We start from the raw sequence: 576716 nt of genomic DNA on the forward strand, positions 1-576716 counted from the left end.
TTTGACCAGGTTCGAATTTGACCAGTTTCTAGTATAACCAGGTTCGAATATGAACAGGGTCGAGTTCGACCAGTTTTAAGTTTGACCAGGTTCAGATTTGGCCAGGGTCTGATTTCACCAAGTTCAATTTTGAATAGATTCGAGTTCGACCAGGTTTGAATTCGACCAGGTTCCAGTTCGCCAGGTTTGGATTTGACCAGGTTCGATTTTGACCAGGCTCTAGTGTGACAGCTTCGAGATCGACCTGGTTCCAGTCCGACCAGGTTCGAGGTGGCCAGGTTCAAGTTCGATATGGTCGAGATCAACAAGATTTGAGTTGGTCTAGCTTTGAGTTCAGCCAGGTTCGAGTCCAACCAGGTTCGAGTTTGACCAGGCTCGAGTTTTTCGGAAAAAAATGTGACTGAAGTTCAGCCCAGAGTCACCGAAGTTTCCCAGAGTAGCAAATTCCATTCAGTCCGCTTGCCGGAAGTCCGTCCTCAGAATCCATTTATAGTCGGCAGGTTTAGCCCGCGGCTGAAGCTATCAATCGAACGCCGTTTGCGCGAAACCGCCGACAACGGGGTAGAAAGATTGGCTCTTCGAAGACGACGGTATGCGGAGCGTAGTCGGCGATTGAGTTGAAGCTGTGGTGGTTGCATCTGAAACCGCTGACGCCCGGGAGAACAGACTGGTTCTCCGAAGACAGCAATATGCGGACCATCCAAGCGGAAAAAAAAAAGATGTTGCGAGGTTGGAATTGTCATCCTTCACTTAGTCGGAACCCCTGCGCTAAATGCTGGCACATTTCATAAAGAATCAACGTAGCGACAGCAGCGATTTCAACATCTTATTTTCTCTTCAAAACGCTGATATTTGTGCGTACAAGCAGATGAACACTGTTCAAAAGTCGAATTCACTTGAGATTCAACAATAGCTCGAAGATTCTTAGATGTCAAGCATCAATTTACGACGTCGTACCTCGGGTTTGCTAAAAGTTTGCGACATTCGTAGTCGTGACTGTAGCTTTGCTCTCTCGTTTTTTTTCCCTCTCTTTCCTCGGGCAGACTTTTGTTAGCTCGGCTGTTTTCCAAAATTAAGACACGAACAAAGAAACACGTTTTAGAAAAAAACAGAACAAAAAAAAAAAAAAAACCTTTCGTATTCACGCTGAACAATATGCAAACCAATCCCTGCCGTCTACATAGAAAGAGCTCGGCGAACGACGAGGCCTCGAGTCAAAGTGCGTTGAAAGATTGCATAATGTTTCAGAGATTTTCAGATGTTTGACATGTTCATGACATATGCTCAGTGTAACATGACAGGCATGTATTAGAATCATAACTTTTTTTTTCAGCCCCGTCATTTGTATACGATATCACTCAATGGCACTCTGTGGGCTCTCCGGCAACGTTGATCCACGGCTATTGGTTTAAACGCCTAGCATTTATAATACGGCCAGCTCTACACTCCGTTTCACTTCAAGTCCGACCACAGCCGACCCTACTATCCGATGGAGCCAATCAAACAGCTAGAAAAGTGCATCGTCACGGCGCGTTTGTAGGTTTCCTATCACTGACCAAACCAACCACACGCAGCAATTGCGCCGCAGTCCTGCTATTTGTTTTAATTTATATTGGAATGTTACGAGAGAACTTTTTATATGGGGTATATTCCCAGATTACATAAATTTATTTTTCGTTATATGTTTATATCTACCCTTGGCTTACGATGATTTCTGCTGCTGTATCTTGGGTAGCTTGGGACTTGTCAAGCTGTTTCTTTAAGGCCCCCCCCCCCCCCCTCCCCCTCATTTCTCCATGAACAATGTATCGTTTTCCTTGGAAAATGAAGTGTACCGTAGTTACTGGAGTATTTGCCGCACAGTTTATGAAGAAAACCAGGGGGTTGCCTCTCCGCGGAGCACGCGGCTTGCCAATCACCGCGATTTACAGCATGATTCGAGCGGTTTACAGGGCAGAGATAACGTCTTCGCGCGATCTCGCCTGTTCTCGATCTAGTTATTCGCTGTGTTATTTATGCGCAACGCAATGATTGGCTGTATATGTGTTATGTGGGAAAGTAGACGGAAGGGCCTTGTTCATAAATAGGGCGGCTATTACTCGAGTAAATAGGATATATACCATCTTCCTGAGCATGCGCTCGGCGGCAACGAAGCCGACTACATGTTCTATGAAGGCGCTGCTTTTTGTACCACCCGAACGGCGCAGAAGCGCGACAATGGCAGGTGCGGCTGGGTCGAACCGAAAAGAGAGGTTCAGGGAACGCGGCTCCGAAATGAAAGCGCCGGGGCTGGCACCGACAATAAGCTATGGGGAGCGCAAGTTCGTCTGCTTATTTTGCAGGGGTTGCGGTGACGTCACAACGCCGAGCTCTTATTGGCTCTGATTGGAGGATAGTGTGTAGATCTCAAGGCAGTTTGCTTTGAGGCCTACCCACTCCCTTTCAATCAAAGCCAATCAGAGTTCGGCATTCTGACGTCACCGCAACCCCTGCAAAAGAAGCAGACGAACTTGCACTCCGTATACTCACTCCCCATTACACAGCCGCTGACCGGCAGTTCAAGCGCCAGTCCACAGACAGTCCGTTCGTTGCGGTGAGTAATGCGTGCAACAGGCTGCGGTTTTCGGCGGTCCTAAGCGAACGGGTTCTAAATGCTGTGAATTACAGGACGACTATTTGTTTTTGAGTGCTTATTTTAGATAAAAAAATGCATATCATCATCTAGACTGTTGCACTCTTTTGTGATTTGTTTGTATGGTGTTTGAGCAGTGTGATTCCGTCGGGGTAACACTGCTCATACATCATAGAGAAGACAGTATGAAAACACGAGTCACAGAAATACCTGTGTGATTCAGATGCCGCGTGCCAAATTTCTTCTGGAACTCACTGCCGTGCGGAATTCGAATCTCGCGGTGACTCGCGTTTAAATCTGTAGGCAGAGTGTGTTTTGTAAGCAGTGTAGTACGACATGTGAGTAGCAAGGTCAGCCGACGGTTTGTTTCCGTTTGCCGTTTTATGCGTTTGCGGATAAAAAACATTTCCTTTTTTTTTTGCATATTTTTTTCTTAGAGACTTATACTTGAGTATGTATGATGAATGCCCCACATAAAATTGTTTTGTGAAAACGTTTCGGACACTTGTCCTGTTTCCCTTCTTCTGTGTCCCTGTATTTTTTCGGCGCTTTTTGCTTACTCGGTTCACCTGCTTATTTCTACGAATTTTTGTTTCGCCCCAATAGTGTTCAAATAGCGCCCTGTACAAAGGAGCTTTTCACGGGCACTTCAGCGCATATGGTGTGACCCTCACTTCGCTGGGAAGGGCGAGGCCATAAAGGCGCAATGATTCACAATCATAACTGCAAGAGAAGTACAGGCTTCCGTTGTTACATAAAACTGGCATCTCACATTGTTACGTCATATTCGAAGTAATCACTAGCGGACGTCAGTGTACAATAATGTCTTCTTTTTTTTCTTGTTCTTTTTCTTGGGAGCCTTGTAATGGCGTGAACTTTATTTGTGCACAGATCGTAGTGCTGAGCGCTGTGGGAAAGTATTGCCACGTGAGAGGTGCTTGCAAAAGGGTCTGTCTGATCGTGATAGGGATTTTTCTCTCGGGAATATTTGAGTGATTTAGTGAGTTTATTAAGAAAATAACGAAGGAAGTGGGGAAATTCGGAACGAGAGGTTCAACCTCTTTCTGTGGGGTCATATTTCTCGTTCCGCTTGGGAGAAGGGAACCAAAAGTGCTTGAGAGGAGGAGGAGAAGGGCTGGTGCCTGGCAGTCGGGTTTAAAGCCACGATGAGAGTTCCGTGCCCTCGAGGAAATAAGGGACTGCTTGGAAAACCCCCATTCCGGTTGTTCGTTGTCCTTTTGAACGCCTTATATGAAAATTCCCACAAATCACACATAATGGGAAGGTTTATTGCCCCACCCTTGAAATATGGGGCGGTTTTGATTGATTCATAGGCGTTCGCAGAACGCACACGCATACAAGAAAGACATCAATAACTAACGTAACAAACCGAAAATAAGCGATATTTCCTTCCATTCGCGTGTCGAGACCGCTACGAGTTCGCTTTAGTAAAGGGATACCACAGGAGCGATCGGAGTCATCGGAAAACACGAGGCCTCGTGCCCAGTGTTCCTAGACTTCAACGGAAATGTGCCGTTCTTAATCGACTCTTGCCATCCGGTCACGGAAGCTTCTCGGTGGGTCGTAGCGACTTCCATACACTTTTCTCCAGTTTGAAATATCTTATACGTTCCAACGGCCAGCAGAAAGGTTTCTATATAAAGTACCGGTCCCACAGCTCATATATCATTCCTGTGTTCAGGCATTCTAGCACAATGTATTAGCAATGTTACAGAATGTGTCCTGGACATATTTCAGGTTGGAATACGCTTCCAGAAAATATTGTCAATATTCAGGAATCATCGGGGTTCAGAGCTGCACTTGCCACATGTTTTAATGCTTAGCAACCTCACATCTCTGTGGTTTCCATTTCTTTAAATATTTGTTGTGCATTTTGTATGATGTTCAGGCAGCGTGACCTTGGTTTTTAAAACCAAGGTCACGCTGTTTACCCTCCAAAGGCACCAGCGTGCATTGAATTGCTCCCGACCTGAACCAGTGAGTGCGCTCGCTTGGCCGCCTTGTCATCGCGCGTTGCCTGCGCGGTCTCTATGTTGCCCTTTGGTTGGCGTGCCCTCCTCGCATTTCCGATGCGCAAGAGACCCACATTGAAACGCTTTCTCGCCATGTATTATATATGGCTGGAGAAGTTGGCGGCTGCCCGAAAAAAAACGGTGCAGTCGTTCGCTCTCCTTGTGCCGGTAGAAATATGCAACCTGCAGCGCAAAATCACGCGAGCAAGATACGTACCGACTCGATAACACGCCCACCGGCGCATTCTCCGCTTCGGTTGTTTTATTGTTTCGAGCGTATCGGCTTCCCTTCCAGATAAGCGGCCGTCGATAACGGGCAGTCTTGTGACCGCTGTGTTGGTTTTGCGCAATCGGCAGGCTTGTCCCGTGACTGACTGAACTTTGTGCAATTCGCCATTCAGCTTGCCGTCTCCGCGGGAAGTTTTTGTTGTTTGCTTGACTGCCTTCGTTTTTGGTGCGTGTGTGTATGCGTGCGTGCGTGCGTGCGTGTGTGCGTGCATGCGTGTGTGTGTATGATCACGTGCTAGCGATGTTTATGGCTCCGATAGAAGGACGGTGCCTGAGGATTGGTTCAGCCATTTGTTCATCCAGGGTTGTCACCTTAAAGGGGAGGGAAGAGGTATAAGGTCACTGACCACAGCGATGCGTCCGGATGGAGTTGTAATCGCTTATCAAGGTTTCTACAGACATAATCGTTAATCATTTACAGCTTAAAACACACGAGGCATGGTAAGTGTCGAACAGGTTGTTATCGCTCCGCAGCTACCGTAATATCCCTAGGGATGCCCCACGTCCAAAAGACAACCCACCCCTCGTTTTGGCATGATTTGCTATTTTTCAGAAACACCGAAAGATAGCCCGCTTTAAGTAAAAAAACGCGTTGCCGTTACTGATAAAAAGTAACTCACGTTACTCGCGTTACTTTTTATTGATGAATTGACGGTAAAAGCGTCTTCTTTTCTTTTATTTTTTTTTGTCTTTTTGCGACAGCGTTTTGTTTACATTGGAGCAGTGAACGTGGGTGTTTTTTTGTTTTTTTTAAGTGGAACTTCTTGCGTCGGTAAACGGCAAAACTTTAAAGATATGTGAAATGAGTGCGATCCTTAATGACTTGGCGCATAAACTTCGTTCCAGCTTAAGTCCAGACGCAGCAGACGCTACGAGCTAATGGGGCCAATCAGGCAGCGTTAAAAGAGCAAGTTGTTGGACCTTTTCAGTTTATGATTGGTTCTGCGTTGACAGAACACGTACATAAACGCGGCGAACACGGCCGTGATGGTGCGTCTGGACGTAAGGTAAACGAAATTTAGAAACACGAAACAAAAATTAAGCTTACCCTTTTTAGGTCTTGGGAAGAAAATGTAACAAGTAACGTAAATACATTATTTTTCCGCGGTTTCATATGTACGTCATGTTATTTTCTATCTACCATACCGCCTAATAGTTTACGTGTTTACGCGTTCAGTCTAACTTCGCTGCGCAGTACACCTCCAAATAGTAACTACATTGCACGTTAATTGAAATAAGTAACGTGAGTACGTTACCCCTTTCTGTTTTGAAAGAGTAGCGAGAAGGTTACTACGTTACTGAAAACTTTAACGGGTTACCGGTAACGACGTTACTATTAACACGTTAGCCGCAAACACCGGCTGTCAGGGGCTCTAAGTTCGGGACGGAGTCTTCGTCTTCCGGACCGTGGTTGACTCGAAGAAATACTCGAGAACGAGCTCAAAAGACGCGTCGTGAGGTTGCCACTCACAGTAAACAAAGAAACTTTTCTCGACGGTCTTCTTATCGCCATTGTGTGTGATCTTGCTTGCTTTAGCCTCTCGTTTACGTCATTGCTCTTATCAGTCTACTCGTCCATACTGCGCGTGTATGGAACCTTCAGTCTTGGGAGATTGGATTGATTGAATGGCAAAGACCGTAAACGTCAGAGGAGACGGTGCTTTTACAGAGAAAATGTGAGGGCATTGTCTGTTTGCCGGCTAGAAGCAGGTGTTTTTCGACGCATCGCTCCACTTTGTAGAGTTTTTTTTTTTTTTTTTTTTTTTCTCTAGCTGACACGCCAGGCCGCGCAGTTTTAGATTTCGCTCTCCGAAGCTTGCATAGAAGCGGCTGCGGCATTTTGTTTTTTATTCCTCTCTTTCCCTTTCCTCACATCCCTTCCTCTCTTTCGTATGTCCTTTGGTTTCGCTGCCGCGCTCGCTTGCTGCGTGCGGCTGTTGCGCCTGCCTGCCGGCAAACCGTACAACACAACTGGGCGCCGCCGCGCTTGATGCTTGATACACCGACCGCGGCACTCTCTCATACCGATGCGACAGCCCGTGCGCGCGCTGCCTCGCGCGAGGAGGTCCTAAAGTCTGACACCATATCGGAGGCAGCGGACGTCATCGGTCACGCAAAGGCGACGGCAGTCTACGCGAAGGGACGCACAGGCACGTGCGCCGTATCGGCGAGTCGCTCGAAGGCTCCGTGAGTCCGCTGATTTCCTGGACGCCTCGGACACAACGACGACACCGACTTCGTCTTCGTGTGAGCCGACTGATGTCCGGCTGATGCATCTTCAAACAGTGCCGTGTGCAGCCCGTGCGGACATCATTGAGCTGGTTGCTTCTGAGCTTCCGTCGTGCTGGCAATCCCTTTGTTTCATTGGCGAGTGTAGGTCACTTCGGCCATCTGCCTATCTTAACTACCAGAGTGGATAAGATTTCTCTCCGAGTGGCCGTCGCGTTCGGTGCATACAGACAATGAGTCTTTGACCAGTGCACATTCCATGTTAGCGATATACAGCTGTGACGTCGGCGGCGATAGATATCGACTGCTGCTTTGCACACAAGTGGCTCGGGGAAGTTCGACGCGTTGCACTTTTTGCGGATTGCCGGTGTCGTGAACTCCTCGGGAGAACGCTGGGTGTCTTGTGCCACGTCTGTGATCCGCCGCTCGGTGATTATAGTTCACCTGAAAAGCACGAGAAATAGGGAGCACGAACCGTGACAGAGGTGGCCGAAAACGACGGGTTGTCGGACGCGACCTGGTTGCGAGTTGTTCGGAAGGCTCGTGTGAGTCTGTTGCTGACACTAACCGTTGCACAAGTGAAGACGTCGAGCGAGACCCGTGATCGCGCGCCTGATTCATCGAGGAATCCCAGACCTGCGAGGATTACGGTGCTGGTGGTTAATCGTGCCCTCTGTGTTTCGTGGAGGGGAGGGGTGAGAACCAAGTATGGATATGCCGGAAAAGCCGCCGTCAACCTCCGAGCAAGATAACAAAGGGGCCACGGTGGTCGCCTCGCTGCAGTCTGCTTTCAAGGTCATGATGAATCGCCACATCTCCTGGCCGTGGTCTCCGAGACTAGTGTACCACGTGAATCCAAGTGTAAGTTGCCCCGTTTTGGCGCAGTCCTCGGCTGGCCATATCTCCCTCGGATCAGAGTTTTTCCCTTGATCGGTATCCATCGCTGACGTTGATCGTGCGTTGCTGGTAGTCGTCTTTACGTGTCCTTCCTGTCAGGCCAAACAGGCTGAGGCACTAAGCTGTTCACGTGTGCGCAGTGTCTCATGCTCTGCAGAAAAGAGGGACTGCGCATGCTCGGAACACGTCTCACAGTCCAGTAAACAAAGATTGCGGCGGGCATAACGCGATTATGGCGGAGTGATATCTCCGTGTTATGTGCGCAACGCATGCGCGTCTTGTGTTTATTTTTTTAGGAGATGCAAAACATTTTAGAGGAGTCAACGACCCGACGACATGCGGCCTGGGTGTGCCGACATATTGCGTCGCTGGATCTTGGACAAGTGCGGGGATATACATAAGCGTTATCTAGCTGCAGTTACGTCGCGTTTCCTGAAAGTTTTAGAGACCGCTTTCTAGTTGGCTTTGTGTTCTTGTTTGACGGGCAATACTTAATACTCTCCAGTCATTCTGCTTGACGCTGACCTTTTTCATCGGCTGTACAGTTGTTACTATGTATATGTATGGCCTCTTTTGTTGTTCTTTCTTCACGGCGGTCTAAGGAACACCAAAGGTCACATTTGATGTATCGATGTTGCGCCCGTGGGTTGTTAGTCTTTCTCAGGCGGCGTCAGATGTCTACACTGTAGATGAAAAGTGTTTTGCTAGTGTAGCGCGACCGTTGACCTGCGACCCTTAACGTGCATCACGGAGTAGTGATTGCATGAACGCGCGCCGGTACGATAGTCATCCACATTGAAAGGGCAGAGGCGAGGATGGCGCCTTCCTGGGTTCTGCAACGCAAGCATTCATTCCACGTGCTTCCGTGCGCGGTTCGCTAACAACGTCAGCCGCCAACATCCCCTCTTTTCTTTTCTTTTAATCGGACATTGATTTTTTTTATATTAATATTAGCATGGCGAAATGTAGTTTTTGCCGTTCTTGTAGAAGGAATCCCTTAATCATTATCATCATCATGAATGTGTTGTAAGAAATAAGGGGTTATGATCTATAGTTGTATAAATTTACCTTTTCCGCATAAAGAAGGCGCCAAGAGGCCCCGCGCATACGTTAACCTCAGTAGGGTCGGATGAATGCATACGGTTTAGCCTTTTCAATCGGGCGGTTGCTGGCGCCACCGCTTGGCTCTGTAAGGAAAAAGCCCAAACTATGCGTGCCGGCAGGCCGTGCTCATTTACCTCTTATTATTAATATAGAAACATGAGGGTCAAATGATTCCCCCGAATAATTTCGCACCATTTTCCGCCGTCTTTACGCTGTTCTGCAAGTAAAATAACAGTGCTTGTTTTTTATTGAATCGACGTAAGCGAGTTTGAATATAGTCTCAGCACGTTGTTTGGCAATGTCGGCCCAATAGACCCTTTCCGAAATTCAGTGCCATCTGGGGGTTCGTAAAGCAGTTTAGGTTTTGCCATATTAATGGGGGAAATGACCTTGTATCGGCACCATCACTTTTGCTAGTCAAAGGCACGCGAGGAATTGTACAGTGTGAGTTCTTTCTCGATCACTTTCAGTTCGATGGTGACCAAGAACCTGCATCTAGAACTAGGGGTGTCGCGAACTTTTGTCGAACCAGAGTTTTTGGTCGATTTTCGGGGTTCGACTGGGTCGAACCGGTTCGACGAACCTTCGTACTTTTCACCAGATTCGACCGGTTCGACTTTGTGGACAGTGTGGCCAGACTTTTATACAAGCATGTCTAGGTTTCGAAAATGTTTTTTTTTTATGCAAAGCGTTATTTTATATTGTGAACACCATGCTATTAAAAGAAACTAATTCTAATGAAGAAGTTAATCACTTTATTTTTAGTACTGTATTAACTGAAATAGCCAATCAGCGCTGCACTTAATTCATCTCTTAGCCATTATCATCCAATCCGAAGCCAACTGGTCAGCCTGTCGCGCATGCGCACACGAGTCGAACCTCAATAGAAGGTTCGTCGAACTTTGCACTAAAAGTTCGAAAAAGGCGAACCTGGTCGAACTCGAACCGCGGCCGGTTCGCGACACCCCTATCTAGAACAAAGCTCAAACCCATTCAGATGCCTCGAGAAAATTCTATACACCGAAGTGCTTTAAAGCCGATTGTGTGCCGCCCGCAGATTGACTGAAACTGAGTTAGTAGAAATAAAGGCTTACGTAGCTCTTGTGTTCCATTCCTATGTCGTGTCGAACTGACCCCTCGAACGTACAGGCCTCGCATCATCCACCTAGGAGCATCTTTAACGTCTTCCTTTATCACTCACTAGAAGGCGGCCATTGGTATGGCACAGATGCCGTTCCACAGATGATGATTGTGATCAAAGTGGCCAGACTGAATTTCGCAAAGGGTCTATTGTATCGGGGTTGCCCCCAAAATCTCTCTAGTAAGTGACACCGTAGGAAACGCATGGCGTGGCCTAATGTTTACACTGCTTGAACATAGAACATTGTTTTTATTTGTCACGCAAGTCTACAAAAGCACAGTAACGAGCCGGGTGAAGCCTCAGGTGCTTGTGTGCCTGGCTCGGCAGTTGACAAAAAGAACAACAATGAGAGAGAAAAAAAAACAAAAACAATTTGCGCTCTAACAGAACAATATAATCCTTAAAGTACCAGTATTACTGGACCATAGGTAGATTAACAATAATAACACTGAGATCTCAGTAATGCATACCATGTCGCGTAAAACAAAACAAAAAAAAAAAAAACACAAAAAACTAAAGGCGAAAAAGACAACAGGAACGTTCATTTCACTGTTCGAGGTTTCTAAGTGATTTTTTTAGCTTTTGTTTTTACGTTAAATGCATTATATTATCAGGCAGGTCGTTAAACACTTGTGGTACATAATACATCCGTGTTATTTCACCATATTTGGTCCTGATACGGGGTGTATCAAATCGTAAGTGATGGCCTCATTGGACGCTGTTGAATGTAGGGAGTTTTGAAATCAGAGGTCCAAAAATATCGGAGGACCACCGTTTCTCTAAAAAGCCCCATAAGGACGGCAAATTGATTTTATGAAACATATCGTCACTCGTGATATCTTGCCTATTGAAATAAACACTTTTCAAAACGCTTTTTAGTAAGCAATTAATTCTATTGCGCCAAGAAAGAGAGCATCCTGAAAAAAGGGTTATACCATATCGTAAATAACTATACGCGAGAGCATGCGCTAAAGTTTTACAAACGGAGAAAGGAAGAAACATTTTAATATTATAGAGAGAGCATGACACGCTTCTTAATATTTTGCATGAGTGTGCCATGTGTGCGTTCCAGGCCAAATCACTGTCAAAATATATTCGGAGATATTTGGCCGTTTGTACATATTCAAGACTTTCACAATTGCACGATCTGCATTTAAAATTGTGTAGTTCAATCGGAACTGAAAGTTCGACTTGCTTAACCGGGTTTCTACAACAGACCAGTTTGGTCTTTGCAGAATTCGCTTTTATAAGATTCGATTGAAACCAGTCCATAGTGTAAACAAGATATATTGTTTTGCGATTACTTCTTCGGCGTATTAATTGTAAACCGTTACCGTATTCCGCGTGCTGGTAGGACTTTTAGCATACCGTTACCGTGTTCCGCGTACCGCGCTACTGGAGCCTTCGAAGCCTGCTTTTAAGCGCGCGCCCCGCGGTCTCTGTGCCATTCGGGAGCGCGCTTAAAAGTATGCTTCAAAAGGAATGTAGTAGGCCGTTTCCACAGCCCGCTAAGCACCCGGATAGCGCTCCGTAATCCGCCACAAGACCTTGAACTGCAGAGAAGGCTGGCGGCGCGCATGCACAGCTGCGGCGTTTTCTTTACGGATACTGTAGAGGAGGAGAAAAACGATCTACTACAACTCCCTACAGGCTCCCATAGTGCGATACGCGGAACACGGTAACGGTTTGCTAAAAGTTGCTTTTGTTTGCGGAGCGACAATAATATGCTCGGAAATCGCCACGCCCTGTGTTCCTTAAACTGTCGGTGACATGGTATCTAGCCGGACCACAGTTTGAAAAACACACATAAACATCCGCCGGTAAAAATATTACAAAATTGGTTACAGAAAAAGAGCACCGATTTCCGGAAATATTTCCTCACAGCGAAGGCTGTTTTCTTCAAAACCCTCCTTTCTGAGACGATTGTTTGGCGCGTGCTTTTAATAATGGCCGAGTCCCACTAAAGTAACTGGATCCTATGAAGTAGCGCCAAAAAGGGGGTTATAAGGGAAAGAATGCGGCGTCCGTATTCTCCGTACGTGGAGCGAAATGTAACGGAAATAGGCGTGACCACAAAATGTTCCCTCAGTCTCTCGGCTATTGAGACGATCCATTTCCTGCGTCTTTTTTCTTCTACTAAGTTTCCCTTTTTGCCACAGTCTCGGGTAATTTTCATCATGAATAGGAAGCTCAGTTAACGAACGACGCCATAGAACTATAGAGCAAACAAGCATGTTGCCACGGCATTGCCGTAGCAACACAGCTGTTTGCCCCATATTTTACATGCCGTCGTCGATGAATCGGTCTCGAACAAGGGAGATTTGTAGCCTGAAGCTACAAATCTCACTGCTTATACCCCTGTCAGACGGGTATTTTAAAGGCCCTTAGAGCAAGCTCCTTTATAAAATCGGCGAACCAGCGCACGCAGTAGGGCACCTGCGCACCCAACATCGCGAGCTGATTGGCCGGTTTTATAAAGGAGCTTAGTGAAAAGGACCTTTAGGACGCCTTCTGACAGGGGTATTAGCAGTGAGATTAGACATCAAACAAAAGGCAGTTTGCATATGAATTTGAACGCGAGTCAGCATGAGATCCGTGCTTCAAATGCCGCATGCCAATGAGTTGAAGGAGAAAACTTTGGAACGCGGCATTCGAACCAGGGATATTGCGGTGACTCGTGTTTGCTGACTGTCTTGTGTATGTTGTATGAGCAGTGTGACCCCGGCTTAGCACTGGCCTGACCAGTAGGAACTTAGGCGTGTCCCACTAAAGCGACAGTCAGATACAACAGACACCGACAAACCTCAAGCACGTGCGGCATTAACGCAACGATGCCTTCGGCTGGCGTGCGGTCTCTTGGTGCCCCTAAAGTAAGCACGAGTGAATGCAAGCCTGCCGAAGATACCGTCGCGTGCACTCTGCACGTGCTTGAGATTTGTCTCTGTCGGTTGTTTCTGTGTGTCACACTATAGGGAGTATTCACTGGCGGCCATAGTTGTGTGCGCGACTGCTGAGCGCGTGCTGATGGCGAGCTTCCCCAGTTCTTTTGTAACGTGCATTCCGCACCCTCAAGATTGCCGGTCTTAGCAGCCTATTAATGTGGGCTCGTTCTGAGCATGCGCTCCAGACAGCACCCACAAATATGGCGCCCAGTGAAGAGGCATGTAGCCAGGATTTTCTTTCGGGGGGGGGGGGGGGGGGGGTAGTAGAGGGAGAGGGGGGTCCCAGCAAAATAGGAGATTTCGGGGGGGGGGGGGGGGGGGGCATGGGCCCCCTTGGCTACCTGCCTGACCTCGTTTCCCCTTACGTCCGGACGCAGCGGATGCTACGAGCTATCTTAGCCAATTCCGTTCTCCGGACGTGGCCCGTGATACGCTTTCCGCGCATCGCTGTGCCCCCTCTCTAAGGTCACGTGACACTCGCAAGGCATCCGATTGACTCCAATGGCTCGTAACATCCGCTGCGCTTAAACATAAGGTGAAACGATGTATAGTGGGACTCGTGCAATATAATCAAACTCCTCTCCAGTTCTTAATCGGTGGAATCATTGACCTTGGATGAAAATAGCTTGAGAGTGAGGTCAGCCTGTCACATTGTCTTTGTCACAATGACTTCGTTCTATTCAGGTCAGTGCTGCAGTGTTCAAACTGCACTGGCGGCCGTTATCTGCTGAATATATATATATTTGTCGTTACAGGGAGGAGCAGAATAGTAGAAGGACATAAATGAAGGGAAACAATTCTGGGTGATAATGCTAAGGGGTACTCAAATTTTTACCCGATATTCTTTTTTTTTGTGTGTGTATGTGTGTGTGCGTGTTTTCCGTCGTCGCAAGCTTGAGGCGTTATAAAGACGCGTACAAGGTTTTTCTTTTGTTTTTGTTTTACTGATTTTTTGCGCTTTTAGCGTTCGTACAAATCAAAATGCCGAAATACGGCGATTATTAAAAGATAAAAAGATTAAAAACATTGTCGATTTTCCTTATACATTAACTCAGGAAGATCTACCGCTTGGTAACAACGTAACAATCACTGGAAGCAAAAATGGCCACAATTCAAACAGAGAGGTGGCAGAAGAGGTGTAGTGCATATCCGCATGGAGCGTCCGCCACTTCCTCTTCCGTCCTCCAACCATGATTCGATTTTCGGCCACTATTTGACGAGGGAACGCGCTTGCGTCAAACTCCTGAAATAAGATTTTGAGTCTTAGTGCGTCTCGGTCTCCACCTTCGAAGAGCATTGCATTGAATTTACCTGGGGCTCGCAGGGGATGGAATATATATTTTTGAGGAGATCCTCGTGAAGCTGCCGAGAAAGTTACGTGTCTGATCATTGGCTCCTAAATAGGGAAGAAACCGCCGCCATCCGCGCGAGAACTGGCCGAGAAAAATGAAAGGGAACACGAGAGAAAGATGGTTTAGGTGTATAGGGCGGTGCAGCGAGAAGGTGATGTAGCGACGCCAGCGACGGTTGCTGTGGAAACTGCCGCGTAGCACCCGTTTTCATCGCTTGCGCAGATACCACTTAGAACGGATCCCTGACGTTAACGACCTATGAAACGTTCGTTTTTCACCCCACGCAATAGAAGTTCGAGAAAAAAAATTAAAGAAAAACGAGCAGCGTTCATCTCCTCAACTTGCAGCCAGAACAAGCAGCCACGTGATCTGGAGCCGATTATATGCCGCTAATGTTGATCATAGCTACGCGCTGGGGTTGGCAAAGCACAAGACACGCGCTGAGTTCCAGACTTTTTTATGACTCGGCTGTTGTCGTTATTGCAGCGATTGGACACGGGCCCCCTACCCGAATGCTTCTCGAGCTAGTAAGTATAATGAGCCCAAATCGAGTGAACACGCAATGCTCGGGTCCAATCTATGAACCGAATTTAAATATCGTCATTGGGATGTACTGCGACCCCCACGTTACGTCATCAAATTTCGCAAAGGAAAGATTGAATGAAAATGATCGCTTTTCTCCTTGAAATTACACCGCAACAAAGGAGTTTCTTGGCCAGTGGCGTTGCGTGCGAGTATCCTTGAGTCCCACTAGTGTCAGCAAGCTCGTGTAAAGTGAAAAACATTCAAATTGAATACCGTTGCACCGCTCCTTTAAGTACGCAGGCTTCCCTACCCAGAGCCGTATATCTAGAAAGTTTGGCCATTCGCTGGGAAGTGTAGGAGACAAATGAGGAGGCGCCATTGGCCAAAAGCCGGCTGGGCGTGTTCCAGGGCGTTTTCACAAATTCGAATGTGGCCAACCGGAAGCCGGGAATAACACCCTGGCGGTGGTCGCGAGAAGCAAACCTAATAAGTGCGTCGGAGTGACTCTCGGTCACTGAAAATATCTTGCACGTAATGTTTCAATCATGGTCAACCAAAATCATGATGGAAGAGTGCGACTAGCGGGACGATCGACATAGTCCGGACGCCTAGCGCTGTGTGCCGCTCAACACACAGAGTTGAGCGGCACATTCGTTTCTTACATCTTTCTGCATGATCATAGTTGAAACATAACGTGCAGCCTATATTGCAACCATAAAGGGTTACTACACTTCACTCTCACGTGCTTATTAAAACCATATACGAACATATACCTTGAATTAAAACAGTTTCTCGCTACCACCGCTAGGGTACTCTTTTAGGCTTCTGCAGTGGTTGGCCACGAAAGCATGTCAAGCCCACTTTTTGCGTTTGGTGCACGCCCTGGCTCTGCCCGCGCCTCCCATTAACCCAGGTCTTTCGATACACGGCTCTGGCCCTATATATAGGAGGAGGCTATGGTCTGAGTCGAGCTTCAAAGCACCGTAAACACCAGCTAAACCGGCGCAATAATTACAGTACCGCTGTTGATGCCTCAAGTCGCTGGATTCTGAGGAAATAGCACCATTGCCTTCCCTGCCTGCTAGTCGGACACAAACATATACAATGACATAAAGACGACAAAATCTTGCTAGTGGCCGAACGGTCCTAGTTGCTATTGCGATCGCCATTTTAGTCCATTCAAATATTTGAAACTTCGGAAGGGTCGTTTCAGAACCAGTAGCGTCAAGATTTCCACGTGGCATCATCCGGACTGGAAGCGCGCGCTCTCTTTCTCTTCTTACGGCCTTTGCAATTGGGGCAATCGCCACCTCCCGCCGCAATTCGCGGGGGGCGCTGTCACCTCACCCCTGGGCTACCCTTTGCCGTTTGCACAGAGCGCGTCTGGCAGTGTATCTCAGCGCTGTCGCAACTTGCGGCCGAGATCTTTATAGCCTTTGACACCTGATCCTTACGTTTAGACCCTCAGCCACTATCTAATGCGCTTCTGGTGAGCCCAAAACGGTGAATATTTTGAAGCACATCTCCGAGAGATTCGGGAGTGAAAAGCAGTAAGTAGAGACAGCGAATGCAATTCCGGAAAAACTATACTCGATTTTATCTCCAGGACTTCTGTTGCAACTCAAGAACAGCAGGAGACGGACCCCTTCTACGTGGAGGAACTTTAAATGATAAATAATTCGTACACTCTCGTGAAATGTAAGCAGGCCCAATCTATCTATTGCCGTGGTCTGCATCACCATTTCATAGGCCGCATATGAAGTCGGCCAGCTGCTCTAAACGAGGGTGTAGTAGTCTGTACAATTTTCGCACAGTGCATATTACAGCCTAAAGTGCTTCCTCGAGGGCTTGCGCACATATCCAGCTGATTTTTCGTTTCCGTCCGTGACCGTCTTTGCATGGTTAATCAGAAGTATTTTGAGGAGCCGTTGCCAAAACAACCTACGAAGCTCGAACACCGGCGCAAAACAGCTCGAAGGGACTCTCCGAGTGGGGTGAGGTGGTTGCGCCTCTGTCGGCAAACAAGTGAACTACACACGGAAAAAAAATGCCATTGACTCCCGGGCGATTGCAAAGGCCGTAAGAAGAGAAAGAGAGCGCGCGCTTCCAGTCCGGCCGTGCATCATCGTACTGAAAGCGGTCCTCGCCAATTTAAGCGTCTTTGGCACTGTGCTTGCAATCCACTTTTCAATCATGCTTATGTACACAGATCCCTTACAATAGTATTGATGTTCTTGCGTATTTCAAGACTAAAAAAATATTTTTCAATGCCACCAAGCGCCGAAGCCGAATGTGGTGGTGGTGCGAACATGGGCGCTTATTTTGCCGATGTGTGAATAACAAAGTCTCGGTATTCAAGAAACTCCTCTATGAAGCTGACGGCCAACACCGAATTCAAATCGGCTCCTCCAGAATTGAGAGGTCAAGGAGAAAGTGATCATACTATGAATCGAAATGGCGACCATGCGTGAAGCTTGGCCTGCTTTCCCATGATCCAGGTGGGACATTATTGATGTCCTTTAAACAATATGATCTGAATAGGCCCTTTCCGAAATTCCGCACGGCCACTTTGTTATCTATCATTAACTAAGTGTTAATCACCTTTACATGCTAATGGCGACCTTTTCATGGATGGTGAAGGAAGAATGTCAAGACCTATCCGATGGGTGAACATTCCAGATGTTAGTTCTCTGTGCTTTTGTTTGCTGTAACCGTGGCGAGATTTTTAAGATACAGCCCGCTACGTATTGGAGGATGTCATGTAAACCCTGGGAATGGTCGGCTTTGGAATGCCCCATACAGCTCATGATAATGAATTGTGATGAATGTTGTTGAGATCTAGTTTTACTAAAACTAGGCGCCTCGTACATAGACATGTTACGTAACGCGTTACTAGTAACGAATTACTTCTACCTAGTTACTTTTTCTGTAATGAGTGATGTATTTTGTTACCTTTTTAGAAAATGAACTAGTAACACACCTAGCTACTTTAAGGCCAACTAAACAGTAATGGTATCTCGTTAGTTTCGAGAAGTAACGTGTACAACTAAATTTTAACAGCCTCGTTTTAATTCTAACCTAAGCATGCGTCTATCGCAACAGAGGCAGATGTTCAACCCGAAAAAAAGCAGTATGACAATACAGCGACATTTATCGCTGAACACGTCAGTCGAACTCTACAGCTGGGAATGTCCTTCACCCAGCGAACAAAATAAGGTTCGTTGGTTGATCCTTCTAAAATAGAGTATAGACCGAGTGTAAATTCGGAGGTTGCCAACGCGAGAAGGCACGGAACCCATCGTCAGCTTCGGACTTTAGAAGCAGAAAGAACGAAAGCGAAAGGGAAATTCCAGATTTACCAGCTTTTGCTGAAGCAGAACGCTGCCGACGACTGAAGAGCCGTAGAGCGACTCTTCAGTTGTCGCCGGAGATGTATTCTCAAGGAAGCGGGGAAGCATAACTGACGAAAACTTCGAGAGAAAGCTACTGCTTAAGTGCAACGACTACTGAAAAGGAAATAAGAAACCATGAAACAAAAGCAGTTGTGCATTTGGTCGTCAAAATGGCAAGAAAAGTAACTCGCTGCTTTTGAATTAAAGTAACGCGTTTCGTTTGAAGATCGGTAACGAGTAATGTATTTAGTTACTTTTTGAGAGGGTAACGAGTAACAGTACCTAGTTACTTTTTTGGGTTAACGTGTACATGTCTGCTCGTACATAATGGTAGTTTCTTGACACCATCGAAATTGAAACAAATAGAAAAAAAAAACTGCACAGCTAAGAACCTTGTAACTTTCGTACGTCCGCCGTTGATGTATATGTATTAGACTTTAGCCGCCATTGGCATATAAAATTGTAGACTGATATTCGAGTCACTAGACAGCACTGAATTTGTGAAAGAGTCTATACACCATTCCGACATTTACAAGTCCTCAGCCCAGCGCGCACATGTTCGTCGTTTCAGAAAGCGAGTAAATCAAGTACCATAATGACCATACCAACGATCACTGAAATAGACCGATCTCACCAAGCGTTCGACGCATGCGCGAGGCAGCCATAACTTTAGTTCACAGGAGGCAATCGGCAGTGCACGAGACTGTTCGTGGCCTGCACGCGCAGAGCTCCAGCGAGGTTGTCACACGCGCAGAAAGACTAAAGTTCCCTCGATGCTTTGCGGCAGTGGTGGCGTAGTCAAACTGGCTGGTGAGATCGGTCTATTGGAACCGGCCAAGAGATCTTTTTCGGGAAGGTCTTCTTACTCTGCCCTGTCAACGCAGTTTAAGTAAAATGACAACTCCATCAAAAGCCTGATGAATGTCCAGGCCAATGAACCTGCAGCTTCGGGCGCATCTAGAGCCACTGAGTTGGCTATGCTTCAGAGTAGCGACACTTCAACCGCCATCTTGGTGATTAAACTCAATGTTGCCAGTTATCCGAAGCTTTAGGACACCGTTTTCTGACCTCCAGAAATGATTAAAAAAAAAGCCCGCTACAGAGCAATACGATATCGCCTCGGCTTCCTGTGGCGGTGCTCACAAGAAAACCGGCGAATCGAGTGCCAAAGCATTAAAGGGGTACGAAAACGAAATTTTAGCGCCGATCTTTCGGCATTAAATATGGGTTAGGGACAGGCACCACCTCGGAAATATCAATATCGCACTGTAAAACACGGGAGAACTAATTTTGAGACTAATTAAACGATTTCAAATTCATATCTGGTGGATGGTGGGAAAGTTCTCGTGACATCACTTGTGGCATGGGAGCAGCGCCGTTCTGAGGCAATACGGCGTGCCGGCAGAATTAGCCTAGGCGTGAACGCATTCGCAAAGCCTTGGCGGAGAAAGCCAAAGCGTAGTTGGCCACAGTGAGCTCGTTCTCGTTGCGGCACGACACTACCCGAGCATGCTTCTGGCACGGCTGCCGGCCGGTATTAGTTGCTGCGAGTCGCGAGCCGACGTTAAAAAAAGATATGTTTGAACTACCAGAGTGTCAGCAAGAGCCACGCAAATACCTGTTCACACTCGGAGCGGACACGCGCGTTTGATCAAAATGCTGGATTCCCTCTGTTAGACCGCGTTTCGGTACGCGTTTCTGGACCGATCTTTTACGATTGCAACTCGATACTGACATGACACTCGGCAAAGAAAGGTTGAACCGACATCACGTAGCTCCCACGAACTGCTATAGCTCGACAGTGACGTAGCGTCGTGTCAGAATAAAAATGGCATTCTAATAACAAAGTGTACATGCCGTCTTGCGAAGGTAATCCGTATGGCGTTTATTTGAGCTCTATGTCACACAAAACGAGGAGATAGAATCAATGAGAGTCCCTTTTCGACGACAGTGTTCGTCACCGCTGTCTCGGAAAACAAGGAGATCGAGATGACAAGAGGAAAAGATTGACCCCTGAAATTTAGTTCAGGGATCAAACTATTCATCCGGGAAGGGTCCACAAGGGTCGCGCGGGCATATTCCATTCAACAGGCCAGCCGGTCATGGGCAGACGGTCTTGGCCAAGGACCGCCGGAGCAACGGTGCGCCGAGTCGGTGTTGCTGCTAGGCCTACTATATTCTGCCGAGCTCGCTAAGTCGGTAGAATCGTGGCCGCTGTAGATCTTCTCGGGTGTTTGTGGATCCTGCGTTCTTGATCGTCGTGGTCTGTTTCACGTACTCCTTCCTTTTTTCTTGCTGGTTGAAGTCGGGACGCACGAGAGGAGCACGTAGAAAAATAATTGTCCGTTGGTCGTCGCTACCAAGTAACTGTGCGACGCTGTCGGCCATGTTGATTTGATCGTAAAAAGTGCGTAAGACAGCTTCGGAGCTGTCGTATGACTCTGTCGTAACCTGCGCAAAAGTTACGACAGTTTCGTTTAGAGAATACGGGTTTTCTCTCAAATTTGTGGTACGCATTTTTTTCGTCGTGAGTTCGCTTTGAGAATTCGGCCTCAGAGCTGGTTCTGTCAGTGGTGCCGTGGTTGCCGACTTGCCGTTATGCAGCGTGCGTGCAGCCCTTGCACATCTCAAACGGCCACGTTGTCACAGGTCGTTAATCGTCGACGCGCCACCAAGTGGCAACGCTCGTAACCACAACATCCACGCCGTAGCCTTTCCCGTCTGGCACAAGTGACGTCACGAATGCGCCCAATATCCCAAGACGCATCGCGCTCTCCGATGGCTGATTTTTGAGCGCGCGCCCAATCGGGCCCATCAGGGTGAAAAATATAGCCATCCGTTCAAGATACAAACGCGCGATTATGATTTACGGATATCATTGATCATATTGAACCTATTTCTGACCATAATAGGTGTATTTCAAGTTTCGCTTCAGTATCCCTTTAAGCGTAGAATATTTAGTTGCTCAAGTAGCCTGTGTACAGCCCCGATTTAGAAACGTCGTGACTCGCGCTTTCTGCTACCGGGGAACATTCTATAACAGTCTCGACTGTGTCGTCGCACTCAGGTGATAATTCTAGAATCACTCGATGAGTGATAAATAAGCAAATGTTAGGAACATTGTAGTTCCACTGGGTATTTTGGCATTCTAGGGCACATTTATGACAAAAGTCACACCTCCATAATTTTTTTTTTAAACGTATTCTAGATTTTGTAGTATCGTAAAACACGTTCATGATACAATGGTGAATTGAACCCGAAACGGACAGGAGAGAAACATTTTGGCAAGGTAGAAAATGAAACATGGACAGTCCAGTCTCGGGTTAAAATCATCATGGTAAACTTCCAGCAGTGCAACTGCACACTGACTGCATTTACATCCATAATGTTTTCGCGTGGTGTAATTTTATGATTTTGTTGATAAATCTCAGCGCGTCAACAAGCTTTAACTTATTATTTTTTTTTTTTACTACGTATTTGACGGACTTACTTAAAACGGCGATGCAGCTATCTTTGACATTTAATTAAATACGAAATGGATTTTTTCTTGATGTGTGTAACCTACGAAATACGTGTTAGCATTTTCTCTCTGCGGCATGAAACTCGCAAAAAAAAAGAAAAGGAAAAGAAATTAGGGAAAAACAGCTAGCGCTTACTTTGTGCAAGACCGGAGCGCCACTAACGGTTCACGTGCATTCTGGGAAACGACCGTCAGCGAAGAGTTTAATTGCGATTTTCTTCATCGCATAACCGCCAGCCGCCGGCGGACACCTCAATCCTGCACCTCGCACCTCACCGCAGCGTACCTTATCGAATACGAGTAGGCGGATCCACGTGTCCATGTAATGCAGTAAGCAAAGACGTGTTCACTGTTTACAAAAATCACAGTTCACACGTGCTAAATCACAGTGCTGTCAGCGCTCACTGGCGGTTGCGGCCAGCCAGAAAGTGCGCGTGCATAGCACGCAAGTACCGCAATGAACGTGCCCCAGTATAGCTTTTATGGAAAGGTGTATGCTGTGTTTCACATGCATGTTACCGCGGTGTGACAGTCACGCTCCATATAGTTCGTGGATCATACACTTTACGGTAAAGACACTTGCTTACACCTTCCTTACGTTCAAAGGTAATGTGAGGCTCCGAAATTGCTAAGATGTATTAAACTTATAATTACTTACGCTTCAGAGATCTAACCTTGTACTGTTGTTCGACGTCGATCATCCATATGACAGCCATTTTGATCGCCCTCAGCGCTCTCTGTATGGGTTGTTAAAGGTGCGAATATGGAATCCGAATCTGGTCATTAGTTCAAGCTTGTAGCAGCGTTACCGACCTACGTTACCTCAAAATAAAAGAACCCTTTACCGTTACCGATTTAAAGTGACGCAGGTTACTTGTGCGTGGCTTTTTTAAATTATTAATTAACACGTTTTACTGTTTTAACGGTACAGGTATGATAGCGCCATCTTTCAAAAAAAAAAACAATGTGCTCATGCGGAAACTGAACCTAACTACTTCATCTTTTTTACGGCTTCACCTAAATTCTTATGAGAAAAAACACAGCATTCAAATGGCTTGGCGGCTAAAAACACTAAGAAGATTTAAGTGTAATTTTTTTATGTCTTCGGAAGAAGAAGTAACGGGTAACGTAACTACGTTACCCGTTACTGCTTTCCTTTCAAAAGGTAACGAGTACTTTACTGCGTTACCGAAAAAAGTAACGTGTGAGCGGTATCGCCGTTACTTGTCGCGGTGCGGGTGGCCGCCAACACTGACTTGCAGTCAAGTTAATTTTATTGCGACTCAAGAACAACAATTTTGATCATAGAGAACTACTTTAGAGGATTCTTGTTGTCAGATGTCGCTATACACGAACTCAACTCTCTTACGTCACGGCGTGGTGGTGGCGCGTCGAGCGCACTTCCGGTTTGGGGCTGTGTGCGGAAGTCACCATGCGAGACGTGCATTCCTGTGTTGTTTTGAAAGAGATCAGACAAAAACCTGCCTTCTCGTCAAAACGCCGCGACTGAGGGTGTACCAAAAGAGTCGACAAAAATTTGAATGTCAGTTTTCATGGCTCCGTTCGTCCGAGAACGTGGATATGTGCCGTGAAAAGGGAAAATTAGGCGCCGTGGGCGGGAAGCAGTTTGAGTTGAATTCAAGAATACTTTTGGTCATCAGATTTATTTGTTTTGTTGCATTTGTTCCAACATGAACGCAGGAAAACCTTCATGTTGTACGGACCACCTGCGGACTACGTTCAGCGCGTCTTCAAGTTCAAACGGCCACCTGATCGTTCGAACTGTCGTCTGCTCTTTTAAACGTTTCTGCTTGTCGTCTGCTCTTTCAGACGACACCGGCCCTTAGACCAAACGTTGACCCGGTAATTGCGATAAGAATAAGTGCAGGCCTCAAAATACTTTTATGTTTGAAGTTTGCTTGGGGTAAGCAGGCTCGGTGTAAACAGTAGACAAAAGGAGATGTTGACCATTGTTATCAGTGGCCATCGTCGACTTGTTATTCCTGATTCACTTGGTCCTATTCTGCTTGTGATTTCCAGTATCGACGTCGACCATCTAAGGTACGGTTCACGCTTTTGCAGCCCGAGCGGCGTCGCAACTAAAAACGTCGAGCGGAATCTCGTCATGCGAATCAGGCTTGAGCGTCGTTTCTGCAGCGTCCACGCGGAATGAATCACCGCATGTCACATTATTCACGCGAAGTGTTTCGGGATAACGAGCCTGGTTAATTTTGCTGAGGCCGCTCAAGTAGTCGGACGTTTCCAGGTAGACGTAGAATCAAAAATTCCAACGCGAGAGAGAGCACGGGGACTCGTACCGACGACGACAACATTGCATTTCAATGGTTTGTTTATGGTCGACGGCGAGCTTTTTGCCCACGCTCCATCGCTCTTGCGCGGCGCCAGCGGCGTCCGCTAGGGGCGTTCCGGTTTGTTTGTAAACACGAGTTGGTCTGTACAGACTGAGCTTGGTGATATTTGATGCGTGAGAACGCGTATGGCGTGCAAAGTCAGGATGTTTGATATATTTGAAACTCAAGCGCTTGATGCGCCAGCATTCTCAAGAACCGCCATCCTTTTCCCTCTACCCTTTGAAAGTAGCGCTCGCGCTCCTATTGCCTACTTGCGAGGGGTCGTCATTTTAGGCTCATGACACATTTCAGATGCACTCTCCTGGCGTTATGACCACGATTTGACTGTGTGGAGTTTTAATCTTGCGGTTTCTCGTAAGTTACGAGCGACAAGCCCCATAACGACGGAAGGTTGGGGTGTCCCAAGCGCACCTTCCGCTATAAAACGAGTCGGAAAAATCGGCGCCTGGACACAGAAAGCTCGAACTTTTTCTGAATATGCACTGAGCAGAAAAGTGTTATTGTATAAAATATGAAGGAGTTGTCTTTAAAAAAAATGAGAAACATAACCTGACCAAAGTCAAGGTTGGACGCGTTCAGAGACCACCGCGTTAGCGACGCTATTTACTTCTTGCACCATCTCCTTCTAGGAGTATCGATCAGACAACGAAGTCCGTCGTCTGCTCGCTGCGATTATCGAGACATGCATGGCGCCAGAAGTAAACAGCGCCGCTTACTCTGTCGTCCGCGAATGCGCCCACCCTTGACCTGGGTTGTAAAAGTTACTTCAAAAATGCACCGTGACTCATACGAAAGGTTCCTAGGTACGGACCTAGGTACTCGCCTAAAAATGTACCTAGGTTCAGGTACAGTCACTTCAAAAATACTTTATTTATTTTCCACAAATTTGTAAGAATATATTGGAAGTAAACCTTTTTTATACTAAAAATACGGACACAAAACGAGTTTGATGAATGTGCTTTACTGGCATAAGTGCGATGTCCAAATCGGAGTTGAGTCCTCACGTGCTTTATACCCACGCTCCAATTGGCTCAGCGAGGTCACAACTTCCACTGTTTACCATGTCGCGCCGAACCCGCCAAAACTCGCTTGTTGACGTTCTTGCCCTCAGAGCCGGTGCTGACGTCGGCGGGCCCAGAAGACGTCGGCCGCATGAAGAAACGCGTGAATCGAGTGCATATGCACCTAACTTTTGCGACGACGAACGAAAAGCATCAAACTTTTTCGTCTTTTTTTTTTTCGTTAGTTGGAAAAAAACGAAGTCTTTTTTATTTTTATTTTTTCTCTTTTGGGACTCTTTTAGTTTTGATAACAGCAAAATTTGAGTCCGATTTAATAAGTGGAAACTGTATTACATACGCGATGTTACATTGCTTTACGGATGTAATCATAATTTATTTTCAATTCTATTTTATATCGTATTTATGGCAAAAGAGAGTCACCACCAGGACAAGATACTGGCAACAGAAACTGCGCACATCTTTGAAGTTGTCTCCTCACTTGTATAGCTCTCAGAAAAGTTTCAAACGAGCAATGAAGTCTATTTCGATTTGAGATGAATGAAGCAGGTCGCTATTTTCTCTAAACGGAGTTCCGAAGCGATTTGGTAAATTGGTGTCGCTAGAGCAGCATCTATAATCCACCGTTCGCTCAATAAATGAACACCGCCATTCGCTAAAGTGTCGTTCGATGAAACATCATGGGCGGGGCTTCGTTCGCTAAAACGTCGTTCGATCAAGTCAGTGCCTCCGAGGTCGTACACAACTCAACGTTAATCGCGGCACATGGTAGCGTGTTAATACTTCAAGATTTATTGTTTCTACCATTTTGACGAAGTGAATAGAAACGTATCTGTAAAAAGTAACTTCACTTAGTTACAAGTTACTGGAAAAGGTACCTAAGACACAGATGCAGATACCGAGAAACGAAAGTACCTAGATTTGTACCTTAGGTACGACAAAAGAACCTAGATACCGATTTCCAGTTACTTGTACCTAGGTACTTTACTACCCTGACCTTGACTATGGCATGCTTTTTGCTCTCATTGTTTACAGGACGAGAACTGAGCCTTCAAATGTCGCATGGTGAAACTGATCCGCTCAGTGCACATTCTGTAAACGTTCGAGCTTTCTATGAGCAGGTGCCAACTTTTGCAGCTGGTTTTACAGATATATATTAGGAGTATCTAATACGCGGCCCGCGGGCCGCATGCGACCCGCGACGCTATTGAAAGCGGCCCGCCCGCGGCCCGTGGCTGCGAGGCCCCGTTCCCATTCTTCGAGCGCCACATGCGACGTAAATAGTACAGTTTTATATCATCAATTTATTTCTGCTTAAAAATGAGCTCTTTTCATATAACGTGTTCACGCATTTTTCACTTTTTGGTTATCTTTGAGCGGAGTATTGCTTCGTCTAAATATTGGCCTGCCATTCTTTTCTTGTGCAAATCAACCGGAACGGCAATATCACTACTAGGGTATACAAGCGCGAGCTCTTTGCACAAGGCGGCAACCCGGTTCCACAAACTCTTGCTCAGCAAAAGACACTGCAAGACAAAAAAAAAAAAAAAAAAAAAAAACCAACAAATAATAATAGTAATAAAGTTATGAGCTTGCCCTTCTAGCTGTCAGCAGTACCTACTATACAATGAAATATTTTTCTTATATTGCTGTTATAAAAATCGTGAGGAAATCGAAAACTGTCATATGAAGAGATATTTCTATGTGCCTGGTGAGCCTAGTGAATTGTGTGACTGGGCAAGGGCGGTGTGCATGCTCTCGTTCTATTTAAACCTGACAGTAATGTGGTCTGGCAGTGCTTTACATATTCTTATAATATCAGGTGCGGGCCCAAAGTAGTCTTATATGTAAATGAAAGCTAAAGATTCACTCAACACATGGAAACAAAAGATTTAATGAACACTTTTATGCACAGTGCATTTGAACGGTACCGGCTTGCTCAAATAGGTGAGCTATTACTCTTTATCCCCACAATCAACACATGATATCACCAACAAGAATGCAGATATGTGTAAACAATCTTGGGCATGATAGTTTTGATATTTTGGATAACAACGTAAATCTTAAAAGACAATTAAGTAACACTATTTTCCGTCGTCGGCGATACACTGTGGTGGTTCGTTGCATTCTAGTTTTATTGTTATTTGCATTTCTTAAATAAGTATTGCTGAGCACGTTCTACAACTGCACAGCTGTTTCACTGTGCCACATTGCAGGCCATGATTGGTTGTTTATTGGCACAAATTAAGGCTTGATGATGATGATAAAAGAGGGCAAAACGGTGAGCTTATAAAAAGCAGACAGTACAAGGTTTCTTGTCTAGAAAATCGCTGGGGTGTCGCTGGGACAGTCAGCAGCTGCTTTGCAACATGAAACACCACTGATGTTTCCCAAAATGTTGTCCCAAAATACCAACATTTTGCGTCCCCCGGTTGTTTGAAATTCCCGAGCTAGGTCATGTGGCTGTGACGTCATGACCCTATCGACGTTTTCGTCAGCGTTTTCGCGGTACGCCACCGACGCCGACTTTTTCTCGTCCCGCCACCGAGGCCCGATTTTCTGCGACACGAGCTCCTTAACGCTATCGCGTTAAAAGAACAATGGAAGCTTGGAGTAATCGCACTCTAAAACTAACAACCAACGTCGTCACAATTGACGTTTTGACGTTGCTCTCATTTACGCTGATAAAAAAAAATCGATCAAAATAAATTCGTCGACATGAGCGTTTTGCCAATCATGAATTGGGACCGTAGTGACGCTTGTGGTCACACACGTCGCTAATGTTCGCTGTCACCTCAAGAAGGTAGTGGGTGCGAGCACCCCGCAGTGGGATCCGGCCAACTCGTCGAAAGCCAATTCGCCGACGGCCAGCTCGTCGAAAGTCTAGTCGTTGACGGCCAGCTCGTCGAATAGTACAATTCGTAATTACCGTCCCACACTGCACCGTGAGAGCGGAGAAAGAGGAAAGTTGTAATCTTTGACAAGAAAAAACACACTGGAAATCAATTATACCGTGCGTCGATTTTACGGATTACATTAGAGCAGTACTTCCTTTAAACATTTCGGTATAAAAATGATATATTTTGGCTTTAATAAAACGGCGACCAGTGCACCTCTTCCACTAGTGTTCCTTCGACTAGTTGCCCTATGACGAATTGGGCTATTCGATGAACGAGCCGCCGACGAGTTGGTCCTAGACGAGTTGGCTTTCGATGTGTTGACCTAGACCCTCCTGCTGCACGCTCCATGGTCACATGCTGCTTCACGGGTTCATGCCCTTTACAATATACTCCTTGTTAAAGTTCGCCCCGCCATGAAAGTAAGCGGTTTCGCAGCGTAGCGTGATTTATTATTTGCTTAAAGACACAATAGAAGTACTTTTATATGAACGATACTATTTCAATGTTCCGCGAGATTCAAAGACCAGCATATAGCCGCCGCCAGTTACAGAAGTCCTGCTTACCAAAATGCCATCTTCAAACTGCTCGAGCGCCGCTGTTCATTCAGTGACCCGAAGACGTTTAGCCTCGGGTCTACTTCAAGAACTATGTGAGCCTAACTGGCCTGTCGAGCCAGACCCTGTGACCATACGTAATGAAGTACTTTAAAGGGATACTTCAACGAAATTTGAAATATACCGGTCGTGTTAACAATAGGCTGAATATGATCCACACTATCCGTAAATGACAATCGCACGTTTTATTTTAAGCCTGGTGGCTGTATTTTCCGCTATAAAAGGCCCACTCTGCAAACGCTCGGAGTGCAGCCAGTGGAGAGCACATCACATTCTCCGCAATCGTGACGTAGTTTGTCTCGGGACCTTACGTCCGGATGTAGCGGACGTTGCGAGCTACCCCAGCCAATCCCGCTCTGTGGAGGTAGCCCGTGATACGCTCTCCGCGCGTCCCTCTCCAACGTCACGGGACATTCACAAGGCCTTGGATAGGCCCCGATGGCTCGTAGCATCCGCTGAAAGCAGCCGAAGCACACCAGCGATCGGGCCACCGCAAGTAACCCCAAAGTTGTCCTTGTACGAACTTTGAGTGACGGGTTAATCTTCTGTATTCTTGTAGAGGGACAATAGCGACTTCTGGGGCACACAGAAGTATCTCGGGGAGAGGGGAGTTCCCGCTTCAGCTCTTCTCTCGAGGGGACCACAGGCGAGACAGTTACCGTCACCACCTGTCAAGTTTCTTCGACGGACATTGCAAACGAGGCGTTAGCGACGTCCACGAGGTGCTCTTTGCTAATCGTCTAATTCGTTTTAAAATTCCTTTTCGTGTCTTTTTCAACAAGAGATTGGTGTGTCTGATGCATACCTCGGCAAACCTCACTCATGAGGGCCCTCACCCACCCTCACTCACCGTCATCTTCACAGGAGAGATGAGAGTGAGTGAGTTTCTGAACCAGGAAAATTCATAAGTCCGAGGGTGAGTGAGGGCCGTGAGGGCTGTGAAGCCCGTGAGTGCGTGAGGGCGGTGAGTGCGAGAGGGGCGTGAGGGCCATGAGTGCTTGAGGGCGGTGAGTGGCGTGAGGGCTATATGAGTGCGTGAGGGGCGCAAGGGGTATGAGGGTGGTGAGTGCGTGAGGGGTGTAAGGGCCGTGAGGGGCGTGAGTGTGTGAGTGGCATGAGGGCCATGAGTGCGTGAGGGGTACGAGCGCGTGAGGGGGGTGAGGGCCATGAGTGCGTGAGGGGCATGAGGGCGGTGAGTGCGTGAGGCCCGCTTCAGACCGAGCAACTTTCTCAACAATTTTGGTGTTGCTGGCGGGTTGTTTCCTAACTTTCCCTAGATCGACATAAATTGCTGAGATCGGGTCCGGCTCGAAATAAGCGAGCAACTCGGAACAATTCGAAGACGTTTGAAGCGGCTACAGGCCAATCAGGGACGCGATATTTTCACGTGATACCTCGTGCCGGTGGTGATGACAAGAGACTTGGTTCTGTTTTGAAAGTGATCGTTTTTAGAAATAAACTGTTTCAGAAAGATGCATTAGTATTCTCAACGAGAGTTAAATGCATGAAAACATGTTGATAGCGCGTAACTGTGTATCTAAATAGTGCAAGAAAAATAAAATTTTATGATGATAATGGCATATTTCAGCGGGAGGCCCGTGTTGCTGGTGTTGCGACGTCAAATTGCTTGGCGAAAAATCCCCGTCTGAAGCGGGCCTGAGTGGCATGAGGGCCATGAGTGAGTGAGGGGCGTGAGGGCCGTGAGTGCGTGAGGGGTATAATTGCGTGAGGGGTGTGAGGACCATGAGTGCCCGAGGGCGGTGAGTTCGTGAGGGGCGTGAGGGCCATCAACGTGTGAGGGGTATGAGTGCGTGAGGGGCGTGAGAGCCATGAGTGCGTGAGGGGAACGATGGCCGTGAGGCTCAGTGAGTGTGATTGAAGGGCTGAAGGTGAGTGTGACTGCGAGGGTGAGTGAGGGGCTGAAAGTGAGTGTAGGTGTGAGGGTGAGGGCGAGTGTGGCTGTGAAGGTGATGGTGAGTCAGGGCGACCTGAAATGCGACCTCTGGTCTGATGAGATAATGCTCCGCTGAACACGAATATACCAAGAAATAAGCGCCGACATTTCCGTTGTAGTATCCCTTTAAATAATTCTTCTTAAACGCACAGGACACTTTAAAAAAAACGCATCTAAAAAAATAAAACCTTTCCGCGATTCAAAAGCGGGAAAAAACTCTATAACATTTAATTCATGAGACTCATTTCTAGTGAGGTATTCGCGGATCTCAAAATGAGTAAATAATATTTGGGGTTGTGTGGATATTTATACAGCGTGTAGTCAGCCAGCCATTTCAAAGTTGCGGCGAGTCACTTGCTGTAGATGAGCAACTTAGCCAGTGCAGTACAACCCCAAAACTCAAAATGAGTACCGCGAGTACGTGTCCTATCTAAACAGGCTAAAAAAGGAAGAAAAAAAGTTTTGTTCTTAGTTAAGTGCTTCTTACGAGAACAAAAGGAAATACTTGAGATAGCTTATTCGCACTACTAGTGTCGTGCTGTGTACGTGGAGTGTCCATGTCACGCTGCGATTAACCCCCTCCCCCTTTCCCTTTCTTTCCAAACGTATCATCCACGCAGGTCTTTTCCGTAGAGAACGGTAGAGTGAACTGCCGAGTTCCTTGAACGGCTGAAACCGGAGACGGCCGGACTCGCCGTAGACAAACACACGCTCCGGTGCCACCGCGTCATTCCGACGTCTGCGCTGACGTCACTGTGGGGTGACTAGTCAGCTGGTGTGTCGCAGAGACAAACGTCGTTGACGCGCCAACGAGAGTCTGGCGTGGCACGTGTGGGCAGTTAGCGTGTGCGGGAGACAGCTGGTAGATGTTTCCGTAAGCGCGTGTGGGGCGAGTACGCTCTTTGACGCGCGTGTACTCCCCTGGGCATTACCACGACGCCACCATGTCTAACAACCTTGCGTCACGGGGCGTCTGAAATGCTTTTGAAATCGGATTTCCTATCCGGTCGTCTGGGATTGCTACAGGGCGATTTTAATATTATTAAAGTCAATATGAAAAAACGATACATACTCATAAGTAGCTTTACTAACTTATTCTCGGTGTGACTGGGGTTCCTAAGACAAGCTATTAAAGTCGTAAGTTAATTCGTGAATTTGAAAATGAACGAATAACTATTTCCACGTGTTATATTCCTAACGAGCGTGTTGGTACGATGTACTAGATAACAGAAAGTATAAAACAGAGAGAGGACGAAACACAGACGAGTACATTCTTTCGTCCTCTCTCTGTTTTATACTTTCTGTTATCTAGTATTTCCACGTGCTTCTCATTTTTCTCCTCCAATATCTCTGTTGAAAGGGTCATAATTTTACATATGCTATTCAGTATTAAAGTGTAGGTATGGGCTACAGCTTTCTCTAAATATAAATTTTAAAGTGTATAAAATTAATATAATATATTGTGGTGCAAATTACTTTTTTAAATACAATTTCAAGCAAACTTTTCTAAAAAGCTGTCGTTCACTTCCTGTCTTCTATAAAATTGTCAGTCTCTTAGCACATTATTGGAGGAGACAAACGGAGCATGTGGCAATATTTCCTCGTTGGCTATCTAATTAAATAATCCACCTATGACTATAATCACTTGCCATACAATCCAGAGTAACACAGGCAATACGTGGGCAAAGTTACTTTTAAGTATGAATATAGTTCACGATTTCTTTTTTTAGATTAAAAGCCGTTTTGTACGCGTGCAAGATGGCTCCCAGTGGACCGGAGCCCTAAAGCCTGGATCACACTGCTCATACATCAGACAAAAGAAAGTCTGCAAACACGAGTCGACGCAATGTCCGTGGTTCGAATGATGCGTGCCAACTTTTCTCCTCGAACTCATTGTCGTGCGGCATTCTAAGCACGGATCTCGCGATGAATTGCATCGAAACCGAAACACAGACGTCAAGGGTATCTTTAGGTACGTGGACGATTGCTTGGTACTCCGTGCCGCAGAGATAGGTGACCAGAAAGAAGGCAACAGGGAAAATACTATAATATGTTTTCAAAACAGTTGCCCGGATCTGGTATTTACACGTGAATCACCCGTAAACAGTTCCATAAAGTTCCTAGATCTAGTGATGGAATCTAAACAAGGACACGTTTGCTGGAAATGCGAACCCCGGTCAACAGAGGGGTTTCTTCCATTTACGTCCGGACACTGGAGAACAATCAAGAGGAGTGCTGCCAGCACAGCGCTTGTCTCTTCTCTCAACAAATCTTGTAAACACAAACGTGGTCCAAGCTTTATAAACCAGATTTCCAGACTACGCGATGCAGAATACCCGACACCTCTTCTAGGCCGCCCCGTCTGTGAGAGCATATGCAAGAAATTGAAACGCACAACTGCAGACTTCAAAGAAAAATAAAATTCCCATAGAAAAAGACCATCGTTATACCATACATTCAGGGGATTACCCGCAAGATAAAATAGATTGCAGGAAGACTAAACATTCAAGCGCTTTACTCAGCACTAAACAAAGCACTCTCTATGCGTAAAAGAGTTAACCAACCAACAAACCAAGAGAAAACGCGACATTTCCCACAGAACAAAATAATATGCCGAAGAGGCACGTAGCCAAGGGGATGGGGGCCCATGGGACCCGCCCCCCCCCCCCCCCTCCCCCCCGAAATCTTCAATTTTGCTGGGACCCTCCTCTCCCCCCTTTCTCTCATACAGCATTTTGTCATGGGCGGGCCCCCCGAAGCAATATCCTAGCTACGTGCCTGACGTCGAGTGCCAAACAGGAGTGGTCTACCACATTCCCCTTTCGTGCGGTAAATGTTACATTGAACAAACAGGCCGCTGCATAAACGAATGAATTGGAGGAACATCCAGCTGCATATGTGAAGGGCACAGCATCAGGTCATTTACCAGCTCATTGTTATACCCCTGTCAAACGGGCGAGTTCAGTGCACTTCAAACGAGTGCACTTCACCCGTCGAAACACACTCCAGGTGTGTTAGGAAAACTTAGTGTCACTCCAAAAGGATGGCAATGACGATGGGTAAAGTAATGGGCCTGCAAAATATTAAAGTACATAGGCATATTTTCATGAATAACTTCGTTATGTTATTAAGAACATGTTACCACACACTGTTGCGCCAGGTCATGAGCTTTAATCCAAATTTAAATCCAATTTAATGACTATAATCAGCCATTACAAGCAGGAAAATAAATCCAAGACCTAGACTTTCATTCGCCACAACAAAAGAATTGGGGTGCGTGTGTGTTTATACAGCCTAGAACTTAGTCTGCCTCAACGAGCGACTTGTCTCCCAGCTATAGATACGAAATTTAGCCAGTGCAGTACATCCGCTAGCCTGGGGTCTTTAACGTGCACCGCGCACTAGTGATACACAACCGCACGCCGGCACGATGCCCATCCACATAAAAACGGGCAGGGGTGGGGATGGAATCTAGAATCCCTGGGAACAGTGTATCCTGGGTTCTGCAGCGCGAGCTTTGGCTCCGCGTGCTCCGAGCTGGTGTGCGCGAGCCCACTCGGCCACTCGACACTCGCTACTCGGCAGCAACGGCCAAAAAACGTGGCCGTCGCTGGCCGTCGCAAAGGGCGCAAGGCTAGAAACTAGATTAGCCGCTTGTTTTTCTACAATGCACTACTTTTTTGCCAACAAAAAACAAGTGTGCATCTAATATATTGCTCCTATAGAAGTAGTAGTAATTTTACGTAGCGTTAGTTTCTTCTGTTATTTTTACTCCTTGAAAACTGCTATCGAGATTACACACTCTGTCTACCGTAGCGAGCGTAGTGTGCTCCCCGATCTCACTTCATTGGAAGTGTGTTCTTCGGGCAAGGCTTGGGATTGAGCCCAGGGTCCCTAGGTCCTGTTGTGCGAGCTTTCTCTCCACGTGCTCCGAGCTCGTGTGCGCTAGCCCACTCGACCACCGACACCCCCTGATAAAGGCACGTTAAAAAAAAAAGATTAAAGACGTTTTCAATTCTCTGTAATGCCGAATTAGGGCGCAGCTCTTGAGGAGGAGGAGGGGAGGGTACGGAAGGGAGGTTATGCCCCTACTCCCCCTCCGTACCATCCCATCCTCCTCGCCTGGTTACCTGCCATTTAGCAGAAATTTTTCGCTAAATTTTCCGCTAGATTTATCGGGGATTATTGACATGTGACGTCATGTGACACGTGACGTGAAATTTCACTTGTGACGTCAGGAGGGTAAAAATTTCCCTCTAAATTTAGCGGGAAAATTTTACCCTTGCTACATCACACGTGACGTCATGTGTGACGTCATTATGGGAAACGTCCCATAATGCAACGCGCAGTTACGCCGACGCCGACGCCGCGCCGCTCAACCCGGAAACGGGCGTATAAGAGCTGCGCTATAAAACAACGTTACATCAATGTACGATTTTTACACCAATTGGATTAATCTAATTGATCATCGCCAGCCAAGATAAAAAAAGAAGCATATCCAACTTTAGCGTTCCGCTTTATCCCACGGAAGTCTGCGAAAAGGCCCTGGCACTGTCTAATTTGATCATAATTATCGTGTTGTCTCGAAGAGCTACATGCTGAAACAAAATTAGGCTCTATATATCCTTCTCTGCTAACCAAGATATCCTTAGAATGACTGACGTTGTCGTCGTGTTTTATCCATTCACCGTGGCGCCAGTCTCTCTACAGACCAGCCTAAACTCCAAGTCCACCCCACCATTTTTTTGCAATGCCACTCTTCTTTGTCCTCTCACGATTTTTTTTTTAATTCTTTATAGAATGAAATTTACGCCACGTTTTTCGTTTCTGTGTTGTTATGTTTTACTGTTGAAACACTACTATCAACGCCGCGCACTCAATATCCAGTGAAGTGAGTTCTTCAAACTCACTTGAAGCCAAGTGTGTTCTTAAGGAAGGAGCCGTGTGGCACACTACAGATATGACACTAAAGGCGAAGTACACTTGTTTGAAGTGCACTAAATTAGCCCGTCTGACAGGGGTATAAGACTTGCAAATGCAGTGCAGCATTCAGCAACATCACAATTCTGGCAACAAACAAGAATCCGTTTGCACGTGAGATGCTCGAGGCACTGGCCATCGAGGAACACGGGAAAGAATGTGTTAGCACCTCGTCCATACCTATCCACACACGCACACACACACAAAAAGTATTTGCGGTGTGCAACGCTTAAACGTGTTTCACACGCAGCGGTTTTGGCCCTAGAGCGGCGCGATTTCTGCCGTCCCGGCGCTCTGGCCAGCACCAGCGGTTGAGAGGCACGAGCGCCGCGACGGCAGAAATCGCGCCGCTCTACAAAATCGCTGCATGTGAAACACGCTTCAGGTGACTGTCCATCACAATCCACTGCAAAGAGAAACAATATTTGCGGTGTGCCACGCCCAGATAACTCGTTGGAATAGTGGGTAACGGTAAATGTAATATTTTTTCTGTAAATATTGTTTAAAACTACTAGTTACATTATGCATGTATATGAACAGCTTGTAAAAAAAGACGATTGCACGCGCGGAGAAGAAGAGTACTAAAGCAAAGTTGTTAGTCAGCTGTTATGTATTGTCCTGTCCACTCTACGTATATTTCTGTAAGTCCAAGGTGACGCACCACTAATATCTACCAACTAGCTCAACGTAAGCCTGCAACCACGATTGTAACTTCGACAGATGAAGCCTTCATATGTGACAGTATAGTAGGGCGAGGCAATCCACGCTTACTTTAATTACCCTGTTTTATTTAACTGACCCGTTAGCCGGGCGTGGATTTCTTTTAATGTGTTTTATACCCTTAAGACAGGTTAAGTAATTGTTGTGTGCTGAAATACTTTAAAATGCCAGGTGTTAACTTGCCTAAAAAAACAATGACAGAAGAATTTTATTCGGAAGAGTCAGGTAACTCGTTGCCTAGACTAGCGTACATGCAAATTAGCACGATGATGCCCTAATCAGCGCATGCTCTTGGAACCCTTGGTTAGCGGGAGGCTTATTGTGGAGAAGGCGCCACATAACCGAGATGTCGATTGCACGTCAAAAGGTGCAGAATGGTCGACATTAGTCGCCAGCCCTCTGCTGGGCCGTGCCAGTTGCCCTTTGTTGGTTTAGCGTGTAATACCCTGACTTTGGGTATGATGAATATGAGTTTTGCCGATTTTATTGCTAAACCTGCTCTGATATTCTCATTGGGGATTTATTTTGTCCAGCAACAATAATGTCATCATCTCTCCAGCTGACTGCTATTTGCCTCGTGGGCGTGTTTATAACACTGAAATAAGCGACGTGTACCCATATCTTCTAATTATGCTAGGACCAAGGAAGACACCCAAAGATGTCAGAAAAGATCAAGTTTTGAGCGTACTCTCGAAACAAGAATGAAGTTAGTGACCAAAGCCGGGTTCACACTGCTTATGCATCATACAAAATACGGTGTGCACACACATTCAACCGCGAGTCACCGCGAGATTCGTGCTTCGAATGTCGCATGGCAATGAGTTCAAGTGGAAAACTTGGCACGCGGCATTCGAGCCACGGATATTGCGGTTACACATATTTGCTGAAGACTGTCTTTTGTAGGATGTATAAGCATTGTTACCCCGGCTTGAGGGCAAAAGGCCTTTAAAGGGGCCATGCCGCGATATTCGACTGGATTGTTTTTCACTTAGCACGAGCTTAGGGGCACTAGAGGGACTTAAGAATATCGCACGCAACGCCACTGACCAAAAAAAACTCCTTTGTTGCCGCGTAATTTCGAAGACAAACGCGAGCATTTTTTTTTTATTTCCCCTCCGCAAAACTCGATGACGTAACTGGCAGAGCCGTATATTGGGAGAGTTTGGCCAATGGGCGGAGCAAAAGCCGCCACCAGCGCCGAATATTCCCTCCGCGGTTAGAGCGTAAATTAAAAGTGCGACAAAGCGTCTACCAATAAGCAGACTGCGGCATCACAATATTGGAAACGACATTGAAAGCGTGAAATGGAAGCCTTGAGTCTCGGCATCTCGGTCACAACGGCGTCAACAGCAAATCAGCAGCAATGATCGCAACTATACGCAGTTTGCTCTGGTTTGCAGCGCACGTTCGTTTATTCTACCGTCGAATATGGACGTGACGAAAACATCGCATGCTCCAAATGTTCAGTCACTAAGAGCTATGCCTTCTTACTCTAGCGACGCTAAAATGGCTTAAATTATAGAAATAAATGCTAGGGCGCAAACGAGCTGGTGTGCGTTAAACATTATTCAAAAACCCCGAGACTGCAGGTAACGACACACATACTTTTGAGTGTGTGTGTCGTTGCCTGCAGTCTGTTTTTTTTTTGTTTTTTTTAATTAGGCTTAAATTAGTCGAGTCGCATTTTTAGAGCTCGCGACCGCTGTTATACGCTGTTTCGCTGCCTGTGATAGGCCACGAGATACTCGCCTAGGCAAACCAGTGAATGGCCCAACTGTCACAATACACGGCTCTGCATGGTAACTGGGGGATCGCAGTGCCCCCCAGTAACGATATTTGAATGCCGCTCATAGATTGGACCCGAGAATTGCGTGAGCACTATATTTTGACTGGCGATAATCAATAGCTCGACAAGTTGCAATGGCGACAATAGTCGAACCCATAACAAGGTCTGGAACTAAGTGCGTGTCCTGTGTTTTGCCAACCGCAGCGCGTGGCTATGATGAACATTGGCGGCATGTAATTGTCTCCGGATCACGTGGCCGCTTGTTCTGGCTACGAGTCGGGAGAGTGAACGCTCCCTGTTTCTTTTTAATTATTTTTTTACACTTCTATCGCATCTGGTAAAAAGCGAACGCGTGTTTTATAGATCATTAAGCACAGGGATTCGTTTTAGGCGGTATTCGCACAAAGTACAAAAATCGTTGCATCGCCCCTTTGATCTCGTATTTTGGATCCCCACGTCATTGGCAGTGTTAAGTTTCGGTGGAAAATTCTTAGGGACGTTTCAAAGCACTAGATTGCGAAACGACTTAATGCGCTTCTTACGATTTGAGCAGTGCCGGGGATGCGTCATTTGTCTGTATAGGCGACTTTCGAAGGAACGTATCTTCGCACTCTATGCCAGACATCTCTTGCAACTCCCAACAATCATTGTTGCGGAACCAAACCAAACAAATGAGTGGAACAGTTTCGAGAAATAGAAAAACAACAACGGGGGGTTTTGATGGTACGTATCATTCTTCCGCTGCCATTCTCCTTCTGGGTATCACACTGTCCTCACTTCTCGTACATCGATAGAAGCGTCGTTGTTACTCGAAAAATTTAGTATATCAAGGCGCTTAAAGGGCTCATTAAACGTTCCTCTTACTTCGCTATATACTCCTCCGAGTGAATCCTTGACGTTCATCATCTACGAAACGTGAAATAGCTTTGTTTTCTGCACGCGCTCGCAGTTGACGAAAGAAATTGAAGGAAAGCGAGCAGCATTTACCCCCTACACCTTGCCGGTAGAACAAGTATCCACGTGATCTAGCTCCCATTATATTGCGTAACTCTTTACTTGTAACTCGTAATGTACAAATCTAGTTTCATATTTTACGTTATCTTCCGTGTCTACTACTGCGTACACTTTTTAGGGCTTGTATAGCAGAAGGCATACTTCCTAAAGTGGTCTCGAGAACTGAATTAAGCGGCGTCTTGCCTCAGTTAGCAGTTAAGAGCTTGTTACAAAACAGCTGAAGCAGAAATTAGCAGTTACTACCGCCTCATCGTGTTTTAAAACTTGGAGAATCCCCGCGTACCCTCGACATACTCCACGCAGGTTCTTCGAGTTTCTCCCATCCCCACCAGATGGGGACAGAGGCTTCGATCGGAACGATGCCTCCCAGCATCCCACGTGGTTTCCCCGTTCGCGTTTGTTACTCTCATATATGCGTGCTCCCTCTCTCCGCCCAAGATAGTGCGAGCTGTTCCTGTGCTCTCCTTCGCCTTTCCGATACCTCCCTTCCCTATTTTGGGAAAAGCGCGCAGTCTTGCTCTCTAAAGCAAGCCCCACCCACTTCCAATCCTCAATCAAGTGCCCATTGCTTGTTCTCTCTACTACCCCGAGACGCCACAGTGGCGTCAGTTCCAACCCATTCTCATACGCAAATACGCATCTTCCCTAAAAATTACGTTCCTGCCATCCCCAGAATTTCTAGATGAGAGAAGGGGAGAGGGTCAACTCCCTTTGTTTCGCTCCTCTCCCGAGATCTCCTCGCTCCCCATCCAAACTTTAGCTACCTTTTTTTTTCCCTCAAGCGTTCCCCGGAGGAATCTTCTTCCCTATAGTTATTTGAAATCGTGTTTCTCGCTTCTGCCGCTAAACGCTATCAGGGCGCTGGTGTCACCCACGGATGGAAAGAAAGGATATTGAGGAAAGGGGGACACCTCTCCCCACTCCTCCATCCGTTCGTTGGTGTCGGTTCATTCGATTCATCTCGGTAGAGGGAGAGAGCGCGCGCGCCCACGCAATTTCGCACCGAGGGTCGTAACTGGGCGCCCCTTTCTGGTTTTCTGCTGCTTTCAACTTGTTTGGGACTGACTGACCTGTGCTGCTCCCGTGGCACCTTGTGGTGCTCTAGTGTCTCGTCGGCGGCGCTGAAACAAGAGCGTCGTGTTCCTTCTTCTCTCCCTCTCTCCCACCCGGGCCGTCCGCAGGATTCCGTGACGCTGTGCACGTTGGGCATCGGCACCGCTTTCGGGGAATCCGTTCTGGACAACAGCCCTCACAGTGCAACTGTGGTGACCAACGAGTGCTGCGAGTTGCTGAGGATCGAGCAGAGAGACTTCCGATCCATCTGGGAGGTGAGTGAGGCTTGCCTCTCGCATTTCTCGCCTCTTTCGCGATCGCTGTACTTTTGGAAGGGAGCAACCTTTCGTCTCCGCTCCTTCTCCCCGACTGACCGTGACCTTGATAGGAGATCGCGCGGCTGCGTCTTTGGTCTGGCCGTCTTAAGGGAGGCGTGGTTTTTGAAGAAAAAGAAACTGCAGACACCGAGGGGTCACTCTTACATTGCGTCGTTACGACGTCGTTGGTGAAGCGTCTGGTAGACGTTTCTCCGTTTTCATGGCACCTTTGTAGCGTGTTTTGTTTTCCACGTCCAGCGAAGACGACTAAAAGAATTATTTGCATTCTAGAGAGCATCTTGCCTTTGTTTTATTTTTTTCGGAAAACCATTAAAACAATTGAAAACAAGAACGTTCCCCACATGCAAGACAGACCGCATGCAACTACATGCCTTCTCAACCCCAGACTTAGTTTATGACACACCTATCCAACCGCTTTACTATAGATAAGTGAATTAGGAGTATTACGTATTAAAACTATTCCTTAAATTGATGATTTATATTGGTCACCCGGCTTCTAAAGTGCAGGCGAGCGGTATGTGGTGATACTTTGAAAATGGGTGAGCATTTTTAGCGTAGAAGTTCATCGCTCAAAGTATACTTGCTTTGTCGGCGAAAATACCTTTCATCCTGCAGAAAACGATAGTGTGTCAGGAATCGCAATCGTTTTGAGCAACCTCATAATAATACCTTGTAATATTGTTAAAACAAAACAAACAAAAAAAAGATTGCAGGCATAGATATTGAAAAATGCTTCACATTTTCCCCTCTTGTGTAGAATGCTCGGCTTCGTTCAACATTGACTCCGACATGGCGTCGACAAAGCTCTTTACTATAGGCTCTTTTTTCAGCGCTTGCCCCCAGGTAGTGCTTATGTAAACGAACACAGCGGAGTGTCTCAAAAGTGTGACCTCAAAGATGACTTTGGAATGGGGACTTGCGTTTCGGTGTAACGTTTGTCTATAGACCTTTGCGTCGCTTTTCACCCGGGCGAAAAATTGCTGACTCACTGAGCTGTAGACGCATGCGCAGTGTCCGATATACCTCTCAGCGGATCAACAGCGCATGTTCAGAAGGCGTTCCACAGCCCAGGAGCAGACAAAGATGGCAGGGCGCAGAAGGCGATTCTTACAAATGGCTGTATTCACGGGCAGCTTAATTTAAGGAAATAGGAGGTGGCGAGTCGTGAGTGAATATCTCATTATTGCTCCGCAGTCAATGAGAGTGAGTCATCAGCGAAAAGTAAATCCGAAAAAAGAAAACGAATCTCAAATCAAGAAGTGCGATCCATGATAGGCAACACCCTACGTTCCTTAGGTTCTCAGGTTTTTTTGTTCTGGAAACGTCGACCAGTTCCCAGAAAGCCCCTCCAATACTCATTTTTGAGTACCATATGCCATATTCTGCAGTTAGTATAATTAGTAGTTTCTTCTTTTGTTCAAGAGATTGCTGGCTCTTAATGTAGGGCTTTCGTGTGCTTTTCCGAATTTAATACCTCGTTCAGCAAATTATGCCGTTCACAGGGCTGTTCAAGTCTCCCAGTCTTTATATGATAATTCTGCCTCTATTTCAACTAAGTGCGTTTGACAAAGTGAAGCTTTAAAAGGCACTCTAGCAGATATATGTACTTAGTGTAATGTTTTCGCGTCATAATACCTATAAGATGGAGTAAAATGAAACATCGTCAAACACTGTGGTCATCTCTTCCTTGCCCCTTCCAGTTCGCTGTTTTTTTTTTTTTTTTTTTTTTTTTTCTTAATTTCTGTGACTATTCCTTGCGTACTTAATTGATAATTCGGCAGGGTTATGGACTGTCATGCAGAAGGAAGAACCTAAAACTAAAAATGTTTAGTTTTTTTTTTAATGATAACATTTGTATCATTTGAGAGAGAATTACGTTTGATGTTCATTACACGTGTCAGAAAGATCAGACTATTAATTCACAGCCACAAATGTTATCTCTTGTCTTGAATTCTTTTACCATTACCATAATGGTGTATGCTTGATAAAAATGTGCTTCCAACTATGTTTTCACCTGACAAGTTTCTTGAGATCCTTCCCATGGGCGCTTCCCCCTACAATATTGCCTTAAAGAAGATGCACGTAATCACCGGTAAATAAATTCGTAAATACTCAAGTTGAAAATGGTAGAATCTTTACTTCCCCACTTCGGTTGGATTTCCAAGAACGCGGTCGTGACGCATCGAATCGAGCAGGGACCAATCACTCACTCTTCCTACTTTCCTCCTCTACCCACCTGCTACGAATCAAAGTAGTCAAATCTCGATTCGACGCGCTGCGGTCGCATCCATGTAAACGCAGACTTAAGTTATCTGCAGCGGCTTGAGTATATACTGTCCCTGTGTGATCCCAGTTTATTGGCGAGACGTGTCAAACAATGTGTCAAATGCATAAAAATATCGTCAAAAATTAAAGTATAACAATAATCATCAACTTACAAAAATAATTCAACTGCGGAGAAAATGAGTTTTGATTTTAACAGTAAAAACGCGTTTAGAATAAAATTATATATCATTTTATGCGTAGTGAAAGTCGCCCTACAGGGGCAATGCAACGATTTTTGTGCTTTGCGCAAATATCGCTTAGAACGAATCCCTGACGGTACTGAACCATGAAACACGCGTTCGCTTTTCACCCCACCCTATAGATGTCGCAGAAAAAAAAAAAAAAAACTAAAGAAAAACAAGCAGCGTTTCCCCCCCCCCCCCCCCCCCCCCCCCCTCAACTCGCTGCCAGAGCAAGCGGCCATGTGATCTGGAGCCGAGGATATCCCGCCGCCATTGTTGATCATAGCCACGCGTTGGGGTTGGCAAAGCACAGGACACGCGCTGAGTTCCAGTCATTTTTATGCCTCGGTTATTGTCGTCATTGCGGCGATTGAACACGGGCCACTACCCGAATGATTCTCGAGCTATGGATTATCACAAACCCAAATCGAGTGCGCACGTTAATGCTCGGGTCTAATACATGAGCCGCATTAAAATATCGTCACTGGGGGTCTGCGATCCCCCAGTTACGTCATCAACTTTTGCGAAGGAGAGATTGAATGAAGACACTTGCTTTTGTCCTTGAAATTACACCGCAACAAATGAGTTTCTTGTCCAGTGGCGTGGCGTGCGAGTATCGTAGAGTCCCACTAGTGCCAGTAAGGTCGAGTGGAGTGGAATATTGGTGGCCGAGTTGGGCTAGCGCACACCAGCTCGGAGCACGTGGAGCGAAAGCTCGCGCTACAGAACCCAGGGATCCTGGGTCGAATCCCCTTCTCTGTCCGTTTCGATCTGGATGAGCATCGTACCGGCATGCGGCCGTGTATCACTACTGCGTGGTGCACGCTAAAGACCTCAGGCTAGCGGTTGTACTGCACTGGCTAAATTCCTCATCTACAGCGAGGGACTCGTCGCAACTTTGACATGGCTGACCAGCTACACGCTGTCTAAATATCTACACAACCTCAATGAATATCATTATTATTACTCGAGTAGAGTGATAAAAAAACACTTTCCAATTGAATATCGTTGCACCGCCCCTTTAAGCGCGACTATATTATTATATGGAACGGTCGATTTCACAAAACGCTCGCAGCGTAGCACAATAAAAACAGAACTGAGTAGAGCTTGCTCGTTGGAGGCGGTCGGTCATTCACCTATCAAATAACAAACGCGGTCATTAATAAATAAAATCCACATTACTGCTGCATTGTTAAACACTTTCTGCTATAAACTTTACCCAGAGAACGGCGGAAACAGACGTAAATTCATTTTCGGAAGACGAAATGTTCATTAATGAAAATTTAAAAAATTAATACTGTAAGACGTGCCTTGGGTGTGGGCGGAAGACGTGAAAAATGACTCAGTCTGAATTCCGGTGCTGGACTGAATGAAAACAGTCTCGCCATGTCCACGAGGGAAAAAATAATAACGAAAAAAACCGCTTTAAGGAACGGTAAGCGTCTATCCACAGTTTAATTCCAGTAAGAATACTGAGCGTACGAATGTAAGCTGCTATTTTACTAGACGCCTATTAGAATATTTTAATGGGGTTCTGCGTTATATTTTGTTTACGAAAAGTAAACGCTCCAAACATCTTAAAATGTAAAACCCTAAAAAATCTTAATTTTGGTTGAAATTGTAACGTTGTCTGTGGTTGACTGTTTTTTTTTTTCACGGAAAATAAAATAAAAAAGGGCGGGAGGGAAACGTCAAAATCTGGCAGTTTTTTTTATATTTTTTTTATTATTTTTATTTTACGTTTAAAATTCAGGCGGCGGCAGGTTTGCCACGCGAAAGAGCCTGTTCGCATTTTCTGCGGAAAGACGTACACTTGTGAAGTGAGCATAGTTAACAAATTCTAACATCCGGGCGAATACTAGGTCCCTGGAACGCCTCTCCGATTAGTGTGTATAATGAATAAATAAAAAAAGGAAAAACATCATTGTCTCCTTGATTTTCGTTCGTTGACGTCATAAAGGTGTCGTTCTGTCGTCGGCCGCGGTCCTGGCGGTGTAACAGCCGCGGTGGTGGATGTGTGCACACGCCTCTTCTGTTGCGGGTCGCTCCCCAGCAGTTGCAGGCCACGGTAGCTTCGCCAGCCAGGAGTTGGGACGCCGCGACGACAGCGACACTCGCGTTCGCTCCTCCTTTCCCCCGCATTTCGACGAGCAACCGCCAGGATCGCGACATCCGACTGCACGCCACCCCGGCTTTTGTGACGCCATTTGTTGCAGCTTCGGGACCCCCTTCGATGCGCTGGGCGGAATATAGGACGCAAAACACTTCAGTCGGAGCCGCCTTCCAGGCAAGGTACCAATACTGCCAGTATCATTCACGTGCGTATTGAAAATAAAGGGACCTAATGTTCTACCCTGTGGCGTGGCTAAGACAATTCAAAGAGTAATTTAAATTAATTGGTTTGACGTGGCCTAGATATGAGACAACAACTAATATTTGAGCCTAAATAAAAAAATAAAACGACGTTTACAAATTTACTGTAATGCGAAATTAGAGCGCAGCTCTCGAAGTGCTTTGATTCTGCGATACACCGTGACGGGAGGGTACGCAGGAGAAAGTGGGGAGGGTACAGAGGAGGATTAGGGGAGGGTACGGAGGTCTCTTCCCTCGTTCAGTATCTCTTTGTCCCCTCCTCCCAGTTTCCTCCGCTAAATTTAACGGGGAAAATGATGTCACATGACTTCATGTCACTTATGAGCAACTTCGATTTCCCCGCTAAATTTAGCTGGAAAATTGACATCACGTGACCTCATCACCAATTCAGTTCCCCGCGAAATTTAGCGGGGAAACTGAATTGCTGTTGAGGCCATGTGGCGTCAGTTTTACCGCTAAATTTAGCGGGGAGGCTGAATGGTCAGTGTTGCAATATGGGACGTCCCAGACCTACACACCAGTTCAGTTTCTTCGCTATATTTAGCGGGGAATTGAATTTGTGTATGGGTGTGTGACGTCCCATAATGCAACGCGCGCGGTTACGCCGACGGCGACGGCGACGCCGCGAAACACGGGACCGAGCGCCTAACAGCTGCGCTCTAAAAAAGAAACAGGTTTCGGTAATGTTGGCCCCGCTTTTAAAACCCAACAGAGGCGGGCTTTCAATGGGTGCCTGTAGTTCGCGATTTGACAGAAAATGCAGCACGCCATCTCCTTGTATACACAAAACAGCTCAATTTCGCCTCCGCAAATCTCCAGCTCGCCAAAATCAAAACTTTCCGAAACTTTTTTTTTTTTTTTCCGCTGGTACATTAGAATTATTTCTCTTAAAATATAATTTTTGTTTCTATTTTTTTTTCCTTCTTCTTCCGCACCCTCTTTCCATCTCTGCCAGTGTTTTCTTTTCTGAATCTCCAGAGCGTGGGCAGCTACACACCGGTTTCACCTTAGAATAGACCGCAGTGGACACACGAGCCATTCCAGCCAACCCCAACTCTGTTGACTTTAATCACGTGACATCGCCCCCCCCCCCCCCCCGCGCCTCACTGTACACCTCCCGAATGTCACGTGACACTCACACGGCATTCTATTGGCTTCGATGTCTTCTAGCGTCCCCTGCGGTCCACTGCAAAGCGAAACGGAGTACAGCGGCACTTTGGGCGGCCACTTTAGACCCGGATTGCGTTCCTGCGTCGATCGAACGTCGTACGGCACACAAGCTTAATTTGTCTCGTTGCTTTCGTTCTTTCTTTTTTTTTTTTTTTTTTTGTTTTCGTTTATTGCGTTTCGTTATATCGACCTTCACCGTTTTTCTTCTTTATTTTTTCTTCTTCTAATGCATGTTCCTGCTTGCTGAACGATCGTTTGCTCGCTTTATCGCGATCGGGCAAGCGCGCGCTTGGGGCTGCGGAAGATTTACGGTTGCGCGCCGGACAGGTGCCATTGGCGCACGGAGATGGTTGAACAGTATGAGCGACACCTCGGAGTTGCATAGCGAAGGGCCGATTGGGCTGAATTTGGCGCGTCACTCCAGTGGCGAACGCGGTGCACAGATTGGGTCCGAGCATTGCGGCGTCTGCGATTGGCTGAGGCTCGTTTGCTCAAGCCCCGTGTTTGCCTCTTCAGGTGACGTAGACGATTTAGCCCCACGGCCTTCCTATGCACGAGGGGTTGGCACAACGCGTTTGAGCGTTTTCGACCTATACTAGGCTTCTTTTGTTCTTTCTTTATGAGCGAGCATTCAAAACAGCCAGTTCGTCGTCGTCTCGGTCGATTTTTTTTATTTTTTTATTTTTCAAGTGGGTGAGAAAGTGCGAAAATTGACGATTTGTCGCGACGACGAATTGATCGGATAGAAAGATCGGATTTCATTCGCCGGGGCTCAAGTCGTGAAGTCGTCGCCTCCAGGCATCAACGAATTGATCTGCTCTCAGTAAGAGGTGGGGTGAATTTAAGTTCCATACGTTTCTTTTCCTTTTTTTTTTTTGTGTGCATGTGCGTGCGTGTGCAAAGCTTGTGCTATTCTGGGGACGAACGGTGGGGGTAGGATTTCCTATTCGTCCCCGATAACGGCGTACGTGTTCGGATGAAAGGACTCCGAGTCTTGGGAGCTTGGGCGAAGGAGGGTCTGCCGGATCGAGATTGGGGACTCCGACATCACGTCGTCTTCTTGTTTTTTGGCGGGTGCTATGATTTTTATCGTAACCTTTGTTTTCTCTTTCACGTTTACTCTCTATGCGATCGACTCCGCGCTTATGGGTTGTTTTCTTATATTTCGTGCGCATACATTCCAGACTATAGTATTTTTGTTGTTTAAGTAAATGGAAAATAGCGAGAAAAAGAAACAAGGGCAAGGCTTTCGGTGCCCTACTTTGGGTGTTTTTGTGAAGCTAGCTGTGAGCGAAAAGATGGAACATACTATGGCCACGCCCTGCGTTTGTTAAGTTTTGAATAACTACAGAGGTGTCCGCAGATGTTATGGGCGATTCCGGGAGAGTGTTTGCGAGATTCGTATCCGTAGCGCTGTCCTCCTGTCGTGCATTAATTGTTGATGCCGGGTCCGCAGATACGCGCAAACGGTTTGTGTGCTGAGAAAGCTTGCCCCCTTCAACTAAACTCATTTATTAAAAAAAAAAAACTCAAGTTTGATTGTTTGGGAGAATAATGAGAGTATTCTACAAGAAAATAGAGTTGTTCGGCTAGCTGGTGCCTTTTGTGGTATCTTCTCCTTTTTTGTGTTCCCTTTGCAGTGTGCAGTCTGTGTCAGTGGTCTCATAAGTGCCTTACATCTGCACTCTTCTTGAGCGGCTAAAAGGCGTCAACAAACACGGCCTGTTCTCTCCGCACTAAAAAAAAATGCCGCCTTATTGTTTTTTTTCAATTTACATGATTGGTTGCAAATGTACGAGGATCTTTGTTTCCGTATCAGTTCATCATTGAGCAAGTTCTGCCCTGATTGTAGTCTAAACCAAAAATAACTTCATGACGAAAAAAAAAAAAACAACGCGTTTTAAGTCTTGAACTTCAAATTCGAGATTTAAAACAATTTTAGCTCCAGCTATAGAGTGTACGTATATTTGCGACTGGTGGAGCTGTTCCTCTATATTCTTTGTCACTTTTCCCTGTACAACGTCGTGACCTTTTTTGTTATGGCAAGAACCCCAACCATTGTTTAGCCTCAAACCGTACACTCATAGTTGATATTTGTTTCAGGAATAAAAACTATGGTTTAGAGACTGCACTGAGGTCTTTCGTAACACTTCACGTATAGTTGACTATTGCTTATCAAATAAACGTGTTTTTTTTCTTTTGCATCTTCAAAAAGCCCATTAAGTGAAATAACAGTTAACTACGAAGATTTTCACATACTTTTCCTACCCTCATCTTCCCGTGGAATCGAAGCAAGCTGTAGGAGAGGGGAGCGAGGGTTCCTCCGTGTTGCACCTGGGTGATCCCCCTTGTCCTAGGAGCGAAAAGGCGTATACCAACGCCGATCAAAGAAGTAATATAATATTCCTCGGTGGCGCTTAATCGCATTCGAAGTAAAGAGATTCCTTTTTGCGCCGACTACTTTTCTCCAGGAGAGACATGTAAATGACTTTCTGTGATATCACTTACCCTGAACACTCCTTCTATCCTCTGCGTACATTTCGTTTTCCTCTTTTCTTTTAACTGCGCCTTACAACCTTGCCTACTCTATTATATGCAAATTCTTTTTCTTCGTGCCTTGCGTGACGAGACAATTTCCAACGAGCTGAATTCCTTTTCCTGTTTACGTGACGAAACACTCTCCCCACCAGCGTAGCTGTTTTGGATCAAAGAACACCTCCCGCGACCGTGAAACCGCGGTTTTCAATTTAGACATTCCTGACATTGATCTGTTACGTAATTATTTAGCGAACACTTTCTTTGCATTTTAAATAAAATATCTGTTGGAAACATTCGATGAAAACTGTTTAAACTATCGCAATTCAAAATCAAAGCATGCTTCTTTTTTTTTGACGGTCATGTATTTTAAAGTGTGAGGCTCCACGGCGGCTTTCTAGGGTAAATCTGTATCTAAAGACTGTTTTTTGTGTTTTTTTTATATACACGTCAGATTACTTACGAATGTGTTGCTTGGTCACTCAAATAACTCGCTTTGTGGACATCTTGGGACAGAGAATTTCAGTCATAGATATTGGACAAAACGACATCATGAGGAAATGAAGTATTCAAATTTTCTGCTGGCATACTTATTTATTGAATAAGTATTTACGAGTTTAATATTTTCGACATCTAACGGCGCAGCGTATTGTTTTATATGGTGTCGCTTTATGCATTTCTCTAAAGACGTAAGTTACAAAAGAAACCCAAAACGAGTCAGTATACGCGAATCGGAGTGCCTGTATTGGCGCCTTCTGAAAGGCAGTGAGTTGATAACTCATCCCGGTGCTTCTCCGCCAACGCCTTCCAGGATAATAAGGACGTATTGAACACGAGCCTCTGCCGAACAACGCCACAGATCTCGTGCACCATCTCCGCCCTGCGTTGGCTTTCGTTGGGCGTTTCCTAAAATTCAGCGCTATCTAGTCTGGCTGACATACCAGTCCATGAACGGTTCAGGCGAAGTCCAAGTGAACAGAATATAAGCTATAACGCTTAAAAAAAAGTGGGCAATAACCTACAAACTGCGTTGCGAGACGTTTAGCAAACCAGCGACACATGTATTCAGGAGTAGTCTTTGGGCATGAGAGCCAGAACGACAGCGCGCAGTGTTTTGTATTTTAAGACAAATGAAACCGCCTTCAATTACTACCGCGCTCACCTAGAGCCGACTCGCTCGACGCAAAATGAGCGCGTTTCTTGTTTCACACAGTGCTATCGAAAGCGATCTGTAGCCTGCCGTCTTCCCGCGTTTAAGCTTCCAGTCTTATCAAGCTGAAGACCTCATCTCGATTCTTTTTTAGCATACCAGACGATTCCGACTCAGAATGACCTTACTTGAACAGAGGCCAAAGTTAAGACTTAACAACGAGACGATATTGGGCTCTACGTTTACTAACGGTGTGGGATACAAGAGGCCTGTTCGCGGTGAGAAGCTCCCTAGGGGCGCTTCTGTGCTACCCAGGCGGTTATGTTTTCACTTTCATAGTGCACAAAAACTCGGCATTGTGCGTGCTTGTACCAGCAGAGGAATGTAAGTATCCTTAGTCTGGGTTGTGAAAAAATTACACCAGGCGGGGTTAAGAACCCAGAAACGTGATCTCTGCTATTCACTCCGTGCGAAGCGACCGACGCGCCGCCGCGCGTCCGTTACTTAAGGTGAGCAGTGAAAACCCCAGCGAAACGAAACCACGCCGCGTACGCTATTACGCATTGAAGTCGCAGCGGTGCGGCTGCGCTGGTTTGACAGCATTAACTGCTGCGTCGTTAAGTGTTCCAATAGTTATGCGTCGTGTTTCGTGGGGACAAACTTCCATAGTTTTTAAACTCGCCGATGTCTTGTGGGACAGCGACAACGATAACTCCGTACCCTACGACACGAGAAATTTGGTCTCCCAATCATGTCTGCTCCTGCGTCGGCACGGCTGACATATTCTACACGGCCGCTTTGCGCTCTGCGTTTGCTTTTGTACCAGTAACGCCTACCTATGTTAACACCGATGGGGCGAACTGAAACACCATCCCACACTCGCGGGTATGCAGTGCCAATTTCGTTTGATTAATGCCCTCCAAAGACGTTTCGCCCACACCGTACGGGTCGACCATATTTCCGGACCAGTATGGCATGGGTCTGCAGTTAATGAAGAAAGATTTCAGCGGTACAAAAACTGACAATAGGCCCTTTCCAAAATTCAGTGTCATCTGGTGATTTGTATAGCAGTTTATGTTTTGCCATACCAATGGCGGAAATGAACTTGTATTTTATCGGGCACCGTCACTTTCGCAAGTCAACGGCCGGAGAGGAATTGTTCAATGTGAGCTCTTTCTTGATCTTTTTCAGTTCGAAGCTCCAACCCACACAGACGCCTCGATAAAAATGTGTACACCAAAAGGCTTTAATGTCGACTGTGTGCCGCCCACATATGGACTGAATCTGAGTTAGAAATGAAAGCTTACGTAGCTCTTGTGTTCCATCGCTACGTCGCCGTCGTACTCACCCCCCGAACGTACATGACTCGCATCATCCGCTTAGGAGCATCATCAACGTCTTCCTTTATCAGTCACTAGAAGCCGCCCGCCATTGGTACGGCACAGATTCCGTTCCACAGATGACGATAGTGATCAAAGTGGCCAGACTGAGTTTTCGAACCGCCATTAAGGCTACGAGCAACACCTGCTAAAAGAATCGATGCTCGTGCACTTATTTTCGACGTCCTCACAATCACAGATTGGGCACGAAAGCTGCCTCAGCGTCTTCGGTGACCTTGTATCCATTCAGTGTTTCAAAGGGGGCTCGGCGTAGAGCTCGGGCCCGGTTGCTGAGTTGGCGCCATACGAGTGCGATGACGTTGCACGGAGGCAGAGGAAGTTGGCTGTTCACTGGCTTTTGATTGTCCTAGGTGGTGACGACACACGCTTCGACAAAAATAACGCCCACTCCTTTCCGTTTTACGCCTCCTCTCTCGTGAATGGTATATGTCACTTGACGTCTACACTTGGACAACGAGCCTACGTTGGAGAATACCCTTTTTGTTTTCGTTTTACTCCCTTTGGTTTGTTTCCAATGTCCGCGTAAACTTGTGGCAATGAATGGGTTGCTGTCCAGTCGTATCCCTAACCGCTGTAAAGAGACGTGGGTAGCCAGACGTATATACCGACTCGAAAAGGTTTCACATCGGACGAGGAGGCGATACAAGATGCCGTTGTCAACCGAAAGGAAACCGTTACGCGATACTCCTATTTTCTTCCCACTCGCCTCCTATAGGCTTCAATTTCGCGCGCCCGCGTCTCTGAAGTCCTTTAAAAGAAACACAAAAAAACCACGTATAGCGAACAGTTCCTCCGCTCTTTGTGAGTCCGAGTGGCACAGTCGGCAGCGTTCTGCGAACTTCAAAGTGGCATCTCCTCTTCCCTGATCGTCGAATCCCGTTAGTCTGTTTCCTACTTCTTCTTCCTCTAACTCTTTGCACTTTAAAACTAGAATCTTTGAAAGCGATGGATCCTTTTTTTACGTTTTTTTGTGTTTTATATTGGGGGGGCGGCGGTTTCGTGCTGGCGTCGGCGGGAATTGTGAGCAGTATGCAGTGAGCGTAAAGAAGATTGAAGTCCTTGGACTCCTTACCCTTTTTTTTTTCTTTGCTTTGTCCGGATTTTCTTTTGTTCGCGCATTTGTGTTTGTAGTGCCGTGACATTCAGGAGTTCTTCTGTGTGCTCGCGTGGGTAGCTCAGATCTGTGGGATGAATGGAGTTTGGTTTTTCTAGATTTTCACTGTGCCCGGAAGGTCACCCGTTCACAGCTTTGTGTCCTTAAAAATCGGAGCTGTGCCCTTTTATACGATATTAGCATTATGCCGCAGTGTTTTGTTTTAAGCTCTGTTTGAACAAGGGAGACTCCTAAGGGTCAGTGTTGGTTTGTTGCTTAGTTTGCATTATAATCTGCTTTGCACCTCTGCGCATTTTTAAGCGTAAGCGGCGATAAAAGCGCGCCCTTTGCTCTACTTTTCTCTCGTGATTCGCTACTAAAATTAAAATTTGCTGCGTATCTGAATGGTGTTAACCATTTTTCGAAATGGACCTTCTCCGGGATATAATTCGGGAAATTTGGGGTTTGCTAACGTTCAACTGGAGCTCCCCCATCAAGGAATCAAATTTGGCGTTCGAGTTTAGAGAGCGTAAGGTCGGTCTGCCTTTGACGTGTGGCGGCAATGGTCTACGCTGCAGATGAGGAACGTAGCCAGTGCACTGCCTTTGCTAGCCTGGGTTTTTTGAACGCGCATATAGTCCCCCGAAACCCGTAGTTCGTGGTATTTGTGGCACTCTAAGACTTCGACAAATTGCGTGCGTACTGGCAAGGCTTCAAACCCGCTCTCCGAAAAATCGCGTATAGTTCTCAATCTTAACTTAAGATATGTTTGTGGCGAGGGCAACTTGGTCAAAAAACGTCAGACGCAAGAGCGAGGCGGAAAACCTTTGCGACCAAGAGAACAGCAGTCTACATGCATTGTCACCGCCATACAGCAATCAAACTCGTGATTCGCGCCAAACAATAAAAATACATTTTATTTTTAACTTAGAAACGACGAAGGGCAGACAAAAATCGGATGCCAGTAATAAAACTCTTTACCTACACGGGCAGTAAGCTTACTTTGACTCGCAAATATATGCTATCTGAACCATAGTCACCGTCATCTGATGAAGTGCAGGGTGTGGCCTATCGTGTTCACGCTCCTCGGTCCGGGATTGGTTCTTCGGCATTGTTAGCGGCTCATACCGCAATCTGATTGGCTGCAAGCGATAACGGAGAGCGCGCGCATGCGCTGACCCCGTTTCTGAAATCCCATCGTGCAGCGCTCTCAGATATCGAGAACAATCCTTCTTATTTTTAGCTTTGTGACGCCAACGCGAACAACCGCGGCCTTTTGGAGCTCGTGGCAGTGATTGTTCCCGTGACCTCGCTTTCTGCGGCATCGCGTCACCGTTGGACGAGCGACCTGATTGAATGCACGCGGTCGTCCCTGCTGGAGATGCGCTAGTCCCCGCGGGCAGACAAACGAGTCGTCGCCTTTGTCCGACGCGCGCTATCTCGTCGCAGATAGATGCATATTGTGCCCCCGAGACGTTTGCTCATACATACCCCCCCTCCACACACACACATAAAAAAAAAGGATGCGACATGGGCGATCCTATATTGGAGTTGTCGTATTGTTGCGCAGAAGAGCGTATTAAGCGCGACCAAAATTAGACTATGAGCTTTTTGTTGTTCTTTGAACTGCTTCTGTGGCTTCTCGTTTCTTCCTATATTGTCCCTTTCAAATTGTCGTCATCTCTGCGTGCTCCCGCGAACTTTCTCTAATTGCTTCGGTGCGCGCAGTGTAAATGGCTGACCGCTTATGTATTCCCAATGAACTGTTGTCAGGGGTGGTCCAGTTGCGCGATTAGCGCCATTTTGATAAATTCCCGCTTGCCTGCGCCTTGCAACGCCCAAAGGGAATACATGCGCCAAACTGCGCCAAGGTGAACAAATCTGCGAACGAATTGGTTTTTGGAAGAGTTTTCGTGCTCGTCTGGCAACTGTAGGAATCCAGTAGGGTTTAACCATCTCAATCCAATCCAAGTTTCCGGCTCCGCGGCATTGTTTCACAGGTTTCGCACCGATTTTGCCGATGTTCCTATAACGCACCACAGTTTTCACAGTTTCAGTTGCATCTCGAAGCGCACCACTGAAGATAAGCATGCACAAGTTATTTTTTTTTTTATTTTTTCTACGTGCTCATGTCCATAAGCGTGACACTGTTTTATACGAATGTGCTCGCACACTGTTCCCATTTCGTTAGCGTGCTCGGTCGGGACTGCTGGGTTACGAATCGTTGTCTTTTTTTCACGTCCAACGATCTGAATCCTTGATCGTACAACTCGTTAAAATGTCTATACACTAGGGAAAGCCCAGACTACGTTTATTGGTTATTTGCTCGTTTCACGTGATAAGACTTTGTATAGCGCAAATTTACGTCTCTATCTAGAGCAAGGATTTCGAAACCCCAGCCCGCGGACACGCTCCGTCCGGCCCGCAGATGGCCGCGGCCCTTCCAGGGATGCCCGGCCCGCGACCGGGCATCACTGGAAAGACCGCGAGAGAGGTGCCCTCTCCAACGTTCGCTCTGCAAGCGCTGGAGAGCTTCCACTTTACACTTAACCTGTCACCAACTCTAGTACAGCACAAGTGCTAAATTTGGGTTTTTAATGGGCATCAAGTGACTCATCGGATGAATTCATGCCGGTAACACTAACAGGGAACTGCACCGAATTGCTCCAAACTTACATGTGTGCTGCTCCGAAGCTGCTCCAAAAAGCGACTTTTTTCTGATACAAATGTGCTCCGTAACGAGGTTGTTTCTTCTTCGAAAATTGCTTCAAACTCGAAGCTGGCTGAACCACCACTGTACAGTTGTTTAACGATCAGCTGCACTTCACACTAACAGAATCTGACGCGCATCTACCTTCCGGCAAAGCACCGGCGAGATCCAGACGCTGCAACCTATACGCAAGGAACTTGGTGAATGGACTTTTTTTTTTTGCAAAAACTCCGCGTCAACGCCCGTCCGCCATTGCTCGATCGCGTTCTCTGAACACGTATTGGACACGAGGGCTGCGTCAGTGTTCGGCGAGGAGTCGGGTCGAATCACGCGCTATTGTGTCCAAGCACTGGAGAACGCCGATTTTGCTAGGTGGACTTTTGAAAAGGGTCTAAATTACGAGGCTGAAAATACGTTTAGGCGTAAGAAAATGGTCTGGGCGCTGCGACACTGAGCAGGACGTTTTGCTTGGTGTCACGACACAGACTGTTTTTGTGGGTTTAGCCATATTTTGAACTTTAAAATTTGCCACGTTTTTTTTTTTTTTTTTTTTTTTTTTTTTCTAGATTGCAAGGGGTGGTGTTTTCAGGCGCTCTGCCGGGAAAGAAGTAAACTAAATACCTTAGCGTTTCTTTTTTTTTTTTTTGGCCGGGGGGGGGGGGGGGGGGGTGCGATGGCGCTTGTACATTAGCCGCCCAATCGAGGGTGAGTGCTCTATTTGTATTTTAATCCGCGCTTGGTGTTTCCGAAAGAGCTGATTCCCAAGTATTCAAAACAAGGGGCTTAAGTACAGTTTAATTTAGGCAGATGAAAAAGTGCTTGTATCTAGTTATCTAAAGATCAGATTGTATTTATTCAATCTAAATGAGACCCATTTTTACCTCAGCAATATATTCACTTTTGCCACTAATATTTGCGAATTTGGCTAGGAGCAAACACTGTAAAACTCAAATATATATATATATATATATATATATATATATATATATATATATATATGGGCGATTTCAGATAAGATCGACCAAAGGGTGGCTGGTCGACATTTTTAAATCAACTGATGTTTTTATATGACATTGTCTAGTGTCTGGTATAAACGAATCCACACTTAGTTTTGACCAGAAAAAAAATTTGGAGACAAGAAAAATCGTAAGGCAGGGAGAGGTGGACAGTTGCAATAACGCGCACTGATGGAGGGGGCAAGTTTGAAAGTGAATAATTAAAACAATAAAATTAGGAGAATATGAAAACTTTTTACAAGCAAACTATGGGTACAACGTGCTTGTAATATAAAGTAATAATATTTATTAAAAAATTATTTAGTTTTCTAAAAATTGCCAAACATGCCTGCTCGAACGACAAACGGCAAACTTTGGAAATCTGTATCTCATGAAATAATTTAATCATTATTACATAACTTGCAGACATTATTTTACTAATATATGGCTATTATTGAAAAAATAAATAAGGTATCTGAGTGACACAGTAGTTACAATATATTTAGGCAAACATTGGAAAAAAATCAAAGAAAAATTCCAATGCGAATAAAAAAAAAACACCACCTTCGATTTTTTTTAAATTTGGGTACCCTGTTATACTCTATTTCGGCATTCATTTCTATTAAAAATATGTTGCATCATTGCACTGTGAAAGAAGAAACAACTCCCCAAAGTAGGGTCCTTTTTCAAAGCCTACACTTAGCAGTGTCCTATACAAGAAGTGACTCTGAGTTCCAGTTTCATGAAACTTGCACAAATCTTTTATATACATTTATTCAGATGAGGTCATTGATAAAAAGAGCGATCGGTCACACAGTAAAAGGGAGGAGAAACTATATACAGCATTTTGCATAAGCGTACAAAGTGGTATCATATTAGAGACTAATGATTTGAGAAAAGATGATGCAGTGTGAAGTTGTACCTTCCGGTATATTTTACATCTAGAGTAAAATAAATAACTTTACTTCCACACATAAAAACAAAGATATAATAGTAAGATATTTAGGTTGGCTGTGTATTTACGATTACAAACAATTTCAGGTGACGGATGCCATAGTGCCTAACTGGAGCAGCTTCGATGCTCTCGGTGTATGAATGAATCGTGGCAAGCCGATATATTTTATCCTGCTCGAGGATAACATTTTGGGATTTTTTTTATAGTGATCAGATAAAAATTATTAGTAACTACCAACAAAAACAGTAGGTTGAATACCCCGTGAAGAAAAATGTGATAAATAAGATGTCCCTGCATTCAAAATGAGCAGTCCTTGGGAAATCAAATTCGGCACTTTACGCTAAGGTTTTCCTCGCTGTACCCATTTAATAAAGTTGCTTCCAAGCAGATCCGACTGTCCGTGCTACATATACGTCACAGGTCCCTTCTGTTGATGACTTGCTGAGCCGCCACGCGTGCCAAGACTCAATGCCAGGGAAGGCGCGCACCGTCAGCCACTCTTCTTTTTTTTGTTCACGATACCGAACAACCTCATTTTCGTCCAGATATACAAGATGCACGCCTTTCAGTTTCTTTGATAGAACGCTCACCATTGTCCTGGCCGTCTGAATTGCGCTTACTGAACGTTCTCTCAGGTTGTTCAGCGTGGCCTGGTGCTTCACGAGTCCGCCAACTCCGTCACATGCATTTTTCCCATGTCCAGATGCAGAAAATAACCACTGGGCTTGTGGGCAATCGTCCTTTGCAAATTGGTGAAGCTGGTAGCGATTCTTGAAATGACTGGCGGCGCCGTCACTTACGTACGTCACGTACGAGTATACCGCAACGTTGTCTTCAACCCACTCCTTCACTTTTTCTAGAGCCAAGCAAGCGTGAGCGGCGTCGTGACACAGGTCCTCACTGATGATGGCAAAGCTGTTTGTAGATTTTCTTGTCGTCACTACACATGTAAATATCGAAACTTGTTTTTTTTTCCAGTGATATGCTTGCACTTCGTCAGGAAGCACGATGGTCCAGTTTTCAGCAAAGTCAAAATGAAAGACAACGCGTTGCATGCACTGTTTTTCATCGTAGATCGCTTTACCTTGCGTTTGCCGGATATGGTTGTGAAGTAACCAACTTCCAACCGTCACTTGGATGACTTTTAGGAAAGTCTCAGGTTCCAAAGTTTTTTTTCACAAGGTCGCCGGACTCCCATGTTGCAAGCACAATCTCTTCATCCTCCGGGATATCAAGTTCCTGGAGTGTAAGAAACTAACCTTTTGGGCAGTGATCACAGTCTCCTTGAAGGCACAGTTCTGTTGCTGGGTCGCAAAGAAATGCCAAGTTCATTTCACCAGTGTTGAATGTTGAGCCTGTAACGTTCTTTAGAGCGGCAATACAAAGATAATAATTGGCGCAGCGCACACAAACGCACACTTCCTGGTGTGGAATACATTGGACCCATCTAGGGCGCAACGAATAAAATTTCGTTAGCCCAACGCCGGAATCGGGATGCTTGTCTTTGTATATACGAAAGGCCTCTCGTATTGAGCGTGTCATGAAGCGCTTTGGCACGAACGTTTTCTCTCCGTTGAGCATGACAGAGATGACGTCCTTCTGGTTGGGACTTTGGCGCGAACATTGTAGCTCGTCTTTCGTGAAGTACTCTAGGGCAGCAGACAGGTTCTCAGGGCTCACCTTGCACCTCGTGTAAGGATCCGGCTCATACCACACGCCATGCTTTTCCTTGAGTTTTCGGGATTTACTGATGAGGTACATTGAGGCCTGTGGAATCATCTTTTGAACCTCATTCTTCGTCAGTGTTGACGGCAGGAGTGTAAGCAGTTGACAACGTTCCCGGAGAGAGGTGGCGGTTTCAAAGGCCTGCCGAAAGTTGTCCACCCACTCAGTGCATGTGGAGAATGTTGGTTCGGACGACCCCGATGGTGCGTCTTTGTCGTACGCAATACGTAGCCTTGAGCGTATATTCTTGACAGCAACCTGCTCCAGTTCTGTCTGCTTTCTCTTGACATAGGCAGGCCTGTCCCGACTTCTTACGACGCTTGGTTGTCTCAGCGGCGACACATCTGTAGGTAGTATGCTGCGATTTAGATCTTTAATTGCTTCTTCAGCTGGCACAAATATGTCAGGGCACTGCTCTGAGCTTCGCATCGAGATCTCCTTAGTGATGTGCATGAAGCAATGGTAGCACAGGTAGTCCGTCGCACTCACTTTGGTGGAACAGTCAGGCGGAAGAATTTGCTTCAACGAGTTTAGGTCCAACTCGCCAACACTTCGAAAATTCCGCTGCTTTGGTATAGTCTTTTTGTGTTTGCAAAAGTAATCTGCACAAAACACTCGTTCGGAGCTCCAGGACGTCTTCATAATGTATACATAAATAATAGAAATTAAACCCCAACTGATGGCATATAATTGCCAAGTGAAAGAACTACTGGGTGCACAAGTGACAAGTCCGAGGCTGAGGAGCTCACTCACTGCAAACGTACATTTGAAAAGAGAGGTCACAACTGAGGCTGTCGGCAAAGCTTGATCCACGTCAAAGGAAGAAAGAGGGAAAGTCTCCAGACAAAAAATTGTGGTCAGCGGCCTTCGAAAAAGACTTTCCGGAATCGCACTGTCGTCCCTCCACGCGCTGATATGAAAGCACCCGAGCTTCTACCACGTGGTTCATGACACAGCCTGAGCCATGTCGGCGACCGGTTCGCGAGGGGTTGGCGGTGGGGTTACGTTGATGGTCACTCGGATTAGCCCTTGCTGTAGTGAGCTACCGCCTGCAGTGCCTTATCGCCGGCTGGTGTCAACAACGAGAACACACACACCCTGTCTACACCAAAACTACAAGCGTTCACCGCACACGCGTCGCCGCCGCTTTTAAGCTTTTGTGAAATTACTTTCTTTTGCCGCGGAGAACCGCCTTATCTTAACTACGCGCCTGAAATCCTTCCAGGCGGGCGTACACAATATCAAGCGTTTCGAGAAATGCCCGTGGAGTAGAACTATGGGAAAATTCGGAGCCCGCGATGTCGATATCGTCGCCGTTGTGTTAGTACGCCGTCGCGTACTGCAGTCCCCCGTTGGGGGAGGGGGGGGGGCGGTCTTACTACGATAACATGGCGACAGCGTTTACACTCTATGTATTTACGCGAGGCTCGAGTATTTGGGGATAATGGTGCCGGTTGGTGTGCCCCTTTGTGCCTGATATTATCGCCCGTGACGCCAGCGAGTGAGATGGCGACAGGCATGACTGCTCAGTAAACAGGCGTCGGCGGCCATGTTTTGCTGGTTGAAGCGAACCCCCTTGTCCTTGAAAGCAAGCGGGGAAATGCAAAAAAAAAGATTGTATCGGCCGTTTTGCCAGAACTAGCGACGAGTGTCGTCTGCGGTTTCCGGCAACTATTTTGCCATAATCGTGAGCTTAGCGAGGAAATGATTTTTGCTAGCCACAGAACACTACCACGCAGAAAGGGAATGCTTGAACATGTTTTTGTTCTGGATATATATCAGGGATATATATGAGAGAGAGAGAGATGAAGGTAGAGCGGAAGAGGGAATAGCATATAGTGTCGCAGGAGAATAAAGTAAACAAAGTTCCTAGTGGCCGATGGCTGTATGATCTTTTCTCGGATCACTAGTCCGTAATATGATACCTCTTTGTACACAGTAGTTTCTCCTTAATTTAAGTGTGTGAACGATTTCTTTAGTTATCATTGGCCTCATCTGAATAAAAATATATAAAAGATGTGTGTTGGTTTCATGAAACTGGAACTCAGAGTCAGTTCTTCTATAAAACACTGCTAAGTGTAGGCTTTGAAAAAGAACCCTACTTTGGGGAGTTGTATCTTCTTTCTCAATAAAATGATGCAACATGTTTTTAATGGAAATGAATGCCGAAATAGAGTATAACAGGTTACCTAAATTTTAAAAAAATCGAGGGTGGTGTTTTTTTTTTATTCGCATCGGAATTTTTCTTTGTTTGATTTTTTTTCCATGTTTGACTAAATATATCCTAACTATTGTATCACACAGATACCTTAGTTATTTTTTAAATATTAGCTATATATCAGTAGAATAATATCTGCAAATTATATCATAATGATTAAATTATTTCATGAGATACAGACCTCCAAAGTTTGCCGTTTGGCGTTCGAGCAGGCATGTTTGTCAATTTTTAGAAAATAAATAAATTTTAAATAAATATGATTACTTTATATTACAAGCAAGCTATACCCATAGTTTGCGCCTAAAACGTATTAGAGTTCTCCTAATGTTATCGCTTTAGTTATTCACTCTCAAACGGGCCCCCTCCATCATTGCGCGTTAATGCAACGGTCCACCACCTCATGCATTACGATTTTTCCTGTCCCCAAGTATTTTTTCTAGTCAAAACTAAGTTTGGATTCGTTCATACCAGACACTAGACAATAACATATAAAAACATCAGTTGATTTGAAAATGTCGACTAGCCATCCTTTGGTTGATCTTATCTGAAATCACCCTTCAATGATATCCACAATTCATCGTTAACCGTGCAATCTTTGTGGCGACTATCATCTTGTTAATTTTATTTTTTTAGGAATTTATATTTATATATTTCTTTTTTGTTTTTCGACCAGAAAACAGTCTTCACTAAATTAAAAAAAAAAGAAGAAACAATTGTGCATGCGATAGCAGGTGTATACCCAAAATAAACTATGGAGCATTTCTTGCGTAAAATTGACGGAAATGTCAGGCGCGACGCCGCGCGGCCGAAACTCCTAACGCAAACTGACTGCAGCATTGAGGCAGAATAAACCATCTTTCTGTCTCTCTCACTGTCTTTATATAAATATATATATATATGCGCGTGCGTGCGTGCGTGCGTGCGTGCGTGCGTGCGCACATATATTTCCAATAAAAATATATGAAAGCGAAACGTTCAAACCCAAACCGTCCGGTAAAAAAAAAATAAGTTTCCTTTCACGCCACGTTGAAAACTGGAAATTGCGAAAGCCTTACGTCATAATAGTTCTAATGCGTCATTTTAACAAGTTTTCGTTTTGTTTTTGATTTCGTATTTTAGGAATTGCGTTAGTGATTTTACTTCTGACATTTCGCCTTAAAGAATAAATAAAGAAACACTTCGTACGTCATCGTTAATGATCTTTTTTTTCCGGATGTAGCTAGAGAAATGCGTTCGCCACGAAGGCGGATACCCACCAAGAGCCTGTTTAATCTATTTGTGCGGTTAAAAACAAAAGCAAATACAAGAGCAGCATGAGACAAGCAGAATAATACTGACTCGGCATCAGCTCACACGCTTCGCCGTTTTTGTTTTTTGGAGGCAGTTTATCCCTCACGCAGTCCCTGAGAGCTTGGGGAACGCAGGGTGTGGCTTATTATGTTTATGTTTCTTGGTTCCTGATTGGTTAAAACGAAATACAAGTCAAACCATAAAAGAAAACGTTCAAATATGTTCTTTTCTTGTCCTTCTTTTTAGGCGCGAATGATCTTAATCGAATAATAATGCGGTGACGCTAAGCACTAGGCACATTCGACTGTACAAATCAGGTATAATATCTTTCGAATGGATCTATACCCGTTTTCACCTGAGGAAAAAAAGCAATTTTTGCGCATTGTTCATACGCGGCGCAAAGTAGTTCTTACAAGATTAAGTTGTCGGAGGAAAAAAGCGACGCTTTTGGCGTTTGGAACGCGTACGTCTTGATATGATAAATCATATCTAATCTCAAATTCACCTATCTATATCTTAGTTATCGACTTGAAGGAGGAAATTCGTAAAACACCGCAAGGAACCGGACTTTTTTTGTTTTTTTTTGTTTTACGGTTCTTGAGGTGAAAACGGGTATAGTTGTTTTCTGGCCGAACCGCTAAGAAAATTGCCACCCGTTTTCTTGCGTAATTTGATCGGTTTTAAGCTGTGTTGAGATTGCTATTACTAAAATGTAGAGCAGAGTACAAGCAGCGTTACCTCGGCTATAATAAGTTAATTGAATGATCAGGTAGAAGTATTGAATGTTTGCGATAAAACAGGACACTCTTTCTTTTTTCTTTTTTTCACCGCGAAATTAAACTACGCATCGCCGAACTCTCAGTCTTCATCCAAAATGTAGCGCTGGTGGTCGGAACCGGCTTGCAGAGTTACTGCAGAGGTTACCGTTATTTAATTCAAAAATTTATAAGCCATTTTCGGTACCTTTAAATGAAAAAAAGAAATGGCAGCCGACGACGCCTTCGAATACATGAATATGAAAGCCGTCGGGCTACCGGGAATGGGTCTCCATTTTCTCATTAAATATTTTTTTTTTAAATCGCGTATAACTTTTGAGTTGAGATAGCGCTCAGCTCTAAAACTCCCCTCTGCTAGTGCTACATTTGGGCGGGGACTTGGCTTTTCGACGAAACACCCTGTATAGCAGATCTGAAAGACAAATAAGAGAAAGGTGCACTAAAGCCCGCAAGCTTGCTCCGGACACTGAGCAGCAGAACGGAAAAATCCGCCCTCCCCCCCCCCTTTTTTTTTTTTTAACACGTAGCTGTCTCTGTTCCAGTGACAGCTACGTGCTATCAAGTGCTTCGCCGTTAACCCGCGTTGTTTCGCCATAGTTCCAGGAAGAACGTCACACCCTATTCGGCGAACGTCACGGTACAAAAGAAAGGCTGTTAGGTTAGAATACAAAAATCCGCTCCTCCCCAAAGTAAAAAGAAAGAGAAAACTATTGAAGCTTTAAAGGAGCAATATTAAAGCGGTGAAGCCCAAAACTAAAGCTTCGATTACTTTGCAGAATAGCGCGGAACGCTTAGAAAGGAAAACAAAAATGAAAAAAAGACAAAATGTTTCTTTTCTTTTTTTTTTCGGTGTTGCCTCATTCTTTGGAACCATGTGCTGCTGCGGCATCCGCCCCCGCTCTTTCGGGATGGAAGAACCAACCTTTGGGTCGATACGCGAAGACCTTTTGCGCAGATCTGTGTCCTCGTCTCTTCTCCCCCCCTCCCCCTATACACCCCCTCCCTCTTTCTCTCCTCGAGCTCCGCCACAAAGCCAGCTAAACCTGCTCCCCCATTCATCCTTCTCATCTTCACTGCTGGGACTTTCGCGGCCGCTCGCCCTCCGAACGGCACACGCTCGCAGAGGAGGCAGAGAGATCTCATGTTCAACTCGGGATACTCGCGGAGAATGCCGCCGTGGCGGCTGCATCCTCCTTTTCTAAGGAACCGGAGCAGCCATAAGAACAGACACCGACAACAATCGCGGCAAGGAGAAAGACGACGGGAATGGGTGCCGCGGGAAATTGGCGAACGTCGCCAGTGGGTGCGCCTTACGATACTGTTTTCTGCGCTAACCTGACAGTGCGGTGGAACCTATGCGCCCGTTGGTCCCGTTATGTGTCCCTGTTTCACCACGTGATATACGCTCTCCCAGCCATACGCAGGCGTAGGGAGCGGGGTCAGGTGATAAAAGAGAGGCGGTTGATTGGACCGGCGAGCTCGTAGCTTCCGTAGCACTGTTTGCTTAGAGGTGTACGTAGTATGGCTGCAATTCGCTCTTAGCAGCGGCGGGGTTCGCTTGTGCTCTCGTTGCGGGATCTCGGAGAAAAGGCCCGACTCTACTCGAGTGAATGAGCGGGCAAATGCACGAGAGCACGGAACGACAAGGAGACCTAGCGAGATGCATGCGCGTTGTTTGGAACTGCGGCCGGGCAGCTACGCGAGATGCCCGGCAAATGAGTAGACATCGGCTTACATTAGCGCTGTCGGGATTGTGGTGGGCTGCGTTTTATAAAGAGAAGGAAAAGCTTTGTCGTGGATCTTATGGGCGTTCTATGAGCACTGGAGGTCGACAGAGGCTGGTCATCTGTCGTTATTTGTCGGTGGTCGTACAACTGCAGGCTTCGGATGTGGCTTGGCGAGTGAAGAAGTGATCTATTGTTTGTTTATAACTGCGTTGCAAACGTGTTCTGCGTAGTTACCACTGCGCGATGCACGTCAAAATACCTGATTGAGCTGTATGCTGTTATGCTTAAGCAATGGCATCTGTATATCGACGATGAAAAGCATCCTATTTCAAGACAGACTTACCCAGAATCACTGACAACTTAAGAAACCTAGGGCGTGACCTATATAATTTTTTCACGCTTCTCGCCTACATTCCGCGCAGAACTCCTATTCTACGCAGAAGAAAAAGTTGTTCTAATATAATTTCATTGCATATTCAGTTATAGGACAGATTTTATAAAACGAAAAGGTCCTTTTCTAGAGAATTGCGCTAAATTGTGCCTGAAGTAGTTGAAATTATGTAAATAACGCGTTTTTTTAGATATTTCGATGACATTTCCTTAATAATTTTGTTTGAAACCTTTTTCTCGGTTCGTTAATCGATAGCCTTTCTGTAGTTTTTCTAGACCCAGGGTTTATGTCACAAGGATTAAATTTGACCAGTATCGGCTCTAAAATAGGACTCCCTTCGCTCGTCTTATACTAGCTCCAAAATTTCGGGGCCGGTCGACTTTAACCAGGACCTGAATAGATCAGCAGCCCGCGCTGCTGTTGATTGCCTCGGTATAGCGTCATGGTCGTAGAATCTCAACGTGGCGCCGTCCAAAAGGCCGATTGTAGCTTGGAAAATTTAGCTGTGCCGGGCCAAAAGACCTCCAAAGTAACCAGCTTTATGATGAGCGGCAGCTTGTACCGTCGAGATCCCGGTCGGGAAATTGTCGAACAACTTCCTCCTCGACAGAATCCTGGTGTGGTGATGGACAGGTGGTGTTCGCGATGTGAACCGAACCCGAATTAGGGCTACACGTAGAGTGCTTCGTTTAGCTGCCGCAATAACACAATAACCTAACGGATGACGCATTCTGTTAGCGCACCTGGGACTGTCAGCGAGATTTTGCGAGTGTTGCTTCTGAAGCTCTGTTTTGTATTTTATTTAATGACGAATATTTCTCATCTAATTAAGCTATTTTTCCGAGGTGGGTATGTCTACGTCAGCACACTCATTGTGTGCTGTAATATAAAAACTGTAACTCTGGCCACAAAAAGGGGAAAAAAAGAAAGATTTTCACTAAATACCCGATGCACCAAGGCACATTGAACATTAGGCAGGTCTTTGTTTCTATCGAAGATAATCTTGGTAAACAGGGCCCCGACGGATGCCCCTGCCTTTTTGTTACGTATAGAAAACTGGCGTGATTGTGTTGAGTAGCGTGGTTGGGAGTCTGTCTCACAGCTCTTGTGCTGCAAGAGACTATGGCGGCTTTAATATCGTATTTGCCTAGAACTGTTGATTACAAATCCCCCCTTTTCTTGTGTGTGTGAACTAGCGTTTTGAAGCGTTTTGGGTCCGACACCCTGCGACGGATAAAGGGAATATGATGAATGCGCCGTTTGCGCCAGATTGCATGAAAGTACGTACCCTGCTACATGCTACTACATTTGACCAACCTTTTGAGAAATATATGCAACATCCATCCTCGCTTCACTGTCTCGTCCGCACGGTGAGCCAATGCGAATATTCGTAATTTTTATTTATTGATCTCAACACTGTATTTTACATTTCAGTCTTTGCATCGATCACTCTCGGTTTTCAGAAGTTCCGTGATAATTCTGAGTGTTCGCTTTCTGTTCAGGCCGGTTAGTTAATTCCGTTGAGTGCGCTTCTTGCTGCACATCGGTGCGCTGTGAAAAAATAGCACTCACCTGCCGAAGGGACTTTCCAATTTTGGAGAGTATCGCTTCGCTGCAGTGCATCTGCGTGCTAAGAAAAAAGTGCTCCTCCAAAGAAGTATGATGCACGGGTATGTGTCACATGTGTAAAAAAAAAAAAAAGAAAAAAAAAAAAGTAGGAGAGTTGGTGAACGCTTACTTGACAAGTTTACTTCACAAGAAAATTTTCGCAATAACATCAGAACTGTGAGAAAGAAAAAGATAGTTTGACCTTTGTCTGTGTACAGGGTGTCACGAAAGAAAATTTACACGGTCTTTTTTACCGCAAAAATATACTAGGCATCGCAGAACGCTCATTCTCCGCTCAAAGGTAGAACTAGGGTTCACAACCAGATGCCAAAGTTTCAGCCCGATCCGATAACTTAATCAAAAGTTATAAGTGATTTTCTGAAAATTTCAACGGGAAAATGGCGGCCGACGGAGTTTTTAAACACATGGGGCTCTATGGCACCAGAAACCGAAAACGGGCAAAAATGGGCTCCATTTCCCATTGAAATTTTCAGAAAATCACTTATAACTTTTGATTAAGTTATCGGATCGGGCTGAAACTTTGGCATCTGGTTGTGACCTCTAGCTCTACCTTTGGGCGGAGAATGAGCGTTCGGCGATGCCTAGTTTCTTTTTGCGGTAAAAAAGACCGTGTAAATTTTCTTTTGTGACACCCTGTACATCGTAAGGTCGGTCTTCCTTTGAAGTGCGGTGGCACTGGGTCACAGTGTAAATGAGAAATTTAGCCAATGCAGTACAACCGCTAGCCTGGGGTCTTTAACGTACGTCACACAGTAGTAATAAGCGACCGCACGCCGGTACGATGCTCATCCAGATCGAAACGGGCAGAGGTGGGGATTGAACCCAGGATACTGGGTTCTCCTGCCAGAGACCCTGAGTTCAATCCCCACCCCTGCCCGTTTCGAACTGGATGAGCATCGTACAGGCGTGCGGTCGCTTATTACTACTGTGTGACGTACGTTAAAAACCTCGGGCTATAGCAAGGGGTATTGCGCTGGCTACATTACTCATCTACAGCAGAGACACTAGACGTTTACTGGCGCTGCCTAACTTCCCGCTGAAAGAAAAACGAATTAGAATACCATCACGACGAATGACGCAAGCAAATCGTGAGAACGTTGTAGTCTAACATTTACACTTGCACACTAGCACTTATTGAACCCTGAAGCAACTCGTTATAACGTCGCTGTCGACCACTTGCATACTAGCCCTCATTTAACTCAAAATCCAGGGCTTCTGGGTTCAATTAAGGCGAGTATGCAAGTGTATATGATAGACTATATCCTGCTCACGAGTTGCATGACTCATTGATGGGGATGTTGTTCGAATTCGAGATTTAAAGGGACCCTGAGAGGGTATTTATGCTCGCCAAGGTTTTTATTTGTACATGTCATATGAGTGCCGAACTACTCAGAACACCACTCGAGGCTTGAAATTTGTTTTCTTTCCGCCCGAAAACCGCCAATCGAGAACTGACCGGTTTCGGTCGCGCTCACTCTCTTCTCCGTGGTCACGTGCCGTTTTCTATGGTTTCGACGCAACCACCAAAGCAAATAAAAGTCGTGGGTCATCAAAGGCGCACACTGAATGCTAAGAATAGACAACAAATATGATACCCCTTTTTGTGGCATGTAAAAACCTGCAAATACGTTAATTAAAAAAAAATAATTTGCACAGTTACGCGAGGTTTGGTAACTTTCTCCTCCTCTATATTTCTTATTCGTCCCTAGTCCAGTATCGGTTTCAAGCCGTCGCGTTTTTTTTTTTTTTTACGGTGTTAAGAATATACATGACGATGTAGCGAAATATTGATTGGGTAGTCTTTTGACAACCAAAATGAATCGTCTGGCAAATAATTTTTTTTTTTAGCGTCAGTGTTTTTTTTAGTAGAGTAAACTGATTTCTAAATACCTATATAGAGGCATAGCGGTGTTCGACTACACGCTGAAAGTTTATGGAAAATGTATTCTTTAGGTACAATTTTTATATATAACCACCAGCTGTTCAAGGACGTAGCCACTATATGTTTCAATTAAAACAATGCAAGATTTTCCAGCAGTGGGCGAATGGAAGCCTGGGAATAACCTTAATGAGTTCTACTAAATCTTTCAGAGATTGGGCATCATCATAAAACATTTGATGTAAATTGCCATTGCCGTTCCTAGGAAAATAACAAAACGTTGTTTTTTTCTTAATATTTATTAAATGAAGAATAGCACTTTTATTTCAATTTTCTGAGCTTGAACGAAATATTAAAAATTGAATGTCAAACGGGATTTTTTTATAACACTATTTATGCGAAATTCTAGGGTTTACGTTTTACTTTATGCTTCGGATGACCATTTGTTGGCATTCGTTCTTTGCAAATTTTGACCAGCTCGTGTTTGAAAATTGACTTCTGCAATTAAAAACGCAGTTTTTGTCACAACATAAATTTCTGCTTTGTCCAACGGTTTTAGGCGGTCCTAAACAGCTAGTTCAGTGTCCTGGGGAAATCAAACCGTCTGCTTTACTACAATAAATCTTAGTGAGTGGCTGCATAAAAGTGCGAAAGTATACAAAAAATATCTTTTAGTTTGAAAGTTAAACAGACGATTCCTAACATAACATTCGTAGCGATATGAATGTCAATAGACTATCTAGGTGAGCTAGAGAAGTACTTTTTACTGCTCTGAAGTGGATTTTTGGCTGCTCCAAAAGGTTCTCCAAGTTTCAAAAATTATTTTGACGAATCACATTGCCGATGTGAAAAATTAAACGAGGGCTTCAGACACCCTACTTCTTGGAAACTTCTCTATTGGAAAATGATGCTTTGCAGAACCCGCGCATTCATTCAAACGTATACCGCCTTCTACTAAAAAACGGAGGTAATTTTTTATTTAAAAATTTACCAAACGTTTTTTTTTTGCACTTTTAAGCGGGATAGCAAACGCACCAGGCAGTCCATTTTTGGACAGTGAAATAGCGGGTGCTGTCCTCTCAGCCAACACTCGGTACATTTTTACTCATGCCCGGCCGAAAGATTAAAAAGTGTACTTTGTCCGTAATATTTTTTGCTGAGAGTGACAATACGTCAAAACATCCATCATACTCTCTTGTTTTTCAGATCTTATAGCAAGTGTTCGCGATAACTTAATTAAGAAATGCACTTGGTATTTCTATATTCTTCACACCTACCTCGCTTCTCCCGTATGAATTGAGTAAAAAAGTAAGACCTCCTATGCGCTGCGTCAACGTCTTCAGAGGACAGCTCATTTCTCATACTTTATCGAGCTATATGCGCATCCGTTAAGCCAAGTTTTAATTTATTTTTACTTTTTTTAATGTAACTGACGTCGTTTGTTTTTTAACGTATCTTCAATCGTGGCTTTGATCCGCTCGAGCTATCCACATATCCATTTTTCTCAAAGAAGAACGAAAAAAAGAAGAAAACAAAAAGGGGGGGGGGGGGGGGGAATGTTGTCTTACTGGGAAAGCCGTCAAGGGGGGGGGGGGGGGGGGCGAAAAAGTAGATGGATAAATATTTGTTCGGCGAAAGATAAATATTGGCGTTTGTTGTAACGGCACACCGGGAAAAGGAAGCGGCGAGAAAATGATGGATGATGGTTTGCCACTGGGGTGCTTAATTCAGCGCTGTTATTGTTTTTGCTACTATCCCCCCCCGCCCCTCCCTCCGCTCCCGGCCTTGAGTATACGCTCCCTCAATGTTTCTCTTGGGTGACGGAGACCGGTATAGCCGTTGCGGATGAACGCGGCACTTGCGCGGAGTTATTTCTGTGCTGCATCGAATAGCCTCGCTTTTGTAATCTCGGTTTTTTGGGGTTTCCGAGTCGCCTTATCGTCATTGTTTACGCTTGGTCACCGTGACTTCTGGCACGAACATTGTAACGACGGCTGCCCATCGATACGCGAAACTAGCAGCGAATGCTCCGTCGGTCCGTGGGAAAAGCGCTTTTCTTTATAGACCATTCGAATAACGAACCTTTTTCGAGTGACGGGTGCCGTCTAGGGAACGGGGGTTATCATCTTCGAAGTACAAATGAAGAACAGCGAGCATTCCTCCGACTTTCAGGACACAGTGACATCGTTCCGTTGTATCGCTTTGCATTGCTTTTATTGTCTCATATTACCAATACAAAAAAAAAAAAAAATCTTAAAAAAAGAGACTTACGTGATGCGCGCAATGATAGGTGCTGACCACGTTGGTAGTGCGGGACGATGCCTTCTGAAAACGGCAACAGCGCGAAGCAAGGCCAAGGAAGCTGAAGGGCTGCTCGGATTGCCGAAAACCTCAAATTGTTTTTATTTTTCTAGGCATTCGAATTTTCGTGCTCGTCACGCTCACAGAGGATGACCTTAATTATTTCTTCAGAAAAACACGGGCTGTGGCAGGAGTTCTTTAGGATATCCATTCATACCCTCAGTTCTCGCCCCTCTTTTAGAACGTCGCAATTCTTTAGATTTATCGTGAGCGTTTGCACACTGCCTGATTATACTGGGTGTTTTTTTTTTTTTTTTTTTTTGTTTTTTAAGCTTAACAGATGCTTTTTTTTTTTTTTTTAAAGCGCCGTGAAAGCTACACTTACGCAGTTTGCGCAGGTGAGTTGTACGGTCAAGGGGACAAAGTATAGGGGGCTAATCGTAACTGTCATTCGACTCATTAAGTAAATTTGGTTCATGAACTTTTTAATTAGTGAAAAGAGACTTATGGTTCCGATTCGAATCTTGCTGAACGCCATCGAAGACCTCGAAATCGGTCATTTTTAGAAATACTTTAAGCGCCCGGGAAGCGTGGTAGTGGGCCAAAAAAGGTACCGTATACCAGGCACAAGTCTGCGGGGCTATGACAAAAGACAGAAAAATTGCCCGGGCTCGTTTTCGCACCTTGCTTCTGCTGCAAGAGTGGTCGCTTTAGCGCACTAAACTGCTCTAGTCAGGCGCTCAGTCTTTTTAAAAATCACCGATTTAGTGGTCTTCGATGACGCTCAGCGAGTTTCTAATTGGAACCATATGTCTATTTTCACTAATTGGAAAAAAAAAATTAACGCATTTTACTTAATCATTTTACTTAATTAGCCGACTGGTTGTTTTGATCACCCCCCCCCCCCCCCCCCCCCCCCAATACTCTGTCTTCCTGTCCGGATAACTCACCTGCACAAACCGCATAAGTGTAGTTTTCACGGTTTCTTTTTTTTTTTTTTTAACAAATTTGTTGAGTTTAAAAGAGAACAACCCGTAATTTGAAGCGACGGCTATGATCTCTGGGACAGCTTAAGAACCGCAGAGCGTGGCCTATTATGATCATCACCGTTCTTGCTTCGCGATTGGTTCTTTGGCGTTCTTATCGACTAATGCCGCAATCTAATTGGCTGCGCGGCAATACTTAGATTCACGGGACTCGCCACGCCCCGCGTTTCTTAAGTTGTCGGCGACTACATATCGCTATTCGGAGCTTCGACGTAGTCGTTCATCGGAGGGAGTCCCTCACACATAAAGGCATCCAAGTCGAGAATAACGCAGCCTTCCCTCACCACAAAACGTTTCGTTCCCTATTTTTTTCTTTCTTTCTTTGCTATTTTTTCTTCTATTTCTTTTTTTAGTTACATGACAGCGCGTGTGAGTAACGAACGGCAGCGGTGTCAGACTGTCTCCTCGAGGAGCTCAAACGCGCAGCAAAAAAAACCTTTCACGCTCGGCGGCGTCCCTTCTCGAAGCCTCAAAAACTCTCGACAAAACGCAGTCTGACTTCTCTCTGCGAAGGAATAACGTATATGAATGCTTTATTGATCTATCTCTCTTACTTCGCGGTTACCTCGGAATAGAGATATAACCGATCCAGAGATGGAGTGAGCGAGAGAGAGAGAGAAAGAAAGAGAAAGCGAGCGAGTGAGCGAGTAATGCACGGGGACGTTCCTAACGTTTCTGGTCATGGAGAGTCGACCAAATGGAACGTGACAGTGGCACTTCTGGATCTAGGATTCGCAACATGCCACGTCAGGTCTCGGATCCGTTGCAATCACTCATACTGCCCGGACTTTTTTCTTTTCTTTTTTTTTTTAGTTTGTCGTTTTTGTTGCAATTGTAATAGATGCATTTTTGTTCTTCGATCTTCAGGAGGTGGGTGTTCGTAAATGTTAGATTTACTGGCTCCCATAACCCTCTTCGCTTGCGGCCGACTCTGGGACAGTCACTCGGCCAGGTCTGGTGGTGATTACGATAACCATTTCTGACGTCCAGCTGAATCTAAAGAGCATGCAGTAGTACTCGGTCGATTTATTTCGGGACGGCTGCCCGATCCTGTGGGCTGTATTACGCTCATTACGATTTCAGCGCAGGAACTGTTTTTGGGCTGAAGGAATATCACGAGGAAAGACGCGCGTTACGCTCGAACGACACCCAGGTCAGTGTCATATAAAAAGTATCTCCCCAAAGCGGCATCGTTTACATCCCTCGCTAAATTTAGCGAAAGGATCATGGCGTCCCGTGATAACCTGGGGTCGCGTAACACCCTGTCATTACGCCGCCGCGTGACGTCATGGTCACGTGACGACACGCATACAGGCAGCATGTTCTAGTTCATTCGGAAATGATTTTGTGCGTCTCCGAGTGTATCAGATGTGATCTAGACATGCGTCATTTTTCAAAAGCGGCTGGAGTGTTTTTTTTTTTTTTTTGTATGGTTGTAAGCAAAAACAGATGATGTGATAATAACCCGGGAGCATTTGTTTCGACTATTGGAGGTCTTTCTAAGCACAAAAAATAAATTGGTATATATAATTTTAAAGATATTTCTTCATCGCTGGTGCTCATCCTTGATGTTCGGATGCCATGGACTTCCCATGGCATTATTGGTTAGTGTCGTTTTTTTCTCTGCCGTCCTTGTCACCCGTGACAGTAATTTTTTTTTTATGTTTATTTATTTTAGAGGCAATTTTTGTTTAGTCGCGATTTTAAGTTGTTTCGTCCCGAGCGTGTAATATTGTATCATATCACCTTTTGCAACAATCCTAAAAGAATCGCAGTTTTTGTTAGATAAATAGGTAGTAATTAAGTAATGGATTAATTTCTCCGTATGTAGAAATGTGCAATTATTTTTTTTCGTGTATTATCGACGGATTACTGTCATGATCATTTATCCCGAAAGTTCTTAAACAAAATATCTCGAGTGATTGCTTCTTGATGTCATCGCGCAAAAGAAATGTTTCCTTCTGTCCTCACGTTCTGTGTTGACTTCTAGAAGGTTCACATTCAAAGGGCCCTTAGTATTAGTAAGCTTCGCGCTATTTATATTTTGCTTTAGAAGGCTAAAGTGCTGCGTGCCGGTTTGAACGCCGTTGGCGCCGTTTTGAGCAATCGAATTGTTGCATCGTTCGTTGAAGCTGGCGGACTTCTCCACAGATGGCGACACCTCCCGTTTCGACTCGTCCCCAACGCGTTGGCACAGACTTGCCTACTGTTGCGAAACATTTTTGTTTTGATTTACTGGCTGGCGCACTAGCTGACATCCTAAACTTCGAATTAAACGCTTCGCTTATGGTTCTGATTGAAGCTTCTTTGTGTGTGTGTTTTGGGTATTTTCGGATTATTATTGCAGTTTTCATTGAACTCTTCTGGTAAAACAGGCAACACGTATGGCCCCCTCTGCAAACTATTCCAGCTGTGTCATCCGAAAAGTCTAGCCTTTTTCGCGCTGGCATATATCGGCGATTGCGCAGAACTTACAGAATCAACGTAATGTCGCTCACTCCATTTCCCTTTTTTTTTTCGTCTATTATTTGTCCGCTTATTTTTCCCATTGTATAAATGCCTTAAATAGTACTTAAAATACTTAAAGATTTGTCCACGAAATGAGACACTTCAGACTGTAAGCTGGCGATTTGGCAAGTTATCTACTGCACTGTTCTTGCGCCCGTTTCTTCATCAGCACTGCCTCGCCCCCCCCCCCCCCCCTTTCCTCCTCCCCCATTCGCGCATGGCAGGGTATAAAAATAATACGAGGCAAAGTCAAAAAGTGACCGGAATTTATTTTTTTATTTGCGTGGTAGATAGATATTATCAAAAGCCCTTTATTACTTTTCAACATAGTCACCTCCTCGCTGGACACATGTGCGCCAAAGCTTCACCAAGGCGTAGATGCCGCGTAAAAAAATAATAGTGTGACCGACTCCGGAGCCGGGAATGCACCGCCGCTCTCAGGTCATCATGTGTATCAAACTTCTTTCTCCCGAGAGCCCTTTTGAGGGGTCCGAAAAGGTAATAATCACTCGGTGCGAGGTTTGGCGAGTATGGTGGGCGCGGAATGCACTCGAACCGCAGTCCTTTGAGTTTTTGCTCTGTCGTACGTGCCGTGTGAGGGCGCGCATTGTCATGCTGCAGCAACACCCCTGAGCTCAGCAATCCGCGACGCATTGACTTGATTGCAGGCTTCAAGTGGTTCTCGAGCAGGTTGCCATATGATGCACTGTTCACAATGAGTCCCTTTGGCATGTAATTTTCAACTATTGGGCCTTTATGGTCCCAAAAGACCGTGAGCATTAGCTTGCCCACCGTTAGCGCTGTCTTGAACTTCTTCGGCCTTGGTAACGTTGTGTGTCACCACTTCTTGCTTGCTGACTTTGTTTCTGGCTAGGCGTAGTGTAACCAGCATTCATCACCGGTGACAATGCGTCGAAGAAAATCATCTCCCTCGGCTTTGTAGCGTTACAGTAGCGTCTCACAAGCATTCACACGCCGCTCCTTAAAGTCCGGCGTAAGCTGTTTTGGTACCCACCTGGAGGATACTTTGTGGTACTGCAGAATGTCATGAATGATATGGTGCGTCGAGCCGTGACTAATATTCAATTCTTCAGTCACCTCATCGATGGCGACACGCTGGTTCCCGCGTAGGAGCTGTTTCACAGCAGATATTTCGTCCGGCGTCGTCGAAGCGTGAGCCAGGCAGGAGCGAGATGCCTCCGTCAAACTGGACGCCCCACTCCGAAACTTATTCTGTCACTCGTACACGTGCCACAATCATCTCCGTACTGTTTCAGCATTCTGCGATGAATATCCGCAAGCTTTTCGCCCTCTGCGCCCAAAAATCGGATAACCGAACGCTGCTCCTCCCTGGTGCATGCTAAAAAGGGGTCGGTCATTTTGGAAAAAAAACTCTTGCCATGGTCCCACTCATGGTTTACAAAAAGCACGAACAGAAGTGCATGAAACTACAAATCCAAACATAGCAGAAAAATAGCGGTGAAAAACCAACAAACGGGTATCAAGTAATTGAAATTAATTTTCAGCGCTACCAATGTAAGAAAAAGAGATTGAGAGAAAACTTATAGGAACTAGTTAAATAAATCATTGTTGGGTACATATATGCTCTAGCATATCGTTCGTGATACTTTTTTTTAACTGACGCTTGGAATTGATTTCAAGAAAAGTATCACACCTATTGCTAAAGAGCTCAGGGACCTTGAAGGGAACACAGACTTTCTTCATACCTTGTATATACACGCGGAATGACGAAAGGTTCGCTTTCTCCAAGAACGCGCTTTAAAACATGAGGCGTCTTGAAGGTACTCGTCCAATATTGCTTGCTAATTACACACCTCTTCAAAAGGTCTGAAAGGCGCGAGAGGCCCAGGAAAACAAACAAATCATCACGAGACATAGGCAGCGAAGTGTACGCCACTCCCTTTAGAATACTTTTTTTTTTTTTAAATGGCATCAATTTTGGCATGCCAGAGCATAGAGCAGTTAGCATATACAGTACTGCCACAACGCAACAACCCGTAGGCTGAATCATTTACTATAAGATTTCTTACCGAAAATGGGGAAAAAGTCTTTGTACGAAGACGTTTTAATAATAAATACTAATTTAAAATAATGATAATGATAATAATAATATCAATTTATATTACACTAAACATGCCTTGTGATGACAGAAATCAGTGGCTGTTGTGATGGCCTTGCCACTGAACTTGTACCCTCCTGAGCTGACATTTTGAACTATGGAATTTATTTTCCTCCGCAAGGCCAAGTACGAATTACCCCCAGCATCGTATGAAGTTGTCACGTGCAAGCCATGTATCGTTTGGGGATGAAGCCGCAATCAAACTGCTCGCACATTATGCAGAAGACACGCTCCGCTCTGCAGAACACGAGGACAGAATCATCTGCGGTTACGCCTCATGCATGTTTTCGAAGAACACGTTTGCTTTGTACGAATGTTTCCAACTTGTCCGCAGACAGTTCGTTTGTATGCCCAACGTGATAGAACCGCCGTACAAGGAAGAAACCGGACACGTACATGTTACCCCCAAAGAAAGTAACCAAAAATACCCTTACACGTTACTCGCTCAAAAAGTTCCTGAATACGTCAATCGTTACCGATTCTTCAAAAGAACGCGTCGCTTTGCCTCGAATGGAGCGTCTTTTTTAACTCGACGTTACTTTGACGACCAAATACTGCTGTTGTTTCATGGTTTACCATTTCCTTTTTAGTAGTCGTTGCACTTAAGCAGTAGCTGCGTCTCCAAGTTTTTATCAGTTATGTTTCCTCGCTTCATTGAGGGGATATATATGGCGACACGATTCAAATGTTCCAAGTTCCACAATGGGTTCTCTGCTTTTTCGCGTTGGTAACCTCCGAGTTTACATTCGGTTGGTATACACGATTCTAGAAAGGTTCTACCAACGAACCTTGTTTGCGTTCTGTGGGTGAAGGACATTCCCAGCTGTAGAGTTCGACTGACGTATTCGGCGATAAACGTTTCTATGCTCTCATACTGTTTTGTTGTCTTTCGGGTTACCCATCCGCCTTTGTCGCGATAGACGCCAACACAGTTTAGAATTAAAACGAGGCTGTGTAAAGGGTGCTGTACTCGTTACTTCTCGAAAGTAATGAAATACTGTTACTCGTTATACTCATTAAAAGTAACAAATTACGTTGCCCGTTAATTTTCTAAAAAAAAAAAATAAATACATGCTTTACTCGTTACCGAAAAAAGTAACTAGGGTATAGTAACTCGTTGCTAGTAGCGTGTTACCTACATGTCGGGAAGAGGCAGGCATCAGGCTGTGTTTGCAGACTGCCCTTTGAATGATGTGCAAGTGGAGTGAGCGTGGGCTTAGAATGGGTCGGAAGAAGAGCGCAAAATGAATACCCTGACGGCCTATAACAACTGGGGATGTTGCGAACCTGCCCAGGTTTGGGTTCGACTAAATTCGACTTCTTCGAACTTTCAGCGCGATGCTTGACAAAGGTTCCACTGAAGTTCGATCTTTGTACGCATGTAAAAAAACACTCACAAAAAAAAAAAAAACAGTTGATTCTATTTGGCATGGGAAAAGTGCAATATTTGTTGCGTGTATTGGCATCACTGGTTTGCCTTACTAACTAAGGAAAGCTTTAAAGCGCATATTTTCACTTCTATATGATGTAAACAATGGTAGCCATTTTATAAGATATAAAATAAGCTATTTTCTAAATTATTTGTGTTCCAAAATTCGAAATATTTGTGTAGAAGCCGTGCAACACTGTCCATGAGTCGAACTTCTTCGAACTTTAGCGAAAGGTCGAAAGCTCGGCGAACCAGTCGAACCTAGAGGTTCGATGTAAAAATCGAGGTTTCGACAAAAGTTCGCGACATCCCCAATAACTAAAGTCCCTTGATACCTCTCTTTACAAGTAACGACAACCAATATAGATGACAAAGCACCGCTGGAACAAAATGGCGTCATTCAGTTCAGTTTTCTGCTGTGCGCCGCCATTCGCTTCCTAAGACCTGCACCGTCACGCAGTCGGCGCTTCAAGGAATGTCGCCACTTATACGAAGCTCTTATCTAGGAACTTTACTAACAAAATTTGAGAGCTTCAAAAACACGGGGCTTCACGAGACCCTGAGAATCTATCTCATTATCGCTTTGCAACTCATCAGATTGCGGCGTGAGCCAGTAAGAATGTCGAAGAAGAGATCACGAAGCAAGAAAGCATAAAGATAACAACCGATGTCCTGCGTTTGTTAAGCTGTCAATGAATATGAGTAACGTTTTTGTTTTATTTTCTCTGCGCATGCGCGCCCATGTTCTCCTGCACGGAATCGCGCACCTGTTCGTCTACCCGGGCGTGCTTATGTTTGTTTTCGCTTCATTTTGCATCCGCATGTTCGATCGTGCGTGCTTCTGCGGCCGTCCTGTCTGTTATCAAAGAGCGTGCGTGTGTATACTCTAATGGAAACGTGTACGAGAGCGGGAAGAGTGGTACACGATATCAACAACTGTTCCGCGGCGTACCGTATTCGAGACGCCGATGTTCGAGGGCACGTAATTGCGGCCAAAATCGTGCGAGGGCGATCGATGAAAGAAGAAGAAAAAAAAAGAAAAATAAACGTTGTTTTTGCCGCGAGAGCAATTAATTATTCTTTCGCTAACTTACCTTCGAGAAAACGTCCTGGGGAGAGTGCGCGCTTCTGCGCCGACGAAAAAGAAACAAACGGGAAAATTAAACAGGTAAAAAAAAAAAACTGGACGCAGAAGTGGAAGTTTCTCGATGGCGCACGAACACATGAACGAACGCTCCGAGCAGGCAGCACCGTTGCGGCGGTCTATAATGTAACGGGAACGCTTCTGGAAATTGGGTTTGCAAGTGGTTGCCCCTGAATGTAGGGGAAAATTGGTTTACGGACTCCCGAGGTTCTTCCGTTCTTGTTTGCTTAGCTTTTCGTCGCTGTTTTTTATATTTATTCTCGTCCAGCTTTTGTTTCTTTCCCTTCGTTCATTCGCTTTTGTTCTTGGATGTCGTCGTGCTCCTCTATAGCCTTCTTTCTGAAGTTGTCCTCTGTCTCTGTCTGTTTCACTTCCTCACTTTCTGTGTGTGTGTGTGTGTGCGTCTATGCATATGCGTGTCAGTTCGTGTTTTTGTGGATGCGCGGGCACTCGCGCTTGTGCGTATGTCTCTATGTATTTTTGCTCGTTGTTTCCGCTTTTTTTTCTCATTCTCTTCTACTTTTTTTTAGCTATCTTCTATATTTTATATTGTATCAGGATTTGAGGGTTTACGTTTATTTGTGCGTTTGAACCTCGTCATTTGACAGTATTTGGGAAGACGATAACGTGCGTGGGCATAATTTAAGCGAAAGTAGAAATTGGGGCTAATATAGGGATTTAAATTGTTTGGTAAACATTCCTATTATACGCAAACATTGAACGGAAGATATGTGCACACCAGATATTAACAGTGGAAAACGGTTTAACGGTTCCGTCTTGACCATGTCTTTTTTCTTTTTCTTTCTTTTGTTTCCTATTTAAAAGTCGTATTTCCCAGTGCACGCGGGACTCTTCGCCGCTTTTGATAGCGCTCTATACATGTTAGTTATTAATAGACGCGCGTCAATCTAGACCCGATGCAATACAGTTTTAAATTTTTATTTATAAGCGTTATCATATAATGCAATAAAAGTCGCACATAAGCCAATAAAGTTTTAGCGACACCTTTTTTGACTAATCTGAAAAGCATCTACTTGAATACAGATCTCAACCCCGTGAGAAAATGAAAGATATTTTTACGTCTCTTAAATTAGAATGTTCGCTTTGTTTTTACTTAAAAACGATCTTTCTTGTGAATAAAACTTTATTTTCTACTTTTTAGGCTACCCGTGAGACAAACTTTCGTGTCTTTCGGCACCCGCAACTGTTTTAATGAGGAAGCATTAACTGGGGGAGTCTCATGGAGCGAGCTGACGTCATAGTATGAAGCGCGAAAACGGCAGATAGGTTCCTTCGGTTCCATTGGCTGGGGCGCGTCGACGGGCCTTCCATTGGCCGCTGCGCTCGTCAGTTTCCACGACCGCTCACCCCATATGGCGCTGCGTGTCCATCAGCGCGGAGCGTCCAAGGTCACCAGGGGAGCACACGCGCCGACCGGCGACGAAAAATGCGCAGCAGACAAAAAAGGGAGCGGACGAGCGGCTTGCATGCTTTCGCATTCACAACGCATAAGGAATGCTTAGGTGTACGTCGATCTTTGTTGTCTTTCAGTAAGTGTTTCAATCTTCTTGGGAGAAAAGTGTTACTCGAAGTGAGATTGAAGATAGATATGGCATCGGGAACATGGAAGATCAACTAAGAACAAAATGTACCCATAATAGAATTTCTTTTTTTGTTTACGACCCTACCGAAAAATCCGGTATAAGTTTTCGCTATCCGGGTTATGGAACCGGATATCTATCTGCATTCTATCTGGACTCTTATCTGGAATTTAGGTTTTCAGAAATTGTTCTTTTGTCTGTAACCTGGATTTCGGGATTCCAGTAACAAATTTCCGGTTTCATAAGCCGAATAGTGAAAAGTTATACCGGATTTTTCGGTAGGGGATACGTTTGAAAACTAACATTCCTGATTTTAATGGGGTATCGCACTCAATAATGCTCTGATAAGCATTATGGGAGGCACAGAACAGCGTTGATTAATACTTTTACTTTATTTAAGCTACCTGGCGTGCAAGCGTGCAGAGGAACGTTTTTAACGCCAGCAAAACCCAAAAGGTGGCGTTCTAAGCCGCAGCTCTGAAACACATCCTTTTGCTCTTCACTCTTTTTATAATGCTCCCATCATCGGATGAGCATCTCAGGTGCATATACACTGTAAAAAATGCCTGCGCGTCTCCTTATCCGCAAAACACCCCAAAAGCTAATCTCTGTGATCTGCAAAATCGCTTCAGCGAATGATGATGCGGAACATCTGCTTAGACCTCGAAATTAAGTCTTCGCTGTAACATTACGCAATGCAAGCATGACGCTGTGGCATTGCGTAATGCAACAGCGCAGACTTCATTTTTTGGTCTAAATGGATACCTGATTTGTTTGACCGCAGAGATTGGCTTTTCGAGTGTTTTGTGGGTAAGTGTACGGGCAGGCATTTTTAACGAGAGAAGTTCATTACTGCAGCGTTCAAACCATACACCATGATGATCATTGCACTACCGCTTATTCAGAGGCACTGATCGTATAACAACGTCCGCTTGAATTACAAAACAGCTTTCGTGACCAATTGGAAGGTAGCATTGCTGCCATGCATCTAACATCCTAGTTGAGAGCACCGACTTTGCATTAACTACGCAAGGTGCTCTCGCACGCGTGGCTTGTATCGCTGCATGTGTCTGTGTCCGTTAATATGAGTCTGGCCACATGCCGGCGTGTGTTTTCACGTATGTTCGTCTGTTTGCTGTTGCCTGAACTGCTAACAGATCAGTTTGTCATAGCGTGGAACTTTGGTACGGACGAGTATGGGGCTCCGCACTGGCCGTCGTCTTCTCGAATGCTGACATTAGGTGGCTGTTAGTTTGTGGAAACTCGAAGTGGCAGTACCTCATTTCAGAATGATGTTGACCTGCTTTCGAAACATTTCATTCCAGCTCGAACTTAGGGCGGGCGGCCCGTGGTGTCACAATATTCAGACTGAACGAGAGCCAGCAAGTATGGATACGTTGAGGGCTTGCAGTCATTTGGCTCACTAAAGGCTGGACTCCGTGGAGCTAAAAAACAACAAAAAAACGACGAATTTTGCCCGGTGGCGTTCGCTCTCCTTGTGGCCTCAGGATAGTGGCTGCTGCGCCGCACGCAAACGTGCTGCCGGGCGAAGCTCGTTGGTTCTTCGCCGCATATTCGATTCATGGAGTTCAGCATTTAGCTTGAAATGCCTCGCGGTAATTACGTTCGAGACACTCGAACATTTAATGGTTTTACGAGCAATAGGTACAAGTTCTCTTTCTAATCAAACATTGCCCTCTTGTCGTAGATCTTTGACAGGTATAGAAGCACATTAGTTTCTATACTAATTGTGTTGCCTAATGATGCTGCGACGAAACGTGAGCGCGTTGGCCGGTTGCTAACTTTTAGTTGTAACGAATATATATATATACAATCTAAAAATTCCTGCGCGTCTACTTGCCCGGAAAACACTCGAAGAGGCAATCTCTGCGATCTGCGAAATCGGCTCAGCGAATTATGAGGCGGAACATCTGTTTAGACCTAAAAATGAAGTCTGCGTTGCGGCATTACGCAATGCAAGCATGACGCTTTGCATTGCGTAATACCACAGCGGAGACTTCATTTTTAGGTTTAAACAAATGTTCCGCCTCATCAGTCGCTGAGCTGATTTCGTAGATCGCATAGGCTGGCTCTTTGAGGGTTTTGTGGGTAAGTATACGGCATATTTAAGAGAGTATATGAATGACATCGGATGGGCTGATTTGTATAGATTAATCTGTTTATCAGTATATAAAGATTAGTTTCACTCTTCAATGGGGTTGGGCTGCACGGATCATACGAAGCAGCGCAAAAATCCGGAGGGACAAAGCGAGGAAGCTCTCTACGGTCTTTCCTTTTGCCCTCGTTTTTTTCTTTTTTTGTATTTTTTTTCCGTTGCTTACAAACGTTATAGCACGTATGTGTATCCCGTGTATATTACTTCATATTTATATGTATTATCGCACATTCCAGAATTGATATACAAAGACAAAAAGTTCGTGCAATTTATTGCCTCGCCAATGCCTATACTTCGTTTCATCTTGCGTCCGGATGGAGCTGACGATATACGAGCTATCTAGCCAGTCCCGTTTTGCGAACGTAGCACGTGATACGCTTCCCGCGCGTCGCTGTGCTCGCTCTCCAAGATCACGTGGCACTCACACAACCTTTGATTGGCTCCAATGGCTTGTAGCATCCGCTGCGCTCGGACGATAGCTGAAACGGAGCATAGGGGCAGTGTTGTAGGCGTTACCGAAAAAAAAGTAACAAAATTCGTCACTCGTTACTTGCAAAGAAAAGGAACGCATTAGCGTTACCAATAAAAGCTAACGCGCGTTACTTTTGCATTACTTTTTCTAATTAGGATTGAATACTTTTTACTGTTTTGACGTTACAGGTATCCATAAGCGTCATAATTCAAGAAACATTGTGTCCATGCAGAAACTGAACATAATTGATTTACCTTTTTTTTCGGTTTTACGTAAATACACGCAAGAAAAAGCGAGAAAAACCCGCAAAAACTCAAGAATGCACATAGCTTTTCGTCTAGAAGCACGACAAAAAAAAATTACTGTAACCTTTTTTAAGTTTTGGAAAAAAAAAAGCTAACGAGTAACGTAAATTCGCTACCCGTTACTCGAAATGAGTAACGCAAGTACGTTACCCGTTACTGTTTTGAAAAAGTAACGAGTACGTTATACGTTACCGAAAAGAAAGTATAATGCGTTACCGCTAGCGCTGTTACTTGTTACGCGTTACCGCCAAGACTGCAGGCTAGGTGTCGAATGGAAAAACCGTCACGTTGACATTCTTGATGTTCAAATTAATTTCAGGGGAACCTTTTTTTTAATGACGAGCAAAGGAATAATTTAAATGTTTTGTCTTCGTATACTTGGTAGCGAAGGTTTGCTGAAGACTTGTTTTGCCCTAAACCGCCTTGGTTACTGAATTCACAATGATTTGGTACAGATAGACTCTACTCCTTTGAACCTTTGTTCTACTCGACCGGAGCTTGTACGCTTAAATTTGGTTTCGTGCAGTTGCTTCGGGAACAAACATAATGCTCGACGCGCGTGGAGCGAAAGCGCGCGCTGCAGAACCCAGGGATCCTGGGTTCGAGCCCCACCCCTGCCCGTTTCGATCTGGATGAGCATCGTACCGGCGTGCGGTAGTGTATCACTACTGCGTGGTGCACGTTAAAGACCTCAGGCTAGCGGTTGTACTCCACTGGCTAAATTCTCATCTACAGCGTGTGACTCGTCGCAACTTTAATGGCAGACCAACTACACGCTGTATAAATATCCCCCCCCCCCTATCTTACATGGAGCAGTTCAAAACGCTTAAACATTTTATGTTAAACAAAAATTGCAGTTTTATTTTTTAGTGAGCAAGACCTTTATATTACCCTTGGTGATGTCATTTCTTTTGATTCATTCATTCTAAGAAAGCTGGAGCGTTTACTTTCCTGGAAAGCACTTGAGGGAGCCGATCTTTGCTCTCTCAACTTCTTTGCAGGAAAATATGTTTAGACCTGAGAATAATACAGTCTGGTCGGTGGCACTGACCGTGGTGAAACATCCACGCTGAGTGCCACCGACCAGAGTGTATATTCTCAGGTCTAAACATATTTTCAGCCTCCTCACTAGACGAGCTCCTTCGCAAGATGGCAGAGATTAGTTGACCCAAGTGCTCTGCGGGAAGGCGGGCTCTTTAAAATTTTTCAAAGGTACACTTAGAGGGTGTTTATGCTCGCCAAGGTTTTTATTTGTACGGGACTTATGAGAGCCAGAATATAATTTGCGGTTTGAGTCGCACTCAATCTCTTCGCCGTGGTCGCGTGCCATTTTCCATGGTTTAGACACAACCACCAAATATAATTAAAGTTGTGGATCATCGAAAGTATACTCTCAATATTAAAAATATAAAAAAAAATATGATGTCCATTTTGTGTGGCTTCTAAAAAGCCGCAAATATGATGATTGAAGAAAAATAAGTTGCATACCGACGTGAGTTCCGCCAACTCTCTCCTCCTCTATATTTCTTCTTCCTCCTCACTCCAGTTTTGGTTTTTGGCTCCGAGGAGTTGCGTTTATTTTTTTTATTTTTTACTAAAGATATGCGAGGCTTTAGTAGAATATTGATTGGGTAGCCTTCTGACACCATAATGAATCGCCTTGCAAAAAATAAAACAAAACTTTGAAAGTTGTCAGTGTCCCTTTAAACAAATTGTCCGGTGAAAACCGGAAGTTATTAACATCTTGTGATGATTAACTGGCGGGAGCCTAATGTTTCACATAGGCCATTTTTAGTCTATCAAACGACACCCCACTTTAGTGTAATCAATGACTGAGAATTATATGAAACTCCGTGCAAAATGTCGGAAGTGTCAATGGCTGCACCACGACGCCTGATGGGACGTCACACAAGGCTTGCAATCGTCAGATCCTTTGCCTAATTCCTACGTGGGAACACAGCGCTCCCAAAGCCCAACGCAGCGTTCCGTTTTACTAGCCACCGTAAGCCTCGTGGAGAAGTGTGGAGCGTGACCACCGCGCAACCAAAAATCCCCTTTCATTTGCCAAAAAAAAAAATATATATTTGATACCGCATTAATTAGAGTGGATTACGTCGTAGTGCTCACGCGGAGGGCGCAATTTGAAGGGCGCTTCAGTTCGACGTGTTCTTTGCGTTATGTTACGGCAGAGCCTCTGCTGCTCTGGAGGTGGAAGAGGAAAACGCCATTTATGCACGCTTGGTCTGAAATACGATTACTCGTTCAGGGAAGCACACTAAATTCTGATTTGTCATGGAAGATGCTCCTATAGCCATTGAAAATGAGGTCTAAATGTTTTCTTGAAAACGAGATTTGACCGGAGAGTCCCTTTAGCCGGGGTCACACTGCTCATGCATCATACAAACTAGTTCCACTAAATAAGCAACGCTTCAGAGTAACGACAGCTGGCCATATTGTGTCTTAAAATCATGGTGGCCAGTTATCTGAAGCTTTATCTGAAATGACAGGAAACGCTTTTCCGCCCTCCACAAACATTTAAACAGTTCGCGACAGTGTAAAACAATATTACATGAGCTTCCTAACACTGAATCTAATGCTGAGGAAGTCGCACTTTTGAATCAAGACGATCGGCAGTTGCATCTGCTCTGCACAAGCACCTAAATGGCGGCGCCCACGACAATGTCGAAGAACAGAGTGCAGATACTCTAAGCGCAGCTCCTTTAGTGGCTCTAGTACAGACAACAGTCATAAAAACACGAGTCACTGCAACATCCGTTGTTTGAATGCCGCGTGCCAACTTTTTCTTGAACTGGTTGCCATGTGGCATTCGAACCCCGGATCTCGCGCGGTGACTCGCATTCGAACCTGTATGCAGACTGTCTATTTTTTATGACGTAAAAGCAGTGTGACCCCGGCTTTAGAGTGCACGGACATTGTCTTTCTATCCCGCGCCATGCTTCAGAAAAAAGGTCTGTCAGTTCGCTTTCCCCGCAGAACGCGGAGAATGCCAGTCACGGCGAACAATACAAGGATCCCAGCCAATGACTATGCTCACAATACGATTAGATCTGAGAGATGCAATGTGTGTAGAGACGATAAGCAAAAATTGTACCTGCGCCCATCACACTTTTTTTTTTATTCGTATTTTGAGTTTGATTATTTGCTGAGACAATTAGCTATTGTTCGCCGCGATCGGCTGTCTTCGTGTTCTGCGGGAAACGGAACTCACAAACTTTTTTTCTTGTTTCAAGTGCAGGCGCTAAGAATTAGCTTCCTGAGTTCCCTGCCTACATGCATTTTTTATGCATCTTATACGCTAGCAAGAAGCTCTGACGGTATCCTTTAACATAAAAAAATAACTCAGTGTAGGCACAGATCCAACATGAAAAATAGAGCGCTTCCCACTACGCATTCAAAGACCTAAATGCCGATAATGCTTCATCCACGCGCTTTTATCTTGCCATTTTCTCTTTCGTTCTTCGGAAGGTTTTCGATTTCCGCGGAAATAAAACGGCGATCGTCCGCGAAAACGTGTTCGAAGTGGCGCAGCAAGAGCTAAAGCGCCATTATCTTGGAATTTCCCCGGAAACTGCATGGGGACCCGCGCCTGAGCAAAGCCCGCGAAAGAATGCATCGGCACGAACGGAATTGTCCTAGCGACATCTTCAAAGAAAATGCGGGCAACACGCGCCGTTGCTTCCCTTTTCATTCCTCTGTGGGTGCTTACCTCTATTGTGTTGTTGTTGTGGTTGTTGTTATTGGTACCTGCCATCAAAATTTGCTCCCCGTCTTCCTTTTCAAAATGTTTACTCGCGTTTTTCTCCGAAAGTCAGTTGTTCCTGCGTGCACACCGGTGCCATCCGAGCGAACATTCAGTCACGATTTCACGCACCCGCGCACTGCTGAGCCGCATTTCCTTAAACAGAAAGGGAATAATTGTGTTCCGTGTTTGTTTAGACAGCGCCAAGTTAGCCTCTATGTGCGTCCGGTGTAGCCGCTCCATAGACGAGAAAGTTTGCCAGTGCAGTATACCACCGCTAAGGTGGAGTCTAGCGTGCATCACGCAGTACTTGTACGCAACCGCACGCTGGTACGATGTTCATCCAGGTCTACACGCTCAGGCAGAAGTTGTGATTGAACCTATAAAATCCCTAAGTTCAGCAGCGCGAGCTTTCGCTCCACGAGTTTCAAGCTGCTGATCTCCCACGTGGCTTTGCCTCGAGCTTCAGGAACTCTGTAGATGTCGTATATGGGATGCACCTGGCGTTCGAGGTTAATTAACCTTTTTTTCACATAAAGACGACTCCAAGCGGCAAAAGCTGGAACTACGATCGGCGTCTGGGAGAGGGGATTGCGCCACCCCTCCTGCCTCCTCCACGGCTCAGCTGAGTCGCAAAGGAGCGAGGTATCGCAACTCCCCTATCCGGACTCCAATCGTAGTTCGAGCTTTCGCCGCTGCGTGAGGAAGGGAGGCGCACACGCGAAATTCGCCTTAAAAAGGGTCTATTGACTCGTCTCGTGACTGAACTTCCACACTTTGTTTCGAGGAGAGACTGTATATGGAACCTCATGGCTATTTGTTAACTGTCGTCCGTTCAGTTGCCAGGAGCATTAAAAACCCGGATAAGTTGACAAAATTATTTTAGCATCATCGGTGAGCAGCTGTTCGTGAAAATAAATCGAGCAACAACTGAAAATTGACTTGTTTTTTTACTTTTAATATTAACCACACAAGAAGGGGTGGAGGGAGAATTGTTTTCCCGTCTTTACAAACAAATCAAAAATAACTTGCCAAAAAAAAAAGACGGCTTGTGCATTAAACAGTTTAGAAAGTCAGTACGTTGGCGGAATTATACGTTACTAAAAGAATGAACACATTATTATTTTTATGTACGGCGTTCTGTGCAATGCGTGACGCTTGAAATAAAAATAAATACGGATACTGTGCATGCCGGGAGAGCTTGATAATTTTGTGATTTCGAGTTGTGCATTGCAATTCCAGTGTTGTTTTGTTCTACACTTCATGAGACCACCGAAAAAGAATGTTGCATCGGTGACTGTTACTTTGACACTAAAGGCCCGTTCACACTCTTGCGACCTCTTAAAACTGGGTTCCTTAAAACTTCTTAAACCAGAGAACACACTGGCGCCATCTATTGGGAAGCAGTGTAAACTCGGCGGTCCGGCATATTTCTTTTTTTATTTCTCGCGCATTATCCTTTCTTTCTTGGCTCGAAAATTTTTTGTCAACGTTATAAACGAGCCTTTCTATGGGTATTGCGCACATTTGACTTCGGAAATCCCGCAAAACCTTCGCTCTTGTGAAATGCAGTTCCAGGGTAACCGCATAGATGACGCCACAATGCCAGTGTGTTCCCTCATTCTAAAAACATTTAAGAAGTTTTAAGAGATCTCGTCTCTCTCAGTCGTACTCGGTCACAAGAGTGTGAACGGGCCTTTACGCGTGCTGCTCCGTGCCTTTAGGTCTGCAACCCTCAAGTTTAATGTCTTTCCACTTGATTTAGAATGGTTGGGACATAAGAGGAGTTTGCCCTTCGCTACAATTTCTTCAAGCGGAGGCTCCCAAATTTCTTCGCCGATATGGCCATAGCCTTATTTTGTTAGGTACACACGTGAAGCTAAGAGTTATATAGGAATGCAAAACAAAAAAAATATAAACTCACAAAGGATGAAATTAGAAAGGCCAGCTACTCTGGCAGACAATGGTGAGAAAAACATGATGTGTTTAAAACAAAGTTGACGAAAGCAGAGGCCCAAGCCAAGAGATTTTTGTGAAACTGGGTTTCACAAAAAAAGCAGCCCAAAAAACTTCAAACGTGCCCACGTCTCGCTGCCTGCCACCGTCCTCTAAAAAAAAAAAAATAATAACACAACCTTTTGCGCATCTTCCTGAAGGAAAAATCCATCAATGTAACCCTGTTTGGCAGTCAATGTTTTCTAGTGGACCGCTGACTGTGCCGGACTGTACGTCAAGCATGTCTGATTGGCCAACAAGTTACTCTGACCGACATCCAAACTCCAGTCAGACTCCACTTGTCGGCTTTCTGATGGTTTCCTGGTGGCAGTCGGCCGCCGCGAAATGCCATCAGGATGTCTTGGTGGCGATTCTGACTGTACATCGATTGTCTCTGACTGTACGTAAAAAAGCTTTGACGTCCAGACAGACGTACGGTCAAAGGACGTAAAGTTCGTTCGGATACCCCTATTTCGTCAAATCTATGAATACGAAAAGTAATCTATGCACGAGAAAACGATTTCGGGACGTGAGCCCATAAAACCGCTGACGTTAGAGATATGACACGCAACCGACCGACAACCTTGATCAGAAGCCCGCTGAAGCGCCGAACACGACACTTCGCTTCGCCCATAGAGGCTTCGCCGAGCTTTAATGAACGATCGCTCTCGACTCGTTTTGTTTGCCCGCTTGCTCCAACCTGTTGATCCTGCCCGGGCTCTACAGTGTCTTATGTTTTAGTAGAATTTCTACTCGACAAAACCCAGCCTGTTGTGGGTTCCGACGATGTAAGGGACTTTAGCGGTGTAAATGAAGACGACAAGGTGTACCAGGTCTACTGGGCCGGAGACGCGCGAACAAAAGGATCGTTCTACGACGCGAAAGTACTCTACATGGCAGGTGAGTAGAACTGAAGTACGGCGAGTGATGTACGAGTGCTTTGCATAACATGCTGACGACTTAACTGCATTTGCAGCCGAAGCATCTCGTATAAAACAAATAGTCAAATCGAGTTTCCAAAGCGGTGGCATAGCATAGGGGTTAAGGTGTCCGTTTTGTATGCAAGTGGTCGCGGGTTCAATGTGCGGTGGTCCTTATTTTTTTTTTCTCGAACATTTTGTTTTATCGAGGCATTTGGCGATATTTATGAGTGCGTATAGCTTTACTCTTATATAAATGCTCCCCTTGTTGATGAAATTCCCTTGGCAGTGGCAGTCAGACGTCATCTGATGGACCATCAGATGACGTCAGATGGTCCATCACGTTCCACCAAGGCTGCTGACTGGCAGTCAGTGTCCCAAATTACGTATCTTGATGGAATTTTCAATACGGTTTTATATTCATATTAGAAAGTTTATGAAGCTGATCGGTTGTTGTCATTAACTTCTAAAAATTTTGCAATAAAATGTGCATTAAACTACATACAAAAGGTAATAAAAAATAAGAAATTCCTTGGGTAATATTAGTCGCAGATCCGTGACCTTAGATGAGCCGGCAGGCCAACTCTGTGTTCACAGTCTCCACAATGTTCGCCTAGTATGTCTGTTGCTCCAAAGAACATAGTGTGCTTTCTCGCGTATATCTGCAGCTTTAGAAGTGCAATCGTAATAATTGCTTCTTTATTTAAATTCCAACAAAAAGTATGAGAAAATACAGCGAGAATTCCCCCGTGCTCAAATTGCGAGAAGAGCGCACCCGGAGGTCACTACCCCGGACCTGACGTCTCGAGAACGGTTTACTTTAAACAACGCTGTTTTTATTTTGCCCGCTGTTGCTGTTTGATGAAAGCAAGACGGCTTTTCTCTCTTCCACTTTTTTTCCTCTACTCTTGCACGTCTGAGTCTCGGTGTTCCGCTTTCCCGGGTGGGCACGACGTCAGGTTCTTCCTGAGGCCTGGCCTCTTCCTGATGTCTGACGCCGTCAGTAAGACTCGCATGGGCCACGAGGCAGCCGTCTCTTTGCTGTATAGCTTTGCCCGTGCTTCCCCGTGGTTTACCTGCGTCTGCGCGGCCGAAACGAAGACACAGTTTGCTCTTGGGTGTGCCAGAGAAGCGACGTCGCTATGAAGTGCCACGGGTAAATACGTACTCGCTTTGTCACGCTACTTTTTATAACTTTTTTTTAAAATTACCTGTGAGCGTTAATGTCATTGGAGCTTGGGAAGGTAGCGCTAAGCTACCCACACGGTCGCCATTTTGGTTCATGGAATGAGCAGTTTCTCTTTCACCTTTTCATTCTTGGTGAGATTATCTAAATTCGCTTGTGACAAGTAGCTTTATGTAGAGGTTTCTTTTATAACGAGAGTTCGCTATTCACACACCGGCGAAACAAGCATACATCTTCGTGCCGCCACGCCATTACATGCGTCGTCGGTGTTTGGAGGCATTGAAAAACAGTTTTTCTCTCTTTAAATATGCAAGAACAACAGTCAAATCGTGAGAGATGTGCGGAAATAAGCACGATGGAAAAGTGGATTACATGATTGGTGCCAAAGACACGCTTATATGGGCAAGGAACGCTTTCAGTATACGATGATGCTCCGTAGCAATCTTGGCTTGACTGGTTCAGACCGACCCTTCGAAGCTGGGAAGGTTTGAATGAACCGAAATGACGATTGCCGTGGCTGCTCAGACTGATCATCCAATCCCCTTGCGAGGTTTGGATGCCTGTGTGTTAGTATTTGTTTGTGTCCGACTATTAGTTAGGGAAGGCAGTGTCGCTATTTTAGGCACCGGATCTCAGAGCACGTGAAGTGAGAGCACGTGCTGCAGAACCCAGAGATCCGGAGCTGAATGCCCACCCCTGCCCGTTTCGATCTGGATGAGCATCGTACCGGCGTGCGGTCATGTATCTCCACTACGGGACGCACGTTAAAGGTCTCGGGCCAGCAGTCGTATTGCACTGGAAGTATTTCTCATCTACAGTTAAGATACCAGATGCTCATTGGGGCTGACCAACTTCCCGCTGTCTTAAAGGGAAGCTGAAGCAGTTTTGAACTTGATTAAAAACACTCGATGTTTTTAATCAAGTTAAATTTATTCACACCCTGAAATAACCTTATTTTAGGAAATAAGGTTATTTCATGCCCTTATTTCCTAAAAAGACGCCTTTGAAGTTGCGTTGAAACCACGCCTCTCCGCGGCAGCGGTAGGGAGGAGTGAAAGGAGAAGGGAAAACATGGAGTCGCGAAAGGTTCCTCGCGCCTGCTCCTCGGTTAGCAGAACCAGCTTGGTGCGTCTTCGATACTGAGCTAGTTGGTGATTCATGCTTCTGAAAGATGGCGGCTGAATGTAGCAAGATACATCAAGAAAGAAAGTGAGAAAAGAGGAGCAACACACTGCTGGACTGGCAACCGCTTACTGAAGATCTTCCACACCCATCAGTTTCACATCTCGGAACTAATGGGTGTGGGAGAAGAAAAGGTTTACCTTAAAGGGCAACCCCAATCCATTTTTACGATTTTTGGGTTATGATCTGTTTAGCCGAAATAGGCGACCTTGAATCACAAAATTTAATTTGTTTTTCGCTAGTGTGAATAGTTTTGGTAGATATCGCGTATCCAAGTTTCGTTCCGGCGGCACGGCGAAACCGAAACTACCGGTCCGAGCAGTTTGGAAACACTGGTATTCAGCTACGCGTCGACGGCATGACGTAGATCTCGTTCCGCTTTGTCGCGTTGCTCCTGAACCGACGCACCGGCCCGGCCGGCTCAGTCGCACGTGGAGTTTCAAAGCAGAAGGCAAAATGCAAATTTTATTTTTTACAACTGCTCTGCACCAAATGTAGTAAGTGTTTGTGCATATTTATAACTTTTCCGGGCGAAAACCGAATCCGACGGCTATAAATAATATGACGCGGTCAGTGCCGGCGCAACGTGACTGTATTTGTTTCTTTCTCGCGGACTAATAGAAAAATAAGTAATGGGAGACAGATGGACATGTGGTATCCACAAGCGGTCTAAGTTGTTAAAGCTAAGGTCCCTTTATGTGTACGGTAGTTAGAGCTACTGCGACCTGCTGCGGCTGGCCGCTCGTGCTGGAGCAGCCGGCGGACGGTACGCGAACAGCGACGACACCGCATCGTTCTTCGAAGACGCGTGTTTCGGGGGGAAACCCGCAGCAGCCGCAGATCCCATGTGTAGCTGTCTGGCGTAAAGTACTGGGAGCAGAGCTTCGCGTTGGAGTTCAAAGTCGACGGTCTTCCGAAGTTTAGCCGGCGAACGGCACCGACCCACACCTTGTGTCTCTTCCGGTCTCTTGGGAACTGGTGGGACCCCAGCTTCGGGTTGTGCACCAGGATTGTTGGTGCAACCCACAGCACTACAAGTCGTGCTCGGCATTGCCAAACGCGAGTCCGGCGGCGAGTCTTTCCGGCTTCATGACACGCGCGTGAGCGAGCAGCACCGCTTCGCTCTCTTCGGCGCGGTCACGGAAGTAGTGCTGGAGTTAAATGAACTGCCTCTACGCTAATAAAAATAGGAGAACACAAGATGACGCGGTAAGCACCTCTTGCCGTCAGCAGAATCGCAGAATGCCACGAGAAACGAAGCGTCCGTACGACAGCATAGGACGAAACCTACGTCATTGCCCAGTGTTGCTTCACTAACTCTCCCGGTGCCAGCTTTGCTCACCCGCTGTCGGGCCGCTGACCCAGCTGGTAGCACATTTCTAATATTGGTTTTAATCGGGAATGTGACGTCCGTTTGACGTGATATTTTGGGTATGACCATATTTTGACCTTCTACAGCGATATCAACCATTCCTATAGGGTCGCCTTTTTGAGTGGAGTTGCCCTTTAAGTAAATGTCTGCTGCTTCATCAGCTCCGAGAATCTTTCCACAGAAGAGGCAGGCACCTCAGCGGATCGGAGGAGCTTATGCGAAGCGGAGACTGACTACACCATAAAAAAGCCAGTGCATCAACTTTCCCGCACAACACTGGGAAAGCTAATCGCCGCAACTTACGAAGGCAGCACAGCGAATGACGACGTCGAAACATATGTTTGGACCAAAAAAACGCAGTCTGAGTTGTGACATTAAGCAATGCAAAACATCACGCTTGCTTTGCTTAATGCCACAACTACTCATATTGCGTTTTTTGGTCTAAACATATGTTTTGGCAACGTCATTCGCTGCCTCCGTAAGTTGCGGTGATTGGATCTCCCAGGTGTTGTGCGGGAGAGCAGACGCATGGGCTTCTTTTACAGTGAAGGTAACGACAACCCGTTGATCGTTGTGCGAATGGTTCTATTAGAATCGCGCCTGGTCATTTTATGACGCCTAGACTCGACCGACCAATGATGTTCGGCGGTGGCAGACGGCTGATATTTTTTGTTTCTTTTTTTCACGTTTAGTGTCGTTTTGAGGACAAATCATGGTCATATTTAAATTCTCCAGTAAAGAAGACGGCCCCCCCCCCCAAAAAAAAAACAAAAAAAAAAAACCTTAACTAATCTAAATTTTTTTTTTCGATTATACACAAAACACGATTGATTTCCGATTCTGCTTGTTTAGGCACGTTGTTTAGAGATATTACGGATAGTGGCAGCGTAATCAGTGGGGCGTTTTTTATGATGACATATTTTTATCACTGCTTCTTGAATCGTGACCCCTACATTGTTTCCTTTGTTTCATAATTACGTTACTAGAGAAGTTTATATTTACCCTTCGTTTATTCTCATGCTTTATTAGGGGAAGAAAAATCCGTTAGGGTATTTCGTCATCGGGGTTGCTCCCAAGGTATACAGTGTGCTAATAATTAGCTTATGATGGGGATGGTTGTTTCCTCCACTTATTGCCTTCTTCTATTTTGCAGAGCCAGCAAATATATTTGATTCAACGTGCGTTTATTCTATTTTTAGAGTATCACAACATTGCAACAGGCTGTCGATTAGAAATTCAGCCATTACAGCACGCCTGCTAGTCTGGGGTCTTTAACATACATCGTGGAGTAGTGATGCATGACCACGTCTGCACGAGGCCGATCCAAATTGTATATAGCTGGGGGTTGGACCAACTTTGTTCTAGGTAGGCCTTTTGATGCTACACTTTACAAGGAAGTAAACAAAATGAGAAGCAACTAGCTTCTGCGTAACACTTGCAATACATTTTAACAAGTTTTCCACAGCATCTCAACTAACCCTATTAGGGCACTTTAGATGGCCCTAAAAAAATCTTTTTCTCAACGTATCGCGCTACGAGTTTTCACAGAGGTACTAGCAGGTGGTATATGTCTACAGAAACGAAAAATGAAGAAATGAGCTTACCTCGTTTAAAGGGGGAGAAAAATCAAAAACGTGTTCTTTGCTATCTACGTCGCCACTCGCAGTCGGTGCATGATTAGTGAGAAGTGCTGCCAACAGATGGCGTACGCCGCGCCAAGAAAGCGCAAGGGAGCGCCGGCCGATTCGGGTTATGATATCAGACGATCCCGCAAAAGGTTTTTACTATTCTCCCTTGAGCGCGGCGCGGTTTTTTTAAAGTGCATGATTTTTAAAGCGTGACATTTTATTTGTTTTGATTTGATTATAAAATAAAAATAAACGAGAACACGTATTGTTTGCCTTATTCCAAATCGGATTCATCGCTGTCAATTTGTCGTCTGCTTACGTAATGCTGTGTAAACTGCAGTTTGCATTTCTTTTCATCGCCATCTGGTTTGGTTAGCGCAATCGTACGTTCAAAAAGTTTTGCCCTAAGTGCCGTGTCAGCGATCATAACGCACCGTAATAGCCCGGTTAAGACCTACCGAAAAAGCTAAAAGGTCCTTATCTGGAACACTAAGTACCAGAGTACGAAAGCTAAGCGACTTCCTAGATCACCTACCATACAAAAATGGGCACAGCGCTTCGGGAATAAAGAAAGCGTCGAGGACCGAGCATTGAGCTCGTCCGTGTCGTCGCGAGGCCTCTTCTTGAAGATTGCGAACATCGGCGCCTTTTCAGCCGATCCGCATAACCCGAAGAACAGCCATGCTGTTTAACGTCAGTGCAACCTACGTTCACCGCATCCTACGGAGGCAGGGGATGCATGCATACAGACTGAAGATTCTGCATGAACTGACTGCAGAAGATAAGGCAAGGCGCCTATAACTTTTTGTCAGGCGGAGCAGCACCGCATTGCAGCCGGCGCATGCCACCTGCAGTTTCTCCTTCTAACCGAAAAGGCCGTCTTCTACCTCGAAGGCCAGGTGACCAAGCAAAGCTTCAGGTTTTGGCCTAACTCCAGTTCGCATTGGAAAGAGGAGACTGCGCCTCACACCCCAGCGGAAAGAATGCTATGAAACCGTCCCTCCCCCCTTTTTTTTTTTTAAGGTGTTACCACCAGGGAACTTTTATCTTTTTTTCTGCAGAACGAGTATGTGCCCTGTGTCTATCCCAGGAAGATGAGGTGGCCCCTGCGTATATTCCAGCAAGATTAGGCGCCTACGCTCTAAGCGTCGCCTATAAGGGCATAGTTAGACCAGTCATTTCCCGGGAAGTGGATGGGCAGAGCCTCCTCGACGATGCCGTGGCCCCCCACATTCGCCTGACTTAACTGTGGGCTACTTCTTCGTATGGGGGCTCATCAAAAGTAGCGTCTTTTTCGGTCGCGTGCGAACGATGAACGACCTCGAGTGACGCATTGAGGCATCCTTCAAGATGTTTTCCGACAGCGTGCGTCAAGCCGTCTTCCAAGAGTATGAGCAAATGCTTCAGAAGTGCATCGACTTGTAAGGAGGACATTTCAAGCTGCGATGAACGTTCTTCGTGGTGTCCTTTATTGGCGTTTGTTTTCTACTTCCCATTCTGACAAGAGACCTAAAGCCTAAGTGCCTGCGAATAAACGGCTGATTTCTTTGCTCACCCATTTTTTGTGCCGAGAGGATTTTTCCAAGAACAGCGGCGCAGCCTCTCGTCAGCGTCTCGTGTATTGGTAGCGCCATCTGTTGGTAGCACTTCTCACTACACGCTGTCTGCGAAGTGGAGGCGTAGATTGCCCAAAACAAGTTTCTGTTTTTTTTGTTTATTTCTTAAACGGGTTAACTATTTTTTTTTCACCCCAAACCTCCACCACCAGCTTGCACCTCTGAAGTAAATTACTGCGTGATACTTTATGAAACCGATTTCTGCTGACCGTATCAGGTGCCTTAGAAGCGTTAGTTGACATGCTGTATGAAGCGAGTGCTCTCAAGTGAAATCCACGAGCCGGAACCTTTTTCGGTCTTCAGGTGTTCATTCCTGTAACCTAAAATAACTGGACCCTGGCAAAGTAGCGCCAAGCTCCCGTTGTCGCCATTTTGGTTTATGAAATGAGCAGTTTTTTTCTCCTTGACCTCTCCATTCGTGGTGAGCCGATTCAATTTCCCCGTGACAGGTTGCTTTAAAAAGATATTTCTTGAATACCGAGACTTTGCTGTCCACCCACCGGCGAACCAAGCGCACATCCTTGTGCCGCCAGCACATGTGGCGTCAGTGTTTGGCGGCATTGAAAAATCATTTTCCTTTCTCAAAACATTCAAGAACTACTGTATAATTTTAATAGAGCTGTGGAGATAAGCAGGACTGGTAAGTCGGTAACATACACAGTTCGAAATACCCTTATTTTGGCGAGGAACTCCTTCAGTACGACGATGGTCCACTGTGATCTTGGCGCTACTGGTTTTGACGACCCTTTCGAAGCTTTGAAGATGTGAATGAACCGAAATGGTGATTGGCCATGGCAACTCAGACCAATCAGCCAATCACCTTGCGAAGTTTGGTCATCTGTATATTAGTAGCTGTTTGTGTCCTCCTAGCAGGCAGGGAAGGCAACAGCGGTATTTTCCTGGGATTCGGTGGCTTTCATTGGACGTAATCAATAGCTATGTTATTCCAAAGTATCTATATTTTTATCTTAATCAGTTGCCGACGCTAGTTGTCTTCCATTAACCATTCATCTTCTCTTTTGTGCAAAAAAGCCACAGGACGTGTGCGCATGTCCACACTTGGAACATTGCCGCATTATTATGGCGACATTACGTTCAGTCTGTCCCCAGAATAAACTACATTCTGTTAATTGGCGAGATCGTTCTGAACAAGTGACGACATAGCTGTCGTCAGCTGTTCAGCAGTTACATTCAGGTCACGTTAGTTTTTTAGTGTACCATTTAAGCTCTCCCTTTAACGAGCTTTTTCTTTTTTTTTTTCCATGAACGCCTTTATATATTTTCCTATGTAGCTTTGTTTGACTTTCTTTGATGATACTGTTCTAAAAAAAAGAAACAGCTATAGCAAACGCGCGCTATGAATATATCACCTAATTATACTCACCGTTAGCGCTCGTTCGCTGCTCGCCTTCTTTTTTTTTTTTTCTCACGTTATTAGATACGCTGTGAGGAAAGAAAAAATAGCGTAAAAAAAGCGAGAAAGTCAACGTATAAGGAAAAAAAGAACAACTACAAATATCACCGGATATAAAATGTTTAGCATCTAATGACAACCGTGCCCGACCACCCACCCACCCGGTCATAGCCTTCTATATACGCTCTTCCACGCACACGCACAAACTGGATCCGCTGGAATTGCAAGCGCGGCGACCGGCGGGGGCGGCTCGTTTGGCCGCGTGGATCTAAATATATACGGCACCAAAGACCGGGCACGCACGAGCGTATGTATATTCGTGCTTTGGCTTGTCGAATTCTGTCACGTCAGCAGGACGGAGAGTTAAACCGTCCGGAACGGCACGCTTGCGACTGTCGTCCCCCGATGCGTTTGGACGGTGGCATCGCTTTTAACTCTAAACGAGAGATGCGCGTGGCTCGGATTGCTAGCCCCTAATGTCAGTCGGTGAGATAAAAGTCAAGCCGCGCTTTTTGGCGTGTTCGATTTTACTATGGTGCCCACAGCGCGTTTCTAAATGGTGCGGTTCACCTTGTCCTCAAAATCTGAACCTTCGATTTTCTCCCGATGACGTCATTTAAGGGTCACTCTGTTGTTGCCTGCGGCGATCCTGGCGGAGGCTGAGGTGAATGCGCCGCAGACGAGCCTGTTCCGGTCTATGTCGCTCGCGTATATAGCTGGGCGATTCGTGGAAGATTCAGCAGCCAAGAGTTGTGACGCCGCGACGACGGCGACACTCGCGTTCGCTCGTGCATTTTTGCCGTAACTTCTGCGAACAACCGCCAGAATCGCGACATTCGATGGCATACGACTAAACGTTCCTTTGACGTCATTTGTTGCCACTTGGGGAGCGCGTTCGATCCGTGCACCGGATAAGACGCCAAGCACTCTGGTCGAACACGCGTTCCCGACGCCGTATAAAGCCGCGGTCAGTAGGGAGTTTTAGGGGACTGTGTTTGCACATCCGATACGCTATACGGTGGGCCCTCCGGTACGAACTGCGCATGGGAGCCCGCAGAACACTCGCACTTGGCCAGTTCGTACCGGAGGGCCTATGGGTACGATGGGCCCTCCGGTATTTTCCGTCGCTAAAAATGTGCGGTCGTGTTTTGTCACATGCTAGTTTTATCAGTTGAGCATGTTTTACAGCTGTGCAATTTTTTCACTGTGTCACATTGTAGACCTTTGTTGGTTGTTGATTGGCACAAATAAAGGCATTATGATGATGATGGAATGAGCAGAAACGGTACGGCTAACACTCTCTAGTTCTGTCATGATGTCCGCAGCGTATATCGTTGAATTTTGTATTGTCCGGGCAGGCTGACACCGGCTTAGTAATGCGCTGGTGCGTGCAGGCGTGGCAGTTCTGTTGCACAGCAATGTCCACAACTCCGTGCAAAGAGAATTGCCGATCTTTGTAAACATGCTAAACAAAAAAACAAATCGAGACAAGGGATAAAGAGGGACGACACGACATTTTTCTGTCGTGTCGTGTCGTGGCCTGGTCTCGAGTTGCTTAGTTTGTCGAGTTTAACTATCACCAGGTCGCTTGCCCCCTGACATTCTGTTCACGAGGAACTTCGTGAGTTCCATTCGCACTGCGCCCAGTTTGGATATACGAAAGCGGTGTTGCGTATAATCACTGCTTCGCGAGGTGCCTTTTTAGAAAAAAAAGGCCGCAATTACTTTCTACGGCGTTGCGAACCGCTTCCCTGTACAGTGAGACGGGATATTTTCAAACGAAGCAAGTATGGTGCTGTAAGCTCGCCGACAGCTTAAGAAACACAGGATGTGGCGGGTCCCTAGCGTCTCATTATGTTTTTCGTTTTTTTTTAAGTTGTCCGTGATTTGTCGTTTACAATTGTTGCGAGGCGTGGCCACCGGTTTCGTACTTACTGGGGTTGTTGCATTGGTTAGTGCCGCTGCGAGTCAAATTAAAGTCTCAGACGCATAACTGCGCACGCAACAGCAGCTCGGAGAGGATACCAACAGTAAGAATCTATTGCCAACCGTGAACTCGAGCGTCATTTGAGCGTCCCTTTCAAGCTCGATGCCTATCTCATGCCCGGTTTATGCGTTGATATATTATAGAGTCGCCGACACCAATTGTGGAATGCACTTCGCGGCGAATCTCGACTCTCGAGCATGTTGTTATCGTCCCCGTGGCCTACGGGATTGTGGTACTTGCTTATAAGAAATCCGAAGAAGGAATCGCGAAGGAATAAGAAGCGTGGACATAGCCGTTTTTACCGGTCGGAAACCACACTCTAAAAAAAGTCTGTGCGTCTACTTTCACGCACAACACTCGGAGAGCCAATCAGCGCAACTTACGGAGGCAGCTCAGCGAATGACGATGCAGAAACATATGTTTAGGCCAAAACACGCAGTCTGAGTTGTGACATTAAGCAATGCAAAACGTCACGGCTTGCATTGCTTAATGCCACAACTCAGTCTGCGTTCTTTGGTCTAAACATATGTTTCTGCATCGACATTCGCTGAGCTGCCTCTGTAAGTTGAGCTGATTGGTTCTCCGAGTGTCGTGCGTGAAAGTCGACGCAGAGACGTTTTTTAGAGTGTATGCGGAACGCAAGTTAGTCTGCTTCTAGGGCTGTGCGGCTGAAGTTTCGCCGCGCATACGCAGCGCCACTCCTCCCCCTGGCGAGGCGCGCCGATACTTGTTAGAAGTACGAGGAGCAGACGACGCGGGCGGCTGGTGCGCTTGTTGTGCTGGCCTCGCGCTTTGTAAAGTAACGTACCGAATGCAAAAGTTACCCAAATGTCACAGCATCGTAGCATCGTCACAGAAAGATATTTGCCTCCTGAGAAGTTTTGTTTGGTTCCTGGGAGGTGATCCAAGAAAGATCGCCAGAAGCATGAATCGCCAGCTGTGAGGAGGACAGGTTTAATTATTGTTTCTCTATCTTGTTGCGTGATCCAGTAATGCAGCTACGCTTGCTTGTCACATTAAAGGCCGGTTCTCACATGCAGCGAAGCGCTGATGTAGCGCTGCTCACGTGCCGTCAGCTACTTATCGTCTGCCATGAGCAACAGTTTTGACGGTGCGATACATAGCTGGTGAACGCTCCCTTCGGCACGTGCTTAGCGCGAGGTTAGCGCAATGCTTGTAGCGCTCCGCTGCATGTGTGAACAGGCCTTTATAAGGACTTTTCGTAGGTCACACGCGAGAGCATGCAGGGGTTTTGCGTTGCTTGGGGCGGTATGAGCTGGCGCCCGTGATGCCCGCAATTTGACTCTGACGTTCTGCGATAAGTCCCTAATATAATAGCTACGATGGTTCCCCATGGCTGCCTACAAACTAAACCCGAATATGCAGCTACCATTTTTTTATAAAAGACTTTAAATTTGAGAACCATGCTCACTTTGCTTACCCGCCCATTTTGTTCCCCGATGTTAACAAGAGAAAGCGGGTTAGTGGCAACAGACTTGGGGAAAAATTAGGCAGATAATCGTAGCCCCTATTGCGTACTGACTTTAACGCATAATTGAAAAGAAATTGACGGTTGTATTCTAGTTTTTCTATATAATATTAAAATGATGTAGTTAGCCCACAACAGGCATCATTACTTCCTAAGGGCGTCGTAAAATTAGACACTAGAACATACTTGGGTTGACCAATTTGAGCGTGTTGGCGTTGTTAGATGTTCCTAATATAATAGCTAGGATGGTTCTCCGTGGGTGTCGACAAAATAAACCCGATTATGCAGTTAATATTTTTTAAACAAGTTTAAATTTGAGAACCCAGCTCACCTTGCTTACTAGCCAATCTTTCATTTCGATAAATTAGTGGAGACTGGGTCGAGAAAACTAGAAACATCAACCGTGGACAGAAAGAGGTATCTCTCATACACTGTTGATATTTTTAGTTTTTTCGCCCCAGTATCGGGCAATTCATCCAAATTGTTAATATACACACGGGCTCGCCTACGCTCTCACAGTAATTTCTATCAAATTTGTTCCCTGATGCTTACAAGAGAAGGCGAGTAAGCAGCGAAAGACATGAGGGCCAATGAGGCAGATAATCATAGCCCGTATTGAGCACTGAGTGACTTGAGCGCATAGTTGAAAAGAGATTTACACTGACGGCCGTACTCTTATATTATTTTTATACTTTTATATTCGTAAAATGATGTGGTTAACCTACAACAGGCATAATTACTTTCCAAGTAACCCGAAAACATCAAACCCGGACATTCCTCGGTCAATCAATCAGAGTGTGTTGGTAATGTTAGATGTATGAATTGAAAGCAAAATAAAAAGGACGAGGACAGGGCACGTCACAAAGGCCAGTAACTAAGCATTCATGACTGAAGTTTAAAATTAAGTAATCTTTTCTTGCGGAGAGAGAGAGAGTGAAGGAATATTGACGATCCTCTCCTGGCACACAGGCTTAATATATATCAAGTTTAATTGTACCTAAACAGAAACAAAACAAATAGTGACGCGAATTTTTTTATTTTTGCGAACCGGAGCAGTGTTCAAAATTATCATTCTGCGGTCACATAAAAATAAGTTTAAAAAAAGGGGGACGCTTTACAACGCAAATGCAAGTCGATTGGAGATCCCTCTCTTCACTAATAAAATTAAAAGTGGGTTACTGACGCACGTACATTAATTGCGATTTTACCGCTTTGACGGCAGCGACAGATGCGGTAACTCCGAGAACTGACCCTAGTTTAAGGTGTATATGCGACAGCGCAGCTGTGCGCTTAAAGACAATTTAAACAATATTTCATCCTCATCTTTGTCCGAATAGCCCTGGCTTTGAAGAGCTAGCGAAACCATAAAGAAAAAGAGCATTTATCTCGAGGCGGATGTTGCAGTCGACCCTGTCTTGCACTTGCGAGAGACACTTCGCAAACGACAAACATTCCTATGCCTGGATTATTTACTCCACCCTGGAGACCTGACACACAGGCAACCTTTCTTTGCGGAGGTTCGCCTCCCTAAAAAATTATCACAGTTTTTTAACGGACAGAAAGCCTCAACGCGGTGCCCGCCATTGCAACTGGCAGCGCGATGGGACGAGCGAACGGCTAAGATAGGGCGAATTTGGGCCACGGCGCGGCGCCACTGGTATCGCTCCAGCGCGCCCCCTGGCCCAGCCGAACGGTCCCCTTGCGCGAGGGTTGCTGTGACGTCAGAGATACGTCCAGCTCTGATTGGCTTCGTACAAAAGTAGGAGTTACTGGCGCTCCGCGTAATCTAAGGAAGTCCTTTTTTGTACCGTGATGTAGGTTTGTAACACATGATGCCAAATCCTATGATCCACCGCCTTCTTTGAAACAGGCATCTTCTATTCCGTCGTCTGTCTTAAAGAATATCAGTTTATCCGTTTCAATAAAAAGCAGAGATGTCCGCACAGCTCAGAACCCCACGATTGTTTTCTGCGTCCTATATGCAAGTTTTTGCTGTGCGCGACTGTATCTTGTTAAATAACTGCACATGTCATACCAGGGTTCAAGTAATTCCGTAAATGCATGCGATCTTGTTGGCAGTAAATATCTTATAGAAAGGGAAAGTCCTTTTTCTGTGGGATTACATTTTTACTGTGAGACGAACGTTTGGTTAGATTGAATAATAATACAAACTCCATTTAGACAATCCGATCTTACGAACTGAAATCGAATATCGATCGCGATGTAATACTAGAAAAGAAATAGAACGAGCGGATAGCGTATGTGCTTTTTCGGGACTCTTGTACACAAGAAACGACCTTCTTGTTGCTTCAAAACCTTAACCGATGTCGTTTTTCTTTTCTTTTTTTTTTTTCAGTTTAAAGTTGTATTTACGTTTCGAGATTGCTTCTTGTGCGTTTCTGAAACATAGATTTCGAGTTGGAAATACCAGAGAATAAAAAAAAAAAAAACGAGAAAAAATCGAACGGCGGCAAAGCACGCCGACGTGAGGGAGTGGAGCCGCGCCGAGAGCCGCGAATGTTGTGGCGCCATCTATCCGTTACTCGGGAAACTGCTGCGTCTGGATTCTGGGGGCGTGGAATTTGGGATGTCATGTTCGGTGTGTGCATTCTCCGCGGCCATTCACGTCGTACTTGTGTCTCTGCACAATATTTATTTTTGATGTCGCTGTTTATTGCTGCGACGGTGGCAAATATTGAACAGTCGGGAATGCGTGCGTAAAGGCCGCAATGGTATAACGAGCCAGCGCGTTTGTGATTATGGTCGTTAGGAGGCCATTTGTGGCTCGTTAACAGCGCATCAAAAGCGCGCGCGCAAAAAAAAAAAAAAAAAAAATAAAGGAGTTTGGTATTTTTCAAATAAAAAAAAAACAATAAAAGGGTTAGAAATGAGTATAGGTTAAGCAACCATGGTGCCCATTAGTACATACAAATCTATGAAAAAAAATGGAACGAAGTCGATTTCAATGTTACGACGGGAGAGGTTGCAAAATGACGCCGAAATAACGTTAATGGGCGCCGAAATAGAATAATACAGGACGTAGGCCAGGGAAAATTCTTATTCCGGCGTAATTCTGAAGAAAACAAACAAGCAAACGAAAGAACGTAAAACACATAAACGACGCTGTCTACGCGAGCTAAAAGACGAAAATTGCTGTTAACGAGTAGTAATTGCAATCCTACACTGACTTGCACTTCATTCAAAATACTAAAAAGGTACAGCCGCTTCCTTCACTTTGTTTTTCGCTACCTACATCTTATTTCTTTTTTTTTTTGGGGGGGGGGGGGGGTGGCTGATGACGGAAAAAGCGCATCACCAGTAAGTGTAAATAACTTACGTCGCTAAAAATCTTAACGTCACTCACGATTTACCCGAATGGTTCTTGAACGAATAGGTAAGTTGGTTTTTGAGGCATCTCAAATGTCATACTCACGCGAGCACATTTACTGTTGCATTGATAGACGTCAGAGCAGATAATGTTTTTTTTGTTGTTGTTTTTTATCACTGTTAGGCATTAATTCTAAAGAGCGCTTAGCGTCAGGTGCGTTGGACGCGCGACCTGCTGCACGAGCATAAAGTGACGACTGACAAGAATGATTGCTTTCTAGCGCCTATTGCGCGTAAAGAGGCCTTCAGTGCCTTCATGCCTCTTAGCACTCTAAACAGTCGGTCGAAGACATCCTGCAGGAGTCTACAGCGAACGGGCAGACGACGATTTTTTTTAATTGTGTGCACATTTGCTAAATATTATAGCTAATTAGATTTTTATTTCCAGGTAACGTATTGGACTTTTTTATTTAGAGTATTTGCAAAAGTTTCACAGACATTTACTTACAAATGGAGGTGCGTAAACAGATATAGTCTAAACGTCAAATTAGACCTTGGACTTGAAAGAAATGAAAACCGTGTTTTTCTTTGAGCAGAAAGGAACTACGCTTCATCGAACGCCGAGTCTTCCGCCCAGATATAGGGAAAGTCATCCGCACCAGATTTCAAAGTTTAAGTAGCTATGAAATTAAAAAAAACTATCATCAGTTCTTTTTAATTTTTTTTCTTCAATTCTTTAGTTTGAAACCGCGATTGTAGGAAGCGGTATGCCGTTCGGCCATTCATTTCCATGTACTCGCGGGCTTTGCTGACCGCCACTTTCCTCATTAGAGAGTTTTAGTAGATCCTTCCGATGACTCCGATACTGATACCCGATGCTCTGCCGCTGCTTTTGCGCATGCATTTAATAGTTATCTGCTATCGGTATCGGCGGAATCGGAGGTATCGGAATGATCTACTAAAACGCTCTATTGATTGCACGATAGAATATACCGTTTTTTGCTACCAGAGTATACCGGGTGATATTTTTTATTCGAAACAGACCTTTCTTTAAAAAAAGCGTCTGTACCGCTACGTGAATGCCGTTTTCGCTATATGTTTCTTTATCTCGGCGGATACTCGAGGGGCGAACAACCGTCACAGTTTGGTGAGTAATTAACTAAGCTCGTTAATGAACTCCAATTAGTGAAAATAAACGTATAGTTCCTAGTAGAAACTTACTGAGCGTCATCGAAAACCACTGAATCAGCTCTTTTTAGAACGACTTCAAGCTCGTGGGAAACTCGGGGGCGCGCCAAAGTTACCACTTGTGAAGCAGGCGCAAATCTAGCAGGAGGAACGCGATGATAATCTAATCATTCGCGTTTCGCCACTGCTAGCTTTGCGCCTGCTTCACAAGTGGTAACTTTGGTGCGCACCTGAGTTTCCCACGAGCTTCAAGTTGTTCTAAAAAGAATTGATTAAGTGGTTTTCGATGACGCTCAGTAAGTTTCTAATTGGAGCCGTGTGTCTATTTTCACTAATTCAAAAGTAAATTAACGAATTTTAGTTTATTACCCACCAGACAGTTACGGTTGTTTGCCCCTCCAATGTCCGCCGAGCTCGAAAGACATATAGTGGAGATGGCATTAAGGTAGCACTAAATGCGCCTTTTTTTTAAAGGCGCATTTTTAAAGGCGCAATCTGTTTCGAATAAAAAATATTTTCCGGTATATCCGCACTCTGCTTTGCTGTCATCTTCTGCGGCTGAGCTGTAGGACGTAGTCTGAGCATTCGTAGCGGCTGTCTTTTTCTACACAATATCGGTCGCCTCGACTGTGTCCGCAGTCATGACTCGGCTATTTTTCGCCCGGGTATTAGGCACTGCAAGATTGCATGGAGCGAATTTATTTAGTCGACACCTTTTTTAGAACGAGGCAGTAGTGGTAAATTTTCTACGCCATCCAGCGAAGTTCAGCGAGGGGGAAGCGATTGGCAACAAGAGGCTACACGTTTGCATTCTGCTGGTACTCGTGTTTGATCATTGAGAACACGACTTCCAGCTGAATGTTGCCACAGCACTCGTGTTCAATCTATGCAGCGCGGCGGCCTCCCTAAGATTGCGCCACAGCATCCATCAGTATACGGCCATGTTATCTGTGAAGTGTTAAAGAGTGAAGAAACAAAACTGTTGCTGTTGTCGTTGTTGTAGTTGTTGTTGTTGATATTAGAAATAACAGAGAACGCGCAGACGAGTTGATTAACATTTCAATATCTTATGAACGCGAGACTTGGCAACTAAAAGTTGGCAACGCACACAGTTTTTGTTTCTCAAGTTACGGGATTTTTTAGATGTCCGTTGTATATTCGTTATTCTCTAAATTCCCCAACGTCCTTTTTTACTTTCTTTTTTTTTATTTTTTTATTGATCGTGTTATAATTAACGTACCTCGCGGAATGCGATGTGCATTTTCGCTTTCGCCACTCAAAACAGGCGATGCTCATTTTCGATTAACTCGAGGTTGTTTGTGCAAACGTGTCTCTTCTTTTGCTTTCTTTTTTTGCGCGAATGCGTTGGGGGGCGCAACCGATTGACGTTAATCTAAGGTGTTTTTCCGTCAGTTACATTAAACTCTCATGTTTTTTTTTTCTTTATTATTTTTGAGATTTGTCTGCTCTTTCGAGGTTTGAGTCACGATCGGTTGAACACAAAACGCCCCTGTGAGACGACCCTTGCTTTATTGTGCGTGCACGTGTATCTCTGTAAGCGTGTTTGTCTGCCCATCCACGCTTACGTTTCCCTGTTGTTTCGTGATTTTTGGTGTGCGTGTGTAGTTAGTTCAAGAAGCATGCGCCTTTCGTTGCATGAAATGGAAATGGGGCTGGCTAATTCGCTACTCGCTACACGAAAAACCGCTTTCTTAAGTAAGAGCGTATAAAAGTAGAGATACATATTTGTTATCCTGACTAATGTTACATTCTTGACCAATAAGTTGGATTTATATTTCTTCTGCGAATATCTGGGTTCTGTAGACTCGCGTATCCCCCCCCCCCCCCCCCTCCCCCCGCCAGCAAAAAAAGAAAAGAAATTAAATTAAAGAGTACATTTGACTTGTTTCTCAATTTTTGATCAGCGGGTCATGTTTTCCATGCTTCCACGGTACGATATCGCAACCTTAGTCTTTTTACAAATAGGAAACCAGCGAACGAATTTACCGTTTTTATATACGCTGTAAATAACGTTTTTGGTAACACTACTCGCGAGGATATAGACAAATCTAGATTCAATTTGCCGTCTTGAGGCCAGTGTGTGCTTGTGTAATTAACTTGGGCTGGTTAGTAATAACTTTCCGTCCTTGCAGTATTTGTTAAAATATTTCTTACTTTGAATTCGCCTGCTTTATTCCTTATGTGTAACCTGCAACTTCGAACTCCTCTTTGGGCCGCGATTTCAAGAAATGTTTACTGAGATTGGTTTCTAAGGGTTGGTAATTTTAATTAGTAAACCATACAAGCAGACAACATATATATAGCTTGCAGGCTTTGTAACCTTAGATATTTAGGGTTTGCGTAATATATGCTCACAACAGCCAAACTTCCGTGTGACGTTTTCATAAATTTACCTTTGGACTTGAAATCCTAGACTTTTGCGAGTGCAAGCTAGGTTGTCACACACTTTAAAAAAAAGCCCGTAAGTCTACTTTCCCGCACAAAACTCGGAGAGCTAATCACCGCAGCTTACAGAGACAACTCAGCTATTGACGATGCCAAAACATATGTATAGACCGAAAAACGCAGTGTGAGTTGACATTAAGCCATGCAAGCGTGACGTTTTGCATTGCTTAATATCACAACTCAGGCTGCGTTTTTTTTTTTCTTTTTTTTTTCTTTTTTTTTTTTTTGTCTAAACATATGTTTTGGAATCGTCATTCGCTGAGCTGTCTCCGTAAGTTGCGGTGATTGGCTCTCCGAGTGTTGTGCGGGAAATAGACGCACGGGCCTTTTTTAGAGTGTAGGTCTTGGCTTTTGAAATAACGTCAGTTTCTTCGAGTGTCTCTACCACCCTTATATGTCTTTACCTTGTTCATACTCTCATCCTTCGCCTTGCGTCCTGCAAAGTCATGTTGAGTTGGTTCCGTATCGCAATTAATTCATTTAAGAAAACAAGCTATTATCTTTTATATTTTTTTTTCTCACGAGCAAGAACTTTTCCCAACGCGTCATTATTTCCCCTTTTCCCTTCAACGAACGTACCAACAGTTACTACAGCTACTGTACTCCTGTTTGCGATTACCAGTGCCGTCAAACAAAGCGAAAATGGCCGCCGCTGTTTATGTATGAGTGCTAATGGGTTCTTGATGTACTCTTAATCTCATCAAATGGCTTCGTCGTGCAACACATGCGAGGGGCAGTGGATGCAATTACCCAACTCCGGTTTCTTTGTTTTATTTATTTATTTTCGTTGTTTTATTTTGCGGGCGATAGCGCGAGCGATAACTGTTGTACTTTTGCTCCTCAATTCTCGACACTTTTTTTTTCTTTTTTTCACGCTCAGATGATATACAATCAAGCGAGATCGTATTGTTTTTCGTACCGAAACGAAGAAAACGGAAGTGAGGTGGTAAAGGAGAAAAGAAGAGCAGTAGACGTAATCGACTTTCTGCGTGTTGAAGAGAGTTTTCCACATCGGGGGGCAAGCTCTCGCCTACTTTTTACACGAGGGGAAAAAAAGTGTGCGGTCTACAGCCGATTATAAGGCTTGACGCGTTGACATAATTAACTGGACTGGGGAATGCTACAACTATAAGTATGAACTTCCGTGCTAAGAAAAACTTTTGTTTTTATTCTTAAATGATCGAAACGAAGAGTGACATAATAAACATTGGCAATCTTCGTATGTACCGGACAGATCTCGTATCAAATTAGCCCTTCGGATGGACCGCATAAATCGGTTTATTAACGCATCGCGCTGGCGGTTTACTACGCAGGTGCCCGTACGGGGTAATATTTGTGTATCAAATTCCCAAAGAATAAACTAACCTAAGTAAAAAAAAAATAAAAGTATTTTTTATTGGGAACCTACCTTCAAGCGACAGATGTCTTATTAACGTAAGAGCCGACACAAGCCGGCCGCGGTCCCCTCGCCTAAACAGATGATATTTTGGAATCCCCAAAACGGCACGCGCTCTCTTTTGGTGCTGGTGGTCGGTGAATAATTTGGTCACTCTTTCTAATAACGCTAATTGAGGGGATACAAAAATAAGTGAAACGATGGTCTGTTTTTGGTGAGGGAATCGTTCCCACCCGATAGCCGTCGGTTTTGCTAAACAGACATACTATATGGGCAACAATATGAAAGGGAAAACGTCCGTCTTTCTTCTTTCCTGTTTCACGGCTTCCACAACTTCGTTATACCTCACCCTGCCAAACAGTATTCACTTTAGAATATAAACTTTTCCGTTCTAGCCCTCGTTGGGACCATAACATGTCCCGAAATTGGGTACTTCGAAAACGCGACGTACCTAGACGGACGCCGTACGTAAGAAAACAATCCGTTCTTATTAAAATGTTTTTGCTGAAGCGCGTTTTTTTTCCGACACTTTGGTGACGAAATGTACCACCTATGGCCACCTCGACGGTAAATCACAGCGATACTTTGAAAAGCCGATTTATAGGGTCCCGTCAAAGTGCCAATGGGCCCTCCACCCGGTAGAACATGCAATGGGCGCATGTCTTTATAATATGCATGTGCACACGCGCGTATTTGTTCCTCCGTGCGCGTGTCTGCGGATTGGTGTGTGCGTATGTTTAAAAGTAGTACATGTGTAGAGCATGTACTACGCGCGTACGTTTACAGTGTGTTTCACGTGAAAGGACAAAGATTCAAAAAAAAAAAAAAGTGTATTTGAGGTAAAAGAATTTTTTTCTCGGGACCGCATCACTCGTGGTGGCGGACGTGAGAAAATGCGCGATAATTACTAATGTGTTCGCTAATTGACTAGATACGATTCATTAACTTCTTAATTAGTGAAAATATACATATTGTTTCAATTATAAACTTGCTGAGCGTCATCGGAAACCATTAAATCAGTAATTTTCAGAGAGCCTGAGCGTGAGGGAAGCCTTGTAGCAGACTAAAGCTCCCACTTGTGGAGTAGGTACAAGGCTAGCGGTTGCGGTAAGGCGCCCGCGCGATTTTTCCGTCTCTTCTAAGAGCCCCAGTCCTGTATACTGTACCATGAGTGCATGGTAACTTTAGCGCGCTACTACGCTTCTCGCGCGCTCAAGGTCTTTCTGAAAATTACTGAATCGGTGCTTTTCGATGAGGCTCAGAAAGATTCCAACTAGAATCATATGTCTATTTTCACTAATTAAAAGTTAATTAGTCACTTTTAGTAAATTAGCGGACGACTTAGCAAGTATCGCGCATTTTCTGACGTCTAACACCGCGAGCAATCTTGTCCCTAGAAAATTAATTATCATTTTACTTCGAAAACACTAATTTTAGGAATAATTGTCACTCTTAAGTGAAACACCCTGTATATGTTTGCGTGTGCCTGTGCGCTGCGTTCGCACTCACGCGGGTCTGGGAATGTTTCACTGCCCGGTGCACTTGTACCTATACACTTGTGCACGCATTTTTTCGAAACACGCAACCTTTATTTCCGTTTATATTTTTCGGGGTACGGTTCTTATTTTTCATTTTTCAAACGCATAGACACCCGGCTTCCTCGTAATTTGAAGCTATGCCAATCAGTATACCGAAGGCGTCAACTTCCCACTTTGGCGGAGCTTCGGCGTGCTGTGACAAAACGCTGAAGGCGCTCCCTCTGTCTCTCTTCTGTCATGTTGCTACTATAGCCAATGAAAAAAGAAAAATTTACGCTTAAAGTATCGGCTCTTTATTCCCCGATCATCTTGTGGGCGCCGCAATTTTGATGCTTACTACAGCGCGGAAGCAATATTTGGCGATGGTATACGATTAAAAAAAGCGAGTTGGCTGGGCTTTTTAGGTATACGATGTCAGGCAACAGAAGAGATATCGTTTCGCTCCATCGCTGTAGTCTGTCTTAACGTTCCCGAAGTACGGACTTTGAAGTTCCATATAGACCGTCCGCTGCGCGCGCTGAGAAGAGATGCCGCAGTGTGTCGGCGGTCCGCCGCTCGGCGTCCCAGTGGGCCGTTCCCGATTAAAAACGAGTTTTCCGAGTCTAACAAAAAGAACGGGCGACAGCTAGCCGTCCTAGTTTTCCGTACGGGAGGCACTCGCACGGGGACACGCATAAAACAACGTCGTCGCTGGAACTTCCGACAGGACGGAAGTGAGTTTGTCATGGTCGGTTTCACTTATGTAAGACATAGCGCCGCCTTTCTTCCTGTTCCGCGACGTCGTGACGAGTCTATAAATAACTTTTCTTTTCTTTTTAAATAAAGCGAAGGGCATACTCTTTTATGTGTTGTCTTCATGTGGCGTTGTAAATTTACTGCAGTGGGTCGCCAGTAGCAATTCTAAAAGGTTGGGAAACGTATTTTTGCGGTGCTCGTGTTACTGTGCATGTTTGTAAACAAGCTCGCTACCGCTCACTATTGGTGGACTCCTGCGTCCTTTCAGTTTTCCTCGCTTTTGTTTTTGTTTCGCTTTCTTTTTTCTCTCTTAGATTCATGCTTAATTAATACAATTAAAATGTTTCCGAAGGAAAACATCTTTTACGATGCAAGACCAAATACTTCAGGCCGGGGCAGCCACCCCGAGAGAAATTTCCCAGATTGAGGTAGTTAGTATTCAGGTCTTTGTGGGAATAAGGGAAATATCTAGTTTGAGGGAAATTTCGGGCGCCGTTTATGTCTGTAAATTAATAGGCCCATTATGATTGTTGTTTTCGAGATAACATTGAATTCTTGTGGCTTTGGCTACATTTGGGTTATTGAATAACCGAAATGTAGCCAAAGCCACAAGAATTCAACGTTAACTCGAAAACAGCAATCATAATTGTCGCACAGCAAACCGCCAAACGGATGGAGGGAATAACCGTTATTCCCTCCATCCGTTTGGCGGTTTGCTGTGCGACCTAGTGCCACTAAATAACTTATGCTTCAGAGTAACGACACTTACCCATCTTGCGTTTTAAAATCATGGTTGCCAGTTATCTCAAGCTTTATGTGAAATCACAGACAACGCTTTTTCGCTTTCCACAAATGTTTAAACAGTTCGCGACAGAGGAAATAAATATTGCGTGGTCTTCCTAACACCGAATTATAATGCTCAGGAAGTCGCACTTCTGAAATATGAAGATCGGCAGTTGCGTCTGCTCTGCACAAACACCAAGATGGTGGCGCCCGCAGCAGTATCAGGGAACAGAGTGCCGATACTCTAAGCGTAGCTTATTTAGTGGCTCTAGCGCGACCATCGGCAACACTGAGGAGAACTCGATCACCTTTTTTTTTGGCAAAATCAGTGTTCATCGCCGCCGTGAAAACTTTGAAGGAAGGGACCAGTCAACTCGAAGCTACTAAGGGTGCCCCTGTGCCTACATAAAAAAAAAGAAAAAAAAAACATGCTTAAATACAAAAAAAAAAAAAATACTGCGATGTCTGGAGATTCAGTCTGCATGTTCAAGATACAGACTTGCCATGACTAATCATATTTCGTGAAGTACCGTGCACGAAATGGTGTCCACTATGTGTCGTGTTCCATGTGTTCGAGAACTCTAGCTTGTGTTACGGCTTTTGTTTTGGATTGACTATTATAGAAAGCGCCAAAGGAGTTATTAAAGCCGTACCATGTTCTCATAACGTCCATAACATCTAAGACGAAGATAGGGTTTCATTCGTCAGTTTGGCTTGCCCGGTAACACTTCCCCTCACCAAATTTGCTTTGACCACTCTTTTGGCCCAATAAACTCATTTTTGGAAAACGCACGCGAGGCGTAAAGGCTAGATAATATATCTCTCATTGTAAAAATGAGGGTGATATGATATTTAGTATCATATAAATATTTGGGCAAGGGAGGTAAATTACGGCAGAAATAGGGAAACTTCAGGTGTCCGCAAGGGAAATTCTATCTCTATCTCTCCGTGTTGGCAGCCCTACTTCGGGCCTTGCGGTAGTAGTAGAGCGTAGAATAATAATAGTAATAATAGTAGTAGTAGTAGTAGTAGTACTAGTAGCAGTACAGTGTAGAAGGATATAACAAAGAATGCTACTACTAGAACTAAATAAATGTACTACTTGAAGTTGTGAATTTATTTCATTCATCAGTATATTGTGACACGGACCGCTCTGCTATAAACTACAAAGCCCTTTGTTCTGCTTGAATCGGCTCCCACCGAAAGCGGCAAATGCTGTCACGTTGGATATCAGCATTTGCTCGCTTGTCAAAGTTTTCTCGTAATCTCGCTTTTTTTTTTCTTTTTTACTTTATATAATGCGCGCCTATGTGAATTCCCTTTTTTTTTTTTTTCTTTTAGTTTGACCGTTTTGGTTTCAAAACAATGGAAGAAGAGTTCGAGGTACGCGCGGCGCTCTTGGGTTGAAACGTGGGGTTGGGCGCGCACGTGCCCTTTGAAACTACGTTCCTTGAATGGGTATTTCGTGCACACGAAGCATATATCTGAGAGCTAGGTCTTCGTGACCGTGCCTCTGACGGCACGGAGCGCGACGTCTAATGTATGCTATACGTTGTACAGATAAATCGGCATATTTGTCAAAAAAAGAAAGAAAGAGCTAGCGCTCAATAAAAAACACCCAGCAAGCGCCCGTGAGTTCACGAACCGACAACTCTTTGTCGTCCTGAAGCCGTATACGGTACGGGCGCCATTCCGTTCACCGCTCGCGTGTGTTTGCGCGCTCCAAAAGCGAGGTGCGACGAGCTCGTGTTCGTGTACGCACGTCATCCTCGCTATACTGAGAGCAGTCTTCCGGCACGCGGCGCTTGCCGCCACCTGTTACGCACCGGTAGACTCAACCTTGCGATGGACCACAGCGGATGCTACAAGCCATTTCACCCAATCCGGTGCCGTGGGAGTCTCACGTGACCTTCGGTAGACATACAGCGGCGCGCGGAGCGCGCATGGGAGGGGGGTGGTCGTATCATCCGCCGTGATCCATCTCACGGTGAAGCAGAGTGTTGCCTCCCAGCTGATCGACGCTGTTGGGCGAGGAGAACGGAATATAAAGTGATTTTTTCTCCCCCCATTCTCTCCGATCTAATAGGCTTTCGCCGCCCTTTCCCTCTCCGAGTTCGTGTTTGTACACACCGCCCCACCGGTTTCTTACGTTGTCGGCTTCTCCGCTCGACGTTGCAGGAGAAAGAAACCGGTCAGTTGTGTCTTGGGCGACCGGTCGCGGTGGTGCAGCATTGGCTTTCCCTAGTAGTAGATCCGTATGGTTCTCCGTGTGGCTTTCAGCGCCGCGCGTCCGTGATCGCCTGGTGTGGGTGCTGTAGATGCGCGTTTTTTTTTTTTTTCTTCTTTTTGTTATTGTTTTTGTGTCGCTCGAGTGCGCCTGCTGTGTCGTTCGAGGGGTGTCTCCCCGCTGGTGATTGTGGTACACGAAGATAAGAGCGGCGACCATGCTGTGGCGTAGCAACAAGGGATTTTACGTCGTGAACCGACAGGTGAGGTATACGCCGCTGATGGCTTACACTTTGTTGGTCAAACTATGTGTCATCGCCAGAGGTCCGGGAAAGTATATTTTTTCCCCCCTTAAGTTTTCATACGCAGTCATCAGTACGAGCTGCGAGTATAGCAACTTATCGTCAAGAACAGCAGTCTTCTAGATGGCAAATGGTGCGATAATTAAGATTTAGAAGACAGTTTTTGAAGGCTTGATATCTCATCCGGGAAGCGCGTTTCAAGGCATCGTTCGAAGTGGTCCGAGAGAGATGTCCCGACTCCGATATATCTCTACGGAAACGCAATCTGTTAAAAACCCTCGCCTTCCCCACCCCTCCCTCGCCCTCCTCACCATCCCCCTCCCCTCTTCCGCAACCTCAAGCTGCTTGGTATGAAATAAACATGTCGATTTGCGCGAGGAAACGATCCGTGATGCCTCGAAGAAAACTCTAGTTTGTCTGAAAGTTTTAAACGCTCGGGAAATCGAACGCCTTAACATTGTGATTTTCCGTTTCGTTTCTTCCATCTGTATCTACAATAGTTTACACCGTAATTTAAGATTATTACGAACGTTACATAGTATAATTAGAGTAGTCTCTCTATGATGTTACCTTCGCGTAATACCATATATATTTTGATGAACTGTAGTTTCTGGACCATGCACATGCTTAAAGAGTTCGAACTTGATGCGGCGAGGATTATCTGTACAAGTGGGACTATGCGAGGTTGTTTTTTTCTTTTTTTCCAGGATTGTTTATTGGGACGAGGCGTCATTGATTTGTGAATGGGTGGATGGATAGATGGATATTAATGGCTATACCTTTTCTAACGGGCGATAGCTTGCGCCACCTAGCCTAAGTCTGACAGGTTATTTTAATGATGCTTTTGATACGGCTACCTACTTCCAAGTGCTTAAAACTGCGCCCTGGCCGCATCTGAACGCAAGGAGGGGCGCGCTGATCGGATGGCAACATAGAGAACGCCCAGGTAACTCGCGATGATGAGGCAGCCAAGCGGGCACCGCCATCAGTAGAAATAGAGGGCAAACGAAAGCACGCGGATGCATTTTGGGTGGGTAATCAATCGCACGAGGGGCGCAAAGGGCAGACGCAGCTCGCATGCCGTATTGACGATTTTCGTAACGTGTTTTTAAAGCTCTTTTCGCGGCTTAGTGTTTTGACTGCTAGGCGCTGCTATATATCTGATTCGGCTGAGAAGGCTGGAGAGCGATTATGTCATTACAGCTTTCTGTTCTAGCCGCTAAGTGCCGTCCATTTTGCTGGAGTCGCCAATGCAGAGAGCAAATCGTCTGCTGCATGCACAAGAGTTGCGCTGACGTCAAAAAGAAGCCGAGCTGTTATTGGTTCTGGTTGAAAGGATAGTGCGAAGACCACAATGCTAGATGCCTTAAGGTCTATTCACTATTACAATCTTTTTTTTTTTTTTTTTCAAGCAGCCATTTAGAATTTGTCGTTTTGACATCATGGCAACCGATGTGCAAGAAGCAGACGGACTTGCACTAATGATTCAAAGTGTGCTGCGCATGATAATATTTTGCTTTTGAACTACGCACCAGATGCGCAATATTCACCGTTTGCGGACTATCTAAAAACAAAAAAAAAATCATGAAAAAGAAAAAAACGTTTTTTTGTATGCACGTGGGGCTAATTTTAGTCCGAAAAATTTGATAAAATATAATTCCAAAGCACTGTTGCGTATTATACGGCGGATTATATGGTTTCCGGGAAACTTGGAAAAAAGTCGCCGTGAAAACCTTATGTCGTCCTTAAAAATTATAAATTTGGAATATGCCCTGTCGAAATCAATTGTCAAGAAAGGTTGAGGCGCGTGGGCGATTATACTTGATACCATTTATCTCAAGTGTGTAACATTTTGACGTTTTATTTATGCTAATGCTTCTTGGCCTGGAATCTAGGACAGTGTAGTGTGGGGGTGAGTGGGAGCCGGTAGGCTGTTTGGCACAGCAGTCCTTGTTTTCTTCGTACCTCCGAGCCTTGTAGCCAATTAATTCTTATTTCTTTTTTTTTTTTTTCGCGCTTATGACCTTGGTGCCTACTGCTCTTGCGTCGAACGAATCGCACATCTGACTAATGCTCGCGCGTGGCTAGGCGTAATGGGGAGTTTGAGGCGTCTGTTTACGCGTGACAGAGGAAAACAAAGCAAGGAACTAATGTTTGATTGATCGTACTGCAGTGTCTGCGGTATGCGTTAATAAACTTCCTGGGCGAGGCCTTTCGAAATGTTGTTAGCGATCCGTCTTACCCAGGTATACCTGTAAGGTTGGCAACAAATTTCGGCTGTAGCTGAACAACCCGCAGCGTAAATTAGTACGGTGAACCACCCATGAAACGTTAAGCTTTTGGAGGGCGCCTTTGAAGCGGAACAAATAACTATAGTAATACCGGGAAGGCGTTCGCATGTAGGGCGTTTCAGTTTACTTCTACCAAGACGTATAAAAAGTCGCATGTCCTAGTAAACAAGTCAAGTCATTTTTAGCGATGTATCAAACTGGGTAATTAACACACATCAATTTGATAACGTTTTAAATACAAATTTGTTCGCAAAAACTTCAGTACACAAGTTGAAGACCATGTTGAGGAACACATCCATTTGTGAAGTTTCTGTCAAGGTAGCCTTAGTGTGTCTGATTTTTTGGAGCTTTCAATGAAGCTTAAAAATCTCGCGAGGTGTGTGTATATTTATATATATCTATCTTTACGTGTATACCCTTTAGCAGACTGCTGTTTTAACCACCTTATTTACGTGGGATCTTTTTAAATGTCGCGTGATTTTCTTAAAGCTTGGAAGTATTTAACACACGAACACTACCTTGATGACGGCCCACGATGGGATGTTTGGCAACATGCTCTACAACTTTAATAGTGGAGGTTATGCGCACAAGTAAGTATTTCAAAACTCAGCCAATTATTTTTGGGTTAATTAGTCAGATTGGCACACTGCAACAAATGTCTTAACTTGCTCAACATGACTGTGAAAAATACTGCAGTTGTTCAACGCGCGTGACGGGCACCATATGTTTTTTTTTATGTCTTGGCACAAGTTAGTTGAAACACCCTGTATACCTACTGTTTTTGTAAAAGTATTATTCAGTAATTTCTAGGAGTACTTTCAAATTTGGATTATGGTCTTGAAATTTCCTCCCTGAGAATGCATATCCTGAGATGTTGAGATCAGATTAGTCGATGACGGGCTTTTCATCCGTGGGGTCGCAGGGATGAATGTTTGGGACGCATTGTCCTTTAGGAGAGACAGACATGTGGACATAAAACACAATCTTGTATCCTGCAAAAAAATTTTAAAAAATCAGTTTTTGAAGGGTGTTTTGACGCTCCAAGAGCTCTTTCGTGAAGGACGGTTTTGCTTAAGCATGAATTACCGCCCCCTGGCGCACTAGAAAGACAACTGGGCGATGAAGAGCCCTTTCGCATAAAAAAAGGGATTCAAGAGAACCCCTTATGGGTTTTTTCCCAAAAAAAGAATTTTTAGAAGCCCCTAATATTTCATGTACGACCAATTTTTTTTTCGGAGTGTGGTTTTAATGATTACACACGATGTTGACAAGCTTCAAGACTAAACCAGTTTTTATAAAGCAATAACGTAAAGGAAAAATTTACGAAACACCAGACGGTTTCGTATTTTGACACAATTTATATTATATTACAGTATTTTACATACGGAAAAAGAAACAGTCCATAGTTACGGATGTTTAGTACAAAACAAATTCGAATGATGATCTCTGCAACAACCCGATGCCAACAACCGTGAAGCCCACTTCAGAAAACACAGAAAAAATATTACACTGCTCTGAGCGTAAAGAGCGCGACACTGTGAGCGCGAACATGTGATCGCCAGTTTTCTGTATTTTTCTCTTAGAACCGAAAGGTTGTCATCAAAGAAATTATTGTTATAGAAAGAGCTCATTTAGGGCTCTAATATAAGGGGTAAAATTGTGTGCCCACTCATACTCTTTCCCAATAAAATGTGAAAAGGCGCCTATGTCCTGTTCGCGCAAAGAGTGTCGCGCTGCGTACATATGTGCGTGCTGCGAGCGTTGCGTTCCAGATTACCTTAGCGTGATTACCGAAAGCAACTATATTTGTTACCTCTGTCTCCGTGTTTCGACGGATGTCGCTAGCGATCATCAGCGTCCTTTACTCTGAAAGGTCCTCTGCGTCTACTTTTAGTAAAGCACCGAAGAGAGCCAAGCACTACAATCTACGCAGGTAATTTTGTTAACGAAGGGGCTGAACATATATTTAGACCTAAAAAAAAAAGCCCTCTGCGCCTTACCACTGAGCATCATGTTATCACGTAAGATGTCCCGTTGCGTCACAGTGCTGACTGTGTCGTAAGGTCTAAGCATATTTTCAGCCTAGCCATTCAGTGAGCTCTCCTCGTAAAGTGCAACGATTCGCTTTCGTAATTGCTTTGCAGTGCAATAAACGCACTAGCTTTTTTTCTTTCCTTTTATAATAGCGACTTTTTACCGTTTATAAAAGCTGGAATTTAGACGGTACCGGTCGCAAATGGCGATCCTTCATTCGGCAGGCTACTTGCCCGAAAGCAAGGCTAACCATTGAACCCTCCGCTCAAAAAAAAAAAGAAAAAAAAAGAAGTAAAAAAAAAAAGAGACATTTTTAACACGTGTTGACGTCCTCTCAGTATTGGCCAAACGTTTATTTTTCCTGAGGGCCGCATTTCCTAAACAACGCGGCGCCGGACGTGCCTGAGGCCCACCTCGTTTGATCTCAAGATGGACCGCGGCGTATGCAACGAGCCATCGGAGTCTATTCAACAGTAGTGACTCGTGACCTTCGGGAAGGACGCAGTTAGCTACGCGTTGGATGAGTATTGTCACGTGATGCGATCGCAGCGCTGGATTGGCCGAGTTGCACCCGTAACGTCCGCGGCGGTCCATGGTAAGAGAACACAGAGTGTTGAGGAATACCCCGAGAGTTTGCGCCCCAGAGCAACTCAGCGAGCCAAGTCAAATAACCCGCGTGTGTGTGTGTTTTCACAAGCCTCGTGTTTTGATCCGCGGCTCGCTTTCGACCGCGCGGTCTCCTTGAACTCGCGTGAGAATCGGTTGTTTTAGCCGATGCGTCGTTTCGGATTTGGCATTCAGTATGTGTGCTTTTCTATTGGATTTGGATTTAATTTGAAATAGTGTAACGGATTTGAATTCACTTTGGATTTCGTACTAAATTTGGATTTAAATTTGATGCTATATTAAATTCAGATTCACTTTAGGCGTTGTATTAGATTCCTATTAAATTTAAATTGAGTTCAGATGTGTTGGATGTTGATTTCGATTCGGATTCGTTTTGCACTTGTCTGTTGTACTGGATTTGAATTCTGCTCGGACTTTGTATCGAATTTCGATTTGTCTGAATTCGGTATGGTGATTAGCTAGTAAATTCATTCCAACGTTGTCCAGCGCGCGAATGCCGTAGCTGCCTATGCTCTCGGGCTCGCAATCTTGTGGAGGCACTCGGGAGAGTTCTCCTATGAACCGCTTTTCCCCCTCCGCTAAGCCCTCCGGAACGAAGAAGCCGCTACTGCGCCCGCACGCCGATGGCCTTGACTGTAGAGTTCCGGCTATCGTAGCGGTTTGCAGAGAACGTTGCGGGACGGCGAAAACCATCTCCGAAAAAATCCCTACTGACCATGCTCGAAACCGAACAGGTACAACGCGGAAGGCATCTGCAACTAGGGCCGATATTCAAACCTTCGAGCCGTTGTCACAATGCGAATACGTCGTACGAAAGACAGTCTTACAGTCTAGGACGTGTTTTTTCCACGTACGACGGCCCTCCCAGACTAATCTTACACAAACTGTCTGCCGACTTGTTTAAAACATGAAGCAAACATGCTCCGCACATGGTTGAAGCGTGCCTGCAGCTAGTTATGCCGTCGTGTCCGCGCACAACACCGTGTCTCTTGTATGATGTACGCGTACGACGAGCGGTGTGATGGCAACTTTATACACTGTTTTCTTGCTTATGAATGCACAGATCAGCGCTCCACTGATATGTGCGACCGCTCAGATCGCTTGCATTCGTCATTGTTTTTTTTTTTTTTTTTTTTTTTGTAGAAAAACAGAAAAAAAAAAAACAACCACGAGGATCTTTTTTTTTTTCGGTGTTCTATGTTCCGCGTAAACTTGGACATTCAGCAGCAGGACATTCAGCAGGGGGTGTAGTCGCCTGCGCCTAGTATGGTTACGCCTGACGAAACGTAAAAATGTCTATCGTTGGAACTCACCCCTCGTTTACTCTTTAATACTTTTCCGATATTTTTTTTTTTTTTTTTTTTGAGAAAGGTTTTGTGCGGTGATTTAGGCAGCTTTTTAGGTGGCGTCCTGTGGCCTCCGCTGTACTTGGGAAATTAAATCGGTGCAGAGCAATTCGAAAAAGAAACAAGAAACAGACTATCGCGACAACGTTTTTCGTTTTTCGGTCCAGCTGATTTGCAAAGTTGGAAAGCATTTTGTGTGGGTGTTGTGTCGAGTTCAGAAGCGAAATGAAAGAAGCCTGTTAGAGACGGCAAATATTGGCAAGTTTATGAACGTTAGACGCGTCATCTCGAATAAAAACACTGAGTTCCTTCAAACGGAGCGTGGAGAACGGTGTTCTTCTTGTTTCCCTGACGCAGGAGTTGGAAAAAAATTGAGAATCCCGGTGGTAGCGGTTCTATCACCCGTCAGCGGTCGCAGCATTAAGAACAACGACAGCAATATAATGTGTGGGGATCACACGACCTCGAAGGGCCAGGACATGGGCTTGCGGGGGCCAAAGGGAGAAACAGACGAGGATGGCAAGTGGTAGGTATCGGGCGACGGGCTCGAGAATGGTCTTCTACGGAACGGCAAAAGGTCAAGGCGCTTCCTCCAGATTCTCAGACTGTGAGATGGTAAAGCCCTTCGTACCTATAGCTTTGTGTGATCTCCTACCAAACGATCGAAGCGGACCCTGGTCGGGTGTTGGTGAAAGTGGGCACCCAGAAATATATCGAAGACGTCGACACTTTGCTCTTTTCTATCACGCAAAGTGTCTCCGGTGAGAAGGAGTCTACCGATAAAAGAAAAAAACGAGTTCACGGAGCTCGTTTATTTCTTACGGGTTAAGCCTCGCGTGATACGGGTTGGCAGGTGTCAGAACTGCTTGCATTTAACCAGCGCCCCACATTTTCTATCGATCGTGGGATTGCGTTATACCTCATATTTTTAGCTTTCTCTGGAAGTTCCTCGTATTTTCTTACGAACTTCTCAGGTGTCGTGGCAACAAAGTAGAAGAAAGAGAAAAAGAAAAGACGGAGCTTGGGAGACCCCGCCTCTTCTGTGCAGCGCTATGAAAGGCACAGGCATTTGAGCTTAAAGGCCTGTTCACACATGCAGCGGAGCGCTTCAAGCATAGCGCTAACCTCGCGCTAAGCGCGTGCTGACGGCAGCGTTCACCAGCTTTGTATCGCACCGTCAAAACTGTTGCTCATGGCAGACGATAAGTAGCTGACGGCACGTGAGGAGCGCTACATCAGCGCTTCGCTGCATGTAAGAACCGGCCTTTACTTTGCCAAACGTTTAGTAGTTTGCTCAAGAACTCCCTAAAGGGGAGCCCCCGCGAGAGCCTCGCGCTCCCAATTGCTTCTTATGCCCATCGTTGGTAAATGTTATGCCTCCATAATATTTTTATGTTGTTTTTATTAATAAAAAGTTAATAAATACAAAAATAGAAGAAAAAACATTAATTCTCGGAACTGTCGTAGTGTTTTATCGCATCGGGCGAGTCGATGTACCGCCCGAATTCAACGCAAACCTCCAGCGTACGTATTTTTCCCTCATTATTTATAAAATTACTTTTCGTTATCATACGAAGCAGTTTATGTTCATGCATATATATCGACAAAAAAAAGGTCATAGCAGGTTCTAGACTTTAGAAGTAAGCTCTTCTCCGCATTGTTTTGCCGTTACTTCAGATTCTCTGCAGTTTTCTTTTTTTTTTTTTTTTGTATTTCATTTTTAAGGTTTCTTTTTTTTTTTTTTGCATAAGTCGGGGGGGCGGGGAGGGGGGGGGGGTCGCCGCAACGTACGATGCATGAGACGGAGTGCTCATAAAGTAAAAATTTAAAATATCACGCACGAAAAATGGAAAACAGGCAGCTGGTTTATTAAATAGGCACGGTCGGGACAGCGTGGTATACGTGAAGATAAACCTCCTCCTGAGGCACGAACGGGTCAATGATTTTCAATTTTTGTTGTTTGTATTTTTGCGTGGATTTTGTTTACTTTTTACCTATCCCATTTTATATTTGAGCGACTGGCTGGCGTGCGGGGTTTTCGATGGACTACGCCAACGGGCGCGTGGGGAATACTGTCCTTTCTGGGTCAACGGAAGCGTGACCTGATCGTCTTCGGCTAGCCCGGTCGGTTCGTGGTCGTGCTCAGCATGCAGCAATCCTTGCCTGATGAGTCTAATTACGCCTGTGTTTGTCGATGCGGGATTTAAGAAGGTATATACGTGTATATTGCACGAGTGTCGGACTCACACGCAGCCCAGAACTACCGGGTCTGTGAGAGAAAATGGAACCCGGTTTTTTATGTCTGCATAGATAAACCAGACGCGTAAGCTGAAAGCTGAAACTCCGTGAGAATACGATGCTGTAGTGGTGGTGATACAATGCCAATGTATGGAAACTTGACCTTACCGGGATCGAACAAAACAACAACAGGAAGGCGGAATGTCTCTATGAGCCGACGCCCACCCAATCGAATAATTTGTCGAACCAAAAAAATGACATTGTGAGCGCCTGAGTCACTTAATTTCGTCAAAAGCTTCTCGGTAACGAAGAGAGAACACTAGTGTCTTTCTGGCAGGCGCTCACAACGCCATTTCTTGTTTTGACGGCTTAGGTGGACGTCTCCAGTAACAAATATGTAGAAAACGTATTATTACGGTAGGCAAACATATTTACATTTATTTATCTATTTATACCACATCCCCGATTCGAAATATTGTAGGAATGACGAAGGTGGTACAGACGTACAAACGAATAACGCGGACCTAAATAATAAATAACAATGCCCTTTGTAAGTACAGGGTAGTGCCGTGTTCTACGCTTATGGTCAAGAGGTCCAACGAGTCAGAAGGTCCAACGAGTCAAGAGGTCCAATAGGCACGTGACAGGCGAGTCAAGAGGTCCAACGAGTCAAAAGGTCCAATTCGAGTCAAGAGGTCCAACGCGTCAAGAGGCCCAACGAGTCAAAAGGTCCAATTTGTGTCAAGAGGTCCAACGCGTCAAGAGGTCCATCGCGAACTTCATATCTGTGTTCCAGTCTCTCTGTTCTAGGACTTATTCATACCATTTCTGCGGAAGTGTCTCTCATATTCCCGAGATATAAAATACAAATGTACCTCAGCATCTCGCATTTAGCCTTTCCTTTCATGTACCTCAGTATATGTAAACGCAAATACTTCCTTGGGTAACTTTGTCCAGTACCGGGTTTTATATGTTTTATTAAAAATATGATGCACTACTATTTTATGCTTTAGTTTTTATTCACTGAGTTCGCCGATTCACTAAAGAGGTAAATAACACAACATGGGAAGAAGCTCAAATATCACTGAAGGGCGTCTTTAAACGAGCCCAAATTATGCCATTTGGCGTCCAATAGAGTGTTGCTAATGAATGTGAGCATTGTCTCCTTGAAACATTATGACCGGTGCAAGCTATAGCGGGTTAATTTGGGCCGTTGGCTCACTTAAAGGCAGGGAGCAGCCACAAATACTTATGCTAGCGATTTTTAACTCCTTTACTGCTTTATTTTTGAGAATGCTGTGAAATAAACCATGAAACTGAACGTTTCATGATTAAGCATTCTTGACACGAATTACCTAACACTTGTTTGTCGATATCATTTACTTTTAGTTGAAATTACGCGATGTGTTAGTCGGTTGGAATTGTAAGATGGTGGGTTACTTGCTCAACCATTTTTAGAAAATTGGGTCATAGAGATTGAAGTCGATTGAAGAACAGTTCGTGTCGGAAAGCAGGTCGATCTCTGAAGCCGATAAATCTCTACTGTGCCCGGTGCTAGGCCATGGAGAATGGAAAAATGACTAACTTTACATGCCATGCTGCGCCAGGGCAAACTGTCTCTTCGAGCTCTTTGAAGACCAAGCACTTCAAAATATCAAGGAAGCTATTTTGACAAAACGTGAACAAATTTAAACAATTATCACAACTTTTGAAAATGATGTCACAGAAATAAAAAAAAAAAAAAAAGAACTACGTTCAGTTATCCTGACGTTAAACGCCGTAGTAGTGCTTTAGTGTGATGGTAGACGTGGAAATAGCAAATAACTATGGACATATCCTTTGTATGTGACGAAAGATGTGTTCAAAATAGTTTTACGATTATTTCGAACCCGGATGTCGAAGTAGTCACTTCCTAAAAAAAATGCATCTCAAATCTCGATATTCGCGGGGGAGAGCAACACGGGAGATGCAGATTTACGACTTTGTGGTCAGGGGTAGAAGAGAGAAGGCACACAGGTCCCCAACAAACGAATGTTGCTATAAGCTTGACAGTTTATAACTGTCAAGAGATCCAACGAGTCAAAAGATCCAACGAGTCAAAAGGTCCAATAATGGATCTTTTCACTCGTTGGATCTTTTGACTCGCCAGACACGAGTCAAAAGATCCAATGTGGGTCAAGAGGTCCAACGAGCCAAGAGATCCAACGAGTCAAAAGATCCACGGCGAGTCAAGAGGTCCAACGAGTCAAAAGGTCCAGCGAGTCAGAAGGTCCAATAATGGATCTTTTGACGCGTTGGATCTCTTGACTCGGCAGACACGAGTCAAGAGATCAATTGTGAGTCAATAGCCCCAATTACTCGAGAACTGCCGCTTCATATTGAAAAGGGGGCACGGAAAGCCCCTCACCACTCCTCCCCTCGTCGCGGGGAGGCGTTGTACAATAAAAATCAGTAAACGATTTTTGACAAAGTGCATTAGTTTTTGTTAAAAAAAAAAGAAATGTTCAACAGATTTAAGTTTGACGCACCACTCAACTACGCACCGTTTTCCGGTTTGCGGCCGGAGAACCGACTCGAGGGGGACACCCGGAGACATTCAGTTTCGTGTAGCTGGCTATGGGAAGTGGGGAGGGAGCGCTTTTCTTCAACTCGGGCAGATGGCGCCACTAAAACTTTGCGTAATAAAATTCAAGAATATCGGGTTTTTGATGCGTGTGTTCACGTTTTCACGACAACATAAAAAAGAAAAAAATTAGCCTCAAATCGAGTAGATAGTTACTGAGCTTGCTAACTCAGTACACTTTGAACTAGTTCACGTCCCGCCCGTACTTGGCCGGCACAAGTGGCTGCAGGACGGAAAATAGTCCCCTTTCCTCTTCGCAATTTCTCCGGACACTCGCAACATTTTAAGAGCTCCGGGCATGTTTTTTATTTTTTTTTCTTTTGCTAAGGTAAGCCAAACGAAAGTGGCACGCACCAGATTCTTTGACCATTAAAATCATTTCATCATGAAACGTTATCGGGTTGGAACGTTCATGACCTTGCCGGTTCGTACTGGTCCCAGCCTGGCTCAAGTATACTCGCACAGACCGCCACTGATACAGAAACTTCTTTGTCGTGGTGAAATTGCGAAGATCAAAGGGGACTATTTCTTTCAGACTTGCCTTTGCAAAGCTGGATGACGTGATTGTGGGGTCGAAATAACCAGGCTGATGACAGTTGAGCGCGGCTAATGCATGGATTGGACACGAGAACTACGTGTGAGCTCGTAACAATCTATGCCTCGGCGGACACTCGGGTAGTGGCTCGTGTCCAACCACTGCAGTGATGAAAATAGCCCAACTCTAACAAAGCCTGGAGCTCAGCACGAGTTCTCTACTTTGTCCAGCCCAGCACGTGGGTATGATTAACGTTGAAGGTATAGGATACGCACCAGGCCACGTGGCCACTTGTTCTAGCTCCGAATTGAGGGGGTGAACAATGTTCATATTACTCGAATTTCATTGGCGACTGTCATTGCCTAGAAAGAACAACTAAGGCAAGTTTATTTAGTTATTAATGTTAGGCAGTGATTCTAAGTAGTATTTAGCAAAAGTAGAAAAATCGCTTCAAGGCTTTAGGATGCGCCATAGGTGGCCACTTCGAAGAAAGGAACTCCCGATAATTCACAGGCTCTTTTCGTGCAGGTAAGATATCGAACTTGGCCATTGGGAAGGCAATATGACAAAAAATAATTTAAAATTATGATTCAAAATATATATTTTTTTAAAGGCGGGTCGAAATTATGGTAAACTTTTCCTTTCTAATAAACTTTCAGGTTCGATATAAGATAAATCGAAATTTAAATTAGCATTTGATAAACGGTTGCTGTAATGGATCATGGAATGCAAGGTTCCAAATATGTCGCGAAAATCTGGAAGGTATAGTGTTGCTTTTTTTTTCCTCGGCTTTATCACGTGCGAATAAAATAATTCAGTTTGCATGCACGGACAGAATGGACTAGGTGCCGTTCATTAAAAAAAGAAGTAATATATGATTTCCGTGTTTATGCAAACCAATATATATATATTGGTTATATATATATATATATATATATATATATATATATATATATATATATATATATATATATATATATATATATATATATATATATATATATATATACGTGCAATTGCGATACATCGAAAGACGAATAAAAGTGTGCATGGTTTTTCATCAATGCTACTCAACCTGGACACGAGCCAGTGAAGCGTGTTCATGCACTGCATGACAAGAGCTACCAGGGTCTTTCTCCAACTCTAAAATGCCTCGAAACAAAGATCTTCAAGGCGTCGCGCGGAGCAAGATGGCCCTTGACGCTCTCGGCTTCTAGCATAGGCTTCGGTCCATCCTTAGGTGAAACGGAGTATAGCCTGGGGTCTTTAGGTGCACCACGCAGTAGTGGTTACACAAACGCACTCCCTGCTGATTCTCCGTACAGCGTGGTGCCAGCCATCAGTCATGCTGCACCGGCCGGCAATATACTGTGACATGTTGACCCTTTGGATGACTGCCAAACATTACGCTGATAAAATGATCCACACAACCCTTCCTCCCAGTTGAGCTCATGCTGCGTATAGACCAATGTGCTGTTTTCATACAAGCCCTCACGATGCGTGGGAAAAGGCGCAAATTCCGCACGAGGCGTGGGCACTGCACGTGTGCAGGGAGCGCGTTAAGTAGACCGCCTGCGCGTGCGCAATGTCGATAGCAGCACCACCGCAGGGGCGGGACGTCAGCACCGCGTGTTGGTCTATACGTGCCTCGTCATTCAGTCACCGATTCACTATTCGTTGATTTCTAAATTCGAGAAACAACCTGCGTCTCCCGCGACCATGCAGCTTGCACAACTCTCCGGAAATCCCTGCGGTAGTTAAGCATACCGCACGAGGAGATGGCGTTGGTCACCAGCCGATTGAAATGGAAAACGTACAACGCCGTGACACAGCCAGCCATTCAAGATCCCAAAACCTCTCGTCCACAAGGCCACTGTATCCTCTTCTCTCATCTCGCTCTTTCTTGTTGCTTTGTTATGAGTAGCGGGATCCCATCCCGCTGCAGTGCAGTGACCATCACGCCCCTCGTTGTTACCCGAAAGCCGTCTTTCATCGTAGTTTTGCTTTTCTTTCTTTTCTTGCAAATCTTCTAAGTCGTCCCCCCCCCCTTTCTCGGTGATCGGGCATGGAGTCAAGAGGTCCAACGAGTCAAAAGGTCCAATAATGAATCTTCCGACTCGTTGGATCTTTTGACTCGCCAAACACGAGTCAAGAGATCCAATGTGCGTCAAAAGGTCCAACGAGTCAAGAGATCCAACGAGTCAAAAGATCCACGACGAGTCAAGAGGTCCAACGAGTCAGAAGGTCCAACGAGCCAGAAGGTCCAATAATGGATCTTTTGACGCGTTGGATCTTTTGACTCGTTGGACCTCTTGACTCGAAATCCCCCATTAATAGCAATATCATTATAAACAGAGAAGATAAAATTAAGACTCGATGGACCTCTTGACGCGCTGGACCTTTTGACGCGTTGGACCTCTTGACTCGATGGACCTCTTGACGCGTTGGACCTCTTGACACAAATTGGACCTTTTGACTCGTTGGACCTCTTGACGCGTTGGACCTCTTGACTAGAATTGGACCTTTTGACTCGTTGGACCTCTTGACTCGGCTGTCACGTGGCTATTGGACCTCTTGACTCGTTGGACCTTTTGACTCGTTGGACCTCTTGACCATAAGCGACCGCCAAGGGGCCTGCCTATCTATCAGAAAGATAGTGCTTCGATTATTTATTTATCTAATTAGTCTTGAGAAAAAAACGCTCGGAAAAGTAAAAATAAATTAATGGTTCTGATTAAGAATATGTTGGACGTCATCCAAAATAACGGCTGACGCCGTCCCCTGCACCGCTAAATCAATTAATTTTAAACGAAATGCCCCCCCCCCCCCCCCCCCCCCCCCCGAATGTTCTTTCTTTTTTTTGGATAAAATTAACTACGCATTTCCGAATGCTTATTTTCCCTTTAAAGGTAGCGCCGGAGATCCGAGCCACTTTACAATATTTCAGCACCCACCATTATCTTTTTCTAAAGTTATAAGTGACTTCCTGAAAATTTTAATTAGAAATTTGCGGCCGACGAAGCTCTGGAATACAACATGAAGCTTTAAAACCGAAAACAGGCAAAAATTGGCCTCATTTTCTCATTGAAATATTCAGAAAACCTCTTATAACTTTTGAATAAGATATCGGTTAGTGCCGCAACTTCGGCATCTTGTTCGGACCTGTAGCGCTATGCATTTGGGCGGAAAATGAGCGTTCGGCGATGCGTAGTTTCTTTTAACAACTAAAAAAAAAAAAAAGAAAACCTCTAAATTTTGTATTTTTTTAGACGTTTTGTGTTTGGATCAAGCGGAAAGCCGCCTAATGGTGAGCAAAAACTCTCGCTTGGGCTGGTGGGCGGAAGGCTGGCGGAGCGAAAATGCGAATGACGAGGGACGGAAAGGCCTCGCGAGCTCATCGAAGTCAGAAACGTCAAAGACCCGGAAAAAACTAATCACGGGCTCCAACTGTTTTCAAAAATGGCCTGATTTAGGGGTTTCTGACGATACCCAGTAAGGTTCTAATCGAAATTGTGTTTACTTTTATTACTAAAATGGTTATTTACCAGACTAGTGTAAGACTCAATTATTTTAAACGCTGAATTAATAGTTTCCTTCACAGTGACGAATCTGGTACTACTATTATTTCTGTGCGATCTTCAAGCACCCGGATTAAGCATTTTGTTGAAACCATATAGAGGGAAAGAGGGGGAAGGACTTACGTGGGATTTTAGTGTAACCAATATTATTTGTTTCACTTATGCAAAATTTTTGATTTGATATGTAAGTTTATTTTTAAAGTCATGTAAATCTGACGAAGAATAAAAAATAAATACTGTCTGGGTATAGTTTTCGTGTAAAGAGCACTTAATTTTGACTTGTGGGAAGTTGGTTACGCTCCATATATGTATAAATCAAACTATACACCGACACGCGGGCTTGACGTCACGGAGCTGCGGCGGCGCTGCGATCGCGCCGGAGCCGGGGGGTGTGGGCAAAAGCGCGCACGTTTCGCATGGGCGTCATAGCATTTCAGCATGCCGCGAAGCTGTGTTAGCGTTAATTGCACCGAAATGTACAAGAAAAGCAGCGGAGTGAGTTTCCACAAGTTCCCGGCAGACTCTGAAACGCATAGAAGGTGGATAATATCCGTGGATCGAAAAGAATGGTCGCCTCGCGCGAACGACCGTTTGTGCGGCAAACACTTTCTTGGAGGCAAGTGCGGCTTCCATTTCAATCTCCGTCCCGAGGCTTGCATATGTGCAGGGAAACCGTTGTCTGATCGAGACCACCCGGATTTTGTTCCCACGGTGTTCGCGCACAACGCACCCGGGCACCCCCCAAGCGCTCGTCGGAGGCTCGCTACGCCCGTGCTACCGAGCAGAAGGGGATCGACGACAGAACGGCAGTGTTGTAGGCGTTACCAAAAAAAAAGTAACGAAATACGTTACTCGCTACTTGCAAATAAAAGGTACGCGTTACTGAGCCACGTTATCTAAAAATAAAAGGACGCGTTGCCGCTACCGATAAAAAGTAAGGCACGTTACTTCTGCGTTACTTTTTTAAAATTATGATTTAACACATTTTACGGTTTTGACGATACAGGTCATATATCAAGAAACATTAGGTTCATGCAGAAACTGAACATAATTACTTTAGCTCTTTTCACGGTTTCACGTAAATACTTACGAGAAAAAACGCAAAGAAAAACATGGCTTGACGCCTAAAACACGGAAACAATTGAAGTGTAATTTCATTAAGACTTGGGAAGTACTAACGACTAACGTAACTACGTTACTTGAAATAGTAACATAAGTACGTTACCCGTTACTGTGCCGAAAACGTAACGGATAGGTTACTACGTTACTGAAAAAAGTAACGCGTTCCTAGTAACGCCGTTACTTGTAACCTGTTACCGTCAAGACTGCAGAACGGACAAACCTTTATTGGTTGTAATGCCTTGTGGTCAAGAGGGTATGAAAAATATCATGCCTTGACTTGAAGACGCTCTGTGTATTTAATCAATTAATGAATACACACACTTCCGCAGACCCACAGTCTGCTGATCCCACCGGCAGTGCGGAAACCGACTCGATGTAATCGTAGACCTCGGGAGACTTGTACGCCTGCACCGTGTCGGCCGTGAACTGGCTTGGCGAAAAAAACTGAATAAACGACGACCTGAGCCGTTGACTTCCGTGGCAGCAACTTTACGTCGGAAGTCCAGCAGGCCTTGTTTACGGCGTACGAATCCTCGTAGGCAACGCCGTCCACGCACAGTTTGTTTCGATACCGCTACCGTTCAGGCTCGGGCAACGAGCTCAAATAGTCGGGCATAGCATACGACTTACGTTATGAGGAAATACGACGCACAAATAAAGATACAAGCGTCCCTACAACGTCAACAACGAGCGCACGCCATAGAGCGCAATGGCGAAAACACGGACAGCCGGGCTGCTTTTGCCCACATAGCTACCGCGCATGCGCGGCCTTCCGGCCGTGTTGGTAAACAGAGCCGCTCCGCGTGTCGGTCTATAAAAATTTGTCAAAGCTCTAGAGCAGCCCCACGCACTAGCTGCTAAGTTTGTATGTAAAGGATTGCGTGTGTATGTAAGAGAGCTGTGGCCAAATAAAAATCAATCAAATAAAGAAGCAGAAGAAAAAAGAGCCGGTGTGCGCAAAGGTATTTACCGCGACGGCATGAGGACGTAGTTATCAAAAATGCTGTCTTTACTTCGCGCCTGCACCAGGAAAACACTTTCTTAAAAAGCCACGCGTTTGAGAAAAAGAACAAGGAGTTTAGTGTGAAATCCTGCCTTCCGTAGACGCATCCCGAAACTCTTTCAAGAGGGAGCGCGTGTGTGACCGAATATTCCTCGTTCACATGTCGTGTCTGCGCAAGGTTTCTGTGCGTATTTCGTGCATGTCAAAGTTTTAACAAAAAGAACCTCGCAGAATTTCTTTTTTTTTTTTAATTCCCTTATTATTTTTCTTATTTTTATTATTATTTGTTAATTTCCGCAGTATAGGACTTTTTGTGCCAAGTTCACCTTTTTTCGAAACTCGTTCAAAGTGTATGTTTGTATAGAACGAGCACCCGGTCCACGCTGCTAATGGCACAGCTAGCACCCAGAACTTTAAATTTAGCCACTTGGCCACGGTTAAGGGGGCAGGTTGAAAGGGGGGTCGTCCTGCATCGCGGCGACCTCGTACTATGATTTATTTCAGTCAGTGCCCGCTTGGCTTGCTGCCGTCGCGCAGCCGCGAGGACGGCCGGTCTACAATATCCGAATGCGGGTTATTGCGTAAATCACAGTTTCGTCCGTTTCCAATCCGCTTTGAGTCACAACTTGCTGTTTGAACTCGCATGTGCGCGTTGGACGGCTTGCGTTCTGTTTTCTGACGTGCGTGTGTTCGTGTGTGCGTGCGTGTGTACGTTTCATCCTGTATCAGTGAAGGCTCTGGGCGACTCGAAATAAACCAGCTGTCGAATGGGTTCCCGGTCGTGCGCTCACGTGACTGCCTTTATTTGTGGCTGTCAAGGCGCCGGTGATAAGTTTTTTGTTTTGTTTTATGGATCTTGCTCTCAAGGTTATTTAATGACAGTGTTGCCCAAGACCATAGCTCGCGGTTTGACGTAGGTAAAAAATAAAAACCAAAATATATGCGTCCAGTTTCCCCGGGGCTAATTAGATGAGCATTTCGTTAAACGCTCGTAGGACGCGACCTTGGCTATGATGATAATAGTCGCCTGTCAATATCGGGATGTAGCAACTGGCCGCTGTTTTGTGCCCTGGCGAATATATATTACCAGCAAGGATTTTTTGTTGCTTAAGAGGATGATACTTAAATCTTACTGCTCTCATATTGACTACATTGCCACCAAGACAGATGTTTAGATTGCTGTGAATTTCGGAGCAGTTCATTATTCTAAGGCCGCCCGTGGTGTCTCAGCAGTATAATTGGCGCAATGTAGCCTTCGTGTCAATTGTGACATTAAACCTTAAGCATCTTCATCATCAGTATAATAAGGCCCGTGAGCATCTTGATGCAGTTATCCAAACCATTTAATTGAATATTGATATTTACCATATTTTAACAATATGCTCCGCCACACTTTGCTCGATCACTCTCAGTGAATTTAAATGGATCCTGAACTAGCGGTTTGGAACCGTAGAATTTATAATTGAACGTAGTAAAACAGTCAAGACAAAACTCTTTGTTAAGAGGACAATCATCCTAGCGAGAATACGTGTCATAACAGTTGAAATCAGTTTATTTCTTGAAGTTGTGAAAGGAAACGTAAAAAGAGAGCGAGTGCATCTCTGTAGTACGAGTTCTTTGCTGGTGGTCGAGTGTCAATCACGAGTCAACTGGAGTTTTTTTTTTTAAGTCTTTGTCAGGCCGACTTGCGTTCAGTTATGTTCGGTCTTAGGATCACCTAGATGACGCACATTGTTGTATCTCACCTGATATTTCTAACAAAAACACACACACACATAATTAGCACATTTTGGGCAGGGATTCAAAGCAAAGACAACGTCAATATAATAAAGCTATGTCCCTTACTCAAACAACCTTTCAAGCAATCAAATAGTCGGTGTGTATTCCATGAAAAAACATAAGAAAAACGCACACACACAGACAGGCCTGCCAAAGCCAAATTGGTATTGAGTGACAGCGCCTGGCAGTAAGCGAAATTAACGCAGAGAAAGGCACTTGATATAAAAATGTATAAAAGGAAGAAAAGAAACATAAGAAATAACCAGAATATAGTCATATTTCTAACCTTTTTTTATTAGGGCATTATCGAGCCTGCATATATGTGCTTCGTACTTAATTATGTACACAGGAAGGTAGTTTGTTCAAGAACGCGGAAACATTGCAATTTCAAAGTGTTTTACCAAATCTTGACGAATATAAAGGTGTTTGATAGCGCAGTTTTGGTAGAAGACAACAGGAAGAAATGTGTGAAAACTTAAAACCGTTAGCCCGAAAATGCCTAATAACAAAAGTGCCCTTCTATTGTGATTTAAAACGAGATAAATGCAATGTTTTAAACACGTCAGTAATCCTTCGCTGGGTGTAAATTATAAGGAATATTACATAAAAAAAAATCTCAAAATTGAATTAACTGTAATCTGCCAGCGGACAGCACAGTGACCTCACACGGTAAAACCGTCCCGCAGTATACTACTTCTATTTTCCTTTTCGTATGAGCGATATTTTTCTAAATATTTACTATATAATAACTTTGTTAAACGTCCATAATATCTTTGTATAAACGCCATACCAGTCTTTCTCGAATTTTTTTTCCAGTTTGTTAAATTTTCGTGCCCAGTGAGTGCCCTTTGATTAGCAGTCACTTTGGTCTGCAAACACATAAAGAGCCACGTGAACGAATAGCACGCGAGCACAGAATCGCGGGGGCGCTAGTACATGAGAGTGCCATCGGTACTTGGAAACCTTTCATCGCTCTATGGTGCGTCTATGACCGCCGCTTTGTAGTGATTTTATTTGACGTAGGTTGGTTGCGTGCGTCATAGAAACGCCGTTGATTCGAGGTGTAAGTGCCGGTTGGAGCAAGAATAAACCAAGGCGCCAACCACAAGAAGAATAAAAAAAAAAAAAAGGAAGACGCAGAGAGGTCCTTGAAGATCGTGGATGAAAGGCGCCGGTAGCGAGCGGAACGACCGTGCTATTATGCTACCAACGTCCTCCAGAATCGCGGTTGCGTTGAGACCGTTGCTGAGAACGCGAAGCTGTAATGACCGTATGGAGATTTCCTATCTTTGGCACACATATAATACATCAAGGTCCCCCATCAATGTGTCCCACCGTGGTTTGGCCACGGCGTAGCCGGAAGAGCTAGAGGGCAGCTTGGAGCACGCTGAGCGAAATTTCGCGCCGCAGAACTTAGGGACCCCCTTCCCGTATCGATCTGAACGAGCATTGTATTGCGGCGACGGCGTGCGGTCCTGTATCACCACTGCGGTTTGCGCGTTGAAGACTCCAGGCTAGCAGTGGTAGTGAACTGGTTATAGTTTTCATCCACTGTAGAGATATCAGACGCCCACCAGGCCCCTCTAAACGCACGCACGCACGGACGCACGCACGTACGGACGCACGCACGCACGCACGCACGCACGCACGCACGCACGCACGCACGCACGCACGCACGCACGCACGCACGCACGCACGCAACAGAACTGTTTTACTGCCTGAAGGGAGCGGTTACGGCAGCATTGGGAGGCGCAGCGTCACTCCTTTCTTTCGTGGTTTTGCACCCCGAGATATTAGAGAGTTTTAGTAGATCGTGTTTTCAGGCCACGCTATTTGTAGCGGGAGCTCGCGCTGCCACTTCGATGTATGCTTTGTAGCGCGCGCCCGTACCGGTAGCGGGCCTTTGAATACGATCTACTAAAACTCCCTATTTACGTGGTTTCGAGGAACATTGGAAAGGCGCGGACAGGGTACTGCGCGCATCTGCAGGTAGTTGCATAACTCACCCACCTGACCCTTGATAACCTTTTTGGATCAGTTAAATCACCATGCTTTTTTTTTTCTTCCACGGCTGTCGGAGATTGTAGGAAAGGCTGTTTTCCCTTCGTATTTTGTAATTGTCGTAGAGCTCGTCGTTTTATCATCATGACCTTGGATCAACACGACTAAATTTGTACATTTTCGTGGGCGACAACCAACGAAGCAAGCGTGTCCTCGTACTTCGTTTCAGCTTCAGTCCAGGCGCTGCCGACGCTACAAGCGCGAGCATGTGTCCCTGAACGGTGCTTGAAGCCTTGCACTGCACAAACGCCCGTGCTTGGCAAGGACGGTGAAAGCCCGGAGCTCGCTTTTGTAGCTTCTGTTACGCTCACGCTTAAAGTGAAATGGAGTGTTGCTCCGTATATAAAACATAAAAAAATCGCGTACTCTTGACAAAAAAAAAAATTTTAGCCACTGCTTTTTCTCCACTTCTTTTTTTTTTTTGGCCGTTAGACGTCAAATTGCCTTCCGCGTCTTGTGGTAGTGCTGTGTCCTCTTCCTTCGTGAACTTATCGTTGCCTTAGATGCATTGCGTCGGGAACATCTACGGACAGTTTTATTTTTTGTTTTGTTTGAGTGGTGTTGTCTTAGGGCAGGGATTCCTTTTGTTTATTTTACCATGACTACCAGTGCGGTAGAAGGCGTGAACGGTGAAAGTCTGTGTTGAAGCACAGGGCACGCGTATGATGACCCATAGCGCAGCCATATTGGGCCACGGGCGGACTGGAAGCGCGCGCTCTCTTTCTCTTCTTACGGCCTTTGCAATCGCCCGGGAGTCCATGGCATTTTTTCTCCGTATGTAGTTCACTTGCTTGCCGCCAGGGGCGCAACCACCTCACCCAACTTCACCCCAGTCGGAGAGTCCCTTCGAGCTGCTTTGCACTGGTGTTCGAGCTTCGTAGGTTGTTGTTTTGGCAACGGTTTATTGAACTTCGCTTCGATTTAGGTCACTCAATTAACAGGCATTGTCGTCAGCAAACTGCGTTTCCCTGTGACTAAAAATCAGCTAGATATCTACACAAGCCCTCGAGGAAGCATTTTATGCCGTAATATGCACTGTACGAAAATTGTATTGACTACTACACCCTCGTCTAGAGCAGCTGACCGACTTCATGCGCGGTCTATGAAACGATGATGCAGACCACGGCAATAGATAGATTGGGCCTGATTACATTTCATGAAAGTGTACGAATTATTTATCATTTAAAGTTCCTCCACGTGGAAGGGTCCGTCTCCTCCTGTTCTTGAGTTGCAATGGAAGTCCTGGAGGTAAAGACGAGTATAGTTTTTCCGCAATATCATTCGTTGACTTAATACTTTTTACTCCCGAATCTCTCGGAGATGTGCGTCAAATATTCACCGTTTTGGGCTCATCAGACTCGCATTAGATAGTGGCTGAGAATCTGAAAGTAAAGATCAGGTGTGAAAGGCTATAAAAATCTCGGCCGCAAGTTGCGACAGCGCTGGGATACACTGTCAGACACGCTCTGTGCAAACGGCAAAGGGTAGCCCAGGGGTGAGGTAGCAGCGGCCCCCGCGAATTGCGGCGGGAGGTGGCGATTGCCACAATTGCAAAGGCCGTAAGAAGAGAAAGAGCGCGCGCTTCCAGTCCGGCCGTGTATTCGGCGTCCTTCGTGCTCACCTCTGTGCACTTGATTCAAGTGACATATCATTCCTTCCTTGTCTAGGGCGCTTTTACGTGCCGTTACATGTTGTCTGCCGAGAGCGACAAAGTTGACGGTGTCAACTTGCGTACACGTGTGACATTTTTTTTTTCGTAATGTGGTATGCCCCTGTAACAATACAGGGTTCGCGCGAAGGCGCTAAAGAAGTATTATATAGAAATGACCGGGAACGATCTACCAAAACTGCCTAGTGTTGCCCACCATACCAAGATGAGAGAACGGTTTGCTAGTAATGGACAGTTTTACATTAGCGTACGCAAATGCTTTGCGTGCGCAAAAAAATATCGTCGCCACTGCCCGCGCGTCGATCACAAAGCACGTTTTGAATTGGCGAATGGTGACGATGCTATTGTTTTGATATACGGAAAGCTTTTCGGGTACGCTATCCTAGAACTCGGTATTCTGTGTGCATAACCTTCAAGCGTCACCATTACGGGGTACAGACGGTTATTTCTACTAACCGGTTTCTTCGAATTGCAACTTCTGTGGTGTGAACCTAACATGGCGAACCAAACGCTCGCAGCGCATAAAATAGTGGCATGGCCGCGAATGACGTAACATGCAAGCTATCTATTGCTCAGTTCTTGGAGTGAATCGACTCACTGCTGCAATACAAAGTTACTGAAACAAAGACGCCACCTAGTACTGTAACCAGTTCCCGTTAACCTTCAGAGTCGACCTTGCCTACTTGTTCTTTACTGTCTCCAGCACGTTGTCTAACTACCGATCATTGCTGCCGTGTCTAACCGCGAACTGCGCCTGGAACTAAAGGAAGCAGCAAGAGCGAGGGCAGCCGAGTGTGATAACTGAAACGTATAATATGGAAACCCGAGGCAGCGCGCCGTCTGCGACACAATAGAAAACTGCCTTTCAAGGCCGCGCAAGATTAAACGCAACACTGAATCCTTCCTTGGCCTTGAAGCGGTGTCGCGATTGCATACGCGAGCTTGCGCGGAAGCACCCCGCAACATGTCAGCGTCAAACATGTATATACTCCCGCGTCTTTTGTAGTTCGTTATCGTACCATGACACAAAGCGGGACCTTGTGGCCCACGTCGCAATGTCACCCCCACGCTGTGGGATCTCGCGGGCAGTTTTTGAATGGAGAGCAGCTTACTAGCGAATGATAAAGCTTGGCTGCTTTCTCGACCGGTGCGTTGCGCTTTGGTCTTTATGTGATGACGTCAAGCCGCCGTACGCAGGCTTTGTATTATGCGGACTTAGCAATTCCTTTAAAACTTGGCAAGGCGCCCATTGGTTGGGGACACTCACGGGCACTCACCGCGAGTTATAAACGAACCTCATCATTGCGATTTACGCGCAGTAAGAATGCAACAAAAGGTCACAATCTTCGGGTATTCCTACTTCCGTGAAAATTTCGGCTGATTTCTCGCACATGTGTTCTAGCTCCTAGGGCCACAGAGGAACAACACTCGCCATGCAACCACTTCCGTTTCTTTTTTTTTTTATTTCTTTTTTTTGTTTACATTGGTATTATTTTTTGTTTCCACTTAAGTCCAGACGCAGAGGACGCTTGGAACTGATTGGACCAATCAGACAGCTTGAAAAGAACACTATCATGGTCTTCATCATGTTTTTGAACGTGTTTTGTCATCGCAGAACTAATCATAAACAGTAAAGCCCTAGGATTAGCGCTTTTCACGCGGCTTGATTGGTCCATCACCTGTAGTGTCGGCTGCGTCTGGACGTAAACTGAACCGAAGTATAGCACTACTGCACGTCGTGCAAAGTTCCACTCATCTTGCCATTTTGTTATCACTGTGTTGTCTACGACTTTGAAGTGTCATTGCTTGACTCGGACAAGATTGATAGATCGTAGGCCATTATTTCCCACGGACGATCGTGACGGCCTTTTGGTAGGCTCTGACGATGGGTGAAACAGGCTCAAACTGCCCTTGTACTGATGTTTATACTACATCTGACGTCACAACAAGATGGCGGATCACTAAAGTTGCAGGTTTGTTTAGGTTCCGGATTTATCGTATTTCTACGATTAAAAATTACCTATAAGATTTAGGGAAATTTACTTGCGGCTCTAGGCTCAGTTTCTTGCGCTATATCACAAAAATATATTTAGTTGAAAACGTTCAAAATGACGTCTGTATTTAAGCCACCAACTTTTTTTATTTAAACAGCTAGAATTTAAGATACAAGACATTAAGATTAATAAGCATTTCAAAATTATATTAAAAGTTATAATCCGAGTGACGTGAGCGCCTCTTCGCACAAGTTGCGAGCGCCATTCCGATCATCAGGAAAAGAACACGAGAGCAATCAGCATTTTCTCAATTAATTCCACCAGTGATCTAGCCGCTTTCGCTAGGTTATTTCCACGTTCCAAACAACGTCTATTTTTTTCTTTCGCTGCCCCGAAACACCAATGTCTTTATAAAACCAGCCGCACTTTTGTCATCTGCAGTGTGTACTTCTCGGACGTTTCTTCTTCCTTTCTACGCACCCTGGCTCCTTCCTGATGTTTAGGCCTCTGGCATTCTGCCTGTCTTACTCCACGATACTCCAGTTCCCGCCTCGGTTTCCCGTAGAAAGACCCCACCTAGCGGCCGGAGTACGAACTTAGGTTAGAGGGACGTGCTTGAGCCGACTTAGAGAGCAGTCGACGAAAGTGGTGCCTGGTAATTCGCCTGTCAGCGTTTTCTCTCAGGCGGACGCGAGCTTCCACAGATAGCTGGGAGCTCGCGCATGGCCACAACTCTACTCGGGAAACGCTCACTCCACCTTAGCGTAGACCACTGCATTCGCTGCAATCCGGATGAATCAGCCGCCAATGGGGAAGGCGCACAGCGTTCGTAGACTGCGGGAAAACAATCAACTGATGCTCATTTCATCACCATCGCAAACTTCTGGCCTCAGGCTCTCAATCAGGCCGCGTTGCCAGTGAGTGGGCCATGCTACTGCATTGTTCAAGCGTGTGTGTGTGTGTTCTAGTCTTCGGTCCGAGTCAGCGCTAAGCGGAGCGATGTGTAGAGCGGAGGTTGTGTTCGCGACGGTTTGTCAATCCCACTAATTGCTGCGCTGGGATGTGTTTATTGACTCTGGCCTGCCTTCTTTGACAACCGAGTCCCCGGGAAAGCTCCGAGAAGGAGCAGAGACTCCTGCGAGTCGGTCTACGTTATTTTGGACAATGCACTACGTATCTGTTGAATTTGTTTGCACAGACATTATCTTATATTTATTGAACTTGAAACAATCCTGGTCGCCCTGCACTGACCAGTTGTTTGCAACTTTGAAAAATGCGGTTCTGCAATCCTCTCTCTCTCTCTCTCTCTCTCTATATATATATATATATATATATATATATATATATATTGTTCTTGAAGTGCGCGGATGAAGCACCGTTGGAGTTGAGAAAATGGTTTGCGTAGACTTTTTTTTTAAAGTTTACTGCACGATGACCCGAAGAATGAAGAAAGATATTGATCTAATATATATATATATATATATATATATATATATATATATATATATATATATATATATATATATATATATGTCTTCCCACATCGGTCGTATTTGATTTCTTCCCTGAAAGCAATCTCTGTAAACATAATTTCCTCAGGACTACACCAATCATGTGTTACCTCCAACAGAAATAGCAAACAAATACACTAGTTCGGTCCAAAACTTTCCAGCGTATACGACAACTAGGACGACACTCTCCTGAAGCAAAATATATGGGCTCAGATTGCATTTTTGTGTTCGAGAAATTATATCCGGGCTTTCGACTAAGCGTCTTTTTGCTGGATAAAATTGTTTACCGTCCGGAAAGCTTGATAGAAAAGCTTCTCATTAAATATAGCAAACAGGTACGATAGACTTTCTCCTGCAACGTCTACAAAAAATATAAGCTATATATATATATATATATATACACACACACTTTTTTTAAGGAACTACGCGGAGATGTGGAGCATATAAAAAATGTATGATTGGTTTTCGCCATTCGAGCTGTGGAATTACTCCCGAACCGAGATGAAAGCAGAAAGCCACTCACTTTGCCAAAAAGAAAAATGTTGCGTTTCTTTTTTTTTTTTTAGCAGTGTGAATTGAGAGCGCGTTGGCGAGCGTTTGCTTAAACTTGGAAACTTCATTTATACGCTGGAATTAACATATGAACGAGAGCATGGGTTTTCGATTATGCAAATGACTATATCTATACACCTCTTTCCAATAATCGCCTTCTGGGCGCCATCATCTTTGTCTCCTAGACTGCGGAAAGCGTTCTGAGCGTGCGCAGTAGCTCTCTTCCATGAAATACGACACGCCGCGCACGCGCCCACGGCCCGTTGACTCGACATTTGATAAGCGCTGGAAAGGTCTATAGACTAACACAGCATTTACAACCAAGCCCGCTTTTCCCATACCAAATGTGGGCACTGCGAATGCGGAGAAGCCAAATTGAGAGGAGTGAAGCGTGCCGTGACGTCAGTGGCGTGATGTCAGTGAGTTGAGTTTGTCTATATTACGTTTCACGTGAAGTCCGACCGCAAACCAACGCTACCATCGCAGAAGACAAATCAGGCAGCCTTAAAAGTGCTTCGTCACGGCGCTAGTCGTCTTTGTGTGTTGAGAAAAGATCAGGATCCCACTACGCATTCACCGTGCTTGAACCTTTTAGCCGGTCATTTCAAACGGACAAAGACAACGAGCGCCATGACGATGCACTTGGCGTAACGTTGTCTGCGGTCAGACTTCATGGGGACTTTTAGGAAACCGTTACCGTGTGCCGTGTGGCCGCACCTACCGGAGCATTTGAAGCATGCTTTTAAGCGCGCGCACCCCGGTCACGACATCACCCGGGCGCACGCGCTTACAAAGCATGCTTCAAAGGCTCCGGTATGTAGTGCCGGACGCGGAACACGGTAACGGTTTCCTAAAATTCTCTAATATTAAAGTCTATAGAGAATATATGAATAACGTGTAGTCTTTGGAAATGGGTAAACTATTTTGATGTTTCCCGCTCCCTGTCGAATCTTCTAAATTGAGTAGCGATTTTGTTTTTTTGTTTTTTGTGCGTCTTCCTATTTTGCAATACGATTTGTGTGTAAATATGCTTAAACATCACACGAAGGCCCCGTGGAGAGTGCAGAACCTAAATCAAAAAGATGAAAGTACAAAAAGAATTGGTGTGTGTTTATGCAGCCTAGAACTTAGTCTGCCTCAACGGGCGACTTGTCTCCCAGCTGTAGATGGGCAATTTTGCCAGTGCAGTACAACTGCCAGCCTGGGGTCTTTAACGCGCATCACGCAGTAGTGATACACGACCGCACGCCGGTGTGATGCTCATCCAGATCGAAACGGGCAGGGATGGGAATTGAACCCAGGATCCTGGGTTCTGCAGTGCAAGCATTCGCTCCACGTGCTACGAGCTGGTGTTCGCTAGCCCACTCGGCCATCGATCTTCTCTAAGATGAAAGTATAAATAGATGTATGTGTGTTTTAGCGATGTAGAAAAATGAAGTATAGGCAATCGTGGTTGTGGGCTCATAGGTTCGTCTGTCACAATTCAATGTATAACTTATTGTGCTATGAATTGTTTCAACTCGTCAATCTGCCCTGCAACTGCCGAACTGGAGTGTAGCTTATTCAAACTTTTTTTTTTATTATCTTTATTTTTGCTTCGATTAGACTTTCTTTGTCGTTTGAAAAGTGATGTGGTGCTTTCGTCTAATCACTGCTGGACAATGTGTACGTAAAAAAAAAAAAAATCAAAAGTAGTGTTACTGCGCATCCAAGACACGAGAAGAATCAGTTCAAGGCAGAATAGGCCTTGAATTGATTCTTCTCGTGTTTTTTTGCTGCCTGCTTCTTATAGCAATCGAGTTCAGCTCAATACAAACTACTCGAACAACTACACCCTTTCATAAAAGTACCGATGGCCGTGTTTGCTTTCATTGATCCTGCACTTGAGCGCGCTTTGGTCGCTTTGCCAAAGCGGGGATGTCAGACTGACTGGGCTTACGTGTTCCGCAGTCCTAGCCATGTCTTTGTAAACCTTGAGGTTGCCTCTATGCAGCGTTTCACCTTAAGTGGATGCTAGGAGCCACTCAAGCCAATCCGATGCTAAATCCGTATCACGTGACCTTTCGAAGGGGGCACAGCGGTGCACCTGTTGAGAAGTGACGTGATGAAGGTCCATAGCGCCCGTAGGATTGACTGCAGGTGGCTCGTAGCATTTGTTACGGTTCGTCGTACGGCGGCGGAATTAGAGTACAAACGTAACTGGATACGTATTTTAATTAAATTCGTTTCGACCAATAAATAGATTGCAGACACGAAGTTCAAACCTTGCTATGGGTCAACTCTTCGAAATGCGTCCACGGGAAGAACATAATAACCCCTCCCTGAAAAATCTGCTTGATGGCAAAAAGAAGTTGCCAGCTTGAGTTCCGCGCTGTCGGCGTTCCATTCCTGTATCAACCAAGCTCCCTCTTAAAAATAAAAATAAGAATAAAATCCTTACTTGTTAGTAAATAAAATCTCTATGTGACATAAATATATAGATACTTTTTTTTTTTTTTTGTACACTCTTCAACTGCGACTGATGATTGCCCGAGCCATCTTCTTCCCTCGTCGCGCTTGATCGCGGCTGTCTTTTCGCTTCGTTTTTTTTTTTTTTTTTAGGTTAAAGTTTTTAGTGGAAAAAGCCGACGACTTGAAGATGACGTTTTGATGACATTTCGCTCCTTTTTGTCTTCCCCCGGTTTGTTTGTAGAGATTTTGGCGTCATGATGACAGACGTCGTGTAGGGTACTTCGCCAAGGTCTTTAAACCTTGAACGAATTGTTTGCAGCACCATGGGGTGTACTAGCTGAGATTTTGCTGTGCTGTGGGAAAACCTTGTGCGGCCTTTACGACGTGCTTCATTTTGGCCGGAATCCATCCCTTCGAATTAAATTACCAAAATCATTCTCGACTGGTCCGACGCTTTAATGCGGCACGGAATGACACATGTGTGTCGCCTTGTCTTTTTTCAAATACAGTCATATCCTCAGGAATCCATTTTAAGAAAGGAATATTTTGCTCCGAGCATAACCGTGGCGGAGTGTTGCTTTTTTTTTTTTTTTTTTAATAATTGCCTTCTGAGAAGTGAAACTGATGATATGGCATATTTCGCCACAAGCACATGCATTTGCTACTACGTGCTGCATTTGTTTTTAGCCATACTGTATTTATAGCAATAAAACTACTAGCAATAAATATTTTTTCCTAAACGAAACGCACACCCATGGGGAAAGCGAAAAAAAAATGTTTTGCCGATCAGTTTAGTCTGTTCCGCGTGAAAAAAGCTCGCTTTGATCGAACGTGGTTTATTCAACAAAATAAAGAACGAGAGCAAAATCCGGAAGCCATTATTCTTCCGATCTTTGCTCGTCTGTCCAAATCTCCCATTGTTTTACTGAAACAGCTTCACTCCTTGTAGGATATACTGTGCATCTACCGTTATTGCTGCGCGCTCTAGTAAATACTGGCAGCGAAATTCAATTACAATCTTTTTCCATACCCGCAGTTGTATCTGAAATATCGTATAGGTCACTTTAGACACACGTTCAAATCGCGCGACGAAACATGAAAGAAATTCGGTAGATTTATTAGAAAAAAAGTGATATAATTGTACTTTAGGTAAACGTAAAGAAAAAAAATTGACAAAAAAAAAACACACACAAAAAAAACAAAAACTTGCCGTGACCAGGATTCGAACCTGGGTTATTGCGGCCACAACGCAAGGTACTAACCCCTATACGATCACGGCTGCCCACTGGACGGGAGCGAGTCGAACCGGACTTCTAGAAGGGGCGCAGCAAGTGGGTCATTAACTGGAGCAGGGAGTCTTGCGGCATCGCCTCTGCCTGTGACTTTCATTTATCTCGTACTGCGGTAGTACGTTTGTCATAGAGTTGTTTCTTGAATAACAACTCTTCAGAAATTAGCGAGTTTTAGTCAACAATAGGAAGCACAAGCGAAAGGAACTCCACCGCAACGGATTCGTAGTATAAATGCGGCGTTCCGTAACCGTCCACCAAACTAAAAAGAGAAAAAAAAAAACACTCCAACGCATCTGAAAAAAGCATCAGATGTTTTTTTTTTCTTTTCTTTTTACAATTGGTGTACGTCTAATGTAAGAGGCAGATGTTACTTGCAGCTTTATGACGTCCAATTATTATTTTTGAATAACCGTGTTCTAATAATTTGTGCCACATTTTATTCTTATGCATAAGGTTTAAAAGCGCAAGCAGACAGGGACAATAGAAAATAACACAAACGAAAGAGACAAGGCGCTACTCTCAACTGATTTATTGCAAGACCGTTCAACGCTTATATGGACAACTCATCTACCGTTTACATTTCAAACAACGCCAACAGCCGATAAAACACGCTACAGACACCCATTTAGATAAGTCACTTCTTTATCTAGTAGGCTAACAGATGGCGCGCTGATGCACTTGTCATTCTTCTTTTTAATAAAGAAAGCCTCTATAATCTCCCGCTCTGTTTTTTCTTTGGGTTTTTTTCTGTCCCTGTCGTTTGTGTTATTTTCTATTGTCCCTGTCGGTTTGCGCGTTTAAACCTTATACCTACCATGGACCAACTAGCCCAAACCAAGGTTTTAATGTATTCTTAGGCGACTGCTGATTTCGTTTTTATAAGGCAGATATATCTGCATTTGCAGATTTTTGACAGATGTGTGCGTCACTAGATATTCGGAAGTGTGCGCTTATTTCCCGTGTACGTTTCAGCCACAAAATTCCTGTTTTTTCTTTTTTCGTTTTTTTAGTGACGTATCGGTTTTGCTTCTGGCCTATTTCGGCCTTCGCGTCTTTGACCAGGTTCGAATATCGGTTGCTCTCTCGAAGATAACGAACTCAGGCGTCCTATCCTGGGAAATGTGCAAATTAGAAGGGACCATCGTCAGTCTGCGAAGCTTTATTCACATTGTATGACCATTGTCTTCATGGTATTTATTGTCCCCGTGCGCGCACTGACGACGTCAAGTGAGCTTTCAGTTATGTGACTCCTAAGGGAAGAGGTACACGCACTGAGTGTTATGCATCGCCATGTCCTGTAGTTATCTCGTGTCTTATGATTACGCTGATGATGCTTGGTGCCAAGACGCATGTCATCAGAACATCTCCGTTTCTCTGTTGAACACTCTCCTCTTGCCCTTTTTGCCGGAAATATAAAACGTGATTGCAACTATTTTGTCTCACTAGCGGCGTTAATCGGTGTGTATCCTTCACGTGCATAGCCCGAGCGCGTATAGCACTGCACATATAACCGAGCAATTGTGCAGCAAAAAAAAAAGTATACTTTGCTATTTGGCCAGAGATCTTTCAATGCGATTTGTTTGTAAAAGCTGTTCTTTTATTGATCAGTGTCTCTGTTAATACTAGCTATGTAGTTATACTTTCCAAAGTACTAGCCGCTGAAATAGGAATGTGCGCCGAAAAATTTATGGGCTTCTAGTTCCTGTCTTTTCCGCCGACTCGTCAAGATTAGATCCTTCCGTAACTCCGACTCGTGAAGTTGCGGTGTAACGATAAAATCAAACACCGAACAGCCGATTTAGAACCCCTTTTGCCGGGTTCGTTCAGTACTCGGCGTTTTCTACAGTGTACTAAAATATTTCAGTGCACCGCGGTTTTTTACTCGGAATGCCGCCAAACCGGAAAACCGCGTAGTAACTGCAGGCGCCAGCACGGTTTGAACAAAACCCTAAAACCGCTTCGTTTTGTCGCGCTGGTGGGGGGAGCGGGTTGTTATTAGAGCTGCAGGCTTTTGTGGCTGGCGCAAGGCCAGCCTCGCCGTGCCGCCGGTCCTTCCGAGCTGTCGACGGGAACGGACCGCGCTCTAGCCCTCCGTCGTTCAACCTCGCTCCGCACGAGCTACGCCTCAGCCCCCATCCAGTCATCCGGCCGGGCGGTCCGGCCTTCGACGGGGCTTTTTGTAGACACCGCCGCCGCACACTTTACACGCTTCCAACCATAAAACGCTGGTCATTATAGCGCGACGCCGCAAGAGCACCGGTCTGGCTTCGTTTTTATTTCGAGTTTTGGGCCCGTACTACGTTCACCTCTAAGCTGGCAATGCGGTGAGAGCTACGTGTTCGGCGGACCAATCAGCCGCCTCCCTTTCATCACCTGACCGCGCTTTCTGCTCGCGCGCTGGGGCGGGAGCGTGATCACGTGGCAAAATAAAGGCATATGATTGGTTAAGCAAGCGCGTAGCTTCCATCGCACCGTCAGTTTAGGGGCGACCGGGGTGTATAAAGGGCTGTAATATACTGGGTGGGCGAGGCTATCACCGTTGAATCGAAATTTTCTTCGCGTCGTGTTCCTTGGTTTCGCGTGAACCGAACCCCGTTTTCCGTTTGAGATTTGTTTTTATATAAATCGTGCGAGCCAATTTTTTTTTTTTTTTTTTTTTTTTTTAAGGTGCGTTGTTATTTTTGCACGATTGTGGTGGCCCGGTTATTCTTATAGAGTTTCGCTTCAACGGTTGGTAAATTGGTAAAATGTTTCATCGCCGATTCTGGAATAGATTGAGATTTTACGACTCTCTGATGTAACGGTGGGGTCAGGTTAGAAGTTTACCGGCAGGGCGTTCCGAAAACAGAAGTATCATTACTGGTCCGCTTTCTATTATGCTATTAGACTATATAAGAAACGACCCGATATATTTCTCCCATGTTGAATGGCCGGTCGAAAAGAGCGGGGCGGTCTTAATGTCGTCTGGCCTCTAGCGCTAGCTTCGTACCTTCGATTATGCTTCGGCGTCTCGCGAGCTTCGAGCGTGCACGGCGCAGCAAAAGCACGGCGGAAGGCATCGAGCACGTGCCGGATGTCGGGCATCTAAAAGAAACACCCTGCCGTTCCCACCCATTTAGTGATTATACACGCTGTACATTACGTGCATATGTAGTTGTGTATATTGACGCAATTTTGTGCGTGCCATACTGTTGCTCAAACTCCACCCCATACAGTCTATCTACATATACGCAGCGCTGACGCGAGGGTTAAGCGCTGCCACAACACCGTCTAAGTAACGAGGTCGAAATGCAATCCACTTATAACCAAATGTACCGCAATCCAAATATATATACGATATCACATATAACGACGTAATCCTTATAACCATCAGTTTCCAGAGTTTATAGGCTAGAAACGGTTAGTTTCTAGGCCAGATACAACGATAATCCTTTATAACGATTGAACTTCCGGATTTTCTCATTATCGTGATAAGTGGATTGCACTCTATAATTTGTTTCGCCTTAAGGTCAGACGTAGCCGACGCTAACGCTGATGGGACCAATCAAAAGACGGCAAAAGGGCACCATCGTGGTGTTCGTCGTGTTTCTGTAAACGTGTACCATCATCGCCGAACCAATCATAAACGGGAAAAAAAAGGCCTCATGACTCGAGCTTTCGACGTCACTCGTAGCGTCGGCTGCTCTGGATTTACGCAGAAGCGAAGTATGTAGATATTTTGTGTCATATATACGACAGGTGTTAGCTGTCTGTGACATACTTCGATTGAACACGGCACGAAACTCTTAATATGGAGGATATACGTGCTGTTGTTGGGGTTCGTGCAATGGAGCGAGCTATAAACGGCGCGGTCACACTGCTAATAATATATCACGCAAAACAGTCTGCAGAAGGTGTCCGAGGTGTCTCCCTAGATCATTTTGTCCTCTTGTCTGCCGCAAACACTGTGTGTCTTGTGTGACGTGTGAATAGTGTATGACTCCGGCCGGGAATTAATGAAAGTCGCATTCCAATGTCAACCAAGAATGAAAAGGCATTCCGATGTCGCGGGAAAAAAAAGGCTACGACTATTGAGAAAAAGTCGTCTGGTCCACGCGTCGCGCACTTTGTATTTCAGGGCAAAGAAACACGTACGTTTCAGAACTTGTTTTGCCGTGTAGCATATATATTTATATATCTTCCCCCTCCCTTCTTTTTGTTTTCATTGCACGCGCCCCCGAAAGGCCGCAGATATGACTTGAGAAAATGTTCCCTCGGAAAGTTTACATTTCCGAGTTTCCATAGACGTGTCGGGACTTCGCTAGGGCCGTTGACGAATATGCACGGTGCTACGTGCGAACACAATTTCTTTTCTTTCCAGAGTGGAGCTTGAGGCAGCAAACATGCTTTGTTCAAAAGGGGAAAAAAAAATAGAAGTCGCCCGGGAATACCATTTGATATGTCGACTTTCTGGCCAGATAAACGAGATCTAGCACGCAGTCTGCATCGCAATTTAAATGTCTTCTTAGCGGTCTGAGACTGCACGGTCTCGCCTGGCTGGAATACTGATGATCGTAACGGTAGCCATATCCGGATACGAGATGTTTTCGAAGCGTATATGCACGGGGCGATACTGGGTATGGGCAACATTTATAAGATTAAAACTGTATTATCCCTGCATTCTTGGATGCAGACCGAGATTTGTGCCGCTTATACGTCGCTTTCCCGAGCCTTTTCTTCACCGCAAAGTCGGCAAGAAGAGTGCGTAGTTGGATTGGAACTCCACTCGGCTGCTTGCTGGTTTGTAGGCAGGTTATGAAAGACAGGGCGGGGCTTGTGGTACTCGGGGGATCCTGCTTCGCGATTGGCTCTTCGGCGTTCTTATCTGCTAATGTCACATTCTGATTGGCTGCAAAGCGATAAGGAGATGCTCCGTATCCTGTGTTCCTCGAGCTACCAGCGACCGTAGCGGGCCACGACAAAACTGTTACACGACGGTGGGGAGGCAGGAACGTGATTCTCCACGCGTAATTTCCAAAACGATCGTGAGACTTTGTTTTTCTTTGGAACTTTTTTGTGGCGGTTGCAAACGGTTCTGGGCGTGTCAGGGCCGATTGCGGACCGAGCAATGCGTCACCAGTTGGCTCGCACTCGTTAACAATTTATCTGATGGCGAACGTTTGCGTTCGTGGTCAATACACCTGTTGCTAAATTACCCGAGTATCATATAGAACGCGTGCTGGCGTCTGCATAGCAGCAACATTTCTAGAGCAAGAGTCTAAAACACACAGCCTCTTACGCGCGTGCTTGTCTACTCCTTAATTTGGTTATTTATTTCGAATTATTTTATACGGAGAAGGCGATCGCGTGCCGGGCGTAGACCTATACACGATTGCAAGCTGGGCGACTGGCCGCCGCCATGTCTCTGCTCGAGAAGGCACGCCCGTGCGATTACGAGCTTGCCAAAGCTACGTTCACCCGCGCGTTGCACGCGCTTGCACGAATGGGGCACCACTTGTGGCGCCATGCTTGCAATTGTCTATACATTCCCACCATTATCCTTGATGCTCGGGTAATTTAGCGATAGGAAATATTCACTGGCGCCCATAGCTGTGTACGCGACTGCTGAGCGCATGCTGACGGCGAGCTTCCACAGTTCTTTTGCAACGGTACCTCCACACCATCAATATTGCGCATCTTGCAGCCTATAAATGTGAGCTCGTTCTGAGCACGCGCTCTGAACAACGCCCTCAAATATGGCGTCCAGTGAATACCTCCCATAGGTCTATGAGTGTGGTGTCAGAAACGACTGAACTCTGTTAACGTCCGGTCTGCGGCACATGCTATAACAGGCAGTGCCAACCCAGGTGCGCGACGGTGTGTGGAGGCCAGCGCCTGCGTGCTGCCGAGTCGAGCACTATAGGGGCTCGTGCCACACAAAGCCATCAACAATATACGAGCCGGACAAAGTTGGAACCGGCCAGGATCCAGTGATTTTAGGCTAAAGAACACCTGACAGCGTGATCTGATATTACCACCTAGAAGAGTAGGCCTAAGCATGATGTCATCGCTAGTGCATCCCCGACCCACCTCAAGCGGCAAACGCGCTGAAGCTCGGTGAGAGACGCTGCAAAGCGGTGTACCCTTCCGTCCTGGCGTCGCCGCAGCATCGCGCGCGTCGTGAGACGCTGCTAGGACGCTTCATGACGTACTTGCCTCGCTATACTGACGCATGGCTAGGCAGCACCGAGTGGATCTACTGGTGATTACATTTTCGGGGGGGGGGGGGGGGGGGGGGTCGCAGGTTTTGTATTCTAGGCTGTATTGACTCTGGTCGCTAACCAGGAGAGCGGGCACCGTATAGACTTCTTCCGGGATTAAATTTGTCACGATACGAGTAACTGGGCGTTTCACTATACTTCGTTTCACCTTATATAATGGTGCTGCAGTGGACGCTACGAGTTGTAGATGCCAATCCAATGTGTGTGTGAGTGCGTCACGTGACCCTCGGGAGAGATACAGCGACGAGCCGTGTTCGTAGTCGCGTGATATATGTTCGCAGCCAGGCACGTTGCCAGCCAGATATATGAATAGATTTTATAATCCGTGTTTTACATTTTTGTTACAGAGGAATCGCCATCTCATGGAGGACATCGTATCTCCGTTGAGCACCTTGCGAAACATTTCCGGTGAGTCGACAATTTCACCGTCTTCCTGCTTTCTATTCGGGACTACCGCAGGCACTGTCGACAAGAACACAAGATTTTTTTTTTCTCCATGATCCAGACATCAAGGAGGAGAACTGACTTTAACGTCACTGACTGCTAAGCAAACGCAAAGCGTGGCTCGGTACCCTCACACTACTGGCTTCGGAGATTCGTCTATCGCCATTGTGATTGGCTGACGCCCAAATCTCATTGGCCGCGGAGCGGCGATTCGATCCTCAGGACTGACCATGCCTTGCCTTTCTGAGGACATGTCAGTGACTATAAATAGACCAACTCAACCCTCTAACGCCATACCACTGCGGAGGCGCTGCTGTCGGCACTGCGCATGCGCCAACGCTTTCCCTTTTCCCGGATTTGATCTTTCCGCTCGCGCAGTGCCCACATCTGGTGTGGGCAAACCTGGGTTCGTTTGTAAATAGTGTGTTGGCGTATAGATTTTAGTAAATAGAAAGTCTCCAAATTCCTATAGGCAATCACGACGAACTATAGAGGGACCTCCTCAGCGAATGGCAACGCTCTTGTTACGATCTGAAAAAAAGAAAAAAAAGCGACGTGGGCAGGGACAACGGGCGCATGTGAAACTTCATGTCCATGGTCCCTGCTCGTGATCGGATTCTGAGCTTCGTCATTCGCTGGCACTGTTCCACGGTTTGCCGTGATTTTTCATCTACATTTCTGCTGGACCGCAAACTCGCAGATCTTCTCAGAGCGTAGGAGGATGAGCGGAGACCCCATTTCTCGTGGCAACCAGTCAAAGCTTTGTTGCGTGTCGCCCATCACGTCTTACGTAACGACGCCTAGCGCCCGGAGGCTTCGGGTATACCACGAGCGGTTACGTCAACGTCTATGCGAATCTGTACAACGCGGTCGTATTAACACAAATAAATGACAACCAAAAAGAAAGAAGAAGGGCTGGGTGATATCCAACACGTGCAGTTTGCGTTTCTGAAACTCGGGAGAGATTTGAAGCGAGCGATTCTCTCGCGGAGGGACATAAAGGGGTATCCACACGAAGGAGAACTCCGCGGACGGATGCCGTGACGTCAACAACCCGGGAAACTCCGTCCCCGGCTTTGCCGCGTGCACTTGCGGAGCTTCCGTGCTGTCAGCACAAAGCCTCCGCGCCTCCGCCACGGAGGAGAACGCGCCGCGAGGCGTCAAAAAGGGATGACGTATGTCTCACGTGATGCGCGATCCGCGGAGGGAAGTGGCGGATTTCTCCTTCGTGTGGATACCCCTTAAGATGGATGTAGCTGCGCCTTCTCTTTATTTGTGGGACCTTACCTCCGGGTTGTAAAACACCGAGCCCGTTTGTATTTATAGCTCGGGCTTCGTGACCACTTGGCGGGGACCCTTCGGGCGTCCTCTTTCTTTTGCTCCTTCAGTCCCGACAACATTATTATTTCTTATATTCTTCGATGATCAAGTGGCTCTTGGGTCTGGCGACGGCGCGGAGAAAGCTATCAATGCTATAGGTTTCGCTCCGTTGCGAAGGGGCCCCTCCGCTTTCGCGAAAGTATTACGGCGTCTTTGCTCTCCGTTGGTGGCGCTGCATCGTTGACGTAACTCGGAAGCAGTATGCTAGAATATTCCGATAATTCTGAATGTTGATAAGGAGGATAATGATATGAAACATTCTTTACGTGTCTGAAGGATGCAGCTCTTTTCTTATGGCCTCGGCATCGGCCCCTTTAATGTTTATGGTGGGTGCATGTTGCGTTGTAAATGCGTGGCTCCAATTTGCCCCTTATGACATGTTAGTAATGCAGCGAGTTCCCAATGTCGGCCATCGCACTGAGACTGAGCAATTTGATGTCACTAAACCATAACGTTTAATTTCAATGAAGTTCATAATATGAGGACACGTCATATTTTGATTAGTCATGAGAATTCCCTGTTTCATGAGGCGATAGACGAACATTGTGATGTTAATCATATTTTTTAATATCTTACGATTCCCTTATAGCGTCAGCGGCAATCTTTGAAATGTTTATGGGAATGAAGGCTACGTTGGAAAGGCGTGTCCCTGATGTGTAGATTATGACGTGTCAGTCATGCAGCGAGTGGTTAACGTCGGCAGCCGCACTGCATCCGAGGCAGTAATGATTTTACTACACCTTTATACTATTTAATTTCAATTAAGTTTATAATATGAGGTCACGTCATGATATGATTAGTCCCAGGAATCCCCGTTTTATAAGGCGATAGACGAACATAGTAGAGATAGCAGGTTGCGTTCATATTCCTTCTGTGTGCGATTCTATGCGAAACACGTTCATCATTTTCGTTGTTCTGCTATACAAAGACAAGCCTCAAAAACTTATTTTGGCAGTAAGGAAACCAAGTAGATTACAGTTCTATCGTTTTGATGTCTGTTATAGTTTTACCTTTCTGAGATTGGTCAAGCCTATTTATTTAACGGCCAGAGTAAAATACTTCAAATGGTTAACACAAATTCTACTAAGAAAAAAAAAACAAAGCAAAACAGCTTTCGTGGACAGATGTAATGTGAGTTGTAGCAGCCTACCCACAGAACAAATGTAAGTAGGCTGGTACAAAATATATGGATTTTGAAACTTTTCGATTGTGTCCACCAGAAAACTAAATATACTAATTGTGCAGTGCATCCCACACGACAAATACCACAAGTTATCAATGGCAATTAGTAACGCCCATGACAGTACCATGAAAAAAAGGCAAAAACGCTCGCAAGAATGGTTATTATTTGCCCGAAATTTAATATTTCGTGACGCGAAGAGCACCGTGTCTTAAAGGATAGAGAAGCACGATGGTCTCGCGGATGATCATTCATGGCCAAAGGGTCAAGGCCATCGGGAAGGTTTACAAAGTAATATGTTTTCCATAAGACGGTAGCTTTCGACGCGATGATGAAATTATTCAACCTATTCCTTTCTTCGGTGACCCCAAAATAGCAGCTTGGATGAAAGGACGGGACCCCTCCGATCTAGTCGGGTGCAGCCTGAAATGGCGAATTTAATTAGTTCGCTGAAGGCGCTTCTGTGTGTCAATGAGGAAAACTTATGCATCAGATACTACAGTTTCCCCCACGTCGCTATTCAAAGCGGCGGTGAGCGCGAGAGAAAAGCGCCGGTGGGTGGGTATGTACTACGCTCACCCCTACACTAATAGTGTTGCGGAAGCTGCGTGCTCGAGGGACCAGTGGCGCGTCTACTTTTCGGCACGTGATCACGCCCTTTGCCATACACACGAGCAAGGGCGGGGTCAAGCGATGAAAAAGAGGCAGTCTATTGGTTCGATGAACGCGTAGCTTCCACGGCACATTCAGCTTGGACGGAGTATATAGTAGAGCGCCGTGGGCTTAAAAGGTCGGACCTGCATTATCAAAAGGAGACGCACTCGGGGAAATTACGTGTCGCGCGCATGAACGGCTAAACCTTCGGCACGTGGAAGTGAGGCAATGAGGATTACGGGCTTCTTATCTCTAGGACTCTTAGCGTATTCGTGCGGTCGTAGTCCTTCGAGGCCGGTGCGAACGGGAGCGTCGTTCGAGGAGACGCTGGAAGGTGCCGGATCGTAGGAGTGGATTAAGGCGGCACGGTTTAGGGGCCGGATTATGGGATTAAGGCCGACCGAACTTGCTAGGATCGAATGTGCGTGGGTTTTATTTATCTGTGGGGGGACTCGGAGACAAACGCGGTCTGTTCGGAGAAGAACGTGGTCTCGGGCGACGCAGGTTTTCGCTCCGTTACTCGGACCGTGACGTCGTGACCCGTAGATTAACTATTGATGAATCTACTATATACAATTTCCATTGCGCGTTTTTGAACCTACTTTCACGGTTTTGTATTAGAACGCCAGGCGTTGTGAGTATATGATTCGCTCGAGAAAGGTAGCGAGTGAACCTGCTGCCACAGCTTTCTGATCTAGCCGGTGTCCTCGATTTCGCTGGAGTCGCCAATAAGCTGTTCACTGTTTTCATTGGCGTAATTATGTTCACCATTTAGTTATTATGAGCTGTCTGGTACGTGCCGAAGGCGAGAATTTGAGCTCCAATGATTTTCTTGACACAGTCACATACATTGGGGACAGAAGCTTGTACAGAGAGACACTGAAGAAGATATGATAGTGTGTGGTAACGTCAGAAGGCGGCGAGCTCTGGTTGGAAGGATCACTAATCCTTCTAATCGGAACTCAGCACTTTGACGTGACCGAACGCTTTCAAGATAGAGTAATACAGTAAACGTAAATGGTGCACACTCCCATAGGACCCAGCGGCTCAGAAAGTAGAAGGACATGTAGGACACCTAGCAATCGGCATACGCCCTAAATAAGTTTCGGTTTTGATTAAGGTTAATTTCAGTTCCGTATTTTTCAGCCTTAGCTTAGCATCGCTTCGGAGCTTTTCTTTTTTAATTTCTTTTAGATACTTACTTGTTTACTTCTTTTGTTATTTTGAGTCACCCTTTAAGGCTAATGACGGCCTTTTAGCGCATTTACGTTTATTGTTAGAACTTTGTTTTTCTACGAACTCAATCTATATACCAAAAATGAGTGCAGGGGCCGTGTTTTCCAACCATCGTTTTCGTTTTCCAATAGAAAGCGCAGCCCCAGTTCTAAACAAAAATCTATACAACTTTTACAACAAAAACTACATGAGTCCCCATGTGTCTGTTCGAAGGAGCTGTGTACCCGAACCCAGGAAACAAAGGCCACAACAAGAAGTGATAGGAAAAATTTTTTATTCTAGGCAAAATTATGTACAAGCAGCCAAGTAGCGTGTTGTGTAGCTACTATAATCCTTGGATGAAGAAGCAGGAGAAAGCTTGCGCATTCTTACGTGATAATGTAAGACTGTGTGCGTGGTAGGCAAAATAATTTTTTTATGAAGACACATAAGAACTTTGAAAGAAAATTGACTCCTAACACTATTTTTTTTTAAATATTATAAAAGGTGAAAGCAATAGTAATTGGGTTTTGTGTTTGCTTAGCCAGATCGATGTTGGCCAGCCCTCAGATGCGGCCGCCCGTCTCTCGCTGTAGATGAACACTTGTGAAGAAACCGCGTACTCTGGTCGCAATACCACCAACACATCTTAAGTACATGACGTCTACGGTTGGTGTCATCAATGAAGCAATAAGAAGCCATGGAAGTTATTTCTGTCGGGTACCTTGAGTCACGTGGAAAGCGAAAAAAATTCGTGCCTCGCTTCCGGCCCGTTTCGCCGTTCTTGGGGCACCAAGCCAGGCAGCAATAGTTGCCGTAGGACAACCTGCAGTCACCTGAAAGCGCACTACAATGATTATCATATTTCTCGAGCCAGTTAATAACTAAAAAAAAAAACACGTAATAACAGATCTGCATATTCTATGTTTTGGAAGGAAAGGCAACGGCAAAAGGTCCCCTTTGCGTTGCCCTTTAGCACGCAATTCTTCGAGTACAGCACAAACTACGGGAGCACCAGATGAGCTTCAGAGCAGGTGCTGCATTTTGTTGCCTCCTTTGAGTGAGGATGCAGTGTGTGCACCTCCTTTGTGGGCGAGAGTTTCTACGTTGGGGAGAAGCGGGAACCAGCCCTTTTTTCGAATGGGTCAAGTCTCCTTGAGCTACGGAACACAAAGGAGCGCCAGTCTTCGGCGCTAATCCCGCAGTTACTTGGTTTCTCTCTCGTCGTGCCTTCCCCGCGCTTTGTTGCAGTACTGTTGCAGAGGGGGGATCGGGAAAAGTTTGGGGGGTTTCGGACTCTCCGACCCATTTTCTCGCCCCCCCCCCCCCCCCTTCCTACGCCACATGCTTCCTCCTCTTTGCAAATATCAGGAGATCTTCGAACATCTAAACCCTTTTTGCGCAGGAATGTTTGTTGATAGGCAAAACAACCACTATAATTCGGAAGTAATTTGTATTTTGAGTAGAAGTTACTCAAAAAAATTAATTAAACTACTAAATACCGAAATAAAAATGTAATTAAAAGTTACTAAACTACTCGGAAAAGTAGTTAAACTACAGTAACTTGAGCAGAGTAATTGAACTATGCACAAGTCTGGAAAACACCATATACTCCTTTTACTCCTAAGGTGAGAGCGAAGTACAAGCTTGGTGCTCGTTGGGCCTGCCGTCCGTCTATCCTCCGCCACGTGATCAGACGCTCCTGGCCATGCCCACGCAAAGATAGCGGGTTCAGGTCATGAAAGGGAGGCGGTCGATTGGTCCAACGAGTGCAAAGCTCCCAAGGCACTGTCAGCTGTTTAATGGAGCATACACTGGCACGCCTCTGTTTCGAAGACCAAGGGGGGGATCGGTAGCCGAGTGGGCTAGCGGCGCGCACACCAGCTCGGAGCATATGGAGCGAAATCTCGCGCTTGAGAACCCAGAAATCTTGGGTTCAATCCCCACCCCTGCCCGTTTCGATCTGGATGAGCGTCGTACCGGCGTGCGTTCGTGTATTATTACTGCGTGGTGCACGTTATAAAGACCCCAGGCTATCGATTGTACTGCACTGGCTCAATTTCTCATCTACAATTGGGAGACAAGTCGCCCGTTGAGGCAGACCGAGTTCTGCTGTATAAAACATACCCACACACGAATTATTTTTTTTTTTCAAAGACCAAAGATTTAGAATTTTGCTTATAATAATGGTTTATTTTCCAGTGCTCACAAGCAACCTAGCGGTCTACTGTCTGGTGCACAAACATGGGTGCCAACTTTCACTCGTTTTTCGGCAGGCTGGACGGCTCTCGAGTCTTTGTGGATGAGCCTTTAGCAGCTGAAAATGTTTAAAACGCTCGAAGTGTACTACCAGAATACGCGTGGTTTGCGTTCTAAGTTTTCCGAGTTTATTTCGAATATTCTGTCCTGCTGCTTTGATCTAGTTCGTTTAACGGAGACATGGCTCTGCGCCGGCATTTCTGATAATAGTTACTTTCCCTCAGGTTATTCTGTGTATCGTCAGGATAGAGACTATGATAAATTGGGCATGAAATTCCCGGGTGGTGTGCTTATCGCAGTGAAGTGTGTAGTTCAATCCCACCGGAGGGTGGATTAGGAATCTTATGCGGATTGTGTCTGGATTGAGATTCCAGCGAGTGATGGTTACAACTGTTCAGCTGGTAATTACCATTTCCCTCCTTTGTATCATGACGCAGCGTTCATTGAACACTTCGAATCACTTCAGAAAGCCGTAGATTTTACTAAGTATCGCGTCCAGATATATGGCCGCTTTAATTTGCCAGGGATTGACTGGGCAGCGGGTACCGTTTCTTTTACAACAAGCGTGACTTCTAAAAAGGCTAACGGGTTGCTTTCATTTTTAAGCTTTCTAGATTTTTGTCAGTATAACACACTTTTGAATTCTTGCAGAAATCTACTTGACATGTGTTTATCGAACGCCCCGCTTGAGATTGCGACTCCTGCTTTGAACCCTTTAGTGCCTGTTGATACTTATCACCCTCCTTTTATTACGAAATTCCGCATATCGTGCAGGCAAAGAGTAAACAATAATTCGGTTGAATGCTCGTATTCCCGTGGCAATTATCTTTTACTGTGCTAATATCTGGAGGAATATGACTGGCCAGATGTCTTTAAAGATAGTGAAGTTGACTCGGCTACCATCAAAATGACCGCTCCTCTCATTATCTGAGTTGGTTTTCAAAAGATTTAAAAACTGCGTCCCGAGAGAAACTACACTATCCTCGCATGTTTAAGAAATCCGGATTGCAGATATGGTATCAGAAGTTCAGTATATATCATAGTCTGGTCAAAACACTTTACGAACAAGATAACCGGTTGCACTTAAATGGCATTGAACATAGTCTGACTAAAAATCCGAAGGAGTTCTGGAGCTTCACCAGACAACACTTGCGGGAAAATCGACCAAATATCTGTCTTCGCGATGATGTTGGTTATCATTGTGGGTCAGGGGAAATTGCGAATCGTTTTGCTGACTTTTTAGTTCTTGCTATTCACCGGCACAAGAAGGTGGCGCTTTTAGGGGCGTTGGTATCCAGTGTGGGTAACTTCTGCCTACTTGTAAGGTTGACGATGACGACATTTTGGAAGCCATAAGTAAACTTAAACCTGAAGTATCCACCGGTATTGATAGCATACCTAGTTTTATTATTAAAGGTTTCTCCTCTCTTTTTGTAGCTGTGTTGAAGCATATTTTTAACTTGCCCCTAACTCAGGCTAAGTTTCCTGAGCTATGGAAATACTCGGTAGTAGTACCTGTCTTTAAAGCCGGTGATTCTACTTTAGTTAAGAATTACCGTCCTGTTTCGTTTTTATGCGGGTTCGCGAAGGTTTTTGTGATGTCTATTTGTGATTCGCGATAGGTAGCACGTAAAGTTAAGGGTATATTTTGCTCGGGGCAGTGTACTCCGAAGGGGCCTCCGATAGATATGTCATCTATATGTACATCTTTTTGTCGCCGTCATAAATATTTAGAGAAAGAAGCGCGCATTCAAATCCAACGTTTTTGTCTCTCCCCGATGAACTCGCCGACTGATAAGCCGCCCCCACACACAGCCTCACAGAACAAAGAACGCTTCTGAATTTCACGAGACTGAAATCGCGCGTTGACACAAGCGAGCGACTGCTAACATCCAAAACCGAAGCTGTCGGTGTCCGATGAGATTTTGACGCTATATTGCTCTTTCGCCTCAAAACTTTCGGTCGCGCGACGCTTAAAGCATGAAGCCTGTCGGCGAGGGCCGCTCAGTAGCGAAATACCGCCGCCAAGTTTTTTTTATGTTTTGTTTTTTCCAACACAATATTTGAAAGAGCGAGATGTATGATGTATCCGCCGTAGCGCGTTTCTGCATAAGTCATCGCCCGTTCCTTTGATACTCGCGTTTTGGGGAGCATTAATCTTAATAATGCACAGTGGGACGCCCGCGCATCGATGGCTTCGTAATTACACGCAGTCCCCTAGGCGACTACATTCCGTTTCATTTTACGATGGACCTCGATGGACGCTACGATCTATTCAAGCCAACCTAATGCCACGCGAGTGTCGTGCGTCTTTCGGGAGAGGCGCGGCGACGCTCGGACGCGTAATCACGTGATAAAGGTTCGCAGCGCTGCATTGGCTGGGATGGCTCGTAACATCCGCTGCGGTCCATCACGAGGTGAAGCGCAGCATAGTCCGAGCGCCTCGGGCATAAATAAGCCGTAAAACGAAGAGCTGCTTTTTCCCCGTACGCATAACAATCGATATGGTCGCGTGGTTTTTCCTGGGCAGTGTCAATTATCGTGCGTGTTTACGAATAACCAGGTATCAGAGTCGCTGAACTAAAGTTCATTACACTCACCAGTGCGCGACTAATGGGTACAATAAGTAGTATCGGTGCTCAAGAATGACGGGATATTTTGTGTGACGTAATTCGTTGCCTTTTGGGGGACGCGCCCTCGCGTTGAAACGCTCTAAACAGACCAGTAAAATATGCATATTGTAGGCACGATACACGTATAACAAGTTGAGAGATGTAGAGGAGGACAGTGGGGAGAAATGGGAAAATTTCCCAGTATAATCCTCCGTGTAGTTTAATGAGCACATAGAAACAAGCTTAATGCTTATAATTTTAGCGTGAAATACCATTCACGTTAACTGAACAGCACTTTGTCCTAACTCTTCTAGAAATGTAACAAAAAAATTGAAAAAAACAAATATATGTGTTTCATTCCAGCATCTTCCCTGGGAGGAAAGAGAGAGGTGCGGGATTGCGCTAAAAATTGTACTACATTACTTAATATTATAGACAGACCGGTCTTCATCAGACATGAAGCCCGATCGCAGTCGTCTTTTATCCATCGATTGTTTGTGATTTCGGTACGAAGGATTAGGAGTGCGGCAACATTTTACACAAAACCAATAATTGTTGGCCTGAATGCAAAGTGAACAAAAATTTGATGATTCACCCTCCAATCTCACTGTCCCATTCCTCCCAAACTGCTTTGCGCACGGTAAGTTGCCAATTATGGCAACAGGTTAGATGTTAAGCTTAAAATAGCGGCTGTTCAAAGCATTTTATTAACACACATCTTCATTGTTAGTTGGTAAGAGCTGTTGGCCAGACCGTTTTGGTTCAAGAATAAAGTCAAAACGAATGTGTGCTACTTTTAAGTGTCCAAGTGGCAACCTCTGACTCAAATCGTGGGCACCACGCCAAGCAGGTACGCAATTTCAGTTAAAAGTACCGCTTCCACGCCCTTATGAATCTACCAGTTCATCGACATTTTGGAGCTATTCACTGAAGAAATGGGTTAACTGTCCCACTCCTCCCACCGTCCCATTCTTCTCCACCCTCCCCTACTTAGATTCATCGTGACAGTTTAAGTTACATAAAATTATCAGGACAGAGAGGAACAGTCATGTAATGTTAATAAAGACACCTCCACCTCCCCCCCCCCCCCCCCCACACACACACATACACACGCAAAATCGTAAAAAAAATGTGTGTTGTTCATAATGACGAGGCAGAATGTACGTATTGACCCAGTTCCTTCCTGACAATTTTATCTACGTAGCAGGGTATTCGTATTATCGGTGTCGCTAATAACCGTGCACTGTAGTTGAATGTGGAATGCCTCGTTGTTAAGCAATCGATAGTGAATTAATTTCCATACTGTTCTCCTGCCTATAAACTGAGCATATTATCCAATATGTCAGTGCCTCTACTATCGTCAGCGGCCGCTTAAGGAACCCTGGGCATGTACAGCATTGTGCATTTATTATTGTTCCGCAGCCATTGAGACCGTGGCATTAACCGGTGAGAGCGCCGAAGGACCATTCACGGAGAGGGAACGTCATAAGTCGGGTTCGGAGTTTTCGGTTTAAACTGATAAAAACCGATAAAAGTACGCCGAATCCATTTTCGGAAAATCGGTTTTAACCGAAAAAGGTCAGTTTTTAGGTGCGGCATCTTTTATTTCAACCGACAAAAAGCGATAAAAGTACGTCGAATCCATTTTCTAAAATTCAGTTTTATTTGGAAAAGGTCACTTTGACCTTCCAATCGTACCGCAGAGCCGTGGCGAAAAAAGTGGAACGACAGTATCTATCGAAACGTGTCCGAATGTATGGGATACAGGGGTGCCATCGCGACGTTCTGGTTTAATGTGTGCATCATCGATCGGAACGTGAAGTCCGAAATGCCCCATAACTTCGTCATGTACGAGCGTGTTTTCAAACTCGTTGTAAGGAACACTGACTTGATGCAAGCTTTGCGTGTTGTGTTGAGCTTCAAAAAGTCGCACCGTCTCCCTTTGGGCGGTCACAATTGGTTGATTGGCCGATTTTGGCTCAGGCAGCGCTTCATATCCTCAGCCTGCCAGTGTCCAGTATTAGTGTTGAGAGGGCATTCTCAAAGCTCAGGTCCATAGCAACAGGAAAGAAAGAGTGCGGATCAACGAGGAGAACCTGGGAACGTACATGTGTGTGCAAATATAATAAGATAACGTAAATCTGATCTACAGAAAGTGAAGTTTCATGTTATTTGCGCATAGGCTTCATATCTGACTTGTTTGTGCTTCTCAAGTTTTTCTTGTTTCTTTTACAGTTGCACACATTTTCCAAATAAAGTGTCCATTTCTTTTTCAATGTATCTGTGCCGCTATACTTTCAGTAATCACAAATATCAGAGCAACAGGGATCATCTGATCCGGTGTCCGTTGGTGTTTCTTTGATATCCACCGAAAATAGCCGATAAACTTTTGTGGGCATAAATATACGCCGAAAGAAACCGAAAATTTAATTTTAAAATAAACACCGAAAAAAGTACGCCGAATTTCGAAAAAATAGAAACCGAAAACGCAGAACCCTAGTCATAAGCCACACCTTTCGCTTTTTTTTTGTGGAAAAGCCGACGTGCACTTCGCGCTTTCCACTTTTGCCTTCCCTCCTCCTTTCCTATATCCTCTCAACGTTTTTAGCTTGCTCCAACTTGGCTCCCCTCGCAGCTTAGGCGTCCGCTAAAAGGATTATCATCCCTGCAGAAAACCCGGGTTGACAGATGAAGAACAATTGCGCTTAATCCGTTCTAATCATTGTACATCGCGTTCGCAGTGACTCGCGGACGTGTGATGATGGTGCCAATTGAAATGCTGTTGAATATCAATGCTTCCGTCATAATATCCATTTTTTTTTCTTACGAATGTAATAATTCAGTAGCAATGAATGACCACATGTACCTTTTATGAGGCCTGGAATTCTTATGGACTATTAGGGTAACTTTAATATTCGCTAGAAAACTAAACCAAGGCTGACTTCCCCAACATTCGCCACCATTTGGATGGACACTGCCAGGGAAGGGGGGGGGGGGGAGAGAATATTTAGATTATACCGTCGTATTATTATAGACCATTCCATTTAGCGCTCTCCGGGCGGCACCATTTTGCTCGACCGCAGCGCCCTCTCCACACATCCGGGAAGTTCAGCGGGTTCGGCGGGGTAAAACGAGGGAGAGGGCACGCGGCCGACTCCGCTAGCAGACGACAAACCGGGAGGTTGCCGTTCTCCATCTTTGGGCTGTATCGGCCGGCTTTACCGAACATCGAACTCTCGCTCGTAGCTGCCGTTGTGAAGTGGTTCGCGTTCTTAGAATAGTTGTGGATACTCCAAAATCAGCCTATAGCTCTCTGTTGTTCTATTTCGCTAAATAATCAACTAGCATATCTTTTTTCCGCTACTTAAATTGCAGTTGAGTCAGCCGGCAGTACTACCCTCAACTGCTGCGTGTATTATGGCAGGAGAGCACGTTTTATTTATTATTTCAGACTTCCACTCATGGTCGCTAAAGGCCTTCACCAGTACGAACGTTGTATAGTAAAAAAGATACAGCAACCGGATTTACTCTTCGCCAAAGAGACCGGCCAATCTGACACAAATTTCCCTGTTTTTTTTTTTTTTTTATTTGCACGCAGGTAACAGCGCAGTTGGACCCTGTGGTTTTTTTTATCTAGCATAATATTACACGACAACTGGCATACCAAAATCTGCGGATCTGCGCTTGAAAGTTCCAAAATGACGCGATTTTGAACAGAGTTCGCATGCCATTCGGACGCTAGCTACAGCCCACTCGGCGGAGCGGGCGAGATGAGGGGTGAGAGGGGGAGTGCATTTTTTTCTCTTTTACCCTCTCTGCTATGACCCTAATGGAACGGTCTATAGATTGCTCCTGTTAGCCAGCGCGTCAGCCTTCAAAGCAAAATATTGCGAGAACAAAAGTGGTCCAAAAGTCGAATTGAACCGGAGGGCGGTTAATGAGGTACTTACGACGTCCAAATGTACAATTACCTTACTAACGTGCAATATATGCACTTTAATCGATCAAATAGGGTCTTATAAACGTAATTATAAAACGGGGGAAGCGCGTAATGAGTCGGGCACGTGTCTATATTCATTTGGTCCTTTGCCGTACACGGTATTCTAGGCACACACCCAATCACCAAGCCGCGGGCCCAGAATATATAACATTGCGTCTTCGGAAAACCGGCAACGGTTTTTGTCTTAGCAAAGGGGATGAAATGAGTGCCCTAATTTGAATTGCCTTTCAATCCTAGAAGTCGTTATTGATCCAGCGCTCCGCATGCTTCGGATGAAAGCGCGAATGTGTCTTATTCGCACTAATTGCGTCCGCCGCTTTGAAGATCCACCCCAGGCGGGATAGGCGTTTGAGGTGACAGTGATGTCAATTTCGAGCTGGAATTTGATAACGGATGCTAACTTTCTGGCAGGATGATATTGTTACACGTCCGAGTGAAACTTCACGGCTACGGGCCTGACATATAGACACCGAAACCTTTCGCACCCTGAAGGGCGTGATATAGCTTGTTCTATAGGGTTAACAAAACAACACTCGAAGTTGGTGAGTAGGCGATAAATAAGGGCCTGCCAAAGCCATAGCTGCATCCCAACGATTTTCGCTTTCCGAGCAGCACGTGTGTCAGAAACACGCACCACATACAACAGTCGCATTCACAGAAACAGGAAATACAGACGCAGTGAAGGACAGACTTCACTGTAACCATAACGTCGTTGACTTTTCTACCGCCTTATATATATATATACCCGACCACTGAGAGCTACCTGTTCGCAGGCGATCGTTTCCGCCATTACGAGGGCTACAAGCACTCTTGTACACGGCAGTGAAAAAATTAGAATCGATTATAATTACTATTACTACCCTTGGTTAAAAAAAGTATTCGATTAGATTACTTAAAAAGAAAAGTATAATGGGCCTTTTATTTGTAAAAGTGACTGGCATACTTTTCGGATTACGTCAGATTTTTGAAAAGACAAATTTCTCCGTTCATTTGGAAACGGGTATTTCGTGCTGTTCATTAGGGAGTTTTAGGGAACCGTTTTTGCACATGCGCGGTTCGTACCGGAGGGCCCATCGCGTACCCTATCGGATGTGCAAACACGGTTCCCTAAAGCTCCCTATTATTGGATTAGAATCACCGAATTATAAACTACCTAACTTCTTAATTCACCAACTCCGGTAAGCCATCCTTCTGTCGGGGGCTGTTCGAGTATTCCTTGGTAGGAAACTTCTACAAATCAAGGTCGCCATTAATAAGGAAAGAGAAAATAGTAACGGTTATAAATAGTTTTTTAGTACTTTCGAAGGTAATTCGACTACTTTTGTGATTACGTCGTCATAAATCTAGTCAAACTAATTACGAAATTACCTTAAAAAGTAATTGATTACAAGTAATTTGATTAGCTTCTATGAATACCGTAGGAGTCCTGCTTACAAGCAGAACTCGAAACTCTTCATCTTTGAAAAAACCTCGGAGACTGATAAAAACGGAAAAAGGGGACACCACTCACCGAGCCTCAAACACAGTTCCAATAATTTTAGCATCCCTTCCAATCGTACGTTTGTTTGAGACTTTGTGTGTAGTGTATACCCTTTATTTCTGTTTTCCTCCGTCTAGAATTTATTTTTCGTAGAGGAATTGGTACCAGCTGGCTGTTGTTTAAGTATACGTTTATCGGTTACAAACATGTCGCTTTTTTTGTCTATATTTCATAGAAAGAATCCAATTTCGCAGTTCAAGGAATGCATCTTCGAGTAAAAAAAAACAACAAATTGGCATAGTCAATAAGTAGTCGATGTTTTCGCTAGAACGACCTCCACTAAAGCTATTCGAAACGGGTACGTTGTCGCCTCCCCACACAGCACCGTCGCATTCTTTGCCACACCCTTTTTAATCCCTTCAGGCAAGGATGGGTGTTCTACGCAAGGGCACCCTACTCTGTGATTTGTGAAGGTTGAATCGCTCGAAATATGTGTAATGAAAAGGTGCTTTAGCCATGGGTATAAGAAGTGGTTTACACACTTGAGACTGCTTACGACAGTGCGCATTAAAACTTGCGATCTCGTACGAAGTAACGCACTGGCGCCATCTATTGTGTAGCCGTGGAACATTCGCCATTTGCCTATATTTTCTACTTTTTACGCGTGTCATTCTTTTTCTATTGGCTCGCGAAACTTTTGACAATGGTATAAACGGCTGTTTATCGGGGATTGTGCGTATACATTTACTCTGGTTAATACTGCAATGCCTTCGCTCGAGTGAAATTCGGTGGTATAGGGTCACAGCTAATAGAAGGCACCAGCTTGCCTATACGTTTTTCTCGTCATAAGAGGTCACAAGAGCTTTGTCGTTAGCAAACTCGAATATGTGTGTCAGATTTAAGTCTGGAACTCCCAGACACCCTTAGGGTTATAAAATCATGACAATTTTTATTGCAAGCGCCCGCACAATGTAACGGTATTCTGAGAACAAAAATAAAAGGATAAAAAAGAAAAGAAAAGAGAAGGCTTGGGTAAACTTCGGACGAGTGCACAAGCACGATTCTGCAGATTCAAAAAAGAGATTTGTCCCTTAGAATCACTGATACCGATAAACTTTTCACGGAAATCACATGGCGGGCCCGATTTAAGGCGTGTATTCGACAGAAACATTAGGAATTTCAAATAAAACTATTTTAGCTCACTGGGACATCTCGAAGTCGGAAACGAAAATAGGCTAATTACGAAGAGCTTCAAGTTGTTCTCAATCTTGAACTGTGAGGAACCTATGCCGAACGGGATAACCGAATATTTGTGTTTTGTTTTCCAACGTTATTGAATGCTGAAAAAAAAATGCCGGTTAAGATTCTGCAAGTCTACGCTCAACTGCCGCCTAACGCGTATGCAAACAAGAAGGTAGTGTGTTCGTCATTCAAGTTGACCGCCTCGTGCACGAGGAGGAGATGATCTAAGGACGCGTGTGAGCCAGAGCACCGAGCTCTGATTGGACGGATAATTGTGTAGACTTAAGGCTAGCGGCCTTATCTCTATCCACTGTTTCCCTGCAGCCCGGGCGAACATGAGCTTCGTCTGCTCCTAGCGTATTGTCTCGCATTCGAACGCTCTCGAACAATGGGTAGAGACGAAGACAGCTGTCCTTCACGTCTCCCCACTAATCCTTCTAATCAGAGCTCTGCGCTGTTACGTCTCAGCGCCATCGTCTCTTCTCCTCTCCCTCAGCCTTCCTCCGAATAACATGCTCCAGGGAACGAAATGATGAGGTTAAGACATGGCGGGAAGACAGTTTAGCTCCGTGGCCCAATTAGCCTATAGCAGGCTCATGAGAACTAATTAAGACCGGTTTCGTGGACGGCCAAACCTTTTTTTCTTTTTCTCCACCCGTCCCCAGGGCTTATTGCATGCTTGTTAGTTAGCGGGAACACTCCATCATCTGACATACTATCACTATCCTTCCTCCACTGCTAAAGGGAGAGGGCGGACGGAGAGAAAAAGGTGGGAGAGGGTACGGGGGGGGGGGGGGGGGAGGAAGTTGCGCGTGTTTATTCCCGGTGTTCTGCTCGAACTAATTCTAGGTTGACTACTCTAGTTTTCCGTACGCGAAGGCAGTGCATAAGTGAGGAGTTGAGTCCTCGTTGTGTGTGTGTGTGTGTGGGGGGGGGGGGGGGGGGGGTTCTAAGTGAGCTGTGCTCGCGCTACCATTGGATCTCGAGATACCGTCTATAGGCCCCAATATACGTGTGTAGGCGCAGTCAATGTGGCCCCTCGACACGAGTTAGACGACGCGAATGCGCTCCGTCTGAATACTCTATAGGGCATCGCAGCTGCGCATTTATAGGGTGAATGGACCCATGTGGTTTATATATAACCGCATTACTATTGATATATTCAGCCTGTTTCACGATAGAGCCGAATGTAGAGGGAGCGAGAGAGCTCTCGAACTTCCCATCCTCAGACGAGGGTGCGGGCGTCTTCGCACGAGGATGAATTCAGTGGCCAATATGATCTACACTAAAAGGCCAAGAGTTTACCCGGAAACACAAGTTCGATATCACGGACACTGGGAGAAAGTCCGATGTGAAAATACTCGGGGAAAACGCGCAGGTGTATCGTAAGTGATTTCTTGACCGCATCGCTCCCTGAAACTTTTGCCGAGGGACAAAACGTGTCTAAACTATTGTCACTGACAGCTAAAGAACTCAGTGTTCTTATCGGCTCTTGCCGCAAAACTCCATGAATGCTTGGCGATATTGAGATACTAAAAACTTTACATACACCCTGCGTTTTTTTCTTTCTTTTTTTAAAAGCTATTGGTGATTTTAGCGGCGTGCGGATATCGCTCAGAATCGAATAGCGGAGCGTCATTCCCAGCTTCAACGGGGTGTATTTCAAAACGTCCCATTCGCATTTGAACCTTGCACATTTCGTCCCATTCTCATTTGGTACTTCTCGTTTGAACCTTCTCATAAGATCCCAATCGTGTTTTTCGCAACTGGGCCCATTCTCATTTTGCCCGATATCTGAAAAAGTCCCATTCGCATTTTAACCGTGCGCATTTCGTCCCATTCTCATTTCGCCCGTTCGTGCTACGACCGAATGGCACTAGTTCGGCATGCTTCCAACGTCGTTAAACGCATGCCGAACTAATGCCATTCGGTCATATGAGGCTTACCTTGCTTGAACCCCCAACATACCATCGGATATACGTCATGTGTAGATGTACGCACTGAGAATCGTACAACGACGCCTGCTTCCCTTCCTCTTTGCAAACAAGAGAAAAAAAGCGATGAACGTTTAATTTGGAAACATTTTCTGAACAGAAATAGCATATATATTAGCAGTTGTTGTCAACCATTGATGTTTCGCGGACTCATCGTAGAGAGGCGGAGATGATGGAGGACCCCGTTCGGGGTGCGGGGAATAGAAAGGTATAGGTTATCATGATAATGATTTATTAAATGAATATAACTAATTACTAGTGTGAAGTAGACGTATCTCATTGACATACACACGAGAGTACTCACCCGAATATTGGAGCGTTTCTTCTCAACGTGAAGAAAGACAACTAATATTGCCGTGCTTGACTGATGAGACAGGGCTTCGCGGACCCCTAGGATGCCTTCGCAGACCCCCACTTGAGAACCACTATATTATAGAAGTGGTGGCATTGTTCCCAGTCGAGAGACCTCAAAGAACGTGACATTTCGGAATATGATCTGGCTTCGATAAATAGTTGGTCTGTTTTATTGTCAGCTATTAGCTTTTCACGACGACCTCGACGCACTGCTAAAATCCTTAGCAGAGAAAATATGCCTGTAGAGTGACACGCACACACACACAGGCACACAAAATATATCAATGTATTTATTAATATTACCCTAAAAACGATTTTGGTATGAAAAGGGTCAAGTGCGACGGGTCAAAGCGAGATATTTTTGAGAATGGCTGTTTTGAAAAGGGCCAGGGGAGAAGGGTGAAGCGAGAACGGGCCCAAATGAGGAGAGTTCGAATGCGAAAGACGAAATGGGAAAGGGCCAAATGGCGACGGGCCGAAACGAGAAGATCTTTTTGAGAATGGTTGTTTTGCGAAGCGCCAAGTAAGAAGGGCGAAACGAGAACGGGCTCGAACGAGGAGGATTGAAATGCGAAGGACGAAACGGGAAAGGGCCAAATGCGACAGGTTCAAGAGAGAAGATCTTATTGAGAATGGTTGTTTTGAGAAGGGCCAAGTTGGAAGGAAGAAACAAGGACGGGCTCGAATGATAACCACCCGCTTCAACGCTGCAAAGAACCTGTATACGCCTGTAGCTCTCACGTTTGGACAGCGCCTCTGGCGAGCGAAATCGAATATTTTGGTGAGGTGGGCGCGTTTAACACCTCCTATACCCGTTCTCACCTCAAGAACCGTAGTAAAATAAGTCCAGCTCCTCGCGTACCATTTCTAATTTCCCCGTTTATGTGGATAATTAAGATATATGCGGGTGAATTTTAGATTACATATATGTCATCTTATGAAGACATATCAGTTCCAAACGGCGAAAGCATCACTTTTTCCTTCGACAACCAACTCTCCTAAGAGCGACTTCGCGCCGCGTAAGAACAATGAGCAAAAATTGCTTTTTCTTTTCCTTGGGGTGAAAACGGGTATTGATAGGAAAGCCAGGAGTGCCATATTTTCCCGCGTCACTAAAGAAGGCCACCGTATAAGCCAAAGATTGGACGCAACTTCGGCCTCAGCATTCGGCTAAGAGTCGTGCTTTCATTGATTGGACACAAGCTAAACCCGAACGCTGAGGCATCGCTCGGATCCAATCTCTGAACTACAGTGGGCCTCTTTAGTGTCGCGAGAGAATGCAGCACCTTAGGCTTTTGTTGTCTAGGAGGTGCTGGCGCGTCTCGGATGTGCGTCATTGCGGTTTTTCACATTGCTCACGGGCGCCGAGCTGACAGAATTTCATTAATGAGTATAAATTTCCGAGAAAAAAAAAAAGAAGAGCGAAACAAGCACAAAAAACAACAATGACAAGAAAATCATTCCTATAGTTTTGATAAGGCACTGAAAGCGTGCGCACCTTTCATCTGAACCCCTCTTTCATCCCCCCCCCCCCCCCCCCCCCCCCCCAACCCCTACCCCGTCCCTTATGATCATCCCCACAATCTCAGGTTATGATATCAATCAAGCATTTTACCTTTTTCTTTTTCGAGAGAAACGTTTTCTGACTGACTGAGGCGAGGAGCATTTTTCTTTTGTTTATTTAAACTTTTTTTTTTAGTTCTTTCCTACGTTCTGACATTCTGACACACGCTTGTAGACGACCATGGCTCGTACATGATCCGGAACTTCAGCGCGGCTGTACGCTCAATGCAAGCATTACATGGTCGCGTCTTACGGACGCGCTCGCGGCCTTCTGGACGAGAGCAACAAGCCGATACCATCCTTTTGGAATGTGATGTCCATAAGTGTGTGTGTGTGTGGGGGGGGGGGGGGGGGGGGGGGATGCTGCGCAGTTCTGCTTGAACCACTATTGGCACACCGATCTAAACAATAGTAAAGGGTCTATCTCTAGGCACTCTGGAACCAAGGTTTTGTATCAGATGCGTGTCATTGTTTCTCCCGTAACGCAATAACATCTATTTAGAAAGATCTCGTGAGCAACATTGAGCACTCCGTTAGAAAACAGCAATTGTTTCACGTTTAAATACGTACTCCTGCGATTTCTTGAGCTATCCCAACTAACTGTATTCTCGGATTCCCCGGCTTTTACTCTTTCCGGTATGCTATTTAGTATCGCAAAATTCAGAATAGATTTTTTTTTTTTTTTTTGAGATCGACAAGTGAAATTGATGCCAAAACCAACATTCACATATATCCGCGCTTTTCAGTTCCGTCACGTCAGGGGAAGGCTGCAGTGGTTTGGAGGTCGAGAGGCCAGTCTGGGAATCGACTATGCCAAGCATTTGTTCCATTCTGCTTCACAGGTGCTGGAGCGAGCTTACAAACCATTCATTTAACGCCATGAAACTGGTAGTAATCAGTGGGAACAAAGTTTAAGTCCAAAGGTTGGACACCTGCCTTCCCCTGACGTTTCTCTTTTATTGCTACCAGGAGAGACTTTCACTTTAGGAGAACAGGGTGAGGACCAAAATTGTAAATTCACTGGCTTCGCAAAACAACTTTTATTTTGACCTAATATTTCGGTTATTATTTCAGCGGTGTTTGTTGACCCCTTTAAGGCGTTAGCAGAAGACTAGCTAATCATCTGCACAAATAACCACTCGGTTCTTCTACCTGTCAAAGAAAGATGTTTGGTTTTTACTTGGCTATCCAAAATTCAAGGAATCCTGTCCCTTTTGCCGGTGTTCTCCGTTTCTTTCTGTCCTCTTCATGGTACAGCACCTTTAGAGCCGACCACTTCGATGGACGTGCTGCGTCGCGTTCTTGGGTCCACATAAGGGTTTGGCCCGGGAACCCGATGTGGACAGGGAGAACGAATATCGTGTTCGTGCAGTTGATCAAAGAGCCCCTCCGGGTACTGTGCTTTCAAGTGAACGCCCTTTTCGGGTTCGTGACTGACTGGAATGCTCCGTAACATATGATTGTTATTCTGTGCCTTGTGCAAGGGAGTACCTTTAGATATGAACCTCAAAATACAACTGCGAAAAGTAAGTCTCCACCGCCTCGCTTAATCATTATTGTTCTCTTTTGTGGTTGTTGTGATTTGAGTGTTTTTATTTATTTTTATTTTTTTTTATTTGGAAAGCAGACACAGAAGAAACGAATTCGTATAGTACGAGTCGAGATATTTACGCTCTGTTAATCCGTCTATCCGCGATGACAGATTTAAATGACTAGCGTGAAGGAAGCAGCAGGAATGCATCATTGTAAACATCCCTTGCGTTTGGCTTTCTACAAATGTGTACTTCTTTTTTTTTTTTCTTACTTGGGTGTTTAAGCGGACGTTTACCACGTCTTTCCTCGGTTACACCCGATTTTATAAGTTGTGGTTTTCCCATAATAAAGATGACGATATTTATACTTTAAATATTTCTTTGTATCAGATATATTTTTTTTTAACTCTTGGTTTATTAGGGGCGAAGCTCCTTAGGGTCTAGCCTTGTCCGGCATCCGTGCTCGCATCGATTGCCTTCCCATCTGTCTTCTCAAAAAAATAAAAAAATGTTTGCGCAGTCGACAGGATTCGAACCTGTGCGGGGAGACCCCAATGGATTTCTAGTCCATCGCCTTAACCACTCGGCCACGACTGCGGGACGAGTAGGGGGCTCCGAGATGTGGTAGTAACTCAAGAGCTGGGGATGTCATGGATGAAACGTTGCATGTAGCCGCTCAACGTCTATACGGGAGAGGGCGCTGCGGTCAACTGCGTATATCATCGCGCTAAACTTTGCATGCATTGGCTCAACGTTTATAGACGAGAGGGCGCTGCGGTCAAATGCTCAAATGCGTATATAACCACGTCCCATACCACACATTCTCTTTCTGACATGGATGAAACCGAACCAAAAGTTCGGCATGCTGCGGCTCAGCGTATCAGCACCACCAGAGCTTCGCCCCAATCAACATCATTCACCAGGTGGAGATGCGGTCATTTTTTTTTTGTTACTGGCGAGAGGCAGTCCGTTTGTATCACGTGCAGAGGGATAAATTTAGGTCCATAGCCCAGCGAATAGACGTCATCTCTTCCTAGATTTATTTATTTTGAATTGTCTTTTTCTTCTATCTGTTCTCTTTCTTTCTCCCTCTCTTTCTCTTTTTGTCCCAAGTTGTATTTGAGTCAAGTCGGCTCAACGTCGGCGTCGTCGTTCGCCACGTACGGACCAGCATTTCGCTCTTTCGTCGTCTTTTCGGGTTCGCACGAGTCTCCTGGTCACGTTATTTGCAAACCTGTCGAAGGAATTTTTGTTTTTTCACGGCTTTAAGATACGCGTCGCGTATCTGCGCATCTCGTCGTCTGTTCCTATTTGTATAGATTTTTTTAAGAAATAACTTTTAGGAAGCTTTTTTAGTCGAGTACCTGCCTGTGACAGCCCGTTTTCTGTTTGCGAATGCGTCTGTGGTATATTTATATGTCAACAAATACCTGTCCATGACTACGTGTGGGCTTGATAGGAGGAGCCAGCGAACCGGCCAAATTCGATCAAACATTCGCGTTTCCAAAAAAAAATAAAAAAAAAATCAAAATTTGCTTTGCTTGTGCGTCAGTCGGGTTCCAAATATTTGAAGACATATAGACCATTTTTATAGGAATAACGTTGTTATATTTCTTTTTCCTGTAACGAAAAATAAGAAAAATTCGGGCTTTTATTCAGAACGTATGATGGTTTCATCGCTCGATACGCCTATCTCGAATTCCACTGGAGTCTAATTTTCAGCGGAGTTCCCGCATGACCGAGCAACGCGATCTACGAAAAATAACGGCGCTTCACGCGCTTCTCAGTCTATAGGATAAAGGGATGAAGGACGTGACCCTCTCACATCGCAGACTTCGATGTCTCGGTGAGAACGTACACGTTGTTTCTGGCCGCGTGATCTGTCGACATCAAGCCTGATTCACACGGTGCGAATTCGCTCGCGATTTCGCACCGTGTGAAATACTTCCCTATATCGCTCCCCTACTTGATGAAAGTTTAAGAAAAGCAAGGCGGGGCTTAATATGTGTTGGCGATTCTCGGATCGTGATGTGTTCTTCAGCGTTTTATTTATCGGTTTTTTATGCCCGAGCGTTAAAGTTAAGAAACGCCCCACCTTTCTTAAGTAGTAGGTGACTCAAATCAGCTGTCTGTGGGCTCCATACTGTGGAAATGAAAGTCTGGCAAGAACTCGCAGGCTACTTCGTCGACGACAGGCACCGAAATCGCTCAGAAATCGCGGCCGAATTTCACAGAGGGGTTTTCTCTTGAAAAGTTTGAATTCAGCCACTTGGACACGAGAGTTCAAAAGGTCCATAAAAAAAGATGAGTGTTACGTAAAACTGCAGGGCGACGCGAGCTTTTAAGATGGCTATAACCGGAAACCGCGTCTGTTCGAGGCATGTTTATTTTGGAAGCGTCTGGTGCGATGTAGGCAGGTGCAAGCGGCCCACGTGCCTGTCGTTCCACGCGCGAAACCGTCCGTGATGTCAAAGCGGTGGGACACTTGTTCAATGCCAACGGTGGAAGCTGACAGCTCAGGAAGGCGGGGCGCATCCTTTAGCGCTACGCTCTCTATAGACCCTTTCTTCAAGGGCGCCGCAATCTTGAATTGTCGTCACTTCCAGTATGGGCGAAAACATTGTTTTGCCGTCGCCACGCCAGTAGAAGATACTCAGGATATTAAGAGTAACCGTCACACAGTCTCGTTTTGCCTCTCCCTTATTGTTTTACTAGTTGGAGGGTGAACCGTTTTAGTATTTTTTTATTTTTTTGTCGCCCATACCGTATACGCCTCTTAGGTGGCTGGGGACGAGAGTACACAGAAAAGGTCTATAGTGTAGAAAAGCGCTTTGACGTTTTTGTCTTCATGAGCGGGTGTTCACGCGTCTTTTTGTTTTTGTTGATACATCACGTGACCGAATTTCTTGGTTCATGAAATTAGAGCCAGATTATAAATTACGCTTCAGCGTAACAGTATTCCTGTCATCTTAGTCCTTAAAGTTACTGCTGTCAGAGACCTGATGGCTTAGCTGAAATCGCAGACAACACTTTTTCGTCCTTCCGAAATGTTAGGGAGTCTGCGCTCGAGGAAAGCAACATCTCGTGGACTTTCTGACACCCTATATAAAGCTGAGGAAGACGGACTTTCTAAACGCACCTGTCGCGAATTGCACCTCCTTTTGCGGGAAGCAATTTTTGTGCCGCCATTTTGGTGCACTAAGCACCAAAACGGCGGTGCTCAAAAGATGATCGATGAATAATGTTGCTTTACTCTCAGCGTGGTGGCTCTATACATAAAACGTATCACTCTCGGCGGACAAGGGCTGACTCTGCTAAAAGAATGACTGGTGGAAGTAGCGGGAAAGTCGCCTCACCTAAAAAACATGCGGTGTGCTCGGTTTCCGGAAGTGTTTCTTGCTGTTCATTGCAGCTTGAGTCATTCTTTGAGTGTTTCCGATGTATATATATATATATATATATATATTTATGGTGGGCGTGTAAACACGGTGTCACTTTCTTCACTTCCTCTTTTCTTTACGCTGCAGCGGATATGTTTACAACGACCGGAAGTGGTGAGCAGTCGAAGCGGAAGGCCGTAAGTGCGACTAATAGGAGGACCCGGGCTCGGGCAGGAAACATCGCGTATCTCGTCGCCAGACGTCGCGCTCCTTCTCCACCGCGGCGTCTGTTGATTCAGCTACCGCCGTTTTACATGCTGCGATTCTGCTTCGCGGTTTTCGGTGTCGTGCGGCAAAAAGCCCGTGGACACAGAACACACACTTCAGCTGCCGTTCACGAGATATTGTTTTTTTTTTTTTATTTGTTTTGTTCTTAATGTGTTAGCACTTCTTTGAGAAATCTCCCCCCTTCCCCCTCAAAAAGAAAAAAAAAATACTTTAGGGATCGCGAAACGCATACGGAAGCGCGGGATAGTAGGGAACCTTAGAATAGCGCACGCAAAGGGATTTACGTACACAAATCAATAGCGTCGTCACCACTACCCATGAGCCAGATTCCAACCATGTGGACGACGCTATTACTTTACGTGCGCTAAGCTTTTGGGTACCCTGTCCTTAAAGTCACTAGTGATTAGTAGATAAATTGACAAGGAAGACCGAAATTCCGACGTTTCCCGAAGAAGAATGGAACCCAGGACCCCAATAGTTGAACACGAAGCTTAACCAGCGTGTCAAGAAAATTTGTGACGGAACTTCTATTGTGTGTACCGTTCTCCTCTATATTTTATGCGCCCACGCGAGGGTCGTGGGACGAGGTGCTGATGTGCCGCAGTCTTTATGATAACTCTCAAGAAAAAAGGGCGGACTGAACAGAGGGTACCTGGATAAAAGCAGCGACGTGCTGACTACGAACATTTTTTATTAAATAAAAATGTACGGATGTTTAAGGCTTGGTGTTCATCACGATCTAATCAGCGATGTACATAGATACATATATATTGTGAACGAAGGGGGGAGGAAGTGATTATTGAATTTATTGCATTAAAGTTAGGGAAAGCGCAAAGGAAAGAGAGCTGGCGACACATTGGGCCAGAAGAGCCTGGCCCGATTTTTGCCAGCTCTCTTTCCCTTTCCCTAAGTTTAATTCAATAAATTCAATAATCACTTTCTCCCCTCTTCGTTCATAGTATTACTACGGCCTGCACTTGTGAGTCTTCACTCACTCCCATAATATATATATATATATATATATATATATATATATATATATAGAGAGAGAGAGAGAGAGAGAGAGAGAGAGAGATAGATATACTGGGCGTTCCATTGTATTTCGAATAGATTTATTACAAAAGATCTGTAAAAGATGCACCATTACAGTAAGTGCAGGTGAGTTATACGGCCCTGGGGACATCATATAGCTGGCTAATCTTTGTGATAAGTAAGATAATTAACTAAACTTCCTAAATAAGCTTTTTAATTAGTAAAAATAATCATATGGTTTCAATTCGGAACATACTCGAAAACCACTATATCAGTCAATTTTAGAATGACTTGAAGCACGTGGGAAACTCAGGGGCGCACCAAAGTTACCACTCGAGCAGCAGCCGCAAAGCCAATAGTGGCGGAAAGCGATGATAATTTAACCATCCGCGTTTTGCCATTGCCGGTACTTATCGCAAATATTAGCGACCTATATGATGTTCCCCTGGCCGTCTAACTCACCTGCCCAAACTCTATTATTGCGTGTTTTACGTTTTCTTTTTGTTTTTTTTTTTGTAATAAATCTGTTCGACACAAAGTGGGACATTCGGTGCATATATTTGCAACTTTCAGAGATGGTGTTACCGCGGTGTAAGAATCGCGCTTCCTACTCCTGAGTGATCGGCTTCCGAAGGAAGGTGTTCGCTTACCCTTGCCTGACGTAGAAGAATCAGGCTCGGCTCTTATATTGTTCGTAATTTACAAAATGAGAATTGCTTACTCGTCGCAGACCCAACTTCGCACTGCTGTTCTTCGACGATCATCCAGATGACACCCATTTTGATAGGAAGTAGCACTACTGTGAACGTTGCGAATATCCTCCATAGAAGACCAGCAGTGTTATTGCATTTCAACGTAGTGTGCAGCGAAGCACCGTAAAAACACAAGCCCGCTCTTTTTTTTCTTTTTTGCCACGTGAAAACCGAAATCAGGAAAATCACGAGCGTAATGGCGCCGTGTATGCGAACCGGATTTCACGCGGGGCGAGTCACTCAAAAGACGGCAGGCAGCCCGATCCTCGAGTCACGCCGTAGCCATCAACTTGACCCGCTTTTCCCTGCATGCTGGTTTCCGGGGACGGGTATTGCTTCTTTCGATTGACTGCCAAGATGATCGAGGGGTGGCGGGCCGATGCTGAATACTTAATTTGGCGGAGGGTCTGCCGGCTCGGATCCCGCTTGATCAACAATTCATTCCGGAACACACAAGGTCGCCATTGGCGCTAGGGCTCTGGTACTCTCACTCTGACCTCGATTAGACGCTTACTCCAATCGGAATACGAAACGAATTGGTTTAGCATCGAGAAGCGACTGCTCTTGTTTTGGAGGTTTTATGCTTATATATACGGGCCTTTTTCTATTAGGTAAACAAACCAACAATTAACGCAGTTTCAAAACGACATGAAAAAAAAAAAAAAAAAAAAAACTCTCTTAGCGATTGTTTTTACGTCACTAACTCGTTGCAAAACAAAATATTTGGGGACTATACTTTCGTTAAGAATACCGGGGCAAGGCCTCCCCACAAATTCCTGCACTCTTTCCGCAGGCTCTTTGGCAGAGCGAGCGCTGGAGAGGAGGTTAGTGGAGAGGAAAAAACTATTTTTCACGGCGAGCAGATAACTTTGTGGTAGGAGCCTGTACTGCTATTCTAAACTTGCAAGAGGCTGTATACCGCGTTGTGCGCTATTTTACCAGGACTGTGCCTAACTTTAATTTCTTCCTCCCGAGGCAAACTGACTTCTCGAGCGTAACGCTTCTTTGACAAAAGGTATACTTGTTGCAAGCTGCGACCAGCTCTGCGCTTCGCCGACTGGCGTTGACCGGGCAGGTTTCCTAACTAAGCATGGCGGCGTAGCAGCAAAATGTGCCACGCGTGTCGGTAATCGAGGCATTTCAAGAGAGGGTACAAATAAGTGCATGGAATCAGTTGACTCAACTTCTGCATTCGAACAACAAATGTGGCATGATGTTGCTCGTCATGACATGCTCACATTACTTACCGTCTGCAATAAACAATTCGATGGAAAAGATAACACACTGCTCTAATGTGTGTTCTTCTTGGTTAGCTTAGTGACATCGGGTGAGTTTGGAGCACGATGCTCTTTTCTATTCGCTACACGGAGACGAATAGACCCTTTTCAGAAGTTCATCGAGCAACATTGGCGGTCGCCATTGCTGGGACACGAATAACATGATTGGATTCGGGCTGACTGCATAGGATGGTAGAGAGAGCCCCAGCAGGCCACAGAGAACATCGAGGCACTCTTCAGCAAAAACGTCCGGTTTTGAAGAATCGTGCTGAGTTGTACGTCCTCGTCGAAACGGAATCGATCCCCTCCGCACCCTATACCTTGGCGTCGCCGAGTCGACGTCGTCGAGTCGATGACACTGCGGAAGACCGTTTATACTGAAAAAGGCGACAGCGAAGCTTTTCTATTTTATATATATATTTTTTTCTTTAACTTTGCGGTTTCCTGTATTTTGGCGTACATCCGTGCGCTGGCTCTGAGCGACTATATTTGGATTCGCAGAATAAACGCGTTCGTCACGGACGTGTGCTTGCGTTTCCCTTGGACGCTTGAAATAAACTCCCGCCTTTTTATGACGTTTCCCGCGTTATTGTTGGTCTTCTTTTCCCGCTCGGTTCCATTTCGCGCGGCAAATTTGAGCGGGCGAGAGAGAAACGGAGAGAGAGAGATCGAGAGAGAAAGAGTGAGTAATTGTACACTTCGCTGAGCGTGGGCTTACTGTGAGCGACCCATTAACTGTCCTTTTGGGAATGTCTCTCCTGCGGAGTCTCCGGACCAGATCTGAATTTTATGTATGTGTATATTGTTTTCCTTTCTATGACGACAGATCGTGACTCCCTAGCTTCTTTTTGTGGTTATGGTGGCCGTGGCACGAAGCGCTGCTTGGAGACGGGAACGCAATAACAATTGTAGGTTAACCTAAATATCTGTCTGGTGACAAAAAAAAAAAAAAAGCAGTTTACTGAAAATAGTTTAGTGCTTGTAACCTCACTAAACACTTCGAAAAGCAATGAAATTGGTATATTTCTTTATGAATAGTATATTAAAAATATATTTTCAGTGTACGTACCGTGGTACAAACGCACACACAGACACACAAAACCAGAGTTTACCCTGAACATATATTAAAAATATACTTGAGATGAAGCAGGGCAAAACGTGCTTCATGCGACTTCGTTGTTTTATAAAAAAAAAAATAAAAAAAAAAACTTAGAATGAGTATTGTTGACGACATTGAAATATATGGGCCGCTGTGTCCAGCTTGTGTTCCTCAGAGCTCGGCGTTTGCCCATCACAAAGCCCGTGAATTGGATTCGTTACGTCATACTCCTCGATCAAGCGCTTGGAACGGATTGGTAATGGTGCTGCGTCGACGTTTGACTAAGATATTCGCATTGAATAGGTTTATTTTTACTTATTGTAAGCAGCATAGTGATAAGCGTGCTGCATCAAATGAAAATGATAATCTTGTCACACCCTTGTTAGATTGAAATAAAATTCAAGTAATTGAAAATATTTATTTGGGTGGACATTTTAAGCTGAGGTTATACGTTAATACATACGAGTAATATAAGGGTGCGTATATTTAGGTTTTTTTTTCAGGTAAAGCCCGATATTAACCGATTTTTGCACCCCGAACAGTTTCTCTGAAAATCTGGTTAAACCTGATTTCTCCGCGAATACCGGCTTGAAAATCAGCCTAATTTATGGAAGATAAGAACAATTCTGTATCTGTTTCAGAACTGCTTGCTCGGTCGCTTGTTCGACGACAACAAACTTCTTCGATTTGCGTTACCTTTGCATATATTCACTTCTGAATGAGTCAGAAGGCGGAGATATACTGTAAGATCGAGCTCCATTGCTTCATTATATACTTTATTGACTTTTGTTCGTGTAAGTAACACATTTAATATACTTGCCCTTCATAAATAAGACCGGAGAAAATCCCGATTTCCTAATGGCTTCGGAAAGATCTGATTTCTTCCCGATTATCAGCCTGAAAAATGGCGCCCGATTTTTAGCTCCCGATTTTCCAAAAATATAAAACCCGAAAACGGAGAACCCTATACGTATATTCCAACATTGTTGGTCGGGCGCTTTCGTAAAATGCCGATGCTCTCTTCACCGCTACACCGTTAGATATACATGGCTCTATTTTATTGAGCCTCCGATTTTGCAACGTTCTTAGGCCCCAGGAACAGCTCTGGTGTAAACATAAATGTCATGTTTTCGATCTCCGCTTTCGATTTAGATCGGCATTTGTCCTGCCAAGAGCGTCGTGCTGGCTGTCTTACTGCGTCGACTCAACTGACCTTCTACAAACAATTGCGCACATTCTACTGGAACGCATCTGTACAAAATGAATGCCAAACATTTCAGGACAATCCGCAACATGTAAACAGAAATGGTGCCGGGCTACTTTTTAGAGAGCGTGTGCACTTACTGCGAGTAATGAGAAATTTTGTTTTTGTGAATAATATTTTTGCAATTTATTTAGGAGAAATTGTCATGGAAATCATTTATTGGTAACGACAAGGTCAACCAGCGTCTTCTGCCGGCGTGCTATACTGTGAAAGAAACAGGAGAGAGACCAAATATTGTACATATACACAAGGAGCTAATAAATAGCGAAATTGGGAGAATGTCGCGTCTTAAAAAATAAATAAATAAACCCACAGAAAAAAGGTACGGGGAAAGGGGGGGGGGGGGCGCACACGCAAACACACATAAAAGAGTGTGACTGGCGATTATCACCTCACTTTGCAGCGCACCGCAATGTACCCACGCCTAGACGATCTTGCATAACACTGTCTGGAAATATTTACTTCTGTGTCCGCAGGTCCGCCGATGTTCGGTTGAGGTTTGCGCACGCATGTTTAGTATAAGTGCTCCCATTTTCAAAACAGACGCACTAGTTAAAAATGGACGAACGAGAAATAAAAGCAATATGTTCACTTCAGATATACAGACCACGCCGATGGCCGTGCTCCCGAGATTATTTTTTGTTTTAATTTTGTCTTTAATCTCCTCAATACGCCTGTGTAAAAAAAAAAAAAAAAAAAAAAAAAAAAAAAAAAAACAATATACAGATATTATTGTTTTGACTGATGGAGGCAAATTTAATTTCGATGGGAATGCGATAAAAATAGCAAAGCATTTTTAACTTTGATAAAATATTAAAAACGTTATTTGCGATTATTCCACCATAATTATCCTTCAGAAACATTAGGTCCCGGTTCAGAAGAAGCGGGACCTTCAAATGTTTACTAGAGAGTGCTTGCCCGTTCTAACCAACTTTGAGCAGGTTTTTCTTTGGGTACTCAGGCGGAAACATTCCATAAACGTAGAACGTCAAGTTTATAGGCTGAACTTCATGGGACGGATATGCTGCGAAAAATGGACGAATTTTGCCCGCGGCTTTTTCTCTGCGCGTAGAATCAGCACTGTGGATTCTACGTCCCGTCCAAAGTGAGCGTGCCGTCGTGCGAAGTTCGTCAGTTATTCGTCGCATAATTCGCTCCATAAAGTTTCGCCTTAAATTTCAACGTTCTCAACCTTTCTTACATTGTTTTGTTGGCGCCGTCTTGTGTTCTCAAAAATATTATATATATATAAAAACAACAATATACGTGTTGCATACCGTTTATTGTGCAATGCGTCTGCCCGCGTGTTTTGTTGCGCCGAATCGACGACGACCAAGACAGCTGCGTTCCGCCATTTGCGCGAGGCAGCGTCTGTCCCACAGCTATACGGCCGCACAAGCTGTGGTCAGAGAATCACCAGACAACATTGCACAATATCTGGGGTTTTTCCTCTGATCGAAATGATTCTTTGACCGTTTTTTATCTCCCAATTCGACAGCGTACTGGATCGCACCTCGTATCGCAGAAAAACGCCTCCCGAAACCACATGGCCCCGGTCCAGCAGTTGGAAGCACTCTCAAATCTGGGCACAATGAGACCGATCCGTTTCAAGCTCAGCGGAACGGGCAGTAAAGAAACTTGGTTCAGATCCGCTTGACACTTCGCCGGGTATACAACTCGTGAAGACGCTGCCGTCCGCCACTTTAGCTAAACAAAATACCTCTTGCTCCTCCTACCTTTCTTGCATATCTATCTCAGCTAAGCATACTGGAGTACTGATAAGTTATAAGCTGGAATTTTTTACGGAGAAGCTTGTCTATGCTGGACACAGATCGCGTCGCTTTCAGGGCGAGCAAGCAATCAGTAACATTTCACGATTAAAAAAAAATTATATAGCTGCTATAAGAGTTACAAGTTAGGCACAGGTATATACTAATTCATGCTAACAGCATAAGCGGTAAAGTTGAGTTACTCTGTCCGAGTAAAATTCATCGAAGTGCCCATGTCATGTTCGGGTTAACTAACAGTGCCGCCCAGCGCACACTCGTCCTGCGAAAATGTTCGAAGTGCAAGTGACTCTACCGACATTGCTTTTTCCACAACACTGTCTTGTTGTGCTATGCTTACGGCAGATCTAGTTATCTAACTTTTTTTTTTTTAGAGTCTTTGGTGTTTGGGTGCTTTGCTCATTCATGCTTCTCGGCATGAGATCGTGGTGCATAGTCAACTTCGAATGCCAGGCTACTGCGTTATTTTAAATACCCGAATAATCAACTGGAAATCAACGAGCCCCAATACGAGATCACGAGCACGAAAACGAACCTTCGATTAGCGATTCTCTCGGATCCTTATTTAGCCGTATTTACTTTCTGTAGTGGAGGGTTAGCCGTATTATTTTCTGTAGTGGGTGGTATCCCACCCAGAAGAAAAGCGGTCCCCGCTTGAAACGTTGGTGAAGTAAAGGCCTTTCCTGGAACTCCTCAACTTTCGTTATATATATATATACCATAGTTCGCGGCAGTCTCTGAACTTTGCCTCGTCGCAGCTCGTGAGAGCGGTTTGCACGACAAGTCCGTCGTGCGGGAGTCATAACGTGAGGTCTATTAACGCCGCGCAAACGCCACATGCGAACATATATGTACAGTAGAGATATAGCACGTATCTACATTTCCTTTTTTTTCTTTCTTCTTTTTGTGCGGAAATCTGCGACGCGTTGTTCAGCACTCTCTCTCCGCTCAACCACTTCTACTCGCTGCCGCCATCGCTGCAGCTGCATGCCGGGCGGCTGCGCGAAATTCCCACATCCTTGCCGCTCCCGCAGCTCTTCGAACGCCGGAAAGAGAGCTGCTAAAAAGAGGAAAACATGGTCAAACGTTGATTGCATTCCGAAGAAAAAAGAAATGGTAATAAAGCACAAACAAAAAACAAACAGAACGAGAAAATTAAAAGCATTCGTTGTTCGCACCGGCTGTGGCTGCCTTCTTCCTGACGCTATACTGACTGACGCTGAAAATCTGGATGGTGGAACACCCTACGGACGGTTATTCTACACTCCGCTTCACCTTGCAACAGATCGCTGCGGATGCTATACGAGCCACATTTGCCGACTCAGAACTGTGAACGAAAGACAGGTAACACTCACGCGTCACTGGATTGACTACGATGGCCTTTAGCGTCCGCCGCTAATATCGTAAATTGAAAAAAAATAGAGAAAAGAAACGGAGCATGTGTCTGTTTCCAGAGCCACTACACAAGCTACGCTTCGGAGTAACGACGCTTTGACCATCTTGGGGGTTAAAATCATTGTTGCCAGTTGTCCGAAGCTTTACGTTTTATATTGCAGGAAACGCTTTTCGGTCCCCGAGAGATGCTAACAGTGTCCGCGGCAGGCAAGGCGGTATCGACTGAGCTCATCAGTTCTCGCTCGCTCTGCACTCAGCACCAAAATGGCGGCGACCCCAAGAAATATCGAGGAACTGAGAGCCAGTACTTCTAGCCTGGATCTAGTTGTTTCCAAACAGCTCGGCGCTCAAGCTCCCCTTTCCTCCTCCCTCGACTCCACCTCCTCGCTCTCAACTCTGTGACGTCACGTTTTGTCACGCATCTTCTCATCCTCTTTCCGCCCTTCCCCGAAAGTAGCGACTTTCCCTTCTTCAGCGCGCGCGGGTCTTCCCTTTCCCCTCTTTCCGCCCTCCCTTTCCGTCACCTCTCCTCGCCCCCTCGTCCTCCTCCTCCCGCCGCCTGCATCGCTTTCGATTTCATTCCGGGCCCGTTTGTGGTCGCTGGCGGCAGCGACGGCGGCGGCGGCGGCACCTTGCCCGGTGCGGCGCGTTCCTCCTACGATCCAGTCGGCCAGTCTGACCCGGTTCGTCGAGCACGCCTCTCTTGGACCGGTCGTCGTCATGGCGGCCTGTTTGAAAGGCTGCCTGGAACACTGCAGCGGCTGCATGTATGGATACCTGAGCCAGCTGTACGCGCCGCGTAAGGTGAACGCGCCACTGGCCACGTCGGAGACCAGGAAATCGGGGCCTTCGGACTTTTTCGACTGGGGTAAGAGTCGTCGTCTCGTCGAACGTGCCTCGTTGGCTTCGCTGGAAACAAAGAGCTCGCGCTCTTTTAATGTGCGGCGGAGAGAGCGCGTATGATTCCATTCCGGCGGTCTGATGAATGACGGGGTCGGTACCCACTGACAGAACGAGAGCGACAAGGCGTCTCTTTCAGGTGCCCGGCCTCCAGCACGCTCTGATTACATTCCGTCGCGCTTTTGCTGCGCGTGCACGTTCGAAGCTAACGAGGCGCCAAAGTGTTATCGAAGGTACGTACGAAGCTTGCACTGGAGGCCTTACCTGCCGTGTTGAAAAGACCTCCCTGCCGTCCCGATCTTTGCCGTTCGGGTGTGCGAGCTGTGTCGGGATGATCAACCGTGTAAAACGCTATGGGTCATGTTCCAGCGCCGATTATGTTTTCGAGTGAAAGCATCGCTTTTATGCTCTATGAGGTATAATAGCACGCTTCGCGGGCAAGGAAGGAGCGAATTAAGTCGAATGATCTTTCAGGCCGGTGTTTCGGTTTGGCAAGAGCTTCGTCGTTTCTTCGTTTCTTAAAACTTAGGTGTATAATTCAATTGTTTACAACTGCGAACGCTATTTGCTGATAATTGCAAAATGTTATGCTATTATCGACATTTGAAAACATATCACCTGGAAACTGAAGTAATTCTTTCCTGGTCTTTCTCTTCTGGCATTTCTTGTTAAACCCGAACGGTTTAAAGAATTCTCTTCGGCTTTGACCCCAGACCAACACAGGCTCGTTTACGTGGATTGAGATATATTCGAGTTGTGAAGTTGTAGTCGGATACAACCCAGGAAAGGCAGCGCGAGAGGGGAAAAGCGCGCACGAGCAAAGCCGTGGTCAAAAAGAAGGTCGCTCCTCTCCCCTTCAGCTTTCCTATTTTCGCGCTGTCTTTCTTAGGTTGTATATGACTATAGACAGAACACTAAGAATGCATGCATGTAATAGTCAATTCATGTCACGTTGTATATCCGTGCTCCCAAGCTCATGTCTTCCGCGATCATCGCACGTTGGAATGCATAATGCCGTTTGGTGTTTACACATAAACAAATCCACGAAGGAAGTTCCAAGGAAAAGATCCATAGGAACGGGCAAGTTGATGTAGCTGGCAGTTTGTTATATTATACCCCCTTTGACGGGTTTTGGGACGATGCGTAATTTATTTTATCTATTTCACTCTGCATACCAATCGTTGCTTCAGTCATAAAGACCGAAAAGAAGCGGAAACAAATAGAATTTGAATTTACAGGCTTCTATGCTACGAAATCGCACTAAATGTCTCTACAAATGCAGCAGTATTATTTGTAAATGTCGCGTCGTTTTATTAAGTTTTGCGCTTTTTTTATCGTTAGATAGACCGGAATGTGGCTATGTTGTTGTAGCGACAGTTGCTTCACATATTTATAAAGTCGCAGTTGCATTGCAGGTGCATCATATATCTCGACTCATTTTGTAGCGCAATAGGTAGAGAGAGGAATGGTGGCCAAATGTTTAGCAGGAAAAATGCCAGTTCTAGGGCTTGAAACCTACACGCCAGATACTGAGTTGAACTGTCTAAACAGCAACCATTCGTGTGTTTCTTTTTTAAATTTTATTTTGGCATGTTGGGACCATTTTTATGCGCTTTATACAGTAATTATAAATGATACATCCTGGTATGTTATGGAGTTTGTATGTGCACGTTTTTAAAAAGTTGGTTGGCATGTGTGGTTTCGAATGGAATACCACTGCGTTATTCATAACCTTCACAGTGGAAGGGAAAGCCACGGCAACCGGTTTTCTTAAAAGTATTAAAGCTATGGGATGTTGCTGCCCGATTCAATTTGGACTGCTTTTCGCACATCTGGTCTTGCACCCCCTTCTAAACCGTTATAGATTGCGCATTAAATATTTTATGAAACCTTTCTATATAATTTATTAAAATTTGTGTTAAGAAATAAGCAAAACGATTGGAAATTTTGAAGTTCAGTAGATTAATCTAGGTCTAATTATTATAAAAAAAAAACGAAAAAAAAAAAAAAGAGTCGCAGGAATCACGAGGGGTAATCATTATTCGTATGGGAACCCGGAATCAATTTGTCTAGTTTTTAACGATTGTAGCCGGCCGTTTCGGGCTTGTTTCCTGCGAATGTGCGCGAGGGATTGAGAGCCACACAGTCCTATCTGTCTCTTTTGTTTTGCACCGCTTACAAACAACCTCTCCCAGCGCGGTCAGTCCAGTCCCGCAACTTTCAGGCCTGCAACTTTCAGAGTAACTCCGCCAGAGAACTCTAATATTTATATCTATATATATGTATACTGCATTTACTCGAGTTAATAGCCACACTGTTTGTGAAGAAAACCCGGGTGTTCGTTTTTCCGCGGAGCACGAAGATTGCCAATCGCGGCGATCGACCAGCAAGATTCCAGATGTTTACAGGACAGAGATAGCGTCTTCGTGCGAGACTGCCATCTGTGAAGATTGAATTTGTATGGAGAGTCGTGTTCTCGACCTGGTTATTCGCTTTCTTATTTATGCTCAACGCGATGATTGGCTGTATATGTATTCAGTGGGAAAGTAGACGCAAGGACCTTGTTCATAAATGGTGCGGCTATTACTCGAGTAAATGTGGTATATATCGTTAGCTCAGTCACGTGCCTATCGGAGGTTAGCAATAACGCTGTAGCCACGGACACGCGGGACGTGGTTGACTTTGTTCGCGGTTCTCGCTTCGTAATTCGTTCTCTTGCGTTTTTGTCGGATATTGCCAGAATCTGATTGGGCTCTGGAGCGCAGTAATTGTGTGCTCGGGATTTGCCACCCACGCCTTGTGCTTCTTAAGGTGTCAGTCGTTATCGGCAAAAATAGAACTTCAACAGACCGGACCGCAAGGCCGACCTGGTACGTATTAGGCAAGAATAGCCTAAATGGTAAACTCATCTAAGATTTATTGCGCTTAAATTTCTTGATGTGAGGTGGCAAGGAGGTGAAATTGTTCTGCACTGGGTCTCAGGCCACGGCGGTGGCATACTCGGCATCGTCTGTGCACACAAAACGGTTATAAGGACGCTCCCGAAAAATGATTATAAACGTGCAATTCATCTACGAAGGAATTCGGTAAATTGTGTGATTGAAAACAAAACTAAGCATCTGATAAAGTCTAGGAGAGGTGCCGTCTCACGTAGTACCCGTAAAAAACTAATTCGAAATCGAAGTTTGAAATGGCCGAGTGGCTTGAAACAGCGAATAGAAACTGCAGCGCGCCTATTACGCTTCGGAATGTTCCATACCAGAAAGTAGGTTCGTATCATCGGTCGAGTTTGCAAAACCGACACGTGGAAGAGGCTCAACACTACCTTGAATTCACATATTTTCTGCCACCGCGCATTATATATATATTCTTCCGAAAAAAAAAAAAATCACGAGTTGCGCATGATTAGGACATCAAACCCCACAGAAAAAGCCAACGCGCTGTTTACAAACGAGTCCACGTTTGCCCGTACCAGGTGTATGACACTTCGCACGCGCCGAAAAGCAGACTTGCGTTTTGCGAGGCGTCCGAGCATGCGCAAGGCAGCTAGGGCTCTTCTTTGTTTAAAGTGTGCTTGAGTTTGTGTTTTGTGTGCTTCGGTTAGTGTGTATCTTCTTTGTCACTTCTTTTCATTCCGACTCCGTCCGCTCTCTTCCTTCCCCGTCCTTCGGATTTCTCATGAAGTAGAATACTATATACCTTGTGCATCGTACGCTAATTGACGGATTCTCGCAACACTGTAGCCCCGTGCGTCCTTCTTCTTCACTGGGAACGGTCAATAAAGAAAGAATACAATTTCGTATATTTTATTACGAATTTCGAAAAGGAACTCGGTAGGGCAGAAATAGGACGGGTCGCAGCAGCGCTCTGCACGTATTGAAGCCGCTTTCGAGGAGGAAGATAAATCAACTGCAGCTTTCAGTCGGCAACGGGCACGTCAAAATAAAACCAAAGTCCTACAAAATGCGGCGTTCGTATATGGAGCACATACATACATGGCGAGGTTGTAGAGGTTTCAAAGGGAGAAAAACAACAACAAAAACAACGTTGCTGCAATTTTTTTGTGTTTTTTTTTTTTTTTTCTGACGAGTCAGCGAATATATTCAGTTCCTCCTAAAAACGAAGACCTGCACAATCCGCGCAGTCGCTCAGTCATCATAACTGACCCCTGAACTTCCACGACAAAAAGTCGGACGCTGCGTTATTTCGGCCAGCTTGTTTGCGTTACATTATTTTTCCAGTTAATCTTCAGTTGTACCTTCGGGTTTCTGCAGGAAAACATTGAAAGAAAAAAAAAAAAAAAATCTGGTCGTTGACCTTAAGAGTCTCCAAACTGTCGATAAATATAGTTTTGGTCAAACAATGTTTAATTTGTTCTTTGTCCCCCCCCCCCCCCCCCCCCCCAACACACACAGACATGTTTGCAGAAAAATAACCGGACTGACTGACAGGCACGCACTACGGCGCTCTGATAGTTTGACCTTTTCTAACGAATGATATTCGTGCTTATTTTAGAGCACCACACGTCCTGTCCTGGAAAGGGAAAACTACGCTTCTTCATGATGCTTTTACATTGCGCTAAAATGGACCGTAGCATGTATAGCTTCCAGTTTTGAACAGACAATGAAATAGGGACGTTTTATCAATCGCACTTCTGTGACCGGTGACCACACCCGCTGAAGGAACGCAGAACGTGTCAAGTTCTGAGCGTCTCATTGATCGCTTCGCAGTCAATGACATTGCGACAATAGCCGATATGCGCGTCAAAGAAGAAATAACGAATCCAAAACCGCCAAAGTAATAAGCCGCCCTGGGCGTTTTCTTCATCTGTCCGTGGCTATGTCAATCACACTACCGATATTAACCACAAACGAGGCTACGGACCAGAACTATCAACTTTAGAAGCTGATTCCAGCGCACGAGCTAGTTAGTGCGCTGAACCAGCCCCTCCCATGCACCCGACATCGAGTCCGTATACACCATTTGGTACGTGTCCCAGTAAGCGTAAAAACAAAAAGAACAACTCCAGTTTTTTTTTTTCTTTTTTTGTAATAGCACACGTAGCGGTTGTACACCTTCTAACCAATCGCTTGTCTTGAAACTTTATATCGACCTGCGTTTCAGAAAGGATTACACCACTAAAAAGTTTATATTAATTCAAATAGAAAAATATATCTCTATATATATATAGCAGAAGCTCGGAAAGAAACATCTTCTGGGATAAACAAGAGTTATCTTCTAAATATTCAGGCACGATTTGAAAAGGAAAAATTCTCCGCTAACCGAATTTCCTCGACTTGGACAAGGTTTCGCGTTGAAGTTTCTTTTGAATTTGGAAGCGTAAGTCTTCAAGCACGCTTCAACATCATTACGGATTCCGCCGTATTTTTAAAAACGCATCGTCCTTGTTTCAGGCTGCGCTTTTTTCCTCCTTTTTTGTTTTCTGAAACCTTTTTCAAAAGCGTGATAAATGATCGACAGATGTTTAAGGCAATTCGGCCGGGCGCGCTTGCCGAACACGGCAGCTCAACGGCACCCCGTATGCTTCGGACATTAAGAAAGCCCTACCGGAATATGCTGGCTATATAGTATACACATACGCCTGGCGTCCCGCAGGGTTTTATCCTAGCGCGTTTGCTATTCAACATATTCGTGAATGACATTAGTGCACGCGTTGATCACTAGGAGATTTTACAATTCGTAGATGATTTTAAGCGCTTTCCAGCTATTGTTGATTTTGTCGGCTTGTGACCAGCTGCAGCAAGATACGACAGCCCTGACAGACATGTTGCAAAAACAAATTGTTTCTGAACCCGACTAAAACAAAGCAAACATCTTTAAGAAAACAAATCCTCTATAACCTTTGGATACACTCTAGATAACTACGTAACCTTGAACAGTATGAGACCTGGGTGTCTTTTTTTGTTTTTTTTTTATATTGAATTGAATTTTTCTGGAGATGTTGCATACTTAAAGTGACACTGCAATTCTAAAATATTTTTTTCTAGAGGGACACGTATATATAAAAAAAAATATTGTATTACAAAAATATTTTTTTTTGTAATATTTACACTGCTCGATGCAATTTAGGTGCAGAATGTGGAAGTTGCAGCCCGCTAAGCCCCACCCCACGCTTACAAGGTGCTTACATCTCTCATTGGCTGGAGATATGGTATAAGCGTGAAAAGTTGTTTGTAAATTTGTATCTCCGTTTCGCAATAATATTTTTGTCGGACCTTTTTTACGCTTGAGCAGCAACTAATCAAGATAGAGTCATTGTTGTATTTAAATGTATTCTGTGATTGCTTCTCCCGTTATGGTATGAAACGTTACAACCATGGCTGCCGCTGTCTGCAGAGTACTAAACGAGCCTGGCTGGTTAAACTCGTTAATTTTTATGAGTGCGGGTCGTTTTGAGTTTAGAGACGCGTTTAGAGGAAGATCTCATCTACAGACATAATATTCAGCGAACAACTGTCGCAAGTACGCGCCTTCGTAAGCGCTGCGCGGATGCTTGTTTCGTAGCCCGTCTGGCCGAAGCCTAGCGTCACACATCAACTATTTTGCTCTATCTGGCTTGATTTTTTTCTTTGCGCGTGTTGATGCTGAATAACGAAGTTAGTAGCATACCCACCTGTAACTCTAGCCAACAATAAAGGTATTCCAATTCCAAATCCCGTAAATCCGGCCCCGCTGCTCCGTGAATCGTGCAACCTTCGTGATTGCGACCACGGTTTCAATACCCGAGAAAGATACCTACACAGGTAAGAATTTGCGAGCCATTTGGCTGGAGGCAGTCGGGCGTTCGGCTCGCATCAAGTTAGTCCAGTTCTGTTCCCGTCAATTCGCGTCGAAAGCCAAGATGCTTTTGGAGTTCGGCATTGCACCTGGCTCGCCAAGGCGAATAATTTTAGGTCACCTTTTAATTGTGCGTCATGGCGCTCTCTCATCTTGCTCCCGGATGCCATGGGATACGAATAACTAGATCGTAAAAGCTGAAATTACTGCTTATTTATTTTGTTGCTTTTCTTATAGTCCTCTCGGTCGCTTTTTACCACACATCGACATACGCTTGTGTTGAACAGTCGCTCGTGTATGATGGGACGCAGAAGGCCGCTTTTAGGGTCGAGTCTTGCGAGCGTTGTAAAAGTTTTTAGACGGGGACGGAATAGTAGACGGTCGAAGGTGAAAACGGATGCCGACGGGCATCGTTCATGTCCGCGGCCTGCGGGCATGGCAGACGACCGTAGGCGGTGGTGAAATAGCGGACGATGCCGGTGGCTACCGCTCGTCTGCTCGCACAACTAGCAGGCGTTGTCATACGCCAGACTACACGTGCCGCAGATCGGGAAGTGGAGACGCCAGGCTTGTAAGCGTGTTCAATCGAGCAGCCAAGCCAATCCAGTAGTAATGGGTGGGGCCACTGATTTGTGGGCGGGGCTTAGAGCCGACCGTGACTTCCGCCTAAATTTCGTCTAACGGCGTAAGAATTCGGGAAAATGTTTCTTTTTGTTGTTCTCGTAAAAAATTACAAAAAAAGTGTCGTATCTATGCTCCTTAAAAAAAAAAAAAAAAAAAAAAAAAAAAAAAAAACAATCGCAGTGCTTTTTTAAGCAGTGCGTGTCACCGCACTTTGAGCGCGATCACCCGAATGACTTGCCCTTTTAAGAGCCTTTTTTCTTGCTGTTTATGTTTGTATATATGGCTATACTTCGTTTCAACTTAGATTCGAGCGCGACCGATATTAAGAGCCGAAAGACGGCCAATCAAACATCGAAAAAGGTACAACTTCATGGCGTGCTCTCTGCAGTTGGTGGGACCAGCCGGTAATTGCCGTCGATCTGTGCAGTCTCCTCTGCTTGTTAGTCCTATCCAGTGCAGAAAGCACGCCATGCCGTTGTGCCTCTTTGGCTGTTTGATGGGCCCTTTTTCGGCTCATAACATCGGACGCGCTCGGACCTAAGCTGAAACGAAGTTCAATATTGTCGTGCTTGGATTTATCCCGCACTCTATGGAACTGTTTACACAAACCACACACGTGAGCTTGAAAAGACAGGGATTAAATTTTTGCGCGCGCGTTATGATCGATATTTTCATATGCGAATTTGTTTAAATGTGACCGGCTGCTAGGCACTTTAGACGTTCACTGCCGCTCTAAAAAGAGAATAACACAATTTTTTTTTATTTTTTTTTATTTTTACATTAATGTTTTTACGGTTGCCCCAAGGTCTGCTGACTGCCCTAAACAACTTCGTTTCTCTTTATCGCCGTACCAAAATGTCTCCTCGCTCTCATCGTGCATTCGATTCTCCGAGCCAAAAAGCATGCGACTTTTGAACGCATTAATTTGATTGAAAGTTGTAAATTCGTGGAAGGTGGATATGTTGACGCGAGAAATTTTAGTATGCGATTACTGGTCCAAATTCTGTGAATGAATTACTCTTGTTATGCATTTGAACACTTTATGTCAGTATTACTGTTTAAATTATGTTATGGTGCCTTTCTTTAATTTTTTTTATTTCCTTATAATCTCGCAAATTTTATTTTTATTATGTTTCGTATTCACACCCGAGAAAGATTTTTTTTTCGCGCACCACTTTGTTTTTTTATAGCACATTTTTTTTAACACTAACTGTACATGCTTTCACGTGTTCTTATATTTACGTTAGCTTGCATGTATCTGGCAATTCCCTGTCGTAGAACAACGAGCTGCTTCATGGCAACCCGGAGATTAAATGAATAATAAAGGTAATTCTGAGACTGTTCACTTTTATCCTTGAAGAGACTGATTTGATGAAACTTTTTAAGACAACAGGAGTTCTCATTAATCATACGACAAATGAAGTTCGTAAGTTTTTTGTTCTATGTAATGCGTGACGTTGTTTTATGGCAAGGTATTTATTTGAAGACGCACAAAAGCCTGTTTGGGCCAGAAAATTTTAACAAGCGGTCGCAGTTGGCCGCATCACGTCCAATCCGTCGTGCTCTATTCAGACGCGAGTTAAGGCGATTATAAATCTGCCTATTAAACGTGTTTTTCATGTGGTACAAACAGTTTTAGACTTCCCTTTATTTTAAAGACATACTTTTTCGCTTTATTTTATTTTTTTTTTGTGGAAAAAAGGGGTGGGGGTGGGAGGAAGGTGCAGAAGGCCTCTTCGTCCCGATTTCACTCCCCCCCCCCCCCCCCCCCTCCTTGATCTAGTTAGTTGTTTGGTGTATGGAGAAGTGGTTTTTTCTGCGTGTTACATTTTTTTTACACTTTATAATTATTTGTTTTTACTCAAATGCATTATTACTTCCCACCAGGAACTTTCTAATGTTTTGATTTTTAAGCTGTAAAAAAAAAAATCACCGGAAATGTACTCGTATTCAATTTTATCTAACGAGTGACGTTGATTTTCGTTATGAAACAATTCTGCTAGAGACACGCTAATAATCCCCGTCATTCTTATCATCGTATCCACAACCAGAAAACTACGGCACCGACCTTATAGTGCTAAAACAATTCCGACTTCGGATGTTGTTCCTTTGTGTGTTAGCGTAATAGCTAAGCTGACCTCACCCCAACAATAAAGTCACACGTTGTCGAATTTCAAAGCAGTCTATCTTGTTGCAGCACTTGCGGCGAGAAGCTCGCGAGGGGGCGCTTCTGTTTTCCTCACTATATGGGCGGTGCACGTGCTACCGACACGGTTTTGTCTTAATTTTAATAGCGCATAGAGCCTTGGCATTGCACGTGCTCAGGCCGCCAGGCGAAGTTGAAGTATCCTCACTCTGGATTTTGATCAAGTTCCACCAGGTGTGCGACACCCAAACTTCTCGCCGCGAATAAAGGTCGCACGAAGGACTTTACTGCGCTGTTCGTTGGAAGAGATTTCGGGCCGTGGGTTACCCGGACCGGTTGAGTTATACAGTGCTATAGTCACTCACAGAATGAGTACGGCAGACCGCGTGTCTTTCGAACGCCCAGCTGCTCTAGCACACGCTCCGTGCCTTCCGTCATGCTTTGGCTGCGTTCGCGCGCGCGCTCGATGTGCACGAGCATGCCCTCCTCTACACTCACAAAGCCTGGCAGTTCGACGACGGAGCCATGTAGCGCTCGGTCGCAGAGTGGAGCGCGACGATCTGCTAGCACAGAGCATCAAAGAGCCAATTCTCGGGGAACCTGTACGTCAGCGAAAAGCTTTTGCAAAGGCGAGGACTCCTAACACAATGTTTCGCTCGGGAGGAGTGTGTTTCGGGGACTCGCCGCAGCGGGGCGCTAGTCACGTGGCTCTCCCTTCATCCGTTGTCTGCCGCTCCACCTTTTCCATTTCGGCGGCCGCTTCTCGTGGCGATCTTGCCTGGCCTTGTAAGTATAAAGGAGGCTACAGCGCGAGACACCGAAGCGCGTTGGCGAAGGTAATAAGGTCGCGCTGGTGGAGGGGCAATCGAAGTTCCTCACCGCAGTTTTCAACTCTCGTCGGCCATAAAAGTGGCTTCGCAACCAAATTGCACATTGAAGCCCTATGCGCAACTTCGGACGCTTGACTGCTCTCCCAACGTTTCCACCAAATAAAAAAAATAAAAAAAAAGAAGTGCCGAAAACTTTGATTACACTGTGTTCATACATCATACAAAAAGGGCAGTCTTCAGAAACGGTCTGAGGCATCTGTCGTCCTCGTATACGACTGTCCCGTAACACTGGTCATAAAAAAAATAAAGAATTGTCGGCAGACTTGTTCCAACTTCCAAGCATGCGTATGCAATATATAAAGCAAACCGGCTTCGAACGAGCTCGTGGCTGATCCGCAGATAATTCGTGCCTGCGGCGAACGCTGCGTTTTTCTGCACGATGGTTCAGCGTGACAGTGGCGTGGGTTTTTTCATTTACTCGCGCGCCGTTTGACCGCTTGCCTTTTTTTACGGCGCAGGTTTCGTTCCGATTGTTGTTTTTTTTGGTTTTTTTTTTCTAGGCGAAAACAAGTAGAAATGGTACCAGCGTGAGGCGGTACGCATCAGTTTTTCAAGCCATGCGGACATGTTTTTGGTAATTCCAATGTTGCTGACGTGGCCGTCAATAGTAGAAACACTCGTTGCTGTTTTGAGGCCTGGTGACGCCTCTAGCTGGGTAGGCTTCCCGCACAACAAATGCGACGTTTGACATATCCGAATCCCCATTGTCCGTGGTCCGAAGTCCGCGCTTCTTTCGTCGCCTCGGAAAGTGAGCCAAGCGTGCGTTATCTCCCGCGTATACGAACTCCGGAAAGGTCACCGAACAGATGCGGGGCCCTAGACTAGGGGACCCAACCACGAGGCTCAACGACACACACCCCATCTAAATAAAGTTTGTACATCCATCACCGAATAGAGACCCTTCCTTGGTGCCATTTATACTCGCAGAGCTTACTGCGAAATAATTTACGCGGTGACCCCCCCTTTCCCCTTTCCCCAAAAAATTAAAAAAGAACAAATATTTGGGGAAACGCTGGAGTTCTTGAAGCAGATTTGGAAAGCCCGCGCGAAATTTTTAATGGGGGAACTAAAAGCGGTTTATAAAGCGCTTTTTTTTTTTTGTTTTTTCGTTGGTATCATTTCAGACATTCACCGCACTAAAGGCGCGAGCATGGAACGTTTTTGGGTCGCTTCGAATCCACTAAAGGATTTCCACTACAATCATTGTTAAGCACCCCGTGTTTTCCTCGTCAGACTTGCATTTCAAAGAGCTTCAGACCGAATGCGCACTCTCAGAAAGCTTCCGAAGGATCCGAGCGAATAACAATGCCGCAAATATTAGACAAAAAAACAAAAAACAAAGCGTTCGCCGGGACAGTGCGCATGACCACTTCCTCGCTGCCCCTGCGCACATCGTATTTTTTTAAAGGTGTTAATCGTATTCTGAGCTTCGTCATTTATTGATGTTCTGCTAATCTTCGTCACGATTGGATTTCCCCGTGTTCTGCGGGAAATTGAATGAGCAGGCTCTTTTTTTAGATTGCAGGACGTCACGTTGCTTCGGTGGCGTTTCTGCCGCTGCGGAAAATGCACAGACGTGTCATCCGATGCCAACCTGGTTTCTGCGCGCGCGGACTTGCTTGCAAACAAATTGACGGTGGATATAAATATAATATGCGCGTAACTCTCGCCTTTGTACAAGAATACACCGACGGAAGATATAGAGAACAGACCACGGCTTACACACCGAAGAATACGCTATCCTTAAACATTCGACGTTTGGCTGCTCTTACGAAGCTTTCCGATATTATTTTGTAAAAAAAAGTACCATCGCCTCATCGTTTTTTTTTTTCTTTCATAACGGTCAAGGTAAGGGGGAAAAAAAGAATGAAAGAAAAGAATGGCATTAAACTAACATATAAAATAGAAGTTGAATGTTTTTTTTTTTTTTTAGTCAGGCTGTCGCGGCAGGTGGTTTTCTATAGAGCTTTTTTTTTTATTGTCACCATTTTAGTTTAGATAAGAGAAAGAGGGCATCTAAGTGTCAAATGCCGCCTGTCAGCTGGGCTTCTCTAACGTGTCCTCGTCTCTTCTGTTAGCCTTGTTGCGGCGGTATTCACTTATTACTCCCTTTCCATGCACGAGTGTGCGGCTCGGCTTTTGAGCCCGCGTCTGCGTATACTCTCGTTGATTTTTCGAGCGCTTCTTTAATTACCGTCTCGTGCGTCGAATCGCAGGTGTCACTTGATGGATGTGTCTTGCCGCTTCTCAACGAAGGGTGGGTGGCTGTTGTGCCGGTGGCGTACGAACCTCTTAGAAGTTTAATCGGTCCGACGACTGTAGACGTTAGCAAGCAGCCCCCTTTCAAAGACTAATCTTGCCACTTTGTATGTCAAACGCTTCGTTTGATTCACCAGTGTGGCAACCTTGGACAAGCCTTAGCAAACTTGGCTTGGCTATTATACACGACCCACACGGGCCAGCAGAAAGATGGCAGCGTCCAGGGGCCGTACTTGCATACGCCAATGCACGTCACCGACAGCTTGGGAAGCGCGAGTCCTACGCATACTATTATCGCTCCTCGGCCAATAAGAGTGCATCATATAAAAACGCCGAAGGACCAATCATGGTGCGAAGACGCGTTAACGTAGTTGTTCGTGCCCTGCGCTTTCCTGAGCTTTCTTCGACTATACGGAGCGCAAGTTCGTCTGCTTCTTGCACAGGGGTTGCGAACTTGCGATGATATCAGAATGCCAAACTCTTATTGGCTGATTGAAAAAAAAGAAAGAAACAATAGTGGGTAGACCTCGAGCCACCACCCATTGAGGTTACCGCCTATCTTTTTAATCATAACCAATCGGAGCTCGGCGTCATCATGACGTCACCGCAACTCTTGCGCAGGAAGCAGACAACTTGCTCTCCGCATAGAAGCAGACTTGAGCTGGGACGTATACGGGGTCTTTCGTTTTAAGATTAACGTTTGGTTAAAAAAACAAAAAAAACGCGAAAGATACTTTAGTGAGGTTTGTGCGCGTGAGTTATACGGCCAGTGAGGACATAGTATAGGGGCAAGGGGGGGGGGGGGGGGCTTTGTCGAAAATCACTTAATCGGTCGTTAGAATGAAGTCACCACTCGGCTAGGCTACTGTTGGGATGACATGCCCGCGCGATTTTTCATTCTCGTATATCATTCGCGTTTTCTCAACCCATCCTTGTGCCTGTTGCCCGAGTGGTGACTTTAATTCACTAATGCGCTTCTCACGCACTCAGTCTTTAAAAAAAAATACGAATTTAGTTGTTTTCGATGACGCGCAGCTAGTTTCTAATTGAAGTCATATGACTATTTTCGCTCATGAAAAAGGTAATTAACAATTCTTGGTTAAATATTAGACTTTTCATGACCGATCAGTCCCCCACGTTCTGTCCCCCTTGGCCGTATAACTCACCTGCACATACGGCATTAGTGTCGCTTTCACCGCTTTTTTAGTAACGAATCTGCACTTGTCATCATCGCACACTGTCTCAAAAAAAAAAAATTTTTTTTGAAAATATGCGGATGAATGAACCGTACTGGATCCAATGAACGAAGATTTTGTCTTTCCGCGGCTTCATAGACTTTGATTCGTTCGTTCAAGTACCGTTCATTCATCTCAAAACATCGGTTGAAAGAACTTCGCGCGCACAATCCCGGCTGTCTTGTTTGTTTGTTTTTTGTTTTTTTGTTTTTTCCCATTGACAGACTTTTTTTTGCGTTTGAATTTCTTGTAGCGTTTTTAATGTGGGTGCCTTTTTGTACCTCCGGATCCCCGAGGCCACAGCTTTTAATTAAATTCATAAACGGGAGGTGAGGGGTTTCTATTTCAATATTAAAATGTGTGGCCGCTCTCGACACCCTTGATATTTTGTTTGACCTTTTCTTTTTTTGCGAAAGAAGAGCTATACACGCGTGTGGCGTGAAGATTATGGTTACGGGCGGTATGCCTCGCCTGTGAAACGTCTTTGAGCGCGTTCGGGGAGTGGGCTTTAAAAGCAGGATTAAAAACCAAGAAATCATGCAATGAAAAAATAAAACAAAAAGGTAATGGCCGTGTGGCGGCCCTGTCGCAGGTGGTCGTCTCGTGGCGGCCATCTTAAATGCGCGGAGCTGTCTTTTTTGTATGTAGATACCAAAGTTATCCATCGATATTAAAGTAAATTTTGGGGCCTTCTTTGAACGGAACGCTCTTACCGCCGTTTGTCGGTTTCTCCTTTTTAATTTTTTTTTCTTTTCTTTTCGGATATGGCTGACGCGTGATATTTCAATACCGCTCTTTGGCTAAAATCTCAGGTAGAAGTCTGGGGAGGAGGTTATGTTAGCTAAGTAGAAACATTATCTGACGCATATGAAAACAATTGCACAAAATTCAGTTTTATCCCGAAAGCACTACTAAGCATAACTTAGATTATTAAGACCGAACAGTGCACGAGACACAGAAAAATATGAGGAGCAGAGCAGAGTGCTGGCTTACAGATATAAGCCATATTTGAGGAAGTAACAAATTATATATCTATCTATCTATCTATCTATCTATATATATATATATATATATATATATATATATATATATATATATTTATTCCAAAGACGCCAAACCGAAACGGCATGAGCGAAGCACATTTATTTGTCTATACCTTATTGGACGATTGGTTTTGTTGGTCTGCCAACTAATTCAGATTGTCAACACTAGATGTGATAAATATCGGTGCTTGTTGGCAGATCTGTTGTGTTGTCGGAAAACAAGACCGTCTGACCATAGAAACACCTATATTCGATTTTCTTCTCTCGATTCGTGTATTCGGGAAATAAGACCAATGTTTTGAGATTAAATGTTGGTCGATGTCAGCAAAGAACCGCCTTTAAGATTAACCATGGGTTGATAAAAAAAAAGTTTATATTTAAAGCTTTAATTTTCTTATGAAAGATAATATAAAAATCTCTTTCAGATTTTTTTTTCGAGAAAAGGGCTTTGGACAAGAGTTTGATGATCAGGTCAGGCATATTCATATATGTGTTATATGTATAACATATTCACATATGTTTTGTATTTAGCTCGTTTTAGTACATCTTTATAATAATAAGTCGCTATTCACACACAACCACAAATGTTATTATATGGTAGAGAGAAAGAAACCTCCCTTGATTACGTTTTTAATTTTTTTTTTATTTTGAGGCTGAAAATGAAACCCGTCTATTTGAGATTCCCCCTGGAGACCTGAAATCACTAAAATGCTGCACGACCTTTCACGCAAGGAGCGCGCTGTCGCAGCTCTTGCTTGCGTTTTGCGAGGGCAATATGTCAATGATTTGTTTAAAATAAATTGTATTTCTTGCAAAACTGCGTTAAAAAAATTCATTGTGTTATAATCACATTCCAAACTTTTGTAAACACGTTCGCAGTATAGGACAATGCTTCGAAACCCCTATGTATTACTTCAGTCGTCCACTGGGAGATTTACACTTTCAGTAACAGCAGCGAGTCCACTTTCCTGTAGAACGTCGAGATAGCCAGTCACGGCGATCATTATAGGGATTTAGCAAAAAACGAAGCTTACATTAGGATTAGATTTGATTAAACCATGCAAAATGTCCCTGCGTACGTCGCATTTTGTTGTTTAATTGTTTGGCTATTCAATATTGAAACTCATATGTAAAAAAAAAATACATTAAAAAACTACGCAATTGTAATGTTGTCTACTTGTATGTACTCCACCACCTCTGTCCCTGCACCGCTCCATGCGAATCTTGCATTGCTAAAAGCAGTGCTGTACGGCCATCGACAGATGAGCCCTTTATGAGCTCCGCCGCTCCTGTGCCTTTGCAGTATCAACAGCCAAACCTCGTTCCTTTCAACCCAGACTTTATCTTGGCAAATAGGAAAAAGCCAGATGAGGCCAGTTCAGGTGAGTACGGCGGTTGTTGCAACACGGCGATGCTATGCTCAGCCAGGAACGAATAGGCCTGAATTGTGCAGGAACAATTCATAGATCCTTCATCGAGACAACGAGCCAGCACAGAAAGCCTCGTTAGTCATGTCGTTCCTGGCTCAGCATGAAGCATCAGCGCGTTGGCCTGACCTGGCCCTATATAACTTTTTCGTATTCCCCGATATCAGCTCTGGTTTGAAATGAACGAGGTTTGACTCTGTTGATGTTAGGCAAAGACGACGGAGCTCATCAAGAGCTTATCGCACTACTGTGAGCAAGGGATGGTTCGCATAGAGATGTGCGGGGATCCTGTAATAATTTTGTCATATTAGGCTTATTTTTTTTTACCACGAGTCTTGTTATTTCCTGCTTCACCTCGCATTCTGAGGATTTTCATTCGCTTCTTCAATGACTGCTCACCATGATTGGCTGTCATCGTGTTCTTCAGGGAAGTGAAGTCACACACTTTATTTTATAGCCTGCTTCCCGGATTGGTGTATTGCTTAAACGTGAGCAGTCTAGTTTCACGCGATGATAAATTAGGATCAAAATCACCGAACTGGTGACGAAGCCTGTAGCACGGCCCCAGGGTATTCCTGCCGGAAGAGCTACAACGGGACTTCTTGCGATGTCCTCTCCGGAGCCAAAAAGACTCCGAAAAGGACGAAGCTGGCAGTCTTTGTTTTTGTCATTGTTCCCAACTTTCCCAGGGATTTCTTCTTTTCGTTGTTGTTGTTGTTGCTCAGTTTTTTGGTGTTTGGGTCTTCCCCCAGCTGACGAATTGATTGTCGAGGCATTCGGACTCTCAAAATCGACTTCCTTAGTGACCCTGAATTTGGATTCAATCGCGCTCTAATATATCTGCACATAGTCTCAGCGTACGCGTCCTTTGGTGAACTTTTTTTCGCCCCATATGGTCCTATTATATCATTCGCGACGTCGCTGCGCCGCGTTCTCCGATTAAGCCGCCCTCTGACGTTTTTTGTTTTACCATTCCTTGGACGTCCTTTGTTCATCTGTCACTTACTTTTTTTTTTCACTATCACTCAATCATGTTGGCCATATGTGCTCGATGCTTTATTTCATTGTTTTTTCTCTCTTATTCTAGTAAGTTTTCGTATGCTCATTTTCGTTTGACGTTCTCCGAGTTTTGACCGTTGCTTTTAATTTTCCCCTAGCAAAATTGAGCTCCTCGACTAAGGTCCGCATTAAGGCGGCCTATTTTTGGTCGTATTGCATTGATTGACATATATATATATATATATATATATATAGAGAGAGAGAGAGAGAGAAAAAAACGAAGCGCAGGATGACGAAAAGTATATACGGAAGAAAACGCACCCGAGACGGTTGTTGGAGTTCTTAAAACATATTATTGGTAAAGTTGGTCGACGTTTCGGCCTGAGACAGACCTTTTTCAAGACTGGCACGATGTGCCAGTCTTGAAAAAGGTCTGTCTCAGGCCGAAACGTCGACCAACTGGCACGATGTGCCAGTCTTGAAAAAGGTCTGTCTCAGGCCGAAACGTCGACCAACTTTACCAATAATATGTTTTAAGAACTCCAACAACCGTCTCAGGTGCGTTTTCTTCCGTATATATATATATATATATATATATATATATATTATAAACGAATTTGTGCAGATGAATGAACCGTACTTAATCCAATGAATTAAAGAATCCAAGTTTTCACGAACCCGCCGAAAGCCAAAAAACGGCGGAGCCAGGATCCTGGCTCCGCCGTTTTTTGGCTTTCGGCGGGTTCCTGAAAACTTGGATTCTTTAATTCATTGGATTAAGTACGGTTCATTCATCTGCACAATTTCGTTTATATTCTCCTCGGAGACCACGTACGATGGTGTGAAGTGCCCGTGTTGTATGTATATATATATATATATATATATATATACGTCACGAGGAGAGTTTTATGGCGCCTGACAACTTATGAAACTATGTGCTCGGGAGTCACCGTGTCCCACGGTTTCCACGCAATCAGGGCCCATATACGGCCATAGGCGATTCTCCACCTTCCACCGGACGTGCATGCGGCTCTTGTTTCTGTGCAAGACATTCCTTTGTGGAGTCCTGAGTACATGCCGAGTTGGTTATATGTGTACGGTATGCTGAGATGTATTCTATTACGTCACCCTGTTTGTGGTTCTACCAGCTCTTTTCCGAAATTTGTTGTCTCACTTTACTGCTAAAAAAAGAAAGAGTAAATTATCTTATTTGTTCGAGTACCAGCTGTTCGATAGGCTGCGTGGGAGTGTAGCGGCCGCTGCGGTCGGACGTAAAGTGAATGCGCCTTTGGTATCGGAATGCAAGGGGGAGCATTACAAACAGAGGACAACGTAGAAAACACGTAGAGGAACCGCGATGACGAGGCATATCCAAGTACGCACCGCCATTAGTTCGGGGGGGTACAAAAGCACACGGCCCATTTGGAGGGTAAGCAACACACGAGGTCCTCAAAGAGAAGACCAACTTGCAAGCCGTATGATAGACCTTTCCAAAAAAATTAGCTCCTGTGCGCTGCCATGTTTTTCTGCTGGGCTGTGAAATGCCTTCTGAGCATGCGCTGTAGCTCTGTTGTGCGCATATCAGATGCTGCGCATACGTCCACAGTTCAGTCACTCAGCATTTTTAGCTCGGAAGATAAGCCCTGGAATGGTGTATACCTGTATATAATTTCTTCTTGGTCCGTGTGGTGGGATGAGACTCTGGCCGTTTGGGTGGCCAGGTCGCAGACTTATAAATAATTGTTTAAGATTACCTTCCTGAGAGGAAAGCGGGGAGGGGGGGGGGGGGGGGGGGGCGGAGGCAAACATCAAAGGTCCCTGTTACTTGCTTTCAAAAGATGAATGTATGTTTCGTGGCTAAGGTTTCGCGTGTCGCTGGAAATACATAGCACGAGCCCAAGAGGGCGCTGCACTTAAGAACATTGCCATATGGATTGCCGTCGTTCGAAGCGAGAGCAATGTAATTTATTAACGTCAGGGCGGTTTACCTCGTTTGATGCTATATACGTTGAATGCGAGCACTCTAGCTCCGTGCGTCAGATGTTACCTCTGGCATTAGGACGCTAACGTGATATCGAGGAACGCATTTAAGGTATCTTTCTTCGTTAAAATTACGCATCTATATGTTTCCGTTTGCTCAGTAAACACGGCGAAAACGTTGTGAGTGCTTCCCGCATTGGGGCTGGAACGCTCCAATAGATACAACAGACAAAGCCGGGATGCTACATTTTCGGCGTCCACAAAAAGGGGGTCAAAGCGGGGCAGAGATTGGTCCCTAGTGCTGCGTGAGCCGAACGATGACGCAGCACTTCTATGCAATTTGCGACCCGCGTTGACCTTGTTTAGGGGACGCGGAAGATTCAACACTACAGCCTTGCTATGCAGAAGATTTTGATTGGAACCATCACAGTGTAAACCCTAAAACTAATGCCTAAAAAGGTACAGTATTAAAACAATTTGTTTTTGCGGTATTAATATAACGCATTGCTCAATGTTCATTCTCTATCGAAATTTAGGGCTAGCGATCCGATCCAGATGACGAAGCTTCAGAACCTGTTATTTTATTTAAAAACAAAACAAACAAAACGAACATGTTCACAAGCTTGTTTCATTTCTTAAAACTATCATCGCACTGCCAGCATCACCTCTATGGAAGCATCTCTATCCTTATCTAACGTCCCTTTTCGTAGAAAGTGATCTCGTGTATGTCTTTTTCGCATGATTTATCACTCTAATCTCACACTTCGTGAAACATTATTTATAGAACCACCTTACCTATCATCACGAACAAATTACCATTTAAAGGTAGGCATCCCCACTGTAACACCTCCTAATTTAATTCCTCTCTATTCTCTCCCAAACCTTAATACATTGGGATCGCCTTCTCATACCCTTAGTCTCAAAACTGAGGATGCTAATTTTAAAATTCCGATTACTATTTTTTTTTCTTCTGCCATTGATTTTTACTTCTGCCTAGTTCGTTTTTACTCGTAAATTTTTGTGTTAAAGCTCACTCCTCTTTCTCTCTGTAATTCCTTCGGGACCTGAGAAAATAAACAAATAAAATGAAATGAAGTAATTTTCTGAAATTTTAAATGCAAAAATGGGGACTGTTTTTGCCCATTTTCGGTTAACTGCCGCGATTCAACTCCATGTATTCGGAAGCTGGGTCGACCGCCCTTTTAGGATTCGGAGCCGCATGGCGCAAAATACCGAGAACGTTCCCCACCTTCCCATCGAAATTTCTGGAAAACCACTTTGAGCTTCTTGACGAGATAACGGCCCGTTCTGAAATTTTGGCGTCTGGTTCGAACCTCTAGCGCTACATTTAAGCCGAAGATGGGCGTTCAACGATGCGCATAGTACATTCAAAAACATTAAAAAAAAATAATTTTTTTTTCGCGTTTTAGGTGTGGCTGTGTATTGGGTACCTTCGGTCATGATACCATCAAAGCATTCTTAATTTTTTTTTATTATGTATTTGAAAGACGTCAAGTATTTTTTATAACGTATTTTGTTGTCTTCGCATGAGCGAGCCTTCAATAGTAATCCTTTATCGCCGTCTCCGCTCGTACGCACTTAAAGCCCAGTTATTTCATATTGCCAAGGAATTACCAAAAGTATTAACTTAGGGACTGATTCTTTATTAGAATGACTTAAAAACAGATAGTACGATAATGATTGATGAAGCGAAACACACGCTTTGAAGTGACAGTGTTTACCCTTTGCATTATCGAGTATCTTTATTTGCCCGAATCTCAGCCTAATATCCGGCACAAATATTCCCGTTGAGTGTGATAATTATTTATATACAATATCTAGCACGCGTGGTGCTTATCTCAAATAAAATTGTCTGACTGCCCTTCCAGGGCGGCTCAAGAGTAACAATGGGGCAGAACTTTTTTTTTTTCTTTTAGTTTTTGTGTAGACATAGTTTGAGCGTTCTACGTAATTGTTCCTAAACACACTCTGGACAGAATAATCTCTGGTCGGAAGCGGAGTACTTCCGAGTAATTTATTTTTCTCTACGTGTATGGTAATCTTTTTCTTATGTAGTTCGAGCTTTCTTTCGCCGAGAGTTCTTTGACACGAAAATTCAATTACTCCAAAAAGATAACCAAATGAAGCGAAATGTCTCGGGGCGTTTTTGCATGTAAATCAATTAAAAACAAATTTAAAGAGCTAAAAAGCTGCGCAATGAGCAAAACAATATATCATGTTCTCTCCTCTTTTTTTTTCCCCTTTTTCTTTTTTCTTCCTTCTTTATTTGCAGTATTGATCAAGAAGAAACGTCCGGATAGTCTCGCGTTTCCTTCAATGGAATATTGCAGTGTTTATTTTTTGCTCCCTCTTTCTGATCCACTAGTTAAGTGTTGTGAGACGAACTCGGGTATTACTTCTTGAGTACCGAAAGTAAAGAGACCTGGTCTGTTTGCTATATATATATATAAGTTTAATTATTAAAATACATTAGAAGGAAATTACAACAGAAATAGAATCGTATTTTAAACGAGCAAAAAGAACTACAAAATCGACAGTTTTCCTTTCCTTTTGTTTTCGGTTGCGCTCGTTGCAGTTTTTTTGTTTGAATAGCAATATTCCAAGAAACTTGCCTGTATAGTTCTTTGAAATCGGACCTGACGACAGCGCAATCAATGCAAACTGGATCTTTTCTAAAAAGTAGCTAGCTTCGAGGATCTTCGTGAAATGGCTATTGCATACACTCAGACATGCACGAAACGCGTTACCATAAAACGAGTTACTCTTACCTAATTAATTTTTTTCGTTAACGAGTAACGTTCTTAGCTTAGCTACTTTTGAGGTCAAGTAACGAGTAACGGAATTTCACATTAGGGGGGGGGGGGGGGGGGGGTGACGTGTACAACAACGTTTAAAGAGCCTCGTTTTAATTCTAGGCTGAGCGTGCGTCTATTCCGACAAAAACGGATAAGCAGCCCCCCCCCCCCCCCTTCTCCAAAACAAAAACAGTACAACAGTAAAGGAACGTTTATCACTGAACACGTCAGTCGAACTGTAAAGCTGAGATTGTCCTTCACCCAGAGAGCACAAGAAGGCTCGTTTTGTTGAACCTTCTAGAATGGTGTACAGACCGAATGTAAACCAAGAGGTTGCTAACGAGGGAAGGCACAGAACCCATTGCAAAGTTAGAGCTTTAAACGCGGAGAGAACGAAAGAGAGAGAGGGAAATCCCAGATTTACCGGATGTTCCTGAAGCACAACACTGCCGTTCATTCCAGCGCGTCAGCAGAACGACTCTTCAGCCTCGCCGAAGATATATTCTCAATAAAGTGGGGAAACTTAACTGATCAAATGATCGAGAGAAAGCTACTGAAAAGAAAAGAGTAAACCAAGAAACAAAAGCAGCATTTGACCGTCAAAGTAACGAGAAAAGTAACACTCTACATTGTAGGTAAAGCAAGGCGTTCCTTTTGAGAGTTTGTAACGAGTAACGTATTTCGTTACTTTTTGAGCGAGTAACGAGTAACGATATTTAGTTACTTTTTTTTTGTAACTTGTACATGTTCGCATATACTCTTCCTCCTTTTTATGTGGATTTGTTTTCTTCCTTTTTTACAGCGGAGCTATTAAGGGCTAGGTTCCTTAAGATCGTGTCCGGTACCAAAGAAATGTCGACGCAACACTCTGGTTGCCGCCTTCGCTCATAGATGGCGGTGACTGTCCAGAGTGTTGTGTGTGCTGGTTGTCTGCTTGCCTTCGTCGCTCATAAATGGCGGCAACCTTTCCAGCCTTTCCACTCTGGCTTGCCGACTTGCAGACGGCCATTACTTCATTCCCGCCACAGTACAGCTTCGCTGATCTTCCTTCTTCACCAGACTGGAAAGACTGGAAGTTTTTTTCTTAATTTGTTACTTATGTACCCGTTTTAAGCGTTTTTTTTCTTTTCTTTTTTCTGTTGTTCAGAGTCCTTTGGGGGTTTCTCTTCTTTGTCAAAGAAGATAAAACGAAATGAATATAAAATTTATAATACAGTTTGACTTCGTATTTCTGGGAAAGGTTTTTGGAATATATTTGTGGATTTGGTGCCGAATACTTTTATTGTGTAAAAAAAAAAAAAGACAAACCAAGTAAGTTTAACGTAGGAGAGCTTCGCGAAATATGATCATGGCCATATCGTGTACCCCTCATTTCCTTTTGTTCTTTCAAAATTCGCTCGAGTTTCAGAAGAAGAAACAAACCGCAAGAAGAGCCTTGTTGATGATTTCAGGGGAATTATAGTCAAATTCTGGTGACTTAGTTGGAGGAGGCAGATGCTTGACAATGAAACAGCTGCATTTCAGAGTCGAGTGCTTGGAACGAGGTTGATAATTAATGAGCCCTCATCGATTAAAGCTTACTTCGAGAACGGCGGAGAAATCTTTATTTTTTTTAAATCTTTATTTTTTTTTATTAGCTTGACGATTTTTTTTTCTAACTTTATCAAAACTGGAGGGTACTTGATCCAGAAGACGTAGTTTAGGTTGTTCGTTTACTTTTTTTGGGTGGGGAACTCTGCGCGCTTACTCAGCCTTCTGTCGCGATTTGTACGCCAAACTTGACTATCATTTGTTTATTTTAATTGTTTTAATGGCGTAAAATATCGTTTCGTCTTTTCCTGTGGACCGTCGAACCACTCTCTGGTCCTTGGGCATACGTGCGACTCATTGAATTTGAAATCGTGTTAAATTTTAGTAGTTACCGATGACCGTGTTTGAGATATAATTCAAGGTGTCGGTCCGAGGCAGTGATAAATAAGATAGATTCTTGAAGACACCCTGCAGTGTATAACAGTAAAAAAAAGAAAAAAAAAAGAGTAACCATTTTTATATTTTCTTTTTCTGAGGTACAATAAGCCGTACCGTTATTCAGAACACACCTAAGGTCACCGACAACTTAATAAACTCGGGGATTCGCTTATTATGGTTGCGCTTCGCGATTTGATCTCCGGGAGTCTTAGCGGTAAATGCCGAATCCCTGACAAAAGCTCACCGGACAAAAGCTCACTGGACAGAAGCTCACCGGACAAAAGCTCACCCATTTTTTAACAGACCCGGACAAAAGCTCACCAAGAGAAAATTTCATATTGGTCTTACAGAGGAACCAAGTTTAGAAAAAAAGGCGATGAGTCTCCTTTTAGCGAATTCGGCCACCGCGAAGCGGCGTGTACGGATAAGTCAGGTGAGTGAACATTTTTGTAATGAGCCGCCGCAGACTGCCGCCGCGAAGCGGCGGGAGCGCAGCAGGGGATTGGGTTAACACACGCACCAGTGATACACGCGTGAAGTAGAAAAGCCTTTTTTAAATAGCGTCCCCTTTTCGATAAACGGCATATCTCTAAACTGAGGCTCTGCTTTCTCTAAACCGGGCTTCAATAAAACGTGCCCATTTTCTAAAAAAATGTTTCGACGAAATGGCATTCGATCAACCGTAGTAAACCCTTGCGTGGGATGAGGCACAAGTTCACTTAAAAATGGTGCAATGTCCATCGCGTCCGCATTTTAGTTCAGCCCGTGTTTCGAACGGGTAGCGAAAAAAAATCAGGTGAGCTTTTGTCCGGGTTTGTGAAAAAACGGGTGAGCTTTTGTCCGGTGAGCTTTTGTCCGGTAAGCTTCTGTCCGGTGAGCTTTTGTCCGGTGAGCTTTTGTCCGGTTACCGTAAATGCCACGGCTTCATTGGACGAGGAGCGATAATGAGATGCACGGGATGCTGATAAGAAGAACGACGCAACCCTTCGCAGGACGCGTACAGGCATAACTATCTCTCAGAATTTGAATACATTTATTCATTCTCAATCACAGTACAAAAATTAAATAAAACATAATACAACTGGGACTAGAAGTCAGCAGACTATAAAACTAAATAGATGCGTCCAGTAATGCTCTGGAACGGCAATATTATGTATGACATCAAATCGAATACTGTAAAACCCTTAATGCTCGCGAGCCCTTTATTTTCGCGCGAAGTGAAAAATTTGCGAAATTTAAGGGCACGCGAAAATTTTGTTCGTTAAGAGTTTCAATGCAGGCGTTTGGAATCCTCGAAATTTTGTGGCCGCGATTATGTGCTTTTTGACGGATTCGCGAAAAATAGGGGCCGCCAAAAAAAAAGGTTTTTACAGTATATAGCTTCATATGTTCACCGTCAGAATATTGGCTTGGGGAATCTTTGGAATATTTTGCTTGAATTCGAGCGTAGTGCAACTGTTTAAGCATAGGTTACACAGCAACGTCTAGCGTAGCTGGCAGCATTGAGCGCAGTCCGACTGCCGTTGCATCTTTTTTTTTTTTTGCGATTTTTTTTTTTTAGCATTTAGGGGCAAAAAAAGGCAGCAAAGACGGTGACTTAGAGACGCAAGAATTATTCTGGAGAAGCATTATTCGCTTTTACCCTGTACGTAACTGTTCCTACAATAAAAAAAAGCAAAGCAAAAAAAAACCAATTGATTTTATGTGTTTTTTTTATATTGTTTGTCGGAAAGTGTTCCGTGCGTGCTCGTTTCGATGAATTTAATTGAACGTGAAGGCGTTCGCTAGGAAATTACTCGAATTGCGTCGTTCTTGGTCTCTATTATTTATCGCAATTGCCCTCCGGTGCACCTGAATTACCGTCTCCAGCTAAACAATTACAGTTGTTCCTATCCGTTAGTGACGTCACAAAATAAATAAAAGCTATAGTCTTTGACAGTCTCAAATTGTACACCGCATAGTCGTCCTAGCGCACTAAAATTTAGGAAGACGCGTGCTTCGATACTAGAAGCTTGTACCAGACAATTTTATCTCTAATTACTTACTTCTCGCTGCCTAAATATAGACACAACAGATAAAAAAAAAAGAGAACAAAAACATCGTTTGTACGTATTGGTATGACGATACCGAGTCGGCATTTCGTTTTTTTATTTCGCCACTAGCCCGCGATCGTGTCTACGCAGTCGTGCCAGTCTCCAGCGCCTGTTCCGATGCACGCTGGCGCTCGCGATCTAAAACGCGCGGCTTCACCGCATAACTCACCTGTTCTCCCGCTATTTTCCTGAAACTCGTGGGCGGCTGACTGCCCACCACCGACTTTAAGAGCGCGGTATCACTATCGGAGGCAGGCTTACTTCTTCTTTTTTTTTTACTTTTTTTTTTGTTTACGTGTGGCTTGCGTTCGGGAGCCAGCCAGTTCACGGCGCACGCGTCGTGGCCGTCTTTCTTGTCGATACAAACGGCGTTCGACGACCTCTCCCAACAAGAGTCGACCGCCATGGAGACGGAAGGTCTGCTGTGGGCGGGGCATGCATAACTGCTGGAGAAAAAGAAAAAAAGAAACCGTGCATTGTTTTTTTTTTTTTTTTTTTTTTTGTGGGCTCATTTCTTTTTACTGTTCATATTTGTGATAATGTTCCTTTTTTTTTTCTCCCTTGTTTTGTTTTTATTTGAGAGATATTGGTTGCTACACAATGACGTTCCGGGAAATACGGGTCGTGGTCATCTTTTGCGTTAATGAGCTTTAGAGTTTCTGGTGGTTTCGCCCGTCATATATGTGATTAGTGGGATCTTCAAACGCGCCAGATTAAAATTTTATGTCGACAGTAGCTCAGTCAGGTAGGAAGCCAATTACAGTAATTGAAGGGAGGATAGCCTGCGATCTGCATGAAGAAAAAAAGAAACCTCGCAAGTTTGCTTTTCTGCAGAACACGGAGACAACGAATTATGGTGAACAATTTAAGGACTCCAGACATTAACGAAAATCAACATACGGTTAAACTTAAAGAAAGAAGAATGAAACGACAGTGACCAGGTCGTACTCAATGCGCGATGTGCTCATTGCACGACATCTCGCTCGTTCATTATTCCTGTGCACGTCGCGTGTTTTTAGATCTAATCGTATACTCTGAGCTCGGTGTATTCTCGGGGATTCGTCTGCTGTGAGGCACGATCCGTATTGAGCCCAAAACGGAACTCACACTTAGCTTTTATACTGCAATGAAGGGCAAGTCACGCCGGATGTTTTTGTTTGTTCAGAAACTGTTATTACCTACGCTGGGCGGACTGTAGAAAGTGAATGGTCAAACTCAGTCTCCCGTCCGCAAGTAATTTTTTTTTAATAATTTCGTAACGCTATTTGTTGTTCAACACTCTAGTAAATAAGGCAAAACATTACACACAGAAACAAAAATATTCACTGCTTCTATTTTCCCGGAAAGCACTTGGGAGAACAGATCGCTGCAATCTACGGACAAAACTAAAAGTATATATGCTGCCTGTTTTCGCGTTAGGTCTAAACATATTTTTGTACTTGTCAATCACCGAGCGTCCTCCGCGAATCGTAGTGATTGGCTCTTCGAGGGCTCTTCGAGTGCTCTTGGAAGTAGACACACGAGCGTTATTCTTTTTTTTCTTTTCTTTCTACAACCCGAAAATTATAAGCAGACCGGAAAGAGTCGATTGAAGCCCCCTTAAGCTTGCCTCTGTTTCCTATCGATAGGTGTAGATGCTTGCTTATTACCAGTATACCTGTTGCGTGTGAAGGAGATGAAATGGACGTGAATCACTGAGAGCCTCATGTAAACAAAATCATGGACGTCTAAGTTGCGTTTTGGTGGCAACTTTGATGTAATAATTGCCCGAGTGGGAGTCCGAAACATTGCGTGCCCCAGAGTGTTCCGAAGATTTGGAAACCGCGCGCTTGCGCTCAGTTGCGTCAAGCCATGACCCCAGCAGGAGAGGATGGATAGATAGGTGGATGGGAGCGAACACTTGAATTGTGCGGCGACTTGCGCCACCTAGCCGGTGTTTTTTTTCTTTTTTCTTTTTGCTTAATATTTACAGAGGTGATCCAACCCTCACGCTCCTTGCGCGTACGTTGAGAACTAAACCTTTGGATACAACGACAACATGAAGTATTTGTTAGTGTTTTGGACGTGGCTGAAGCTTGTCTTCGATCAGTGAAGCACCAGTTGTACACGATGCAAAGCCGAATGCTGACGCAGCACGTGTGTCTAAACTGTGACCCGCGTTCGATCGAGAAAGATGGCGTGAAAAGTCCAGGCCACAGGCCTTGCGTTGGATAAATACCGAGCTTCATGGGAAAACAAGCTGGGCGAGGCGCACTCCCCTTATAGTTCGACCTCCTCTCCAATACCCTCGATCCACGAGTGTATTGCCGAGGAGACTTCTTACCAATTACAGACGTTTCCTGTGCTCACCGACATTGCCCGTAGCATTCATTTCTTTTTAAAATTTAAAAGTGCGAACTCTTCTTTGCTTACGCATGTACTCGTTTGTTCAGTATCGACCAGTTCCCTATAGAACAAGCACAGAACCGCGTACCCACAGTAAACGCAGCTCTAAACATAACTCATCGATTCGTGTTTCCTCGTCTGTGCTGCCATCTTTCGTAGCTTGCTACACCGTCCCGGACAAAACGATCGCCGGCTTCCGTCCGTCGTCTCGTCCCATTCTGTTGACGGGAACGAAATAAGGAAGGCAAAAATAGGCCGACGACGGGCTCACTATAGTCTTTGGCGTCATTATCGAGCGACTGACCCCGATTGCGTTACAAGTTTAATGGCAGTCCAGTTTTATGTCACTTCATGTTTCCCCTCTTGCCCTCGAGCCCAGGAAACTCAATAGACTGATCTATAAATAGCGGCGACGGCGGTGCGACGGCTATTTGCAATGTTTGATCAATGAACGCACGAGCGGTGTATGTGTTCGCTGACGACGTTATAGTGGCGGCCAGAGTGGTCAATGGGCCGGGCGGGGCATGAGGGTCCGCCGCCCCCGGCCCAGGTTGTTTGTTCGATTTAGCGGTTATTGAATGCACTTGAGGGGCCTCCTTTTATCAGCCTAAGGTAGCGGCGTTCAGGTTGCTATAGATAACCGGGTAAAACATGACCCAAGAACATTAGCCCTTCTCCTCTCCTCTTCAACCTACAGTGCTACCGTTCTACGCCGTGGCAGGCTGGAGCATTGCGAGAACGTCGACCAGTAAAGCCCTTGTCGAAACGGAATACTCTAGTGCCCTTCTTTCACGGGCACATTAAGGGTCTTCAGAACGAAATCCTCCGAAGTATCGGCGAATCAAGTCGCCGTCTCGGCAGATCTTTCCGACTCTTTACTCGAGTTCTTTCTGAAGGCCTCTAACATCTCCTTCCAATCGGGGATGCCATACACCTCGGTTTCACTTAGAAGACGTTCTGAACAAACGTTTAGATGCATCGTAATACCTCCGCCGATACTTTGTGGTGGCTGGCCAAACGCCGGTGCACCGCTTTGAACGACGCGAGCATGGCTTAGGCAGCATGCCGTCAGACGTATTTAGCATGGCACAGCCTGTCGTTTGTGCTCGCTGCATCTCAGGCGCATTTGCGGGGCGCCCGCAGGGAGACGTATAGTGTCCTCCTCCGAGGAACCACTCCACTCCAACGGATCGTACCATTCTCTGCGGTCGGACTAATGTCAAAAGTCAGTCCGTGCGCCGAAAGGGCGGCAGTGAAGCAAAGCGCCTGTTAGCGCATGCGCGGGACGTCTCAATCTGAACAGGCGCCGACGCGCCTCGAGAATGATACACGCACCCCCCCCCCCCCCCCCCCCCCCCCCAAGTGCGTCGGGGCGTCACGTTTGTAGGCCGAGAGACATCGTTACGTTCGAGCTGCATCCCCGTCGTCGGCGGCCACCGTGCATTTTCAAGTGTACGCTCAATCGGTCAGCCTTGTAGGGAACAGCGCACGTAAAGCCGAAGGCTGTTTTTTTGTTTTTCTACTGGCGAACATTGGAGACTTCCGAGGATAGAGATGACGTGACGTTACTGCTCTATTCGTCGGCGAATATCTCGTTTATGGGTTGGTACGTTATAACTGGGTAAACTTTTTTTTTTCAGTAGTAGTAATGACAGTGGCCTTTTTCTGTTTTCTATGTCGTTTCGCGGAACCTGTAACACACTCTAACGTGTGGTTTCACCGATTGAATGACCTTAGCAGATGAAGTGGTGAACTTCGTTCATTTCTGTTTTTAGCGTTAAAACGTTAAAGGGGGTTTCAAGAGAGGCAGACTTGTTGACTACCGTAATTTTCGTTTTCTTCTTGTATCCGCACCGCATGGGGCTATTGGGAAGGAGATCGAACAGTCACGCCTCTAGCGGCACGCTTCAGCCATGGGGACAAAAAAAAGAAACGTATTTTCTTGTCTGTTTTTGATCAAAGATATTGAAAATGACGATTTGAAGGCCACTCCTCGTGTGACGAGCACTGGTTAGAGCGAAGGGCTCGTGCGCAGAACGTGCTGGCGAGGTTCCATTTCTTTGTTATGCTGTGTTAGTAAGCACCGGGCTGCGTGGACAACGATAAAGCGTCCCTTATTTTTCGATCTCCTGCTTAACAGACCTATTGCTATATTACTTAAGCATCCAGGAGAATACAGGAATTGGTGTTCCACGCGCCGCAAGCACACGTCTTTCCCGTAAAAAAGATTCAAAGTAAATAACCAAAATAAAGCGCGAACGAACGCGCGTGGAAGATGGCATTTATTTTCGGTATTTGCTTTAAAAAATTTACTATTGCTGCCGCCAGCACGTGCGGCGTGTGGAACACCAGTCCCTGCATTCTCCTTGGTGCTTGGGTAATATAGCAATAGGTCTATACTATTTTCTCGACGAAAGTCGGGCCTGTATCGCATTGCCCGCACGCTGTGGGTGACCTGTCGACTGTCCCGCCCACCACCCGATTCCATCTCCAGAGCGAAAAGGCTCGAGACACAAAGAGTGTGCAAGCGTCGCTCGCGTGCCTGATGCAAGTCGTTTACGTAATGAGTCATTCCGAGTTCGCTCGTGCAGTTCCTTCTCCGAGCGATGCTCTCTCTCTTACGCGCCCGTGGGCGCGACGATGCCTTGCAGTCATGGATGCCCTCATTTCGGCTTCTTTCTTTTTCTTGTTTTCTTTTTCTTTGTAAAGCGACCTCCCGCGGTTACGCAGTTCAAGTGATACAACTCTTAACGTGTATACTAGACGACAGTGGCTTGTGCCATTCATGTTTCTCTTTGTGGCTTTTGTTCTGGCGGCCGTTTGTGTGTGCAGAGGTGTTGTCTCCTTTGTCGTCGTTCCTGGAGCCCATAACGATATCTGTACCCCCCTCGCGAAAGACATTTTGGAATGCGGGTTTTGGTGTCGGCGAGGCGAACGCTGCGAACGCGCGTTTCTTTTCAAGACGGCATACCTGAGTCAAAGGGCCCTTTTTTTTTCTTTTAAATTATTTTCTGGTAGGTACTTCAACCCAGGGATTCTTATTACCGACTGCACGCAATCGTGCGTTTAATAATGTCTGATTCGGCGGCAGTTGCGTAGAACTGTAAGGCGGTTGCGTCAGCGCTTTGACTAGCGCGACATAATGCCATGTTCCGCCGCTTGATCTTTTCTGCTGAGGCATGAGTTTGCATAACTCAGTCGGATAGCCCGCATAGCAATTCTCTTTGTTTGTCGACTGGGTTCGTCGTGAACCTAGCTAAAGTATACTATCTATGGCTTCTGTTTCTGGGCGTGTACCTGAGCAACTTCGCAAGTCAGCCAAGCAGTCTCCCTTCTGGTGATTACGTAAGACGATTGCTACATAGTGAATTGCATAGGCAACGACGAGTCTTGCATTAATTAACTCTCTGAGACTGTCAATTGTCATTAAACATTCCTTGTTAGCAGCTTAAATCCACCATATCCATTATGTCCATTATACATCCACATTGTTTCGTCCAGTTTCTTTTTCTCTACATCCGGCCCTCTTCCAGCATTTTACCACCTCCGTTTCGTTTCTCTTACTGATGCAGGAACCGAAGTTTTTACTATTGCAACCTAGCATTGGCGTGAATCCTCTGCCAATGCGCCCTGCCATTGTGGAGCGCAAATTCGTCTGCTTCGTTTGCGGCGGTTGTGGTGACGCCAAAAAGACGCCGAGTTCTGATTGGTTTTGATTGAAGGATAGTGGGTGGACCCAAAGGCGGCCTGCTTTGAGATCTACCCACTATCCTTCAATCAGATCCCATCTGAGCTTGGCCTCTTTCTGAAGTCACCACAACTCCTGCAAACGAAGCAGACGGACTTGCATTCCGCAGAGCAGCGCTGCCCGTAGCGGCGTCGCGTCAGGGCCGCGGGTTGGTCTGTAGACCTTCTTGGCATCATCTCATACCATCGCGCAACTGACGCACCCTCGACCGGGTGCATTTTTGATTGCCCGCTGACAAAGGGTATAAGCAACCGCCAAAGGTATGGGCAAAAACCACTTTCCAAAGACGGACGTCGTGCGCGAGTTAGTTTCGAGTGCCTGTTGTTACCGTGTTACAATCTCCGAACATCCGCGTTGGTGTCTCTATGCACTGCGTCATCGTCGGGTACACAAATAACCTTAATAAGCATAAGAACGATTGCGAAAAGTGTGCGATCAGCTCAAGAAGCTGCAGCGCGAGTGTGGCTGCAAGGTTATTGAGCTTCACGTGTTCCCCAAGGATCCGTATTTACGCAGTCAGTTTATGCTTACGTCACATTTATGCTTACTCCTTCTACGGCCAATGGACCGATTCCAGCCCGGTACCGGTGCTCCGATTAGATTATCACTTCAAGTGTGTTATTACTCCTTGACAAGTGAAGCGTATGAGAACGTCTACGCGCCACGGCTCAAGATGCAGCTATCAAATCCCCAGACCTGCATAGACTACGTCAAACTGCTCATAGATTCTTTCGTTGTGGAAACTCGTTCAAAACATTCCACCGTCTTCGTCCTCGTACTTCTCGTACTTTCGAGGAAGCAAGGTGATGGCCTGTCACTAGCCAACTCGATTCAACCGGCCAAGGTCCAACCAAGTTATTGTATCCCACCATAGCCAAGTTTCCCGCACATACACACCGTTGCCTACACAGACAGCTGTGCTGTCACAACCAGCCGGTATTTCCAGTTTTAAACCGCCAGACGGCGTCGTCGGTGCCGCAATTCTTAAGATGGCGGCACCGTTATGAAACACAATGACACACTCAGAAAAACGTCTATAGGGGGAATACACTCCACTCCGATCGTTTTCGTTATTAAACTTAAAAAAGCCTGTACTACAGAAAGTTTCCCATTGCTCGATCGAGGTCACGTGGTTTACGTGCTGCGTTTGCAATACGAGTTGCGAGGAGGTGCCGAAGGCATTGATCGTCTGCAAGCGCCGCTGCCTTTCCACCTGCTTTTCTTCCTCGCCACTCGACAACGCAGTGCATGCGCATTTGCCACCAATTGGCGTGGGGAGCGCTCGCCAATAAATTGCAAACGCTCCCCACGGTTTCCCACGGTTTGAGATGAACCCTCTCTTCGATCTAGTCTCTCTAACTAAACTCCGCATTTACAGCACCATATTTCCCCTAGCGGTGTGGACCCTTCGTGTCTAAGAGAAAGCATGCGCAGCTGCGCATGCGTTTCACGCTGTAACGCAGTCGCGCAGTACCGAGGCAGAGGACTGCCGCCGGCGCACCGAGATACCCGGTTTTCCAAGGCAGAAGAGACGGCTGTCTTGACTGGCGCTCAAGGTGTCTAGGACGACAGATGGCGGTAGCCACTTCTCCAAATTCAGAAAGAAAAAAAGCTTCGAGGCTGCGGCGCATCCAGCCGTTCCAACTGTACGGTCATCAGGCGCGCTTGGCATTGTTCTGAAATGAGATGACTTACGTAACATAATACATAGCCTCATATCCTTTTTCGTTTTCAACTTCTGTTATGCAGTATTTAATTTTTAATTACAGTTCTTTACCACCCGTGACACACTATACCACATGTTTTGCTACGAAATTAACTCACAAGATAGGGTCAGCACTCACAGTTTGTAAGCGCCAGTGGTGACACTAGATGCCCGCTTGGTTTTGAGGGGCGGATTTATGGGAGGAGCAGTAGGCATTCGGCTGGCGCGGGGGGGAGCTGCTGGGATTTGATGTTACAGCCGAAACGCTGCCCCGATCTATTTTTTTGACCCGATATTTGCTATGTCACCGAAAACTAACCTTTTGGCTAATGTATATCAATGATTTTATTTTAAGAAAGTTGACCTTAGGAAACTCAGCAATTGAGGGGGGCGGGGTGCAAGAGCTCTCCCCCCCCCCCCCCCCCCCCCCTTTTTGCCCGTGATTGTTTTTGACGCTGCAGCGCTTTTAGTTGAGTTGCAACGGATTCGAGAAGCCTCTGAGTGCCATAATCCGCAGTCTAGATGTCGCCCACGTCAGTAAAGACGGTGAAAATAGAACTGCCTTCTGCCACCTCCATCCGTCTGGCTTAGAACCTGGCCTGGTCGGATCAACAAACGTCGTTTGCTGTTTGCTGGCGTGGCCATATAGTTTACCACGAAAGTAACAGACGTGGATTACGCCGCCAACAACGGCCACATTAAGGCCGGGCAACGATAATCCCATGAGTAATTCGCCATTTCGTAATGCTAATTTTGTATGCTCTCGTGTAAACGCGCTTTTGTGTCGCAAATGGGCAACCGAGACAATTTCTTTGCGGTGAAAAAATAGCATCGCATCCGAGAGAAAAGTTACAATACAAACAGCTGTTGTATTTGTCTAAAGTGGCAGCCTGGATTTAAGATATTGTGTTTTCGAGATTTATAATCCTTCGAAATCGAAGTGTTCTTTTTTTCTTAACTTGTTTGTTAAGTTGGCTGGGGGGTGTCTTTCCCAGATATTTGGTGTTTTTCGGTGTCGGACAAACAATACGTTCCAGTACCAATAAAAGAAGGGGACGATATGAGGGGGGGGGGGGGGCAGGTTTGAAGAAACAAGCAGCCGCGTTCACAGCTGGGGCCATTCTCCGGGTCAGCATTAAAATAAATTTTCAGAAAAAGATTTTTGCCCACATAGCTTGTATCTTTCTAGTTTAAGGGCAGGGTCCCATTCTGTCGGTTTCAGGTTTCTTCGATTTGTATAAAACCCGCTGGGTGTTATTTTTCGTGTTCATCTATAGATGCAGAAAACACAGAATCTTACATACAAGTACATACAAGCATGCACTCATATCCGTACAGCAAATGTCTTTGGCAAGGTACGTTTTGTCTACTGGCAGTTTTTTGACTGAGTGGTCGAGTTGTGGTGGAAAGCTCGCACATAGCTTTTAAACATGAAACATCACCCTAAATAGCGGATACAATAAAAATGTCTGCTGCGAGGGAAGGAGCTTTAATGATCTACAACCTAATATCAGGTCAGCATTCTCACGCATTATCTTGCCGCGCGCATACCGCTCTGAACTCCATTATGTGGGCATTGCAAATTGGTGACATAGCGAACGTACGTATGCGGGCCAACAAAAAGGCTTTATGTCAGAAGATATTCAGTGTGTTCGTGTGTGGGAAGGGTTGATGAATGGCTGGTTTAGCGACACCGCTATGGCTATGCTGCTCTACGCAAGATAACTAATGCTGCGATATTGACCAGAATAAATGTAAAATGAAGAACGAGCACTCAACAAGAGAATAACAATATTAGAAAAAAAAAAAAAAAAACACGAGGAGGGGCAGCGCTGAAAATAAAGGAAAAATTCACAGCAGTGACAGCGTTAACACTTCTTTCTAAGTGCCCCGAAAAAATTCCGCCTGTTTCTTTTTTTTTTATTGGTTTATGGGAAGTGCCTGTGTTCTACCAGATGTAGTAAACAAAAAAAAAAAAAGTAATGCGCCACTCTTGGGAAGAAAACGTTTGCGGTCCTCATAGTCTGCTATTTTTATTAATTTTTCTATCTTTTTATTTGGCAGCGTTTCAAAGGCACTCCGCCCTCGACGTTAATGGCTGTGGGAAGTCGACGTACTCTGGGACCGGCGGGGGGCCGTGCCCGGACTCAGTGCGATTGGCTCGGATTGACTCCTAATGGGCTTTTGTCGTTTCCTTTGCCGACACACAATGGCCGCGCGCAAACACGCGATGTAGGCGCGTACCAGCTACTGTGAGTTTCAGGACGATATATGCGCGTGTAAACGTGGCACCCAGTGAACAAAAATAAAATAATAATATAATACGATTTTCGCGTCGCGGAAACTTCGTACGCGTTTTCTGTCCTATCGATTGACGCGTGCTTACACACAAACTGGCAGTGATTTCGTTAAGTTTTTTTGTTTTTTTTGCCACGATCCAAAATGGAGAAATACAACCATCTCGGGGTGAACAGTCTTGTTCTAACGGCAGCGGATAATAGGATGCGATGAACCCGAATCTTTTGGAATACATTCCTGGCACTCGCGCGAATCGTCGCGTAACGCGAACGCTAGAAAAGTGTTACCTTATTTTTTTTTTTCTCCTTCGTTTCTTTATAATGTTTCTCTCGAAACGAGCGGTGTCATTTTGTTTCACATACGCGCCGCCGATTTCAATCTGGAATGGCCACTGTATATGTTAAATAGATGAGAATGTCCGATCCGTCCGTGACAAGCGGGTGCGCGGAACGCCGATCTCTGACGCCCTGGCATGTCGTGTCTGTGTCCACGTTAGCGCCTGCGGCGTATCCCCTTTCCTTTCTCGCATATCCCCGACTCGTCGGTGACGAAAAAAGGGCAATGCACGCCGGACCTTTCCGCCCCTCAGATCGTTTCGGCATGTGCCCCCGGGAATGGGTCGTCTGTGACTGCGCGAATCGGAGGGCCAATGTTTTGTGATTGAAAACACGTGCCTCAAAACTGCGAGACAATGGTGCACCGCGATGTTATCCTTTTTTTTTTTTTTTAGGATTTGTATAGCCAATCTTTGTAGTACCAACCCGATGCCGACAGCACGTGCTCACGATGAAATATACAGGGTGTCTCTGAGAAGAGAGAACCGTGTTTTTCGGCCCGGATAAATAAACAGTACGCATCGCAGAAAGCTGAAACTCCGTGAAAATCGGGCTCTAGCGGTTGGGATAGAACGTGAATGTATGACAGTACACTATTTAGTTCAAAATATGATTGATAAAAACAAAAACGAAAATGCTCTTAGATCCGACGTCTCAAACGAGAAATGACATTCTGAACGCCTGTGGCATTTTTTTTTCGGTTGAAATAACTTGTTACTTCAGTGGAAAAAAGTCTTGCAAGCAAGATAGAAAACAATATCGTCTTTTTCGCTAACAAGTGTTTTCCACTGATACAAATTTCGCAACCGTCCACAATGTCAGTTTTTGTTTTGACGATATTATGCTTAGATTGACGTCAGGTCGTAAAGAAATTTCATTTTCTCGATGATTTCTTTTTATCCAGGTATTGTCGTATTCCCAAACTTTCGCGTTCTATCCAAACCACTAGCATCACATTCTTACGGAGTTTGAACTTTCTGCGATGCACAGTTCAGTTATCTGTGTCGAACAACACGGTTCTCGTTTCTGGGGAACTCCCTATACAATGGAATAGCGTCAAAGAATGTCGTGAGTGCATGCGGGCTGAGAGACGATTTTTCGCCTGCCAAGAAGAAAGGGAGAGTAGCACTGTCCATCAAAATGAATTGATTTTGTTTCCGTCAGATAGATGCGTGTAGATTAAGCGCACTTTAGCAAGGACCTAACCCACCTTGACGATAGAATCGGATGTGATATACGTATTGGCGGTGCATCGCACGTCGCAATCAAAGTCATTTTGTGGTGAATCGGTGTGTATACTTTCACTCTCATAATCCCTGAATGTATAAACTCCAACAATATGAAAGCACATGCGCCCAGGCAGTTTATGCGGCGGTGCTAAGCACTGTAAGGCCAGCTGCGTTCTGTGTTTAGAAATAAGGAATGTAACAAAGATTACTCTATTGCCTCACCCTCAATCAACGCGGGTATGACTAGAACAAATCCAGCAGAGGCGCCTAAAACTGCCTCGTTGAATTGGTCGGTCATATTGTTGAGTACTGTACCGCACACTAACCCGTAATGCCATCACGGCTTCATTCAATGTCTTCAGGGCTGCTGTAGACAACATACGCATGTCTGAAATGTCAATATAGGCTGTGTAAGCATAAGGGCTGCAGTATAGAACTGCACCTCTAGCAGGAGCATTCTAACTTCGACGATACTCTGAAGTCTAGTGAACACACGCAGCCTTAAGGCACGACGAAAGTAAACTAGCGGGTGCTGGAGTCTGAGCTTATCCTGGAGATCTTATGTTTCAGCAGACTATATGGTTGTATTTTGGATATTCGTTCTTTCCTATGGGCTTTGATGACGCCATTGTTCTTCGGTGTGAGCTGTTTGAGCAACCCGAAAGAGGGGGAGGGGGAGAAGGAGGGGGGGGGGGGCTAATGAATTCGCTTTTTTAAGCATTAGGTGCGTGCCTGCGAAAGCTGGGGAATACCAAAGGATGAAATCCCTATAGCGTGTATTCGGCGAGCAAACGATTCGAACTTCGCGCGGAGTTACATTCGCTTTACACACGGCGCGCAACAGCCACTGTTCTGTTGCTACGCGCAGAGCACTCGTTCCATGGAGTCCAGCCTTTCCAACACTCATCGTGCCCATATCAGTAGCTTCTCTTAAACGATACCCCTGCGGAGAATAAAAGCTAAAACAACCAATTCGGCTTTTTTTTTTCTCCGTCCGAGATTTTCACAGACGCTCTATTATCTCTCAATTTGGCAAATAGCTCCATGTATGGGACCTCAATTTCTTATATTCCACTCCTGCTTCGGTCCACAGCTTTCTGAAATCCTGACAAGTACAAAGAAGCACGGTGGTCTGCTTCAACTACACGATAGTGTCTGATTAAGTGACCTTTTGTTGCTCTCTCTGGTCGCTTTGAAGTTTTTATACGCGCTAATAACCATTTAACCACCGAATTTCTGCCGGTTGATTGCAGCTCAAGGTATCGACCTCGGACAACACTTGAAGTCCAGTGAGATATCGCAAGTTCTAAATATACCCGACTGACGCTGAACAGTCAAGGTGTTAGTGCCCGGGATCGTTTCCATATCATTATCCACATAACTATAATGAGAAGCATTCCTGAAACGTGCCTCTTATTTATGCATCAAGTGGGCTGCGCAGATTGGTCTATTCAACCGATGGTACGGACTCCAGAAAAACAGAAGTCGTGTCGTGTACATAAATTAATTATGCGCGATTGTAATAAGCCACTCCCTGTATTTTTACGCCTTCAGTGACATGGACGTTGCGACACAAACTTACAGGCCGTGGAGCGTTCAGCTATATGGCTACATTAGAGAAAGATGACCGGGATTTAGGACGTTCTTTTGTTTCTTCCTGCGTTGTCTCGCTATATTTTCAATCTCTGCATTCTAATTTTTACCCCCGCGCTGGATAACATAATTAGTTTCCTTATTTGAAAGGACTGGTCGTCGAGGGAAAGAAGGAAAAAAAGCCTCTTTTTAATTACTTTTCGAGTGGCGCAATGTGCTCCAAGTGGTCCGAGCCCCCGAGGCGGAGACTGTCAGCAACGTCTGCGCGGGACAGTACCTTCGCGCGCATTTGTCGGATTGTTCTCCGAAATAGCATCAGCTCAGACGGATTGCGGTCGTCCCCTGGACAATTGTGCGCGCTTTCACAATGGGCTGGAAAAGCGCGTGCGGTTTCCGTCTCGTCTCGTCGCTGCGGCTGCTGTGCGCAACCGGTGCAGGTGCCATATGAACACAAAGAAAACTACAAACTGACAAAACCAAAACAGCACCCCCCACCCCCCCCCCAAAAAAAAAAAAAAAAAAAAAAAACGAAAGAAAAGAACAAACACAAACAAGCAGTAGCAACAACAACAAAACAACAGCAACAACGAAGACAGGATTCAGGAGTAGTAGTCCTCAAGATCATCGCTGGTCCGACTACATGCTTGTATCGAGACAGCTCTGCAAACATATACCATATCTCTTCGAAGTTGTCATTCATAAGGCATGAACCGCCGCTATGCTGTATATCGAATGCCCAATTTCGGTATTTGAGTAAATAGCATCATCTATACTCATGGACAGTTTTAAGAAGCACAAGACGTGGTACAAGTTCATGCTCCTTGTGATTAATACCCCCACGTTGTATATCGTCCAATACAGGAAGGAATTTCATCGACCGTGGGGCGGTAATAATATGTTCGCGACGACACACGTTTCTTAGTCTATTAATCACCGTAAAAGGTCGCAGTCTATAGAGTTCAGATGTTACGCTCGTTACTTTAGCAGGCGGAAAATATGGGTGACGATATGAAGAAAAACAACAACCACAATATGTTTAGACCTAAGAGAGAACAAGCACCGCTGTGACACTGAGCAGGGTGAAACAGATTATGCTCACCATTTTAGCGCCGACTGTTTGTTTTGGTTGAAGCATATTACCAGGCTTGCCATTCGTTGATATACCACCGCGTAGATAGGATGGATTAACTGAGCTTCCAAGTGCTACACGAAAAAGTAGGCGCTTCAGGTTTGTTAGAGCTATATACGTGATATGAACCACGTCATAAATGATCACTCGCGATGAGGTCTCGAATTAACGGGCGAAGGTTCAGTTAAGAGGCTTAGCTTTGTTTACGTTGCCTTAATAGGCCTCTGGGGTGTACCTTGTCTCGCTACGCTTCGTGAAACTACCACCGAGAGAGGTTCGTTTGTAGCCTCGCCGTCCTTGAGGGCGCTGTGGGCTTTTAGAGTAATGCCGCTAATTGGACGATAAACGACGGGCTCACGCACACTCACACACACGGAAGACGCGGTTCCAAATAGTTCAGGGACGACTTATTGATCAGTTGTCGCGCGCTGCGATGGCCTCGGCACGTCCGCAAGATTTGTCGAGTCGTGCTCAGGTCAACCGCTCACCGCGGCTGACCGTATAAATAGCTCAGGCGCGACGCGCTACACTGACCATGCGTTTATTGTTGTGTGTAGCCGTTTCACCGCTGAAACCGGACTGACGCTCACGAAACGGATCAATCAGCCGTCGGTCTCCGGACGCCCGACCGCACTGGTCTCCGTGCGCGGCTGGAGAACGGGATCACGTGCTGCGCTCCGCCAGTGCATACTTCACGCACGCACGCCGCCGAAATCTAAAACGCGGACTGCTCGGGGGGGACTGCGGGGCGTGTCTGTATACGAGGGCTCTTTTTGTTGTAAAGCACGAAGTCCTTTCTGACGGAACTCCCCCAATTCCAAAAATGTTTGTCCATACGTCCGTACGTCTGTGCGTGCATTTCCCGCCATTTTTTGCGGGAAAATTGACGTCACGTGACCTATTCAGCAATTCAGTTTTCCGATAAATTTAGCGAGAAAATTTACGTGACCTGACCCATGTACCAAGTGAGCTTCCCCGTTAACTTTGTTCGGTGAAATGAATAAAAATATAGGTTCTTCACTCCCCGAAACGACTTTTTAATGTCTTCTAAACAAATTTAAATGATTGCTACTCAAGTACTGCCTTTCATGCTTTAGAGGACTACGGAGATAAAGGTCACTGTAAACGTTTTTCAACCTCCAAGAAACTGAATAAAAAAAAAAAAAAGGAAAGACGAAGAGCTTTCTAATTTACACAAAATTGAGATACGTAAGGTAGCTATACTTCTTCACACAGCTACCTCGCAGATTTAGGTAATGACGCATGACGCGGAACAATCTTAAGGATGCCCTCAATGATGGTTGCCGCCCGGGATCTGAGTCATTTCATCACGCGTCAAACATGACCGTCAGCCTCCACAACGCGTGATGTGTGCGTATGAGCCCGTTTCGTTTCGTGGTAGGACGAACAGACACCCACGATCATCGGGGTCAGAAAATATATGACGACCGACGCTCTTGTTCAACTCGTGATGGAATAACTGAGAACCCGTGCAGTATCGGTCTATCAGGAAGGCATCCGAAAGCTTGCGGCACCGCCATGATGATAGACTAACTCCCTGCGGTAATGATGTCAACAAGTAGCTATGGTACTTATCTACATTCTGTATACAGCATGTCCCCCCCCCCCCCCCCCCCCCCCCCATTTTTTTCCCCCTTTTTGCTGTTAAAATAAATTACGCATCGTTCAACGCTCTTTTTCCGCCCAAATGTAGCGATAGCGTTCAAAACCAGATGCCGAAGTTTCAGCACTAACTGTTGTCTTATGCGAAAGTTATAAATAATTTCTGAAAATTTCAACTGGGAGGTGGGGCTCATTTTCGCCCATTAAAATATAAGAAAATCACTAATAACTTTTGAATAAAATAACGGTTAGTCCTGACACCTTGGCGTCTGGTTCGTACCGCGAGCGTTACGGTTGGTTGGAGAATGAGTGTTCGGCGATGCGTAATGTCTTTTGGCACTTAAAACAAAACACACAAAAAAACTATTTTTTAATGTTTTGTATAATAAAGCATTTCTAACTAGTTCATCGAAGGTTGAAAAACAACAACAAAAAGACGTGCCTCTTGGTATATGCGGAGCAGTGTTAGCTCGATGTGCTTCGATGCTTGGCGTGGCGAGTCCACCGAAAGGCGCACTCAATAAAGTCTGCGGCAGCGCTCTCCGACTCGCACACCAGAGGGCGGCGGGGTCCCAAAAAAAGCAGACCGACTTCCGACTCCGGCCTTTTGTGATTCGGACGCTCGCTGCTTTTATCTGCGAATAAATCAGAAAAAGGGTATCGTTTTTTTTTTGTTTTGGTTTGCGTTGTTTTTTTATTGTTTTGCTGTTCTTTTGTTTTGGTCTCCTTTTGTCTTGGGACTGCCTCCTCATTGGCGTGGCCTGGCGGTTCACCGGCCCTCAAACCGAAACCACAGAGGCGCGGTAGTCTCGAAACGATTGGAGTGGATATTTTGTTTTGAGTTTTATCTTGAAGTTTCCGACTACCCGCTTCTGGGGATCTCGAGTTTTTCTTCCTTAACTTCCTTGGTGTTGGATCTTCTGTGCGCGCGGGACGTTTTCTTTAAATTTTGCTTACTTTTGTTTAAACGAGAGGTCATAACTGGAAAACACTTCGCGCCTTTTGGGCAATATCGTTTTAAACATAAATAATAATAATAATAATAAAAACTAAACATATGATGCCACGCTCTTTGCACAGATATTTCGCATCCTATAGACCGTTCCAGTAGGAAGAGCGAAGAGAGAAAAAATGCCCTCCCCTTCTCACCCCGATTGTCGTCTGCTCCGCCGAGTAGGCTGTACCTACCATCCGGCTGGCGTGCAAACTCGGTTTAAAATCGCGTCATATTGGAAATTTCAAGCGCAGGTGCGCGGATTTTGTTATGTAAGTTATTGTGCAATGCTATACTTGATAAAAAAAAAAAAGAACGTACCGAGTTTAATTGCAATGTTACCTGCGTGCGAAAAAAAAAAAAAAGAATGAAAAGTTGTGTCAGAGTGACCTGTCGCTCCGGCGAAAAGTAACTCTGGTGCCCTAAACTCGTGAAACACAAAGTTGGAACCGAAAGTTCGCGGAGCACGCCGATTGGACGCTGGCGACAAAAGCGCTAAGTCATCGTCGTAATCGTCCAATCGGTGCGCTTCGTGAACTTAGGCCCCAACTTTGTGTCTGACGAGTTTAGAGCCCCTGGTTGCTGTAGCGGTTTTACTATACGAAGTTTGTATACTGGTGTAGGCCTTTAGCGACAATGAGTGAAAGTCTGAAATAATAAATATAAACGTGCTCTCATGGCGCAATAGACGCAGTGGTTCAGCTGCCGGCTGACTCCACTGCTATTGAAGTAACAGTACAAAGATACGCTAGTTGATCATTTTCTGAAATAAAACAACATAGCGCCAAAGGCTGATTTTGTAGTAGCCATAAATATTCTAACAACGCGAACCACTTCATAACGGCAGCCACGAGCGAGATTTCGATGTTCGGTACTGCCCGCCGGTAAGCTTGCAAAAAGGGAGAACGGCAGCCTCCCGGTTCGTCGTCTGCTAGCAGAGTCCGGGCGCGTGCCCTCTCTCTCGTTTTGCCCTGCCGAACCTGCTGTACTTCCCGGATGTGTGAAGAGGGCGCTGCAGTCTAACAAAATGGCGCCGCCCTGAGAGCGCTAAATGGAATGGTCTGTAAAGTCGACATTTCTTTTTTGAAAGAAAAAAAAAAAATATCACTACTGGAGTTTGTCTATTTTCTTTCTAACCTTTAAAGGTATCGATAAAAAAGAAACAGCCACTTGGCTTTTTTTTTTTTTTTTGGCCTAGAGGTAAACTATAGTTTCGTTTTCTCTTTTTGTTCTCCATAACTCTAACCTTATCGCTGGTTGGGGCAATCGGTAGTGTCCCAAAAGACAGGCCCTGACGAGAATTTTATTTCCTTTTAGTTTTTACGCTTGTTGAGTACCAGTGTTTAGGAACAAGTAGAAGGGAGCGGAGAACTTCGAGGTTGTTTTCGAGAAAGAAAAAAAAAAAATCCTCGAATAGATATACATTTCAAAAATATTTTCCTCTTAGAGCGCCGGACGCGGAGGAACACAGATGAGTTCTCTCACATCATAGGTCTTTTGGACCTTTCGAACGATGTGAACTTTATGTGTACTTGATGTGAGTGCGAGATGAGCTCGGTGGACGCGTCTGTCAACACACCTAAGCCCCGAGCATGTGGAGCAAAAACCTCGCTCTGCAAAACGCGGGGATCCCACGGGTTCAATTCAGACCCCTGCCCGCTTCGATCTGGGTATTAGCGGCGAGATGTTTTGGTGGCGCCCTCCTATGGTTCCCCCTTGTGACGTCATTACCTTGCGAACAACAAGTTCGATGGTGTTTGTAAATAGCATGGTGGAAGCCTGAAATCATTGCGCTCTCAAAGCAACACTGCCAACACCGTCGAAATTAAAGTTCTTTCATTCCTCTTATTTCCGTCGATGGTATACCCTTTCCGACGTCATAGTCAGCTTTTGGGCCCATCGTGGAAGGCCGACCACAGCGACGCTTTTGGTCGCGCACGTCGCCAATGAGCATCGTACCGGCGTGTGCTCGTGTAATCACAACTGCGCGATGCACGTTAAATATTGCAGGCTAGTGGTGGCGCTGTTTGTGCTGAATCTCTCATCTACAACAGCGACACCAGACGCGCATCGCGCCTGGATGATTTTCCGGTATCTAACCATGCGGAGGGCAGGTCACCTGCTTCTTGCGCACGATCTGCCGTAACGTCAGAACGACGCCGAGCTCAGATTGGCGTTGACTGAAAGGATAGTAGGTCGACCTGAATGCTAGATGCCTTGAGATCTACCCACTATTTTATTTAAATCAGCCAATAGGAGCTCGGTGTTCTGACATCATCGTAACATGCAAGAAGCAAACAAACTTGCGCCCCCCCCCCTCCCCCCCCCTTCCCCCCCCTCCCCCCCCGTACACACTACAGAGCTTTAGATTGCAACTTGAAGCTTCGCACAGAGCATGCGCAGAACATCTGCGCGTGAGCAGTTTGACACGCCGAGTAGCTTGGGACAACTTTATTAGATTAGCTCAGCTACGGAACTGCTCATAGACGCTGCACGCACCAAGATGTACCCCCTCCCCCCCCCTCACTTACCACGACTTGCCACGACTTTTGTCGTTTTCCCCGTCGTTCGACGCGCCGGATGGCTGCTGTGGTAACTGCTGTGTATTGTAGCGAATACGTACGTTTCGAAGTGCAGCGTCTAGTTGGCGTTCCACTGTACTCTAAGGAAAACACAGTTCGTAAACAAAAATCTAGACGGCACTTCGAACGACGGGAGGCGGACTGAAGTGAGGGAGGGCGGGTATTCCCTTCCGCGGGAGTTCCACAACTGAGGTAATCTTGTAACGTTGGCTTGGGGGGCATCCAAGGCGTTGGGGTTCCCATCCTAAAGCTCTTTGCTTGCATTTGTGAGTGCGGGAAATTCTAAGGTGTTGAGAAACTGACTTTGCGCGTCTCTTTATTTGTTTTGTTTCTTGCGTAGGTTCGACTCGAAGACGCGAGAGCCGCGCCCAGGCGAACGGCACTCTGCGGACGATCCCGCCTCCGGCGACCGGCAAACCCGCGTCGGAACCGGGTCCCCCGCCGTCCAGGCTCCCTCCGTCGCCCACCGAGGGCTTCCACAGCAACAGGCTACTCCTAGCCCAGGTGAGTGATTCCGTCGTCTCACTTCGCCACTGCGGCGGCTATCTGGGCACTCCCGGGATGGCGCGATCACGACGGTTTTCAAATGGTGTCCTCTTGGGAGTATAGCGCCGTTGGTGCGAATGAAGTGCAAGCGACGCCCACAATTTTGAGCCTTTGAAGAGCGCTTCCTTTGCACACACCCCTTTTTAGGTGTCCTACGCCTGAAGCCAGATGTTTTCGATTATGGTATATGACAAGTTGAGACACATCGGGCGTGGCGAATCTTCAGCACCTTATTCAGCAGTCGGAGAGATTACTTCTTTATTATGGAGATGTTTGTGTTCTTGAAATGACACCGGCTACTCCATAACGAGAAAGATAGAGAAAATATATATGAATGAAAGGTCGATAAGGCACATTATTATACGATAAAAACAGTGAAGAACACTCATGAAGATGTGAGATAGTAAAGGCCACGCTCGGTCTTCTTCAGCTGTGGGTGGCTTGCGCCATCTTTTCCTCGAACAATGTAGCTACGGACGCTACTATCTCTGCCGAGATGTTCGGCTTTGCTTTGTTCAGTTACTGGTACTTATGCTCACACAAATCTGCTGGTATGTGCTATACGCTTCTTTTTTTTTCTCTCTCTCTCTCTTTTTACGCCCGAGCTTAGCCGGCGTTACGAACGGATGGGATAAATGAAGCAACCTCCAAAAGTGCAACCTTAAGGCGCCCTTCACTTTTCTCCGCGTGTTCTTTTATCTAATGCAATGAATGCCCGGTGACTTGCGCTTTTCGCATGGGTGTTGGCGTTCGTATTAAAACCTTCCACTGCGCTGTGATATATTCGAAGAGTTTTATAGTTACATTTTCTTTATGAGACTGTATTACTTCATAACTGAGTTTGTTTTTTGTTTTGTTTTCATTGGGGATACGACGTCAGAGAGTTTGATCTTTGCAAATCATAGTTTCGAACGCGACACTCAGCATTGCAGTTGGCACCCCTCTGCCGTGAACATTTCGAGACGAATTTATATAAATGCCTTTGGATGAGCTGAGAATCACCAACTCACGATCCCAGCTCTGCGCGTGCCACTCGAGAGCCTCTGGTTGACCAATAACCTTCAAAGGCCTTCATAAAGGCTCTTGGAACTCTCTTTGAAAGAGGGACATAACTGCGATTGGCCTAAAGATCTTGAACTGCCCCGTGGCAGCGACGTGATGCACCTGTCACGGACGCGCACCTGAAGATCACTTGAGATCGACGATTTAATGCAGTCAGCAAACTAGAGCATTTTGAGTATTGTCGAGAGCGGTTATAACGAAGTCAACGGGAATCGAAAATCACTTCACTATATCCGCTATTTCATTATAGCCGACTTCTGTTAACGAAAAAGGAATAGGAAATTGTGATCGCTTGGCTGTAACTGCTATTTCGTTATAACCGACTTCGTTATAACCGGTCTCGACTAGAAGGAGCACGTTCGGACAACGCCACATAGAATATTCAAATCCTTTGCAATAAAATTTTAGTGTCATCACATTTAGACCGCTAGCCAAGACACAAATTGGATACGAGTGCTTCGTCAGTGCCCGGCTGGGACTCGTGTCCAGTCAACGTGTAGGACGACGCTCGGCATCGGGCTCGGGTGTACTAGCCAAGTTGGGCTTCATCCGACAGTAATGACATGGCACGGAGTCAGAGTGGGGTGTTCGTAGGCCTTCATTATTCTAGATGGTGATAGTTCGCTTCGCGAGCTGACTCACCCCTCGTCGGATTGGCATTGGGCTAAATTTCATTTGAAATGCTGACAGGAGCGTTATAAATTCACAATGACTTTCTTTGATCGGTACATCGGTCAGACGCTATACTCGACATGCTATCTTGTCTAACCTTAAGAAGTCGGCGCTAATGCGACGGTCTGAGCAATCTCGAAGCAACTTAAAAAGAAGCTAAAAAAAAAAGAGTTAGAGAGGAGTTCTAGCGTATTTTTATTACGTGAATATGAATATCACGTTCGTTTTTTTTCGCAAATGTAACTAAACGCGAGAAACCGCAAAAAAACCTCCCACCAGTCGTGGCGTCACACTAGGATCTTTGGGCCGCCAAGCGCGTGTCGCTCGTGTGGGCTGCGCGTGCAGTTACAAGCTCGCCACATATAGAGCTTTCCAAAAAGAAGCGTGTGGCCGGTGCCACTTTGAGTGTTCGTGCGTATGGCGCGTGCTTTGCTCGCGTCCCGAAGCGGCAAACACGCACTTGCTGGGCTGTGAAGATCGCACGCTGGACTGTGATTTTGTAAACATTGGAAAGGTCTATAGGGTGTCCCAAGTCACCAGGCCCGATCAAAAATGGACAGTAAAATTCGACGCCTGCACGTAGAAATCTTACCTTTTCGTCAAAGGTGCATGTACTTCACAGGTCGGTTTTTTTTTTCTTGTAAAATTACGAAGCGGAGCCCCCTTTTCGTAAAAATTAGGGCCGAAACACTTGCCAGGGTCAACGGCGGGCGGCGACGCAGACGACCAACTCGAGTTGCGGGACGCGTTTGGCACGCGTATTTGTAGATGGCGTCAGAAGCAGCGTCGAAAGGTGTAGCCGACCAGCGAATGAAAGCAGACGATACACAGACGAAATCCGTTGGCAGAAAAAGCGCCGTCTTTATGCAAACACGTTTTCTTAAGCTGTAAGTATTGCTTTTATTGTCCGCATTTATTTCTTAACCGAAGGTACGTTACAAAAAGATTATGTCCATTTTAATTAACCTCGGTGGTCGCGTGCAGTCTCGATAAGAAGGTAGCGCCATCTATCAATTCGAGCGCCAAACGCGCCCCGCAACTCGACTTGGTCGTCTGCTTCGCCACCCGCCGTTGACCCAGTCAAGCTTCTTGGCCCTATTAAGGAGCAACGCTTTCTAATTCTACGAGAAAAAAACCGACCTGTGAAATGCACCTTTGACGAAAAGTTTAGAACGCTACGTGTAGGCGTCATTTTTTACGGTTAACTTTAGATCGAGCCTGGTGACGTGGAACAAATGTTTCCGCACTGACGTACACCAGTCATGACATCTCTTTCTGGCCTTTTAGAAAATAGCAAGAGTGCGCGTGCATAGTTTTGACAGGCGCTGAAGATGCGCGAGAGAAAATATTCCGAAAACTCCTGGTATGATGTCACGCCCCGTTAAAGATGGGCTTCGGCGGTACTTTCAAAATTAATTTCTGCAGCCTCCGTCCACCCAACAGAAATCGAATCTCGATATTCGTGATCCTGGAGACCGAATGAAGGCCATTGATGTGTCTCAAATACAGAACCGCTGGAGTTTCCCCTTTAACGACGTTTGGGATCTTATACTGGCCGCCGTCGCTTTTACGATGTTTTCTAAAAAAAAATATCCCTTTTGCTCTTAGTTTTTTTGTTTTATTCTTGCTCTATTTTTTATTTTTGTTGCTACACAGACGATCAGGCGCGCGTCTTATTTTCAGCTATTCGCCTCATTTCTCGTTCTTGTTTTCGTTTTCTACCAAATTCAAACATTTTGTGGAGGTTCGAGCAGTTTTGCTTCTTATTATATATTCCCCCGTGTTTTCCGCCCCACCGATTTATCAACGCCAAGCCAACGTACCGAGAGAAGTATAAACGATGTAGGCTGTCGAGTCCATTTGCGTTTCCTGCTCGTGTTTCCAGCTTTTTTGCTTTTACTTTTTGAATCATGAAGCCGATTAGAGAGGTTCGCCTTAGTTTTTATTTTATTTGGGCGTCATATGTTTTTTTTAATTTGTTTTATTACATTTTTTAGTGCGTCCGCAGAAAACAGCTACCGGTGAGTCGATGACCTCCTGCGCTTAAAGATGCGCGGCGTGTCCGAATGAACATTCGGGTATTTCTCGTCCTTTCGATCTTTGCAACGAATCATTAGGAGAACGACGTCTGGTGGGAGATCCGCGAACGAATCGATATATCCGAAAAGAAATAAGTGGGGAAAAACTCGATACGTCCAACTTTGTTACCCCCTTTTTCTCCTTCTCTCCCTCACTCCCTTTCTTCCTCCCTCCCTCCTCCTCCTTTCCCATCTTAATGCCTCCTTTCTCTCCGGAGGCCGCGCTCTCTCGCCCTTTTTGAGTTCGGGATATCCGATTCTTAGTTAAAAGTCACGCTTGAGATTGAGAGGGGAAAAAAAAGTGGTAATAGTACTACTACGACAGTGAGGTATATAGTGTTGGCGCTCTTATGGTGTGTGTAATGCCAAAATTTCATAGGCTCTGAAGCGATAATAAGATGCTCGGCAATCGTTACGCCCCGCGTTTCTAAAGTTGGCGGTAACTCTATAGTCAGTAACAACTTAAGAAAGGAAGGACACGGTGAGTTGCGAGAGTCTATACTGTCGTGCCGCAGCCAATCACACTGTGGCATTAGCTCAAGAGAGCGCGGAAGAACGAATCACAAATCGTGAAGAATTATCATAATAAGCCTCATCTTGCGTTTTTCAAGCTACCGTATTTACTCGTGTAATGAGCGCACTATTTATGAACAAGGCCCTTGCGTCTACTTTTCCGTGAAGCACATATGCAGCCAATCATCGCGTTGAGCATATATGATATAGCGAATAATTAGTTCGAGAACACAATTCTTCATACAAATGCAATCTCCACAGATGCTATAGCTTCGCGCGAAGACGTTATCTCTGTCCTGTAGGCCGCTGGAACCATGCTGTCGATCGCGGTGATTGGCAAGCCGCGTGCTCTGCGGAAAAGCGAACCCTCAGGTTTTCTTTATAAACAGTGCGGCTATTACTCGAGTAAATAGGGTATCTGCCACTGTAGTTTATAAACTGAGAACCTGCAAAGCTTTGCAGATATGCTTTCTAAACAGTCTACAAGTATAGTTTCTTGAGCAAACCTGAAGCATTGCTTGTCACGTATATACTAGGGTGCCTTCATGTGCGCTTTGCTTAGGGTGGTGGCATCTCGCCATTTTGTCACACACGTTTATTTTTATTTTTGGTTCAGAAGCGCGTGAAAGAGCGTGTCCCTGCACGCGCTTGTGGCGCTGTCTGTGCTATGGCGACATTTTGTTTTCAACGATTTCTTTATATTTTCCCCGTGAGCGCGTGCTGTCGGCATGTGGTACTACAAAGGGTGGCATCACCCTAAACAGAAGGACATTGAGGCACCCTAGTATATACAAAACAAAATGCGTGTGTGCTGCTGTGCGTTCAGTCCTGCCCCGTCGGGCACGCGAATGAACGAGCAGAGATTCAGTGTCGTGCTCTGCGCAGACGTCCAACCACCAATCTCGCTCAAAGGAACTCATTTAATCTTGGTGCAACGAACCCTGCCTCGTTCGGCGGCGCTTAATTGGTCCGGGTTACGACGACTACCTCGGCTCGCCCCTTTTAGTCCGTGCTTGTTTTATTTCTCTCTTTTTCGTCGGATCCCAAGAAGCCCGGAACAAGAACAGAAACGGACGGCAATTTTCGTCCTGGCTGCGGTAAAAATATTAATAAAAACTTTATTTTTGTTTTCTACCTCGGATATGTGCTTCATTTTTCGTTCTTGATCGTGACGACAGCGCCTCAATAGAGCATTCTACTTTCGGTACTTCGGGCGAGAACTACGGGCTCGCCGGACCAATCGACCGCCTCCCATGTCATAACCTGGCGGCGCGCGTGGGCATAGGTTGGGGTATAACTGACGATGCCTAAGACATCGCCACGAGAAGCGGCCGCCGAAATGAAAAAAAGGTGAGCGGCAGACGACGGATGAGAGCAGAGCTACGTGACTGGCGCCCCGCTGCGGCGACACGCCGAAACTCACTTTTCCCGAGCAAAACAAGTGTGTTTCGGGTCCTCGCCGCTGCAAAAGCTGTGCGCTCACGTGCAGGTTCCCCGAGGAATGGCTCTTTGATGCTCTGTGCTACCAGGTCCGCGCGCTCCAAATCTGCGACCGTGCACTCTATGGCTCCGTCGTCGAACTGCCAGGCTTTGTGAGTATAGAGGAGGCTATGGTTGAGGATCGAGTGACAAGGTGGCAAAAGACAGACGTACGACTGGTCCAACGGGCATGTAGCTTCCACCGCACTACTAGTAATCGGCTTGCAGTTGCTCACCGGCGATATCGAATCGAGGCCGACTGTTTTGCGCTCGACTCCGGAAAAGGAGTTTCTCTAGCGGAAATGGGGTTCCTTTCCGCCACAGAAGTGAGTGCTGAATCGCAATCTGCACACTACTGATTGCAAACGTGTCATATATTTTATTGTTCCCCCTCTTTTTTTTTTTTTCTTCTCGGCATCGCTCTGATGAGAGATACTCAAAGGGATGCGTGGCGTTGTTTAAAACGTTGTGCCGTTGCACTTACAATTGAGCTGTTCGTAAACTAGCTTTGTGTATAGTTAAGCGTCTACGTAATCTGGCTTTGGTGTTACACCTTCATACAGGCAAAAAGGAAGAATAAGTGTTCAGAGCAAGAAGCTCGATTTTACGCTCCTTCTAGAACCAAACACTTTAGGCCAGTTAATTCTATTTTGATCTCCACCCTCCTCACTTGGTTCTTCAAAAAATAAGTGGAACGGTATCGGACGGGAACATCCCATTGAAGCGAATTCGCACCGCCGTTGCCGAGAGGGTCCAAGTCGAGGATAACACCTCATTATATTCATTGAGGGGCATAACCGATGCGACCGACGATGACGTACCGTACACTGTCGTGACATACCGAAAAAAAACGGGCAACAGGAATTTCTGTAGTCCACAACAACAAACACGTCCTTCCGTCGTGTAAACCCAAATGTTCTTGCAAGTGAAATCATAGCGGCCACACAAGAAAAGATTGCTTCGCACAAGATAAAAAAAGAATACAATCTCTCCGTAAATGTTGCATCCGTGGACTCAGCAAACAGGCTTCTCGCAATCCCGTCTCTCGGAAAGATCCAGGTGACTGCTCATATTGCGGAGGCATATTCCAGGTAAGTAAAACATGTACCACTTGAATAGAGCTACGACGTGCTCTTGAAGTATTTAAGAAAATTTGGGGTCGTGTCCGCTCAACCTCAAGTGGCCTACCGACGCCAGGACGACGGAATTCTTGAACAACACCCTTCAAGGACAGTCGTCCTCACTTTCCGGCCGGACCGAGCCATGTCTCAGCGCATCTACCTCGGATTCACAAGCCATCCCGTTGAAAAATACTTTCGACAGGCAGTTCAGTGCTTCAACTGCCAAAGGTACGGACATCTCGCCAGGAACTGCAGAGCAGAGCGTCGTTGCAAGGTGTGTGCAGGACCGCACAGCCACAAGAGGTGTAGCTCCAAAAAAGAACCGAATTGCGCCAACTGCAGCGCCAACCATTCGTTCACATATTCACATAAAAGGCCGCCACTGCTGCAAAACAACTTTCTATCCTCAAGGGAACGCAAACAGGCGCCGAGCTCCGTCACCAAATCCAAAAGTTGTTCGCCGTCAACCACGACCACAGCATCCCAGCGGAGCACCTACAAAGAAAACTTACAGTGAGATCCTGAAACGTTCTTGCAAGGTTCAGAAAGATCAAAGAAATACACAAGAGAAGGACTTTCCTCCTTCGGAGGATCGTCCAGGGCGGTCGACCATGCCAACACCCATACCAGCACCTCGTAGATCTCGGAATACTCAAGCGCATCCCGCCGGTACACCGGCGACATACCCAATGTCAGGCCAGTCACAGCATCCACGAAAACAAAACTATCTTGCACAGGTATTCCTACCTATGTTATTTGTGGCGTTAAAGGCTATCATACAGGAATACCTTGGGGCAAACAACTTTCCAGAAGTAGAGGCTCTGCTTACTATGGAGCGATCGATAATTCCCATTAGTGATCGCTGCTATCACAGATAGCGTACGTCAGCGCAGTGGATGAACATTACAAGAAAGCTTATATCATACAATGGAACGCAAGAGGTTTGCGATCCAGACTTTCTGATTTCAGACAGCTCGTTTTTAGATATAGCTTCCCCATTATTGTAATCTGTGAATCAAACTTACCTAACGATCAACCATGTTGAATTAACCTTAAACTGGGGTAGAGAAGAAAAATCAAAACGTAGAAGGGACAGAAAAAAGACAGGACGACGTCTGAATGGAGACGTCGTCCCGTCTTTTTTCTGCCCTTTCTACATTTTAATTGTTCTTCTCTTATCCAGTCTCAGGTTAATTCAACATGGTTAATATTCACCAGCTCGCCTGCAGCCCTACGATTTTTTCTTACCTAAAGATATCTAACTGTCGCGGTATGAAAAATCTGATTCAGCATGCACTAATAGTGCAGGTCGTGTGACAATGTTAATTCGAAAAAATTTTGCACTCTGCACAATTGGCGGGGATCTTGCAGAGTGCAAAATAAAATTTATCGTCATTTTAAGAAGCTCGCTCGACAGTGCTGGAAGACGCTGTGCAAAAATATATATCCCAGAAATCCATTATGTAAAATGTGGAAGATCTCACGAGGTCGTAAATCTTCTCCTACGGAACACCATCCATTTCGCTCGCTGGCGTTTTTAAGAAATTGTTCAGAGAAAGAGGTGGCAAACAAGTATTGCATTTTGTTAACAACATGCACAACCCTTATAAGCCAATCTTCATCTCGCACCTCAGTCGAGCCAGTACTTCGTGAGCAAGCTATGCACGACATTTTCACAATAAGCGAACTGGATGCTGCACTGTGTTCAGTAAAACCCCACACCTCACCGGGACCTGACGGCACACAGTACGGTTTTTTTTATACATATGGGGAAGGACGCGCGAAAGCTTCTTTTGAATATACAACTCTTCATGGAACAATGAAAATGTTCTTGAATTGTGGAAAGAGGCAAGGATTTTATCACTTCTCAAACCGGGCAAATCGCCACTTCAATTAAATTCGTACCGTCCTGTCGCGCTCTCGAGTTGCGTTGGAAAAATCATAGAAAAAATTATTCACCGCCGTCTAGATTGGTATCTTCAACAGCCATGAATATACCAAGAAATCATGGAAAGGTTCCATCGAGGAAGGAGCTCCATTGATAGAGTCATTGACCTCGCAACTTACATACAACACGAGCGAGCACATCGTAAATCATAATAGCGGCTTGCTTAGATATCAAAGGAGCTTTTGATAATGCCACTCACGAAGCGATATTTTGAGCTCTCAGCGAAATCGGGATTGGGAGACACTTATACAGGTGGACAAGAAGCTACCTCACAGGAAGGTTAATTTTTTTATCTAGAAAAGAAGGGAACCCGCTTTTTTACCCGGTGACCCGTGGTGGGTCCCTCAAGGGAGCGTTCTCAGTCCTATAATATTTAATATCGCTCCCTTCCGTCTCGCCAAAATACTGCCCCCTACCATCCAGGCATCTTTCTACGCCGATGATATCTGTATATGAGCCTCTGGATCTACACGAGTTCAAGCAAAAACAAGGGTTCAGTATGCTTTAAATAAAATGACAAATTATCTTCATGCCCGTGGACTTGAAATTTCCATTGACAAATCAGCAGCTATTGCGTTCACCCTCCAAAGAATGAACAAATGCCCACTTAAGATAGGCAAACGAACAATACCATACGTTAAATGGCACACATTTATTAAAGTCACCATCCACAGGGGTCTGACCTGGTCACCTCATATTTCGTACTTGCGCAAAAAGCTCGCCAGTTTTAGTGTTCTTGCTCGCTTCATCGGTGGAACCATGTGGGGCACGACAGTAAGATCCCTATTACAGAAATGTGTGGCTTTATTTGCCGGCTTACTTTGATATAGCGTTCCCATTCTACATGGCACGTGTCAAACCAACATCAGACTCTGGGCACAGTTGCCGAGGCACGCGTCACACCTGTAGAGGCACTAATGATGCAGGAAACATTGAGAGTTCATCTAAGACATATTACTAATCACAGTCATCACTTACTTGCTAATCTTACTTTTAAACGACCTTACTCAGAGTATTCAAGGGCACTGTCAAAAATGGAACAATACATCCCTGATGATATAGGCTCGTTTTATCTTCCAACGATACCTCCATGGAGACTCCCTCTCCCTGTTGTGGAACTTGACATTTAAGGAATCAACAAGAAAGCGAATGCGCCATTGCTAGTGCTTAAGCAACTCACTTTATCCACCATTGACTGTATACACTAGTTGAAAACTCACATATTGCCGCGCGCCAAGTAGGCAGCGCGGCCGTAGCCTAACGGTTATCGCGCTTGCCTCCCACGCGAATGGCCAGGGTTCGATTCCTGGCCGTGGCTACGCCTTTTTGTTTACACTGTAATGTGATGTTCTAGTGAATTCGAGAACCGTCTAGCTGATTCGAGGTTGGAATGTTCTACGCGTCGAACCTTCTACATCGAATGCTCCAGAAGCCAACGCGTGTACAAAAGCGGCTCCGCCTGGCAAGCAGGAGTCAGTTTCGCCCCAGCGCTCGACTCTGCTGTCTCGCCGACTTCGGCGCCCGCGACGCTCTGTTATTTTCTTTTGTACCCTTTTATTTTTGGCACAAGTTCGCCGCATTAAACGTTTATTTCTTCCTTTTTTGTTTCCTGTTTTTTTGGTCACCACCCGTGACAATATATACGGACGGATCACGTCTTAAAAATAGTTCTACCGCAAGCATTGTGATTCCATCGTATGTCACAACGAGAAACTTCAAGCTATGTCACAAGACATCTTCAACCGCGGCTGAACTTCTAGGACTTCATCAAGCCCTTCAATTTATATTCACAAAGCCACCTCAGGCATAGACGGTGTTTACAGATTCTAAACAGGCACTTCAAAGCATCTGCACATACCTACGACGAAGTGAAAGTGAACAAATTATTTTCAAACTTTTATGCTACCTTCAGAAATGTATTGATAAGAGACACTCTGTTGAGTTCCAGTCGATTCCTGGACACTGCAAGAGACCTGGGAATGAAGCGGCAAGTGGTGCTGCAACTTCCTCCCATACGTTATTCCCCAACGTCGAAATATCCTACTCCTGAAGCGGCGTCACTTCGTCGATAAAACTCCACGCCCGAAATGCAACTCAGTCTTTAGAAGAGCTCTGCACACCATTACCTTCCTCTATATCTACTGGATCCTGACCTAACATACCGTGTGTCACGTAACCTACCCAAGCGAACTGAAGCTATTATACACCAATTCCGTCTGGACGTTTCCTACACACAGGAATTTCTGCACCGAATCGAAAAAAAAACACACAATCCGAACTGTCCGGGATTTGATTATGTGGAAACTATATCTCATTTATTATGTGATTGTACACTTTACGATGCAGAAAGGGAACTCCTGACGAACATTTTTTCACATCTAGACGACCGGCCATTTACTACGTTCAAAATACTAGGGTCCTGGAACTCTCCTCTTGAAGAAAAGAAGGCCGCAAACGCCCATCTGCGATTCTTATAAAAAACTTGCCTCGAGCTCTGTTTGTAAAAAAAAATATCTACTGTTCATTATTTGTTTTCGTATACAGGACTATTCGTTTTATAATTCATATTAGTGTACATGCACGCAACTGAACTTCGCGCTGGCGCGTACAAAAACTCCAGTGTTTTGGGTGAACATTGGTGACAATCCAGCACGCACTTTCAGTATCTCAGTTTTAGTTCCATATTTAATACTGCGGCATTCTATTGATTATTGATTCTGCTTTCACAGTGTTAACGCGAGCGCCTTGTATGTTACCCTTAACTCCTTTATTTTTTTCTTTCCTCCTTATTTTATCTCCTCATCCCCTTCCCCAACTCAGAGTAGCCAGCCGAGGCAGGCCGCCTCGGTTAACCTCTCTGTTTTCTCCTCCTGCCCTCATCTTCTACTTCATACAGGCAACCGACAGCTTAAAGAAGCGCAAGGCGCGTCTGCCGTCTAGAGCATCTTATCATCGCTATTCAGCCAACGAGATTACGACAGTCGTCGATAGCTCTTATCGACGACTGTCGATAAGAGCTATCGACGACTGTCTTCTTAAATTCTCGGTGACAACAGTCACTTCTTGTTAGTGACGAAAGCTATTCGGAGCTTGTCAAACCCTGGGAGTGGCATATATCATCGGGCATCTTCCTTCGTAATTCATTCTCGGACATTCTTATGGGATACTATCCCCATCTCATTGGCTAAACGGAACAGTGATAAGACGCACGAAGCTCGCTGTGCGCCGCCTTTCTTAGGTTCTCTTTCAATATGCAATGTTCAGATTTTTTTGTTGTAACACCATCGAACTTTTATCAGACGTATCCACAATTTCTTCTGAAGTTATTGAAAAATTAAACAAATTGTGCGAAACGTGTGAATAATCGGGTTTATTCCGTACACCGAAGATAATAGTGATCAGGTTTCAGTGTGATGGGCATAGCGTTTGTCAACAGAAGTAGGAAGAGAGAGAGGGAGAGGAAAAAAAAAGAGGAAGCGATAGAGGGGGACATAAAATTAACCTTGAAAATTTTGCCCGGTGGGCCGCTTTGTGCTAAAGTCACTGGATTTATTTTGTGCACGGGGAGGAGGTGGTTGAAAGAACGAGAAGAAAAATAGTAGGGGAAAAACACACACACACACAGCCGAAAACCTGAGTTTGCAATGTGAAGAGAGCACACACACTCAACTAGTCATAGGAAGGAAGTAATCATTTTGTAGAGCCATAAAGAAAGGTCCAGGCGTGTTCCCGAACTAAAAGTCGAAAGCTGCTTCGTGGCTTTGGACTTTTTAGGGCATGTCCCAAGCGCCAAGTACCTTCACATTGGAAAAGTCGTAACAGAATTTCGTATATACTTTGCGGGCGTTGGTCCAGAAAGCCTCTCCAGGCACTTGTGTCCACGCGCCTACATTATTTAGACTAAAAGAAAGTTGAAGGGAGAGAAAGAGGAAGAGAGAGAGGTTATGCTTTATCATGCTTTGTATCAGCTCTCAAAGCTGGTTTGTACATAAACATTTTCTGCGCCTGCGTTAAATCTTTTAAATATGGACTGGTTTGCTTATTTGCTCGCTATACATCTGATGCCTTCTCCAAATCCCCTCATACAAGTTTTCCTCGTCTTTTGGCGCTGATGAGAGACAGAGAAAGCCTTAGGAGAAAATATAATTAAACTCAACTGGCGAACTAGTTGGTTTACACCACAAAGTAAATGCAGCGCAAAATACAGGGGCTTGTAGTTCTGTCGTCTGCTCAAACTAGTCCTTGTCTTTCGTGCTGCGTATTTTTTCCTCTAAGGGCTAAGATTCTTATTACGCCGCAGTGCAAACCTTTAGTCAAGAAGGCATCTGCCGCTCGATTGAAAGCATGATTACTAGATTGTCGACTGGATGTATGTGAACTAATATTTTTGTATTTTTATTTTACCTATTTAATGTTTTAAAAACGCATATTGCTTGGTCGAGATGCCATGTTAACAGCATCATCAAGTTGTCTGTGTACGTTTTGTCCTGTGAGAGAATTGTTTTCCCGGAGACTGTACTCATTTATGAGACATACGGCCTCACTTTAATTATACAGGGAGTTTCCTAAAAACTAAAACCGTGTGTCTCGGCCCGGGGGAATAAACTCGTAGAAAGCTCACACTTCGTGAGAACGTGACGTCGTGGTTGGGTAGAATGCGAATATTTGACACCATGACTTGGGTCGAAAGATAATTGAGAAAAACGAAATTTCTCTATGAGTGACGTCCACCTAAGCCCAGTATCGTCAAAACAAGACATGAAAATCTGGGCGCCTGTAGTACCTATTGTCAGCAACAAAGCTGATATTATTTTCTAATTTGCTGAGAAGTTCTTTTCACTGAAATATAGGCTACAGGGTCCCAGCGTCATTTCTTGTTTTCACAATTTTAGACTTAGGTGGACGCTTGTTCATAGAGAAATTTTTATTTTTTTTTTCAATTATCTTATGATTTATCCAGCGTCATGTTCTCAAACTTACGCTTTATATCTCAATCGCTAGCTTCATATTCTCACGGTGTTTGAGCTTTCTGCGATGCACAGTTGATTAGCCCGGACCGGAAAACACGGCTTTCTTTGCTCGCGACCTCCCTGTACTTCACTTTAACAGTAACAATTCTGCTGCATGTAAAAATAAACAGCGGGATCTTAGTCTGCCTCAAGGGGCATTTCATGTCTTTGCTGTAGATGAGAACTTTAAGGCCCTTTCATACGCTGCCGACTTCTAAGGGCCGTGTGCCTTAAAACCACTTAAAATATCTTTGTCGAGATTTGAGTTCCTGTATAGGCTCCCTACGAGAGCCAGAGTTGCGCGTCTGTTTTCCACGTGCCGCCGCGCCGCTATCCGCCGAGATCCGATCACGCGAGGAGCCGGATCAAGTGCCGTGCAGGAAAGTAGACATTGCACGCGCCCCGGCGTACGTTCCTCTGCTTTTGAGTGCGGCGCGCGCCTCGAACGCGCGGCGCCGCTATTCGCCGAATTCAGTCACGTGACGAGCGGGATCAACATGCCGTGCAGGAAAGACGGCGCTACGGGGATGAACGCGTAAGTCTGGCTTCTGTAGGGAGCCTATACAGGAACTCTAGTCGAGATAACAGATAGGCGCCATCCATTGGGTAGCGGTGGAACTCTTTCAGTGTATCCATATTTCCAACTTTTTTCGCACATCAGGTTTTTTTTCTTTTCGGCTTAAAAAAAGCAACAAAAACAAAAACCCTTTTACAATGTCATAAGCGACCATTTCTCATCGATAGTACGTACATCTGATCTCGCTAACACCGCAGAAACCTTCGTTCTAGCGAAATGAAGTTCCAGGGTCACCTCGCAGGTGGCGCCAGCGTGCCAATGTGCCCTCTCGTCTCAAACTCTTGTAAGAAGTTTTTAAGGCGCAAGGTCCTAATAAAACGTAAGAGTTTGAACGGGCTTTTAGCCAGCACAGTTATTGGTCACTCACAGCCTAAGAAACGCAGGCCGTGGCGAGTCCCGGACGCCGCAGCCAATGAGACTGCTGCATTAACCGATGAGAACGCCATAGAACCAATCCCACGAAACAGAATGCGGGAACATAGTATGCCACACCCTGCAGTTCCTAAACTGGCAGTGACCATATGCGAGTTGTGCAAGCTGTTCTGCTTCTTGCACAGGGGTTGAGGTGTGGCATCAAAACTCCGAGCTCTGATTGGCTCTGTTTGGGAGGAAAGTGAGGAGACCTCAATGCTGGCTGCCTCGAGGTCTGCCCACTATCCTGCCAATCGAAGCAAGTGAGAGCTCGGCGTTCTGACGTCGCACCGCAACCCCTGCGCAAGAAGCAGAAGAGCTTTCACTCCGCATAGCTTCAGGTCTTTAACGTGCAGCACACTGTAGCATTTGAACGAGGTTGACGAAGCGTTGTTTGTGTCGCTGGTCCAGCAAATCCTTATCGAGTGCTTGCTCTGAGCGCGAAGAACCGGAGGGTTCGTTCGCGCTCATACTTAACTGGAACGCTAGCGCGGAAATGAACTTTTAATGCAGAAATGAACCGCGGCATAATAGCTTTCCGGCATTGTTAAGCCAACCGAAGAGATAGCATAGATGTATAGTAGGACGCGCCAAAGACAAAGAAGTCGTGCCGAGCACGAAAGCGTGTAAGAGCGCATTGAAAAAGACGAAGATGCGCCATTAGTAGGCTTAGTAGTGCCTCCATTTAAGTATGATCGTTACTATACGTTCCCTACCTCACTGCAGGGAGGGACATTTTCGCCGACTAATCGCAACTTTGTGGCTTCGTCCGGGGCAAAAAATACATTTTAACGAAAGAGATTGAGCTAAAAAAAAAAAAAAGAAAATTAATAATGAGATTAATTTGCATACCGCGCCGTTCCCAACGCGTGTCATCTTTTTTAATGTAATAGTTCCGCCGACGGGGTCTCGATATTGAACTGAAAGGAAACAATTTCGTTGTGAAAGACTATTATGCCTCCTTTGTTTGCATGATTTGGAGAAAAGGAGAAGCAAAAAATTAACGCGAATGCCATTTCTTTCTGGGCACTTGCGCGTTTTATGGAACATAGCTGAATATTCATTAATGGCCGCTTAGAGCTCCCCTCATTCCTCCCTGGAATAAATGAACTTATGCTTAAACAAAGGCCGTGTGCCAGGCACATCGCTCCTCTCCTTTCTCCTTCGCATTAATGAAATGTGCGCAATTGTCACTGGTCGCTTGGGAGCAGTGGCGTACCAACTTGTTTTTGAGTGGGGGGGCAAACCAGACCCTCTCCCCCCCCCCCCCCCAAATCGAAAATTCGGCGCAACTTTTGTCCAACTTTTCTAAAGATTTGGCAATGATTCGGAAAAATTACAACGTTACCAGACTTAACATTGATATTTTGTTTTTTCTCACGAAAAAAATTTTGCTTCTTCTTCTTAAAATAAATACAACTTGTAGTGCCTATTGAAAGAGTTATGACTAAATAAGGTGATATTCTAGAAGATAATTGTATCGATGTCGCTTTTGTGTGTTTACTTGTAATTTTGGTGTATGCTTCCAGAAAGTGGCGTGACAACGAGGTTGGGTAGTAGCCGGCACAGTCACGAATCACACTACGAGAGCTTTGATTTTGAGGCTTCATCAGCGCACGCCTGCAAGTGTGTTTACATTGTTAATATAAAGGCAATCACTGCGTTCTTACTTTCTCTGGTAGTCGCCGTTTCGTGCGCGAAAACGGATGCAACGGTTGCTGAGCATTCACCAGAAGAAATAACAATATTGTAAATATGCATGTTTTTCGATTTGAGTCACTTGACGTCAGCTTTGCATGAAAGTGCGCGTTCCATATTCGCAACGTGCCGTTTTTAACCTTTAAAATTCCGGTTTCTGGTGTTCGGACACACACGGATGTTTAGGAAGATGGGGAGAGTTAGGAATGGTCGGATGTGCAACGTCGACCATGATAGTTCTGTGTTTAACAAATATTTTTCATCAGTGTTTACTAACCAGTGCTTACCCTCCGTCCCCACTCTCCCTGAAGAGCTTTACGAGCGCATGCATCCTATTAACGTTAACTCCGCCGGTATTATAACATTGATTGACAAACTAAAACTTACTTCGTCCGCTGGAACCGATAACATCAACTCTAAAATTTAAAAGAAACACCAGTGTTATTTCGAGTGAGTATTTAAAACTTATCTTTATTCAGTCCTTATCTCAAAGGTGCCTTCCATCTGACCAAAAGGTGGGAAGGGTAATTCCCAGTCTTTAAACAGGGCAGCCGCTCTTCCGCATCTAATTATCGCCCTAATTCATTGACTTCAATTTCTTGCAAACTACTTGAGCATATCCTCTACTCCAATATCATGAGGCACCTATCATCCCATTTCTTTTCTTTAAACAGCAGCACGGTTTTCAAAAAGGTACACTCTCCGGCAATATGAAAGACCCACTGGGAGCGCGTGGCCGAGGCGGTGGCTGGCGGGGGCGCTGCGAGCCCTCCGGGCAATTCCATTCTGCTTCGAGGGGAGGACGCTCACTCGGGCTCAGATAAAGCGAAACGCGCTTATCAGTTTGTGCCGAGTGCCGAATGAGCGTCCTCCCCTCGAAGCAGAATGGAACTGCCCGGAGCGCTCGCAGCGCCCCCACCAGCCACCGCCTCGGCCACGCGCTCCCAGTGGGCCTTTCATATCGCCGGAGACTGTACTTTCCTGCGAAACACAACTCTGCGACTTCATCCATGACTTGCACACTAACCTTGAACCTTGAACCTTGAAATGAAAAAAACTGACGCAGTTTTTTTGTTTTTTTTCCAAAGCGTTCGGCCGTGTTTTTTATCAACGCCTTCTTTCTAAGCTATCATCTTTTTGCCTCGACCAAATAACCGTTTGCATCGATTCGTGACTTTCTTTTTTCCCGTGTACAGGTCACGTCCATAATGATCATGAATCTTCCTTAATAAATGTATCTCCTGGTGTTCCCCTGGGGTTCGTACTTGGGCCCTTACTCTTTTTAATATTTATTAATGACATCCCCATTGGGATTTCTTCAAAAAACCGCTTTTTCGCCGACGACTGCGTCATCCATAACAAAGTAACTTGTGTGCAAAATAATAACCAGCTTCAGGAAGATCTAGAGAAAATTAACAATTGGTGCAAAGAGTGGAATATGTCATTAAACAAGTATAAACGCAAACTAATCCGCTTCACCAAGAAAAAAAACAAACACTGTCATTTAATTACTTCTTGTACTCCGATCTGATTGAGACCGCTACTGTGTATAAATACCTTGGTGTAAGGCTAACATCTGACCTTCCCTAAAATAACCACATTGAAGTCATTACTGCCGATTCATCTGGAACTCTTGGACTAAGCAGACGTAACTTAAAAATGGCTCCACCCTTTGTTCGTAAGCTAACCTTGGACACGTACGTCAGACCAAAAATAGAATATGCTTCAACCATCTGGAATACCCATCGACTGTACCTCATCAATACCCTGTAGAGGCAGTTCAGAACAGAGCTGCTCGCTTCATTTCATCCACTTATGACTTTTTTTTTCAGTGTCTCAGCGCTAAAAACTGAACTAACCATGTCCTCTTTGCAGCTTCGCAGAAAAGTCTCTCAGCTGTGCTTTATTCACAAAATCTACTACCACATTCCCGACCTCAAAACCACTTTGTTATTACCCCCCGACCGAACATCTTCTCGCCTCAACAACGTCTGCACCATCAAGAACATTTCTGACTCTACTAACGCTTTCAATTGGTCATTCCTTTCTCAAGCCATCAGCCACTGGAACAGTCCCCCATCCTCCATTGTCACCATCTTGGACCCTGCTGATTTCTCCTCTGCAGTAAAACTACACCTTTCTTGGGCCATGTGATGGTGTGCGGGGCTAGGCAGATAGGTGAAAGCCCTTACGCAGAGCGCCTGCCGGGCCAGACTTGTACGTAGTTCAACTACTTTACTCAAGTTACTGTAGTTTACCTACTTTTCTGGGTAGTTTAGTAACTTTTAATTACATTTATATTCTAGTAATTCGTAGTTTACTTAAACTACTTTTCCGAGTGACTTCCACTCAAATTACAAATTACTTTCTAATTTTAGTGGTTGTTTTGCCTATCAACACAGAAAAGATGTCGGAAGGTCAGCTGATATTTGCAGAGGGGGAAGCATGCGGAGTAGAAAAGGGGGGGATGGGAAGGAAGAAAGTGATTTAGATAGTCCAAAAAACCCCAAAATTTTAACGAGCCCCCCCACTGCAACAACACTGCTACGGGGCGCGGGGAGCGAACAGACACGACGCAAGAGAGGTCGAGTAACTGTGGGATTAGCTCCGAATAGTGGCGTTTCTTTGTATTCCGAAGCTCAAGGAGACTTGACGCATTTGAAGAAAGGGCTTGTCCCCGCTTTTCTCCAATGTAGGAATTCTTGCCTACTACAGGAGGTGCACACACTGCTCCTTTTACGGTGCAGGCGATAGAACCCCTAACAACGACGCTCACGCCGGATGGGCTGCTCGTGTATCACTCGAAGCGCGTTAACCCACCCCCGCGCCTGCGTTCACGCCGCTTCGCGGTGACGGTGTGCGGCTGTTAATTACAAATCTATTAACCCACCTAGCCCCCCCACCCCCCATACACGCCGCTTTGCGGCGTCCGGTCGGCAACCCAAGCCCCGCTGCCCCCCATGCACTTCCGTAAATAGAGTCGATACGATTTAGTTTAGCGATGTTTCGTCAACAACATTCGTTTTTTTAGTGTTAATGGTAAAAAAGAAATGTAAATATCGCCAAATGCCTCGACAAAACAAAATATTCAAGAAAAAAAATAAAAAGAAGTAAGCCGGCCCACACCATAAATAGAACATGGGTCTGACACGTATGAGGCAGACATCTCACCACTAAGTTACGCTACCTCTTCGGAAACTCGCATTGCATCCGCTGCCTATGTTGACGGCGGCAGCGCCTATCTCCAAGCAAGCAAGCAAAACTTTATTTTGTGTAAGGGCCTACGTCCTGGTCTGGACGGCCCGTCCGGCCCATGTCTCGCGGATGGATTCCGTTAGGTTACCGTGTAGCCTTGTTCGTGGGGCAAGGCTCCACAAACCAGCCAATCCGGCGTGCGTGAGCACCGTTGCTAGGGTTTGTATTGCCTGCGCGTTAAAAATATGCCCGCGCGGGTCGGGGGGCAGTGCCCTTGGTATTCCTTGGGCGCCGCCGGCCTGTGTCTGCTCTGCCCAGTGGCGGCCGTTTCAGGGGGGCAAAACGCATGCCTTGCCCCCCCCCCACTCTGAGAACTGGGGGGGCAAGTGCCCCCCTTGCCCCCCCGGTTGGTACGCCCATGCTTGGGAGGGAGATTGGCGGAAAGACTCACTTTCAGTTCACAGCGGAGCATGTTTAAGGAACACGTTCCCTCACGGTGTAGTGTACAGTACATGATATAAAATATGCGGATGAATGAATCGCACCTCATCTAATGAATCGAAGTCTATGAAGCCACCAAAGCCAAAATCTTTGGCGGAATCGGGATTTCAACACTGGTTTTCCGCTGCTCTGTCATCTCTGCTCCTTCGTCATCACTTTCCCTGAAATTGTAGCGATGCTTGTTTTTGCTTTCCTTTTTTCTTTCTTTTGCCTTGTTTTTTTTTTCTTTTTTAAGCCGGAAGCTTCTGTCGATTGCATTCCTTCCTTTCGGCAACAACGCTTCTTCTTTTAAAAGCGATATTTTATATTTTATATTTTCAATGGTTTGTTTCGGTGCTCGCATTTCGGCGGAGCCATAGACCGTATTCGAGGCTCTAGAGTAGCCCTTTGTTTGCTCGGATATTTTTTTTTTAATTATTATTATTTTTTTTTTTTTACGTGTTTCGCAATTTCTGATTGTGTGTGGGTGGGTGGCGTGGGTCGGATTTGCAGCGCGCGAGCGTTCGAGAAAACTATTGTGGGGTGATGCCGAAGATGAGATTCCAATCTGAGACCTGTATGAGATGATACTTGTATTTCGTATGCCGTAGGCTTTTGGCGTATTTTTTGTGTTGTATTTAATCGACGAAGGTTTCGTTTGATCCGCCGCATATTTTCTGGTGACGAATTTTCTTACGCCAAGATTTTCGCTCGATTGGAATGCTCTCAAATTCTTCTGCTGCTGCCGCGCCGCCGATCTGGAGCGCGAAGAATTGCTTGGCTCTCATTCGCAGAGGCGCGCACTTTATACGTAGCCTTCATGTGACGTCGTTCGCGGCCATGCCAGTTTTTATGCGCCGCGAGCGTTTGGTTTGCCATGTTAGTTTCACATATCAGATGTTTAGTTCGAAGAGACCAGTAAGCAGAAATAACGCTCGGTACCCAGGAATGGCGACACTTGCAGGCTATTAATAGGTGTATTTATACCCATACTTGTACAATTATGGGCTTTCTTTTGCTGTGACCGAGGTGTTTACCAATAATCCATGTCGTCAAGACATAGGGTCAGGTTACATTATGCAATTTCGCACCTATATTCGTACTGAGAGCATCTATACTTTTCAGAAATTTAAACCTTAAAGGTGCCCCGAGGATTTTTCTGGGGTCGCCTAGATATGGCGATAACTCACTCTGTTGGCTCTAAGGATCCTAGAAATCCTAAGGATCCTAGAAATTAAAAAAAAAACAATAAAAGATCGCAAGCTACGGAGGTCATATCCGGCGATAAGAGGAGCATGTTCCGAAAGCAGGACCACTGTTCAGCATTCGAATCCTCGCGCCTTTGACCGATGGAGCCTCAGAGTGATATCTCGAATGCGCGAGGCTTGCTGTCCAATGCCCACACAGCCGGACTACAATTTAACCCAGTGAGCGCGCGCTCGAGAGCTGTCGACCGGATACATCACTCGTAGATACGAAAAAACAAACAAACAGACGTGGTGCGCTGTTTTTGAGACGATTATTGCACTATTACTTTCCTTCCCCGCGAAAAATTAATATTTTTCGACTACCTGTATTTGCTTTTATCATCTACAAAAATATACATATTTTGTAATAACAGCACTTGCAATCTGAACGAAATGTCGCCTGTTCATTGGTCTCATGTCCTGACTTCCGAAACAGTGCCGCTGCCATCGCCGGACAAGAATCACCTCGGTGTGCTCGAGCTTTGATTGCTTTTTTAATAGGGAAATTGGCCGCGCATCGTTATGATTTATAGATTTCTAGGATGCTTAGAGTCAAAAGAGTGAGGTATCGCCATATTTAGGCGATCTCAGAAACCTCCTCGGGGCATCTTTAGCGTGAAAATTGTTCTCCATGCATCAGATATTAGAAGCTCGCGTGAACGGCTAATAGCCCTAGTTAGGAATAACTTCTATAAAAATTAACGCTTTCTTGATTTTGGCGAAAGTTTAGGTGAGAGTTTATCAAAGCACTATGACACTCAAGAGAGCATTAAATTACGCTTGCTGTTAACGCCAAGGGCGCCTGATGGCTTGAAGAGCGCATTGGATGCGATAAATGGCATGTCCTGGCTAGCACCAATAATTTAGGTGGACCTAATGTAGGTGGAACTACTTAATGATCTTTTTGAATATAGAAAAAAAAAATTAGGTTTGCTTTTAACGCTTTTTTTTTTTCAACTGCATGCGCTTGGACAACTTGAATTCTCAAAAACGAATTACTTTGAAACAAAGCGGAGTCTTTTTTGCATTGAAATAAAAATTAACCCATTGTTTTACTTTTTCCGAAATTTTCCACAAAGTTGTTTTCCCGGCGGAGGAGTACCTTCCATTTTCTGGGGAAAAAAAATAGCCTCTAGAATCAGACCAAGATTCAGGGAAGGATGGTAAAACTCACTGAAGCCACACCATCGCAGGGCTACGAGTGCCTTAAACAGCTTGCGGTACCCTGGCAAAGGGGAACCTCTCCGCCTTTTCAGCTTCTCTTCTTCACTCACCCACTGCCTCCCGAAGGAGCACCCTTGTTGACAGTTTTCTGCGCCACTTCTCCCGATGACTTTGTCTATTGCTCTCATAATTGAACTTTAGGATTTAACATTGGCAGTTTGTAACAGAAGATAGCAACTAGTGCAAAAGTAAACCCTTCATTATTAAAAAAGAAAAAAAAAAAAAACCCAGAAAATTGCGTGTTGGTCTAACCCTCTGTTACTACCGCGGTAAAAAAAAATTCGATGATAATAAATATTTGTTGAATAGCTCTGGACGGTCCACCACCTGAACTGCAGTCAGCATTCTTAACGTCATTTGGGAGAAGTCGAGGAGCAATTTACTTTCGTTTTCAAGAACTGGAATTAATTTTGACCACATCCCGTAGGGATATAATTGGCTGAAGAGTTATAAGGATGCACAGCTATTATCTAGACGACCGCACATAAACCATTATCTTGGATGTCTTTCGCTTTACGAAATATGTCGGCTCTGAAAGGGGGCTGCTTTCCTACGCCTCATCGGCCTCGGATGAGAACGGAACTTTGAACATAATGAGGGACGAGTCAGTATTCAATAGTCAACACTCCATCATGCGCACACGTTGGCGAATTTGAAAGAGCAAATTTAAAGGGGCAGTGCAACGATTTTCAGACTTTGGCCAATTAACTGCAGAAATTAATCTGTGTCACCCATGCAACGAAAAACAGAAAACCGCATTTTCTTGCGAGCGCTAGTTTTTATGAAAAAAAAAAAAATGAAACAAATCGAAGGTCAAAATGACCCTCAATTCTCCACGTCGCCTTTCGAGTGACGTACTCTGGGGGATCACGTGGTTTCCCTTTGGGATCTCTCTTTAGAGACTCCAGCCGCTTCCTCTACGATTATCGACCTTTGAATTATTAGCGTCGTCGAAGGTCGCGGCGAGTGATCGACACAAAAGACGGTTCGCCACGGGGGTGACGGCAAGTGTAGCAGCGGAGGGGGACAGTTTTTTCTTTCGCTTCCGCGTATCCCCCAAGGTACGTCACACATCAGTTTCGTCAAAGAAGTAGTGCATCGATTTGGCAGTTTGTATTTTTTATATTGTTTATCCAGGCACAAGTGACCAAAAGCGCGTCACATTGCCTTCATAAACTGCTATTCCACTGCGTAATCGCAAAGAAGAAAAAGAAATATTTTCCGATCTGCAGCCGCTTGTGGTGGTTAACGGAACTGATCTGTGGCGTACCCTGGGGGATATGCGGACGTGAACAAAACCTGTTCCCCTCCGCTGCTACACTCGCCGTCACCCCCGTGGCGAACCGTCTTTTTTGTTGATCGCTCGCCGCAGCCTTCGACGATGCTACTAATCCTTTGAAAGTCGAAAATCGCAGAGGAAGCGGCTGGGGTCCCTAAAGAGAGAATTCAAGGGGAGACGACGTGATCTCCCGGAGTACGTCACTCGAAAGGCGACGTGGAGAGCTGAGAGGAACTTTGACGGTCAATTTAATTAATTTTTTTTAAATAAATAAAAATAAAATAAAATAAGACTAGCGCCCGCAAGAAAATACGGTTTTCTGTTCTTTGTTCCATGGGTGACACAGATTAATTTCCCCAGTTTATTGGCCAAAGTCTGAAAATCGTTGCACCGCCCCTTTAACCACCGCATGCGGCTGCAGATCGGCAAATATTTCGTTTCCTTTTTTGCGATTACGCACCACGGCATAGCAGTTTTTCGGGGCAAGGTGACGCGTTTTTGGTCACTTGTGCTTGGATAAACAATATAAACAATACAAACTGCCAATTTTTTCAACACTAAAACCGTTGCAGTACCCTTTTAAGATGGATCCACATCTAGACTCCTGTGGCGAAATTTAAACAAGTACGAACTTTTGCCAGACTCGCTGCTCGAGGTTTATAAAAATACAGCTGCTGAAATAGGGACATAGACGATTCCTCGAAAGCCCCCAAGCGGATGCCATCTCGGTCCTGGTGCGTTCGGTAACGATCTGGTGCTGCCGTGGCACAAATGTTTGCACGCTGTATCGCTCGTAAACATCCAAATATCTTAACTCATCATAGGTTTGGATCACCGGGGACGCCATTGTTGCAGTCGCTGACAACTCAAGAAACGCAAGGCGTTGCTTGTTATCCTCGTTCTTGCGCCTTGATTCTTTCTTCGGTGCTCTTATGGTCAAGCGCCGCAATCTCGTGGACACCGAAGGGATAATGAGGTTGCTCGGGACTCGTTACGCCCTGCGTTTTTTTAAAGTTGTCCGTGTGCATGGAGATGAACGAGTGGAGCGTCAGCTTCTGGTCTTCCCCATTTGAGGATTAACCAGAACCGTTCTCCCTTCACAGCCGACGGCTCAAGTGTACCGGGCGGGATGGGTCCTCCGCACGCTCCTGCTGTACCAGGCGCCGCAGCTGGTGCGGGACCGAAAGTACCACACGCGCCACTTCCGGCGCTGCATGGTGGGCACCGAGATGGTGGACTGGCTGCTCCAGGTGCCGCCCACCCACATGCGGCTTAACTCGCGCGCCCAGGCCGCTGGCATGTGGCAGGTGCTGCTCGAAGAAGGAGTCATCAAGCACGGTATACACTTCCTCCCTCACACTTGCTTCGAGAGCCACCGAATAGGCTACGTTTAGTCCGCGGTAACGCTGCAGAAGACAGTGTGCAGACGCTGTCTGACCTCGTGTTTCTTCCTTGTACGATGGTCAGGTTGGGCATACATAAACCGTCTGCAGACACGTTCGAACGTGCTGGAGGTGTGTCGGTAGATGATGTCCTCATAACGTCCGTAGAGAGAACCGTGTCTTTTTTGTATTATGTATATAAGGAGTGGGGCTGCGGCTTTAGAGTACCAGCACACCATTCCATTTTTTTTTCTGCTGTTGTGGGCGCCGCCATTTTGGTGCTGCTTAATGTAGAGCGGGTGCGATAGACCCTTTTCAAAAGTCCATCAAGCAACATTGGCGGTCGCCATTGCTTGGCTACGAAGCGCGTGATTGGATTCGAGCCCTCGCCGAACGCAGGCGATCAGAGTATGTGATCAGATGATTAAATGATCAGAGTATGTGATCAGATGATTAAATGATCAGAGTATGTGATAAGATAATCAGAGTATGTGATCAAGCAATGGTGGGTAGGTGATGGCGCGCGAAATTTTAAACGTGTCTATTGGCAATCGTTGCACTTCGAAAATTTATTTCTCCCCGCAGCGCGCGCTACATGAGCGACGAAAATGTCAGACTTTTTTTTGCGATGCGGCGTTTTGACGTCGGCTCCGCCGCGGAGGGAATCAGGGATTGTCGGGCGGGAGGATCTCGGTTTACCAAAAAATCAGTTCGTTTTTTTTTTTTTTTTTTTTTTTTTTTAAAGACAGTTTTGTGTTTAAACGCTTTACTGTCAAGTGCAGCGTGACCGCTGAATTCGTCCGTGGTGGCGTGAAGAGTGGAAACAGGTAACCCGAACTGCAAGCGCGCACATCCCTCTCCCCCGCGACAACTGGTCGGCGTGAACGACGAGTTGCCTAGTGTGAATACCGCTTAGACACGGTGAGCGAAAGCTCAGGCGATGTCGTCTCGCTCTCACACGGACTGTTTTAGCATTTCTAGAGGACGGAAAATCGGTTACTGCGATTTCAGATATGGTTTCACATAATTGGCGGCAATGATTCTGAGCACCAAGATGACTGCAGTATCGTTACTCGGAAGAGTAGTGTAGCTTAGTGACTCGCTTCTGCTCACATGACATGAGTCTATAGACCGGGTGTCTCAAACTCATTTGAGGGGGGGGGGGGGGGGGGGGGGGCAAGGTAACCCACCCCTCAAATTTGGAGGGTCAACATAGGGCGGTGGAGCAATAAATATATATTAAGAAAAGGAAGAAAAAAATCTGCTATGGTGTTTCACCTTGCAAATTAAGCAGCCGAGTCTTTCAACAAAACGGGGAAATTTACTAAAGAAGGAAAATCGTGCCAATTGCTTTTTGTAAACTAGCCATTTTGCCAGTCCCGTCTTTAGCTTTGATTTATTCGTACGACTGTTTCGTGTTTGTGTCTACACGCGTTTTCACCCCAAGGAAAAAATAAATGTTGCGCATTGTTCATACGCCGTGCGAAGTAGTTCTTACAGGATTTGGTTGTCGGTTAAAGAAGCGATGCACTTCGTGTTTGAAGCGTGTACGTCTTGATAATGTATCATATATCTAATCTAAAATGCACCTACATATATCTTAATTACCTACACAAAAGGGGAAGTTAGTAATGCTACGCAAGGAACCGGACTTCTTTTACTATGGTTGTTGAGGTGGAAGCAAGTATAGTGTGATTCCGAAATTTAAAATACCGCTATCTAGCCAACGCTCTGAGATTTTTGAAAAAAAAAAATTATAAACCTGAATCGTTACTATGTCGCTACATTCACTCAGATTTGAATTTCGATTTCAATATGTATCGAACGCAGTTATTTTCGTACGGTAGCTTTTGTTTTCCTGACGATATTTATAGCAGTGTTAAATATGTTAAAATGTCATAAGAGAAGAGCTGTACCTTTGAAGTGGAAATTAATGGCCGACAAGAGGTCATTACTAACGGCGCATGCAGCGCTCGATGCATAAGAACGGGAGCTCGCCGGCACGGGACACGTGCGGGCCGCGTCCCTGAGAGTCGCGGGCTACGTGTTTGAGACCCCTGCTATACACCATACCAGGCACGTAGGCAGGATTTTGTTTCGGGGGTGCGGGGCGCTTATAACAAAATGCTGTATTAGGGGGAGGGGGGAGAGGAGGTCCCAGCAAAATGGAAGATTTCGGGGGGCCGGGCCCCATAGCCCCACCCCCCACTTGGCTACGTGCCTGGACCATACTGCACGACTTGGGCTATGCTTCGTTACATGAGTTGTATATTACGTTGTAAAATGTATGACGAACTCACCGTTCAGTAACAAGCGGCACGAGTGGTACAACTGCGCACGCTCACTGCCCAACAGCCTTGCTTTTTTTATTTTTTGGTATACAGTTCCTTTGTACACAACACTTTGTAGCATAGAACGCGTACAGGATTAGCAACAAATGAAAAGGAACAACAACAACATTTGTTATAGAATGCACGCCAAAACCTCGGTAATTTGTGCAGTATGCTCGTTAATGTTGGCTCGCTTCAGCTGGCGAATTCATTTGCGTCGTCTCGCTGTTTTTGAGCCTCACGTATTCGAACGAAACTTTTTTTGACGATGCGGTCTAGACAAAGATACCCTAGAATTACTCGAAGCGCTGGTTTTTTTTCCAATGAACCCTTAGTGAACTCGACAGCAGAGCAGCTCGCCATGGTCACAGCGTAGGCAAGCTGCTGTCACGAAATAATCATTATTGTGGCCGCCGCGGACGGCGCTTACGTCAGTGACGTGACATATGTGTTATTCGTGTGACTTACTCCTGTGTCGACTATCTATCCGCTTCGTGGCACATTTAGCAGTCGGGTTATATGAGTTTCCCTGTCATACCCAATTCGCGTAACTGAGCAGAGCAGCCTTCGTATACCACGGAGCTCAAAATAATATAATCTCTTACCTGTTTCTTTTTTCTTTTTTTTTTTACTTTTCGGGGCTTTACTTTTTCGCAGTGACGCACGAGCACCAGTTCAAAGACAAGTACCTATTCTACCGTTTCCGGGAGGACGAAGAGGAACCGACCAAACTGCCCACATCCGACGACAGACTCCACGCCGAGGAAGAGCTCCAAGACGTGCTGCTCCTGCTCATGCAGCTCACACCAGACGCTGTGCTGCGCATGATCTTGAGGAAACCGTGAGTGCCCCCGGCATTTACGTAGATCCGCTTCATTTCTTAAAGGCTTTTTAACGAAACCACTTAATCCTGGAAATTGGTGTGTCCGTCCGTCTGTCAACCAGTGCATCTGTACGCCGGATTTTGCTGGGAAATTGACGCCACGTGACCCCATTTTATCGTTTGACACAAAGATCTTACTCCGTGACGTCACGGTTTTGCGTGATGCAATGAAGTCACTTGACGTCAGGTCACATGACGACAGTTATTTCTGCTGCTGGGGAAGTTATTAAACGAGGTGTTCTTTTTCGCTCCTCGACAAGACAGTTTAGTGTCTTCTAAAAAATTAACCTATACGATCGCTTTTTAATTTCTACATTGCATGCCTTACAGGACTTCTAAGATAAAAAGTCGCTAGAAATGTTTTCATGGTTCTGTTTAAAAAAGAACAAGTGTATTGGCTCGTATCAGATTCTAGTGTGCGTTGAAGATGTGTCAGTGTCAACTGCGTGGCGAGAATCCATAGTTTAATTTTAAGTTAGGTTTAAGACGATGGCAGCAAATTATGATGTTTTTCAGCCAACACCGTTTCGATATACGTTCAATGAATAATTAACCCTTCGTTCTATTATAAAGCTTCTCCTCAGTGTCATCTTCGACATTCGTCCGTTCACTAAGTGCTTTACTTGCTTTCAAGTGTCACCCTGGCTGAGCTACGGGTTGCAATATATTTCATAGAATTATCCATACATATGTAGGCAATCCAAAAGGTCAGCGAAGGTACATAAAGAGGTAGGTTAAACGCTGATTTAGGAATCTGCGGTTGAGTACGACCAGTTGTGATAAATATTTTTTACGCTCCCCTAAGATGCACCGCGCGGACCTCAATTACCATAGCAACTCGTAGTAGCATATTATTGGAAGTTGTAATTTGCGATCACAATGAAAATCGGTCACACTTAAAAACACATGTGTGGACCTCCCTCTCGACGACCGCCAAATTTGAGCACGTATTGCTAGTCACTTTTCCTGCATTTCTTCCATGTGTTACAAATGCTTCGGAAGGATAGCGTCTGATTAACAAAGCACAATGGAGAGCAAAATATGCCTTATAAATGTTAGTATAGGTCATTATGTTCTGTAATATGTTTTGTCTAACACATGTAGATATAGGCTCTGTCTGATCATACAAAGAACGGAATCATTTCCACGGCGTTCTGTGCATTATATGATTTTTTTTTTAATATTTATCAAGCACACGTCAGTATTTGAGTTTTTTCTTTTTTTGTGTCCCCATGAAATGGTATTTTGCGTGGCACTACCTCAGATTTCGGTTAATATACTCTTTATAAACACCCCGTCAGTCACCTTGCCCGGAGGAAAACGCAGTCAAAACCCCAATATATTTCAGCTTTCTCGATCACTCGGGAACTGTATTTGCCCACGAATCTTAGAGTGAAACTTATGTTTACATAGCAAAGCTTACGAAGGTCGAGCAGCCAGTGGAGGCCGGAAGACCCGTTGGCCCAGCGCTAGATTTGAAAGCGCTACGGCAGCCTTACCTTCGCTCTCCATGGCGGTCTTCCCCCGGTTATTGAATCTGTTTTACGAACAGCATGTTTTCCTTCCGCGGTCGGCCCGTAGCAATATTTTGGTTCTGCATCGAGTCAACTTGACGGGACGAGTGCCGGAAAAGATAGCCTTATTGTGAGTCGGTCGGAAAGTCGGTCAGCCGTTCTAACACTGGATGACTCATATAAGGCCGCGCTCACGTCGTCATTATCGGACGCCTGCCAACAAGTGGTTGCCCTAGAAAAAGAAATTTGTCATCGGTTTTTGGAGCGTGCGACTTGTCACGCGAGCAAAAAAGAAAAAAAAAAGTCTACACGCCGATAGGGTTGTCAGAGGCTATGCTCGAAAACTGGGTATGACCCAAGATAGCTTAGTGACACTCGGGGACCAAGAAAAGACACACAGTTCGTTGTACAAAGCAAGAAACTGTCGGCCATGCCGGGTTTGACACGAAACGGGCCAGGGAACCTCTCGTTCAGAGGAATGAGTTTTTCTTCCAAGGTCAGTTAATTCATTCTACTGGCAGCTTCCTTATGGTGCACAAAGCTTGGTCTGATGCACCTCTCCACGGCCGCTTATGAAGCAGTTCACATAGACACTCGTTGAGGGGGCTAATGTTCTCATCGGATGTTAGTTTATTCTTTTGTTAGCCCCGGTATAACTAAAGCTCCGTCTGGCATGCAGGCCTCACCTTGCCGCGCGCAATATTCGCGATCACGGCACAGTGCTCGATGCGTGTTCTGTTGCGCGAGGTGTCGATGGGAACGATGGCGATCGCCCATGTTACGTGTCCATTTTTTTGCCACTGCAGGCCCCTGGAGAGAACGTTGGATGACTTGGACCTGATTTACGAAGAGCTGCTGCACATCAAGGCGCTGTCGCACCTGTCTAACAGCATCAAGCGGGAGCTGTATGGTGTGATGATCTTCGAATCGCACGCTACCAGTGGCACCATCCGTAAGTTTTTGCTTGCTTTTGAAACTTTAAATGGAGGGAAAAGATTTAGAATCATGTGGCTCTTCCGACTGGGTCGTTCGTGGTGGGATTCACTCATTGTTTCCTACTGGAAAAATATACTGGAAAAAGGGGGCATTTTCCGTGAATATATATCTTGGCCTCGCGAATCAATGTTCCCATTTGGAGGCTCCCAAAGTTTTAGATCCGCGCTTACCATGTCCCCCACCCTCCGCCCAGGTTTTTACTTAAAAAACAACAGAGATATGTTCAGTATGTGCTTGACTTGACAAATATGCCCTTAACGGAACAGCTCACACTAGGTGACCTTGCGATGCAAACGCGGCTAATCTCTCGGACGTTCAAAAACGCATTCGTGTTTGTACGCCTGCTGAATATCCAGAGGGTGAATTACGGCAATCGATAGAAGAAGCTAAGCCAATGGCGGTTTCTCCCCGACAATTGTTGATCGAACATTGCGAGCTCTTGTTCAAATTTGAATGAGTCAGTTTTTGTATGAATCATTCCTTATGACTTTGCGGAACCACAGTCTATGAACGACCGATGTTTCAGATTAAAATAATCTGATACGACTTTACCACTGAACCCACTAGGGTTTGCCGGAAGCTATCGTGGCGTCCGTTCTGCTCAGGTAAGCTAGCTTCGTGATCGTAGGCCCATCCCACAAGCCGGTATCGTTGCGCTGCCGCTGCCGTCATGCATCTTGGGAACTGCAGTCCTTCTGCACGCGCAACAACCCCGCTGGAGGTTGGCGCGTCCCGCACGTGTGCAACGCTTAGTGAGATTGTTCTATTGAGCAAGCTCAGCATACTAGCTTTGTGTATTTGTGTGAAAGAGTTAAATAGACTCCACTTTCCCCGCGTTACACCACTCGGGGTCTATTCACATTCGGGAGCCGTCTACTTTACGTGGAGAATATTTGTACGTACTCTGCTACAAAGTGGACCAATGTGGATAAAAGGTTACAAGAGACAAAACGATTTATAGCCGAGACCGTCGCTAAGTGCCACAACACAGAGAAGTCTACGCGGTGCTACTTACATCCCGCATAGTATATCTTGCCATGATTCTCAAGTGGCTGTAAAGAAAAATTTAGTATGTCAGAATATACTCACGGAGGTTTGGCCTGGCTAGTGAAGATTTCTATAATTATTCCTGATATTAACTGGAAACAAGCAAATAACACAATGGACGCCACGAAGACTGATGCCGGTTGTAATGCCAAAATCGTTCTGTTTTGACAGTTCTTTCAGTTACCAATCTGTTGCTATAGACCCTTTCTTCATGGGCGCCGCCATCTTGGATTGTCGTCACTTCCAGTATGGGCGAAAACATTGTTTTGCCATCGCCACGCCAATAGAAGGCATTAAGGACAAAAACGTAACCGTCACCCCATTCTCGTTTTGCCTACCCTCTATTTTTTTACTATTTGCAGGTTGAAACGCTCTGATATTTTTTCGTCGCCAATACCGGATATTCCTACTTGGCGGTTGGGGGCGAGAGTAAGCGGAAAAGGTCTATATGTTCCAATAAAAGTGGGCTTCGCCTAGAGTAACGAATGCTTCCCGCGTAATCAAATTTTAGTGTATCTCATGCCTACAGAGGTAAGCGTTGGGAGTGTTCTGCAAGCGATGGTTGCGTGAACCATCGTGAATCTTGTAACAAGGCTTTGTGCTTCCTGACTGACTTGAACACCCCTTCCTCGTTTGTCCTGATAACGCAAGGTCGTACCCGTATGCGTGCGTACATTTTTGTTTGGCGAGGTAATAAAATACGCTCCTCATTTTTGGTGGTCCTTCATTTGCAAGGAGACTTGGGTTTGTTGTTATATTTTGTTTTTTGTTCTGAAAGGGACATGGTGACTCTAACCGAATTTTATTATAGCGGAAAATGCGCTGCTCCGCCCAGCAGTATAGCCCACATAACAACGGTTTTAGAAGTCTTAGAATAAGCAGTGGAGGGTCATTTTGACAAATGAGCACAAGGGAGTACCCTAAAGTTTGTTTGAAACATTCATTCAGGGGACTGTTACGTCGCTGTGCCAACATCATTGCTTCAGTTATTATTCTTCCTAAAATTTCAACACCAACTCGGGGAAACAGGCAAAAAAAGAAAGAAAAGATCCTTTCTCTATCTTCAGCGATGTAATGTTAAAAGGGTTATTTGCAGAATGAAAGTTTTCTCAAGAAATAAGAAAAACAAAGAGAGGGAAAGAAGGAAAAAAAAAAAGAAAGGGCAAGGTGGTGCCATCGTTGCGTGTCGTCGCCATATTTTAACCACGGGCTTGTATCGCTTCGTGGACGGGCCGGGCGTTATACAGCGCGTGCACGCGTGCGACGAGTAGCTCGTTCTAAAAGTCTGATCGTCCCCCGAGGATTATCGGAGTTCCAGCGGCGCACCTTCGGGCTTAGAGCGCTACCGAACGTACGCCGACGCTGCTTGAAAAGAGCTCCCCTGGGATTGCATTTTCCCGCTATGCGCGTAATTTATTGCGCACTTCAAAGAAATCCTGGGTTGTCTCCGGAAAGAAAAAGCGCGCTCGAAGGCCACCATCGCGATTTATTAAAGCAGTTCAGCCAAACGAGTTTTTGTAGGGTTTTGCTCGAAGAACAAACTACATACATTGAATAATGAGGAAAGTGATGATTTTTCTCTCGTGTTTAGTGTTCTTCATAAAAATACACATACATATATTGTATAACCGCGGGCTTCCCGCATAGTTGTTCTACGTACGCACTGTATCTGTTAATGTACGCTTATGTTTTTATTCTTAGTCGTACCTAAATGTTTATGCAACAAACACTTCCTGGCGTCGCGCGCCCTCTCACTTCTGCGAACTATGCTGCGACGGAGGACGGCACTTATGAAAGGTGCCGAAAGTAAATTCTAAAACGTTTTCTTAACGTTTTTTTTTTTTTGCTTTTTTTTTTTTTTTTTTTAGTAGGACGACATTGATTCGCACGCCTTAGATTTCCCCTCAAAAGATGCCCGGAACATCTTCGTTCAGATCTCCATAAGGCTTGTGTATGGTGGTCGTCTCCTCTGGACAATCTACGCAAGGAATTACGCCTCGCTGTTGAGTTGAAGACAAACCAATTGCAAAACAGGAGGAATATACGAACGTATCTTAGACAAAATCTCTCGTCATAAATATTTTTTGGGTATCTATTCTTCCTAGTTTAACCCTTTTTTCGAGAAGGTTTCCTGGGTATGAAAGCAAATCATCAACTAAAAAGAAAAGAAAACTTTTTAGATATTAAAACATATAAGTATCGAAAACTGACTATAAAACTAATTCTTCGACCACAGCCGTTTCCTGTATTTTTATTGATTTTTTTATTTTTTTTATTTCGCTAATGAACTACGTTACTGCTTCGGGTTCCCGGCTCCTTCTTTCCTAGCCGCTATCTCAGATTAGCGATTCGGGGTCAAAACAATTATAGTTGTAGCCTTGTTACCATCGTGAGGAAGTAAAAATACAGTAAAAGACCACGCCTTCGTGCCCCGACAGTGGCCACGAGATAATGTTCCGTGTAGAAGCAATTGTCTTGTCTGGACGTTTAGACAGCGGGAAGTGAATCGTTCTTAGTGAACGTCTGGTGTATCTGCTTTAAATGAAACATTTAGCCAGTGCAGTACGACTGCTAGCCACGTGCCCTTTAGCGTGCATCACCACGCAGCAGCGATACACGACCAGGCGTCAGTACGACGCTCATCGCGATCTAAACGAACAGGGGTGGGAACTGAACCCTGGGTTCTGCAGCGCGGGCATTTGCCCCATGTGCTTCGAGTTGTGGTGAGCGATCACGCTCGTCCAAGGTTCCCCTGTCACAGGTTCGAGAGAATTAAAAGCAAACGACCCAATTCTATTAAAAAAAATAGCATTTTGATACGACCGGTGGCCGCGCGATAGATCTACGCTTTGGTGTACGGACTCACTGAGGGGAAAGGAATGAGTCAGAGACATTGTTAGGGAAATACACGTTCTTTACTAACATAACAAATATAAACGCGACACTCGAATTCCTAAACACACAGCACACGGAGGAAGAAAAAAATAAGTTGTTCGAAATAACGCGTAGATGCTGATCCAAAAGAAATAAAAATATAGCCAAAATTATCGATGCACGCACAAGTGCTTGCAGCGTTGAAAACACAGAAGTTCGAACAAAATACATATAACGATGAAACTAATGTCTACTCGCCAATTGACACTAAATAGAACTGGAAGAATAAGTAAAAAACATATACTGGTGAGAGGCGCGAACCTGGCTCCAGGGAGGTTGTTCGGGGTCACGTTGCCTTTTGCGTCGCCGGTTGGAGCCGGAAAGTTCGAGCGTGCTCGGGGCCCTGTGCAGGTGCCTCACGGCGTAACACTCCCCCACGAGCGCACACCTTCGGAGGCCTGAGACGTCACCGCGATGCCCCAGTTGCGGCCTTCCGAGTTCTTTCCGCGCGCGGCGGGAACCGACGATCGCTACCGCAGTGAACCCCAACACCACCACCACCAAAGAGGTGCCCGTAACATGCCCACCTTTGGCCGAGTCTACCGCCAGCAACAGCGCACTATATCTTGCACGGGGAGGCCATCACGTGACTTTTTGATCCCCAGCCATGGAAAGTTTACGCTAGGGACGGGCCAAACTTTTACCCAAGCGAAAATTCGGCGCCGAATCTTGGAATCTTCGGATGCGGCAAAGGCGAACTTTTGCCGAACTTTTTTAAGGTTCGGCAAAGATTCGGCAGAAACACATTGTTACCAGACTTAACACTGATATTTAGTTTTTTTTCTGGCGAAAAAAGGTTCATGTTTTTTTTCCTAACTTAAATGCAACTTGAAAAGGCATATTGAGATTGACACTGTTATTACTAGAGAAGGTGATATTCTACAAGATAATTGTATCGGTGACGTTTGTGTGTGTTTGCTGGCAATTGTAGTGACTCCTTGCAGAAGTGCTGTGACCCGAGCTTGGGTAGTAGCGGACGCAGTCACAAAACACGCTACGAGAGAACCTGCAAAAGTGTGTACATTTTTAAGGCAAAAACACTGCGTTCTTAGTTATTCTGGGAGTCACCGTTTCGTGCGCGAAAACGAATTCAACGGTGCTGAGCCTTCGCCAAAAGAGATAAAAATATAATGTAAATATGCATGTTTTTCGATTTGAGTCACCAGCTTTACATAGAAGTGTGCGTTCCACATTCGGAACGTCTCGTTTTTAGCCTTTAAAATGCCGGTTTTTGGTGTTAGGACACACACGGACGTTTAGAAAGACGGAAAAAGTGAGGAATGTTGGATGTGCAACGAGTTGAGCATGATATTTCTGTGTTTAGTTTTATGCAGACTCGTGAAAACTGCAAAATAACGGTAGTTAAAAAGTAAAAAAAATTTGTTTTGGCACAAACTACTTTTGAGCCGAAAACAGGATTGTTTTAATTGCGAGGAGCGCTTTAAAATAATTGTCAGTCAATGTATCACATCATTCGTCACTTGCGAAGTGGACTGCGTCAATTACTGGTCGATCTGTTGTTGAGGCAGAAAATATTGAAGAAAACCACGCTCGCAAAGGCTTACCAGACGCAGTTACCGTGTTAACTACTCCACACCTCGCCGTAACCGCTGGTTTTACTACACTGTACTCCCTTAAGAATGCCTGCACGTCTACTTACCCGGAAAAAGCTCAAAGAGCCAATCTCTGCAATCTACGAAATCCCTCAGCGAAGGATGAGGCGGAACATCTGCTTAAACCTCAAAATTAAATTTGCGCGGTGGCATTACGCAATGCAAGCATGACACTTTGCATTGTGTAATATCACAGTGCAGACTTCGTTTTTAGGTCTAAACGGATGTACCCAGGGGCGAATTTAGAGGGGGGTCCGGATGTCCTGACCCCCCTCTTGAATTCTGCGTGTGTAAAATTTAGGGCGTCAAACGAGGGAGGGGGGGAGTGGGTTCCTAAACATATGACACGCTGACCAACACCTGACCCCCCCTCGGGAAATTCTTGCATCCGCCCCTGGATGTACCGCCTCCTCATTCGCTGAGCAGATTTCGTTAATTTCAGAGATTGGCTCTTTGAGTGTTGTGCGGTTAAGTAGGCGCGCAGGCATTCTTTAGACTGTAGTTTAAACTAGTGATGGGGGCGAATCACCGGAGATTCGGGTTCCGGCTGACTCAGAAGTTCCCAAACCTTTTGAGACGAATATTCGGAAGATTCGAAGGTTCTGTCGTTGCTCGGCGTCGGTCTCGCATCGTAGCATTGCACTCCCTTCTGTCCGATATAGGTTTACGTGAGCGGAGAGTAGGCGAGATTGGCTAGGTCGTGGCGGGGAAGCCTCGACCGCCCCGAGGAGCGGACGACGGACCGCGCGATCGACTCGTCGTGCTCCGTAGTGCGTCCGGAAGATTTGACCAAACAAAACTCGAGGAGCGGACGCGGTGCGCGATGTGTCAGCTCTGCGCGCCGGAGTACTGCGCTCGCTCCGTCTGGTAGGTTTACGTGAAAGGCAAGACCGGCGAGATGTGCGATACTCTGTTGGGCGGCGGACGATGGACCACGGCGAGAGGAGGAGCCGAACCGCTGAGCAATTTGAGTAAACGAAAGTGCGCGGCGTTGACGAGACCAAGATAAGACTTTGGAGTGTGAACGACTGCAGGAACCTTCCACGGCGAGTTTCGGTCGCCGGCACGACCCTGTCAGATTACGTCATGAACTTCGCAATAACGCAGACTGCGGCTTTTTTTTTAGATTTCCGAGAGCCACCGAGCTGCTCAAACGATAGATTGTGGCCCTTTATTGCAACAGTGAGTGGACTTCGTCGAAGTGGAGTCTCGTTCGCTTCAAATCTGATGACTCGGACAGTCGTGGCAGGTGTGCCCCTGGATCGCGCTCTCGGCGCTGCTTCGGTGGCTTCATCAGCCCGTAGCGTTGGCTGCACCCTGAACTAAGGTAAAGCGAGGCAAATATTGTATTCAGAACTTAGGGTTTTATGAGCCAAAACTACGAAGGTCATTCGGCACACCCCACCGAAAAATCCGCCGGTTCGTTTCAAATTGAGTTGATACAACGTCGGTCCCGAAACCTATTAATGAAACACCCTAGTCAAACTTAAATGCATGGTTCAATCTTGGCTGCGATGCATACCAAGAACACCCCCAGTAGTATTGTGAACTGAATTGTGTGAACGCTCCAGAGATTATTTCACACGGGCGTGCGCAAAATAATGGGTGTCAAAATTCGCACGTAATTTATATTTATTTCGATGCAGGTAACATTTATCAAGCCGAACGAAGATACCCACGCCGTTATAACGCTTATATCCACTTGCGCGATGGTAACGGTGTGTAAAAAAAAAAAAGAGTCTTGAATTTATTGTTACTCGATCTAATAAAAGGCCGCAGGCGCAGACAACCACGGTGGAACCTAGTGGCACTCAGTTCGCACACGCCACGATGTACCATTCCGTGGTCACGTGGGGTTCATGTTTGAAAGGGAATCGGCGAGGAAAAAGAAAAAGGGCGAGCGACACGGGAGGCTGACTTGGCAAATTGCTACGAGGCTGACGTGCCCTCCCCGTGAGATCTCGGCTGCCTCGCCGACGCGAGCGCCGGTACGAGGTGCAGCGATTGTAATACGATATTCCAAAAGTCCGAGTCGGCCCACTCTGCGAGCGTGAGAAGAGGCCGCGAGACTACCGGATGCTTCTACACCACATAGAAAGATGAACACGTACAAAGAAAGTAAGTCGAATTCTGTGACATCCCCCAACGTTACGTCTTTTATTCAGTTCTTAGTTAATGAAATGAAGGACTATTTTATATATTCCGGGACCGGAAACTCTTATATCTTCTTTTTTGGGTGCTCATCCTGAGCTTAGTTATTAAATCGTCCAAGATGCGTTATTTTATTTGTTTTCCACCGCTAGTTTAATTTCCGTTAAAGCCTTTTTTTAGAGCGCAGCTCTTAGGCGCCCGTTTCCAGCTTGAGCGGCGTCGGCGTCGCCGTTGGCGTAAATGGCGTTGCATAATTTATGGGACGTTTCCCATAATGACGTCCCACGTGACGTCACGTGTGGCGTCACGAGGGTTACGAGTGACGTCACCGCGCGTTGCATTATGGGTAAATTTCCCCGCTAAATTTAGCGGAAACGTTTGCCCGCCAAGTTTGCCGAGAAAAATTCTCCGCTAAATTCAGCGGGAAAATTAGGGAGTTTTCGTAGACCGCGCTGCCCACTCCGCTAAGCGTTCCGCAACGAAGAAGTTGCTACTGCGCCTGCGCGCCGATAGCCTTGACTGTGAAGTTCCCGCTATCGTAGCGGGTTGCGGAGGGCCTTACGGGACAGCGGAAACGATCTACGAAAACTCCCTATTAACAAAAATTTTCCGCTAAATGGGATGGGAACAGGAAGAGGAGGAGGGGATGGTATGGATGAGGAGGCGGGCATAGCCTCGTCTCCGTACCTTCCCCTCCTCCTCCTCCTCAAGAGCTGCGCTCTAATTCGGCGTTACAGGGGATTGTAAACGTCTCATATTTTTACGATGTCTATTTTTCAGATATTTTTGTGGCGGCTCGCGGGCTCTCGAGCATCGCAGTATACGCATTTTTATTCCGTTATCATTTCTGTTCTTAATGATTTTCCAACTGATGAAGACAAGAAAAACAAAATGGCTCGTTCGAAAATGTGTGGGCGACTTCGAGGAAAAAGAAAAGCAAATGTTTCTAAGCAGACCGTTTCTACGAGTGCGCGTTGTTATAATATTTATTTTCTAGAAAGTGTTTCGGCCGTATAACTTTAGAGTCGCTCTTTGAACGAGCTCGGTTCGTCGGAAGATGTTGCGGTTTGTTTTGTAGTGAAGAAAATAAAATAAGTTCAGCAGAGACCAACATGCCTGCACTACGGGTAACGTCGCCACCCGGCTTGGGGATCGCAAAATAAACGACATTGAGCATTTTGGTTTTATAAGCGCAGGAGATGTCCACATTTAGTGTTCGCCAACGCTGACACCTTCATGCGGTATTCACACAACGGAGATAGCTCGGGAATTTTTCTCCGGCGCGCGCATCACGCAAAGAAAACGTCAGGTTTTTGCGATGTGGTGCTATGACGTCAGCTATGCACTGGAGGGAGGGCGGGACGCTTGGGCGGCACGAAGAATCCTGGTTTGGCGGCGGATCGTTTCGTTTTCAATGTTATTTTGTCACTAAAACCATTTGGTGTCAAATTTGAAACTCGCTAATTCGTCAACATGCCTCCCCCTGCGCATCTCGTCGAAGCGAATGACGAAGCTCAGGGGAAACGGCGCCCGCTGTCGACGTTTGCACACCCCTCCGCGGATTTCTCCCCCGTGTGAATCACGGGGCAGAAACGCCGAGCATGGATCATTATTCTCACGCTTCTTGCTTTGTTGTTCGTTCTTATTGCCTACTACCGCACTCTGATTAACTGCGGAGCTAGTGTAAGATGCTCGGCCATCGCCACGCCCCGCATTTCTTAAACTGGTGGCGACTGTAGAAGGCATAAAGGGTCGTGGATTGCAGCGATCGAGCATTTGTTGAACCGTCGACGCCTGTGTACGTCGACCGATTCGACTTTTTGCCCCGTCCTTTTTGAACAATTTTTCGATGAAAAGACTTAGCGGACTCGCGCCCAGCCTTCAAGACGAATAGAAAAGAAAAGGGAGTAGCCGGAGCAGTTAATAAAAAGCAAACTTGATTAGATACAATGACGTGCCGCTGGCGACAGCCAATTTTTACTTAATCAAGTAAAATATTTCTGAACACTTTTCATGCCGTCGCACCGGTATTGCCTTGCCCAGGGATTGAGGCCTCTTTGTTGCGACGAATCGATGAGTCGTGTTGTAATAGGCGCCATGCCTGTAACCATATGTACTCATCACTGTGCTATCAAAAAGAATAGTATTAAAGAAGGCCCGTTACCGGTGTCGACATCGCAGTTGCGTCAGTAGTAACTCAGACTTGAGTAAGACGAGGTATTATGAAGAACCATACCTGAGAAGATGAACCACCGCTATTAATATCAATGCGCTTTTGACTGGGTCGTCACTCGAATGAGGGGACCTTTCTTCGAAGCCTGTTTCGTCAAAATATTGAGTCACTTTAATGCGTGCTTTGGGGAAAATACAAAAGCCCCCCGCTGGTGTATAAAAAAGTTACCTGAACTCCTATACGGGCGACGGCTGTAAGTGCGAGTCAATTGCATTTGCATGAGGCCTTGCTGTATGTGCGTTTGCAGGGAGCCGAACGACCTGCAAAAATTATGAGCGGGCGCTCGGAGTCTGCGAGGATGCGCTCGGTACTTTGATCACATTTTATACCCTCAAACTCTTCATCCATGCGTACGGGCCAAATTCGCGTACTTAGAACGGTATGCGACAGTCCATCATCACAACACTTTTGTGCAAAAGTTTATGTGAGGGAGGCACTACACGTGAGCGTGGCGAATCTGCATCTTTACAAGCTATCCACTTTCCGTGCGGCATATAGCGGAAGTACGCTTTTATGCCCGCATAGAGTCTTTCTAGAATTCAACTGAAACTGCGCGCGTGTGTACGTGCTTGTGCGTGTGTGTGTGTATAGGTGCGTGCGGTGGCACGTTTGTGTGTGCGTGCGTGAGTCTTTATTTGTTTTCTTACCAGCGCATGTGGAAAGTCTACTAAGATAGGCGTTCGGTACCAATGTTAGGTTCTCAGTAATTCTACGTGTTTCTCACGGCGTTAACAATTAATCTGTAAAGGACATGATTTTGTCGAGATCGGTCGCTCCGCTGTCGCAGCACACGAGCGCAGAGGATGCCGGCGAAGCGGTCTCGTTGATCCCTCGGCCCGACGTCGGTCGGAGTAGCTTGTCCGGTGGGCCAAGGCCCTTTCGACACGCGCCGCGTGTCGACATCTCTGGTGGGCGGCTAGCCCCCATTCACAGCCGTGTGCAAGCGGCGGCAGTTGACTCCGAAGGACGCCGCATTGCCGCCGCTCTCGTTCGTGCATCTGGCTCTGCCCCGGGCCACGTGACAACACCTCCGTTGCCTCCGCCCTGTATGGCTTCTTCTTTCTTCCGTCGGCGTACCGCACACATCTACTAAGCCTGCTCTTGTGTTTGAGGAACGCGTGGACGGTGCGAAGAGGGGGTGCCCGAGGACAACAACGATGGTCGGAAATGTGTGGTGATTCGGTGGAGTTCGTTGTTTGCGCGGGCGTGCTCTTCTTCGATGGCGGAGGATTCAACTTGCGGAGTTTGCGGGCCTACCGTCGGTGTGATTGCGGTGGCTTCGTCGACTGCGTTGTGGTGAGGCGTGATCGAGGCCGTCGGGCGTCGGCAAACGTTTTATTCCGCGCCCGTTCATGACCCGTTCGCGACATTCCCTGAGAGCGGTTCTCTTCTGGGGAACGTAGAATCGCCTAGCTTTTGTGCTCTGTGGGATCAGCTGTAATTGGAATTTGGAGGCCGGATTGCAGGCTAGAGAAATCGTACAATAGAAAAGTTCTTCCCAGCGTTCTTTTTCGTGTCTTTCTTTTTTTTTTCTTTTTTGTCGACGAGTGCCGTATTTACTCGAGTAGTAGCCGCACTGTATATAAAGAAAGCCTGAGGGTTCTCTTTTCCGCGAAGCACGCGGATTGCCATTCACCGCGATCGACAGCATGATTCCAGCGGTTTACAAGACAGAGATAACGTCTTGTCGCGAAGATACCATCTCCGAAGATTGCATTTGTATGGAGAATCGTGTTCTCGATCTATTTATTCGCTACGTTATTTATGTGCAACAATGATTAGGTGTATATGTGTTCTACGGGAAAGTAGACGCAAGGGCCTTGTTCATAAATAGTGCGGCTATTACTCGAGTAAATACGGTACTCCAAATTTCCTGTCTTTTTTTTGTCGACGATTTTTTTGCAACACATCTGATTATGATGTCCTATAAACTGTTTTGTAGATGGCATAAGGTGATTGATTGTGACTTTTTATGATTTCAGTGTTCCTCTGAGTGTTTTAGTCATTCAGCTGATTTCGTTTTTGTATTGTCCTTTCTTCCTCGAGATTCTGAACGACCGAACGGATAACTTGATACAGAGAGAAATCGAATGATGTATTCGAGATATCTGACAAAACATACGAAATAGGAGAAGCGCCATTTTTAGCTTGGGCTGCCAAGTGGTCAAGTTCCATCAGCGTCTGCCATGGCAACTCTCTTGTTATGCAACGGTCTTTTCAGATCTCTCAATAGGATGACCCCCGCCCCACGGTGCATTTTAGAAGCGAGTGATCACTGGTTGCGCGTTTAGCAATCTCCGTCCAGTTGATACGCTGCAATGGTGGGATGGGGCTGTAGCTGACTGAACTGCCGTTGACGCTCCCCAAATGGTGTAAAGTGCGATTTCCTTTGTTTGACAAGCGTTTCGAATGAACATCGATCGCTCTTTCGCAAGCAAATGAGCGACGTACACTAAGGATGTCCTATCGTATGGATAGCTCTACTAGCTTTAACAGGCGGACTTTTCGGTGTTGCGTAAGCTAAGGGCATATATTGTTCAGCTTGCTGGTTTCCGTATTCGCGGACTAGTGTTTTTGACGTCAGCTTGCGGCTGTGCACTTTTATGGCGTCTCAAACGCTGATTCTGGGCGTTTTCTGTGGTTTTTGTTCTTATCGGTGAAGCATTCTTCGTAACTCCTGCGAACGGGCCGGTATCGTCGCGCCGAGACACATTTATTCCGCATATGCGTTCCGACACGGAACGTATATGCGGAATAAATTTATCGACCCACGCTTTGTTGACGACCTTTCACCGACCCACGTTTTGTCGACGCTGTGGCGTTTCTTCAGAAAGGACGTCGTGAACCCCACGCTCGTTCGACGTTGCTTTGACAAGATTTTTTTTTTATTTCTTGTTTTGCTAGGTTGATCGAATTTGATTACTGGCTTTATTTAGCTGACTGCCTTATTCTTGAAGTGTATAGGAGTGCAGACGGCTCGATGAATTACGCCGATAGGGCAGTCATAAATCCGCGAGATTTAAAGGAAGCGGGCATAATGTAACAGACGCCCGAAACTGTGGGTTTACCCTGAGCCCAGGAAGTAGGGGTAAAAAAGACCAAACTGCTTTTGAATATTTCTTTATTTGCATAACAGGCGTTGGCGCACAGGCTCAAAAATGCCGTTGTCGTTGTGGAGGCTGTTCAGGGCATGGGCAGTCCGTCTTACTGTGCTGGCTGGCAGGTGTCTCCTCTTCTCGTCACATTGACCCTTGGTCCTCGCCTTCGATAAACTGTCCCTTTCCAGTTCTTTTGCTTCTCCACCTTCCCTGTGTTCTCCGTTGGATTCCCGATGCGCCGATCTACTTCCGACTCTCAGAAGCTCTTTGGCGCCGTACTGTCGATCCGTGCCCGACTGTAGAGATCTTGTTTGGTAGGGCCTTCTTTGCACGGCTGAATCATCACGCTCGCTCCCTCTCACAATGAAACGTTCCCTGAACATTTTGTTTCACCGCATCCGGTATTTAGCACAGTTTGCTGCGCATCACTATAGTTGTTCACGCAAGTCTAAAGTACTGCACGCACCAGTTATCACGTCTATATAAGCAACATCACATTACAAGCAATTAAGACTCACCAAGACGTTTCACATTCTAGTACCTGCGCACCGAGGTCCTAGAGGGACTCTAGCGAAAGCTCGCTATAAAAGATAGAAATGAATGAGTCCTTGAACAAAAATTAAGTCCTTCTGTTTACCATCCTCTCCCGTACCGATCCAACGTCGGCTCCTGGTGGTGTATCGGCATTGCGGTATAAGGGGGACTGACGGACGTACCGCGTTAGAATCTGGGGTTGAGTCACGACCTATAGACCGACGCGCTGTTTACAAACAGCCCACATTTGCCCGCACCAAGTGTGGGCACTGCGCCAGTGCAGAAACCAGATTCGCGTGAGTTGAAGCTTCTGCGCATGCGCCGTGGCGACAACAGCGCCACCGCAGAGGTGTGACGTCAGAGCCGCGTGTTGGTCTATAGACCGTTTTACTGAAAGAGGGCGAGAGAGAAAAGGGGAAAGGGCTACCGGCGCTTTCCCCCTCTCTGATTGTGTAGAAAGAGTGAAAGTCCCGGATGAGGAGGCTTGGCCGGTGTTGGGTGTCTGCCGTTCCCTAACTTCGTTCGCGTTTCTTTTTTGTTTTGAACTCGCAAACTTAATTAGAGTAACGGGCTTCGATGGCAACAGTTCCCCGGCCATCGGGACACCATTGCTCGGTCATAGGGTGCACGAATAACGATAGAAAGCGTCGAATACTGTCCGAGGACCTATGTAGCTTGCAATGAATCCGGCAAGGCGAGAGCGGCTGCAATGTCTTTAAGCTCTATCGCTTTCCACATGACCCCGGTCTTGGCGGCAGTGGGTTGCGTTCGTAAACCGAAAAGACATTTCCTCAACACCATCTTCTCGACTGTGCTCGGAACAGCTTGTGAATGGAGCGCGCACCGAACGCTGTACCGCCGATGAACATGGGGTACGCTCGCAAGGTGCGTGCCAGTTTTCTCATGATAATTGCTGTTTCAGCTTGTAAAATTTTGTAACTGAATTTATCTTAATATTGATAATTTGCAGTGGTGACTGACTCGATTTCCTCATTTACAACACTTAGTTGAAGGCTTATTTCCGCCGCCGGGTGAGGCTAGAAATTGTTGAAAAGGTAGTTCTATCGGTTTTCCTGAATAGCAATCCCCTGTGCGATAGAGCCGGCAAAAGCGCTCCTTGGAGTGCCGCTGGTGTGTTTTTTGGGTTGTTTCCGCTGATTGTGCGCTTTGAAGCGCTGGAGAGTCGCTCCAGGGTACGACTCGTGTGTTGCGATCTGCGTCTTCGAGCCCAGTGTGTACGTTTCTTTGTCCGAGTCATGGCATCCGCCAGTGCGGCAACGGGGGGAACAGCGGCAGCGAATGTGTCAGTGATAGAAATTGGAGGTTAGTACTCAAAATGTTGCATCAAATAGTAAAATAATTCGTGGCTGCTTTGTCGCTTTCTGCGGTTCGATATAAGCACATCTAGAACGTCTTCGTCGTTCAACCACAATGAAATATGAGAACACGGACACGCAAGATAAAAGCAGCGCAGCAAAACGATATGTAGCAGCTCCGGGTGTTTACAAAAGTTAATTGAGGTTCCCGTTTCGTGTATCGCTTGTTCATTACTAAAAACGGCTGCGTTGAAGTGAGCCTATTGCAAGCAAAACTTCATGAATGGTTCGTCATTTCCAGTCACGCGGAAAGCGGTGGAGCTTCAAAACATTGCAGCCGCACGTGCCTTGCCGAATTCCATGCAAGCTACGAGGTCCTTGGGCGGTATTCGACGCTTTCTGTCGTTATTCGTGCACCCTATGACCGAGCAATGGTGTCCCGATGACCGGGGGACTGTTGCCATCGAAGCCCATGGCTCTAATTAAGTTTGCGAGTCTAAAACAGAAAAGAAAGCGCGAAAGAAGTTGGGGCACAGCAGACACCCAGCACCGGCCAAGCCTCTCATCCGGGACTTTTACACTTTTTACACAATCAGAAAGGGGGAAAGCGCCGGTAGCCCTTTCCCCTTTTCTCTCTCGCTCTCAAAATGGCGCTACCCACGATAAAACGGTCTATATACAGCCGTCGCCTAATCCATGACGGGCCCAGCGTTTACCACCAAGAGAGGCATCCACCTGCGTGGATGCCATCTCGACTTCTGTGGATCCGGCCCCTCGTCATTTCAGCGCATCGCGAGTGGCATTGATCCTCATTACGTAATGCGAAAAAAAGGAAAAAGAAACTGCCGGACCGAAGTTTGGATAACTCGGTTTGTCGTTCCGGCCCGCAGTTCCGGCCCTCTATGAATCTGTTCTGTCCCAGTGTGCTTTCCTCTCCGCTCAACTTCCGCAGCCGTTGCCCCAGACTTAATGACCCCACATGAAGGCTCGACCTCGTGCTCTACGCGCGTTAGGTGGTTCGTGTGGACAATTGTGGTGGATTCCCCCCCCCCCCCCCCCCCTCCCTGCCCATCCCATCCCCCCCGCCCCACAATGATTGGTTTGATTCTGAATGTAACTGGAGAAAGACACCCTAACACCAGGTAGATTGCCTTCCACTTATAGGACTGAGCTTCTTCGCCAACCCCGTCCCCACTCGCACGTTTTGAACGCACTGCAAAGCGTTGTGCTTTACCAACAGCGCAGACTAAACTTTGAGGCCTAAACAGATGTTACGCCTCATCATTCCCTGAGCTGATTTCGTAGATTGCAGAGATTGGCTCTTCGAGTGTTTTGTGGGTAAGTAGACGCGCAGGCATTTTTTTAGAGTGTACTGCCGAGACCGGTTATAGCAAAGTTGGTTATAACGAAAAAGCGGCTACAGCGAAGCGATCACGATTTCCCTTCCCTTTTGCACTTCGTTAACCGAAGTCGGTTATAACGAAATAGCCGATACACCGAAGTGATTTCCGATTCTTATTGACTTCGTTATGATCGGTCTCCACAGTAGCACAAAATGCACGTTGTTTTCCGCAGGCACGATGATAGACTTACCTGCGGACGCGCCTGAAGTATGCTCGAAGAATATCTTTACCTCATTCATATCTGTGCTTCGAACATGTCTGTATTCCGTTTTTATGACCAATATGAGAGAACCACTCTACAAGAAAATAATTAATGCCTCAGTATGTTTCTGAAAACCATCTTTTGTATGGTGTATTAGCAGTATGACCGCTGCCAGAGGAGACGATGTGCATCGAACGACGGTGCCAACGCAACGCCGCATGATGGTCTGATGTAATCTTTCCACAAACTGTAACGTCGATGAAACAGCACCGTTTCGACGAAACGATCTGTCGAGGAAACTTCATTCGACGGACCGATCACCACCGCTTCCGGGGCCCCAATTTTCATCTTCGAACTGGGTTAACCCGTTTGCCCGTATGTCGGGCCTCGCTATCGGGTCTTGAACAGCACGCGCAGACCGTTAGGGGAAAGCAACGAAACGGGACTCCCGAAAGCCGGTCACGTGATCTCGTGTTGGCCGTCTTTTGGGGCCGGCTGGTGACGCCGCCGTATTATCAAATTCAGTTCCTCTTGACGGCCTGTGTCGTCCATGTAATGTGTATCACATATCGCAGCGATGGAATACTTTATCGCCTCATAATTTATCACAAAATGTCATTTTGTTGTCTTATGTATGCACACCTTGCTCCGTTTACTTTTGCCGTAACTATACATGGGTTGCATTGACGTCACATCGCATACTTTTGACCACCATGTAAGAGGAGGAGAGGGAAGCTGCTTTTGCAAGACTTTTAAGTGACTGACGGGTTAATCTTCTATAATCTTCTGGGAGAAGAATAGCGACGCCTGTGCAAATCCGGGAGGCGCAAAAAAAGGTCCTGATAAGAGGGCAGCTCCTTCTTGCTTTCTTCTCTGGTGGTCATCGGAGCGCTCTTTGAATGAAGTCACGTTCAACCCATGCATAGATACAAATATTATCACTGCATCCGCGAAACAAATAGTAACAAATATACATACCTAAGCGAGTGTCTTTTGCTCTTGCAGTGTTCAACCAGGGTGACGAAGGGAAGTCGTGGTACATCATCCTGAGAGGATCGGTCAACGTAGTGATCTACGGCAAGGTGAGCCTGACAAACGCGGGGAGTGGTGACCGAGTATCTTATTGGCAGTCCGCAGCCAATGAGATTGGGGCATTAACCGACGAAAACTCCCAAGAACAAATCACAAAGCGGTAATATAATAAGAAATTCATTTCTCATGCCATCAGTGAATACACCATCGCGTGTCCTGTAGGTCTTCGGGGGCTGTTTCGGCAACACGACGTGATGTTTTCCGCGCATCGATTTCCCTGCACAGGCTTCCGGCCGCAAGTCTACCCGACCTACGATATGGTGAAGATGTTCATTATTCTGCCCTGATTAACCTCAGATAAGAAGGCGTTGGTTATTGAGGAGGGATTGATACCGGGTGGTTGGGCGGGCTCCGTGGGTTGAATATTCGGCTCTACACATATTCTGCAAACAAGCACAAGAGTGGGCTTTTTTTTTTTTTTTAGGTCTTTTTTAGGGTGTATGCTTACCAACTGACGCGTCAATACCTTACGCATAAATGTAACTTATTGGCGTCTGATGACGCTTAGAAAGTGTATAGGTGGAAATATGCCTTTATCTTTACTGAATACAAAGACGTTTTTTACTAAGAATTACTTATTCAGAACGGCTACATGCACATCTCGAAACATGCACATCTCGAATAAACCTCTTGGAAGGGGCCAATTGATGACATCAACTTTTTTTCTTTTCTTTTTTTTTGTGCAAAACGAAATTGTTTTTGATTTTTTTTTTTTAACGGGCATTTCCGTGAAACGCTTGGTATACGCTCTTCGTGACATCCAAATTGACACTAGAGTTGGAACGATAAAAGGAAGGGAGTCCAACTGCAAAGTCACGTTTTCCTTATAAATCCCCCTTTGTCGTTGCATGCGGGCTAAGCTTTCCTTAAGCCTAATCCCCTTAGCGACAGAGACCTCCAATCGTGCGTTAATCCGTTCGCGGGAATTCTGCAGCGGAGCTATGCTGCCCGCGCGTCCTTTCCTCACGAGAATACGAAGTAAACAACGGAATCCAACTTTAAATTCCGTGAATGCGCGGTTTATACTGGGGGCTGCCGTTACGCTCCATGTAGTTAGAAATTAATTGTAGTTGTGTCGTGTGTATGTTTATACAGCAGGAATTTTGTCAGACCCCAATGGGTGCGCGAGAAATTATATACTGAGGTAAGCCCTAGCTCGCGTTTACCGTTTCATTGAATTCTTTCATTTTATGTGTTCAACTTCCTGGTCTGACATTTGGGTTAAACAACCAGTTCCACAAAACAGGAAGCAGTGGCAGAGTTTCCATTCTCGTTATTCCGTCGTTCGCTGTGAGCCTCGCACAAAAGCGGAAGCTTTAAATTGTGAGTTGCCTCCATGTGTACAAACCTCGAAACCTCCGTACCTTATTTACTTTAAACGCACTGGTGGGGGATCGTACACATCGAGAATTCAGGTGAGAAGAGTAATTGTGTTGAAACGCTTGTTTAGGCAGCGAGAATTTAGTCAGCACCAATGGGCGCACTGATTTCTGAACTTACAATTTGAATGGTTTCGCGTGTGTCTTTGCCCGAACCTTTGGGAATCGTTGTCAATGCCGGGAAGTTTTGTTATCGACCAGTGTCCTGGGCGTATGGGCATGAACATTTTGATAGTTATTGAGAGCTATGTAAATTACAAAAAAAAAATGGGACGATTTTATTTTCCGTCGTTAGCTGTGCACTGTCATGTTTTGTCGCATGCTAGATTTTTTTTTTTCGTTTTCCATTTTTAATTATGTAGAAGTGAGCACGTTTTCTAGATTTATAAATGTTTTGCACTGCGCCGCATTGCAGACCGTGGGTTGCTTAAAGGCCCAAATAAAGGCACGATGATGATGACGACCGCACGCCGGTATAATGCTCATTCAATTCGAAACGGGCAGCGGGGAGGATGGAAGAAAGTGAGCAAAGTGTTTGAAGTAGGTTTACAAGCATACGAAAAGAGCCAAATCCCTGCCGTACATCATATCATAAACATCCGCAATGCTGGCAAAAAAAAAAAGAAAGAAACAGGCGCGAGCGCATGATTTTGACAAAGGGTCGTTTATGCTCAAATTTTCTCACAAACAAAGCATTATACTGGACTAGGCTTACGTTCCTGTAGGCATTTGTGAGATGGCGTATAGGGCGTCTGGTTTCATAACGTCAATTAGTGGTGACACGGCGAGCTATCTGTATACGTGTATAAATGTGTGCGGCTTGTCTTATGGGGTTTCTGAAAACACGGGCACGCACGCCGACACAAAATCGCACTCACACGAGCGCGCTCTCGGCACTTATTGGAGTCAGGTGTCGCGAAGCGTACGAAACGCACGATACTTTTATATTCTTTTCTTTTGTCGACGACTCTACGCTCGCTCGGTGTGCATCATCAGAGCGAAAAACAACGGCGCAACAGCAGATCTGTGTCGTTGCGCAGGGAACTAGCTGCACACTGTAGTACATTTCTTTCTTGCTTAGGAACGGCCAGCCACAGCGGAGATAGGAAGAACGACAGTCGGAACGCACACTCCTTTTGCGCTCAGATTCGCGTTACAATGAACGCGAGTGAAAAACGACTTGTCGGGACACAAAGGAAGTCCATAGAGGAGTACGTTCCTGCGTCTCCGGAGAGCTTCTGTTGATGACAGCCGGGCATTTTAAATCTGTCTCGCGGCGTTCGCTCCATTAGAACCCGCACCAAAATCCGGAAGTGTACAGTAGCGCAATAGGGTTTGCTTCTTCGCAACGCCGATAAAACGTATTCTAAAAAAAAAGAAAAAAAAAAGAAGAAAAACGTGTTTTTTGTAACAAGAAAATTGCGATTTAAGAATCATTCTAAAGAAACGGCTGTGTACCTCAGTTCGGCTAGCTTTCCGATCCGGATATAGCCGAACACCAATTCTGTTTTTCTTCAATTTTGTTAGCTCGTCATCGAAGCGGTCTTTCTGCAATCCGTGTGCAGCTGTCACATCGTCCGATGTCGTGCTTTGATAAATAATTTGTTTTTGGTTCGGCGAGAATTTGTTCGAGCTGATGTTTGCGTCGCTGTACTGCCTGTTTGGAAATGACCCTGCGATGGAAAATTGATAAGATCTGCAGTGGCCACTCGAATTGTAGCAGGCAAGCACACGCTGTGGCACATTCAAATTTGACTTTCTATAATGTTGGCTACGATGGCAATGTCTTTAGTATTGTACCCTACACTTATGTGTGTCTCTAAGACTGAAACGGCAGTTGCACCTTACTCAGTTACCAGTCCAACAGTTTCACCAAAAGACTTGAAATGTCCGAATGCTTCTGAAATAGAAAATGATATAACCGAGATTGTTTTAAAAGCTCTGGGCTTCTTTTTACTAAATGACGAAACGTGTAGCTATGTTGAGAGTGACTCTAAACGATGTCTAGGAAAGTTTGATTTAGTCAAAGTGGCGCCGGCTACTCTCTAACTTTAAAGATATAATGTATAAGATTTTAGAGTTATGATTTTAAAGGTATGGAAACGCTTTCGCTCACTTTAAACCGCTTCGGGGTGTTCACAAGGTCCTAATATTGGAGGGCAGTCATGTTGACCGCGCACCCTGCTTTGTTTAGCCTGGAGTAGACAATAGCGTATTGTTCTTCACCACGAAAATATATATACAAAAAAAAAAAAGACCCTACGTAACGATTAGTGCATCAATGTTAGGCCTGCGCCTCATTACCTGTCACTGAGAGCGTTTACCCAAGGCACCGCGAATCACGTTGCGCCCTTAAACTAAACAATCAAAAACGATTTTTTTTTTTGGTGGGGAGGGGGGGGGGGGGGAAGGGATGGAAGGAAGGGAGGGTTTTGCGGAGCCAGACTTTCGAGCACTTAAATCAAGTCCAGGCTCGTGGTCTTGAGACTGTTTCTTCCGTCCTCTATGAGTCCAGAGTCTTAGGTAAACCCGTCCACGTTTCGCGTGGAGTATAGACACCGATGCCACGGCTGTAAGTGTGCATTAAAACCGATCCGTGCTTTTTTTTTTTCGTGACGTGGTGAAGTGACGGCGATGTTAGTGTGAACCCGAAGGTGATCTAGAAGCTGTTTATTCTTGCCTTTTTATGGTGCTGACGATCGTTTACTCCGCGGTTTTTTCACATAGCATACCATACTATGGCCATCGAATGCCTACCGACAACGATGCTTGCCGTGTCGCAAATAATTCTACTATCTCTGTACGTCCCCATGGGGTCGCACATTTTTTCCAAAGAAGTACAACCAGGAGCCAAACACGACATGAAAGCCGTTGTCGTGATTTCACGCGTAATGTTGTTTTACGGAGCTAATAATAAAGCATTTCTCAGTGGTCAGTTCCTATGCGGAGCACAAGTTCGTCTGCTTCTTTTGCAGGGGTTGTGGTGACGTCAGAACGCCGGGCTCTGATTGGCCCTGATTGAAAGATAGTGGGTAGACCTCAAGGCATGCTTGCTTTGAGGTCTACCCACTATCCTTCAATCAAAGCCAATCAGAGCTCTGCGTTCTGACATCACCACAACCCCTGCAAAAGAAGCAGACGAATTTGCGCTCCGCGTGGCCATCGACAGCTTAAGAAACGGAGGGCGGTTCCCGCGCATTTCATTATTGCTGCACAGCTAACATTATTGCGGTGCTAGTCGATAAGAACTCCGAAGGGCGAATCACAAAGCGAGGAGCCTGAACATAATGAACCACGGCTTGCGTTTCTGAAGCTGTCGATGACCATATAGACCAACTCGACTCTCTGACGTCACGCCACAGTGGTGGCACTGTTGTCGGCACTGCGCATGCGCACATGCCTCGGGCGAACCTGGTTTCTGCGGTCGCTCAGCGCCCACTCCAGGTGCGGGCAAACGCTGGTTTCTTTATAAGCAGTGTGTTGCTCGATAGGTGCGAATCTCTCTTCGTAATTGATGAGTCAGGTGGGGTCGTTCGCTCGGCTTTCTCTCATATGATGATCATTGACCCTGTTCAGGTCTTGTCGACAAGCGTATCCGGAAAAAAAAAAGAAAAAAAAAACTTGTATAGTAAGTCAATGAACCGATTTCGGCACTCTGTTTGCCGAGCTTTCCTGGACGTCACGTCGCCTGGCTTACGGCAGGAGAGGGGGGTGCAAAAAAGGGGGGGGGGGGGTGTCGAGGTTTAGGTAAACTCGGCTCAGTGATTAAGCGCTAGCCTTTATTCCGGCTCCCAGAATTTCTTATAGCTATCGGGTAAGCAAATTTGGCAGCCGGCGGAAGGCTAACCCGTGAATCACTGAGGCGTATTTACCTCAGCCTCGGGGTTCCTCCTCATGTCTCTAACTCTCTCTCCCAACCCCCCCCCCCCCCCCATAAAAAAAAAAAAAACAAAGTAAGGTAGTGTTACGTTTATGAAAACGCGCCGACCAGAGTGGCTAAATTGGCCTGTTGGCTTCACAAGCTTACCATATACGCAGCCGGGAAGTGCGTCCACGGGCGCGTGAGCAGTCTCAACCGCTATGAGTAATACGTCTCGCGCGGTCTTGTTGTGTCTTCGAGTGTCCCGTCCTGTCGCACCTTCCCTTGTTCTAGTGCGTCACGCCCTGTCGTGTTCGCTTGACAATTGTCTCGAGGGCCATCACGTGACGTCCCTCCGCTCGGGGTGACCCAATTACTACCGGAGGTGCTGCTCAACCGTCGCGTTTGTACGGTCATCGGAGCACTCAACGTCGCTCTTTTTATTTTTTGGCCTCCAGGGGATTGTGTGCTCGCTACACGAAGGCGACGACTTCGGCAAGCTGGCGCTCGTCAACGACGCTCCACGGTAAGAGACATCTCCTTCTATGTAAATAGGCCCTGTAGTTCCGAGTAAAGAGTGCCGAACTACAGGTCTCCACCTGAAAACCGTATATTGCACCGCTGCAGATATGGTGGCAGAATCATCTTCGGACATCATGTGTATGATTTGAACATGTCTGCAGACGGGTTTTGTGTGACCAATGAGAGGAGGCAGTCGTATAAGGAAGAAACAAGTGTCGGTATACTGTCTTTTGTTTGATGTGCAAGCAGTGCGACCTCGGCTTAAAAAAATGGTCTACGAGTTCGCTTTCTAGCAGAATTCGAGACAACAAACTCAAAATATCACTACTAAAGCAAAAAAAAAAAAAGAAAAACATGATTTGCGGAGGGACAGGTAGCAAGATGTTTCACTTGCTCATTCGCGCTGTGCACGTCGCATTTTTTGTTTTTGTTTTTCAGATCTGATTGTAAATAAGTTTCCTTCATTCGAGTGGACCTTTCTCGTCTACAGCATTATTCGTTGTCTCAAGTTCTGAAAAAAAAAAAAAAAAATTCGCGTATTTTTTTTTTTAGAGTGCAGTTGGCGGTTATGAATCCCGGTCGTGATGCCCGTAATTTGACTGAGGCTTAGTGCCAAGAACCTTCGTGTCTCTAGGATTTTGGCTGGACGCTAAAGTATCCATCCTGTAGTTGTGTGCACATGGCGCCGATTCGGAGACCTCTTCTACTTGGCTCTGTGGTACATTGAGTGGGAAGAGTGGAAAAAAAAAAAAAGGTCATTAGAAGGATGAAGGGAAAAAAATGACCGACGCGCTTCGTTGAAGTACCCTCAACGGATTTAAAGTGCGTGCATCTTGCATTTCTCCGCGTAGCATACGAAGTAGCGACTGACACAATCTGTCGGAGCAACTCCGCCGATGAAAGTTGCTGCGAGCGATGAATCACTGTACACACAAAATGTCGGTCGTGTTGCCCGGAGCTATTTCGTGCAATTTTTTCATAGGAACCCAATCTGGCCGCACCACCTTCTTTTCAAAAACGAACGCGACCGCTAATGAATAAGGACGGGTGCCTGTTTCTCAATTTTTTTTCAAGCCTCGAAATATATAGAATTGCGCGCTACTATTATTTTATGTAGCGGAATACCTTGCGATTTTTTTTGCCATTCATTTCACCTCCTGTAATCTGGGAACGAAAAAGAGGACGTTAGCAGGCAGGGAACGGTTCTGGCACACGTCAGAAGCCTTCCTCATCCTGACCCCTCATCCTTTGGAGTTTTAGCTGGGGACAATTCTCTCCATCCTTCCGCCAAATAACACGCACACATCCTACACCCGACTCGAGATGCGTGTCACCGCTCTTGCTCGCGCCTCGGGCAACGTGCTTATCCCCCTCCCTCGTTTTCTTGTCAACAGATCGGCGACGATTGTGACCCGCGAAGACAACTGCCACTTTCTGCGCGTGGACAAGGAAGACTTTAACCGCATCCTTCGGGTAAGCCCACCGTCCCGCTTCGCCTGTCATCTGGGCCGCTCCGCGGGGCGCCCATGCAGTCGTGTGCCTACTCGGCTTGGCTCTGCCGCGCTCTGGAGCACTGCGCGCCGCGCTGCTCCGTCGCTCGGGGACAGGCACCTCCTTGCCCGCCGCGTGCCTGCCTTGTGTACCGCACACAGCCGGACTCAGAGCCGCATGCACCGGTAGTCGCGGTTCCTCGTTTCCGCGCTGTGGCGGCTTCCTCTTTCGCGATGGTGGTGGTGCCCTTGGACGCGGAGCTATGACGCCCATGGTGGGGCTACGGGTGACGGCTGCAGTGCTCGCTAGGCTCCCTTGCTGCGGCAGCTGGACTCTGAAGGTGCTGACCGTTGCGGTTCGTCTTTTTTTTTTTTTATTTTGTTTTTCACTCGAAGTTTTGGTGGATTTGGTGCTTTCCGGTCATGGTAACGACGATTCGAATAACCGCCTTCTGCGTTCTGCCATCTTTGTGCACGGGGTTGGGGCACACGGTTCTTCGCATGCACAAAACGTGTTCGACTGAAGATATGACGCGCTGCGCATGCGACCCTAGCCCGTTGATTCAGTTTCTTTTTTTTCCTGGGTTATGCGGGCTGCGAAGCTGTATTTGCCGCCCACATCATCAATGCTTCTGAGTTTTCTTTCACACGTTGTTTGTTTTGCAGCCATTTCGTATGTCTTACCATGGCGCCCCATCTACGCTCCATCTGAGGTGTTCAATATGAGTATAGTGTTGCGGTAATCACGGGCGCGTGCGCCAAGATAGAACGTCGTTAATTTCCGGGGGTATTTGAGCGACCAAAGCCCTTGCAGTGCCCGTGCTGTCAAGCCTGAACCTTTAGTGGAGGTTATACAACTTATGAAATGAAGTAGGGTATTTCTTACTATTTTTGTGAGATAGCGAATTAACGTTATTTTCTCAAAAGCACGATCGATTTTTTTCTTTCTGATTAGTATGCAATGGCTTATCGATAGATAGTCACCGTATATGTTTAGTCACGCGGAAAATTGTATTGCTTCTATCGTGATGTAACCGTACTTTGTCAAAAGTGGTGTGTTGGAGTGGATAGAAACGTAGCCCATAGAAATTTTGTGCTTGTTCTTATATTTCTGCGTTGTTGTTTTGTGGAGAGTATCGTACGTGTGTGCAGATTACACGGTGCACACGTCGGCACATGATTGTAGGTGGATGTGCATTCGTATAACCGTCCCCCGACTCTCCACCGACTCTCCGGGTGAAAGGAGCTCATGGTTGTTTTGAGTTCCAACAAACCAAAACATAAGAACCTATTTTTATGAAGATTTGGATGTTCCACCTTGTCAGTTTCATTATCATTCGATACAATTAGGATAAATTAAACCCATGGTTTACGCTCCTATTTCGCGGTTCCTCGTTTCGCGATGGCGGTGGTGTCCTTGAACGCGGAGCGGTAAATTTCAGGAAACAGACACATTATGTGTTGCCTACCATATTGATATTGAGACACTAGAGCACTTGGTTTTAAAGTACACGGGGCTTCGCCCTGCCCTCCCTGAAAGGGTAACTGATTTTGCCGGAGCCCTGGGTTTTGCCGGCGACGATGGAAAGACGGAAGAGAAAATAATTACAGTCGCAAAGAGCCGATTAGAAGATGGTGGAAATTACCTAGGGAAAATGGAGTGATGCAACTACAACTAGCGCAGCTGGGGACAGGCGGGGCAGATGAAGACTTAGACTCCCTCCCGTGCGACTTCGGCCCAAAGTCTCAACCTTGTCCCCCAGTGGGCCCGGTGCAGGGGTAACGCCGACAAGGTTTGACTAAAGGAAAATTCGCGACTCCCTCGCCGGAGGGAAGAGGCGGGGGTGATGTTTTTTTAGCTTTTTGCCCGACCCCCCAAGGGTCATCCTGTTGTATTCCACACTGCCTGGTTATAGTTAGGGAGAGAAAATTGGGTTAGAAGGGCGGGAGGAATTATATCTTTGTCTTTTATGACTTAGGCCAGGTGGAGCGAGCTACGGCCCGTTACAAAGGCTATAACCATTAACATCCATCCATTCATCCATGAATATTGGGCGTACCGAGGACGTCCTTAGGAAGACGTACTCTGTTCTGATCTCAATAACGCCCAGAATAAGGTTATTCCTAAACTTTGGTTTTCGTTTTGGCCGCGCTCCAGATCGCCACCTCACCTACCATTGACTACGGGCTTCTTGTCTTATCGTGGAAGTTTGTTATGTCACACGTACTAGAGAAAGACAGTTATTCTGTTTTGTTTCGACGCCATGCCAGGAGCTTTATTGTAGAGGCACCTTTCATAATATTTTGTTATCTGTCACACTCTGTTGGTTTTCCTGCACGCCCTTGTGTCTATGCACGCTTCATTGGAGGCTGAGGCTCGCGGACTTCTTACTTCCTGTGCAGATGCGTATTGTGTTTTTGCACGTTTGAGCTCAACTTGTACGTTGTCGCGGTTTGACGTTGCTATCGTAACTGACTGCCAGAAGTCAGCGTTTTATGTGCGGTTCAGAGAACAGCCTTTGGCTGTAGTGCAGCTTGGATAACACATTTTGAAGTTGTGTGCTAGCATTGGGACCGTCGCCGCGAATTAGCGGCAAACTTGCATATGGGATAGGAGCCGTGTACGTGGTGATGTATTACTGAAATAGTAACCCGCTTCGTCATCAAAATGACTCTGATCGCTAAACTATTTCGATGGCTATCCAGAAGCGAGGATTTATTGCCAACTCTTGCGGTCATTTTTAGTTTTATGAATCATATGTTTCGCACTAGTTTAGTGTTTAATAGGTTTTCAGTTAATGTTAAGCAAAAGTACCTGTTTCGTTTCCCCCCTTTTTTGCCGTCTTTGGAAGTGTAGTATATAAGCGCTTTGATATAGTCGATCGCAATGTCAAGATTAGCCTCGCGGCTCGGTTTCATTGCAGTTTAGAAATGGTCGAAAGGTAATGTGATTTGATTTCTTTTCAGGATGTCGAAGCGAATACGGTGAGATTAAAAGAACACGGTCAAGATGTCCTGCTCCTTCAAAAGATTCCAGCCGATGCGCGGAACAGCAATGGTGCCCACTCTCACTACAAGTGAGTTTTTTCGTGACTCTTGAATTTGAATTCGGGGGTACTTTTTAAATTTCTGTTTCGATGTGTCATCGGTACCCAGAATGGACGCGAGTGCTGCTCAAGCGTTCGGCTGGGACTCGTGTTCGATCGGGGAGAACACGAGTTTTAACCGAACGCTGGCACATACAGTAATTAGTATGGAACAGTCGCGGTCCTTGCGAAGGCAAACACGCCGTCATTGTCGACCGCTGCGTACTGGTAGCGTCATGAAACGGCAACCGTGATTGAAGATTGTCACGCGACGTTGCCTTTTTACGTAGAATAGCTCACGGAGCAGTCACTCAACACTTTTATGCACAGTGAATTTGAACGTACCGGTTTGCTCAAATAGGAGAGCTCTCACTTTTTATCACCACGATCAACACATGACATCACCAACATCTGGAATGCAAAGATGTCAAACAATCTTGGGCATGAAAAGTTTGACATTTTTGGGAGCTCGGTAAATCTCATTGACAATTATATCACCTTGTTTCCTATCATTAGAAATTCACGGTGGTGTTTTGTTGCATAGTATCCCACCGAAAAATCAGTATAACGTTTTCCTATCTGGATTATGGAACTGGAAATCTCATTCTAGAAACCGAAATTCAAATTGCAGACAAAGGAACATTTTCTAAAAACCGGAAATCTAGATAGATTCCATATAGATTTCGAGTTCCACCATCCAGATAACGAAAAATAATACTGGCTTTTTCTGTAGGGAGTTTCATCGTTATTTGCATTTTTAAATAGGTATAAATGAGCACGTTTTACGGCTGTACAACATTTTCACTGTGCTACATTGCAGACCATGATTGGTTGTTTATTGGCACCAATAAAGGCTTTATGATGATGATGATGGTTTGACGGCGTGCGGGCTTTGCGAACCAAGCGTTGCAAGGCGCATAATTATGCCCTGTTTGATTCCCAATTTGACAGTAGGGTGGACGCTACGTGTTAGTTGGAGCAGTCACATGTCGATCTTTCGTCATGTGGCCACGCCCCCTCCCACAGCTACCTGCAGAGAGCGGGCTTAGATGATGAATGATTGGTTCGGCGAGCGCGTAGCTTCTATTGTACTATTAGCTTATGGGTGAACGGGTAAAGGAGCACAACCCGCCACGGCCGCCTCTTTATCATGCTGCAGGTATACGTAGCGGTCAACAATCGCGTATTCACCTTTGTACCAATCGCGAGCATACACTTAAGAAGGTAATGTAAAGTTATATCACTGTGCATATGTATGTCATACATGCGTGCAAACGTTTTATGACTTCTAACTTCTTTGTTATTGCTGTGTCATGGAGTTTATTTATGTTTGAGAAATATTTAGCATGTAATTAAGTAGCCACATTAAATAAACGTACATAAGTATTTTATTCAACCTCGAAATTAATCAGATTTAGTATTTCACTGATGCTTGCCTTCATGTCTTATTTTCTTAATGATTTTGCTTTCACGTTATTAAAGTGGAGATACACTTTACTTACAGTAATAAGTTTGTGAGATAAAACGTGTTTAGACAGCAGCAATTTCTAAATGGGAGTTTTTTACATTTCAAGAATTATTCTACATCTGCTAAAACGTTTATGTGGAAGAAACTGAATATGAACATTTTTTATTATTTCTTTAGCAAGACTTACCTAAAAATCTAACTGTCATAACATTAGAGATTGATACATTCAAAAAATTAAGTTATGTACTTTATTATATGTTTTAGAATTACTAAAGCCTCACCCAACTGGACATAAAAAGACTATTTTGTGTTGGTCTCCCTTTTCGGTACAAGGGTGTCGATCCAAGTTGTTCGATCTCCATTGAATTGCACACACACTCACCATTTAGTTACCTATTCTAACCCTTGTCCCCTGAATCCAACTTACAGGTACATGGTGATGGCAGGAACACCACAGAAGATGCTGGAGCACCTACTTGAGACAAGAATAGACAGTAGGACGGAAGAAGCCGCAGGTATTGGTCAGCTTCTTTACTCCATTTTGAAAAAGTAAATTCTTAAATCAAGTAAGCACAGGTCAACTTACCTTGCACCTTAACACATATATGCTTTTTCTACAGATACTTTCCTGGAGGATTTCCTTCTAACTCATGTAATATTTATGCCAAGTCACCAACTCTGTCCAGAACTCATGAAGCAATATCCTTTTTACATTGAATGACTTAGAATTTCATGCTTACTATGTGTCAATTAGTGTCAATGGCATATCTGCTACCACCCTCTAAGTGCCACTGAGCAAACATGCTTTCCTATTACTTGCGCTATGTATCCTTAACTTAATATTTCACCTATCGCATTGACATGGCCAACTCTAGGCAAGAGAAGGAGTTTATCCTTGCAAATAAGAGGAGAGTGATACAGTTTGCAAACAGCTGGGCCCTCACTGTTCGAGAAGCCTTTTTTGAGGACCCAACCATCCAGGCATTTGTCGAGGTAAAACTGCCTTGCCTTTTGTTTGACCGCTTCAGCTCCACATGACTTTGGTCAACAGCTTGCATGAACTGGTGTAGTCACATTCTAATGCGAAAGCAAACCTCAGCGCTTTGCATAATATTAAACACCGTTCACTTCTGCGACTTCATTTCCTTCACTGTTTTTCCTCTTTCGTTTTCCTACTAAACATGCTTCCGAATATTTTTTTTTTCAGACTCCCTTATGTGTCAACCATTTCGTCGTTTACCCTGAGACTGGGGTTTTTTTTGAAGAGCAGAAGAAACAGAAAAAACAGACAGGACGAACTATATAAGAGGAAGTTTTTGAAATAAACGTATGGCTGAGTTTGAGACCTGTCTGTTTTTTCTGTTTCTTCTGCTCTTCAAAAAACCCCCCCAGTCTCAGGGTAAACGACGAAATGGTTGACTTCCACCAGCTAGCCTGTACTTTGACTCTTTTCCCTTATGTGTCTTTTTATTTTTCTGTCGTTTTCTCTGCATCGCTCTTGTGCTCCACTTTTTGTACTTTTTATTTTTTTATGCTTATAGACGATTGTAAGCATGGCACCTTGATTGGTTCCCCGTGCGGGCAAGAATATGCAGCGTGCCCGTGAACGTAGCTTTGACAAGCTTGTAATTGCACAGGATTTCCTGCACGAGAGGAGACATGGTGGAGGCCAGTAACCCTGTTTACAATTGTCTATGTTGTTTCGCGCATGTTGCTTCACCTGGCGTACTTTTCTCCCTTTACCACTCTCATATTTTCTTTTCTTTCTATGGCATAATATCACTTTTCACCGGTTGCATGATTTTAAGATAATCATGACCAGTTTTGTTAACTTCTGTAGTTGTTGCAAATGTTTGACTGGGGAAGCTAACATTTGGTTTTACTCGCAGGAACTGTGCAAAGCTGTAAAAGACGACAGCACACGATACACAGGCTGTCTACAGGAGGAAATCAAGACAATGTCCAGGATAATGGACCTCCAAGAAAAGTAACCCAACTTACCAATCAGTGCATTCTAGCCATTTGTTTTGTAAATGTGGTATCACACTTCTTGTTGCCTTGCTGAGCATCTTGACTTAAAATTATAAACACTAATTAGTTTTGTATCGTTTTAACGCGTTATGTGACACCATCATTAAAAATGTTAGATATAACAAAAATAAAATAAAGATAAACAATCTAAAATTGAGTTTGAACACACGAAGCATCCTCAGCTCTTCGCACATTGCAACGTCTGTCCTCGATTTTTGTCAACTGGAAGATATAAAAGAAAGGAAGCTTGATACAGAAACATTTGACCATGCATGTTTTTACTTTTGACCACGCGCAGCAACTCCTACCAAACTGTCTAAAATTTATCAAATGCAGAGTGTATGAAGAGAACGTACGTTCTTGAATGAATTGCCCAATGCAGTTGATTTTGCTGGTTTCTGAGATCAGGTCATCTATGAGAACCAAAATGTTTCCTTTTTAACATAGGTTTATTCAGGAGTTCATAAACTAAGAATGTAGGAATGTTAGAAGCAAAGAGTTTGATGATTTCGATTTTCATCAACTGTCTAATATGTGAAAGCTTTGAACCTATATCTGACTGATGCCTGTAATATTGAGTGCTCATTATCTTATAAGCACTTAAGATATGATATTCCCACTATGCTGAACCATCATCATTTTATGAAAGGAAAAAGTTAACAAGAAAAACTCCATATTTATGCAGTTAAACATAGGTCTGCCAGGGTTTATGTAATTTTTCCTTTTCGTTAGCCCTATGCCAGAGTAGGCATGAGTCAGGAATGATCAAATTGTACCTTTATTTCATTAATTCATCAATGATTTAGGACAAATAAATGTTTCTAATCTGTGTAGATATTACAATGTTTTTTATATTCTATTACTTTGGAGCTCAGTTTTAATGTGCTTTTACCTGAGACTTAAGAGAGTATAAATTTCAGGTATATCAAAGAGCATGAAGCTGCAGCTCCCCAGCGGTGGAAAGTTAGCCCCTTCGGTCAAATTCGCCACCTGTCATCTGGAAGCACTACCTCAGAGGAAACAGTGGATCACCACAGACCCATCAAGCCAAATGACGAGAGTGAGTCGCTCATTCTGTCTTGTGGAATGTTACTCTTACGGAACAAAAATTATTTCTAAGAGTTTTCAGGTATGCCAGTGAAGTGTATTTCGCTCTTTCTCCAATTAAATAAATATGAAAATACTATGTGGCCAACATGGGCCATTTAACGTGTGATTTAAAGGTAAATTTAGGTGGTTTACATGTCAAACCAGCGAGGGACATCTGGAACGCCACACTGGAGGACTGATCATTAATTTAGACAGCCTGGGGATCTTTAGGCATGCTACACAGCGCTTTGTCCTTGCACTCCTTTCACTTGTCCTTTGTTCAATTTTTTGCGTTGTTTTCACGTTTGACTCCGCTACCATAGCGCCTTTTATACAATATGCCTCCATGAGATTGCGGGCACCTCGGCTGGGATTTTATCCCACCAACTGGGGATCTGTATACCGGCGCTTTGCCTCAAAGCCGCCGAGGCAGCTTAACATGTAATCTGATTCAGCATGAACATTACCTAAAGTGGCAGGTAATTCACCAAGCTCTTGGCCTTCCTACATTGTTGTGTTGCATTTTCTTCTTTTTAGTAATCTTCAGGGTGTACTGTGCTGACCATACATATACAACCCTGAAGACGGCAGTAAGCGCAACTGCTGAATGTATCAAAAGGAATGCAGCTGAAAAGCTCAGCCTCAAGGATGACCTGGTGCTCGTGGAGGTGAAATCCTCAGGAGGTGAGCTAATTTAATTTAGCAATCAGGTCAGCATAGAACTTTGCCTTCCTGACCGACACCACTCCGGATTGCCGGACGATTCACAACACTCTGCTTTGCTTCTTCGAGTTGCTTGGCCCCACTGACAGATTGCTGCTGCTGTATTTCTTTAATCAGCTTTCTTTTTCATGTCAGGATTTCCCCCAGCCCTAGTGCGTAAAGAAGTCAAACGTTGCCACTTCAACAATTAGAACTCGGGTTTGAAAATTAGCTTTAGAGCTCCACATGCAGATTTTTTACTCTACCATTTGAAAATCTGTAATTTATTCAGTAATAGTGAAGAAACTCGGTTTCTAAATGATGTTCGTGCCATTTTGAAGTTGTCTGCAAAAATAAAAATGTTTTGTAAACATTTCCCAACATCTAAATGTTATGTTCAACCTGTGGAATAGAACATCTCTGCTGACGGCTAGAGTCATCTGCGATTTTTTTTTGTATGCTTGGACCTTTAAACCTTTATGGTCTCTTGTGCGAAAACCCCTCTGGCCTTGTAACCCTCTACAGCATGCACTCTGTAGTGGATTGTGTTCAGACAAAAATTTCTTAACAAATTGAAAAGTGAGAATCTTGAACCAGAACAGGTGCTTTCTGCTGCATCGATACTTTATTTTTGACACGAATATGTTTTATTGTTGCTTGTACTGTTGATGTACAGCAGAGACATGTTATGGACAGTTTAAGCTACACTTAACCCAGCTGCAGAAGGTCTTTGGTTGACAAAATCTAACCCAAGGAGTTTATGTTAACCAGGCCTCCAAGAAAATATTTGTCCGCAGAGAATTATAATTCTGGTGGAATACGCTAATACTCTTTTACTTGACATTACAGAGCGGATATCTTTCAAGGACTCGGAGGTGAGCGTGCCTACCGGACTCAGCATCAATGGCAGAATCTTCATTTCACCGGTGGACCATTTAGACGCACTGGTAAGAACCATTTGAGCAAGTGCTTGAACTTCTTTGCTTTTGTACTAGTTTTCATGCCTCAAGCTGCTCTTTTGTAACTTCAGGAAACTTAACGTTTACTCAACTAGCGGTCCAGTGGAATACATCCCGGATAACATGCTCACTTGGCACGCCAATATGTGAACATTTTTCTGCTTCTTTGTTTCTCTGCTCTTAAAGGGAATAGGACACCCCAAAAATAAAATATGAGATAACTCTACTGCTAGGCCCCATTGTATGTTCCTATAATCCTGCTGAGTTTGGTTTGAAAATGGTGCGATAATTTCGTGGTTAAATCGATTTATATGCGGGCCTTTTAGATCCACTCCATTCGAAAACGCTACTGCATTTGTTCGGTCGGCGCTGTCATCTGTCCAAGGGGCGACGTCTCCTTGCACGCACTCGCAGACTTGGCTTTCTCGGCGACTAGCGCTTCAGCTTCCACGTTTACCTTCCGCGTTTCAAGAACGGGGTTTTGAGACGGTGACGTCTATGGCATCACGTGCTTCGTCGAATGTCCTCGACACTGATCGCAGCAGTGATGAGAGTGGTGTTATCAAAATATGTTGGAAGCTGGTCATTTTGACTTCGACCGGCACACAACCAGCTTCAGCGACGACGACGAGATTGTCACGGACGAGCTCGCCGTCTCCCGCGACGACCGCGCACGTGCATACAGGGCGGAAGATAGAAAGGCAAGGGGGCAAGTGTAAGAGTATACGTTGTAGTAGCCGTGTAGCGTAAGAGTGTGTGATCGTACCGTGGCAAGGCGAGCTTGGGGGCATCTAGAATGAGAGAGCGTTCAACTAAATATGCTGATCACGTAGCCATTTATGGGCACCATGGTGTGACTAACTTGAGCAGTCTTGCCTAGTCGCCAGACAAAAATGATCAACATTCATAAATTTATCATTGCAATTACTGGAGCTCGCAAAATCGCCAAACCTTGTGGATATACTAAGTAACACATGAGCATTCCTAGTCTAGCTGTTTAATTCGCATGTCCTAGCTCCTTTATGAAGTAAGGAATGTGCTGTCGAAATTGCAAAACTTAAAGAGCATAAACGTGCAATGATGCACTGCAGACACAGTGCATTTTCAATTTTTTTCGAGGCTGGAAGATTTTATGCATTCTCATGCCAGCTTCATGTTGATACACTATTTACTATGCTAAATAATTGCAACAATTGTAAGTTTGTCTACGAGCTAATATTTTTCAGGTGGCTTCATCTTATTAACCAACAGGACAAATTACGACAGCGCTGAAATTTTAAAGCAAAAACAGTAGTGTGGCTGGCTCTCTGTGACGATTTTGCATCGGTTAACAATGGTTTCGGTTATGTTTGCGGCTTGGAAAAGTTAAAAATTTCACAATTTTCTTTTAGTTCGCTCGTGCATTAATGATTTCTTCTTGGTGATCATACTGCACACTAAGGAGAAAACACTATTTTGCACAAGGAACTTTTATATAGTGAATTTACCATAAACTGCATATGAAGACTACTAGTAGACCAAATCACTTTTTCGTTCATACTTTACTCAGGTCGCGTAGACTCGCAGCTCATTTAGGCAAATTTCTGAATGTGTTATTGTCTGTATTGTTTGTGTGCTCCGTTTGTCTCAAGACTCCAATCCGGAAAATGACTAATTTTCGAAAGTGGCCAGTAACGTGCAAATATTGATTTTCGTTCCAATAATGCTCAGCCCATTGACTGCATTTCTAGGATTTGTTCAATTGCAGTGCACTATACTAGCTGTGTGGTAAAACCTTTTTTGTCTCACACTAGTTCATTCCTTTTCCATGCAGTAGTGAACTGAGATGAATGAGTGTGCAAAGACTACTTCCAGGATCTGACCTACCTAGTTTTCAAAAGGTGTTTGATTGATGAGAAGTTTTCAAAGGGCTGATAGGAGTTGTGTTTTAGAAGGAACCAAATAAATTAACAAATCCACCTTTCTTTAAATAAGCAGAGAAAGTTCCCTAGTATTGTGCAAATAATGGATTTTGAGTTCGAAGCGAATTCGAAGCGAATACTGGTTTTGGCCAAATATTTTCGATGCGAATATCGAATACTTCTTCCATGCTTTTCACAACCATTGCGTAATGCTTAGACGAAAACCCAGCTAACTTGTGAAGGTTGTTCCACTTGTTCATTTATAAGCTAAGTTTATCTACATTTTTTAACTTTGTCTTCATAAGGTCTGATATTTTGGGATGGCAAGTAAACAACCAATTTGACATAAAATGAATCCTATAGAGACGGCCAACTATACTCAATTGAGGGAATTTACAAAGTTTGCTATATAAAATATGCCTTCTTTAATCTCGAGTTAAAAAAATAAATAATTGCGCATGTTGAACGCAGGTTGTAAGGGTATCTCTGCCTAATATAGTATACCCTTGCATACCAGTCAGTTTAATTTTGTAACTTTTACTATATTGTAGATATACACATTCACAAAGTTCCCATTTATTCCCAAATAGATCCGGCATGCGTGCACCATCCCTCTTTGAATGTATGATTTTCCAAGCGTTTATCGCGGTCGGTTATTCCGTTAAGTGCGCTTCTTACCGAGCTCCGTGGAATGCGGAGAAGCAACACCCGCGGAGCTCGCTTCCGTGGTTATTGCTTCTCCGCTGTGCAATGGTGCTCAGAAAGAAGCGCACTCAACGGGGCTAACCCACCGCAATCAACACTTTGAAAAACGCGAATAGTGCAGTTCTTCTCGAAGCGAATATCGAATAGTCTATTATTCGAAACTACTATTGAAAATTTCGAATATTCGCACAACCCTAAAGTTCCCTAAATAATACTTCTATTTTTTTTCTCCCAATTCTAGACTCCTCTTAGCGAACAAGAGGGTCCACTGGAAGGAACGGGGGCTCTTCTGGAGACGCTCAGCTCGCATGACATTGCCTACCACATGTCTCTTTATGACTGGTACCTCTTTTCCTGCATACATGAGGTAAGCGCCACATTGGCCAGCTTAGGGCACATGGCCCACTTTCATTTGCTTTCCCAAAATAACTTTGGTTTTAAACGGGAAAAATTAATTTTCCTCTTTCTTCAGCTAGGTATATAAGGAAAACAAATGTAAGCAACAAAATGGTGCTGTGGCGGCGTTTTGTGGCTTTTGCGACGCTTCATTTAAAATATACAACCAAAAACTATCTTCTTGAGATGTGGGTAATTGTCTAGCATAAAAGTTTCTTTTCTATGCTCTTTCAAGAATGTATAAATTAAACTTACCAGCAGAGGGGGCTACCAAACCCAGGTCGCGACCGGGTGAGCTTGGTCGTGGCCTAAAGATGTGCGAGTATTTTGTATATTGTTTACGTTTACGCTATTTCTGAATTCTCTATGCTCAGAGTTTTATTGAATTTTAAAGGGCAGCCCTCATCAGTCTGAAATGTGTGGGATAATGGGGGATTTTACAGGAAAAAGGACCAATGAACGGCCTCGCCTCAATTGTTGAACAATATAGAGAATTGTTTCTCTAATACAGTGTTAGACATGACCACTGACAGTTATGAAAACTGCTGTTGCAGGCTACACTGAGCTCACATTTTCTATGACATGGCCCACCTACGTGGTAAAAACACTCACATAATTTACCATGCAAGATGGTCCATAGTCTGTCAGAATTTGAAGAAAAAGGAAGAGCAACATTGGCTGCGCCATTGAAGCCCACTACATTAGAAGGTTTTATGATTTGGTGCATGTCAAACATTGTTGGCCAGTTTGACAAATATTTAGTCCAAGTTGTGTCGTAATAATAGACTTGTAGTTTCCATAGATGATATTGATGAGAACTTTATAGTTTGCTCAATTACAAACACTCAGTAGAGTTTTGAAGCTCTGAACCATGATTTCAGGTACTTCCATTACTTTTGTTATTAACACTAAATGAAATGTTTTGTTCCTTGTTTCAGTATGAACTGATCTACCAGGTGTTTGGACGGCATCAGTTCCGGAAGATTATGTCCAACCTGGATGTGTTCCAGCGGAGGTTCAATGAGGTGCAGTTTTGGGTTGTGACCGAAATGTGCCTCGCCACATCGCTCAGCAGGAGAGTGCAACTTCTACGCAAGTTCATCAAGATTGCTGCCCAGTAAGTTTTGTTTTATTTTTTAAAGATTAAAACATTATCAGCACACTGAGAAAGGCAAAACTTACTCATAATCTCCTATGTATAAAACGCCTTGAAGTGCTTCTAATGCACTTTTATAATTTCCACAAACAAGTGCAGTGTTTAGCCCACTGTTTCATGAAATAGCAGAACATCACTGGAGGACGAAGAGAGACAGGGCAACCTTTCCCCACCTCTTCGTCTTCCTGTGATACTCTGCCATTCTTGAAATGCGAGTGCCTCTGAAAACAAGTCGCACGACCCACTGCACTTTTGTCATAAGTCAGCTGAGCCATTTTTTGAGTTTGATGCAGAATTGGTATTTGCTCTCGCTTTTGCTCTCAGTGCATGCCGAAATCGACATTTTACTCATGCACACGGTCACAAGAAATCGTGTAGCCCAGCTAAAATGTTCGCAGAAAGACGCCTGAGGCATCTATTTTTGTTTATTATATTTAATGTATTTGTTTTAATGATATAAACCTCCTACAAGAATGCATTGAAGAGGCACTGTAGGTATTGGATAGATAAAATAAATAAATAAAGGATTCCTGAAGGTGTTTGCTTTCAATGCTGTACGTGCATGACCGTGAAGACTTCTCTTCTTACGCTACAAAATTAGCCTCTAAACTTTTTGATTGCGCCTCGTTTAAATTAGCTTTCATTCTATCATTGAAGATCTGAGACCTTAACATGTGTGTTTATGTTCTCATGTCTGTTCTCAATCTTGCACATGCTTGTGTTCAATGCGACAGAACTGTTATAAAAATAACTATAATCACATTCTTTTAGTTAGAGCATTTAAAATTGATGTTATGGCAATGTCCATTTGCATAAAACAATAATTAGCATTGTTTTGTCAGATATTACATGACAGCAAAAACAAAGAGGATGCTTCATTCCCGCATACCTTTTTAGCATTCATACAATGATATATGAATACCATGACCTGTGTTAGTGATTAATATATTAGTGTTTAAAGAAGAATATGTAAGGACAGTAAAGTTTGCCTATTTTTCAGTGAAGGATGGAATTTGTTCAGGTACCCTCGTAAAAAAAATATTACATGTATAAGAAATGTTTTCTCCCAATAAATGCATGGGATCAAATAAGATAATATGCAGTCATATAAGAACCGTATGAGAACATATAAAAACAATGCAATATTTTATAAGAAGTTATATGAAACATATCAGTTTCTTATAACTTCCTACATACTCTTGTATGATTCTTATACATTCTTATATGATCTTGTTTTATCATATCTGTTTATTGCGCCAAGAAATTGCTTCTACATATCAGATTCTTATATATAAGTCTCCGACAATAATGTCCTTATATCTTATACAATAAAATTAATCAGTTATTACACATCTAGTCTAAGTGTGGAAGCGTCTGTTGGTCGAACAACTACCTCCTTTCATTCAGGACTACATCCTTTTCGGCGCAAACAGCATAATACAACTTAAACTGGAACATATAAAAAAAAACTTTACAAAGATTTTTTAGATTCATTCAGACCATAATCTAAGAGAGAGAGAGAGCTTAAGCTAGCCAGTTGGAATCGACATTTCATTTACATTTAGGATGTTTGTAATAATGTGGGTAGTTTTGAGAAAGATGTCATCTGTCATTGAAAAGCTGAGTAGTAGGTCACCAGATTTCAGTCCTATATAAGTTGTCAGTTGGTTGACCTGTGTTGTAGAAGATCTATGCAAAGGAATAGATGGTACAACACTGCAGGGAAGTAAAATTTGTGCCATGTTTACTTATTTTAGCACAACCACGTTTGTAGCGCAAACAACAATCTTAAATATTGCCATGCAAAAAAAAAATTATCAGAACTGTAACGCGAGGCTAAGAATCAATAATGCACCTTCACGGTACTTTTTTGGCTTGGTAGAATGCCCGACAGGAGAAAGCCGTCAAAGTTGCAAAATAAAACCACACTAGAAGCCAGAGCGTTAAAATTTAGAAACCGTTCAACCATTTGATTTACCCTCAGTGCAACTACAGAAGTTAACACCGAGTGAGTTGCAGAAACACCTCGCTTTGATAAATGTGCACTTAAATTCAATGGCTCTTATTTCAAGTATCAAAAATATACGTGTGTTTAAAGAAAAAAAGATGTTACCGATTTTCAGCATGCACAATGCTAGGGATCCGGAAACGCGGATGCAATTATTATCATTCGCGTTTTCACATCGCCAGGTGGTGCCTGCAGTTGCACAAGTGGTAACTATAACGGACACCCGCGGTTGGTTTATGAGTGCTTTAAGTCTTCAAATTATTGACTGATTTAGGGATTTTCGATGACGCTCAGAAAATTCTTATGTGAAGCTATCTGGTCGTTTTCGCGAATTAAAAAAAGAATTAGTAAATTTTAGTTAATAATTTTGATAATAAGTATGTTTTTCTCACATTCCTGACATCCGTCGTAACTGGCAGTTCGTTCCCGAAAAGCTTCTTTTCTCAACTATATTATTGGTCGACATTTTTGCAAATTTTCGCTGAAACACTTGGTTTGTAATCGATATAAGAATTAAGAAAAAAAAAACAACAACATGGGAACCCAAGTACTATTTTAAAATGGCGGCACCGATTAAGTTAATTCCGTGGCCGTTCAATCACACCGCGGGTGTGAAGCTAGAGCACGATATTTACATTTGAGTAAATACGATAGATGTCTATTGTGGCATCTGGTTTCAGCTCACACGAGCTTTGAGGGGTTATTACTTCTTGCCCTGTCGAACATCTTAGGTTCCCCGTTTTAGACCGCCTTCCTGAAACGGCAGCCACTAATTCTCTTTTCTCTTTTCAGCTGCCGCGAGTACCAAAACCTCAACGCCTTCTTCGCCATTGTTATGGGGCTGAGCAACGTTGCTGTGAGCCGGCTCAGCCAGACGTGGGAGCGACTGCCGGGGAAGCTGAAGCGCACCTTTGCCGAGTTCGAGACCCTGATTGACCCGTCTCGAAACCACCGACGCTACCGAGTGGCCGTGTCCAAGATCAGCCCCCCGCTGGTGCCCTTCATGCCCCTCCTGCTGAAGGACATGACGTTCTGCCACGAGGGAAACAAGACGTACATTGACGGCCTGGTCAACTTCGAGAAGATGGTGAGCCCACTTGTTTTTTTCTCGGGGACGCGGGGACAAAGCTCGCATTAAAAATGTCTATATATAAGTGTCTTTACGGTGTCTTAACTGACAACTTGAAAAACGCAAGGCATAGCTCATTCTTAGGCTCTAAATTTACTGGTGTTCATGTATATCGAACACCAGTATCGAACGTGTTTTTTTTTGTCTTTATTCTAAGATATTGGTGTATTTAGGTCATCGGCTTCGGACCGATGCTGAAAAAAACGCTGGTTATTGGTTAATCATTCTCATTAAAAAAACGAAAAATTTTAGTGTCAGAGGGGAGGGTTTTGACGAAAAACAGGCATTAACTGGAGAAAAAGTTTAAGAAAACGGTGCGTATCGGTTTAAACCAATTTTGTTTATTTTTGATACCGGCAGATGTCTATTCGTTTTTTTTTGTTATAAGTTATAACCAATTTGTAATTTTCGACACCGCCGACGGATATTTATTGGTGTTTCTCGGGTGAAACTGGAAAGTCTAAGGCCAGCTTGGTACGTTCACGCATCTTTTGTCTATATTAGTTTTTGAACCTTATCATCCAATACCACGTTTTTGTTGACTGGGAGGCACTGATATGTTCGTAACTTGCCACACACACCGCTTTTTTACGCTATGAGTTATCGTAGCTCCTCTGTTCTTTGATTCCCCCCCCCCCCCCCCCCCCCCCTTATATTGTCACGAATTAAGGCGACGAAAAGGGAAAGAGTAAACTGAAAATAAAGGTTTAATAGGCGAACTTGTGCCAACCAAAAATAAGTTACGAAAGAGCGTCGAGGCAGCAGAAAAGCAGGCGGTGATTCGGCGGTTAAACAGGGCGCGAGCGAAACTGAGACTGACTCGACAAGGTCGCGGGTAGCGTGCGTCATTATCTCGAAAGTTCGGCAAAGAAAGTTCGAGCGTCGCGCGCTCGGGGCGAGGATGAACTGGCACTTTCGAGAACGACAAAGCAGAAAGAAAGTTACGTCTGGTGCGAGAAGGAACGGGAATCTTCTAGAGTACCGTGACCAAGCGTTGCTTTCTCGGCTCTGCGGGCGGCAATATAATGGTTTACTTGATTGCGCTTCTTAAAGAAACGAATGATTCAAGTTTAAAAATCTTTAATTCCATTTTCAGGAGATTGACTTACTGAAATAATTAAGGTTGGTAGAGTTATTCTCAATTTAGCTTGCATTGAGGGCTTGGGAAACATTTATTGAGGTACCATGCATTTCAAGCTTTCTGTTGCCTGCATGATTTCTTTGATCTAGAACATGACACCTGCTTCTCTTTTTATTATTGTTTCATGCTAAGACATTGGACGTTTATAGTATGGATCTCCTTCTCAGCAATATGTTAACCAAAGTCGTAAACAGTAGACAGAAAACATACAAATAAACTGATGTCTATGTTGCTGTGGCAAAAAGTTTCCCTTGGCCCTGCCTAAAGATGAAATGACACTTCATACTTTTGACTTTTGCTTACCCTTTCTTCTGTCATATTCTCTCTCTTCCAGTCTTCCCTCTGAGTGTTGAGGGCACGGAGGTACTTAATTAACTGCCATTTAACATAATCTAGCATTTACATATTTGAAGGCATTATTTAAGTAAGCCTTGAAAAACCTCTAGAGGCAGCGACGGAATAAAAAAAAGCTGAAAACGTTTGATACCAGTGATTTCTTTGTAGCTTAGGATGTAAACCGTAGATTAGCTTCGCCTGGTGGTGTGGAATGTACTAATTTGGTGTCGTGGCCTAGCGTTTTCTGCATTTTCTTAGGCGTAAAGCAATTTGCAAGCTTGTGTTTTCATTTTTTAAAGAGCAACTCTGGTGAATGTTGCTCGAATTTGTGATTACGATTGTTTTCAGCTAATGATAAGGTATAATTCTTCTCTCGCTACTATGTGTAGTTTCAAAAACATCACGGCTCAAAGTTTGGTTTCCGGCGTCTACGGCAAAACAGAAAAAATCTGCTATAGGGATGGCAACACTAGCTTCGTTCGATTTGCCTGCACCTTTTGCACCGGCGCAGAAAAATGTAGGGAGGAGTACTTCCGGTCGCATCTCAATAGACATTCCGGAAGTACACTGCCCTGCACTCTACTGCACAGGTGCAGGAACTGCAGGTGAATCGAACACAGCTACTGATCATCAGCCGTATGGCCGCGACGTGACGTCACAAGGGTGCTGCGGTACGCAGTACATTCAATCAATCACTGCTCCACCGCGAAGTGACGTCATAAGGGTGCTGCGCTAGTGTTCCTCGACTAAAAGCTAACCAGCTTGCCGCCCGCTAAAGAGCAGCTGGTCGCAACTTTAAAATCGGGCTTAATGAAGTGCGCGGATTTACTTTGACGTAATACTTCGGTTGTGATCATATTTCGCACCAGTAAAGCGATACCAGTCCTTTATTCTAATTTTGTTTTTGACCGGAGTTTCCCTTTAAAAGGAGGGGTTAACGAAATTTGAAATATACCCGTCGTGTTCACAAATAGGATGTATATGATCCACAATATCCGTCAATGACAATCGCAATGTTTGTATTTTGAGCCTGGATGGCTGTATTTTTCGTTATAAACGGCCTGCCCTGGTAAGCGCTCAGAGAGCAGCCCGCGGAGAGCAAGTGACGTCCGCCGCAATCGTGATATAGATTGTTTCGGGACGAGCAAAGCTGCGGCGAGGCTGACGTTGGGAGGGTGTCCTAGCCGTTCTAGCCACCGAGGCGGCCGAAGCACGCCAACGATCGGGCAACTGCGACTAACCCCAAAGCTGCATCTGTACAAATTTTGATGACGGGTTAATCTTCTATAATCTTGTAGAGGTACAATAGCGACATCTGGGGCACACGAAAGGGAGTTTTGGGAGAAGGGAGTTCCTCCTTCCCCTCTTCTCTCGTGATGGCCGCAGGCGAGACAGTTATCCTCACTACCTGTCAAAGTTCCTAGACGGGCATTACAACCGAGGCGTTAGCGACACTCATGAGGTGCACTTTGCTAATCATTTAGTTTGTTTCGAAATACATTTTGGTGTCTTTTTCAACAAGAGACAAGTGTGTCTGATGTGATACTGCTTCCTTGAACACAAATAGAACACGGAATAAGTGCCGAAATTTTGTTGTAATATCCCTTTAAGGTAAAGTGCATTGATTGCCTCCTCTAAATCAGGCACTCCGTTTATCAGGGTGGATCGTGATGCCAGAGTTTATTGACTTTCTTTTTATTGACCATAAGGGTATCTCTTTGATGCATTACACAACGGGGGGGGGGGGGGGGGGGGGTGATCAAAAAACACATAATACACCTCTTCATTCAACAGCAAAGATGAGGTTTTGATGAGGTTTCGCTAACTAAGAACACGCACGTTAAGGAATTGCTGCAACGTGGTACGTTTTCTCAGACCGAATGAGCCTGCAATATAAGAGCCAATTAACCTCAGTTAGTGATCGAAATATGTTTCCTATTTTGTGCTTTCTTTTTGCTTAGAACACAGCGACAATCTAATTATACTGTCTTTTATAACACAATAACAATTCCAATTAAAGTGTACAGTTGCATTATATACTCAGAAATATGCTTCCTACAAGTAAATATAATTTATGAATGCTGATTACTAATATTAGATTATAATTACTCCGACACTTGTACAACTTGAATTTGATTTCCTGGTATTGTTTTAATTTCAGCACATGATTGGGCAAACACTTCGTTCACTCAGGCATTCGCGGAGCCAAAGAATAAGTAAGTAGATCCTTATGCTGAATTTGAATTGTTCGACTTCATTCTGCATGCATATTGTTTTTTAATAAGCCACATTTATGTCGGTGTGGCATCATCTGTCACAATTGGGTTAAACGGAGATACTCTTCATAAAAAATCCCAGCGCCAAAAGTATGTGATATTTTAATGGAAGTGGAATATGGGCTGGTAGAACAATTCAGAAATGAGCTTTGGAAGGATTCTTAAATTCAGGATACTAACTCAATCTTGTGTTGAATTTGCCGCTTTTTTATTTTTCTTAATTTATTTAGGTTACTCTATCACATGTTCATTATTGGAGCTTTGCTTGTTATAGAAGTTGCAGTCATTTTGTATTCTTTGATTTTTATTTGATGCAAAAGTGCAAATTCAGAAAATACTTTCTTACATGCAAAACATAAGCCACTCTTGTAAAATGGCTGGTTCCTTTCATAAAAACACGAAGCATGATTGTTCTAAGTGCTCAATCACTCCAACCCCACCATAGGTGCAATGGTGCAAGTTATTTTCTATTTTGGTGAAAATGTAAAAAAATCTTTATAAGTTCCACTGTTAGGGCATATCTAAGAGACTACATTACAATTGTCTATTTTGAGTGTTCACTACAGGCTTGGTTAGTATTTCACGAAAGATGAGTGTTAATCCTGCATGTTGTAATGCCAATTTATGTTTTCGTTCTTTTTAAAGATCTGGAGCCACCCCCTCAGGGAAAAGTTCAGCAAGACGTCCGGGAGTACATTAGGTATATTGAATATTTTGCATTTTTCAAAGCAGAAATAGTTTAAGAGCATGCAGCATTGAATGCACATATAATTAAGTATCTTACATTTGAAAATGGGTTCTACCTTTTTGTTTCTCATAACTAATGAATGCAGAATAAATATTAACATAAAATAATTTTCTACAATCCATCCTTCAGAATGATTAAGGAAGATCTCCTAGATCCGCAGTAAAATACCGCGGAAGCGCACGCTTCGTTCAAGTGCCGACTATTAACATGTTCTAAACATGGGAATTCTGCAAAATATACTGTACGCGACAAATTATACGTTAAGGACCCATGTCAAGATTACTACAGTTTTCAGTGAAAGTGGAGCGGGCGCTCCCTCGGTATTTTACGTTAATTTCGTAGATGAAGGCCAATGTATTCAATATGTTTTAAGAAAATGTTTAAGCTCAGCTCCTGGACACCTTTAATTATATCTTTAAAATAGAAGAAACAGTGCCATTTTAACCTTCTTTGGTATAATTGCAAAGAGTAAGAATGACATAATTTATAATAATTCGTCATTATTTTAGAAGAAAAAAAATAGTTCAAAAAATCTAGTACAGCGGTTTTCAATGTGCTCCATGCTGAGTTTACAACTACCCCCCGACGAAGCTGCTAAAAAATGTTTGCACCTTAATGGAGTGTTCCGTAGCTTGAAGAAATGTTGACACTAGCACTGAAAGAACATCTTATGTTAACTAAATATTTCGTGTCAGATTTTAATACTATTGAGATGTGTATCGCTTTTCTGCAAAGGTGTGATCTGGGAATTTACTCTCTTATGTGACTGATTGTCTTGCTTTCTCAGGACTTTGAAAGTGATCGACAATCAAAGGAGGCTCACGCAACTGTCACATGCCTTGGAACCGCGACGACCATAACCTCCTGCCAGGCAAACGTTCCTTCGAACGAAGCATGAAGCTCACGAAGCTATGCGAGCTGCACACTGCTCTTCATGGGTTTCACATTGAAATCATATTGTTTATTGCCATAAGCAGACAACTTTTACCAAGCCTTCGTGGACTAGCTTCATAACTTCAAAACTTGTACTAGTCCGTTTGCGACACGGGGGACTATTTGGAGGATAATCTTTAAAAAAAAAGAATGACTAAACTACTGCTACAACTGTTGCATGCACATTCAAAATAAATGGCTGATGTTATACATTGTTACACACACCACATTATCTGAACGGTCCCTCAATTGCTTGTGATTTATTCTCAAAAATGTGTGCACTGTTTTTCTGTTTGACTACCTTGTGAGAGCTGAATGAACTTTTCCAATCAGATATACTGTAGTGTGAGTAGCTGACCAGATGTTTTTTGGTGTAGCGAATGTGTTTGTGTGAACAAAGCTTCTTGGAAGAAGTTCTTGTACCTGAACCATTTTCAATGCTTCTCCTTTCCCTGGACGAGTTTGTTGATAGCATCATCCAAATTCCAAGGAAATTGTACATTTGTACATAGTCGTAGTGCTAGGTATGAACTCTGTTTCCCAGGTTTAATTCATACCACTATTTATTCATAATTCTATTGAAAATATTCATGCAACCAATGTCAAACTCATTGCAGCTCGTTGTTTCTAGCGAGCAGACATGATCAGTGCAAACCTTGCCATGAACTTAGTTTTATGTGTGATTTATTTAGGAGGTAATTTCAGAAAAAGCTGAATCCTTAATGTTGGTTACATGTAATATTATTATGGCATCCTTTTTCCTTCAGAAGTTACTGTAAAGTCCTATGTCTACCGTTAATTCTTCTACACATGGCATGCTGTAATTTCGACCAGAGTCTGATGTTCTTTTCACTGTGCTGTGACATATGCTTTGTTCATTCTGAAGTCTACACCTTTACACATATTTATACATACATGTCAACTGTATCCGTATCAACTGCATTGCAACAACCATGTTGCATACAGAGCACGGCAGTGCAAATGAGTGTATCTTGTGCACCCATTATAATGTTTCTTTGTCATGTCATGCACACAAGCCCCCATTCTTCTCATCCCATATGCAGTAGTTGACCGTGTGTTTCAGGGCACTTGACAGCAATATAGGTAGATAATACTTAAATTAAAAAATAATGCACCACCTTTATCTGGAGAAGAAAACTATGCAACGCTCTAGGCACAGCCAGTACTTCTGCGAAACGGGGTGCTAATTTATTTTCAATTGACATGAATATCTAATCTTGAGACAAAGGAACTGATGTGTATTCAGAATGTAAATGTACTTTTTTTTTGCTACTACAATGCCACATTTTAAAAGAGTAATATTACAATTTATGGAGGAATGGCTTCACATTTAGATGTTGCAGGTTACCAGAATGAAAAGGAACTTAATTTGTTTGCTGCATCTACTTGGGAGCAATTTATTTAAATCCATGTTGTCAGCTTTAAAAAAATATTGAATGTCTGAATTGTATGCCTTTCTTTCGGAGCATAAAGCTGATAGCGATGTTTTCCTTTTTGTCTATTACTTTATGTGATGTTGCCTTCCATCTTATGCCACTTTCCTGCATATTATGCTTCCATTTGTTGTTCCAGCATTCATTGTTGAAGGTGTTGCACATATTTTAGACTATAATATATTATAACATTTTCAATAGCCAGTTTTGAAAAAGCAGTATTGTTACATGCTGTACTATAAATGAAAAGTGATGAATATTGCTTTGTGAAACATGTAATATATTTATGCAGATATATTTAAAACTGTCACTCCCCTATACATATGTATATTCCTCTTGTAAAATATGTTTTGATATTTGTATGAATATACAGTGAATGCATAAAGTGACTAGGAAAATTACTCTACGTTTTCATCACTTTATTGTTCCTTTACCTGAATCGATGTCAAGTGCATTTAGCGTTTCCCAAATTTGTTTGCTTCATCCTCTACAACATCATCTTTCCTCTGTCTTTCTGAATTTTTTGATTCATTCTCCCTTTAGCGGAAAGTGACGCCAAATGAACACAGGTGTTCCCGTGGAGAATTTGAGCTGCAACAGTCCTTCGTGCTTCTTTGACACTCCTGCCGGTTTTTATAAATGCTTTGGTCCAAACTTTTAATGGAATGCGATGTTAAGGGCCCGTTATCTTAACTTCTTGACATATCGGAAGACGATCTTACTTGTGGGAACCCCAAAAACAGAAAACGGCCAAATCGGGTGTTGCAGCTTATATCGTCCGCAGGGGTACAAGTAGGGTGAAGAGGGGTGAATTGGTTAGTTTCTTCTATTACTTTGCATGCTACTTCCTACTGCAGAACACACATAAAATAAAAAAAAGTAATTAGAGATCAGAGTTGCCGCTAAAACGACATCAACAGGTCGCTGGATGAAGAGCTCACATGTACAAGCGCTTCCATATTTATTTGTCTCTGGCAATGCGGGCTCTGCGAAGTCTCCCTTACGCTTTGTTAAGTTATTTGTAAAACGCCGTCCTCTACAATTAGGATCTTACTATAACTTTTTTTTGTTGTAATAGATGTTGAAATACAATATTTTACATTATATGCTTTCATTCACATTGTGGCGTCTGCGCACGCGCATGAGTGACTTCTATTTTAACGTCACTTCCGCTTACTACACCCGACTAGATAATCACCCGCTTGCTCCGCGCCTCGTGAACACCTCCGGGCCGAGTGTTCTTTAAAGCTGGCTCACGCGTACACTTGTGACTCCTTGAAGGCGGAGGCGCTTAAAAATCTGTTTTAAGGTTCTTGTGACTGCTTACGACCGGAGGCGTTGCTGCGCAGCCGCTCTTAAGCAGTCGCAAGCGACTGTCACAATCTAGGTACAAGCGGCAGTCCTAAGCATCCACACGCGGCATTCACAAGCCAGTTGTAGCGCAGTCGGTCCTAGTCAAACAAGTGTGTGAACCAGCTAGAGCTCAAGCTGTTTTTCGAGTTATCCAAACTCAGCCCAACTTCAGAATACTCAGGGTTTATTATTTCCGTAATTGTTTTATTTCGAAATAAAAAAGAAAAAGCTTTTGAGCAAACGGCAAATGAAGGTTATGCCCAAACCAACATCAAAATGTTCTACCTCTCTCAAGTGGGGGGACGTCACGTGTTGTAGAGCTCGCAAATCGGGGAAGCAGTCCAAATATAGATATATATATATATATATATGGCGCGTTTTGTTTGTTGGCTTGTTTCATTTCTTCCTAGAGCTTCCCTAGATTTAATTTCACATGATAAATCTTTTTGTAACCCGCCGAGTATAAGCCGTACTGCTCTTATATTACAACATTTGTCGTCAAGTTTTTGGTTTTGCCAGTAGAGCCTCTCATACCCTCGTTTCACGGGTACCCTTAACCTCAGTTAAGTTGCCTTTAACTGCAGTTACGCTAAACCGCAGCTAGCACTCTATAGTCTCGGACAGCATTCTTAGAAGTGGTGAGAAGTGTGCGTGCACAACTTTGATCGGCGCTCAAGGTGCGCAAGCGCACGTGCGCCCATAGCTTTGACTGCACATAGCCACAGGACGTTGTCCGCAAGTATATGTATACATATAGACGCTTTGGAGCAGCTGCGGATGGGCGCCGCCATAACCGACCTTCAATTTTGTTTCCTCTTATTACGTTCACTTGTCCATGACCACAACATGGTAGGTCATTGACATTTTACATTATACGGTGTCCTCTCCACTATTGGCATTCGTGAAGGCTCGTCAACGCCCGCTTCACTGACTTGGCATCTGGGCAAGCCAAGAGAAGGTCAGCAATGGCCGCTGTAACCTGTCGCGGGTGCAAAGCATCTATATATACAGGGAGATTCAAGGAAACGCCAGGCTCCTTAAATCGACCGCAAAATTGAGTTTCTTAACCTATCGCGCTACGACTTTGTGCAGCGTTGCCCACAGATGGTGCCTTTTTTTTTGTTTATGAAATTCGCAAAGAGCGAACTTACCTGAGGAAAAAGTAAAGAAAGAAAAATGCTTACCTCCTATGGAAACGCAGCGAAACCACCGGTCTTCAAACCACACGGCGCCGTTTCGCACGGGATACAAGAGATGGCGTAAGCGGTCGCGGCTCCAGCTGCCACCAACGAACGAGCATACTACGCCGAGACCCGGCGTCTTTAGCAGACAAGGAACTGCAGTTCCTTGTTGTTACCGCACCTGCTTTTGTTTCTGCGACTGTCGCCGCCTGCGGAACGCGCGCCGCTTTTGAGTAGAAAGGTTGTCTGCTAAGGACGCCGGCTCTCGGCGCCGTATGCTCGTTCGTTGGCGGCTTTCGTTGCGCCATCTCTTGTCTCCCGTGCCAAACGGCGCCGTGTGGTTTGAAGACCGGTGACGTCGCTGCGTTTCCATAAGAGCCAAGCCTTTTTTTTCTTTACTTTTTCCTCAGGTAAGTTTGCTCTTTGCAAACTTCACAAAAAAAAAAAAGAATGCACCATGTGTGGGCAACGCTGCACAAAGTTCGAGCGCGATAGGTTAAGAAATCGAATTTTGCGGTTGATTTAAAGAGCCTGGCGTCTCCTTGAATCACCCTGTACTATATATGGTGTGGCAACCGTGGCACAGAACGCTGTCCTTAAATATAGTCTGGTAACTGTGGCATAGCGTGACTGCAGTTAAGTGTGCCCATGCAATACCGTTTTTACACGGGAACGCTTAACTGCAGTTGCGCTAACCCGCAGTTACCACACACTACGTTTGGACAACTTTCTGGGGCTATGCAGTAAAAGCTATGGGCGCACGCACGTACTATCGGAAACAATATGAGCGTGAACGCGCCTCCGCGTGTCGCCGCTACCTGAGGCGCCGCCCTGCGGTGCCGTTGTGAAGTTTTGCGCATGCGTGTAGAAATCCTGTCGCTCTTCTCGCTTTGACTGTCAACCCCGTCTGTCGTCTGCTATGCGAGTCCTGTGCGCGCTGGCGGCCGCTCACGCTGTCGTCTCCTATGCGACTCGTGTTTGCGCTGGCGTCCGCTCGTGCTGTCGTCTGCCGCACAACATTGCGTGCTCCGGCGGACACACGCGCTTTCTACGCGAGTTGTGTTTGCCCTGGACAGCTCGTCCCTATATGCTTGTATTATCCGGTTCACCGTTTTTAACGGTCTTCCAGCCATGCTGGATATAGCCCTCTGAAAGTAGCCTCGGAGGGACAGCTCAACTATGTTGATCTGTTCGTCGTCAGTAACTCTGGCCACTTTTGACTCAACTGAATGTTTTCCGGGCTCACCGTAAATGGGGGGGGGGGGGGGGGGGGGGGGGGTTGTGGGGATCTCACCGTCGTTGAACGCTAAGCTTTGCAGACATTTTGTCTTTATTCCATTTGTTTGTTGTCGCTGTATCTCGATCCAATGAAAGAAGCCAGCTACTTATCACGTATCAAATGTGGGCATTGCGTTATCGCACAGCAAACTAGTGAATCCTGTCAAGTGGTTTGTCTGAGTTGTGACGGAAATACACGAGTCGCATAGCAGGCGACAGCGCGAACGGCCGCCGGCGCGCGCATAGCAGACGACAGACGGGGGTTAACAGTCAAAGCGAAAACAGCGACAGGATTTCTACACGCATGCGCAAAACTTCACAACGGCGCCGCAGGGCGGCGCCTCAGGTAGCGGCGACACGCGGAGGCAGGTTCACGCTCATATTGTTTCCGATAGTACGCTTGTGCACCTTGAGCGACCGTCAAAGCCATGAACGCGCATTCTTCGCTTCTGGAATCGCCGTCAGGGCGTATAGTGTGGTAACTGTGGAGGAGCGTTTCTGCAGTTGAGGGTGACTTAACTGGGGGTCACGGGTGCCCGCGTAACAAGGAATTAAGAAATGTATCAATCTTTCAGACCTTACCAAAAAATTCAATAGCCCTGCAAAAAAAAAAAAAAAATATCTGGTTTATATTTTGGGCTAGTAGTTCAAATGTGCCCATTAATCTGTTGAACCAATTTTGAGGCTTATCGGTGACTATCTAAATTTCATAGTAGTTTGAGCGTGTACTCGAAGACAAAAAGCACGACTCATGGCAACGAGCACGTGCTGGAGAAGAAGTAACGAAAAGAGACGGCCTTCGCTTTTTGTCCTTTCGATTACTATGGTGGACAGCCATACATCCCACTTTGACGTGCTCAAGAGACTGCGGAACAACGTGAAATGTGTGTGGGTTATGCTGTAAGGCGAGAGGCAGCAAGAAGGCAAGTAAAACAACAAAAATCACCGCGTTCATCGTTTGCTACACCGATCAAGCAGCGCAAGAAGCGCAACAGACTTGCCCTCTGTCCTCGATAGGACGATCCGGAGGAGGATCACGCACAGAAAGACAGCGAACACCGGCTGGGCCTATCAACTGCAGAGGACACACCATGAACTTGCGCTTTTTGCGCTTTTTTTGATTGGCCCTTCGGCTTATAACACCGGCCGCACTCGGAACTAAAAACGAAGCATAGGCCTTTCCCTCAAATAAATACCAAGCATGACGCAGGCGACGCTCGTACTGCCCACGCGCATATCCTCGTTAATTTCGCCGCTTCATACTGCTATAAGGTACTGACCTAGCGGTTGATCGGCGCTCACACGGTATTAATAAAAACAAAATGTATGGCAATTTTTTTTTTTTTTCTAAATCGCTGCATGCAACATTGGCAACACCGCGCGAGCGTTGCATGTTGGAAACTAGTTGGCCAGGAACGGGGAAAGTGGCGGGCCGTATGGTTTTGGTTTGGGTAAACGCATCGACGTGTGCGGCGCTGACGGCGAACCGTGCACAACCTGCCAATTATATCGCCTCCTCATGCAGTAAGTACCCCTTTAAGTACTCAATACCAAGCTGTGCTGTGAAAATGATTTGACTACCGGGGTTACGGCGTTTCAGTGTTTTCAATACTAAATTCAAAGAACAAAGTCTGTTTCGGTAGCGATCGAAGTCTTCTAAATTAAAAAAAAAGAGCTGAGGACACTCTTGGTGGGCAGTGACACTGTTTCATAGCCATTTTTATACATGTACAAATTGATGGTTTTTGTCTCTGAACTTGTGAAAAAGTTTCTTTCATAATCTATATTGCTAGTTGCGATCCCCTCTTGATGATATATTATAAAGCCATGATATTATTTGAATCGCTGATGTTTTACAGCTGCACGAGTGTATAGTATACTCTGTACCGTATGTACGAACTACAAAGGCGACAGAGACCTTCGTGAGGCGTTTTCTGCCTTTACGCTCTGTTCGCCTTTCGGTTGATCGAAAAGAAATAAATACTTCAATTCAATTTCACGGGGGGGGGGGGGGGCAGAATTTTTAGCGTTTGCACGCGTTCATGGCAACAACGTACACTTGTGCCAAAATATTTCCCTCTGAAGAAATTATCTTGCAAGCTGCAGCGGAGATTTTCTGTAAAACTTATGTTGACACACTAGCGGCCGCGTTTTGATCTTCCAAGCAGTGTGCAAACAGCCGTGATTGATAAGATGATGCGCACACAATCGCGTTCCATGTTGCATGGCAAACTTCTATTTGAACCTCGTTGTGCAAGCACTTAATAGTGAGTTTTAGTAGATAATTTTCAGAGCCCCGCTATCACTCCGGTCGCGCGTTTCAGTGCATCCTTCGAAGTGGCAGCGCGAGCTCTCGCGACAGCGCAAGCTTTTACACATAGTGGTGCCTGAAAACGGGAGCTTCGTTGGATTTATTTGCACCTCCTACACCGGTGCAGGAAAATGTAGGGCGGCGTACTTCCAAACGTATCTCAATGCACACACCGAAAGTACTCTGCCTTCCATTTTGCTGCAACGGTGCAGGAGGTGCAGTAAATCGAACGAAGCTACAATGCACTAAAACTCTCTATGACACTAAGTACAAACCCCATCGGCAAGTAATAAAAATTAAAAAAAAGAACACCACTCCACGTGTTCAACAATCGAAACCCTAAACTCCATGGTCAACTAGTTCCCTACGTGCATTGCGTGGACTTCAGACTAGTGAGGCGCTACGTGTTTGGGGAGAAGTGTAGTGCTAGGCAATTGTGCTGGATGCGTGAGGCGTTCTTGCATCACACAAGTTTAGTCATACTCTTGGTGTTTCCAAACGCCAGACGCGTGCGTTGACGGCGGTCTTCATCAGATAACTTAATGCGTGGCATATGCGCACACTTGATAGTGTGAGGTTTCCCCTCTGGAGGGTACCACAGAGAAACACAGGATGTCTGTGGGTCCGTCAAGTGACGTGTTTATTGACAAATACGTCAGCACGCGCTTTACGCGTCGGCTAACAGAAAAAAGAAACAAAAGGTGAAAAATCCGGAGTCACTGGGATGTGGGTGCAAGTGCGGCGTCTCATAATTCGTGGAAGAAAGCCCTTGCGCACGCTCAGAACGCCTTCGATAACCCAGTATACAAAGATGGCAGTGCCCAGAAGGCGATTATTGGAAAAGTCTACAGACGGTGACAGGTTAAGAGTCCGGGGAAGCTCCTCCCGCCTATTTCCACTTTAGCAAGCGAACGCTGGCGACAGCACCTGGATGAACTCAAAGCCTCAGTACTCCGAGCGGTGGCGGTGATTACGTCACGACGACAGGGAGCTCTTCCGCCACACTGTCGCCGAGACCCGTCTCGCAATCTCAAGTCCATCGCCGCTGCGTCGACGAAATGCAGTCTAGTTTGCGAAATGCAGTCTAGTCATTCTCCGTCCCGCTGGCTGTGGTAACGCGAAAACGGGAAGTCTTTTCGTTTCAGGCGTTCGTTGAGGCTGCATGAACATTTCTAGTGTTCTCGCAGAGCAGGGGAATTCACGTCAATACGTTTTCTCTGTGCCTTTCATGCCACAACTCCCGCCTGTAGATTATGCGGACACGTGCACTGTTTCTGGATCATGTCCTTGTGTGTGTTACTGGTGCAGTCCACGGCCTATCTGCGTTTGCAATGTCTGTTCGTGTCGTCCAGTGTTATTTTGATGTGGCCATAGTAATACCAAGGTAGTGCCTCTTCTACCGAGAGCCGGCACAATATTTCCCCGAAATTCTATCGGTGCTCGGATTAGCTTTTTTCTCTAATAAGCCGCCCAGACTGTCGCCTCGAAGCGGCGTGTACGGGTGGGCCCAGGTGGGATAACAGTTTTGTGATGATCCGCAAAGACTGCCGCCGCCAAGCGGCATAAGCTCAGCGCGAAGGGGGAGGGGGGAGGGAGGGGGGGAGAAGGGATTAACACGTCTTTCCGTTGCGCGTCTCCCTTAAAAGTTAAAACGTAGCTGATCGCTAACACTCCATTCGCCGCCAAGCTGCGAATGACATTTTAGCGAACGCGCACATGAAACGTCCATGAAACGTTTTATGCGTCCATGCAACGTGTTTCCACGAAATACCGGGAGAATAAGAAAGTCAGTATCCTACCGGCAGTTGTCACATGATTTCAGGCAGACAATGAGAGGGCACTGCCGGTAGAATTTCGGAAAAATTATTCTGCCGGCTGGCGGTAGAATTGAAACTGCCTAATATCCACATGGCGCAAACGTGTAGTGTGCCACGGTGCAGCGCGAGCTACATACCGGGAACGAAAGTGCATTTGTTTTCGTTTCCCCAAGACGAAGAGTTGCGGAATGCTCGGTTATGTGCAATACCACGAGTGGATCTAGTTCCGCCAAAGCATACAAAGGTGCGCCTCATATTTTCGATTTGTGGGTTTCCCTCGGAATGCAAAACAAATAGCAGTGCAGACTGTACAGTCCGAATGTACACAGACAATGTACACAGACAACCATATCCAACAGATGTGGTTGTACACGTGTACAGCAACCATATCTTTTGGAAAGAACTGTCAGGTGACTCGATGGAGTAGAGTTCAAACACAGTAACGCCCTGTCTGTCCTGTGTAACGCCCTGTCTGTCCCATAAATAACTTACCGCGAGAAAATTGACAAGGGGAATCTATGAGGCAAAATTACATTTGGCTACACGGTCTTGATCTCTTGAGTACAGAGTAAGTTACAATTTGTAATGAAGAGTGAGTTCATTCGTAGAATGGGAACGTGTGCATGAAAGTTGGGGGTTCAGTCCCCGGAATCTTTGAATTTGTTGGATATCCTGTGACACTTTCGTTTCATTACTTTTTTTGAATGACTGACTAAAGAAGTGTGCTGCTGTGATTGAGTTTTATTTTTTCCACCATTGCCTTTATGTCAGGAAGAAGGAAGAGAAAACGGAGTTGTGAATCAGTGCTGTATTTGTGCCTTTGTTATCTTTTCATGTGTCCTTTTTGCGCTTTTTTCTCCTGTGACCAGTTCGCACCGTCTACCCCAACTACAAACTTTATTACAGTTCCTCCATTGGCCACGAGCTGATCAGTGCCAGTCTGTCAGCCTCTACATAACGCCTTCCTTAACTAGTTGTAGTGCCCGTAGCGTTGCGGAGGTCGTCGGATTCTGGTGGGCTGGTGGGTACCTGGAGCCAGACTTGTGTCAGCCATCGACGACGCTGACACTGGTTCCTGAGCCAAAGTCGTTGGCTTGTCGGCAGCTTTCGTATATGATATGTATGGTTGAGCCTGACTGTCGGAGTTGTGTGATGGTACCTGCGCTGGAACTGAGCTGCTCATCTCGATGTGCCAGGTAGGGGGACACGTGTCTGATTTTTGTCGCACATCAGCTTTTGTCCATCACTATCGTATACGGTGGCAATGTCGGTGCACCAAACCTTGATCAATACGGGCCATCTATGAGCGTAGACCCATCCGACGTTTCACTACTCCTGCAATCTAACCTTGACTGCATGGAAGCTTCTTAGTCCAAACCGCCTGTCCCCGCGGCTCAGTTCCTGTGGGTTAGAGTAACCGGCCGTTCTTTCAAGTTTTTCTGAGCGTAGAGGATTTTACCGTACTCACAGGTTTTTCAAACAACTCATTTTAGTCGCTCGGACGCTGATGGCAATATCCTTTTATATATGAGCCAAGCTGGCGTCTTGCCCGTCGCAATGTGAATGGTGGTATGTTGTTTGAACAAAAACCTTGGCAGCGCACACCTTAGTTCTTCCTTCCGTTTTTTGGCTAGTGCGATTTTTAACGCCTGTACTATGCGCTTCACCTGGCCATTGGTGGCAGGATGGTACGGTGCACTTGCCAACTTCAGGGTGCCGAAGTTTCGGTTAGTTTGTTTAATATTTTGGACACCAGCGCTGCGCCATTGTACGACACAACTTTCCTTGGCAGGCCGAATGCCTCGAAAATGGCCCGTAACTCTGTAATCACACTGGTCGAGGTCATGTTGCGGAACACACGCACTTCCAGCCATCTTGCAAAAGCGTCCACCGCAACCAGGAAAAACTGATTAGTGACCTGACCTGCAAAGTACAGGTGAAGGGTTTCCCATATCTCTGATGGCCACGTCTACACGGGAATAGGTTCTTTGGTAGAATACTTTTGGTGAATCCGGCAGGGGCTGCTTTCTGCAACTGCTGTCGCGATATGCATGTCTATTCCAGGCATCAAAACGTAGTTTCGAGCACAGGCTTTTATTTCCACAATCCCGCGATGTATAAAGCGTGTCAGAGTCATCTCGTCTCTCCTCAGTTCAGTAGAAAGCACGATTCGTGCTCCCCAACTGAAACATCCATTGAGTGTGGACGGCTCTGCCGCTTTGTTTCTGTACAGCAAGTTCTCCTGTGTTTATAACCGGCGCAGGATGCCCTCCAGGATGGCTCGGTATACATTTGCAAGGACGCCGTCAAGTGCTCTTTCTCGCCAATTGTACGGCGGAGAATGGTGGACATGACAATTCCTCAAACATCAGGATATCTCCTGGAATCTCCAGCTTATTATCTGTGGGTGGCAGCAGAAGCCGGCTAATGGCATCCGCGTTTTCCTGGCGTGTACCTTAACTCGTAGTTATAAGCTGCCAGCTTTTCGAACCACTGGGTCATTCTCGGCGACCGTACTTGTGGAACGGGCTTCTCATCTCCGATGATGCCTAGCAGAGGCTGGTGGTATGTGTAGATGATCACGCTCCATCCTGCGGCGTATTGATGGAAATGGCTGACTCCAAACACAATCGCCAGGCCTTCTTGGTCCCGCTGAGAATGGTTTGCTCAGAGGCTCCAAGCATCCAGGACTCGAAGTGAATTGGAGCCTCTCGGCCGTCTGAGTCCAACTGTGCCAGCACGGCACCCACCCCATAAGGTGAAGCGCAGCATGACAACAGCAATTTCTCCCTTTCATCAGAGGATGCCAGTACTGTGTACTTCACTGCCAGTTCCTTCAATCTCTGAAAAGCTTTTCGGTGTCTCTTCCTTTCGCTCCAGTAGCCTATAAAGCTCTTTCGCTATCCTTCCTCTATCTTGCAAAAGCCCGTTATAAAAGGTCAAGAGTCCCAAGAAAGACAGCAGCTCTACCTTGTCCCTGGCTCTGGAGCGTCTACCACCGCGCGGATATTGTCTTGTGTGGGATGGATTCCTTTTGCATTTATGAGGAGACCCAGAAATTTGACTTCGATGACCCCAGAGTGGCATTTGGTTTCTTTAGACTTAGTCCTGCATCATCTTGTATTGTCAGCACCTGGTTCAGTTGACAGGCGCATTCCTCTGTATTTGCCGCGCTGATGATAATCTCGCCGAGGTATGCAGTGACTCCAAGGACACCTGCTAGTTTCATGTCCATGATTTTCTGGAAGTATGCCGGCGTTACCGCCAGTCCAAAAGGAGGTTTTTTTACTCGGAAAGAATAACTTGATGGGGTTTACTGTTAGCATTTCGGCCGTGCTGTCTGTCACTCGCAGCTGTTGGAACGCCTAAGCGAGGTCCAACGTTGAAAAGCGTGTGCCACCACGGAGGTTAGACATTGCTTCAGTGGAGGTCGGCAGGTGGTAAGTAGCCGGATTTGCTCCGATCGTCACCGTACTTTGATAGTCCTTGCAAAGTCTCTCCGGGAGTTTTCTAACTACAACCCCCAGTGTAGCCCATGTTGAATGTTGGACCTAATCCGGAATTTTTTGCTTCTACAGTGCCATTAGCTCACACTGTACGACAGGGCGCAAAGCAAAAGGTACGAAGCGTGCCCTGAGGAATCTAGGGGTTGTTGGCTCTTTGATCTCCAGCTGGACGGGTGGCCCGGTGTATTCCGTGATGCCGGACTTGATCACCGTTTCGTGTGTTTGACTCCACTTTTGTAATCCCCAATCCTGCTTGGGCCGCAATTGGCCTGCAGTATTCCTAAATATAAAAAAAAAACACCTCCCGGACCTCTTGGCTTGGAGAAAGATGACGTATCCCGCTGACCAGTACCTTCAGCGCAGGGAACAACTTTTTGCCATCAAGTTGAACCCGGTCACACTTGTCACAATCAAGGGAAGAAAGTAGCCACTGGCCTCGTGTCTTACTTGGGCTTTCGCTGACCCGAGAACACGCAAGCCTTTCTCTGTTTATGTTCGAAGTGAGAAAGGGTGAATGCTGCTCCTGGGTCGACTTCAAACTCAAATACTTTTCACGGAACCCTGAGCGTTACGAGATACTTGGGTACAATACCTCTGGTGCGTTGCACGTTCAATCGTTGCAAGGCGAACCCGTGGTTTTAACCACAACCCCTGACCTGCGCATCGTTGCGTCATCTTCGTCGTAGCTCATGTGATGGGTCGAGCGTCGTGAGCCTGACCTCGCTTTGTTCCGACACACATTCTCCATAAGTTATTTCTGCTGGAGAACCGAAAAGCCACCTTACTGGTTGGGCGATAGTCTTGCCTGCGCCGCACACGGCAGCGGTAGCATTGCGGCTCAGCTTGCACTGCTTCCGCCTCCAACGTGGTGTGTTTTGTAGCTTGCGCTGGTGTGATCTTCTGTACGTAGACTTTGGGGGTTTAAGCTCCTGCTGCTGTGGAAGCGTGTTTTCCAATCGTTTTGCCATGTCGTAAACTTGTTTAAACCTAAGCTTTTTTCTTTCTTTCTCTTTTTTTTTGGCTAAAAGCCTTTGCTGTAGATGATCATCTTGCACTCCACAAACTAGACGGTCTCCGAACACCACATCCAGTAGTAACACCGTTGGATTAGATACCAAAGGGTCAGTGACTGCTTGTTCTCTAGCGCTTATTGTGGTCACCGCTGGCCTTGTCAGTACGCCGGTATTGCAGTTGGTGGGTAATTTCTTCAAAGCATCCACATAGGCAGCGATTGACTCGCCGGGCCGTTGATCGCGGCATTGAAATTCGCTCCGGATGAATTCGCAACTTTTAACGATGGTGGTACCGCGGTGTGACGATCACGCTATCTAGCTCCTGGATGATCGACTTCACATCAAATGTGCTTGCGTACACCTTCCTGACGTTAAACAAAACACGACTCTAAAACTGCTCGTGTATAGTAAAACTAAAATTACGTACGTGTCACAGACCCCGCCTCGTGCTGGTGCTATACGGCGATAATCCAGATGACAGCCATTTTGATAGGCGCCCCAGTGCGCCCCTTATAAACCTTTCCAGCGGCAGTCTCGAACAAAGCAATTTACAGCGCGCGTCCCTGGTATTGAGAGGGTACGTCAGTGTTGCCCGACTGCGCTTGGCTGTGGAGTTTCTCGTCAGTTGGCTGCGGCAGCCTGCGTAGGCGCACTTCCGGACGCTGGCGGAGGCTAAATTGCCGCGTTCTATTTTTAATTTTATGTTCTATGGTGAATAGAATTTCTCGGAGTTTTTAAAAATCCATTGAACTTCTTTGGGAACAAAAACAAAGAAATGAAAGCTGTTTTGGTGAGTCCGTGCGCGACAGAACAAATGCAACTGGAACGTTTGTTTAATTTTATGTTGATCTTTTTACGGCACCATACTCAGCCGTGTCAATCTACGAAGGTCTTAACCGTCGAAAATATTTGACCACACAAGATATCCGAACTGCATGGATATTCCCCGCTCGCAACATGGAATTCAACGAGTATCATCAATTGAACAACATATATTGTACGTACCCCACGGTGCCCCGTTATCCAACCAGGATTTCAGAAATGTCTCAAATAACACAGCATATTCAATCTACAGTGTCGAGGCTAGTCACTTCACGACGATCGGATGGAGTCCGGCGTGTTTTGGGGCACATGTAGAAGAGAGCTGCTTTTTTTGCACAGCTTCAAAGCAAATGAACGAACGTGTCTATTCCGTCGCCACACCCCGGACCCGACCATATCAACTATTTTTCGCGAAGGCCCGGAACACAAGCCACTTTTTGGAGATTATGTCAATGGAAATAATCATCCAAGAACGTCGAACTGCCCGTGTCGCGGACCGCTTGACGTTCGCTCTCTTCGTTCATTTCCTACGAAGGACGAGCAGTCTACGAGCCCTGGTATTTCTTGGTTCTCACAGTGGAAGATTACACACAAAGGGTAAGCGTCTTAAACAGGCAAATAAAGTAAAAACTTCCAAGAAAAGCCGGCAAACTTCGAATGCACAATGCTGCTGGGGGTCACACTGACCGGGTTTCCACAGCTCAGGCGGGTGGCAGAAATTTCTGGCTGATAGGGGTCGCTCGGTTCGCAAAATGGCGGCGACCAGAGAGCTTTTTTTGCATAGGTCTATAGGTCTTGAAAGTTGCAAATAGTTCCGAAAGCCGTAGGTCGTAATGTTGCTGGAGCAAGGACGTAATTGCCGCGTTCCAAAATGTATTCGATCTTACTCCAGGATAAGGGTTTTGTACCTTCGCGTTCTGCAACCAACCCGCGTTCAGCGTGTTTCAGTCAGTGTTGTCGCGTGACATGATCCGCCGGAGTAACTCGGATCCATTTGGGTTAGATTTTGAAAACATCGGATGTCTTCGAATTTCACTTCTCCTGGTTTTGTCAGGGCCATCATGGCTTTGACAGTATCGTAGGTTTTCGCATCGTACAAAATCAGCAACATGTCATGTCCGCGCCTCACGCTGCTGATAACAGCTGCCCGTGGTACTGATACCACGGGCAGCCCGTGGTGCAGGCGCCACTAACTGATAAAAAGAGCGCCCCGCATTCCGTCGCCTCTCCTTCTCGTCGCCGTCAAGCCATAAGCCTGGCACAAAAAACATGGCTTTGTTCCGGGAACCTGTCTGCTCCTTCGCCGACGCCGACACACAACACAACAGAGCTTTCTTTTTTTTCCGAGGTCCTGAATATCGTTTGCTTGGAAGAAGAAATCCAAGCGCTCCGCCCAGGCTGCCCATCCTGTTCCTTGGAAATCCTCGATCTTGCCTTGTGTCATAACCACTCTTGAATAACCGAGAACGTTGACGGAAGTTGCCGTCTGCCTTGTCGCCGATGTTACTTTTCAGAGGGGAACAGGAGACCACTGGCAAGTAGATTTAATTGAATCGGGCTCCGGCGTTCGGTCTGCTCACGCACCCAGCTCAGAACGCTCGGTGAAGAAGCTCCTCAGATGGGGCGAGCTGATAAGCGCCAATCTGTCGGCCAGTTTGCTATTTTATTTTCTTCCACCTTGGCAAAGTCTGTCACAAAGGGGGCAAATGCATCTATTGATGCGTAGATCCCTTGACGTGGTGGGAGAACTGTGGTCATGACCTAGTTACATTTTGTTATCAAAATTCCTTCCTCGCGTGATTGCTTTGAAATTTTCTTGACACGATAGATGCTTGGGCGAGTTGATTATTTCTCTGCGCTGTCACCGTAGAATTTGAAATTTCCGCGCATGAGCGCCATCGATCGATTTGTTGCTGCTAGAGAAAAGAGATGGCGCTGCCAGTCCGTAGTGGTGCAGCAATGCTCGTAAGTGTGCTGGAGGGTGGCGGACAGGTCAGCGGAAGAACAGAAGCTCGAAGCAATACGAAAAAGTGAACCCGAATTTGGACAAAAATCAGAGCCTGCAAAAATAGTTCCACGCGCTCTTTTGAACCGCTACGTATTTCTTCGTATTACCTATTTCCAGAAGCTTCTTGCCAGACCTTCTTAGATATTACTGACTAATAAAATATTATTACAGCTCCAATCTTGCGTTTGTAATAAACCACAATTTGTTGTAGTAGAAGGCTGGAGCTCATCCCAGTACCATGCGTACCTTGGAGTTTTCAAGGGTCAGGCCTCCTATCCCTGCTTTTTTTCATTTTCACAAATGGCATAGCGCGCTACGCTTTTGTCGTAGAGAAATATATCTTTAGATGACCATATGACGTAATCGAAAAGAAGGGTGTTCTCGGACTAAGAACATCTTAGTGCCAGCTTGGGCAAAATTGCTGAGTTGTGCGAGGAGCGTAAATTATGTTTTAACCGCAATACATCAGACGCCCTGCGCTTCTTAAATGTTCGTCTAAACTCGTCGGGGCAGTGTGTGACCTTCTGACGATGCATACCTCTTCTTAGTGGATGCGTTGCTTGAAGTCTTGCTTGACTAAAACCAAAATCATACATTTTTGTTACAATTAAAACTAAAATAACAGGTTCCTTTGTTCTTTGAAGCATGGAAGGCTATTTAAAACAAACTTCACTCCCAAAATTTTGTCAGTCCGTCTGTGCATTTCACCACCACAGACGACTGAAAGCCGGACATCTGGCCGCCGCCCTGTCCCTGCTCGTGCGGGCAAGTACGTGCAACTGCAAGCTTGCCAAAGACACGTTCAAGCGCTAGCTGCAAGATGCCTGCACGCACGGGGCACCAGTGAGGCGACATGACTGCAATGGTCTATATTGAGTTTAGAATTTGATGTTACGTGGCCTGATGTCACATCACCTATATACCCCAATTCCGTTTCCGCGCTGAAGTTAGTAGGGAAATCGACGTCACGTGACTAACAGAGCAATTCAGTTGTCATGCTAAATTTAGCTAAAAAATTGACGTGTGTGATATACAAACCAATTTGGTTCCCCGCAAGATTTAGCGGGAAAATCAACGTCACGTGACCGAAACACCAATTCAGATTTCACGTTAAATGCGGCGGAGAAAATTATTAAAATACAATGTTGGCGCTGCGCCTGAGGCGCGGGCCGGGAACCACAGAAGACAGACTAAGCGCGTGCATGCGGCACGTGAAGCGCCTCTAGTCTGGTCTTATTTGGTTATGAACGTTATCTTGTAAGTAAATACGCAACGCTACACCGTAACAATATGTCTCAAATCAAAGTGATAGTTAATGCCTTCTAAAAATAAAAAAAAAGGTAAATCCTTAAGGAATGCGTTAGCATGACCCTTGGGAAACGCCAGACACGTCCCCATTTTGGGAAACGCTAGCGCTGACCCCTTCACCTTTCTGTTTTGGCTTTCTCTTTTGCTTCCTCTATTTTCTGCTGCCTCCTTTCGGCTTCGTTTTGGCGTCAGTGTTAGCACTTCCCAAAGGGGTACATGTGTGGCATTTCCCAAAGGTCATGCTAACACGTTCCCTCAAGTTCGGGTCACATTGTTCAAACATCATACAAAGAACAGTCTGCATACACGAGTCACCACAATATCCGTGGTTCGAATGTTTGCGTGCCAAATTTTTCGCCTTGAACTTCTTTCCATGCAACTTTGGCAGAACGAGTCTCGCGCTGACGCGCGTTTGAGTCCGTATGCAGAGTGTCTTTTGGTTGATGTATCAGCAGTGTGACATCGGTTTAAGAATCCACCAATGGACTTCCCTTGAATTTTTGTAGCAAAAACTAAGGCATACAGGTTCCGCACACAGCCGTTTATTGAGAGAGTTAGGCCATACATTGGTTTGAATAGGCGAGCGTCTCGGGGCCAACCACAGGCCGCGAAACAGCCCCTAGCGGTGGTCGTGAGCTCTAAATTTGTGACACGACTAATTCAAGCCGTTCTAGCGTCGCTAGAGTTAAAAGGTGTGACTCTCAGTGACTGGAAACTTTGTGCGTGCGAGGTGTTCGTCACGCCAATATTCAAGTGTAGAATAAACAAACGTGCGCTCCAAACCAGGGCCGACTTGCTAGAGACAGCGTCTCAGCTGAGACGGTGAAAGAAAGCACTGCCAAAGCCAGCGCACGACCCGAGCGGGACTCCGCGTCTCCAGACGCTCGCGCGCTCCACCCTTTGCACTGTTTTCTTTCCGCCAGTCACAGGACGCTGTTCTAACAAGCCAACAGTAGCAGTGCAGAGAAAGGTATGGGCACGAGCGCGTGGCTTTGGAAAGTCGCTCCTATGCACGAGTTCTCGTACAAGCAAAAGCGTTTTGCTGAGCTAGGTTCACGCGCCTGTACTTTTGTCTTCACTGCCGTCATTTGTGAGATGGAGCAGAGAGGCCGAGATTGAACGTTTCTATTTCACGCTTTGAATGTCGTTTGCAATATTCTGACGTCGCGGTCTCCTGATTGGTCGACGCTGTGTCACAAATTTAGTTTACGCTCTAAGCGCGGGGGGAATATTCGGCGCTGGCGGCGGCCTTTGCTCCGCCTATTGGCCAAACTCTCCCAATACACGGCTCTGGCTCCGCACACCTACTACTGCCCTCTTCATGCGGCGCGCTTTCCCCCCCCCCCCCCCCCCCACTCTTTTATTCACAGACGGACACCGTACACTTTTCCTTGTCATGTCGGCAGTAATACTGGCGCATTAACACTTTTGAGCGAGTTTCTCATTAAATACTTCCTTCCATACATTATAAGATTACGGAGATAAAGGTCGCTGCCAATTTTAGAGCGCAGCTCTTAGGGGCCCGTTTCCGGCTTGAGCGGCGTCGCCGTCGCCGTCGGCGTAACCGCGCGGTGCATCATGGGAAATGTCCCATAATGCACCGCGCGAGCCCCCCACCGGGGTCACGTGACCTCGTGGGGGTCACGCGACCCCCCGAAGTCACGTGACTCCCCTGAGGTCACGTGACCCCCTCCTCGAGGTCACGTGACCCCCCGAGGTCACGTGACCCCCGCCGATGTCGTGACCCCCCGATGACGTCATCGTCACTGATGACGTCACCGGCATCCACATCGTCATCGTCATCATCACTGATGACGTCACCGGCATCCACATCGTCATCGTCATCATCACTGATGACGTCACCGGCATCCACATCGTCATCATCACTGATGACGTCACCGGCATCCGCATCGTCATCGTCATCATCACTGATGACGTCACCGGCATCCGCATCGTCATCGTCATCATCACTGATGACGTTACCGACATCCGCATCGTCATCGTCATCATCACTGATGACGTCATCAGTGACGTCACTGATGTCGTCACCGGCATCCGCATCGTCATCGTCATCATCACTGATGACGTCATCAGCGATGTCACTGATGACGTCACCGACAATCGCATCGTCATCGTCATCATCACTGGTGAAGTCATCAGTGACGTCACTAATGACGTCATCGGTACCCGCATCGTCATCGTCACTGATGACGTCATCAGTGACGTCAGTGATGACATCATCGGCATTGGAGGTCACGTGACCCCCACGGTCACGTGACCCCCCCCTGGTTAGTTTAACCCCCCCCCCCCCCAGTGCCCTTCCCTCCTCCTCCTCAAGAGCTGCGCTCTAATTCGGCGTTACAGGGAGTTGTAAGCGGCTTTCATTTTTTTAATTTCGGCTACTGGAAGCGCTTTTGTGCGAGTAGGTCTCATCGAGGTTTAAAAATTGGAACCAACTTTGTTGTGTATGTTAACGTAAGTCTGGATACGAAGGGAGAACTATAACTCAGGCCTCATTCCCATATCCCGCGAGCACAGACAACTTCCAAATGTTTACTGGGAGAAGGGGTAATACATGCAAATCGAAATCACCCACTTCGGAAGATTTGAAATCCTCTCCAAAACTCTTCGGCGTTTCGGGGAGTTTTCCTGTCCGTCTGAAGCTTATCTCAGTCGACGAAATAACTTTACCCAACCGATTGATAGACAGCTTCCTGTAGAATCCGAGCCGAGTTGCGCAGAAACGACTTGACACTTCAGAGTTCCGGAAATTTAAAGCAGGAGATGGGAATTTTTCTTTTATCCCGTAAGGTTAGAATTATATAACTGTACAAAATATCGCCAGAAATAAGAGACACAAAAATTATTCTGTTCTAGCCGGTCAAGTAGAGGTGTATATGTTACCACAGACGGCCTGATCTCATGTTAAGCCCAATAGCGGAAAGCCACTCCAAGGAGCGTACGTGAGATGATATATAAACTAAGATACCGAGCTCCAGCGGAGACGTGGATGTATCTAGGATTTTATAGTGCTGCCTGTCAGTCGAAGGCACTATCTTTCCGTTAAGACTTGTCTTGGCGCACCTCGGTTGGTGCCAGGGGCACATGGCGCGCATGGGCAAAGCGACTTTCTCTGCTTGCCTACGCACAGAGCGTTGTTTCGAACTATCACGTGTAAAACATACGATCAAAATCCCCTTTCATCATCCATCTATGATGCACGCATTCCATCGAAACCATTTAGTGGACACATTTTCAACTTTTAGTGACGTAACTTGTTCCGTATAGTCACATTCGCTGAGGCGGAACAGGTAGCTTTCCAAAGGGTCTGGAATTTTCACGCGAATAATTTTTAACGCTGCTCCCAACAAGGTCATAAGGAACTTTTGATTAATTAGTAAACACGAGTCTCCCAGTGCATTTTACTGTGATGAAGCTTACGCGTGCCGTCGCCATGGGGTTATTCTGGAGCCTACTCGAGTTTGTGCAGGACCCCTGGGTGTTTCCCAGTTGTTCTGTCTCCAGGTCTCCTGTCCAGGGTGCCTAAATTCCAGGCTGTTTCTAGCTGTTCAATTGGGGTCACGTGGTTAATGGTACGGGTTTTAAATGCAAGCTAAGGGGGGGTGACGAAAGTTTTCATCGTCTGGAGGCGTCTCCACATACCCCTCGTTTTCTTTCTCACCGCGGTACAACGCCACGCATGCGCACTAACGACCAATACACCCAAGAGGTGTCCGCCATTCAATTGCAGCCGCTTTTCATGGTTTGAATTGCTCCCTCTCTTTAATCCTGGCCTTCTATTTCTCTTGTGGTTTTGACGTCGTTAATGACGAACGAGAAGACAGCGAGAGTGCAGGTGAGCTGGCGATAGCTGATCATGATGTGCATGCCTCGAGACACTGTGAAGAACAAAAGGAACTGTGGAGTCGCAGTAAAAGACACGGAACGGGAACGCATCAAACGCATCCAGACGTCCTCTCAGGTGAGAGGCAGACGGCGGAGGATCTTTGCTCCCCTGCTTTCAGGGTCGAAAATTTCTTCGTTTCGGAAGGAACATGTGTGTCAAGAGCATTCCTTTTTTTAGGGAGGACTATATAGGCACTTTTTTTCTGAAAACGTACCGCTAGGTCTGGAGTCGGAACGATAGAAAATTGAAATCTAGACAGCGCTCTTCAGCCTCAACGAATTTCCCACCATTAGAAAAGCATTTCTTAGGCCTGAATACTCCGTTTAGCGCACCCGTTGAGCGCCGCTTTAGGAAGGGATGTGTTTAGCACCGAAGGGGGTAAGTCAAGTTGTATTTGAAAAGCAGTTACTGCTGAGTTACGACATGAAGTAAATAATTTAATATTTAGTTCATCTCGTTTCGAAGCATTGAACGCTCTGATCGAATAAAGTCGCGCGAGGGTATAACTCAAACAGTGAAGTTAGGTTGTTCTGGAAGTTTCAAATAATTATAAATTGTAGTCAATGTGTGTTGTCTCAATATCTTCCTAGCTAAATAAAGAAAAAAAGCGTATTTGTCTTAAAAGTACAGGGTGTCAAAAAAGAAAATTTACACGGTCTTTTTTACCGCAAAACTAAACTAGGCATCGCCGAACGCTCATTCTCCGCCTAAAAGTAGCGCTACAGGTCACAACCAGATGCCAAAGTTTCAGCCCGATCTGATAATTTAATCAAAAGTTATAAGTGATTTTCTGAAAATTTTAATGGGAGAATGGAGTCTACTTTCGCCCGTTTTCGGTTTCTGGTCCCATAGAGTTCGGAAACTTCGTCGGCCGCAGTTCCCATTGAAGTTTTCAGAAAATCAGTTATAACTTTTGATTAAGTTATCGAATGGGGCTAAACTTTGGCATCTGGCTGTGACCTCTAGCGCTACATTTGGGTGGAGAATGAGCGTTCGGCGATGCCTAGTTTATTTTTGCGGTAAAAACGACCATTTAAATTTTCTTTTGTGACACCTTGTAGATAAGATAGTATGGCGAAGCAACTTTTACTGTAGCACGCTACTCCTATATTTAAGTAACTGTGCGTAAATTTGAGTTCCCCGCTATAGAATCTGATTGATTGAAGATCGTCCATGCAGTCGCAATTTGACGAAGTCGGCAGCTAAGCACCGCAAGAACGCAGCCCTATTTTACGTCGAAATGGGTCCACGAACCTCTTAATGATGACCGGTCGTGTTGCTTGATTTCTCACTGATACTGAAAGTTGAAATAAAAAGGGACGCCTCGGTTACCTATAGTTTTACGTATAAAGCATAACAAAGGAAATGCTATAATTACGCTTATACGTAGGCCAGTGCTGCTTAGAAGTTTGCGAAGAGCACAATCAGTGGCAAGTTGCGAATAACACGGGTTTCCTGTGCGTTCCACTTCAACAGAAGTGAATGTTGAACACGCGCTGAACATGGTGTTTTCTAAACAACAAAAATGCTTACTTGTACTTGAACCTCAGGCTCGGTGTGCTGTTAATGACAGCGATATTCTGAGCTAGGTCCCGAGTCGATAACGAGATGGATATCATGGCCTGACTCGAATATACCAACTATGCAGAAGCGGTGAACCTAACGTTTCGCATGTCTTTGTGTGTAGTCGCTCTCGGAGCTTTTTATGCTGGTAGAGTTAGGCCCACTTTTGGTTCAACTGCCAGTCTGGCTTCACCGCTTTGGAAACTCTATAGCCACTGTGCACATCGCTTCATAGAGCCTCTTGTTTCGTTCTAAAGTGCCTTTCTTGCTTGTACTCTAATGCAACTTGGATGGATAAACATTGATGAGATGCATCTTTTTTAATCTCTTTGAAACAGTATGTTCGTTAATCTAAGAAAAGCGTGAGCGTTATATTTTGCTAAGAGTTTTGAGGAACCGTTTCTTTCGTAAAGCAAGGATAGGAATTGACAAATTCATGCAGCAGACAGAGGGGCCTACTAAGGAACCGAGGCGAACGCTTTTCGAAACTTAAAAAAAGGAAATCTCATATAGCAGCAAACGTTATAGTAAAATACATACACGCACACAAAAACAAAACAAACACTCCCAAAACGTGCGTCCAGGCTACCGCAGGCTCATAAATATGGTAATTTACCCCCCCCGCCAAGAAAACGTATAACGGAGGTGTTCGTGCACAAACACAGTGGACACAGTGGAGAAGAAACAACCAGAAAGGAACACGGAACAAGACAAGATCGTCTGCCGGCCTTCCGGGAGCTAATTCCATTTGGCACCGAAATGGCCGGAGTCCCCGGAATAGCCCGGGGACGACAATGTAATCCGAGTTTGCCTGAGCGCAAGATATGCCCGAACTCTGCAGGCACATACGTGTATACCCGTACGTGTGTGCGAGTGTGTGAAGGTGTTCGTATGTTTGAACTCCTATTCGTATATCTGCTTATGTACACGTCCATGTGTGCACTTGTGTGCTTTCGTATGTGGGCATTCTTGGAGCCAGGGGAAATGCATGCTGCCTACAATAATATATGTGACCCTTTGTAAGAGGGCAGATGCATAAAGTAGTCTTGTAAGAAATGAATGCCGTAGAACAAAGCAACAGCGAGAGAGAAGGAGAAAGAGAGAGAAAGAAAGAAAGATAGAAAGCGATAGATAGAGTAAGAGAGAGGCGAGATTGGTTTGAGCGCTGCGGAGCCTTCACCAAAATGTGCGTCAAGATAAACCAAGGATTTCGCCACAGAGCAGACAAGCAAGATGCTTGCATTAAATTTTAAACCCGGGACGAAAGCATTCAGGCTCGAAACGGGAACGAAAAAAAAGTAATCACTTTTGAGAGGTAGGAAATGAGTCTGTCTGACTTAACGCGAACGGAGGCCGTATAATGAGTAAATAATAAAAGAAAGGTGAGTGAAAAGCGTAAGAACGAAAAAAAAAAAGATGTTTTGGAAGGTTAAAAAAAGAAAAAACAAAGAGGCGATTGAAAAAAAAAAAAAAAAAGCAATCAGAAGAGGAGTTATAAGGACTGAGGGAGAGAAAAGGACAGAAAAATAAAGGAAGAAAATGACATCAGAATCTAAACCCTCAAACATGGAAAAATAAAATAACGAGGTACTTTAGACAGAAAAGGAAAATAAAAAAAAACAAGGGTGCAGCGTGAAAGACGACGTACAATTCACTGCGAAACGAGCACGTGGTTTTAATAAGAACATGTGAAGCGAAAAGACCAAGCGACAAAATCAAGAGGACGCAAAGAAGGCAAACGGTATTTTGCCGCGCCGCCTGCCCATCGCGCGAGGTCGTGCTGATCGGGGTTCGAGCCCCCTTTTCTCTGTTTTCACCTGCTTTTTCAAAACGCAATTTTCGTGGACTGCGTCCGCAGCAAAGGAAGAGCCGGCATTCACGCTTACTCGTCCCCAAGATCTTGAGGCGATGAAACTGTTTGGTCTGGGTGATTGGCGTGAACGAGACTTATTCTAGCGAAAATATTAACAGAAAAATATATGTTGAAGCTTGAAATGTAATCTATACTCCGTTCGCCCTAAAGCTGAGACTGCAGTCAAAGCTACAAGGGCGAGCTAACTCGTGCTCTAGCTTTGAGACGTGCATTTTCAGCGCGAGTGCTCGCTTCGTGTGATAACTTTTCAAAGCAGCGACCTCGTGCTCTTGTGCTTGTTGCATTGACTGCATGCAGTCCCAGCTTAATAAAATGCTAAAGCTATTCTTAAAAAAAATAATAAACGAGTCACAAGGTAATTTTGGTGTATTTAATTTCTGTTAATTTGAATATCCCGTTTGTTTTCCCCGAATATGTAACGAAAAGCGAGAAAACGCGAAAAGCCTCCGACCAGTCGTCACGTCACACCAGGATCTTTGGGCCGCCAAGCGCGTGTCGCTTGTGTGGGCAGCGCTTACAATTGCAAGCTTGCAAGGTGTATTTTTCCGCACTGACAACAGTCGTGACGTCTCTTTTTGACCTTTTTGAAAATAGCAAGAATGCAGTGTGCATAGCCTTGACAATCGCTGAAGATGCGCGAGAGCGGAGATTCCGAAAACTCCTAATATTGCCGCTTGCAAGATGATACTATACGCTTGTACATTTATTTAGAGGATTCACGTACACTCGCGCGTACACTCTAACCTCGAGCGTAAACGATAAGGAGGCCAGAACGAACTTGCCTAGTCAGTGTCTCCCTCGCTCTTTCCCGAACATTCTATACTTCGTTTCACCTTATGTCCGAGCGCGGCCGATGTTATGAGCCGAAAGGTCAATCAGACAGCGCAAAAAGCGCAACGTCATGGCGTGCTCTCTGCGCTTTATAGGACCAGCCGGCGGAGGAGTACGCACAGAGAGACGGCGAATACCGGCTATTCCTATCAACTGCAGAGAGCACGCCATGACGTTGTGCCTCTTTCGCTGCTTGATTGGCCCTTCGGCTAATACCATCGACCGCGCTCGGACCTCGGCTGAAACGAAGCATAGGGCGAATATTCGAGATGGTGAACCTAGCAGATAAAGAGCCGAGCACATTATTGCCGATTCATTCTCTGATTCTCTCTCGCGCTAGCTAGCTGTTACTCCTAAAGTCCCCTGGATACTTCCTTTTACAAATAAGAACAACTATATACAAATGACAAAGCATTATCCGCTGGAACAAAATGGGGTCATGCAGCTCACTTCAATCTTTCTGCTGTGCGCCGCCATTCGCGTCCTAAAAGCTGCTTTGTCACGCAGTCGGCACTTCAAAGTATGTCGTACACCTGTAGGACACTGTTATCTAGGAACTTTAGTTACGCACGCCGACGCACGGTCGCTTTCTCGACGTGTGTTCTTCTTTTTCGTTTCTGGCACAAGTTTGCCTCTATTAAAGGGAAGCTGAAGCGGTTGTGTATTTGAGAAAAATCACCAAAAGCGTCCCTATACGCCTCGCAAGTCATTTTCGTCTTCTGCGCACGAGAAAGGAAGCAGCGGTGGCGTCAGAACGCCGAGCCCTGATTGGCTGATCGCGACCCCCTATCTGAGCGTCGTCTGCTCCTTTGCAACGTCGTCTGCTCACAACGTCGTGTGCGTCTTTCGATCTTACCTTTCCTGCGACTTTCGAAGCGAACTCGACTTCACCTTTAAGAGAAGGCAGACGAAATAACTCGAGCGGTACGTTGTTTTTGTCAAACTAGCAGACGCGCATCAAGGAGGGAAGTCAAAGGACTCACTGGCGAGGTGTCCCGGGGCGCCGAGGTTTGTTTGCTTAGAACCGATCGAGAATGAGCGTGTTAGTGTACGCAAGTTCCCTCCCAAATACTTTTTGCCTCCTTTCGTGTGCGGCGAGACCCCTCACTCTTTAACGGCGTCGGCGGGTTGGCGCAGTTAACGTCGTCTGCTTTACGTCCGTTAGTCAAAGCGATGGCTGCTTTACCTTTCCTGCGTCTGTCGGAGATTCACCGCTTTTTCACCGGCGAGAGTCACCGTTGCCTCGGGAAACAAGAAGATAACAAGAATAAGAAATTGACCTCTTAATCTAAAATTTAGGTCAGCGATCATAGTATAATACGGGAAGGGTTTACGAGGGTCGCGCGGGCATATTCCATTCAGCACGCCAGCCGGTCGTGGGCAGACGGTCGCCAAGTCGCGGAGTGCCTGCTAGGCCTAACTGCCCAGCTCGTTTGGTTGTGTTTGGTGGAATCTTAGCCGTTAGAGCTTTTCCCGGGTGTTTCTGGATCCAGCGTTCTTGTTCTTTGTGGTCTGTTTCAAGTACTTTTTACTTTTTTCTTGCTGCTTGAAGTCGGGACGAGTCAGAAGCGCACGTAGAAAAACAAGCGTCCGTGGATCGTCGCGACCGCGACGCTGTCGGCCATGCTGATTTGATCGCAACAACTTCGGAGCTGTCGTAGGATTTCGACATAACCTGCGCAAAACTTACGAAAATTTCGTTTCGTCAATACGAATTTGTTCTTAAGTTTTGTCTTACGCATATTTTTGGCGTAAGATTGTTTCGTGCATCTGGCCTCTGCGCTTCCGAAAGTCGCAGGAAAGGTAAGACCAGGGTGTAAGATAGACAGGTGGGGAAACGGCCCATAGAAGCCTACCGCAGCGCCGTGACTGGATTGTGCACTCGTCTACTTGCGGGTACCGCCGATTCGCGACAGATGGCGCTGCAGGGAGAAGAAAAAAAAAATCGGAACCGGATTTGCATGGAACTCTATGGGAGAGTGCCCAAAATGAACCGAGAGCACGACAGTCCTCTATTGAAAATCCACGAGAAACCACCTCCGTCAGTTTAGCCGGTCGCCACCGGTCACCCACCCGGAGTGAGAGTTCGCGGTGCTCCACATAGATGGCGCCACAGAAAAAGAGAAAACCGAGGGGGACACCATCGGGTCACTCATTGGGCTCTGGTTTCCCCACCTGTCTATCTTACACCTTGGGTAAGACAGACGCAGACGACGTTGCGAGCAGACGACGCTCAGATAGGAGGGTCGCGATCAGCCAATCAGGGCTCGGCGTTCTGACGTCACCGCTACCCCCTGCGCAAGAAGCAGACGAACTTGCCCTCCGCATTGGGCCTCCGGGAACAAGACTATTGAGATTATTCTTCAATTGAGTGGACTTAGGCTGCAGAAATTCGTTTTTAAAGTACCGCTGAAGTCCCTCCTTCCCGGGTCGTGACGTCATACTAGGAGTTTCGTACCGACAACACCGGTATGAAACCACTGCACTAGTACTACGGGAGGTTCCGATCTAGGTGCTTCGGGTTAGAGCACTATATAGCTCCTACGGAGCAGAGTAGCGCAATCCTTTGAACCCAGTGTTTTGCCGACAACATGGCCGACAGAGCGGCTCGGCGCGAGTCACGTGGTACTCAGGGTTCCAGGAGGCGGCCCGCCCTATGGGAGAATTGATGGAGATCGATACAACACGGCTGATTAAAAAATGAACGGCGAGTTCACACATTTCAAAACTAGTCTGTCGTGAAGTTAGTAAAGCACTAAACACTTTATCAAAGTTTTAATAATATCGGATGCGTGTGCAAATTTCGAGAAGGCAATTTCCAAGGCAATGGCGTTTCAAGCAGACGATTTTTGCTCGCAGCGGAGATGGGCTTTTCGGGTTGGCCGGAGTGGGTCACGTGAATGGTGTGACGTCACCGTGTCGTCTGCTGCATGATGCCGCTCAGGCAATTTTTAAAAAAAAGTCACGTCCTTGCGGGGCACAAAACTTAGCGCAAATTATTTTAAAATGTTTCATTATTATGTAAAAAACGATTGCCATTCCGTACATCCCCACAATACTGAAGAAACAACGATTTTCTCACGTTCTCCATGCATTTCTGACCGCAGTTGGAACCTCCGGGCGTTCGCCGCTAGTCGCCGGGAGGCGGCGTTCTAGATTGCGCTACTCTGCTCCGAAGGAGCTATATAGTGCTCTAGTTCGGGTCGCCCATATCAGTTGGACTGTTTACATCCGAGAAAGGCGCTGCCCGAGAAGCTGCCGAAGATGATCCGAGGTTTCTCCCTCCGTGACAATGAAGCTAAAAAAACAAAAACATAAACAAATAAGGTTAAGGTTTATTGAGCATTTTAAACGTGGTTGTTTTTGTTTTATTGGGGAGAAACTAAAGGAGAAACTGAAAACTAAGGCATTAAAATTGTTGTTAGAAACCGCTGCAACCGACTGTGCCGATCTGCTTGCTACAAGCAACATTGGTCGTCGCAACGTCAGAAGACGCTCATGTGAAATGAAACCTCGCGATCCGTGCCGCCGCGCCGTTAGCGGCAGCGATTTCGACCGCTGAATCGCTGCATATGAAACCCGCTTAAGCGTACAGTTGGCAGCAAAAGTTTGCGGGGCACGGGAGAGCCAGCCGAAAAAACTGGCTGCGCCTTCTGACGGCACGTTGCAGCTCTCAAGACTCACGCTTTGCGCATGCGCGTCTTTTTCATGTCCGCAGTCATGTTTCTTTCGCTCGCTTCCTTTGACGTTCATGAGATAACCGGGACTGGCACAAGGTGCCACGAAATTTTATCCGTAGCATGCGAGCTTCGTCAAGCATCGCGGTGGCTGAGGCTGACGCGCGGCATGACGGCTAACAAAGCGGCACCTTGCGCCGGTCCCGGTCATCTCGTGAGCGTCGGATGGAAGCGAGGAAAATGGGCTGCAGAGACCACTATTGTTGGTTGTCTATAAATAGCAATAGCATTCATCGAGAAACTCACGACGCAGTTCACTGTGAATACGACGATGCAAAGTTTGAGTAAACACTTTATTTTATTAATGTTACTATTAATAAGTAATAAAAATAATTACATTTTATTACTTATTGACGTCAGCGCGACTCCAGCGTGCCACTTCAAAAACGAATGATTGCTTTGTCTCTGTATAATCGTTTAGTGTTCAAGATGTTTCCACGTCATCATTGCCGCTTCTAGTGTGTGTGTCCTGTCCTGTCTCCGTGCAATAGTTTAAAGTTCAAGTTATTTCACCACGATCATTGACCGTGTACCAACTATACCCAACTCAAACCGATAATTGCTTCGTTGCTTGAGCGCAAATCTGAATGTGTGCGTACTGCCGTTCTGTGTATGCGCGGCATGGGTAGATCTGCTCGCTAGGACGATGTAACAGACAACCTCTAGGACGATCTCTGGGACGACGTCGAGGACTATGTCCTATAGCCCGACGTCAAAGCCGGCGTCTACAGTGACCTCTAGGACGACCTCAAGGGCGGTGTCAAGGACAACCTTAAGGACAACGTCTAGGACGACCTCCTAGAAGATGACCTCAAAGACTACGTCTAGAACGACTTCTAGGCTAGGGTGATCTCAGGGACGAACTCTAGGACGACCTCAAGAACTGCATCTAGGACGGCGGCTAGGACGATACAAATAGGACCACTTCGAAGATGATGTCCGCATACCTCTCGGACGACCTCTCGGGAAACCTGAAGGACGATCTCTAGGACGACTTTGAGGACGACTCCGCATACACGCGGCGCCGCGCGTATGCGGACGTCGTGCGTATGCGGACACCCTGTGCATGCGGAAGCATCCACGCGCGCCGCGCATACGCATGGCGCATTCGAGGCCGGACAGCGTAACGCGAAAACCTGGTGAAGTAGCTAGCGAATGCTATCGCATGAAGAAAACATGAAGCACGAATGAATGCGTTTTCTCGATGCGTGAATCTTCAGAGCGGCCGCGCGGCGTCAGGAGCCGCAAACAGTCATCTCGACTGGCGCCCCAGCGCCCCGCAAACTTTTGCTGACGACTGAACGTATGCATCGTCACGTAAAAAAAAAAAAAAAGGTGCTATGAACCTGTCAACCAGCCCTAAGGCTCGTAAAAACTTTTAAGCTGTGGAAAAAGTCAACCATGCGTCAAATCCTCACTTCGAACACTTTTTGTTCAGATTCAGCCTATTGAAAAACACGGTGGAAAAAGCCCAAGTACGCACCTGATCTTGACACTCTGCCGCCTCCTTCTGCACGACAAAGTTTTGTCTGCTATAATCAGCGTCACCATGGAAACGGTGCGCCTTTCTTATGCAGCAACGCTCGAACGCAGCGTCTGAAGCCAGCAACGGCACACGTAATCTTTCTAATATCGTCAGCAAAAGTTAATGCAGCAACGCTAGCCAAAGTCGGACGCGCCGTTGCGAGCGTCGACGTTGAGACCGTAAGGCGGTCTCCTGGAGAACCTTTAAAGGGATAGTACAACGAAATTTCGGCGCTTATCTTTTTTGTCTATATGTGTTCAAAGGAGCAGAATCACATCTAACACACCAATATCTTGTTAAGAAAGTCACGAAAAGAAATTTTAAAACAGATTAAAAGATTAGCAACGAGCTCCTGGTGGATGTCGCTAACGCCTCGTTTGTTATGCCCGTCTAGAAACCTTGAGAGGTAGTGACGGTAACTGTCTCGCCTTCAGCCACGACGAGAGAAGAGGGTAAAGAGGAACTCCCCTTTTGTGTGTCCCACAAGTCGCTTTGGTCCCTCTACAAGGTTATAGAAGATTAACCTGTCACTCCAAATTCGTACAAAAGCAGCCGCTTCGGTGGCTGGAACAACTACGTTATACTCTCGACTTCAGCCTCGCTGTAGCTTTGCTCGTCCCTAGACGATCTACGTCACGATTGCGTTGGATGTCACGTGCTCTCCGTTGGCTGATCTCCGAGCGCTTTACAGAGTGGGCCGTTTATAACTGAAAATACAGCCACAAGTCTCAAAATACAAACGTGCGATTGTCATTCACGGATATCGTGGATCATATTCAGCCTAATTCTGAACACGACGGGTATATTTCAAATTTCGTTGAAGTATATTTTTAAGCAGGGAACACATCAGCGACAAAAACGGGCGCCGCGCGGCAGTTTCCATGGCAACTTGCGCGCACGCTGTGACGTGGCGGTTTGGGATATATCCACGTCACAGCGTCTTGGGCGATTGCTATGGGAATCAGCGCGCGGCGCTGGTTCCCATAGCAACCGCCTAAGTTGTTTTTAAGTGTATGATTCCGAGCATGCACTTGAGCATTAGGGTTAAAAACCCTAACCCTCAACTGCCATTAGTGGTTGACTCTCGCCTTTCACATATACACGAGTGCTTTGATTCGGTGAGTGAGCGCCTTTCCTGTCCCACTTTTCTATTGATTGGCCTAAAGAAAATTACATGTCATTAGTCTGTCCTTCGTTAATTTTCATGTTATAATATATGCGTCTGCTTAAAATGGGCTTTATAAAGCAAGAAAGAAAGTAAATATTAAAATTTCTTTCATTTTGAGCGCATCTTCTGAACAGAGTGCCAGTGACGGACTCCCAAGGGGATATTCTAACCGCGATCATCTTTCCAGCGATGCGAAGTGTCTCTGGAAGGATGATCGCTTATTAACGCGACAGAGTTAAGGAGCTCGTGGCGCGTTGGCCTCGGCGGCGTGCTAAAAAAGGCGTGTCGGCCTCGGTGCCGTGCCAGAAAAGCCTGCGTTATGCCCGTGTCAGTATAGCTGCCGTGACGCGAAAATCTTGATTGGTCGATAGGGTCATGACGTCACAACCACATGAATAGGCTCCTCTGTCTGGAGGAGCGTGCAGTTTTCATCCGCCGCTGAAGAGCGGAAAGTTTACGTCCGCCGCCGTGTCCGCCCAGGCGCTGCGATGCTGCCATCACCGTGCTCCTGTGTAGAATGCGTACCCCGCCGCTGGGGCGCCGTAGGCCGCCGGGAGAGAACACGTGTGCGATGGATGCGCTGTGGTCTTCCGTGCGGGGCGCTCTTCTGAGTCGTCGTCTGCTACGAGTTCGGATGCCGTATCTAGGTGTGCTGCTTCTCGGCGGCGGGGTCGGCAACGTAAGACTGAAGTCGAGAGGCGGAGACGAAGGCTAGGCGTGCAGAGGCAATGAGCAACAAGCAGGACGAGGATTCGATAACGCTATCGCGTTCCACTCGGGCGAAGCTTAAGCGTCCTCCCACTTTTATGTATACGATAAAACCGAATACAATAGAGTGACTTTCACCATATTCTGACACGAGGAGTTATTTGTACATAAGTAAACAAACGGGTTATAAAAAAAAAAAAAAAAAAAAAAAAACTACCCAGGTATATTTTTTTAAACTTAATATTCATGCGTCATTGCATGATGTGAAATGAATGTACTGATTGACGGTCGGATGCGGATAAACTTTTTTGCGGAAGCGGTTCGGACGCGGATACAAATTCTGCGGATGCGGATATAATTATTTACCAAAAATGCAGGTGCAGTTCGGATGCAGTTACGAAATCTGCGGATGCAGATCGCATGCGGATGATCAAAGTGTTATCCGCGCAGGGCTCTAGATATAAGTGCTAAGCAAATTTCACGACAAACGGTGCACGCAACTTTGTCGTCTGCTTCACACGCCGAAAATGCGTAGAAAATGAAACGCGGGCGGGTGTAGCCACGTAACTTCCGGCCATGAGCTTCTGCGCTCGTGTTTCGGATTCGGTTTCGATCAGTTGCGTGTTTTGGCTTTATTAGAAATATACATGGCTCTGTAGCAAAATATTGATTGGGTTGTCACCTGCCATCATATTTAATCGCTTGTAAGTTTTTTTTTATTTTTAAAGGGGGGGGGGGGGGGGGGGTTGCAAGCTGTTTCAAGAGAAAGGAAAGTGTAGGTGTTTTGTTTTTTTAATCGCAGACGGATATTGTTTATCTGCCACTCAAGCTCCAAATAGCTGGAATATCTCCTGACGAAGCCCAGCCTCTCGGCGAAACTGTAAACTCCTAGCATAGAAACTCCGCAAGTACGGATCTCTGACTGTTTACAGTTTCCCGGTCCATTGTTCTCAAACTACTCTGCCTCACAGACATTTATATATATATTACTCTACTCTACTCTACTCTACTCTACTCTACTCTACTCTGCTGCGCTGTCATCTCGCGACCAGCCTCTGCTGCGTCGCGCGATGCCAGCGCAGGAGAGGTTGGTTGCACTATCTCTCCACGGGACGCGGTGTCGCCGGGGCTGAGATACGCTCCGATAGCAAACCGAAACTTAAAAACCCGTTGATTTTGTGCGGTCTTTCCCAAAGCCGTAAAATGCTTCACGTGTCTTCTATTGTTCTGCAATTGGTTAATTTGGTGTTTTTCGGTGATGCTGAGGAATTTTCTAATTTAAACCATGAACTTAAACACAATAATAAAAAAGTTAATTACGCAAAAATAATTAACAACTTAATTATCCTGGACTTTAATAATTTTTCTAAATAGGCCTCTGGTCCGGAACCAAAACGCCACAAGCCTTTTTTCGTTACGATGAGTAGTTTTCGCAGGAACGATTTGGTCTGCGTTCTCTGAAACACCCTGTATATATATATATATATATATATATATATATATATATATATATATATATATATATATGTATATATATATATATATATATATATATCTTCAGAAAACTGATGCACCGCCAATAAAAAAAAAAAAAAAAAAAAAACTTTGAGCATTTGCAGCACAAACTATACATTCTCCTTTTGCATCCCCGCCTTGACCGCCCTAACCAAAACGAATTTTTGCGGAAAGTATTCGCGAATCTGGTGCACATGGTAATTCCCTTTAGATAAATAATTTCGCTTTTAAAGATAAGCTCAGCTATTCATTCCATAATCTTCCTGGTAAATGTGTAAAACGTTTTAAACGTATATTTTGCAAAACAAATTTTAATAGAAGTCAGGTCTATTTCATTTCGTTTCCCAGATAAGTAAGGATTACCCTTCACGGAGACGTCTTGGAAGGAATTAATATTTCAAAAGTCACATGACAAAGTCCAGTCAGCTACAGGCACTGACAAAATAATTCAACAGCACCAAAAGCGCAGTCTTACTGCGTTCGTCGCTTTTTCTATAGGTGTATGACTGCCGTTTAATTTAACTAAACGCAGAAAGTATACCGCGATGCTGCGGTTTTACGGTATTGTTTCCACCATTTTGCAGGGATGCCACAGCTTCCAACATAGGGCGAACTTTCAAAAGGGGTCTCTTGTTGAACTATACTCAGTCTCACCCTATGTTGGACTAGGGCCCGAAGGCTGGCGGGAGAAGCACTACCTCGGAAAAGCTTGCATCCGCATGGCAAAAAAGTACGCGAGAGAAATTCCGATACGCAGGGTACGATGAGCACTAAAGTTACGCATATGGTTCTCTGTTGTGATAGCGCGCTTTTTTATATTGGTGTGGTAAAGGTACATAGTATTTAGCTGCAGAAATGTTCCTGCCATATTTCGTAAACATGTTAAGTGTTTAGAGAAGTTGGAGTGCGCGCAGGCAACACTGACATAAAGTCGTTTCTCATTAGCCGTAACAATCCACTCCTAGTGGTAACCCACTATCTCTATTGTAGTAGGCTGGATGGCGGATCGGGAGCCCGTCGGTGTCGCCACCGGCGGCCATTGCTTGACACCAGGCAATACACGCAAGTCAATGGGAGAAACGAACAGAAGTAAGAATATTGAAGCGATATTGAAGCGTGTACGCTGTACTCAGAGGCGGGTATTTTATGGCGTCCTGCGATCCTTATGTCGGGTGTTTGGAGATCGAATCGGTATGTGTCAAACGTTCGAACGTCAAATAAAAAAATCCAACGTACCGGCGGATCACCTACGGCTAAGCTGGCAAGCTTGCTCTCGTAGTGGAGTACACAAACGAACTTGCCGTCAATGGGACCGTCCTCGGGGAAGCCTAAAAGTTGATGGATAACAAAGAAGTTCCATCTCGACGGCGGCTTTCCGGGAGAGATCGAATTCCGCGTAGCAAAGCCTTCGAGCTTGTCGTCTGCTAAACCCAACTCAACGATACCGCCACCGACTCCGCGGTAACTCTAAGTAACTCTTGCCTCATGGAGCTGCACTACAGCGGAGTCACTCTCGACCACAAAATATTTATAGATAAGAACTGTGAGGGCTGTCAGTTTTAATGTTTGTACGCAAGCTATTTGACGGGCTTATCGAAAAGCATAGAAAACGTTTCAGTGCCGACAACAGGTTAGCAACGGGGGAAACGCCACTTTTTCTCGTTCTTCCCACAGAGTCCCATGCATTGGCTGGTGAGAATCAATGGCCGCCGGTGGCGACACTCGTCCCCAGCTGCCGAGGTCGCGGTCCGCGATCCAGCCTACTACAATAGAGATGAGTAACCGAAACAGGTACGAGGTGCAAGGCTGATGGCGGTACGGACGAAGCACACGCAGATAAGTCAGCAGTCGAGATTCCTTAAACGCCGTGACCATACGTGCTGTGTGCAAGGGACTGAGAACGCAGGTGTAAGTACAGCAAAAACCCAGGAAGCCGACGGAGCCTCGAGGGGGGCTCGATAAGCAGACGAAAAACTCGCCTCCGAATGACGCGTCTGGGCGCACTGATACGCATGGCGGAGCAAATATACCACGTGGTTTCTAACAGGCACGTAAGGTATAACGTATTTACCTTACTTATTTAGAGTAATTGGTTACGTAGTTGCGCTACTCGTTGCATTTTCCCAAAACATAAAAAATGACACCTCTTGTTTTTGTTTGTGTGTGTCTCGGTGACAAGTAAAGAATATTTGCAAATTGTTCGTGTTTTTTTTTTTTTTTCGTTTCTTTTGCCAGTACCGCAGACCTGCATCATCTGCTTCCCGAGTTTGGAAATGCATGCTGCGCGCCGGCCTTGTTTGTCGTGGTGAAGAATGAAGAGCAGCGCTCGGAGCTGTAGCTTCTGTTCTCGGCGGTGGCTTTCCAGGCGAGCGATCTGCTCTTTCTTTTTGTTTTGCCAGGGAATCTGAAGCGCTCGACGGTGTGTAACTTTAAGCGATAGCGGCCTCGCGGCGGTTGCGAAACCGTTCGCGCTGCTCCGTACATCGCCGCTCGTTCCGTTCCTGCTCTTCTTCACATTAACTGAAGAGCGTGTTGGTAACAATTACTGGCAACAGAAAGAATAAAACAAACCCCGGTCAAGGGACAACGAACATTTCTTTTAATTAGCAACAACATGAATGAGCCCAAAAGAACTCCCCGCAATTCAGAACCGCCAAGAAAAACAATGAGAGAAAGGGTGTGAATGAATTATGTGCGTGTTCGCCACTTATAGCGAACATGACCTATTGAGCCAAGCAACGGCAGCGTGGCGTATGTAACCGGAGGCGCCGGGAGGGACGGGCCGGGCGGCGGAGATGCACGGGGCGCCTGGAAGCAACAGAGTGGGCGCGAACATACAGAAAAAGAGATAAAAGAAAGTGCAAAGAGTTCTGAATCATAGAATATTATAAAATCTGAAGTAACTGTGAGCAGAAAACGTTTTGATAAGGTGGGGGCGGTTATAATCTACGCTAATTCCGGAGTCAAGTAGGTTGTCTCTTCTTTGGAGAGAAAAAAGGAAGGCGCGGACACACTGTTCTCAACAATGTTCATGGTGAATTACTCAAAGATTTCCTGCAAAATCTGTTATGATGTCCTCCAAGAACCTTTGTGTTCCTGAAACAGGGAACGCAGTCAGTGCATGTACGAAAATGGACGACTATGGGGTGAAAGGAATCAGCTGACGAACGTGAAACTTTTAAATTATGCTCTGAGTCTGTGGTCAATGCATCTTCCTGTCGGCCCAATATACTGTATCATGCACGACAAAGGTATGGAATAAACTTTTTCTTCCTCGCACGGGACGAACTTGTCAACGTGCTTAACATTGCACCCCCGCGGTTTTTCCTGATTGTTGACGCGTTGCAGAGCTGCTTAAGCCGTATTCTACGAGAAAAAGCAGCATTTGTGTTGAAGCGGGATGCAAGAGCCCTCAACCGGTGCGATGAACTGTGCGTGTATGGGATCACGGCAAATCGTTCCGGCTTTTTGTTCTTGGTTGCTACACAAGGACGATTCACTCCAAAAATGAACTTCTTCAAGGTGTTCTGAAAAAGGTCCTCCGGATATCCCGCGTCCGTTGACAAGCCTAAGATACTGAAAATGAAAACTTGTTTATGAAAAGTATGGGCATGACTTTGAAAAAGACGACGAAAAGAGGGGTTATACGATACCGTGTTTCACTGATTTTTAATGATTGCTAGAGAACTGAAGCAAGGGCTTTTTTGCCCTCTGCCGGAAGGAACAGCATAGACCCGAAGAGGAAAGGTGGAGGCGGAGCTCTAAATACTGTAGACCCTCACGTGGAGGATCCTCTTTGGTAAAACTAAGTCCAGAGGAGTTAGACGTGAAAGCATCCACGATTTTCTCAGGCGATTCAGATTTTGGGCGAATGACAAGGTAATCATCAACAAATCTGAGGACCTGGCAACCAACTGAGGTGTTATCAAGCTGACCTTCTATTGCTCGGTCAACAAACGAAAGATAAACCTCGCTCAGAATGGAAGCTAGACAGGAACCAATACAAACGCCTTTTTTCTGCCTTAAAATCTTTCCCTCGTAATCGGCGAAGGTCGACTGTAGGCAAAGGGCTGGTAAGTCAACGAGGCCAGAGGCCGAGACACCACAGGAATTCTGGAAGTCACAAAGTCCATGTTCTTGAATGTCACTGGAAACTGATTTCAGGAGAACTTTCGGGTCTAAATTAAAATACACATCCTCAATGACGAGGGAGAAAATATATAGTGGAGTGGAAGATGAATGAAGGGGCTCAATACGAGATATCAGTTCAAGGACATAGAGATCATAAATACTAACTCTAGAGGAAAAGGTCCGCCATTTTCCCATGTATTCTGGCTGCCGCAAGCGGTGGAGCATGCAGGCAGACCTTCTGGGTCCCACACGTGGTTACCAACTACCTCCGATTTCATGAATATAATCATATCATCAAAGCACTTTCATGAACTTCAACAATCCACGAACTTACCGATGGAAAGATATCCTCGTTCCTTTCGAAGCCTTCTTTTTGCATAGCGCGCAGATGTACGGTCTCGCGTCAACGCTAAGCTAAACCAGATAACCGGCTTCGCGGGTGGGGCGCCAGTGGGCACACCCCAGGAATACGAAACCGCGCAATCACCGGATTTCCGAGATTTCGACAGCAGGGAAGTTAATGCAGCGTAATATGTCTATTTTTTTTATACGCGTTAGAACAGCTCAGAATATAGTTTACAACGTTAAATTATCAGTGTTTATAATTCTGAGAGTTTTCAGTCTTCGCGATTACCATTGCGACTGTCGTCCTTCAGCTGGCAACATTGGTTTCTTTCTCTCGTTTTCTGTCGCTCTCTTTCGCGATCTTTTGCTCGGGACCCGGATGTCGGCGCACGGGATTTGCCACTCCTCCTCACTCACCTTTACCCCTCTGTTCAAGGGAGTCGGAAACCCTAAAAGGCTGAGGAAGTTGAACAATAGAAAGGTGTTTTTCACGTTGTCCCTTGTACGCCGTTTGTTTTATTCTTTCTGTTCCCAGTCGCTCTTCTTCCTCCGAAGAAATGTCGCCACGATCTATGAGCGACGGCGGCAAGCAGACAACCGGCAAACACAACTCTCTGGACAGCTACCGCCATCTATGAGCAAAGGCGGCAACCGGAGTGTTGTGTCAGCCACTGAAGTCGACATTTGTTTGGTACCCGACACGATCCTGGGTAAACTAGCTCTTAACAGCTCCGCTGTAAAACTATTCAGACTGGACAGCTCTTCACCGATGGGAAATGACAACGGTGATGTCACTTTCTTCATTGAACTTAAATGTATTTTGTTAGAATATGAAGTACTACCAAGAGCAGTGGAATGGTGGGAAAAACATACCACTCCTTGCCGCGGACCACTGACACCCCTAAGGTTCCGTACATGTGCAAACGTTTAGACTCCGGAATACACTGGAGGCCAGCAGTACATATATCGAATTCTGAACTCATTAGTATTTTCAGAGGAAGTGTGTTTCATAAGACGTGTTCTCATGAAACGTCTTCGCCATTTGAGTGTCAGTCTCGGCGGACTTTAGATGAGGTAATGGCCCTCATGGTAAGTCGGTTTATTAAATGTTGTTGATTAAGATCTTTTTTAATAGTTTCATGGCTCATCTTGCAGTTGGATTATTGACACCAACTACTATCAGAGTAACAGTAAGAAAGCACAAAACAAACAGAGGGACGAAAACAGACATGTACAAGCTTTCAGTTTACAACAACATATATTTGACGCCAGCGAAGTCTGCACCAACAACCGTAGGTGGGGAAAGGAGGAACAAGCAAGAGGGAGAAAAGAGGGGGGAGAAGGTTGAGACGGAAGAAAATGGGGAGGGAAAGGAAGTTAGCGCTTCTGCATACGAAGCGGATTAACGGCCGAAGGCCGAAGGGGTCTTGTTGTTCAAGGTTGTGCAACTAGAGTCCGAGAAAACGCCGGGCCTCAGAAACACCAGTTCTGGTTTTGTCAACGAGAGAAATGGGGAAGCAATGCGAAGTCTGCACCCCACCTACGGTTGTTGGTGCAGACTTCGCTGGCGTCAAATATATGTTGTTGTAAACTGAAAGCTTGTACATGTCTGTTTTCGTCCCTCTGTTTGTTTTGTGCTTTCTTACTGTTACATCTGTCCCAACACGCTCGTCAAAGTCTTCTTTACTATCGGAGGCTTGACCAATTTACAGATTTTGTGAAGAGGTAATAGTTTCTTACATATTCATTGGTCAGTTTTCGCGTTTTTACTCCCGATTTCAATATTGCGCACATCGGTGAGAAGAGATTCGTTTTGATTTGTTTTTATATACTGACATACGACAGACGAGGCCGACGCGCAGTATGCATTGGCAAACTCGGGAAGCAGAGGATGAAGTTCTGCGCTCGTCGACAGTTATCAGGGCGGTAGAGTGAAATTAAGACTCCAGAATCTAATTTAAAGACAATACGAATGCACGGAAGTAAAGATAATGTCCACTTTCACCAAATAAAACGTGTTTTCAGGAGAGCGTTGGAGACCTCGTGCCGGCGTCTCGCGCCGTTTACACCTCGCTGGCGAACGCCGGCGTACGTTGCCTACAAGGCGGGTGCCTGGAGGCATGGTCGGAGAGACTCATCTTTAAAAAAATAATTTTTCAGCAACAACAAAAAGTACTTTTTTATATTTTTTGATACGCTAAACAGATTAGGGGGATAGAACTTTTGGCTATTTCGAAAGTTCCGGGCACCGTTGCCCACATTACTTTTTCTGGCTCTCAATGTGGCCATTTCTGCATAAACTAAAGATTTTGTCGCTTAATTAAAAAAAAAAAAAGTATAGCAGCTAACACCTAAATTGAAGTTGACTAAAGAAATAAAGAAACCTCACAAAGTCTCTTTTTTGTTGAGCTACTATGTGGACCCAAAGTGGCGTCTTTTAATGTTTGTACTTTAACGTAAGATAGTACATTATGCTACGGGCGTCGCTGAGCGAGCCGGTACGTGGCCGAATAGTGACCAAGCTTGGCTGTGGCGCGGAGGATATGGGTTCGATTCCAGGGAGCGGAATGTTCTTTCATTCATTCTTTCTAACTGGCGTTCTCGCAATTTCGAAAACTTTCTGGTCTGATCGAGTTTCGAATATTTTCGCGCCTAACGTTCTACGCCGAATGTTCCGGAAACCCACGTGGCTATAAAAGGCGCTCCGCGTGGCAAGCCGGGGTCAGTTTCGCCCCAGCGTTCGATCCTGCCGTTTCACAGCCATCGACACCTGCAACCCTAGCCTTTTTCTATCTTGTTTTGGGCACAAGTTCGCCCCATTAAACATTTAGTTTGTTCATTTATCATCACTTCATCAATGTCCGTACGTGACAATATTAATAAGTATACAGGGTGTCACAAAAAAAAATTTGCAAGGCTTTTTTCACCGCAAAAATAAACTATGCATCGCCGAACGCTCATTCTCCGCCCAAAGGTACAGCAAGAGGTCACAACCAGATGCCAAAGTTTCAGCCTTATCCGATAAGTTAACCAAAAGTTATAAGTCATTTTATGAAAAGTTCAATGGGAAAATGGAGCCCATTTTTGCCCGTTTTCGGTTTCTGGCGCCATAGAGCCGCATGTATTCGAAAACTCCGTCGGCCGCCATTTTCCCATTGAAATTTTCTGAAAATCATTTATAACTTTTGATTAAGTTATCGGATCGGGCTGAAACTTTGGTATCTGGTTGCGACCTCTAGATATACCTTTGTGCGGAGAATGAGCGTTCGGCGATGCCTAGTTTATTTTATCGGTAAAAAAGACTGTATAATTTTTTTGACACTGTAGTTAAACGCCCACCTAAATTTGTCTCATTCACAATGGCGTTTTTCACCATGATTTTCGAAACTACATGAATGTTATGCAAATTTTTTTTTGTTTAATTTAGAGGATAATGTTAGCAAAAATAAAATGTATGGTTTTACGAAACTATACTTTTCTTAGAGTTTAGTGGCTTCTTTATCCAAATGAAAGTTTTAGTGCATATTGCCGTGCCCGCTTCTGGGCAATTAGGCAGAGCGGCTGTGGCCTAACGGTTATCGTACTTGCCTTTCATGAGAAGAGCCAGGGTTTGGTTCCTGGGAGCAACGTGTGTTTTATTTATTCTCGCAATTTAGTATTCTGGTGAATTCGAGAGTCCTGTTGCTTGTTCGAGGTCCTAATGTTCTACGCGCCGAACCTTCTACGCCTCTTGTTCCAGAAACCAACCCGTGTGCATAAGCCATAAGGAGCTTCGAGTGGCGAGTTACAGTCAGCCTCGCCCCAGCGTTCGACTCTGCTTTTACGCCGACTTGGACGCCCGCGACGCTCTGCTGTTATCTTCTGCTTCCTTTTTTTTATTTTTGGGCACACGTTCGCCCCATTAAACATTTCAGTTTCCCCAGTTATCCTCTGTTTCCTCGCCCGCTCAGTCGTGACAATATCCCGGACATAAAAAAATTGTCGCGTGTACATTGGCATACAGTGCGCGAGAGAAATTCCGAAAACGTAGAGCACGGAGAGCACTAATATTACGCATATGGTTCTTTTTTAGCGAACTATTTTATATCGGTGAAGTAAAGGTACATGGTATTTAGTTACGTAAACATTCATGCCATATTTCGTTAAACATGTAAACTCTTTGGAAAAGTTAGATGGCACGCAGGCAACACTGAAATGAAGTCGTTTCGTCTCAGCCAGAACAAGCCAATCCAATCCATTTGTTTGTGTACGTACCCGGATCCGTATCTCCATTTTGCACGTGGTCCGTACATACGCTCCCACGTCGAACACTCGATCCGACTCATCTTCATTCACGGCCACTGTTTCTGATACCGGGTACTCTTCGCCACATCGCTTCCAGAGGGTATTTAATCCCTTCAGTAGTAACAAACGGACGGAGCAGCCGCGAGGAGTCGATAATCCGACAAAACACTCTCCTCCGCATGACGCGTCTTGGTAACACCTCCTAGACAGGTTTAAAGCCTGCGCGTTAAGTCACATGACGTCACGTGCGGGCGTCCCGCACGGGCGCTGATTGGATGCGAGTGCGCGTCAGCGTTCGCGTGAGACTATGATGGGAAACGGGCCCCAAGGGGGGGGGGGGGGGGGGGAGGGGGGTGCGAACGCTGCCGTGGCACTCGCATCCAATCAGGGCCCGTGCCGGCCTCCCGGACGTGACGTCTTGTGACGTAGCGCGCAGGTTTTGCTGTCTAGGAGGTGTTGCTCTTAGTCAACGTTATTAGATTACATCAATTACGGAACTGCTCATAGACGCCGCATCCACGAACAGTACCCCCCTCACTCACCCCGACTCGCCCAGCGTCGCTCGACGCGCCGCCAGACGGCTGCTTTGGTAACTGAATCAGGATACGTACGTTTCAACGTTACTAGAAACGTAAAAACCAACGGCAAAATACTTTTTTTGTATCAACTTTTATTGGTGTTTAGTACAGAATGAGGGGGGGGGGGGGCCTGATGTTTCCTAAAATCTTTGGTTTGCAAGGTTTTGCGGCACAATTAATATTGTTTTCATACAACCATGCCTCAGCGGGGATTTCAGGTAGCGCGTCCCGACCTACGCTCATCTGAACTTCGGGGTGAATTCGCGGCGCGTCCGCTGGGGAGACGGGGGTGGCATCCCTGTAACCCTCTCCACTGTATCTGTTTCGGCTCCGAAATGGCCGATTGAAGCCAAAATAGATGTTAGGTGCAGTTCCTCGAGTGACCGCTGCAGGGTAAATGGCTGCGTTGTGATCGCCATTTGGCGCTTCAGCTGGGCTTTTCGGAACGCATAGTTATGAAACGAAAATATAGATGGCGCTTCGAACGACGCTTGGTGGATTGAAGTGAGTGACGGGACGGGGGGGGGGGGGGGGGGGGGTTACCCCCTCCGCAGGAGTTCCACAACTGAGGTAATCTAATAACGTTGGTTTTAGCGCACTGATACGTATGACGACGCAAATATACAACGTGGTTTCTAACAGGCTCGTGATTGGACAAGGTCTGTAGCATTGGGCTTTACCCGATCGTAGGAAGAGACCGAGTACAGACTAACTCCAAATCCTCAGCACTACAAGCGCTGACAGTAATCCCGTCACCATGACTGGGAGCTCTTCCAAGGCACAAGACATTAGGAAGTTTTCGTAGATCTTTTTCGCCGTCCCGCAAGGCCCTCCGCAATCCGCTACGATAGCGGGAACTCCACAGTCAAGGCTATCGGCGCGCAGGCGCAGTAGCGACTTCTTCTTTGCGGAACGCTTAGCGTAGGGGGTAGCGCGGTCTACGAAAACTCCCTACTGTCGCAGAAACTCCTCTCGCAATCTCAAGGCCATCGCCACTGCGTCGAAAAGTAGTCTAGTCATTCCCCGTTTCGCTGGCTGTGGTCACGCGAAAAAAGGCCATCTTTTCGTTACGGACGTTCATTGCAGCTGCATAAACATTTGTGATGTTCTCGCGAAGCAGAAGCGAACGTTGGCACGTTTCTTTTAGCCTCTCGAGCCACAACGCCGGCTGTGGATTATACGGACACGTGAGCTGTTTCTGGATAACGTGCGTGTGTGTGTTGTTGACACAGTGTATGAGCTATCGGTGTCTGCAACGTCCGTGCGCGTCTCCCAGGATTATCGTGCTGTGACTATAGTAATATCGACATACCGTAAACGTGTAGTGAGTCATGGTGCAGCGCAAGTTACAAAGCGGGGACGAAAGTGCATTTGTTTTCGCTTCCTCGAGACGAAGAGTTGCGGAAGGCTCGGATACGTGCGGATTTGGTTCCGTTCAAGCACACAAAGGTGAGCCTCATTTTTGAAAATTGCGGGTTTTTCTGGGATTGTGAAACAAATAGCTGTGCAGTCAAGGCCAAAGTAGCTAAACGACAGCGTAATAATAGGAATAGTCGCCTCATATTTTATCACACCTGTCAAGTAGCTCTTATTTATACAAAACAAAATTATCTCTCTAGGTGCGCGAGCGTCATTTCCCGCATGACGACATGGTTTCAGATGTGTCATATGTGAACAATAATGCCGGGCGTTTGTTCACTGCCCCTTTGACCCATTTTCGCCTTCATGAAGACGCAATCCTATCGCAGTTCCCTGAATGTCTATCTTACTTATCCAGAAAACCCGCAAGAAGGGAGGACCCAGAGTCAAAACGACAACGTCTAGAGGTGCCATGCAAACAGCGGCCGTAAACGCCGTCACGTACGACTGTGTTGTTGTTGAACAACTGCTAAAAAGGTGTGAGTTCCTAAAATTGCCGAGCCAGCTTCTCACGAACCTGACGTTAGAACTGCTCTCCAACAAGGAGTTTTCCAACTTTGTCGCCTTTAAGGAGGGAGACACGAGCGAGCTTGTGCTGAAGCGTTTGTTGTGGTACAGCACAACTATTTTTCTGAAAAACTTTTGTTGTAAAATAAGCGACAGGCTTCTTGAAGTGAATGACGAGTCCAAAAAACGAAAAGTTGAATCTCTGCGAAGCAGAAAAACTGCTTCATGATCAATGCTACTTTGTACATATTCATATTTAGTGTTTGTTCATATATAGTGTAATGTATATAATCATATAATGCACACATCTTACGTATAGTTTGTGCACAATCGTATTTCTTTTTACATAATCACATATATTTAGTACACGTATTGATTATGTATACAGTGAAAAGCAGATAATCATATATTGCACATATTCTTACACATTATTTGTCCATAATCATAATATATGTTTGTACACAATCATATACAATTTTGTATGTAATCTTATATATATTTTTTTTAAATTTTGTTTTACGACAAAAGCATATTTTTTGTGAAACATGGCACGTGTATATCAATAATTTGTTTAACCTCTGTGCTTCGCTCCTCGCGGCTTAAATAAAATCCAGGCTTAACTTGTGTCAAAATAACACAAAGGACTTGTTTCTCAACGTAGAATTCAAGCGCGATTCCCGCCCTTTCGCGCTATCAAGGAGGAGATCCAGCCATCGCGCTCCTCGTGGCTAAATTTAGAATTACACCGACGGGGACCGCAACAAAGATTATTTGCTTGTGTTTTGACGCAGCCCTCAACCCACGTGGCCAAACGTTGCATCAGCCTTCGGCTGGAATCATGTTCAATCAGTGAAGCGGAACGCGGACGCGGCAAAATATTGGGCACGAGTCGTGCAAAATCTTTTCCCCGCACTAGATCGAGAAAGACGAAGTAAAAAATCTAGTGCACGTGCCTTGAGTCGGTAAACACAGAACTCTGGGGAAAACAAGCTGGATGTAGTGCCCTTATAGTTCGATCTCCTCGCCAATACCGCAGCGCTTGTCTTCAGCCAATGCTCCCACTCTTGCGACGTCACGGGGGGAACGCTGAGGACTTGAGTTAATCTAGGGGGGTGTTGCGTAAGTTCCCTGAACGTATAGTTACACGTATTGAAACGCTGCTGTGCGACTGGTCCTGAAAGTTAGACGTCGTAGAGCGCATTTTGCTCGTGAATTTACTCGCCTAATTAAATGGCTAGATAGACGTCCACGGATTTTTTGTTATTTTTGTAAGCTTGGCGTTTTTTTTTTTTTTTTCAGTTTGGCAAACAGCTTTATTTGCATCATATATGTTGCAAAAGCATGCAGCTGCTTCGTCGCTTTCCGGCTTTTATATAGTTAGTTTCAAGTCCTGTCGCTTATGGATGGTTGATACTTCGATTGATGACCCATCAAATGTTTTGAGACTAAGGAACTTTGACGGAACTTTAACTTAGTTCTTCATAACTGTTGGCGTCATTCAAAATATACGTCCCTGCAAGAGTGTCAGAGATGCCAATAGAGCAATAACATCAACAAAACAAAAATTAGAACAAAAAAAAAAATCGGTCACCCGAAAATAAAACTGCGCCCCCACCCGCAAAAACGACAACAACAGCAAGAACAGCAAAACACATTAACCGTTTTTTTTTTTCGTTTTGATTTAACTCGCGGCTACACTTTGCTCTCTTACCGGGCAAAAACATCAGGGTGGGTCAAGCGAACGACGCAAGAGCGACAAGGTTCGAGTGAAAGAAGAAAATATCTTAAACAAACAAGGAAGCGAAGTCAGGCATTAAGAATATAAAAAAAAAAAGAAACGCTGGCACAAAAAATAACACCAACAACGACGGGAAATTGTGTGAAGGTTTAGTGCAAGTGGGTTGTCGTAGAAATTACCTCCCGGTCCATTAAGCTGTCAGGTTAGATAAGTCAGTATCTATCGTGTCACAGCTGGGTGCGTGGCGTGCAAGCAAGAAATACATTATAAAAAAAGACCAATAAACCAGTGTCCCAAACGAGATTGTGTAGAGTTTCGGTCGCATGCAAAACTGCTCGAAAAACGCTCCCGCTCCGCAAACAGTGTGCGCTTCTCTCTCCCTCTTATTCTCGCCCTCTTATAACACAGGACGGTCAGTGTAAAACGAGCTCAGAAATAAGCTTGCGCTGTTTCGTAACACAGACATCACAAGCGAAAGACAGTTTTCGAACCTTCCGTGTCAATTATTTAGGAGCAGGCGCGTAAAACGTGTGCTGTAGGATAAAAAAAAAGTTTTGTGTTTAGTGTTTGTGGAATAGTACACAGGTAAAGCACGACGCGGCATTTCTTTTCGTCCCCACATGAGGCACCTATACACTAGGTGTTAGGTGCTTGGTGAGTGGCGTCACCACGAACTCCAGCCACGTGGACTCCCATACCCACATGCAGGGGGCAGCTGCTTTTGTAGGTGGGTGGTGAGTGGCGACACTACGAACCCCGAGTCATGCGGGTTCGCCCACCCACGCCTGACTAAGTGACTTAACCCGTGTACGGGTAAAAAGAGATCCTGGTGGTTGAGCTGAGCCCGGGGTGTATGCATTAACCTTTCGGGTCCCCCCAGGCGAAGCAAAATACCACTTTGGCCCCTGCTTCTCGTAGACGAGTGTCCTGGCACGGCCCGAACAGAATGATTAAGTCATTGGCCACTTCTACCCTCTTTTTCCTTCTTCCTTCCTTGCTGCACTCTCTTCCTTCCTTTCTCAACGTCTTAGGTGACAAGGGCCGACCTTGGGTAAAAACAGATACTGTTGTTGCAAGCCCACTTGGGTATGCTGCCCGGGCAGCACTGGTAGTATAATTGTGTCAGCCAAACCTTTCTTATTATGGCACATTACCCTCCCATTGTTAGGCTCCGTGATGGGCGGTGCGTCCGAGCACGGAATCTTCTCTCATTTGTTATGGGATCTCAGGCAAAATAATAAAGAAAACTCTTGATTGGCCCCGAAAAGTGTCCGCACCGAAGTCCCTGTAAAAGACACGACCTCATCTCCTAGTCCTAAGTTCTCCAAATATTTCGCTACTCACTCTGAAAATGACACGCCATTCTCAACGATGTTCACCTTTCTTGTTGCGAAAGTGCTAGAAAGTGCAGTCGGGAAGAACTTCAAAGCTTTCCTCCGGCGATCTACTTGTTGAAATAGAAAACAGACAGCAGAGTACAACACTCCTTGCCTTGAGCTCCCTGTCTGACCACGAAGTGACTTTTCATCTCATTGCACACAGAGTACTCTTCAAGGGTTTATCTTCAAGGATGACCTGATCGAGACCACCAACACTGAAATACTTGAAGGGGTTACCGACCAAGGAGTTACAGCGGCGAGGCGCATCTCCCTGCGTCGGAATGATCAAGAGCGGAAAACAAAAATATAATCTTAAATTTTGAGTCCACCACACTTCCCGGGGCTGTGAAGGCTGGCTATCTCCACTGCAGAGTTAGGCCCTACGTGCCTAATCCTCGATGGTGTTTTAAATGCCAGAGGTTTGGCCAAGGTTTTCAGCATCCCCGTGGAAAAGCCACTTGTGCGAAGTGTGCCAAGACTGACCACCACACAGACTCTTGCACCAACGCGCACACTGTGCAAACTGCGGTGATCCTCAATCTGCATACTGTCCATCCTGCAGAAGGTCGAAAAAAGAGATGGAGCTACTCACGCTTAAGGTCAATGAAAACCTCTCCTACCCAGAAGGACGCCGCCGCTTGGCATTCTTGCGAAAGGGCAGCCATGCTCAGGTGGTGCAGCGGGGACCTGCACCACCGATGGTAGCAGTGGAAACCCACACGTAATTTCTGGACTATGGGAGGCCACAACAATCCCCCACGCCCCAGCTGAAGATTCAACTTCCGGAGAGCGCAATCTCGGCTGGGCGATCTACCGACTCTCCTAGCAAGAGTGCGAACCTTCGAGCTCCAACAGGACAACAGCCTTTGTCCTCTCAGGCTGTTTCCCAAACCCAGGATGGGCCGGTGGCTAACGCAACCGTCTCTACTCCACAGTGTCCTTTCAGGAAGAGGGGTCGACACTCTCGCCAGCACACCTGCAGCGCCTAAGGGGCAGGAACGGGTGGACTTGGGCGACGCCCTTCACAGCCCCTCCTCCGCCCCTTTAACTTGGGCTGGTCGTGGACGGGGCATGCGCCCAGTTCCCCGAACCTACCCAAACCTGCATTAAAAGTCTTGTCTCAGGAAGCAGAGCCCTTAGCAAAAAGAGACCGTACTTCAAACGAAGTTGAAATATATTGAATACGAATATTCATTTTGTATTTATTCTGTATTATTTTGGCCGCACTCGAAATACGCGCGTAAGGTATTCAAAATACATTATAAATATGAATAAAAAAATATTTTAGATATACCAAAAATATTATCCCTTCACACTCAAGATGCCATTTGTGCATTAAAAACCGGTTACACAATTTTTTTTTTCGATTTTGTCAGCAAATGGTGTTCCTGTGGCATTTGAAGGCACTACTAAATACATCTCACAAAGCTACATTAGAAACGAACACAAACACAAACACCATGACGCAGTGAACAGCTCATTCACACTCCCGTTGACTGCTCTAGAGCCTTATATAGCCTACATATAGAAGGTAATCATTTTTTCGGTGACCACCTCTGCGCTTATTAAAGTTTTAAGTATTCGATCGTCTTCTCGGGAGTCTGTCAAGGGGGAAACAGTGTTTTGAAGTTCGTGGACGATATCTCTTACTAAAAAGCATTGGTACAGCTAATAACAATTCGGCGCAGCCCCTAAAACAACATCCACACAAACGGCTCATAAAATACATGTTATTGCTCCTCTGCGTAGCACCACTCAGGACGAAGCGAATCAAGGCAGTTTCTTCACTTTAAAATACTGTAACCGACTTTATTTTCGTTAGGACGTAATTCTCGCAAAGTTCGCGAATCGCCTTCAATTCCGAAAAATAGGTTCCGTGAACAATTCCGGCAAAATGTAAAAAATAAAAATCTATATTGCGATCCCAGCGCGTCGCGAAAATTAGAATTTGCGAATTATTCCAAAACTCCAACTTTGACCTAAATCGCGAAATATTGATCCCGCGAAAAATAAGTATTTTACACTAGGTATTTTGCCTTTCCTTTTTAGTAGTAGACTATTTAATATGGTAGTTAATGTCACTATATTAAAGTCACTATTCACATCACGTACAATGGTGAGTATACACGTTCAGTGAACTAACATTATGCTAACAAAACCACGCCAAACGTACTTGTTCACAGCACCTGTTGAAGCTTTCCAGCATCAGCAAATATTGTGGTTGTAGTTCCCGAACCCCGTTTGTGATTGGTGTGCAAGGAACTGATCAAGTGTGTTCTTGATAGAAAAAAGGAAACAATAACATAAATTGGGCTGATTTATCAGTGCGATGCTGCGCAATTTAGTTGACAAACTATTCAAATGTTGTATTTAGGCGCTTCAGTGTACTCTATATCTGCTTGAAGTGAACTTCTAGAAGGGGAGCTTTGCAATATTTTAGTAGTTTAAGTCAAATTACCGAAGTATTGCTCTCAAAAGGTACTTAGAGTATAACACAACAGTATTTACGATTTTCAGGTATTTTAGGAGTATTTTGCACGTATTTTTGATTGTTCCATTTTTTTAGGGTTGGAGTATATTTTGCATGAATTAAATAAATATTTCAAGAATTATAACTGAAAGGTATTTTGTGCCTATTAATTTAGTATTTAAATATTTCAAAACACATGAAGGAAACTTCAAATGTAGTTTAAGCAAACGTATTTTAAAATGATTTTTAGAAGTATATTTTAATACTAAGTAAAAAAAAAAGAAGTTTATATTTTCGGTCTATTTTTTGTGTACTTACAATTATGAACTGTATTTCAAATACACTCAAATTAGAATGTGGTATATTTCAAACGTATTAGTTTTCGCTAAGGGAGGCCATGAATGAGAGCACAAAAGTCTCCGCTCATGCGTTTGACCGAGACGACATGGAGTGGCAGACTCGTAAGAGCAAACATAGAAACAAAACAATTTGTTTTCCCCCCAAAGTGAGATGGTGGATTAATTTTTTCCACATGCGGCAGCTTTATAACTCTTTCCTAGTCTTTCTCCTCTATTCACGATTTAACTATTTTTAAACAATGAGCAATTTCTATTTTGTGAAGTATAACGGCAGTGGCCTAATCAGAAGTATTGATGACGTAAATTATTTTATGAAAGAGCTGAGACCTATTGCACTCAGCCTGCAAGGAGCACATTTAAATAACACTCATACACAGATGTTACGTCCGCACGAAGTTTTTAGAAAATATTGACTATCCCCTAACACGTCTGGCGGAGTGGCACTAGTTGTTCCGAGTGGTGTTGCTTGTTCTGAGGTCCCCCTTTCTAAGCCCTCAGAGGCTGTAGAGGTGCGCAATCTTGTTGACCGATTGATCACGGTAGTTTCTCTTCATCTGATACCTAGCTCTCCTCTGCATATCAGTGAACTTGAGTCACTTGTAAAACAATTCCCTCAACCTTCCTTAATATTAGGCGATTTTAATGCCCACCACCCCTTGTGGGGTAGTGCTCGCCGGAATTCTCGTGGAGGAGTCATAGAACGGTTTTTATTATGACCTGGGTTGTTTGTTTTTAATGGGATAGAACCCACATTTTTCTAGTGCCGCACATCAATCATTTAAATCTATTGACCTTTCTTTTGCATCACCGGTTTTACTGCTATGCTTTTCATGGAAGGTTTTAAATTGTCCTTTTGGAAGTGATAATTTCCATATTGTTCTAGAAAGCACGATCCAATTTTTTTTCTATTCTGACACAACTTCCATGGTGGAAATTAGAAAAGGCTGACTAGTCTTTTTTTTTTCTTTGGTTGGAGTCTTTTATTGATTCGTCTGTGGTCGTAAACATAAGCCATGATGATACTACGCTGCATTTTACTAAAGCGATTATAAATGCCGCATCATGCAATATTTCCCATACCTCTGGGCGACTCCCCAAGACGTGCAAGCCGTGGTAGAACAATGACTGCACTACAACACGCAAGTCACAAAACAAGGCGTTCTGCGTCTTTAGGCGATGTCACACTTCGCGGAATGTGCTTGAATTGGACAAAAGAGAATCTAACCGCCGAATTCAGAAACCTTACTCAAACTACACTCAAACTGAAGGGCCCCTCCACTTCCTCGAGGAAGGCGCAAGGGCTGGCGCTGGCCAATCGCGAGGACGGATCCGCCGTCGCGATTGGCCAGCGCCGGCCTTCGCGCCTTCCTCGAGGAAGTCGAGGGGCCCTTCAGTTTGAGTGTAGTTCGAGTGAGGTTTCTGAATTCGGCGGTAAAGCTCGCTGGACGCGAAGGCAAGCTAATGGCAGTTCTCGGAAAAAGTATGTCACATCTTTGAGTCGTTTCCTTTCTTCAAAGAAGGTTTGGGATCGACTTAGGAGATCAGGGGAGACTATAGGTTTTTCAGGATAGCCCTTTTTCCATCAGCAACATTCCTAAAGGAACAATCAAACGTTCTTGGTGAACCCTTCCAGGAAATATATAACTTAGCCAACTATAGTGAATCCCTTAAGAAGTTTAGATCAGCAGCAGAAAAACAACCTTTTTTTTTTGTCTGGTGCTCAGAGTGTTTGATATAACAAGTCATTTACACGGTTTGAGCTAGAATTAGCTCTTGGCACCCAAAAAAAAAAAAACTTGCTGCTGGGCCAGGTAGGATTTAGTACGAGATGCTAAAGAGACTGTCGCCTGAATCTCTGAAGAGTTTGCTCACTTTTTTAATTTATTGTGCGATGCTGCTTGTTTTTCTAAAAGATAGAAATTGGCACACATAATCCATCCACGGAAACCGAGCAAAGAACCCACTTTCCCAACGAGCCACTGCCCGATTGCATTGACAAGCTTCCTGAGCAAAACCTGCGAGAGACTCTTTAATCGCCGTCGTGTACACTTTTTAGAGGCAGAGGGTGTGTTTGATAGAAAGCAGTGCGGCTTCCGTGCGGGCCGCTTTGCGGATGACCACCTTGTCCGCCTGGAAACTTTTATTCGGAAAGCACTTGTCCATCGCCAGCACTGTGTTTCTGTCTTTTTTTTATTCACAAAAGGTTTATGATATGTGTTGGACATATGGGATCCTTCGAGACTTGTACTGATATCGTGTCCGAGGTCGCATGCCTCGCAGTATTCAAAGCTTCTTGACGGGTTGGACCTTCCAAGTGCGATTGGGCTCCATCCTGTCGGACGTTTTTCTCCAGGAGAATGGCATCCCTCAGGGTGGAGTATCGAGCATTACACTCTTCCCTGTGAAGATTAATTGTCTGGCTAAGATTATACCACAATCTGTACCTGATTCAATTTATGGTGACGATGTGCAGATATTGTTTGCTCTTGCAACTTGTCCAGCTCTCAACGGCAATTGCTGCTCACAGTCAATAAGATGAGCAAGTGGGCTGATCAAATAACTTCAGGCTCTCTCCCGGAAAGACGGTTTGGTTTTCCTCTTCACTCCGCCGTGAACTGTCTCCAGATGCAGTGTTGCACTTGAGTGACGTTGCTATACCTGTGAAGGAGGCGCACAAGTTTCAAGGGGTAATATTTAATAAAAAGCTCACTTTTGTACCCCACTTGAAAGAGTTGAAACATAAATGCCTACGTTCATAAAACATCCTGAAAGTATTGTCGCGTACCACCTAGGGCGGGACAATGGCGCGATTGTTTATGTGTTTATCCCGTCTGTCTGCACTAAAGATGTTGGAGCCCTTCCATCATGTGGTGCTCCGACTTGTCACGGGGGCATTTTGAAGATCACCTGTGCTTAGCTTGTATTCTGATACACATCAACTGTCTATGAAAAGACGAAGGCAATATTTGAGACTTTGTTAAGCTTACAAGATACACAGCTATCCTCAACATCCCTCTTTTTATGCCCTCCAACCTTGTACGTCCTTCCGACTCTGAGAACAAGCCGAGGGTTGTTAGGCCTCTGAGTTTCAGAGTTCAAAGAATGACAACAACGCTCCATCATCCTTTTTGTGAGGCTGCTTTGCTGAGGAGCAATGAGAGAGTTGCGACTTGGGACTTGCTGCCAATTTCTTGTGACCGGTCACTGTCCAAGTACAGATAAAGAGCTATTTCTTTACTTGTTCTTTACCGGGAGTGTGTCTATTTGGAACAGAAATACAAGGTATACTCGCATTTTTAAACTGATGTGTCGAAAACATCAACTTTTGTTGGCTGTGTGGTTTATTCCACTGCCTTCAGGAATGTTCGAAAACTCAACACTCTTGCAAGTAGTTTTACTGCTGAATCGACCGATCTAACCAGCAAGTTTGACTACTCCACCGCTGCCGCCATGCATCGAAAAAACTTTAGTGTTTCTGCACGCGCGACAACCTCACTGGAGCTCTGCACCTGTGGAGGACGAGACAGCACGAGCCCCCTCGTGCACTGCCATTTTTTTCAACAAGAGAAAAAAAAAAACAATTTCGGAAGACGAGCAATGAAAAGGGAAACTTGAAAGAAAATATGACACTTTCTTGTGCACGTTTGTTTTTTGTTTCAGTTGCAGCAGCACGCTGCAAATCGCTGCAGATTTTTTTGTTGTTGCTTAAAACGAAAGTCGATATCCATAAAAGAGGTCTGGGGCGAAACGAAAATTCTTCCAGACAGGGTGAAACACAATAATAAGAGTTTAGGAGGAAGCACTATATGTCAAAATTCTTTTCAGTCCCCAATTCGCTTTTGAGCTTTGTAGACCGGCACGTTTCGTTTTACAAAATATGCGAGTATCTTTGTGTGCTGCTGAGACATCTTTTTGCTGTTGCGTTAGCTTCAAAAAGGCCCTTTTCCCAGAAGTTCTGCCTCGGCACAAAAACAACAACAAAAAAGCAAAAAAAAAAGAACTTTTGCTGTGTACAATATAAGATAAGCTAAAGCTTCGACTACAGCACGAGTATGTAGAAACATGTTATCAAATAGTATTTGCGCAGTTATGTGTAATCATACTCAACTAAAGCAAAAGTTCACACTTTGACTTACTGTAAAGATGGGCAGACAACCACCTGCGATGTCTCATGGTATATTCGGCTGGTCACTTTCGAGCACTCCAATCATCCGAGTCGTAGCTACCAGATCCCGAAGCGCCTCCGCATCGGAGCGAGAGAATCGGCGCGCCCAGCCGAACGCTCTTCAACTTTTCAGAGCCGCAAGCCGAGCGGATAGAGGGTGGCGTGCGCCACTAGAGGACGGCGCGAGCCGCCCTCTAGCGGAGCTTTTGCTTTTTGGATTCAAAGGGTTGAGCAGTATTCAGTGATCCATCCATCCGTAAATCCTTGAAAAATGGCAACCGTCAACGCGGACGCTGATAAGGTCATAGCAAGCCAGCCGTGCCAAGCGGAAGTTCCTGCGAAACTATCAAAAAAAGACAACATTACAGCTTGAAAACTCTCGTTCTTTTGTACTTACCGCTTTGTCCGAGTAGGTTCGCACTATAAAAACAGGCATTGACCTTGGGCACCGTACAAGGCAACGTTGGTACAAGGCAACGTTGGTACAAGGCAACGTTAGGTACAAGGTGCGTCAAACAACTCGGCAAACTTCGCTTCGCAAACACGGTCCTCGTCGTCGTAGTTCGAGCTGCTGGTTTTGTCGCTGTCTGCTAGCTTCGCCAGCAGCACTGGCGGTGCCACCACTAACATTAAACGTCTTCGTTTCAACATTTCACCTCAATTCGGGGAGCACAACACAACGGTGACGGCGTCGAGACTGACGGCTGTTTTTCGCAGCCCTCTTTTTGCGGAGTGGCTGCGTTCTCGCCGTCCGCTTCCGACACCGAAGCAAAATGGCGGAATGGCTGGAGTCACGTGACCGGTCGGCAGCCAGATCTCTCGCGCGCTCCCACTTCCAAGTCAGAGCGCCTCAAACCGCTCCGATTCGGAGGCCGGTGAGAGTCGGAGCTTCGAGAGCGCTCCGAAAGAACCAGGAGAATATACTTGGAGCGCCTGGCATCGACCAGCCGAATGCACACCGGCTTTTCAGAGCGCTCCAAGAGGCCGAAAAACGACCTGACGAATATACCATAAAAAAGAGTTCAGCGAAGGATCAGTCTTCGAAAGCTTTCCGTTAAAAATATTTTTTCAGTGCCGTCGTATGCCTTAAAAATGTCGGTGCGTCAAATTTCGCGCATAACTCTCGTTGGCCCAATCACTGCAATCTCTGTCGAGTTTCCTAGGTTGGCGTGCCCACAACAGCTGTGAAATGAGCGATTATCCAGTCCAGGCTCCCAGGCAGAAAATCGTCTTTATCTCGTGCATTCCTTTCGAGCCGTCCGCACGTGTCTCGTGCCAGCCACGTCGCACGCGGGTCACTCAACAATCACCACAATCTCCAAGGGGACTTAAAGGAGCAATGCAACAATTTTTGTACTTTGCGCAAATACCGCTTAAAACGGATCCCTAATGTTAATGACCTATGAAACAAGCGTTCGTTTTTCACCCCAGGCAATATAAGTCCCAGAAAAAAATTAAAGAAAAACGAGTGGCGTTCACCCCCTCAACTCGCAGCCAGAACAAGCGGCCACGTGATCTGGAGCCGATTATATGCCGCCAGTGTTGATCATAGCCACGCGCTGGGGTTGGCAAAGCGCAGGACACGCGCTGAGTTCCAGACATTGTTATGGCTCGGCTGTTGTCGTCGTTGCAGCGATTGAACACCGGTCACAACCCGAATGCTTCTCGAGCTAGCAATCGTCACGAGCCCAAGTCGAGTGCCCACGCAATGCTCGGGTCCAATCTATGAACCGCATTCAAATATCGTCACTTGGGTGTACTGCGATCCCCGAGTTACGTCATCGAATTTTTCAAAGGAGAGATTGAATGAAAATGATCGCTTTTGTCCTTGAAATTACACCGCAACAAAGGAGTTTCTTGGCCAATGGCGTTGTGTGTGAGTATCCTTGAGTCCCAGGTGCGCCAGTAAGCTCGTGTAGAGAGAAAAGCATTCCAATTGAATATCGTTTCACAGCTCCTTTAACTAATGAAAAGGTCGTCAAAACATTGATTACTAAACATGAAGTTTGCCATGATATTGCCAGGCGCGTATCCGAGCAAACACGCCCATGGCCGAATGGTTATCGCGCTTGGCTCCCACGGAAAGGCCCGAGGTTCGATGCCCGGCCGCGGATGCACCTTTCTGTTGTTTCTGGAAATTTCGCGTTGTAGTGAATTCGAGAACCCAGTTGCTTGTTCGAGGTTCGAATGTTCTACGCATTGAACCTTCTACGCCGATTGTTCCAGAAGCCCACTCGTATACATAAGGGGCTCCGCGCGGCGAGCAGTCTCTCCCAGCGCTGGAGCCTGCTGTTACGCCGAATTCGACACTTGCGACGCTCTGTTGTAATCTTCTGGTACCTTTTTTGTTTTGGGCAGATGTTCGAACTATTGAGGGTTTTGTTTCCTATAGTTATTCGTCGCCTCATCAATTGCCATTCGTGACAATTGATGAGGCAACTGAAGTACGTGACTTTCCGCTTCTTACCGTCAAAACCTTTAGAGTGAAATGTCTTTTTGATTGCATCATTTACCGAGTTCCCTTCGAAAACAGCTTGCAGAAAAGTGAACGCTTTCCTCTTTTAGATTGTGAGATGGAATATTCTCATTTATTTTGTTTATTGTATGACGGAAAAAAAAAGTAACCGAGTCCGAACGTTCACCAAAGTATTCAGCATAAATAAAATATTTGTTCTTGAAACATTGTAAATGAATTTTCGCCTTTTACTCATTGTTGTTAAAAGCGTTTCGGGCAGCAGTTTTTCTAGATGTCGGCACGTTTGGGAAGCTCTTCTATTGCTTGCCAAAGTGGCATGCACACACCGCTGGAGAGTTTTACGCAGTAACACAGTATTACAATACACATTCAACATTAAAGCTCCCACTGGTACTGCACAAATAAGCCTTGGCATTTGGGACATGCGTTTCGCCCCTTTCAGAGAGATTTCGAAATCGTTCAACCCTAATCTGCTAACACACACAAAAAAAAAAAAGCTTAACATGAGTATTTACGCCCGCTTACCAAGACCCCAGATAAGCGTATTTCGCCACTTCAGCCAGCTGCCAGGACACACGATTATACAGCAGTTGAAAAGGAAAGAACAGAAACTAAGGATTCTGAGTCCGAATGTATCAGGCACGTGGCGTTATTTGACTAATTTGAGTAGTCAATGCGCTTAGCGCCTGGAATGCTGTAACGAACGGGGGCACCAAGCAGGGTAATACTTTAATCCCACCGGCGGGCTTTGAAGCACGACGTTCAAGTTTGAAGCACCTATATAATAATACATGAAGAGCATACCCACGCGGTACGTATTGAGTGCTCATTTCGCGATTTCACATACTTTAAAACCAGGGAGCTCCACGCCCGTTTCGAATTTATCAGATATTTTTTATATTCGAGAAAAAAGTACTGTAGGCTAGTTGGGAAAGATCACAAAGGGAGGTTGTTTCGTTCGAATTTCACCCATTTTGGTGTTTGATAGGAGAGCCTTGATTTTAGGAAGCTACCAGTCTTAGAATTATGAATAGCACTTTGCAGAATTAATGTTCTGTACTTAGTCACATTAAGCTCTTAACTAGGTAAATAGAGGGTTTTGTGAAAATTGACTCGAATAAGAAATGCAAGCAACAAAATTGCAGTCATTGCTCAGGTAATAAGAACAAGTGAGCAGTCAATGATGACAACGACGAAACTGCTTCACGCAGATGTTGATGACATCGGTGTAAACTAAAGAGCAACAAAGGATGTGCTCGTGCCTAAAAAAAGTATGTTTCTTGATGAGCTCTACACCGTGTAATATAAGTTAAAAGTCGGAGGACGGCAGAGGCGTTACGATATTTATATCTCCAGAGCGCCGAAAAGAAGTCGACACCAACAAATTTTGCTTGAAGAACACCACAATTAATTTCTTGATTTTGCTCAGGTCAAAAAAAAAAAACTAATACAAGCAGCAATGACTAAAGGAACCTAATGCGGCCTTTGATTGCCTTGGAGAAGATCTGCTAATTCAGGCGAAGCCATTCTCAACATGTTCCCGTGCAATGCTCAATAATGTCTGTGGCAATTCGCTGACACGGACAGGAATAAAATAAAATTGTTAAAAGGTTTCGTCCGCAAACAAAAATCAGTTTGTGGACGATATATTCCATCCAAAGAAGGTCAAATATATTAAGAAAAGAAAAACTAGGAATCTAAAAAGAAAAGAAATAAACAAAAAAGAAGCGCCCGATGTTCAACATGAAGAACAGCCGGCAGATGATTTGTGGACAAATTTGAGCGCTCTTTAGGCTAGACCTTATTAGGGGGGAGTCCCTCTCTTCGGCACTTTGTTGCCAGGTAACTGAAGCCGGTACCCGATTCCAATCAAAATGTTGGAAGAGGTCGTCGTCCTTTTCGTGCGACGTCTGACGCAATACCCGATGTCTGACTGCGGCGTCTGTCTTTTCACCGTCGGCGCTCTGCTCTTGTTCCAGACATACACCTAACGAAGTCTTCGTTTCTATTGCTAACTGAATCAAGCTTCGCCTAATTAAGGATTGTAATTTGAGGCATTTTGATTCTTTAAGAGAGATGAGACTTTAAATGTTCTCGACGTGCATCTCCGAAAGGTTTTGTTTGTATATTCCGGCCTTTGCGTGCATAAGTCTTAAAGTAACCTTTTAAGAAACCGTAATTTAGATAAGTTAATCATACTCATAAAGAAAAAAAAAACATCATTCGCGGATATTGTATTACTGAGCTAATGTAGACCATTTTTTAATAACTTAATGTAATTCTGCCTGTTGAGTATTTGGATGTGAGTTTTTTTTTCATTTTAGTAAAGCCGTTGGGAAAATTAAACTCGGTAAATGTTAAAGCAGTGGAGATTAAGCAGTAATGGTTGTACCAGGAATCGCCTCACTTCCCAAAACTGTGCCAGCTTGTAATCGCACATAAACGTATATGCCTAATATTTTATCTTTAATGGTAACGACAGATGATAGCAGACGATTTGATTTGTAAAGGCGCAAGCAAGATATGACTCGCTAAATTAAAAGGTAAAGCTGATTGTTTGGTTGCACTATAGTTTTTTCTGCATGTTAATATTTTATTAGCAAGGTGGTAGCTAGCAGCTGTGAATCACTGAATGGTGGTAGTAAGGTTGATAAAAATGATGACATTGACTTTTTGTGAGATATGTTTTTGTGTATTTGTAGAATGCAAAAGAATCCGATAAATTAGAATTATAAAGCCGAGGTACTTGTATATCGGTCATATTGAGGTGTGCTGAGAGGTAGCCCAGTTGGCACCGCGCCCGACTGTCACGCAGAAGTCGCGGGTTTGAATCATGGGACCGGTGGATGTTTTTATTTGCTCCTAAGACGATGGTTCTAGAAAATTCGAGAACGTCGTGGTTGGTTCTAGAACAGAATGTTCTAGTAGAGAATGTTCGAGTACAAAAAGTTCTAGAAGGGAGAGTGCTATAAAAGGAGCCCCGCGTGACTTATACAGTCAGTTATCCCCTTGGCTCGAACCTGTTGCATCGCCGACACTCGACGCCTCCAAGGTGCGGTTATTTCCCTTTAATTTGGGAAAAAGTTCGCCCCCTGAAACGTTTACTTTGTTCAGTTTTACTTCGCTTTGTCACCTATTTTTCAAGACAATATACGATAAAACAAAGTGGTCTTCTTTTGTACTGATCTTAACTTGATTAAGACTCCATGTTGTTGAAGATTTGTCTAATTTCAGTATTACGTAACTTTAGTGAGTCATCCCGGGGGCATAAAAAGGGCCATGCTGTAGGTTTCGCCTGATGACTTCGAGAGGCTGACTTGGTCCTGCAGATATGTACTTAATGTGAGCTTTCCATTATATGCTATATATCAGTTTTAAACAAATATATCTATACAGAGAAGTGTCTTGATCACGTCGTTGTCAGGGCCATCTATGGGGCGCGGATGTCAAATTGTATGGCGGCAGCGTAACCTGCCGCCAAGCGAGACACTAGCGCTGCGTCACGGTTATGCTGCTCAGCACGAAATTACAGTTTTTTTTTTTAGAATTCTGCATTAGATGAGGCATGCTGTCTGACCAAATATGACTGCTTGATCAATTTTGTTTTTTATTTGCGTATACTGTATTCTAAGTGTCAATGTAAAGTGGTTCGAGGGATTATGGGAGCACCACTTTTTAAAATGAGAATTAAAATTAAAACTGACAAAATCACCATTCGACAATCCCCTAACTTAAAAGGCAAAAAATACAATGTGCCCGCACGTTTTGCTATTACATTTGCATGATCTTTAGAATTTTGTAAGCCAGCCATCTACACTATCTAAGCTGGTTAAAAGTGGGTATGAAAGTAATACGAGTTCCGATCGCTTGAGTGCTTTCGTGTGCATAACGGCCGTATTCTTAAACGGGCCTCGACTCGACACTCTACCTCGACTCACTGGAGTGGAGGAAAGCAGCTCGCCTCCACTCGAGGAGCCATCGGGCTTCACAGACGCGCCTCGGCGTTTCCTCGGCTGAGGAGCTCCTCGAGAACACTTCCTCCACTCGAGGAAGCTCGAGGAGACGTGAAAGGCGTCTGGTTACGAGGTTGTAGTAAAAAACGAAGTTGAAAACAGTATTTTGGTGTGAATTATGAACATATTAGTTCATTTTATTTGAAGGGACACATTTTACTAACATTGCATTGGGAGTCTGCAAGATTTCTGCTTCGCAGCGCGCATGTTTTATGCGTTGCTGCCGGTTTTCGGACAAACAGCCACAAGCGTTCTCCAGTCTGGCAACGGTGGCGGCCGCTCTCCAGCTTTTGCGTCGTAGAGGCAGCTGTAGCTCGCTACCGTCGTTCGTCTCTGCGTCTCGCCCGTTCTTCGCCGTCTCACCTCGTCGCACCGCTTATCTGCTTCGCTGTCCCCGCCTAGAACGAGCATTTTCACCCTTCCTCTTTCTTCAGAGTCCTACTAGAGTGCCTTGCCCTACAACGATGTCGTTCAACGAAGGTGACAAGAAGGGGCGAGTGGTTCCACGAAGGAGGGGAGCTTCTTCGTCGTTCTACTAACAACTCCCCGAAAGAAGCTAAAATTGACGCGTAGAAGAGTCTGCACCAAGTATAAGCGCCAGCCGCATGTCCGCCCACAAGTGTTGGGACAACGGTAAACCCAAGTGGAAGAAAACAGACGCCGAGAAGAATCGGGGCATCCACGCAACAGGTGTGTAAGCAATTTCTATATTCGGGCAGAATAACGCAACGGGTTCGCAAGATCACATGACAGGACGTGTGTACTAAATAACTCTGCAAGGGACTTTGCTGTGGCCACCTGCAGCTACCCAAGCACGTTACTGTCGAGGCCGTAGGTGGGCAGTGACGGTGAATTCTCGCCATCTTTGGTGATTCTTGTGCCGACATCGACATCTTACTTTGCGTGTTGTGCTATATCCAAGCGAAAATTACGCTGCGAACATTCTGGTTGCGCCACACTACCTTAGCCTCCGGCCCCTTTCTTGAGATTAGAGAGGCAACCTGGACGTATAAAGAAAAACGCGACGCACGAACTGACACTAGTGCACGTAGAAGTTACGCTAAGTAGGAGTTTCGACTATGTCAATTAGACCTAGCACCTCATCTCCTTGTGTGCTAATCTTTTGAAGAAAAAAAAATCTTGTGCTGGTTTAATTAACTACCAGCTCTCATTTCTTAATTGTAACCTCCTAAGAAATGCCATTATGTGAACATGAGACTTGCTGGAGTCCAGTTGTTGACGTCCAGTTGTTGACGGGTGTCTTTTTTCAGGTGTCCATGTTAGCGTGCAACCATTGTCATTTATTTGCGAGGTTAACCAGCGCATTGTACTGGCATGATTAAGCTGGCACAAATTTAATATGGGTAGAAGTATACATTATTGATTTGAAAAGTTGTGTGTCTACAATATGACTGTTGTCGATGATCACATTAAGCTACTCCAGTATTTTCCATGCATATCAAGAAACAGCACAGGTATGACATCACTTGTTTCGAATTTATTTCTTCCAGTTAAGTGTCGAACAACAAATTGTACCGCATAAGTTGTAGTATGATTCGTTTTTCTTTCTGCGTTGTGCTCTGTACATCTCAACTCATGGATGCTGTCACAGGATATTCTTTGGCCTTTCATTGCAGGAGGGGGCACTGGTGTCGCACCCACTGAACAATGAGCCCGTCCCTCCATCTTGTGGGGCACTGGTGTCCCACATGGCAATGCGGCTGCCACAGTGGCAGTGCCCGCGCTGGTTGGCCGGTGCTCTCAATGCTGCCAGCCGCCATTCCCGAATGCACAGTGAACGAGCATGACGACTGGCATGATGCCTGGTAAGTTTTCGATTGCATTTGCTACGTACCCATGATGGTTAGTTGCTACTTGATCACACAGCTTCCAATGTTTATTTATAAAAAAACCTGTCTACGCTCTTCCGTTTATTATTTCGATTTTGGCATGCTGTCTCGTAGGAACGCTAAAAGCTGTCACAATGAGCCACATTTTCATGAATGCGACTTGTTAGGGGTGCCACGTAGGAACACAGTAAATTCCTTGGGTCTGGATAATGACATGTTTATTGACGAATACACCGCACGTGTGCCTGAGGGCCCACGAGGTCCGAGATAACAGCGCTGTTCCTTTTGACGGTATCACCATTTGGAGTCTGCCCTGCCGCTACTGACAGTATCACGGAAAGGAAAGGGTCACACAACAAGGAAGGAAGACTTTTATGTTTACCAACAGTTGGCGTTTAACATTTCTGTAATGAGGTCGTTGTGAGTTTCTACCAGTTCTCCGGTGTCTTCACCGTGTTTGTAACACTCGGCGTCAATGTGTTGCGCTTGCCTAGATTCACCTGCCTCACCGCTGCTGGACTGGGGTGGCATCATGGAGGTTGCGGTTGCTGCGCCACCAACCAAGCCCCCGCCTCCTCTACCTCCTCAGCCGCCACGTGTGGTTGTCCGAGTGAAGACAACTAAAGGCCGCACCAACTGGAGGAGCTGCTCCTGCTGCAGGTGTAGCTACGTCAGTGTCAGGTTGCCTATTAACAGACGCAGGCCCAGGGTTTCCATCAGCAGCAGCGTAACAAGCTGGTTCGAGCTTGAGCTGCTTCAGCTCAACAAACTAATCGCGCTGCAACAACTGCTTGTTCTCGGGGCCCAGCCACAATCAGTAGGCTGATTTATTCGATTTGTTTCATCTTCCTCTTTAGTAATTGCAGTGTTTTACATTCTCTTTTATTTTTAAGAATGCTTCATTTTGCTTGCTTCATTTTATCCCTGACCTGAAGTTGTTACAAGTATTGACCGTATCTCGTTCAGTAAAGCCTACCATTTTTCTAACTTGTTTCTCGATTGGCTATTTGTAGTGAACATTTTATGCAAAAGGGTAGTTACGTCAGCTTTAAATCTATTCTTCCAAAACTTAAAAAGTAACCGAGTATTTTTTTTCTTACTAATTACATTGTTTGTATGTTTAGACAATGGGAAGTTAGTCAGCCCCAGTGAGCAACTTATCTCCGCTGTAGACGAGATATTCAGCCAGTGTCGTACCACAGCTCTGTTTGAATGTACAGCCAGGTGTTTCCTAAACATTGCCACTGTTATTTATGTATTGTCTCTTTTATTATTGTGTAGTCCATGTGCAGCCTCGCTCATTAAATGCTGTTGTCACAGAGTTTTGCCATAGTTTTCATTGAGTTAAGACGTCTCATTTCCTGTCCAGGGGTTTGTGCCTCGCAATCCTCTATGAACTTTCACCGCCTACCAGAGTAATGTCGACACCACATTGACGAGGCTTGCCCACTGCCTTTTCATTGCGGAGGTGGCGCCGTGTCACAGAGCTTTCGGTTGCTTGTCCAAAGATCCCCCAGGTGGTCAAAATTAATCCTCAGTTCTCTGCTGGGGCGTGCCAGATGCCTGTCGTTGGTTTGGCACGTAAAACCCCCAAATTTGACTTCACTGCCTTTTCACTGCACACTACTACAGTGCCGACATAGCAATTGGGCCCAAGTTTGCAGCTGACCACACAGTGATACAGTAATTGAGCAGCGGTTCCAGCTAAACCCTGGTACGGTGCTCACCTCATGCATGCTCGCATTCAGTAATACGTAGTGTGATGCCGTCAGTTTGAGTGCATGGGCCCTGCATGCTTGTGTAAGTAACTGTTGGGTAGGACACCCTTGACTGCATAACATCCGAAGGTGTCCTCACAAGGAATTGCTGCGCTATTGTAATATTTATTCTAACCGAAAGCTCTCCTGAAAGACATCATTTCAGACATTCTCATGTATAAGTTTATTTTGAACAAATGTGCACTGAACAACTCGCTGAGAAGTCTTGAGTCTGTCACGGAAAAATTTTGAGTTATTTTAATGTAATTACCTGAAGCTTCTCACTTTTTTTGTATCCTGCTACCCCCTGCTTTGTGTGATGACAAATATTGAATTGTTGTCGAGCAATATGTTTCCACAACAAAGAGGGCAAGTTGATCTTGCTTCTTTTGGAAGATTGATAAAACAGCAACCACCAGCATAGTTTCAAACACTGTCGTCCAGCGGAAACCTGAGCAGAACAAAGACATTGCAACAATCTGGTGATCAACTAGCTGAGAAACCGGTGGATTTGTTTCGGTTCAAATTAGAAAGTGTGGGGCCATAGTATAAGGTTGATTTGTTTCTGGCCCGATTGCATTTTGTGCTTTAACATGGCCAGTGACTTGATTCTTCGGTGACCTAAGCTAAAAAGGACATGCTCTGCATTCAGTTGCTACTGGAAACACCACACAACGAGTTGAGCCCGCACCCATGCCCCGTTGAATGTGTCCACGGGGTCTGGAGTTGATGGGAGATGAGACTGCCTTCAGCATCGTCAGTGGGGGGTGGGACTGATAGAGCGGGAAGTGGCTCGTTCTGCAGGTGGGCCAAGTTTTGCAGTGCAAGTCCACCAGTGATCATCACAGCTGACCATTCAGGCTTGTGCTGCTAGCACATGTCGAGGCACGGAAAGTGCCTAGGCCTGCTGCTCTGAGTTCCTAGTCCAGAAGTGGGCCTTTTGGTACCTATATAAGACAAAAATGAAGAACAATACAGCACAATTATTGTTTGAATAGAAAATGTGGGACTAGTTTGTGGAGTAGTGTATGTCCGATTAATGCTCAGACTACTGTTTTCGATAGAAAGTGCTGTGTATGATAACACTCTTCTTCAGGTGTACACACACAGCTTTTTGTCGTGAGTGGATAATGTCCCTTTGCGCACATCTTAAGCTTCAGAAAGTCTCTTTTAGATGGCTGCAGGCATCAGTCCGGTTCGGATGGTATGCTGTACGATATGAACTTTGGTACTATAGTTGTATTTTCAGTACACTCTGCTGCTTGCCGAAGGATGTCAACCTGCGAATGGTGTGGTATTGGCGTATGTTTCCTACATTATTGTATATTTCTGTGGACTCGTAAGCTGCGGTCTCATTTAAGCAACAAATGCCAAGAACCAACAAACAACCAACCTCGATGAACAACAAATGTTATTGAGCAGTGAGTGTTCGCCGTGCAGTTTGGTTTACACGACACAAGCACATGCAGACACAAAAACTGTTTACATATGGGACTGTTGTAGTTAACAATTGCACAGACAACTTAGTGAATGCCACCAAATGAATGCTTTCATGTGTATGTATAAAGTAAACATTCGCTCATCATTTTTAATTTTATTTTATTTTTATTTTAAGTTTTCATGTCTGAGAATCTGACGATCAAAAAGGTTGATCTGGGATGAGGCTGTGTTGCAACACACATTGGCTCATCCCACATTCACTGGAAATGTGCTTTGGGCATGATCATTCTTGCAAGGAGGGTGCGCTCGGGCCGCTACTATCATTGTGCTCGGTAACCCGATAGGGAGTTCGTTTTATTTTAACGCATTTCTGTGCTCTCACAAGAGTCGGCAACCGTTTATTGACATTTTTTTTTCTTCGTAAGAACGGGAGTACGTTCACGCTCGGTCGTGCAAACTGTCGCCGGATACAGATTTGTTTTAAAGTTTTGATTGATATCGTTACGTCAGAGTTTAGACCTACGATATCGCATCTCAGCGTACAGTTTGATTAATTAAGTTTGGGTTACGCAAACAACAGGGATGAACTTACCTGCACGTTGATGGAGAAGTATCCATTTCTGTTTCGAGAGCACTTCCACATCGGGACCGCCGGGTCCTCTTATCAATGCACCCAGTCGCCCCTGGAAGCTTCATTTCGCAGCAGCCCCGCACGAACGCATTAAAGTTCGCTGCGCCTTGCGGGAGCTTCACCGAGCGGGTGAAAATGGTCCGTGCGAGGAGCCGCGAAACTCGCTCCGCAATCCGGCACACAGTCGGCTGCGGCATGTTCACATGGTTCCCGTAACAACTTGGAACGTCCTGGTACCATAAAAGCTCAAAGCAACGAGGAGCTGCAGCATCGTTGAGGACGGCAGGCCCTGAGTACTCGCGCTCCTGGCAGAGACAGCAGAGTGCTCGCCGGTCGCCTTCGTGAAGCGGCACCGCACAGGAAATCCGCGGTCACTGAAGTGTTCCAGCGGGTTCAGGCGTTCTCTGAAACTTCGTCTCGTCACACGTCTCGATTCGCTGTCGCCTGCGTCGTCGTAGAGGATCTCTTCTGCGCTTAAAACGAAGTGCACGAACTCCGCGAACGACTCGCCGGCCGCCATGACACCCCAAACTCAAGTCGAGGAGCGGCTCGAGGAAGCGACAGAGCTACCTTGAGATTCTCGAGGAAAGAGTCGAGTATTTCCTCGAGTCGAGGAGCGTTTGGAGTGGAGGTCGGTTTATGAAGCGAAAAACCGGCCTCGAGTGGAGTTTCGAGTCGAGTTTGAGTCGAGTTCGAGTCGAGGCCCGTTTATGAATTCGGCGGTAAGTATCGCACCAGAATGCTCTTGTTGAACACCTAGGATAACCCCTTCACCTTTAGTCTGGCACACCCTTACTTAGTCAAGGTCGCGTCCGATTCAAGAAAAAATACGTAATGGAGTACATCGAGACAAGACACTCATATTGAATGCCCGGATTCGATCTCTTCGAGCGTTGCTCAACACCGTCGGTAAACCTACGTAAGATCGCACTTTGACTTGTACATTACGTGAATTTCAGAAAGAACATTATGTCATGCTTTCACAGTGCACAAAAAATAGAAACATTATTTTAATGTGAGTGTATTAGACTTCCGAATTTCTCGTGTCTTCCTATTAAGTGCGGCATACCCTTGAAGTTGTCTTCTCCTCGGTAAGACTCCTGATGCGGGAAAACGAAAGTGAATTGCGTGTAGGAAGACTGGCAACACTGTTTTGTTGCGTGTTCGCTGTTTTCTTTTCAATAAAGCGGAATCGATGACGTCTAGCCTGGAAACGTTGAAACTGGTTCTTTTACAGGAACATTTGTGAAGCGAGATTTTATTTGGGGAGTACAAGGTCTGGGGACCCCGGTGAGACTAATTTGTCATCGCTTGATGAACAAGAAGTTACATACTGCAGGTGAAAAGAACGAGCTTCAATTAACGTCACTAAATTAACTCAGAAAAGAATATCTATAGGGCATAACTTATTATGATAATAATTAAGTTGTAAACGTTTTTGTCAGGTGATATTTCGATCCGTCAATGTTATTCAATAAATCGGGATTTGACGCTTCTTTTTTTTTTTTGAAAAAGGTGTAAATTGCGCTGTAAACATTTTTGTTCTCTACCTTAGTCTAGGTACCTCAGAAATCCAAACAAAGAACACAAACCAATTGCATTGCAGACAAAACCTGCTACTTTGCTTTTGGTCGGCGTTGTTTTGAAGCGTTAGCATAAAATGTTCTACCACGACGAACAGAACGAAGAAAAAAATATGAGCGCTATAGTTTCACTTTAGTGACAGCATTATAATGGAAGCCCGTGTACACTGGAGTTGTGCACGGGCTTCGACGCTTGGGATCGCCCACAACACGGGCCAATCAGACTGTGACAGCTGGACAGAGCTCCTCTGACGCTATCTGATACGACGCTTGAGCCTGATAACACATGAGCAGACTCCTTGGAGAAGAGCATATCGAGGAAATAGAGGAATATTAAAAACGCACCCTGTGAGTAAAGCTAGACGAAAAAATTAGAAACGAACACGTCACACTTTCAGCTATACGAGATGAAAGTTGGAGTTTTTTTCTAACACACGAAAACATCGTGTGCTGTCTCTGACCGAAGAAGCTTTTAAGTTGTATTGAAGCTTCGCTGATAGCGAACCAATCGTTTCACGTACTTCCGACGCAGTAGGCGCGATATGCGCACCAGCGATCTTTGAGATCTTTTGAGTTGGTCCTGAAAGGCGCTTGTTGCAACACCTTTCCTGCGCAAACACTCCTCTTTTTGTTCGGCAACAAACATTTTATAGTGCATTCTGAATTCCTATCTGCTGTAACTCAGAGAGCTAGAGCGCACGCCTCCTCTTGTCAAGCTGGGTGCCTCTGGCACCTAGACGAGGCATTGTGTTTCGTTACTCAGGATTGTGTCTTGTTTTCTTTCTTGTTTTTTTTTTTTTTCCTTCTGAATATCGACTGTGCTATGTCGTGCGCAAATGTGAGTCATATCATTCCTTTTATAAAGAGGGCCTTGTCGCTCTCCTCGTCGCATCTTTTTGTGTCCTTTCTTTGGCGCGCATTTGCATATTCTACTTAAACGGGCGCACTGCAATTCGAAATGCAATCATAAAGCTACTCGAGAGGAAGTCTCTCGCTCTATTTGGGTACACTTTTGAATCTGTGCAAGGTTTTGTTCGTTGAGCGCTTGTTGCCAAAATAACCAAAATACTTTCGCTTACAACAGTGCGCATATGCGACAAGGAAGCGGCAACATTTCACTGCGTGTGCATGGGCTTCTATAGAGCTGTCTTTGGAAAAGCTAGTACCCTTGGCTGATCTAGACAGAATAAGAATAAGCTCAACAAGATCAAGGTGCAGAAGGTTCGCACTGAATTATATGCCTGAATATAAAAAAAAGAAATTGTTCACAAAGGGGAGGGAATCTCACACGTCACAGATATATAGAGTTTCTACTCGAAAGAAATTCGGTGTTGTTTCCATTGATAAAAATAAACAACGCCTCGCGGAACGCTCAGTTTCTGCAAAAAGGTTGCGCCAAATGGTCCCGACCATATTGCAATGTTTTAGACATAGTGGTTATCTTATTGAAAGTTATAAATAACTTTTTGAAATCGTCCAATGGGAACCTAGGACATGTTCCCAGTAGTTTGCGCCTTTTTGCCTAGTAGAAGGAAGGACGAAGAGACAAGAGCTCACAGACGCAGCTGTGTCTGAGAGGTCTGTGTTTGTCCGTCCTTTCTTTTTCCCATTCTCGGGGTGTTTTTCCTACTTATAAAAGAGAAGTCGCTGCACTTATTTGTTCCAAGAATACCGATCGTCCGTGGCTGAAGCTGAAAGCGCGGTCCATTGTTCTTACGTGAGTCGAAAGTTTAATTATTTTCTAAAATAACTATTATCCTTCGTATGGCGTCTGGTTTTATGACCACTCTACGGGGAAAAAAATAAATAATAATAGTTGATTCTGTTTGTTATTCACACGTGTGAATGCAATGTCAAAATGGTTTTAACCAAGTCTGTTTTTTGCGGACCGCAATCGACTATATATTTTCGGGAGAGATTTAAAAAAACATTTGTGATAAATAAGATTGGGAATAAAGAAAAACACATTATCATATTCGGGAATAGAGACTTTTACAGAGAACATGTAACAATGGCTTAATATTTCTAGTGTGTGTTTTAATGTGTCTCTCCGTGCGAAAATGAGCTTGGCACCCTGCGATACATCACATTTCTCCCGAAACATTTCACACATCCTTGATTGCTGGAATTTTTAGAGTAGCACAGCCTGTCACATTCTGATCAACTCACTTACTCGAAATTGTAGGCGCTCAAAAGCTGAAGTTAGGCCTTGGCCCAAATCACCAGATGTGTGAAAGAAGCCGAGGCTAAATTCGGCGGTAGGTTATCTTAAAAGCCGCTGTTATTGCTAGTCGCATACGATAATCGGTGAAAAAAATAAATAAATAAACACCGGGTGCTGTGAGTCCCGATCATGTAAATATAACTCCACAGTCAATTAAAAAGCGTATGCTAGAGCAGAAGAGAAAGTTGAGGTACAAATCGTAAAGTAAGAATGGTGAATATAATAGGCCACGCGCGCGCCGGGCGTTTCTTAAAAGTGTCAGTGACTATACACCTTTCCAAAAAACGCTCCTAGGCCGCCGCCATGTTGCTGATGCTGATGCGGCTGGTGCGACCCTCGCGCCCTCTATCAGCTAGAAGTTTTCTGCCACTCTCTGGGACTGTGAAGACCCGCTCAGCGCGGTTCTCTACATGCATTTTAGCCGTTCTGCATTCGACGTTTTCTCGCGTTCTTGAAAGTTTCCACTTCATTTTTTTTTTTTTTATGCGTGCTGCCTACCCTTCTTGTGTTATCTTCCATTGTGAGAAATAAGGCTGGTAAGTTCCTGTCGTTCAAGCTTTTCTACTCGACATTCACGGGAAACGAAGCAGGTGAAGGACGTCGAACGACCCTCGACGCGATTTTGCGAACATTGTTCTCCCCCCTCCCAGAGATAATCCGCGTAGAATCCTCAGTCATCTCCAAAAATAGTTGCCCGGGTTGGGGTGAGAAACGGGTCAGTCGCGTTTGTTTCTTTGCCTTGGTGCGGTTGTGAAAAAAAGGAAGCTCTCCCCCAAAACGTGCCCCAAACGAAGTCATCTCGGATGCCGTCCGATCGTCAAGCTGTGACTGCCGTCGACTGTGACTGTGTTATTTGAAATCTTTCTCAAATAAATTCTTTTTGGATAACGCTGCATCGTGTGGTATGTACGATATATTGTTCTAATGTTACCACTTCCTCAATTGCACGTCCGTGTCCTGTCCATCGGTAAACACGTTATTTGTGAGCGTGAAAAATGCATGCCTTTCGGCCGTCTTTTGTTGCAATTTATTTTTGACAGCAAAGCGCTTTGTCGCTTCACATGCGGCGAATCTCGCGGCGTCGTCAAAACTGATCGTAAGAAAAAAACAAATAACTAGAACTATACATTCCAGTCGCACTCGTTCTGTCGCGCACGTACCCAACAAAAACAGTTTACAGTTTTTTTGTTTTTTTTTTTAGTGTGGCACAATGCTTTCTCAATGCCCTCGGGAAAATACATGTAGAATGAAACACAAAATATTGCGGGAAAAAGCGAGAATTTAGCCGCCAGCAGCGTTTGAAACTGCGCCTACGCAGGCTGCGCCTATTGAAATCACAGTCCACTCGGTTAGGGTTAGGAGGGACGCCGGTGAGAGTCTAGCCTCAAACTCAGTGACTGGGCTCACAAACGGTTTGTGGCCCCTGGGGTCGAGTGTTTTTTGGAAAGGTGTATAAGTTCTGTCTCACACCTCCCGTGAGGAACGACCCATGCCTTTTTTAAGCGCGTACAGCCCAACGCAAACTGTGAAAGCACAGTCATTTTGAAGACTACAATGAATATTTATTGCGCCTTGGTGGTCAAGTCATGACACTGCGTAAGACTACTTCGAAGGAGGTTTCGCATTGACCGTTACATTCGAAGCGTAAATTTGTCTGTTCGTTGTAGTCACCCTCCGCCTTTGGAGATTCGGAAGAGCCGCTTTAGTACTCTTTTTCGGCAATGGTGTATGCCGTGAGATTAGCGGCTGCGTCGAATTCTGAAAACGTTTTGTTATACAGACGAAGTCAAGATTCTCAATGAGTATACCCCGTAACACTATCAGTACAGAACCATATATAAAAAACGAGGAAGGAATGCGTTGACCTAAAATTATTATAAAGCGAAATATACAAAATGTTGAATAACACCCATCTTGAAATTTTTTATCTACACACCAATAATTGTAGGCGGTACTGGGTGAACGGCCCAATTTAAATCGAAGTTAGGCAGTTTCTGGGGGAAGGGTGGGGGGGGGGGGGGGGGGATTTATAACCTTCACGTTACTGCCAGCTGGTAGGAAACGGCACATTCAAGATAGAAACGGCGTTACTTCTTCGCGTTTAATGTACGGCTCAGAAGAAAACATAGGAGCCTAAAAGAGGTGCGAACTAAATAAAATTGTAATGATGGAAGTAAAATAAAATTGCATGGGCGTTAAACCACCTCTCGGCGCTGCAAACGCAACACAAATTCATAAAAAGCAAAATCGAAGCGTTATCGTAATTTCTTTTACCCTAATATTCAATATTTCTTGTGAGGCAAACGTGATAATTTACTTCCGGCATTTTTTTAATAGCGCCGCGGTGGCAGCGGGAAAGGTTAAAGGGGTGTTGTCTATCAAATAATGGCTGAATGTATAAAAAAAAAAGGAATACGTTCTTTCTTCCTTTTTTTATGCTTCCCAAATGCTGAAGGTGACTTCCAACTGTTCGATATAAACTTACCTGATGAACCTTTGTCTGCTAATAGTATGTGCATGTACCTGGTGTTAGGTTCAAATACCTCTTGGTATATGTTATATTTGTTTGCAATACTTACGACTGTGTATGTCACAGACGGTAGGAGGTGGACGGAAAGGGAGAGGGTTTTGTAGGCGTAATTAATGTATGCACCACGCCTGCCCCTCTGGGTAGCTAGTAGTCGAATGAATGAGGAAGGTGAGTGGATAGATTAATATGGCTGGCTCCATTGAACCGGCGTTGACTTGCACCCCCAGGCCAGTGTTTTGCGGCGAACGGGCGGCCCTGGTGGCTTGCGCTTGTCCGCTTCCCCTCTGTACCTTTTCCTGTATCCCTTTTCATATATATATTTTCATCCGCAAAGCCACGAAAGCAGGTTTTTTCACGTAATTTTCATTTATTTCTTTATTTTTCGTGAACATGGTAACGTAGAAGAGTAATGCTTACACTGAATTTTTTACATACCACAAGGTACAGCAAATGAACACAAATGTACAAATTATTACAATGATTTATATAGCATAATATTGTTTACACACCACACGACAGAGTAAGAGAGAGAACTAGTCATGCGGTCGTTTAAATCTAGACCTTTACAAATAAAGCTGAAAAAACACGAAGGGATTAATTATTTAGGCGGTGCATTTTTTTTTTGTAAATATTAAAGCGCCCAACTTAATTAAAAGTTACGTACAAGGATGACACTTTCTGTTGACCAAAAAGGAGCTATCTTTTTTTTTTTCCTGCCGTTGAAAAAAAGAAATATTTTTCTTAGCAATGTCTGATCAACAAAAGAAAAGGAAAACGGGAAGGAAGAAAATTTGAGATCAGTTTTATCTCAAGCTCTAGTCCTGGTCAGCCAAATGCCAGAAGTGTAAAAGGTGAAGTTAAGGCACGTCGTTGTTTTTCAATGGCGTCTTCCTTATAAATGCTTCGGTCGAAAAATGAGCTGAACGGAGAGAGCGCTCTTTTCTCTCGGATCTTTTGGCAAATTGACGTACGATGCCCATCTCTCGTGCCCTAAATGAATAATAATAACATATCCTAAGAACTTACGCACACCAGACTTCGCAGTAGAGAACTAAAAAAACTTCGTAACCGAAACCATACCTGTGATCTGTTGAGAACAGCATCAAAGAAACACTTGGCGTCTTATTAGATTTCCATACCATCTCGCAGATCGGTACCTTCTAGGCATGATTCACATTTCGTCTGTGACCAGACGCGCCACAGCGACTTTCTTCACACAAACCAAAGCTAGCGGACCGACATTGCCGATCCAGCCGACCCGTCTCGGTCGTTACCGGCGTCACCGCAGAACCAGCAGAACTCCGGCACTCTGGTGTGTCCGGCGCATCCGACACCGACGAGATAATGACCGTTGCTCCCCTTATGCGTTACCCTCGCTTCACAGTACGGAAGCGCGACAAAACGCCACGTTTTGCGGCGGCCACTTTGTAGGGGTAGTTACACATGCACGACAGTGCCGGCCTCCACGGTATTTCTCCGAACGCCCGGAGCTACGTTCGCCCGGCGAGGTCGAGCTTTCGCTCCACGTGCTCCGAGCTGGTGTGCAGTAGCCCACTCGGCCACTGATCCCCCCTAGTTTTTACCAAGAAACCTCTAACACGGTTAGTTTTTCCGGGCTTCAAGAAAAGTGCTAGAATTATGAAAGAAACAGACACAAAAAAACGTGAATTTTTCAACAGCGCTTAGTCAACAGTACAGGCCTAGTTCATTTAGCCAATCAGAGCTCGGCGTCGTTCTGACGTCACCACCACTTATGCGCAACGTTACTAGATTAGATCAGTTGTAGAACTCCCGCGGGATGGAACTCCCCGTCTTCCCGTCTTTGAAGCGGCATCAGCATTTTCGTTTCATAACTGTGTGTTCCGTAGAGCAGAGCTCGAACGCCATCTGGACGCTGTGCTTCGAAACGTACGTATTCTATAGAATACACTGCAGTTAGCAAGTTAGCATAGGAGTCGACCGGCGAGTCGAACAATGGGAGGCGAGTCGTAGTGAGCGAGGAAGAAGGGGGGGGGGGGTGCTTCTCGGTGCAAGCAGCGTCTATGAGCAGTTCTTTAACTGAGCTAATCTAATAATGTTGCTCATGCTCAAGAAGCGGACGACTTGCTCTTCGCATAGGTTGGAGCGGGCTCAGTTTCAGTATGCGATGGAACGTGGACGCCGTCACTGGTGGCGCTGTCAACCAGCTGCCTAGAGTTCCTGTATAGGCTCCCTACGGGAGCCAGAGTTGCGCATTTGTTTTCCCCGCGCCGCCACGCCGCTATTCGCCGAGATCCATCACGTGAGGAGCAAAGCATCCGCTGGCGTGCAAGAAAGCCACCTTTACGGTCGCTCCGCCGACGTTCCTCTTGCCCCGGCGTATGTTTCCCTGCTTTCCGCCTCCTTTTCCTCCTCTCCTGTTTTCCATGCGCGGCGGCGCGCGCGGCGCCGCTATTCGCCACATTTAGTCACGTGAGGAGCAAAGCATCCATCTCGTGCGGGAAAGCCGGTGCTACGGCCACGCGCCGAGGCTGAATGCGCAACTCTGCTACCGTAGGTAGCATATACAGGAACTCTAGCTGCCAAGGCCGAGCGGCGCGTCCCCTTATAGGTGTCGCACACTCCCCATAGAAGGATCCAATCGAATGACAAACTCCGAATACGATTAGATCTAAAAAAGACAACTAAATGGGAGCAGGAATCATGACAAAATGAGTCGTCATAATAAGTGTCCTCGTGCATATCGCTTTTTTTCTTGTCTACGGACTCCCTCTGAGAGTGCAACACTTCGGTGTACAGCTTCTGGATATTTATTTTTTCTTTCGTAACCTCAGAGAAAGCCATTATCCTACTCATCAGGGTTTCTGCGTCATATATTCTTTTGAAAGATTCGCAACTTTTGTTTAATAGTTTTTACATATTCACTTTTCCCTTTTCACCAGCATAAACATCAATGTGCTGCCGCATAGAAAAAGCCAAAGACAAAAAACAATCTCACAAAATAAACAACAACAAAAAAATGTGGAGAGTAGCGTGTTTGCGTAGCGGCCCCTGTCCCGTGGGAAGAATCACGCTGCCCGAACCCAAAGATTGAAGTAGGCGCGTGAGTTTGCATACGAACATACACCGAAACGCGAGTGTCGGTCTATACACGAGTTGCAATGTATGCAGAAACGTGAAAACAAAAAAGAAAGAATTGCAAGAACGCTGGTTTTGTTTGTAATGGCTCGCCCATTTCTCTTGAGAGTCTGGCAGTTTAAGCCGCTCTTAGGACTATAGTTGGATGGTTCATAACAGGCTGAACTTTTCGCAAAAAACCAAACAGCTGCGAACCGTAGAAATACGAGACAAAAGATCTGGGACACAGTGAACTGATTTTTTTTCTTATTCTGGAGAGTTAGCTCGAGAAAGTCTGCCAGGAAAATATTTTACTGGAACATCTTTACTGTATTTTCCCCCGGCCCTCCAGTAATCTGTGGTTTGTATTGAAGGGTTTTATTTGCGAAAGTTGTCTCTCTTACTCGCGGCTTGTCTTCCAAAATACCTGTATGCGTGCGTGCGTGCGTCCGTACGTGAGAGAGAGAGAGAGAAAGAGGAAGAGAGACAGGAATATATTCTGTAGGACTGTACACATGTACACAGGGCGCGCTTTGGTCTCGGAAAGCAGGACTGCTGGTGCGGAGATGCGCTCCGTTAGGAAGCCGAAGCCTAAAAACGCGTCCCAATTAAGTATTGTTTTCAGAACAGCACAGAACGCTGCGTGTAAGTTTTATTTTTCTGATATTCAGTGGATTTCGACAATGCCCAGGATATATCTGTTCTTATAAACCATACATTTATTTTACGTAATTAAAAAAATGAATTGCTCGAAAATATTGTACCGAACGTTGTACCGAACGTTGTTGATTTTTCTAAATAGGGCCTTTGGTAGAGGCGTGTACAACACCAAAATTTTTCTCTGCAGTGCGTACTTATAAACCCGGTAAACATAGGTACGCGAGATCAGCACAAAAGTCAAGAAGCACCCACAGAATGATGAAGCCTTTCAAGCTTTCGAACAACTTGAATCGTCGATGCGCATTTTACGCCGCAGAATTAATCGTTTTGCGAGAAGCATTGGTATAAAGATATATATTTGGCAAATCTCACCAAAGAGCCGAGATCTCGAGGAATTTCCAAAGAAAAATGACCCTGAACGGTCCTTTTTTTTTTTAAATACCAGTTTGAAATTGAGTTCGCACTTACTTCATTCTGGAGGCCGTCCCTTCGGTGGGAATTGCAAAGTGTCACGAGTGAATGGAGTGGCAAGAAGGATCCGACGTGATGTATGGTCTCATCGCTCCGCATCCTTTTCAGTCTAGTATTTTTGTATGAGTTGATGAATTTGTCACCTGGCTTTTACATTGATCTGTGTTCAAGATAAGTTTTAAAGCAAGTTGGGTCGTTTCTAAAATAGCAAAAAAAAGTTATTGATGGTGCACGGCTGCGTGCCTCTGTGTGTGTGTGTATGTGTTTTTTTTAATGGACTAGCATGCTAGCAAGTGTCTGATCCGAGTCATGGCGCAGTTCTGATGGTTAGAGGAAACATCATAACCTCCAGGAACATTAGATCTCTCTTGACTTGATGTCTCTTGACATTATATCAAGTCGGTCTTAGCATAGTGTCCATAATAATATAATATCTATGTTTGATAGTGTGTTAGAGGAATGCCACAGAACGTCTGTGGACATTCATACATCAATTTATGTGATTTCACTGCATTATATCTGATAACAACACACAGCCAACGGTTGAATCCTCAACATTCATTAATCGGAAATACAAGTTTCACTTCAATCCGAACCTTCCAAGATAATATATATATATATATATATAACGGGCATGGTGGCGGGAGGCCGAAGGCGTGGGTATAAAACTGAGAAGAAAAAAACCCTTAGTGAAAAACAGCAACAACGGACGATTTAATCTTCGACGTTTCGGCCGGAGTCCGGCCTTCGTCAGGATGACTTCCTGACGAAGGCCGGACTCCGGCCGAAACGTCGAAGATTAAATCGTCCGTTGTTGCTGTTTTTCACTAAGGGTTTTTTTCTTCTCAGTTTTATATATATATATATATATATATATATATATATATATATATATATATATATAAGCTACTTTTCACTTTCTTAAGCTTGGTCATCCATATGAATGCACTATTAAACTCAATTAGTCTTTGTCCACAGACATTACGTTATACCAGTCTTGACCTGAAACGCCTGCGAGCGACAATTTTTGTGTCAACAATGTTTTTTCTTGCGCTTGTTTATGATTATTTTTAAAATGAACATTTGTATTCGTTTTGCGATTGATAACTGAAAACGAGCTATTTGATAGAGAATGTGAGCGTACTACTCGATGACGGAACAGTACCGCGGGACGTGCTCGCCAAAATTTATGCAGGATGATGATTATATTGATGATGTTGACAGGGCGTTTGTGGCGTCCACATGAACAATTGACCCCGTAAGTGTGACGTCGCTGCTCCATACCGAAAGTTGCTAGGGGCGTTGTTTAGGACGAATACATGAGACTCGATTTTGCTCCGAAAGAAGGATTGGTTGAAAATTCGACATGAAACTTAAACGTCTAAAAAAATAGATGAATGAAGCTTAGGTTTGACACTAATTACGGCAGAAGTTTGCCGAGAATTGGGTGTTTCCGAAATATTTCCGACAACAACTTTCGGTCCTCGAGATGTCTCGAGATGCCTGCTGCAGACGGCGAAAGCATGTGGAAATTGTTGTGCGGAATGACTTAAGTGTATGTCGTCTGCAACTGTTTGAATCATTCGCATACTGATTCAATAATGCTCCTGTATTTATTGGAGAACGTGGCGGGCTCTAAGAAAACTTATCAGGTATATATTACCCAATTGTATTTACGTGTGACACGGAATGCTGTCTGACGAAAATATTCACAAGCAAAATCTGCTAAAAATACAACTAGAAAAACATCTGTTAGAAGCAGCTTCGGGCCATCTTTTTGATTTTGAAGATGACGTGCATTTTAACAAGGGACCAATTATTTTGACTTTAACATGAGCGGTTCGAGACCCCAAAATTTATTTTTTCAGGCTCGCATATGGGTGCGTATTATGTACTTGATTGTAATTATCCCACTGAGAAACAATACTACCGATTCTTCAGGTTTATGTAAGACCCCAAATAGAGAAATAGTTAAAACATAACATCAGGTAAGTTAGTATATACATTGTTACGGATAAATCGCTTTATCACACAAATATGCGCTGAAGCAACTATTCTACCAGGAATCCTTGAAACGTGTGCGGGCCTTTGCTTCGACCTTGATATACTTCGCGTGGTCGCCGTGCGTGATTCGGATTTATAGTGTTTTCACATTCACAAATATTGCAGAAGCGACCTCCACGTCAAGGCGGTCTCGCGCTCGAGCATCTCGAGCGTTGATCAAAGCTGTGCACGGGCACTCTTCGGGTCCGAAATCCCACAGAATTTTGACCTCGAGAACGGAAGTTTCCTTGAACGTCACCAACTTCATTCAACGTAGTCGCGTACTCGCTCAGAAAGAACCACAGAACCCGCAAGGCCATCCTGTCGTCTGCTAGTAAGGCACAACCGGTTGTAAAACTTTATTACGGACTTTTGTCATCGCTTTACGGTGGTAAGGTTAGTGATACGATAGAACAAAAGTCTTCATGATTCTTTATTGAGAAGACGCATTGCTTACAAAAAATTATTTACTTTTTTTTTTTTTATCAGGTAATTTCTAACCTCACGTCGAGTCCCATTTGGTTCATAACAAAGGTTCTAGCAACGGTGTGTTTGGAGAAGAGCGCCAAGTTTTGACGTCATCACTTACGGAGCCAGATATGTAAAAATAACTTGGCTTCCTAAGAATGTAGCAGAATTCGTGCCGTAGAGGTGACATGTGGCCGTTCTATTTCAAATGGAAGCCAATAATTCTTCTACACCTTTTGAACATCCCCGAAAAATCATTATATTGACCCGGGCAATTCTGAAAAGTGGTCTATACATCTATTCATTCGTAATATATGCCAACTTCAATAGCGCGCAATGGTTTTAGACTTTTTTTTTTTTTTTTATCACGTTTTCTTTTGCTTGGTTTAGAACCACTTTCAGGTTTTGTTAGGACTTGCTGTTTGTTCGTGTGTCTGTGCGCGCGCGTATCTCTTTGTGTGTGTGCGTGTGTCTGTGTGTTTGTTCGTTTGTAGGAAGAGCAAAGCCGGAAATAAGATACGTAAGGAATCAGAGTAATAATAAAAATGGTGATATTCCATTTATTTCGCCTAACTTCGGCTTCTTTCGCCTAACCTCAGGCTATTTCGTAAATTTCCGCTCGCAACAACCTAAGCGACTAGATACCGGAAATAGCGGTGTTTTCCTGCTCGGCATCATTTGGGATTTCCGGCACTTTACGTGGCGGGAAGCTTTATTTCATTACACATTTCGATACGACCCCATAATATTTTCTCAATAAGCTGGGTCACTCGTGCCGTGCCTTGCGTTTCTTTTATTACCGATGGCTATTTCTATGGTTCATTTTACGACCACCTCCGCACGTCTCCAAATTTGTTTTTCTTCAAATCCTTTTCTTCACAAAAGAAAACGTTGGCTTCGCGTGATAGGAGTTCCGTAAACAAAATCAGTCAAGAAAATATCATCTTAAACTAAATTTGTTTTCGTTCGACCCTCTTGTTAGAATATGAGGCGTTCCATTTTTTTCTTTTTTGTCCGGGGTGCCTATTTTCCGTGGATTATTTTTATTCGATTTAATTTACGTAATATATTCTCGGGCAGAACGTACTGATTCAAGTCACGCTTCAACATGAGGCTTGCATGGCGCGTCAATCTCTCGGAGCTTCTGGCATGACGCGAATCCGCGACTCGGCAAAGCCATTGTGTAGCTCGATGTACCTGCGGTTGCGATGTCCTCTCTTGCTGCCGACTGGGGACTCGGCGAGTTTCGCTGGAGGAGCTCTAAGCCTTGTACGGCGACTCGCAAAAATGCGGCTTTAAAAGACCCTGCGGCCTTGCAAACTTTAGCGTGGGAGTTTTTTTTACTGATTCCTAATGTCGTGTTGTTTGTGTATGCCATGATATCCCAACGGGTTGAATTGAATCTAGTCGCTCCATCATATTTCTTTTCTTCGAGTTTAATCTGGTTGGTGTGTGGACGCACTGCAGATCCGAGGTTAGAAACTTTAAACTTCATATTGTGATTTTTTTAGGTTCCTTGCTTATCCACAGCTCGCTTAAAAGTTAGAGAGGAGCCCTTTCAGTGCACGCACATTTTCAATTGAAACGTTTAGCGATATCCGATGTTACTACAACGACGCTGCCTTTGTGCGCTGCTAGAAACTAGGCAATCTACTAAATGCAAAACGTGTCTACAATGTTAATGAAGTGATTAAATGTGATTCCTGACAGGATTTGTAAACCCATACGCCATGGTAATACGCGACGTGACACTTGATGATATTCATGCATTATGTGTTAAGTAAATGTTTCGAAGTTATTGTGATGCAACTCAAGAATGGACGCATTTTTTTTTTACGGCTTCACCGAATATTATATTTAACGAACTTTTAAGCTGCTGCCCACCTTCCTCCTCCCCCCCCCCCCCCCCCCAAAAAAAAAGGGAAGCACACAAGTGTGAAGTTCCTGTTTGAATATGTAGCGTACGTGTGTCGTAATTAAGATTGATTCAGCCGTTAAATTTGTGAGCATGTTAAGGCAGTTGTTTTTGTGAAGCGGGTAAGCATTCTGTGCAAATGGTTTAGACTTTTAGGACGAGAACGAGGTTGAACGACGAATTAATAATCACCTTTAAAATTATCGCCGCGTCATGTTTGTAAAATAATTTGTCTCTGTACGCAAGGAGTGGTGACACACACACACACGCTCACGCGCTCACGCCCGCACGCACGCACGCAAGCACAACGCATGCACGCACGCACGCTCCACACGGACACACGCACATATAAAAGAAATCTAACAACAAAACTAATTGCAACAATTTTGGTCGGAATTCGGGAGACAGATAAAAAAATAATTTGTTAAAAAGAAAGATAAGAAACAAAACAACGAACGCGGAAAGCAGGTTCCCATACCAAGTGATCCTTGAACACGTACATATTGCGCAAGAAAGGTAATATAAAAAAAAAAAATTTTAGGTGTCGCTTTTTGTTTTTCGGTTATAAGGACGTAATTTTGCTGCAGATTCGTGGATCTAGATATTTGCTAGAATACGCGGTGATAATGCAATTAATGCCAAGGTGGAAGCGATCTGAAAAATAATAATAACGATAATAATCCATGGGAAAGGGAACAAGGGGACAAAGAACAAATACAAATCTCCAAACACAGCTATAGGTGACAGGTGCGCGACTGGAAAAAAAATCCGCTTGGTCCTAAAATCGAACGAGGAATCGCTCCACTTCCTGTAAAAATGTCACAAAAAAAAAAAAAAAACGCGTTTTGGTTTTGTATTGCGTCCTGTAAGTCATGTGGCGTTTTGCACGCCGTCGCACTTAAGTAAAAAGAACGTTTGATCGTCACAACAGAAACGACATGCTGGTAGTGCGGAGGTGTCTTCTTCAATGTTTTCACAGCGAATTCCATTCACGTGCTTATAGATCACCTTAGAGTAACTCAACCTTGTTCTGGTATCATTCACTATGCATAATAATTAGGCACATTTGCGCGTTTATGATCTGTGCTAGGTATTTACCTCAGTGAGAGTGAAGGACGAACCTCATTCCAAAGCGCTAGCGATAAATATGTTTCCAGTGGCGCTTAAGTGTAAATTCATATAATGGCCTTAACAACCAAGATAAAAATTGCTTCGAGGGTATTGGGGGTGCGTGAAAAGTATTACTATTTTGATGGTCATGTACGCTTTTCCTTTGGCGTAGAGATCTAGTAAGAATTTCTTAACTACTTTTTCTTGCTTGAAGGAGATTATTTCTACGACTGCCGCAACGTATCAGCTTTGATAAACGAGGCTCTACGGCCAGCGTAAAAGAAGTCGTTTCGGCGATTTATATTTACTTTGAGTGCTTGCAGTTTACCCAAGTTCAGTCACTCTTTCCATTACCATAAGTGGAAAGTGACGCTCAGTCAAAACCTACAAAATACATTGATCCCTACACATTTTCGCGCGGCTAGCGGCACGTCGATAAGGCCAAAAGTTAATGATACTTTCCGTGTGTTCAACGATGCTACCAAAGTGTTAATGGAATCCGCACCGACTTCGCGGAAGTGATAAGTTCAGTAATGAGCTGATACGTGGCGTAGGACAGGGAAGTTTTTTTTCTTTCTTTTATATTTATCTGCATTGTGATGTAGTGTATTATTCTGCTGGACCTCGTATTCATTTCACTCTTTTTTCTGTGATATTTATTATGCTTTCAAGAGCGTCCGTTGCCTCGCTTCAATCGGTAGCAACGGTCAGACATCGACAACTGTATTGTCTCTTCTGTTTGTTTTATATAACGCAGTATTTATCTCTAGTGGAATTGATTAATGCATTATGTTTGTTACGGATGACGGTAAACTCCCTCATTGACATTTATGGTATGTTAATGCGCATTGTCGGTTGTAATTCACCTTATATGTAAAAGCCTCATCTATCTTTATCAAAATCTTAAGTTTATAAATCGTTATTAAAGGGCAACTCCGGCCAAAACTCAAAATGAAATAAATTACTGGTATCGCTGTAGTGACACAAAATACGGCTCCGGCCAAAATATTACGTCCGTAGGACGTCGCATTCTCAACTAATGCCGGTAACAAAAATGCGACCCGCCGCGAGTCGCTGCTCCTTAGCGGGCGGCCAGCGGGTTGCCGATCGCTAAAGCAACATTGGGCCGTGACGTCCGTATCGTCCTCTTTTTTTCCCCCGGTGCGGGCGTTGCGCGGAGTGCGCTTCTTTGAGCCGCTACCACCGCTACTTCGGCTTATGATGGGCGTGTTTAGCCGTTGCTTTTAAGGCCCGTTCACACTCTTGCGACCTCTTAAACCTGGGTTCCTTAAAACTTCTTAAACCAGAGAACACACTGGCGCCATCTATTGGGGAGCAGTGTAAACTCGGCGGTCCGGCATATTTTTTTTTTATTTCTCGCGCATTATCCTTTCTTTCTTGGCTCGAAAAACTTTTGTCAATGTTATAAACGAGTCTTTCTATGTGTATTACGCATATTTGACCTCGGAAATCCCGCAAAACCTTCGCTCTTGTGAAATGCAGTTCCTGGGTCACCGCATAGATGGCGCCACAATGCCAGTGTGTTCCCTCATTCTAAAAACATTTAGGAAGTTGTAAGAGATCTCGTCGCTCTCAGTCGTACTCGGTCGCAAGAGTGTGAACGGGCCTTTATCTGTAGCCCGTGTAGCTTCGGTATAGCTTTTTGTTTATTTGCTTGTGAGGACTCAAAGACTCGTTTTAGCGAGCAACTCGGTGCGCCCAAGACTGCCCAGCTGTTCCTCAAAAGATGCCGAGTGCAACTTGTAGCGCTCTGGGCTGCTCAAACAATCCTCTGCGCAACACGGAGGTGCTCTTTCACAAGTGTCCGACGGACCGCAAATTGGTGAAGGTGGGGATGAACGTTGTTCGACGAGTGGACTTTGGACTTCGGCTTTTACGCACCCGAGGAGAAAAGAACGAAAAGCAGTCGTGTTCAGCCCAGCACACGTGTGTTCGGGCGCCGCGTCCCGCGCCGGAGCCCCAAACCTTCGTGTCTGAGACTGACCCGCAGCGCGAAAACGAGAGGGCCCCCAGTACTGGTACGTCACTGGCAGCGCGGCGTAAAGCAACGCCGCCCCATCCACGGAGCCCAGATGACAATTTAGGCCTAGCGACGAGTACGGAAGACCACACACACGGCGACAGCCGCCGAGTACGGCACCGAACGAGTTCACTTGTTTTACAGTCGATAGCTTTTGGGTATACAAGCGACGAGTACGGCATAGCGCACGCACGGCGGTGGCCGCCGAGTACGGCACCGTACGAGTTCACGGGTTTTCCAGCCGCTAGCTTTTGGTTAGACGCACTAACTCTTGCTACATATGGTCGATAACTACCACGTATACAGAATTAAAACAGAATCAGCTTACCTCCTATCTTTAGACGGCTAGCGCAACAGAGGTAGGTGGCGCTCGGCCTGCGTACTCGTTGAACGAGAACGATCGTGACGTCACGTTCACATAGCGGCTGATTTCCAGTGTTGCCGGGGCCTCGAGCGGCTAGTTTCAGTTTTGTTGGCCGCGCCCCAAACAAAACTTTCAGGCGTCGATATTTTTAAAACTACGCACAATAACGAGAAAAAAATTACACCTTGCAATTCAGGGACGCTGACTGCACTAAAAACAGTCATAATCCCAAAATTGAAAGTATGGACCGGAGTTGCCCTTTAAGAAACCTACAACCCCCTTTTTGGAACTTGGTCCCGTGACATTAGTCACATTTTTTTCATCTGATTTTTTTGTACACTCGTTTATAAATAATTCACTGTAGTGCATATCTATTTCCAACCCCGTTATCTACGTCTCCGTTTGTCTGAAAAATAATTCGCTACATCATTCATATTTTTTGGGTGTGAACATTTGTCGGCCTATACTAGCGGTTATGCCACCAAATCTTAGATTCTTAAATATAACTTCTACTACAGGGAGTACGGCATTCGCCGGTTTAGCGTCATGAAACAACAAACAGAATCTGCTGTAATGTCAATATCAGCTGCACCGCTCTTGATCTAGCTGAAGTTTAGAAAAATAATTCTGAAATCGCAAGAGTATATTCTTCCAACCTCTCACCATAGACTTTTCCATATTTCAGCCGGTCGAACACCGTCAAGACGAGAAAGATGAGAAACACAACAAACTTTGCGGCGTCAAAGTTTGCATACGGTGCAACGGAGACATCAGAAGACGCCTTTATTGGACCATATCAAAGCCCAATGTCCGTCGAGTCAACAAACGCCTGGCTCGATCAAAGTTGACTACCCCACGGTGCTTCCTTCCAACCTATAAAAAGTAAAAAAAAAAAAAGAAAATATCGCGATGCAGTTTTTGGCGCAAAACTCGACTTCTTTTTTGTCTCATAAGAGTTGCCACATCTACGCGATAGTGTATAAACTGCGCTCGTGACGTAAAGGACAGGCAAGCAAAGTGTGGAATAAGCAAACATACGCTCAAAGAAAGAGCTATTTGGAGTCTGGGGCTTTCGAGCTCCCAATATATATTCATAGACCTTGGTTGAGAGTGCAAACTAGAGTTCCATGTCGCGTAGTTTTATTGGTCAAACATTTTTGTCATGTATCGTTGTTTCAAACAGACGCTATCGCGGTTTTTGAACGCAAAGGATTCCTGTTTACATTTGACGGTAAATCACACTAAAAAAAAGAGCTTTATCTACAATTGTATGTATTTACTTTTATTCATACCAAGCCCTATTTATGTTATACAATAATATATTGTAAGGAAAGGAATGATGCAGAGTTGATACTAAATGGTCTAAAATACCATGCACAGTATAGAAAGTCTAGATTACTGCTGAAAGCCGACATTAATAGGAGCTGCGCAGAAAACCGAATTTGTTAACGAGTAATTCACTGTAATGTTTGTCGTATTCATGATTAAAAAAATGAAAACTCGCTGACTTTGCTTCATATAAGAATTACAAATTTAAACATCATTCATCATTCAACTATAGTTGTTAGGAGTGGATCAGCCATCAGCAAATTACTCTAGAGACTGTAATACAATAATACGACATGAAGATCTATGTTTTCAAGTAGACGTTCGTGCACTACCAAACGTTTAACTCGTATTAGTGTTGTCTTTTTTCGGGGGTGTAAGGCGGTTTTGCCCACATCGGCTGCTGTCCTGCCAGAAATATTTTTGTTTCATTATTTTTAAGCGTTCGCATTAAACTGGTAGGAAATGTTTTCCGACATTTCTGATGCCAGCGCCTGTTGAACTTTCTACATCCAACTCAAAACATCCAACGGCAAACTTCAAAACTAATTTTAGGCATTAAAAGAAAAAAGTGCGGGAAGCACCCGAAATTGTCAATATCCCAATAATCTTAAATTCACCGATATACTTCTTTATTTATTGCAACCAGTGTTTGTGATTATATTAACCATTTCATGGCGGAGATATTGAGTGGCTGTTTTATTTTGCAGAATTCAACTAACCCGCCAACATTTCGAGATATGCATCTTCAAATTTGTGTCCTTTGCCCGGCTAATAGATACATTTCAAAGGACCATCAAACAACATTGGCAGTCGCCATTTCTCGGGCACTAAGCCTATGATTGGATGCGAGACTACGGCGAACGCTGACGCAACCCTCGTGTCCAATCATTGTTGTCGGTAACGTGTTACAAATAACGGCGTTACCGGTAACGCGCTACTTTTTGTGTTAAAGTAGTAATGTATTCGGTTACTTCCTCAAACCAGTAACGCGTTGCGTACTTACGTTACCTACCTGTTACTCCAAATAAATACGTTACTCGTTACAGCTTCCCCAAAAACCTGAAAAAAAAAACAGCCTTTTGTTCTGTGTGTTTCTGCTTTTTTTAATATTTTAAGTCCAGACGCAGCCGACGCTACGAGCTGATGGGACCAATGAGATAGCGTCAAAAGGAAACCATAATGTTGTTCGTCAAGTTTTTGTACATGTTCTATCATCGATGAACCAATCATGGACAAAAAGGCTCAATAACTTGTGCTATTGACGCTGCTTGATTGGTCCCATTAGCTCATTATGTCGGTTGCGTCTAAGCTTAAGCTGTGAAGCAAGTGAAGCCTGCTCCCAGCTTTGAAACCACGCGAAAGGCCTAGCCAAACGGCACCTGGTTTCCCCGAACCCAAAGGAGCGGGGTGAAGCTGATGGATTTCGGCTTCGGCCCCATTGCTTGGCGTGTGTCATAGTTTCAAGGAACGAGCTCCCCATTGGCCGCTGTGCGTCAATTTCAACGACCGCCACCCTATGGCGCTGCGTGTCTACGAGGCAGCGGTTCCACCGCTCCACGCCCAAGGTCAGCGCGCCGAGGAGAGCTGGAGCGCGCGCTCGGCCCTCGACGCAAGTACGCCGCAGACGGAACATGCATGCTTTGGCATTCCCAACTCATAAGAAGTGTTAAGTGTACCCCGAGCCTTTTTTCTATAAAGCCTAGTGCCAAATGATTGGCCAGTGTAAACGGTGGACGGCGACGCAGACGACCGAGTCGAGTGGCAGGGTGCGTTTGACGCACGCATTGATAGACGGCGCTATACCTCCTTACTGAGACTGCTCGCGACGACCGTGGTCTAATGAAATTAACATAATCTTTTTGTAATGTGTCTCTGTTTAAAAAAGTGCAGTCAGTATCAGCCAAACGTGAAGTAAACGACATCGCAGTTGCGTAACGACTGCGTTCTTGCTGCCGACGAATTTCGTCTAAGTGTCGTCTGTTTTTTTTTTGTGTTTTTTTTTTTTTTTTGCTGGTCGGCTACACTTTCCGACGCTGCTCCGGACGTCATCTATCAATACGTGCGCCAAACGCACCACTCCACTCGGCTCGTTCGTTTGCGTCGCCTTCTGCCGTTAATCGTGGCAAGATGTTTGGCCTTTTTTCTTTTTTTTACCGAGAGGGAGCTACAGTTTGTAATTTTACAAGATAAAACCGACCTGTGAAATACATATTTGTTGAAACGTTTAGATTACTAGTTGGAGGCGCCGATTTTTACGGCCAATATTAGATCGAGCCTGCTTATTTCAAACACCTTATATATATTTTTAAATAAAATACAATAAAATGAGAAGATAAAGAACCCTCAAATAAATCTCTGCCACTGACGCTCTTTTTTCACTTAATAAACTAGAGAAGCCCGTATGATCCCCCCCCCCCCCCCCCCCCCACTGTAACCTTTCAAAACAAACATTTTTTTTTTCACTTAATGCAAGAGGCATTTTTTTTTTTCTTTTTTCAGTTTCTGGGAGCACTGACCACAGAACTCGCAGAATGTTACTCAATCCTTCGGCACGTGTTGCCTGCATAATGCAGACAAAAATCGTGAAGAGACTGAGCCCATCTGCGACATCAAAGAGAGACGGAGTTGCAAGTCCTCGTCTTTTTGTGCATAAGCGATTCAAGATAGCGTACGCCTAAGAAGAGAATCTAAAGATCAAACGCCAACCCAGATAAGAGTTCTGCCTAATGGACGGCCCGTCACGTTTACCTGACGTCCATTAGACAGAACTCAAGAGAGCAGACATCTATTCGCGACTCCAGCAAAACGGACGCCACCAAGCGGGAAAACCGGGAACCAGCCGGTCCAGGTCGCTCCGCGCCCCTCCGCGTTTCTGGTGGCTTTCGCGGACACGTGTAGTCGGCGCGATGGCGAACAGTGTAATTTCACGAAGGTCCGAAAATTTCTTAAGTTTGCTTGAGTGTTCATTAGTGTGGTGAAGCCTCAGTAGATTTTTCCCACCCATCACGTATTTGAAAGCCCGTTTACTCCACAACACACGATCGCGTGCTTTCGATTTCTTGGATGGGGAGGAACCGCGGAAAAACGTTTCGATTTCTTGTCTGCCTCAAATCACTATCAAAGTGACGACTACTTGATAACTGATAAGGAGTTTCTTTATAAAAATGTAGAACAGTGGGAGGACGACAGACGAGGCATTTCACTGGAGGAACACCAATGTTGCAGTCAAGTGAATGGGAAGGTACGATAGCTGCCGTTCTTAAATTGTGTTCGATTAGCTTCAAGTTTGAGCCACCCACGCCGGTCGGTGCGCTGGATATTCATCTTGGCTGCTTTTCGCCGAAAAAGCCTCTGGACCACTCTGAAGGAGTTGGGCTGATTTCGCAATTACTTGATTCAGGAAAACCTGCTCGCTGCAAATGGTGAATGAGGGAAATTATCTGTTTTCAAAAGGTGGGAGACGCATCTCGCAACGTTAGAAGCTGTCACGGCATTATGATCTATTGTGCCTCCAATATTTATATTATACCCCCGTCGAATTAAGCCAGCAGCAATATACGTCTACATTGCTCAGGTTGACCGGCCACAAAAATACTTATTTGATCCGTTCAGGATTTGAAGTCAAGTTCAATGCAGAGAGGTTCTGCGTGAATCTCCAATGAAGGCTCTCTTCAGTTCGTCCGGATTCGTCTCCGTGCTGCCGGCTAAAACTATTTGGCTAAGTTTAACTTAGTACCCCTGTCTGTCAAATATACTTTTATTGAGCAGTTCACCTAATCGCTGGTTAACTAAGCTCATTTTTCAAACCGAAGAATATACTAATATCGCTTTAGTGGGACGTAGTACGTAATATAATACATAACCCGCTCGTCAAAATGACTTCTCGATTGCTACTAAAACCTGAGTTGAAATGCGAGTATCAGCTGCTTAGTGGGGTGCCGGCGGGTTAACATGCTCCTTGACTCAAGAAGCGCTTGCTTAATTTCTGTAATTTTCGTGCAGCCTGTGTTGTTGACCGAGCTGTTTCTTAAACGCGGATACGCACAAAAGCTCGATTTCGCGGTCACACAAGTGTCCTCGGTCACATAAGTGCGGTCACATAAGCGCCTCGACCATGCAGTCGCATGGTCGAGGCATGCGAGTTGGCTGAAAATTACTGTCAGTGAAAGAATTCTGCAGTCATTGCAGCTTTCCTTAGATGATCAAAACTGATTAGTATATTACCGTCTCTCCAGAGCCCATAGTTTCGGTTTTGAACGAAATCTCCGCAACGAAAGTCTGACATGAAATAACAAAAAACACCGGGAAAATAAAACTAAGCTCTGGAAGTTTATGCGCACCGGCTACACTTAACCGTCTCAGTTCAAATACCTATAAAATTGTTCATTGAACAAAAGAAAATTGGTTAAATTGGACGCGCCACCTGTTCAGGCGGCCCGGCCGAGCCGACGCGACCTGGACTCAGCCGCCATGTTTGTTTGGTGGTGGCGCCCCCTATAGGTCGCTGGAGTCGCGAATATGTGTTCAAGGCGGAGAACAGTGATCATATAACTGAAGGGCGTCCCTAAGCTGACCCTGCAAAAATAACTCTGTTGCGAAGGTCAAACACAGATCGTCTGTAAGAGCTCGATCTACTTTTATAGGGGGTAGTTGGAGCATCCATCAAGGGAGCCATTATATTGCTGTGCCACTGAACATAGCGTATAACAATAACACAACTGCTCTCGATTGCAGCTCTATGTTAAAGCGAATGCTCAGAGTTAGGGAACCCAGATATATTTACGCGTGTAAACACTCCTTTTATACTTCGCCGTTTTGTTGCATAATACCTTTCATCTTATTTTATTTTAGTATTTTAATACATTTTGTTAGATTAAGCGTGCCACCTAAAGCATGCACCAGATCATGTTTCTGACGTCATGCCGAAAAGGCTACCGCTGGTTGCGGAGTATCCCTCGCGCAGACGCTTAGCACTTCTAAAAAAAACAGAGGTTCCTGCGTCTGAGCAGATTTTCAGCCTCAGTGAGTTTTTGTATATTGCTTCCATTTATAACTTGCTTCTGTTCATGATTAATGAATCGGTGCATACATTCCTTGTGAACAAGGTCCCTGAGTGAACTCATCAATGGAGCACGAGTATAGGCAATCACAGCTATCTATAGTTTAAGTTAGTTAGCTTACCATCCCTGTCAAGAAACCCCGTATAATTTTTTGGTATCTGAATTATAGAACTGGAATTCTGTCAGGATTCTCTCTGGACTAGAGGTTTTCAGAAATTCCTTTGTCAGCAATCTGGAGTTCAGGTTTCCAGAAACAATTGCAGTTAGATTGTCAGTTCAATAATTCAGACAGTGAAAAGGTATACTGGAATTTTCGGCTGGGTGCCATGAAGAAGCTTTCTGAAGTACACCTGGTTCGGAAGCTGGAACCGCCGAAACGTTGAGGAAGAGGACGCACCAAAATAAAACAGTATGGAAGAAAGGCGGCAGCTCATCGCCTTCAGTATTTTGATTCGATACTTCTGAGCCTGAACAGCTCGCAAGCACTGTTAGGGCTTTCGTAAAATAAGGAAGAATGAACCAGTGTATTGACCCTTTCTTTGTACCATACTTTGTTCCAGACTAAATCCAACCATTGGGAAATATCTTTTGGAAACAAAAAAAAAACTTGAACGGCCAAGGGTTAATTGCCTAGCGCAATAAACACCTGCGAATTTATATACCTTTCTATCGATCAGCCTGGTTTAGCTTTCCTGAAATCAATATGATAAATACACCAAGTTGCAGTATGCGTTTCCTGTGATGCTAACTCTAAGTAACATATTATTTAAATTTATAACTTCAACTGAAGTCAAAGAAATCGACCTAATTCACCACAACGAGATTCTAAAATAAAATTGCACAGAAGTTGATAGCTCGCCTTGATATTGTAAATTTTTCTGCTGGCATTAAGCGCATTAAGTTATTTTTCATTTCTTTCTATTCCCATTCCTTAACTGGGGGGGGGGGGGGGGGGGGGGGAGTTGAAAATAGCTAAAGTGACAGTAAAATATACTTATGCGAATAAGATTTCAAAACTGTTTTGCACTATTTTGTAATGCCTGAATTTTATTAAACAAAAATTGAAAACATTGTTACTTATATATATATAACAAAAAAAAACATACATTTTGCAAGGTGAGGGGAGCTTAATTCGTAATTATGGCGACGGTAGGGTGCGTATGTTTTATCCAAGATCATATTCATGCTTCAATTATAAAGAAGGTGCACCTTTCTACAAACATTTTATATTATCTTATTTGAAAGTTTGTTTCTGGTTTTGTTTTCTTGAGCTTCAATGAAAGATGTTTACTGAGGGCTGAGGCTAGAAAGTTGAGAGATGTTAAGGATAGAGCTAACAACCCGGATGAGAATCCTTAGCTCTCGACTTTAAAGGGATACTACAACGAAAATTCCGCGCTCATTTTTTTAGTCAACATGTGTTCAAAGGACCAGTATCACATCGAAAATACCAATATCTTGTTAAAAAGTCTCGAAAAGGAATTTTAAAACGAATTAAACGATTAGCAAAGAGCACCTGGTGGATGTCGCTAACCCCTTGTTTATAATGCACGTCTAGGAACCTTGACAGCTAGTGACGGTGAGTGTGTCGCCTCCGGCCACGACGAGAGAAGAGGGGCAGGAGGAACTCCCCTCATCCCGAGAATGCCTCTTGTGTGTCGCAGAGGTCGCTATTGTCCCCCTACAAGATTATAGAAGATTAACCCGTCACTCAAAATTTATACAAAAGCAGCCGCTTCGGTGGCTGGAACGACTAGGCCATTCTCTCGACGTCAGCCTCGCTGCAGCTTTGCTCGTCCCGAGATGACCTACGCCACGATTGCGTTGGATGTCAGGTGGTCTCTGAAACGTCGACCAGACTCGCCGGTGGCCGGGACATGAAAACATGGTTTATTGGCAAGCGCTCTCTTTTTACCTCCCGCGCCGGTGACGTATGTCCGGCACGGGCATGCGCTGGAACGCGCCGCTCCTGGTTGCGGTGACGCAGCCGTACGGCGATACAGCATCCCCTCCCCCCTACAAGTTCAAACGGTCCGGCGGCTTCCGCAGGCGCGTAGAGCGCCTGAGAGGAACCGGGTCTGCTGTGGGCGTCACCTCGGGATCGCCGTTGGTGGCGACCTCTCTTTCGTCGGTGCTGGGCGGCCTTGCTCCCACCTCCGACCGGCCGGCGACTCGACGTGCCTTGTCAGCGCCTTCCGGGGACCCTGAAGCGTCTCGAGGTCGCAGCTGGTCCAGGTGCCGTCTCTGTTGGCCGTCCGGTGTGCGTAGCGTGACCATGCGCCGACCCTCACTGGAGACCACAGTCCCCGGTAGCCATCTCCGCCTCGGCTGGAACTGGCGTGACCAGAACGGCATTCCTGGCGAAAATGGCGGTGGTGTCGTGGCCGGGGCTTGCGGCTCGACCACGCTGTGCTGTGCTTCCTCGCCCCTCGAGAAGAAGCCGGTTAGCCTTGTCCTGGGCCTGAAGCCTAACAACAACTCGGCTGGCGACTTGCCCTCTTTCATAGGGGTAGATCTGTAAGGACACAAGAACCTGGAAATGCGATCTTGCAACGAGCCTTCCCTGTTCTTCTTTAGCCCCTCCTTGATCGTGCGTACTGCCCGTTCGGCTAACCCGTTCGACTGAGGGTGGTAGGGCGCAGTGGTGAAATGACGTATATGGTTCCCTTGTAAAAATCGTGCCATCGCTGCACTTGAAAATTGCGGCCCATTATCGGAAACCATTGTTCGTGGCACTCCGAAACGCGCAAACAGTTCTCGGAGCACTCCAATTGTAGTCTCGGCCGAAGCTGTTTTGAGTGATATGGCTTCAATCCACTTTGTTTCCGAGTCCACCAGTACTAGAACCATGTACCCTTCCAGTGGCCCCGCGAAATCCAAGTGCAAACGGGACCACCGTTGGTGGGTCTCCGGCCACTTGGAAGGAACCTGTGCCGCGGGCATCGTCCAACACTGTATACATGTCGAGCAGTTATTTAGCAGCTTTTCGATATCTTTGTCTAGACCAGGATACCAATAGAGGGAGCGAGCCAGACGCTTCATCGCAGTCATTCCCGGGTGGGTATCATGCAGTTCCGTCAGCATGAACGCTCGCGCAGCTTCCGGTAGAACTACGCGATGCCCCCAGTAAACCAGGTCGTGGCTCACTGTGAGTTCTTACCTGCGGCTGAAGTACGGTAGGAACTGGTGCTGCTCCGGGCGCAGGTGCGACGGCTATCCGGCGTAAATCCAGGCTTTTACTTGGCGAAGCAGGCTGTCCCGCGTAGTCAGGGTGGCCATCTGCTGGGCGGACATAGGTTGGTCGTCCCACCCCCGCGTGTACAGCACATATTCCGTGAGCACTTCACTGCTGCCCTCCTCCTGCGCCGGCAACGGGAGACGACTAAGAGCGTCTGCATTCCCATTGTGGTTTCCTTTTCGGTACTCGAGATCGTACTGGTAGGCTGCGAGTAGTAACGCCCAACGCTGTACTCTAGCCGCCGCCATTTGTGGAATTGCTCTTTCAGGGTGGAACAGCGCTGTCAGCGGCTTGTGGTCTGTGACGAGCGTAAAGCGGTTGCCGAACAGATAATCTCGAAACTTGGTAACTCCAAAAACCAGCGCCAACGCCTCCTTCTCGAGCTGTGAATAATTACGCTCTGCCTTCGTCAGCGTTCTCGACCGGAACGCTATGGGGTAGTCTTTCCCATGCATGCGATGTGACAACACTGCACCCAAGCCGTCTGGCGACGCGTCGCATTCTAGCCGTAACTGTTGCCGGGGGTTGTAGTGAACCAGGAACTTAGCTTCGGCCATAGCCTGCTTAGTCTTCCGGAAAGCCCTTTCCTGATCCCCGTCCCACTGCCATTGCGCTCTTTTTGCCAATAATCTATACAAAGGGGCCAAGGTGGTTGACAAGTTGGGCAAAAATTTGGCGTAATAGGTGACAAACCCAAGAAAAGACTTGAGCTGGCTTACCGAGGTCGGTCTTGGAGCTTCGGTCACTGCCTCGAGGTTGGTCCGCTCCGGATGAAGACCTTGGGCATCGATTCTGTGGCCCAAAAAGGACACTTGCTTCTCCCGGATACGGCACTTGGCTCGGTTTAACTTCAGGCCGTTTTCCCGTAGCCGCTGCAGCACCTGCCGGAGTGTCGACGTCTCGTGTTTCTTTTCTGCGATGACGATGTCATCCAAGTAGACTTGCACCCTTGGGAGCCCTTGCAGGAGGGACTCGATGCGCCGTTGAAACAGAGCCGGTGCGGACGCAATGCCGAAGGCCAGACGATTGTAACAGTACAAGCCTTGGTGCGTGTTCAGCACAGTCATCTTTCGAGCCTCTTCGTCAAGAGGAAGCTGATTGTACGCGTTGCGTAAGTCCAGCGTGGTGAAGAGTTCCCCCCCATATAACGCCGCAAAAAAGTCGTCAATTTTAGGCAAGGGGTATCGCTCCAGGTGTGTAGCTGGATTTACCGTCAACTTAAAATCCCCGCACAGTCGTATCTCGCCGTTTTTCTTACCGGAACAACAGGTGTAGCCCATTCCGACACGCTGACCGGCGAGAGCACGCCGTCCTTCTCCAGGCGGTTGATTTCCGCCGACACCTTGTCGCGAAGCGCGTAGGGCACCGGCCTCGCCTTACAAAAACGGGGTTGCGCATCTTCCTTCCTGTACAGCTTTACTGGTGGGCCCTGGCAGCACCCCAGCTTCTCTTCGAAAACGTCTGCAAATTCTTCCAGTAGGTCCTGCCCCTCTGCGCCGGCCTGCACCATGTTCACCCCAAGCGGTGCCCCAGTTTCTAGAAGCGGTGCCCCTGCGTCGTAAAACGCCCGCAGCGTATTCCTACCGCAAAGCAGCGGCCCTGGGCAGTTCACCACAATCAACGAGCTGCGCACCTGCGTCTGTCCGTACTGTACACTGATGGTGATCTTGCCTACAACGGGCAGCGGCCCCAGGAAGCACGACAAGCGTAAGGGGGTCGTTTCCAGGGCCGGCCACCGTTTACGGTGTCTTTTGAAAGCGCTCTCGGGAATTACGCTGACTGGGGAGCCCGTATCCAGAATCATTCGCAGCTTCCTGCCTTCCCATAGCAAATCCCGCTCTATCGGCGGCGTCGTGTCTTTGTTGGCTGTACTGTGAGCCACCAGGGCGTGAAGCATTTCCTCGCCACTCTCTTCCTCGGTGTTGATGTCCGCCAGCGGGTACGCACCTGGCTGGCTGGGCCGACTGTACTTGCACACCCTCGCCAGATGTCCCTTGGTGCCGCACCTGTGGCATATGGTCTTGCGGTGCCGGCAGTCGTCCTCGGAGTGGTTCGCGTCGCACCTCCAGCACCAGGCGCGTCGATTCGCACCGCTGGTTTCTTGTCTTGGGGGCCTCCGGTTACCCCGCCGACCTTGGACGAAATGTGTACCGCCGGCTGAGTCCTGGGGGGCCGTTCGCATTGCCCTGACGTTGTTATCGGCCATCTCAGACGCGATTACGAATTCCTCCGCCTCTTCCCGGCTCAACGTTTTACGCGTCAGCAAAACCCGTCGCGCTTCGTCATCCCGTATGCCGCAGACGATTCGGTCTCGCAGCATCCGGTCCAGGGTGTCGCCGAACTTGCAATGCTTCGCGAGCCGCCGCAACTCTGCCACAAAGTCTTGTACTTTCTCCCCCTCTTCCTGTTTCCGCACGAAGAACGAGTAGCTAGCTGCAATCTCGTTGGCTTGCGGGTCGTAGTGTTCTTCTAGATAGCCAACCACGTCTGCGTAGGACAGGCTGTTGATGGACGCCGATTGACAGCGGCCTTGCAGAATTCGGACCACGTTGTCACTTAGGGAAGACACCAGCAACGCGCGACGTTTCGCCGCGTCCGTGATACCGTGACCCTCGAAGTACGCCTCCAACCGGACCCGGTATGTGCCCCAGGTGCCTGCCGTCTCGTCGAACTGCGGCGGGCGTGCCGCCATATCGGTTTACCCTCGTCGCCACTGCAACGTCGACCAGACTCGCCGGTGGCCGGGACATGAAAACATGGTTTATTGGCAAGCGCTCTCTTTTTACCTCCCGCGCCGGTGACGTATGTCCGGCACGGGCATGCGCTGGAACGCGCCGCTCCTGGTTGCGGTGACGCAGCCGTACGGCGATACAGCAGTCTCCGCTGGACCTTCTCCGAGCGCTTGCCAGAGTGAGCCGTATATAGCGAAAAATACAGCCACCAGGATCAAAATACAAACGTGCGATTGTCATTTACGGATATTGTGGATCATATTCAACCTATGTTTCAACACGAAGGGAATATTTCAAATTTCGTTGAAGTATCCCTTTAAGGTAGAAGAAAATAATGCAAGCGGACTGCTCTGAACTGATGGCTTTAAAATAGCTGATGAATAAACACGCAAGAAATTATCTCGCACCCTTTGCACTCTAGCAACCGTTTTAAAAATCGGGATCACCCAGGTTTTTATCAAAATTACCTTTCTTTTTATCTTCAGAGATACACGAATAAAAGGGTGATGAATAGCAGCGGTGGATTTTTTGGCTGCGTTGAAGGAAAATATTACACTGCAATGTTGTGCTCTGAGCAATAAATAACGATAACACCACCATGATCTTCGTCTGTCAGTAATGTGTAACAGACACAAAAAGGGCTTAAAAACTCCTGTTTATTACGTTGAACTGTGTAAAAAATATGTAAGGAACTAAGTTTAAATATAGGCACTGAACCTTTAAAGAACGCGCGGCATAACAAGCCTCGCGGACCTTATTATACTTCCAAAGCCAATATTATTGTTGCATTTGCCGATAATATTGCCGAAGAACGGATTACAAATCAAGAAGTGTGAACATAATTGACCACGACCTGCGTTCCTTAAAGGGAACATGAAAGGATTCTGAAATCGAATTTTATACACCGACCGTCGTAAAAGGTGTGAAAAGAAACACAAAAACACAAAAATAGAAAGCGAAAAAAAATTCTTCGCTATAGAACTTTGAAAAGAAAACTGGACTCTTTTGCGCCTTCTTTCCTTCGAAAGCTCTCTGCCTTCTCACTGCAATGCATCCGCGGAATCGCTGCACGTCTGCCGAATCCACGTCGCCTATTGGGTAAGAGCCTACCTCACCAGCACCGCGATCGTAAACAACAAACAGCCGGCGAATGTTTCCTAAAAGTTTTGTTAAATAATATTCAGATCCAGATTTTGTAGCATAATTAGAGATGTGACGAAAATTGCCAAATTTTATAATGCTGAGAGCCAAGCGCCATCTATCGTGTGGTAAACGAAGCAGGGGTGGTAGGGCCGACAGCGTTGGGCTCAGTTACTCGCCGCGACGATCAAGGAACGTTTATTTTTCTACGTGTTCTTCTCGCGTGTCCCGACTTCAAGCAGCAAGAAAAATGTACTTGAAACAGACCACGACGAACAAGAACGCTGGATCCACAAACACCCGAGAAAAGCCAGAACGGCCACGAATTCACCGACCCGGGACCAAGCGAGCTCGGCAGATAGGCCTAGCAGGCACCCCGAAGCAGGCGCTCCGACTCCGGCGCAGCGTTGCTTCGACGGCACTTGGCCAAGACCGTCTGCCCACGACCGGCAGGCGTGCTGAATGGAATATGCCAGCCCGACCCTTGTGGACCCTTCCCGTATTTTGAACGCTGACCTCAATTATTGAATAAGGGTTGAGGTCAATCTCTTCCCCTTGTTTTCTGAGGCAGTGTTGACGAACACTGTAATCAAAAAGAGACTCCCGTAGATTCTATCTTCTTGTTTTGTGTGACATAGAGCTCAAGTAAACGCCGTATTGATTACCTTCGTAACACGATATGTACATTTTGTTACTAGTATGCCATTTTTATTCTGACAGACTGCACGTCACTGTCGAGCTATAACAGTTCGTGGGAGGTATACGTGCAATGCCGGTCCAACCTTCCTCAGCCGAGTGTCATGTCAGTATCAAGTTCCAATCGTAAAAGATTGGTCCCAAAGCAGTTACCAACAGCGCGAATACCGCACTTCCATCAAACCCGGGCGTCCGCTCCGAGTGTGAACAGGTATTTACGTGGCTCTTGCTGACACTCTCGTAGTTCAGACGTATTTTTTTTAACGTCGGCTGGTTCCTGCATCTCCGAGGCCGCGAAAAACGCCGCGGCCATTTGTCTCAATCTACGTCGCTTTGCAAACGACCTGACACGGGCCGCCTTTTACCAACAATGACAGTTGGGTTGACTTCTGGAGTCTTCACCGGAAGACTCGCCGCACTTCCCAACAGGCATACCGGTGTATGGGACTAGTCCCATGCTGTGGCTGTAGCGCAACATATCTAATTGAATCTCGCTCAGCTGCGATGTGTCCATGCTTATCGCGGCGATGAAAGGGGCCTATTCAGAAAATACATCGGTGACATCAGCGCCATCAGCGCAGTAAAACCTACCGGCACACCGCCAACTCGCCGCCGCTAACTGCCGCCAACGCTTTCACTCTCCTACTGCCGAGAGAACTTCCGGTTCCGGAAACAGGCTTCGTCACGGCCGTCAAAATTACGCCGCAGCTTCGTTCGCGGTCAGTTGGAGAGAAAGAAAAAGTCGATATTTCATGAATTGTTTTGTGTAGAAGTTAATAAACCGAGACGAAAGCGGATGCCGGTTCGGCATTCAGCGAACATTGACGGTTTAATGTAAAAGTTATCTGGCAAAAGTAAAAGGTAATTTCATGGTCCCTTTAAGCTATCATTGACTATACTCACTTAATCGTCTTCTGCCTTTCGTGAAGTGACCTATTTCAGTACTCTCCACTGCGTTCTTAAATTAAAATACTGGGGGTTGTGTGAAGCTGGTGATTTTACGAAGGCATACCCAGCCTGAGGGGCTTAGCTGTGTTCACACAGCGTCAGGTTAGCCTAATGTAACACGGTATTATAGTGAGCAACACATTACAGAGTGGTGCTAGCAGAGTTCTCTTTTGCGTGGGAGAGTTCTCGCTTGCGTGATACGACATTGTAGCGAACAATATGTCAAAACTTTTAAGATAATGCTCTCTAATGTAACAAAAGCATCACCGTGAAAAAATAATTAAAATCAATTCTCACTTAAGCGACACAGTGAGCAATGCGGGATCAATGTCAGGGCTGTTCTCCCCAGGATGACGTGATATCGTAGTCAGCAGGATGCGAGAAAGTCTGGAATTATGATGCCTTATTTGACTAGATATCGTGCGCAGTAAATCACAGCACGATGGTTCCCAACGCAATTCAACATATCGTATTCAGACGTGCAGAAAAACGCAACGCTGGAATAATAGTTTTGAAGGCAACACCATATTCTAGTCAGTAGTACATTAGCAGTGGCAGGATAATTATTTCGTGTTCTCTCGGGAAGCACTGATATAAACTAGAGTAACTGACTGTTGAAGAAACGAGGGGCGTGGCTTACACATTTACGCGTTATTCAACGCGACACTTGTTTAAGCGGCTGTGTTTTATGATTAAACAAATAAGTTTTTTTTTTAGGAACGCGGAGACTAGTTTAAAAGACAAGAGAAAATATCAAGCGAATCAAGATAACAATAAAACGCACACACAAAAAAAAAATAATATTCAGAACTATTTTTTCTTGCCTTACTTCCAAACTGTGACAAGGAAAAACAAATGCAGAGGCATATGTCCAAGGGTCTACCGGTCCTCTTGTAAGCTGATTAACTTTCTCGAAGGCTTCAGTAAGCGAGGCTTTAACCCCTTGTTAATTTCGCCGTGAATTTTTGGAGTGTCGGTTCTTATTTTTACGGTTCGTTTTGTTCATTTATTGGACAGAAGTCCTGAATATTTGATGAATAGCTGCCATTTTATGGTTTAATCTTCTATTTTAGGAAAGTTCCTTACCCCAATATATTCAGGGTACATAAAGAAAGTTAGAAAATATTAATATTTGAGTTTTAAAATCCGCATAAAAAGAAAAAAAAAACATTCCTCGTTATGTGTTGTGCACAGGACGAAATCTGACAAATAATTTTTCAATTTATTAGTTTTTCTGTTTGTTGTGAAAACTGCCTGTTTTAAATAAACATGATGGAAAAAAGTTCGATAGCTTAAAAAAGTCCAAGGCAACTTAGATACGCCATAAGCATTCGCAAGCGCCTTATGACATGTTCATTGTAATGTACGCGAGTTCTATTCCCGCGTAGTGTATGTGTTTTCCAAAGATAAAAGCACTTGCTAGACAAGACAGTATGTTTTACGTATGAATTGGCAGTTCTTTATTGACTGTTCAAACGTTCTATACAATCAGGAAAATGTGTAGACCGTTTTCATGACCTTTTGGCATTCAGCACACCGCAAGATAACCTTGTGGCAGTGTTCTGGCGCAAGTAAGCATTGTTGCGATAGGCCTTGGCGAAGGTCACGTCCTTCCTTCGCCTCCCCTTCTTGTCCACCCGGCGGGGTTTGGCCTTCGCATTTAGGATCGGCGGCCGGCCGTCTGAGCCGTCGTTGACCGAACACGTCGCCCGGCGCCGCGTGGACGCCGCCACACCTGGGAGCGGAGCTGAGCCGGACTCTTCTCTCTGGCTGCGGGGGTCAGTCCATCCAGGAACCAGCTGCCCTACCGGGAGGGGATTCCGGGAGACGACGCCGGCCGCGGGACTTCCGTCCGAGTACGTTCGGCTCAAGTTTTCGTCCGGCGCCACTTGCGGATTATCCCGCTAAACCTTTCCCGAGCCACGACGCCGCATAATGAGGGGATCATCTCCATCACGGTCAACGTCTCACGAGCTGACAGCGGACCCTTCGTCACTAACTCCTGGCGCGGCTTATCGAGGTCAAGAATGCCCCGGCGCCGGATTGGGAAGCCCGTCCGACGCTGCAGTGTGTGCGTGTATGTGTGTGCGCGCTCGAGAGGATGAGTGGGGGCGGGGCCTGAACATGACGTTCGTTGGTAGTTCGGCTACCATTGGCTGCCAACCGCTGGAAAATCAACAGCGACTGTATAAAAAGAGCAAACGAGAGACCGCAAGGTGTGCTCTCCGACGAACAAGAAACTTCTGTACATATGTAATTAAAACAGAGTTTATCGCGAGACACCCTCCCGTCTCCTGGTGTCCCTGCCTGGAGTCGGCCTGCGGTTCCTGTCCTCGCCTGGCCCTGCCTGAGGCTGCCTGGGGAACTCCTCGGTCGCAACAACTGGTTGGCAGCGGTGGGATGACGTGCCTGCTCATGGTTCCTGGTACGGGTGAGTGCTTTGCAATTTTCCCTTGATTTGCCAGACCTTTTGCTCAGTGTTAGGTACGCGAGTAGAAGGCTGCCCTTTCGGCTCAGAAAAAGCGAAGTTCAAGCTGACTGAGTTAGATAGGGGAGGGAGATAGCGACACTCGGGATCATGGAAGTCAGTAAGCTACGCATTCCTGAGTTGGTGGCGGTATGCGAGGAGCTTGGCATAAGCGTGGGGCAGGCAAGGCGAAGAAAGCCGATCATGGAGCTACTTCGCGAAAAGGAAGTGTCCGACGTAGGGCTTCAGGAGGCTTGGGAGCTGATTCGGGAGCGGGACGAAAAAGCGAAGGCTGAAAAGCAGGAGCGGGACGAAAGAGCGAAGGCTGAAAAGCAGGAGCGGGACGAAAAACGCGAACGCGAACGCGAGAAGCGGGCTCGTGAATTGGCGGAGAAAAGGCTTGAGATTGAAACGTTGATGCAGGAGGTTCGGTCTTAAAGAAGAACGGTAGTAGTAGAGGTCACAGACTCGAAGTACCTAGCAGCGACATTTCCTCACTGGTTCACGTACGAGGGTGATCCGAAGCCACGAGAAAAAGACCTTGTGTCCAGGAGGGAAAGAGCGGTTGCACCAAGCGGAGCTAGAACGCGTCAGGTAGCGGCAGAGACGGTGGGTCATAAAAAAAGGTTGAAGAGGAAGAGTTCAATTTAACCGACGACCAGGGTCTTCGTGCCGACGGGACTACCGACGCCGTTCCGCACAACGCCGACTCCAGACCTGAAGCGCTGGAAGTTGGAGGGGATCCCGCCAAAAGAAGAGAGGAGGCCTCTCAAGCATCTGACGTCTGCTTCTTGGGGGACGAAGACAAGGCCAGCATGGTGATGCCGCCGCGGAAGTCTATCCAACTCGAGGAAAGCAACGTGGAGAAGTCAGCGGATGGGGAGACGGAGCAGGAAGTGGGTCGTCCTGGCCGTCCCCCGTGGAACTCCGAGACCAAGCCGGGGCTGGACGAGCGAGACCAGAGTCAGGGGTGCTCAGAAAAAGCGTCCTGTTCGAGCCGTCCTTCTGGAAAGAAGGAACAGAAGAGGAAGCAGCGCAGGGTCAGTGTTTTCCGTCCTGCTCCGAACGATTCTGATCAGCAACGTCAACAGAGGCGCGGCGCGTCGAGCCAGAAGCAGAAGTCGTCCAGGCCGGGAAGGGGGAAGCGCGGAGGCAGCCATCCCAAGGATCCATCAGCCGGCGGCGGCTGCAAGAGAAAAGGATCCAAGGGGAGCGCGGAGAAAACCACCCAAGCAGCACGTTGTGAATGGGCCATCGCTGGCAAGTGTACTATGGCCAACCAGATTTTCGATGGCCCAAGCTTGGCCAAAGTGCTCGGCAATAGAAGTGTTTTCGTCCTCGTCTGGTGACTTGCCATTCACTTTATGCCAGTCGCTGGCCATTCACTTTAGGCCAGTGACTGGCCATTCACCTTTGTCCAGTGGCTGGCCATTCACTTTAGGTCAGAGACTGGCCATTCACCTTTGGCCACTGACTGGCCATTCACATTTGGCCAGTGACTAGCCATTCACTTTAGGCCAGTGACTTGCCATTCACCTTTGGCCAGTCACTTTCGGCCAGCCACTGGCCACTGACTTCCGGCCAGTCACTGGCCGAAAGTGGCTGTAGTTATACACTTAATACATAATTTATCACAGACTGCCTCAGTGTTCCTCAGAAGACTGTCGAGAGTTTCGGGAGGTCATGTTTTATAACTCAACCCCAGAAACTCTTACATAGTAATGACACGCGAAGCTGCTGCAAGGCTGCTCAATATGTATTGGACTTTTTGAGTACTAAGTCTTACGACGCTGGTTGCGACCACCATTCCAGTCGTCGTAGGTTCAGGAATGGTATGTTGTCCCTCCATTAAGATCCCCCGGTAGTGCAGCAGTAAAAAAAAAAATAAAAAGAAGTAACTTTAGGTGAAGGGACAGTGCAACAATAAAGAGTTTTATTAGATCGTTCCGATACCTCCGATAGTCCCGATAACGATACCATGCATGCGCAAGGGAGGCGGTGGTGGAGTATCGGGTATGGTTATCGGAGTCATGGGAGCGATCTACTAAAACTCTCTACTGTTCAGTTACAATATTTCTCACTTTACACACGCTTACTGGCACTAATGGGAAAGAGAAGCCTTGAGTACACAGTAAAGGTTTTTACACACTTAAAGGTGTAAATCAGTTTGTCCCTGGGCTAACACCCTTATGGCGTTCAGGCAAGCACCCTTCACAAAGGGTGCTTGCTAACACTCTTGGTGAAGGGTGCTTGGCATGAAATGGGCACCTGCTGGGGCGGCCCAGTGGATGCTGGGCCACCCCAGCCAATCTGGCGCCGGGAGAGTATCATGCGACGTTTTGGTTATGTGGAGTTCAAGGTCACATGACGCTCTCTCGACGCTGGATTGGCTGGTAGCGTTCGCCGCGCTCGGACGAAGGGTGAAATGAAGTATAGACCCCACTATACATTTCATTGGAATGTGTCCAATACACATATCAGAACTTGTAAAGTGTACGAAAATCATATATGCTATTGCATATTCTTATATTATTATTATATGATTTATAGCTTATCATGTTTACTGAACACATTTAAACTTTTTTCACTTAGAGGGATTGCCACATCACCACATACGAGGCACGTGATAAAGGAATAACGAGTCACGCTAAACACAACTCACTTCATGAAGAAGTAATACAAAAGAGCTCCTTGCAAGCCACATCATAACCCCGTGGGCACTTGGGAAGTGTTACGGCACACCCCTTTCTCGAACTCTAAGTGAGCAAGCAGTGGCCCCAAGCATCGCACTTCACGGCTGAACCATTGTGAACATCATAGTCTGCCACAAACGAAGCATGTAAAGCTTTCCTGTTTGGAGATCAAGTGACATGTTACGCGCATATGTTTATTAATTGGAAGCAGGGTAGAGGGGGGTGGTTTAGCCCTTGACTGAACCACAGCAGTATTTCATTATGACATCAATTAGAATGTGTTAAATTGAACATTTATTGAACCTTGAGAAATGGAAAATACAATGTATGCCATTCCATGAAATAAAGAATGCTATCTGCAAACATGTAATGAAAAATATTACAGAACGAACTTGCACTCTAGGGCAAAAAAGCAAACGTTTCATAGAAGACGCTATCCTCTTGCTCACGTACGAAGAAAATTATAAAGTTCTGGAAGACGACTATGGATAAGGAACTCGTACAGCTAAATTCTAAGCACCTCGTCTACAGGAGGTCAGCATTAGTTATCACAGAAAGTGCCCAACGTTTACATAAATAAAAAGAAAACATGCCTCCATAAAACCTTCTATCATTCGTTCTGGAAGCAAAATAAAAATTAACCTGATAATACTCGCGAGAAAAGTGGATTATACACTTTTAAAACGGCTCACAAAACATCTCTTCAACCACATACCTTTCTGCAAACTTTGTTCAAAAATTTAATTACGACTGTCCTTGGATTGGTGTCGCTCAAGCCAAGGAAAATCCTCTCCAGAGCAACCAGTGTGTTGGAGGCCTTGCATTCATACTGAATGCTGAAAAGCCAATATGCTGCCAACAACATGCACAGCCCCTCTTCTGCATTAAAAACGAAGAACAAGCGCTCACGATCCTCAACAAGGTGAAGAAAGTCTGCATCGTCCAGCTCTTGCTTGTTGTAGAGGACACATGGTACCGGTGGGGTGTTCTCGTCCTGCGTTAGGTAAAAGGATAAAGCAAAACATATTTTAATGTAGAAGGTCAAAACATGTTTGCTCTTGTCAACTGCTATAATTCACTGCAGTTAAGGCCATGAGCATCAGCCTCCACACAGGCATACAGTGCTTATGTTGGAACAAGTAACCGGCGTCTGCAGCAATGTAAAACGAATGAAGAATTAAAATCGGGGCAACATCACAACATGCAAGCATTGCGATGTAATCTTAGGGGCACTTGTGAGTATCTCTATTTCTGTACCGAAATGCATTTCCGAAATCTATTTGTGTTTCAGTAGTGAAATACTTTTGCGATGTATTATGATACGCTGCTAGACTTATGTATCTTGTTACATTTATTGTTAGAAATGAGCTGACAGGTTTGGAGATAAAAAAAAAGCCACTGAAAAATCCGACGCATCACTGGTCTATTTTGGCAATGAGTGATTTTTTGCTTTGCTCTCACTTTTAACTTCTACAGCGGCCGGTTTTCTTTCTGCTGACAGCAGTCTTCCTGTGTACATTTGAGGTTATTGTATGGGTAAGAGGCCACCAACAAATGCATAGATGAGAAACAATATGTCTAAAAGAAGGCAAAAAGCAGGGACGTTTGGGCAGACACGTTGTGTCAGGCGGTGTCATCGGTCGCCAGCGTTCATTGGGTGCGATAATGGGTTCTTTTCGGTATCAGCGAACATAGCCAAGGGAAGTCAAGTTGCAAAAAAAAAGGGACAAACACCGACAGAAGGTGGGGAGCTTAGGTGCTACAATCTATGTTTGCCACAGACGCACCCTTCTCACCTCGCCACCCTGCATTTATGACCCGTAGAGAGCTGCCGACTGACCATAACGGTACAAGCTTATATTTGTCCCTTGGCCAATATTAATTTTTTTTTGCCTCCTCCTCTACACTGAAAAATCCAAAGATAAAGGTTACAGAAAACAGCCAGCATAAAAATGTTTCGCATGTAGCTGTAGAAATTAATTTTCAAGAGCTACATCTTAAGTACAGTCGCCGGCCATATGAACTCCCCCGTCCAAACACCAACCGGTGCAGCAAAAATCCAGGATGCAGCGTGTCGAGGTTGACGGCTGCGGTTTTCAACGGTGGAGGAGGTGATTACACATTAAAAGGTGCTCGTGATAATATATTTCTACAGCTATCTATGATACATTGTTGCGTTTGCACCTCAACGCACCCCTCGAATCCGTGACAGACAAAGGTGTTCTGACAAAATCTACAATAAGGTGTCTGCGTCAAGAGAAGAGCAATCTCGGTGGCCCAAAAGGTAACCTGCGGCTGCTGGATGACTTTATGTAAACGGACCTAGAATTCACGGGCTTGGAGAGAGGTGCAGAAACTATGTGATATTCAATTGAAAAGTTAATAAGCTCAAATTATTATCCATTTTAAGCCAAAATTCATGATTCGCACATGCCTATTATTTTCACAATGAAGCGAAAGGCGAACCAAGTAGTAATCCGTTGATTTATTGCCGAATAGAATACACTTTGAGTACCAAACTGGATGCTTTGCTTATGTTTGAAAGGTTGCAATGACAAATGCAATACTTAATTATGTGAAAAGCAAAGTTTTGTAACAATTATGTGCATGATTTCATTCTACAAGTCGTTTTACGTGTATACACTCTGCACAGCATTCTATTTGAAAGCTAACAAAATTTTAAAAAAAAAAAGGCCGTGAGAGTTCTGTCGATGTCTTCACTGCGTGTTCGTGGGAGTCGGCGGACATTAGTAAAGGGGATAACTGTCACAGTACGTTGGCTAATTGACTAAAATCTGTTAGCTTTGCAATTCATGGCTTTATGGACCATGTTGCAACTGCAGTGTTAAAAGCGAGTCAATATTAAAGGCTATCCCTATTTAAACCATTCACAAAACGCCAAGCGGCTTGAAGGTATTCATTGTCCAACTTTTGCGTTTTTAATGTCGGATGCAAAAACCGTGCTCAGCTTGAGCTCAAGTTTTCGTGCCGTTAATAATGGGCAGTAGAGTCCCCTAGTCATACCGGGTACGTCGTCACTATATCGACAGTGTGTCCTTGGCGGAAGCATCGGCGTCATACTTCCAGGATAGTGAAGGTGCGTCCGAAGCAACCAGGTCCGCACGACATCCTGAGGCCTTCTGAGCGCAATATTTTGGAATTGGGCGACGAAACGGCAGATTTTTATCCCTGAATATTTCGGAACTTGTTGCCATTCGCAAATTGTGTCAATTGTGTTAGTCTTTAATATTCACTGCCTTTGAAACTAGAATTGAAACTTACCCCATAAAACCATTATTAAAAATGTTGGTTAATTAGTTTTGAATAACATACTGCTAAGGGTTTTCCCCTTATGTAATGTCCTCTGAGCCCCACAAACACAAGTAAACATCCAAGTAACACTCACGCCGTTTTTTTTTTTTTTTTTTTTACTTTGTTTGAATCAAAATAGAAAGCTTTGTATTTATGTATATATAAATATAATAAATATCGGGTGCATGTGCATGCAGCCGAGCACCATCGCACTATAGAGGTCCACTTTTTTCTGAGGTAAAACTGGTTCAAACGGACAAGGCCAGTTTTACATAAACCCCCAGCACTGCATGTACCAATGACTGCCAAACATGACTGCTCACCTCATAGAACACTCTGCGGGACTTGAAGATAGCGGCTTGCGGTCTTCGACGGTGAGTCTACTCGCTTGGTGCAGCTGGGACCTGCAATAAATTCAATACCGCTTGCCATATCCCACAAAGTAACAAAGAAAAGCCAGTAATACATAAGTCTACAGCACGACATGTTCCAAGGACCGCTAGAAATTCTCGTTCGACTCATAGAACACTTCACGCGACAAAACCATGCGTTAAGGACCGATTGAACTTAGTATAAATGTTGCAGAAAAAGATGGATATGTATTCTGCTGTGTCAAAACACGTGATCTAATGTAATAATTGTGTGGCCTTAAAGGGATACTTCAACGAAATTTGAAATATTCCCGTCGTGTTCAAAAATAGGTTGAATATGATCCACAATATCCGTAAACGACAATCGCACGTTTGTATTTTGATCCTGGTGGCTGTATTTTTCGTTATAAACGGCCCACTCTGGCAAGCGCTCGGAGAAGGCCCAGCTTAGAGCACGTGACATCCAACGCAATCGTGACGTATGTCGTCTCAAGACGAGCAAAGCTACGGCGAGGCTGACGTCGAGAGGATGGCCTAGTCGTTCCAGCCACCGAAGTGGCTGCTTTTGTACAAATTTGGATTGACGGGTTAATCTTCTATAATCTTGTAGGGAGCCAAAGCGACTTCTGCGACACACAAAAGGGATTCTCGGGAAGAGGGGAGTTCCTCCTTCTCCCCTTCTCTCGTCGTGGCCGGAGACGAGACAACCTCCGTCACTAGCTGTCAAGGTTCCTAGACGAGCATTATAAACGAGGCGTTAGCGACATCCACCAGGTGCTCTTTGCTAATCGTTTAATTCGTATTAAAATTTCTTTTCGAGACTTTTTAACAAGATATTGGTATGTTCCATGTGATACTGCTCTTTTGAACACATATAGACCAAAAAATGAGCGCCGAAATTTCGTTGTAGTATCCGTTTAAAGGGGTAGGGAAACAAAATTTCAGCGCTCATTTTCTATCTTGAATGTGTTGCATGTTGCACCCTAACCTCAAAAAGACCAATCTTCCGTTGAAAGGCACAAGAAAACTAATTTTAAAGCTAAATAAACGATCTCTCAATGTGCACCTGGTGGATGCATGCGGAGCCTATTTGGGAGGTAATCTAGCAACACTGAGGAACTTGCTACGTAGTCGTGACGTACCAGATTCCTTCGGAGCAGCACCGCCCTTTGGAATTTCAACATTTTCTTTCTTAGCTTTCCTCCTCGCTCAACTCACAAATCGCGCATTGTACCAAACGGTCCAAGAAGACGGAAAAGAAGCACTCCCCTCATTCTCGGACCCTCGTTTGTGCAACCGGAAACAGCCATTCTCCCCCTAGAAGATTAGCCCGTCGCTCAAAACTCGAACAAAAGTTGCTTTCCCCAACCCGTTCAGCTCTAAGCTGACAGTGTCGAGGAAGCTACGTGCTCCTTGGGCCAGCCCACGTGTGCCAGCCACACGCTCGTAACGCCACATGTACTTCGAACGGCTCGGTTGTAACGCGCTGATGCTATTGACACCACCACAACGCTTGCAACGCCACCAAGGGTAAAGCTCATAACCACGCCTGCCTTGCTACTCCACGAACGCGGAAAATCTTTTCTTTCTGTTTTTGTTTGCGCCGGATATCCCATGACGCACCGCGCTCTCCGTTCGCTTCTCTTCGAGCGCTTGCTCCAGTGCACCGTTTGGAACCAGTCGTTCAAAATACAAACGTGCGATTATCATTTACGGTTATTATCCGTCATGCTTGACTTACTTCCGAACGAAATTTGAATATTTAAATTTTTTTTCCGTACCCCTTAAAGGGATACTTCAACGAAATTTGAAATATTCCCGTCGTGTTCAAAAATAGGTTGAATATGATCCACAATACCCGTAAATGACAATCACACTTTTGTATTTGGAGCCTGGTGGCTGTATTTTTCGTTATAAACGGCCCGCTCTGGCAAGCGCTCGGAGAAGGCCCAGCTTAGAGCAGGTGACATCCAACGCAATCGTGACGTAGGTCGTCTCAAGAAGAGCAAAGTTACGGCGAGGCTGACGTCGAGAGGATGGCCTAGTCGTTCCAGCCACCGAAGCGGCTGCTTTTGTACGAATTTTGAGAGACGGGTTAATCTTCTATAATCTTCTAGGGGGACAATAGCGACTTCTGCGACACACAAAAGGGATTCTCGGGAAGAGGGGAGTTCCTCCTTCCCCCCTTCTCTCGTCGTGGCCGGAGACGAGACAACCTCCGTCACTAGCTGTCAAGGTTCCTAGACGAGCATTACAAACGAGGCGTCAGTGACATCCACCAGGTGCTCTTTGCTAATCGTTTAATTCGTTTTAAAATTTCTTTTCGAGTCTTTTTTAACAAGATATTGGTATGTTCCATGTGATACTGCTCTTTCGAACACATATAGACCAAAAAAATGAGCGCCGAAATTTTGTTGTAGTATCCCTTTAAAGAACACAACTGTGATGATGAATTAATGAATGATGATGATGAAATAATTTTGACGAAAGAGAGTGACCACAAGTGTATATTGAAAGAATCACTAACAATGATGAAACCTAGAAATCTATTAGTGTCTTCCCTGTGTTTTGCCATCGAGTGGAAGAAGTTTCTTGGCCTATATTTTTGTTCGAAACAGGTGTGATGCGTCCGTCTGTTTTTTTTTTTTTAAATCTTGATGTTGTGCATATTTTTTATTTCCTAGGTTGAAAGCTCAAGGCATTCCCTGTTGTTTGTTCAATCACATTTACCCAAATGTTAGTAGGTTGCTTTTTTATGTTTACTGTCCTTGGGTATGTCAGGGATTGTGAACAGTAAAACGCTGTAAGGCCCAGGAAGGAATTTCTTTTGTAAAGTGGTGGCAAGCAGAAGAGAAATTGTAAAGACTGACTTCATGTCTTCCCCTACGTTTTCTTTTTTGGGTCGCCTATTCATTCTTTTGCCCATTAATATTCAACTGTGTTTGATACTTCTCTGCGTTTGTGTCATCCTTCAGAGAACCCGTCTTTAATAAATTATGTGTTTAGCCTGTTTAGCTAGCTTGCACCCTCGTTTTTGTTTATTAATAAATGAATAGGATTCAACTGCAAGAACGGTGTTGATTCATACTAATAGCAGCATACTTTTATTGACTAGTGCTGATGATTGGACTAGTTAGTAGCCAATTATTGAAAAGAAATCATGCATATGGGAACGGAGGATATGAACACAACACAGCGCTGTGTTGATCTCCTTTTTGTCTGTGCCATTCACATTCCATTTTTTTAATAACACATTTATTAATAATTTTCTGCTTGGTATCATCTGTATTTGGGTTTACTGGAACGACCCAACTGCTATTGCATTGACTTTAGGGCAGCTCCACCTTCCTCATAGTGCCATCGTTCAGGAAGTGCAAGGCGGGTGTCACTCCCACTCTTGTGGTTCAGTTCCCCAGGTTCCCATGGGTTTCAAGCTGCTAGCCAAACTGAGTCCGGCTTTACAGCCCTGCTGGAAATGTCAATTCCACTCTTTTAGACGTAGACATCCACATTTTGCATGTGCGTGAAAGAAGCTCTAACAGAGAGGAAACAAAATGATTGGCCTTTTTTTAATGCATCCTTTTCTTTTGCTGAGAACATACATAAACGTTACACGCTATTGTACATACAGTGATGCGGCTTAACTTAGGAAAAGCACTTTTTTTCATATAACTTTTATATAAAGAAAAAACTCAATATAATAGGTCGGGCATGAATGGTTGCTATCAGCTGCCCTATACGTTTACACATTACCTGATATCATCAAAAGAGTAGAGTAGCGTAGGGCTGCACTAATTACGACTTTGTAACCAATTAATAGTTGGCATTTATTTGTTTATTACTATTGTCTATTATTCCTTGACAGGAAGAATAACCGGGCGAGTTGGTACGGTGGTAGTCTTAGAACTCCATCAAATATTCAGGTTTGACATTAGTTAATTTTTTCCGCCTTTTTTCATGTTTTTGCTTTTTCTAGCTGCTCCGATTTTTGTAAGGGCTTTCGCCACTACTAAAAAACGTGACATCTAATTGCTTTTATTTTTTGCATCACACAATCGTAAACGTAAAAAGTGTGCCGGTTCGGTAAACGCGAAGAGACCTAATTTCCGAGGGTAAAAGCTCTAAAAACAACGGACAAGTAAAAGAAACGAACAACACAGGGCGTTGTTTGTCTGTTGTTTTCAGCGCTTTTACCCTCGAAAATATGACGAAGAGACCGCGCGTCTCTACGTCACAGGCATTAGCTTATGCAAAAAATCATGCTGCATGCTCGCTCTTGTAACGTTTTTCTCGCTCCCGCTTTATGAAACAAATCGGTGGCGAGCGGCTGTTAGGACAAGACGTCAGAACTAGCATGACCTGTGATTAACACTTTGGGACGGCGACTGAATGCTTGAACTGCCGTCAGACGGCACCTGAACGCACCGCACAAGCGTCGTCGGACGAGCGCCGCACGACGGCGCCCAGAACATGCCCACGGTTCCGCCGCACGGGAATCTTTCTCACACTGCGGAGCGAGCCACAGGTTTTAAAGAGGTTACGCTCTTTTCAAATAATGAAATAACACAGGGCAGATGCATAGTTAGAATCAAGCATAGCTTAGCAAGCACACGGTACACGACAAAGTTTGAAACAGCAGCCCACTTCGCAGAAACAAAAGAATGTTGCTTACCAGCGTTTGCACGAGTCGTGCATGGGCGGTTTTGAACTTACGGGCGTTGGCAAGACGCAGCGTCTCCCAGCTCTCAGTCGTCGATTGCTATTCTTGAACACGGTATTCGTAAGGAATATATCTAAAATATCCACTAAAACGGCTAAAACGTAAAAAAAAAGGAGATGTCCGAAACTTCAACGACCATTCAACCGAGCCCAACGGAAGATGATTGCAATAGCGATTGCCTTGCGCAGTCTTCAAGAGTCTCTTTTCCTTTTTATTTATTGCTATTTTTTTAGAACGATGCTAAGCAAATTATTATTATATTAGTAACAATAAGAATGTCCTTAGAATAATAATATAAAACATTACAAAAATTGAGTAAATCTTAGGTTTTGTTTAAACTTTAGGTTGTTTCTTTTTTGTGTAAAACGAAACCGAAACTAACTTAAGCAACGTTTCTTTGTCGTAATTGTTTGTGTCTGTGCGTGTATGGCGCGTGCATGTTTGTGCGCGCGCGTGTGGATGCGTCCGCGTGCATGCGTGTGTGCGTCTCTGGTTGTGCGTGCGTGTGCGTCTGCGCGCGGGCGTGGGTTTGCGCGTGTGCATGCGTGTGTACGTGCGTGCGCGCGTATATGAGTGCGACTGCGAGCGCGCAAGCGTCTGTTTGCGCGTTCTATTGCACTGCGCCCGCAAGAAGAACAATTGGATGTCCCTGGACACTGTTAAAACACTAACTTATTATTATTATTATTATTATTATTGTTGTTGTTGTTGTTATTGAAACATAGCCCTGAGTCTTTAGACACAGGGCCCTAAACTTTTCTATAGCAGGCTGTAGCTGTATCTATAAATTTCTAAGGCTGACCATGCAAAGCTACAGGGGGTGATAGCCTGCCATTGAATTTCCCATAGACGACCATAGACCAGTTTTGTATGGGATGTCTCGGACTGGTTTACTATGGGATTTGCCTCTTTATGTGTGTGAGTTTTTTGCATGTCACCATATTCTCAAATGAATATTTTACTCAGGTTGACATGGTCATGTGACAGGTTCTAGCAGCATGTGATGAATATTTGTCACACATTTTCACTATATTTTGATTTCATGTTGCCATATATGAACTCGAGACTAACTGATTTTTTTACTGTACTATCGGGGAAAAATGAAATGCGAACAGAAGAGCGCGTGGCTCGCGGTACAGGCTGCGCCACCTGGAAGTGAGCCTAGGGGCGAGGGTGCGTGGCCTACTCCGATGTGTTTACGCCCTTCGCTCTGCGCTCCCCAAGCTTCGGCACTGCGCCTCTCAGTACGCTGCAAGCATCACCGCTATCTTTGCTGGCTCAGCGCGTGCGGTGCGAAGAAGCTCGCCGCACACGCCGAGCGAGCAAAGATAGCGGGGATAGCTTTCAGCGCACTGAGAGGCGCAGTGCCGAAGCTTGGGGAGCACAGAGCGAAGGGCGTAAACACATCGGAGTAGGCCACGCACCCTCGCCCCTAGGCTCACTTCCAGGTGGCGCAGCCTGTACCGCGAGCCACGCGCTCCTCTGTTCGCATTTCATTTTTCCCCGATAGTACACTTCCATCAATAAATATTTGTAAAAAATGCTAGTATAGAGCATTTCACCCTACTTTGCAATTTCTGAGCATGGAGTGATTTGTAAGAAAATGAAATATGAACTGATACATAAAATTTTGATTGCAAAGATAAAAATTGTATGCAAAAGAGGCACTTTATTATCAGCTATTTGCATGAATTACAACTGACATTATAAAAAACTAGACTGCTAACAACTGTTGCTTTTCAAGCTGAAATCTTACCTGTACATTATGGATAGAGCCATATATAAGCTTTCCAAAACCATTTCACATTATTTATTTAGCACCCTCTTCTACACCCTTCTCACATTCTTCACTAAATGTAGGCTGTAACACGAAACAGCACCCTTTTCGTTAAAATTATGAAATTGTATTCCTAGTTTTTAGGGTGTTAAAAGGGTGTAGCCGAGGATGTAAGTTGCTACAACACCCCATTTACACCCTTAAAGGTGTAAACAAATTTACTGTGTAGTACGGCCGAGCATCACTGGCGTCAATCACCACGATAGCGTCAATAGCGTCACGGCGTTGCCCACCACCCGCCAACAACCCCGTTGTTAACAACAAAACCAGCGTTCTGCACATCTAGGTCGAGATGTTAATTTTTTTTTTTTTTTGCGTGTGGTTCGATTTTGAACGTTTCCGTTGCGGTTTTAACCGAAGCTTTTAGCTTTCCTTGGCTCAGGAAATCAGTATCCTAGTACCTAATTAAAACATTACTGAGACTAGCTTAAGTTTAATCAATATATGACAGACGTCTTGTTTAGGCTCTTCCAAAACACAAAGCCTGAAATATCCAATCTTATCCGATTCAAGCACAAGCTGATCGGGAAGCGTGGCTAGCGTGGCAGTTTACTAAGCTGAGTGCATTGATACACCTATACGTTTTTTAAGGTAGAGAAGGGGGCTTATGGTCGGTGTACAAGTATACACTGGCTGGGTAACGGAGGGCGCGTCTTCCAGGAAAGGGGAGCGTATGCGCCCGATGCACCCGACTACGACTTTTTTTCTTCGAGTGCAGTTGGAAAGTAAATATGTGGAGCACTAACCGAAAAATTGCGGATGTGGTATTCGCGCTAAAAGTGCCGCGCAGCGACACAGCGGTATTGTTAGCGCGAAAATGACGTGGGCGCTGTTTTCGTATTTAATTTTCATAGAACAACGACGGGCACAATATCTTTCCACATCTGGTAATGTTCCAAATGAACATATCACACGACAGTGCTAGTCTAACGAAAAAAAAACTAAATAAAACGGTGATCGTTTGCTTGCGCTCAGTGTTCGCGCGATGCACGCACTAATATCCTGCCAACCACTCGCTCATGATGCTTCTCTCGCAGCCCGTCGTTATGCCAAAGTTTCGTCAACGCGATGAAAGTTTAGATTATGGGTGTCCCTGCGGCGAAACTGAAAATCAGCACTTTTGGCCAAACACTTGCTGGCCGTGTTTATGTCCCCGGCGGCCAAGTTGAAAATCAGCACTTCTGGCAAAGCACTCGCCGGCCGTGTTTATGTTTCCGGCGGCCAAGCTGAAAATCAGCACTGCTGGCCAAACACTTGCCGGCCGTGTTTATGTCTCTGGTAGCCAAGCTGAAAATCAGCACTGCTGGCCAAACAATCGCCGGCCATGTTTATGTTTCCGGCGGCCAAGCTGAGAATCAGCACTACTGGCCAAACACTTGCCGGCCGTGTTTATGTCTCCGGCGGCCAAACTGAAAATCAGCACTTCTGGCCAAACACTTGCCGGCCGTGTTTATGTCTCCGGTGGCCAGGCTGAAAATGAGCACTTCTGGCCAGGCGCTTGCCGGCAGTGTTTATGTCCCCGGCGGACAAGCTAAAAACAACTAGTTTGTGGCCGGACTCTTGCCGGCCTTGTTTATGTCTCCGGTGGCCAAGCACTTAAAGTGGCAAAGCTGTCCAGACACTGGCCAACCGTCGGCCGATCGAAATTCACTCTCTTGTGCTGCTTGGGCAGGCTTGATGAGAAAAATCCGGAGCAGGGTCCCTCGAAAACCTCGTCTCCATCGCAGAACGACATCGGGTGTCCGTCCAGACGGAAAAGACATAGGAGCAGGATGCAGCCCGAGATCAGCGTTCTCCGTCCTGGTGTGGACATTTCTGATGAAGGGCATTTTTGGAAATCTGGCGAAGGCGAGTCTCGCAGAAGGGAGCGGTCGTCGAGACTGGGACACAGAAATCCCGCGGATATTCATCCCAAGGAAGTATTGACAGACAGCGGCTGCGGAAGCAAGGGGCTTGGCTGCGACAAGGAAGAGTCGAGTCTGGGCAAGCGAGAAGATCCGAAGCGCAGGCGGTCCGAGAGGTCATCACGATCATGGCACGGCAAGTCTGATGGCGACAATTCAGGCGCCGACATGAGCGGGCCGTTCACTCAAAAGAGACCTAAGAAGAGAAGGCTGCGCAGGGTCGGTGCCTTCCAATCCGGCCCTGCCCCATCCAATCAACAACGTCACCAGAAGCTGAAGAGGAGCAACTCCAGAAAGAGAAAGCCGTCGTCTGGGCTGGGAGACGGAAATCGTGAAGATAACCACCCCAAGAAAGCACCAACCGACAGCGGCTGGAGGAGCAAGGAGCACAGCGGTGACGCTAGGAAGCCAAAGCTAAAAAAGCAAAAAGGTTCGAAGCAGCGGCGCTTTAAGAGGCTCAGTGCGCGCAACTCCAGAAAGTTCTCTTCGAGGCCGGGAGAAAGCAAACGCCAGGACACCTATCCCAAGGAGCCATCGATCCAGACCGGAAGTACGAGCAACGGGCCTGGAGGCGACACCAACAAATCTACACTAGATGCGGAAATGACGGGACAGAGCCGCTGCGACGAGAAGAACGAAGGCTGCGAGGAGTCACGCAGCGTAAGGAAGCCGAGAGTCAAGCCGTCACATTCGTCTCATGCCTCCACGACGAGAAGAGAAGATGATCGACAGAATGCAGGAACCTTGCTGGACAAATCCTCAATCTCGTCCAAGTACCTCGGGTCCTATGAGTACGTGCTCTCCTCGCAGCTTGTTCTTCAGCGGGAGATTAAGTCAGATGCGGGAATCAAGTCAGAACTTTCCGACTGTGGCTTTGAGGAAACTTTCGAGTCTGGGGACCAGGGCTTTTCTGGTGAGAGTGGCACCGAGAACAGACTGGGTGTAGGTTAGAGCGCAAGTTCTCGCCAGTGAAAGCAGACGAGGCTGAGGCCGCCAGAAAAGGGGAAGGCTTAATTTGAATGTCTTTTCCTGAAGTCGGCTTAGCAAGTGGTATGAATAGCTTTTCTTTTTTCGGGAGTCTGAGTTTTGCGTGTTGTTCGGCTTCAGTTCGTTGCGTCGGCGGTAGAGTTCTTTTAAAGTGGTTTTATCCTCGGTATAGTTTGCCTTATGGAGGAGGCGCTTGAATTTAATAGGGATATGTCCTATGTAAGTTACGTAACGGTACGTAATGTGTTCTTTTCACGGGAGTCCGTTTTCGCGTTTTGTTGAGCCGCAGTGCGATGTGTTAGCAAGCTCTAAAGTTTATCTCGCTTCAAGGTAGTAAGCCTTCGAGCCGAGGTAGAAAGGGGCACAGCTAAAAGAGGAACGCTGATTATCTAAGCCGGGGCTTCTAAGACGTGAACGAGCTCCATGACCGGATTGTACAAATTTGTAAAGTTTTTTTTTGTTTGTTTCAAATCCTTGGAAAGGGTCATCTTAATTTTGTGATTGTGTTTTTATGTCAAAGCACGCTACCATAACTTTGTTTCTGTTTGCCTGGTTTGGGGTATGGTTTACTTTAAAGGGCTTATTGACAGCCTGAGCTCGAGTGTCGAGTGAGGGAGATCTCAGGTAGTAGGTGGAGGGGGGTTGTCTTTATTTTTTGGGTCTGGCGGATCGGGGGAGGAAAGCGAAGCACTTGTCGCTACTGGGATCGTGACTTGCTGTGTTTGTCTCGCCCACGCCTTCCTCTTGCGACCTGAGTTGAGGTCCCCCACTCCAGAGATTTGGACCCGACCCTCGCCTACGTCTCAAGGCAGGAGATAATCACCGGACCCTCTCCCAAGAAAGCGAGGCACTCATCGAGTCAGCGCAGCAGTGTGGGACTGCTGCCCTCCTGATGAGCTCAGTGGCGGCGGAGGTGTTGTTGCGATAGGCCTTGGCGAAGGTCACGTCCTTCCTTCGCCTCCCCTTCTTGTCCACCCGGCGGGGTTTGGCCTTCGCATTTAGGATCGGCGGCCGGCCGTCTGAGCCGCTGTTGACAGAACACGTCGCCCGGCGCCGCGTGGACGCCGCCACACCTAGGAGCGGAGCTGAGCCGGACTCTTCTCTCTGGCTGCGGGGGTCAGTCCATCCAGGAACCAGCTGCCCTACCGGGAGGGGATTCCGGGAGACGACGCCGGCCGCGGGACTTCCGTCCGAGTACGTTCGGCTCAAGTTTTCGTCCGGCGCCACTTGCGGATTATCCCGCTAAACCTTTCCCGAGCCACGACGCCGCATAATGAGGGGATCATCTCCATCACGGTCAACGTCTAACGAGCTGACAGCGGACCCTTCGTCACTAACTCCTGGCGCGGCTTATCGAGGTCAAGAATGCCCCGGCGCCGGATTGGGAAGCCCGTCCGACGCTGCAGTGTGTGCGTGTATGTGTGTGCGCGCTCGAGAGGATGATTGAGGGCGGGGCCTGAACATGACGTTCGTTGTCAGTTCGGCCACCATTGGCAGCAAACCGCTAGAAAATCAACAGCGACTGCATAAAAAGAGCAAACGAGAGGCCGCAAGGTGTGCTCTCCGACGAACAAAAAACTTCTGTACATATGTAATTACAACAGAGTTTATCGCGAGACACCCTCCCGTCTCCTGATGTCCCTTCCTGGAGTCGGCCTGCGGTTCCTGTCCTCGCCTGGCCCTGCCTGAGGCTGCCTGGGGAACTCCTCGGTCGCAACAGCATGCACTTCACGCCTTGAAAGAGCTCGCGCTTTTTTTTTTTTTTTTTTTTAGTTTGAGGCTTACTCAACAAATTATGTCTGTATGTCACATGTAGAGCAGCTATTCCCATCTTAACTAAAATAAGAAATTTTTTTTTATGAAAAGCCCTAGATACTAGCCCAGGCAGCACAAAATGAACGGCCGGGCAATGGCTGAAGCATTTTGGCCAGTCACATTTCCTCCGGCCTAAGGCTGGTCAAACTACTATGCCCGAACATGGCTGTGGGCCTTGGCCAAAGACTTGAGGGGACTGGCTGTTGGAGGCTGGCCGATGACCTGTAGCAGGACACAAGCCGAAGGCTAGCAAATAAAGACCGGCCAAAGACTTTGGTATGGACAGAGGCCAAAGGTTAGCATCCGTGCACTGGCCAATGCCATGTAGCCGAAAGCAAGCCGAAGTTGCGGAACAGGACATTGGCCAATCACCTGCGATTGAAAGCTGGCCGGAGTTTAGCAAATGGAGGCCGGCGGAAGACTTGTGTCAGGACACAGGCTGAAGGTTAGCATCTGGGCACTGGCCAATGCCGTGTGGCCGAAAGCAAGCCGAAGTTTAGCAACAGGGCATCGGCCGGTGTCCTGTGATCAGAGGCAGGCCGGAGTTAAGCAACTGGGCATTAGCCGTACATTAGATGTCAGGTGCTAGGCGAAGAAGTTTGACCGGGCACAGGCCGATGACATGCAGCTGGACACAGGCCGATGCCTCGCAACTAATCATAGGCCGTACCTTTGCGATTGGGTGCTGGCCCTACAGCCGAGGTCGCACATTAGTGAGCGACTTGCAGTTAGGTGTTAGCCTTGCAATTAACTCATGGACGCACTGCAGAACAAGAGCCTGTGCCTGACATTTTGCCTGCACACTTTGCAGTAGCTGTGGATGCTGTATCAGTTAAGATCAACCACTTGAGATCAAATGTCGGGATGCACAAACTCACTGAGAACTGGTTTGTATTGTTAAAACAAAAAAGGCTGAGGATTTTCTGGGACTATTTTTATTTAACCTCTTCCATTTCTTCATCCTGCTTCTTGCTTCGCCCACCATCACGGTCGACAAATGACCACAGCCATCTCTTTGCGATATCTTGAACCGTCGCCTCGCTCAAGTCCGTATACTTCGCCTTGCTGGCAGCTGAGAAAATAAAAAGCATTGAGTTTAGACATAAAATTACAGTCAACAACGTTTATTGAACTCGCAAAAACTCTCTACCAGTCTGACATACTCAGTAATTCGATATAGACCGACACAATGTTTACTAACAAGCCCGCGTTTGCCCACACCAGGTGTGGGCACTGCGCACGCGCAGCAACCGAATTCGAGTGAACTGAGGCTTCTGCGCATGCGCAGTGCCGTCGACAGTACCACCGCAGCTGCGTGACGTCAGGGAGGCGTGTGTGTCTATAAAACTAAAGATTTTGACAACAAACAAGAACGCCACATTTAGGAAAGTTGTTTGCTCTCAAAGGAGCGTCTGTATCTCATGAGGGACGCGTCACGCGGATAGTCAGTGGCCGTTTCTTCATTTTTTAAGGTCTCACCCACTCACCCTCTCCCCACACCCTTTACAGAAGGGAATTTTTTCTTCTCTTCCGGGTGGTCGACACGGCCTCTTGAAAGAGAAAAGCCAGCTTGCTCTACAAGCTGGCTTTTTTATTTCAAGCGGCCTCATTGCCAGCAGGCGCACTGGGGGAAAGCCAGCTCTGCAAGCTGGCTTTCCCTCAAGGGCTTGTCTGCATTGAGTGAAAGCCAGCTTGCAGAGCAAAACGGCGCTCTTGGTAGTTCAATCTACACATGGGTAGCACGCGACGTCATTCAAAAAGCGCTACGATGACCACCAGGGAGGAGGGCAAGAAGAAGCTCGCCTCTTATCAGGGCCCCCTTTTGTGCCTCCTAAATCCGGTTATACTCTACCACACACCAATTAGTCTTAGCTTCTCACTTGTGGGAATAAGATGCAGAAAATTGGTTACTAAGTAGTTGCCAGGTCATTACTCACTCAGAAATTCTAGTTTTGCAGGCACCTCCTCTCTTCTTCCCCCCCCCCCCTAAAGCATTTTGACCTGCTTCAAATATGCTGACACATAGGCCAGCACAAAGCAGACAGACCACGAGTGCTGCATCAGCATTCGGCTGGGGCTCGTGTTCTCACTGATCAGACCAAGAACTAGAGATGAAGCAAACATTTTCCAAACCTGAGGTCTGAAGAATTCAAAGATGTTAAACTTTTCTAACTTTGGCACTAAAAAATATAACACTGAACCTATCATGTCAAAAAATTCGACTATTTTAGTCATTATTTCTCTACAGATTTGTCGAACTTCGAACCCGTGAAGTCCAAAAGTTTGACGAAGCTTAAACTTTTGATCTGAGGAACTTCTAACGAAACAGGATTCAATCGGTACCTACATGTTCAGAACACATAGCAACTGCTTCAACGCTTGAACCACGCTTGAACTGTGCAGATAACAATTGCTGTCGCAGGAGACTGACTCACAGCTCAAAGAGGCAAGCTAAGTGGCCGAGTACCGACCTGCCCAGCAAATGCAGCAAGCTATCTGGTGGTAGCAACAGCTGTACCCATCTCTGTTTTCCGCAAGCTTTGTTTAAACTCAGTTAAACAGAGCTCACACATCAGAAAATTAAGAAATCACTCGAAACTGAATTTGGGACCCTCGTGCGATTTGAAGGCTTCTAACTTTACAAACTTATACTTGGAACAAAACTCTTAATCTTCGAATAATTCTAACTTAAACCAAGAAATTTCAAATCTTCAAATATTTTTAGAATCAAAATTGCAAAAAAGAAAGAGGAAACTGTTGAACTCTACTTTTATCAACATCGAAAGCAACTTTGTAAATTCAAACCATGGCAATGTTCGAAAGTTGTTCACTTTGCAACCCTTTCTAACTCTACCAAGGACCCTGCCGAATGCAGATGCGGCACTCGTGTTCAATTTGTGCACTGCAGTGGCCTACCTATGCACTGTCAAATTTAAAGCATGCAGGCCTTGAGATTTCAGATGTTGTCTAGACCCCCTGGTGGCAATCAGTTCATCAAAGAATGTCTCACCGACAAATTGCTTTGTCGATGAAGACTGTCTGTTTCAGCAACACATCTTGCCACATTTCATAGATAGCTTCCTTTTCATGACAGCCTTGAAATTGATTTTTGTTAACATGAATATCGCCAGACCTCTTTAGGATCGAAGCTCGGCCAACAGCGCCCCATATCCGCCCTTTTGATTGCTAGCATAGCTTTCTAAAAACGCTCACTGCAAGTTCAAGCCCAAGAATAGATTTATTTTCCCCTTGCAAAGCAAGGGGTGACCGCACAAAGCGCAGCATGTTTGGAATTGTAGCTTGCTATCACGGTGCCAATCAAACATCGCAACAGTTAAGGTTGCGTAATGAGTGTTGATAAAATGTGGACTGATGAAAAAGTTGTTTATCAAACATGCATAGATAAAACGATAGCACCATGGGCATCCTGCTGAAATTGCAAGGCATTAATATGAGGTTACTAATGTTGCTTCCTCCAAGAAAAGTTTGAACTAGTAGCTAGCCACGGCTAGCATTCCGCATCGACTGCTATCTGTGGACTGGATGCCGTGAAATTACAAAATTACCAATCTTTGGTGGTGCATGCAGAGTTGCAGAAATTATTAAAAAGCAAGCAACGACATCACACTTCAGCCAATCCCGGTCCTCTGTTTACGTGCTCTTTAACAAGCCAAGATGTCATAAATGTTCTCACCCCTTCGGAGAAGTTCCCTGCATCCAGGTTGTGGTAGACGTGGCTCTCTTCAGCCCTGTAGGGAGCAGAAAAAAAAGACGGCCTCAAGTAAGCAGGAGTGCACAAGAGATAAAACCAAGAGCAAAATTGAATGTGTTCTGAAAGTGGGACCAGCTATATTAGCTTGAGATAGTTCATAATGAGCCCGAACTAACCTGATACATGATAAGCTGGCAGGACTGAACCTGAAGTAGAAGACATTCAAACACGAAAAAAGAGAGATGCTTAGACCGAATCAGAAAGAGTGAAACTGTTTTGTAGATACAGAAAACAATGCTACAAAAACTATAGGTATGTAAGCAGTGTTTTTTACAGTGTAGCCTTTGCAATGGCTCCCTGAAACAAAGGTAGGACTTATGAACTCTTACCCACATTTCTGACACTTCTCTGGCAATCCATTAAAAGGAATGCAGGACTGACGCTCAATTCATGCAGACTGCTTTTGTAATATCCTACCGCAAGAATGCACAACTCTTATGACAAAAATGTTTGGATTGAGGCCACATCTGTGGCCTCAGGCCTAGAGCCTAGAATAGGCCATATTGCTTAACCCAAAGCTACAGCATATCTAAGCACCATGTTCCCAAATGTTCTTGTGTTAGAGGTATGGTGAACAACTAAGGCACTTTTTTTATTTCTTATTTCAGAGTGCCATTTTCCGAGCTATCTAGAACAGCGAACAAAAAGCTCAATCGCATGGTCGTCTGAAATAAAAACTTTCATAAATTTGTTTTTAGAGCCTTTTCAAAACTTTGTACCAACACCCGGCCACCATTGCTTGCTCACATACTCTGAGCATGTAATGGACACAGCAGTTGCGTCAGCGTTCGGCGTGAACTTAGGTCATATTGCAAATGAGCGCTCTGTCAGAGTTCGTCGAGGACTCGGATCCAATCACAGGCTTCGCGATTGGATTCGAGTCCTCGCCGCGTCGATTGTACCACGTAAGTGAAAATAGATTATGTATATAATATTTGAAAGTATGAAAGATTGAGCCCAACAAAGTCAGAAATCAAAGACCACCAACAAGGCATTATAGACTACTGACATTTCTTGGGGACCCCATGGTCAACACCTGTTCACTTCATGGCTGAGAGAACTACCCTGGGCGCAGGCTGGGGACATTTTTGTCTGGAAGCTTTGTTGGACAGCTAGTGCCCTAGTACCCAGTTACACGGGCGCTCTCAGCTGCCATTGAGTCCAACGACAGTCGAGTCCACCGCGATAAGCCAAAGTTACACGGCAGCGCCAACCGTCATTGAGCCGCTAATGACAGTTGAGTTCGACTGAGATCCCCACCTCAGTTCAACCGAACGGACTTCCCCAACGGAGGTAAATTGGCACCTGTTCGCGGGACCGCTGCCAGCAACCATTGTTTGTGAGGCACTTACTGTTTCGAAATGCAGGGGAAGGCGTCTAGAAAGAATCGTAGCAGCAAAATTTTCTGGAAGGAATAAATTTAGGCGTCCGAGCTGCCAATAATAGCATCCCGGCTAGCCGGCAAGATTCCAAACGAGCAAAAATGGCGGAGGAACGTGCTGCATAAATAGACAAATAGTAGTGGGGCACCCATCATAGCGGGCAGTAGCTTGCACCACCTAGCCTAAAATATGTGCAACCTAGCCCTGAATCTGCTTTGGTACTCGTGTAAATGCCGCTAAAAAGCAACAAGGTATCAAACATATAGTATGATCTACTTAAAATAAATAAAACGTGTGTCTCCGAGTAAATTACTTAAAAATTAGACTGATCACACGGCACAAGAACCAGTTTCGTGCTAGCTTTAACTGGGTTCTAGAGAGTTGAGTTGAGTTGAGTTCAGTCAAAGTTGAGGCCGATAAGTGTCGTAGACTCAACAATAGTTGAAAGTGTATGTGTAACTAGGGTAACTAAAGGACTGGCTTGCAAGGTTTCAAGGACAAGCAATTCTAACTGATGTGGTACAGTCTGCAGCAATACGAAATACCCACTCGGAGCGCATGGCCGAGGCGATGGCCGAAAGGGGCGCAGTACATGATTCGGACAGTTCCATGTTGCTCAGAGGGGAGGCTCGCTCAAGGCTGAACCACTGTTGGTTGTTTCGGGCACTGCACAAAATTTTCCATCCAGAATTAAATGTTGCTAACTGACAGCTCTCAGCTGTCTGTATACATCTTTCGTGCTTTCATTCTTTTAATTTTAACTACTGAATTTTACAATGTGCGTGCACTAACCAGACTGACCTACACTCAGTGATAAATCAAGATCAAAGAGCGAGGAAAACGAAGGTGGGAAAGGAAAAAACAGATGGGGTGTTGAAGGTGAGAGGACAAAAACCTCTTCTACCTTCAGTCTGCTTTCTATCCAGCCTTCGTTTCCCTTGCCCTTTGTTACTGACCTGTTACTGACTATAACTATTTAGCAATTTTACAATTGCATAAGGAGCTAAAGTTATTCATGCAAGTTTTGATTCACATTGAATAATAATTTATAATGAACAGCCTTATACCGGGACACACACTTTCTCTTGAGGCATCGTCCGAAGAGTCGCTGTCCATATGGCCAGTAGGCCTCCTAGCCCTTTCCTGTCTTGGGGCTACATCCGGTCCGTCAGTCCAAATTGGGTGCTCAGGCAGCTGCGACCAGATGGTCTGAAGCGTGAGAAGCGGACACTCTACCACTGAGCTACTGCCGGCTCGGAGACTTCAACGCTTACAGATCGTGTTATACAAGAAACAACATGCCAGTTCGGCGTTCGCGACAGCTTTTCTTTGTAGGTTTGTCATGACGGTTGCCGGCAAAATCTCCGCTTCCTATTAACAATCATACAATCATGTGGCTGCAGCAGAATCTAAAAAGTGCACAAGAGCCGCTGACATGCCGCCGACCGCCTGATTTTGCAATGACAAGCCAGTGGCCCGAGCTTCCCCGACCTTGCGAACCAAGCGGGCTGCGACGACAGCGTCATCACGCTCGCACGAACGGACGGGGCCGCCTTTCCGAAGCACCGCTAATGCAGAGCTTGTCAACTGAGCCGTTACTACTAACCCTATGCCCATTGTGTTCCAGTCACTTTGCAAAACAAAACACCGAGTAGAAAATGGACTTACTCCTTGATCAGCGTATTCATGGCCTCTTGTCTCTGGACGCCGCCGCGTGCTATCTTGGGTGGCTTGAAATGTGCACAAACCGATAACAAAGCTTCTCAAATCGTCGAACCTTGAACGCCTTGAACCGCTTGAAGTTGAACTAGGCCTGATGAGTCCACCATCAGCCAGCTGCACCGGCCATTGCACCGGCATCAGCGCGACACGATCGAGTGGATGGGTGAATAATAAAATTACAAGTACACTTTTTGCAATGGGAGGTAGTTCGCGCCACCTGGCGGACAACTATCACCGCGCAGGGAATCTAGTCAGATTTTCGGGGATTAGGACGAACATGAATATATTTTAATTAAAGCACCCGTCACTCCTCTTTTATGCAAGAGAGTCGCCAGTTTTCGTGTTCACCCTACGCAGTCGGTGTACAGGGTATTCCAAGGAAGGTATGCATTGGTATGCATAAACAAGTAATGGCGGAACTGGCGGAACTTGCTGGGACGAGATCACTTCCGGTTCACCTGCTTCATCTGTATGTTTGCTCGGTGAGCAGGGATGAGCAGCGCGCCTTTTTTTTTTTTTTTTTAGTTTTTCTCGTTGGAAAATTGGAAAGGTATGTTGAAAACCGGACAATTAACCTTGGACCGGACCTAAGATAGATCGGTGTATGTTTCTGGACCTTACGGAGCCAAGAAGAAGCACCGCATCTCGTTTTATTTGGCCTCCGTAGCCAAAGTTACGTAACTTTATGTGACGGGTCAGTGGAAATCTGTGTACACGTGAGACATTCAACGAAGTTAGACGCCCACAAATCAACCGAGGCATCGGCATGTGATTGTTTTATGTTTTTTGTGCACGGGAGAGCGTTTGTGAGAACTGCATCGCATCGTCAACTGCGCGGCGTCGCGGTGAGTGTTCGAGCTGGGCAAAGCGAGACTACGCTACGCCTGTCGGACGTAGTTGAAGGAAGGTGCGCAGGATTGTGCAACTGGTGCTCGATCGTGCCGTGGAAGAAGCAAGCGGTGCGTTTTCGACGACGTGTAGAGATATCGTGATTGGGACAAAGCCGTCGCACTGTGTATAGTACGATTGTGCCGTTCGTTCCCCTCAAAAAGCCAGCGGCGTGTTTTCGACGACGAGCGGAGGTCTCGTGATTGTGACAACGTCGGCCTACCACGGCGGGAAGTGTGATTCGTTCGATAAAGTTCTTTCGTTGTCGCGAAGAGTCGGATATGTGTTTTCCTCCATTTTTTCACCCAATATTTTTAACCATGGCTTAGTTAGGCGAGCTTTTTTTTTTTTGGTTTGTTTGTTTTTTGCTCTGCACGCGCTGCCATTAGCCCAATGTGCTTCTTTTGTAGCCATTTGACAACGTCCTTACTGCTACCAGTCACCTTGAGGTTTCCTCAGGTGGAGAGAGACCCGACTTCTGACCGTGATTTCACCCAATATTTTTTGACTGTCGCTTATATAATTTGGTTTTTAAGTGATAGAACTTTTCTGTTATATTTGATGTAGCAATACTGCCAGCCAGGTTTTGGTTATGAAATACATGTGCTTATTCTGTGTTTGTTTTCAGGTTTTCTGGTTTTATCTTGGCCAGAAATCTGTGACTAAAGAAAAGCTGTTGTTATGAAGAATTTTGTAATTGGCAAAAGAATACCAGAGAAAGCTTTTTTTCATATTCTGGTTCATTTTTGTTGTGTACAACAAGTCCAGAATTCACTGCTCTGTTAAAGGCACAGTCATTTTTTAATGTTTTCGCATTTTGTACATATAATTTGTGTTCAAATAACAAAATATAATTTTTGTCCAAATGAAGTTTTCTGAGCCAATTTTATAGTATGGAATGCGCCACGGCCTGGATTCCTCAAGTGTTAATCCCTTCTCCCAGTCTTACCTGGCCAGGGCAAACATGTAGCCACCTACATGTGACCAGACTTAATATTTGCAGAACAAGCGGAAGTCATTGCTTACCAAGCCCGTGGCTTGTATACTTTTGTCTCTGCTGGGCAATGCAATGCCAGAGAGGATTGGTGGTCCTGAATAAAAGCAGCACTCCGCATACCCATGTTCTATGGGACACTTTTTTTCTTTTGTTGAGCAATTTGAAACAAGCCAAATAGGGTGACCATCTTTCGGATTGGTGGCCTGGGATAAAAGGAGCGGTCAGTACCCATGCAGTCTTCTACCAGACAGTTTTTTTTCATCATTGAATAAGTTACTGCCAGTCAACACTGGTCGGACATGTGCTGAGGATGTTTTTAGGACTGGTGGCCGGGGATAAAAAGTGTGGTCAGTAGCCAGGCTTCTACTGAACACTTTTTTGTCTACGTTGACCAAGTTGCTGCCGGTCAACATTGGCCGGAAAGGTGCTGAGGACATTTTTAGGACTGGTGGCCGGGGATGAAAAGAGTAGTGAGTCCCAGGCCTCTACCGGACACTTTTTTGTCTTCGTTGACCAGGTTGCTGCCAGTCAACATTGACCAGGCAGATGCTGAGGATGTTTTTAGGACTGGTGGCCGGGGATGAAAAGAGTAGTGAGTCCCAGGCTTCTACCGGACACTTTTTTGTCTTCGTTGACCAGGTTGCTGCCAGTCAACATTGACCGGACAGGTGCTGAGGATGTTTTTAGGACTGGTGGCCGGGGATGAAAAGAGTAGTGAGTCCCAGGCTTCTACCGGACACTTTTTTGTCCTCGTTGACCAGGTTGCTGCCAGTCAACATTGACCGGACAGGTGCTGAGGATGTTTTTAGGACTGGTGGCCGGGGATGAAAAGAGTGATCAGTACTCCGCCTTCTACCGGGAACTTTTTTGTCTTCATTGACCAAGTTCATGCCGGTGAACATTGGCCGGATGAGTGCTGGTCACCTTTTTGAGGCCGGTGACCAGGGAGGAAACAAAGACTTGGTGGCCAAGCCCTTCCCGAACATAATTTGGTGATTGGTTGCCAATGGAAAAACTAAGACTCTGTGGCCGGGGACTTAATAGTGATCTTTTGGGGACCTTTGGCCAGCTGCTTTCCAGTGGCCGGGCTGGCCAGGCAGGTGCCGAGCAAAAATCAGGCATTGGCCAGTGTCGGGCCAAAATTTTGTGCTGCCTGGGAGGTTAGGGCAACGAGAGTAAAATGCAGCATATTGCAAACAAATGCTTGCGGAAGTATAAGTTAAGTGGCACGTAAGTGTAGTCGTTCGAATAGCAGATAGATTAATTTTGCAATTTTATTTATGACGGCTACCTTAGGTATGTACGGACATACGATCACGGAAAGAAGGTTGATTTAAGCCTACCCAATAGGCGTAAATCACGAATAGAATATTGGCAACTGAAAATAGCTTCCATGCGCCAACCTAATTTAAATCACACCGTATTAAAAAAAAAATTCAATAAGCGTTTTTTATGCAGTGAAGCGCCATTGGGGAGGGGAACAGCAGTTTTGATTTGCGCATATTTTTATGCGCAATGAATTCATTGCAATCAAATGGGTTCCTTTCAAGAGGCCCACGACCGCATTTGTTTTCTTCAATAAGCAGGTTTCGTGTTATCACCTATCCGATTTCCCAGTTAAATATAGCGGGGACTCCGCAAGCTGCATAAGGATACACGCATCTAATTTCCCAGCTAAGTATACCAAAAACTCCCGAATGCGTGTAATAACAAACCTGTCCGATTTTCCTGCTTACTATTGCGAGAACTCCTCAAGGTGTACAGTAATACACCTATCCGATTTCCCAGATACATATAGCAGAAACTCCTGAAGGTGTAAATACAACACATACTGAATTTCCTAGCAAAATTTAAAAGGAAACGTTTCCCGACTAAATGGAGCGCGAATTCCCTGAATGGGTGCAGACGCCAATCCAACTTCGTCGCTAAATTTGGACCAAAGCGTTTGCCCGCCGAATATTGCTCGTAAATCTGACTCGGTGTATAAATTAAATTACACACCGATTCAGTTCAAGAAGAATTTGGCGCGAAAACGGAGTGCGTTCCGAGGCAGACCAAGAGCGCCGATACCAACACCATCTAGAAGACAAGGCCTGCACATGACGTCATAGATCGAGGCTCCCTGGCCCGTCCCAGGCGGCGAACGCGCATGAGGCTCGACAAGAGAACTCCGAAAAGGCGGCCGAAGCATCCGTCTTGGCGCCACATCGTGTGTGCGTCGCGATCGTTGTTAGACGCTGCAAGGCGCGCTGGCGGTGATGCTCACGCACGTCGGTGTGAGTCCCCGGGCTGCTCATGCAGGATATAGACCTTTTCCGTGTACTCTCGTCGCCAGCCACCTAATACGCATATCCGGTATGGGTGACAAAAAATTATTAAAACATTTCAACCTGTAAATAGTAAAAAAATAGAGGGGATGCAAAATGAGAATGTGTGACGATTGTGCTTTTCTGCTAAATGTCTTCTATTGGCGTGGCGACGGCAGAACAATGTTTTCGCCCATACTGGAAGTGACGACAATTCAAGATGGCGACGCCCTTGCGGAAAGCGTCTATACACAAACTCGTCTTTGTTACGTCACGGCGTGGTGGTGGCGCGTCGTGCGCATTTTCGGTTTGGGGCTGTGGGCGGAACCCGCCATGGGGCGCGTGCATTCCTGTGTTGCTTTGGAAGAAACCGGACAAAACCCTGCCTTCCCGTCAAAACGCCGCGACTGGGGCTTTACCAAAAGAATCGGGAAAGGCTTGAAGGTCAGTTTGCATGCGTTTTCTGCCTGCTCGGTTCGTTCGAGAACTTGAACAGGGGCCGTGAAAAAGGAAAAACAGGCGCCGTCGGACCACCATTGCTTTAGTGGAAAGCACTTTGGTTTGAATTCACAGACACTTGTAATCGTCAGATTTATTTGTTTTGGTCCAACATGAACGCGGGAAAACCGTTAAGTTGCACGGAGCACTTGCGGACTACGTCAAGTCCGTCATCACGTTCAAATAGCCGCCTCATCGTTCGAGCTGTCGTCTGCTTTCTCAAACGTTTCTGCTTGTCGTCTGCTCGTTCAAAGGACAGCGGCCCGTAGACCAAACGTTGACCCGGTAATTGCGATGAGAAGTGCAGACCTCAGAAGACGTTTAAATATGAAGGTTGTTTCGGGTAAGTAGGCTTGTTGTAAACAGTAGATATAAGGAGATGTTTATAATTGTTTCCAGTGAACATCCGACTTGTTATGCCTGAATCACTCGGTCCGATTCTGCTTGCAATTTTCGGTATCGATGCCGACATCTCAGCTACGGTTTACGCTTTTACAGCCCGAGCGACGTCATGCCTAAAATAGCGAGCAGAACCTCACCATGTGAATTAGGCTTTAACGTCCATTCTGCGGCGTCCATGCCGAATAAATCGTCGCATGCTACATGATTCACGCCGACTTTGGCCGTGTAACGAGCCTCCTTAATTTCGCTGAGGCCGCTCAAGTAGTCAGACATTGCCAGGAAGACGTAGAATGAACAATTCCAACGCGAAAAAGAGCGCGGGGACTCACACCGACGCCGACAACATCCCATTCCAATGGTTTGTTTATGGGCGACGGCGTGCTTCTTACCCACACCCCCATCGGGCATGCGCGGCGTCGGTGGCGTCCGCTCGGGGCGCTCCGGTTTGTTTGTAAACATGAGTTGGTGCAGTGCCTCCTATATAAGTTACACTATGCCTGTCAGCTCCAAGCACTGGCAAGTGGAAGGGAGAGGGCAAATAGTATGTGTGGGTGCCGTGCGGTGGAGCCACCCTAGGCGTACAAACCTGCCGTGTAGTGAAGCCAACCATCTCTTCCGTGGGATGTTCAATGATGTCGCCCCAGCAACACCGACAGCAAGAAATCTAAATGTTTTTGACTGACAGCTCGAGACCAGTTTTCCAACAGAATATTACTTCGTATTTTCCTACCTTTTCACCCACACACCCGGCGCCAACTCTTTCTATGCGCGCGATTCAGCGTGACCGCCAAAGCCCCAAACTGCCGCCAAAGCAGACGGTCAAGTGGCCAAGCGTTCTCCGCATAGAGTTATTATAATGTACGCTAGAGGTTCAACTGGCGCTAGTGTGCTGCTGCAAATTGAAGCAGACAGCAACCAGTCCGAAATTGACTTCCGGTAATGCATTTCTATGGGGAAAAGCGACTGCATTTTCTCTCTGCGCTTGATTATAAGAGCAAATATCACAAACAATTCGTACGTACTGTGCACATTCGAACATTTCTCAGTTACGCAGACGAAATAATTGGTCAGTTACTGTGTTTTTATTTGAAATGTGTGGCATGAAAAACGGTGCTTAAACCGCTTCGTACGTGTATCATCTTTCCAGGAGCATGGTTTCGCTATAAGCACGCAGAATTCTACGGCTCTAGCAAATTTAACCAAGATCATGCGCGGTGTTCGCTCAAAAACGTAACGCACAACTAAATTCGGTCCGAGCACGTCATTTTTAGCGTACTCTATACTATTGCGTACGTAGTCGAACCGGATTTTTAGGTCGAACTTTCGGGGTTCGACTGTGTCTAACCGGTTCGACGAACCGTCGAACTTTTCACCAGATTCGACCGGTTCGACTTTGTGGACACTGTGGCCAGACCTTGTTACAAGCATGTCTAGGTTTGGAATTTTTTTTTTATGCAATGCGTTATTTTATTTTATGAACAGTTGCAATTAAAATAAATCAATTCTTATCACTGAAGAACTTAATAACTTATTTTTTTGTACTGTATTAACTGAAAGAACCAACCAGCGCTGCCCTTGATTCATCCCTCAGCCATCACCATCCAATCCGAAGCCAACTGGCCAGTCTGTCGCGCATGCGTACACGAGTCGAACCTCAGTACAAGGTTCGCCGAACTTTTCACTAAAAGTTCGAAAAAGTCGAACCTGGTTGAACTCGAACCGCGGCCGGTTCGCGACACCCCTAACTAAAACTGTCTATTGCTAGCCGAAGGCCAAGCGGGACTTGCAGCAACCCTGCAAAAAGTTTCAAAAAGCAAAAAAAAAAAAACAAAAAAAAAACGCGAGTCGTATTGCATTTTTGTCTCGTGTACAATTTGGCATTGCACTGCCATAGTTACGTGTCTCAGTCGGATACTGCTTCCATTGCTGGTCATTTTCAAAGGAATTTTAATATATGCAGTTTGGTTCTTATTTATCTATAGGGGGTACATCTAGGTATATATTAAGTGAAGCATTGCAAAATGTGTTATGCCGTTGGCATTTCAGTTGCATGTTGAAAGGCTCCCAGGCGAGCTAACTTGACCATAATTTGTTTATTGCGGCGAGCAATGTGCCCTTCGTTTGTCCAGCACTTGTAACGAATATTTTTTTTTTTTTTTTCTAAGAATATCTGCTCCAAAAGCCACTTTTGCTGCTCCGAAACACTGTTTTGGCTGCTCCAAAGGCCGCTTTCGCTGCTCCAAAACACTGTTATGGCTGCTCCGAAAGGTGCTCCAAAACGACTTAGGTCAATCACATCACTGACATGGTGAAGGAGTTAAGAGGTGCTGAAAACCTCAACCTTTGTCAGTTTTTGAAATAAAAACTAAAACGTTCAGGGAAAAGCGTTTTTTTTTTTTTTGTTCTTTACTTCAGAAAGGTCGAAACAGCAACCGCAAATTATTTAAGCAAAGCACTGAAATTGTTGCACAGCTGGCGCAGCACCCTCGTGACATCACGTAACGGTAGAGCTGCAGGCGATTGGTTCAATTATTTCACCCAACCAGACTGATCTCAGCCGAATGTTTACGTTCAAGTCGATTGGTAGTACCGTGGCTGTAGCTCTGTGCCATAGAGTCCCTATATACTAACTCTAGAGGAAAAGGTCCGCCATTTTCCCATGCATTCTGACTGCCGTAAGCAAAGGAGGCCGCAAGCGGTCAACGTTACTACAGGGTGTCCCAAGGAGCGGCCAGGCTCTTTAAATCGACCGCAAAAGTCTACGACTTAGTGCAGCGTTGCCCACAAATGGTGTTTTTTTTTGTTTTTGTAAAATTTGCAAGGAGCAAACTTACCCGAGGAAAAAGTAAAGGAAGAAAAAAACTTAGCTCCTGTGGAAACTCAGCGAAGCCACCAGTCTTTGGCGCCATTTCACACGGGAGACAAGAGAGGGCGTAGGCGTTCGCGACGCCAACTGCCGCCAACGAACGAGCACACGGTGCAGAAAGCCGTAAACAAAAAGCAGACAATCTTTTCGACTCAAAAGCGGCGCGCGTTCCGCAGGTGGCAAGAATTCGGGAAGAGGCAATCGCAGCATACGCTTTATCGTGAACTGCAAAGCAGATAACATAAGTACCACCAAAAAAACAGTAAAAATAACCCGAGAAACAACATTTTTAATATATATGTGTCCATTCAATGTGTTTAATTAATAAGGATGATGAAATAATGCATTGGCAACTGATACCAGAAAAGTTCGCGACGCTTTTGAGTCGAAAGGATTGTCTGCTAAAGGCGCCGGCTCCCGGCGCCGTATGCTCGTTCGTTGGCGGCAGTTGGCGTCAGTTGGCGTCGCGACCGCTTGCGCCATCTCTTGTCTCCCGTGCGAAACGGTGCCGTATTGCTTGAAGACCGGTGGCTTCGCTGCGTTTCAATAGGAGTTAATTAATCCTTTTTCTTTCTTTTCTTTTTCATTAAATAAGTACCCTCATTGCAAAATTTTACAAAAAAAAAAGCACCATATGTGGGCAACGCTGCACAAAGTCGTAGCGCGATAGGTTAAGAAACCGAATTTTGAGATTGATTTAATGAGCCTGGCCGCTCCTTGGGACACCCAGTAGATTACCTCAGTTGTGAAACTCCCGCGGAAGGGGGTACTCCCCCCCAGTCACTTCAGTCTGCCTCCTGGGCCTCCCGTCGTTTGAAGTGCCATCTAGATTTTCGTTTCGTAACTGTGTGTTTCATAGAGCAGAGCTGGAACACCGTCTAGACGCTGTGCTTGGAAACGTACGTATTCCATAGAATGCAATGCAGTTACCATAGCGGCCACGGATCTCTATGACAATTGGCCTATATGAAAAATTCCTTTGTGGTCCGACGACACTGAGAGCGTCGCCTTTTTAAAGTTGGCAGGCGTCGTCCGTAACGAAGCACGGTGGAGGCATCGGAGAAAGCCGTACCGGCAATGTGCGCGATGGCGCAGCAACTGTTTTCCGCCTCCCGACCATATTATGCGGACGAGCAGTTCAAACAACCTACCGCAATTAACTGCCTGACAAAACTCTCGGAGGCCTGTGCACGCTGGCGACAACCTCGTCGAAGCAGCGGGCCAAGCTTTCGCTGTGGAAGCTTGCACACTGGGGTCGTCGCCAGCGTGTGCACAGGCCTCCGAAAGGACTAGGCCGTCATGCCTTTCATCCTTGAAAATACTTCTAATTCTTTTTTTCTTCGATGTGAATACTCTTGAAGTCGTACTGTTTAGCGGTATACTGCTCCACGCGAATACATGACTCAAAGTTGGTTGTATTTTTCTTTTTTAGTTGCTACTCGCGGAAGGTTTTTTGGTAGAACGCTCTGTGCTCTTTTAAAAGAGGCTGTGCCCTGGGCAATGTTTTTCAAGCGTTGCAAAGAGCTAAAATTGGTTTCAGATAGCATTGACCTCAAGCACAGTTGACGGATGTTGCGCTACTAATGAACATTTGTTCAACCCTGGCAGAATAACTGCAGTGTCTTTTTCAAAACTACCCCCGAGCTTTGCACTAAACAAAAATTCTACCTCGGCTGCAACAATAAAAAAAAAAAAAAGGAGGTTGTAAAATGAAGTTGGCACTGCCCGTGTTGCTCTTGATGTCCGCAAAGTAAGCGTTTGCCGCCGCCGACATTGAAGCTTTAGCCACCGTGATAAACCTACAATTATGGTTGGTTGCGTATATTATTAAAACTGCCATCTTTTTGCCTCGCTCCTTGGTCTCGTCCGCATGCATTGAGCTGCTTGCGCATCAAGAAAAGGCAGGCCGACACTACAACGTACATAAAAGAAAAAAAAGTTTATAAACAAATTCGGTACGACTCCGTGAAAAGATATTTGTAAATGGCTTCATGCCGCGCGATAACGTCCGCATGTTTCTTCGCGTTGTCAGCGATTGTTTTTGTCAAAAGCTGCGTCTCAAGTAACAAATAAAAAAAAATAAAAAATTGTGAACCCTGTTCACATTTGCGTTCACTGACGTCACACACCAACCGAAGGTTTATCGCTGCATCCGCAGCGGAACGCAGCAACGCATTGACATCCTATCTCCCGCACGAAGTGCGGTAGCTTGTTTACATGGGGTCTTTGCCGGTCGGGTCTCTGGTTTCGCTTTCTCGCCGCTAACAAGATGGCGGGCGTAGTTCTCGGGGCAATACTAGATGGCGCTCTACATTTCGCATATTGCTGAATCGCGATCCAGCTCCCGCGAGTCAAGCCTATGGAGTTATTATAATGTACGCTAGAGGTTCAACTGGCGCTAGTGTCTATGCGACTTCCGGGAGGCAAATTGAAGCAGACAGCAACTAGTCTACTTTTGCCACGCTCCTGTGCATTCCTATGGGAAAACTCGGGTGAATTTTGTCTCTCCGCCGGAAAATAACATGAATAATGTTTATTATTTCGGTTGTACCGGATAGTATGTACATTTATTAATATTGTAAAAGTGTAATTGCTTTAATTACAGCATTTTTCTTTACCACTGAACGATATTAATCTTCGCTATATTTCAGGCCCAAACCTCTGTTCCATGGCTGGTATGTAAAAACGAGCGACAATTCTCAGCAAAATAACGATCGACAAGAATATAGAGTGCGTTCAAGGTTCGCTAGCATTCCGGTGGCGCTTATATATTGCTAATATGCCCGTCCTGTCACTCTATGAAAATGACTCTGTCGTGCATCTTTACGATCGGTTAAAAAACATTCAAATGGAAAAAATAAAGTACGTGGGCTACGAAAGGTGTCTTTTTATTATTCCCTATGTCAGGCAGTTTTTATCGAGCACCTGTTCTCTAACTTGTCCCTATTTGCAAAGATTTAGAGCGTGCGGTTGATGATTTGAGCCCAAAACATGTATCTTCGCACCTATTCATAAACAGAAAGAATAAAGCAGTACAAATCAGACTATATTACGTGGCTTTCAATTTATTTTGATCGCCTCATGCACAAGAAGTCACTTATCCAGCGTTACTCCGTAGTTCTCGCCGTCTTTCTTGGTTTTCCACGTCCTTCGTTTGTTTGACACGTATATCACCCATGGTGGAAAGCTCCGACGCCGTGTTCGCGCTAACAGTGTCCGGCAGTGCACTTTAAATACATGTACGAAGCGGTTTTAACACCGTTTTTCATGCCACGAATTTCAAATAAAAACACCATAACTGGCCAATTATTTCGTCTGCGTGACTGAGAATTGTTCCAATGTGCCTAGTACGTACGAAATATTCGTGATATTTGCTCTTATAAGCAGCGAGAAAATGCACTCGCTTTTTCCCGTAGAAATGCATTACCGGAAGTCAATTTCGGACTGGTTGCTGTCTTCTTCAATTTGCAGCGGCACACTAGCGCCAGTTGAACCTCTAGCGTACATTATAATAACTCTATGGTCAAGCCACCGGACGGCCATCTTGCTCATAGACGATATGCGGTTTCGCTAGCGTTACAGAGGCTGGCGGCAACGTGCTGAAGACACATTTTCTCCTCGTTAAGACCCCGTGTAAGGGTTGAGACTTGCTGTTGAGAACACACAGAAATTTTTGCGAAAACGCAGTGCAGCATTAAAAAGCAACAATGGAAATAAAGATTTTGTACGAGTACTGATTTGATTGCCATAAGCGTTTAATAAATTAAAAAAAACAAAAAAAAAAAAAAACGCGCCGCTGATGCCACTACTTGGCACTGGATCAAGCTCGTTTCTCGGCCGCGAGTGCCGCAAGTTACAAATACATCAGCCGGAATATAACGCTGCCCAGATGTACATACGGCTTCACGCACATTGCACTTGCAAAACACACCCACACGGCGCCGGAACGAATCTTGATCGGTATCCAAGTGTGCGAACCCGTACGAAAATGCCAGATCGGAGTGGTTCCAGTTAAGGATGCCGCGAACAACCCTAAGTTCGATTTCGAAAGATTTCGATATTTTCGAACCGAACTGATGTTTGAAATCGAAAGGTTTCGACATTTTCGACCGTACGGAGATTCGAATCCGAAAAATTCGCAACTTTCAAAAATCATGAAGTTTCGAATTCGAAAAGTTCGAAGCTTTCACGGTTTCTAAAAGTTCGGGTTCGATTATTTCGAATGTTTTTTTACTTGAGGGTCGATAAATTCGAAGATTTCGAACTTCCCTAACTTCAAAATTCGAGAAATTCGAACGTTTCGAACTCCTATTGACATAAAGTTCGACGAAATCGAAGATTTCGAATTTCTTTTCACATAAAGGTCGAAAAGTTCGAAGGTTTCGATTCTCTTTTAGCGCTAAATTTGAAAAAGAAACTTAGGTTTCGAATTTCTTTAAAGTCCAAGTGCGCAAAGTTCGAAGTCCGGTTTTCATGTTCCGCGACAGTTTCAGTTTCAAATAGCGTTTTCACGCCTCACTGGTTTTCACGAAATCAGGTTTAGAAATGTTCGGGTGTGATATTCAGATTGCGCGAAGTTGGTCAGGCAAATAAATGAGACGACAAGTGTGCCGGATGTGCTGGATTATTTGCCAGTGCAAAGTGACGTGTGCAGATCAGTAATTGCGGCCGCCAGCCCGGGGGGGGGGGGGGGGGGGGGGGGGGGTCTTTAACGTGCATCACGCAGTAGTGATCACACGAACGCACTGTTTAAAGATACTCATCCAGTTTGAAACGGCCAGCCCGGGCCAGGCAGGTCATTGAGGGTCACTTGAGGCTCAGAAAAACCTTGCAGCGATCTGGCAAACTGCCTCCCCACCCCCTTGCACGCTGGTAGTGATCCGCTCGGACGCCGCCCGAGTGACGCTGGCATATAGTAAGTTTAGCATTTACATGATGCAAAATCCTGAGACTGGGAATGAAATTTGAAAAAAAAAAAAGTGTCAGACAGAAAAAAGGGGACAGGACAACGTCTCAAACTCAACTCAGCTGAGTTTGAGACGTTGTCTTGTCCCTTTTTTGCTTTCTTTTTACACTATTTCTTTCGAATTTCATTCCCAGTCTCGGGATTTTGCATCATGATCAACAGACACCAGCTCGCCTGCACCTTGACCTTTGTTTTTAGTTTGTAATTGCTTTGGAGGTTTATTTTCGGAGACGGAAGAAACGCCGAGCAAAAAGCACAGAAGCCGACACAACTTGAGGTCGAGGATCGTTCTACCATACCAGCAGCGTCCGAATAGGAAAAAAAAAAAAAAGGGGGAGCAAGGGTCTCCGGTCTCTCCCCCCCCCCCCCCCCCCTTCACCCCAGATACTTCGGACTTTTAAAGAAAACAATACGGGGAAAGAGGCCATGGTTGAGCTTATTTTAATCTGAAATCATTTATCCATATGTATAGCTACCGTCGCTCTTCACTGCATAAAAGATCTCGTAGATGGTCATTGTTAGAAACTCGTTGTCAGAAGGCACTACTCGTCACATGCTTAGTGGTTCGGAAGTTCAAAGCTATGTCTTTTCAACCTAAATAACTGTGCCATTGCTAAGAAAAAATAAATAAATAAACATAACAATAAATGCAAAAAATAAAAAGCTGAAAAAAAACTATCAAGAATCCGCCGGAAATGTGGTATTCTTGCATAGTCAAAGGCCCAGAGCTGCGAAACAAATTTCTCTTACCAAAATGTGTACAGGCTAAAAGAAACACGTCCCAAAAAAGTAAAATAAAAAAAATGTTTTTTTTTTTGTTTTTGTTTTATGACGTGCCGAATTTAAGCAATATTAGAAATCTTTCTTCCTGAGTTAATTTATTCCTCAACGTGAAAAGAAGAATATATACAATAATTTGTATTCTGCAGATATTAATGATATGTACTGTCTGTGGTGTCAATTTAAATGCGATACCTCAAACAATTTCGACGAAAAAAATTACCAAGTTTAGGGCATAATTGCCCGTGGATACATATTTGGATATTTCTTCGAAAATCGTCTTGAACAATAATCATATCTTAAGACGACACTTACCTAGGTTATACCTTGATTCTTAAAAAAGTTGAACATCTCTACCATAAATATCTTCGGCTATAGCGCGCTTCAAATATGGCACAAACGACAATTGTCCAAAACCCGTCGTTTTTCCTCGCTCCTTCGGGAATCCATTTCCTTAAAACCAAGCATGCCAGATGATTGAAATAAACGGCATTGTCTTTCGCAAAGAATGCGGCACCACATGTAAAAATGCCAGAAAAAAAAAAAATTAGGAATGTACCTCACTGTTTAAATCCAAATGAAACCGCCTGCCCGTATTTCGAAGTTCGACAAACTTCGAACTTTTATCCTAAAAATTCGGAGTTCGTCGAACTTTTGACTTTTCAGGAATCGGAAGTTCGACAATTTTCGATTTATTTAGATCAATAGGTTCGAAAGTTCGAAAATTAGCGAATTTCTTAGCGTAGGAAGGTCGAAAGTTCGAACAGCTTCGAACTTTTTAGTGCAAAAATTCGAAAGTTCGAAAATCATCGCATTTTTTTGTTTATCAAATTCGAAAGTTCGGCAAGCATCGAATTTTGCAGCGTAATAAGTTCGAAAGTTTGAAAATCGTCGAACTGCTTAGTTTAACAAGTTCGAAAATTCAAAATCTTTCGAAACGCTTGATTTGATCATCGAAACTTCGATTCGAAAAAAGTTCGCGGCATCCCTAGTTCCAGTTCTGATCCGCGCGGTTCTAAACTTGTGGACAGTTCCGTTCCGCGCGATTCTGGGTGTAACCAGTCGGATCCAGTGAGACGCAACGCACTGGAATCGTACGTTGATGGGTGGATCCGATCCGCTCCCCTCGTTCCAGTGGGTCTGCTCCCAGCCAGCGGGCGCGCTCATGCGTGACTGGAGGAGGGGAGGGGTGTTGGTGGGGGGGGGGGGGGGGGGGGGGGTTGGCGGGGAACTTCGCGGTCTCTCGCAGGTCACGTGTTAGGGACAGGCGCATCCGCTACGCAGGCGCTGCGAGCGGGCGTTCTCCGCGCGCGCCTGGTTTTGTCTGTTGCAGTCGGCGGTAGCGTTCCGAGTGTTTAGGTTCTTCGCTCCCGTTGGACTGTCGGACGGCGCCGACGGCGCTCGCCCGGCGGCGACGTTCACGCTGCGATCGCACGAATACTGACGCGCCCATCGTTGCCCTGGATGAATACCCACTGACCTCGGCTTTGAATCTTCATATAGTGTAAAGCTGCCGACTCATTGCACTTTGGCTCGGCATCTGGATACGCTTGGCGCTGGTGTGCTTGGTGACACTACTTGGACAACTCGGATACCGCTTGCCCGCCGGAACTTCCCGATGCACTCAACACTGAATACTGTACTTGTGCGTACTGTGTGTGTGTGTCGCCGCCCGTTGGCAGAAGAGGAAGACAAAGACCATGAGAGTTTCGGGAATGAGAAATACGTTATATTATTTAAGCGAGCGGAAGAACTATAATGAGAAAGAAAGATAAAAGTAAACCGTCAGAAAAGAAAGAGAGAACTACCAAAAAAAGAAGAGTACAATAAAGAAATCTCTACACGCGTCTCAACACTAATCAAAGTTCCGTCAAGTCATAGACACATCACGTGAATCTCGCTCACGAGTCCTCCGTGGCCTGTCCTCGTGAAGGCGGTTGTCTTCACCTCGATGGTTGGAGGTCATAGCGCAGACTTGGCCGGGAGCTGTGCATGGCAGTCCCAGATGTCGGAGTCCGGCGAAGGTTCCGTCGACCAGACCGCCAGACTCAGCGTTCCGCTGACCGTGGCAGCTCTTGAGCGATCTGCAGGCCGACCGTCGCGGTCCGTGCTTCGCTTCCAATTCCTGCTCGGACGCGCGCTCCCCACCTCGTTCTCTTCCAAATCTTCTTCGTCTTCGATCGCGGCCGCGGCGCAATCATTGTCATGAGGATCGTGACATTTCCCCCAACTTTTAAAAACTTCATCTCAAGAAGGTTTCTGCACGTGACGACGTCGTTGATACATGGTCGTTGTCGTCATACACGCGCACACACAGTCACTTTCTTGCAGCACCCGCGCACGTGTTCGACCAGCATGCACAAAGTCAAAACAAATCGTTTTCCACGAAGTTCACACTTCCATAGTTAACAAAAATACTTTTTTTCATTTCCCTAGATACTTTTCAATCATTTTAAACCTTGTCCGTACCACTAGAAGACTCACATTTGATCACTAAGTTTGCCAAAAACACGTTTACTAAAATACAAAACGAGGTCCCACTTCCTTTCTTGTTGAAACAAGAATCCTATCCTGACATCATACGAAACGTACGTTCACTGTTCACATTACTTAATCTGTTCCCACGTTCCGCGTCGTAAAAAGAAAGGAAACTCCGCTTTAGACCTCAACGCGACTCATGAAGTCCGCTCCAACATTATCAGATCCCTTGATATATTCTACGTGGAAGTTCTGGTCTTGCAGCCCCAGACTCCATCGCATCACGCGACCGTTAGCATGCTTCGCCCTGTTCAGAAATTCCAACGGTCGGTGATCGGTCTGAATTCGAAATTTCCGTCCATGTAGAAACAGCCTAAATCTCTCGACGGCCCATACAATTGCCAAGCATTCTTTTTCTATGGTGGCATAATTCCTCTCTGGTTTGCTCAGCCTCTGCTAGCATATGCCACCGGGTGTAACAAGCCTTCGCTTTCCTGCAGCAATACCGCACCCAAACACGCATCAGACGCATCTGTACGTAAAACAAACTCCTTTTCGGGATCTGGTGCCAGTAAGATAGGCGACCGCGACAAGCACCTCTTCAACTCCTCAAATGCCTCCTCCTGGTCTTATCCCCACTCGACTTCATTTCGTGCTCCTTTCCTGCTGAGTTCCATCAGTGGAGCAGCAAGATCCGCGTAATTTGGTACAAACTCGCGGTAGTATCCAGATAATCCAAGAAATGACCTGACTTGGCGTTTCGTCACTGGTCGCGGTGCATCTTGAATCCTTTCAAGGATCTCCGCGTTGGGCGCGATCCGTCCTCCTCCTAGCTCGTGCCCGAGGAAGACCGTCTCGGTGAACCCGACCTCACACTTCTTTGGTCGCGCTGTGATGTTAGCGGCTTGCAGACGATCGAAAACTGTTCTCAGAGTTTTCATGTGCTGTGCCCATGAGTCTCACGCTATAAGGATGTCGTCAATATAGTGATGAGCGTCAGCGATTCCACCAAGTAGCTTCCTCATCAATCTTGTAAATATAGCCGAGGCAGTCTTAAGCCCGAACGGCATAAAGCTGGATTGGTAGTGTCCACTTCCTGAAGAGAAATGCAGTTTTCTCTTTGGCTGACTCCTCTAACGGGATTTGAAAGTATCCTCTCGATAAGTCTAATTTCGAAACGAACCTCTTTCGTCCCACGTTAGCAAAGGTGACATCAATCCTTGGGATAGGCTCCGCGACTACCTTCAGCACGTCATTCAATCTTCGATAATCCACGCAAAATCTATTGGACCCGTCTTTCTTTTTAACGATCACGACCGGTGCGTTGTAGGGTGACGTACACCGTTCGATGACTCCCAGTTGTAGCATCTCCGAGATCTCCTCTTCTACTACGTCTTGGACCGGAAAGGGCAACGCATGTTGTCTCACCCGGACTGGTTCCTCAGTGGTCAGTTTCAAGTCACACGTTACCAAGTTGGTCTGGCCGGGTCGATCTGAAAACACCGACTGGTATTGTCCAATCAACCTCCATACCTCGTCCTTTTCCTTGTCCTGCAAGTCCTCGTTGACGACGACATCTTTCCAAGACTTTTCTGTAGTGTTTCTTTCGGAAAGAGTCTTCTCGCTGAAGTCTTGAATCGCCGCGCCGCAACTTGGCCGATTCATCCCGTACTCCAGCCTTTCTTCATATTTTTTTAACATATTCACGTGGAATACTTTCTTTCTTCCGCCCACATCAAGCTCGTAGTCGACTTCATTTCTCTTACTTGAGACTTCAAAGGGTCCCTTCCATTGCATGATCAGTTTATTGTGATCGCTTGGAAGCCGGATGAGAACCAAGTCCCCTGGTCTCAGTTGGCGGGTGACGGTCTTCTTCTCGTAGTATTTTTTGTACTTGCCCTTGGCTTCTTCCAAACAATGGTGAGCCAAGTCGCATGTCCCTTCCAGTTTATTTCTCAATTCTAGGACATGGGTGTAGGTCGTCTTGAGGTCAGCTTTGAGAGACTCGTTGGACCATATCTCCTTGAGGATGGCCAAAGGTCCGCGCACCTTCCTCCCATAGAGCAACTCAAAAGGTGAGAACTTCAGGCTTGCTTGCGGGACTTCTCTGTAGGCAAACAGCAATGCCGGAAGGTACCTATCCCAGTCTTTGGGCCTTTCCTGACACATTCGTTTCATCATCTGTTTGATGGTTCCGTTAAATCTCTCAACCAGTCCATTCGCCATCGGGTGGTACGGGGTGGTCAGTAGACGCTTCACCGAAAGAAGTTTGCTCACCTCCTTCATGAGATCTGAGGTGAAGCAGGAGCCTCGATCGCTAAGGACCTCTGATGGAATGCCGTACCTGGCAAACATCTCTAAGAGCGCTTCTGCCACTTGCTCTGTCATAATGTTCCTCAAGGGGACAGCGTCCAGGTACCTTGTGGCCATGTCCACCATCGTCAAAATATATCGGTTGCCCGAACTTGCTGTTGGTCTAATTGGCCCGATGATGTCGACTGCCAGTCGCTTGAATGGTGTGTCGAGTGTAGGCATGGTCCCCAGAGGTGCTTTGCCCACTCTTCCTTTTGGCACTGTTCGTTGGCAGACGCCGCATGAGCGAACATACCGCTTGATGTCGCTCTGAATTCCGGGCCAGAAGAACTCTTCTGTCGCCAATGCAAGCGTATTCTTCACACCTTGATTTCCAGACATGATGCCATCGTGTGCCATTGACAACACAGTTGGCCTGTATCTCGTTGGGAGCACTAATTGCTCAATGCTTCTCCCAGTGGCGAACACGCAGCTTCGGAAAAGCAAGTTGTTTCGAATCACCATGTGATATATTTTCCGGCCTTTGTGTTTCCTTATCACTTTTCCTACGTTGTCGAAGCACTTCTTCAGTGATGGGTCATTCCTCTGCTCCTTCGAGAGCTCCTCTGCTGTCGTTTCAAGGATTGGAACCTGTGGTACGTTCAAGGGTGCCTGTCCTCTATTGCTACCGTTCTTCGCCTGTCCAAGTCCGGCGACGTTGACATGTAGCATTGTAGAGTGGTTACTTAGGACATGTCGTGATGAATCAGCGCTGTTCTTCTCGATTCTCTGCTCTTCCATGTCCTCGCAACCCAGATGCTCGGTCCGCGGTGGAATTTCGGTGCTGCTCTGTTGGTCGCAATTCCAGGCCAGGTCCGGCTCGTGTGCCTCTCTTGCCTGGGGGATGTTGCCGAGAACTAAATCGTACAGTGGGTTGTCAATACATTTTGCGATAACTTTTCCAACGAAGAAAGGTATATCAACAAAGATCTCAGCCTCTGGTAGGTATTTTACGGTTCGGTCAAGCAAAAATACAGTACTTGATTTGCCAGTGTAGCACTCGACAGGGACTAGGCTCTTTTTCAAAACTACGGTATTACAGCCAGTGTCCCGCAGCACTGTTACCTTCTGTTCCCCAACACGACCTTCAACTACTGGCTTGTTATCCACCAAGACCTTGGGTGCTCGTCCAACAGCCGCATTTACAACTGGGATCCTGCCTCCATTCTTGAGGGTAATGTAGGAATCGTCCGGTTCCCCTTGCGTTTCATCCGATGCTGTCCATAGGCACGAAACTTGGGTCTTATCCCCAGACCTCAGGTTGCATCTTTCAGCTTTATGCCCCGGCTTCCCACAGTGCCAACACCTAGGTGGTCTAGAGTATTTGCTTCGACTCTGGCAGTTCTCTGCCTTGTGCCCTATCTTGTTACACAAGAAACACCGGAGAGTTCTCCTTACATCCTCCTTGAGCGCGTTACCGGATGTCCTCATGCTGGCATTAAACTCACGTTCGTCTCCTTTCGCTTTTTCATTGCTCGGTTGAACTTGCGCCTCTAGAAATACGGCAGCCTTTCTTTCAAGAAAACGGTTAGCTTGCTAGAACATGTTTTAATAAACTGTTCGATGAGCATCGTCTCTCGTAGCGCCACGAAGCTCTTCTCCACCTCAGCAACTTCCAACCATCTATCAAAATATCCGGCCAACCTCGCCGCAAACTATCGTCTAGTTTCTCCGTCTCCCGGTTTCGCATCACGAAATTTCTCACGATAACCTTCTTTGGTATATCGGAACCTCTGCAGCAGCGCGAGCTTCACCTTGGTGTAATCCATCGCGTCCGCAGGAGTCATGCGACCAACAACGCTCAATGCCTCTCCCGTTAGACATAAACTCAGGGTGGTTGCCCACTTCTCTTGTGGCCATTCTAGACCTGTCGCCGTACGCTCAAATCTTTGCAAATAAGCGTCGAGGTCGTCGCGCTTCTCGTTGTATTGCGGAATAAGCTTATGCGGGCTTGCCCGATGACTTGGCTCAGCTGAATTACTTCGGTCCCCCTCGTCTCGTGCCACACGAGTTTCTCTTTCCTGAGCCGCGATTCGCAATTAGAATATCTCGCATTCTTTGTCTAGTCTGATGGCTTCGGCCTGGCATGCGCGTTCTCTCGCTTGTTGTTCTTCTTTTGCCACCTCGCGCGCCTGTGCTCGCTCTTCTCTCAAATAGTTCTTTTCTCGCTCGACCCAGTTCCTGAGCTCTTCACCAACGTACCCCAGCTCTTTTCCGGCCGCCATCAGCTTCTCAGTTTCTACAATCCCGGAACTAGCCATGACAGTGCTTCCGCTCTCCCAAACAAGCGTGATGTAATAAGTGGGCTAATATCCTGGCAAGCTCGCCATTGTCACCGCCCGTTGGCAGAAGAGGAAGACAAAGACCATGAGAGTTTCGGGAATGAGAAATACGTTATATTATTTAAGCGAGCGGAAGAACTATAATGAGAAAGAAAGATAAAAGTAAACCGTCAGAAAAGAAAGAGAGAATTACCAAAAAAAGGAGAGTACAATAAAGAAATCTCTACACGCGTCTCAACACTAATCAAAGTTCCGTCAAGTCATAGACACATCAGGTGAATCTCGCTCACGAGTCCTCCGTGGCCTGTCCTCGTGAAGGCGGTTGTCTTCACCTCGATGGTTGGAGGTCATAGCGCAGACTTGGCCGGGAGCTGTGCATGGCAGTCCCAGATGTCGGAGTCCGGCGAAGGTTCAGTCGACCAGACCGCTAGACTCAGCGTTCCGCTGACCGTGGCAGCTCTTGAGCGATCTGCAGGCCGACCGTCGCGGTCCGTGCATGCTTCGCTTCCAATTCCTGCTCGGTCGCGCGCTCCCCACCTCGTTCTCTTCCAAATCTTCTTCGTCTTCGATCGCGGCCGCGGCGCAATCATTGTCATGAGGATCGTGACAGTGTGTGTGTTCCGTGCACCGTGTTTGGTGACGACGCCTGGACGACCGTGTGCGCCGCCGGAATTACCGCTGCGCTCACCACTGGACTCTACAACAGTATTTTGCGAGAGATCGTCGCGATTTCAGTCCCAGGCTGACTGGGTCTGAGATCGCGACGATTTCACGCTTTAAACGGCTAAGGACATAGCACGAAATTGTTTTGTGTAGTCCAGTGGTGAGCGCAGCGGGAATTGCGGCGGTGCACCGCCTGGATCTAAAATTGGGGCTGGAACTGCGCGGTTCCAGGCTCGATATAAACTGGTGCCATAATTTTGGGCCTAGGCGGAACCGGCATTTTTCATTCCGGCCTGTGTCTGACATTTTCGTACGGGAAGGCACAGAGACGCAGCACTTCGGCGTGCCAAGGAAGTTTCGACCAGGCCGCGAGACCGGCGACACTTGCTTTCGACGAGTTGTGCCTTTACATACGGTTTCACGCACATTGCACTCGCAAAACATATCCACGCGGTGTCAATTCTTGATCGGTATCCAAGCGTGCGAAGGCACGGAAACGCAGCACTTCGACTTGCCAAGGAAGCTTTGATCCCGCCGCGAGACCGGCGATACTTGCTTTCGATGAGTTGTGCCTTTTTCCCGCGGCACTGCGCTTTTGTAAAATGTTCCACGTGTTCACAACGGCAAGCCTCAACGGCTAAACTTCTTCGGTGAATGACGACCGCTGCCGCCAGTCTCTGCAACGCTAGCAAAACCGCAAATCATCTCCGAGCAAGGTGGACGTGTGATAGCGGCCGTCCGGCCAACACCACGTGTTGGCTAGGCCCGCGGCTCGCCTTCTGCAACCGTCTTCGGAATGTGAGCTCTTTGCTTCCCGCAGGCCGGCGTGGGCCCTGCGCTCTCGGCCAGCAGGCTAGAGTGCCTGCTGGCCGAGAGAAACAGGTCTATCAAAACATCGCTCCGAGTCCTCCGGCGTCTCTTTGACACGTCGAGGTTCGTACTGAACCCGTCGCTGCTTCTGTTCAGCTGTCTTCTCTTCACAGGGAGTAATACCGCTTCGGGCATCTTATAATTGGATATTAAATTGACCATACCAGTTACGCGAGGTGAGGGTAGACACTCTTTGATGACGATTGATCCTGCACTTAGCTTTACACTAAAAAAATTTAATTTCAATTTTTTTTAGCGGAAAAAAGGGGGGGGGGGGGAGTGTTGCCCAAAGCCACATTGTGGGACACTCGGTCAGCGCATAAACAACTTAAACGCCTTGTAGCTTCTTTTTTTATGCCTTTTGTTTAGACGCTAAATTTTGTCAACTAGGCTGTACACGAACTCAGCTTTGTTACGTCACGGCGCGGTGGTGGCGCGTCGGGCGCTTCTCTGGTAGGGGGCTGTGGGTGGAAGTTACCAGAAATCACCATGCGGGACGTGCATTCGTGCGCTGTTTTCAACAAAACTAGACAAAAACCTGCCTTCTCCTCAAAACTCTGCGACTTGGGCATTACCGAAAGAGTCGGGAAATGTTGGAAGGTACACTTTTCACGTGCTTTCTGCCTGCTTGATTCGTCCGAGAACGTGTATAGGCGCCGTGAAAACGGAAAACCAGACGCCGTCGGAGCACGATTGCTTGTGCGGAAAGCACTTTCGGTTGAATTCACGGAAACTTCTGCTCGTGAGATTTTTGTTTTGTTCCAACAGGAAAGCGGGAAAACCGATTGTATGGACCAGTTGCGGACTACGTTCAGTGCCTCTTCAAGTTCAAACGGCAGCCTGATTGTTCGAACTGTCGTCTGCTCTTTCAAACGACAGCGGCGCGTAGAGGTAGGTTGGGGTAAGTAGGCTCTGTGTAAACAGAAGATACAAGGAGACATGGATCATTGTTACCAGTGGCCATCACCGAGTTGTTATGCATGATTCACTTGGTTCGATTCTGTTTGCGATTTTCACATCGACGTCGGCCATCTCAGCTACGGCTCACGATTTTGCAGCCCGAGCGACGTAGTCACTGAAAATAGTCAGCATAATCGCAGCATCCGAATCAAGCTTTAGCCTCCCTTCTGCGGCGTCCACGCGGAATGAATCGCCGCATGTCACATTATTCACGGGAATTTTTACGGTGTAACGAGCCTCGTTAATATCGCTCAGGTGGCTAAAGTAGTCAGCCATTGCCAGGAAGACGTAGTATCAATACTTTCAACGCGAAACAGAGCGCTGGTACTCAGACCGGCGGCGACAACATCGCATTTCAGTGGTTTGTTTATGGGCGACGGCGAGCTTCTTGCCCACACCCCCATCGCGCCTGCACGGCGCCGGTGGCGTCCGCTAGGGGCGCTCCGGTTTGTTTGTAAACATGTAGGTCTATAAGCGTGGACAATTTTGTATTGCATTTTCGTCTAGAGGAGGAGTTCGCGTGTAAAATTTTAACCGGCGTACATGCAGGCGTCCTCGTACTGTTGACTGTATAGCCACGGAAAGTAAGATTATGTCATGCAAATAGTTGTGTAGCTAAGTAATTATGGTGACGGCTTTTCGCTTGGATGAAAAACACAGCAGAGAGCAGATGTTTGTGGTAGTTTCTCGGCGCCCTGTGACTCTTTAACCACCCAGATATATGGTTTAAATAGACGCGCATATGCAGCCAGGTGTGTCGCAAAGGCGCGTTCCAGTCGCGTCGTTTGCATAGGCGGCCCGGAACCGCACAGGGAAAAAAAAGCTGTAAAACAATAAATAAAATCTTGACAGCCTTGTTTGCCAAAAATTGTATGTTTTCGTCTGTTTCTTTGTTTCCGTATCTTTTGTTAAAAGTAACCTTTTTTGGTTATTTTTCTTCCTGTAAAATGAGTGCGTTCTGTTGCCCAGCCATGTAGAAAAAGAGTTTTTTTTCTTGGAAATGTGAAAAAAGATTTTTTTTTTTGTAAAAAAGCGTGATTTTGTTATGGAGAAGTGTGTGAAAAAACAGCGTGTTTTTTTCAGGTTGCAAGAAAAGTTTTACATCGATAAATACCAGCGAAGTGCGTCGCTAGTATTTACCTCGCCACTCAAGCTCTGAATACACAGACAAGCGGGAATATGCCATTCAATGCACTGAGATACTTAAACAGAACACACAAATAACAGAGCCATACCAATCCCGCACCCATCCTCCACGAATGCCACGTTCACCGGATAGCTATATCGGCAGTATTACTTTAGAGTAGGGCTGCGCGTCGATTAAAAATTTTAACCCGACTAATCGCCACCCTTTAATGGATTAATTAATCAATTATTCGGTTGCGTTGATTTTTATAAATAATATATTAAAAATAATGCAACAACTCGTCTTGCCTTTAAAGACTTATTTTACTCTCTGTTACACGGCGCAAAGGACATTTGATACATGTAGTTCAACGATTCAAAGACTCAGATATTTTTGCTCCAGCTCCGAAGACAAAGAAGTTTTCCACATTCTCCGACAGGATGGCAAGAAGTAAGGGCTTGGGCGATGCTTTCTCCTTTTTTCAGAGAGAGGGGCCTCGATGAGAAGTCCTTGATTGTTGCCTGCGTTTTGGCGGATGGTCCTTGCTGAGCTACATGGGTGCTTTGCTCGTAGGCGATACTAAAGCGAAACGTTTCCCCTGTATGAAACGGCTTTTTGCAGATGATGCTGTGGACTTCCTTCGAGTTAAAAACTTCACCGCTGGAGTTTACTTTAAACCCAAACTTTCCAGCGAGATTGCTTGTCATACTCGTGAGCTCGTCCATTTTTATGAGCAGAATACTGGAACAAGTTGTTTTTCTGCTTGTTTGTCTTGCCTGGGCAGGATGTGTAATGGATCCCCAACACAGGAAGTTTCGCGGTCGCGCGGGAATCAATTGCGGGCCTGGCTTGGTCTGGCCTCGGCAGAACTGTAATGTATATCCTCGAACACGTGAAACTTCGCGAGCGCGAGAATTGAACCTTGCTCATTGCACCTGACTGGTAACGGAAAACCGCTCGGGACAGAACCACCGGATACACGCCACGCCGCCCGGTATTTTCCTCAAAGGGGGGGGGGGGGGGGGGGGGGGGGGGGGGGGGGAAGGGGCATGTGAGTCACCCCTAGTTCGGGCAGGTCGTCTAGAATGGTGCCATGCATGCGTCCAGTTGACTTCTTTTTGAGTACCGATTAAAAAACCGATTAACCGGTTAAAAAATTTGATCGAAATTAAAGCCTTAATCGATTAATCGGAAGGTTAATCGTTTAATACCCCAGCCCTACTTTAGAGTTAAACAGGTAGAGGCTGACAAAATATTTCTGCTACGTAATATTTCCTTGAAATCTTCCGAGGGAATAGTTTTGTATCTCCTAATCCAGCGCCTTCAGAAAGGCCACAGTATATTAATTAACTGAAATGTACTAATTGAATTTTAATATAGATTTTGTGAATCATGTTAACAATGCAGTATTGACAGTACTATAGAGGTTTTATAAATTATTCGATCTTAGTTAAATGTTAAATTACCGCGACTAATATTCTCCTATCTAACGTCACGGGTTTTAAAGGGGAACACAGCCGATTTTCTGGTAGACTTCGATTTGGCTGAAAATTTGGAGGCCGCATCAATAACTCTTTCTCAAATGATAACCGAAATATTTTATAAAAATAAAATTTTTTCGTTCAGTTATTTATTTTTCGAGTTAGGCCGGCCGCGAGGGTTCCAGGAGGCGACTCTCTACTGGCAACAATGAAAAATCCCTACTTTTCCCTACCCGCGTACGTCACGGATGTGCAGGCGGACAAGCGACTCCGCGGGAGCCGCGAAGTGGTTTTCTGGGCTCCAGCGATCGAGATTATTTACACGCAGCTTCAAAGTTTGAAGTTCCTTTGCAATGGGTGAAAATCTGTGCTCCGCGATAGATTGTAGAAACAGTGCCGAGAAAAAGCTTGTTTCTTACCCTTGTTTTCGTGGGAGAAACAAACAACAACAAAATGGGTTCCCCAGCAGCTATGGAGGTCAGCCACGTATTCACCACATTCGGTGGGATTTGATACCACGAGGGCGCCACAGTACTTGGTGCCCCAGTAAACTTCCGGTAGTGTATTTATTTATTCTTCAGAAACGCACAGCGGTCGGGTAAGAAGAGTTTCCTTCAGAGAAGTTTATGTAGTATGTTTGTAAGAACATTAGTTCATTGTACAAAGTAGTGGAAATAACAAAACGAGGAGAGACAAATGGAAAAGAAGAGGAAAACCGGAAGCGCGCAGGGGTCCGCCGATAGGGGGTGGTAGTGAGCTTGTTTGCAAACAAACATCGGTGAATAGGTGCTTTTGCGCGAGCTGCGTGCGGAGAGAACTAGTGTCACTTGAAACTATACTCATTTATGCTTGGAATACTTTATAGCCACGTGCTGCGAGTTGAGTATCCTTCAGCAGCTGGAGCAGATTCAAGAGCGGCAAGATCAAACTCAAGCCGGCTGTGACCACCGTGACCACTACGACATCCGTCCAAAGAAGAGCGCTAATAATATCGAGAAAAATAGTACACAATCTAGCACTATAGTCAACATTTTGCACAGTCGCATTTTTTCTTCACATTTGGCTCAGTAATTTTTTTTAAATGTTTTATAAACACTATTTCTGCTTCGGACATCGAATCTAGCTCGGACTACTCTCGGAGGTACACTCACGTGGCCGACATGTTGAAGACGAGAAGTGAAACGTCAGTTCAAGTCTGAATTTAGACATGACTTTCGACATCTTGCTATTCCTCTCTGCTATTACGGAGGTTCATGGAGCAGGTGTTGAGCTCCATTAATATACGATAGAGCCTTTGCCTGGTTTGTCAAATGACTGGTGTGCAATATTCTCTGCAGAGGAAGACATGAAAACGTCTTCAATTTATTCTATTTCGGAAAAACTTTATATAGGGCCAAAAGTTTTTTTTTTTTTTTAAACCATGAAAACTTTAATGTCGTTGAAGGGAGGCATGCAAATTTACAGCTGATGGAAACTGTGCTAAACCAAAACTTAATTTAAAAAAAAAAATCTTATATAGTATTACCCCCTTCCGATGTGCTCTCGTGGATGGGTGTTTGAACACGTTGCATTCTACTAGAAAAAACCACAAAAAAACAAAAAACGGGTACACATTTTTTATACTAACTTGTATTAACTTATTTTAAATTAAAAGTTTTATTATGTATTTTTGTACTTTACGCCCTATTGTATCTTCAAACAAATATTCTTTATTTGAAGATGAATAGTGTATTTATATATTTTATACGCATTCCATTGCACCTTGATATTTGGCTTGGTGGTTGCAGAGTCCTTTTAATTGTCATTTTAACACGATTTTCATGAACAGCAACGTGCCATCTGATCTACACGAATGCAGTCCATTCCCTTCTATAGATTTGATATTTTACGAGAATCACAGTCTACATGTGTTGGGTTCCAGCCCGGCACGCACATGTCCGTCACTTTGGAAGGCGAGCAATGTACGCGCCACACGCACGAACGCTGCAAATGACATCGACGAGAAGCGCTTTTCAGAAATGGTCTATATATATCTTGCTAAATTATACTTAAGCACCAAAAATCATATTCATGCCACAAGAGTAGTTGCACGTGCTGGCGCCTGCCACAGTAACTTTTCTAAAAAAAATCTAAAACAAATGGCACGTTTTTTTTTTTTTTTTTTTTCAGGTTATACGAGCGTGTGGGGCATCTGTACCCCCATTCCGAGCATTTTCTGTAGGGCTTTGGAAATTTGTCAAAAATATATTGCGTGACTCTTCGAGCTTTCTTCGCCAGCTATCTTCTAATAAAAAGAGAACGGATTTACTAGCGATATCATGAAACTAGCAAGCCGCGGCTTGAGCGTACCGAGTTGCAAAAATGGTTTAATCACGATTCCAACTGCTCCTGTTTTTTTAACTTTTATTTTACTTTTTTATAGTTTGGCACATAGACCAAGATCATACGTTGTGCGAATATAGATAATTATCAACTTCAAATAGCATGAACACCCAGATTTTCTCGCTGTTAGACGCGAGAAAGGCGGCCGTGAGCGTACCCGATTGCGGGCCGCGCGCCTCGCTGCACATCCGTGACGCTTGGGTGGAGGGGAAAACTGGGGAAAATCTAGGGAGAACGATGTTTCGGTTTCGGCAGCAAACAAAATATCACTTCTTTTAATGAACTAGAGTGAATCTGGAAGAACGAGATAGCATTTCGGAATCAGGAAGTTATCCGCATTCAGATTGTGCCTTTGGATTAGGTAGCTCGAAAAATCGGCGAAGTTCCCCATTAACGTCTGAGAGATGAGGAGGTGACAGGGTATGGCAAGGAAATGCCGGGGAAAGGAAAATAAAAAATAATGACCAGCTCACACACACACGCACACACAATTAGGAGTCAGGAAGGGCGGTAGAAATTGCTCGGGAGACGGGGAGAGAGAGAGAGACGGGTGATGGTAGGGAAAAAGGAGGATAACCCTTCCCCCGAATGTTTGGGCCCGCTTCAGACGGGGCAACTTCGCCCAGCAACTTGACGTCGCAACACCAGCAACACGGGCCGCCCGCGTTCACAGGCAGCAACCGAGTCGGTACGACTTGCCATCATCATCATGAAATTGTATTTTGCTTGCAGTATTTAGACACACAACTACGTGCTATAAACGTGTATTTATGCATTTAAATCAGGTTGAGACTGCTAAATTATCTTTCTGAAACGGCTTATATCCAAAAACGATCAATTTCAAACCAGAACCAAGTTTTAGCTGTCATCATCACCCCCACCACTTTTCGCCCCTTCAATGAAAAATGTCACGAATATACACGGATATGCGGGTGTGTGAGAAAAGAAAACTTCGCGGCAATCTTTTGGCTCCTCCCCCCACTATGCCATAACACAAAGAATGTTTGTGTTTGATGAGTTTAGCGACCCAGTAGTGGCGTTTTCTCTGCCATTTAAAAAATAGCAAGAATCCGCGTGCATATAGCTCTGATTGGCGCCGAGGATGTGCGAGAGTGGAGATTCCGAAAACTCTTTTGGCGACGTCACGCTCTGGGAAGGAGGGCCTTCAGCTGCACTTTCAAAATGTTTTTCAGCAGCCTACGCGCACCTAATAAAAAGAAAATTTCAATATTTGAGATTTTGAAGGTCAAATGGAGACGATTTAAAATAACACTAACGAGTAAAAAAAAAAAAGTTTTAATTCGAAACGGAGGAAAGCGAAGTCTGGACGTTACCCTCGAAATTCAAAACTTGGGAACTCAGTGGCTGTGAAGTAACATTGACTCCATAGGAGCGTAGAGTCGGCTTCGGTAGAATTCGAAGTGAAACCAGGCATGCACCTTCCCAACCGCTCTGACGTCCGCCACTGCGGTGGCGCTGCTGTCGGCGCTGCGCATGCGCGGATGAGTCATCTCTCGCGAATCTTGTTTCTGCGCAAGTGCAGTGCCCACAGTAGGCGTGTGGGCAAAGCAGCTTTGTTTGCAAACTGTTTGTTGGTCTATAGGCAGAAGCAGCCTGTATGCTTTATTTTTTTCCTTCTCTTTCCTGTGTGTGTGCAAGGTCCCTGCGACGTGGGGGAACTGGTTGCGGTTCCCCCAGTCCCCGCGGAGGTTACAGAGGAAGGGTGGCGTAGGTAATTCAACGCAGCAAAATAGACGTAACTATGACGTAACCCAGCTTGTCGGTACGTGGCCGTGATCTCGGCCATCTGAAAAGAGAGACCACAGAAGAGGAGCTACACGGTCCGTCACAGTATACGAGTTGATATTGACGCTAATTTTGTTTTTAGTTTTAGAATAGGGGGTCCCAACGCTTTGGGGACCCCGAGGAGAATGGGCTGTCGCACTGCGTAGGCGCAAGACCTCCGCGCATGTGCACTGGTGCAGTGCGATGCTTCGGTTGACCAAAAACGTTGGGCCCCACTATTGCAAATTTTTTATTGTTGGTTTGAAGCGACACGTTTGCTCACTGCCACGCACGTTTTTGTTTCTTTTTTGTTTTGTTTTGAATAACTGTTGGTGCTTTTCCCGGCAAAACCCTACTCCAAAGCAGAGGCACTGACTGGTCTCCCTCTCTTAGTCCGTCCTCACACATGGCAAGGCCCTTTCCAACTATATACGCCTAGAATACGAAGCCGGTGCGCTCGGAGAGATAGTGTGGTCACGTACGCACGCACCGACCTAGCGGCTCCCGAGAGAACTTTTCTCCACTCGATCGAGCGGCCCCGGAGAGCGTCAGGTTACCTTACCCGGCTCAAGTGCTGCGTCCTCGACGGATGTTGCCGCACGCTTACATAAGTCCGCGCAACATCCATTGCACCACATTAGACAACATCTTGGCAATCACACCATAGCACTGCCAATACTGCTGTCTCAGCTGGCTGACGTACTACCTCGCGATTGCACCAGTTCACGCCATCGCGAGGTAACCCTCAGCACGAGGGTTTAAAAAGAAGTCGGACAGAGGAATAAAGAGAGACGAGACGGAGTGAGCAGCGAGACGGCATGGGACCAGCGGCCTGAATAAACGCCGACAACACTCTTTCATCATTATTATAAATTTGGCCAAGTAATAATCAGTTAACGAAATAAAGTGTTAGTGTTCTCACCAACCGTTCCAGACCAAGTCTAGAACAACCCGAGATACTACAATAGCGTCAAACGGCTTCAGAGCCGATGGCTCTAGGTTCAAATTGCTTGAGAAGCCGGTTTCAACGCAACGTACAACCCCTTTCTTTCGGAGAGTCACCCTGTTCAACACCGACTAGAAGTCAAGGCAGCAGTGCTCCTCCGGTTACGTCAGGGGCGTTGGCTGGCGCACGTCGCGGTGCGGTATGGAAGTGAGCAAATCGCGCGTAGATTCGCTGTCTTACGAACGAGTTTCAGTGTACGAATACGCACCTAGTAAGCTAAAGGTCGATCTGTACACAACAATTGGCCCGGGAAACATATTTTACTGCGCAGAAGGCGATGGAGCGCATTGTGGAACGGCGAAAAAAAAAAACTTCTAGGGTGGACAAACTACGGTATGAGCGACTTTTGATAGTCAAAAGTTGTGTTATTAGATAAAACGTCCGCTATAAACGACTATTGAAACTGCAAAGTATGTTTAACGGCACACAGCAATATTACTTTGCAAGATTATTGTTATCATTCGGAATTCAGAAAACATGAAAGACCAAAATACGGACATCATGACTTCTCGAGAAAGATATGAGTGGGTTGTTTAAGCCGGAATATGGTGATTATTGCTTCATATGGAGGACTTTGCTTATAATGACATTAACCCGAAACTGCAGGAGCAACATACTTTTACAGGGGTGAAAACAGAACTGTGGTAAGCACGTCTTTGACTCAGGTAAAAGAGTTCACTGAACCACTGCGCCACAGAACCTGTTGTACTCCACACAGAAAGAAATAGCTGGATTTCCTAAATTACTTGACTACTGGTGTAACAAAACATGATCGACAGTTTCTTGGCTACACTTCGCTTTCCATTGCCGACTCGCATTATTATACACCCCAGACCCTAAATTTGACTGCTCAAGGAAAAATTCCACGAATGTCTTGCGTAACTCTTTGAGGGCAAATCGCACCGGTTTAGATCTATTTATCACAGCCGAATTGAAAACAAAATCTATACCCTCCTTACAAAATTTAAAATTATTGATCCATGCACCGCAATTCATATTTATAAATTTAATTCGAACAAATATATATTATTAAAAGTCACGAAACGTTTACCAATGCAGTCTGTGCAGGTGAGTTACACGGCCGGGGGACATATTCTAGGGGGTTAATAGTCTTGATCGGTAAAAATATTCTGTTAAGAATCATGATGAAATTTCTTAATTCATTAAAATAAATACAGAGTTTCAATTAGAAACCCACTGAGCGTCATGAAGAACCACTAATGCAGTCACTTTCAGAGAGACCTTAAGCAGGTGGGCAGCGCGGACGCGCGCTAAAGTTACTAGTCGTGCCACAGTTGCAAGGCCTGCGTTTCGAAAACACGGACGAGAACACGGACGACAATCTCGTCATCCGCGTTTTCGGACTCTAGCTCAAGAAGTGGTACGGCATGTTCGCCGCTTGGGGGAGGGTCTGGGACGCCTACAGTATGACGGTTTGCGCAGGCTTCATCTTCTGTTTGTGGCCGCGTTGGTGTCGCGTGATTTCAAACGCCAATTAAAAACAATCGCCGCGCCAGGCATTTAAAATGCTCCGCTCCCACCTGTAGCTCGCAGAACACAGATGACACACGTCTTGTATACGCATCGTTCCACTTTTAATCCAGACCGTGAGGCCAAGGTAATATTCGCTCCGATTCCCGAATCATGGCGATGAACAAGTTTCGTCTTGCCCTGCTACAACTTGCAGTGACGCCCAACATTTCGAAAAACCTCGAAAGAGCGAGTGAGTTAATCAAAGAGGCGGCGCCTGCGGGAGCGAAGATGGTCTGCCTGCCAGAATGCTTCAGCTTCCCGTACGAGCCGAAGTACATCGTAAAGTACGCCGAGCCGATTCCGGGGAAGTCCAGCGAGATGCTGTCACGCTGGGCCAGCGACAACCAGGTCTACCTCATTGGCGGAACGTTGTCGGAGAGGGAGGATGACAAACTCTACGCCGCCTGCTTGGTCCACGGACCGGACGGTTCACTGCTGGCCAACACTCTAAAAAAAAAGGAGTCGACAAGTGTCGACTCGACTCTTTTTGGAGAGTATCTGGGTTGTCGCAAACCACACTCTCTATTGAGAGTAACGGTTACTCTTCAACGACGAGGGTCAGTTTAACTCTCCCACGCGAGTGTTCACTTAACTCTTCTATAAAGAGTCATGCCAATACTTTTGCCAGAGTCAGCACTACTCTTTCGATGTGTAAGTGTGAGAGTTAATTTCACTCCTTTGTGTAGAGTAACTATAACTCCATAAAAAGTGTTGTCTAAACTCATTGACGAGAATTAATATCACTCCTTTGTGTAGAGTGACTATAACTCTATCAAAAGTATTGCCTAAACTCCTTGTTAACGAGTTAAGGAGGCTCTCCAGGCAGAGTTACCTTCACTCCTTCATGTAGAGTAACTTCAACTCTGTATTCAAGAGTTACGCATACTCACCAGGAAGGGTTACCTTCACTCCATCGTGTAGAGTAACTACAGCTCCATTAGAAGTGTGGCCTAAACTCTGTACTTAAGAGTTAAACATACTCTCCCTGAAGAGTTTATTTCACTTTTTTGTGTAGAGTAATGAGAACTCCATTAAACGTGTTGTCTAAACTCTGTGTTAAGAGTTACAAAAACTCTCCAGGAGGAGTTGATTTCACTTGTTTGTGCAGAGTAACTACAACTCCATTAGAAGTGTTGCTTAAACTCTGTATTAAAGAATTAAGCATGCTCTCTAGGAAGAGTTGTGATGACCATTTTGAGGAGAGTAAATAAAACTCCATTAGAAGTGTTGCCTACACTTCATACTAAAGAGTTAAGTATGCTCTCTAGCGAGAGTTAATGTCAAATAACAGCACACTTGAGCAGTTTGTGTGACCCCTTTTCGAAGAGTGCTTAACTCTTTAATAGAGTCAATTACTCTCCACAAAGAATTGTGTAAAGTACACCCCCGTGTGCCTAAACTCTGTATAAAAGAATTAAACACACTCTCCAGGAAGGGGTCACACAAACTCCACTCAATTATACTCTTATATGTTGTTTTTGTTGTGTTGTTGAGTGCAAGTTAACCCAGTAAAAAGTAACAGAAACGCCTGAAAAGAAAATTAGAACAGAAGTGTAAATTTGGCTGTTTGTTAATAAGAGTTTGCTAGAAAAAAAGTAAAAAAGAAAAAAAAAAACTCTACTGGCAATCAGCATTTCTAGCCAGTTAAAGTGCGACCACTGTACTTTTCTTTTTGCAATTATTTTATGAATGTCAATACCTCTCTTGATTTCACTGTAATGTGGAAAGCTTTTGGCCTTATTGCAGGAGTTGTTGCATACAACTAGGGACAACTCAAGTATTTTGCAATGAACAGTAGCCCTAAAATCTAAAATCGGCTATGTACATGTTTACAAGATGGTTGCATAGGAAATGTGGAACGGCACATAGATAATGAGCCTGTACAGAGGCTACAGGTCTTCATGAAAAGTCAGCATGGAAAGAATAAAAACAGTAGAAGAAAGCTTAATAAACCAAGTCTTTAATTTCAGCACATGGCAAAAAAACCAAAACTGGCACCTAAATTCCCTCTGGCTAAAAGTTTCTAACTTTGATATCAGATCCAAAGCCAGGACGGACTTTATCTTGTACTTCAAACCAATGAAGTGCCCAATCACTGCGAGTGACCGGCTTGCTTTTTGACGGTAAGATATGTCGTGGACCCACTGCAGTGCAAGAACGAGCACAGCACGAGCCACAATATCCGTCACCTCAAAGAAGTGGTCCTCCGACACCAGAGTTATGGCACTTGAGTCCTCTTCGTCACTGCGCATCACCGGGCAGGTCGATCCGTCGTGCCACTCCTCCTGTGAAGAATGAATGCATAAATGTAAAGTCAGAAATATTAAAAAAGAGTAAGCTTGCTAAGTGCCCTTAGTTAATACCAGTGCACTCATTTGCAAGACAATAGACCATTTTCGAAAATCCCAGGAGCCATTCATAGAATATACTTGAATAGTTGGCTGGGACTTGCATTTTTGCCGATTGAACAAGAGTCCGAACCAAACACTTAGGCAGCACTCATGGCTAGCTCACTCAGCCGCAACCATCCAAAACCATTAGTACCCCTTCTGACATGAACACCTAAAAGAAAAATAATCCACATCTCTCTCCCTCTCTCTCTATTTTTTCCTTTGTATGCAATGGCAGCCGTAAGTGGTTGCATTTTTTTATGGCATCCCCAAGCTAGCACCCCCTGCCAGTGGCATCGGGACAAGGGTGCAAAGGGAGGGGGCAGTTGCCCCCCCCCCCTTTTTCCTGACATTTGAAACAATTATAGCAAACAATATGGGAGAGGGGGACAGGGTTTAGCTTCCCTGCACATCACCCCTCCACCTTCCAAACGGTAGCAATTCAGCTGGCCTCTGCCCACAGTGGCAAAAGACATAGCTCTATATTTATACAGACTTTCCCGAAGGGTAGGATGAATGCAATTTCTTAACATCCGGATTTGTCCAAGTAGACTCGTCCAAGTTTTTATACATTAGTTAGTGTGAACAATCTATTGTGGTGGTTCAGTGCTGACTGCCGTATATTATAGTTTCTTTTACAACTTTACAAAAAAAAAAAAAAAAAAAAAGCTAGCAAATGCATGTAACATCTTAGTTTGGGGAGACCATTAATTAAAAGTAATTTCAACTCTACAAGGAGCTAATTTGCCATAAAGTATATTTTAACCTTAAAAAAAATTATACATACTAAAATGCACAAATTCTAAATATATATATATATAAAAGTACCCCAACCCAAGAACACACAGGTTTTGATTCACAAGAGTTAAAATAATTGATAAATGTGCCACATGTCAAAACAAAGAATGCATCGTGGCATGCCTAAGCTCCGCCACAACCGACACTACTAGATAGTCAGCAAGCGGTTCATGTGTGCCACTTCATCATGCAGCTAGCTGCACAATAGATGTGGGCTCTAAATTTCTCGTTGCATGTGAATGAACTGGTTGCACCACTCTAAATGCATTGCATTGCAAGGTCGAATTTAGAGCTCTTTTTTTCAAATAGTAGGAAGGTGAATCTATAAATTGCTTAGGCCTAACCTTGCAACATCATAGTGACCCTCAACCCTTCATCTAACCTTGAAGAGGCTTTGAAAAAAAAAAATATATATATATATATATATATATATTTTAAGCAGTTTGGTTGGGACACGCGTGTCAAAAAATAAATTTTATGCGAAAAAAAATAAAAATAATTTTTAGAGCAATATTGACGGCAAAAGATTGATTTGAAATTATGCGGGCAAAGTCCATGACATCACAGAATGGTCATTTGCTCTTTCCACCTTAACGAGATGGTCATTCGTTGTTTCCACCTCAACGTAAAGGTGAAGCCGATCCACCTCTCCTCCGCACGCCCGAATGCCAAGAGAAAAGCAGTTGAAAGGAGGTGACTATTGACTTAGTTGCAAGGCACCTCGCGCCATCAATATTTCTCTAAAATGAAATATTTTTTACACTTCAATTTTCTTTGAAACGCGTGCCCCAACCAGATTTAAAAAAACAAACATTTTTTTTCCTTTCACCGGTTTTTAAGAACTGATAATTACAACCTCGCCATTTAAGTTCACACCTATATTTCTATGTTGATTTGAAAACAAACAAAAAAATGTTTTAAGGCTTACGGTATTTGCGGCACAGAAATATGTAGTCATAAATGTACCCATATTGCCTCCATATCATTTACAAGTTAAAAATCAAACCGCTGGCCTTCCTCTTCAGCTCACTAGCGTCAAATGTACTACTAAATTAAGTCGAATAAATACCCTGTTATAGGAAAGAACATGACATTTGAATGAATCAAGAATTTAAAATAAATCAGTCATATAAAAAGAAATCGTCGACTAAAGACAATTACTGGCAAATACATTCACATATCGCAGTGACGTAACTGACACTCCACTCGCACCCAACAAGCCGAATCTTGGCAAATAAGGACTAACTCAACGCTCTGTGGCATTCGGCTTTGGACCTACCGGGAGGACTTTACTACAGCACACATCTACCGCCAAGAAGACAGCCATATTTTAACAGCAAAAATGAAATAAACATGATTTCGAACACAAAAGTAACCAATCATAACGTCTTTCATGAACTATTAGAATAAAAAGCACTTACAAATAGCGCTGTACAGGGCCTTTCGCCGTGGATTACACGCTGGACTTGTCAGAGATTCCCGGTCCAGAGTTAGACACAATCCAAGCTCATCGGATCCTGACAAAAAGTACATTCACTGTAAAAACAAATTCCGTCAAATTAATAGAAATTGCCAGCTAATTTTTGATGCCGGTACAATTACCGTTGTCTTCCATCATGGTCACAGCATTAACTATGTCTCACGTGCATGAGAGTAATGAGGCCCTACGGTTTTCCCCGTAACTTGACCCGTAGAAACATGGCAGAAAACTGTAACTCTCAGTCACTGTACCGCATGTGATGCACGGATACGGGAATTGTTCCGGCATCAAAAATTAGCTGCCATGTTTTCCGTAACTTGCGACGGCGGGAATCGTTTAAATTAGCTGGCGTGTTGTTCACACCTTGAAGCAACGGCCAGAGCCTGTTGAACTGCTAGCTGCAGTGACTTAACAAAATGGACGCCTCAGTGAACAATAAATATGGCATTTTACTAATATAATTATTGTTCACTGAGACGTCCGTTTTATTAGATCATTGCAGCTAGCAGTTCAACAGGCTCTAGCCGTTGCTGCAAGGTGTGGACAACACGGCAGCTAATTTTAAATGTGTGAATGATTCCCGTTGTCACGCCTGACGTGCAGCTCAGTGATTGAGAGTTGCAGTTTTCTGGTGCCGCAAGTTACGGAGAACACGCCAACTAATTTTTGATGCCGGAACAATTCCAATTAAATATCTAGCGCCCATAAAATGTGATTAGGTTGTGGGCCCAAGTTACTTTCAAAAGTTAACGCCAACTGCGCGTCCCAGCGGTTAGCAGGTGCTTAAACAGTTAGAAATTTGAAGAAAGTGCACACAAGATACAGTACTAGGTAAAACATGTTCATACCTTTTTTTCTCAAGAAATAATTAGTGGGCCATTTCCAGCTTTCATGTAGAAGGCAATCTCTGATTTTCAGAGCAATAAAGTCCATATGAAGAACTACAGATCCTGGAAAAGCAAAACAGAAAATATGGAATGTGATTAGATTATTAACAGAGTGCGATGACAGAATAAATTTCCCGATTTCTGCAAACTATGAGTTACACGTAAGCGCATTGCAAGAGCCTCAGCTTAACTCCTCGCGAGAACTAGACAGCAAAACCAACTTGAGACATGCTACGAACTAACAAGGGAAGTCCGAAAATGCCTTCGAAGACAAAATTGCTGCAATCAATGAGTTTCTTCAAGCATGCTGTCACGAGTTACTTTCAAAAGTTACTGCCAACTGTGTCTCTCAGAGATAATTACACACTATGTTAGTAAGAAATTTCAAGCAAGTGCACATAAGATGCAATACAGAGTAAAACCTGTTCATACCTTTATTCTTGGGAAAGAATTAGTGGGCCATGTCCAGCTTTTATGTGGAAGGTAATCTCTAACGTCCAGAGCAATCAAGTCCATACGGAAAACTACAGGACCTGGAAAAAAAAAGTGGAATGTGATTAGGTTCTGAACAGAATGCAATGACAAACTAAACCTCCCGATTTCAGCAAACTATGAGTTATACATAAGCGCAGTGCAGGTAACTCAGATTCATTCTGGAAGGCACTAAGCAGTGAAACCAACTTGTGACTTATGCTATGAAACCACTTTAACAAGGCAAGTTCGAAAAATACCTTTCAAAATGAAATTTCCACATTCAATGAGTTTCATCAAGCCGGCTGTCACAAGTTAATTTCAGAGGTTACTGCCAAGTGCACCTCCCAGAGATAGGTGTTTGAACACCGTGTTAGTAAGAAATTTCAAGCAAGTGCACACAAGATGCAGCACTGAGTAAAACATGTTCGTATCTTTTTTCTTGAAAAATAATTAGTGGGTTACGTCCAGCTTTCAAGTGGAAGGCAATGTTCTAACTTGCACAGCAATCAAGTCTGTATGAACAACTATAGAACCTCGAATAGAAAGAAAAACAAAAAAATGTGCAATGTGGTTAGGTTCTGAACAGAATGCAATGACGAACTAAACCACCCGATACCTGCAAACTATGAGTTACACGTAAGAGCACTGCAGGTGCCAGTGTGATTCAAGAAAGCTGTAAACCCAAATGAAATTACTTGAAAGGGGCCAGGACACAGAAATTAGGCAAGTAAGAGTATTCATTACATGACAGCCCCATAGGTTACTGGACATACAGAAAACATTTCAGAATATTTAAAGTTCCAATAATTACAAAAATATATCTTTTAATGTTTCTGATTTCTATCTGGTGACCAGGATACCTGGGTGACCGGGCGATGCCTGAACATCGAACTCTGAGAACACCAAAGCTCATTGCAAGGGACCTAATACTAGTATCTAGCAGTGCACTGTCGCGATTGCGGGCGCAAACCGCAGTTCTCCAACACCATTGTATTGTTTAAACACCAAGACCAAATGTGTAAGGAAATGAAGGAAACCTATTATATAATAAAAAACAGACCATCTTGAGTGAGCCAACCTTCACTGACTCCAACGAACAGTGAGATTCATTTTCTGGATCTTGGTTAGCATGTGGAGTGTGCAATGAAGAAGAAAGAAGTGCAAAATCCACGGTGCGCCCTATGCCCGTGCGAACATAGTGCCATCTACACATTCCAATGAAAAATCAGTTGTTATTCAGCACTTATCCTATGTAGTCCTTCCTTTTTGTCCTTTTCCCTTTTGAGCTGTTTTTCACAAAAAAAATTTTTAATCCATGATAAAGTGAGAGAATCAAGATTCAGTGAGGAAAGTTTTGATATTAAATGACCGAGAGATACATGATTGAAAGCCTTAGAGTAATCAAAAAATATGGCATCATATTTGGGAGTTAGTGTTCATATTAACATGAATATCATGGGTGAACTCCGGTAACTGCCTCTAGCATGAATATCTTTTACGAAACCTGTACTGATCTTGGTAGAAAAAGTTGTTAGTAGATTCCAAATGCGATACTACATGAGAAAATATTGGGTTCTAACAACTTGCATACAACGTACAACGCTGGTTAATGATATAAGACGGTAGTTTCCCGCAGAGTAACGGTCGCCACTTTTGTAGATTGGAATGACCTTCCCAACCTTCCGCTCGTGTGGGATGCAACCAGTGGACGAATGCTGGAAAAGTAGACTGCATATTACGGCGTGCTTAGGGGTAGCCCAGTGGGCACCGCGCCCGACTGTCATGCAGAGGTCCCGGGTTTGAATTTTGGGACCGGCAGATGTTTTTATTTACTCCTAAGATGATGCTTCTGGAAAATTTGAGAAGGCCGTGGTTAATTCTATATTTTAGTACGGAATGCTCGAGTATAGAATGTTCTAGAAAGGAAAGTGCTATAAAAGAAGCCCCGCGTGGCCTTATGCAACCAGTTATCGCTTGTGCTCGACCCTGTTGCATTGAAGACACTCGACGCCTCCGACGTGCTGTTATTTCCCTTTAATTTGGGCAAAGTTTGCCCCATTAAACGTTCATTTTGTTCAGTTTTACTTTGCCTCATCACCTATTTTTGGTGACAATATTTCGCTGGTTACACCATTGGTATTTTTTAGAATTTTTGTATTAATTGAGTCGACACCAGCCAAGCTGAAAATTTTGAGGTTATCATCAATATCGCAATTTCAGACGGTGTTATAGAAATAGTGTTCATATACCTAAAATCGACATCTGGTACAAAGGGTAAGAAGGAACTATCTCCATCAGTAAAATTAGACTAAAAGCAATTGTTCAAAACCGTAGGACATACAGCGTCCGAAATAACACTGCCATCATTGTTCATCAAGAGTATTGAACAGGATGACTGATATGAGAAAATACGTTTCCAAAACGTTTTTTGGTTATTCTATAATATTAAAGGCAGGTCACAGTTATAAAATTTGTCTTCGAAGAAATGCATACGTTCGATACAGAGTTTGCCCCAAGAGTTATATTTGGTCCAGGCTGCCTCGACATTCGAGTTTTTAGCTATCTTTAATAGTCTTTTCTTTCTGTTGCCCTAGTTTTCAAAATCTTCCTTGTACCGGGGTTTAGTGCTGTCTAACCAAATACGAAAGCATAGAACAAAGGCAAGAATAAATTCTAGCAACTTCTGTTTGGAAAGTAACTAGTTGTCATTAACTGTACAATTAAAAAAAAATTACAACATAATTGTCAGAAAATTTCGAGAGAGCTATGTTAAATTTGGCAATCACTGGGCCACAATACCACTAGCAGACATTAGTTGCTAGAATGACAGCAAGCTGAAGTTTTCAAATAACCAACCTGCAGCAAAAAGATGTTTGAGTGCTCCATCACGGCTGTGGTAGCGTGCCCCGAATGACCGGCATGGGATAACGGCTTTTGTAGAGGCATCGCAGCTGACGACCAATGTTGGCAGGCTCCTAATGCTCCTAACTTGAAATCCACCAGGACGGGTTTTGGGAGCCGCTGTTTCCCGTGGTTGGCTCGAAAATGATCGGTTCAGTGGCGTCCCATGGTCCGTCCAGCACATGGGCCCCGTCATTGCTGGCGATGCTCAGAAGTATAGTCTGCAACAAAAATATGTGTGAGTGCTCCATCATGGCTGTGGTAGTGTGAGCCCCCCCCCCCCCCCCCCCCCCTCTGAATTCAGCTTTTGGAGCAGGTGGTTCCGGTTCATCACCTTGTAAAAAGCGATGCAAGCACTATAGAAAACTTGCAGTTCCTCAAAGTGCCATAAAAACTATTTTAACTGTGATTAAACACAGACAAATATTCGCAGCAAAAAGATTGTTGTTGGAAGTGTTGTAATAGAAGGGGATAGAAAGTAAAAACGCAAAACGCCTTTAAATCTCGATCCATTTACTAAATCAGTTCAGTCTTCGACAACTGCAGGGCAATAAAACTATTTCAACAGAGCGAATAAACCACACGTTGCATGCAACATGCATTTTTCCTTAAAGGGATGGTGAACCGAAATTTGGATTTCAGAAAACCATGCAGGAGCTGTAGGTGGGACGCTAGAATCCCTACGAGACTACTCGTAAGGCGATATTTTAAAATGACGGCTGTATTTTTGGAAAAAGAGGTCAAGATTGAACGAGGCCGACGAGGGACGTGGCGTCAACGTATCTGGTTTTCTCCTCTCTTCGCTTCGCCCTATCAAGGCGGCGAGGCGGGGAAGACGCGAGACCGTTCCCTTTCCTTCTCGACTCTTCTCGGAGAAACAAGACGTCAACATATCTGTCAAATGCACCTCCTTTTTTAGAAAATATGGTCGAGATATCGCTATACGGGTGATGTTTTGGTGTTTGTAGCATCCCGTAGCACGCTTTTGCCGCCGTGTTTTGTGGAATCCAGATTTCGGTTCAGCATCCCTTTAAAATGCACATACAGCGAGGAAGAATCGTACGAGTGTTCCTCAAGTAATTGGGGCCACTGAAACAATGATTGACACCTCACTTCCTCCCATGCAAGGCATCAATAATCGTTCCAGCCAAAGGGAAGCAACCATAAAGGAAAAGGAAAAGTTGAAAACTTTTCTCGGAAAGTGGCTACTTTTCGCTCAAGCACATATTTTAATAGTTGATTTTACGTAGAGAAATATAAGCGAGTAACTTGGGGTTCCTTAATTTCATGAAAGGACAAAATTGTTTCCGTCTATGGCAGAGTGCTTGCTCAGCTCACCGTGGGACAGAAGTGGTTTGTGTACCTCAGTCCTATTTATTATCGAGTGGTAACATATCATATCCGCTGAAAGTATTTAATAAATCATAGTGGCAAAAGCAGGTGGCACGTCTTCGTCTTCTTCCAGCCAGCATCTAATGATGTCGGTGGCGCCATCCTGCGGTACATTATGCAAGCACGGTCGTCGTTCGCCTCGGTAGGCCTACCGCGAAACGAACGAACCACTGGTCTCTATGACAATTACCGGATCACGTATTCCCACTTCCTCGCTGCAGCGCGAGTGCGGCCACCGAACAACCATCTTGCACGTCAAAAAAATTGTTTTTGGAACGTGGCGGAGGCTGGCGGCAGCGAGCTGAAGACGTTTTCTACTTGTTTGTCGTCATTTGCCAAAGAAGTTCTTTAAAACCCTGTGTAAGCCGTGAAACTTGCCGTTGAGAAAACGTGGACATTTTTACGGCAGCAGAGTGCCACAGGAAAAAGGCATAACTGGTAGAAAGCAAGTTTCACCGGTCTAGCGGCGTGATCAAAGCTTCCCTGGCCCAAAAAAGTGCTGTGTCTCTGTGCCTTCCCATGCTCAGATAACTATCAGGAATCAATGTGTAAATGTGCTTTGCAAGTGCAATGTACATGAAGCCATATGTGCTTCTGGAGCAGCGTTTTACTTTACTCTGACGGCTGTATTTGTAACTTCCGGCACTAGCGGTCCAGAAAGAGCTTGATCCAGTGTCCAGTGGCAACGAACGAGGAGAGGAAGGTACACATCACGACATTGTTAGCGCGAACACGACATCGGCACATTTTACTTCCAAATAGTATTAGCGAACACAAAATGTTTTTGCTTACATTATATGAGCTCTTTCCGTAGCAATAATAACTTGGATGACATCCCTTGGTTTCAAAGAGAAAAACTGGAAAAACCAGCGATCACTTGTTCGCACAAATTGTGCCGCACTCAGCACATCTTTTTTTCGTCGTTAGACGGTTTACAGAATATTGTGCACAACAGCTCCTCAGTAGGTTTATAATGATCAATGCTGACTCATTATAAACCTACTTTATTGCACTTGACGTTTGAGCGCGACTCGCCTAATTGGGATTGGCCAAGGGGCTGCACACGACCGTATGGGTCGCGCTTCAAAAATTTTAATTCTCGCTGTCTTGTAGGTTTGCCTTCAAAAACCAAACTTGCTCCGCAGCGTTGCTCTATTTGTGCTGCCATGTGATTCATTAGAGCAGATATGGAACTTGGTTAATAGCCATGGTTAATAGTGCATAAGGGCAACCGTCCCCATATTGTTTTCCCCCTTTATTCATAGCAACTCGCCGGAACAGCTGGACGGCCCAGAACTCCGTGCCCGATATATGATGCAATGACATATACGCGCGACACACCTTCAAAACTTTGCCGCGGCGCCGATTCTTGATCGGTATCCAAGCGCGCGAAGGCAGAGAGACGCAGCGCTTCGGCGTGCCAAGGAAGCTTTGATCACGCCGCGGTAAACTTGATCTCGACGAGTTGCGTCTTTTCCCTTCGGCACTGCGCTTCCGTAAAACTTTTCACGTGTTCTCAACGGCAAGTCTCACGGCTTACACAGGGTTTTAAATAACTTCTTCGGCGAATACCGACGAACGAGTAGAACACGTATCTTCAGCACGCTGCCGCCAGCATCCGCAACGCTCCAAATAGGCAATTTTTCGACATGTAACATGGCCGTCCGGTGGCCGCACTCGTGGAGCGGGGATGCGCGATGTGAAACGAACACACCACTGTCTAAGACAATAACTTTTTAAAAAAAAAAAAAAATATATATATATATATATATATATATATATATATATATATATATATATATAGACTAAAGAAAAGATGACATGCTCTCTTAAATTTCAGCACGCGAGAGCGCCCATTATAATTATTCAACGAGCGCGGTTCACTGTTTTTGATTTCTTCTGTTCTTCTTACGGCGCCGGAAAGCGAAAAGGTACGAACAGGAAGTGTTCGGAAGAAACCAGAACAAACCAAACTCTCATGGCAATGAGCCCTTGTCCTGCACACGTCAATCGAGTCGAGTCTGATGCGAGGAAGCGTTGACCTTGTGCGACTGAGTGGGGAAAGCGGAAGCAACAAGGTTGAGCGCGTTTCCTGACACAACACGCGCTATCGCGTTAAGTTACGCGTCTTTCATTCCTTCTGCACTTCGATTACCTCTAAAAGGCGCATGCAAAAATGATCTACTTACCTTTTAAGTGCGGTTGAATGGTGACAGGTGATAGCGGCAACAGCGAAGTCATGGAAGAGCTGTCATCCGGACTGCCTGTGGTGGTTCCCGCGCGAGCGAGCGCACGCAGCGGTGTCGATGACGCGGCCAGTAAACATCACGTGACGGACGTGTTCGTCCGCGAGCTGAGTGCACCGGCTTTCGTCTCCCTCTGCCGCTCCGATGGCGAAATGCCGCCAGAGCAAAGAGATCTCGCCTCGACGGCGTTTTGCTGCGCGCCGCTTCAACGCCTTCTTCTCTTCTTTTTTTTCTTTTTACAGCGTGTGTGTCTTGCGGGTTGGGCTCCGTCACTCCTGAGCTGAAAGTGTAGAGGAAGCTAAGGGGTGCCCGGTGAACTAATCGCACGTCTGTCCATAATCACGTGATCACGCTCCCTCCTGTAACCACGCGCAGAGAGCGGGGCAGGTGGTAACTGGTCCGGTGGGCGCTTAGCTCGCCCGGCACTATTAGCTTAGGAATGAAGGGAGTTCCGCCTCAAGGACGCCGAGTCCGCTTACAAAGAGATTTGGAGATATTGGTGATGGTGTAGGGCAGTGTGGGGAAAACGGGTGGGGAACTGTCCCCTCATCACCCTCTCTCGCCCTTTCCCAGGGAAAGATAGAGGTCTTGCACCAGGCCGAGCGACCTTGTAAGCATTCCGGTTTCGAGGCCGTCGGTGCGTGCGCCTTCCTTCACCCCCCCCCCCCGCCGTGCGGGGGAAGGGCGCTCGAATTCTTTCGTTTGTCTCTGCTGGTATCTGCTTGCCGGATATCCAAAAAACCAATGTGGTAGAGATTGCTTAGACATGACAGCTCTAGCAACAAGACAAAAGGAGTCTGGCAGACACGACGCTCCGAACTCAGCCTGAAGCCTAATGTCAACATTAAAAAGAGAATGATAAATCAAATGTCTCCCAACGAATAAAAAAGAGGCAATATGATTTTCAAGAAAATCGTCAGCCACTTTCGCGTTGCCTTGGAGCACCAGCGAAGCTCAAAAATAAACAAAACAGCAAAACATGCGCACACAAAAAAAAAAAAAAAAAAAAAAAAAAAAAAATGCACGCAAACATGAGGATTGCGCCAGATCGGTAGTCTAAGATACCAACCACATGTGGGCGATCGTACGGGTGTAGCATTATAGCCTCACGTGCAGAATCCCTGTGCGAGCTTCAACCAGCATTGTTCCATGTCTTAAGCTAATACGTCGAGGGTCTACAAATGACGGCATGATTACGTTACACACGCTCGCGTGCACACTTGCTGTCTCTTAATTAAAAGCAGAATGCTCCGCCGTCACGGTGAGGGCCCGGCCATGTGATCTCGGGATTCGCGTCACGGGCTTCTGATCAAGCTAGCCCTTTAAAGGCGGGGCTAAAGGGTGAGGTGTCAGTCGTGGGGCATTTGGCACGGGCTTTTGACATTGGGCGCTTTCGTGCACCACCAGATCGTACAGAGGGCATGAACTTTCTGTAAAGCGGTCTCCCTTGTGGAACTTGGCAGTCCACTGTGATAAGCGTTCGTATGATTTTTTGCTAGATAAAATACCTATTCCGGGCAAGTAGGTACCGAAAACAGAGGGTAAAATTTTCGAGGCATTCAAAATCAGTGTAAAGAAGGATGACGGTTGCATCAGTGCGTCGTCACTCGTTTCATGAAACAAGAAAATCAGATTCATTTGGGGTGAGGTATAATAATGTGTGTATATATGTTCGTGTTTTCCAAATAAAATTCAGTAGCCAGTAGCGCTCCGAGTGTGCACTCGGAGCGCTACTTTGTGCTCGTTTGTGCTTTGTGTTCGTTTTTTTTTTTTTTTTTGTGCTCGTTTGTGCTCGTTTTGTGCTCGTTTTGTGCTCGTTTTTTTTTTTTTTTTTTTTTTTTGCGTTTTGCAGTTGACGTTATTTCCAGCTAAACTCTAAATCAAACACGACGTTATCGTCTGCTATCAGTGCCTTGGTGCCATGTTGGAGGCATTCGGCGTGTTATTGTGGCAGCAGTAGTGCCGTAAAGTCATAGAGCCGTCCTTGTATAACCACGTTTCAGAATATGTTCTTGTCCTGTCAATCGCACCGGGGTTCTTCCCTGGACACGAAATGGAGTCCATAAACCCGTAGTTAGAGTACGAAGCTTTTCTCTCGAGGTCATAGAGTCAACATAATAATCTGGAGCGAAAGGTCCCATGCATTTGGCCGCGACGGAACGGCGAGGCATTGACGCGGACATCGGCAGCCCCATTTGGCGGCACCGATGAGCCCATATCGAGACATTTCTGATCGCAGTTTTCGGCCCCCAGAAACAAAGATATGGTCCTCATATCAAGATCGGCAATCAAATAAAAAAAAATTCTTCAGGCACCCTTTGCTCATGTGTAGTCGTAAAATGATGTACTTTTATCCGGGTCTCTGGAAAAAATGTGCTGAGGTTTAGTACGGGTCATAAAAGCTTTTGCCCGGCAGAGCTCTTGTTCGGGATTCATGGATTCATCAGTGAGGATGTTTACATCGCCCGCATGGATTATAGTCACGTGACCTTGTGACTATTATATGGAGCGCTATTTCCACTGTGGTTACGTGGTGGCTCCAATCTGTTGTATGGTTACAAACGACCGACCGGCGGACCGTTACGGACGCGTAAAGTGCGCAGGGCTCGCCCATAAATGCTATCGCAAAGCAAGCTATGTTGTGAAACGACACAACGCTCGTTTTGATGAAACCGTTGATGGGACAGCGCAGTGTCGACGAGACGATTTTGTCGATGAAGCATCCTCCAACAAACTGATTGCCATAGCGGATCAAACACATCGATAAAACCCATTTTCCGGATTGCTAGTTGGAGGGGTTATTAATCATATGATATACGTAATACCGATGCAAGAGGGAGCGGGTGCACTACTGAAGGAATGCCCCCAATAAACAAGAGCTCACGCGTTGAAAGCATCCGCCACAGTAAATATATTCAAACCAACATGTCCGAAAAAAAAAAAAAAAAGTACATTGGAGAGTGTTTATTATTTTACAGCGATAGCTCTTCGAATCTCTAAAACCCGCGAACGGTTCCACTTGCCTTCACTACAAAAACAGATCTCAGCTTAATATTTGAATGATTAACTGCCGTAAAATACCAACCTTTGAAAGACTAATCGAAAATTATTCATTCAGTTATTAGCGCACCCTTCCCGCGGATATTTACTTGTTCTATTAATTTATAAAATGCCTACAGTGTGCAGAGGGCATTATTTAAGGGATTAATTTCGTACATAAACTATCAAATTGTCACAGATAGAGAAACACAGTGTCTGACTACATAAAAGTCCAGTTGTCAAATTGCAAAAAAAAACAAAAAAAAAAACAGGAATAATAAAAAGGAACACGATGCATCAAGAGCACAGCACTCAAATGTCACGCTAATATGGCACTATACAGGTATCACTGGTGGCCGGTATTCTCGGAGATCACTCCAATCACGAATCAATTTTTTGGGAAAAAAGAACAAATAGAAGATTATTCAAACAATTACAATCTGTTTCTAAAAGTGGTAGCTTACGTTAAAAGTACTTACGCTACTTTCGCGAGCACTCTGCTCGTGAAATAGATGCGGGTGGCTTCCAGCTTTTCTCCTGCACTTCAAAATACTACTACAACACCAAAATATATTTCCGCGCGAATGCTGCACGTGCCCGAGGCTCGTCCTTAAACAGCGAAGGCTACCTGCACGAAAGTGCAGTTTTCAGAGGGGTTTTCGCGGAATGACCGCTTGCGCTAGAAATTTCTGTTTCAAAGGGAGGATTTCGCGCTAGCCCGCGCGTGTCGCTGACTGGTTGGAGCTAGGAGCACGAGGAGCGCAAGCTCATTCTGTAGAACGTGCTATGAACACCAGGAATACTTCGTCTCAACTCAGCATGGACCATTGTTGGTCACACGTGCTAAAAGCGCGAGCTAATTGTTTTGGATGACGCCTCGGCGGGCACACGAGCGCTCGCGGGTGCACAAGCACTGAAACAGCATCTGCCGTTCATTCGGAGGTGAAACTAAGTATAGCGCGTGATGCACGTTAACGACCTCAGGTTAGCGGTTGTGCTGCACTAGCTACGCGTGTCTCATGTACAGCGTGAATCGGTGTCGCAAATCTTGAAAGGCAGACCGACTTCACGCCGAATAATCTCTCACGAACAGTTTGACCTTTGAATCGAGTGTACACCAACGCATTGCGTGTAAACAAGCACGCGTTTGCACACAAGAGCTCCGCGCACGACGCGCTGCATGTACCCATTTTCCGAAGTGTGAAGCGTTCGGCCAAGCTCCGTTCAACAGGCTGCACCACCGCCTAAGCGCGACGTCATAGATTTGGTGTAGGTGGGAGTCTTGTTTAATTAACGATTCACTATGGCACATCGACTGTAATTTCGCCCTCATTTGCTTTGAAATAATGTTTTCATCCGAAATACTATCTATAGATTACGAATGACGAGTCACTGATCATTTATACGCCTGGCGAGCACGGGATGGCGGCCCCTCTCATTGGAAATGCACCGGTGATTTTGGCACGGGTGTTTATTTCAAATTTATAATATAAGCACTCCTGACCTGTCCTATCAAAAAGATGTTTGCTTTTTTTGGCAGCAATGACAGCAGGGTTGCACAGAAGCATATATGCATTTAAGCACGTCCCTTATTATAGGGAAAATTTAATCGAGAAAAGTAATTAAGGTAAATTAATGTATGGTTCTTTTGTATAAAAAAAAAATTCTGCCATATAAGTGCACACGTCAGTACTTAAATGATTGTGTTGTTACCCATGAAGCGCGCGAGAAAGACCTTCTTGAGAAAAAAATGTGAAACAGATACTTTTATAAATATATTAATTAATTCATTTATGTATTTTCCGTGTTCACAAACATAACAAATAAATTATCGTTGTCCTATATATTTATGCATAATTGCGCATGGAATACCTACTATCAATGACACGTTCATAGTGTCACTAAATCTTAGTTCTGTGGAGAAGCCAAAACGGTATTCGGTCATATATTCCGAAACCGTTCGTGAAACCAAAAACAAAATTTAAAAAAAAAAAAAAAAAAAATTATGGCAGCGCTATTTTTCCTAGGCCCCAACGTTCACAATGCATCCGTTCTAAAGTTCCGGGAAACTTGCTCGTGGGCAAAACGATCTTGTTGCTTTCAAGGTTGGAGGTTTCGCGCGCAGAAAGTGATGTCAGGCGATAACAGGCCGGAAATTGATTGTAGAGGTGAGCTCTTATTTCGTTCATCTCTAAGTTGACAATGCGGTGAAGCTAAGCGTTAGCCAACCATTCAGTGGCCTGACTCCTCTCGCTTGATTTCGCTCGCCTCGCGTGTGTATGCGGAGAAGGGGTGATCACGTGGTGCGAGACTGACAGTTAAACGGTCTAACAAGCACGCAGTTTCCACCGCGCTGTCAGCTTACGGGGGATAAAGTCCCCGATCCATGACTAAAGGCTTTGTGTGGCAACTGAGGGCAGCGTGTGCTTCCGAAGGCGGTAATCCAGGGAATCCGGACTCAACGGGCGCCTCGCTCGTTCCTTGCGCACCTTGCACCCAGCTTGCACAATTGCTCCATACAAACAAACAAAAAAACAAAAAATAAGAAGAGAATATTAACGAACTTTAGTGTCCGCAGTATGCCCATTCCACACTATCTTTTTTGTGTTTATTTATTTGTTTTTTCGAAGTTTTTTTTAAAGTTGTTTCGTTAAAGTATTTGCGTCGTAAAAAAGCTGGTTGGTCGGTGCTGGTTTGTTGTCGATTTGGTAACTAACAAACACAGGAGACCAAATTAAAGTTCACAATCTTTCCACATCATGACTTTCAGCTGGCTGGATTGGTACCAAGACCAAGCTTATAAGTAAATTTGGCTGTCTCTAAAAGACAAATTTATTTATCTTCTAAATTCCTCTAAATTTATTCACTCTCTAATTTCCTCTGGGTCCTCTAAATTTCCGCTTGCGACACTTCCCTCACTTCCGAAGCACTTCGATGGTGAAACATTTTTTGTGGATCGGATTTCTTTAGCTCACGGATGCGGCAGGTTATGCTTCTCGGGACGCGCTGACCCACGTCTTCTGTACAGCCCATTTAGGGCATTCGGACGGCACTCCAATGCGTGCTTAGAGTGCCATCGGACGTGGGCACTTGAACGCTTGGCAAGAGTACCACGGCACTCTAGACACAGGCTTTTTCAAAGGCCATGCTAGATGGAGGAAGCTACCGCTAGTTACAGAACATACAGACATTTTCGCTTATTCATTTTAACTGAGCTTCTGTCGTCCGTGTTTCGTACCTCGGGGACGTTGAACATAAGAAGCTTAGCATACTTTTTAACATATCGTAGGGCGACATAGAGCAGTCTACGTTCTTCCCAAAATAATCGAGCTATCGCTTGCTGTGTAGAATCAACTGAACGTAAGGTGAACCCGTCAATGGCAGTTTAAATGTGGCTCTGTTGGTCAGCGAAATAAGACTTCTGTAATACACACTAATGTATCTATATTTAAAGCCAGTGAGATCCGTACCACAAATATCGATATCCGGAATGCTACACGGTGCTTCCGCTGTACATTAGGAACTGTTTGATGAACAGCGGAAAAGAGCAGCGATCTTGAATGTTCCCTTATATCGAAAACTTTCCTGTCGAGGGAGCTTCGGAGAGCGAGGTTAAAACAGTTAAAGGATGTAGCAAACTGTGCAGAGTTAAAGGTTTAACCCCCCAGAGCTTTTCTTGAACAGAGCAGAAGACTGATCGATTCCCGCGATTCGGAAAGTAAAATCTAAATATTGAAAAAAAAGGTAGTAGTCAAGCCAAGTTTATTTAATGACTCAAAACAAAGACCGCATAACAAGTTTGGAAATCATCGCTAACAACTTTTCCAAACGCTTTGGCTCCGTCGTTTATTTTCTCCACGGCGGTGAAAATAAGGGAGCCCCTAGTGTCACGTACCATAAACTTGGCTTGCCGCCATGTATAGGTTTTTTGAACCTATACATGGCTTCGAAACGAACGCCGTGTTTAGGGCGACACTTTATGAAATGGTCCTCACGTGGCGTATGCAATAGACCGCGCGAAGCCGACCTCTTCTGTCACGGAGGGAGGTTTTCCTCTTTGCTTGCTTTTAATGCGAATGTGGAAAAAATACTTTTTTTATACATATACCTGTTCCTACGATCAGTGAGGTCGGGCTCAGCAGTAACTTGAAACGACCCCCCAAAAATATAACAATGCCCCAAAAACATCCCTGGGCTAACAACCCTAGGCACTTATGTCACGAAACATAATCGCACACGCGCGTCAGCATCCGCTCATACGCCCGTTTACAGACTAATCTATATGTTTATTGTTTAATATATCTGTGTAGCAAAACATTCATTGCCTATTGCTTGGATAAAGGAGTGTCCCCCACTCCAATGATCTTCCTGCCGCAGGTAATAATTAAGTTAATAAATACTGAAATATAAACCCGTCAAGGCAGGCTGTACTGTACCAACTCATTTATTAAAACATCCTTGCCCATCTCCCCCCCCCCCCCAAAAAAAAAAAAAAGAAGAAGAAACAAAGAAAAAAAAAAAGAAAAGCGGATGGGAAAAAAAAGGTTTCCCCGAGAAAACGAAAAAAATACCTGCGCCGAGCAGCGTCGAACTCGCGCCGAACCCATAGCGGCGCCATCTATCGAAAGCCCGTGATATCGCGAGGAGAAACTAACTCTCGTTACAGTTACTCTCGAGGTCGAGGGAGGGTTAAGGGAGAGTATCATCGAAAGAAGCGGTCGGGAAAGAGTAACTTCCATGCAGATAGAGTTAAAGGAGAGTAAGTTAGAGCACTTACTCTCCCTTGACACCTTTTTTTTTTTAGAGTGAAGCACCGCAAAGTACACCTCTACGCGACCGACGTCCCCAGCAAGTTCACGTTGAGCGAGGCGGGCTTTTTAACACCGGGCGACAAAGTGACCACCTTCGACACACCATTCTGCAAAGTGGGCGTCGGAGTATGCTACGACATCGTGTTCTCGTCCTTTGCCGAGCTGTACGAGCGGCTCGGCTGCAAGTTGATGGTGTACCCGGCAGCGTTCAACATATACAACGGTCCGTTGTACTGGGAGCTCACTTCGAGGGCTAGGGCGGCTGAATACCAGGTCTACGTGGCGTCCGTGTCGCCCTCGAGGGACGAAACGGCCTACTACGTCCTCTGGGGACACAGCATGCTGGTAGATCCCACTGGTAAGGTGGTCCGGTCGGCTGGGGTCGATGAAGAGATCGTGCTTGCTGATGTCAATATAGACTACCTGGATGCGGTGAGGCAACAGCTGCCCGTTGCCAAACAGAGGAGGAACGACCTGTACGAAGTAGTCGTCCCCAAGGACGCGGAAACTAACGTGGCGCCTTCTGACGGAGTGTAATGTCGACCGCGCAGTAGTCTTTGCCATCTACTCTGGAGGTAGAAATCCGGAGGAGTGTATTTCGGGTGTTTTATGTGTGTGAGCATAATAATATTCTTTGCGGGTGTTACTTTGTATTTGTTGCCTTTAGGCCTGTAAACTTTATTTAGTTCACTAAGGGCCGGTTGCACCAACGTCGCTTAGCGCAAAGCGGAGCTTAGCCGGGAACTTAAGCTTAGTTTCGGTTTCGTTCGGTTGCATCAAACTCGCTTATCGCTAAACCTAGCACTAAACTACGCTTAACTTAAGCGCCCAACATTGGGCGCTTTGCTTCTGGTTGTTTCTTAATCCTGGATTAAAAACATGGCGGCTGGTTTGTCACGGTCGACGCGGTGGACGAAATTGGTTGTGCAAAGTGTTTTAGGCTACATCAGCATGAAAGTCTCGACAAAATGACTTTCGATTGTGACAAGGATGCAAAATATCGTCGCGTGAAGTGTTTATCGAACCCTGTTTTCAAGTTGGCTCTCCACTTTTAGGGCGTGTTAGCCCTAACCGAGAAACGTACGGAGCTGTGGGGCTCATGTCTGTATTCCCGTTGGTTCTTCTGTTACCGAGCTTATTCGTATGTACTTACTAATTTTCGCATAGCTGTAACGTATTGTTATTTACCACCTTGTTTATTTACACTTGCAGCGCGTATCTTCCGATCTGATCAGCGCGTTAAATAGTGGCAGTACAGTACATGATCTCGGCGATCAGCTGATTGTCGACACCTCTGCCGTTTGCATTAGATTGCGGCGCTTTTAAGTAATAAAACAGCGAAAATTCAATTTCTTTCGTTTTCTGAGTTTTGAGACAATCTTCAGTGAATTTTCCTTATCTCGCGAGTAGAATCTTGGCTTCAGAAAACTGTATCGTTCCATAACTGTAACTTTTTTGGTGATCGCATTTTTTTTATATACTTTGCTTTATATCTTTCATTCGTTTCCCGAGAACGAGATACTGTTGTTTCCGAGTTGTGCTCTGTGATGGTGTTTTCCCTTTACTTTGGTCGTTTGTTGTCATTGTGACGATGGTTGAGACTATATACCGGAACACGTTTTCAATAAAATTCAGTTGAAAGTTGCGCATTGTTGTGTCCTCCGTAACTTTTTTGGTGATCGCGATTTTTTAGAAATATTTTGCTTTATATCTTTCATTCGTGGCGACGACAAATCGTAACGACTACTATGTTAGATTCGTTCATTGCTGTATCGGGGCAGGCTGTCGCAGTTGATGCGAAGAGACGACCGTTCTTATCGGCGCGATGTGATGTACTAGTGGGAGTTTTTTTTTTTTTTTTTCTGAACTCGACAGTGTGAAACTGAAGTCCGTTTGAGGCTGCAGCGGATGTTCAACGACGGTACAGAGCAGTTCTGTCACTTTGCTTATAGCAACGAGTACCGTCGATGCCAGGTCTCGTGACCTGACCTCTCGACGACTTCTATTCGACGATTTCCGGGCATTTTCGCAGCTGCCGTGGTGAGTTCGTCACTGTTTTGAACTTCATCGGTCTCAGGCTTGACTTGGTTTTAGTAGTCATCTTACCTGCCTACTTATATCAATGATGTTTTGTCTTCAGCGATGTAGCGAGTAGAGTGTCCTTCTCGCGTTCGGTGAGATTTGGGGCCCCCGATGGCTTCTTCGCCTCAAAATGTGAGCACGAAAACTACTACCACTGTCAAAATATCCTGTTTTCAACCAATATTGAACACACAATCACAGATGTAAAGAGCATTTGTGTTTATTTGAAGCTTTGGCTTCTGTTTTTGAAAGTTAAACAAAAGAATGATTGAATTTGGAGACCTTTAATTTGTTACTCACCGAAAAAATACAGCGAAAAGCAGACGCCGACGACGACTACTACGGCAGTTTTTTTTTTTTTTTACTTCACGTGATTCCTCTCCGCCAATCGTATTCGTCGCTCTGAGCGTTCCCTAGTTTGCTCTGTCTGTCCCTAGATTCCCTACGCAAATCCAGCGTTTAGCTAGGGGCGCGTCTGTAAAGCCGGCTTAACCTTGGTGCAACCGGAATTTAAACCCGTGCTTACCTAAGGTCGGTTTAGCGCGCTAAGCCGGCTTAGGAAAGTGCCGCTTTGGGTTAAGATAAGCGGCGTTGGTGCAACCGTCCCTAAGTGTTTCTTATGTACGTGTTTATGTATAGGCTTTTTAGGTAATGCCATAGATCTATTGCCCAAGAAATGCTATTTGTGAATGTTGAGTCGCTAAATAAAGCGTAACTGCTGGAGTATCGGTAGTGGCTAGAAGCGGAAGTGCGATGGGCGCCGTATGCGCGCAATGATAAAGAGTTGCGCGAGGAGCGATGAGCATTCTTATTTTGCCTAGATTGTAGAGAGGAACCATGTCGAACCGTAGAGGAAATGTGGCAATTTAATGGTGGACGTCTCCGGTGAGGATTGGTCGCAAGTCTGGACGCGCAGCGTTTTGATTTGGCAAGGAGGCAAGCAGGCGGAAAGACGGAGACTATCGCAGACGACCAAAACGTTCGACACCTCTTCGCAGCCCGTATTGAAAACGAGGCCCTAAACCACATGACTCCGATCCAATACTTGGAAACTCTCTGCAATGTGGGCTCTCTAAAACTTTCGGAACCGCTGACTCGCCTACTGGCTGCAGCGCCCCTTGCGGTCACCGAAATTTTCATCGCGGAATTGACCCGTAAGTGGTACATGACCGCGTTGAGTGAGGTTGGTGACGATTGGCGGAACTTATATTCTCGAGGTCAACTTTCTGTGGGATTTCGGAAGCGAAGAGTGCCCGTGCACAGCTTTGATCGACGCTCTAGGTGGGTGAGGGCGCGAGTACGCCTTCCTGTGGAGCTCTTCCGCAATATTTGAGAAGGTGAAAACACTACGAAGCCGAATCAGGTATGACAACGACGCGAAGTTTATAAAGGTCGAAGTGCAGGCCCGCGCACGTTTCAAGGATTTCCGACAACATATTGGCTTTAGTGCACATCTGTGTGATCAAACGAACTGCCCGTAACATTTACATATTGTCAAATTCGGGAACGAATCGACAAGCGTAAAAAAAAAAAAAAAATAAAGGTTTAGTCGCCAAACTTGTGACTAGAAAAAAAAAAGGATGAGCGTCGACGGCGCCGGCAGCGAGCAACAATGCGTCGCCGTGACAGCTGGCTATGAGTCGACAAAGCCGTGCTCGGCTCCTTATCTACTGCCCTCAGCATCTCAAGCATTGAACCTAGATAGTTCATTATACTTCGTATCAGCTGTTGTCCGAGCGCAGCCAAAGCTACTCGTGGCCGGAGCCAATCACACGCAGGCAATAAGTCATGCGATCTCGCCTGCACTTTTGTATCACTCCGCTGCGCCGCTGGTCGTCCGCGCCGCCCGCGCTCGCCGAGTATTTGGTCTGCTGCGGGAGTATCAACGGTATCGCCTGGTACAGGTTTAAAAAGTACTCTTTCATATTCTAAAATTTGGTTGCAGGGGATGTCAGTACATAGGCTGGCCGCTGGCGTCTGTGTCCTAGCTTTCCACCTGTTCGGCATTCCGGCATAATTTTGAGATGTAAGTACACATTGCAAGGTGCCCGATGACCCGGCCATTGATGTTTCGTTGTATTATCTGGATATACCAGGGCTCAAGGCGCGGTCCTTTCCACCAGCTCCTCGGCGTTCAATGTGATCGGCAGGTAAAAGGGTTCCCTGGTTTCGCCGCGTATCAGTGAATTGTAGTGGCCCGGATGCTTTTTATGTTTACGACGCATTCGCAGTACGACGCGGCCGGATTCTCCTGCCGAATTTAAAAGTAGACATTCATCACGACCTCTGGCGCCTGGCGCCCAAACGTGCGTTTGCGAAAGGACATTTTAAGTGACTTGCTGAGGAAAGCAGTGAAGCCGATGATTCGGCCATTACGGGAGTGAAATCACTCAGAAAAACCGAGCGCTGCAGCCGTGTTGCCAGCGGGTGCAGGTGTTTTCACCAAACCACATGCATTTATATATATTAATAAAAACATAAACTTTAGATATTTAATTCCTTTAATTGCAAATCATTCCCAGCTGTATACATCTGGAATATTGTGCAAGGTTTAGGCACAAAACAGTTATTTAAATATATATATATATACTTTTGTGGACTACTTTGTGGTGCGTAGGAATGCTCTTGGCGAAGTTGCGAACCGTCCCTCAGCCTTTGGCTGCGCTGGGACGGCAGCTGAAACGAAGCTAGGGCGAGACTGATTAGGCAAGGTCATTCTCGCCTCCCTATATTTTACACTCAGGGTAAGAGTAAACTCGAATATTCTAGAGGCACAAAGAAGCGTTCCTTTTTAGTCATGCACGCTCTGGGTCTCACTTTGAACTGAAGAATCATTATGATGTTATCTCATTATCGAACGCGAATACAATTCGTTTTTATAAACCTCACTAGTTTTCTCGGGCCTGCCTGTTCCATATAAATTCCAAATCAAAATCGTATAATTAGGCAGATCATTAAAACTGTTGCAGACGACATACTTCAGTTATAGCGTATACGTTCGCCATACGTTCATTGTCTGCAACAGGCCTCTTGAGAAGTCACGAGGACCGGAAGTTGCCGTCGGAAATATTTCAGATACAGCCGATTCTCGGTTCTGTTGTGGTAAGTGTGAAATCTGGGCTTCCTTTAGTTATAATTTTTAGACGTTTAAATTCCAATTTTTACCGATCGTTCTATTGGAGCGGAATCAAGTCCCATCTATTCGTCCAAAACAACGCTCCTAGCAACGGTTTGTCTGGAACGTTGACGTCACACTTTTAACATTTCACATTTAACATGTGAAACGTGTGCAATTCTTGTAGTTGACACAAACACACACAAAAGGCCGTACATGTTTTGAAATCAAAAGAACATCCTAACAGTTGGACTTTCAGTATTGCGGAAACCTCAGTGAAAATATGAAGCTATGTGACCTTTCAACACACGTGCTGTGGGCGACGTTGCGGGCGGTGTTTTTGTTAAGATGAGGTTGCGATGAAAATCATTGCAACCACGATGGGGGCTGAAAACTGCAGGTGCGTTGTTTCCACCGCAACTATGTGCAGCCTTTGCCTCCTGCCCGTCACATTTCCCCTTCCAAACACCCTACACTCTAAAAAAAAGGGTGTATTGTTGCACCCTTTGTCCCACATAATACACCCCAAAACTTCAATTCGACGTACAGCGCCCTACAGTCGAACAGACGACCCTAAATTTTGCGCGGGGCTTGATAGCCGTGTGGTACAACTTCTTAAGATAGCTAATTTATGTTTTACTGATTACAAAAAAAAAAAAAATAATAATTGGGTTTTTTTTGGCCCTACTGTAAAAACTTGGTGTTTTCTTTATGTGGTCTTTGACACGTACTTTAGCTATTTAAAAAGTTATATCGCACCGTTATCAAGCCCCTCGTAAAATTTGTGGCCGTCCGTTCGATTATAGGGCTCAGTACGTTGAAATGAAGCTTTGGGGTGTATTATATGAAACAAAAGGTGTAACGATACACCCTTTTACACCCCTTTCTTAGGGTGTAGTATCTCCACCCTTTCCCACCTTGTTTGATGCCGCCACGGGCGGCCATTCGTCGGTTTCTGACACCTGACATTTGTTTACGCGACTAAAGTCATATGCTTGGCCAGCAGCGAACCTTTCGGTCCGTAGGCCAAGCGGGCGGTGCAGAGTTTGTCAACCTTTCTCTGCAACAATGTTTCGCCGATGAGGTAGACCTGGTTTTCATTGGCCCAGCATGACCACATCTCGCTGCATTTTGCGGGAATCGACCCAGCGTACTTTGCGATGTACCTCGGCACGTACGGGGAGCTGAAGCATCCTGAAAGAAAGACCGTCTTCGCTTTCGCAGACCTCACCTCTTTGATTCACTTACTAGCTCTTTCGAGGTTTTTCGAAATATTGATCATCACCACAAGTTGACGCAGGGCAAGACAAAACACTGTTCATCGCTATGATTCGAGAATCTCAGCGAATATTCGCTCGGCTTTACGGTTTGGATGGAGAGCACGTGGCACAAGAGGAATTATGTGCAGGCAGGTGGGCATCAGGTTGTTCGAGTTACAGGTGTGAGCGGGGCTTTCATACCCGAGGCGCATCGTGGTGATTTCTTTTAATTGGCGTTCCACACCAAGTAACACGAAGTCGGGCCCCTCCTGGAACGAAGGCTTGCGAAAACAGTCATACTTTAGGTGTCCCCACTGATCTCTATGACAATTGCTGTATTGTACTTTCCCGCTTGGTATCTGCAGTGCGAGTGCGGCCGCCGGACGGCCATCTTGCATACGCCGAAATCGCGTTTTTGCTAGCGTTGCAGAATCTGGCGGCAGCGTGCTGCAGACACGTTTTTTATTCGTTCGTCGTCGTTCGCGGAAGAAGTTTCTCAAAACTCTGTGTAAGCGCTGATACTTGCCGTTGGGAACACATAGAAATTTTTACGAAAGCACCGCGCATCAGGAAAAAGGCATAACTTATCGAAAGCAAGTTTCGCCGGTCCCCCGAAGTGATAAAGGCTTCCTTGGCAAGCCGAAGTGCTGCGTCTCTGTGCCTGCGCACGCTTGGATACTGATCAGGAATCGACGCCATGTGTAAGTTTTTTTCAGTGCAATGTGCGCGAAGCCGTATGTGCCTCTGGAGCAGCATTTTACTGTACTCTGACGACTGCATGTGTAACTTGCAGCACTCGCGGTCCAGAAACGAGCCTGATCCAGTATCCAGTGGGGACGGAAGAAAAAAAAAATTGGCGGCGACGCGTTTTTTTTTTATTAGACGCTTATGGCGATCACTTCAGTAGAACAAAAATGATGCCTCTGTGCACCCCCCCTCCCCTTAAATACCAAACACTTTCTACGCCCCTGGCTCCATTGTTCAAAAATGAAAGACGTTTGCAATTCTCTGAAATGCCGAAATGGAGCGCAGCTCTTGAGAATAGGAGGGGAGTGTATGGAGGGGAGGGTATGTCCTTCCTCTTCCTCCGTACTCACCCCCTCCTCCCCTCCTGCTCCCCACCCATTTAGCGGAATATTTTCGCTAAATCAAAAATTTCCCCGCTAAATATAGCGGTAAAATTTTCCCTTAAAATTAGCGGAAGACTTGTACGTAATCCGTTACAAGTAACGAAATTACTTGTAATCCGTTACATTTATCGGTAATTTAGTAACGGAATAATTACATATCTCCTAGAGTAATTTTAAAGTAATTCCCTTACATATTTTATGTAACGGATTCGTTGTAATCCGTTACATTTTTTTAGGACCAGCCCCCCCCCCCCCCCCCCCTCTTCTAAAGAAAAAGTCGTTTTCATTTTGGTAAAGTTGAGAGCAGTGACACTGTCACGCGAATTGATCAGCGCAAAGGGAGGCTTGGCACCCTTCAGTTCCGCAAAGCCCTTTTTTTTTTTTTGCAACACCAAGCTCCTGAACCTACCAACAATGTCAAAACATCTAAAAAAAACATTTCTAAAATAAAAGGGGGGGGGGGGGGGAGAGGGGGGGGGGGAGCAAGTTATATCCGCTTTTTTTAGTGTCTGTTTTTTCTTTGCGATCGAAGGCGGGGAGAGGAAGACACCAAGGAATTGTATGGCTCCTCGAGAAGTTCAAGGCGTTCGCTCTCGGTTATAGTGACTAGTACCATTTTCATAATGTCACAACACGAGGCAAAGCGCCGTCTACCCTAAAATCCACTGAAAGAGATGTGATAATCACTCTGCCAACCTATTCGTCTTCTAGACTAGATCATCCTAAAAAAATAGCCCGGCCGCGATGTTTTTCCACAGCACATCAAAGCGGCTTTCCCGGTGACATCGCAACCATCGAGGACTCCGCCACATTTCGCGAAGTGATTCAGCAATATTGCAATACCCACTCCCCTCTCTAACGCCTCACGGCCTCGGCGGTATTGTAAATAAATATGTGAAGGTGTTATTGCCACAAGCATCCTCGTTCGTCAATGCTCACTTATCATCTTCTTTTAGAAAACAGGATGTATTTTTTCTTGCTTCTTTCAGCTTATTTGACCATGTTTTAAAAGCTATTTACTTTTTTTGTAGTCCAACTTTTAGGGTTGGCCCACTTTATTTGTGAATCCCAGCCAGTTTATTTGCATCTCAGTTACCCTTTTAGTGAGTCAGCTTTTTGCGAGCACTTCGAAAATGGCAATAGTCTTCCTTTTTGCTTCCTGTTTTTTACCCCAGCAGGACGCACCTTATCTCAAGCAGATCGTTTTACAAATAAAACATAATGGTGGCTAACGTAGACTTGATATTCTGGACTTGAGGAAAGAGTAAAACTCGTGAGTGGGGCCATTGCGCGGCTTACTTAGTTCTCTGCCCTTCGCTGCCCGTGGCATCAGCGGACGTCAATCTGGAGAACACCGGAGTAAACTGCAGTCGGCCCGTGCTCTGTGAGTTTTTGAACGGCACCAAGAAAGGTACACATGGCAAACGTGCGTTCACATTTCCTTGTTTTAACCAACGTTCTAATTAATTGTTGTTATGAGTGTCCTGTTGTTTTCTTCTCGATTATCTATATTTAAATATTGGAAACTTTTTTTGCAATTCACCAACGTCTCAACCGAGGCTCGACCTGTTCAGAACCAAAGGAAGAAGAATATCGAGCCAAACCTTATTTATTATTTAATTATCACCTTACTGTTACCAACTCTACTGAAGCTCTCGAATATCAGGCAGCGGCTGCAACGACGAAGCTTCGCTCTATCTTAGAGGTAAATAGTAGTTCCATTGCTTCGCTGAAAAAGCTCAATACAGAGCATAAAACATTCGAGAGCCACAATATGGCACTCCCACCCAGTGCCTCAGTTCAAATGCGTAGCGGTCGACATATTGAGTGAGAAATAACGCAAAATGTCTGACGAGACTTTCGGAATCAGCTATTGCTCAAAATACGCACGGTCAATAAATGGAACAGGTGGCAACAATAAGAGCTTGAATAACCTTCTTCCCTTTGTTTCTTAATTGAGGAAAATATTGTTGAAAGGAACGCCACGAAAGTAACGGATTACTTTTGGAAGTAACGGTCACTTACATTTATGGAAGGGTAATTGTAATTGTAATAAATTACAATTTAGCTTTGAGTAATTGTAAACGTAATTCCTTACTATTTTTCAGTAACGTGTACAAGTCTGACGGTAAAATTTACCAACCAACTATAGCGTGAAAATTTCCCCTGCTAAATTTAGCGGGACATTTGCCCCGCAAAATTTAGCGCGAAAATGTCCCACGGAATTTAGCGGAATCTTTTCCCCGTTAAATTTAGTGGGGAAACTTTCCCGCTATATTTAGCGGGGAATGGTTTCAGCTAAGTTTAGTAGAACATTTTCCCGCTAAATTTAGCGGGGAAAATTTCCCGCAAACATTAGCGGGGACATTTTCACGCTATATTTAGCGGGTAATTTTCTTGACAAATTTAGCGGGGAAGTTTTTTCTGACAAATTTAGCGGGGAAAGTTTCACACTATATTTAGCAGCAAAATTTTTCTGACAGATGGAGCGGGAAAATTTTTCTTCTGTAGAGGAGACTTTAGGGAGTTTTCGTAGACCGCGTTGCCCCCTCCGCTAAGCGTTCCGCAACGAAGTTGCTACTGCGCCTGCGCACCGGTAGCCTTGACTGTGGAGTTCCCGCTATCGTAGCGGGTTGCGGAGGGCCTTGCGGGACGGCGAAAACGATCTACGAAATCTCCCTATTTTCCCGCTAAATATAGGGAGAAAGTTTTTCCGTTAACCTTAGTGGGGAATGTTTTCCGCTAAAATTAGCGGGGAAATTTTACTGCTAAATTTAGCGGAAAGTCTTTTGGCTTAATTTAGCGGGGAACTTATTCCGATAAATTTAGCTGTGAAATTTTTCCGCTAAATTTAGCAGTAAATATGTTCCTCTAAATTTATTGGGGAATTATTCCTGCTAGATTTAGCTGCGAAATGTTACCACTAAATCTAGAGGGGGGGGGGGGGGGGGAGGGATTTCCCCGTCCAATTTAGCGGGGAAATGTTACCGCTAAATTTACCGGAGAATGTTCTCGCTAACTTTAACAAAAAATTTACCAGCTAAATTTAACAAAAAAAATTCACCCCACAAGGTTTAGCTGGATAATTTCCCAGCTTAATTTATCGGGGAAATAGACCTTTTCCGAAATTCAGTCTGGCCACTTCAATAGCTATCATCACCGTCATCTTGACGTTGCTCAAAAATGCGGCTGGCCACATTGTACGAGGGAGACGCCGCCAAAGCCGCCATGAGCATGTACGGCATCGCGAGTACGAGCTCTGCTGCTGCTGGCAGTCTAACAGTCTCGTGGACCAGACGTGTGTCGTCCATTTCAGACTTTCAGCCCGGTCGAGGGCTGCGCCTTTGGCAGCATTAACGCAGTCGTCGATGTTACAGTCGTTCACTACGCTGTCTTCAGTTGCGACTGCGTGGCACATGAAGTCAGCGGTGAGGTTTTCCATAGCGTTCACAGTGACGGTTTCGCCGCTTGCGTTCTTCTGGCTCGACGCCCCAGGTGCCGCGTGTCCTCCGGTCAGATCGGCGAATGAGTAGCTTGCCTCTTCACCAGCAGGTTCCCTCACCGCATCTTGACTGCTCGGATCGGCGATTGCGTCATTTGTCACTCCGGCATCAGCGGCGGAAAACTTCGGCGTTGACGGCGGCGCCTGCGTACTCGTGGTTTCTTTCTGGGCGGGATTTTCGCGGCGTTGAAAGCGAAGATGCTCGGCACTGCTTCCTGTCTGAGGTAGCGACGTTTACTAGCGACGTTTGGAATGTAGTCACCCTCTCGAAAGTGTCCTGAGCAAATCTTAGTGTACTTCGTAATGGAGAAGTGCTTGCCTTCGTCACGTTTATTGCAACAACCCATTTTTTTCGAAGAGCGGGTTCGGATGGGATGGCGAACAAAGATACCTTAAAAGAAAAAAAAAAGTATACAAATTCGCGAGAGGTCACACGAAATGTCTGAATATTAACATTATCTAGATACCCCAATCCCAGCAACATCGCTTCTTTTTACAAAAAGAAAAGGGTGCAGGTGCATGATCCCTTCCGTCACGCTAGCGCTTGAGAAGCAGCAGAGACGGCTTATATCATTCTAGAGCTACTAAATGAGCTGCGCTTAGAGTATCGGCACTCCGTTCACCAACATTGTTGTGGGCGCCGCCATTTTGGCTCGTAGGCAGAGCAGACGCAACTGCCGATCGTCATGATTCAAAAGTGCGACTTCCTCGGCATTAGATTCGGTGTTAGAAAGGTCATGTAATATTGCTTTGCTCTGCTGCGAGCTGTTTAAACATTTTCTCAGGGCGGAAAAGCGTTTCCTGTGATTTCAGATAAAGCTTCAAATAACTGGCTACCATGATTTTAAGCCACAATATGGCGAAGTGTCGTTACTCTGAAGCGTAGCTTATTTAGTGGCACTATATCATTCCATGCTACTAATCTGGCGAGATCTCTTCCGTTTCGATTGTCGCAGCGGTCGCGTGCGTGCACCGCCCAATCGCGAGCCAGAGGCATCCTTGAGTCCTTTTTGCTTACACAGCGGCACACAGCAATGAAAAGGCATTGCAGAAGCAGCGTGTGGCAAAGTATCAGCCGCGCAGCACCTTCTGTGGCCGCAGTGGTGTCGGTGGTATAGCGCACGCGTTGAGCAAGCGCCGATGCGACCATACATGCTTATGGCGGACGCACGCCGCGCCACGCCCACCTGCGAAGCATTGCAACCGTTCCGGTAGATGGCGCTGAATTTGTAAAAGGGTTTATTATTCCACAATGCAACACGCGGTTACACCCGCTTGCGTTATTCCCATAATAGGGAGTTTTCGTAGATCGTTTCCGTCGTCCGGCAACGGCTCTCCGCAACCCGCTATGATGCCCGGAAGTGTACAGTCAAGGCCATGGGCGCGCAGGTGCAGTAGCGGCTTCTTTATTACGGAGGGCTTAGCGGAGGTCTTAGCGGAGGGGGAAACGCGGTCTACGAAAACTCCCTAATGTAATGCCCACGATTACGCCGACGGCGACGACGCTCAAGTCGGAAACTGGCGCCTAAGAGCTGCGACCTAAAAGTAGCGGTGGGATTTGAACCCTTAAAGGGATGGTAAACCGAAATTTGGATTAAAAAAAAAAAAAAAAAAAAACAATGCTGGAGATGTAGGCGGGACGCTACAATCCCTACAACACTGCTAGTAAGGCGATATCTCAAATGGACGGCCGTATTTTTGGAAAAAGAAGTCGAGATTGAACCAGGCCGACAAGGCGCGTGACCGTCAAGATACCTTAGTTTCCTTCTCTCCGCGCTTTGCTCCCTCAAGGCCGCGAGGCGGAGAAGACGCGAGGCCGTTCCCTCTCCTTCTCTGAGAAACATGACGTCGACATTCCTGCCAAGTGCGCCTCCTTTTCTTGAAAATACGGTCATCCGTTCGAGATATCGCTGTATGAGGGATGTTTGGGTGTTTGTAGCATCCTGTTGCACGCTTTTGCCGCGTGTCTTGGGGAATCCAGATTTCGGTTCAGCATCCCTTTAAGGAATTGTGATTGGTCAACAGATGGCACATGACCATATGGGCCGCGTTTAAAAGATTTTCAGTCTCGCCGTATTGTAGTTTTGCCATCAAAACGTTCCTTGCTCCACAGCGTTCCACTATTTGTGCTGCCATGCGATCCATTAGAGTTTATTTGGAACATCGGCGTGCAAAGGAAGCCTTGATCATGTCGCGAGACAGGCGAAACTTGCTTTCGACGAGTTGAGCCTTTACATACGGCTTCAAGCACATTGCGCTCGCATAACACATTTAAGGCACGACCACATTGCATATGCACATTGGCGTCGCGGAGGCAGCCGAATGCAGCTAACGGAGTTCCCGGTTGGGCCGATAGTTGGCGCCGCGTCGCTGGCTTCTCTCTCGTACGTTCACCCAAAGAGCATGCAGATTCGTTGATCTACCCAACCGACTCCCACCAGACTGTTATGCTAATATTCACTGCAGTGCTTTTGAGCGCTGGCGACGTATAAAATAATCTTCGCTACCGAAAGCGAAGCACTCCGGGCTCTTCCGAACAATCAGCAAGAGCGAGGGGAAACTATTGTTTTTGTCCTTTTTGCGCTCGCTCGTCACTCCAAGCTTTCAAGCCGTTCCGCGCGTGTTGTAATCGAAAGTGCGGATTTTACGGCATTACTAGCAGTACGGTGCAACGCTGCTGCGCGCTTATAATAATTAGAGACGTACGTCTCTAATTTGACAGAGATTCTGCCGAGTGTGGTGCGTGCCTCATGAAGGCGTATTACGGAGTTTACAGCGCGGCGAAGTGGATGTAAGAATTCGTCAAAAGAACTCGGAGTGCTCATTCTTCCGATTTTCAACTGACGACAGGTGAAGCTCTATATCAAGCTTTTTTTGTCAGCGTTCGGAACTCGATCTTTCCATTAGAGCATCGAAATGGATGGCGTATGCAAATCGCCAGGACTTCGGAAGCCTGCCCGGCTTGCCGACGAGCAAGCTGCGCCAGCGTCGTTTTTCCAACAAGCACTTCGGGGCTACCGCGTTTGCAAGCGGTAGGAAGATTCGTTTGTGGAACAACGCGTGGCCCACTGTTCTTGTTACGAATCCGTTGCTGCAAGGACTGGTTCCTCTGGGTGAGTTGCTGTCAGAGGAATCTTCAGTTAATTTGACAGCTTCGTGTTTATATCTTAGGATAGAGTACCGAAAAGCACCTACAGTCAGAGATGTAGTCACTCCAAAACAGTAGTTGTTTTCTTTCTTTCTTAATTGCATTGCCTATTAGCGAGTTTGTTTATGGTTTATTTATCATTTATTATTATGCAGCTCGTCTGCAAGTCTTTTGCTTTATTTCGGTGTTGATTTGTTTGTTTGGGTATTCAGAAGTTTAGTTTGTGGGAGTTGTTTATAGAGCCCTTTAGATAATTCGAGGATAAGTGTTTTTTCTTAGTTTGTACATTAAAGTGATTAATTTCGCTTTACATATTTGACAACTTTTACTGCGTTTACTGCCTACTACGCTTTTTGGTTGCCCTTGGAGGGCGGTGGAATCCCAACGGAGTTTTTAGATACGTGTTTGAAATTCCACAACTCATTTGAATGGTGTTCAATAAAAAATACATTTCAATGAACGTGCTGTTTCTGTTTTATTGCCCTGGTCATATCGCGCGCGGCTCGTCTGCTAGACCGGTGCCGTGCTGGCCGCTTGCAGCAGCCGGCGCAACACCTGTCTTTCTTTCTTTCTTTATTTACTTTCTTTCTGGATTGACCGGGAGGTGGGCAGAGACTAAAGGCGTGATGCCTGATGAGGTCTCTGTCCCCTTTACAGTTCTAACACAGCAGTGCGGGGTACATAGATTTTTGAACACGAAAATTAGAGAAAAGAACCTATAAAATTCTATACAACTCAGAAACAATAAAAAACAGGATCGATCAATTATCCCACGATAATTTTTTGCAGCAAAGAAGGATGAAAAGAAATCGGTCAGAAACATGTTTTAACAATTCAAAAGTGGAATATGGACATGATTTAATAAGTACACAGTACACACATATCAGAACACAGTGTCACTGCCCACCAGAAGTGTCTTTAGTCTTTTTTTGAATTGAAGTATATTGCAGCTAAAATCTATTAGATCTTCCGTATTATTCAAGATTTTGGCGACTTAGAAGCATGTCGTTTGTTTTCCGTAATTGGTACGTATTTTTGGAGGTCGTCTGATTTTATGTCTAAGTGTGTGATACGTTGTGTTTTCTGGCAAAATTGCGAAGAGTTTTTTTGTGTGTATTATCTGTAACAATTTAAAATAATAAATTTGATTCACTTTAAGTAGGCCATATTTGTTGAAAAGCGGTTCAGTTGGGAGATCTTGAGGCTCACGATTATAATTTTCAAATAGTCGTAGAATTTTTCTTTGTAAGATGATCAATCTATTATAATTGGTTGCCGATGTCGTGCCCCAGACTAAAATGCAGTAACACAGTTTGGAATAAAATAAAGCGTAGTATATATATATATTTTTTAGCAACAAAAGTATGAGATTTCTTATTTTATAAATACATCCGATGGCTCGGGATAGCGCAAAGCTCAGTTTATTTATGTGCGTGTTCCAACTTAACTCCCGATTGAACCACACACCAAAAAATGTTTGTTCTGTAACCTCCTCTATAATTTCATTTTCGAAATATATTGTCACCTTAGTGTTGTCGCACTTATTAACGGGAGTGAAAATTATATATACATTTGTTTTTACGTTTAGTTGTAATTTATTATTTTGAAGCCACACTGATAGATTGTCTAGATAATTATTTGTCATAGATTCTAAGGCCGCTTTCAAGGTTGAAGCAAAAAACGCGTTAGTGTCGTCTGCGTACATGACCAGCTCAGGGAATCCCAAAATATTTGTGATATCATTCACATAAAGAAGAAATAAGAGCGGGCTTAAAATAGACCCTTGCGAAACACCGTACTTTATTTTGAGCGAATTAGAAGAATTGTTGTGAATATAAACATACTGCATGCGATTTTGGAGGTAATCTTTTATTAAAGTCAAAGCACCCCCACGTATGCCGTAGCTTTGAAGCTTAATTAGTAATATGTCATGTTGGATCGTATCGAAGGCCTTTCTAAAATCTAGGAATAAGCCTAAGGTGTATAATCTATTTTCAATATTGCTTGTAATTTTATTCTTTACTTCTACAAGTGCCTGCTCTGGTGATTTAGATTTTTGAAAGCCATAGTGACATTTGTTGAATACATTGTGCCTGGAAAAAAATTGTCTAATCTAGAATTCATAACCCCTTCAAATATTTTTGAAAAAATTGACAAAACCGAGATTTGTCTATAAATCTGTAGAAGGTGTTCCCCGCCACCCTCATAGGTTGGAGTAACTTGCGATTTTTAGTTCGTTAGAAAATATTTTTTATTTTCTAAGTAAAATTATAAGTAAAATTTTTAATTTTACTTATAAGCCCTTCTACTTCATATGGCGTAGTTGGAAATAGCATTATCGTGCTTGATAAGGAAGTCATTGCGTCTGTGACACAGCATTGCAAAGTGTCTTCGTGTTCTGGTGGTGAACCAACGTCAACAAAATGCATATTCATTAGATTCGCCATTTGCTGTCCACTCACGTTCCTGTCGTCGATAGCGACACTTTGCGTTCCCTGCACACGTTTTTTCCTATCAGTAATTTCGTTCACAGTTTCCCATATCTTTCTTGGGTCATTGTATACCCTTGAAAATATATTTTGATAATATTCGGATTTGGCCTTTTTAAGGTCGGTGTTCAATTTATTTCTTGTTTTTTTAAATTCGGTGATAAGATTTTGGTGCCTATATTTAATAAAATTATGGTACATCCTATCTTTTATCTTAATAAGCCTGTATAAGTCATTTGTAATCCAAGGTTTTCGTACATGTTTTTGACGATTATTTACTTGAATAAGCGGAAAAGCGACGTAACAAAGCTTAAATTTGTTAGAAAAAAGTGCATACGCAAGGTTGGGGTCACGTTCCAGAAGGACGTTCTCCCAGTTTGTTTGCTCGAGCAGGACAAAAAAATTTTCCAGTGATTCTTCATTTATACGTCGGTAAGAGTAAGTATCGCGTTTCGGTGTATTTTTGCCACGATAGAAAGATGTCAGCCAGAAAACTGGCATGTGGTCGCTTATATCTTGTGTAAATATGCCAGGTGTGGCTTCCCTAGCGTTGAGATTAGTTATACATATATCTATTGAAATAGAAGTTTCTAAAGTCACTCGGGTGGGCAGTGTCACAGCGTTAGTGCATCCCCAAGCAGATAAGAGATTATTCATATCTATTACGTAACTATTACATTTTAGTAGGTCGATGTTTGCATCACCCATAATTAGAAATGGTTTGGAGGTCGATCCAAGAAAGATAGTAAGTCTTCCAAAAAAATTAAAAAATCTTCCTTATTACCAGTGGGGGTTCTATAAATAACAGCAATAATAACAGTTTTGGCATCTAAAACAAGACACTCAACATCAGCTGTGATCACAGAGAAATGTTCAACAACATACCAAAAAATATTTTGTTTTAAATAGATGGCAACACCCCCTCCTCTTTTATTTTCTCTGCCTAAACTGGCACATTTATAATCATTAAAGTAAGGTGGTTCAGCATTTTCGGGAATCCAGGTCCCATAAAAAAGTAGTGTGTCAAAACGCATGCTCAAAGATTAAAAAAAAAAATTTCCAGGTCGTCACGTTTGTTATTGATACTCCTGGTGTTAACGTGGATTGCAGAAAAACTACTCTCAAAGTTGCGGAACGTGAGATTCAATGATGAGTCGTCAAAATATCTACATTCTATCGGATATGTTTCATCCATTAAAAATATAAATTGTAGTTGAAATAAGATCTGGGGAGTAACCAAGATTACCCCGTCATTTTTCTACGTCGTCGAGGTCAGCAATTCTGATTATAGGTGAGGTTTTAATTTTTCGTGCGTATACCCTTCCTCCCGATGACCAAACAAATTTCCATCCTACGACACGTTTTCGAGCGATCGCTGCTCCCAGATTTTGTTTGCTTTGTCAAGTCAGGTGCTCATTCATATACACGGCGGATGCCGCACCAGCAGCACCAAGATCTGAAGTCGTCATGCGCTTCTTTTTACATTTTTGGAACTGAGAGTTTCTCTTGCTTCGTTGTACAAGACGTACGATAATGTTTTTTTCTGTGGGTTTTTGTGAAGGCACCCTGTGAAAGATGTCAATGTCCGCTTCGGTTATAGGCTCGCCTAGAATCTCTGCAATCTGTTTTACAATCATGACAGGATCGCCTGCTTCTGGCGCTCCTTTGATTTCAAGGTTATCTGCCCTTTGGTATTGTTCTATTTCTTCCAACCTGCTAGTTAGTTTGCGGTTCTCAGTTTCTAAATTTTTGTTGTTTTTTGTCAGTGTTTGTACTTCCCTCCGTAGTTCCTTAATGTCGTCAGCGACTTTTTTCAGGACATCGCATGAATTACTGCAGTAATTTACGCTTTCCTTTAGTCCCCTTAGTTCGGTTCTTATTTCTCGTCGTAAGTCTTCAAGAGCTTTGGTGAAATCTTTTGCATCTTTAGTCATCTTGAGATGTGGAAACACAAACCGAACGGTTGAAACAGTCAACACACTTCACAAAATTTGCTGTGTTCGGCACCAGTGCAATCAGACGAAAAAGGTTTTGTAGAAAACTTTGTAACAGACTTTCATCGAATTCTTACCTGCAAACGGAGGTAGTTGTTGTTAGACGTGTGTTAGTCCTGCACCGCTGCCGAACTGATGGAAAATTGGCCGGCTCTGTATGTTTTGAGGCTTGCTGGTGTCGTTCGTGGCGCTGCAGTCTCCGATCTTGATGGCAACACGTGGCGGTGAAATGTGGAGTCAGCAGGAGATGACTTGAAACTGGCGCAGCACTTGGTTTTGATGGCCCAGAAATTCTGCAAACGGAGGTAGTTGTTGTTAGACGTGCGTTAGTCCTGCACCGCTGCCGAACTGATGGAAAATCGGCCGGCATCTGTATCTTTTGAGGCTTGTTGGTGTCGTTCGTGGCGCTGCAGTCTCCGATCTTGATGGCAACACGTGGCGGTGAAATGCGGAGTCAGCAGAAGATGACTTGAAACTGGTGCAGCACTTGGTTTCGATGGCCCCGAAATTCTGCAAACGGAGGTAGTTGTTGTTAGAGGTCTGTTAGTCCTGCACCGCTGCCAAACTGATGGAAAATCGGCCGGCAAATGTATCTTTTGAGGCTTGTTGGGGTCGTTCGTGGCGCTGCAGTCTCCGATCTTGATGGCAACACGTGGCGGTGAAATGCGGAGTCAGCAGAAGATGACTTGAAACTGGCGCAGCACTTGGTTTTGATGGCCCAGAAATTCTGCAAACGGAGGTAGTTGTTGTTAGACGTGTGTTAGTTCTGCACCGCTGCCAAACTGATGGAAAATCGGCCGGCTCTGTACGTTTTGAGGCTTGTTGGTGTCGTTCGTGGCGCTGCAGTCTCCGATCTTGATGGCAACACGTGGCGGTGAAATGCGGAGGCAGCAGAAGATGACTTGAAACTGGCGCAGCACTTGGTTTCGATAGCCCAGAAATTCTGCAAACGGAGGTAGTTGTTGTTAGACGTGTGTTAGTCCTGCACCGCTGCCAAACTGATGGAAAATCGGCCGGCATCTGTATCTTTTGAGGCTTGTTGGGGTCGTTCGTGGCGCTGCAGTCTCCGATCTTGATGGCAACACGTGGCGGTGAAATGCGGAGTCAGCAGATGACTTGAAACTGGCGCAGCACTTGGTTTCGATGGCCCAGAAATTCTGCAAACGGAGGTAGTTGTTGTTAGACGTGTGTTAGTCCTGCACCACTGCCGAACTGATGGAAAATCGGCCGGCATCTGTATCTTTTGAGGCTTGTTGGTGTCGTTCGTGGCGCTGCAGTCTCCGATCTTGATGGCAACACGTGGCGGTGAAATGCGGAGTCAGCAGAAGATGACTTGAAACTGGCGCAGCACTTGGTTTTGATGGCCCAGAAATTCTGCAAACGAAGGTGGTAGTTGTTAGACGTGTGTTAGTCCTGCACCGCTGCCGAACTGATGGAAAATCGGCCGGCATCTGTATCTTTTGAGGCTTGTTGGTGTCCTTCGTTTCGCTGCAGTCTCCGATCTTGATGGCAACACGTGGCGGTGAAATGTGGAGTCAGCAGGAGATGACTTGAAACTGGCGCAGCACTTGGTTTTGATGGCCCAGAAATTCTGCAAACGGAGGTAGTTGTCGTTAGACGTGTGTTAGTCCTGCACCGCTGCCGAACTGATGGAAAATCGGCCGGCATCTGTATCTTTTGAGGCTTGTTGGTGTCGTTCGTGGCGCTGCAGTCTCCGATCTTGATGGCAACACGTAGCGGTGAAATGCGGAGTCAGCAGAAGATGACTTGAAACTGGCGCAGCACATGGTTTCGATGGCCCAGAAATTCTGCAAACGGAGGTAGTTGCTGTTAGACGTGCGTTAGTCCTGCACCGCTGCCAAACTGATGGAAAATCGGCCGGCATCTGTATCTTTTGAGGCTTGTTGGAGTCGCTCGTGGCGTTGCAGTCTCCGATCTTGATGGCAACACGTGGCGGTGAAATGCGGAGTCAGCAGAAGATGACTTGAAACTGGCGCAGCACTTGGTTTGATGGCCCAGAAATTCTGCAAACGGAGGTAGTTGTTGTTAGACATGTGTTAGTCCTGCACCGCTGCCAAACTGATGGAAAATCGGCCAGCTCTGTACGTTTTGAGGCTTGTTGGTGTCGTTCGTGGCGCTGCAGTCTCCGATCTTGATGGCAACACGTGGCGGTGAAATGCGGAGTCAGCAGAAGATGACTTCAAACTGGCGCAGCACTTGGTTTCGATAGCCCAGAAATTCTGCAAACGGAGGTAGTTGTTGTTAGACGTGTGTTAGTCCTGCACCGCTGCCAAACTGATGGAAAATCGGCCCGCATCTGTATCTTTTGAGGCTTGTTGGGGTCGTTCGTGGCGCTGCAGTCTCCGATCTTGATGGCAACACGTGGCGGTGAAATGCGGAGTCAGCAGAAGATGACTTGAAACTGGCGCAGCACTTGGTTTCGATGGCCCAGAAATTCTGCAAACGGAGGTAGTTGTTGTTAGACGTGTGTTAGTCCTGCACCGCTGCCAAACTGATGGAAAATCGGCCGGCTCTGTACGTTTTGAGGCTTGTTGGTGTCGTTCGTGGCGCTGCAGTCTCCGATCTTGATGGCAACACGTGGCGGTGACATGCGGAGTCAGCAGAAGATGACTTGAAACTGGCGCAGCACATGGTTTCGATGGCCCAGAAATTCTGCAAACGGAGGTAGTTGCTGTTAGACGTGCGTTAGTCCTGCACCGCTGCCAAACTGATGGAAAATCGGCCGGCATCTGTATCTTTTGAGGCTTGTTGGAGTCGCTCGTGGCGTTGCAGTCTCCGATCTTGATGGCAACACGTGGCGGTGAAATGCGGAGTCAGCAGAAGATGACTTCAAACTGGCGCAGCACTTGGTTTCGATAGCCCAGAAATTCTGCAAACGGAGGTAGTTGTTGTTAGACGTGTGTTAGTCCTGCACCGCTGCCAAACTGATGGAAAATCGGCCCGCATCTGTATCTTTTGAGGCTTGTTGGGGTCGTTCGTGGCGCTGCAGTCTCCGATCTTGATGGCAACACGTGGCGGTGAAATGCGGAGTCAGCAGAAGATGACTTGAAACTGGCGCAGCACTTGGTTTCGATGGCCCAGAAATTCTGCAAACGGAGGTAGTTGTTGTTAGACGTGTGTTAGTCCTGCACCGCTGCCGAACTGATGGAAAATCGGCCGGCTCTGTACGTTTTGAGGCTTGTTGGTGTCGTTCGTGGCGCTGCAGTCTCCGATCTTGATGGCAACACGTGGCGGTGAAATGCGGAGGCAGCAGAAGATGACTTGAAACTGGCGCAGCACTTGGTTTCGATGGCCCAGAAATTCTGCAAAACGGAGGTAGTTGTTTTTAGACGTGTGTTAGTCCTGCACCGCTGCCGAACTGATGGAAAATCGGCCGGCTCTGTACGTTTTGAGGCTTGTTGGTGTCGTTCGTGGCGCTGCAGTCTCCGATCTTGATGGCAACACGTGGCGGTGAAATGCGGAGTCAGCAGAAGATGACTTGAAACTGGTGCAGCACTTGGTTTCGATGGCCCATAAATTCTGCAAACGGAGGTAGTTGTTGTTAGACGTGTGTTAGTGCTGCACCGCTGCCGAACTGATGGAAAATCGGCCGGCATCTGTATCTTTTGAGGCTTGTTGGTGTCGTTCGTGGCGCTGCAGTCTCCGTTCTTGATGGCAACACGTGGCGGTGAAATGCGGAGGCAGCAGAAGATGACTTGAAACTGGCGCAGCACTTGGTTTCGATGGCCCAGAAATTCTGCAAAACGGAGGTAGTTGTTGTTAGACGTGTGTTAGTCCTACACCGCTGCCCAACTGATGGAAAATCGGCCGGCTCTGTACGTTTTGAGGCTTGTTGGTGTCGTTCGTGGCGCTGCAGTCTCCGATCTTGATGGCAACACGTGGCGGTGAAATGCGGAGTCAGCAGAAGATGACTTGAAACTGGCGCAGCACTTGGTTTTGATGGCCCAGAAATTCCGCAAACGGAGGTGGTAGTTGTTAGACGTGTGTTAGTCCTGCACCGCTGCCGAACTGATGGAGAATCGGCCGGCTCTGTACGTTGTGAGGCTTGTTGGTGTCGTTCGTGGCGCTGCAGTCTCCGATCTTGATGGCAACACGTGGCGGTGAAATGCGGAGTCAGCAGAAGATGACTTGAAACTGCCGCAGCACTTGGTTTTGATGGCCCAGAAATTCTGCAAACGGAGGTAGTTGTTGTTAGACGTGTGTTAGTCCTGCACCGCCACCGAACTGATGGAAAATCGGCCGGCTCTGTACGTTTTGAGGCTTGTTGGTGTCGTTCGTGGCGCTGCAGTCTCCGATCTTGATGGCAACACGTGGCGGTGAAATGCGGAGTCAGCAGAAGATGACTTGAAACTGGCGCAGCACTTGGTTTTGATGGCCCAGAAATTCTTCAAACGGAGGTAGTTGTTGTTAGACGTGTGTTAGTCGTGCACCGCTGCCGAACTGATGGAAAATCGGCCGGCTCTGTACGTTTTGAGGCTTGTTGGTGTCGTTCGTGGCGCTGCAGTCTCCGATCTTGATGGCAACACGTGGCGGTGAAATGCGGAGTCAGCAGAAGATGACTTGAAACTGGCGCAGCACTTTGTTTTGATGGCCCAGAAATTCTGCAAACGGAGGTAGTTGTTGTTAGACGTGTGTTAGTCGTGCACCGCTGCCGAACTGATGGAAAATCGGCCGGCATCTGTATCTTTTGAGGCTTGTTGGTGTCGTTCGTGGCGCTGCAGTCTCCGATCTTGATGGCAACACGTGGCGGTGAAATGTGGAGTCAGCTGGAGATGACTTGAAACTGGCGCAGCACTTGGCTTTTATGGCCCAGAAATTCTGCAAACGGAGGTAGTTGTTGTTAGACGTGTGTTAGTCCTGCACCGCTGCCGAACTGATGGAAAATCGGCCGGCATCTGTATCTTTTGAGGCTTGTTGGTGTCGTTCGTGGCGCTGCAGTCTCCGATCTTGATGGCAACATGTGGCGGTGAAATGTGGAGTCAGCAGGAGATGACTTGAAACTGGCGCAGCACTTGGTTTTTATGGCCCAGAAATTCTGCAAACGGAGGTAGTTGTTGTTAGACGTGTGTTAGTCCTGCACCGCTGCCGAACTGATGGAAAATCGGCCGGCATCTGTATCTTTTGAGGCTTGTTGGTGTCGTTCGTGGCGCTGCAGTCTCCGATCTTGATGGCAACACGTGGCGGTGAAATGTGGAGTCAGCTGGAGATGACTTGAAACTGGCGCAGCACTTGGTTTTTATGGCCCAGAAATTCTGCAAACGGAGGTAGTTGTTGTTAGACGTGTGTTAGTCCTGCACCGCTGCCGAACTGATGGAAAATCGGCCGGCATCTGTATCTTTTGAGGCTTGTTGGTGTCGTTCGTGGCGCTGCAGTCTCCGATCTTGATGGCAACACGTGGCGGTGAAATGTGGAGTCAGCTGGAGATGACTTGAAACTGGCGCAGCACTTGGTTTCGATAGCCCAGAAATTCTGCAAACGGAGGTAGTTGTTGTTAGACGTGTGTTAGTCCTGCACCGCTGCCGAACTGATGGAAAATCGGCCGGCTCTGTACGTTTTGAGGCTTGTTGGTGTCGTTCGTGGCGCTGCAGTCTCCGATCTTCATAGCAACACGTGGCGGTGAAATGTGGAGTCAGCAGGAGATGACTTGAAACTGGCGCAGCGCTTGGTTTTGATGGCCAGAAATTCTGCAAACGGAGGTAGTTGTTGTTAGACGTGTGTTAGTCCTGCACCGCTGCCACACTGATGGAAGATCGGCCGGCTCTGTACGTTTTGAGGCTTGTTGGTGTCGTTCGTGGCGCTGCAGTCTCCGATCTTGATGGCAACACGTGGCGGTGAAATGCGGAGTCAGCAGAAGATGACTTCAAACTGGCGCAGCACTTGGTTTCGATAGCCCAGAAATTCTGCAAACGGAGGTAGTTGTTGTTAGACGTGTGTTAGTCCTGCACCGCTGCCAAACTGATGGAAAATCGGCCGGCATCTGTACCTTTTGAGGCTTGTTGGGGTCGTTCGTGGCGCTGCAGTCTCCGATCTTGATGGCAACACGTGGCGGTGAAATGCGGAGTCAGCAGAAGATAACTTGAAACTGGCGCAGCACTTGGTTTCGATGGCCCAGAAATTCTGCAAACGGAGGTAGTTGTTGTTAGACGTGTGTTAGTCCTGCACCGCTGCCAAACTCATGGAAAATCGGCCGGCTCTGTACGTTTTGAGGCTTGTTGGTGTCGTTCGTGGCGCTGCAGTCTCCGATCTTGATGGCAACACGTGGCGGTGAAATGTGGAGTCAGCAGAAGAGGACTTGAAACTGGCGCAGCACTTGGTTTCGATGGCCCAGAAATTCTGCCAACGGAGGTAGTTGTTGTTAGACGTGTGTTAGTCCTGCACCGCTGCCGAACTGATGGAAAATCGGCCGGGATCTGTATCTGTTGAGGCTTGTTGGTGTCGTTCGTGGCGCTGCAGTCTCCGTTCTTGATGGCAACACGTGGCGGTGAAATGCGGAGTCAGCAGAAGATGACTTGAAACTGGCGCAGCACTTGGTTTCGATGGCCCAGAAATTCTGCAAAACGGAGGTAGTTGTTGTTAGACGTGTGTTAGTCCTGCACCGCTGCCCAACTGATGGAAAATCGGCCGGCTCTGTACGTTTTGAGGCTTGTTGGTGTCGTTCGTGGCGCTGCAGTCTCCGATCTTGATGGCAACACGTGGCGGTGAAATGCGGAGTCAGCAGAAGATTACTTGAAACTGGCGCAGCACTTGGTTTTGATGGCCCAGAAATTCTGCAAACGGAGGTAGTTGTTGTTAGACGTGTGTTAGTCCTGCACCGCTGCCGAACTGATAGAAAATCGGCCGGCTCTCTATGTTTTGAGGCTTGTTGGTGTCGTTCGTGGCGCTGCATGTAGTCTCCGATCTTGATGGCAACACGTGGCGGTGAAATGTGGAGTCAGCAGGAGATGACTTGAAACTGGCGCAGCACTTGGTTTTGATGGCCCAGAAATTCTGCAAACGGAGGTAGTTGTTGTTAGACGTGTGTTAGTTCTGCACCGCTGCCAAACTGATGGAAAATCGGCCGGCTCTGCACGTTTTGAGGCTTGTTGGTGTCGTTCATGGCGCTGCAGTCTCCGATCTTGATGGCAACACGTGGCGGTGAAATGCGGAGTCAGCAGAAGATGACTTGAAACTGGCGCAGCACTTGGTTTCGATAGCCCAGAAATTCTGCAAACGGAGGTAGTTGTTGTTAGACGTGTGTTAGTCCTGCACCGCTGCCAAACTGATGGAAAATCGGCCGGCATCTGTATCTTTTGAGGCTTGTTGGGGTCGTTCGTGGCGCTGCAGTCTCCGATCTTGATGGCAACACGTGGCGGTGAAATGCGGAGTCAGCAGATGACTTGAAACTGGCGCAGCACTTGGTTTCGATGGCCCAGAAATTCTGCAAACGGAGGTAGTTGTTGTTAGACGTGTGTTAGTCCTGCACCGCTGCCGAACTGATGGAAAATCGGCCGGCATCTGTATCTTTTGAGGCTTGTTGGTGTCGTTCGTGGCGCTGCAGTCTCCGATCTTGATGGCAACACCTAGCGGTGAAATGCGGAGTCAGCAGAAGATGACTTGAAACTGGCGCAGCACATGGTTTCGATGGCCCAGAAATTCTGCAAACGGAGGTAGTTGCTGTTAGACGTGCGTTAGTCCTGCACCGCTGCCAAACTGATGGAAAATCGGCCGGCATCTGTATCTTTTGAGGCTTGTTGGAGTCGCTCGTGGCGTTGCAGTCTCCGATCTTGATGGCAACACGTGGCGGTGAAATGCGGAGTCAGCAGAAGATGACTTGAAACTGGCGCAGCACTTGGTTTGATGGCCCAGAAATTCTGCAAACGGAGGTAGTTGTTGTTAGACGTGTGTTAGTCCTGCACCGCTGCCAAACTGATGGAAAATCGGCCGGCATCTGTATCTTTTGAGGCTTGTTGGGGTCGTTCGTGGCGCTGCAGTCTCCGATCTTGATGGCAACACGTGGCGGTGAAATGCGGAGTCAGCAGAAGATGACTTGAAACTGGCGCAGCACTTGGTTTCGATGGCCCAGAAATTCTGCAAACGGAGGTAGTTGTTGTTAGACGTGTGTTAGTCCTGCACCGCTGCCAAACTGATGGAAAATCGGCCGGCTCTGTACGTTTTGAGGCTTGTTGGTGTCGTTCGTGGCGCTGCAGTCTCCGATCTTGATGGCAACACGTGGCGGTGACATGCGGAGTCAGCAGAAGATGACTTGAAACTGGTGCAGCACTTGGTTTCGATGGCCCAGAAATTCTGCAAACGGAGGTAGTTGTTGTTAGACGTGTGTTAGTGCTGCACCGCTGCCGAACTGATGGAAAATCGGCCGGCATCTGTATCTTTTGAGGCTTGTTGGTGTCGTTCGTGGCGCTGCAGTCTCCGTTCTTGATGGCAACACGTGGCGGTGAAAGGCGGAGGCAGCAGAAGATGACTTGAAACTGGCGCAGCACTTGGTTTCGATGGCCCAGAAATTCTGCAAAACGGAGGTAGTTGTTGTTAGACGTGTGTTAGTCCTACACCGCTGCCCAACTGATGGAAAATCGGCCGGCTGTGTACGTTTTGAGGCTTGTTGGTGTCGTTCGTGGCGCTGCAGTCTCCGATCTTGATGGCAACACGTGGCGGTGAAATGCGGAGTCAGCAGAAGATGACTTGAAACTGGCGCAGCACTTGGTTTTGATGGCCCAGAAATTCCGCAAACGGAGGTAGTTGTTGTTAGACGTGTGTTAGTCCTGCACCGCTGCCCAACTGATGGAAAATCGGCCGGCTCTGTACGTTTTGAGGCTTGTTGGTGTCGTTCGTGGCGCTGCAGTCTCCGATCTTGATGGCAACACGTGGCGGTGAAATGCGGAGTCAGCAGAAGATGACTTGAAACTGGCGCAGCACTTGGTTTTGATGGCCCAGAAATTCTGCAAACGGAGGTAGTTGTTGTTAGACGTGTGTTAGTCCTGCACCGCTGCCGAACTGATAGAAAATCGGCCGGCTCTGTATGTTTTGAGGCTTGTTGGTGTCGTTCGTGGCGCTGCATGTAGTCTCCGATCTTGATGGCAACACGTGGCGGTGAAATGTAGAGTCAGCAGGAGATGACTTGAAACTGGCGCAGCGCTTGGTTTTGATGGCCAGAAATTCTGCAAAAGGAGGCAGTTGTTTTTAGACGTGTGTTAGTCCTGCACCGCTGCCCAACTGATGGAAAATCGGCCGGCTCTGTACGTTTTGAGGCTTGTTGGTGTCGTTCGTGGCGCTGCAGTCTCCGATCTTGATGGCAACACGTGGCGGTGAAATGCGGAGTCAGCAGAAGATGACTTGAAACTGGCGCAGCACTTGGTTTTGATGGCCCAGAAATTCTGCAAACGGAGGTAGTTGTTGTTAGACGTGTGTTAGTCCTGCACCGCTGCCGAACTGATAGAAAATCGGCCGGCTCTGTATGTTTTGAGGCTTGTTGGTGTCGTTCGTGGCGCTGCATGTAGTCTCCGATCTTGATGGCAACACGTGGCGGTGAAATGTGGAGTCAGCAGGAGATGACTTGAAACTGGCGCAGCACTTGGTTTTGATGGCCCAGAAATTCTGCAAACGGAGGTAGTTGTTGTTAGACGTGTGTTAGTCCTGCACCGCCGCCGAACTGATGGAAAATCGGCCGGCTCTGTATGTTTTGAGGCTTGTTGGTGTCGTTCGTGGCGCTGCAGTCTTAGATCTTGATGGCAACACGTGGTGGTGAAATGCGGAGTCAGCAGAAGATGACTTGAAACTGGCGCAGTACTTGGTTTCGATGGCCCAGAAATTCTGCAAACGGAGGTAGTTGTTGTTAGACGTGTGTTAGTCCTCCACCGCTGCCAAACTGATGGGAAATCGGCCGGCTCTGTACGTTTTGAGGCTTGTTGGTGTCGTTCGTGGCGCTGCAGTCTTCGATCTTGATGGCAACACGTGGCGGTGAAATGCGGAGTCAGCAGAAGATGACTTGAAACTGGCGCAGCACTTGGTTTTGATGGCCCAGAAATTCTGCAAACGGAGGTAGTTGTTAGACGTGTGTTAGTCCTGCACCGCTGCCAAACTGATGGGAAATCGGCCGGCATCTGTATCTTTTGAGGCTTGTTGGTGTCGTTCGTGGCGCTGCAGTCTCCGATCTTGATGGCAACACGTGGCGGTGAAATGCGGAGTCAGCAGAAGATGACTTGAAACTGGCTCAGCACTTGGTTTTGATGGCCAGAAATTCTGCAAACGGAGGTTGTTGTTAGACGTGTGTTAGTCCTGCACCGCTGCCAAACTGATGGGAAATCGGCCGGCATCTGTATCTTTTGAGGCTTGTTGGTGTCGTTCGTGGCGCTGCAGTCTCCGATCTTGATGGCAACACGTGGCGGTGAAATGTGGAGTCAGCAGGAGATGACTTGAAACTGGCGCAGCGCTTGGTTTTGATGGCCAGAAATTCTGCAAAAGGAGGCAGTTGTTTTTAGACGTGTGTTAGTCCTGCACCGCTGCCGAACTGATGGAAAATCGGCCGGCTCCGTATGTTTTGAGGCTTGTTGGTGTCGTTCGTGGCGCTGGAGTCTCCGATCTTGATGGCAGCACGTGGCGGTGAAATGTGAAGTCAGCAGGAGATGACTTGAAACTGGCGCAGCACTTGGTTTTGATGGCCCAGAAATTCTGCAAACGGAGGTAGTTGTTGTTAGACGTGTGTTAGTCCTGCACCGCTGCCGAACTGATGGAAAATCGGCCGGCGTCTGTACGTTTTGAGGCTTGTTGGTGTCGTTCGTGGCGCTGCAGTCTTCGATCTTGATGGCAACACGTGGCGGTGAAATGCGGAGTCAGCAGAAGATGACTTGAAACTGGCGCAGCGCTTGGTTTTGATGGCCCAGAAATTCTGCAAACGGAGGTAGTTGTTAGACGTGTGTTAGTCCTGCCCCGCTGCCGAACTGATGGAAAGGCGGCCGGCATCTGTATCTTTTGAGGCTTGTTGGTGTCGTTCGTGGCGCTGCAGTCTCCGATCTTGATGGCAACACGTGGCGGTGAAATGCGGAGTCAGCAGAAGATGACTTGAAACTGGCTCAGCACTTGGTTTCGATGGCCCAGAAATTCTGCAAACGGAGGTAGTTGTTGTTAGACGTGTGTGAGTCCTGCACCGCTGCCCAACTGAAGGAAAATCGGCCGGCTCTGTATGTTTTGAGGCTTTTTGGTGTCGTTCGTGGCGCTGCAGTCTCCGATCTTGATGGCAACACGTGGTGGTGAAATGCGGAGTTAGCAGGAGATGACTTGAAACTGGCGCAGCACTTGGTTTCGATGGCCCAGAAATTCTGCAAACGGAGGTAGTTCTTGTTAGGCGTGTGTTAGTCCTGCACGGCTGCCGAACTGCAAACAGACCGGAACATAAGGGGGAGGGGGAAAGAGGAGGAGGCGAAGAGGGCACACGTCAACGACAGTGGTGGCGCCATCTGGCAGTCTTTCAAGACACAGTTTCGTCTCCCACCGTACGTGTGTTCGCCTTTCTGCCACTAGCACCTTGTGGCGCTGGTTTATCCTTACCACGGTTGAGGCTACAGCTGCACTCGGCTGGCGGAGGCCTGCGGCGCGACGGTTGGCGCGGCCGGCTGCCGACCACAACATAGCCCTCCAGGAGCCCTAAACTCGTCAAACACAAAGTTGGAGCCGAAAGTTCGCGGAGCGCGCTGATTGGACGTCTGCGACAAAAACGCGAAGTCATCGTCGTGATAGACCAATCGGTGCGCTCCGTCAACTTCGGCTCGAACTTTGTGTTTGACGAGTTTAGGGCCCCAGGATTCTAGAGCGTAGAAAATGGCGGCGATGCTTATTGCTCAACGATGGCTCGACCAAAGCGTACAATGACGGGTTTTCCGCGAGCACCCAGTTGCCTTCGCGATGCACGACGACTGTTTCTGATGACAATACCGCTTGTCGAAAAGCACCCTGTGATCGCAGTGTGACCAGCTGCGCAACGAGAGACGGCGACGATGAAAGATGATGACCGTCGAGCAGCAGCTTTTAAATAGATCGCACTGAGATTTTTCGCAGCGGAGAACTACAAGGGCGCGGTTGCCACCGATGATCACATAGCGAATGCCCAGTGGAAGGTGATCAGAGCCGTGACGGCCGTCGCGAGTGTCGCTGCCAGCCGGCTGGGAAGAGACGGCTGGGTCGACAAAACCCTGGACCGAGGCAGCTGAGGCATGTGCGAAAGAAGACTTTCGCCGCCACCACGACAAGCACACCGACATCGTGGGGTGCGTTGACTGAACTTAACTCTAACTGAACCTACGTTACCGTCATCATCGCTCTGAAGGAGACCGTCACCATTCTGAAGGACTCCAACACTTTGCCGCAGACACCACTTTGCCATTAACAACATGATGGTAAGTTGACGTTAAAACTTCAGGGTTTCTGCCGCTTCGAAGTTAGTGCACGCTTAGTACCTATGTCTTCAGTTGACAATTTGTTGCGGTTATAGCTACTGTCAATCACGCAATAAAATCTGGATGGGTTGCTGATGGCATTTTGTTGTACCAATTAGATATCTTACATTTTCACGCCAAGCTTCTGGAATTGCATGTCAGTCATCGGACAGTCATAAGAACACTTTTCGATGCCCTGCAATGAACTAAGAACTGGTGTGTCCTAAAATGAATCGTTACTTGTTTAGACAGCAGGAGTTCAGTCTGACAGACTATGGTAACATTGTTACCCAGTGTAGACGAGAAATTCAGCCAGTGAAATCTTGTGGATGGTTGTCATCTTCGTGACCAAGAGGAACAATAAAGATACAATTGTCCTACATTCAACACACGTGAGTTTAATGTAAAGGTTTTGATACCAATTAAATAGATCCTCGTTTCAGAAGTGACAGTAACTTATTGAAATTAAAGAGTAGTGTGAGCTGGATTTTTGAAATTTGCCTGTGATGCACAGATACGCACTGTTGACTTATCACCATCAAGCATAAACGACAAGCGGAAGCAGAGTAGATGTGTGAAGGAAAAGCGAGAATATGTACTAAAGAAAAAACTGCTACGTAACGTGAATAATGTCAGCAACTATCTTCCCATTGTGGTACGAGCTCAGTGGCTATGCACATGCTTATAGCAGTCTGTGAATGTAGGATGCTCCCCTTATGGTATCATCCAGTGGCAAAGCCAAGGGGGGGGGGGGGGGGGGGGGGGGCAAGCTGGGGGGGCCTTATGGGCTTCGCCCCTTCCCTCCCCAAATCCGGCGGGACCTAGAATATAAACACAAATTTCGACACCATCGCCCCCGCACCCCAAGTCATGAACATCCCAGCCACCTCAACCCCCCTCCATTCTCACCCCCTTAAAAGTTCCTGGCTACGGCACTACTATCAACAGCACTCAATGGATAGTCAACATTATCAAGATAAGCAAATTTTTTTTTTATTTTAGGCACCATATAGGCAGTGTTTCTGTCTTTATATGCATGCAGTCGAAGCACGCACTGTAGAAAACACTTGTGTGAAGCCTGCGTTCACAATGCAGTCCCCGTCAAACTTTCAAGGCATTAACGAATTCCACAAATTAAATTTTAAACGAAACGCATTCGTTTTGCAAACCGCTGGCCAACTTACGTTCCGTTTTACATCATTCACCTTTGTCGTCCGACGAATTAGCAGTCAGCACCAGACTTATACACGTTACAGAAAAATAGTAAGGAATTACTTTTACAATTACTCAAGGCTAAATTGTAATTTATTACAATTACAATTACCATTCCATGAAAGTAAGTGACCGTTACCCCATAACGTAATCCGTTACTTTCGTGGCGTTACTTTCAGCAATATTGTCTTCGATTAAGAAACAAAGGAAAGAGGGTTATTCAAGTTCTCATCGCTTGCAACCTGTTCCATTTGCGCACAGGCGGCGGCGGAGTATCGCGTATCGTTAATGGAGTCATCGGACCGATCGACTAAAATTTTCCATTCACGAAATCCCAAAGCTGTAGAGATCATCATACATCGAGCCAAAACTAGAATAAGAATTGATTTATGTACATCTTACTATACCGGCATATATTGCCAGACAATAACAAAACATAGTTGTAACAGTAAGGTGAAAATTAAATAGTAAATAAGGTTTGGCTCAATATTCTTCTTCCTTTGGTTCTCAACAGGTCGAGCCTTGGTTGAGACGTTGGTGAATAAAAAGAAGTTTCCAGCAAATAAACATAAGTAATCGAAAAAAAGGACACTCATAACAACAATTAATTAGAACGTCGGTTGAAAAATTGAAATGTAAACGCAAGTTTGCCGTATGTACCTTTCTTGGTGACGTTCAAAAACGCACGGAGCACGAATCGACTGCAGTTTGCTCCCGTGTTCTCCAGACAGACGTCCGCTGATGCCACGGGCAGCGAAGGGCAGAGTACTAAGTAAACCGCGCTATGGCTCCGCTCTCGAGTTTCACTCTCTCCCTAAGCCCAGATTATCAAGTCTAAGTCAGCCATTATTATGTTTATTTGTAAAAATATCTGCTTCAGATAAGATGCGCCTTGCTGGGGGAAAAACAGGAAGAAGAAAGGAAGACTATTACCGTTTTCAAAGTGCTCCCAAAAAGCTGACTCAGAAAAAAGGTGACTGAGATGCAGATAACCTGGCTGGGATTCACAAATAAAATGGGCCGACTCTAGAAGTTGGACTACAAAAAAGTAAGTAGCTTTTAAAACAGGGTAAAAGAAGTTGAAAGAAACAGAAAATATACATCCTGTTTTCCAGAATATGATAAGTGTGCAGCAACAAACGAGGATGCTTGTGGCAATAGCATCTTCACATATTATCACATCTCCTTTAGTGGATTCTAGGGTGTACCGAGCGTTGTATTATAAACGAGAAGGACATTGTTAATTCTTGTCTGGAACTTCTCGAAGAAGTACACAATCACTTCGCGTCCTCCTCTCCCCGTTTTGGATTACAAAAAAATAAAGGACTAAAAAAAGCGGATATAACTTGCCGGCCCCGCTCTTTTTCTTTTTTTAGAAATGTTTATTTGGGTTTTTTGACATTGTTGTTAGGGTCTAAAAAAATAGATTTAGGGGCTTGGTGTGGTAAATAAATAAGGTTTTGCGGAACTGAAGGGTGCCAAGCCTCCCTTTGCGCGTGACAGTGTCACTGCGCTCGACTTTACCAAAATAAAAACAACCCTTCCTTTAGAAAAAGGGGGGGGGGGGCTGGTTAAAAAAAAGTAACGGATTACAAGGAATCCGTTACGTAAAACATACAAGGGAATTACTTTAAGATTACTTTAGAAAATATGTAATTATTGCGTTACTAAATTACTGATAAATGTAAGGAATTACAAGTGATTACGTTACTTGTAACGGATTACGTACAAGTCTGGTCAGCACTACACAAACCTCAATGAGCTTGTCGTTTGTTTTCTGGCCTTTGGGGCGATCGCTGGCGGTCGTGGCGGCGGCACAATTCTTTCTCAGACCGTTGGCTGCTGCCTCCGTGCTCGCGGAAACGTGGTTCCCTTTGTGTCGAGGTGAGGTTTTGATTCTTAATTCATGTCAACGCTGAATGAAGGTATATTACCGTCTTCATAATCTCAGCAAGGCTGCCGTGCGAGCCACAACAACGTGCACCACCACTTTCAAGCGTCATAACACCGGCACAAATAGAAGCCAAGTCTTGCATCTCGCCAAGCGTCATATCGGAGACGATAAACGCCAGCTCACTGTGCTCTTCGACCCGGTCCTGCAGCCGAATGGGCTCATCCAACAGCACGAAAGCTTTCGTGTGAGCGTTGATCAAGTGACCGAGCGCATGTCAAACCCCAGCCGCGGTCAATCCGACGAGAATCGCGGCCATGTTCTTTCGAGTTTAACTCACCAAGGGTACGGTTGTCGAGTTGAAACAATGCAAATAGTCCCGTTCATTCTTGTTCTCACGTCATTTTGTCGTCACAACCCGAATTCGAAAAATTACCGCGGCAAAAAGAGACTTTCTAGTTTCACGAACGTTTCCATGGCAAATAGCGTTGAATCGTCACGCGCAATGAAGCCAATGGGATAGCGAGGTACCTATGGGAACGTGTAAAAACGTGAAAGCCATTTTTTTTTTGCACGAGCTATTTTGCAAGTAAGAAAATAAGTAAAAAAAGACTGCCCGAGATTATGCCGTCGCGTCCGTTTCTTCAGCGCCGAAAGAGAACAGCATGGCTTATAGAGACTATACCGTCGACAATTACTGCAGTGAGCAAAGGGAGCAAAGCATTATTAAAACTGCCCGAAGAAACTTTCCTGGGTCATCCACAGAATGTTCACAACCGTTGCGCTCTGCGTCGATCTCATCACTTGTCATATATTGCCGCCCGCGGAGCCGAGAATGCAACGCTTGGTCACGGTCTTCTAGAAGATTCCCGGTCATTCTCGCAGCAGACGTAACTTTCCCTCTGCTTTGTTATTCTCGAAAGTGCCAGTTCATCCTCGCCCCGAGCGAGCGACGCTCGAACCTTCTTTGCCGAACTTTCGAGATAGTGACGCACGGTAGATAAGCAGCTGCCCGCGACCTTGTCGAGTCAGTCCCAGTCTCGCTCGCGCTTTCTGTTTCGCCGCCGAGTCGCCGCCTGTTTTTCTGCTCCCTCCACGCTCTTTCGTTACTTATTTTTGTTGGCACAATTTCGCCCATTAAACCTTTATATTCAGTTCAAGTTTCGCCTTCTCGTCGCCTTAATTCGTGACAGTTCTGGTGGAACAGGTGACCAGATGTTGGGTCGTCGTGGCAGGCTTGGAAGATCTCTTCTTGAAGACTAGCAGGAACTACCAGGCGCCACGTCGAGTTGTTGTCCCCGAAGTTCTCTTTATAGAGGAGACCTCTCCGGACTACGAATCTTGGCAGGTCACGCGAGAAGGCTCGGGAAATCGTACCCCCTCGTCCCTCCAAGTGGTCGATCAGTGCACGCAACTCGGGATCGTCCCGCTGGAGCGCTGCCATGCCGTGAATGCTCACCGCGCCAAGAAAGTGGTCGTCGTCTTTGGCACATCCGGTAGCTGACTCGACAGGGGCTCTGGACAGGCAGTCGGCGTCGCTGTGTTTTCGGCCTGACTTGTAGACCACGGTCACGTCGTACTCTTGCAGTCGTAGGCTCCACCGAGCGAGGCGTCCCGATGGGTCCTTCAGGCTCGCCAACCAACACAGCTAATGGTGGTCGGTGACCAACCGAAAAGGAGTCCCGTACAAGTATGGGCGGAATTTCGGGATGGGCCCAGACGACGGCCAGACATTCCTTCTCGGTCGTCGAGTAATTGCGTTCCGCATTCGACAGCGTCCTGCTAGTGTATGCGATCACGCGCTCCGCACCGTCTTGTCGTTGGACCAGTACAGCTCCGAGTCCTGTATTACTGGCGTCCGTGTGGACCTCCGTTTCGGCTGATTGGTCGAAGTGGCCGAGAATCGGTGGTGACTGGAGCCGTCGCTTTAGTTCGTCGAATGCCTGTTGTTGTTCTCCACCCCATTCGAAGTTCACGGCGTCTTTCGTAAGGCGCGTTAGCGGCGCAGAAAGCTTGACGAAATCCTGAACGAATCGCCGTTAGTGCGTGCAAAGTCCAAGGAATCTTTGGACGGCCCTTTTGTAGGTGGGCGGTGGAAAGGCCGCTACGGCGCGAGTTTTCTCAGGGTCAGGACTTGCACCTTCGTTGCTCACAACGTGACTCAGGAACTTCAGTTCGCCGTAGGCAAACCGGCACTTCGTCGACTTGAGGGTGAGTCCTGCGGTCCTGATTGCCTCAAAAACGGCACGAAGGCGTCGCAAATGCTCGTCGAAGTTGGCCGAGAATACCACGACGTCGTCGAGGTAAACGAGACAGCTCTGCCACTTAAGGCCTGCCAGGACGGTGTCCATGACACGTTGGAACGTTGCCAGCGCCGTGCACAGTCCGAAGGGCATCACCTTGAACTCAAACAGTCCGTCGGGCGTGACGAAGGCAGTCTTTTCTCGGTCCCGTTCGTCGACTTCGATCTGCCAGTAGCCACTCTTAAAGGGCAACTCCGCTTCTTTTCCAGTAGTACAAAACTACACAGTTCTCTTTGTTATCATCTACAAAACCCCCATGGCAAATATTACGACGGAATTCCGCCTAGAAGTTCATTAAAATCGCTGTCAAAGTTTGACAAGCACGAATCCGCTGGTTTTGGATGAGACGTGCGGGCCAAACAACACTGCCCGGCTGCATTTCCGCTTCCTCCAAATTCCTTCTCCCGGCACGTCCGCGACGTCATCAAACATGTACAGCTTCTTCTTTTTTTTTCTTTTTTTTTCAATTTTTTTTTTTCGGGGAGAGCACGGGTGGCGCCAGCGCCGTGAAAGACGTAAGTGACGCGCTCGGCCGGCTCGGCGCTCGACTATTGATACTACTGATAAGCCGATCGCCTCGTTGAGCGCGGCTTGTGTTACATCCCATACTTTTGAACACCAAGTAAAAGGAGGAGAGGGAAGCTGCTTTTGTAAGAATTTCGAGTGACAGGTTAATCTTCTATAATCTTCTGGGAGGAGAATAGCGACGCCTGTGCTAATCCAGGAGGGACAAAGGAGGACCCTGATAAGAGAGGAGCTCCTTTTTCCCCTTGTATGTCACGTGCGTGTACATGCTTAGTGATGCCGAATATACAATGTTGTCCGGCTTTGCCACCGTTTCGGTGTCGGTTTGTAATCATGGCTAAAGTAAGATTACACGAAAAATATTTTATTTTTTGCGAAACGAAGGATTTGGGATTGTTTTTGAGTGCTTCAAAAAGCAAAATCGGCCACTATTTCAAAAATTTTAAAATTAAGCGGAGGGCAACTCCGCTTAATTTTAAAAATTTTGAGATAGTGGCCGATTTTGCTTTTTGAAGCACTCAAAAACAATCCCCAATCCTTTGTTTCGCGAAAAATAAAATATTTTTCGTGTAATTTTACTCTAGCCATGATCACAAACCGAAACGGTGGCAAAGCCGGACAACATTGTATATTCGGCATCACTAAGCATGTACACCCACGTGATATACAAGGGGAAGAAGGAGCTCCCCTCTTATCAGGATCCTCCTTGTGCCTCCTGGATTAGCACAGGCGTCGCTATTCTCCTCCCAGAAGATTATAGAAGATTAACCTGTCACTCAAAATTCTTAGAAAAGCAGCTTCCCTCTCCTCCTTTTACTTGGTGTTCAAAAGTATGCGACGTAACACAAGCCGCGCTCAACGAGGCGATCGGCTTATCAGTAGTAATTAGGGAGTTTTCGTAGATCGTTTTCGCCGTCCCGCAAGGCCCTCCGCAATCCGCTAAGATAGCGGGAACTCCACAGTCAAGGCTATCAGCGCGCAGGCGCAGTAGCGACTTCTTCGTTGCGGAACGCTTAGCGGAGGGGGGTAGCGCGGTCTACGAAAACTCCCTATCAATAGGGAGTTTTCGTAGATCGTTTTCGCCGTCCCGCAAGACCCTCGCAACCCGCTGCGATAGCGGGAACTGCACAGTCAAGGCTATCGGCGCGCAGGCGCAGTAGCAACTTCTTCGTTGCGGAACGCTTAGCGGAGGGGGCACCGCGGTGTACGAAAACTCCCTAATAGTCGAGCGCCGGGCCGGCCGAGCGCGTCACTCACGTCTTTCACGTTGCTGGCGCCACCCGTGCTCTCCCCAAAAAAGAAAACAAAATTGAAAAAAAAAAAAGTTGTACATGCTTGATGACGTCGCGGACGTGCCGGGAGAAGGAATTTGGAGGAAGCGGAAATGCAGCCGGGCAGTGTTGTCTGGCCCGCACGTCTCATCCAAAACCAGCGGATTCGTGCTTGTCAAACTTTGACAGCGATTTTAATGAACTTCTAGGCGGAATTCCGTCGTGATATTTGCCATGGGGGTTTTGTAGATGATAACAAAGAGAACTGTATAGTTTTGCACTACTGGAAAAGAAGCGGAGTTGCCCTTTAAGGTGACCGTGGCCGTTGTGGCCGTCGTGGCCGTCGACGAAAAGTATCGGGAGTGGCGCAGCCTATCCAGCGTGTCGTCGATGCGGGGGAGCGGATACACGTCTTTCTTGGTGACCGCGTTGAGCCGCCGGTAGTCAACGCAGAATCGAAGCGTTCCGTCTTTCTTCTTTACAAGTACGACTGGAGAGGCCCACGGGCTGCTCGAAGGCTGAATGATGTCGTCGTTGAGCATCTCCTGTACTTGTTCATGAATGGCCTCTCGTTCCTTTGGGGAGACCCGGTACGGCGGCCGATGCACAGGGAGCGCGTCCTCGTTGGTAATGATGCGGTGTTTCGCAACTGTTGTCTGGCGCAACCCCGACGTCGTCGCAAAGCAGTCGCCGAACTCGGCGAGGAGGTCTCCGAGCTGTCGTCGTTCCGTGGCGCTGAGCTTGGGGTTAAGCGCGAAACACATATACGACGAAACCGTCCGATCTGACGTCCGACCACGCAATACGACGGTCGGAGGCGAAGGTTTTCAACGCTCTCCGGTGCTACGAAAACCCTCGCCCCCCAAGGTCATTTGGGCAGTCCGCACGTCGGATCGGACGGTTTGGTCGTACATGTGTTTCGCGCTTTAATGTCGAGCTGTGGCGGCACTGTACTGGACGGCTGACATGGCGAGGGCTCGTCGGAGATCGCGGCGATTTCGGCGTCGGCCCGGAGTTCCTCGACGTGTCCTATAGTGGCACCTTTCGTGAGATGCTGCACCTCCAGTCGAAAGTTCGTCACGAGGACCCCACAACGGCCATCCTGCAGCTCTGCTACGCCCCTTGCGACGCCTATTCCTCTTCCGAAAAGCAGTTGGATGTTGCCTTCCAGAAGGATTTTCCCGCTGGCAACTGCGTCGGTCACGACGGGCACAAGAACACTCGACCGTGGTGGCAGATTCACGTGGTCCGCAATGACTCGGACGGCGGCTGGCGATGTTTTGGATCCCACCGGAGGTAGCACGGGCTTTCGCAGCGTCAACCTGTTTGCTCCAAGGTCGATCACTGCACCGTACTCACAGAGGAAGTCCATGCCAAGGATGACGTCTCTCGAACAGTCTTTGAGGACGACGAACTTCACGGGGCAGGTCTCTCCGTGGATGTCCACGCGCGCAGTACACCTTCCCACTGGTGTGATGAGATGTCCACCGGCGGTTTGTATTTTCGGGCCATCCCACGGAGTCATCACTTTCCGGAGGCGGCGTGAGAGCTTCCCACTTAAAACTGAATAGTCTGCTCCAGTGTCGATGAGCGCCTTCGCGTCGTGGCCGTCGATGATTACGTCGAGGTTATTGGACACCGTCGTAGAAGCTTTGCTCTGACGAGTCTCGTCGCTAGTGTGGGAGCCCTCCGACGTTTGTGGAGGATATTGGCGTCGTTCGTCATCGGCAACACCACCTCCCGGTATTGTCGCACTTAGTCTTCCCGGCGGGACACTGGAGACAGGCTCTCTCGGCGGGACCGATGGACAGGTAATGCAGGCCGTCGAGGCGAAGGCGAGCGAGCTCCTCGCGGTGCAGTGGGTGCAGGAGATGGTGGACGGCGAAGATACTCGTCGATGTCTCGTGGGCACTCACCGTATCGTAGGCGCAGGTCGTTCGGGTGGAATCCGCGCAGCCCAAGTTGTCGGTAGGGACATTGACGATAGACATGGTCGGCTTCTCCGCAATGGTAACAAAGCGGGCGTCGATCGGCCGTTCGCCACACGTCGGTTTTTCTCAGCGAGGGTTGCTCTGGGCGGCCGTACTGCCGTTCTTCGCGACGTTGGGAGTACTGCGGCGCCGGAGGTTCTCGGCGTGGTGGCGCCGTAGCTTGCCGGGGAGCTTGCAGCTGTCGTCTGGCTATGGCGGCGTAGGTCAGCGTCGGTTCCTCGGGGGCTGGCACGTCGACTGGTGGTTCAGACTGGAAAGCCCGCTGTACCTCGTCGCGTACAATCTCGGCGACTGACTGCGACGCCGGACGCTGTCGAACGCGGAACACAATTACTCGACGACCGAGAAGACATGTCTGGCCGTCGTCTGGGCCATCACGAAATTCCGCCCATACTTGTACGGGACTCCTTTTCGGATGGTCACCGACCACCATTCGCTGTGTTCGTTAGCGAGCCTGAAGGACCCATCGGGACGCCTCGCTCGGTGGAGCCTACGACTGCAAGAGTACGACATGACCGTGGTCTACAAGTCAGGCCAAAAACACAGCGACGCCGACTGCCTGTCCAGGGCCCCTGTCGACTCAGCTATCGGATGTGCCAAAGACGACGACGACGACGACGACGACCACTTTCTTGGCGCGGTGAGCATTCACGGCATGGCAGCGCTCCAGCGAGACGATCCTGAGTTGCGTGCACTGATCGACCACTTGGAGGGACAAGGGTGTACGATTCCCCGAGCCTTCTCGCGTGACCTGCCAACATTCGCAGTCCGGAGAGGTCTCCTCTATAAAAAGAACTTCGGGGCAACAACTCGACGTGGCTCCTGGTAGTTCCTGCTAGTCTTCAAGAAGAGATCTTCCAAGCCTGCCACGACGACCCAACGTCAGGTCACCTTGGCTACACTAGGACTCTTGCACGGATCCGAGAAAAATACTGCTGGTCCAAGCTCCCGAAGACTGTCCACCTCTACGTCCGCTCGTGCCACAAATGCCAGCGACGCAAGAAACCACCGACGAAGCCGGCAGGTCTCACGCAACCGATCGCGCCCCAGACTGCACCATTCCAGCAGGTTGGAATGGATCTTCTCGGACCTTTCCCACCGTCGACGCAGGGAAACGGGTGGATAATCGTGGCAACTGATTATCTCACCAGGTACGCCGAGACAAGAGCACTCCCGTCGGGGACTGCCGTGAAAGTAGCCAAGTTCTTCGTGGAGTCTATCGTCCTCCGACACGGCGCTCCCCAAGTCCTGATTACGGACCGAGGATCCTCGTTCATGGCGCAACTGACGCAAGAGATACTCCGCCTGAGCCACACCGACCACCGCCGGACCACGGCATACCACCCGCAGACCAACGGGCTGACGGAGCGACTAAACATGACCATGGCCGACATGATTTCGATGTACGTGGACGTGGAACACAAGACGTGGGATGAAGTGTTACCCTACGTCACGTTTGCGTACAACACGGCGATTCAAGAAACTACCCGCATTACACCCTTTCAGCTGGTGCACGGCAGGAAGGTGACGACGATGCTCGACGCCATGCTGCCCCACGACCCGACGGACGACGGCACTGACGACGCCCAGCTGGTCACCCAACGAACAGAAGAAGTACGCCAGCTAGCCCTTCTTCGAATAAGGACCAGCCACGTGTGGACACTGGCCGGTACAACCTTTGCCGCCGCGACGTGGAGTTCCAACCAGGAGACAGGGTATGGGTGTGGACGCCCATTCGCCGCCACGGCCTCAGCGAGAAACTGTTAAAACGCTACTTCGGACCCTACAAGGTCATCCGCCGCCTTGGGGACTTGAACTACGAGGTGCTCCCCGACGGAACTCGCCCATCAGGACGCCGTCAGCAACGACCCGAAGTCGTCCACGTAGTTCGACTCAAGCCGTTCTACGCGCGTTAGGATTGTGACACTGCAAGTTTGTTTTGTTTCGCCGTAATTGTTTTAGCCATTTCCGTTTTCCTTTCGTTTTGCATCGGGGCGATGCACTTTTAAAAGTAGGATAATGCCGCCTGCGGAGCCGAGAAGGCAACGCTTGGTCACGGTCTTCTTGAAGATTCCCGGTCATTCTCGCAGCAGACGTAACTTTCCCTCTGCTTTGTTATTCTCGAAAGTGCCAGTTCATCCTCGCCCCGAGCGAGCGACGCTCAAACCTTTTTTACCGAACTTTCGAGATAGTGACGCACGGTAGATAAGCAGCTGCCCGCGACCTTCTCGAGTCAGTCCCAGTCTCGCTCGCGCTTTCTATTTCGCCGCCAAGTCGCCGCCTGTTTTTCTGCTCCCTCGACGCTCTTTCATTACTTATTTTTGTTGGCACAAGTTCGCCCATTAAACCTCTATTTTCAGTTCAAGTTTCGCCTTCTCGTCGCCTTAATTCGTGACAATATTACCACAGAGTCGTCAGCTCTGTAATCATTTGGAGTTTCCTGCGCAGGCAAACAGGGAATTTCATTTGCAGCTGACGACGCCTTCACAAAGGATGATCGGTGTCGCAGCGTACCTTCACATAATATTTTCTTCTCGTAATGCCATCCGTATAATGCAGAAGCAGGGAAAGCAACGACGCAAACGAGACACAAACACCACAAGGTCGTTACCGCGGTTTTCGCCATGTTTGTTTTCAAAGACCGCAGAGAAAGACTTCGAGAAAACAAGCTGAGATATCTTAGCTAAATTTACTTTACGTCATAATTATTGAAATAAACTTTTGTATTTTATAAAAAGATAATATTATTTTTCTCAGTTTCCTTCCATTTTCCGGAAGGTAACCTTTTCTCTGTTATTCGTTCGTTCTAACTCCCGGAGGAAAGAAAGAAGATAACAAAAAGAACAGGGGGAAATGCGGGGATTTTTGCACCCCAATGCGTGGACAAGTCATCATGACGTAGGGGGATCGCCAAGTTCTAGCTGGCCGCGTGCGTGAACCCGAACGTTGGGGCGGTGCCTCAAACAAGAATCATTCTAGTTTGAGGATCCACCCTTTCTTTCTCGATACGTCACAACTCGAAAGGTACCCGTTGGCGACCAGAATAACACCCCTGGCGTGCGCTAGCCCATTCAGCGATGCTCCAAAATTTCCTGTAGGGAGAAAAAACAACAAAAAACGATGCAGTTTCAACTGAATCGCCACAGTTCGGCGACGACACCGGACACGTCACGGTGCAGTTCTCTTCCGATGTAGTTTGTTGGCGATGAAGATTAGGCTCCTCCCACCGGCGACGTCACGATGCATTTTCTCCACCGCTTTTTCCAGCATAGGCAGAATGGACTAGAGCTTCTAAATCAGGAAGACGAAAATATATCACCCTTTAACTAAGGGCCTTCGCCGTCGAATGAAGAGCAAAACCGGTGAGAGAATTGTCTTTGATGCATATCTGAAGAAGCTATTCATGATGTTTAACACTTATGTCTTGTGCACTAGCACAACGATTGTTAAATATGGTTCACTTTAAAGGGGCCCTGCAATGATTTTTTTACTGGTTTTTAATTTGCACCAAACCTGAGCGCTCTAAACGTAGTAACTTAATTAAACTTTTTTTTTCTCGAATTTCGCTTTATTTCAAAGTTATAGGCGAATGAAAATGACAAAAACAAGCAAAAAATAACCTCCTTCATGACGTCCTTGGTTACTTGAGTGGCCGTGAACTAGAGGAGGGGTAGTGAGCTCATCGAGCGCTCACGGCTGCCGCACTCCGTGTCGACGGCTCGAGAGGGCGCCGCTAAAGCATGTTCTACATGCGCCACTAAAGCATGTTCTACATAGGCCGTATAAACCGGGCAGCCAAGGCGGCTCGCATTGCATTTGCTGCGCAATTAAACACTAATTCGGCATGACACTTATTGTACTGGAACAACAGCAAACACGGGGTAAAGATCAGTTCAGAACGGGAGCCGCTTCGCGCTGCTATACTGCGAAACGGCGAAACAGCAAGCCAAACCTGCGCCGGAGGCCTTCGGAACGCTCGCAACCAGTCGGATCCACGAGTCCGCAAACGACCATAGCGCCGCCGCGTACATCCGGGACATTTCTACGCTCGCCGCCTCGTCGGAGCCTGATCCCGCTATTCCTTTCTAGTATGCGCCGCCTTTTCTACCGCTTGGTGGTGGATATGTCGACGGGTCATTTGTTTTCCGGATTTTATAAACTGCATTTGTTTCATTTCTGATCTAAAATACTGAACAAAAAATACTTTCATAAATAATTCAAAACGGTTCGCGCCACTTATATTTTGTATTTCAACTTTATAATTCAATGTCTTCGAATGTTTCACACCAAAGAGAAATTATTGAATATGCATGGGATTTTTTTTTCTTAAGATCTATATCCCGATACATATGCATAATCCGTTTCGCTCAAGGCCGGACCGCAGCTGACGCTGTATATCAAATGGAGAAAACAGTGTGGTGCCGAAAACGTCGCAGCGCTTGATCGTGCTCGTGGCTTTGCTATCAGCGGCAAAACAAATCACCCGCAGAAAAAAAAAAAAAATAAGGCTCGGATCATGGGGACATTTACTGGGAGCGATTGGTTTAGCCGGTGATGGCCAACCCACCAAGAGGACGAGCGCCGTTACTCTGTGAGCGAAACGGAGTGTATCGCCTAGTGTGGGCAAGGCTGGTGTTTCATTCTGGGGCGCGGAAACGTCGTGAATGCCTGGTTTTGGCCTGATAATTCTGAGAAGTTCTTTTTTGGGCCCTAATTACAGGGTGTCTAAAAAACATTTACAAGGTTTCTTTTACCGCAAAAATAAACTAGGAATGGCCAAACGCTCATTCTCCCCCCAGAGGTAGCGCTAGAGGTCAGAACCAGATGCCAAAGTTTAAGTCCGAACCGATACCTTATTCGAAAGCTATAAGTGATTTTCTGAAAATTTCAATGGAAAAGTGAAGCCCATTTTCGCCCGTTTTGCGTTTCTGGTGCCATAGAGCCCCATGTATTCGAAAAGTCCGTTGGCCGCCATTTTCCCATTGAAAATTTCAGAAAATCACTTAAAAATTTGATTACGTTATCGGATCGGGCTGAAACTTTGGCATCTGGTTGTGACCTCTAGCGCTACCTTTGGGCGGAGAATGAGCGTTCGGCGACGCCTAGTTTATTTTTGCGGTAAAAAAAAAAAAAAAAAAAAAAACCTGTAAATTTTCTTTCTGACACCTATGTGCACTGTCGGACACTGTTAGCGCGAACACGGCGTCGGCGCTTTCAGCATGGGGGTTATACGTGCCAAACGAACGAAGGACAAGTGGAAAACGAAAAGAGACGGCAAGAACTACGCAGTACCACTGGATAAGTACGTCCTGTGAATGCAGACGATCAAAATAAGTTGAAAGCCACGTAATATAGTCAGATCTGCAATAAATGAGTACTGCTTTATTCTTTCTGCTCACGAATATGTGCAAAGATGCATATGTTCTGGGTTCAAATCATCAACCGCACGCTCTAAATATTTGCTAATAAGGAAAAGTCGGAAAACAGGTGCCCGATAAAACCTGCCCGGCATAGGAGATAATAAAAAGGCATACCTTTCGCAGTCCACGTACTTTATTTCTTACATTCGAATGTTGTTTAACCGTCGTAAAGATGCACGACGGAGTCATTTCCATAGAGTGACCGGACGGGCATATTAGCAATGTATAAGCGCCGCCACATTGCTAGCGAACCTTGAACACACTCTACATTCTTTTTGATCGTTAGTTTGCTTAGAATCGTCGCTTGTTTTTACATACCTGCCATGAAACATAGGTTTGGGCCTGAAATATAGCGAAGCTTAACATCGTTCACTGGTAATGAAAAATGCTGTAATTAAAGCAATTACACTTTTACAATATTAGTAAATGTACATACTATCCGGTACAACCGAAATATTAAAAGTTATTCGTGTTATTTTCCGGTGAAGAGACGAAATGCACGCGCGTTTCCCCTTAGGAATGCACAGGAGCACCGCAAAAGTAGACTGGTTGCTGTCTGCTTCAATTTTCCTCCCGGAAGTCGTATAGACACTAGCGCCAGTTGAACCTCCAGCGTACATTATAATAACTCTATGGTTTTCCGCGCTCGCGCTGCAAAAGCGAAGTCTGGCCGTGCTTGTTTCGTATTTTGCCTCAGCGAAACTCGTTCGAATCAGGGCGGTCACATCCAGAACAGTGTTCCACATGTTGTTAAAAAACATATATATGATATATCTTCAATAATAATGTAAATACAACATGCTAGAAAAATAGAAAAAACGAACGTCCGCCAGGCGGCGCTACCTAGCCGTACGTGCGTGTTTTGAGGTGAAGCATCTGGCCTGGACACCTCTTGGAGAGAAGCTGACAGGCATAGTGTAACTTCTATAGGAGGCACTGGTTGGTGTATACGCGGAGCTGCGTGGATCCGCTAGTGCCGAAGTTTAAGGAGGGTGAGACCTTGTCTCCTTGGTTGTATTGATGCAACCAGACACATGGGAAGTAATTCTCTGCAACTAACGGATTACTTGTAATCAGTTACTTTTTATATACATTTTGTAAATGTCCAGTTATGTGTTCTGCGGCAGTACTTTGTAAAATAATTTCGCTACAAAATATTGGTAACGGGTACTTTAATTTCTCGTGCCTTTTTTACGAACATAATACAAAAACTGGAGCAATATAAGCGGGCAATTCAGCAGCACCAATATGGCAAGTTTAACATAATAGACAACATCAAGAAGAGAAAAAAAAAACTAAAAAGAAAACACGTTTTTTGTTTTTTTTTGTAAAACCTGTTACTGAAATTTCTATAGATAAAAAAAAAAAACGCGCAAGGCTTACACAAATATGCGAAAGACAAAAACCGAAGACGTAGACGCTGCTATATGGTCATGGGCACCGCTAGCTTTGTCTGTAGAATTCCAGAGGTAATTTCCGATCACCCAGACCCGCGCCTTGACGGCACGGGTCTGGGTGCAGCTTTCGCTGCCTTATCAGCTTACACGTAAGCCAAGTTCACCTACAACCTTTCTGTCGAAAATAATCCCTGGAGAAGGGGAACAAGAGGGACAAAGGACAAACACAAATCTCCAAACACAGCTAGGTGACTGGTGCGCGACTGAAAAAATCCGCCTGGTCCGGGTATCGAACCCGGGACCTCTCCATTACAGGTGGAGCGCTCTACCAATTGAGCTAACCAGGGGTTAGACATCAGTAGAGCATTGGTAGAGCGCTCCACCTGTAATGGAGAGGTCCCGGGTTCGATACCCGGACCAGGCGGATTTTTTCAGTCGCGCACCAGTCACCTAGCTGTGTTTGGAGTTTTGTGTTTGTCCTTTGTCCCTCTTGTTCCCCTTCTCCAGGGATTATTTTCGTCATTCTCGTCCAGCTCGCTTGCACCTTTGCATTTAATTGCATTATAATCATAACCTTTCTGTCCAATACGATATTTTTATTTTTACGAGGACTGCCATAATGCGACTGTATGAGAAATGAAAAGTATGGTGTTGAAAAACATTTTTGAAAACATCAAAAACGTTTTCATTGTTTTCTTTAAGTGTACGGTAAACGTAACGTGAAAGTGATTTGTTATGTAACGAGTAACGCAATCCACTTTTCAGCGAAATTAATTTGGAACGACAATCTATTATATTTGAGACTCGGTAATTTGTAATTGTGATCTGTTACACTTTTTAACTAACGGCAAGAGTCTCCATACGACTTCTGGCTCTGCGCATGCGCAAGAGTATCCATACGACTTCTGGCTGTGCGCATGCGGACAGCAAGTCGTCTGCTTCTTGCACAGGAGCTGCGGTGACCTCAGAAAGACGCCGACCTTCAATTGGCTTTGGTCGAAAGGAGCGTGGGTAGACCTCACTGCTAGATGCCTTGAGGTCTACCCACTAGCTTTTTCAATCAGCCAATAAGAGCTTGGCGTTCTGGCATCATCGCTACCCCTCTGCAAGAGCAGATGAGCTTTCGCTCCGCACAGGGTGCTTATACATGCGCGGCACCCATTCTGTAAAACTACTAGGTGTTAAACAATAACCTCGAAATCTGTGAAACAAAAATGCAAAAAGAAAAAAAAAAAAAAAAAAGAACGCCGGTGTTATGTATACGCGATAACGTGTGTCACATAGTTTGGATTTCACTTATTTTCATGTCCGATATACAAAAAGCCCCGCCATCTGAATGCTTTGTTGCGAACCGTCGACGTGACTGGTTGCCCTAATCGGAGTTTTCAAACTCATCAATACACACGCTTTAAACCATGCAAGAAAAAAAAAAAAACGAAAAAAAAAACAAGTGTTTGTAGCGAAATATATGGGGAGACACATCGTGGAGACCTTTAGCGGATAAACCATTACGTTTTCGTCTGGGGTCAAACTTGTATTCCACGCATAGGCTATACGAAGAATTCTGCCCTTTTACCCCTGCATAAACGAGGCATAAGAATAGCCCCCCAAGAAGAACTATCGTACTTATTTTTTTTTTCGACGAGAGCACGTGCATCTACTGTTTGTTTATTTTTCCTACAAAACCTTATTATTTTCCACTGATCTTCTTTTGATATTTCAGAAATGTAGACTTGAGACAAATTTGTTACGAGTTTGGAAAAAGAAAAAAAATTATAACGATGGAATGAAAAAAAAAAAAATGAAGCGATGTATTTTTTTGTGAAAGGAAGTCACGCCATCCGTTGTTTACGTGGTAGTATTTCTGAAGTGTTTTCGGATATATCTACTTTTGATGCAGCGACGGCCGTGCATATATTTCCGTCGCTTGAAGAAAACGTGATGCGCATACTTCACTAACAATTTCTTCGTATAAAAAAAAAAAAATCAGAAAAAAAAAGCCTGGTGTGAATACAATCTTGGGAGCGTTCCAAGTTTGAAGTCAGTATGGGCGGCAGCATGGGTGAGTTGAAAATGCTTCTGATCAATACACACACAAAAAAACAAACAAATACAAATTCAGAACTTTGGGAACAGAGGCGCCGGCATAGATTCTGGAGCAATATTCCAACGTTAAACTGAGGCGCTATTTTTTTTTTCTTTTTTCACTCTCTTTTTATTCTTTTTGGTAGAAGCGCAACGTTGGCATGTATTCCGTTGCCGCGTAACATGGACATGCCGTATCTGTGTGTTCGACATATTTACACACCCAAACCTGTGCCATAATAGGCGACGGCAAATCTGCCCTACTTCTGCTGCTGATTTTAAATGGAATCTCCGCCTCTTTCTATACAATATGCTTTTCCGTTAGAAAAGAACTGTTCATGACTTGTTTCGCACAATTAAAAAAATAGCGTACCAATAGACTCGGATGACGATCTGGCAATTATAAAACGCGAATGAAGATTTATCGCTTATTAACTCAACGCACACATGACGCAATGCATACTGTACACTGGGAAGTCATAGCCTTTAATATTTGGTGGTTTTTGGAAAAAGAAAATGAAACTCTCAATTGTATTTAGCATGGACTTTCAAATTAGGAGGAACCATTTAATAGTGTTTATTTAATTACCTAAGAAAGAACACGTGGGAGGGATTTTGATCGAGGTTTTTTTCAGACAAGGTAGAACGCGAGCAGCCGAATGTTCGAAGAGTACCGCACTCCAAAACGTCCGCTCAAAACAGAAAATATGTTCGAAGAAAGTCGTTTTTGCTTGACCGGTGTTTACCGTTCTAAGTGGGAGAAAGTGTTGCGGGACGTCTTTGCACTGAATCGTGTCACTACTGGTGAATTACGACTGATGGGAAAGTGGCGCGCGCTTTGGTAATTCGCTGTAGCGTTTTCTGAATCAAGTTGGTGGTTGCCTATACTCTGTTTCATACTTAGCGTGCAGCGCTGTCAAAGCTACTGGGGCGAGCGCGTGGCTTCATCTATGGTTTTGTTTGCGCGAGAAGGCGTGCAAATGATCAACGAGACCAAGCCCCACGCTCGTGCCAGTATCTTTGACAGCGTTGCACGCTAAGTATAAAACAGTATATAGTCCGCGAATAAAAATGCCGACCCGTTGACGAAAGACGTGGCTTCCCACGAGGCATCCCACGCGCGATTCGATCGTGCGTGGGAAGCCTCGTGGTGCGGAAAGCAAACGATGAGCAACAAGCGCCCGCGCGTGTGCGTCGAGGCAGGATGCATTGTCGGTACCTTGAAAAACGGGGGGGAACGGTGGCCGAGTGGGCTAGCGCACTCCAGCTCGGAGCGCGGATCCTGGGTTCAAGCCCCACCCCCGCCCGTTTCGATCTGGACAAGCATCGTACCGGCGTACGGTCGTGTATCACTACTGCGTGGTATACACACACAGCGAAAAAGTACACCCCTGGACGTGTAAACCGTTGTCCCAGGGCGGACTCCCCAAATGGTGTTCGTTTTACACGCGAGGCTCGGTGTATTTCGTTTGCACCCGAGGTCTCGTGTAAAATGAACAACTTTGAACGTGTACTTCGTTCTGCGATCACACGTCTAGGGGTGTTTTTTTTTTACAATGGCGGCCGTTTGACGCAAGACGGGTTCTACGAGCGAGGCCCAGCGCTTTACACGGCTTTTCGCGGCAGCGAAAGCGTAGTTTGCACGTGTTCGTTCGTAATCGTCCATACGTGCTGAACTGCCGCAAGCATTCACCCCCAAGCGCCGACGCCGTATCCATTACGGCGATTACGCGACAGTGGGAGCGATCATCGACTGCATCCAGCAGCGTGCTTCCCCATCGAGCAGGTCTCGTTCGCGTGGCGGTTCAGCCGATCGCCGAGGCCTCAAGCCGGTCGCATTGTCACCGACGCCGGGTAATTTCCACAGCAGTTATCTTTTCGCTACCACAGACATGAACTTTATTGAAAAAGCCCGTTTGCCGCGAGCGACGACGAATAGCTCCGACACCGACCCGACCCGACCCTACCCGACCGGCGTTACCGACGTCCCGCTCACCTCTTTACCGCGAGCAAAGTTGTACGCGACGTTTCGACGTATCCACTCATATCTCGTGTGTACGCAAATTTTGCGGCTTTCCGGGTACGAATCGGCTACCGAAACGGCCAGCGAACGAAGACGAACTGAACGCCGGCGCTATGCGCCATTTAAACACGCGGTTACTTTTCTACTAGACTGTAGCTATGTGGTGTGGTTCCTTACACATAAATGGACTATGTAGAAACAAAGCTAAAATAAAATTGGGCGGCTGCTTGCGCCACCTAGTGAGTATGCGGAAAACTACAAAAATGAAGGACATTTCGGCATTTGCGGAAGTGACACGTTCGAACACGGACGGCAGCATACCAACACATACATCACAGCACATACCACAAGATCAACATACAAGCATCTACATATACACACAACGAACAGAGGCACTAACAACCCGACACTCCTACTCAATTGTAATAAAAACCCGCTCGGTATATATAGCAGACTTTTTGTTTCAGACGAAGGTCCGGTGACACCCCCCGTATTTTATATGAACGTAACGATATTACACAATTATTACTTATATAGTACGGCGACATAAATATAATTTGGGAAGGTACACATTTCTCTTAGTCTAGATTATAGCTAAAAGACACCCTATACTTAAAAAAAAAATGTTTCGAGCTAGCCAAAATGTAGCAAAATCTGGTTTCGTTTTCGGAAGTTCGAGCGCTCAAGGCTGGAATGCGCTAGCGAAGTGTGTGCTTGCTTCTGTCAAACTATAATCCATTGTATGACGCTCCCAAAGCTGCTGGCTGCAGCCCCCGTCTTGGTTTAGGGTTTGATTTACACGCGCTCCCGTGGAAATGAAATTGACCTTTTTCACAGATCGCTGGGCGCATGCGCCGACTCTGAGAGAGGAGAGGAAAGGGACAGGCGCCATTTTTGGTGGCTCTCTCGCCCGCTCGGTCGCTCAGACAGTGCTGGTTATGCTTGATTCTTCCGGTATTCTCGCGGCTTGGCTTCATAGTCGTCATGCCTCACCACCGCGCAGCAGAAGGTTGCACAAGTAGACGCAAACATTGTTAAAATCCCAAGTTTTCTAAAGTTCTTGTAGCCTTTGGCGGGTGGTGCACGAAAACACCCGATGTCAAACGCCCCGCCGTTTTTGCCCTGCTTTCAAAAGCCTATGACGAGAGTCCCCCGCGTCAAGTGGCTGGAACATCAATGTGACGGCGGAACATTCTGCTTTTAACTAAAATACAGTAAATGTGAACAGGATGATATACCTGAAATCGGGGTAGGAAAAAGGAAAACGCAAAAGAACAAAGAAAAAGGACAGGCAACGTGTCCTGAGACGTTGCCCGTTTTTCCTTTGCGTTTCCCTTTCCTACCTCAGTCTCAGGTTTAATAATATAAAATGAGCGTGTTTCTGAATAGATACGAATACATGAAAGGATAAAACATCAAGGACGGGGACGGATACAGGACTTCTTGAAAGAGGTACTCTTACTGTCCCTCTCTTCGATGTTCCATCAAGCTCTCATGTATTCAACTTACACCAGCTCGCATGCGCTCTGACCATTTTGTTTTCATAGTAAACGTGCAAACGAGGTTGTGTGACGTAATCGTGCTATACCCGGTACTGAATTAAAAAATAACAGCATAAAGCTTTACGTTCTTCAGGCGTGCGCTATACACATTCGCGTCTTGCCACGTTAAAAAAAAAAAAAAAAGACAAAACATTTAAAGCGAGCGAAACGAATTTATGCCTTACGGAGACAGAACCTTGATGAAATTTCTTGGCAACCAACCGTGAACTTGTGGCTGTTTGCTGGGCCCACTTTGTCGAAGGTTCGTAAACGTGCCGAATTTAAAGATGGATTGTTTCTAACATACCGTTCGTTACTTTTTGACGGTGCAGGCCATCCTTCGCGATATCAAGACGGCCCGGATTTTGCACCGTCCGAGTTTGTTTACACATGCCCGAATACGGCCATGTCCCGTGACCTCGCGCGGTACGCAGGACGGCGAAGTGACCGGCGCGATAAGCTTGAATAACTTAAGCGATCAAGGAGAGTAAAATCAGCTGTTTGTAGTGGCCGGGCCTCATAAACGGAGCTCACAAGCTCCGCACAAGGTGGAAGGCTGGGGCGGTATCCAAGCTGGTCACCATTACTTTCCTTACATAACACTCTGCAACTCTGCTTTGAAAGCAGACCCCTTTTTTAGTTGCTTGCAAAACGCGACACGGAAGTGACGATGAAGTGACTCCGAGTCGATGGTAAGAACCGTGCGGCGTCGGCGGTCTATCCATCCCTGAGGTATAAAAACGAACGAGGTCCTCTGTATCCTAGACATTAACGTTTGTCAATCCTCCAGGTCGTTCTCAGCCATTTCGAAGAAAATATGCACGCGAAGCGACGACAGAAAGACACGTTCAGATTGGTGAAGGATGGAACAACGCCACCAGAGAACACACGCAAACACATGGACCGGGAGACAAGCCACGCCTGGCGCGGACGATGGAGAGACGTTCCCGGAGACACCAAAAGTGTTTCGCGGGATTTCCGCGAGGGCGCGCCACGATCGTGGCCAAACTCTGAAAAAGGTCAATTATGCGCGCTCGAGTCGATATTATTGACAGCGTGAAGTATAAACCGAATGTAAACGATTTTGCGAGCGACGAGAACAACGACGGCGACCCGCTTCGCTGACGCTCGGTCACTCGCGCGACGACGCAAGCCGTATGAAAGCGGAACGATGTTTTCTAGAAATCCAAAAACCGAGTGACGCGACGAGCGATAGTAAGAAATCTTCGTAATACGTCGCTGACTCGTCGCTGTCGCCGTCGCTCGCTAAATCGCTTTATGCAGTTCAGCCTTTATACTCACGCTAGTGCCGACCTGCATTACCCGCTGAGCCAGGCAAGCGATAAGGATATTCAAATATGTCACAACAGTAGCGTGCATTCGCTAAGAAAACATATATCTCAAATTCCTGCAGTTTGACGCCGGGATCCGTTACTTGTTCTGCTGTCACCTGGGCGAAACGGTCACTGAAGAGAAACTAGTCAGTTTGTTTTATCAGAAATTATAAAAACCTCATCTAGCCACTGTTATGCACAAAAGCACTCTGGGATTTCATATAAATAGTTTAGAATAAACTGAACACAATCGGTAACTTAATTTTCCAAGCATAATAATAAAAAAAAATCTTAGAAAACAATGTATTTTTAAGGTGTTTCAAATAAAAAAAAACTGAAAAAGGAGCCTTATTTCAGCTGCACTATCACGTAAATACTTTGGGAAAAAAATATCTATTGAGAAGTAGGTTTTGCAATCTCTAATTTGCTTCTTTCAACTTTCCAGTTACTTTATGCGTACTTGCAGATTGTATCCTGACAAATCTAGACAAAATTGTATAAAAAGTAACAGTCTATATAAAATTTATAGCTTAATTAAATTCACATTTGTTTGATAATGTTCAATCTTAAATATGAGTTTTAAATTTCACATCTATTATTACAAATGATTGAATTACATGCTGCTTGATGCATGCTGTGCCGCCCCCCCCCCCCCCTTTTAAATACATATATCCTGTATATTTGCTGGTTAGTTGTTGTAAACCTCTTAATGTCGTGTTATTTGTTTGTTGTTGTAGGTGTGTGAATGCATATGTTGTACCCCACTCCTACTTGGGCCTTCAATGGCCAGTAGTATCCTCTAAATAAAATTAAAAAAACAAGTGAGCAGTAAAAATCTGGAAGACAAAAGTAAACACAGAGCCGTGCAAAAAGGCATTCAGTATATGAAACAGATACAGATATGGGCCTCTGGCGGTCCATCGGTTCAGCCTCCACACCGCCTAAAGACGGCAGTGTTGCAATATTACGAACCAGCGCACAGGTAGACAGTTACCAAAAATCCAAACACAAAAAACTCACATCAGCGCTGTGCGAGTGTATATTTTTGTGTATTTGGATTTTGAGTAACTGGTCTACCTGTGCGCTGGTTCGTAATTATGCCGTACCAACTCGCCCAATCTGCCGTATTAATAGTGTTGCAAAATACTTAGATCAACTATAATGCTAATGACTGCAGTGTATAAAAGCAAGGTACTCGTCGGAACGAGCTTTACGGTACGAGAATAAAGAGAATGTTTTCACAGTTAAACTCAGAGTCTGTTGCACCGTCTCTTCCGTCCTCAAGATCGAAAGTGCTACAGATTGGTGACCTGGACATGATGATTGACTCCGAGCACCTGCTATCCAGGGGAATGTTCTTCGTGGCCAAGGGCACGGCAATGGCTCTGCCTTTTCGGACGAAAATGCAGTAGGCACATATTCAACTTTCCCAGCCTCCACATCTGCAGCGCCTCCGCAACCACCTCTGCTCTGTCGCATCTAGCACCGGCACCTCCCAGCAATGGCCTGCGACCACCTTGCTTGCCCCACCGGCTTGGCAAGTGAATATTCATCGACATCTTCACACTGTTCACAAGGCATGTTGCTAGCCGACCAGGGTCTCCTCATCGTTGCCATGTCAGGCATTCGCTCTCAGTTCGGTTCCTCATCTTAGGGGATGTTGCATCGGCCCCGCAGTCGGCCGGCATCCCCCTTTCAGTCCGAGGCTGTACACTCCAAACTGATCGAGCCGGACTGAAAGCACGACAGGGTCGATTTCCCCCGTCTGCTGCCTCATTTCCTGACCTCGGCGTCAACTACCATGCACGGCTTCCAAACGCTCTCTTTCCTGCTCTCTAGTGTGTCATCCTGCTTGCGGTACATGTCAACAGCAACGACACCTCTCTGGAGCCGCAATCACTTCAACAAAATCGTGCCATTCCTCACAGTGCAGAGCTGAGGGCGATAGCTCTGCGGCAGTCTATCGGTTCAGCCTTGGCATCGCCAAAGATGACAGTGCTACTCATACTCGTCACCACGAGCTCAACGACATGAGAATAAACAGAATGTTTTTATTGCTCGGAGTCGGTCGCAGCATCTTTTCCGTCCACAACATCGTATACCCTATAGGTAGTAAGCAAGAGACACACTTCAGATGAAAAGAACAAATGCTCAGATCACACATGCCGCGGGTGTCCAAAATTATCCATCATGTTGAATATTGTTTTTTTTTTTTTAATTCTAACAGAAGACAAACATCATTATCGTGCAATCAAAATGAATACTTACGAAACACCTAAGTCGCAGTGTAAGTGCTCATCGCTGAGCTGCGGCTGTGGCAGTATTTATTTAAAAGTGCACCGATGATAAAACCTTCAGGTTTGGCAACAATACCGAGATTACAACGGTTGTTGTCCATTATAAAATACAAAAGAAATAAAAAATACCGGAAACAATGCAAGGTACAAATCTGCGCAACAGGCTTCCGAATTCAACTACTTCGTCGTACAGGAGTTTGTTACAGTAATAACAGCTTTGGATGGGCTGTGAGGACAGCATTCACACTGAACTGGGTGCCTTGGTGACTATCACCAGTGTTGAGGAGTTGCCACTCCAGAGTTGGAACGATTCCGCACTTCCACAACCCTGGAATCGAATGCAAAAAAATGGTGGCAGCACTGGAATGGAATGGGAATGAAATTAGTAGTTATATTTTGCCCAGAATAGAGTAGGAATGGAATAGGCTTTGTTCTAATGCGAGCTGCTTAGATGCCGTCAAAGGGGCTTTCGAAACGGCATTATTGCACTTAGGTAACTGACGGTTTGGTTATCTGACTGCTTATGTTCTTTCGAGGATGAAAGTGGCAACCCCAGTGAAGCAACCCAAACTGTAGAGTTGTAGGCTGACAAGGGCAATTTACTCAATCTTAATCCAGGGTAAGGGTTTTGCACCTCAGCGTTCCAAAAACTACCCGTGCCCAGCACTTTTCAATCTGTGTTGTCACGTGACACGACCCACCGGAGTAACTCGGATCTATTTGGGTAAGATTTGGAACACAGCCAAAGTGTCGTTCCTGGTGCTGCGAGATGCAACCATAAGGCTGTTGGGACCATGTGTGATTACAGCACCAGTTGCAGGCCACTAGGCAGGGACAATGTCACACCGCCCGCACTTCGTTAATACACGTGACTCCTCACTTATTATGTATCTCGTAAAAGTGGAGGACATATACGGTTCTTTTGTGGAAAAGATGGGCGACTTAGTTTTCCTCTCTGTTACGAGGCTTTTACACCTGGTGGTGCGATCAATATCTGCAGTGCCCCCATACCAATTGCCACTAGTGCTATGTGCGACCAAAGCTCAACTTAGTAAAATCAATGATTGCGGGTAGGGTTTTGAATTTTGCAGTTGTCTACGCATTTCACAACGCCAGCTTTACGCCGACGTTATTTTCCGGTAACTTAGTACTAGCTGTCAAGTGCCATTTTCACAATTGGGAGGGATTGAGAGGAATGGAATGCAGCAGTTCAGCAATTCCAGGAGTGGGAATGGGCCCAGTTTTTCCTTTCCAGGAGTTCAAAGGAATGGAATTAGTATTAGAAAATTCCAATTCTCTGCAATGGAGTTGGGTGGAATGGGGAATCTTTTGTTTGTTTGCACGCCTAGAATGTTTGAGATGACTCGAGAATCTTGTTTGTTCGAGCTCGGAACCTTCTAGATACCTACGGGCTTACAAAAAGAGCTTCGCATGGCTGATCGATTCAGTCGTCCTTTTGTCGCTGTCAAAGTATGTGCGGTCTTTGTTACTTTATGTTTCTCGGCACAAGTTCGCTGCATTTAACATTGATCTGAAGTTTTATTAATAAAGTTTTGTTTTTGTTCATGACATATTGGTGGATGTGCAGGGTAACGCAGTCTATGCCCATAAAGCGTACCATCTGTGAACACGATAACTCTGAAGACGACGATCGTGAAGGCGACGTCCTTGAAATCATCCGAGGACGACTCCAACTCTGACACCAACGACGACCTCAACTATGGCCTCGGAAGCGACCCGGACAATGAACTTGACAAAGCCCCTGGCTACCACACTTAGACGAAAACATCATGACGACTTCTACGCTGATGATGAAACGGACGACAACTCCAAAGACCAAACTCGGCTACAATGTCAACAACCAACCTGACAACGGCCTCGATGACAAACAGTCTTCAACCGTGGTGACGAGACTGATGACGACACTGATGATGACCCAGGCGAAGACTCAAACAATTTCATGGAAGACGATCCCGACTACGGCTTTGACAGTTATCCAAGAACAATCCGGACGATGACTTTAAAGGGCAACTCCGGCCAAAACTCGAAATTAAAGAAATTACTGGTATCACTGTAGTGACACAAAATACGACCCCAGCCAAAATATTACGTCCGTGGGATGCCGCATTCTCAACTAATGCCGATAATAAAAATGTGACCCGCCGCGAGCCGCTGCACCTTAGCGGTCGGCTAGCGGGTTGCCGATCACTAAAGCAACATTGGGCCGTGACGTCAGTATCATTCTTTTTTTCCTCCAAGCGTTACGCGGAGTGCGCTTCTTTGAGCCGCTACCACCGCTACTTGGACTTGCGATTGTCATGTTTAGCCATTGCTTTTATCTGTAGCCCGTGTAGCTTCGGTATAGCCTTTTGTTTATTTGCTTGTGAGGACTCAAAGACTGGTTTTAGCGAGAAACTCGTAGCGCCCAAGACTGCCCAGCTGTTCCTCGAAGGATGCCGAGTAGAACTTGTAGTGCTGTGGGCTGCTCAAACAACCCGCTGCACAACCCGGAGGTGCTTTTTCACAAGTTTCCAACGTACCAGAAATTGAAGAAGGTGTGGGTAAACGCTGTTCGACGAGTGGACTTTGGCTTTTACGCGCCCAAGGAAAAAAGAATGCAAAAACAGACATGTACAGCCCTAACGCAGCAGCCCGTGCTGAGAAGCCTCAAAGCTTCGTGTCTGTTACTGACCCGCAGCGCGAAAGCGAGAGGGCCCCCAGTACTGTACTTCACTGGCAGCGCGTCATAGAGCAACGCCGCTCCATCCACGGAACCCCGATGACAATTTAGGCCTAGCGACAGAGTACGGAAGACTGCACACACGGCGACAGCCGCTGAGTACGGTACTGAACGAGTTCACTCGTTTTCCAGTCGCTACCTTTTGGGTATACTAGCGACAGGTACGGCATGGCACACGCACGGCGGCAGCGGCCGCCGAGTACGGCACTGTACAAGTTTACGGGTTTTCCAGTCACTAGCTTTTGGGTATACGCACTAACTCTTCCTACATGTGCTGGATAACTACCACATATACAGAATTAAAATAAAATCAGCTTACCTCCTACCTTTAGACGGCTAGCGCAACAGAAGTAGCTGCTGATCAACCTGTGTACTCGTTGAACGAGAACGATCCTGACGTCACGTTCACATAGCGGCTGATTTCTAGTGCTGACAGGGCCTCGAGCGGCTAGTTTCGGTTTTGTTGGCCATGCCCCAAACAAAACTTTGAGGCGTCCATATCTTTAAAACTACGCACAATAACGAGGAAAAAATTACACCTTGCAATTCAGGGACGCTGACTGCACTAAAAACAGTCATAATCCCAAAATTGAAAGTATGGTCCGGAGTTGCCCTTTAACGACAACCACGACTACAAACTTGACGGCGACCTTGATGATGAACCCGATGACAATACCCACGGAAAGTGTGGTATCTGTCACGAAGACGAACAGGACGATGACGCCTGGTATGTCACTCAACGAACGGAGGAAGTTTGCCAGCTTGGTCGCATTTTGATGCAAGCCACAACTTCCTGACGATGACTGCTACAATCTTTGTCACCATGACGCCCAGTTTCAGCCTGGCTACCCACTGTGAATCTAAACACCAATTCATCGTCGCAGCAAGGAACTGTTAAAGTGGTGCTTCGACCTCAAGGTTATTCGCTACATGAGACCTAAGTTGTAAGTCGTTGGCCAATGGCACATCAACATTGTCACGCTGCCCTCTGCGACCCGTAGGCGATTCACGTCTTCCGACTCAACTGAACTAGGTATGCTCGATAGGACTGTGAAAATCTGCTATTTACGAGACTGTATTTTGACCTAGTCTTGTTTAAGCTGTTAATTTAATTTTGTGTTGCATAAAGACGATGAGTCTTTCACAAGAGGGGAGTAATGCCACGTGCAAATAGCCGAGTCAGCAGCGTGATCGACTCACATGCCGCTGACCCCGCCAGCGCATGTCCTTCTTTCTATTGTTTGCGTGACTGGAATGATGAGACGACTCTAAATTTTTTTTGTTCGAGCTCAGAAACTTCTAGATACCCACGCGCTTACAAAAGTACCTTCGCTTGGCTGCGTGAGGCAGTTGTCCTTTCGACACCATCAAAAGTCTTTGTTAATTTATGTTTCTCAGCACAAGTTCGGAGCATTACACACTGATTTTAAGTTTAATAAAGAAGTATGTTTTTATTCGTGACAATATTTAGATGAATTTTGATAATTCAATCTTCTGATATTTCAAACTAAAGTGTGTGGCTTCCAGGGCCCATTTGCTCAAGCGCTAACCGCGGCTAAAGTTAACCGCAGTACCTAGGAGAGGGATTTTGGAATCACGTGACTGGCTCGGCAGGAATGCAGGGAAACATGGCGGTGCCCCGGTGAGTGAGCGCCGCTCGCTTTGAAACTAATATGTCGTTGTAGCTGCAATATTGGGCGCGTTAGTCAGCAATGAATGGTGCCAGAGGCTTTCGCTTTGCCTTACCTCATTTAAATCGCAAAGCATGAGCATATGACCTCGCCGCATTTTTTAGATAGTCTTTCGATTCTGGCCATTCCTAAGCCTAAATGAACGCGATAAATGTTAGCATGGCAATGTCTTTGGAAAGTGGATTGCCTTGACTCAATCGGCCGGGTATTAATAGCACACAAAAGCAGACAGCGTCCCAATAGACCATATTAGACCTTTCTCTAAATTTCCCAAGTACCGAGGTGCATGCTACAAGTGTAGTTACACGCGTTGCACGTGCTGGCGTCTGAAGTAGTAACTGTTCTAAAGCAAAAAGTCTAAAACAAATTTTGTCTTGCACGTGCGTTGGTCAAATATTTATTATGATTATTTACTTCGAATCTTTTATAAGAGGAAGGCCAGTGCGCGCAGACCGTAGAATTATACTTCCAGCGTTCTTCTCGATGCTTGGGTAATTTAGAAAAAGGTCTATAGGGATGCTGTTTGCTTTTGTGTGCAATCAATACCCGACCGATAGAGTCAAGACAATCCGCTTTCCAAAGATGTTGCTAAGCTGACAATTACCACATTCATTTAGGCTTAGGAATGGCCAGAGTCGAAAGACTACCTAAAAATGCGGCAAGAGCCTTGCTCATGCTTTGTGATGAAGTGAGGTAAGGCAAAGCGAAAGCCTCCTGCACCATTCGTTGCTGACTAACGCGCCCGGTATTGCAGCTACAACGACATATTAGTTCCAAAGTGTGCGGCGCTCACTCACCGGGGCACCGCCACGCTTCCCCGCATCCCTACCGAGCCAGTCACGTGATTTGAAAATCCCTCTCCTAGGTACTGCGGCTAACTTCAGCCGCGGTTAGCGCTTCGAGCAAACGGGCCCTGGAGTTTGAAATAATGAGAGTCGACTGTAAAACACCATTTTTGCTACCCCAAGTAGCAATTTATTTTAGTGTAATTTCTGGAATCTTTTATTCAGACCGAACACTTCTTTTTCAATAAGCTTGTCGGCATAAAATTTAGACTATTTTTTATAGCCTAAACGTAGCAAGCGTTCAAAACAAATACAACCTAGTGCATCAGATACACAGAAAACACAATATTAGTAAATGCTACTTTTATTGAACACATCTGGAGTTTCTGTTGGATACATACAGCGCTGTGAAGAAGTACACCATTCTTATATGAAAATAAGCTTCCCACCAGTGAAATTTCTCAAGTTGGACAGCCTTGTTGTAAGTCAGGCACGTTAAAGAGAACCCTGCCCAAGTTTTCATAGACACTTTTACAAAGTTGTTTCATCCGTACAATAGCGACTTCAAGGTATATGTGTAGAAACTTCCCAAAGTGCAAACATTATGTGAAGAAACTGCATTTCAAAGTTGACGTCCTCGCAACCCCCCCTATCGGTAGCTGCTCTACCGGCAACAATGAAAAGAACTATAGAAAGACCGCTGAGGCCACATAACGTAAGACATGGTGTCCAAGATTCGCCATGGACAGCATTGTTGGTAGTTGGACTTGTTTGTGCTCACTCTTTTACCCAGTCTGTCGATTGACAGCTATTTAGAGTGCATGATAGGAACTATTTGTGCTGTAGACATAAAAACATGTACATGTTGCCCCCCCCCCCCCCCCCCCCCCCCCCTTTGAATCTGGCAGGCGAGACCACTCGAAAATGTTTGAGAGTAGCTGTGTAGAACTGACATGTTCTAACATTCTGATGACACAATTATTCATATTAAAAGGTATGCTTAACCGAAATTCGAAGCTTGCAAAACAACACTGGGGCGGTAGGCGGGTGCTGCAAAACCCCCAAAACATCACACATAGAGCATTATTTCTAACGGATGGCCGTATTTTTGGAAACATGTGGGATTCAACAAGGCCGACGAGACATGTGATGTCGCGATTCTCATTCCCTGTCCTCTAGGCTTCACCCCCTTAAGCAGGTGAACCGAAGCGGGAATGAGAGAAGCGAGGCCGCTTCCCCTCATTCTAAAGTGTACCAGGAGAAGTAGGATGTCACATTTCTTGTTTGATTGTGCCCTTTCCTTTCCAAGATTACGGCCATCCGTTTGAGATATTAATGTATGAGTGATGTTTCGGAGTTTGTAGAGCTCCCATTCAAAGCTTCTGCGGCCTTATTTTATGAAATCCAAATTTTGGTCCAGCATCCTTTTAAACAAGCTTTTTCAAATATTAGCAAATGAACATACAATTGGACAACTTGCTAACTCACAACAGCATCCTCCCGATGATGCCGTACAAAGGTTCTGTCACACGCACCAACCGAGGGGATTGCTGCAAGTCCATCCACCCTCAACTTTTAGTCACCTTTGAGACTGAAGAACTGCTGTATGAGGCCCGTCCAGCCACTGCGCACACAAAGAGAAACACGGGAAATAACACTCAGTGACGAGCAAAGTCTCTAGGCGGAAAGCCCTCCATGACAAATGAGCACTGTTGGGTTACGGCAACGGCGTAATACACAGGTTCTGCTTCTTGGATGCCTTCACCGCTGCGGTGGGTGGTCGTAGCTAGTCGTAGCAGATAGTGTCACGTTTGTTGCTCGTACCAAAACACCGAAGCCGTGTAGTATTCTTGTTGCCGAAGTTCATAAGCCTACGTTCCCGGTCTACACACACTACACAAAGCCAGCCACGAGCAAAGCTAGCTAACCCCGTTTCTGCTTCGGCGACAAGCCGCCAGGGCGGTGACACCGCTGCTGAAACTTCTGCCTCGGCTCTTCAAACCAGGGCCCCTCAGTGCACAAGCATGACACTTGCTAGGCTGCTCTGCCTGTACCAAGTGACACGCGCCCGCATGTTCCCTCTCATAATTCTTCTGACTGTACGTGCCCCGTATTGTACACGGCCATACTGTGCACACGGCGAAAGTTCCCTTTTGAAAGTGCTCCACGGCCGGCTTACAATGCTGCGAACACATAGCACATGACCACTATAGGTGATAACCAAACAAACAGTTTATTCAGCTAAAAGATAATGAGATGTGAGTTTGCTCTATCGCTTTAGAGCCGTTTAACATGTAGCACTACTGTCGTTTACAAGAACAGATACCCAGGCTGTAAAGTGATGATCGGCTGAATAGCAAAAGATGTTGCACTGTATGCACAAGCCGGATGTAATTGACACTTAGCTGCCGGCAGTTAGGATCCTATAATCTTATGATCGCAGACGGGAATTACATCTGGTGCCTACGGCTGGAATAATGTCTCGCTTCGTAATAGAAAAAGCACAAAAAAAATACAGGATGGAGAAACCGGGTGTCACAAATTCAGGCTTCTCTTCATTTTTTTAAATACTTTTATGATCTTTTTTTTTTTACCACTTTAAGTGTTGGTACGGTCAAAAAGGGGGAGTGTGGTGCCACTTTTAATCTCAGTTCGTCCCGTCGTAGTTCCATTCTAAGTCCCCAACGAATTTGTTCGTTTGCGGAATGGGTTTTTGTTAACGGGCGACGTAGATCATCCCAGGTCACAGTTCGTGGTTTTGACCTCGCGGACGGAGGGGTGCGTATGCTGGCTCGCGTATGGTGCCGATTTGACATGCAGGGGCGCCGCCGGCATACAAAGATGTTTACGCTGGCTAGCACGCTTTTTGAAGGCGGCGGCTTTGCTCAGTCTGCCGCCTGTCGTGTTCTATGTATCGGCGGTAATTGATGTTTTTGGACTCGTACGGGGGAATAGATGGGCACATATGTTTGGTTGTCTGAAAAATATAATAGGTTTTGCCATTTGGGTCGTTGCTGTGTAGCTTTGTTTTTCTTGAAAGTTGACTGACCCGAAAGGCGGGGAAACGGGAGGTTGGTCGGTAGACGAGCCTATAAAAGGGGGTTCGGGAACAAAGAAGGTAGTCCAACCCCAGAGCTGGCCGGGTCGCTACTCAACGTGGTTACTCCCTGCAGATGAGTCTTGGAACGTGTAATTTTTGGCTTCTGCCCTGCCTGTCGGACAAGTGTTTGAGTTTGTTGTGCTGAAGCGTGTGTGGCTGTGTGGTGCACGGTGTCGACCTCATCAAGCCTCTAATTGGACCGCTGGACTTCGAGACGCCGTTCTTCGGCCGACAACTCCAGACTACGGACTGCTCTGGACTCGGCACCTACCGAAAGCTAAGCCTGGTTTTCTAGGACTTGTCTACTGCATTCTCTGGCTCTGAAGTACGAATTGTTGAATGTTGGGAAGATTTTTACACAGTGCTACTTTCTGTCGCGACTGTTTTGGGGGATTATCCCATGTGTGTAGCGGTAACGTTCGAGCTCCATCTCGGTTTGCTCTCGTTGTTAGTGTCGGGTTTTCGTCACTGCTTTGTTGGCTTATTCCGGTTTTATGAGCGTCGAGTCTTTTTAGTATTAGTTTCAGGCTCGCAGGGCTCCATAGCTTTGAGCTGGAGTGTGGTTTGTGTTGAGTGCTCTATCGCCGTGTACAGCTTAGTTTTTCACTTTATTAAATCTAATCTTTTGTTTGCTTATCGTCCCTGTGTCATCATCTTTCTCTACTGATTATACACCAGGCGTGGACCTAGCGCTAGTCAATGGTCGAACTTAGCTCTCTTGTTCTTTTCCCGTAATTTCTCGTTTATTCTCAGAGTGGATCATTGAATTATTTTTATTAATTTGAACCCCACTCCGTGACACCGAAACAGATGGGAAAGCACCACAACGTATTAAACTCGTCGAACATTAAATGTTCTTGAATTATACCTCACCCATGCTTGCTACGTGATGAAGCCCAAAGGTTAGTTCAATGCCAATCAATATTAAATGTCTTTAGATGGGCACCTGCTGCCCGATCATGGCCTTTATTGCAAAGCACTGTTCACACATTTGCGAGTCCTGCAGTGCCTTGTGGAATGGTGGGCGATACTTGCCGTTCCGCAAGGCACTGCAAGACAGATCAGGCTCAACTTTTGAATGTCGACGTGCTTACGGAATGCTGCAGCAAACCAATCATTCGCCGAGGGAAAAAGAAAGGAAGCTGCATGCCTCCGTGTGCTCATTGCCAGTGTTTTCTGCTCTGCTATGTACCCTGCTTGCGTGCTGTGATTTGCAAGCCAGCGCGGGATATATTTCCTTGATTTGTTTGTCTGTTCAGCTGTGCGAGGTTGTGATTGAAACAACCAAGAAGTATAGACCGCCATTCTTTTCATCAAGCTAAGGCTTCGCTCATCCGAACCGGGGACGATGACTGCTGTTGTTTACACGATTTTCGACAGCTATGTGGAGTGGCTTTGTGTTTAAAATTGCAATCCTAAGTGCAAAAAGAAGTTACCGCAGACTATATTGTTAAAGGTTGATTTCAACTGGCAGGCTCTGGCTACAACCACCTTAATATTCATTCAACATTGTTTGCATTTCTACTTACCCGTGATCGCTTCATTTGCCAAACACGTTAGTGGCCGGTCACCTTACCAATGAAACTAATGTGCTGGTGTCTCCGGCGAAGAATTCCCTCAGGGCTACATGCAATGCACAACCCAGTTTGCAGCCCGTTGTGACTGAAAGCTTTCACACTGGGGAAACGTTGTTGTCACAAACGCAGTCAAAGAATGCGATAGGATTGAGGGAACAGGGGGATTGTCCAAGTTGACTGACTGCATGAGCATATGTTTCTATCGCCACCGTGTTTCCTCCACGCAGGCGACGGAGAAAACGATATAGAGACTCCTCGCGCTTGCCAATGCCAAGTTTCTCTAAAACGTCGAAATACGAGACACCCAGCAGCGAAGTGTCGATATTGCCGGAGAGAGCGGCGGGACAACGATCAGCGCAGGATCGCGGCTTCGCCACTCTTATGCGACGGTGTCCTCGGTTTCCGCTCTCTGCAGCTTCCACCGGGACGCTAGCCGTGCCTAATTGTGCTAGCTTTGAGCACCACAGTTCATAGGGTTCACAGCGCCCGAGCGAAAGCTCGCGCAAAAGAACCGGCGAGCAGTCGAGTCCTTTCCAATCGACGGGGTGGCTAAACGCCGATTGTGTGAATCGGGCTTAACGCCTGAGCCGGCTTGCTCAAAGCAAATCTAACGTTCTTGAATGTCATGTAATAAAAATCTGAGACATGCTACATTCCATACAAACTTGATAAAAAAAATCGAACGCTCACCTTCGGCTGCTTCGTCCGCCGTACCGCTTCAAGGCAGAAGCAACATGGCGCTCGACGTTTTGGGGTGTTGGGCTGGGGTGTTTTCAGTGTTGCTTACACGCCTAGTCGTGTAAACCGAAACCGAAACACCAATTTTTACTACCCCAAGTAATTTTTTGACGATTTATCACTAGCAGAGCGTGTAAAAATATGCTAACGAGTGAAAATGGGGTGTAAACAGGCGAAATATTACATTTTCGCTAACAGTGTACGTTAAAAACCCCAGGCTAGCGGCGGTTGTACTGCACTGGCTAAATTTCTCATCTATAGCTGGGAGGCTCGTCGCCCGTTGAGGCAGACTAATCTCTAGGCTGTATAAACATACACGCAACCCAATTTTTGTTTTTATCCAGAAAAATGAAGCACGCACTCATTATCTTTCTAAATACTAACAGATTTAATATATTTTTCAACAATGCTCATACAATTGTTAATAAAAATATTTGTGTGTTTTCACTAAAAAAACACAAAAACTTAGAAATAGTGTGTAAAAATGAATTACCCTACACCAAGGAAGTTTAAATAGGGCAGGACCCGGCATGAAGGCATGCCCGGCGACGCCGGAAAAAGAACCCGCCCCCAATCCCAGACTGCCCTGCGCACCGACGCGCTCTCATCCAAACTAAATCCAACCAAGCTCCCAGCGTCTGCTTGCCGCTCGGTCGTTAGGCTTAGGCTACGCCTGCTACGTGCCTGCAGTCTGCTTCGTCTGCTCGCTGCCGCGGCTGGCTTTCGATACGATCGGCGCTCCAAAATATGTTTCGATGCAAACCCGCCTTCTCATCACGGCGGAGTGAAACCAACACCTTCTGGAAGCAGGGTTTGTACGGCTTTCTCAACCCGCGGTGCCATTCTCAGCGTTCGTGCGTATGACGATTGACACGCGATCGCTTTCCAAAGCCGCGCTATGACGACTCGTTCTAGACGGCGCTACAGGCGCGGTGGCGAGAGCGTTGGGGCAAACAAAGCGGGTTGCCACGGAAGTGCCATGACAACGAGGGTTGTTTGCCCCAAAAATCAATGGCGGCACGCATTGACGAGCTCCCCATTGGTTGAGAAGAGTTCGTGGCTGCGCCTACTTCCGTTACACCTCGCTCCGTGCATTGGACATAGGGACGCCACCTCCTGCTCATTATAACCTCTTTGCCGTAAACGTTATGTACACTGCGTGACACTGTCAGCACGAACGCAACATTGGCGCTCTTTCCCGCTTTACTGCGGAAGAGTATAGGCGGGCACTAAATTTTGCCAGTTAGGCTAGTGCCCGAAGTGTGCACTTACTACCACAATGGTAGTTCGAATGTCACCCTTTAAATACCCCAAAATATAAAATCTTCCTGCGATTTTTGTTTGCGCTAACAGTTTCTCGCTATGCACATGAATGAGTTGGCCCATTGACAGCGAGCAATATCGTAGAGATAACTTATTTCTGTGCGATGCTTACATTTTACAGGAAAACGTTTTTTTCGATGTTCAATGAAGCACCTGGTATAGATCAAATCCAAGAAGAACCACGGCCCATTCTACACGGAGGGGCGTGTTGCAGCATACATTAAAGATCAGTGTTAGACCATTTTTATTAAAGGGCTTCCAGCCGGTGGCATTTTCACCGTCCGCGCGTGTAGCGCGTGCTTTGCTCGCTTTGCACAGCCACCAACATACTCTCGAGGGGCCGGATATTTGTAAACATGAAAATGGCTAAAGCTTCTAACTTGCCAAAAAGCCGCGAGGACGATATATTCACCGAGTAAACATTGAGCAGCTAAGAGGGCTCAAGTTCGGCAAAGCTTCGAAAGTAAACATTGAGCAGCTCGTAATCTCTCGAACGCTAGGGAAACTTATCTTCCAAAGTTTCTTGATTAGAAATAAGAAATAGTACAGAGAAGGAAAGAGAAAGAGGAAATGTGAAAGAGGAAAATGGCGTTTTGGAGAAAACATTCGTGCACTCATTCCTCGTAGAGGAGCCGCTTCGTGTGCTGAGAGCTACCGAAAAATGTCAATACAGCAAAACCCCCTTTTTATGGCGAAGAGTCGAAGACTTCCGCTTATCTTGTTGAAAGAACAACAATTTTTTTTGTAACTTGTGCGTGTTTTTGTTTTTATATTTTTTGTCATCGCTTGTCTGTGGATGTATACGAGTAGACGTGATGTTTTTCCTCCAGTATTACACGTCGTCCACTCTATTTTTCGCGTTTGTTGTTTACGATTGTTTCTGGATCACTCGCCGCCAAAGAGCTTGCACAGAAAAGGCGCCGCGTAAAAACCAAAAGAAAAAGAGCTGTAAACACTCAGTAAAAAAACGAAAACGAAAATAAAAAAAAATCTAGAGATCCAGGTGGAGATGACATAGCGTACAGTGCGTACTCAAACAAGAGAAAGCGAAAGAAAATAAATAATGTTCATCGCAGTGGTGCTCCGCCGCTTGCGCCAGGCAAATGCGCATTTGCAGCGGTGCAGCGGTTATTTTTCTGATAAGAACAAGCGATAAGCAAAAAAAAAAAAATAATAACATGAAAGCCGAAGTTTAAACCACAATATGGCGGCAGAAACGGGAGCCACTTCTGTTCCGGGTAGCGGACATCTCCCGCTCCTCAAGTGTCAAAACGATACTTCAAGGTACTAGAAAAAAATATGTATATATATATAACCAACGAGTACATTTGGAGGGAAATGCAAATACGGTAGAAATCATCAGTCTTCTGTATCTCACACGCTGTCGGTAGGGTGGCAAGATGGAAAAAAAAAACTCGGCACTTCCGAACCGTTGTTGCCTGAACTCTTCTAGCCGTGAACACGGCCTGCAAGTTCGTCTGCACTTTGTGCATCTCGTGCGTTTGTTTACTTCCCAAACGCTTCACGTGCTTTTGTACACGCCCCCCCCCCCCCCCCCCCCCCCGACCTCAATCATTGACGGCGCGTGCTTGGCTTCCTCGTCATCGCGCGTTTTCTACGAGTTCTCTACGTCGCCCCGTGATTGCCATCCTTGTGATCCGATGCCCGAAAGACGCATTTTGGAACACTTGCTCGACGTATAGGATTCGTTCTTTTTTTAGGCGTGCCATCTGCACCTTGCATTTGCACATCTGCGGTTGGATCTTCTGTCGCGTTCACTTACCGTGTTAATGTACGAATTAAAGACAGCCGTTATAAGTGCGTGCTGGGTCAAACTGTCTGGGTTCACACACTTGCGAGGTATGCCCGGTGGTCATGTCAAGTTAGACGCTGCTCAGCTTTACAAAATGAAGGTACAGGGTAGGTCTTCTTTACGTTTCAGAAATATAGATTTTTACACCATCTGTGGTGGCAACAGAGCCTGAACATACCCCTGAAATCAAGACCGCGATTTTCATTTCAACTTCATGTTGTTTTACTTTTTATTTATTTTGAGTGCATAAATAGAAGAACTCAATACAAAAACATATTAAGTAAAAAAAAAAAAAAAGAATCTGTACCGCCATAAAAGAAACCTTTCGTTTTTGGTTTTGGTTTTCTTTTTCTTTGTTATAGTTTGCCTTGGTGATGCATAATAATTTGTGAGTTGTGTGGACAACTTGGCGACTGAAAGAAATGAAGTGAGTATACGATTTGACAGACAAAAATGTTGGTGCAGAATTCCTACCCTCGTTATGTGTTCGTCAAGAGTTTACCCAGCCTTTTGCTCAAATTATAAAACCATGAGCACGGTCACATGCTAGAAATTAAAAAAAAAAAATGCCGGACTAATTTTTTTTTTGTGTAGAACTTAGTACAAACGTTACTGACGTTATCTTATGTCATCATTTGGGACGAAACAAACAAAGAAACGCGCTTAGTACAACGAAAATTACGAGCTCAGCCAAAAGATAAATGCCATCGACCCTTGATAATCACCACAGTATCAGCACTTTTGTGAATATTTCTCGCGGCGTAATTTCAAAACAAATTCTGTGTCTTATAAAATAGATGAAACTAATCGCAACAACCAGCTCCATTAATTTTGAGTTTTTTTTATTTTTATCGTTACGTTTATCGTTGATCGTTTATCGTGAGAACGTTAAAGATTTTCCTCCAGTTGAATCATTGTATCTGCTCCTGCGTTTCACATTGATTGAATAAGACTGAGAAGCCCTTAATTTTGTTCCAGCGAGCTGCCTTTTTTATTACTTCGTGAGTGGAGGAGGGCGGGACACTTCATTAGCAGGGGCTGACGAAAGAGCTTTTTTCTTCATTTAAGGTTCGTTCATTAGACTGTCTGATGAAAGGCCGTCACTGATGTCCCGTGTTCTAAAGATGGGCGGCCAGGCTTCCGTTTTTGGTTTACAGTTGTGTGCTACGCAGTGTTGTCCCAAGGAACGCTGTGGCAGCATTTTGATCAACATGTAGACTGAGTGGAGGACAGGAATTGTATGGTATATACTCACAGTAAAATCAGCAATTAAACAGATGAAATGTTACATTAAAAAGGACTGTAACCAAGCTTACTGATACCCGGACATGTAAACGCAATTGCATATCGCATATATTTAACTGTCCCTTGTGTGTATTCATTGAAAAATAAACGCACAAAGCTCCACCCACACTGAAAATCCTGCGCAAAGAAAAAAGAAGAAAAATTGAAACTGAAACATTGAACATTGAAAACGAACTCTTTGCAGGTAACCGCCAATAGAAAACTGGCTGGGAACGCCAGTGCCTTCAAGTACAAACGCATCATGTAAAGCTGTGTCCATAAATGTCGACAGCAGTTACTTTTGACTCACTAAATCTAGGGTCAAACGAATTATATATTTTCCGGATAGAAACAGGTGACTGACAAAATCACATTTTAAGAATTCATGAAAACGGCAGATTGCAACAACATATTATGGTAGCAAGAACCTTTTTTTTTGTCGGATTGAATGGTTCTGCTGGGGTCATCAAGGAAACTACATTTCCGAGTAACGCCACTTTAACCACCTAGTGGCCTAAATTCATTTGTTGCCGGTTGTCTAAAGTCTTAGCTGAAATCTCAAAAAAAATTTTTTCTTTCACCAAAAACGTTAAAAACAGTCTGCGACAGAATAAAACGACGTCAACCAGGCTTCGACCATCGCATTCAGATCAAAGCTGAGGAAGTCGCACTCTTGAATCGAAACTATCATTAATTCCACCCATTCTGCAATAGGTAAAACAATGGCGGAGCCCACAAGGGAGATAAAGACGGGAACAGAAAGTGGCAAATTTTGGGCGCTGACATTGGCAGTACCAAGAAAAAGAACGAGAACAAGAGCGACAGGAAGAGCGGAGAAAGTAAGTAGACGAAAGGTAAGACGTGTTCGCTTTGCCGCGACTATACTGAAGATGCTCGAGCGCTTGTCAACTTTATTTAGTTCTTTACAAGGCGTGATTCCGGTGTTTCCCTGCAAAGTAAGCTAAAAAAATAAATAAGGTACATACCTTACAGGTGATGTTCTGTTGCTTCTTTGTGCATATTAAGGAGTCCCCAGTGATATGGAGTCATCAGGACCCTCTAAATGGGACCGCCTATGCCCGCGTCTATGTCACGCAATTCCCAAGCGGCCGCAATGCATGGTATGTTTCCCTCTAGAATATGATATTAAAGGCCCGTTCACACACATGCGTCCGTAGCGACCGGAACGACCGGAACAACCGAAATGACCGTTGCAACGGTCTGCAACCGTCAGTTGCCATAGCGACGGAGGGACGCACGCACGTGTCGTTCCCGACGCAAGGAGTTGGAGCGAGCCCAACTTTCCCCGATGCGTTGGAAACGACCGAAGCGACCGCAACGACAGACCAATCACAGGTCGAGGAGAATGGGTCGAGCGCGTTGCATGCCGGTCTGCCGGTCGCGGGTCGCCTCCTTCTGTCTGCAAACATGGCGTCGGTGGTGATCGTCGACGTCGGGGTGAAAGTTCATCGTTCCGCGTAAAAGCGCTAGCCTTGACTGTGAATTTTCGTCGTGTGTCGCTATGATAACCCAGCACGTATTAGAAGGGAAGATCCACCTACTCGTGCGGCGATGTCGTGGTTGTACTCTCAAGACAGCAGAAACGCCCGTGCCGTCGTGTTTGTTTACTTCGACTACAGTGGTGCTTTCTGAGCATTTGTGTCCTCGAACATCGCCCGGATTTCTGATTTGGCGCATTCCTTGCGTGTGCCCAAGTTCAAGGTATTACTGGTGCGTACCGTATAAGGGATGCGAATTTTTTACTCGTTTTCATCGCCCGAAAAAGGTGATTAGTGTTAGCAATCCTGAACGCTCGCATCGTCTGTCAAATTATATTTCTACGTTGCTATATCGTTGCTAAGATTACATCGTCTTTTATAATCGTAGAAAAGGCGTGTGGCGAGATTTGTACTGTTGGCAAAGTCCTGTATTAAAGTCGTGATCGTGCAAGACGGCGTACTGCATCTCTTTCTTCTTTTTTTTTTTTAATGCACTACCCTGCAAGCTTATCCTGAAAAGAGTAATAAAGCTTGAGGTCATAGAAGACGGTCTGTCTATTTTCTGTTACGCAAGTGAGTGGCAGCGCGTCCCCTTCTTTTTGGAGGCACCGCTGAAACAGCTGACGGCAACGGAGAGGCGGTCGCCGTGCTGCCGACCCGCTGCGCTTGTTGCAGTGGTTGCAGGTGTGTGTACGCGCGGCGCAGAGCGGTCGTTCCGGTCGCTTCGGTTGCAACGGACGCATCGCGCTCGTTGTACATGTCTGAACCAGCCTTAACTGTATGCGGGGAACACTGTCAATACAAGGCGTTCGCGCAGTATCCGGCCGTCGTGACAAGGGTCGAGAAATACTTCCGTTTCTCCTATGTTTAGCTTGTGTTTGGGTGGGTGCGCGAGGACTTTTGGTTTCCTAGCGAGGAACTACGTGAAAGCTACGCTTTAGAAATGCCCCAGTGTCATGCGTTTAAATTCCCGGTGCGTACCGGAACTAACAAAATGTCCCGCGTTCTTTCCCTTGCCTCGAGACGATGGACGCCAACGACGCCGCCGAGTCTTGTAGATCCACTGGTAGATCACAGGACGACGGCCATGGGAGACGGTGCTTGCACTTAGATGTGTTGTTGAGAGATGGCGCAACGCGATAAACGTAAGAATGCTGCGCCGGCGCTGTGGTGCCTGGACCGACCATCCCCGTACAAGATGCGCCATTACGGCACGTACCAATGCAACATGCACGGTGCTCCGGAAAAGAAACCTTGAATACCAAAGTAGGCAGGTCAAAACACTGGAAAAGTGTGCATTACAGAGACTCGCGTCGCGCGGAAGGAGGCATACTAAAAATGTTTCGGAAAATCGTCCGCTAAAACCAAGACTCAGCTCGGCGACATCCCGCGCGAGGAAGCTGGGCGTATATTTTCGGCGCCTATTAGGAGGTGGTGCCCATCGCCGATGCCTTGCCATTCACGAAGTAGTTGAATGGGGTTAGAAATTTTTGGGTTTTAGGGTTTTAAGTCGTTCTCAGGTATATGGACGCGGCTAGTGGAATAGGTAGTTCTAAAGCTGCGGCCGCGATACCTTGGGCAGATTTGTGATTTCGTTGAGAAGAGGTGCGCTTTCTTTTCATCCAAAAGATCCGGAAGACATGCCGATCCAGTAGAAGTAAATGTCGGCTAATGTTGAAGTTGGTCGTCGGCGGTAATACTTTTCAGGTATACTCTACCCACTGAGGGTCCTCAAAAACAAGGAAAAACGATAGTCAACCGGAAGTAGCAGTGTCCCTCCGAAAGTTCGGCCGTTATTTGTTTTTGTTTCCCTCCGCACAGCGTGTATACTCTGAGCGAGGCTTATTTAGTGACTTTAGTCTCCGTATTGCTACGCTGCCTGGTGTGTTTAGCGACTGGTGTGTTTAGCCTCTAGCTCCGTCTATGCATCGAAAGTTGTCCCCAAATGGCAAGAAATGACGTCACAGAGATCGGAAAGTCATGCTGTTGCATGTCGCGATCCTGGCAGTTGGTCGGAGAAACGTTGGCGAAAGGCACCAGCGAACGCGAGTGTCGCTGTCGTCGCGGCGTCCCAACTCCTGGCTGCCGAAGCTTCCGTGGACTGCCAAGCTGGAGAGCGATCTGCAGCAGAACAGGCGTCTGCCACGTCACACCGTTGCTGTGACACGCCGTCAGGATCGCAGCCGACGACAGCATGACGCTTCTATGACGTCATCAGGAGGAAATCGTGGGGCCACGTTTTTGGACGCGGTAAACGCACCAGTCGGAGACACGTTCCAGGCACCATACCTACAGCGAACACATTATTCGTTGAAGAACGCTCGAAGCCTATAATAGTTTTTTTCAAATAATCCGCTTGATGATAGAGGAACTGGTCATCGATTGATTTGTTCTTGGCGTACCCAAAAGACATAGTTAAAAAAAAAATAACACAGACAGCGAGTTTTACATGATGAGAAGAAACAAGGTCACAAATGGAAACTCGGAGAATAATCCGGGGGTTAGCGAAGAAATATATTGTGTCTTCCGACGCACAACGGTTGTTCGCCAAATCGGAAATTATCGCATCTACGACGTGCCAAGTAAAGCAAAAATAAAATTTGTTTTTTTTTTTCTTTTGCATGTGGTTTTAGTTGGAAACTTGAGTGTACGAAAATTTGCGGGTATGCACTCGAAGATATTCATACAAATTGGTGTCAGAGCACTGCAAATAATTACGGCAAATCAGTTTTTCTAGCTGTAAAAATGAAGTTATTTTTAGGTTATCTTATTACCTCGGCTTCAGTACCTTAATTATTTTCAGTCGTCTCCAGGAGAAAACCCGGTCCTTCTGACAAGCAGCATTAGTAAAAATCTTAATCCGTGCGGTTGTTTGGATTGATGGTACGCTTCATGGAGCAAGTAGCGACTTTATAACAATTTTCTTGTTGCTTTATCGGAACAGTTTTTTTTTAAATATGTAACTGAATAGCCGTGCTCATAGAAATGACTACTCACAAAAGACACCGTAAACATTTAGAAGCAGGGGGACACTTCAACTATAAGTTGCTTTCGATTTCGCCACTGACTGTTTATTTTAATGTTGATGTAAACGATGCGGGATGATACGATGGGGCAAAAATGACTGATTTTGCGAGGCATTGACGCTATTTTACACTCACAGCAGAACGAATAATCGTGATAAGTCTGTCCAATCACGATGAACTTTGAAATAAATGGGTCATGTAGTCCCACACAGTTTGCAGCGTGTTATTATGTTCCCGCCGAAGAGGACGCCAAAAACAAATCCCGAAGCCAAATATTTGTGATTCGTGCTTCCGAGAATTTATTGGCTCATTCATCAATCTCATTGGCTACGGAGCCACAATAAGACACGCGGGGTTCACCACGTCTTGTCTTTCTTAAGGTGCCAGTGACTATAAACTCGCCTCCTCTTTGTTTCATAAAACTACGAGCGTATTTTTGTTTTTTAATGAACAAATAAAGATTAAAACAATGATATATTAAGACCTGCACCGGATTCGCCAGGTTGTATTTTATAATGTATGTTCCACAAACGGCGACCTCTTCGCTTTTCAGGTACAGACATGTTGGTTCCCTCTCAGAAATCCGCTCTCAGCGCCATCGCACGTCACCTGTGAGCGACGTCATTGATGTACCCCCAGCGCAGGACAAGAATCCGCGCTCAACTTCTGCCTCGAAACGAAAGCCCGCTGGATTCACATACTTGCGTCGAGTTCGACCGAGTACTACTGCAGCGGCTTGCGACGGACGGGTTGCTATGGCAACCGCTGCGTCGGCTCCAACAAAACGGGGTAAAAGCCGGTTTTGTTGGAGCCGACGCAGTTCATGAATTAACGTCGCAAGCCGTGGCAGTCGCGGTCCGTCGGACTCCCGCAAGTGCTTTAGTCGAGGCTTGGCTTATCCCTTTTCTGACTCTTTCTCTACGTCCGGTTTTTACAGAGACGTTGACCGTATGAATCTGCCACAGTGCATAAGCGTAAACATCCCACTCTCAATGGCGCGTGTCAGGAAACGCAAAACGTGCTCGTCACTCAACCTTTTTTTTTTTTTCCATTTTCAAATAGAAGAAAAAAACGCAAAAACACCAGCTTGAAAACAAGACGAAAGAAAACAGAGCTACATCGGCAGGTTAAATGTTCGACATACGCTCGCATCTTACTATCAGATATCGGCACGGATACGACCCAACAGAAACAATCAAATTGCTGGCAGAAGAAAAAAGTATAGTCGTTTTTAGTTTAAAAAGAGCAGAGCGAGGTTCATTATGTTCACGCGTCTTTGTATGCGATTTATTCTTTGGCGTTCTTCTCGGAGAATATCTCAATCTCGTCGTTAGAGCCCTACGCGAATAACAGTTTGATAATCCACATCCGATCCGGATCCGTAGGCTTTGTTTCCGCATTTGAACCCGTATCCGTACCGCATCCGCAAAATTTGGAAATGTATCTGACCCTCGACCGTCGCATTCATTTTACATCGCGAACTCAAGCACAAACAAAAATAATAAAAAAAGCATCTGGATGGTATCCTAAACCCGTCTGCTTAGTTTTTGTGCAAAAAAAAAAAAAAAAATCCTTTTTGTCAGAATACAGTGAAAGTCATTTTATCGTATTCTGTCTCATCGTATTTATAAAATAAGGGATCATCTTTCCAGAGACACTTCGCATCGCTGGAAAGATGATCGCAGTTATGAGTTCGCCTTGGGAGTCCCTGACACTAACATTCTGTCCGAAGGATGCGCTCAAACGGAAAGAAATTGTAATATTATTTTACTTGTTGCTTTTAAATCCCACTTCAAGCATACGCATATTTTTAAGCATTAAATTAACAACACAGACTTATAACATTGTGTAATTTTAGTAAGGCCAAGCAATAAAAAGTGGGAAAGGAAAGACGCTCACTTACCGCAGCAAAGTACTCGCGTCTATGTGGTAAGGCGCGAGTGCACCACTGGGAAAATATCACAGCATTCAATAATGGCAACACTTCCTATCGGTTTCAGTTTTAAACCCGAACCCGTAACTCCGTGCTCGGAACCATGTACTTAAAAACAACTCAGTGTCAACTGTCTAGATAAAGGAAATGCACAAACACGCAACGTTTTACTTGTGGAAATTCCTGCGTAGTAGAAACAGAATAACGTCAAAAGGGACGGATTTAGACTAGTTCACCTCTCCTAAATTATTACCCGCTAATGATAAGTCTCTCTCCGTTGGGACACTTGATGCTCGCACGTGGCATGCGCGACTACAAGAATGAGGTGGGGAAACTCATGCTGCCGCAAGTGCCATCACTCCAGAAACGCGTACAAGCCACTTTCAGGCTTTTTGTACTTGCGGCTTGTTCGTTTTGGGTCTTCGTTTCCCAAAGAATGTTTGTCGTTCTTTTCCTGGCAAACAAGAACATTCTTCGTGGGAAGACTGATACTCCTGCATTCCTTACTTTTCGTGGAGACACCATTTTTGGCGAGATAGAATATTCTAAAGGCGATCTTTGGTGAGAATCAAATCTTCCTTCACGTAAAGAACAATTTTCTCCCCGATTGGAACATTTTATCTAAAATAGCAGTTTGCTCCTGCAATACATACGATGGTGCACTTCATAGTACCTCACTTATTCACTCTACAATGTGAGGACGCACACGTTTACGACTGCCTCGGCAAAAATGTAGATCCGGACCCGCGGATCCGATCCGGATCCGCAGCCCCTGGCATCTGCACCCGATTCGGAATCCGCCAAGTCTGATTAATTTGTATCTGCATCCGCCAGTTAACTGTGGATATCTGCGGATGACCCGCGGGTAATTTGCTGATATGTTGGGCTCTACTCATTGTGCGCGGTTGAATAACAGGCTACGTATAACTTGCCAGGCCAGTGGTTTCTTAAGCTTTCAGAGGCAATCGACCTAAGTGCGTCGAAAGCTCATGTGGCACAGCATTCCTCTGTCATGCTTTGCAGGTTCTTCTTCTTGCTGGTATGCCCACGTATCTCTAATCGTGTAATGGAAGGGAAGTGCTTGCGCATGCTCAAGAGCAAGGCAGAGGAGGTTCCGCATGTGCCTGAAATGAATAGGATGGCATCGCCACTCTAATGGGGTCTGGGGAAAAAGAGCGAAAGTGGAATGATTACACGGGGGAAGACGCGAGTCTGGAGATTCCAGCATCGAAAAAAAACAAAATGGAACGTAATAATGGCAGAAAAAGAAATGCAGACGAACATGCGAGTTACGCTAAAATGACAACTTAGCCGTTACGTTTTTTACAGCGTTTGATCATGCCCTTTCCTCCCATGGGAAAAGAAGCACTGCTTTAGATGCTGCAACGGGGTATCGGACTGTGTCCCAACTATCGAGAACCTTGGGAATAGTAAAAGGCCTAAAATGCATTATGCTCCACCCTGTGTAAATAACCGTCCGCTCGGTGGCGTGAAGCGTACGCATCATGGGACGATGTTTCCTTGTTTTCGGTGGGTTGTTTTTTTAGCAGTTTGTACAAACGGACTTTAAATTGCATGAACACAAGTTAGCGAAAGCGTTGCTTCACGCGCCTCAAGTGGAAATTAGTTTAAAAAAAATTCTTCAATTATACACCAGCCTTCTTAGGTTAGGAGATGAAATATTAATCGAATATGTATTTGACTGGCCGGTCATACCTGACAATACCTGAAGGTGTTACTCCAGTTCACGAAGAAATAAGCTCGACACAACTGGAAATTTTAACGCCAAACTCGGACGCAGATGACCGACACTCACTTTCAATGCTTTTATTGAGGGGTGTTTAAATGGTGTTCAAAGTTGCGTTTACGTTATTTTATCTTTATCAGTGAATATGTTTGCAAAATATAGATAATGAAGAACTTTCTTGTTGTGTGTTGTCCTTCTACGCATATCAGAAAAAAAAAAGCGGGAGTAGCCCCGAACAACCGGCTTCGCAGTTGTAGGACGTGTTGATGTAAACATCTATAAGTGAAGAAACGCAAGGGGTCGTGGCTTATTGTGTTTACGCTTGCTGCTTTAGAATTCCTTCTTGGATGCTCTCATTGGGTAATGCCAGGATCCAATTGGCTGCGATTGGCCACACCCCACGTTTCTTAAGGAGATGAAGAAATACCTTGTTTGACGACATTTCCCAGAATTTGCTTTTATAAGTTCCTTGGTCCTATAAGCTCATCCTACGGAATTCGTAAACATTATCCACTTAGCCTACAAGAAGAATAGTGGACATGAACATTTCTGATTCAGCTGATAGCCTGATAACATGTTTCACGAACTAATCAATAACATACAATCACACTTTTGAAAAAAGAAAAGGAAATCAGCTCGCGATTTTGACGCCGCGTGTTTCCCTTGGTGTGTGTTGGTTTTCCGATTTTGTAAAGAAGTTCCTTCTGAAGTGCAACTTACCCGGGAAACAAGAACCGAGTGTTCCTTAGCAAAGTCCAAGGGTAAAATTCAGAGTATTTATGCATTCCAACTATCGGCGCTGAAACTATTTCAATAATTGGATAAATCCGTACAACCAAAGCTACTCAATGTATCTAACGTTGTGGATAATGCAATATGAAATGTAATAGAAAGCAACATGGAATATAAAACGAACGTAGCTTGAGTTGTATAAAAAAAAATCAGCAGCGTCTATTGTACGCTTTTTCCGATCACACAGTTTTTACTCAGCCTCCCCTACTAAGGGGAAAAATCCGGGATTCCCAGTCCTACTCCTCCGAGAGTGCCGAGTTATTGCCGCGCGCGTAACCCAAGGTGCATCTCATCTGCCGGAAGCCTAAAAAAAGAACAAGTCTCAGAAAAGCAGGAACGAGAGTTAGTCCTTGTAAACCACGGTTCGGGGAAAGCAAGCGATTTGAAGCGGTCGCTCGTTGGTGCGAGAGTCTCTGGCCCAAAGCGCAGGTGCGGTATAGTAGTACGTCTCCTAGATCTTTTCGTGCCAGTGTATTGAAGGACGTTTAAGAGTAGAGTGCGGGACGTGCATCGGGTGGCGGAGAAAGCTTGGATCTCGGAAAAACCGGAAGTGTTGATCCCCGTTCGCTCTGTTGGATAGGTTTGCCTGCGGCGAACTCGTCAAACAAATATTGCGAAGGCAACAGGACCGGGCAGGG

At 45.6% G+C, this 576716-nt stretch overlaps 4 protein-coding genes and 2 non-coding genes across 8 annotated transcripts; 2 read left to right on the forward strand and 4 right to left on the reverse strand.

Annotated features, from left to right (window-relative positions):
- Positions 1 to 6883: 6883 nt before the first annotated feature.
- Positions 6884 to 315344, forward strand: LOC8043730 (rap guanine nucleotide exchange factor 4). Of its 3 annotated transcripts, none has more exons than XM_040504817.2 (23): positions 6884 to 8043; positions 154274 to 154334; positions 235249 to 235412; positions 260551 to 260785; positions 263817 to 264000; positions 266363 to 266508; positions 284089 to 284165; positions 289872 to 289939; positions 291330 to 291408; positions 294393 to 294502; positions 296409 to 296494; positions 296600 to 296678; positions 296828 to 296972; positions 297869 to 297966; positions 298931 to 299070; positions 299637 to 299783; positions 300651 to 300748; positions 303608 to 303733; positions 304701 to 304879; positions 307719 to 308013; positions 311694 to 311748; positions 312454 to 312508; positions 313344 to 315344. In XM_040504817.2, exons 1-23 carry the CDS (start codon positions 7891 to 7893, stop codon positions 313414 to 313416), a joined length of 2853 nt encoding a protein of 950 aa, XP_040360751.1. In that variant the 5' UTR covers positions 6884 to 7890; the 3' UTR covers positions 313417 to 315344. The 3 variants fall into 3 exon arrangements, with proteins under 3 accessions (XP_040360751.1, XP_042150044.1, XP_042150043.1); XM_042294110.1 differs by lacking the exon at positions 6884 to 8043 and adding an exon at positions 116582 to 116921; XM_042294109.1 differs by lacking the exons at positions 6884 to 8043; positions 154274 to 154334 and adding an exon at positions 188694 to 188977.
- Trnah-gug lies at positions 147582 to 147653 on the reverse strand. The gene has a single exon. It is a non-coding gene; the product is annotated as a tRNA-His (tRNA).
- On the reverse strand, positions 176351 to 176432 carry Trnas-aga. Its single transcript has one exon. It is a non-coding gene; the product is annotated as a tRNA-Ser (tRNA).
- Positions 315345 to 409090: 93746 nt separating the features above from the next.
- LOC120849003 (uncharacterized protein K02A2.6-like) lies at positions 409091 to 411190 on the reverse strand. Its single transcript, XM_040221086.1, has 3 exons — positions 410761 to 411190; positions 410144 to 410163; positions 409091 to 409160 (listed from the first exon to the last, which is right to left on the reverse strand). Exons 1-3 carry the CDS (start codon positions 411106 to 411108, stop codon positions 409091 to 409093), a joined length of 438 nt encoding a protein of 145 aa, XP_040077020.1. The 5' UTR covers positions 411109 to 411190.
- Positions 411191 to 458900: 47710 nt separating this feature from the next.
- On the reverse strand, positions 458901 to 462503 carry LOC120849004. The gene is made up of 2 exons (XM_040221089.1): positions 460149 to 462503; positions 458901 to 459059 (listed from the first exon to the last, which is right to left on the reverse strand). The coding sequence occupies exons 1-2, from the start codon at positions 462501 to 462503 to the stop codon at positions 458901 to 458903; spliced, it is 2514 nt and encodes an 837-aa protein (XP_040077023.1).
- A 12768-nt stretch (positions 462504 to 475271) lies between these two features.
- On the forward strand, positions 475272 to 496115 carry LOC120849005 (omega-amidase NIT2-like). The gene is made up of 2 exons (XM_040221090.1): positions 475272 to 475621; positions 495572 to 496115. The coding sequence occupies exons 1-2, from the start codon at positions 475272 to 475274 to the stop codon at positions 496113 to 496115; spliced, it is 894 nt and encodes a 297-aa protein (XP_040077024.1).
- Positions 496116 to 576716: the final 80601 nt, after the last annotated feature.

The sequence above is a fragment of the Ixodes scapularis genome, unplaced genomic scaffold (assembly GCF_016920785.2).
Source record: "Ixodes scapularis isolate PalLabHiFi unplaced genomic scaffold, ASM1692078v2 PGA_scaffold5__190_contigs__length_132052651, whole genome shotgun sequence".
NCBI lineage: Eukaryota > Metazoa > Arthropoda > Arachnida > Ixodida > Ixodidae > Ixodes > Ixodes scapularis.

What these genes read in the sequence shown, in the direction of transcription:
- LOC8043730 (XM_040504817.2), top strand. Translation starts at nt 7,891, where the DNA reads ATGGATATGCCGGAAAAGCCGCCGTCAACCTCCGAGCAAGATAACAAA. An exon ending in CACCTTGCGAAACATTTCCG is followed by an intron (nt 154,335 to 235,248) that starts GTGAGTCGACAA and finishes TTTCTTGCGTAG; the next exon opens with GTTCGACTCGAAGACGCGAG. An exon ending in TGGTCAACTTCGAGAAGATG is followed by an intron (nt 308,014 to 311,693) that starts GTGAGCCCACTT and finishes TTTTAATTTCAG; the next exon opens with CACATGATTGGGCAAACACT.
- LOC120849003 (XM_040221086.1), bottom strand. Translation starts at nt 411,108, where the DNA reads ATGACTGTGCTGAACACGCACCAAGGCTTGTACTGTTACAATCGTCTG. An exon ending in AAGCTCCAAGACCGACCTCG is followed by an intron (nt 410,164 to 410,760) that starts GTAAGCCAGCTC and finishes TTGCCGGCGCAG; the next exon opens with GAGGAGGGCAGCAGTGAAGT. An exon ending in GAGGAGGGCAGCAGTGAAGT is followed by an intron (nt 409,161 to 410,143) that starts GCTCACGGAATA and finishes CATTTTCGCCAG; the next exon opens with GAATGCCGTTCTGGTCACGC.
- LOC120849004 (XM_040221089.1), bottom strand. Translation starts at nt 462,503, where the DNA reads ATGAGGACATCCGGTAACGCGCTCAAGGAGGATGTAAGGAGAACTCTC. An exon ending in CCACTGAGGAACCAGTCCGG is followed by an intron (nt 459,060 to 460,148) that starts GTGAGACAACAT and finishes TTTCGAATTCAG; the next exon opens with ACCGATCACCGACCGTTGGA.
- LOC120849005 (XM_040221090.1), top strand. Translation starts at nt 475,272, where the DNA reads ATGGCGATGAACAAGTTTCGTCTTGCCCTGCTACAACTTGCAGTGACG. An exon ending in AACACTCTAAAAAAAAAGGA is followed by an intron (nt 475,622 to 495,571) that starts GTCGACAAGTGT and finishes TTTTTTTTTTAG; the next exon opens with AGTGAAGCACCGCAAAGTAC.